The 575,967-nt window shown below is 36.9% G+C and overlaps 3 protein-coding genes across 14 annotated transcripts; 1 reads left to right on the top strand and 2 right to left on the bottom strand.

The window, feature by feature from the left end:
- The first annotated feature begins 63,771 nt into the window (after positions 1-63,771).
- NIPBL (NIPBL cohesin loading factor) lies at positions 63,772-301,138 on the top strand. Of its 11 annotated transcripts, none has more exons than XM_064271355.1 (49): positions 63,772-64,113; positions 64,751-64,879; positions 163,834-163,976; positions 169,139-169,304; positions 171,179-171,306; positions 171,613-171,712; positions 172,234-172,385; positions 177,749-177,906; positions 179,456-179,552; positions 185,169-185,795; positions 193,685-195,310; positions 208,952-209,134; positions 213,367-213,564; positions 213,809-213,880; positions 213,976-214,065; positions 215,634-215,737; positions 218,191-218,277; positions 220,809-221,040; positions 221,623-221,774; positions 222,302-222,382; positions 223,168-223,268; positions 225,465-225,603; positions 227,356-227,438; positions 228,204-228,336; positions 229,223-229,366; positions 231,718-231,807; positions 232,277-232,491; positions 232,598-232,700; positions 233,483-233,581; positions 233,685-233,831; positions 236,361-236,495; positions 237,204-237,302; positions 238,060-238,113; positions 246,530-246,638; positions 248,458-248,594; positions 255,833-255,973; positions 256,189-256,282; positions 256,721-256,875; positions 257,407-257,497; positions 259,272-259,445; positions 259,891-260,081; positions 262,157-262,264; positions 262,711-262,911; positions 265,811-265,957; positions 267,577-267,851; positions 270,056-270,230; positions 271,022-271,210; positions 271,771-282,553; positions 297,940-301,138. In XM_064271355.1, the coding sequence occupies exons 3-48, from the start codon at positions 163,913-163,915 to the stop codon at positions 272,134-272,136; spliced, it is 8,412 nt and encodes a 2,803-aa protein (XP_064127425.1). In that variant the 5' UTR covers positions 63,772-64,113; positions 64,751-64,879; positions 163,834-163,912; the 3' UTR covers positions 272,137-282,553; positions 297,940-301,138. The 11 variants fall into 11 exon arrangements, with proteins under 11 accessions (XP_064127425.1, XP_064127418.1, XP_064127410.1 ...); XM_064271348.1 differs by lacking the exon at positions 64,751-64,879 and having other exon boundaries at positions 297,940-300,139; positions 300,717-301,138; XM_064271340.1 differs by lacking the exon at positions 64,751-64,879 and having other exon boundaries at positions 297,940-298,748; positions 299,081-301,138.
- On the bottom strand, positions 300,541-476,352 carry CPLANE1 (ciliogenesis and planar polarity effector complex subunit 1). Its single transcript, XM_064271392.1, has 55 exons — positions 476,246-476,352; positions 475,673-475,793; positions 471,535-471,665; positions 470,141-470,276; positions 469,901-470,020; positions 467,652-467,884; positions 466,727-466,833; positions 464,108-464,264; positions 463,547-463,650; positions 461,839-462,021; positions 460,475-460,724; positions 460,115-460,270; positions 459,184-459,953; positions 458,474-458,682; positions 458,194-458,274; positions 455,228-455,392; positions 450,382-450,555; positions 447,613-447,841; positions 446,314-446,453; positions 439,526-439,743; positions 437,406-437,570; positions 433,987-434,125; positions 430,049-430,158; positions 429,726-429,888; positions 429,533-429,637; positions 428,549-428,849; positions 424,829-425,771; positions 422,512-422,660; positions 421,718-421,884; positions 408,773-408,855; positions 407,986-408,065; positions 405,081-405,158; positions 403,424-403,616; positions 397,929-398,222; positions 396,976-397,740; positions 385,121-385,287; positions 383,347-383,479; positions 382,416-382,470; positions 375,094-375,198; positions 372,005-372,076; positions 370,967-371,079; positions 370,254-370,449; positions 369,886-370,035; positions 368,873-369,105; positions 367,106-367,193; positions 350,546-350,707; positions 348,416-348,446; positions 347,761-347,892; positions 344,582-344,747; positions 341,929-341,987; positions 341,126-341,293; positions 339,737-339,861; positions 313,326-313,415; positions 303,097-303,251; positions 300,541-301,842 (listed from the first exon to the last, which is right to left on the bottom strand). Exons 3-55 carry the CDS (start codon positions 471,613-471,615, stop codon positions 301,666-301,668), a joined length of 9,825 nt encoding a protein of 3,274 aa, XP_064127462.1. The 5' UTR covers positions 471,616-471,665; positions 475,673-475,793; positions 476,246-476,352; the 3' UTR covers positions 300,541-301,665.
- Positions 476,353-507,744: 31,392 nt separating this feature from the next.
- Positions 507,745-571,042, bottom strand: NUP155 (nucleoporin 155). 2 transcript variants are annotated; one of them, XM_064271396.1, is made up of 35 exons: positions 570,736-571,041; positions 568,443-568,580; positions 566,676-566,772; positions 563,292-563,362; positions 560,491-560,583; positions 559,527-559,693; positions 557,542-557,647; positions 556,459-556,532; positions 556,091-556,182; positions 554,809-554,906; positions 554,166-554,318; positions 547,789-547,889; positions 546,394-546,564; positions 544,158-544,268; positions 543,169-543,263; positions 542,251-542,339; positions 541,835-541,897; positions 541,167-541,314; positions 539,612-539,678; positions 538,108-538,223; positions 529,407-529,504; positions 527,734-527,864; positions 525,244-525,435; positions 524,429-524,567; positions 523,613-523,748; positions 523,092-523,245; positions 522,774-522,878; positions 521,889-522,043; positions 518,237-518,366; positions 516,984-517,097; positions 516,179-516,299; positions 515,488-515,598; positions 509,886-510,022; positions 508,579-508,685; positions 507,745-507,947 (listed from the first exon to the last, which is right to left on the bottom strand). In XM_064271396.1, the coding sequence occupies exons 1-35, from the start codon at positions 570,896-570,898 to the stop codon at positions 507,809-507,811; spliced, it is 4,182 nt and encodes a 1,393-aa protein (XP_064127466.1). In that variant the 5' UTR covers positions 570,899-571,041; the 3' UTR covers positions 507,745-507,808. The 2 variants fall into 2 exon arrangements, 1 of the variants encoding a protein (XP_064127466.1); XR_010318386.1 differs by lacking the exons at positions 507,745-507,947; positions 508,579-508,685; positions 509,886-510,022; positions 515,488-515,598; positions 516,179-516,299 and adding an exon at positions 519,686-519,800 and having other exon boundaries at positions 516,985-517,097; positions 570,736-571,042.
- Positions 571,043-575,967: the final 4,925 nt, after the last annotated feature.

Here is a 575,967-nt window from a genome sequence, read left to right on the forward strand (position 1 = left end):
TTAGGGAAGGCTCCCCAGAGGCAGCGACATTGAGTTAGTTCTAAAGGATGAATAAAGAGTTAGATGGGTGAAAAAAAAATTTAGCAAGAGGCAGAGGAAGGAAGGGGAGGAGTGGCAGAGGGAGAAGCATATGCAAAGGGACAGATGCCTGAAACAGTGTGGTGTGTGTGTGTGTGTGTGTGTGTGATCAATAGAGAAGAAAAGGTTAGAGGAACAGGCAGAAGAGAGTATTATACACACGCCATGATGAAGTGCTTTGGCTATCATTCATATAAACGAGAAACTGCACGTGTAGCCTTCTGCATCATATAAGCCTTGCCCCCAACCCCAGAATTCAGGTAAAGACCCTTAGTAATAATAAACCCAAAAAACCAAACCCATTGCCGTCGAGTTGATTTCAACTAATAGCGACCCTATAGGACAGAGTGGAACTGCCCCATACAGTTTCCAAGGAGCACCTGGTGGATTCGAACTGCCGACCTTTTTGGTTAGCAGCTGTAGCTCTTAACCACTATGCTGCCAGGGTTTCCCTTAGTAATAATACCTGGCATTTATTGAGAGATTCCTATTATCAGTCACTTTATATGCATTAACTCTTAAACTTTATAACATGTGGTAAGTGTGGTAGGCCTGACTACAATTCTCATTCTATGAGGAAACTAAAACGTGAAACAAAGTCAATAACTTGCTCAAGGACAAGTGTGTAAGTGGTAGAGCTAGGATTTGAACCCATCCAACCTGGCTCCAGGAGCAGTCTTTATTAAGTACATTATACTGCCTGTCACTACTGAAAGTACCATAGTTCTGCTGACTTGTAGGTTAAAAGTATTTTTATGAGCTAGCCTGGGGATGGCACCACCTTATATAACATCATCTCTGTGGGAAAATGTAGCATGAGCTCCAGCCTTTTTAATAAAATTTTAGAGTACAGTTTGTGGGAACTACCTACAAATTAATACACGTCCATCAATAAATATATAATTATGGAGCATGTCTGCTCAAGATCTTACCAATAATAAAATGATAACTTTATTAGAAATACATTTTAATGATAAAGTATTTAATAATGAAACACAGCTTAAAGATTATCAGTGGTGCTGAGAGCCGGCCATTTACAGGCAATGTGTGTGCTTTCCTTCTGACTTGATTATTTTGGGAGAGGACGGAAAGACAAGTATATGAAAGCACACTTTGAAAATTTTTTTTAAACCATCTAATTAAAAAGGGGCCAAACAATGAGTCTATTAAACAATCAATGAAAGAAAAAAAAGAGGGAGATGTCTGTAAGGTAGCTCATTTTAGGAAGACTTAGAGCCATCCTGTTACTTTATGTGCTCACATAAAGGCATGTTACAAATTGTCTTAATTCTGTAAATGCCCATTTTCTATTATCTTTCTTCAGAAATGGCATGAGTATCTACTAAGACTCTTTTGGTTGTAAATAAGAGGGGTAACACTAAATCAAAAAGGAAATTTGTCAGACCCTGTAACTTGGAGGTTTAAGGGTGAACTTGAGGCATGACTGTATCTAAGAATTCAAAGTCATATTGTTATACTACTGCCTCTCTCTTTCAATTCTATTTTTTCCCCATGTTGAACTTAGGCTGTCTTCAAGAGGTGGCAAAGTTGACCACCAGCACTCTTTGGTTACATTATACCAAGTTAGCAATACCAGAAGAAAGAGTATACCACTTTTTCAAGAACTCCAACAAATGTCTCAAATAATATTCTCATTGGCCCACCATAGGTCATAAAGCCACCCTACTGTAATTACTCAGCATAATAGGTTGGACTACTCTGTTGCAGCCCCCACTTGAACCACATGGACCAAAATTAAGGTGCTATTACCAAAATTAGGAGAAAAATATTTGGACGGGCAGAAGTTGTAGGTATCCACAATCAAACATATTTTTCCTCATTACTCCTTTTTTTCTCTTTCCTCATTTTCCTTTCTGGGACAGGACTTGAACCAAGTCCCCTTTGAACTTTTTCAAGTGCTTCACTGCTAACTTGATACTAATAAACAAAAAAGAAAGCTCTCTATCAAAACCTTTATAAGTCTACCTCAATATGCTAAAGTTGTAGTTACATGACTAAAATTAATAACCAGCCTTCTGACTGAACTAAGTGTTAACATTTTCCCATAAAGGCAGCCTAGATTGTATAATCAATGATCAATCATTACAAATAGTAATGTAGTCTTTAAAAAGTATTTTTCTATCTATACCTTTGTTTTTGTGAGTCCCTCTTTCTGAAATGCTTTCACTGCTCCTCCACTTATTAAAATCCTATTTATTCTTTCAGTAGAGCAGGTTTGTGATACCTATCAATTTGTTGTTGTTGTTGTTAGTTGCCATTGAGTCAGCTCCAATTCATGGTGACCTCATGTATAACAGAACAAAATATTGCCTGTCCTATGCCATCTTCATAATCATTAGTATGATCGAGTTTATTGTTGTAGCTATCTACAATGAGGTATCAATCCATCTCATTGAGGGTTTCCCTCATTTTCTCAGAGCATCTACTTTAGCAAAAATGATGTCCTTTCCTAGCAATTGGCCTTTCCTGATGACATGTCCAAAAGAGGAGGTGGAATGAGGGATATCATTGCTAATATCAGTTGGATCTTGTTCAAAAGCAGAGAATATCAGAAAGATGTTTACCTGTGTTTTATTGACTACATGAAGGCATTCAACTGTGTTGACCATAACAAATTATGGTTAATATTACGAAGAATGGGAACTCTAGAACACTTAATCGTACTCATGCGAAATCTATACATGGACCAAGATGTAGTCATTCGAACAGAACAAGGCGATACTATGTAGCTTAATACTGGAAAAGGTTATGGGCCAGGGTTGTATCATTTCACCTTACTTATTCAATCTGTATGCTGAGCAAATGCAGAAGCTGGACTGTATGAAGAACACAGAATCAGGTTTGGAGGAAGACTCATTAAAAACAAGCAATATGCAGATGACACAATCTTGCTTGCAAAAATGCATGCAAAAAATCACCGAGGCCTAAAATTTCTCAGATAGAATACTGTGTATGGCTGGAAGAAATATTTTTGATAAACAGTTTGGGATTGAGAGTAATTCCCTATCATCACACTCTGGTAAGAAACAGAGATTTGCTAAACTCCCAAAGATGAGTAGATCCAGTAATTAAGGAGGTTTTGTGCTACTTAGTGGGCATGCAAGTTGACCTAGAGCAGAGCTCTTCTGAAAAAGAGAGGAAGGTAAACACAACTGCCAATAGGCATCTTTTTCCCTTCCTAAATATTTAAAATATTATGGATTTGAAGGAGCACTATATTATTTGCTGATCTTGGGTGCCCACGTGTCTCAGGCACCGTTAGCATTCACTTCTCTAGTTATTTCTCTCTCACTTATTCCCTTTACCACTCATGCTACCTTTCAGTGTTATTGATCTTTATATACACGTATCCTGTGTTTCTAGCTAGATTATGAATTCCTTGAGGCAATTCTTTGTTTTATTTGTAACTTTATTTTATGGTGCTTTATAGTGATTATGATAATAAGGGGGGAAAGCAGGGTGAATTAAATATAGCCATAGCACAGAATTTAATGTGATTGGACATATAAGATATGGATTAAACATGGTACTCAATCTTCAGTGCCAAAGGGTGAGTAAAAGAGTACTCTTTTAAACTTAATACATGTAATGTAGAAGTTAACAAAAATTCATTACAGAAGCTGGTGAAATATCTTCAAGTGGTAATTGTACCCTACTCCCAACACTAAGCAAGGGTTAAGGAAATACAAATTTATGTAAAATCTCCATGGAACAAAATGTAATGGAAGTAAGCAGGGTCTGCAGCTTCAGGAAAACTGAGCTCTAGCACTGAAAACAAGTGGTGACTGCCAGGAATTCAAACGATACAAGTAAGTGAACAAGAATTGAAAGTGTCCTATTGATTTCTGAGTATTGTAGCCAGAATCATTTTATGAAATCTGGAGCTAGTCATGGCTTGCCCGTCCTTGAAAAGAAACTGAAAAAGTTGCTACCTCTGGTTGGGACTATTGCCAAGAGTTATAAGAGACAGAACTACAAATCTAGGGACCAGGCCAAGAGGCTTGCCAGCTCAGGGGTAGGGTATTTATTATTCCTGAGGGAAGAGAACTCTGATTTATCATTATGAAATCATGTTCTATACTGGAAAACTCGAGGTGGGGGGAGAGGTGGAGTCAACTCAACAAATGGAAGAATTCACTTTCAAGGAACCTTAATAGTAAAATCAGAAAAATGTTTTAAGATAAGCATGTTTGATATCTTCAAAGAGATAATGGATGGAGTAGGACCAATAAAAGAAAAAAGTGATTATGAAACAAAAACCAGGAAGAAGTTAAACAATAATAGATATTTAAAAAGAAAAAAAACTAAAAATTTTCATTAAAAAAAATTTTTTTTTAATGAAAAAATACTTCAGAATCAACCCAGAGCACAGCAAAGGGATATAAACAGATAGAAAATATCACAGAAGTTAAGAGATATGGATGTTGTTCTTGTTAGGTGCCATCGTGTTGGTTCCAACTCATATGTACAACAGAATGAAACACTGTCCAGTCCCACACCATCCTCACAATCATTATGCTGGAGCCCACAGTTGTAGCCACTTGTCAATCCATCTCATTGAGGGTCTTCCTCTTTTTCGCTGGCCTCTACTTTACCAAGGAAGATGTCCTTCTCCAGGGACTGACCCCTCCTAATAACATGTCCAAAGTACTTGAAATGAAGTCTTGCCATTCTAGTTTCTGAGGAGCATTCCAGTTGTACTTCCTCCAAGACTAATTTGTTTGTTCTTTTGGCAGTTTATGGTATATTCAATATTCTTTGCCAACACCACTTCAAAGGTGTGAATTCTTCTTCAGTCTTCCTTATTCATTGTCCAGCTTTTCCATGCATATGAGATGACTGAAAATACCACAGCTGGGGTCAGGCATACCTTAGCCTTTAAGTGACATTTTTGCCTTCCAACACTTTAAAGATGTCTTTTGCAGCAGATTTGTCCAATACAATGAGTCATTTGATTTCTCGACTGCTGCTGCTTCCGTGGGTGTTGATTATAGATCCGAGTAAAATGAAATCCTTGACAACTTCAATCTTCTCCATGTATCATGATGTTGCTTATTGGTCTAGTTGTGAGGATTTTTTTCTTTACGTTGAGGTGTTATCCACACAGAAGGCTGTATTCTTTGATCTTCATCAGTAAGTGCTTCAAATCCTCTTCACTTTCAGCAAGCAAAATTGTGTCATGTGCAAATAGCAGGTTGTTAATGAGTCTTCCTCCAATCCCGACGCCATGTTCTTCTTCATAATTGTTCAGCTTCTTGGACTATTTGCTCAGCATACAGATTGAATACGTTAGGTAAAAGGATAGAACCCTGACACATGCCTTTCCTGAGTCTAAACAACACAGTATCCCCCTTGTTCTGTTCAAAAGATTACCTCTTGATCTATGTACAGGTTCCTCATGAGCACAATTTAGTGTTCTGGAATACCCATTATTTGCAATGTTATCCATAATTTGTTACGATCTACACAGTCGAATGCCTTTGCACAGTCAATAAAACACAGGTAAACATATTTCTGGTATTCTCTGCTTTCAGCCAGGATCCATCTGACATCAACAATAACATTCCTGGTTCCATTTCCTGAATTTCTGGCAGTTCCCTGTGGATGTACTGCTGCAACAGCTTTTGAACGCAAAATTTTGAATGCAAAATTTTATTTGCTTGTGATAATAATGATATTGTTCAGTTGAATCACCTTTCTTTGGAGTGGGAATAAATATGGATCTTTTCCAGTTTGTTGGCCAGGTAACTGACTTCCAAATTTCTTGGCATAGATGAATGGGTACTTCCAGCACTGCATCCGTTTGTTGAAACATCTCAATTGGTGTTCCACCGATTCCTGGAGGCTTGTTTTTTGCCAAAGTCTTCAGTGTAGCTTGAACTTCTTCCTTCAGTACCATCAGTTCTTGATCACATGCTACTTTCTGAAATGGTTACGGTAGATGGGTGGATTGAAGATTTCCTTTATATATTCAGTGGGAGCTCTAGAAATACAAACTAGAGAAAGTGGCTGAAAATTTTTAGGAATACAGACTAGAGAAAGTGGCTGAAAATTTTTCAGAACTAAGAAAAATAATCTCCTTAAAATGTATATATTTTTTAAATGTTTGCAATAATATCTCCTGTTCTATAGCTCTTTCATCTGGAGCCCTGATGGTGCAGTGGTTAAGAGCTTAGGCTACTAACCAAAAGATCAGTGGTTCAAATCCACCAGCCACTCCTTAGAAACCCTATGGAGCATTTGTACTCTGTCCTACAGGGTCACTATGAGTTTGTATGTTTGTTTAGCTCTTTCAAAACCCACTAAAAGGTAGAATCTGAGGTCCCTCCCTCTGAAACTGGGTGGGTCTTTGTGACAGTTTTGACAAAGAGTATAATGGAGGTGATGTTATATAACTTCTGAGGCTAGCTATAAAAGGCAATCACCTTCCACCTAATTCTGTCTTGAGATATTTGCCCGTAGAACACAGCCACCAAGTTGTTAGGGGGCCATGGAGAGGCCCGTAAGGAGAGAAGCCTAGGCCTCTAGGCTTCAGCCACAGCTGAGCTCCCCTGTGACAGCCAGCAACAACTTGCCAGCAATGTGAATGAACCACCTTGGATGTAGTTCCTCTAGCCCTCAGTTAAGCTACCCCAGCTGAGATCACATGGAGCTGAGACAAACCCTCCCCACCGTGCCCTGCCCAAATTTCACATTTGGGGGCAAAATGGTTATGGCTGGTTCAAGCTAATAAGTGTTGGATGGTTTGCTACACAGCAGTAGATAACCAGAACACATACAAACACTGAGAGCTGACTACCCACAAACCTTTACCGGAAGAATTATTAAAGAACGTGTTCAGAAAGAAGAAAAATCAGTCAAGAAGAAAGGAGTGGGATACAAGAAGAAATGATAAGCAAAGAAGTTGATATAGTTTGTTGGTAAATCTAATTAACTATGTATTGCACCTTAGAAACACATGGCTTAAGATATGTTAGCAGAAACCAGTCTCAAGATGTCACTCAACAAAAACATTTCCAGAAGCTTAGCACTTAATCGGTATTATTAGCACCATCTGTTCATTAGCCTTGCTTGTGGAAAAGTGTTTTCATCAGATAGCAACAAGCTGAAAACAAGGCAGATTATGACTCTTTGTTTTGAATTTGACACCATGTTTTGCCTGCCTCTTATCATGGTTTTAAATCATCAAACTAAATAAGTGAGTTGAATCATGGCACTTGCATGGTTTTCTCTGTGATCCCCCAGGCATGTGCAGATGTCCAGAATTTCTTTTCTTCACAGATCTGTCTCCATCAGGTTGCTTAGTCAGATGTTTGGAGAAATCAGAACGTTGCCTTTTAGTGGCAATGTTCAAGGAAACCTTGTCCACACACTCCATTTTTTACCATCCTACAAGTCTAGCTGTTCCAGCACATCAGGCCACAGAAAAGTTATATTTACCATCATGCAGAAATTAAAATCACATGCTGGGCGAAGACTTGAACTAACAGCTACTCCTATTCGAAAGGCATTCTTTTGACAGTCTTTTGACAACTAAACACTAGTCGTAAGGGAGTTTACTGTATGGATTTCCTATCTTAAATGCTTACTTTAGTATTATGAATTTAACCTTAGTTTTATTTTGAAGATATGTATGTAATAGACTAAAGGAATTTATAGTTAGTCATTACATTCAAGAATTTGACAAAACATAGGGGAAGTTAAAATTTAAGTCTTCACGTCTTCGGTCTTATACATCACTTTTTACATAGAAAAATGTAACATAGAAATGATAATTTGCCAAAGCAAACAGCATTTACTAAGGAAGAAAATGTATACAGCAACCTCTTTTCTTAGCCGAATTGTCTATTGTTGTTATAACTGTTTGAATTGTGCCAAATTAATATTTTTATTGAAAAAATAAAATTATAAACACGAAAAATAAGACTATCCTCAGAGTTCTATCCAGAACATAAAAGACTCTGCCAGGGGAAAACAACAAAAACCAGTTCTATGAAGATGTAAGCTTAAGTTTATTCTTCTCTTCTTTCCTAAGAACAGCACAGGCACATAAACATAGAGACAAATCCTGGAGTTCAGATTATACACAGCATCATCCGCCAAATAAAATACAGCACTTTTGTACTCCAATCAAATCAAAAGAATGTAGTATAATGGTTAGAAGCTGCTTTGTTTCTAATCTATAAAATAGGAATAATTATACCTTCCTCATTAAGTTACTGTGATGATTATGGGAAATATTTGTAAAGTATTTGATATATAACTGATAGAGACTGTTATCGTAAAGCATTCATCAAAAATTTGTAAATAAATATTGTAAATACGTAGGTGTTCAGCCTGTTTCAGGAGATTTTCTCTATATCCTATTTCTATAGCTAACAATTTTGGCAATTCTCACCAAACACCTTGTTAGTTTTACTCTACTTTCCAGCAAAGACTTATTATCACCTCCTGAAGAAGGTTCTCTTTACTACTAAAACTTCATTATTACCTAGACAAAAAAACAATACAGTCCATTTGTTAGGCTCTTACACAGTAAATGCACAAATATTTTAAGCCAGTTACATTTATACATCTTAGGCTGCATCATTCTTTCTTTAATTGTGGTAGGATATGTATATACATACATGAACATCATTGGCCATTTCAACCTTTTTTACGTATACAATTCAGTGACATTAATTGTGGTCTAGGTTCCACCATTCTTAATTTTAAAATTTGTCACTGCTACTCTAAGAAGATTTTCTTCTGTCAGTTCGTACAGTATAAGATTTCATCTCACATTTGACAGTTTTGAGTAAAATTGCATTATAAGCAAGGTAAATAATATTTAAAGCACATAAAAATACATAATATATTAAGATAAATATTTGTACATTAAGAAAATCTGATACCTGTTGGTACTCATCTCAACATCATCTATGTAGTATTTTTGCCAAAAATGTTTAACATGCATCTAATCATGAGGGGAAAAAAAAATCACATTAATCCAAATTGAAGAACAGTCTGCCAAAAAAAAAAAAAAAATCTGGCCTAGATTCTACTATGAGATCAATGTCATGAAAAGCAAAAAAAGCTGGGGAAGTGTTCTGGAATAAGGGAGACTAAAGAAACTTAACTAAATGCAATAGAGAATCTGTGATTGGTGACTGAATCAGCAAAAAAAAAAAAGTGATCTGTACAGGACATAACTGGGAGGATTTGAAAATAGATTGCATCATGGATTGAATTATGTCCCCCAAAAACGTCTGTCAACTTGGCTAGGTCATGATTCCTTTGTATGATTGTATGGTTGTCTACCATTTCACCTTCTGATGCGATTTCCCTATATGTGGTAAATCCTATCACTGTGATGTGATAGGATAGATTAGCAGCAACTATACTGATAAAGTCTACAAAATTGGGTAGTGTCTTAAGCCAATCTCTTTTGGGATATAGAGGAGAGAAGCGAGTGGAGAGACACGGGAACCTCATACCACCAAGAAAGCAGCACAGGGAACAGAGCTTGTCCTTTGTACCCTGAGGTTCCTGCGCTGAGATGCTCTCAGACCAAGGGAAGACTGATGCATCAGAAGGTCCTTCCTTCAGAGCTGACAGAGAGAGAAAACCGCCCCTTGGAGTGGGCACTCTGAATTCGGACTTTTAGCCTACTGGACTGTTATAGCAGCACTAGATGACTAAGACAGATTGTGTACTGGATAATAACAATGGCTTAATGTTAAATTCACCAACTGTAATATCGGATTGTAGTTATGTAGAGAAATCGCCTTGTTCTTTAAAGATACATTCTGAAGCATCAGAATGTCTGCAACTAACTTTTAAAATGATTCAGCAGAAGTAAAATACAGAGAGAGGAAAAGAGGCCATGCAAATATGGCAAAATGTTAACAATTGTTGAATTTAGTTGGATAGTCTAGGGATTCTTCATTACACTATTCTTGCAACTTTTCTATAGCTTTAAATTTTTTGAAAATATAAAATTAGGTGTGAAAAAAGCTAAACTACCTAATTAAAAAATGTATACTGTATCTGACAATAAGTGAGCTCTCTACCCCTTTTCCCAACCACTTCCTCCTAGCCTCATGCCTCCCTAATTGTACCAGTTTTCTGTTGGCCAAATTGTCCTGTCATTGCCCAGGGTCTCGGGTGTCATGCAGAAACCACTCACACAACTGACATGTTCTCTTTCAAAAGACTTAAGTGCACATGATTTATTTAGTTTAAACCATCTGCATGAGTACTATTTTTGTCTTTATTCAGAATAGAACTTACGTGTTATTCTAATTAAAGCAAAACATTTTAAAAGTTCATTGCAAGGGCCTATATTAAAAATAAAATATTTTTATTTTATATGTTTCTCAGTTTTCTATCTGTCCCTTAAGGGAACACTACCTACCTCACAAGAGTGTTTTGAGTATAAAATGAACAATGCATCAAAGCACTGAGCCCACAGCCTGGCGTTTGATAAATTTATTGACTTTCAGTAAATTGTAGCAATTATTATTACCCTAACCTGAACTTAAGGTGCAGATTCTTATTAGTTGTTGGTAAGAAAAATAGCCAAGCACTGTGAATGAGAATTCACAATTAAGTTCAAACTTAACTAATTAAATTCATTTCTAGTGATAGGTCTGTAAAGCTTCATGAAGTATTTTACTCTGAGCAAAACTACCTCTATCCTAGTTGTAACCTGATCAATAGAAAAATGGTATTTTTAAAATTCAGAGGCATTGGTGGTTCAGTGGCAGACTCCTTGCCTTCCATGTGGGAGACCCAGCTTTCATGTCGGAGACCCGGCTTTGGTTACTGGCCACTACACCTCCTGTGCAGCCACCACCCATCTGTCAGTAGAGGCAAGTATGTTGCTATGATACGGAACAGGTTTCAGGGGAGCTTCCAGACTAAGATGAACTAGGAAGAAAAGCCTGGTGATCGACTTCCAGAAATCAGCCAGTAAAAACCCTAGAGAGTCCCTGGGTGGTGGAAATAGTTAATATGCTCAGCAGCTAAATAAAAATTTAGACAATTGAGCCCACCCAGAGGTGCCCCAGAAGGAAGTCCTAGTAACCTAATTGTGAACAGTCAGTCACTGAAAACCCTATGGAACACATTTCTACTCTGACATAGGGTTGCTATGAGTCAGAAATGACGGCACAGCAACTGGTTTTAACTCACTATACCTACAATTCTAAAATCCTTCCTAAAAGTAGAAGGCAATGACTCTTCTTCCTTTTCGTGCATAAAGCACTAGTAGGGTGCCAACAAATAGTAGATGCTCCATAAACGTTTCCAGATTGATGTAAAGCTAACTAGGTGCAAAAATGAGCTGCTCTGGTTTCACTTCTCTCTTACTCCTTCCATAGGTGCTCCATAAGTACTTGTCAAATAAATAAATAAACGAATTTATTTATTTGACAAATATAGGAGAAATCACTACATACAGTTAGCTGATTAAGAAACTTTTGAATGACTAACAGCTGATTCTGTATATTAATTATTTTCCCATTAATTCAAAATACTGAAAATTCAAGACTTTCTAATGAAGATTGATAAAACACAATGTTTTCTCAATATAAGTGTATTGTGTGTGTATAACTATGTGTTTCTGTACCACAAATCTGATGTATCAAAAGTATTGGTTTGGTTCCTCTTGATTAGTTTACCCAATCCAGTCAAATGTACTCCAGCATATGATTTTTTTTTTTTTAACAAGCCTTGCCAAAACAAAATTATATAGTTGAATGGCATCATCTCCAAAGACCCTTCCAGCTCAATTTTTTTTATTTTACAATTACAGAAATAATTGAGTTATATCACAGTTTATTAGTCTGAACTTATTTTCCGTTCACTTTTAAATCCACTGAAATCTGGTTTCTATCCCTGATGACCCTAATGAAGCTTTTCTGACCAATTTCAACGGTGATATTTTAATGGCCAGTTGTCCTTCAATGTTTGATGTTATTTTTCACTGACTCCTTAAAACGTTTTTCTACCCTTGGTTCTCAAAACACTGGATTCTCTGGTTCAATTCCTAATTTACTTCGTCAATGTCTCCTTTTCCTCTTCTCTGTCCTATGCTCCCTTCTCCCTCTCTAAATATATTCCAGGAATTAGTCACTGCTCTTTCTGCTTTACTTATCCAACAGTAGCCCTTGGTCAGGAGCCTAAGAACTAAGCTGTCTGTCAAGATTTCTTTCATCAGGGAAGGTGTATTATTTCCACAGTATTATTTGCTGTCTGAGTAGCTAGATATGGACACAGCCCATTACCATAATTTCCCAGGACACAATACAATTCCAGCAGCAGAAGACAGCAACAAACAATGCTCCCAGTGCTCTGAAGTGTCTCACTAGTGCCAAGGAGTAACATCTGTAGCATTCAGTCACCCCTCACTGATCCCAACCTCCTTCCTGTCCTTTCCCTATTCGCCTCCATTAACCTTACCGTACTTTGTATAAAATATATATTAATTCATCTATTCATTTTTGTGATCATGCTACTATTGTTGCTTAAAGACCAGGGGGCATAATAAAATTGTGGCTATCATCACATAAATATCAGATGGACCTTGTCATAAGATTAATTTGATGGTAATACTAAACTTTGTGTAGAATCAGCATTTGTTATATATCTAGATCAATCATGTCAGACATTATTAGATAAAATAACATTAAAATTGTCACTTCTGACACACTGGGCAAACCTCTTCAACTACTGTATCATAACTCCTTAGCTCCCGAGTATTTTTCATTTCCTTAAAGTATGATACTGTCAAATAACTGTAATAAAGTGTCTGCTCATTGGTAGTAGTGTTAAAAATGTTCACTGTATTTACTTGCAACTTAAGAGCAAAATCTGCATATGATTCTGCTGTCCCAATTAAATCATTGTATTCATTCATTTTCAATAAATATTTATCAAGTGCTTACTATTTTCACTCATAATGGCATTTTTACCCTACTTATATTTACTTGAGAGTCATGGTAGGCCATGAATTTTCCAGTACTTTTTTCTGTTTTCAAAAATACAGCCTCTTATAAAATAATTATATTTAAATGACATTACTAAGTGCAATGATAAATAAGATGCACATAAAGAAAATTTTGAAGAAAACAAGTATATGGCACACCCTAGTGTATTTCTCATTAACACTGAACTCTCATACAATCTCTGCTTAATCTAACTTTCATTTCCCCAACCTTGAGTAGAATGTTCCTTTTTAACTCAAACTTCCTAGGTTAATCTTTTATGCTATTTGAATTATATACTTTTACTAAATAATTCAAAAACTGTAAGAACTAAATCAGGTAATTTCAACCAATCCACTTTTCCTTTTTTAAAAATCATGTTTTAAATGATTATGAAAATTTTCTCATATGATTTATATGTAGGTATAGATAGATCAATAAATACACACACATACAGAGTTGGTGGAAAAAAAGACTATAACTTAGGCCGAGCTTGTTTTCCATTATAAAGTCCACTATGAAGAATTTGATATTCTATTTCAGACTGCTTGAGGTTAATTTCTTTAAGCCATCAACACAGAATTTTCTTCCATTTTTGAGGGAAAAGATGATTAAAGTCTTTACTGCTTTCTAATTGATTAATTGGAAAAAATAACTCAAGTAAATCCCTATTTTTGGACTACCTTCCAGGATTTCTTTTCCAAAGTGTAAGACTTTAATTTAAAAAGACAATATGATCATTTCCTTTATATTTTAAGAAAGGATGATATTGTTAAAACAGTTATTAATGTTGAAGAGTATTACATTGAACTAATTATTTTTGAAACAGCAGCAATTTCAAATTTCCTAAGTGAAATTTAACTTCCTCATAAAATGTCAACATTTATCTGTTAAGATATTACAATGTCAGATGAACCAATACCTATTTCTTCATATTGCTCATACCAAAAGCATCTTTAAAGTTTAAAATGCCAGTAGTTACTAAACATAAACTCTAGTTCTAAAATAGAAATTCAATTTCCATGAAGTAAAAATTTAAATAACCATTAAGTGTGTTGACATGTAAATTAATGTTCAAGTTTAGTGCCCTGCAATTATGTTACCAATGAAGCAAATGCCTTTGTTTTAAATCATCTTAAATGAGGTCATGGAGTCCCTGGGGTGGTGCAAATGGTTTATTCATTCTGCTGCTAACCAAAGGGTTGGAGGTTCAAGTCCGCCCAGAGATGCCTTGGAAGAAAGGCCTGATGATCGACTCCCTAAAAATCAGCCACTGAAAACCCTGTGGAAGGCAGTTCTACTCTGACACACATGGGGTCTCCATGAATTGGAGTGGACTGGACAACACCTGGTTTAATGAAGACGCAGCTGAAAGCAAAGACTTCTCAATTACAGTAATTCCTTCCACATGAGGAAGCAAAAGTAATAATCAGAGATTGTCACTTTCCATCACCTTGAGTAAAATAATAATCCTAGAAACTCTAATATTAGCCTTATAAAGAGTTAAACTCATTTTTCATCCTTTTACATGATATATATCTTAACATTGGCAAATTTGTTCTCCTTAGGTGTTAGACTGACGTTTTCATTTATTACTGCCTGTTTGCAATGCGTGCATTCTTTTAAGCCACTTGAAGTATTTTTGGAACAAAGGAAGGGATAAGATAAACAAACAATTGCAGATATGGCTGACATTTCTTTTTCTAACACTTCTAAAGACCTTATTGTATGATCTCCAACACTGAAGATAAAAATCAAACACTATAAAGTACTATTCACTGTAGTCTTTCATGTGAGTGAGTTCCAAGAAACTAAAATCATACTTTGTTGTACATTTAAGAAGAAGGTGGTAAGATACTAAATTATTGCAATAAGCAATCTTACAGATCCCGGTACACCCAGTGCCACCAAGTTGATTCCAACTCAGAGCGACCGTATAGGACAGAGTAGAACTGCGCCATAGAGTTTCCAAAGAGCTCCTGGCGGATTCAAAATGCTGACCCTTTGGTTAGCAGCCATTGCACTTAACCACTATACCACAAAGGTTTCCAATCTTACAGATGGGTTCTGGAAATAATCAAGAGGTCACTAGCTTACAGAAGATGTTACAAGCTTGTGATTATTTCTTTTTTATTATTCCTTGTGGCAATACAAGCTTTACAAATACTTGTAGTTCTTACCAAGGCAACCCCAGGTCACGGCTTCAGTAACCAAAACATAAAAAAAAAAAAAAAAAAAGAACTATCTATATGGGATCAAGTTGACAACAATTCAAACGATTAGATAGGAAACTTAGAGAGTAGTGAGTTTATGTTAATGAAGGAGGAACAACTCAGAAAAGGAGGGTGAGGATGGTTGCACAATTTGAAGAACATAACTTACCTTTAACAGGCAATGGCATATATATGTTCCAGCTATATTTTCCGCCCCTGGGGGCTTATTGGCAGGTATTTGAACCACTTTAGTACATTCTGGTGTCGTGGTGGATACTGGCACAATTGCCTAAAAAACAAGGAAGTTGTTCTGCACCACATTTGAGTGTTGAGAGCCATTCCTATGAGGGGATGCCTTGGGAGGAATGATGGCGTGAAACGTTTGTCTTTTGGCGTTCGTACAGCAAGATAAGTCTGGCAAGCAGGTTTACTATTTTCATTGTGTTATTGGAAAGAAACGGTTACCAGCATTTGGAAATATTCAAGTAAATGAGTTATTTTTGGGGTGAAAATAGTTTGTCACGCACTTCCTAGGTCATGGGACTGATACGCGTGATGTGCTTCATGGAACATGAGACCGATACGGCCAGCTTGCATTAGTCACCTCCCTGACGACGTCTTTTATAAAGTGCTCACCTCCCTGATGTCTGTTATAAAGTGCTCACCTCCCTGAAAACAGTTCGTGATGCACTTGCTGGGCCACGGGACTGATTTATACCATGTGTGTGATGTACTTCATGGGACATAGAACTGATACGGTCAGCTTATACCTGGCACCCCATTTTTTCTAATAATAAAAAGTATCAACAACTACCAAAAAAAGAAAGCCAACTGTTTTCCAGGTCATCTCCCACATACCCCACTCCCACCCCCTCAGACCATCATCCTCAGGGGCACTTCTGACCATAACCTCTCCCTCTCCTTTACTACCCTACTCTCAAGGCATTCCTAGGACTCTACAACCACTAAAATCCCAAGGATGATTTCAAAGCTGAGGCAGAGATGATTGATTGCTTATCTATTGTGGCTTCCCCGATTTTCTATAGTTTATAGAGTATATAGCAATTAAAGAACCTTGAGTTTTTTCTAGCAGCAACATTTTCAGAGAAGGTGAGCCTGTCTTCCGGGTCAGGTGTTGTTGCTTGACATCAAGTCGATTCCAGCTCATGGCAACCACATGTGTGCAGAGTAGAATAATTCCTTCCACATTCCTAGGGCTTTCAAGGCTGTGACCTTTTGGAAGCAGATCACCAGGCCTGTCTTCCAGGTGCCTCTGGGTATGTTGGAACTATTAACCTTTTGGCTGATAGTCAAGCACTTAACTCTGCCCCACCCAGGGATTCCCCAGACCAGGTAATGAATCTTAACTGGTCTAAGCCAAGAGTATAATCTCATTTTCCTAAATGGTTGTTGCGATCCAGGTCCGGCTGGTCTGACCAATGAGATATGAGGGAAAGTCTGATGGGTGCACTTTGGGAAAGGATTTTGTTCAAGGCACAACATCCTCTTTCTGCCTTGACTGTATGAAGATGCAGCCATTTGTAATCGCGAAGTGGTAAGACTAGAACAGCAGGACAACATTCTGAGGATAGCAGAGGAGGCCTGGGTCTTGAGCACCATATCTGGAATCCCCTACATGCAGGTTTCTTGTCTTATGAGATAATTGAATGTATTTATGGATTATGTAAATAATTGTTGAGTAATCTGTTACTTGGAGCAGAAAAATTCTTAACTGATTTTCTGAAAATTAAAAGATGATACCTTGACTGCTCCCTTTAGCCTCAGGCATTATCTAATGCCTTCTAACAACACCCCTTTTGAAGAGAAATGTTTTTCCCTTCCATTCTTTTTCATTTCTTATGCCATACCCATATTATAATTTCTTCAAGATTTTACTGCTATAAATGAAACTTTATGAAATTATAAAGAATTAAACAAACAAAAAAAAACCATTGCCATCGAGTCAATTCTGATTCATGGAGACCAATGTGCTTCAGAATTGAACTGCACTCCACTGGGTTTTCTTGCCTGTAATTTTACGGAAGTAGATTGCCAGGTCTTTCTTTCACTGTGCTGCTGTGATTCAAGCCACTAACCTTTCAGTTGATAGCCAAGAGTAAACCATTTTCACCACCCAGGAACCTCCATAAAGAATACTGTCCTCCACATCCAAATTCCCTGAGGGACCAAATTACTGGGCCGAGGGCTGGGTACCATGGTCTTGCAGAACATCTAGTTCAATTGGCATAATATGGTTTATAAAGAAAATGTTCTACATTCTTTGGTGAGTAGCGTCTGGAGTCTTAAAATCTTGTAAGCAGCTATCTAAGATACTCCACTGGTCTCACCCCATCTGGAGCAAGGAAGAATGAAGAAAACCAAAGACACAAGGGAAAGATTAGTCCAAAGGACTAATGGACCACAACTACCACCGCCTCCACCAGACTGAGTCCAGCACAACTAGATGGTGTCCAGCTACCACTACCCACCACCCACTGCTCTGACAGGGATCACAATAGAGGGTCCCCAACAGAGCCGGAGAAAAATGTAGAACAAAATTCTAATTCACAAAAAAAAAAAAGACCAGACTTACTGGTCTGACAGAGACTTAGAAACCCTGAGAGTATGGCCCACCCAAACACAGGACACCCTTATAGCTCAGTAATAAAGTTACTCCTGAGGTTTACCCTTCAGCCAAAGATTAGACAGGCCCACAAAACAAACAATAATACCCGTAGTTCAATCGTGTATATGAGACTAAATGGGCACACCAGCCCAGGGGCAAGGACAAGAAGGCAGGAGGGGACAGGAAAGCTGGTAATGGGGAACCCAAGTTCGAGAAAGGGAGAGTGTTGACGTGTTGTGGGGCTGGCAACTAACGTCACAAAACAATATGTATATTAATTGTGTAATGAGAAGCTAATTTACTCTGTAAACCTTCATTTAAAATACAATAAAAAATAAATAAATAAAATTACCAGCAAAAAAAGAGAACATTGTCCTGAGATAACCTTTAAACCTGAGACCAAAAATATCCCCTGAAGTCTTCTTAAATCCAAACAATAGGTTAGCTTAACGAGTAAATAATGTCTGCCTTGAGCATTGTGCTCTTTCAAGAACTACCTACATGGGATCAAACTGACAACAGCAACTTGAAAGATTAGATAGGAAATTTAAGGGGCAATGAGTTTATGTTAATGAGAGAGGAACGACTCAGAAAAGGAGGGTGAGAATGGTTGCACAACTCAAAGAATGCAATCGATGTCACCAAATTGTACATGTAGAAACGGTTGAATCGGTGTATATTTGCTGTGTATACACTCAACAACAACAAAATAAATTTAAAAAGAAGAGTTAAAAACCAAACCAAAATCAAACCCAGTGCCGTCGAGTCGATTCCGACTCATAGCGACCCTACAGGACAGAGTAGAACTGCCCCATAGAGTTTCCAAGGAGCACCTGGCGGATTCGAACTGCTGTCACTTTGGTTAGCAGCCGTAGCACTTAACCAGTATGCCACCAGGGTTTCCACAAGAATTAAGCACTGTTAAAATCCCGATTTTATGTACCCATTCCCTGCCTTTGTGATATGCCTACTTATATTCAGTCTCCTCCCAAACCCCTGTATGGAGATTAAACTGTGTTTCAGGAAAGGATAATAGGTAATTATACCCTCAGTGTGCTTTTTAAAATCAAGATGCAAGAATACCCTTAAACTGATTTTTCAATGTGTGATACACAGATCACCTGCATGAGAATTGCCTGCAGGGCTTGTTAGAAATGCAGAATTCTCAGCCTTATCCCAGAACTAGGGAAACTGGAATCTCTAGAGGTGGAGCCCAGGGGTCTGCATTATAACTAGTTCCTCCATCAAAGATCAAGCACCACAGGCTTTAGGAGACTTGTTTTGGATAGTGCTGGGTTGGAGATAAAGAAGAGTTTGAGCCTAAGACCCTTAAATAATTCAGAAGAAATGAGCCAGTTGGGGCCTTTCTTGGTCATTTCCCATGTTACAAAGCTTCCTTTGGATCCACAATTCATACCCATGGAAGCAGCAGTCAAGAAATGAAAAGATGCATTGCGTTGGGAAAATCTGTTGCAAAAGACCTCTTTAAAGTGTTGAAAAGCAAAGATGTCACCTTGAAGACTAAGGTGCACCTGATCCAAGCCATGGTGTTTTCAATCACATCGTATGCATGTGAAACCTGGACAAAAAAGAATTGATGCCTTTGAATTGTGGTGTTGGCAAAGAATATTGACTATACCATGGACTGCCAAAAAACTAACAAATCAATCTCAAAAGAAGTACAATCAGAATGCTCCACAGAAGCAAGGATGGTGAGACTGCGTCTTACATACTTGGGACATGTTGCCCGGAGGAATCAATCCTTGGAGAAGGACATCATGCTTGGTAAAGTACAGGGTCAGCAGAAGAGAAGAAGACCCTCGATGAGATGGATTGACACAGTGCCTGCAACAATGGACTCTATAACAATGATTGTGAGCATGGTACAGGACAGGGCTGTGTTTCATTCCGTGGTACACAGGGTGGCGATGAATCGGAACTGGCTCAACAGCACCTAACGACAACAGCAATGCTTCCTCATCAGTGAAAAGAACTGAACTGTCATTAAAAGAGTCTAGCACAAGGTTTTCCCTATCCAATGAGATTATATATGTTATTCGTAGATTTAATATATGTAGCTAATAACAAGGAAATAACAGAGACTATAGACTATTAATTTTTTTGACTTATATTACATCATCTCTGATAGAAGCTACCTTACAGTGTTCCACACGAGGAAAAAAAGAATCAGAGATCATCACTTGTCTATCACCTTGAGTATAAAAAAAAAGGAGGCAGGTTCCTTTAACTGAAAAAGCAATGACACTTTTGTGGGTATGGCTCTCTGCCCAGACAAACTCCTTTCTTTCTGCCTCCCCTAAGAAAGGTGAGAGGGGTGAGAGAGGAGGTAGGGGATCTCTAATCCCTGTTTGTATCCTTGAAATAGTTCAAATGTTAAGGAAAGAGAGTTCGCCACCAGAGCTGAGTAACTAGCTCATAGGTAATATGAAGAGTCTTTGCTGAAAAATCTAACATCTGACCATTTTACTTTCTGGCTTATAAAATGACTTATTGCTTCCAGGGACCTGGTATAGAAAGGGGGTCTTCCCACCGTTAGCCAAAAATTCCCCTGAAACAGATGACAATCAAGAAATTGATTGAGTTGCACGGGAGTCTTAACAGGGACCTGAATGACTTAACCAGCTCACCTCCATTGCGTTCTTCTGTCCCACCTGTGCTTTTGGAAGACTTAAGATATAAATAGGCCTCTCAAATACACGAGGCCCCTGGGCCCTAGCAAATGGTAGAAAAAAATGGTAGAGAGGTATGATGAGTTACAAAGGTTGCAAACTCAAATGCCCATAACAAAAAACCAAACTCAGCACCGTCGAGTCGATTCCAACTCACAGTGACCCTACAGGACAGAGTAGAACTGCCCCATAAGTTTCCAAGGAGCGCCTGGCGGATCCGAACTGCCGACTCTTTGGTTAGCAGCCGTAGCACCTAACCACTACGCCACCAACTGCCCATAGGAGGACTGATATATCTATAAAAGAAATGGGCCGGGGGTGACTGACTGTGTCAAAATAGAACATGATGGCTCCTCTCAAGTCCAGCTCAGTCAAGAGGCACCATGCAGGGAGATTGCTCAGCATGGACAAGTCTTCCAATTTTTAAGGGAAGTTAGAAAGCTGAGCATTTATGTGAAAGCTTCCAATTTTTAAATATTGGCTTAAAGGACTTTTAAACACTGTGTCAGCCAACAGAACACATCTTTAAGGTTGAATTTGGCATGCTAGCCTACTGTTGCAACCACAGAATTTTGTCCTCAAAGGTAAAACAGAACAGTAAAAGACTATTGAGATTTCCAAGCTAACCAAGGTGAAGAGGGTTAGGTATATTTTGAAAATCATTAATGTGATTTTTTTTTTTTTTTTTTTTTGGCCTTTCAGAGCACATGAAATATGCCCTAGTCTTCTCAAAACATTGAGTCATCCATAGTCTTGGGAAAAAGTTTAGGCATTTTTTCACAGAAAAAAATAATGTAAAGAGAAAGAACAAGGTAATATTTAACTTCTGATTTTGAAAAGTGAAATTCTTCCATGTAATCTATTACCAAGTGGCAAGCAGCTATAAGTGGGTGCAGCGACCAGATTATAGTCTTATATTCCTAATAGTTAAGCTTCCCACAGGTAAAATTTAAATTGGTCAAGGAGAATTCAGGATAGTTTTCTACACAATCATATTTTTTTCTGTAAGGAATAACTTTCTTTTAATTCAGAAGAGCCAAAATAATTATTTGATGTCATGCCAAGTATGTAGCAGCAGGACAATTATAATCAGGCAGGGAGCAGATACTGAGAGAGGCAGGAAAAAGACCTAGACCAGGAACATTTCAGCTATTCAGGAGTTAAATGTTCAAAATGAACAGAGGTCTAGAAACGGCAAGTCAGGTCAGAGTTAAAACAATGCACAAGGAGCCTGGTCACCACAGAACAAGCTAGTTTGAAATCACCAGGTCTCAGAAGTCAATGCAGGTAAGATCTAGAACTGCCCTGTCCAGTATGGTAGCCTCTAGCCACATGTGGCAATGTGAGTATTTGAAATGTGTTTAGTCTGAATGGAGATGTGCTATAGTTCTAAAAAAGGAGCCCTGGTGGCACAGTGGTTAAGCGTTTGGCTGCTAACTGAAACAATGGCAGTTTGAACCCACCAGAGAAAGATGCGGCAGTCCTTAAAGATTACAGCCTCGGAAACACTATGGGGCAGTTCTACTTTGACGTATAGGGTGGTATGTGAGGCCATCGACTCGATGGCAAGGGGTTTGATTTTGGATCAGTGTAAAATACACCAATCAGTGTAAAATATGCACTGGACTTAGAAGACTTATAAAAAAATGTAAAATATGTCAATATTTTTGTGCTGGTTACATATTGAAATGACAATATTTTGAATATAGTGGGTTAAATAAAATATATTGTTAACATTAATTTCCTCCATTTCTATATACTTTTCTAATATGGCTACTAGAAAATAAAAAATTACCTAACACCTCATATTGTCCACCACTCATCTGTCAGTTTGTCATACTGTGGTGGCTTGCATGTTGCTGTGATGCTAGAAACTATGCCAATAGTATTTCAAATACCAGTGGCATCATCCATGTTGGACAGGTTTCAGCAGAACTTCCAGATAAAACAGATTAGGAAGAAGGACCTTGCAGTCTACTTCTGAAAAAATTGACCAGTGAAAACCTTATGAATAGCAGCAGAACATTGTCTGATATAGTGCCAGGAGATGATCCCCAAGGTTGGAAGGCACTCAAAATACGACAAGGGAAGAGGTGCCTCCTCAAAGTAAAGTCAACCTTAATGACATGGATGGAGTAAAGCTTATGGCCCTTCATTTGCTGATTTAGCACAACTCAAAATGAGAAGAAACAGTTGCAAACATACATTAATAATCAGAAAGAGGAATGTACAAAGTATGAATCTAGGAAAATTGGAAGTCATCAAAAATGAAATGGAACACATAAAGATGGATATCCTAGGAATTAGTGAGTTGAAATGGACTGGTATTGGCCATTTTGAATCAGATAAACATATGGTCTACTATGTCAGGAATGACAAATTAAAGAGGAATGGCATTGCATTCATCATCAAAAAGAACATTTCAAGATCTACTGTGAAGTACAACGCTGTTAGTATAATATCCATACGCCTACAGGGAAAACCGGTTAACACAATTATTATTCAAATTTATGCACCAACCACTAATGCCAAAGATGAAGACATCGAAGAATTTTACCAAATTCTGCAGTCCAAAATTGATCAAACACGCAGTCAAAATGTCTTAATAATTTCTGATAATTGGAATATAAAAGTTGGAAACAAAGAAGAAGGATCAGCAGTTGAAAAATAAGGTCTTGGTAATAAAAATGACACTGGAAATCGTGTGATAGAATTTTGTAAGACCAATGACTCGTACATTGCAAGCATCTTTTTTTCAGCAATATAAACGGTGACTATATATGTGGACCTTGCCAGATGAAACATATAAAATAGGCTACATCTGTGGAAAGAGATGATGGAGAAGCTTAATATCATCAGTCAGAACAGAGCCAGGGGCCAACTGTGGAACAGACCATCAACAGCTCCTATTCAAATTCAAGTTGTACTGAAAGAAGTCCAAGCTGCACTGAAGGCATTGGAGAAAAACAAAGCTCCAGGAATTGAAGGAATACCAATTGAGATGTTTCAACAAACGGATGCAGGTCTGGAGGTGCTCACTCATCTATGACAAGAAATTTGGAAGAGAGCTGCCTGACCAATTGATTGGAATAGGTTCGTATTTGTGCCCATTTCAAAGAAAGGTGACCTAAGAGAATGTGGAAATTATTGAACAGTATCATTGAAATGACACACAAGTAAAATTTTGCTGAAAATAAGTCAAAAGAGGTTGCAGCAGTACATCTACAGGGAATTGCCAGAAATTCAAGCCTGCTTCAGAAAAGGACATGGATAAGGGATGCCGTCGCTGGTGTCAGATGGATCTTGACTGAAAGCAGAGAATACCAAAGAGACTTTTTCCTGTGTTTTACTTACTTTGCAAAGGCATTTGACTGTGTAGATAATAACAATATGGATACATTGCAAAGAATGGGAATTCCAAAAGACTTAATTGTGCTCATGAGGAACCTGTACATAGATCAAGAGGCAGTCGTTTGAACAGAACGAGGGGCTACTGTATGCTTTAAAGTTAAGAAAGGTGTGAGTCACGGTTGTATCCTTTCACCATACTCATTCAGTCTGTATGCTGAGCAAATAATCCAAGGGGCCAGTCCCTGGAGAAGGACACCATCCTTGGTAAAGTAGAAGCTCAGGGAAAGAGAGGAAAACCATGAACAAGATGTATTGACACAGTGGGTGCAACAATGCACTCAAGCATAGGAATGGAGCAGGACAGGGCAATGTTTCCATTCTGTTGTATAAAGGGTCACTCTGAATCAGAACTGACTGGATGGCACCTAACAACAACAACCTCATAGAAGGAGCCCTGGTGGCACAATGGTTAAGTGCTCAGCTGCTAACCAAAAAGGTCAGTGGTTGGAACCACCAGCCACTCTTCAGGAATAAAAACCAGGCAATCTGTTCCTGTGAAGATTTCAGCCTAGGAAACCCTATGGGGCAGTTCTACTTTGTCACATAGGGTCACTATGAGTCGAAATCAACTTGACAGCACATTATAACCACAACAGCTCCTATTATATCTCTACTGGTCTAGAAAGTAAGATGTTAGGGTAAGAGAAAAATGCCAGAAAATAATACTCCAGAGTCATCTTGATGGTAAAGCATGCAGTTCACATTCTTCTGTACTGTTTGATGGTATGATTGGGGAGTGGAGGGAGGGTCTAGGAGGCAGGGGGCAGCTGTAGGTCCGCACACACAGAAAAAGAAGTTGAAGAAATAGAGAATTCTGGCAATAACCGTACCTAATTATGGTTGCTAAAATGATAGGAGATCAGAGATGATAAGACTGTTCTTAAAATTGCTTAAAATAAGCTATTTAAAGAAAGATTACACAACACTGGTGAAGCCAGCACAACTTTTCCAAGGCAAGGTCATGGAAGCTCCATAGATACATCCACACACCCTAAGGGACCAAATTACTCAGCTGAGGGTTCTGGGGACATGGTCTCAGGGAACATCCAGCTCAACTGGCTTAACATAGTTTATAAAGAAAATCTTCTACATTCTACTTTGGTAAGTAGTGTCTGGGGTCCTAAAAGCTTGTGTGCAGCCATCTAAGACACTACACTGGACTCACTCCATCTGAAGCAAGGGAGAAAGAAAAAAAACAGACAGAAGGGAAAGACTAATCCAAAGTGTAAGGGGGAGGGGGAGAGCTTGCCCTCAGGAAGAGAAGAGGCAGCGGGTGGTGACATTCCTCAATAAGATGGTCCCTACATAGTTAAACTTTAAGTCAAGGAAATGATCTTTACAGGGGTCTTTGATTTGATAAAGTCCTTAACTTGATAAAGTCCCTAACTTGATGATAAGATCTTTAACTTGGTAATTAAACCTTAAGCCAAAGAAATAATCTTCATAGGGAGGTCATGTCCTGGCTTTTAAATGTTAATAGAGACAGATAAAGAGACAAAAGGGTATAAAACCCTAAGAAAACAACTGTGGGGCACTCAGATTCTCTCTACCTGAGTAGCCCACTTGACGCTTTCTAGTCTTTAGTCAAATGTACTTTTACTACTAACCCTCTGCTTGCTGATAAACCTCTGCTCGTTTGACACTATTTGTCTCAATGTTTGAATTCTTTCCTATGTTGAAGACAAGAACGGAGGCCATTCTCTGGTAACAAAAGGACTAATGAACCAAAACTACCACTGCTTTCACCAGACTGAGTCCAGCACAACTAGATGGTGCCTGGCTACCACTGACTGCCGTGACAGGGATCACAATAGAGGGTCCCGGACAGAGCTGGAGAGAAATGTAGAACAAAATTTTAACTCACACACACACACACACACACACACACACAAACAGACTTACTGGTCTGACAGAGACTGGAGAAATCATGATGGAGTATGGCCCCCAGATATCCTTATAACTCAGTAGTGAAGTCACTTCTGAGATTCACCCTTCAGCCAAAGATTAGACAGGCCCATAAAATGATGGAATGAAATGGAATGCATAAACATCAATATCCTAGGCATTAGTGAGCTGAAATGGACTGGTATTAGCCATTTCGAATCAGACAGTTGTATGGTCCTCTATGCAGGGAATGCCAACTTGAAGAGGAATGGCGTTGCATTCGTTGTCAAAAAGAACATTTCAAGATCTATCCTGACGTACAACACTGTCAGTGATAGAATAATGTTCATACACCTACAAGGAAGACCAGTTAATACGACTATTATTCAAATTTACAAACCAACCATTAAGACCAAAGGTGAAGAAATTGAAGATCTTTATCGACTTCTGCAGCCTGATGTTTATTGAACATGTAATCAGGATACATTGATAATGACTGGAGATTGGAATGTGAAAGTTGGAAACAAAGAAGAAGGATCATTAATTGGAAAATATGGCCTTGGTGATAGAAACAATGCTGGAGATTGTATGACAGAATTTTGCAAGACCAGCCACTTCTTCGTTGCAAATGTCTTTTTTCACCAACATAAATGGCAACTATACACGTGGGCCACGCCAGATGGAATACACAGGAATCAAATTGACTACACCTGTGGGAAGAGATGATGAAAAAGCTTAACATCATCAGTCAGAACAAGGCCAGGGCTGACTGCAGAACAGACCATCAATTTCTCATATGCAAATTCAAGTTGAAACTGAAGAAAATTAGAACAAGCCCATGAAAACCAATGTACGACCTTTGAGTATATCCCATCTGAATTTAGAGACCATCTCAAGAATAAATTTGATGTGTTGAACACTAATGCCAGAATACCAGACGAGTTATGGAATGACATCGAGGACATCATACAAGAAGAAAGCAAGAGATCATTGAAAAGGCAGGAAAGAAAGAAAAAAACAAAATGGACCTTAGAAGAGACTCTTGAACTTGCTCTTGAATGTCCAGCAGCTAAAGTAATAGGAAGAAACGATGACATGAAAGAGCTGAACAGAAGATTTCAAAGGGCAGGTCAAGAAGACAAAGCAAAATATTATAATGACATTTTCAAAGACCTGGGGGTAGAAAACCAAAAGGGAAGAATGCGCTCAGCATTTCTCAAGCTGAAAGAACTGAAGAAAAAATTCAAGCCTCAAGTTGCAACAAATTATGGATAACACTGAGAATAATGGGAATTCCGGAACACTTAATTGTGCTCATGAGGAGCCTGTACATAGATAAAAAGGCAGTTGTTCAGACAGAACAAGGGGATACTGAGTGGTTTAAAGTCAGGAAAGGTGTGCATCAGGGTTGTATCCTTTCACCATACCTATTCAATCTGTAAGCTGAGCAAATAATCCAAGAAGCTGGACTATATGAAGAACGGAGCATCAGGATTGGAGGAAGACTTATTAGCAACCCACGTTCTGCAGATGACACAACCTTGCTTGCAGAAAGTGAAGAGGACTTGAAGCACTTACTAATGAAGACCAAAGACCACAGCCTTCAGTATGGATTACACCTCAACATAAAGAAAACAAAAATCCTCATCACTGGACCAATAAGCAACATCATGATAAATGGAGAAAAGATTGAAGTTGTCAAGGATTTCATTTTACTTAGCACACATGGAAGCAGCAGTTAAGAAATAAAAAGGCTCGTTGCATTGGGCAAATCCGCACAAAGGACCTCTTTAAAGTGTTGAACAGCAAAGATGTCACCTTGAAGACAAAGGTGCGCCTAACCCAAACCATGGTATTTTCAATCGCATCATATGCATGTGAAAAGCTGGACAATGAATAAGGAACACCGAAAAAGAATTGACGCCTTTGAATAGTGGTGTTGGCGAAGAATATTGAATATACCATGGACTGCCAAAAGAGCAAACAAATCTATCTTGGAAGAAGTACAACCAGAATGCTCCTTAGAAGCAAGGATGGTGAGACTGTGTCTTACATACTTTGGACATGTTGTCAGGAGGGATCAGTCCCCAGAGAAGGACATTATGCTTGGTAAAGTACAGGGTCAGCAGAAGAGAGGAAGACCCTCAATGAGGTGCATTGAGACAGGGGCTGCAACAATGGGCTCAAGTATAGCAATGATTTTAAGGATGGCACAGGACCAGGCAGTGTTTCGTTCTGTGGTACATAGAGTCACTGTGAGCTGGAACCAACTCAACCGCACCTAACAACAACAAGTTGCAATATTGAAGGATTCTAGGGGAAAAATATTAAATGACTCAGGGAGCATCAAAAGAAGATGGAAGGAATACACAGAGTCACTATACCAAAAAAAAAAAAAAAAAATTGTCTGCATTCAACCATTTCAGGAGCAACCATATGAGCAGGAACCAAAGGTACTGAAGGAAGAAGCCTAAGCGGCACTGAAGGCATTGGTGAAAAATGAGGCTCCAGGAATTGATAGAATACCAACTGAGATGTTTCAACAAACAGATGCAGTGCTGGAAATACTTACTAGTCTATGCAAAGAAATTTGGAAGACAGCTACTTGGCCAAATGACTGGAAGAGATCCATGAAAAAGGTGATCCCACCAAATGTGGAAATTATCGAACAATATCATTAATATCACAAGTGAGTAAAAATTTTGCTGAAGATCATTCAAAAGCGGCTGCAGCAGTATATCAACAGGGAACTGCCAGAAATTCAAGTTGGATTCAGAAGAGGAAGAAGGACCAGGGATACTGCTGAGGTCAGATGGATCTTGGCTGAAACCAGAGAATACCAGAAAGATGTTTGTTTACCTGTGTTTTATTGACTATGCAAAGGCATTTGACTGTGTGGATCATAACAAATTATGGATAACATTGCAAATAATGGGAATTCCAGAACATTTAATTGTGCTCATAAGGAACTTGTACATAGCTCAAGAGGCAGTCATTCAAATAGAACAAGGGAATACTATGTGGTTTAAAGTTGGGAAAGGTGTGTGTCAGGGTTCCAGCCTTTCACCATACTTATTCAATCTGTATTCTGAGCAAATAATCTGAGAAGCTGGACTATATGAAGAAGAATGGGGCATCAGGATTGGAGGAAGACTCACTAACAACATGCGATATGCAGACGACACAACTTCGTTTGCTGAAAGTAAAGAGGTCTTGAAGCACTTACGGATGAAGATCAAAGACCACAGCCTTCAGTAGGGATTACACCTCAACATAACTGGACCAATGAGCAACATCATGGTAAATAGACAAACGACTGAAGTTGTCAAGGAGCTCATTTTACTCAGATCCACAATCAATGCCCATGGAAGCAGCAGTCAAGAAATCAAAAGACACATTGCACTGGGCAAATCTGCTGCTAACAGACCTCTTTAAAGAGTTGAAAAGCAAAGATGTCACCTTGAAGATTAAAGTGCACCTAACCCAAGCCATGGTGTTTTCAATAGCCTCCTATGCATGTGAAAGCTGGATGATGAATGAGGAAGACCAAGGAAGAATTGATGCCTTTGAATTGTGGTGTTGGAGAAGAATATTAAATATACCGTGGAGTGCCAAAAGAATGAACAAACCTGTCTTGGAAGACGTATAGCCAGAGTGGAGTGCTCCTTAGAAGCAAGGATAGCAAGACTACATTTCACATACTTTGGACGTGTTGTCAGAAAGGATCAGTCCCTGGAGAAGGACATCATGCTTGGTAAAGTAGGGGTCAGCGAAAAAGAGGAAAACCCTCAATGAGATGGACTGATACAGTGGCTGCAACAATGGGCTTAAGCGTAACAACGGTTGTGAGGATGGCACACGACCAGGCAGTGTTCCGTTCTGTTGTACATATGGTCGCTATGAGTCGGAACCAATTCGATAGCACCTAACCACCACAACGACATAAAACAAAACACGACTAAATGGACACACCAGGCCAGGGGCAAGGACAAGAAGATAGGAGGAGACAGGAAAGCTGGTAGTGGGGAACCCAAGGTTGAGAATGGGAGAGTATTGACCTGTCAAGGGGTTGGCATCCAATGTCACAAAGCAATATTTTAATGAGAAACTTGTTTGCTCTATAAACTTTTATCTCAAGTAAAACCAAAAAAATAAAATAAGATGAACTATCTTGGAAAAAAAAATAAAGATTAAATAAAATGCAAACAAGTATAATTAGACAGCTTTCTCACCAGTCTTCTACTCTATCAAATAGGTAGTGCCTGATCTAACTAATCCTGATGCTTTCAGGGCATGAGTGGGATAGCAGCTTGTCTACACCTTGTTCTTAGCTTCAAGACCTCTAGCCAGACTTGTTCAGTGTCAGAAAACTCTTATACTCACAATAACCATAGCAGCTCCTATTATATTTCTATTGGTCTAGAAAGTAAGATCTTAGGGCAAGAGGAAAATGCCAGAAATCAGTACTCAGCTAGAATTATTTTATTCACCTAAATCTTCACTCTGGCTTGGAGAACCTGACTTTTTCCTACTATGTGTTATTAAAAATTTAATATTTGTTGTATTAAAGGTTCAATATTTCTTTTAGAATAAAATCCAGACCTCTTACCGTAACTTACATAATCTAGTCCCTGCCTACCTCTATGACTTCATCATCCATCACTCTGCCCCTTGCACCTTGCTGCTATGTAACTGACATAATGGCATCATCATTCCAATGCAGTACCTTTGTTCTTAATTCTTCCTCTGCCCAGATTACTTATCACTCAGATTTTTGTATTGTTGACTCCTTTTTGCCATTCAGGTTTTAACTCAAATGTTACCTCTCCAGAGAGGCTTCCCCTGATCACTCTATGTGATATTACCCTTGCCATCATTCTCTATCCCACTACTCTATGCTACTTTCTTTATAACTATCACTGTCCAAAATTGCCTTATTTTTTATTTAGGTATCACTAGTCTCTCCACCTTTCCCCCCAAATGTAAACTCTATGAGAGTACAGATCTATTCACTATTGTTTCTTTACTACAGGGTCATCACAAATACCTGTGCACTGTACAATTACGTCACAGTCTCTGCATGTAGATACATGGTGCTGTAGCTGCCTGGAACATTGTAGGTGCTATGTAAACATGGAATGAGTGAGTGAAAATTTGCCTTGGCTCTTCAAGACTCCCTGTTCTTTCCTTAGCTCCTTCTGTTTACCTGTGACCCAGGAGAAAGAGATTGAAATATTAACACAGAAAAAAGGATTTCTAGCCTAGGTGAAAATTCTTTCAAAGTCTTTTTCAAATCAACAAGTTCCCTGGTATCTATGTTCTAAGTCTGAACCTGTTTATTCTAGTTAGGAAAAGCCCTCTAGACATTACCCTCAACATGACCCAGGACATATATTCTTCTCATTTTATTCATCTCTTTGTAATTGCTCTTCTTACTAAGAGCTGCAAGTTCCTAACAAGTTTGAACTCATAGTACTCATCGTCCGTATCACTCATTGGGGAATTTTTTTGTGAGTTACCGTATTAAATTTCTCTTCTGTGTGTATTACTAACTAGCACTTGTATTTATACCTAACTTTTTACAGCAGGCCCCTTCCTGCTCTTTACTATAAGTCTTTGAGGGAGGGATACTAATTCTATGTTCTACTTTTAATTCTCCAGACATCTAGTCAATTTGTATGCACATACTAGGTCCTCAATATCAAATGCTGATCAAAATTAATACTTTATTTTTTTTAATGGATGAAATCTATTAAAATGCACCGGGTTCCCTTTCTCAAAATATATCAGTGAAAAATATCTAAATATATACATCCAACTCTTAACTGTTCTTCTTCTTATACTCCAGCTTCTCAGATTATTTGCCCAGCACACAGATTGAGTAAGTATGGTGAAAGCATGTAACCCTGACACATGCTTTTCCTGACGCAGTATCCCCTTGCTCTGTTAGAATGGCTGCCTCTTGGTCTATGTACAGGTTCCTCATGAGCACGATTAAGTGTTCCGGAGTTCCCATTATTTGCAATATTATCCATAATTTTTCATGGTCCTCACAGTTGAAAGACTTTGTGTAGTCAATAAACAGAGGTAAACATCTTTCTGGTATTTTCTGCTTTCAGCCAAGACCCATCATTTCACAGACTTCTGAATCCAGCTTGAATTTCTGACAATTCCCCGTCAATGTTGGAGGCCTGGTGGCATAGTGGTTAAGTGATATGGCTGCTAACCAAAAAGTCAGCAGTTCAAAACCAACAGCCACTCCTTGGAAACCCTATGGGGCAGTTCTACTTGATCCTCTAGGGTCGCTATGGGTCAGAATATACTCCATGGCAACGGGTTTGGTTTTGGTTTTTGGTACTGCTGCAACTGGTTTTGAATGATCTTCACTAGTATTTTACTTGCCCGTGATATTAATGGTACTGTCCAATAATTTTCACATTCTGTTACATCACCTTTCTTTGGAATGGGCACAAATACAGGTCTCTTCCAGTCGGTTGGTGAGGTAGCTATCTTCCATATTTCTTGGCACAGACAAGGGAGTTCCTCCAGGGCTGCTTTGGTTTCTTGAAACATCTCCATTGGTATTCCATCAATTCCTGGAGCTTTGTTTCTCTTCAATGCCTTCAGTGTGGCTTGGACTTTTTCCTTCAATGCCGTTGGTTCTTGATCATATGCTATCTCCTGAAATGGCTGAAAGTCAACCAACTCTTTTTGGTACAATGACTCTGTGTATTCCTTCCATCTGCTTTTGATGCTTCCTGCGTCATTCAATATTTTGCCCATAGAACTCCATCAAAATTGCAACTCCAGACTTGAATTTTTTCCTTCGGTTCTTTCAGCCTGAGAAACACCAAGCGTGTTCTTCCCTTTTGGTTTTCTAACTCCAGGTCTTTGCAGATTTCATTATAATATTTTACTTTGTCTTCTCAAGCTGCTCTTTTACTTCTTCATTTATTCCTTTCACTTTAACTACTCTACATTCAAGAGCAAGTTTCAGTGTCTCTTCTGACATCCATTCTGGTCTTTCTTTCCTGTCTTTTTAATGACCTTTTGCTTTCTCTTTGTATCATGTCCTTGATGTCATTCCATAATTCTTCTGATCTTCTGGCATTAGTGTTCACTGGTCTTTAAATTCAGGTGGGATTTACACAAGGTCGTACTTTGACTCTTGGGGGCTTGTCTTAATTTTCTTCAGCTTCAATTTGAACTTGCATATGAGCAATTGATGGTCTGTTCCGCAGTCAGCCCTGGCCTTGTTCTGACTGATGATACCGAGCTTTTCCATTGTCTCTTTCCACAGATGTAGTCCATTTGATACCTGTGTATTTCATCCAGTGAGGTCCACATGCATAGTCACCATTTATGCTGGTGAAGAAAAGGTTTTTGCAATGAATAAGTCATTGGTCTTGCAAAATTCTGTCATGCCATCTCCAGAGTCATTTCTATCACCAAGGCCATATTTTCCAACTACCAGTTCCTCTTCTTTGTTTCCAACTTTTGCATTCCAATAGCCAGTAATTACCAATGCATCTTGATTGTATGCTTGATCAACTTCAGACTGCAGAAGTTGGTAAAAATCCTCTATTTCCTCATCTTTGGCCTTAGTGGTTTTTGCATAAATTTGAATTACAGTCATATTAACTGGTCTTCCTTGTAGGCATATGGATATTATACTATCACTGACAGTGTTTTACTTCAGGATAGATCTTGAAATGTTCTTTTTGAAGATGAACGTGGCGCCATTTCTCTTCAATTTGTCATTCGCAGCATAGCAGACCATAGATTGTCTAATTCAAAATGGCCAGTTCCAGTCCATTTCAGCTCACTAATGCCTAGGATATTGATGTTTATGCATTCTACTTCATTTTTGATGATTTCCAATTTTCCTAGATCCATACTTCGTACATTCCATGTTCCAACTGTTAGTGGACGTTTGCAGCTGTTTCTTCTCATTTTGAGTCGTGCCACATCAGCAGATGAAGGTCCTGAAAACTTGACTCCATCTACGTCATTAAGATCAAGTCTGCTTTGAGGAGGCAGATCTTCCCCAGTTGTACTTTGCCTTCCAACCTGAGGGGCTCATCTTCCGGCACTATATCAGACAATGTCCAGCAGCTTTTCATAAGGTTTTCACTGGCCATTTTTTTCAGAAGTAGCTTGCCAGATTCTTCTCTCTAGTCTGTCTTAGTCTGGAAGCTCTGCTGAAACCTGCCCACAAAGTATGAACCTACTGGTATTTGAAATACCGGTGGCACATCTTCTAGTATCACAGAAACACACAAGCCACCACAGTATGACAAACTGACAGATATATGGTGGAAAAGATATATGGCATTAAATATGCCATAACTAAGTTTTACAGATTTCAGCCCTGCTCAGGACTCAAGAATATCTTTTTCTGAGCCCAGGCCTTGCCCCATGTTATCTATAATGGTGGTCCCAGAGCTTGCCAGGGAGGAAAATGTTATGGTGTGGCCCCAAATTGAGAACCAGGAGCAATCATTGCAGGTCAAAGTAGAAGCTGGACAGAGAGAGGTTTGTGAGGCAGTTCGAGGTTGTAAATAAGGAAGCCACTTTATTTTCTTTGATCCATTTTATTTCATCTGACACATTTTACCGAGCATGCAAACACTTTCAAATTCCTGTCTTCATTTTAATCCCCATAATACTCCATGGAAGGTATTTATACATCAATTTTCAGGTAAGGCAAGCAACTTTCTCAGAAATGTAAATAATTTACATTATGTCACACAGCTAGTGAGTGGCAGATCCAAGATTCAAATTTTGCATGTGATTCCTTATAAGATTCAAGCAAGAGAAGCTTGGTGATTCAGGATTGAAGACACAATTGCTAAGTTTCTAGAGTGATGTTGTTTGGCAAAATCCTGATACACTTTGGTAAATTCAAGGGTTTTAAAGGAGCTCATCAAACCAGTCATTAACTAGTTACCCATAAGCTGTACATCTCACTACCTGTCTTTCGGTTTGTCCTACAGTGTTGGCTTGTGTGTTGCTACGATGCTGGAAGTTATACCACCAGTATTCCAAGTACCAGGAGGGTTACCCATGCTATACAGGTTTCAGCAGAGCTTCCAAACTAAGGCAGACTAGGAAGAAAGGGCTGGCAACCTACTTCCAAAAATTAGCACTTGAAAACCCTATGGATCACAACAGAACATTGTCCAGTTACCAATGATCATGAAGATGCTGCAAGACAGGACAATGTTTTGTTCTGTTATACATGCGGTCACCATGAATCCATGCTGACTTGATGGCAACCAGCAGCAACACAAAAATTTGTTCATATACTAGCAAGAAAGTAGATCTATTTTAGGGATTCTTTGTAGTCAGACTTCACAGGCCTTTCCATCATGATCTCACAGGTACCTTCTCCTGCCCTGGGACGACACAGAACGTATTTTGAAAACCATTGTTTTAGGGGAAACATTGATCATTTTTTCTAGTTATTGAAAGCTGATAATATTTTAGTGGATGACAAAAAAAAAAGAATCATATGCAAAATTTTTTCACGGTAAAATTATAAAGGTGTCACCCAGTAAAAAGGAAACATAGGCATGTAATAAATCCCAGGTTATCAAGCTATCTCCAAATATTTTTATTCTGGCTAGATAACTACAAAGGTTATTAAGCTGATTACCAAGAATATAAATTATATTTAGTATGATTTTATCTATTTATATTTATTTATATCCTACCATATTATACAAATATTTAAGGCAGAATGTGATTTAGGTTTGAAAAGCTTGCCATTTAGTTATACACAATAAAGTAAGCCAATAGGAGAGAAAGTTACTATGCTTATGAGTTAGTATTTCTACAATTAAAGAAGACGTTTGCATATGTTATCTTTCAACAAAAAAGTGTGGCATGAAGAATTACTCAAGAAAAATTAATGTATTAGTTATTTAGTATTTCTCATCAACAGAACAACAGAAATAAGTATGACTCTCTTCCATGTTAGTTTAAAAGAAAGCTGCACCACTACATTTGATATACAGAGGCCCTGAGTGGGACAAATGGTCAAGCCCTGGACTGCTAACTGAAAGGTTGGCAATTAAAACCACCCGGCGGAGCCTTGGCAGACAGTCCTGGCAACCTGCTTCCAAAAGTTGGCAGCCTTGAAAACCCTATGGAGTGAAGTTCTACCCTGCACACATGGAGTTGCCATGAGTCAGAATCAACTCAATGACAACTAACAACATTATATGTATATGTATTTATAATTATTATATATATGTATATATGTGTATATATATGGGAACCTTGGTGTTGTAGTGGTTAAGTACTACGGCTGCTAATCAAAAGGGTGGTGATTCAAATCCACCAAGTACTCCTTGGAAACTCTATGGGCCAGTTCTACTCTGTCCTATAGGGTTGCTATGAGTCGGAATCAACTCGATGGCAGTGGGTTTGATTTTTTCATTTGGTGTATATATATATATATATACATACACGTATATGTATGTGTGTGTGTGTATATATATATGTATGTATATATAAAACATATGCCTTTAGAAAGATTATACCTGCATGTCGATTCTTCTCTCCTGCAAATAGTCTCACCAGGGAGCTTTCACGAGCTCCAGAGCAAGTGGCCTGCAGAGCTGACCGCCTGCTATCCAGTCCTCAAAGGCTCTCTGTTGCCACTTTTCATATTCCTGCCACTTCTGCAGTTATACTTTCTCTTTACTCTCTTTTCTTTCTTCTGCTTTCCAGTTCCTTTCACTTATCTCTGGCTTTATGGATTTAACAAATACAAGTGAGCGAGATGACCTTTTATGCACAGTATTAGCCAACCAGAATACTCTTTTCTTTGTGTCTGGCCCATCCAACCACTGTGATGCAGAGAGATTATGCTTTGGTTTGACTTTTTTTTCTGCAATGTTGTGTGTGGCTGTAGCTTCATGGCTTGCCTTTTCATCACAAAAACTTCATTTTTCTATTTTGTTTAACTATGGGTTCAAAGTTATTCTTGAAGATTCAGGGTTATTGAAGGATGGACAGTGGATGAGCAAATTTGCAGTAATTGTATCAGAATTGAAAATGACTCCAGATCTGCTAAAAAATTACACAAATTCTAATAAAAAGGTGAATGATTTGGACACTTTCCCAACATTAACTGACCCAAATATATATATGTATGTATAAAATACACAAAAAATCAGAAGCCTGACAGGCATATATTATACTCTAATCCATCTTTTTCTTCCTGAACTAGAGTCATGGATTGTCTAGAGAAACAATAATAAAGGGCAGCTCAATTTTTAAAAAATTAAGTCATTATAAATGTAGGTTAACTTACCTCTGTAAATTGGTAAAATAAAATAAAGTTGAGGTTGAGTTTATCACAAAAACTAGCTAAATGGCATTAACAGAGGCATTCATTTTTGCATCATACAATTCTTAGAAAAAGAGAGCCAGTGATGACACCCTACCCACTGCACCCTAGACACCATAAAAACAATGGAAATAAAGGAGAATTTATTCTAAAATACTGTAACACGGTCTTTACCAAAAAAAAAAAAAAAAATCAAACCCATTGCCATTGAGTCGATTCCAACTCATAGTGACCCTATCGGACAGAGTAGAACTGCCCCATAGGGTTTCCAAGGAGTATCTGGTGGATTCGAATTGCAGACCTTTTAGTTAGCAGCTGAACTCTTAACCACTACACCACCAGGGTTTCCACACAGTCTTTAAGACATACAAATTTTCTAAAAGGCTGTGTAACATTCAGTGGGTGAATTAAGAATGTTTCTGAAATAATCAGATAATTCTGGCTAGACAAAGACAAAAACTGACCCATGAAGTTGCATAGTAATGGATACTTTAGAATTATATTCAAAGCTGGTCACTCAAGAATAAACCTAAAACAAGCATCATTAACTTGAATCAAATGCACACAAAATCTCCATTGTTATATGTTCATTGTTCATTATTACTTTATTTGAATCTTACAGTAATGCTATAAGTCAAACTCTATCCCATAAAAATTAAAACAATTTGTAAATAAAGAGAGCAACAAATAAATTAGCTTAGAAGAAAGCTCTGATTTCCCACATCAGCATTATAATAAAAAAAAAAAGTTTTTTTTATATTATTATTATAATAGGGAACACTTATTTTTAAAAGCACAGTGTGGGGGGAAAAGAACACTATAACATTATATATTATTATTATATAATATTATGTCACAGATACTAGCATGTCAGGATATTTACCTAAATATAATAGTAATTTTCAAGATTAAAAATATCTCCAGATCAAGTCTTATCAATCTTTATGTCCTCAGTGCCTAGTACAGTGGCCAAGGTCTACAATTATTTTGTGAGTTTGTTGTCAACTAGTTTAATTATGAGTCTTACTCATATGTCCACATGATAATAAAAGCCGAAACGAGAGAATTATTTGTTACATTTTTCTTTTCAATCAAAGCTTCACAGCTAAGGGATATAATTCAATGTATTCATCAAATCCTTATTTGTGTTATTAACATGTCTGAATAAATAAAATGTAAAAACATTTCTCAAATGAAATTACATTTATAAATATATAATCTTGTCTGGATTTTTGCAAGTGCTTTCCAATTGGTATTTATTTTCATATACCCACAGCTAATCCATTCCTAAATCCTGTCAACTCTACATTCAGCATATATCCAAACTCTGACCCCTTTTTGTGACCTTCACTAGTCCCAACCACCTTTGTCTCTTACCTAGAACTACCTCAGTAACTTCCCAACTGGTCTCCCTGCTTCCACTCTTTTTCCAAAAACACAGCAGACAGAGTGGTCCTTCTGAAATGTAAGTCATATCATGCCACCCCCCTAAACCACCCAACAGCACCCATCTCACTGAGAATAAATCTAAAGACCTTCAAAAAATCAAAACTATTGTCCTTGAGTCTATTCTAACTCATGGCAACCCCATGTGCTATAGTTTAGAACTACTCAATAGGGTTTTCTTGGCCATAATCTTTTTGGAAGCAGATCTCCAGGCCTTTCTTCCATGGTACTGCTGGGTGGATTCGAACCTTTAGGTTAGTAGTCAAGCGCAAAATGTTTGCACCACCCAAGGACTTAAAAACCTACAAGCCCCAAGCAATTCTGCTCCTGGCTACCAAAATATCTTCTATCATTTTCTTCCTTGCTAACTGTCTTGCAGTCTCCTTGCTTTTCTCTCTAAGCATTTCAAGGCCTTTGTCCTGACTGTTCTGCCTGTGAGACTTTTCCCAGGGTACTGCTCGCCTTACTGTCCAACTTCACTGAAGGCTCTGCTCAAATGTTATCTCCTCTGGGGAGGCTTCTCCCACTACCCTATCTAAAATAGCATCAATTTCTGGCCCCTCCTCCCTTCTCCTGATCTGCTTTTTCCTTGCTGGCTCTTATGACCAACCAGCACATATTATATTTATCTGATGACGTATTTGATTTTTTTGTCTCTCTCCCCTGGTATAATGTAAGTTCCAGGAAAACACAGACTGGTTGTTTTGTTTACTCTCCCAAAAACCCCACTCTAGTCACACCAGTCTTCTTGCTATTCCTGGAATATGTCAAGATCTTATGCACCCTGGTCTTTACTCTTGCTGTTCCCTCTGCCAGGAAAGCTGTACCCCAGACCTTCACATGGCTCACTCCCTCATGTCATTCAAATGTTGTCTCCACAGATGGGTCTTGCCATGACCATCTGCCACCGTTCTCCATTCTCTTTATTTTTCTTTGCAACACCTATCACACTTGTATATTTGATATTTTTTTGTTTTTATATTCATTGGTTATTTCTTTCCACCAGGATATAAACTCTTTGGTGTTCATCACTATATCCCCAGCATTTAAAATAGTTCCTCAATATGTGTTAGGTGCTCAATAAATATTTTTTAATTGAATGAACGAATAACTACAAAAAATATTTTTGAAAGAAATTTTGGAATTATAGGCATCATATATATTATAAATACTTGTTTATTTTCAAGATGAATGCTCATTGCAGATTTATTTTACTTTGAAGTACAAACTAGTTAGAATACTCTTCCATTCACATATAATTCAGGCAATTGAAAAGTAAACAATAAAAATATTTCATAACAGCATAGAAAAACAATGCTCATCATTACAATCTTTGGTCCCAGGTTGGTCCAAGACAAATTGCAAAGATAATGGAGTTTATCTCATCTTTCTTCGCAGGGTCAGATTACCCAGTAAGCAAGGATCCGTAAGCAAGGTAAGTATAGGCTTACTTGTGCTTACTTACTAATCTGTAGAGAACATTTCACATGGGTTTCCCCACATCTGAAACCCATCCAAAATTACCCGTGAGTAATCGGCTCCTGCAAGTTCCACAAGTTCCACCTCATCTTCAAGCACCTCTTCTCCTGCCATCCACCCACTCCATCACATTTTAGCACTCCTCTTCTTCTCTGTCACTGATGAGTTGTACCTCTTTTTACATGTAAACAGAATTGGATCATAAAGAAAAAGAAAACCAAACCTGTTGCTGTTGTTGTGTCAATTTCAACTCATAGTGACCCTATAGGACAGAGTAGAACTGCCGTATAGGGTTTCCAAGGAGCAACTGATGGATTCGAACTGCTGACCTTTTGGTTAGCAGGTGAGCTCTTAACCACTGTGCAACCACAAGCAATGTTAAGGACTGGAGAGCTTTATTCTATGGAGGTATGTTTTTTAAAGATCATTCTGGATGCGATGTGATAAACAAGTACATTTTGGACCCAATTCTAAATTTGATTACGCACATGAAGGCCTTTGAAGATTGATGGAAAGTGAATCCAGGGATCTAGGACAGATAGAATGTATTGTTTTATATTTTTATTTATTTTTCTTCTCAAAAATGTACAATTTCCTTATATTTTAAAAATAGAATTATTTCCAGTTTTTCCTACCTATTTTAGATCTCTACAGATACAAAGCAAGTTTTATCATGATTAATTTTTTTAATTAGTGTAAAATATACACAAAAGAAAATTGAAACCTAAGGCACATGGTGGCTTAGTGATTAAGAGCCATATGGCTGCTAAACAAAAGTCGGCAATTCAAATCCACCACGCGCTCCTTGGAAACTCTATGGGGCAGTTCTACTCTGTTTTGTAGGGTTGCCGTGAGTTGGAATTGACTGGACAGCAATGGTTTTGGTTTTTTGGTTTTAAGGCACCTGCAGAAACAAACAAATTTGAGCTAAAACCATAATAAACTTTTTTTATGCTCAGTAAACTAATCGAAAAAATTATTACTAACAACCAAAACTAATAAGGTTGAAATGGAATGAATATATAAACATTGTTAGTAGTATTGTCCATTTGGAGAACGATATGGTACCAGATTACAAAAGCTATAAAAATGTTTATATTCTTTGATTCAGTGATCCAACTTTTGCAAATTGTTGAAATAAAATTTAAGAGGTAAAAGTTTTTCATAAAACATTGTTTATGGGAGTGTTATCTAAAGCAGTAGCAATTAACAGTGGCTAAGAGGTTTTTAAGAGGTTCTAAAGCCTAGGGGCTTTCTGGGGTTGGAGGATTTAAGAGGTTTTTAAGAGGTTCTAAAGCCTAGGGGCTTTCTGGGGTTGGAGGATTCATAGGTGGTTGACTTCCTTATGTGGTTTAGAGTCTGTGAAGATAGAATAATGTGAAAATCAATTGGGCCTTTTTTATTTGTGAGCTAATCCTTACATTAGGGTTACTTTCTGGTTAGAGTGTTGTTGGGTTGTGACATTGTAATGAAATTTTAATCAGTACACTTTTCTAAAACTACTTTGGGAGGGCAGAGTATAACTCGATCAAATGAATCACCATGGTATACCTCAGAAATTGGTGCAGCTGACAGCCCAAGAAAAGGTATCTATTTTTTACTTCTTTTATTTTTACACTTAAAAATATAATTTTATGATCAAACGGTAAGGGTAGTAAAATATATAAATTGATCATTTAAATAAATTAAAAGACAAATAAGAAACTGAGGAAAACATATGTTGGCAAAAGATCTGTATTCCTAACATACAAAGAGTTTTTACAAATAACTAAGAGATATGTGGTTGCCACAATAGAAAAATATATAAATGACCTAAACAACTGACAGAAGAAATCCAAAAGAACAAACAGGAAAAGATATCAAACTTAATTAATAATAAAAGAGAAAGAAAGAAAAACCTTTTAGCTTGTCAAAGATTGAAAGGATTTATAATAGTGATGTTGAGAGCATCGAGAAGTGGACACTGTACTTTGTGGGAGTGTAAATTGATACTATATTTCTAGAGGGCAGTTTGAAAACAGGTATCAAATTTTAAAATGCATATAATTTTTGATTCAGCAATTCCACTTCTAGAAATTTATCCTAAAGAGATAATCCAACAAGTATGCTTTATGTTGCTGTTATTAGGTGCTGTCTGGCCAGTTCCGACTCAGAGTGACACTATGTATAACGGAACGAAACACTGCCCTATCCTGTGCCATTGTCACAATGCTTGCTATGTTTGAGCCCATTGTTGCAGCCACTGTGTCAATCCATCTCATTGAGGGTCTTCCTCTTTTTCACTGACCCTCTATCAAGCAATATGTCCTTCTCCAGGGACTGTTCCCTCCTGATACCATGTCCAAAATAAGTGAAAGGAAGTCTTGCCATCCTCACTTCTAAGGAGCATTCTGGCTGTACTTCTTCCAAGACAGATTTGTTTGTTCTTCCAGGAGTCCATGATATATTCAAGATTCTTTGCCAACGTCATAATTCAAAGGCATCAGTTCTTTTCAGTCTTCCTTATCCATTGCCCAGCTTTTGCATGCATGTGAGACAATTGAAAATACCATGGCTTGAGTCAGGCACACTTTACTACTCAAACTGACAACTTTGTGTTTCAACACTTTAAAGAGGTCTTTTGCAGCAGATTTGCCCAATGCAATTGATTTCTTGACTGCTGCTTCCATGGGCATTGATTGTGGATCCAAGCAAAATAAAATCCTTGACAACCTCAATCTTTTCTCCATTTACCGTGATGTTGCTTACTGGTCCAGTTATGAGGATTTTTGTTGTTATTTATGTTGAGGTGTAATCCATACTGAAGGCTGTATTCTTTGATCTTCATCAGTAAGTGCTTCAAGACCTCTTCACTTTCAGCAAGCAAAGTTGTATCATCTGCATATCACAGGTTGTTAATGAGTCTTCCTCCAATCCCGATGCCTCGTTCTTCTTCATATACTCGAAGTACTCAAAGATGTATATAGGAAGCAATCTAACTAGAGATTAATTAAATAATTTATTATCCAACTGTATAAAATAATAATACAGACCTACATTTAATGACATAAGATATACACATATTATTTATTGAATGAAAAAGAGGTATACAAATCAGTATAAATATAGAATGATTCTATTTTGTAAAATTATGTATACGTGTGTGTATTATACATATATATGTATATGCATATATAGTTCATATTTTGTTTCTCCACCTTAAAACCAAAAAACCAAATCCATTGCCATCAAGTTGATTCCTACTCCTAGCGACCCTACAGAACAGAGTAGATATATGCATACACACAGATATATGTATGCATATATATAGTATGCATATATATGTATATGAATGTGTGTGTATGCATTATGAGATGGCTAGAAAATTGTTTAGTAAAATTTTAGTTATGGTTATCTCTGAATGCTAAGATTTCAGGCGATTTTACTTTTTTCTTTTATGTCTTCTGTACCATTTCGATTTTTTTAAAACAAAAACCACGTACTATCATTAAAATGAGAAAAATGTAAAGCTATTTTCATTAGAAAAAATATACTGCACATTTTATTTTTCACAAACATTAAACTCCATATTTAATGCTCTATATTAGAAAATTATTCATTAAAACCCATTTAATTCATATCGTTGTCAATTATGTAAAAAATAAAATTAAAACTGGCTCATTGTAGGTTGGTACTTTAATGGCAATGCGATTTTTTAATAGTTTGCGTCCTATTTTCATCATTTGCATGTTTAGAAATATCTCTATTAGGATGAGCCAACGCTTTAAATCAAAAAATTGTCCTTCTTTAACTATAATTTACAGTCCCTTATCCTCCTCTTCCCCCCAGTACACAGATAGAGCCCCACACGCAGAGACACTACAGCGAGTATTAGCCACACCCAGAGCCCCCAGCCAAGCTGAGCTTAGAGCCCTAGCAGGACCAATGGAATGTTCCATTTCCCAGGAAGGGTGGGGGGGGTTCTTAGAAATATAACTTCTTTAGCCCTACATTTAACAAAATAACTTCACTATCACCAAGTGAAATAAATAGAACAAATTACAGTTAATAAATCTGTCCAAGAAAATCAGTAAATCTGGGGTGAAGTTTTGAAATTAATATCCTCTACCTCTCTCAAATAGGAGCTCTCTAGGAGGAATGGTTTGATCCGAGGCTTCCCGCTCAGGTAGGAGTCTTCACGGTTTCCGTCCTCTTTATGAATTAGGTAATTAACTAATAACACCAAGGCTCTGTTCGTATTCTCTTTCCAGAAATACAAGCGCTCATTTTGTCTCTCTTCATGAATTCCCCCTAAACTATGAACAGTTCATCAAAATTGCTCTGTGAGATCTGGGCCTCGTCCCTCAAGGCTGAAGAAGGTCAGGGTTGGGAGGAGAGATGGGAATAGCTCAAATACTGTAAATAGAATCTGCATTTGAACTTTACACCCAGAGTATTTTAGATTCCTGAGAAGGTGGCTATGTCCAATAGTAGGAAAAATATGCATTTTGGACTTACCAGGATAGCCCTGATTTCACGTAAACGGTTATTTTTGGCAAAGATACTTATTAAATGTGTAATTAAATTAAATGCGATTGGATAAAAAAAACTTTTAATATGCTTAAAATGAATAGAAAAAATTCCACCTGTCCAGATTTTTGCTCCCTGTAGCTAAAGCGGAGCCTTGGTGGCGAAGTGGTTAAGAGCTCAGGCTGCTAACCAAAACGTAAGCAGTTAGAATCCATTAGGCGCTCCTTGGAAACGCTATGGGGCAGTTCTACTCTGTCCTATAGGGTCGCTATGAATCGGAATCAACTCGACCGCAGCGAGTTTCGGCAGCGGGTAGCTAGAGCCAGACCAAAGATAAAGTTGAGGCTACTACAAGGAATTGGTATAAAATGACAAAATGTAGTATCACCCAAACCCAGTGCTGTCGGTATAAAAAAAATAGACAGGGAGAAATTAACTCTTATTCAGCACCTACACGCGTGCCTGGAATTTTACATACCTTATCTCACTCTTTCCTAAAAAATCTCGCGAAATTTCAGTTCTGGAAGTTAGTTTGATCAAAGATACTGAACTAGAAAAAAATTACATATAGACTAACGATCTGAGCCCAATCTGACTCCTAAATTTATACTTTTTCACAGTACCACACTGCCCCTAGGTAAAGGACGTTAGCAGTTACTTAGTTAATCTCCCTCAGTTCAAACTGAAACAGCTAAAACCAGAAAGATTCATTTTAAATGGTCCCATTACTAATTAGTGGTATTGCCAAAATGAGAATATAGACATTGGTATTTAGGCTGCTTTCCCACTATAGTACATAGTAATTTTACTGTTTTGTCTTTTGCTTTTAATCAAAGTAGAATTGAAGATGTGAAAAATATGTTTTATTCTTTCTTTTAAAATAACTAAGGTCATGAGACCACCATTTGTCTTTAAGTTTGTTGTACTATGGTGGCTTTCATGTTGCTGTGATGCTGGAAGCTATGCCACCCATATTTCAAATACCAGCAGGGTCACCCAGGGTGGACGGGCTTCAGGAGAGCTTACAGACTAAGACTAGGAAAAAGGACCTGGCTATTTACTTTTTAAAATAATGGCCAGTGAAAACCTTATGAATAGCCACAGAACATTTGATATAGTGCAGGAAGACAAGAATGACAAATTGAAGAGAAATGGCATTGCATTCATTGTCAAAAAGAGCATTTCAAGATCTACCCATAAATACAACACTGTCTGTAATAGGTTAATATACATACGCCTACAAGGAAGATCAATAATATGACTATTATTCAGATTTACACACCAACCACTAATGCCAAAAATGAAGAAATTGAAGATTTTTACCAACTTCTGATCAAATTGATCAAACATGCAATAAGATGCATTGATAATTACTGGTGATTGGACTGCAAAAGTTGGAAACAAAGAAAAAAGATCAGTAATTGGAAAATATGGCCTTGGTGATAGAAATGACGCTGGGGATCGCTTGATAGAATTTTGCAAGACCAATGACTTATTAATTACAAATATCTTTTTTCAACAATATAAACAGCGACTATACTCAAGAATCTTGCCAGATGGAATAGACAAGTTGTGAGATGATATCACAATTATGTTTTATAATCAGTCCAGGAAATGCTGTATCCTTTGGCCTATGATTGTGGTTATTTTGACTTAATTTATCCATACTTTCTTTTAAACTTTTTTCCCATATTTGTTTAATGTGAAGTGTTGTTTTGAAACACTTCCTTATTCAAAATTTTGCTATAAATAACTGTTTTCTTCTGTATTTATACTGCTTGACTTTCAACTCAAACTCTTTAGAGTATATGGAATTTATTTTGATATGTGGAGATGAGAGGGATGCTAAATAGCTATTTTCCCCAAATGACCAGTCAATTTTCATGGCACCATTTATGAAATACTTTTTCCATCCTTGCTTACTTGCTCTCTAAAACATTTTACATGGAATAGGTGCTGAACATCTTTTGGGCATCTATTGGGATGATCATATGTATTTTATTGATGTAACTGATTGATATGATATATTATATTAATGGGTTCCCTAATATTAAACTGTCTTTGCAACCCTCTTATGAACATAATTGTTATGGTGAATTCTTTAAGTTGCTGTTGAATTTTTAGTACTTACTTGAAGATTTTCTTTAGTTTCCATTTTAAGAATTTTTGGTCAGATGTTAGTCTCAGGACTCTATTAGTCTAATAAAATAAATTCAATAAGGCATAGAAATTTTCCATTCCATGAAAGTGTGAATAAATTATCTCTCTGGACTCAGCAATATTTGAGAGTCATTCTTTTTTAACATTAAAAGTATATATCTTTCAGTTATTTGTTGTTAGTCAATTTAAAAAATTGTATAACAAAGTATGAGGAAGAAAATTAATTACTTTTAAACTCATCTTTTGGAGAACATTTTGAGTATATCTTTCTAACCAATTTTTAAATTACAAAATTGGGATTACAATATATACAGTTGTATACTCTGATTTTTGTGTTCTACATTATGTGCTTCCTCACAACTGGACCAATAAGCAATATCATCATAAATGGAGAAAAGATTGAAGTTGTCAAGGATTTCATTTTACTTGGATCCACAATCAACCGCCGTGGAAGCAGCAGTCAAGAGATCAAAAGATGCATTGCATTGGGTAAATCTGCTGCAAAGGATCTCTTTAAAGTGTTGAAGAGCAAACATGTCACCCTGAAGACTAAGGTGCGCCTGACCCAAGCCATGGTATTTTCAGTCGCATCATATGCATGTGAAAGCTAGACAATGAATAAGGAAGACCGAAGAAGAATTGACGCCTTTGAATTGTGGTGTTGGCGAAGAATATTGAATATACCATGGACTGCTAAAAGAATGAACAAATCTGTCTTGGAAGAAGTACAGCCAGAATGCTCCTTAGAGGCAAGGATGGCGAGACTGCATCTTACATACTTCGGACGTGTTGTCAGGAGGGATCAGTCTCTGGGGAAGGACATCAGCAGAAAAGAGGAAGACCCTCAACAAGGTGGATTGACACAGTGGCTGCAACAATGGGATCAAGCATAACAACAATTGTAAGGATGGCTCAGGACCGGGCAGTGTTTCGTTCTGTTGTGCATAGGGTCGCTATGAGTCGGAACAGACTCAACGGCACCCAACAACAACAACATTATGTGCTTATTCTCCTATAATCAAATGGTCTTTAAATGCGTAATATGTATTTAAATAACAATGTTCAATTGGTAGACATTTACTTTTTTTTGGTGTTATAAATAATGCTAAAATGAACATCTTCTACATCTTTGTAGGCCATTCATTATTAAGATTAACTTCTACAAGTAGACTGGTTGAATCAAAGGGCAAATGTGTTTCTAATACTGATAAATATTGCCAAATTTCCCTTTTGTAGATTATTCTTATAAATCACCTGACATGGAAATGCTTTTCCTTTGCTGAGAGAATGCCTTACCTTATGAATCACCTTAACAGCTTTAAGCAAAAGCTGCTTCTCACTGTAGAAGCTGCAAGTATGAGATACTTGAGTTCACAGCCTCTCAGCAGTAGGACTCAGGGATGTGACCTGGACTCCGCCAATCAGATAAACTGCACCAGAATCATAGGAACCACCAACAGCTCTTTCTAGAGATGAGGATTACAGGAAAATTAACTTTTAAAGATAGCAGAGGTATAAATGGCATCCATTGTCCAACTCTAGCCGTGTGCAAACTTCAGTGTTTAGTTCTCAATGGTGTTATTGGTGTCCTAGATGAACCAGTTCAGCACCTTGATTTTGGACATTGTTTCTGGCTGTGTATACCTGAACTTTAGTCAGCTTTCTTAGTGACTCTGTGAACTACCTAGTGTCTTATCAAATAAAGATTCCCCTATATATTGTTCTCTTTTTTAGTTTCATGTCTTACACTTAACTGCTTCAACCCATCTCATTCATGATTCCTATCCATTTTTCTGTTATGCATCTTCTTATTCATATTAAAGAGCTCTTTATATATTAAAGCTTAGTAACACTTTGCCGTATTTTTAGCTAATATTTTTTGTAGTTCGCCATTTGTTTTTTCTGTATTTTTGGAAATGCAGTAGTTTTAAATTTTCAAAAGTCAAAAATGTAATGTTTTCCTAGGATTTCCTCCAAAAAGTTAAAGGTTGTTCACATCCTAAGCTCCATTAAATTACCTGAACAACTTAAAATTTTAGAATATGGATTCATTTTGCTTTTAGATTTAAAATTTAGAATTTCATCTTTAATTTATTTTAGGGAATTTAATGTAGATACCTAGTTAAGTTTTCATTCATTTACTCAGTGAGTACTTACCAGGCATATACTCCATTCAAAAAACTAAAAACCAACCCATTGCTGTTAAATACTCTGTTAGGTGCTAGTAAACCAGACATGGTTCCTACTCTCTTGAAGCTTACATTTTAGAGAGGAAAGACAGATATAATTCAAATATCCTACTAATGAATGTATGTATAAACTGAGATAAGTACCCTAAGGAAAGGAATTGTGGTGTCCTTGGCAGGAGGGAGCATGATATCATTCAAAGCATTAGAAACAAGGCCAGACTGGCTGCAGCACGGGCTTCAAAGTAGAGGTTAATATGAGATGAGGCTGGAGAAGCAGGCAAGGACATACCAGGCCAAGCCTTATTAAGGCCATATTAAGCCATAATGTACCATATTAAGAATTTTAATCTTTATCTCAAAAGCAATGAGAACCATTGAAGGGTTTTAAGCAGGAGGCTTACACGATCAAATTTATGTTTTGAAAAAAATCACTGTGGCAGCAAAAAACATTTTACGTGGAATAGGTGCTGAACATCTTTTGGGCATCCATTGAGATGATCATGTGTTTTATTGATGTAACTGATTGATATATTAATTCACAAAGGCATCCTCCAATTCCTTGTGAATGCCAGCAGCCCAGTGAGTAAGCTATTGCACTGATATAGGTGTGAAAATGAATTTGTGGCTACCAATAACTAAGTTGGTCACTGGTGAAAGAGAAAAGTGGAGAGATTCAATAGGTATTTAGAAGACAGAAAGAACAAGATTTGGCGATGGATTGAACGGGGCAGTGTATGTGTGCCAAAGAAGACTTCTAAATTCCAACTTGAACAAATCTGCATTTCGAGAAATCCATTTTCCAGAATCATTTGATAAATAGTCTGTCCCTCTCCTTTGGTTTATACCTACTGGAGCTTGTTCCACCTATCTGTAAATTCCTGATAGTTATGTTATAATTATTTCAGCTTTATACTGTGGTTTAATATTGAGAGACAAGTCCTCTCCACTTATCACTCTTCTTTTTAGAAATGTCTTTGATTATTTTTACCTATTTTTCCATATGAATTTTAAATAATTTTTTTCAAGGTCTATCAAAAAAACCCTGAAAATTAATTTGAGAACAATTCTTTTCTTCCAGTTTTCTTTTATAGCTCTCAGTATGAAGTCTTATACATTTCTTTGTCTAGATTCTGTATATTTCTTGTCAGGATTATTCTGTTATTGTGCTATTGCAAATGTAAAGGATTTAGTTTATTTTAATGCAGTAAGATGGCTAGGTTGTGGAAACTTGTTGAAGAGAGTTATAATGATGCTTCCTCGGATCTAAAACTTTTGGGAATTAAAAGGACCCAACTTTGTTTGAGCCCAAATAGCTCCCATAATTATATTATCTGCTTGATGTTACAAACAAGATATCCAAATACAGTGAACTTGAGGCTGCAGAGGAAAAAAAGAAACGATGAGTTGGTAAAGGAACTATAATCAAAACCAAAAAAATCATAGGGTTTCCAAGGAGTGCTTGGTGCATTTGAACTTCTGACCTTTTGGTTAGCAGCTGTAGCACTTAACCACTATGCCACCAAGGTTTCCAAAGGAACTATAGTTTATTAATATTAATACCCATGGGAAGTGGGTAGATGTTACTTGGAGAGTACATTCGCGTCCCAGATCAGAGCTGTCCCGTGCTAAAACGAATCACAGAATTTGAAGAAATGCTGAGCTACTTGGTAGAAATAGAATCAGGATTTCAAAAGAAATTCACAAATATTCATTAGCATGAATTACGCTTTAAGTTTTTGCAGCTGACTTTAGAGCAATGTATTTGAATTTTCTAAGCATTTGCCTTATCATTATGGCTGCAAGAGGAACTGATTGAGCTGAAAGCAAACTATGTCCACCAAGAAGCCACAGTAACCCTGGGATTTTGAAGATTAGTATATATACACATCATTACTGTTCTGAAATTTCTGGCTCTTGGCCAAATTCTTGCAATATTTGAGTCTTCCAACTCTGCTGATGCATAGTCTCTTTCCTGAAACTATGGAAATCGAATCTGAGGGCTACTTACAATAATGTAAACCTGGAATGGGAATTTTAGATGGGCCCTGTCTGTACAGAGCAGCCCTGGTAGTACAGTGGTTAAGCATTTGGCTGCTATCCAAAAGGTTGTTGGTTTGAACCCACCAGCCACTCCTTGGGAGAAAGATGTGGCAGTCTGCTTCCGTAAAGATTTATAGCCTTGAAAACCCTATGGGGCAGCTCCACTCTGTCCTATAGTGTCGCTATAAGTCAGAATGGACTCGATGGCAGTGGGTGAAAGAATCAAAATGTATGGGGGTAGTGGAAACCAGTGGTGACCGGATAGACATCAGGGGGTTAGTAGTAAAGTAAACAGGGATTAAGAAGGAATAATATAAGTGAAACAGCAAGACTAGTCAGGTAGCAGCATGGGTTAGATTGAGAATGGCACCTTGGGCTAGACAGACAGAAACTACTCAGAATGTCTGGAAGCATCAGCTATAGTTTCCAGATCTGGGTGGTAAGTATTATTTAATGTTAAGAATTTGCTGCTTAAAAATAAAATATATGTCATTAACTTTCAATTATTCTTTCAGGGAATCAACACATGCTCTCCTAGTCTCCCATTTTCAAGTACAGTATAAGAGAAACAGTAATTGAGTAACTTCAAGATAATATAAAATTTTATAGGTTATAGATTTTAGAGCCCAGAATCTGTTATAATATTTTGCTAAATGTGTGTTGTCAATAGAAGGGTTATTTTCAAATATTTGGGGGGAAAAGTGGTGGATTGTTAAACCATAGCAAACTTTGATAGTTTACTTTTTTGTTAGTGGTCCTTATAATTCTTTGGCTTTTTCTCATTTTGTAAGCTCTGCTTAGGCTCAACCATGTGGCTTTAATTGTAACCTATATGCAGATGACTTTCATATCTTTAGCTCTGTCTCCTGAGTATCCATACATATTTCCAGCTGCCTACTCACCATTTCTAACTGGGAGCCCAACAGGCATCTAAATTTAACTTATCCAAAAGCAGATTTACTCTTATTCCTATCCGTTGTAAACCTTGGCTTTGTCTGGTATCTCTATCTCACCTAATGGCACCAGTGTCCATCTGGTCAAGTAAGGCTTAATTAACTTGTCAGTAATACTTGACTCCTCTCCACCACCCAGCTCAGTCCTCATCTCTCATTTTCTCACTTGAACAATTGTACTGCCTTTTTAATGGATCCCCCTTTCTCCAGCCTCTCTCACATTCCATCCCTCCTTAATCCAGTTGGCTAAGCTTCTCTGTTTTAACTGAAATTACAAAAGTAATATAGCCATATCAAGAGAAATTTGGAAACTTTCTGGGAAAAATTACCTATAATCCTACTACCCTATTGTAACCACCGTTTTCATTTGTTATTACTTCATTTCTGCATTTTCACCTATGTTTATTTTATATAACATACAATACACATACAATCTATACCTTGCTCTTTTATTTTACATTTTATAAATATTTTTCTATGTTGCCATGTAGTCTTCATAGCCATAATTTTTAATGAATATATATCAAACAGAGGTACCATAGTTTTCTTAACATTTGGGGTACTTCCAGTATTTTGCTCTTATAAGTAATTTTATAACAACTTTGCACATCTAAATTTTTTCTTTTTTGAATTAGTAAGAATAAAGTCCCAGTGACAAATGAGTGTCAAAGAGTATGGTCATTTTTATAGCTGGATACATATGTCTATATTGCTTTGTAAAAACATTGTACCAACTTACTCTGTCACCAGTAAGGTTTGAAATTTCCAGACTCACCACACTTTTTTTTTTTTGCACTGTAATAGGTACTTCTATTCAATGTTAATTTGCAAAGATTTATCATGGTATTATCTTGGGTATAAAATTCCTTAATGTTTACCCATTGAATATAGCATAAAATCAAAACATTTGTGACTGGATTGCCAGACCCCTGCCTCTTTATCAAATGTGCATTCTATCTAAACCAATTTGCAGATAATGAAATACAAAAAATTTTCTCACACATCTGTGCCTTTTTATCTGTTCCTCCCCCTATTTTATATCCTTCCTTCCTGTCTCCCTCTTGTCTGCCTGAAAAATTATTCAACCTTCACTAGTTTTCACAATTCACCTCTTCTATGAAGCTTTTCTCTGGTATTTTCATAGCAGTTTTGATACAACTCATAGTTATTTATCTCACTGTTTTAAATGTATTTGATTTAGCTCTTCCTCTGAGCTGTGAGAAAGGGGCCCAGGTTATTTTTTATTTACTGTTTCCAGTACATAGGTGCTGGGTACATGTTTGTTGAATAAAGGATATATAGTTTACAGTAATAAGAATGTTATATATTCATTAAGTAAAGAACAACCTATCCCCAACTTTGATTATATAAATCCACAATTTCTTTAAGAAGCATATATTCTTTGGATACTCTTAGAATACAACTAATATTCCTAAAAACCCATTCCAACTCATAACGACCCTATAGGACGGAGTAGAGCTACCCCATAGGGTTTCCAAGGAGCAGGTGGTAGATTCAAACTGCTGACCTTTTGGTTAGCAGCTGAGCTCTTAACCACTAGGCCACCAGGGTTCCAATAAAAATAGAGACTCATTTATTATTACACTGGAGTCAGAATAGTTTCCAAACCAGTCTTCTAGTGAACATCTTTTAAAGAGCCAGATTTTAAAACTATGCTATTTTTACAGTAATACTGTACATAAAAGTAAAGCCCGAAAGATTTAATGTTCATTACTACAGGCTATAGTAAGTACATTAAACACAAAATTAAACAGAAGTCATCATTTGTTTTAAGTTTCTAGCACAAAATGGACATTCAAAATTTTTTTTTTTTTACGGAAAGGCTATAAGATGTGCAGTGAGTTCTTTAAAAGTATTTTTACATATATTAAGTATTGTCAAGTACTAAAAAAAAACAAAAACAGTTTCAGTTGAGTCTATTCCGACTCATGGCTACCCCATGTGTGTCAAAGTAGAACTGTGCTCCACAGAGTTTTCAATGGCTGCTTTTTCAGAAGTAGATCACCAGGCCTTTCATTTAAGGTGCCTCTGGGTGGACTCAAACCTCCAACCTTTTAGTTAGCAGCTGAGTGTGTTACCCATTTGCACCAACACAGACTCCAAGTACTAAGATTGCGCTTCTAAATTCAGAATGTAAGTTATTTCTTCTTACATCAAGCAAAAGCTGCGTAGTTTGCCTGGATATGATCATGACAAATCATCAGATGTATTGGAGAAAGGTAATGAATGTTGATGAATTAGGAAGAAGGAAATACCAACACCTTTATCAGAGTGATGCTTCACAAACTTTGCATAATACTCAACAGAGAAAGGCAGAAAGAAGCTGATATATCAGAAACATGATTAGTTAAGAAATATGAGGTTTTGTGCAGTTTTTTTTCTGAGAAGAAATTATTTCAAATGGCTAAAGGGCAATGTTAGAACAATATTTTTGTGTTAGTATAAATTCCTGACTAAAATTTTGTTTTTAATTTTTTAGGAAGAGAAAAATTCTTTACTCAAACCTCCTGATTTTGTACACTGGAAGTAATTTACTGGGTGCTTTTCCCAATCTGTCACCATTCCTTACTCTGGAATGACACATGGTATGAGTATTTTCTTTCCTTCCTTTGTCTGGTATTGAGTTTATTGTTACAGTCAGAGTCTTAGATTATTAAATAATACCTAAAGCAGAAATATATACCCTACATATTTTAGGCTCTGAACTACTGACTTTGGTGATAGTCTTAATTGGACTTACATATGAATTAACCCATTATTATGGCTATCAGTAAGGAAATAGTTCATGGTAAAGCTATTGTCACTTTATTAATGTAATTTTTTTCCATGTGTCCATTTTTTTTTATTGTGCTTTAAGTGAAAGTTTACAATTCATGTCCGTTTCTCATAAAAAAAAAAACTTATACACACGTTGTTATGTGACTCTAGTTGCTCTCCCTGTGACAGCACATTCTTCTCCATCCTGTATTTCCCATGTCCATTCAACCAGCTCCTGTCTCCCTCTGCCTTCTCATCTCACCTCCGGACAGGAGCTGCCCATATAGTCTCATGTGTCTCCTTCAGCTAAGAAGCCCACTCTTCGCCAGTATCCTTTTATGTCTTACAGCCCAGTCTAACCTTTGTCTGAAGAGTTGGCTTCGGAAATGGTTTTAGTTTTGGGCTAACAGAGAGTCTGGGGGCCACGTCCTCTGGAGGTCTCTCTAGTCTCAATCAGACCATGAAGTCTGGTCTTTTTACTAGAATTTAATGTTAATGTAATTTAAAAGAGGTTGTTATCGCTATTTTTTTCCATAGATGGAAACTTAAACAACTTTGAAAAAAAGGCAAGGCTGTTTATACAATTCTAACACCCCAAATTCATCACAACTAGTTTGTAAAGAAGGCCCATAACTGTAAGTAGTAGTACTGGTTGCATTGCCTTTTTTTTTTTTTTGCCATTAAAATATCTCTAGAACTGATATTGGAAACCCTGGTGGCATAGTGGCTAAGAGCTACGGCTGCTAACCAAAAGGCTGGCAGTTCAAATCTACCAGATGCTCCTTGGAAACCCTATGAGGCAGTTCTACTCTGTCCTGTAGGGTCACTGTGAGTCAGAATCAACTCAACGCCAACAGGTTTGGTTTTTTGTTGTTGTTTAGGACTGATATCAGATGAATTTTACTTCTTGCATGTCATTAACTGACTTAACACCAGATGCCAATATACAAAATAACATCAGTTTAACATGATATTAAAAACTGACCTTCAAGAGGTTTACAATCTACCTTCCTATATATTCAATATTGATTTGCTTCTAAGTACTGTTTTCTTGGATTAAGTGTGTTGCATATTGAATTCGTGACTGTTCAGATAACATCAGTGGAAGTAAATCTTTCAACAAGATGTACGAATTTTGTCAATTTCATAATGAGGATTTTCTCTGTGTGCTGTGGAGATAGTAAGTGCTCAAGAAATATATTTTTATAATGAATAAACACATGAGTAAATGTACACATGGCTAAAATTTGCCTCAATCCATTGTCCCTCTATGCTTTGGAAAATATGTTTCCACAAACGTTACAAGGAGTAAGTAGCTTGACTAAAATAATTCAGTTTATTTTGATGCAACTAGCTAACACCCAGTTCTTATAGTTTACTTCATATAATAGTAAACAGATCACCCATCCTATGTACCCATACTACAACAGGTATTTTGACGTTCTTATATTAAATAAGCTGATAGTACAGTTATCATTTAGCTACTTAGTTGTGCCAACGTTATAGTTTAAAAATGTGTGCACTTAGAATCTAATTTCAGTTTTAAGTAAAAATGTAATTATCGAGGAAGTGGTTCACTGTTATATCTGGCTAGTAATTCATCATGGCTCCAAGGTACTGTTTTCTATGGTTTTCCATCTTAGGCTATAATACTGACCAATCTCCACTTCCATGTTTTTAATTTTCTCTGCTTAATGGTTGATAAGCTTATCACTTTTTTAAATTTTTATTGTGCTTTAAGTGAAAGTTTACAAGTCAGTCTCTCACTCAAAAACTTATATACACCCTACTACATACTCCCCATTGTTCTCCCCCTAATGAGACAGCCCACTCCCTTCCTCCACTCTCTTTGTGTCCATTTTGCCAGCTTCCAATGCCCTGTACCCTCTCATCTCCCCTCCAGGGAGGAGATGCCAACATAGTCTCAAGTGTCCACCTGAACCAAGAAGCTCACTCCTCACCAGCATCCCTCTCCAACCCATTGTCCAGTCCAATCCTTGTCTGAAGAGTTGGCTTTGGGAATGGTCTCTGTCCTGGGCCAACAGAAGGTCTGGGGGCCATGACCACCAGGGTCCTTTTAGTCTCAGCCAGACCATTAAGTCTGGTCTTTTTATGAGAATTTGGGGTCTGCAACCCACTGATCTTCTGCTCTCTCAGGGGTTCTCAGTTGTGTTCCCTGTCAGGGGAGTCATCCATAGTAGCAGGGAACCATCTAGCTCTTCTGGTCTCAGGCTGATGTTTATCATTTGTTTTAATCCATGTAAATTTCACAACCCACAGAAGAAAAAAATATCAATTCATTAATGTTTTCATATTTTACTTAACTCAGTTTTTAACATCTGGTTTTAAAAGAATTCTCTCATAAGCCAAATATTCTTTCCTGGGCTATCCTTAATTTCTGCAGAAGCGTTAAGATTTTTTTTCCATTTGCTTCCTGAAAAGTAATTTTAATAGTTAAAATTGTCACCCTATCTATATTTGATATGTTGGTAGCCTTTCTGTCCTTTTACTTGTCTTTTTGATAGACTAAAAAGAACAGCTGCCACAACAGTTGAACTCAAAACAGGAAGTCATGTGGCCTGTCTTTGTACTCCTAACTTTCGAGACAATTTAGCTCCCTCTGCTGGCTAGTAATATAATTCCTATCGCAGTTCAATAGGGTATGCAGTGAATTGGTGAAGTATTTGGGGGTAAATACGCTTTGGTTCAGTAAATGAGTTAGATTCTTATGTCAATTAACCAGTAAATTTTGACTAGTGTTTAGCTAAAGATTTAGCCATATTCCCTAGGTCTTAAGTATCTACTGTTGAACGGGAGCTCCCATCACCTGATGATGCCACTTGTCTGAAAAACAAAACTTTTATTAATGCTCTCTTGAGTAGGCTTAACCAACATTAAATACTGATGAAAATCTACACATAGAAAACAAGGCATAACAGCAATTAAATGTTTAAATTTTAATAAATGTCTAAATTCTATTAAAACATTTCAGTATGGCATAATTCTTTTTATCTGCTTTTTGGTTAAATACTTTTTATTCCACGTATACAGTATAGTCCTTCTCCTTTTTATTCCATACAAAATTTCCTCCTTTTAAATTCTGTACACATTTTTAATTAAAGTACATTTATTCAAAATACATTTATTTAAGTACATTAAAAATAGAACAAGCTAAGTGGCAAATGGAAGTTAACTATTTAAGAAATTATTTACTTTGGCTAGAGAGAAAAGCATTATTTAAAGTTATTTTACTTTTCAGAAGGGTAGTTTTCTATCATTTCCAAGGAAAAACTTGTGCTTATAATAATCATCCTGTAATGGATGGCAGTTTGCTTTGCACTCATACACCTAGTTAATAAACACTTGTTTTGAGATTGATGGGAAGGTGGGAAGAAATAGACACAAGCACATCTTTTACCTCATGTTTATTATTTTGCTGTATTGGGCATTTTAGATTTGAAAATATGCTACAACAAATCAAAAAGAAAATAATCATAAATTTCAACTCACAAAGTTTAGGAAAATAATTCCTTCTCACAATTTACTGTATTTGGCATTTCCACCAACAACGTAATTTATTTTCTACCCATTACCTTAACATCGACTCAACGGCACTGGGTTTACCTTAAGATCACCTTTCTGAAAGCAACATCAATATTCCCTCTAAAATATCCTAGTGCTTCCTCTAAAATTCCTATTGCTATAAGCAGTTAGAAGTTTGTAACATTCCTCTTTTCCATTTTCTAAGGGAGGGAGGGAGAATAAAAGAAAACCTGAACTGTAGACTGAAAACTTTTTTTCGCCTCTAACCCACAGTTAAGAAATATATTCTACAAAGTAACCCAGCACATGCACACAAACAGAACACTTAAAAAAAAAAAAGGCCTTCACCACCATGTCTCATTTACTTAGTTTCTATTCTTTTCTGTATTTTAAATTAAAAATGCTAAACTAAATTTCATGACCCATAATGGTATATGACCCAGTTTTAAAACACTGGTCTAGAACGGGATGTTTTAAGTTAGTCAACTCAATAAAGCATTTAAAAATGAGCATCATAACCCTTCATTCATGCCTACGTTAGGTGTTAAGTTTTAAAAGGATTTTATATTCTTCCTTCATAGATAAAATCATTTTTAACAGTTATTTAAGGTCAATTCAGTATTAAAATACTTGTGTAGTTTAACTCTTTAGTTCACAGTTGGCATATGTGTAGGTTCCATGAAGATTAGGCTTCCACTAAGACATATGACCCTAAGATAACTTTATACTGAAATCATATTTCTGAAATGCATTTTTGAGAACCCTCTCCTATGCAATGCACAATGAAATGTATAATGCAGTATTACATATAACTGGTTGTTTTGATTTAGAAACATAAAGTATAGACACAAAAATTTAGACAATAACACAGGAAAGCCATAGGATTACAAGTGAATGGCAATTTAGAGAGAATCCATCATTATAGTTCAGAAGAATTAATAAAACGAAAAAGTTTGTTCTTGGAGGACCGTGATATGCTAAGATAAAGAAAGGCATGCAGGGAAAATACTACTCACTTCTATAACCTTAACAAAAATGGATGAAATACATTGAATAAGCTTCACAATACAATCACAAGCATGATTAAGGCTTTTTCTTTGAAAATCTGAAACAGGAACAAATTTACAGAATAAGTAATTTGTTATTTTGGAAGCAGTACCCTTAAAATCAACATCTATAATGAACTCTTCATCGAATTTCTTAAGATAAAAACTATCCTAAATATGGAATAATTCTGGAGAATTCTGAAATAATCTATGAAACATATGAATACTATCTTTTGCTTTTTTTCTTTTAAAAATTCATTCCTATTAGTGATAAATGTATCTCTAACAAAGGGAACTGGTAGGCATAAAATAGTGAAAAAAATTATTTTCTAAAGTTTTTCATTTTTATCATTTTACAGCAAAGTATATTCATTGTGAAGATAAATATTCTTCAATAAAAATATCAATTTATAATTTGTCAATTGTATCAATTCCTGCTAATGACATTCAATACAGATAGTTAATACTGGAAATCATTTTAAAATACTTTATTAAATCTTCTGTGACTTAGTGATGAAGAATACACATGAGGTTAGCCAGAGATATCCCTGGTTAACAAAACAAGTAGTGCAACTTAGTTGTTAAAGCAAGGTCAGATTACTGGTTTACTGGACTACCTGTAAATGAAGAATTGACAGGTCAAGGATATAAAATACAAGGTCACCATAAGTCAGCTAATTTTTAAGAATTAAAAAATGTAAAAGTGAAACAAACAGATTGTGTTGGAGAAAATAATTATTAAGCAAAAACAGAACAAGAAAAAAGACAATGAAATCAAGAAAATACTATTAGCGTAATAGATTATAAGATTTCAATTTGGATGCTTATATTTAGGCAAGCAGAACACGGTTTAACGGAGAAAGAATTTCTGATATATATCAAAACTTCTTTAATCCTATGATCTGGAAAAAATTGGTATAAACCATATACAGGTTAAAACCTTCAAAAGCACAGGCCTTATCTGTTTCATTCACTACTGTATATGAGGCGCCTAGCATAAAGCTTAACGCAAAGTAAATCCTCAATAAGTATTTAAGTGAGGAAAGAAACTGAAAAATAAAATATCTAAACTTTTAAATTTGATTTACAATCAGGCCAAGACTTTCCACCAGTCAGCCCTGTATAAATTACATCAGCTAAAGTCACCTGGACTTGCAATATTACTAGTTTACCAGCAACATTTAAATAAATTGAAAACACTGTTATTTTGAAACTGAGTGAAAAACACCTGAGCCATCTGTATATACTTAAAACTTCTTAAGATTAAGGGTGAAATAATGAGCAGACTATTGAATTTACTAGACAACGTCTAATTAATTGCATTAAACAAAAAACCCATTGCCTTCTAGTCAATTCCGACTTACAGCAAACCTATAGGACAGAGTAGTGCTGCCCCATAGTTTCCAAGGAGCACCTGGTGGATTTGAACTGCTGACCTTTTTGTTAGCAGCCGTAGCTCTTAACCACTACACTTCTAGGGTTAATTGCATTAAAAAAAATTTTTTTTTAGTGGTTATAAAATACCTATCAGGACTGTCTTTTCTTGTCCAAGTACTCCACAAGTGAAATAAGAAACTTTGTAATAATGTCGTACTCAAAGCCTTATTACAAAGCTTCTCCTTTACTGGACTATTATTTTAATTTAAAAGGCGTATGTTTCCAGCCATTCCATTCCCATTGCCTTCAAGTCAACATTAGGAAATAAAAATTCTCATGTTTCCTAGTTTTGAAAATCATTATCAGTTAATTTTTTGATATACCCAGTGCTATCATAAGGTTCATAAATGAGCAAACTAAAAGGTGAATTAAAACATCCAGAATAGGGCTGACCTCAGCTTTCACTGAACCTTTTCTTCAGATGGAAACTGTAAAAATAAATCTCACTAGCATTTGCCTTGCTTGACAGCATAATTGAGTAGTAACCAAAGTAGCCATACGCGGTCCTTTATTTAAGGCCTCCCAGCCTCAGAAACACACACTTTTTGAATCACTGCGCCTGGCACACATTCTGTGCCCAATAAATATTTGCTGAGTGAACTTTTTCAGTAGTGCTGGATTTAGGCTGAGCCAACCAAATTCTCACAGATTTTAATTTAGTGGAAACAGCATTTACTTGCAAGAAGGAAGGCACACGACTAAAAATGGTGTTTGTGATTGAGGAAGAGAGCAAAGCTGATTGGCTCAGTATTAATATGATAATGTGACCTCCTAATCCATCTTCCTCTAGCATGCCCATTTACTGAAACTCAAAAACAATCATCAGTAGCTTGTGGACTTTTAGTTTTGTGTAGGGCTTTCAAATAATGTCTAGAAGAAGTTTTTTTCCAGAACCCTAATAAACGTGCAGTTTCCCTTAGATTTTTTTTTTTTAAGTATCACAATCTTTCATAAATTTCTCTGTAGCAAAAATAAGTGTAATAAAGGGAGAGGGGAGTTAAAGGTCCTTATAACCATCATTAATTCATCAATTATTAAGCATCCACTGTGTGTCATGCATTATTCTAGGCCATGGACATAACACCCGTGGAGAAAAAAAACCGCTTGCCCTCCTGGAGCTTCCATTCCACTAGGGCAGGACAAATAACAAATAAGATAAATAAGTAAAATATATAGAATGTCTGAAGGATAAAATGAGAAAGGAAGATAGAGAACTTCCAGTTTTAAAGAGTGGTCCCAGATGCCCCCAGAAGTGACATGTGAGCAAAATCCTGAAGGTGAGGGAGCAAGCCCTATGGATGCTTGGGGAGAAAGCCTGGCAGAAGGACGAACAAGGACAGAGGTCGTGCTAGCATGGGTGCCAGAGCAGCTGAGGGCAGTGAGCTGAGGGAGAACAGGAGGAGCCCCGGTAGGCACCCCACGGCGCGTCGGGACTTTAGGGAGCGGTCAAGGCTTTGGCTTTTACTCCCAGAGAGATGAGAAGCCATTGCAGGGTCTAGAGCAGAAGAGTGACAAGGTGCGACTTAGTTCCCCAAGTGTTTTTTGAGGCAAAAAGAATAACCTGTAGACAAGTTTTCCCATTTACTTTTAGTGCACTCATATATATACAAAAACATACAATTAACGTATAGTTTAACTACATTCACTAAAATATAACGTTGAGTAAAATCCGCTTACCTACTGTATTTTTACCGGAAGAAGAGCCCCCTTTCAGTTTACACAAATAATAGAGCAATTGAAAAATGCGGAACGAAGGAGTCATTTCACGTGTTACGTACAGTAAGAGCCTCTACAACAAGCATGGTACTCTGCATAATAATTACAATGAACGAAAACATCCTTTTATACTTGAACCTTGCCCAACCGTTTCAAACATGAAGAGGAAAACGATGTTTGCAACCTGCTGGCCCCAGGCCGACCCGTCGCCCGCCTTCCAGCGTGGGGGCCCGGGGCTCCCGCCGCGCGCTCGGCTCCGCCCTCACCTGGAGGGGGGCGCGGACCGACCTGCTCCAGACCCGCGAGGCGCCGGGGACACGGCTCTGCCGCGGGCGAGCTCCTGGTTCGCACAGCGTCGCCTACAGGCCTTTGTCCCGACAGTTAGAGAAGTGCCAAAGCCACTGCCAACAAAAAGCAATAACAGAAAAGACTGCATATTTCCAGAAATAAACGCATCACAAACGCGATCCCAATTCAATCCAGCTGGAAGTCTTCTTCACCTCCACGCGTTGCGTTGTTACTCCGGAGAAATAATGCACAGACAGGCATAAAGTCCGGCCTCTCAAAAGAAGAGGTACACGATACGTCCATCCACTGGGCATAGGGACACCATTTTTAAAAATGCATCGTCTCCGGCCGAGCTGCTGGCGTCCTGTACGTGGCCGTCCCAAGCCCGACTCCCTAAAGCGAATGACAACGAGCTGGGGAAGCCAGCGCGGCCTCCGCCTTCAGCGACCGCCGCCTGCGGGCTCAGCCGGTCTTGAGCGCCCCCCACGCACACGACCACCATCGTACTCGGGCCCCGCTCCTGTGGGCCTCCGGTAAAATAAAGACCGGGGAGAGCCGGCCCGCTCGCGCCGCAGAGAAATCTCCCCTCCGCAGGATCGACAGTAAAGGCAACATCCACACGCTCCCTGAGGAGGCGAAGGGCGCACGCGAGAGCCGCCGCCCCGCTGCCATTCCCGGCCCAGTCTGCTGTGCTGTGCGGCGCGGAGCAGCGCGGCCCGGGACGCGGTCTGAGGGCCGAAGGACGCGAGTCGAAGTGGCGGCTGCGGCGGCGGCGGCGGTGGCGGAAGTGGAGTGGGGAAGAGGGGGTGGTTGTTAGTGTTTGGCGCCGGCGGAGGGAGTCATTCCTGCAGCTGCACTTCCGGTCGGCATTTTGTTCTGAGAGGGAGAGACGGAACGAGAGAGAGACACACACAGGGCTCCTTCCCCCCGCCCTCCCCCCCCCTCCCTCCGTCGGTACCGACTCACCCGACACCACCAAGCCGCAGGGAGGGACGCCCCCGCCGACAGGAGGATTGGTTCCCGGGCCGGCGGCGATGCCCCCCCGGTAGCTCGGGCCCCTGGTCGGGTGTTTGTGAGTGTTTCTATGTGGGAGAAGGAGGAGGAGGAGGAAGAAGAAGCAGCGATTTGTCTTCTCGGCTGGTCTCCCCCCGGCTCTACATGTTCCCCGCACTGAGGAGACGGAAGAGGAGCCGTAGCCACCCCCCCTCCCGGCCCGGATTATAGTCTCTCGCCACAGCGGCCTCGGCCTCCCCTTGGATTCAGACGCCGATTCGCCCAGGTAAATTCCTCCTCTTTATTTCGGCGGCAGCGGCGGCGGCGGCGGCGCCGCCAGGTCCTCAGCGTCTCTCCTCCTCGCTCCCCTCCCCGCCGCTTCCTTAGCGGCCCCAGGTCTCTTCCACGGGCGACTCTAGAGTTCGCTCCTCTCTGGTGGCAGCCGCCCTGGGTGGCGGTGGTTTTGTACCCTTTCCCCGCCGGCTCGGGCGGCGGGGACTGGGCTCCTGCTGGGCGGCCGGGGAGGCGTAGGCCCGGCGGAGAGTGCAGGCCGCGGGCCAGCGGAATCTACTTGAGCTCGGGGATTAGGAGAGCTCCGGGCTGAGCGGAGCGACTGCTGGTCGGTGACAGGCCTCGCCCGGGAGAGGAGCCGTAGCTAGTGAGGAGGCGGAAACAATACAACTAACAGCAAATGTGCCCTGATCGTCCCCATATTTACAACTTTCCCGGCCCGGGAGTGGGGAACGTCCCAGTGAAACAAACAACCCCCCTTCTTCCCCCTGTGACCCCATGAAGGGAGGAAGTAGTTTCTGTTAGTGAGACAAATGTAAATACTCAGATACGGATCCGCTGGTAATTTTTTCTCTTGGTAAAACTTGTTTGGACGTTGGAAAGTTAATACAGACTCATTTTCTTTTTTAAAGAATTGGATCGCTCACATGAATATTTAATATAGAAAACCATGGTGTGGTAGACACTGCATACCCACCCCCCGAAGAGCTTTTATGTTGTTGTTTGACAGTGTCTGTTGCACATGGACTTTTTATCCAAAGGCAAGTATAAAGTAGTACTTGACAGGTTTACCCTGTCCCTTTATATTTGTATGCGTTATATAAGGACGATTTTAAAGGACTATACATAAAACACTCAGGTACTTCCCGACCTAAACGTGCGGAAGCATGAAAAGAAATTTAAATGTTCTGAGAATTGTGCTGAGATATAGGTAAAACCAACTCTCTTTGAAAGGATAGAAATTAAGTTATGCTTAAAATCTCTGGGAGGTAAAAAAAAATGTAGAAGGTGCCATCCTTTCGTGTCAGGACAGATCTTCTTGAGGTCCCAGGATTGTCATTGGCTGTTTGTGCCCATGATGTTTGACTGTGTAATGAGAGAGGTGTCATTTTAATAGGTCAAATGTATCTGTAAATGCTGGAGAAAAATATCAGCTCTACCTTAACAATTCTAGTTTACGAGTAAGTTAAGTGTTTAGAGTTTGTTTATATGGGCTTTGGATATGTAGATTGATGTAAGGGGGAAACACCAATTTAAAAGTCCTCATTCATACAAATTGCATAGAAAAATAAATGTACCTCGGTTGAACTATTTTGATACTTTGTCTCATTCGCTGAAGGAAAACTTCCAGTGGTTAAAATGAAGCAACACTACTCAACAAAGTCCCTTGTTTTATCAGCGGGTGTTACGTTGGTTCAAAAAATTTGTGTGCCTTATTAAATTATTATTGCCACTGTTGAAAAAGTAACTTTTCTGAGGGTTATTTTTGAGTTTAGGGTCCTGTTTACAATAAATTATTCCCCATTTCCTGCAGACGTACAGATAAATGTTAAAAAGAGTGAAGTTAATATAGCTGTCACGTACTAGGCATGTTTTTAATGCTATAAATCCGTGTAGTAGTCAGTAGCGTGTCCGTGATTTGTATTGGTCAGGGAGCAGTTTGAATTTTAAAAAGCCTGAAGCTCCTGCTGAGCCCCAATCCCGGCCTCCCTCCCTCCCACTAATCTCCCGTTCCTGTCTTTGTGCTGCCTGCTCCTGTTAGACACTGTTTGCTACAGGGCCTCAGGCCTACACCGGGTGGGGGGCGTGGGGGGGGGGAGGGTCTACAGAAGGAAGGAACATTTCACCTCTTAAAAAAGCAGAGGGTTTTTTTCACCCCCTTTTTTTTTTTAGTAAGGGCTTAACTATAAATGTTTAAAAGCCCCATATATGCTCCTGTGATTGTCTTTACAACTTGTATTTAAATAAAAAACTGAGATGTATATCAAGGGATGAACGTATTTCTTCTAATGGTAATGGAAAGAAGAGTTCTGTTTGCTTAGAGTTCATCAACAGAAGCGACTTATTTTTAGAGTTTTATAGTTAAAGGGAGCCTTCTTACATAGATGTTTGAATCAATGTGTTATATATTGGTTTATGTGATTAATTTTTTCTTGTGACTGGAATTAAATTACAGTGAATTAGTTCTTATCAGACCATATTTTCTCAATTTTCCATGTTAAATTTGTAATAATATGGGTTGTATGATAGCCTTCATTAAGATAGCATAGACATTTCTTTTATATAGATTGAAAATATTTTTTGTTTGGTTGAAACCAATTAATAGGCCATTTTTAAAGGAGAAAGCTTTGTAAAAATCAAGTAAAACCTGAACTTGAACTTTACAGTTTTGATAACTTAGTTGGAAGGAGGCTAAAGAATGATTTTTGTGTCCCTTTAGTTTATAAATTGTCTGCTCTATCTCTCCTGTGTTATTGGTTGAGATATTCATCAGTAGCTTATCTTGTATTTCCTTTTTTTTCCCCCTAGAATTCAGTGAAAAGAGATGGCCATAGATGTTCCAGTAATGTTATAATGCTAGTTATATTATTTGCAGCAATATCTCCTAATATGCCTAAAGGAGATTTCAACAGTGGTTTATTGTTTCTTTTGAGTCTGTAGAGTTACCAGTAATTTGTAATATTACTTGAAAATAGTTTTAAAATAATGAAATGAAAGTCAAGTATAAAATATAAAGTTGAACATTAAATAATTATTTTCCGTGTTTTGAGAAGAGCATGTGAGATGCTTTCTTTTCTAAGCCATTCAACAATTTGTTTGCTAAAGTTACTTGAGAGTGACGTATCATTGTAATACTGACCACTTTTAAGATGATAAAGGGTTGTATTTAAAGAAAAACTGTCTGAGATTCTCTTTAGAGATGAAAAGTGAAAGTTTTTGCTATGATTGTAACCGTAGTTTGGTTTTCTGCAAAACGATCATATTAAATTTCAAAAATATTGGCATAGCTATACCAATTCAAATATGAAATTTTCTTTATTTGAAGCTAAACTGCCTTATTCGAACATGTTTTTTTCTTAAGGCATCTTAAACTAATTTTGTATTTAACTTTTTGGTGCCAATCCATTATCAAACTGTTACAGAAACATTTGAACCCATCTGTTAGATTTTGACATAGTCCGTTGTGGTATTTTTACTTTCTCAAAATAATATGTAAAAATTAATACACAAGAGTATTATTGTAATTATAAGAGTAAATAAAAGCTAAGGGTTTGAATTTTATATTATTTAATCCCCCCAATTGCTTATTAGGAAATGCATAATTTGTAAGTAATTCTGAAATTTTTAAGAATTAATACAAGATTTCATTTTTTTATGAAGTGATTGAGAGTTGTAAGGTGCATAAAAATTCCTTTTAGAGAAATGTAACTTCAATTTAGTTTATCACATTTATTTGCCATAAAACAAATAGGGTGATATTATTGACTGGGAACTTTTATAAGAAGCCTGATAATTGTTTAGTTGGAGATGCTTCTTTTAATATTCTGATTATACTAAGTTGGCTTTGGTGTTGATTTATGGTCTTACATAGCCTTTAAAGATCTTTTTAAAAATGTACTTAAGCAAAGTTTTTCCTATTTTCAGAGTTGGTCATTTATAATAATTTTTTTGTGTTTTAAAATTGGTCCTTTTTTCAAGGTGACCCGAGTCCATTTGTAAATATTCTCATATCCTTGAGAGAGAAGTAACCAGCATGGTTTCCATTTTTTGATGAAAAAACTTGACACTCAAGGGCCACCTGGTTTGTGTAGATTCATGTAGTGAGTCCGTGGGAGAGTAAGGGATTATTCCCTGACTCTTATTAGTTTTTTATTAGATTATGTTGCTTTAAGAAATGTCTGAGCTCTGGGTCATGCAGCTAGGTATTGCTCAGCACTGACGCTGATACCATTTGTGACTTTTCCAATTATCTGAGTCCAAGGTACTTTTCCTTCATCTTTTAGAGAGATACGATAACTGTTTCTTGGTTCTGTTTTCATGGTATAAAAATAGTACTTTTACAGTAGAAATCCTGACCTTGAATGTATTTGGCATTTGAATGACTGATTTTATTTACGTATATCTCTACTAAGGAATGTGAATTAACTATATTAGTAGTAAACAATATATAATGTATCCTGAAATGTTTGATTCTATATTTTTAAAAATTATTAGAGTGGAATTTTAGTGTTCCTAGTTGATTTAAAAGCATATTTAAAAAATCATGTCTTTTTAAGGCCATCATAGTAATTTTAAAGAGTATGTCCTCAGAATTTTTTGCCAAGTAGGTTGATTAATAAAATAAATATTATTTATCTCCTGAATTATTTTGTTTTGGTGTAATCTGGAGTAAATTTTAAGGACTTGAGTTTTGTCAGATTATTATATATTAAGGCATATTCCTTTTTATTCCCAAAGTGACATTATTAGGAGAGATTATTTCTTGAAACAGCATTGCTAGCCAAATAAGATTTTGAGGGCTTATTGTTTGCCGGGAATTATGTTATCCCCATAATATTGTTTCATTGAATTCTAACAAGTCCTTGAAGAAGAAATAATTATCTTCAATTTACAATTATCTGCAGTTTACCAATGAAGAAACTGAGGCTGGAAAGGTTTAGAAAATTGCCCTCAGTTTTATAGTTAGTGGAAACCCTGGTGGTGTAGTGGTTAAGTGCTGCGGCTGCTAACCAAGAGATCGGCAGTTTGAATCCACCAGGCGCTCCTTGGAAACTCTATCAGGTAGTTCTACTCTGTCCTATAGGGTCGCTATGAGTCGGAATCGACTCGACGGCAGTGGGTGGGTTATAGTTAGTAAATGGTTGGTCTGATTTCCATTTATTCTTAAGGATTCAGGATTGCACATTTCTAATTTTAGTAAAACCTTAATATTATCCTTTGGTTACTCACTTGATTCAATATTTACAAGTCATGTAGTCAAAGAAATTGTATACTTCAGGGAAAGAATTAAAATAGAATTCAGACTGTATATGATATATGTGTAATATTTTTTAAATCAGTACATTTTTAATGTCTTATGTTTTAAATTTGAGTTAAGCAATCTGTGAATTTTTTTACTTTGAAGTTTTGTGTGGAGTTGAAATTATTGTCAAAGCATCTATTTTTAGAAGGAGAAATTTCAGCTTTAGAGAATGATTTCATTCATACAAATGGATGTAACTGATTGTAGTACAGTGGCTAGACCAGTTGCCATGGAGTTGCTCCTGAATCATATCGACCCCATGTGTGTCAAAGTAGAACTGTGTGTCAAAGTAGAACTGTGCGCCATAGGGTTATCAGTGGCCGATTTTTTGGAAGTAAATTGACAGGTCTTAAATGAGAGGCACCTCTGGATGGACTTGAACTTCTGAAATGACTGTAAATCAGTATGACTAATAACTTTTTTAATTCCAAAATTTATATAGCCAAAGAATGTTGATTCTTTCAAAGTCATCACCTTGGGAGGTTGTGAACTTACTTCCTAGCTACTGCCATTACATACAACGTTACAGGAATCCCTTTCGTGAGTGCCGTTAGAGCTTTTGAGATAGTCTTTTTCATATCCGTTATGGCAAATATTTATCCTTGAAAGTGAATTTGATTTTTAGAAATGATAAAAAGTAGTTTAGGGGAAATAAGATGTAATAAGATCTTACTATGTGCCAGGCACTATGCTGAGTGATTTACATTTGTAGTATGTAATATTACTGAGTGATTTCCATGCGCCAGAAACTGCCAGGGGCTTTACGTAGATTTCTTCAGTTCCTCAAGATATAGTGTGAGGTTGGTTGTACCTAATTATCCTTATTTTATACTTAAGAAAACTGAGGTAAAAAATGATTAAGTGACTTGCCCAAGGTCACACAGCCAATATAGTTGATGCTTTAACTATCAACTGCGTATCATGATTTGAACCTCCCACATACCCAAAGAGATTAGTGATACTGTTCTCATACAGACAGAGAAATTGAGGCTCAGCATGTTTAAGAAACTTGTTAGAGATAGGACACCAACCCAAATATGTCTAACTTTAAAACCTTATTCTTTTCACTCTTCCACCTTGCTTCTTTAAGATTTATAATACAATTTTTGGTAAACGTGCTAGGCTTGATTATAAAGTAGTGAGACTGGTTTTCTTGTGTGGCTTATAAGACATTCTGAAGATGATTTGAGAAAAGGAATGTTAAAATGTTTTGTTCAGTTTATTTGATTATAGCCTTTTTAAGAAATCTTGATAATTTACACCATGTATGATACACAAAGTGTCTATGTATGCAGGTATGCATTTAAATTGGATAGTGATTTTAAATATATGCATGCTGTATCTATGGAATAGAGAGGTTTTGAAAGTTTAGCAAAGTCACTTTATTTTCATGAATTGATGTAATTGTGATTCTTGAGTTGCTGTTTATAAAAATGTAAAGCACAAAGAAGAATCCCAAGAATACATTAGGCTTCCAGCATAATACTTCAGGTAGTTAAATCACTTTGCCATTTTACATGTGTGTAAAATGTCATTTAACATAGATATACAAACTCTGGTAAAGTTTTCTTTTGTATATATTTGTACTTATTTGACAGAAAAGAAAAAATTTTTTTCAGCATGTTTAAACATGAAATTAACATAATTATTTAAATAATTTTAAGTACTTTTATCTTTACTGAGAAATTCAGAAGCTATGCCATAATTTTGAAGTTCTGTATTTCTTTTTGTTAATGTTAACATATTTAGGTCATTTGTGCTTCTCAATTCTTTAGTCTTATGCAGGTGAAACACATACTTGTTTTTATACGAGGACTGTTTTTTAAAAAGTTATTGGTTCTAGATACCTTAACGACTAACAATGCCTAAAACACTAATGTGTCTTAAAATTTAAACTATAGCTTACTGTAAAAATGCCAGTGTTTATTATTGTATATTTAATTTATTTGCAAAACAAAAATGTCCTTGAAATTAATCCTAGGCAAGGAAGTACATCACTGAGTTTTATCAACACTGCTTCTTGGCATCCCTTTCAGTACGCTAAAACCTGCCTTTAGTTGTCTTTATCTGAGAGGATTGTGGGTTGCCAATATTCTGCTAAAGAAATTGATCATCTGAGTGTATGTTATATGTAATTTAGTTTTTCCTTGGTGATGACCAAGTTGAAATTATACATATATTTAAACTGCGCTTAGCTACTTTTTTGTTAATACTATTCTTAAAAAATTAATACACATAAAAAATGTTTTTTCCAGGGTTCTGCCTGTGCCTGAGAGAACTAATACTTGGAAGTTGAACTGTAATGGGCTAAAAGCGACTGTTGTTATCATTCTTTCCCCTTTTGAGAAAAGAATTAGGAATCCAGTATTTATGCTGTAACCTACCTTCAGATTATCCTGAAAGACATTTATGACATAAGGCCTTTTATTTGAGTCTGCCAACCCTTTTACTCTTTCTTTTTCCATTTCCTTATACGTTTGTTTCTTTCTCTGTCAGCTGGTCATAGGTATTCAAAATACGGTTTTTTTCTCTGTAGTTACTGTTGTTGTTAGGTGCCATCAAGTTGATTCCAACTCATGGCGACCCTATGCACAACAGAACAAAGAACTGCCCGGTCCTGCGCCATGCTCCCAGTTGTTGCTGTGCTTGAGCCCAATGTTGCTGCCACTGTCTCAATCCATCTCATTGAGGGTCTTCCTCTTTTTTGCTGACTCTCTTCCTTACCAAGCATGATGTCCTCCAGGGACTGGTCCCTTCTGATAGCATGTCCAAAGTATGTGAGACATAGTCTTGCCATCCTTGCTTCTAAAGAGCATTCTGGTTGCACTTCTTCCAAGACAGATTTGTTCATTCTTTTGGCAGCCTGTGTTAATTACTGAGTGTAAAACCTTGAGGCATTTTGCTTTTTGGGTAAGAACATTTTTTTTACATACATTCCTAACAAAACATATATAACATAACTTACTTTTATATAAAGATAAATCAAAGAAAGAAATTAAAAACAGTTCTTTTTGTAATGTTAGTAGGAACTATAAAGTATAGGAAGGGCTTTTTGTTCTGAGTTCCTTGGGCAATAAAATTGGGAGTAAGATACTGGAGTTTATTGCAAAAGGGAAGATATCTGGATTTTTTTGTTTTGTTTTCAGCTTGAAAAAAATTTATTATACATAACTTTTCTTTGTTAATTTAAGCACAATGTATAATAATGATGTAGATAAGTTAAGTGCAATGAGAAATGTATTATCGCATATTAAAAATGCTATTTAAATAATATGATGACTGAATTTTTTTATTTCAGTTAAATTTATTGAGGTATAATTTACGCAGTAAAATCCACCCGTTTATATGTACGGTTTGATGAGTTTTGACAGGCATATGCAGTCTTGCTAACACTACCACAATCAAGATACAGCGTATTTCTTTCACCCTGACAGGCTCCCTTGTGCCCTTATAATCAGCCCCCTATCCCTACCCTAGCCCCTGGCAACCAGATCTGATTTCTGTCCCTATGGTTTTGCCTTTTCTAGAATGTCATATAACTGCAATCATGGAATATGTAGTCTTTCGTGTTTTTTCTTTCTCTTTCTCTTAGCATAAGGCTTTTGAGATTCCTCCAGGCAACTTAAGGCCTTTGAGATTCATCCACATTGTTGGCTGTGTCAGTAGTTGTTGATGATTGAATTTTGAAACTGAATTTCATGTTCTCTTTAACTTTGGTAGTATTGTCAAAAAATAATACTTTGAACATCTTTAGGTAGATATTTCCTTTGGATTTTGGCAGCTATCTTAATTTCGGACAGAGTTTTACTTGCCTATTTTTATCCCTCTCCACCTAAAATCAGGTATAATTGACAACATTATCATGAAGTGGCATTTATTTTTATTAGTAATGCTGTCAGGTTAGGTATTTCATCAAGTAGGTAAAATAGACATTGCCTCCTTTTTCATTAAAATCAAAATAGGTGGCATCATGTTTTTGAAACGTACAGCACAGCACCTGGGACAGGAAAAGAGAAATGGTACAATAAAAAAAAAAAAAAAAACTTACCAAAAATTGAGTTTATATTTTGCTGTAATTTTAATGTTTGTAATTTATGGTAAAAACAACACATGTTATAGTGAGGAACAGTCATTGCATCTTTTCTAATCAATACATTTAGGGAAGTGGTGGTATTTACTGGAAGTTGAGGCAGATAATGGGAAGAGAGCTATTTTCTGATTGTTTGATTTGTCCCTCCCCCACCTCCTTTTTTGAAACAGCTTTCTCCTTTGGGTTCGAAGGTATCGTTCTCATTTTTCCCTATAGCTTTAACTGCTCATTTCTAGATTCTTTTGCTGGCTCTTCCTCCTCTGTCCGCCCCTTAAATATTGGTATTCCGAAGGTGGTTCTTCAGCCTTTGTCAGTCTCTCTTCCTGTTGATCTCATCTATTCACGTGGCTTATTACACGCTACCTGTATGCTGATGACTCACAACCTATCTTCACAATGTTATTTCTCTTCTGAATCAGATCCAACTGTCTACCAGGCACCTGCTGATGTCTCACTAATACTACAAATTCAAAAGTATATATATATATTTTTTATCTCTCACTATTCATATGCTCCATATTCCCACCTCCCCTTCCCAGACCAAAAAAAAAAAAGAAAAGGACAAGAAAGACATCTGTTCTTCTTACAAATATATGAAGTAGGTTAATGTTTCTACCATCAACTCAATTGCTAAAGCTTTGGAACTAACACTAAAAAAAAAAAAAACTTAAAAATAATTTTTGACCTTTGTTCTTCACTATACCTCTAAACGAGCTCTGACATTCATAATGTTGTTACGTGCCATTGAGTCAGTTCTGACTTGTAGTGACCCTTGGTATGACAGAACAAAACACTGCCTGGTCTTATGCCATCCTCACAATTGTTGCTATATTTGAGCCCATTGTTGCAGCCACGGTGTCAGTCTGTCTTGTTAAGGGTCGTCGTTTTTTTCACTGACCCTCTACTTTACTAAGCATGATGCCCTTTCCCAGGGACTGGTCCCTCCTGATAACAGGTCTAAAGTACACGAGATGAAGTCTCGCCATCCTCAGTTCTATGAGGCAGAATGCTGCACTTCTGCCAGGACAGATTTGTTCATTCTTCTGGCAGTCTGTGGTATATTCAATATTCTTCGCAAACGCCATCATTCCAAGGCATCAGTTCTTCTTCCGTCTTCCTTATTCTTTGTCCAGCTTTCACATGCATATGAAGCAATTGAAAATACCATGGCTTGGGTCAGGCACACCTTTGCCCTCAAAGCTACATCTTCTTTCGCAGCAGTGTGTCCTTTGATTTCTTGACTGCTGCTTCCACGGGTGTTGATTGTGAATCCAAGTAAAATGGAATCCTTGGCAACCTCAGTCTTTTCTCTGTTTATCGTGAGGTTGTTTTTTGGTCCAGTTGTGGGGATTTTTGTTTCCTTTATGGTAAACCGCGCGATATCCCCTTGTTCTGTTCGAACAGCTGCCTCTTGGTCTATGTACAGGTTCCTAATGAGCACAATTAAGGGGTCTAGAGTTCCCATTCTTGTGCAGTGTTATCCATAATCTGTTATTATCCACACAGTTGAATGCCTTTGCATAGTCAGTAAAACACAGGTAAACATCTTTCTGGTATTCTCTGCTTTCAGCCAGGATCCATCTGACAGCAGTGATATCCCTCGTTCCACATCCTCTTCTGAATCCCACTTGAATTTCTGGTGGTTCCCTGTTGATGTACTGCTGCTACCGTTTTTGAACTATCTTCAACAAAATTTTGTTCAATAATTTCCACATTCTGTTGGATCACCTTTCTTTAGAGTGGGCACAAATATGGATCTCTTCCAGTCAGTTTGCCGGGTAGCTGTCTTCCAAAATCTTTGGCGTAGATGAGTGAGCACTTCCAGCGCTACCTTCATTTGTTGAAACATCTCCGTTGGTATTCCGTCAATTCCTGGAGTCTAGTTTTTCGCCAGTGCCTTCAGTGCAGCTTGGACTTCTTCCTTCAATACCATCAGTTTTTGATTATATCCTACCTCCTGAAATGGTTGAACATCGACCAGTTCTTTTTGGTACAGTGACACTGTACATTCCTTCTGTCTTCTTTCGATGTTTCCTGCATCATTCAATATTTTGCCCATAGAATCCTTCAGTATTGCAACCTCAGGCTTGGATTTTTCCTTCAGTTCTTTCTGCTTGGGAAATGTTCTTCCCTTCTGGTCTTTGCACATTTCGTTTTGACTTCTCAAGCCACCCTTTGAAATCTTCTGTTCAGCTCTTTTACTTCATCATTTCTTCCATTCACTCTAGCTGCTCTACGTTCAAGAGCAAGTTTCAGAGTCTCTTCTGACATCCATTTTGGTCTTTTGTTTCTTTTTAATGACCTTTTGCTTTCTTTATGTATGATGTCCTTGATGTCATCCCATAACTCGTCTGGTCTTCTGGCATTAGTGTTCAGTGGGTCAAATCTATTCTTGAGATGGTCTCTAAATTCACGTGGAATATACTCAAGGTTGTGTTTTGGGTCTCGTGTACTCATTTTAATTTTTTCAGCTTCAACTTGAACTTGCATACGAGCAATTGATAGTCTGTTCCGCAGTCTGCCCCTGGCCTTGTTCTGACTGATGGTAGTGAGCTTCTCCATCGTTTCTTTACATAGATGTTGCCAGTTTGATTCATATGTATTCCATCTGGCAAGTTCCATCTTTATAGTCACCATTTATGTTGTTGAAAAAGGTATTTTCCGTGAATAAGTAACTGGTCTTGCAAAATTCTATCATGCAACCATTACAATCATTCATACCAAAAAACTCGTTGCCGTCAAGTTGATTCCGACTCTCAGCGACTCTACAGGACGGTAGGACTGCCCTGTAGGCTTTCCAAGAAACAGTCGGTGGATTCGAACTGCTGACCTTTTGGTTAGTAGCCAAGTTCTTAACCAGTCCGCCACCAGGGCTCCTTGATTATTCGTAATACCTCTCTAAACATCATTTGAACCTGTCCCCCCTCCACCGTTTTGGTTCTGAGAGTAGACATGTACAGTTTGTCAGATTGAATAACTTCTATCATTTTAAAGAAAGATATATTGATAATTGTGAAAGAGGTATAACTGGACACTTTTGCTTGTGTGTTTGGGTTTGATATTTAAAATTAAGGTGTGATCTTCAGTAATATTCGTGTTATGTAGCCTAAATGAGACTGTTTTCTGTACACATTTCTGTTATATCTAGAATCTAGGACTTCCAACTTATATATCAACTAAAACAGTATGAATGCAATCTTTTTTATCTTTCCATACTTTGCTTTTAGAGTGCGGCATTTCATTGAGGTTTACGTTCATTTCAGTACTGTGTGTTTATGTGTTCAGGAGCAGGGTCTGAGTTGAGAAGAAAATGGTAATGTGGAGGAAAAATAAAGGAAGTGCTCTTTAATTGACTTTCCTGTACTGTGGAAACAAGTTCACTTGAATAGCATTTTCATTTTTATTGTAGACACCAGAAAACTAAGGCGAGAATTGTAGTGAGATATGATGCCATTCAGTTGCTAGGCATGCATGTGTTTTAATGGCAAGAGTCAGATATGTTGTGATTTTATTACTTGTTTGTGTATTTGGAAATTATTGTTTATGGTTTTGCATAGCCTTTTGACATTTCTTCTTAGAATAAGAAGTTATTTTCTTCCCTTCCTCCCCCACACACCACTGGAACTGAAGGGTCTGCTTAGAGTTATTGGTTTAAATAATCCTAAGGATCTGTTTTTTAAAGGTCCTCTTAAAATGTGATGCTGTCTTGAAAAGCAAAGTAAGCATTTTCTTCATTATACCTAGAGTTTATAACTAAATAAATGATAGGAGCTGTTTTTTACCCTAGTGTTTGCTACCCTGTTTTGGGGAAGATGGGATCAATCCAAAGGCAGTTTACAGAGGAGACACTATCTGACTTGTCGTTGTATCCCTATGGTAGCTTGCGCATAATAAGCGCTGAACAATTATTGAATAAATGAATTGGGATGTATTTCAGTTTTGAGATATAGGACTATTTGGAATGATAGAAGATGAGCCAGGGTTTCCAGAAGATGAGGAGGGCTTGCTAAATACTGAGAAAGATTTATAAAGGAAAGAAAACATGAAACTCAGAAAAGGTAGGACAGCATTTAAAGCAAAGTATTGGTAAATTTAGTTAATTGCTTGTGTTTGGGCAATTACGTTTACTTATTTGGATAACAGAAAGATCTGTGTTTAGAAGTGTTTTGAATTCCTTCTAATTTTTATTCCTATTCCAGCTCTGCTTCTGGTCTCAAGTATTACCTCTGGACCCCCATGTTCACTGCTAAGGGACAAATTGGTAGGCTCAGGGCTAAAATTATCTGCATATCCAGATATGTATATTATCTGGGATATGGGAGAAGGAAATGGCAACTGGTTTTTTTTATAGTACTTCAATTTTTCCAGTTTTTTATGTAGTAGTATGTGTCAAGGTGCCATTGCATTGTCCTTAGTATGGGGGGACCTAAAAACAAGAATTTAAAATGGCTTCATGTTGAAGACAAGCTTGTTACTGTCCTAAGATGAAGTTCAGTATCTGAACATCTAACATGCTACCTAGTTGCTGAGCCATGTTGCCACTTACACTGATTATCACATAATCATAGGAATTGTAGTGATTCTGTTATTTTCAGCTAGAAGGTAGCCACCAAAATTTTAGTGTTTTTCGTAAAAATTCTAGTAATTCAGTGACTGTCCATTCTCTTAGTTTTCTTGGAAACCAAAACAGCGTATAGTTTTCTAGAATGTTAAGGCTAAATTGTGAAATTTAGAACTGAAAAATTTTCAAGAACCTCAAAGTTAAAGACTTCTCTCAATTTTTTTCCTCCCCAATTTAAGAGCATGTTAAGGTAAGCAGTTCAAAGCCGCCAGGCACTCCTTGGAAACCCTGTGGGGCAGTTCTACTCCATCCAATAGATTCGTTATGAATTGGAATTGACTCAACAGCAGTGGGTTTTTTTTTTTTGGTTGTTTTGAAAATAGGAAGAAAAAATCTGTAAGCTCATATTTTGTTTTTCCTTCTAGGTTTTTTTAATAAAATTTATATGAATGTAATCATGGTTAAATATATACTCATGGTATAAGTATACATACATATTCCCTGTTTTAAGGTTGTAGCATAAAGATTTTCCTAATTGCCTACACAGTGTTCATAATTATTTAAAACGCTACCCAATATTTTGTCAGTGGATGAACCATAATTTATTTAGTCATTCTACTGTTAGACATTTAATTTGCTTTCAGTTTTTTTCTATATAAATCATGAACACTGAACACATTTATATGTGTAATTTTTTTCCCTTTTATAGGCTTTATTCACTGGGGGTAGAGTCCTATAAGTGGCATTGTTGGACAAAAAGGTTTGAGCATTTTTAAAATGTGTGTTTCCAAAAGTAGTTTTACCCTGTCATAATCTGTATTTTCATTCAAGTCTTATTCAGTAAATTCGTTTTGTTTTTCATGTAGAGTGCACATTTTCTCAGGCCATTTAAATGCTCTTCTCCCCTACTTCTGTAGTTATAATCCCTTTTCAGTGTGTTTTTTAACTTACTGGTGATAAAAATTACAGACTTTTCAATCTGGGTATATCATTTAGGGGTATTATATAATGAAATTAGCATGGAAGCTGATCTAAACTTGCTACTAGCAAAGTGACCTTTAAAGACAAGTCATTAACTCAAGCCCTTTTCCTCATCTGTAAGTTAAAGGAGTTCTGTTAGATCTAGGTGACTCTCAGGTTTTAGGATTTTACAGACAAGTAAAAACAAAACAAAGCAAAAAAAAATCTGGATGAAGGAAAAAAGAGAGTAGTTCCTAGAGAAACATTTGTAGTTAAGGAATCACCAGTCTTTTACCTGCAGAAAGAAAGTGTTAAGGAGATTCTAGATTGGAAAGTACCAAAAAATAAAAATGAGTTGCTAGGTAGAGTCTGCTACTTAATTTTGCTAGAGATAGTGAAACATCCAGTGTGATGTAGACATGGCCATGATCTATTCATTCACTGTTCATGAAACATTTATTGTCTCCCATGTCCCAGGAACCTGCAGTAAAACCTGCAAAAGCCAGAACCTGTGTAAGGCGGAAACCTGTCAGAGAAAAACTCAAATATTTTCCACTAAAATGAGTGATAAAAAAGTGGTAAGACTGCACCCTATCAAAGGCAGAAAACCCTCAAGACCCAGAAAAACAAGACAGCCTTGTAGAGTTCTGGCTCTCACAGGCTTCACTTTATTAGGCCTTGGAGGTGGTGAAATAAAAGACTCCAGCCTTACCATCAAGGATCTTACAGTCTAATAAGGTTTATAGACAGACAGGTAAACAGAGATTATGTTATAATATCCAAATGTTATGGTCAAGATAAACAAAGAGGAGGGTACAGTAAGAGCACTTGTGGGGGGGGGCGGGTCACCTAACTTAGACTACTGTGGCAAAGGGAATAAGTAAGGAAAGGCCTCCCATGAGAGACGGTATGTAAAACAAGATTTAAAGGCCATTAGTTAGGTTTGAGAGCCTGGGACAACAGTTTGATTTTAGAAACTGAGGGTGGCTTTGATTATTGGAGCATAAGACGAGAAAAGGGTTGTGCCAAAAGATTTGAAGCTGCAGAGAGGGCCAGGGTCCAGATTATGGAGGAAGGTATGTGCCTTGCTCTGAAGGTTCTTGCTCTGAAGGTTGTTTTGTTTTTTTAAAGGCAATGGGGAACCAAGAAATTATCTAGTAATTAAGTATATTTTGTGTTTAAAAAATTATTTTTTATAGCAATGCAGGGATTGGTTTGTGGGCAGAAAAACGGAGGCTAAGGAGACCAGTTAGGAGATCATGAGATCCTGAATTAAGACAGCAAGAATGTGGAGGAGAAAACACATTAGAAACATTAAGGAGTTAGCCTGGATACAGTTTGGTGTCTATATGTAGGTAGATAGGGTCCCAGGTGGTCCATGGTTTGTGCTTACTCAACTATTAACTGAAAGTTGGGCAGTTCAGACTCATCTAGCTGTGCCCCAGAAGAAAGGCCTGGTGACCTGCTTCTGTAAAAATTACAGCCAAGAAAACCCTGTGGTGCTCAGTTCTACTCTGTAACACATAGGGTCGTTATGAATCGAAATCAACTCAATGGCAGCAAGTTTGGTGGTTTTTTGTTTTGTTTTATTACATTAGGTAATGGAGAATGAAGAGAGTCAAAGATCCTTCTTGACTCTAAGTTTCAAACTTGTGGGCCTTGGTGAGTGGAAGTTCCATTCACTAAGATCAGGAATATAGGAGGAGAAGGTAGTGAGAATTGGACTAGGGGATATATAGGGGAGGGAGTTGATACTAAGTTTTAGGCATGTTGAGTTTGACCGACCTGTGGGACATTCAGGTGTACACTGGATGTGGGAGTCTAGGAATACGAGACAGATACTTCAAGTTCTCAGAGCTCAGAAAACCTAGACTTTTCTTCAGCAAAAGTACATGATTATGAATTGGTCAATTAGAGGATTACTTACATGAGGAAAACATTTTTAAATCTATATGGAATTTTTTAAAGGGTACGTAAAATTTTACATTAAAACCACTTTGAAATCTTAGGATTCCTTTATTGCCTCAATTAAGAATATCCAAGATAATATACTCTTATTATATTGTGTAATATATTACTGGTATAAATGTACAAATTAGAATTGGCACATAGCTTTTAAAGCCAATGTAAAGTTAATTTTACATTGTCTACCTAAGAATAGTAATTCAGTCTTCCATTCAGTCCATCATTTTTTGCCTTTTGGAGAGGATCGGTAACGAAAATGTAGTGGCTTGGTCAAATTGTGGATGTTAATGATTATCTGAAAACTGCTCTCAAGGCTGAGGTAGGCGATCTCTCCAAACAGTCTTAAATCAGGGTTGGAAGTAGTATGATGGATACTATGTTTTTTTGTTTGTTTTGGTGTGGTTTAAAATCTTACTTGGTTTAAATTACCAGAAGATAATAACCATTTTTTTCTTGAGTCTTTGTTTTCCAGTTTGTTGACTATGTTATTATGAACTCACAGTAACAAAATTAATGTTCTTGTGTTTAGAATGTTTTCTCTTGTACAAGGCTCTTACTAGGGCCTTTCTGGTGTTTAATCTAAAGACTTCCCTTTCAGTTAGTCTTACACTAAATCCATACATATAATGCAATCTTATAGTGAGAACTATGTTACCTTGTTCATGAGGGGTTAACTTTACAAATACAATTAAAGACCTACTTTTAGAATAGTTAAATAAAAATGTTAGTAGCTTTCAAAAGTGTCATATATGGGAATAATTACATAGGTCTCAAACTGATTATAACAAAATAATTGACCAGGTGACATGATGTCAAAATGAAAATTAGTAATTTCCTAGGATCTAAGTGCAACTTTTTCCAATGGATTTAAGTACATTTAGGCAAACAGACTTTTTGTTTTGTTTTTTGGTTGGGGTAATGGCACATAAGAATCACCTAAGGGATTTTTTTCAAACGATAACCCTTTTCTAGAGATGTGAGATAAGTTTCTCCTCTAGAAGTTCGCATTGATTTTTTCAGTTGTTCAACAAAAATTAATTGAAAAACCACTGTGTGCTCAGCACTGAATACTAGGCACGGATGCCAGAACTTTTTAACCTCATTCCTGAATTTTATGTGGTTGTCTAAAAGATTCATCTCTTTTTGCTGTCTTTATTAAAAACCTCACCTGTGAGGCACAAAGGAGCAAGGAATCATGGTGAAAAGAATTATTAGAGGGTTAGAATTAAAAATAGTGATAGAATGGAGAGAGGTGTTGAGTTCTGAAGAATGGAGGGATGTCGCTGGATACTAGAGAGGACACAGAATTGAAGAAAGAGATTGAAATAGCATATACTACACATGAATTTGGCCAAAGAATTAGTAAGAAAATTGGAGCAAATACAAATCAAATACAAATTAGCAGCAGTACTTAGAATAAAATCAGAAATTGTGAATTGACTAATCTGTTCTTAAAAGGTGCCTTGAGTTTTAAAAGTTTGTTCAAAAGTCAATTTGCTAAATCTGGTATATGTTGGGTATATACTACTTAGAGTAGCATGTAAAATGGTAAGTAAGAACCATGCTGCACACGTGAAGTAAGATCTCAGCAAATATTGGTTGTTTTTATTAGTTGAACTTTCTAATTGTAATTTGTTGGGAAAAAAATTCTTATCTGTATTTCTAAATGAAATCTCCTAATTAGTGACATTTATAGTGAATTATTAGGAAGGAAGGTATTTGATAAGAGGCAAAGAAAAAGTAACCAAATTAGCTCAAATTCATCTGGTATTAAAATATGATCATACTGCTTCATAACATAACTATATACCCCAGATTAGCCAATGTATTCTAAATAACTCTCCTTATATGAGGAGCTTGATTTAAAACTTTGTGACCCAATTATTTTCTGCTTTAAGTTTTTTGCTCATAACATGTATTTTCATTAATGGAAGCATGCTGAATCATTGAGTGTGTCTGAATTTTTGGTAGGTAGTGTGGATTTTTTTTTTTTCTTGCCCCCTCCTACAAGCCTACCCTAAGTGTTTAGTGGTACATATGAAGTACCACTAATTATACCCCAGAGTCCCTAGTGGGCCTGCTGGCACGTATGTGTAACAAAGAAAACTTTTCAGAAATTTTATTTTTCCTACCAGAAATTGAGATACCTCATACAGTACCCTGTAAAAACAGTCATTTGCAGTGCACGCCTTTTTCTTCCATTTCAAGCAGCCATAAAGGCCCTTGCCTTGCAGCAGCATGCATCGTCAGTGGTGTAGCTGCTTCCCAATAAACCTTCAGAGGCAGAAAAAGTACTTGATCCTAGAGGTACCCATGGGCATGAAAGGGTTAATTCATCTAGTATCTAAAGGGTCTCTGTGAGTCGGAATCAAAGGCAACAGGTGTGGTTTGGTTTTTATCTAAGGTTAAGTATGCCTCCCAAGGTATTGTACTGTTAATTCTCACGTATATGTGACCACTAACGAGTTGCCTTTGAGTGGATTCCAACTCATGGCAACCCCATGTGTGTCAGAACTGTGCTCCATTGGGTTTTCAATAGCAGATCTTTTGGGAGTAGATCTCTGGGTCTTTTTTCTGAGGCACCTCTGGGTGGATTCACACCTCCAGCCTTTCAGTTAGCAGCCAAGTGTGTTAATGGCACCACCCAAGAACTCCTTTCCTGTATATAAGAGTTAGTTATGTATTGACTTGTCACATATTCTTTTTGTATGTCAAGCTGGAGTTTATTGTCATTTTCATATTATTTGTCATATCTTCTCAGTGAGATTAAAAACTGAGTGCAGAGTCTGCCTGTGGTTCCTGTTAGAGTGTCTTGCCAGGACTAGGCTCTTAACAGTTATTTGCTGATAATTTATGTGGCTCATCTAATCTGCAGAGGTTTAGAAAATGCCCAGCTTCTTTGGTACATTTTTCACATACCGTAAAATTCGCTCTTTTAAAGTGTACAATTCAGTGGTTCTTGGTGTATTCACAAAGTTGTGCAACCATCAGTACTACCTAGTTCCAGAATATTTTCATAACCCAAAAAGAAGCCCCATGCCCATTAGTCACTACCCATTGTTCCCACCCTCCTGCCTCTGGCAACCACTAATTTACTGTCTGTCTTTAGAGAGTTGCTTATTCATATAAGTGGGATCGTACAATATGTGGCCTTTTGTGTCTGGCTTCTTTGATTTAACATAATGTTTTCTAGGTAAATCCCTGTTGTATGTATCAGTACTTCATTCCTTTTTATGGCCAAGTGATACTTTATTTTGTCGATATACCACATTTTGTTTATCCATTCATTAATTGATGGACTTTGAATTGTTTCCACTTTTTGACTGCTATTTAACAGTTATGAATAATGCTGCTGCGACAGTTCGTGTACAAACTTGTGTGTGGACAAATGTCTTCAATTTCTCTGTGTAAATACTGAGGAGTGGAATTGCTAAGACATATGAGAACTCACACGTTTAACTTCTTGAGGAACCACCAGGCTGTTTTCCAAAGAGGCTGCATCACTTACATTCCCGTTAGCAATGTGTGAAGGTTCCGTTTCTTCACATCCTTACCAACACTTGTTATTTCCAATTATTTACATGATAGCCACCTTAGTGCATGTGATGTTGTATCTCATGGTGATATTGATTAGTATTTCCCTAATAACTAATGATGTTGAGCCTCATCATATATACTTATTGTCACTTATGTATCTTCTTTGGAGAAACATTTATTCAAATCTTTTGCCCATTATTTGATTGAATTGTGAGAGATTTTTATATGTTCTGGATAAAAGTTCCTTATTTTATGTATACATATATATTTTTTTATACACACACATAGTGGGAACCCTGGTAGTGCAGTGGGTAGAAGTTATAGCTGCTAACCAAAAGGTTGGCAGTTCAAATCCACCAGCTGCTCCTAGGAAACCGTATGGGGCAGTTCTGCTCTGTCCTCAAGGGTCACTATGAATCGGAATTGACTCAACGACAGTGGGTTTGATTTTGTATATACATACATATATACCCTGTCCTCCCTGACATGGTTAGGTTCCAAAGATCAGGTTGTTACATGAAATCAGTGTTATGTGAAAGTGGAGGATGACCACATAATCACAAAATGAAGGGTGTCTACATCATTACATGACTGCCAAATCATTGAGAAACATGGCCCAGCCAAGTTGACACATAACCATCACAGCCAGCGTTACTCTTGACTTGCACCTCAGCGTTCATTACTGCCAGAGGTATGCCGTTATACACAAAAGAGTTGAATAGTAGATTTTTTTACTATTGTCATAAATGTAAAATGTCAGATAACTAGGTGGTCGCTGAGTGAGGAAAAGGAGCATGTGCGTGTGTACACGAGATTTCCAGATATTTTCTCCCGTTCTGTGGTTGTCTTTTCACTTTCTCGACAGTGTCCTTTGAAACACCAGTGTTTTAATTTTGATCAAGTACAATTTATTTTTTTCTTTGATTGCATGTGCTTTTGATGTTGTACCTAAGAAGCAGTTACCTAATCCAGCATCTTGAATATTTATGCCTGTGTTTTCTTCTAAGAGTTTGATAGCTTTAGCTCTTTAATCCATTCTTATTTAATTTTTGCATATGGTATGAGGTAGAGGTTCAACTTCATTCTTTTGCATGTCTAGTTTTCCCAGCACCGTTTGTTTAAGAGACTGCTCTTTTCCCTGTTGAATTGTCTTGGCACCCTTGTCAAAAATCATTTGACCATAAATGTAAGGGTTTATTTCTGGACTCGCAGTTCTGTTCCATTGATTTATGTGTCTGTGCTTGTGTTTTTACCACATTGTCTTGATTAGCATAGCTTTGTTATTAAGTTTTGAAATCAAGAAGTGCGAGTTGTCCAACCTTGTTCTTTTTCAAGATTGTTTTGGCTATTCTGGATCTCTTGTATTTTCATTTGAATTTTTGGATCAGTTTGTTAATTTCTGCAAAAAAGGCTGTTGGGATTTTGATAGGGATTTCATTGAGTCTGCAGATTAATTTGGGGAATATTACCGTCTTTTTTTTAACAATAGTAGGTTCTGCTCTGTGAGCATGGGCTGTCTTTCCATTTTAGGCATTCTTTAATTTCTTTCAATGATGTTTTGTAGTTCTTAGTATATGAGTCTTAACACTTCTTTTATCAAATTTATTCATAAGGTTTTTTTTTCTTTTCAATTGTAAATGGAATTGTTTTATTAATTTCGTTTTTAGATTGTTACATTGCTATAGAAAATGCAGCTGATTTTTGTGTATTGATTTTGTATCCTGCAACCTTGCTGAACTCATTTATTAAAAAAAATTTTTTTCTTTTTTATTAGCTCTGATTAATCCTTTTTTTCTAGGGACAATTTTATGTTTCCTCTTCAATTTGTTTCCTTCTTCCCTTCTTCAACTCCAGCCTTCTAAATACTGATCCTACCAGATAGTTTTCCCTGTTTGCCCAATTCTGCACCTTTATGACTTGAGAAAACTTGTGTACATATAAGAAACAAGATTGGACAGCTCAGAACAAAAAGTTGTGAACACATTATGTCAAGATTTTCATGTAGTGCCATTTGGCTGTAGCATAGGATTAAAAATTGGATGTTGAGGCCCAGTACCTAAAGCGCTTAGTACAGGTAAATGATTGGTGCAGGAATAAATTAAATTCCTCTGTTACCGGTATGGCTTGAAATAAACTCAACAGCAGTGGGTTTGGTTTTTGGTTTGGTTAACCATATGTACATATGGATGCAAAATAAATTCTATTGGCCAGTAATTTCTAAAGTCTTTACTACTCACTAGTCAATAAGTGATTTTTCAGTGGTACTTCGTGAGGTAGATAATAATATTTGCATTTTACAGATTTGGAAGTTAAGCTTAGGAAGTAAGATAAAAATAGTAGACAGACAAGGAGGGGGAAAAGGAAAGTGGGAAAGGAGGGAAGAGGCAAAGAGGCAAGATTAATAACTTGAATTTTGTTAATACAGATAATACTGTAATTAAGTAGATGTATCTGATGATTAGGAACAAAGGAGGAAACTGTTAATGGACTATTTATTCCTCAAATTCAAACTCTTATTTTTAATTTGAGTCAGAGTTGAACCGAAAATGGCAAATACACACTTAAAAAGATGCTCAGCCACACCAGCGGTAAGTGAAATGAAGAATAAAATATCATTAGTTTATGTTATTTTGCTCAACAAAGATTAAATAACATGAAGTGCATAAAGTTTCCTAATATGTTTGCTTGCTTTTAATAAATTTTATCATTCGTTCTTATTAATATTAGTCTCATCACTGACCTTCAGGTGCTATATTTGATATAGAGTTGGGTAGGGTAGTTCTTGCCTTTTTATTTTAAACAAACATTTATCGAGTGGTTTCTGTATGTTATTCATTACCATACTTTCCAAAAAACCTTGTAAGGTAGATATTATTATTTGTGTTTCACAAATGACGAAGTTGAGGCTTAGGAAGTTAAGTAATTTGCTCAAGGTTACACAGCTTGAAACAGGAAGAATGAGAATTTGAGCAAGAATTTTTCTTATTCTAAAACCTAATCCTGAACTCTTTATTTCTGTGCTATACTGTTTCTCCACTACCTTTGAGGAGCTTACACCCAGGTTGATGATATTATACATAAACTCCTTGGATCCTTAAACTATAAATAAATAAGATTTAAAGCAGAACTTTACAATTGGATTTTGATTTTCAGAAAAATCTAAAGTCTTTGCATTTGGACATCAGATAAAGTATTTGCCCATTCTTTTAATGTTGCTGTATTTGTTGTCGTGGTTTCAAAAATTTCCTTGGTCCTCACTTTGGCAAGTGGGCTCTTGAAACTCAGGACATTAGGCTTTGGGTACAGAAGTGAATAGACAAACTTAGTAAAAGAGGAAAAATAATTTTAGGGGAAAAAAGTTAATAGCTTAAATAGAGAGTTAGGTAGAAGTAGAGAAGAGTAACCTGACTAAATTATTTTTTCTGTTGAAGATTCCTGTTTCATATGAGCATAAAAAACAGCAAGTGTAATCTGATTGCCTTATAGGCACTTAAAATTGAATATATATTGTATTTCTTTTTTTAATCGAACTTCTACGGAAGTTTACATCATTTGCTTTCTTTGTGTTATACGTTTTTTGGGGAATCTCACATCTAGTGTAAACCTTCGTATTGTTGAGTAGGATTTCATAGGAGGAAATTTAACTTAAAGAAATCAACTAAAACTTTGGGTGTTGGGGTGCCCATTTTTTATTAATTTATTTTTGTTGTTGAGAATATACATAGCAGAGCATACACCAATTCAGCAGTTTCTACATGTACAATTCAGTGACGTTGATTACATTCTTCAAGTTGTGCAACCTTTCTCATCCTCGTTTTCTGAGTTGTTCCTCCCTCATCTAACATAAACTGCCCCCTAAGTTTCCTGTCTAATCTTTCAAGTTGCTGTTGTCAGTTTGTTCCCATATAGGTAGATCTTAAAAGAGTACAGTGCTCAAGGCAGACATTCTTTACTAGTTAAGCTAAACTATTGTTTGGTTTTAAGAAGACTTCAGTGGATGTTTTTAAGGTTTAAAGATTATCTCAGGGCAGTAGTTTCAGGGAGTCGTCCAGCCTCCATGGCTTCAGAAATTCTGGATTCCATGAGAATTTGAAATTCTGTTCTGTATTTTCCACTTGTTGATCAGAATTCTTCTATAGAATCTTTGTTCAAAATGTTCAGTAGCAGTAGCCAGGCACCATCTCATTCTTCTGTCATGTAGCAAAGGGGGCAGTTGTTCATAAAGGCAATCGGTACACCTTCCGTTTTCTCTTCCTATTCGTGACTCTCCTTCCTCTGTTGCTCCAGGTGTATAGACACCTATTGTTGTACCTCGAATGGCCACTTGCAAGCTTTTAGGACCCCAGGCACTACACAACAAACTAGGAGATAGAACAGAAGCACTAATCATGGTACCAGGCCAATTAACTGAGATGCCCCGTGAAACCATGCCCCCAAACCTCCAAATCAAGGGGCCAAATCCCGTGAAGTCTTTGTACATAAACAGCCTCAGCGGCTTCTCTTTTTTTGGTCATTATTTTATGGGGTCCCCTTTTAAAAGTAGATTTTTTTTTTTTAATTAACTTTTATTAAGCTTCTAGTGAACATTTACAATTCCAATCAGTCTGTCACATGTAAGTTTACATACATCTTACTCCCTTCTCCCACTTGCTCTCCCCCTATTGAGTCAGCCCTTTCAGTCTCTCGTTTCGTGCCAGTTTTGCCATCCCCCCTCCAGTCAAGAGTTGCCAACACACTCTCCAGTGTCCACCTGATTTAATTAGCTCACTCTTCATCAGCATTCCCCCCCACCCTCCCCCGCTGACCAGTCCTTTTCATGCCTGATGAGTTGTCTTCGGGGATGGTTCCTGTCCTGTGCCATCAGAAGGTCTGGGGAGCATTGTCTCCGGGATTCCTCTAGTCGCAGTCATACCATTAAGTATGGTCTTTTTATGAGAATTTGGGGTCTGTATCCCATTGGTCTCCTGCTCCCTCAGGAGTTGTCTGTTATGCTCCCTAACAGGGCGGACATCGATTGTGGCCGGGCACCAACTAGTTCTTCTGGTCTCAGGATAATGTAGGTCTCTGGTTCATGTGGCCCTTTCTGTCTCTTGGGTTCTTAGTTGTCGTGTGACCTTGGTGTTCTTCCTTTGCCTTTGCTCCAGGTGGGTTGAGACCAATTGATGTATCTTAGATGGCCGCTTGTTGGCATTTAGGACCCCAGATGCCACATTTCAAAGTGGGATGCAGAATGTTTTCATAATAGAATTGTTTTGCCCATTGACTTAGAAGTCCCCTCAAACCGTGTTCCCCAGACCCCAGCCCCTGCTCCGCTGACCTCTGAAGCTTTCATTTTATCCCGGAAACCTCTTTGCTTTTAGTCCAGTCCAATTAGACTGACCTTCCTTGTATTGAGTGTTGTCTTTCCTTTCACCCAAAGCAGTTCTTATCTACTGATTGATCAATAAAAAAACCCTCTCCCTCCCTCCCCCCTTTGTAACCACAAAAGTATGTGTTCTTCTCCGTTTCTTCTATTTCTCAAGATCTTAATAATAGTGGTCTTATACAATATTTGTCCTTTTGCCTCTGACTCATTTCGCTCAGCATAGTGCCTTCCAGATTCCTCCATGTTATGAAGTGTTTCAGAGATTCGTCACTGTTCTTTATCGATGCGTAGTATTCCATTGTGTGAATATACCACAATTTATTTACCCATTCATCCATTGACGGACACCTTGGCTGCTTCCAGCTTTTTGCTATTGTAAACAGAGCTGCAATAAACATGGGTGTGTATATATCTGTTTGTGTGAAGGCTCTTGTATCTCTAGGGTATATTCCGAGGAGTGGGATTTCTGGGTTGTATGGTAGTTCTATTTCTAACTGTTTAAGATAACGCCAGATAGATTTCCAAAGTGGTTGTACCATTTTACATTCCCACCAGCAGTGTATGAGAGTTCCAATCTCTCCGCAGCCTCTCCAACATTTATTATTTTGTGTTTTTTGGAATAATGCCAGTCTAGTTGGTGTGAGATGGAATCTCATCGTAGTTTTAATTTGCATTTCTCTAATGGCTAATGATCGGGAGCATTTTCTCATGTATCTGTTGGCTGCCTGAATATCTTCTTTAGTGAAATGTGTGTTCATATCCTTTGCCCACTTCTTGATTGGGTTGTTTGTCTTTTTGTGGTTGAGTTTTGACGGAATCATGTAGATTTTAGAGATCAGGCGCTGGTCTGAGATGTCATAGCTGAATATTCTTTCCCAGTCTGTAGATGGTCTTTTTACTCTTTTGGTGAAGTCTTTAGATGAGCATAGGTGTTTGATTTTTAGGAGCTCCCAGTTATTGGGTTTCTCTTCATCATTTTTGGTAATGTTTTGTATTCTGTTTATGCCCTGTATTAGGGCTCCTAGGGTTGTCCCTATTTTTTCCTCCATGATCTTTATCGTTTTAGTCTTTATGTTTAGGTCTTTGATCCACTTGGAGTTAGTTTTTGTGCATGGTGTGAGGTATGGGTCCTGTTTCATTCTTTTGCAAATGGATATCCAGTTATGCCAGCACTATTTGTTAAAAAGACTATCTTTTCCCTAATTGACTGACACTGGTCCTTTGTCAAATATCAGCTGCTCATACATGGATGGATTTATATCTAGGTTCTCAATTCTGTTCCATTGGTCTATGTGCCTGTTGTTGTACCAATACCAGGCTGTTTTGACTACTGTAGCTGTATAATAGGTTCTGAAATCAGGTAGAGTGAGGCCTCCCACTTTCTTCTTCTTTTTCAGTAATGCTTTGCTTATCCGGGGGTTCTTTCCCTTCCATATGAAATTAGTGATTTGTTTCTCTATCCCCTTAAAATATGACATTGGAATTTGGATCGGAAGTGCGTTAAATGTATAGATGACTTTTGGTAGAATAGACATTTTTACTATGTTAAGTCTTCCTATCCATGAGCAGGGTATGTTTTTCCACTTAAGTATGTCCTTTTGAATTTCTTATAGTAGAGCTTTGTAGTTTTCTTTGTATAGGTCTTTTACATCCTTGGTAAGATTTATTCCTAAGTATTTTATCTTCTTGGGGGCTACTGTGAATGGTATTGATTTGATTATTTCCTCTTCGGTGTTCTTTTTGTTGACGTAGAGGAATCCAAGTGATTTTTGTATGTTTATTTTATAACCTGAGACTCTGCCAAACTCTTCTATTAGTTTCAGTAGTTTTCTGGAGGATTCCTTAGGGTTTTCCGTGTATACGATCATGTCATCTGCAAATAGTGATAGCTTTACTTCCTCCTTGCCAATCCAGATACCCTTTATTTCTTTGTCTAGCCTAATTGCCCTGGCTAGGACTTCAAGTACGATGTTGAATAAGAGCGGTGATAAAGGGCATCCTTGTCTGGTTCCCGTTCTCAAGGGAAATGCTTTCAGGTTCTCTCCATTTAGAGTGATATTGGCTGTTGGCTTTGCATAGATGCCCTTTATTATGTTGAGGAATTTTCCTTCAGTTCCTATTTTGGTAAGAGTTTTTATCATAAATGGGTGTTGAACTTTGTCAAATGCCTTTTCTGCATCTATTGATAAGATCATGTGGTTTTTATCTTTTGTTTTATTTATGTGATGGATTACATTAATGGTTTTTCTGATATTAAACCAGCCTTGCATAAAAAAAAAAATTTTTTTTTTTTTTCCCCTGGTATAAATCCCACTTGATCAGGGTGAATTATTTTTTTGATGTGTTGTTGGATTCTATTGGCTAGAATTTTGTTGAGGATTTTTGCATCTATCTTCATGAGGGATATAGGTCTATAATTTTCTTTTTTTGTAATGTCTTTACCTGGTTTTGGTATCAGGGAGATGGTAGCTTCATAGAATGAGTTGGGTAGTATTCCGTCTTTTTCTATGCTTTGAAATACCTTCAGTAGTAGTGGTGTTAAGTCTTCTCTGAAGGTTTGGTAGAACTCTGCAGTGAAGCCGTCCGGGCCAGGACTTTTTTTTGTTGGAAGTTTTTTGATTACCGTTTCAATCTCTTTTTTTGTTATGGGTCTATTTAGTTGTTCTACTTCTGAATGTGTTAGTTTAGGTAGGTAGTGTTTTTCCAAGAATTTATCGATTTCTTCTAGGTTTTCAAATTTGTTAGAGTACAATTTTTCATAGTAATCTGAAATGATTCTTTTAATTTCATTTGGCTCTGTTGTGATGTGGTCCTTCTCGTTTCTTATTCGGGTTATTTGTTTCCTTTCCTGTTTTTCTTTAGTCAGTCTAGCCAATGGTTTATCAATTTTGTTAATTTTTTCAAAGAACCAGCTTTTGGTTTTGTTAATTCTTTCAATTGTTTTTCTGTTCTCTAATTCTTTTAGTTCAGCTCTAATTTTTATTACTTGTTTTCTTCTGGTGCCTGATGGATTCTTTTGTTGCTCGCTTTCTATTTGTTCAAGTTGTCGGGACAGTTCTCTGATTTTGGCTCTTTCTTCTTTTTGTATGTGTGCATTTATTGATATAAATTGGCCTCTGAGCACTGCTTTTGCTGTGTCCCAGAGGTTTTGATAGGAAATATTTTCATTCTCGTTGCTTTCTAAGAATTTCCTTATTCCCTCCTTGATATCTTCTATAACCCAGTCTTTTTTCAGGAGGGTATTGTTCATTTTCCAAGTATTTGATTTCTTTTCCCTAGTTTTTCTGTTATTGATTTCTAGCTTCATTGCCTTGTGGTCTGAGAAGATGCTTTGTAATATTTCGATGTTTTGGACTCTGCAAAGATTTGTTTTATGACCTAATATGTGGTCTATTCTAGAGAATGTTCCATGTGCACTAGAAAAAAAAGTATATTTTGCAGCAGTTGGGTGGAGAGTTCTGTATAAGTCAATGAGGTCAAGTTGGTTGATTGTTGTAAGTAGGTCTTCCGTGTCTCTATTGAGCTTCTAAGTGGTGTGTTGAAGTCTCCTACTATAAATGTGGAGGTGTCTATCTCACTTTTCAGTTCTGTTAAAATTTGATTTATGTATCTTGCAGCCTTGTCATTGGGTGCATAAATATTTAATATGGTTATGTCTTCCTGATCAATTGTCCCTTTTATCATTATATAGTGTCCTTCTTTATCCTTTGTGGCGGATTTAAGTCTAAAGTCTATTTTGTCAGAAATTAATATTGCTACTCCTCTTCTTTTTTGCTTATTGTTTGCTTGATATATTTTTTTCCATCCTTTGAGTTTTAGTTTGTTTGTGTCTCTAAGTCTAAGGTGTGTCTCTTGTAGGCAGCATATAGATGGATCGTGTTTCTTTATCCAGTCCGTGACTCTCTGTCTCTTTATTGGTGCATTTAGTCCATTTTCATTCAGCGTAATTATAGATAAATAAGTGTTTGGTGTTGTCATTTTGATGCCTTTTCATGTGTGTTGTTGGCCATTTCATTTTTCCAGATACTTTTTTGTGCTGAGACGTTTTTCTTAGTAGATTGTGAGATCCTCATTTTCATAATGTTTAACTTTATGTTAGTTGAGTCTTTAACGTTTTTCTTGACTTTTTGCTTGAGTTATGGAGTTGATATTCCTTTTTGTGGTTACCTTATTATTTACCCCTATTTTTCTAAGTAAAAACCTAACTTGTATCGTTCTATATCGCCTTGTATCACTCTCCATCTGGCAGTTCAATGCCTCCTATATTTAGTCCCTCTTTTTGATTATTGTGATCTTTTATCTATTGATTTCCATGATTCCCTGTTATGTGTATTATTTTGTTTATTTATTTTTTAGAATTAATTTGTTTATTTTTGTGCTTTCCCTATTTGAGTTGATATCAGGACGTTCTGTTTTATGACCTTGTATTGTGCTGGTATCTGATATTATTGGTCATCTGACCAAACAGTCTCCTTTACCATTTCTTGTAGCCTTGGTTTGGTTTTTGCAAATTCTCTAAACTTGTGTTTATCTGTAAATATCTTAATTTCTCCTTCATATTTCAGGGAGAGTTTTCCTGGATATATGATCCTTGGTTGGCAGTTTTTCTCCTTCAGTGCTCTGTATACGTCGTCCCATTCCCTTCTTGCCTGCATGGTTTCTGCTGAGTAGTCTGAACTTATTCTTATTGATTCTCCCTTGAAGGAAACCTTTCTTTTCTCCCTGGCTGCTTTTAAAATTTTCTGTTTATCTTTGGTTTTGGCAAGTTTGATAATAATATGTCTTGGTGTTTTTCTTTTTGGATCAATCTTAAATGGGGTTCGATGAGCATCTTGGATAGATACCTTTCGTCTTTCATGATGTCAGGGAAGTTTTGTGTCAGGAGTTCTTCAGCTATTTTCTCTGTGTTTTCTGTCCCCCCTCCCTGTTCTGGGACTCCAATCACTCGCAAGTTATCCTTCTTGATAAAGTCCCACATGATTCTTAGGGTTTCTTCATTTTTTTAAATTCTTTTATCTGATTTTTTTTCAGCTATGTTGGTGTTGATTCCCTGGTCCTCCAGATGTCCCAGTCTACATTCTAATTGCTCGAGTCTGCTCCTCTGACTTCCTATTGCGTTGTCTAATTCTGTAATTTTATTGTTAATCTTTTGGATTTCTACATGCTGTCTCTCTATGGATTCTTGCAACTTATTAATTTTTCCACTATGTTCTTGAATAATCTTTTTGAGTTCTTCAACAGTTTTATCAGTGTGTTACTTGGCTTTTTCTGCAGTTAGCCTAATTTCATTTGTGATGTCTTTAAGCATTCTGTAAATTAGTTTTTTATATTCTGTATCTGATAATTCCAGGATTGTATCTTCATATGGGAAAGATTTTGATTCTTTTGTTTGGGGGGTTGGAGAAGCTGTCATGGTCTGCTTCTTTATGTGGTTTGATATGGACTGCTGTCTCCGAGCTATCACTGGGAAACTAGTTTTTCCAGAAAATCCGCTGGTACGCTGGCTCCTGGCTCTGAAAACAATCGCTGTCTCCCCGTATTTGTTCGTTCTCCGTCTCTAAATCTGTGTTTGTTGTTTAGAGTTCATAGATTGTTATGTATGTGATGGATTCACTTGTTTTTCCGAGTCTTTGTTGCAAGAGGGATCCGCGGTAGCGTCCACCTAGTCTGCCATCTTGGCCCTGCCTCTAAAAGTAGATTTTTAAGTAGGTTTAAAATAACTGATACAGACTACCTCCAAAGGACTGGGTACTAAATCTTGGGTCAGAGACATGTTTGGCTCCTGATTTTGTGAACTTTTTTCAGTTTTAAGCCTTAAGCCTCAACTGCCCTTTCTGTGCTCATTTATTTGTTTCAGGACACCTCTTTTTTTCATTCCTCTTCTGTCATCAGTAACTGCAAATGTCTGTTTTCATGCCCTTGTAGAACATCTTTCCAGTGTATATCAGATGATTTTTAATTCTTATTTTTTATATTTCAGCCCCAAAATGAAGCTTTTCTACCTGAGTTATTGAATATTCTTAAACACACATGTACATGGAGTTTAAAATCCTACTGATACTGAAATAAAATTAATCCTAGATGGTATCATCAGAGACTATCCCTGCTGATTGGTCAGGTGGTATTTTCAGCACCCTTTTTTGGCATTAAGATAAAAAAAAAACCAAACCCAGTGCCGTCAAGTCAATTCTGACCCGTAGCGACCCTATAGGACAGAGTAGAACTGCCCCGTAGAGTTGCCAAGGAGCACCTGGCGGATTTGAACTGCTGACTGTATTTAATCCTTTAGTTGGTAATAATACTATCACTTCTTATACTTTGTTTGCAGAATCAAAGTATAGAAGGAGCTAAGTGCTATGGCTGCTAATCAAGGGGGGTCAGCAGTTCGAATCCGCCAGGCGCTCCTTGGCAACTCTATGGGGCAGTTCTACTCTGTCCTGTAGGGTCGCTATGAATCGGAATCAACTTGGCGGCACTAGGTTTTTTTTTTTTTTTTTTTTAGAAGGAGCTAAACAGAAGGAATTCTGGAGTTCATTCTTTATGATTTAGAAAACAAAGTTTTGGGTTTTTTTTTTTTTTTCCCTTCACTAAAACCGTTAATTGCCTCATTTCTAGTAGTGATGATGGAAACAGTCATAGGAATAATGGCTAATATTTGTGACGAGCTCACTGTTTTAAATATTTTACTCAAGTCATTTAATTCTCACTACAGTCTTTCCAGGTACAGGTATAATATCCTTACTTTACGTATTAGGAAATACCGTTACAAAGAATGTGACTTGCCTAAGGGACGAGAGAGGGAAATGAACACATGCTCCTCCTGAGTTCAATTAGACTGTAAGCTCCATGAGGTCAGGTACTTGACATCAGGTTTATTGCTTTATTTCCAGTACCTGGCACAGTGTCAAGCATACGGTATTTGCTCAGTTTTTTTGAATAAATAAATGAGGCGGTGAGGGGCTAATTCAGTAGTCTTAGCCGTAAGCCTTCTGGAGGGAATCCATGCTGTTCTCATTTGCATTGCATCTACTTTTTCCTTTGCCTGAAATGCTTTTTTCTTTGAATCTGTCTGGCAAGTTCCCATTCATTCTTCAAGTTTCAACATAATTCTGTCTTTTCTATAATGCCTTTCTTGTCTCTTTTAGGCAGGATTGTCATTCCCTTCTCTGTCCTCCCATTTTAAAAACTTTTATTGTAGTATCTATTACGTCGTACTGTAATTACCTTCTCCTAGCCTTCTTTCTTTGGGAAAGGAATGGTGGCAGTGGTAGACAGTATCTTACTCATCTCAGTTAAAGCCAGCATCAAGCACAACTTCTAACCCTCGGTAGATACTCACTAAATGTTTGCTGAATGAATTCTTACAAACAAAATTGTAGATGAGTGGTGTGGCACTGTCCTCTCTGAATTGCTGTCATTTGCGTTGTGACTTTTAGGCTACTCCTTAGTGTATGAAAAAAAATCATTCCTCTAAGCTGCTTGCTTTCAGAAATTTGAGAAGATACTATAGCATCCTGAGATTATTACCAGGGTTTTCCAAGAAGTTTTCTGGCATCCTTATCCTTTGGGAGAAAAATTTAAGAAAAGGAAAAAAACCTAGATCAGTGAAAGATGTGATGATAGAGAGCCAGATGTCTAGGATCTAGCAAGTCATTGAAGAACTTAGTATAGAAAGGAAGATATTAGATGAAATTCTAGGTTCTTTACATACCAAATGTAAGTCAGAGTGCCTCAGAATTATACCTGCTCTTACATGTACCACAGACTGCACAGGATTGTTTATGAGGCTCAGTTGAGATAATATGGAAAGAAGTGCCTGTAAATAGGATAGTGCTATATGTTAGTTTCTGCAGAAGAGATTTTATTAAACTATGCAGTGTATTGTAAATGATTCTTAATAAAAAACCAAAAAACCTGTATTAATTATTTATTGCTGTATAACAGATTACCCCAAACTTGGCAGCTTAAAATAATAAACATGTATTATGTCACAGTTTCTACGGGCCAGGAATCTGAGCGTGACTTACCTGGGTACCCTCTTACTCAGGGTATGACACAAGGCTACAGTCTAGGTGTCCATGAGGGCTGCGGTCATCACAAGGCTCAAACGAGGAAGGATCTGCTTCCCAGCCTGCACGGCTGTGGCAGACCTCAAGTCCTCACTGGCTGATGGCTAGATATCTTGGCTCTTTGCCACTTGGGCCTCACCATAGAGCAGCTTACAACATGGCAACTGACTTCCCTTAGAGCAAGGAAGAAAGGGAACCCAAGACGGAAGCCACTGTTTCTTCGTAACATGATCTTAGAACTGACACGCCATCACTTTTGCTATACTCTATTTGTTAGAAGCAAGTTACTAGGTCCAGCCCACACTCGAGGGGAGGTGATTACACAAGGACATGAATACCAGGAGGATAGCATCATTAGGGCCTTCTTAGAGGCTGCCTACTACAGTGCCCTGTGAGATTAGTATGAGGATTCAAGTGTTGCAAGTGAAAAATTAAAAAAATAAGCACAGGAGCAAGTTGAGTTTTTTGTTTTTCTATGCTCTAGTTTGTCAGGAGTTAGCAGGAAAATGTAATAAGGAGTGAATTTGAATGATTTAAGTGTTAAGAATGTTATTATAAAGTGTGTGTTCATGGGATCAATTCATTTCTTGCTACACCTTTCTCATTTCTGGGTTGATTTGGATATAGAAGTATTTTGTTTGAGGGAGATCCACTAATAGGAGATTCTTATTTGTATATTTAGGATATAGTAGTGGATGGTTGAGCAGAAAAGTCTAGAATTTACTTATAAAGTCAGGCTTGGACTTGAATATGGAATACTTTCTCAATTTAGTTTATCATCTGTGAGCAGAGTAGTTTTCCTCTGTGCTTTTCTCCTCCCTGGATTAATCTAAATGAGAAATGTGTGTGACATAAAAAACACATTAAAACTTTGAGAAAGGTAAGTAGAGAAAATATTTTGAAGATGCCTTTTATCCCTAAATTATTTATTTGTTTAATATATTTTCAATCAAAATTTCCATGAGCTGTTGGGAAAGCTTGAAGTAATGTTTCTGAAATTTATCTAAAAAAATTAGTAAAATCAAAATTCTGAAAATAGGGAAGGAGAAAACAGATATACCTTAAAAAAAAAAAAACTGTATGTTAAAACATTTTCAGACTACAATAGCTAAAAACATCACTATATCAATATATCATAGTAGGAGAAATCAATGGAACAGGAAAAAAAAAAAAGCTTGCTGTCTAGTCAATTCCAACTGTATTGGTGACCCCATGTGTAACAGAGTAGAACTGCTCCATAGGGTTTTCTTTGCTGTGATCTTTATGGAAGCAGATCACCAGGCCTTTCTTCCAAGGAGGCTCTAAATGGACTTGAACCTTCAACCTTTTGGTTAGCAGCTGAACACGTTAACCATTTGTACCATGCAGGTTCTCCATAATTAATTTAGTGAGCTGCATTCTGCGTAAGCCACTAGTCTGTTTTCTAAGGCAGTACTTTTCAAACTTTTGCTGCATCTAGAATCACCTGTGGGGGTGATTTATTTAAAAAAAAAAAAAAAAAATCATGGTTCTTAGCCCTTACTCTTAACTACTGACAATTAAATCAGAATTTCTAGGGATGGGACCCAGATGTAAGTATTTGTTTAAGGTTTCCCAGGTGATCTGGTTATGCTACCAAGTTTGAGAAGAACTGCTTCAAGATGCTAACCAGGTGTCTTGTTAAATGCAGATTGTGGTTCAGTGTATCTGGAGTAGCGTCTGAGAATTTGGGCTTCTAACAAACTCCCAGGTGATGTGTGATGCTCCTGGTCTGTGTTGCACACTTGGAATAGGAAGGTTCTAGACTACTGAATTGCCTACATAGACCTAGTTGTTGTGATGCCTTTATTGAAGAAAAAACTATTGTATTCTTAGCCTCATAGCTGCAAGGTGTTTTGTTAGGTGAGTCCACATACTTTTTCTCATTTACTCCTCACAGCACTCCTGCAAGAGAGTAATACATGTTAATTATGAAAAATTCAGATAAGCAAAAAAAAGAAAAAGTTAACTTACGTAGGTATCAGAGATTAAAACGATATTTATCTACAATAAAACCTGCAAAAGCTGGAACCTGTTTAAGGCAGAAACTTGTCAGAGAAGGAAAACGCATATATTTTCCACTAATAGAGAGCGATAAAAAAAAGTGTAAGACTGCACCCTGTTAAAGGCAGAAAACTTGGTGAGATTCAGAAAAACAAGGTAGTGCCCTCAAATTCTGACTTTCAGTTTTCAGTGTATATGTTTCTGTAAGATTCCAAGTGAAAGTTGGAGTTTTAAGAGACCTGTCATATAGTTGACTTTGACTTTTTTTAATATGTATAATTTAAAAGACAGTTTGTAAGATTGAAGAATTTTTAAGGTAATACTGAAACACACTGTAATCTCATCTCTTTACCTCCAGTTAAGAACAATGTTTTCCCCCAAAAGATTGTCTTTTCAGTATGTAAACATTTTACGTGGTGGTAGTGGGAGTACGTATAATATTTTTGTATTTTATTGCCATTAAATATTTATGGTCTTTCTTTCTGTTAACCAAATTATCTTTCAGAAGGTTGTATAATGCCACCAGAAACGAATTAATGTATGGGTTTGGTTGTACCTTGTCAGTATTGGATGTTAGGTCTAAAATATTTTATTTTGGGAAGGTGGGTACCTAGTTTGCTGCGTGTAATGTGTCTTAACAAAGTTGCTTTATGTGCTGCATTGATTTTTTTCAACCTTTCATCTACCATTTGTACTTTCACTTGGGTAAGCTATTCCTTGCCCATCTTTCTATTGAAATCTTGAAGATTTTCCTATCAATTGTCAAGTACTATTTATATAGTTTAGTTACTACTTTTCAGGCCTGTTATCCAAAGGAATTTTTTGAGAAGTCTGAAGGTTTTTTCTTTTTCTTGTAAAGGTAATATATACACATTACAAATCCTTCAGACTGTAGATAAAAGGAGAAAGTGTCTGTAATCCTGTCACCCTAACATAACTACTGTATGTTTTGGCATATTTTCTTCTGGTCTTTTCTGAGCAAATGCATTTTAGTTTTGGTCATATTGCTCCCACAACATTTTATTTTCTTAAGGTGGGAGAATGCGTGTGATATAATGCTGCTGACTATCAAGTGAGTAAGCCATATTTTATTTATTATTGAATGTTTTGGTTTTGTTTGTTATTATGTTTTTAGCCTTTTTAGGCTATTCACTAAAGAAATTTTAAATCAGAAATCGGTCTTCATTGAGATTTGTTTTTTAACTTTCCTAGTATTAAAGCCAGCTGTTTATTCAGAATTATTGAGCTGACCATGTATGTGGTACAATTATTGTTCAAGTATTGTACAGAAAACATAGAATTGAGACCACAAGGAAATTATGGCTTTAAGAAATAGAAAGGTATTGAAGATATAAGCAGAACGACTGAAGAAGTTTGGGCATCTTTAAAAAAAAAAAAAATCTAAGTTATGATTTCAGTTCCTTCTTTTCAGTGTCCAAGATTGCATCCAAAATTGTACAGCCTCTGCCAAACATGTGCATTAGATCTTGGAGAACAAAAAGAGAAATCATCTGTATCAGTAGGTACACTGATAAAGTGGTAAGAAGTTTATGCAGGAGAATTTCAGAAGTAGTCAGGTGCAGTTTCTTTAGAAACTTGAAGCCTGTGGAAAGAAGCCTAAGAATAAGGTGAAGGAATAGAAACATAACATTGCAAATGCTTCACAGACCTCTTTTCTCTAGCCCACCCTGAAATCGTTACTGTGTCCTCCTTGAACCTTGTTGACTGTCTTTCCCGATTTCTTACAATTGAAACAACGTACAGCAATTGTCTAGTTCAGTATTTCCCAGCCAGGGATGGGGGGAGCGTGCTGTTGACATCTTGAGCAGGACAGTTCATTGTGTGGAACTGCCCAGTGCTTTAATTCCCACTCACTACCACCAGTTGCGTCGCCAAGGCATTATGAGTAACAGGAATGCTCCCACAGATTTCTGCGGGTTGGTAAGCAAGCACCTACAGTCTTCAGTTGAGAATTCACTGGTCTGGTCCCTAGAAGACTGCCAATTGACTCTTAAAATTAGATTAATTTTATGTTAAAGTGTTTAGGCTGAAGATTCACACTGGACAGGAATGAATAGGATTACAGTTCAGTATATTAAGGAAACAAATGGAAGGGATTTGGGTCTTCTTTTTTCGTTCCAACAACTCATAGTTTAGATGTGCCTCAAGCATTCAGAATTAGAATTTGCTATAACCTTTTTGGAGGACGATTTTACATTACCGTGTAAATAAAAATTTAAAATGCATGTGCTTATTTCTCATTAATCTCATTTCTAGGAATCTAGCTACAGAAATCTTGAAGGGCATAAAGATTTATGTGCTAAAACGTTCATTTGCAGTATTACTGGTAATGACAAAAAATAAAATTAAATGAAGGAATGATAAAAAAAAAAAAGCCAACCAACAAATAACCTTTTAAAAAAAATCCACTGAGGTGGTGGTGGTAGTAGTGTGTGCCATCAAGTCAATTCCGACTATAGCAACTCTGTTAAAAAAAAAACAACTCTGTTAGGACCCTGTAAAACTGCCCTGTGCGGTTTCCTAGGTTGTAATCTTTACAGGAGCAGATGGCTACGTCTTTTCTCTTGCAGAGTGGCTGGTGGGTTCAAACTGCCAACCTGTGAGCAGCTGAGCACTTAACCTTTTGGGCCACCAGGGTGAGAAATGGTTAAATAGTTTATGGCACATACTATACATCCTTTAAAACTATATACTATAAGCTGTATACTGGATACATTGTTAATGTGTGATGTATAAAGGAAAAAAGCAAGTTACAGAACAGTATGATTAGTGCGATCCCATTTTTGCAATAAAAATATCGCATGTGCTCGCATGTCTGTATGTGTAAATAAAATCTGAAAGGTAATTTACATTTTTTAAACATTAAAAAAAGTAGAACCAAGACTTTCAAAGGTTGAGAAGGAGACAATACTTCATTCTTCTAGCACACAGTTGATACCCCATCATTTACTGTCATTTCCTGCTTTTCCTCCTTCAGACTACTCAGTTGCGCTTAATAGAAAAGCTTACCTCTTGAATCACTACCCAAAAATACTTTGAAAAAAATATAGTAACTAATGAGTAATAAACAGCAATATCTTCCTGGGCAGCCTTTGGTTATATTTTGACTATTTCTCACTTTCCTCCCATATTTTCTTCACTTCAGTTGTTGACTCCAACTTGCACAACGTGTTTCCTCTATGCCTTTGTTGTTACTGATTTTACCTTAGTTCATATCCTGATTACTTTATTCACAGATTGCTACACTGGCCTATGATACTGGCCTTTCAGATGCAGCCCATCCCATTTCTATGTTAAACAATGTCTTGTGAGCATATGATACTCAGGATTAGAATGCTGTCACAGGAGTAGTTTTGTACTTTGTATTTCTAGCTGTGAACCATACCGCAATAAAAATGTTGCTTTAGGAGTTTGTACCTCTTCACTCATTAAAGAAATAATCATTTATGTATTTATTTTTTTAGTAATGGAGAGAGAAGGTAAAGAAAAGGGAGAGATACAGGATCTGATACTACTTTCAGTGCTGGTGATCTGTCCCCTGTAACTATTATATAAGCTTGCCCATTGACTCACTCAATTCCTCCAGGAAGGGAGAATGTTAACAAAAGTAGCAAGAGAGGTTGTAGCCAGGATTTAAAAGGCTATAGTTATGGGAGGAGCTCTTTAGACCGCCCTGGGGAGAGGGAGGGAACTTGCATTGTGAGTTGTTTTACACTTGATCTCAGCCGAAAAGCCAGACAAGCAATATGAGTTCTGTTTTACAATAGGAATTCTGTAATGAGTAAGCATGTCAGTTCTAGTATCTATAAGTTAGTATCTCTAAGTTCTTGCTTTGTGGTTTTTTTTTATTCTTTTGATGTTCTTCATCTTCCTTTTGAGGAATTCTCAGGTGAACTAAGAGGAAAAAAGAGTTTGTTATTTTGGTCCATGTTTAGTACTATATAAAGGCTATATAGTCTGGAGAAACTTGCTAGAAACTGACCAGTTAGGGAGGTGTCCCCTTTGCAACACGTAGCATCTTGAGAGCTTTTTCCAAATGATACCCATCAAATTCTGATATGGCATCCTACTTACTACCTTTCTATTTTTGAGAATTAGTTTTAATGAGCCATTATAACTAAAGGAATGTATAGTATCCTTTATGTGTATGGGGCGGAAAGCTAATTTAGAATAGTTGCCTTAGAGAAATGAGTTGGCAATAACTATGATTATTCCCTTCGCACTCATATCCAAATTGTTCATATTCTTTAAACTGCCATCTGCCCCCTCCTCTAGGAACTCTTCCTGGATTTCCTTCCAGCCTTTCCCTCTAGAAACAACATTTCTCCCCTCTGAACTTACTTGTATCTTCTTCATGACTCTTGTACTTTTCTACCTTGTACTGTAATTATGTGTTTGTCTTACCTACATCCTATACTGGAAACACTTCCTAGAACAGGGTACATGTCTAACTTTTTTGGATCTGTCACAGTACTTAATATATGTAGTACCTTGCATATACTATAGAGGCTCAGCAAATTCTTCCTGAACTATATACTGTGAAATTTACATAGGAAAATAGTAATGATCTTCAAATGTCATTTTTTTCTTATACCCTTAAAATGTCTTTTGCCCCACGTGAAAAGCGGCAAAAATTATAAAGATGATATCCAGTGACAGAAGTTAGGGAAACAAATGTTCTGAAGGAAGCATCAAGTGCAAGTCAAAAAGTGATTGGAGATATAGATGGGTGATCAACTCTGTAAACCCTTGTAGAAGATGCTAAGAGTTTGTACTTAGTTCTGTAGGTAAAGGGAAATTGCTGAAAGATTTTAAGAGGGGAGTAATTTTATCAGGTTCGTGTTCTAAATAAATAGTTGTTGTTGTTAGGTACCATCAAGTTGATTCTGACTCACAGCAACTCTGTGCACAACAGAACAAAACACTGTCTGGTCCTGCGCCATCCTCACAATTGTTGTGCTTAAGCTCACTGTTGCAGCCACTGTGTCAGTGCATTTCATTGAGGGTCTTTCTCTTTTCCTGTGACCCTCTGCTTTACCAAGCATGATATCCTTCTCCAGGGACTGATCTCTCCTGACAACATGTCCAAAGTATGTGATACATAGTCTCGCCATCCTTGCTTCTAAGGAGCAGTCTGGTGGTACTTCTTCCAAGATAGATTTGTTTGTTCTTTTGGTAGTCCATGGTATATTCAGTATTCTTCAACACAATTCAAAGACATCAATTCTTCTTCTGTCTTCTTTATTCATCATCCAGTGTTCACATGCGTAGGAGGCAATTGAAAACACCGTGGCTTGGGTCAGGCAAACCTTGGTCTTCAAGGTGACATCTTTGCTTTTCAACACTTTAAAGAGGTCTCTTGCAGCAAATTTGCCCAATGCAATGCGTCTTTTGATTTCTTGACTGCTGCTTCCATGGCTGTTGATTGTGGATCCAAGTAAAATGAAACCCTTGACAACGTCAGTCTTTTCTCCGTTTATCATGATGTTGCTTATGGGTCCATTTGTGAGGGTTTTTGTTTTCTTTATGTTGAGGTATAACCCATACTAAAGGCTATAGTCTTTGATCTTAATCAGTAAGTGCTTCAAGTCCTCTTTACTTTCAGCAAGGTCGGTTGTGTCATCTGCATAACGCGGGTTGTTAATGAGCCTTCTTCCAATCCTGATCCTGTTCTTCTTCATGTAGTCCAGCTTCTCGGATTATTTGCTCAGCATACAGATTGAGTAGGTATAGTGAAAGGATATAACCCCTATGCACACTTTTCCTGACTTTAAACCACGTAGTATCCCCTTGTTTTGTTCGAATGACGGCCTCTTGATCCATGTACAGGTTCCTCAAGAACACAGTTAAGTGTTCCAGAATTCCCATTCCTTGCAGTATTATCCATAATTTGTTATGATCCACACAGTCGAATGCCTTTGCATAGTCAATAAAACACAGCTAAACATCTTTCTGGTATTCTCTGCTTTCATCCAGGACCCATCAGACATCAGTAATGACATCCCTGGTTCCACGTCCTCTTCTGAATCCAGCTTGAACTTCTGTCAGTTCAATGTCAGTATACCGCTGCAGCAGCTTTTGAATGATCTTCAGCAAAATTTTACTTGAACGTGATATTAATGATATTGTTCAATAATTTCCACATTCAGTGAACTCACCTTTCTTGGGAATAGGCATAAATATAGATCTTCTCCAGTCGGTTGGCCAGGTAGCTGTCTTCCAAATTTCTTGTCATAGATGAGTGGGTACTTCCAGTGCTGCATCCATTTGTTGAAATATCTCAATTGGTATTCAGTCAATTCCTGGAGCCTTGTTTTTCGTCAGTGCTTTCAGTGCAGCTTGGACTTCTTCCTTCAGCACTGTTGGTTCCTGCTCATATGACACCTCCTCACAAGGTTAAACATTGACCAAGTCTTTTTGGTATAGTGACCCTGTGTATTCCTTCCATCTTCTTTTGATGCTTCCTGCATCATTTAATATTTTCCCTGTATAATCCTTCAGTATTGCAACTTGAGGCCTGAGTCTTTACTTCTTTCAGCTTGAGAAATGCAGAACGTGTTCTTCCTTTTTGGTTTTCCATCTCCAGGTCTTTGCACATGTCATTGTAATACTTTACTTTGTCTTCTATAACAACCCTTTGAAATCTTATGTTCAACTCTTCCTTCATCATTTCTTCCTTTTGTTTTAGCTACTCAACATTCAAGAGCAAGCTTGAGTCTCCTCTGACATCCATTTTGGTCTTTTCTTTCTTTCCTCTCTTTTTAGTGACCTCTTGCTTTCTTCATGTATGATGTCCTTGATACCATTCAGCAACTCATCTGGTCTTTGATCATTAGTGTTCAATGCACCAACTGTATTCTTGAGATGGTCTCTAAATTCAGGTGGGGTATACTCAAAGTCATATTTTGGCTCTCGTGGACTTGCTCTAATTTTTTTCAGTTTCAACTTGAACTTGCATATGAGCAATTGATAGTCTGTTCCACATTCAGCCCCTGGCCCTGTTCTGACTGATGATATTGAGCTTTTCTATCACCTCTTTCCACAGATATAGTCAGTTTGATTCCTGTGTATTCCATCCAGTGAGGTCCATGTGTATAGTCGCCGTTTATGTTGGTGAAAAAAGGTATTGGCAGTGAAGAATTTGTTGGTCTTGCAAAATTCTGTCATGTGCTCCCCGGCATCGTTTCGGTCACCAAGGCCATTCCAAATACCGATCCTTCTTTGCTTCCAACTTTCGAATTCCAATCTCCAATAATTATCAATGCCTCCTGATTTTATGTTCAATCAATTTCAGACTGCAGAAGTTGGTAAAAAATCTTCAGTTTCTTCATCTTTGGCCTTAGTAGTTGGTGCATAAATTTGAATAATAGTTGTATTAACTGGTCTTCCTTGTAGGCGTATGGATATTATCCTATCACTGACAGTGTTGTACTTCAGGATAGATCTTGAAATGTTCTTTTTGATGATGTATGCATCACCATTCCTCTTCAAGTTGTCATTCCCAGCATATTAGCTATATGATTATCTGATTCAAAATGGCCAGTACTAATCCATTTCAGCTCACTAATGGCTAAGATATTGATGTTTATGTGTTCCATTTCATTTTGTATGACTTTCAGTTTTCCTAGATTTCATACTTCGTACATTCTGTGTTCCGATTATTAATGGATATTTGCATCTCTTTCTTTTCAATTGAGTCATGCCACATCAGCAAATGAAGGTCCCAAAAGTTTAACTCCACGTCATTAAGGTTGACTCTACTTTGAGGAGGCAGCTCTTCCCCAGTCATCTTTTGAGTGCCTTCCAACCTGGGGGGCTCATCTTCTGGCACAGTATCAGGCAGTGTTCCACTGGTATTCGTAAGGCTTTCGCTGACCAACTCTTTTCAGAAGTAGACTGCCGGGTCCATCTTCCTAATCTGTCTTCATCTAGAAGCTCAGCTGAAATCTGTGCACCATGGGTGACCATGCTGATATTTGAATACCAATGGCATAGTTTCCAGCATCACAGCAACATGCAAGCCCCCACACTATGACAAACTGACAGTCACATGAGGGTTAAATGAATTAGTCTGATATAATTAGGAAATTAGGAGGCTATCTAAAGATGGTAAGACTGGAAGTTGGGAAAACAATTAAAAAAAAAACAACAAAAAAACCCATTGTGGCTAAGTTGACTCATAGCAACCCAGTAGACCCTTTTTGTTAGCATCCAAGGAGTTAGGCACTGTGTCACCAGGGCTCCTTAGGAAAATAGGCTACTGAAAAAGTCTTAAGTAAGAAAACCTAAAATCCTAGAATAAAAGGCAGTAAAGAGGGATAGAGTAGAATGAACTTAAGAAATAAAGATAAAATTGGTCGGCCTTCTTGGTGCCTGATTTGATACGGGGTAAGACAGCAAGAAGTGTCTGGACTAGGTTTTAGAGATTGGATGAAGCGCTGGTACTTAATTTAGAGAAAGGATATGGGAGGATGGAGAGTAGCAGTAAGTTTTGTGCTGAGATGAGTTTTGAATATGTTGAATTTGAATTTTTTTGGCCCAGTCATTTGAAGATGTCCAGCGGTCAGTTGGTGATATGTCTCAGGCTTAGGGAGAGGTCAGGGTTGAAGAGTCATCAGCATGCAGGTTCAAAGTAAGAGTAGTTGATGTTTACCCAGGAGAGCATGTGTTTCTAAACTTTGTAGACCCACTGTAGGGTTGTTGTTGGGTTTCTAAATCTTTACAAACCCGTTCCTTCTTCAGTGTCTTTGTAGACCCACCTTAGGGTTGTTGTTGGGTTTCTAAATCTTTAGAAACCCGTTCCTTCTTCAGTGTTTTCTCTGGTGTCCCCATCAGTTAAGATTTGTTATGATTTACTTTATATATGTATATCTATCCTTGGAAACTCTATTGGGGCAGCTCTAGTCTGTCCTATAGGGTCGCTGTGAGTCGGAATCGACTCAACGGCACTATGTCACTAGGTTATGTATAGATAAATAGTTTTTTGTTTGTTTAATAATAATAACACATTAAATTTTAACCTGAATCTAACCTGAGGAGAGATCAAAGCAATCCAAATTTAGGAACACTGTAGAACAGCTGGCATTGATTGACTCTTCCAAAGTGTCAGAGTTAATGAAAGATTAAAGAAACGTAAGTTGAGGAACTGTTCTAGATTAATTAGATGAAAAGAGATATGGTGACCAAAGGCAGTGTGATCCTTGATTGATCCTGGATGGGGAGAAAAGCAGCTTTAGAGGGCATTATTGGTACAGTTGGGGAAATTTGAATATGGACTGTGTATTAAATAATTGTATCAGTGTTAAGAGAGAAAGGGATAAAGGAAATGTGGCATAATATTTTTTAAAAGTATCTGTCAACAAAAAAAGCACAATATCCCAATTACCTTCAGAGATTCTGCCCTCTGTACCTCCCTTTGAAGGAGCCCTGGTGGCACAGTTATTAAGCATCTGCTGCTAACCAAAAGGTCAGCGGTTCCAACCCACCAGCTACTCCGCAAGAGAAAGATGTGGCAGTTTGCTTCCATAAAGTTTACAGCCTTGGAAACTCTATGGGGCAGGCCTGCTATGTCCCGTGGGGTCTTTGTGAGTATAACAACATAGAAGGAGGAGGTCAGCAAGGACACTGAAGAGAACGGTTGGAAAGTTAACAGGACATGCAGGAGGAAGAATGCTATAGAAACCAAAGTGATAGAGAGAGGAGGGAGAGACAACCCATCTTAATAAAGAGGAGTTTCAAGGTTTGTCTCGGACCTTACTAGTCCCCAAAACAAGTTCAGCTTCTTATGGAATAAATCCCCTGCGTAGTTAATCTACATTCACAGCAACTGAGTCTCTAAGGGATAAAATCTGTTTGTTGTCATTTTCTGTTTTCCTAGATAACAAGGTTTTTTTTTTTGTTTCTGTGTTTTTTTTTTTCCTCCAATCTGTCCTACCCTGGTTAATTTTTCTTCTCTCTTCATTATCAAGTAGTAAACCCTAGTAAGTTTCTGTTGTTGTTTCAATTATCTTTTTAAACTGTAGAGTATAATATAAGATTAGCTTTAAAATTCTTTTAAACCTTTTTTTCTAATAAAAATTGGAGATGCTAATTTTGGGAAACACTTTAAAAGATAAAGAAGAAAATAAGTACCACCCTTAATTTCATAATCTATAACCTAGAGAACATTTCAGTAATTTCCTTCTATACACCCCATTTCTAAAGCAGCTTTATTGAGGTGTAATTGACACAGCAAACTGAACATGTTTAAAGTATACAGTTTTAGTTTTGAGATGCACACAAACATCCATGAAGCCATCACCACAGTTAACATAATAAACTTATTCATTCCAGAAGTTTGCTTGAGCCCCTTTCTCATCCAAATCTTAAAGAATGGAAAAGTGGGGAAGGGGGCAGAACAGAGAAAGAAGAGCATGGCCATTCTGAAGGAGAGCTGTCACCTTCTGGGGGATGGACCTTATGACTGTGAGGTCAAAGGAGGGACAGCTGTCAGAGCTCAAGGCAGATGACCAGTATCTGTCCCTTGGTGGTGTTGTTAGGTGCTGTTGAGGCAGTTCTGACTCATAGTGACCCTGTGTAAAACAGAACAGAACACTGTCTGGTCCTGTGCCATCCTCACAATCACTGCTACACTTGAGCCCATTGTTGCAGCCACTGTGTCGATCCATCTCGTTGAAGATGACCCTCTACATGATGCCCTTTTCCAGGGACTGGTCCCTCCTGATAACATGTCCAGAGTACGTGAAAGGAAGTCTCGCCATCCTCAGTTCTAAGGAGCATTCTGGCTGTACTTCTTCCAAGACATTTGTTTTTCTTCTGGCAGTCCATGGTATATTCAGTATTCTTTGCCAATACCGTAATTCAAAGGCATCAATTCTTCTTTGGCCTTCAGTACTCATTCCTTGCCCAGTTTTTGCTTACATATGAGGCAATTGAAAATACCATGGCGGATCAGTAACACCTTAGTCCTCTAAGTGACATCTTTGCTTTTTAACACTTTAGAGAGGTCTTTTGCAGCAGATTTGCCCAGTGCAATATATTGTTCGATTTGTTGCTGCTTCCGTGGGTGTTGATTTTGAATCCAAGTAAAATTAAATCCTTGACAGCTTCAGTCTTTTCTCCATTTACCATGATGTTGCTTATTGGTCCTGCTGTGAAAATTTTTGTTTTCTTCTGTTGAAGTGTAATCCATACTGAAGACTGTAGTCTTTCGTCTTTATCAGTAAGTGTTTGAAGTCTAAACAAAGGGTCGGCAGTTCGAATCCACCATGCACTACTTGGAAACTCTATGGGGCAGTTCTTCTCTGTCCTATAGGGTCACTCTGAGTCGGAATTGACTCGACGGCACTGGGTCTGGTTTTGGTTTGGTTCACTTTCAACAAGCAAGGTTGTGTCATTTACGTATCGCAGGTTGTCAATGCGTCTTCCTCCAATCCTGATGCCATGTTCTTCTTCATATATTCCAGCTCCTCAGATTATTTGCTCAGCATACAGATGGAATAAATCCCCCGGTAGTCGGTAATAAATGATAAAAATATATTAACAGTAATTAAAAAATAATAAATCATCATTATTGTCATTATTGACATTGTTTAATAAAGACTAAGTCTTAAGACAGAAATCTTAATCTAGTTTTCTGTTTCTTTAGCCTTGAGTATTTATAGGGACTATACAGTGTTAAGAAATATAAACCTTTTTAAAACTTTGGTTTCATATTGCCCAGTTTTGCAGAGAGCTTGTAACAATTTTCACTCTCGTCAGCAACATGCAGGAATGAGTTTCTATCTTTGAGTATTACAGTTTGTTAGTTTTTTGTCTTTGCCAATTTTTTGACAAAATAAAGGATTTGTGTTTCTTTGATAGCTAATGGAGTTGAACATTTGTTCATATTGTTTTAAGCCATTTTAACATCTTTGAAGTGTTTTCTAGTCCTTTGCCCGTTTTATTACTTACTGATTTGAAAACGTTCTATCACAGATTTTTTAAAAACCCGTGTCAGTCACTTTTGCTGTAGGTGCTTCTTGTAGTTTGAAGTAGTTGTTACTTAAAAAATATTTTTTTTTGTAGTTAGGAATTTAAATCATTTTTTATGTAGTCGAATTGTCTTATGTCTGAGTAGTAGTCTGTTGTAAGAATATACCACAGTTTGTTTAATTGTTCGTCAGTTGGTAGACATTTGGATGGTTTCTAGTTTTTGGCAATTATGAGTAAAACTGTTACGCACATTCACATACAGACTTTTGTGTGGGCATATGTCTTTTTTTCTTTTGGGTAAATAGGAGTAGGATTGTTGGGTTGTATGGTGAATGTTTAACTTTATATAAAACTGCCATACTGTTTGCCAAAGTGGTTGTATTAGTTTCCTAGGGCTGCTGTAACAAATTACCACAAATTTTGTGGTTTAAAACAACAGAAATTTATTCTTTCACAGTTCTGGAGACAAGAGTCGAAATCAAAGTGTTAGGCTTTCTCGCTGAAGATTCAAGGGGAGAGTCTTTTTGCCTCTTCCAGCTTCTGGTGGCTCCAGGTGTTCCTTAGCTTCTGGCTGTATAACTCCAATCTCTGCCACAGCCTTCTGTATCTGTGTTTTCTCTTCTTTTATAAGGAAATTTGTCATTGGATTTAGGGCTGACCTGAATAATTCGGGATGATCTCTTCTTGAAATTCTTAATTACATATGTGGAGACCGTTTTTCCAAATACAGTCGTATTTGGGGGTTAAGACATGGACTTACCTTTTGGGGGCCACTATTCTGCCCACTGTACTGGTTGTGCCATTTTGCATTCTGATAAGCAATGTATGACAGTTCCAATTGTTGCATATTCTCATCATTACTTGGTATTGTTAGTTTAAAGAATTTTACCTGTTCTGACCGGTGTGTAGTTATCTCATTTTAGTTTTAGTTTACATTTCCTGAATGACTAATAATGTTGAACATTTTTTCTTGTGTTTATTTGCCATCTTTATCTCTTTTGTGATGTGTATATTCAGTAAAATCTTTTGCCCAATTTTTGATTGGATTGTTTTCTTACTATTGAGTTGTGAGTTTTTTATGTTTTGGGTATAACATATGTGTTTTGCAAATACTTTTTTCCAGTCCGTGGCTTGTCTTTCATTTCTGAGCAGCATCTTTGGGAGAAAAGATGTTTTAAATTTTGATGAAGTCCACCTTTTGTCATTTTTACTTGTTTGTTTTTCCGGCCACTGTATTAAAGTTGTTTGATATTCTCTCACCTCTTCTTCAACATCTTGTTACAATATAGTGAGCATTTCTTCAATACTAGAGAGTGTTATTGGGACAGTTGGTGAAATTTGAATATGGACCACACATAGTCTGATTGCTTTCTAGAACAGAGCTACTTCTGACTTCATCCTTCCTCCTGGGCACAATAGGTCTTATAGGTAATATAAATTACTCAAGAAATTATCAGTTGAACTAGAGTTCCTATTTTCATAGACTTTTAGCCAGCTCTATAGCTTTGTGTTTGATGCCACGCAGAAGTCATACTATGTCAACACTCCCCTTCAAAAGACTTTCTTGTGATTTGGGCTCTTGTAGATCAGTGCCCCCTTTGAACAATGTTGTTAGGTAGTAGAATTCAGTGATAATTAACAATTTGGTCTTTTCAGTGAAAATTATTGTGTTTAGATACAGTCAAATTTATGCTGTTTTGTATTTTGCGATCCATGATTGTTTATCTTCTTTTGTGTGTATTTCAGGATTATGGAAATTCTGCATTTCCTAATTCTTTTAAGTGTTTCCACTCACAGAATTCTTATTAAATGGGTTTCTTAGTTATGTGAAAATGTATTCTTATGTGTCTAGTTTTCTTTATACATTAACGTATACTTTTTAAGCATGATTGACTAAGATTTTATTTATTACATGCTTGTGCTTTTATTCATTATATGTAATAATTAAAACAAAGCAGCATTCACTGTAAAGCATCTGGATTATTATAGGGTTCTCTTTGTGCCAGACCTCCTAAGTAACTGGACTGGAGTTGTTACGATCTACTAGTAAAGAACTGTGAAATCTAAGTTAGGCTAAGTCAACCCTAAAATCTCAGTGGCTTGGCACAACCAAGGTTATGTTTATATTACCTCTTATCCAACACAGTTTATCAGGGACGGGATCTGCTTCACACAGTAGGCCAAGAAACCAAGCTGATGAAGATTCTGGCATTGTGTAGCTACACCATCCGGAACAGTAGACCTCCACAGTTGCTATCACAGGGGAAGAAAGAGCTGGAGGTTCTTCCATTGGCTTGTAAATATTTCAGCCTGAAAAGGTTACCGGGTGGAAACCCCCAGGTTCTTACTCAGCATGATTCGTATTGGCCAATAAACAAGAGACCTAGGTGAGAGAACAGGAAGGCACCTTTATTTCCTTGTACTGGGAAATGGAGTCATTTGGAGCTACTACTGCCAAGACTGCTCACCAAGGGTGGGCAGGTAAGTTACTTTTAAAGGGGTTTACAAGTAGGGAGTTCATACCAGTTATGTCAGCAACATTCTTAATCAGAGTACGCAGGCACAGTGGGGTTTACAGGCGCAGTGGGGTTTACTATAACGCCCAAGCAAAAGCAGGATTCAGATGCAAAGCTGGGGGAGGGGGGCGGGGGGTGCCCAGCAAAGGAAATGATTTTACAGTTTTTTTTACACTGTAGGGGAGGAAGCCAGGTAGAGAATACAGCACTGTGGGGGTTCTGTCTCGTAAATGACACATAGGTCACTTCCACTCACACCCCATCAACCAGAACTTGTTGCATGATCCTTCCCTATTGGTAAGGGCTGGGAAATGTGGGCAATACGTGGATATTTGGTGAGTAGTGAATGTGTCTATCACATATTCTAGTTTGTCTCAAGGCATAGTGTCCAAAAAAAAAAAAGCATTGCCGTCAAGTTGATTCCAACTTATAGCAATTCTGTAGGTCAAAGTAGAGCTGCCCCGTAGGGTTTCCAAGGAATGCTTGGTGGATTCAAACTGTTGACCTTTTGGTTAGCAGCCGTAGCATTTAACCACTACGCCGCCAGGGTTTCCGTAGTGAGTGTAGATAGTCTTTAACCCTATGCATAATGGTCATTGTTGCCATAATTCTGCTTATTAAACTAATCAAAAGTTTCATCACTTTTAGTACCAGGAATTGGCTTACTACTTTTGTACTGTTTCTCACATAACCCATTTTTTATTTATTACCTTCATAATGGTATATTAAATATAAACTGAACTTAAGGGACGTTTAGTGATTTTCCCAGAGTAAAAGAGTATATCATTTGAAAAGCTTGTGGATTTTTGAGATTTTGCTTTGCCATTTTAAATTTAAGGATAAGCCAAAAAATCAAAGCCATTGCTGTTGAGTCAATTCTGACTCGTAGCGACCCTATAGGACAGAGTAGAATGGACCTGTGGGGTTTCCAAGGTTGTAAATCTTTACAGAAGCAGACTGTCACATCTTTCTCCCTCAGAGCAGCGGGTGGGTTCAAACTGCTGACCTTTCAGTTAGCAGTCAAGGGCTTAACCACTGTATTGCCAGGGTACTTATTTTAACCTCAAACTTTTTTGAGTTTTTTTTTTTTTTTTTTTAAGTTTTCCTTGGGAGGTGTTTCTTTTTCTTATTTACTTTAAAAGTGGCACTAGGTAGTGTTTTTCAGAGTGTGGTCTATCAGTTCATTGTATATAACCCAATTCACTTACTCTTGGGCATTTAGTTTGTTAGATATGATATGTCTCAGAGGTATTTCTAATGCATTCTGAACAAATATCCAAAATGTTTTATATTGTTTTTGTTTATCTGAAACACGTTGGAAATGCCTACATAGATTAAGCCTGTATAACCTTTAAGAAAACATTTGTATTTCTGAGGTGTGGCCCTAAATTAATTTCTTATATTAAAAGTTTGCTTAGAACCACAGACAATAGAAGACATAGTTTTGAATGTTTAATTTTAGGGTGTTTGTTCTAAATCTATTATAGAAAAAGTCAGTTAACCAGACTCTTCAGTTAACATGATCCCTGAACCAACCCTTTCTCTATATTTCTCTTTATCAAATTAGATAAATTACAGGCCAAAAGGCCTTATTAGGTGGAGTTCTGAGCTCAATACCGGTTAAACGTAGTCTTTCATGCCCCAATAATTCTTGTGGGAGTTTTGTTCTCAAAACAATACCCTTATGAAAAAACGCCGAAGTAGGTTGCTATATCCTAGCTATAGGATGAAACGGAGAGAATTATATTTTAATATTAAGAATGTGAAAAGCTTCATATGCTTGAAACAAGTCTGTTAGCTCACTGTACCTTTTGTTTAATGATAGTCAAGTTTTGTTTTTGTTTTTAATGGCCACACATATTTCATTACTCTCATTTAAGTGGTTTTGACCTTTGTTTTAATATATATCCAAAAAAAAAAACCAAATCTGTTGCCATCAAGACGATTCTAACTCATAGTGACCCTATAGGACAGAGTAGAACTGCCCCACAGGGTTTCTAAGGAGTGCCTGGTGGATTTGAAGTACCGACCTTTTGATTAGCAGCCACACAAGCTTATAGGTCAGTGAAATCATATTTCATCATTTATAATCTTTGATGGAACACAGTCTTTTGGAAATGCATCTGATACCCATTTCTTTACCACATCATTATCTCCAATGGAAAAATGTATGTGGAAAGACTACATTCAGTTAGTGCAAATGAATTATCATTGTTATTTCGTTTGTGGTGGTCATCTTTCTTTTTCCCCAAAATACTCATTTCCTGAAGAAAAGGAAAGTTAGTGACATTTCTTTTCCCAGTATACATTATCCAAGTTTAAAGTTTCCGAATAAAACCCGTTGACATTGAGTCGATTTTGACTCATGGTGACCTTCCTATTTTACGTAGTAGAACTGCTCTGGAGGGTTTTCTTTATTTATTGTGCCTTAGATGAAAGTTTACAGCTCAAGTTAATTTCTCATACAAAAACTTATACATATATTGTTATGTGACACTAGTTGCAATCACTCTAGTGTGACTGCACACTCCCCCTTTCCACCCTGGGTTTCCCATGGATGGTTTTCTTGGCCATAATTTTTATGGAAGCAGGTCACCAGACATTTCTTCTGTGGCACTGCCAGCCTTTAGGTTAGTAGCCAAGAGCAAGCTGCACCACCAAGGGACCTCAAGTTTCCTAATAAAAGTAGATAATTGCATTCTGGAAGGTTTTCTCTTCATTCCAGGTTTATTTAGGTGTTTGAGTTTATCTTATAACTTGGACAGTTTACTAAGTTGTTGCACTAGTTCTTGAAGAGACTGACAACTTTCTATGAAACTTGTTTAGAAAAGTCCGTGTACACAATACCAGCTGTTTCACTAAAAACACAGAAATGCTCAATATTTTCAAACACTTTGTTTTTAAGTGAATTTCATGGACCAGTTAAATTTTAATAGATAATAGAATTGTCAGCATTTTATGTTTCTAAATAAGGACTTTTTAATAAAAAAGTCATTGTCATTTTATTAAAAGAGAACATTTTAACCAAAAGGTAAAGTGGGAAGGATGTAACTTCAGATAAAATACAGTTCTTTCGTACATGTCAGTTTGACAGTATGATGATAAATTTACATCCCACATTGTCTTCACTTTTTTTGTTTGACCATGTGGTTCTGTAAACTTTATTTTGATCCTTGTTTGAAAGAGTGATTTTAAACACATCCTGTGATGACATTTACAGGGCTGCTTATTGCAGTCGAAAAGGAACTTTCAGTTTTGTAGGCAGAGTCTTTGTGTGGCAAGTGCATGACTGGGAAACAAGATACTTTTGTGATTTGAAGTGCGTTTTGTCTGCATAAGCAAAGAATCCTCAATTTTTTTTTTTCATATAGCGGATTGACCCATATGTATGATTAAAAAGCTTCTGATGACATTGAGCACACATTGTTCATTACAGTGTTCAGAGAATTAGAACATTTTAAGTATGGCACAAACAGGTATCTGTATTCATTGATACTGGGTGACTTGATAACGGAATTCAAACTTCAGTAGAACTGTCTTGGTTATCTTTTAAGATTATCTTTTAAAACTTGCTGTCAGGTATTCTACTTTATCTTGCTAATAAATTACCGAAGTTTATTTTGTACATCTGATGTTAATACTATTTTGCCATTTCCAGGATGTAAGCTATGACTCGTTTTTTAGCTTTTGCTTCAGGTAACATTTATGGGGACATACAGATATCAGAAAAATATGACTTTTTTGCGTATTACACCCCCGATTTCATGTCTAAAGAAAGAAAAGGAAGAAAAAGCTTCTAAGTGACACAACAACTAGGAAGGCATAACCCGATGATGCAGGGCATTTGAGTTTGTGTCACTTATTGAAGAGCAGTTTGTTTTAAGAATCTTACCAATTCGTCTAAGCATTTCAACGAACAGCCATTTTAATGAAAAACGATAATAGTGGTACACAGATGGTACTCAGATATGGTGAAATCATGTAAGTAGACCTTGAATGAGTAGTGAGGAAATTGCTTTAGGACATGTGTGACTCAACTTCTGACACTCGGCTGTATAAGTTTAGAGCTGATGACTTAATTTTTCAGTATGCTAAACTTGGGAATCTAATGACTGATATTGCTTATGATAACAAAGAACATATTATGGTAGACCAAGAAGCTGTATTCTCCAGTGGTAATTATAAGACTGTTTCATACCTATTCTGAAAAATGGATGTGGCGTATTATGTTCTCTTCTTTGTGACTAGTGGCTTTTGAAATGGAATCATTGTAGAATTGTTTTCCAGCAAAGAAAAATGTCGCTTGCTGTTGTGACTGTCACCAGCACGGTACTCCTCATCTCAGTAACTTGGCTTCCTTGTATACTTTCACTGGCATCTTTAATCTGTGTCTAGGACCTTATGTATCTTTTTGCGTGTTTTCTTTTAAAATTTTTTCAATTTTTTTGTGCTCTTGAAATAGTTGATTTTGACTCCCTTTCAGCAACTTTCGAAAATGTTTAAATTATACCTAGTCTCAGAAATAAAAATCTGTACTCTCCGGCCTTTTCTGTATATGCCACAGTAGCCACTCTTTTCTCCACTCCAGTTCTGTTCTTTTGCTGCAGCGAAGTTATCTTTGACTCTTAATTCTTTGATCTTGGTCATTCAGGTTCTTATTATAAATTTCTTTTTACCATGGGTCAGGCTTATGTCGTCTTCAAAAAACTTTAAGATTGCCTTATTTTCCTTACCAGATAATATACTTCATTTATCTTAGTTGATTTTTTAGTGCCTTTCTGTCACCCGCACCCACCAAGAAGCTTATCCATATCACATTTTTAGAACTGGACCTAAAGTATATTTTATATACCTGAGAAAGGAAAATTTCACCTCCTGTAAAAACCACTGCTCATTTTTCCATGAGGACATATTGCTTCTGGTTTTAGTACTCTTTTGAAAATGGAGTGAGAGATGTAAAAATCTAGGCCAAAATCTTAAAACTGTAGCAAAACTTAGAGCCATAATAGCCTGGTGACATGTTCGTCCTGTTATAATAGTCACACCAAAACAAGGTCAGAAGCACTCTTCATTTGAAACTATCTTGTTTTAGTGTTGCACTTACCTTCTTCCTCACCACCTCATGAAAGTATTCGTTGCTGTACTCAGAATTAATTTTCTTTGATTTACGTTCTTGCCAAGTCAGAGTCAAAAGTGATCACTTAAGACTTGGGAACTTGTCAGGATAGGTCCATGTTGTCACTACTTTCCCAATTTTATAACCTCACCAAAAAAGTAGTCAGAATTTTAGTTTGTCTTCAGTTAGGAGAACTAGTTTACCACAGAGTAAAATTGTATATTTTATAAAAGCTATTTTAATGAAATTGCCAGTTTTGTAAAATGAATGTGACCGACACAGAATCGATGCTTAAAAACTTTAATTTTACGTTGAGTTTTTGATAAATCACAACTCATTAATAAGAGCGAGAAAGAAATTTTTAGTTTTTTAAGGGAGCCCTGGTGGTGCAGTGGTTGAGAGCTCAGCTGCTAACCAAAAGGTCGGTAGTTCGAATCCACTAGCCACTGCTTGGAAACCCTCTGGGGCAGTTCTCTGTTCTGTAGGGTCTCTGTGAGTCGGAGTTGACTCAATGGCAATGGGTTTGAATGTTGAAATACAATTTTTTCATCAGTGCGGTTTTTAAAAGTGTATTATAAATTTATGTTACCACCTGCTTTCCGCTTCCTTATTTTTTATATAATGACCTTGGATCTTGACACATTTCCTAAAAATTGGATTTCTGTTGTAATCCCTGTACTCTTCTCACTCCTAAATCTGTGTGTTAATTTGATTTTTGAATAATGCAAATTGCTTAACCACCGTGCCACCAGGGCTCCATGCAATTCATACCAAAAACCAAACCAAACCCATTGCCATCAAGTTGACTCCAACTCACAATATAGATTAAATCTCATCTTGAGGTTACCCAATCTGGGAGTATATTCTTAGAAATAAATTTTTGAGTCCATAGAGTAAAACAAAGCTGGTGTTCAGTTTTCCTTTGGTACGTTAGTGAGTATCATTAGCCTAGTATGAAACGTGGAAGTATCAAGCAAGCATACTTCTAATTTCTCTAGGATCATTCTGGCTTTCTGACTGTGGTATTTGGGATATAGAGAAGCAATTTGCTCTGCGGCATAGAGAGAGCACAGGTTTTATTCCAGAAAGCCCTGGATTAGACTTTCCTAGTTAGTCATTTTATGAAGTTGGGCGAGTAACTTAGCTTCTCTGAGGTTTGTTTACTTATTTTGTTTTTATATCACCTAATCTCCCTGATAGGGTTATTATTGCCTCATTAATTTTATGTACTGTGGCAGTTTCGTTATGAGGATAAATGAAATGCCAAAAAGAAAACCCTTAGGAAATTGGTTTACCTTTCCTTGCTTTTGATAAAGTAAATTTAAAGTTTGTTTGATGATATCATAGTAAATTTGTTAAAGTGTTGAAATACAGCTTTCAAGGAAAAATGTGTTTTAAGTAAAAGATTTATTGTAATTCAACCAAAGCTGACTTTTTTTTTTTTTTTACTTTAGATGAAGGTTTACAGAACAAACTATTTTCTCATTTAACAGTACATATATTGTTTTATGACATTGGTTAACAACCCCGTGACATGTCAGCATTCTCCCTTCTCAACCAGCCTTGGGTTCCCTATTACCAGCTTTCCTGTTCCCTCCTGCCTTCTAGTCCTTTCCCCAGTGCTGGTGTGCCCCTTTAGTCTCTTTTTGTTTTATGGACCTGTCCAGTCTTTGGCTGAAGGGTGAACCTCAGGAGTCACTTCATTTCTGAGCTGAAAGGGTGTCCTGGGGGCATACTCTCAGGTGTTCTCCAGGCTCTGTCAGGTGAGCAAGTCTGGTCTTTCCTTTTCAGTTAGAATTTTATTCTACATTTTTTCTCTAGCTCTGTCCAGGACCCTCTATTATGATCCTTGTCAGAGCAGTCAGTGGTGGTAGCCACGCACCACCTAGTTGTACCGGACTCAGCCTGGTGGAGGCCGTGGTAGATGTGGTCCATTAGTCCTTTGGACTAATGTTCCCCTTGTATCTTTAGTTTTCATCATTCTTCCTTGTTCCTGAAGGGGTGAGACCAGTGCAGTATCCTAGATGGCTGCTCACAGGCTTTTAAGACCCCAGATTAAAGCTGACTTTCGTGAGCCATTGTTGCTGTTCTCTCAGGTAAAATTTTTACATTCCCCCCCCCCCACATGATTAAGGGCATTATCTTTATTGATATCTCTTAATTTGGTAGTTAGCTAATCTTTGAGGGGAGCAGTGGTCCACTGGGGTAATCCTTTCCTTCCATGAGGGAGACCAGAGTTCGGTTACTGGCCCATGCACCTTAGGCACAGCCACCACCCGTCCGGTCAGCAGAGGCTTGGGTGTTGCTATGATGATGAACAGGTTTCAGCAGAACTTCCAGACTGAGGACTAGGAAGAAAGGTCTGGTGATCTACTTCTGAAAATCAGCCAATGGAAACCCCTGTGTCACAGTGGTCTGATCTGCAACAATCATGGGAATGGTGCACGACTGGGCAGCTTTTCTTTCCCTTGTACGTGCGGTCTCCATGGGCCGGGGGCCTACTCAGTGGCAGCTAACAACAATAACAGGTAGTCCTTAAATGTTGTTGGTAACTAGTTGTTAATAACAAAAATGTATCCGCATCCTTTGTGGAAGATGACCCGTTTCTCACTTTCATACACTTTCTCTTTTCTATGGCCTGAAACATTATTTGGTATTTGGTTATATTATCTAGATATACTGGTAAATAACTTTCAATTGTAAAGTTCCATATAAGTTATTTATAACTTAGTGTAGTTTTGACGATTTGGGCTTTCTGGGTAGTCTGTATTATATACCGACTCTTTGGCATGAATGTGAGGACAAGGGGATTATGTGTTTATAAGTGATAAGACTCAGCTTAACACTACTAGGTTGTGAAAGTGTTCATTAATATTTGTAGAAAGTTCACAGATAGTACTACGTAAGAGTTAAAAGTTGAGACCTGGCAAGTTCTTCAATGGATAGGGCAAGATTCAGTTTTGAGTGTTTTATTGATGATTGATTCCTTTTTATAAATTCCTAATGAAAGTGTTTAAGAATTTATTTCAGGGTTAGTTGGCTGCATTCTACTAATTGTCCCATAGATGGCATTGTTTTAATTTTCCTGCTCACATTTTTGCTTCCCGTAAAGATCCATTGTTGTTTCATTTTGGGGATTTTTTGATTTTTTAATGTGGTTGCTTAAGGGATTAGTCAAGCTAGATCAGATAATGTAGAATTTTATGAATATAGCTGTTGACATAATTTTCCCCTAAACTAATATCTAAATTTTTAACATTTGTTACAACTGCAGTTGGCAATTGGCATTTTATTCATTAAAATTGAATAAAATTATTTAATAAACTTAATTATTTATAAAATGTTTAAATGGCATGATTGTACTTTTCATGTTTACTGAGAAGATTTTATTTAAGTTCATATAGTTTCATAGCTCATCAGCATTACAGAATTTTTTTTTATTTTTTAATTTTACTGAGAAAGTCTAGTGTAGTGACTAAGAACACAGGTTTTAGAGTAAGTATTCTGCCTCTGTCTGAAAGCTGGTGAGGATAGGGGTACTGTATTGTCTTATGTATAGTTGTATCCACAGTGCTGGCAACTAGGAGGTACCCAATAAATTTTTTTTTTCTTTTTTTATTGTAGTTGAAAATTTTGTTAAGTATACATAACAAAATTTTCCATTTTAACTGTTTTTAAGTGTAAAATTGAGCAGTATTAATTACATTCACAACATTGTGCAACCATAACCATGAAAATTCCCCTTTCTCCCTCATCCCGCTCTCCCCCATTCCCAGTCCCTAACCTGCTTCCGTTGAATGGATTCCAACTCATAGCCACCCTGTAGGACAGAAGAGAACTGCCCCCACAGGATTTCCAAGGAACAGCTGGTGGATTCAGACTGACGACCTTTTGGTTAGCAGCCATAGCTCTTAACCACTATGCCACCAGGGCACCTCCCAGTCCCTGGTAACCTCTACTCTATTTTCTGTCCCTATGAATTTGTCTGTTTTAGATATTTTATGTAAGTGAAACCGTGCAATATTATCCTTTTGTGCCTGACATATTTCACTTAGCATATGTTTTAAAGGTTCATCCATGTTATTGCATGAATCAGAACTTTATTTTTTTTTTATATGGCTGAATAATATTCTATTTTGTGCATATACTATATTTTGTTTATCCATTCATATGTTAGTGGGCGCTTGGGTTGTTTCTTACCTTTCGAATTGTGAATTGTGAGTAATGCTGTAATGAACATTGGTATACATGCATCTGGTGGAGTTTCTGCCTTCAGTTCTTTCGAGTTTATACCTAGGCGTGGAATTGCTGGGTCATATGGTAGTTCTGGAGCCCCAGTGATGCAGTGGCTAAGAGCTCGGCTGATAACCAAAAGGTCAGCAGTTTGAATCCACCAGCTGCTTCTTGCAAACCCTGTGGAGCAGTTCTGCTCTGTTCTAGAGGGTCACCATGAGTCGGAATTGACTTGACAGCAGTGAGTTTGGTTTTTGGTTTTATGGTAATTCTGTGTTTCAATTTTTTGAGGAACCACCAAACTGCTTTCTACAGTGGCTTTACCACTTCCTTGTGTGTCACCTCCTCATCTTCCCAGGGTAGTACTATGATTTTCTCTTAATCACATATCAGTTGGTTGCTTTCCATATGGAAGTAAGTTATGTCTTTTATGGTTTAATTGATGAAATGTTTGGTGACCAGTTTCTTGTTTCTTCATAATTTATAAACTGTTCAGTGTTTTTTATGTACAAAATGGCATTGTTTCTTTTCTTGTTAAAAAAAAAAAACCTTCAATAGTTAATATATCAAAATGTGCTATCATAATCATGTTGTTGCTTTTAGCTGCCACTGAGTTGCCCTCCCCACCCCCACCTCACCCCGTACCCCATGCCCCCCCAGTCCCCACTCATGGCAACCCCATTCATAATGGAATGAAATTCTGCCCAGGTCTGTACCATCTTTATAATTGGTTGTGGATTAGACTGTTGTGATCCATAGGGTTTTCATTGGCTGATTTTCATTGGCCTTTCTTCCTAGTCCGTCTTAGTCTGCAAGCTCCATTGAAACCAGTTCAGCACCATAAAAATCCAAACCGAACCAGCTGCCGTCAAGTTAGTTCCAACTTATGGCAACCCCATGTGTGTCGGAGTAGAACTGAGCTCCATAGAGTTTTCAGTGGCAGATTTTTCAGAAGTAGATCACCCATGACAACACAAAATACCACTGACAGGTAGTGGCTGCATATGAGGTGCACTGACTGGAAATCAGATTAGGGTCTCCTACATGGAAGTTGCGAATTCTACCAGTGGACCACCAGTGAGGTAAGAGTTTAGGTACTACATGTAGTCATTTAAGTTTTAAAAACTAAAACGAGAAATAAAATTAAAATAATAAATAAGTTTGGTTTTCAGGAAAAAATTCAAAAAAATCATTAATTTTGAAATGTAAACTTGTTTCCAATTTTAAAAAACATCAATGAGTTATTTGTTGCTGTGTAACAAACCACCCCAAAACTTAGCCTTAAAATAACCATTTTCTTATGTCTCACAATTTTGTGGGTCAGGAATTCAGACAGGGCTTGGCTTTGTTCTGTGTGATATTGATGAAGGTTACATGTAGGTTTTCAGCTAGTGGATGGACTGGCCCTGATGACCCAAGAAGGTTTCATCCACATGAGTGCCAGCTTGGTGGAGATGACTGGAAATGTAAGCTCAGCTGGGACATCATCAGCATGGCTGTGTCATGTTAGTTTGAAATTTACATGGTGGGTCCCAGAGAATGTTGTAAGACAATTGGGTGGTGCTTCGACATTTCTTATGACCTCGTCTCCCAAGGAGGACCTTGCAGAAGGTCATTTCTGCTGCATTTTATTCATCATGCAAGGTCTGTCTAGATTCAAAGAGAGGGAAATTAGACTTCACCTCAATGGGAGGATGAATTTGTGGCCATTTTAATATGCCACATCGAATTATACCAATTAATTTAGATTGTGTAAATTAAAGTGAAAAAAAAAAAAAGGGATTGGTGGTAAAGAGGGCCAACGGTTTTACATATTTTCTACCATGAACAAATTTAAACAATTATTGTTAGAATCAGAGCAGCAGTAATTGAAGTTGTTCTTTTCCTGGAACTCAACCAAAATGATTGTTGGATTTTGTTAACATTAGGACTGTAAACTCTTTTTCCTCTGAGTATGTACGTTCTTCCCCTAATATTTGCTTTATGATTAACAGTGTAGTGCCATATGCTTTCCTCTCACATATTTTGAATTCAAGAGTTATAAGTGTCTAAAATCTGAGGAAAAACAAAGAATCTTCTGCTCCATTTCTTAGCTTCCAAGCCAAAGTTCTGTCTTTTCTCCAATTTATGTAACACTTAAAATGTTATAAATATGTTTTCTAAAATATGATACAAGTTTGTATATCATGGAGAGAAGAAAAACAGATTTTTGATTAGGAAGTGTTATAATTCATATTCAAAACTTGTAGATCATCATAAAGGTCCTAGGTGAGCAAATGGTTTGTACTTGACTGTGAACCTAAAGGTTGGCAGTTCAAACCCACACAGCAGTGCCACGAAAGAAAAGGGCTGGCAATCTGCTTCTTTTAAGATTACAACCACAAAAAAAAAAAAAACCCTAGGGAGCAGTTCTACTGTGAAACACATGGAGTGGCCATGAGTTGGAATCAACTCCAACGCAACAACATCAACATTATCGTAAGGATTGTTTTGAATAAGAAAGGAAGCCGCTGAAAGGTTTTGATCCAAGAGGAGTGACTTGATGTGACTTATATCTGACAGAATCACTGTCTGCAGTGTTAACTACCCAGTAGTTTTGGGTAGTGGAAAGGAGCTCTGGTGGCGTGGTAGTTAAGCGCTTGCTGCTAACCAAAAGGTGGGCGGCTCAAACCCACCAGCCGCTGCATGGGAGAAAAATGTGGCAGTCTTTCCATAAAGTTTACAGCTTTGGAAACCCTATGAGGCAGTTCTACTCTGTCCTTTAGGGTCGCTATGAGTCAAAATCAACTCACCAGCAATGGCTTTGGATTTTTTTTTACTTTCTATTGGATTGCACTTCATATTGGTAAAAGATAATTCAAAGTCAGATTTATTTAAGCATCTTAAATCAGATAGAAGTATTTTACAGAATATTTCTAATGAGTCATGTACTACCTCCTGATTAGTACCTTCCTGATATAACACTGATCAACAGTTATCTCCAGGATTTATTTAATTCCAGAAACAAATTTCACTTTCAGTGAGGTTCCTAGATTGTTACTTGTTGCTTATATTAAAATATATATATATATATATTATTGTTGTTGTTGTTAGGTGCCATTAAGTCAGTTCTGACTCACAGTGACCCTTTGTACAACAAAACACTTCCCACACCTGCACCATCCTCACAACCGTTGCTGTTTTGAGCCCATTGTTGGCAGCCACCATGTCAGTTCATCTCGTTGAGGGTCTTCCTCTTTATCTCTGACCATCTACTTTGCAAGCATGATGTCCTTCTCCAGGGACTGGTCGTTCCTGATACCATGTCCAGAGTACGTAAGAAAAAGGTCTTGCCATCCTTGCTTCTAAGGAGCATTCCGGCTCTACTTCTTCCAAGACAAGATTTATTCATTCTTCTAGCAGTCCACAGTATATTCAGCAATTATTCCTCATTCTTCCTTATTCATTGTCCAGCTTTCACGTGCATATGAGGCAATTGAAAATACCATGGTTTGGGTCAGGTGCATCTTAGTTCTCAAAGTAACATCTTTGTTTTTAACACTTTAAAGAGGTCTTTTGCAGCAGCTTTGCCCAATGCAATTCATCGTTTGACTTCTTGACTGTTGATACCATGGGCGTTCATTATGGATCCAAGTAAAATGAAATCTTTAACAACTTCATCCTTTCTCTGTTCGTCATGATGTTGCTTATTGGTCCAATTGTGAGGATTTTTGTTTTCTTTATGTTGAGGTACAGTCCATACTGAAGGCTGTCAGTCTTTGATCTTCATCAGTAAGTGCTTCAAGTCCTCCTCATTTTCAGCAAGCAAGGTTGTGTCATCTTCATAGCACAGGCTGTTAATGAGTCTTCCTCTTGGATTATTTGCTCAGCATATAGATTGAATAAATGTGATGGAAGGATACAAGTCTGACACACATATTTCCTGACTTTGAACCATGCAGTACCCCCTCGTTCTGTTGGAACAACTGCGTCTTGATCTTTGTACACGTTTCTCATGAACACAATTAAGGGGTCTGGAATTCCCATTCTTCACAATGTTATCCATAATTTGTTATAATCCACACAGTCGAATGCCTCTGCACAGTCAATAAAACATAGGTAAACATCTTTCTGATATTCCCTGCTTTCAGCCAAGATCCATCTGACATCAGCTTGATATTCCTTGTTCCATGTCCTCTTCTGAGAAAGCAAGTATTAGTATTATGAAAATACCTCCTTTTCTTTCTGCCTAAGTTTTTCCCCTTACCTAAATACTGTAAAGAGCCCTGGTGGCACAGGGTTAAGAGCTCAGCTGGTAACCAAAAGTTTGGCAGTTTGAATCCACCCAGCCACTTCTTGGAAACCCTATGGGCAGTTCTACTCTGTCCTGTAGGGTTGACGTGAGTTGGAATCGACTGGACAGCAATGGGTTAAATACTCTAAACCTTTTTGACAGAAAACTTTCAATCTATCAGAAATGTTACAGTTTTTAGTTCTTCAGTCATTAAAAAAAAAAAAAAAATCTGAGTTTAAGAAAGACCAGCTGCATCGATGGAGCTATTTGGGAGTTGAAGTGGATGTATTTCCAATTTCAAGAGCCTAGAAATAGAAAAAGAGAATAAGAATAGTCTAACTCAACTTTAATATAGAAATCAATAGAAATATAGGAATTAATGTTTTAAAATGAGGGAAAGTGTCAAGAAGAAACTTACAAAGGAAGATGGTATCCGGTTTTAGATAAACACAGCAATATTTAAAATAATCTTTTCTAAAGCAGTGCATGTGTACTGTAGAAGATGTCACATTTTAGGGTGGGTTTGGGGATGTGCAAGATAATTTAGTTCATTGTGGGAAGAAAATTAGAACCTCTGGACGTATTTTTTATTTCATCCTTTTAAAATGGCTGTTTTGTAACTTTTACAATTTTAAACAACAACAACAAAAAAAAAAAACCCAAACCCACTGCCGTCGAGTTGATTCTGACTCGTAGCGACCCTATAGGACAGAGTAGAACTGCCCAATAGAGTATCCAAGGAGCACCTGGCGGATTTGAACTGCCGACCTCTTGGTTAGCAGCCGTAGCTCTTAACCACTACACCACCAGGGTTTTCTTACACTAAAACAGTAAGCATAATTTACATTGGGAGTATAAGGACAAACAATATTTACTGAAAGGAAAGGTTACCAAAATTTTTGAAGATCATAGCTTTAGAATATCTGAAAGCAGGGTGGAAAAATGAGCATGAGTCGACTTTGAAGTCAGATAAACTTAATCTTTAAAATTCTGGCTCTGTCACTTTTCAGGCTTTCTAACCATGTCAGGTTAACTATTTTGAACCTCAGTTTCTCCCATTATTAAGTAAGGTAATTCTTAGTACAGGGAATGATTTGAGTACCAAATGAGATAATGTATGTATAAAGGACTTTGTAAAATTTCTCTTTCCTTTTGTAGCACACAAAAAGAAGTAACAATTTGAGGTTTCAGGACATGTGCTCATAGGATGAAAAAATTAATCATCAGCTTAGCTGTTGTCTGAGTGTTTTCCCTGTAATTATGCTTGGTAATCTTCTACCACTTTCTTTCTCAATAAAATCAGAATCAGTGCATGGAAGGAGCAGGAAAGTAGAAGAGACTGGGAAGCTTTGAACTACCTTTGAAGGTGTGAACTTAAACACATCATTTTATCTCATTGCTTCTTCTTATTTGTAAAACAAAGGAATTGGACTAAGATGTCTTCCTGCTTCTATATATCAATGATTCTGTTCAAAACAGGGTAATTATATTGAATTAAACTGCCATCCTACAGTAAGTGAAATAGTCTTTAACTACATGCAGGTGACAGTATGTAAGCTTGCTTAAATAACATGATTGCTTTCCTTATTCCTTGTGAGACATTTTAGTCAAGCGCAAGTTACAGCTAAATAGTAGCACCAAATCATACTGTTTGTGTTTGAATTCCCAGATAATTTTTTTAATTACGTATGATTATCTTTTTAGGAAAAAAATATTGAACTGAGGAAGATTGTTTAGAGTTAGCAAAAAATTAATATCACAAATTAAAATTTCATTTTACAGTTTTATTGAGGTATAATTTGCATGACATAAAATTACCTATTATCAGTATACATTTCATTGATTTTAATGAATTTTTTTAATTAATAATTTTTATTGTGCTTTAAGTGAAAGTTTACAAATAAAGTCAGTCTCTCACACAAAAACCCATATACACCTTACTACACACTCCCAATTACTCTCCCCCTAATGAGACAGCCTCCTTTCTCCCTCCACTCTCTCTTTTCTTGTCCTTTTCACCAGCTTCTAACCCCTTCCACCCTCTCATCTCCCCTCCAGGCAGGAGATGCCAACATAGTCTCAAGTGTCCACCTGATCCAAGAAGCTCACTCCTCACCAGCATCCCTCTCCAACCCATTGTCCAGTCCAATCCATGTCTGAAGAGTTGGCTTCGGGAATGGTTCCTGTCCTGGGCCAACAGAAGATCTGGGGGCCGTGACCACTGGGATCCTTTCAGTCTCAGTCAGACCATTAAGTCTGGTCTTATGAGAATTTGGGGTCTGCATCCCACTGCTCTCCTGCTCCCTCAGGGGTTCTCTGTTGTGTTCCCTGTCAGGCAGTCATCGGTTGTAGCTGGGTACCATCTAATTCTTCCTGTCTCAGGCTGATGTAGTCTCTGGTTCATGTGGCCCTTTCTGTCTCTTGGGCTTGTAAGTCGCCTCGTGTCCTTGGTGTTCTTCTTTCTCCTTTGATCCGGGTGGGTTGAGACCAATTGATGCATCTTAGATGGCTGCTTGCTAGCGTTTAAGATCCCAGACACCACTCTTCAAAGTGGGATGCAGAATGTTTTGTTAATAGATTTTATTATGCCAGTTGACTTAGATGTCCCCTGAAACCACAGTCCCCAGACCCCTGCACCTGTTACGCTGGCCTTCAAAGCATTCAGTTTATTCAGGAAACTGCTTTGCTTTTGGTTTAGTCCGATTATGCTTACCTCCCCTGTATTGTGTGCTGTCTTATCCTTCACCTAAAGTAGTTCTTATCTACTGTCTAATTAGTGAATACCCTTCCCCCACCCTCCCTCCCTCCCACCTCGTAACCCCGAAAGAATGTTTTCTTCTCAGTTTAAACTATTTCTCAAGTTCTTCTAATAGTGGTCTTATAAAAAATTTGTCCTTTTGCAACTGACTGATTTCACTCAGCATACTGCCTTCCAGGTTCCTCCATGTTATGAAATGTTTCACAGATTCCTCACTGTTCTTTATCGATGCGTAGTATTCCATTGTGTGAATATACCATAATTTATCCATTCATCTGTTGATGGGCACCTTGGTTGCTTCCATGTTTTTGCTATTGTAAACAGTGGTGCAGTAAACATGGGTGTGCATATATCTGTTCGTGTAAAGGCTCTATTTCTCTAGGATATATTCCAGTGAGTGGGATTGCTGGATTGTATGGTAGTTGTATTTCTAGCTTTGTAAGGAAGCGCCAAATCGATTTCCAAAGTGGTTGTACCATTTGACATTCCTACCAGCAGTGTATAAGTGTTCCATTCTCTCCACAGCCTCTCCAACATTTATTATTTTGTGTTTTTTGGATTAATGCCAACCTTGTTGGAGTGAGATGAAATCTCATTGTAGTTTTGATCTGCATTTCTCTAGTGGCTAATGATCATGAACATTTCCTCATGTATCTGTTAGCTACCTGAATGTCTTCTTTAGTGAAGTATTATTCATATCTTTTGCCCATTCTTTAATTGGGCTATTTGCCTTTTTGCAGTTGAGTTTTTGCAGTATCATGTAGATTTTAGAGATCAGGCACTGATCAGAAATGTCGTAGCTAAAAACTTTTTCCCAGTCTGTAGGTAGCCTTTTTACTCTTTTGGTGAAGTCTTTGGATGAGCATTAGGTGTTTGATTTTTAGGAGCTCCCAGTTATCTAGTTTTTCTTCTGTGTTCTTTATAATGTTTTGTATACTGTTTATGCCATGTATTAGGGCTCCTAACGTTGTCCCTAATTTTTCTTCCATGATCTTTATTGTTTTAGATTTTATATTTAGGTCTTTCATCCATTTTGAGTTAGTTTTTGCACATGGAGTGAGGTATGGGTCTTATTTCATTTTTTTGCAGATGGATATCCAGTTATGCCAGCACCATTTGTTAAAAAGACTGTCTTTTCGCCATTTAACTGTTTTGGGGCCTTTGTCAAATATCAAGTGCTCATATGTGGATGGATTTATGTCTGGATTCTGAATTCTGTTCCATTGGTCCATGTATCTGTTGTTGTACCAGTACCAGGCTGTTTTGACTACTGTGGTGGTATAATAGGTTCTAAAATCAGGTAAAGTAAGGCCTCCCACTTTGTTCTTCTTTTTCAGTAATGCCTTATTTATCCGGGGCCTCTTTCCCTTCCATATGAAATTGGTGATTTGTTTCTGCATCTCATTAAAGAATATTGTTGGGATTTGGATCGGAATTGCATGAAATGTATAGATCGCTTTTGGTAGAATAGACATTTTTATAATGTTAAGTCTTCCTATCCACGAACAAGGTATGTTCTTCCACTTGTGTAAGTCTCTTTTTGGCTTCTTGCAGAAGTGTCCTGTAGTTTTCTTTGTATGAGTCTTTTACATCTCTGGTAAGATTTATTCCTAAGTATTTTGTCTTCTTGGGAGCTACTGTAAATGGCATTATTTGGTGATTTACTCTTCGACGTTCTTTTTGTTGGTGTAGAGGAATCCAACTGATTTTTGTATGTTTATCTTGTATCCTGATACTCTGCTGAACTCTTCTATTTGTTTCAGTAGTTTTCTGGAGGATTCTTTAGGGTTTTGTGTGTGTAAGATCATGTCATCTGCAAATAGAGATACTTTGACTTCTTCCTGACCAATCTGGCTGCCCTTTATTTCTTTATCTAGCCTAATTGCTCTGGCTAGGACATCCAGCACAATGTTGAATAAGAGTGGTTATAGGGCATCCGATTTTAATGAATTTATGGAGTTGTGTAACATTAATACTCTCCAGTTTTAGTACTTTTCCATCACCCCAAATATTGCCCTCAAGCTTATTTGCACTCATTTCCCCTCCTGGCCCCCCTTTTCCCAGCCCCATGCAACTACTAATCTGTTTTCTGTTTTTATAAAATTTTCTGGACATTTTATGTAAAAGGAACCATTTTACATGTACTCTTTTTGCATCTCACTGACTTTCACTTAGCACAATGGTTTTGAGCATAATGTTTGTTTTGATAACAGGTACCAGTATGTTCTGCCTTTTTTATTGTATTATCATATTTCTTCATATTTATATACCATATTTTGTTTACCCATTCACTGATCGATAGACACTTGAATCATTTCTAGTTTTCCACTGTTATGAATAATGTTGCATTCAGCATTCATGGATAAGTCTTAGTATGAACATACGTTTTCATTTCTCTTAGGTAGAACACTAGGAATGGAATTGTTGGGTCTTTTTAATGTGTTCTGAAGTGGCTGTACCGTTTTACATTTCCTACCAGCAGTATATAAGGGGTCCAGTTTCTCCACATCTTCACTAACACTTGATATTCTTCTTGGCGATAGCCAGTTTTATGTGGGTGCATCATGGTATCTCATTGTAGTTTTAATTTGAGTCTTCCTTGTGACTAATACTGTTGAGTGCTTTTTTATGTGCTTGTAAGCCATTCATATATCTTCTTGTGAAATCAAGTCTTTTGCCCATTTTTAAATTGGATTGTTTCTTATTGAGTTGTGAGAGTTCATTTTCTGTATTCTGAATACCAGTCCTTTATCAGTTACACGATTTGCTAATATTTTCACTCAGTCTTTGGCTTGCCTTTTCATTTTCTTATTGGTGTCTTTTGAAGCACAACCCTTTTTAATTTAATCAAGTCCAGCTTCCCAATTTTATCTTTTATGGCTCTTGCTTTTGGTGTTGTATCTAAGAACTTTTTGCCTAACCCAGGGTCGCAAGAAGTTTCTCCTGTATTTTCTTTCAGGTGGTCTGTAGTTTTAGTTCATACATTTAGACCTTTGATTCATTTGAATTAATGATTGTGTACAGTGTAGATAAGAGTCTAAGTTCAGTTTTTGTTTTTTGCATTTTTAGATCATCCAGTTATCCCAACACCGTTTGATTGCATTTTCAGTGTTGCTAGAATATAGAAATGCAGTTGACTTTTGTGTATTGATCTTATTATCTGTGACTTTACTAAGTTTGTTTATTATTCTCGTAGTTTTTTGGTGGATTCCTTAGGATTTTCTTCATATAGGATAATGTCATGTAGGAACAAACAGTTTCACTCTCCAATATGAATGCCTTAAGAATTTTAAAATTTTACTTATTTTAAAAAAAAAAAAAATTTTTTTTTCTTCAGAACCTGCAGTACAACATTAACAGAAGTAGTAAGAACAGGCATTCCTGTTTTTTCCTGATCTTTGGGACAAAGCCTTCACCATTAAGTATGAAGTCGTTGTTAGTTGCCATCAAGTGAGTTCCAACTTACGGTGACACCATGTGTGCAGAGTAGAACTGCCTCATAGATTTTTCAAGGCTGTAACCTTTTAGAAGCAGATCGCCAAGCCTTTCTTTCAAGGTGCTTCTGGGTAGGTTTGAACCGTCAGCCTTTTGGCTAATAATCGAGCACTTAAGCATTTGCGCCACCCAGGGACTTCCAAGTATGAGGGTAGGTACAGACTCTTTGTAGGTGCTGTTAATCAGGTTGAGGTAGTTCCTTCTATTCCTAGTTTATAAACTTGAGAGTTTTTTTGTTAAATCATAAATGGGTGTTGGATTTTGTGAAATGTTTTTTCTGCATCCTTTTAAATGATCATGTGGTTTTTGTTCTTTATTCTATTAATGTGGTCTTTTCTATTAACTGATCTTCACATATATAACCAACGTTAAATTCCCAGGATAAATCCCACTTGGTCATAATGTATAATCCTTTTCATATGTTGCTGAATTCAGTTTGCTAATATTTTGTCAAGGATTTTTGCATCTGTGTTAGTGATGGATATCGTCTGTCGTTTTCTTGTTTTGTCTTTGTCTGGTTTTGGTTTCAGAAGAATACTGCCTCATAGTTGTTCCCTCCGTTTTCTGGAAGAATTTATGAAGAATTGCCGTTATTTCTTCTTATATATTTCATAAGATTGATCAATGAAAATATCGTGGGCTTTTCTTTGTGGAAAGATTTTTAATGAGTTATTCAATTTCCTTATTTGATATACATCATATTCAGATTTTATATTTCTTCTTGAGTAAGTTCTGGTAGTTTTGTCTTTTTGGAAATTCGTTCTTAATGTAAGTTGTGTAATTTATTGGTGTAAAGTTGTTAATAATATTCTCTTATGATCCTTTTAATTTCTAGAGTTGCAGTAGTGTTTTTTCCTCTCTGATTGCTGATTTGGGTCATTTGTGTCTGCTCTTATTTTCTTGTTCTATCTAGTTGTTGTTGGGTGCTGTCGAGTCAATTTTCAACTCATAGCAACCCCACGTGACAGAGTAGAACTGCCTCATAGGGTTTTCTAGGCTGTAATTGACAGCACTGGGTTTTTGTTTTTTTTTTTTATAGAAGCAGATCACTGTCTTTCTCCCACAGTGCCGCTACGTGGGTTCAAACTGCTGACCTGTTGGTTAGCAGCTGAGTGCTTAACTGTTGTGCCGGCAGAGCTCCCGTTTTCTATCTAAGGACTTGTTGATTTTGTAAATCTTTTTCACAGAACTAATGTTTTAGTTCATTGATATTTCTCTTTTGTTTTCCTGTTTCATTGATTTCTATTATAATCTTTATTAGTTCTTTCCTTCCAGCTTTGAATTTTGTTTCCATTTTTCTCCCTAGTTTCTCAAGGTGTGGAAGAGTAGGTTATTGAATTGAGACTGTTCTTTTCTGATACAGGCTTTTAAACCTAGAAATTTCCTTACAAATACTTTCTTAGCTGTATCCCATAAATTTTGATATGTTGTATTTTAATTTTCATTCAGTTTAAAATATTTAATTTCCCTTGTGATTTCTTCTTTGATCCATGCATTTTCACAGATGTCTTTCTGTTATTGATCTTTAATTTCATTCTGCTGTTGTCAGGGAACATACTTTATATAATCTCAATCATAAATTTATTGAGATTTATTTTGTAGCCCAGCCCATAGTCAATTTTGAAGAATATTCTGTATGTGCTTAAAAGGGATGTGTATTCTGAAGTCTTTGGTTAAATTGTTCTATAAATATGTTAGGTCAAGTTGGTTGATAGTGTTGTTTGAGTCTTCTACATCTTGCTGATTTTCTCTCTAGTCTGATCAGTTACTAAGAGTGGGCATTGAAATTTCCAACTTATTATTGAATTACCTATTTCTTCATTCAATTCTATCAGTTTTGCTACATGTATTTTGGGAGGTCTGTTGTTAGGCGGTCCCTAGGTGGCACAAGTGGTTTGCACTCAACTGAATTTTCTCCTACTTTCAAAATTCTGTAATTCTAGTTAGTTAAAAGTGTCTATAGAAATTATATTTAACTTGATATGTTTAAATAACAAGTGCTTATTTAATGGTTTTCCTCCCTGAGTTCAAAACACAAAGCTGTAAACCACACAAGGAAATAAACTATCAAGAGGGACAAGCATCAGACAAAATAAGAGAAGTAGCATCCCAGGAATTAGAAATAATAAAACAACAACCTGAAAGAGACTACAAAATAAGAAAATTTAGATAATTAAAGAAAATTTAGACACAAGGCAGTATAGGGAGAATAGAGGTTATGACTTAGAGGGTAGAGTGGTCAACAATTTGTCTAAAAAGAATTCCAGAAGACCAAACCACAAAAAAACCAAACCCGTTGCCATCGAGTCGATTCCTACTCATAGTGACCCTATAGGACAGAATGGAACTGCCCTGTGTGGTTTCCAGGGAGCACCCGGTGGATTCAAACTGCCGACCTTTTGGCTAGCAGCCATAGCTCTTAACCACTATGCTACCAGGGTTTCCTCCAGAAGACCAGAGTAGAGAAAATGGGAAAGAACCAAAGAAGTAATGGTTTCAAATTTTTTGGAATTAAACAAAGATTTAAATGGAAGATGTTGACTTTAGAAATGTAAGATATTAACATTAGAGGAAGCTGAATGAAGGGTATATGAAAACTCTGAATAAATCTAAATTTATCTAAAATTATTCCAAAATAAAAAGTTAAAACAGAAAAAAACTCATCCACCCATTCTTGGATGATCAGATAGCAGTAGACACGTTTTTAATTTCTGGGCTTTGGTCTTAAGAGGGATGAGAATTTGATGTGATTTCAGGAAGGAAAGGAGAGGCTTCTGTAGGCCGTCTCCAGGTTACGAATGAGATCCATTCCTCAGTCTGTCTTTAAGTCAAATTTGTAGGTAAGTCATAACATTTGGTTCTTATTTAGCATCAGTTAGTCAAATGTTTGTCTTAGTGTATAGTATATATTCTACCTTTCTGTGCATATAAAACACTTAAATACTTCCAGGCTGTGCAGTGTTTTCATGAACATCACAAAATAGTGCGTACATTCGTTATTATGAACCATTGTATTTAACTCAAATTTTTAATGTAATAGGTTTTATTGCAGTCAGTTGTTAAATACAAGTTGTCCCTAAGTCAAACATTCATAATCCAGGGACTGCCTGTGTATTAGGAGTCATAACATGCTGAAAGTAGAAAGTTTTTTATTATCAACTGAATGGTACGTTTTGATAAAGAATTTAATTTTTTAATTTAATAATCATATCCTTAAAATCTAAGTAGATTTTCAGTTACAGGTTCAGAAACCAATAGTGAAAATTACTGATTCCATTTAATTCAACACAGATTTGATACCACTTGGCTTTTATTATTTAACACCCCTTTCTTCCTTACCAGCTATGTGGCATTTATATTTGATAAATACAAGAAATTTTTACTAATATTACTAGCTTTTTATGGATCTGTCTTGGGTTTTATACTAGTTCTCCCCAAGGATATTAATATCACAGTGCTTGTAAAAGTTTAACACTAATTTTCCCCTCACGCTTTTTATTAAGAGTCTTGAAAAGACAAAAAAAAAAAAAATGGCAGAGCCTTATTGATAGGTCTTTGTTAAAATGTGATTTCATTTCCAATAAAAAAGTGAACATGAGGTCGGTAATAGAAGCTTAACATGTGAGAATCATAATTTTAAGATCACTTGATTTATGCTCAATTATGATTCCCTGGTGTCATCATCTTAAATTTCTCCCAAATTTCAAACCGTTTAACCTAGTATTTGATAGCATACGCCCCTGAGTTTTTTACCCAATATGTTCTCTAACATTTTTCCACTTGTTTTTACTTTAGTTAAGCTTACTAATCCATAATGGAGTCCGTGGGTGACATAAATGGTTAAAGCCCCAACTACTAGTCAAAAGTTGGCAGTTCAACCCACTCAGGCTCCTCAAAAGGCAGGCCTGGCGATCTACGTTTGAAAGCCCACGGCATTGAAAACCCTATGGAACACAGTACTACTGTCCACACAGGGGGTCTCCATGAGTTAGAATCAACTCAGTGGCAGCTAACGACAACAACAACGCTAATCCATATGATCGGCATTGTGATCGGAGTTATGGGAAGATTATTTTAAAAAAATTAATGAGACAAGATTCTGTCCTTAAAGTGCCAGTAAAAATATTAACAGGAATAGAACTTGTATATGGTCAGATGCTGACTTGTGCAATACAGGAGTTCACTAATGGAAAAGATCGTGAAGTGAAATAGTAGAGGAAGGTTTCAAGGAAGACATTGAGCTTGAAGGATAAATAGAGAAATAGCAGCAATGTAAGGCACAGAATTGAGGGTACCATGTTTTAGGAAGAGTAAGTTAACCAGTCTGGCAAGAATGGAGATCGAATGTAAGGATAAGGGCTTTAGAATAAAGTTTGTAGAAGTTGTTTTTGTTGTTATTAATTACGGAAGTAAATAATAAAAACAATTGTTTTAGCATAATTCATTGAGTAGCTTTTTAAGGGACAGGTAAACGAAAAAAAGAAGAAAAAAAAAAACCTGTTACCTTTGAGGTGATTCTGACTTATAGTGACCCTATAGGACAGAGTAGAGCTGCTCCATAGGACTTCCAAGGAGCAGCTGGTGGGTTCAAACTGCTGACCTTTTGGTTAGCAGCCAAGCTCTTAACCACTGTGCCACCAGGGTAGAAGCAGAGAATTACTGAAATTTATTTTAAAAAGACTAGTTAATGGGTAATTACAGTAAATACCAATGATAGAGTTTTGCAAGACCAGTGACTTCTTCATTGCAGATACCTTTTTTCAACAACATAAATGGTGACTTACACATGGACCTCACCAAATGGAAAACACAGGAATCAGATTGACTACATCTGTGGAAAGAGATGATGGAGAAGCTCAATATCATCAGTCAGAAGAAGGCCAGGGCTGACTGCAGAGCAGACCATCAATTACTTATATGCCAGTTCAAGTTGAAACTGAAGAAAATTAGAGCAAGTCCATGAGAGCCAAAATATGACCTTGAGTGTATCCTACCCGAATTCAGAGACCATCTCAGGAATAAATTTGACAGATCGAACACTAATGTCTGAGACCAGACAAGTTGTGGAATGATATCAGGGACATCATACATGAAGAAAGCACAAGGTTGTTAAAAAGACCAAAATGGATGTCAGGAGAGATCTGAAATTTGCTCTTCAACAATAGAGTAGCTAAAGCAAACAGAAATATGAAATAGAGGATCTGAACAGAAGATTTCAGAGGGCTGTTCAAGAAGGCAAAGTAAAATACTATAATCAAATGTGCAGAGACCTGGAGTTAGAAAACCAAAAGGGAAGAACACGCTCAGTATTTCTTAAGCTGAAAGAACTTATGAAAAAATTCAACCCTCGAGTTGCAGTATTAAAGGATTCTATGGGCAGTATATTGAGCGACACAGGAAGCATTAAAAGAAGATGGGAGAAATAGAGTCACTGTGCCAAAAAGAATTGGTCGACATTCAATCATTTCAGAAGGTAGTATATGATCAGGAACCAATGGTACTGAAGGAAGAAATCCAAGCTGCACTGAAGGGAATGGCGAAAAACAAGGCTCCAGGAATGACAGAATACCAATTGAGATGTTTGAACAAACGGATACAGTGCTGAAAGTGCTGACTTGTGTATGTCAAGAAATTTGGAAGACAGCTTCCTTGCCAGCTAACTAGGAGAGATCTTTATTTGTGCCCATTCCAAAGAAAAGTGATCCCACAGAATGTGGAAATCACCAAATAATATCATTAATATCACGCACAAGTAAAATATTACCAAAGATCATTCAAAAGTGATTGTAGCAGCACATTAACAGGGAACCACTAGAAATTCAAGCCAGATTCAGAAGAGGAAACTCTGGTGGCGTAGTGCTTAAGTGCTACAGCAGTTAAGATCCACTAGGCACACCTTGGAAACATTGTGGGGCAGTTCTACTCTGTCCTGTAGAGTCACTATGAGTAGGAATCAACTCAACAGCAACAGGTTTTTTTTTTGTTCAGAAGAGGACCTGGGACGAAGGATATCATTGCTGATGTTATATGGACCTTGAATGAAAGTAGAAAACGCCAGAAAGATGTTTACCTGTATTTTATTGACTGTGTAAAGGCATTTGACCGTATGAACAACAACAACAAAAAAAAAAAAACAAACGAAACCCAGTGCCATCGAGTCAATTCTGATTTATAGTGACCCTATAGTATGGATAACAAATTATGGATAACATTGGGAAGAATGGAAATTCCAAAACACTTAATTGTCATCATGAGAAGCCTGTACATAGACCAAGAGGCAGTCATCCAAACAGAACAAGGTGATACTGCGTGGTTTAAAATCAGGAAGGGTGTGCGTCAGGGGTGTATCCTCTCACCATCCTTATTCAATCTGTATGCTGAGCCGATAATCCAAGAAGCTGAAGCATTGGAAGAAGAACAAGGCTTCAGGATTGGAAGAAGACTTGTTAACAACCTGCGATACGTCGACAGCACAATCCTGCTCACTGAATGCAAACAGGACTTGAAGCACTTGCTGATGAAGATCAAAGCCTACAATCTTCAGTGTAGATTGCACCTCAACATAGAGGAAACAAAACTCCTCACAGCTGGACCAATAAGCAACATCACGATAAATGAAGAAAAGATTGAAGTTGTCAAAGATTTCATTTTACTTGCATCTACAGTCAACGCCCGTGGAAGCAGAAGTAAAGAAATCAAATGACATATTGCATTGGACAAATCTGCTTCAAAAGAGCTTTTTCAAGTGTTAAAAAGCAAAGATGTCACTGTGAGGACTAAGGGATGCCTTACCCAAGCCAGGGTATTTTCATTTGCCTCTTATGCATACAATAACTGGACAGTGAATAAAGAAGACCGAAGAATTGATGCCTTTTAACTATGGTGTTGGCAAAGAATATTGAATATACTGCTGACTGATAGAAGAATGAACAAAAGTCTGTCTTAGAAGAAGTACAGTCAGAATACATCTTAGAAGTGTGGATGGCGAGACTTCAGCTCGTGTACTTTGGACCTATTATCAGGAACGATCAGTCCTTGGAGGACATCATGCTTTGTAACGTTAGAGAGTCAGTGAAAACGAGGAAGAGCCTCAGTTAGATGGATTGACACAGTGGCTGGAATAATGGGCTCAAACATAGCAATGATTGTGAGGATGGCACTAAACTGGGCAGTTTTTTGTTCTATTGTGCATAGGGTTGTTGTGAGTTGGAACCAATTGGATGGCATCTAACAACATGACAACAACAAACCCGTTGCCATGCAGTCAGTTCCTACTCATAAGGACCCTGTAGGACAGGTTAGAACTGCCCCAGGGGTTTTCAAGGCTGTAATCTTCATGGAAGCAAACTACCTTGTCTTTCTACTGCAGAGCAGGCGGTGGGTTCAAACCACCAACCTTTTGGTTAGCAGCTGAGCATTTAACCACTATACCACCAGGGCTCCAATAGCAACAACAATAGTTAATTATATTAAAATATAAGAAGCCTATCTTTGCACATACCTCTTTTCTGCACCCTCCAATTTCACTTAGATTTCTTAAATAAGAGCAGAAGTCATCTATAATATGAGATAAAGTATCTTTTCTGAATCATTTATTTTAGGTATTTTTAAAGTCAGTTCTCATATATTCTTGTCATGGGAAATCACTATCTAGACAATTTCCCAAGTCTTTCTAAACCAAGAAACAAACAATAGCAAAAACACTGTTTTGAGAGCTTAAGGTTTAAAGAGTTTGTCCAGGTGCTTTTGCTGTTTAAAATCCTTACTTGATTCAGTACTTCTATTAGTCTTCTACCTGAGGATTTAGTCGCTGTTTTCTTTTTTAGTAAAGGGCAGAGGTGTTCAGTGGCAGAGTTTCTCAGCTGTCATGTAGGACACCTGGGGTTCCATTACTGGCCAATGTACGTCGTACGCAGCCACTGTCTGTCATAGTAGGCCTGCGTGTTGCTACGATGCTGAACAGCTTTCAGCGGAGCTTCTAGACTAAGATAGACTAGGATAAAAGACCTCCCAGTCTACTCCCCAAAATGAGCCAGTGAAAACCCACAACTGTTTGATCCTGTTGTGCGTGACAGCCATCATGAATCAAGGACTATTTTCAATGGCAGCTAACAACACCATTGAACATGAGTGTAATAATTTTGAAAAAAAAATACATCCTTAATTTATATCATCCTCAATTTATATACTTATATCCTATAAAATGACATAGTAGAGGTTTCCATTGAAAATCATAGAGAGGTTACTATAGGTGCCGTCCTATAGGGTCACTACGAGTCGGAATCGACTCGACAGCGCTGGGGTTTGGTTTTTTGGTTTATAGGTGCTGTGAACCAGAAATCACTTTTCCCTGTTTATTTCTTTCTTCCTGTAAGTTTAAACTATTTAACATAATTTTGAAATTTGGCTTCTTAGTAAGAAGTCTGTTTGTTAATACTTTTTAAAAGTTCATCTTCCCTGAAAAGCTATCCTACTTCTCCACATTCGTTAGTCATATTATTTAATGGTTATATTTGGTTCTTTTGAATTTTTTTAATGGGTTTTTAAAACCAGCTGCAGAAATATAGCCTGAGGGAAATGTGGTTTAGCAATGGTAGGTCTGAAAAAAAGTAAGGGCTTTAATTAATACTGACCTCACTATGAAATGGTAGTGTTCTACACCCAACAAAAAACTAACTCAATTTAAAACAACTTTTTATTACGGGAAACTTCAAAGATATGGAAAGTAAACAGAAGAGTATAATAAATGCCCAATACCCATCACTCAGCTTCAACAGTTACCAACATGCTGTAATTTTAATTTAGTTTCTTCTGTAACTCCACCCATTCTCCAACCACTGCTGTTATTATTATCATTATTATTATTACATTATTACTTTTGCAGCTTTTTGGAAGTTGGTGAAATTTACCAACTTTAACTTTAAATGTAAATCTTGGCTTTACAATTTTGACAAGTGGGTACACTCACAATATAGAACATTTTCCTCACACCAGGAAGTTCCCGCATGCCCCTTTGCAGTCAAACCTGTCCTCCCTCCCCAGACAACTACTGTTCTAATTTTTTCTACTTAGATTAATTATACCTTAATATAAATGGAGTCATGCAGTGCATACTTTTTTATTGGACTTCTTTTATTCAGCATGTCTATAAGATCCATTCGTGTTGTGTGTATCAGTACTCCTATCCTTTTCTTTTTTCATTGTGTTTTAGGTGAATATTTACAGTTCAAGTTAATTTCTCATTCAAAAATTTATACACATAACGTTGAGACATTGGTCGTAATCGCCACAACTGGGATAGCATGCTCCCCCTTTCCACACTGGGGTCCCTGTGTCCATTTGTCCAGTTCCTGTTCGTTCCTCCCTTCTTGTCTTGATTTTGGGCAGGAGTTGCCACTTTGGTCTCATATATTTGAACTCATGTGTTATTGTTTGTTTTATAGGCCTGTCCAATCTTTGAAAAGTGGACTTCGGGAATGGTAACAGTTTGAATTAGAATGTCTGTGGGCCATAGTCTCAGGGTTCCTCCACTCTGTCAGACCAGTTTAAGTCTGGTCTTTTTTCATGAATTTGAATTCTCTTTTACATTTTTCTTCCATTCTGTCCGGGACTGTCTGTCGTGATCCCTGTCAAAGCAGTCAGTGGTGGTAATCAGGCCCATCTAGTTCTTCAGGGCTCAGGCTTGTGGAGGCTTCGGTTCAGTACTCCTGTCTTTTTTATTATATACTAAATAATGTTACAATTTGTATATCCCGTCTCCATTTAAATTGTTTTCAGCTTGAGGCTCACAGGAGTAAAACTATAGAAACATTTATGTACAAGACTTCATAGACACGTTTTTCTTTCTTGGATAAATACCAATGTAAGTAGAAGGAAGGACATAATGAAAATAAGAGCAGAAATCAGTGAAATAGAAAATGAACACACAATAGAGAAAATTAACCAGAAGTTTAATAAATTTGATAAACCTATAGCAAGAATAATCCAAAACAGAAGAGAAGCGCAAATTACCAGTGTCAGAAATGAAATAATGCTACAGATACTGTAATAATCAAAAGAATTAAAAAGGGACAATTGTATGCCAATATATTTAACAGCTTAGATGAAATGAATTGATTCCTTTAAAAAACCATGTATACTAAAAAATCAACACAAAATGAAATAGAAAATCAGAGTGGCCCTGTGTCTATTAAAGACTCTGAATTCCCAACCATGACAAGGCATAATGTAATGATGAGAATAAAAGCACATATGGTGTGGGTTCAAGAGAAAGTAGGAGAGGAATTAGAGATTAATGTAAACAACTCTTTGAGTTTTGCTCTGAAAAGGAACAAAAACATCAGGGAATAGGGGGGCGAGTATATAGGGGCCAAAATAAGGCATTTTAGGGGGCCTTTTTGTGTGGGGGGGTAGGAGATATATTAATATATAGGTGTTTATACATCTGTTGGAATGATCCAATAAGAGGGAAAATTGATGCTGGAGAGAAGACAGAACTGCTGGAATATCTTTGAAGCAGATAGGGATCAGTATGCAGACTATGCATTAAGTGATCCATGATTTTTTGCATATTTCCCACTATGTATATCCTTTCTCAGTTGTTCTTTTGGGTGCATTAAATAATGATCTTAACCCGTTGATGTGGAAGAATTTCCTAAATATCTGAAGCATATTCTGTTTGTTCTCAAACTGAATTAATTGTTCTTAAGAGACATGAGGATCAAAATAACCAGAGCTTCTTGAGAAGATTTGGCGGGCATATTCCAAATGGTTAACAAAATAAGGCTGATAAGACTATTTCATACTTTTATAATTTAATATCAGTGTAGGAGTCTTGGTGTACCCAAGTTTATCTTACACTTTATATGCATCAAAAATAATTTTCTCCGTATGTGTTTTCAACAAAAAATTACGAACTTTGTCAATAGTGTTGAATAATCAGTACAGAACATTCTGGCAAACCTTTGATGCATTAGTACAAAAATGTGATAAAAAAAAAACTCACCCATTTACATCGGTTGAAAGTGTGCCCTCTTGTGGACTGTTCAGCTCTTTCACATAAAAACTTTTTTTCTCTTACATTTCACATTAAATTGTGTACCATCAAATGTGTTGTGGTCAAAAGATAAGGCCTAGATCTTGATACTAGAGTTCTTTAAAGCCTAAGTTCCACTTAGAAAGAAATAAAAGTCGTTATTTGATTTTGATTTTCTAATACTTCTTTAGAAAAAGTCTAAGGTATAGATAGTATCAACCTTTATTAGGAGCTTGAAGACAGGCTGTTTCTTTTGCAGAGTAAAGGGTGAAAAAATAAAATCTCTTTTGTGGGTGTGGGAGAGGACCAAAACCAAACCTGTTGCCCTTGCGTCGATTCCAACTTGTAGCAGCTCTATAGGACGGAGTAGAGCTGCCCCATAGAGCTTCCAAGGAATGCCTGGTGGATTCAAGCAGCGCTTGGAAATTTCCACCAGGGTCTCTCTCTAAAAAAAAAAAGAATGTATAAATAATCAAATTCTAGGACTGTTTTTTCTTGATGAAGTTTGTACTTTTGATTAGACTTTGTGCAACTTCTTGCAGACTTCTGCACATCCATTTAACTGTTAAAATTGGCTGGGACTTTTCAAAGGGCTGTGAAGTTTTGCTAAAGTCAGTTCATATAAAATGCATGTGGAATTGATAAGAACAAGGAAGAAAACTGATTACAGAAATTTATTAATAAAACTAATTGTTTTATTTCTTAATGAACATACACATTCTATAAACTGCTTTTGAGACACCTTAAATCTCAATTTGACTTACTTATGGATGAATTTTCTTTCTCTGCATAATAGTACTCAGTGATTTAACTATGTCTTTCTATTAATATTACATGTATTACTATAGAGCTGCATTATTGGGACACACACACTGTTGGTATCCAGCATAGTGGCTGCAGCAAGACGGGCTTTACATGGCAGCTGAGGGCTCCAAAAGCAAAGCATGTGTCTCGGAACTTTAGAGCTTTGCTTTATTTTCATTTTTCCTTGTTTAATGGAGGTAATTTGGAACTATAGAAAAGCAGAAATGTTTTAAAGGAAGTGAAAATTTTCATTATGCAGCTGATTGGGAACCATCTCTTTTTAAGCTAGTATTTGAAGAATATCCTTTAGGAAGTGCCTTAGAATGTGAAAAGTCTGTTCTTGAGTAGTAGGGAGGGAAAAGGAACCTGAAGGTAGCTTGACTAAAGTGAAGGAATTCTGCTGGAGAGGTATCACTCTCTAGCAAGTCAATGTGACCTATTTAAAATAATAAATAGTACGTTTGTTGTTGTTAGTGCCATAATGTCGGCCCTAACTCATGGAAACCTTACGTGTAACAGAATGAAACATTGCCTGGTCCTGTGCCATCTGCACAGCCTTTGGTATGTTTGAGCCTGTTGTTGCAGCCACTATGTCAGTCTGTCTCGTGGAGGGTTTCCTCATTTTTGCTGACCCTCCACTTTACTAAACATGATGTCCTTTTCTAGCGACTCCTCTTTCCTGATAATATGTCCCAGAATAAGCAAGACAAAGTCTTGCTTCTAAGGAGCATTCTGGCTGTACTTCGTCCAAGATAGATTTGTTCATTCTTCTGGCTGTCCATGGAATATTCAGTTAGAATATACCATAAACTAATCCATAAGAAATTTCTTACCCATAAGAAAACCTTGTGGATAGTACAACATAGGTTTATTTATTTACTTACCTTTTTAGCTATTTAGGATTTTTATCCTATTTCCCAGGAGGAGTTGAGACATAATATTAAATGTAATACAACCTGGGACAATAAAAACATACTAGTTTTAAGCCCCGTCCCCTCAGGCAAGAGTAACATTACCTAGGAAGAAGAGTGCTGATCAGCTAAATAATCCACATATATGAAATCTGAGTTATTTCAAAATAATGTTATAATCACTCAAGGCAACATGTTGTGTGAAGAATAATGAAGTAGCCATTAAGCATTTGTATTCTAGTCTTGGCTAGGTCAGTTACTAGCTGTGAGACCTTGAACAGACATTTAGCTTCTCTGAGGAACTTTAGCTGTTTTCTGTATAGCTTTTATTGATTTATATTGCTGTTATATTAATGTAGTAGATATTTCCCAGGTTTATGTCCTTCAGACATGTATGAAAATATAAGATTTGGTTAGAAACACCTGAGTTCAAATCCCAGATCTGCTTTGTACTGTCTGTGGAGCCACAGGCAAAGTAGTTAGGCTCTGAGCCTTAACTTTTGCACCTGTGAAATGGAGATAATCTTCGCAGCCTTCTGATTTTGTCATGATTAAGGAAAAAAGGCGTGTTAAATGTCTGGCACGGAAGAAGGGCTAAAAAAAGACTTTTTTCCCCCTACAATGCTGCCTTATCTCTTAGCAATTTCATTTATTATAATTTAGCTGTTATCAACCCTCTGTAATTATTTTTCATATCTGGAGTTGAAGTTCTGACCACTTATGTCTGTTCCTGAATTTCCAGCTTCCAGCTTTAGATGTCTTCAACAAGGTGTTACATTGCCATTTCAATCTGAGCAAGTCCAAAAGTGAACCATCGTTACACGTCAGTATTGCAATATTCTCCTAACAAGACTTAATTGCCTCCATTCTTTCTTTTTGGAGCCCTGTTTTTTTTATTTTTTTGGTGGCACAGTGGTTTAGAACTCCGCTGCTGACCTTTTCAGTTTGAATCCACCGGCAGGTCCTTGGAAAACTCTGTGGGGCAGCTCTACTTGGTCCTGTAGGGTCACTGTGAGTCGGAATCGACTCGATGGCAACGGGTCTGGTTTTTTGGTTTTTCGCTTTTATCAAAAATACAAGGAAACAGTCAACATTACATACTAGACTTCTTTGCAGGTTCCAGTTCACCTTTCTGGCCATATGTTCTGGCCAAAATGTTTATGAATACACCCTACATATACTATTAATCTTTAGCACTTAGCACAACACCTTCATATAGTAGATGCTTAAAGTAGATTTCATGGATAATTAAATATCCCAGCATAATCTATGTTCATATAAAGGCAACTATTAGAAGACTCAGTCTTTTTCATTTCTATCCATAGTTTATATCATTTGTCTGAATCATAACATAATATTCTCAAAGTAAAAAAAATTAAAGCAATAAATGTACAGGCAGTCCCTGGGTTACAAACATCCAGCTTACAGACAACTTGTACTTGCCCTTTAAAAAAAATTTATGTGACATAAATTTGCCCTTACTTTGAAATCATTGAACCAACCCCTCCTTGAAATGAATTCTTCATCGCAGTCACCTTCACTTGCTGCGCATGCACGTTTTAAGTCGTTGAAAAGGCTTTCAGCCTTTCCTTGCACTGAAGGCTAGTACAGTGAAACCTGTGAGAGCCGAAACTTGAGTGCCTTGCTTTTCCAGGTCTCGGCAAGTTTTCCACCTTTGACAGAGTGTCATCTTACCACTTTTCTGTTGCTCTCCATTAATGGAAAATATTTGAGGGTTCCCTCTCTCACAGGTTTCTCTGCCTTACACAGGCTCCAGTTTATATGGGTTTTGCTGTATTTGTACATAGATACGTTGTTGTCGTTAGGTGCTGTTGAGTTGGTTCCAACTCATAGCGACCCTATGTACAACAGAACGAAACACTGCCCCATCCTACACCATCCTCACAGTCATAGCTATGCTCGAGCCCATCCTTGCAGCCACTGTGTCTATCCGTCACCTTGACAGTATTCTTCTCTTTCGCTGACCCTCTACTTTACCAAGCATTGATGTCCCTCTCCAGGGATTCCTATCAGGTCCCTCCTGATAACATGTCCAGAGTTGAGTGAGATGAAGTCTCACCATCCTCCCTTCTAAGAGAGCATTCTGGCTGTACTTGCAAAACAGATTTGTTCGTTCTTCTGGCAGTCCGTGGTATAGTCAATATTTTTCGCCAACATGATAATTCAAAGGTGTCAGTACTTCTTCAGTCTTCCTTATTCATTGTCCAGCTTTTGCATACACATGAAACGATTGAAAATATCATGACTTGGGTCAGGCACACCTTTACGTTTTAACACTTTAAAGAGGTCTTTTGCAGCAGATTTGCCCAATGCAACCCGTCTTTTGATTTCTTGACTGCTGTTTCCATGGGTATTGATTGTGGATCCAAGTAAAATGAAATCCTTGACAACTTCAATTTTTTTTCCGTTTATCATGATGTTGCTTTTTGGTCCCATTGTGAGGAGCTTTGTTTTCTTTACATTGAGGTGTAATCTGTACTGAAGGCTGTGGTCTTTGATCTTCATTAGTAAGTGCTTCAAGTCCTCTTCACTTTGAGCAAGCAAGGTTGTGTCATCTGCATAATGCAGGTTGTTAATGAGTCTTCTGCCAATCCTGATGCCTTGTTCTTCTTGCTGTAGTCCAGCTTCTCAGATTATTTGCTCAGTATACAGATTGAATAAGCATGGTAAAAGGATACAGTCTTGATGCATGCCTTTTCTGATTTTAAACCACACGGTGTCCCCTTGCTCTGTTTGAACGATGGCCTCTGCTCTATATACAGGTTCCTCATGAGCACAGTTAACTGTTTTGGAGTTATCCACACAGTCAAATGCCTTTGCATGGTCAGTAACACACAGGTAACATCCTTCTGGTATTCAGTTTTCAGCCAAGATCCACCTGACATCAGCAATGACATACCTTGTTCCCTGGTCTTTTTCTGAATCCGGCTTGAATTTCTGGCAGTTCCCTGTCAGTGTACTGCTGCAATCATTTGTTGTCTTCAGCAAAATTTTACTTCTGTGAGATATTAATGATATTGTTTGATAATTTTCACATTCTGTTGGATCACCTTTCTTTGGAATGGGCACAAGTATGGATCCCTTCCAATCAGTCATGAAGCTGTCTTCCAAATTTCTCGGCATAGGCGAGTGAGTGTTTCCAGCGCTGCATCCGTTTGTTGAAACATCTCAGTTGGTATCCCGTCAATTCCCGGAGCCTGGTTTTTCACCACTGTGCCTTGGTGCAACTTGGACTTTTTCCTTCAATACCATTGGTTCTTGATCATATGCTACCTCCTGAAATGGTTGAACATTGACCAGTTCTTCTTGGTACAGGGACTGTGTGTATACTGTCCGTCTTCTTTTGATGCTCCTTGTGTCATTCAATATTTTGCCCATAGAATCCTTCAAAATTGCAACTTGAGGCTTTAATTTTTTCTTCAGTTCTTTTAGCTTGAGAAATGCTGAGCTTCTTCCCTTTTGATTTTCTAACTGCAGGCTTCTGTGCATTTCATTATGATATTTTTTCTTCTCGAGCCGCCCTTTGAAATCTGTTCAGCCTTTTAACTTTATCATTTCTTCCATTTGATTAACTGCTCTGTGTTTTAAGAGCAAGTTTCAGAGTCTCTTCTGACATCCATTTTTGTCTTTTCTTTCTTTCCTGTCTTTTTAATGATCCTTTGCTTTCTTCATATATGATGTCCTTGAGGTCATCCCACAACTCATGTGGTGTTCGGTCATTACTGTTTGGTGTGTCAAATCTATTCTAGAGATGATCTCTAAATTCACGTGGGATATTCTCAAGGTCATCTTTTGGCTCTTGTGAACTTGTTTTAATTTTTTTCAGCTTCAACTTGAACTTGCATAGGAGCAATTTATGGTCTGTTCCAAAGTCAGCCCCGGCCTTGTTCTGACTGATAGTATTGAACTTCTCCGTCATCTCTTTCCACAGGTTTAGTTGATTTGATTTCCTGTGTATTCTATTGAGTGAGGTCCACGTGTGTGGACACTGTTTATGGTGTTGAAAAGAAGTATTTTCAATGAAGAAGTTGTTGGTCTTGCAAAATTCTGTGATGCAATCTCCAGTGCCGTTTCTGTCACCAAGGCCATATTTTTGAACTACTGATCCTTCTTCTTTGTTTCCAGCTTTCACATTCCAGTCACCAGTAATCATCAATGCATCTTGATTGCATGTTTGATCAATTTCAGACTACAGAAGTTGGTAAAATTCTTCAATTTCTTTATCTTCGGCATTAGTGGTTGGTGTGTAAATTTGAATAATAGTCATATTAACTGGTCTTATTTGTAGGTTCGTGGATATTATCCTATCACTGACAGGTTTGTACTTCAGGATAAATGTTAAAATGTTTTGACGATGAATATGACACCATTCCTCTTCAGTTTGTCATTCCCTGCCTTGTAGACCATATGAGTGTCCAATTGAAAAAGACCAATGCTAGTCCTTTTCAGCTCACTAATGCCAAGGATATCTATCTTTATGCATTCCGTTTCATTTTTGATAACTTCCTATTTTCCAAGATTCATACTTCATACATTCCATGTTCCAATTATTAGTGGATGTTTGCAGCTATTTTTTCTTATTTTTAGGCATGCCACATCAGCATATGAAGATCCAGAAAGCTTGACTTAATCCATGTCATTAAGGTCAGCTCTACTTTGAGGAGGCAGCTCTTCCGTAGTCGTATTTTGAGTACCTTCCAACCTGAGGGGCCCATCTTCCAGACAGTGTTCTGGTGCTATTCATAAGGTTTTCACTGGCTGATTTCTTCAGAAGTAGACTGCCAGGTCCTTCTTCCAAGTGTGTCTTAGTCTGGAGGCACCACTGAAACCTGTCCACCATGGGTGATCCTGCTGGTACTTGAAATACTAGTGACATAGCTTCCAGCATCACAGCAACACACAACCCACCACAGTAAGACAAAGTGACAGACACGTGATATGTAGATATAAGATAGTTTAGGCAAAAATGGGATCGTACTGTGCATATTGATAGTATTTTCACTTAGTAGTATATCTTGGATATCTTTTCATGAATTTTAAGAGCTTTGCCATTGCTTTTTTTTTTTTTTTTTGTACTTTCAGTGAAAATTTACAGTTCAAGTCAATTTCTCATACAAAAACTTATACATACATTGTTATGTGACCCTAGTTGTTCTCCCTACAATGTGACAATACGCTCTTTCTCTCCACCCTGTATTTCCTGTGTGCATTCAACCAGCTTCTGTGTCCCCCTCTGCCTTCTCATCTCACCTCCAAACAGGGGCTGCCCACATAGTCTCGTGTGTCTACTTGAGCTAAGAAAGAAGCACATCCTCACCGGTATCATTTTCTGTCATATAGCCCAGTCTAATCTTTGTCTGAAGAGTTGGCTTCAGAAGTGGTTTTAGTTTTGGGCTAACAGTATCCAGGGGCCATGACCTTTGGGGTCCCTCCAGTCTGAGTCAGACCATTAAGTCTGGTCGTTTTACTAGAATTTGAGGTATGCATCCAACTTTTCTTGTGCTCCATCAGGGATTCTTTGTTGTGTTCCCTGTGAGGGCAGTCTTTGGTGCTACCCAGGCACCATCTAGTTTTTCTGGTGTCAACCATTGCTTTTTATTTTAAATAAATTTGACACAGGTTTTTGGAGGAATTAAATACGGAGAAGACACAGTAAAACTGGGTTAGGTTTTAGTTCAGCGATTCTTTCCTTTTTCACTCCCTGAAAGGTCCATCCCCTTTTCAACATCCCCATGACCAAACTCAAATTTTGAAGTCCACTTTATTTTTCTTGCCTAGTGTAATGTCTGAGACAGTGACGCAGAATAAATATTATTGGATGCATCATCATAAAGGGCCAAATACCATAGAAACTCTGTTGTTTTAGGTAGCGTTTCTAGTTCAAGGAGTACATATATGGGTTGCGTGAACTGTTGATCTAATCTAGTGTATGACACTTTAAATTATTTTCACTGATAAACATCTTAACAAGTAGAAGGAAAATGCTTTCATTCTATCAAAGAAAAGGTGGGACATTATTTTGAAGAACAACATGAAGTAGAATTTAAAGGAATTTTAGTTATTCAATTGCTAAGACAGAGTGAACAGTTGTTATGGAAAAAGCTACCAAATTGATACATTTATCATACATTTAGTTCATCTTTGGTGTATTCAGAAATATAGGAAATAAAAGATTTATGCTTGGCAAGATTATTTATAAAAATATTTTATGCCAATTTTGAAAAGAGGTTATGAGCATAATATAAAAAGTGCGAGGTTTTACTTTTTTTGAATAACATTCATTTAAATTTGATGCTTCAACCATCCTGTGAAGTAATATTAGAAAAGGAATAAGGCATGTCTGTGTATACAAAAGATTTCTGAGAGAGCATACATGATAAAAGCAAGAAAGCTGTGTAGAAAGCTGTGTAATAAATAGCAGCTCAGATTTGTTGAACACTTGCTATATGCCCAGCCCAGTTCTAAATACTTTGCATGTATTAACTCATTTCATCCTCAGAACAAAATTAATATTACCTGCCTCCTACTTCCTGTCGAGTCTATTCCAACTCATAACGACCCCATGTGACAGAGTAGAAGAGGAAACTTGAGGTACCAAGAGATTAAGTAATTTTTCCATGTCAGATTACTAGTAAGTGGAAGAGTTTGGATTCAGATGTACGAAGCCTGTGTTCTTTGTTCCTTGCTATATATTGTGACTATTTTCTTTCCTCACATCAATATTGATTACACAACATGATTTTCAATTGACGCATAGTAATCTTTCATGAATATGGCTTCATTTATTAGACCAGTAATAAAACCCACTGCTGTCGACTGCCGTCGAGTTGATTCCGACTCATAGTGACCCTGTAGGACAGAGTAGAACTGCCTCATAGGGTCTCCAAGGCTGTAATCTTTATGGAAGCAGATTGCCATATCTTTCTCTTGTAGAGTGATAACATAAAAATATTGTTAGATATTTTAGTTGTTGTCTTAAACATCCATTTGCCATTCAGCCTGGGTCTGATTCCTGTTGTATGAGCTTAGGCAAGTAACTCATTTTTTCTGTACCTCAGTTTCCTCATCAGTTGTTGTTTTTGGGTGCCATTGAGACTGTTTCAACTCATAGCAACCCCCTGCGACAGAGTAGAACTGCCCCATAGAATTGTTTGTTTTTTTAAATAAAATTTTATTGTTTTTTTGGTGAAAGCTTACATACACAGTAAATTAGGTTTCCATTTGACAGTTTCTGTACAAATTGTTCAGTGACATTAGTTACGTTCCTCACAATGAGTCAGCATTCTCTTTAATTGTGTTCTGGTTGTTCTATACCCATAGGGTTTTCTTGGCTGTAATCTTCTAGAAGCAGATTGCCAGGTCTTTCTCCCACAGACCTCCTGAGTGGGTTTGAACCACCAACCTTTCAGTTAGCAGCCACGTGCTTAACCATTTGCGCCACCAGGGCTCCTTTTCCTCATCAATAAAACTGTAGTATTAGTACCTCGTAGCATTTTATGAGGAATAAGTGAGAATGCGTGTAGAGTGATTACAACAATTTTTATTACATAGTAAGTGCTCGGAAAGGTAAATGCTGAAATAATGGTGGCGCAAATGGTTTGAACCCACCCTGCAGTACTACAGAAGAAAGGCCTGGTGATCTGTTTCCATAAAGATTGTTTTTGTTGGGTACCATTGAGTCTATTCCTACATAGTGACCCCATGTGACAGGGTAGAACTGCCCCATAGGATTTTCTTGTCTGTAATTTTCATGGAAGTAGATCACCAGGACTTTGTCCTACAGAGCCCCAAGGAAATCCTATAGGGCATTTCTACTCTGTAACACGTGGAGTTGCCATGAGTCAGAATTGACTCAACAGCAACAGGTTTTTAAGTGCTCAATAAGTGTTTATCATCGTGGTCATTTTTACTAATTTTTCACTACTAAAATGTAATGACACGGTGTAGCAACATCTGTGTACATACAGTTTCAAGCACATATCTAATCATTTCTTTAGGATGTATTTCTAGAAGTGACATTGTTGGGAAAAGGTTATACACTTTTCTACCTTGGTTGTAGGTTGCAGAGTGGCCCTCCAGGAAAGTTTATCTATATCACATTATGAGACTGCTCTTTACCCCAGATTCATTTGAATTTGAATATTATTGTAACTTCTGCCCATAGTGTTTTATTTGCATTTCTTTGATTTGCATTAGGAAGTCATAAATTTTGAAATGAAATTAAATGAAAAAGAACTAGGGTCTTTAAAAATCTTGGAAAGTGCTTAGAAGTTCCCCTCAGACTCATTAAAATGAGCTAAATACAGAATTTACTATATCATCTTCGCCTAATTAAGCACTTTTAACTAAACCTCAAGCCCTTCTTAAAATTAGTTTATAAATGATTTCTTACTCAATTTTTTTTGTGTTTGATTTAGTTCTTAGTATTAAAACAGTTTGGTTTTCTTCTGCATTGTATTGCCAGTATTTATTTCAGCCACCTTATCATTTAAGTAATTGTAGATGGGCAGACTTAGGACTATAGCTACAGTTTATAAGACTGTAGAGAAATATGTACTGGAATTCCAAATGATAATTTATAATAGATCTTTCAGAAATGGGAATTATTTGTATTGAAAAGATCCCATTTGTCCCTAATTCACCTATTTATTTTCTCTCTTCTCCCAAACCTGTGTTAGCTTCTCTCGTTCCTCCCGGTGAACTTTTTGGATCACTTACCACGTACCAGGCAGTATGTCAGATAATTTATGTGCATTATTTCATTCCTATTGCCATTTAGGAGGTGAGCAACTTTCTTTCCTTCTTTCTTTGTTTAGGTCAGCAGCTTTCAAACTGTTTGCCTGTGACCCACAATTAAAAACCAAAACCAAACCCACTGCCATCAAGTCGATTCCGACTCATAGTGACCCTAGAGGACAGAGTAGAACTGCCCCGTAGAGCTTCCAAGGAGTGCCTGGTGGATTTGAACTGCCGCCCCTTGGTTAGCAGCCGTAGCACTTAACCATTACACCACCAGGGTTTCTGACCCACAATTGGAAAGATATTTTACCTAGATTCACAAAGCAATACATAATATATTCATATATTTCTATCCCCTCCATCCCTCTCAATGTTGCTTTCAACTCACTAAATTTATTTTTCAGTCCACCATTTTGTAATAGGTCACTATGTACCACAGATTGAAAAGCACTACCTTAAGTGACAGTTTTAAAACACTCATTACAATCGTCTTTACCATTTGGTTTCTGTTTCATTTGGGACACATTGTTCCCCAGAGATGATGACTGTCAAGTTCAGTTTCAACAGTTTCATGAAAGACAATGTAGTTTCACAGAGCCAGAGAGACCAAACATTGTCCAAATCCAGAACCAGAAATGCCATGTATAGTTAATAAAGAATATGTATATTCATGTCTAGAATCCTAGGAATTCTGTTCCTTGATGGACCTGGGTGGCCTTCCGATAAAAGTTAGCCATGTACTACAGCCTTCAGTATGGATTACACCTCAACATAAAGAAAACAAAAATCCTCACAACTGGACCAATAAGCAACATCACGATAAATGGAGAAAATACTGAAGTTGCCATGGATTTCATTTTACTTGGGTTCACAATCAGCAGTCAAGAAATCAAAGTATTGCCTTGGGCAAGTCTGCGGCAGAAGACCTCCTTGAAGTGTTAAAAAGCAGAGATGTCACTTGAGGACTAAAGTGCGCCTGACCCAAGCCATGGTATTTTCAGTCGCTTCACATGCATGCGAAAGCTAGACAGTGAATAAGGAAGACGGAAGAATTGATGCCTTTGAATTATGGTGTTGATGAAGAGTATTGAATATACCGTAGACTGTCAAAAGATGAAAAAAAGCTGTCTTGGTAGAAGGACAACCAGAATGCTCCTTAGAATAATGGATGGTGAGACTGTGTCTCACTTACTTTGGACATGTTACCAGGAGGGATCAGTTCCTGGAGAAGGACATCATGCTTAGTGAAGTAGAGGGTCAGTGAAAGAGGAAGACCCTCAACAAGATGGATTAACACAATAGCTGCAACAGTGGGCTCAACTGTAGCAAGGATTGTGAGGATGTCTGAGGACTGGGCAGTGTTTTGATCTGTTGTACACAGGACTGGGCAGTGTTTTGATCTGTTGTACACGGGGTCGCTGTGAGTCGGAACCCACTCAACATCACCTAACAACAGCAGCCTTTCCACAGATAGCTCATATTCTTCAAAATCTGTGACTTTCTTCTTAAATTATAAGTCCATTTTTACCAAATATCTCTGCTGCTCTTCAGAATTTTGAATCATAGTGATATCAACATAGTTCAGCAGTGAGGTATAAATATATTTGCAGTAGTCATTGATTCAGTCCATAGTTACAGACTTCAAACCAAGCAAGCATCGTTGCTCTTCTGTGCCAACCTCCTTGCTCTGGATTTTCAGTTGACATCAGAGTATTCAGCTATCCTGTTACATCACGAAGAAAGCACAATGGGGTTAAGTTTATCATTTTTCTAGTTCATGTGTGGTTACTAATCACGTAAATAATTTGGGGCAAAAAAAAAAACAAACAAAAAACTGCAGCCCAGGGTTGCATCTACTTTACATGTTATTCACCTGGGATTTAGAAAAATAAAGTGAGGTAGGCCACAGTAGAGACAGAATCCTCTAGCATGTTATTCTCTATGTTTGTGTCCTCTGAGTTAAACAGTTAAACATGGTCATTTGTTACTACATAATCTGTTTGGGATTGCAGTTTACATGCACAACAGTAAGTTGTGTATGAATAACGGAAGTGTTTTGTGACACTCTATAAATAATTTGCATTCAATTACTTTTTTCCATCAATTAACCATAAATTGGCATTTTCTTATTACCATAAACTTAGAAAAAATTCATTGTGTCTTGGTGACCTCTATCAGGATGTTTATATTCTGATTATTTATTTATTTTTAGTGCTTGATGTGACTGCTGTTTTCTTGAACATTGCGTTCAGTTTCTTTAGTAACTGTTAAAAGAATCAGATTAATAACTTCACAGAGTTAAGTCCGCTGCTTTGCTAAGAAAGGACAAATATAGGATAGCCAATAGTTATATCTTTCCTCTACTATTTCTTGTGTTATTTCCTTTTAATAGCTTTTTATTACTGAATTTTATATCAAGCAGTCATCAAAGGAAAGTAATATTTTTTCCTTGGCTGGCTATTAGAAAAGAATGTATGCTATAAAAGTCATTAAATTGTAAAGGAAAAGATTACCATAATGCCGGGGTAGTGGTTACCTCTAGAGGGGACTGTGGTTCTAGCCTTCTAGGTGGTAGGTCTATGAATGCTTACTTTATAACTCTGTTAAACTATAAATGCATGTTTTGTACACCTTTCTCAATATATCGTATTTATAGTAAAAATGTTGGGGGGAGAAATTCTTAATTTTATCTACCTGTGTCTGTATACAGGAGCCCTGGTGATGCAGTGGTTCAAGCAGTTGACTGCTAACCGAAAGGTCCGTGGTTTGAAACCACCAGTGGTTCCATGGGAGAAAGATGTGGCAGTCTGCTTCCATAGAGATTTACAGGCTGAGAAACCCCGTGGGGTTGCTATGAGTCAGAATCAACTGGATAGCAGTGGGATTGGTTTTTGGATATCTGTATACTACTTTTTTTTTTTTTACTTACAAAATCACATTAAGATAAATGAGTTAGGAAAATTGTTAGTGTTATATCATTTGATTGTTTTGAAGTTTAGGATGCAGAAGTCTTAGAATCCCTCTTAACTCTGACTGACCAGCAAATACAACCTCAAAAAAAGAAAAACATTTAAACTTTAAACTGGAAGCTACAATTTAATTTTCTATTTTAGCAGCGTGTCTTGGTTGAAGTGGAATAGACTTTCTATATTTGCTGATTAGTTTTTAATAAAAACATCTTTGATTAATGTTTGCATTATTAAAATGTCATATTGTCTGTTTCCAAAAAGAACTACGTATGTACTATTAAAGGAAAGGTAAATGATCTAAAAGCTACATGTTGAAACTAAGATGAGAAAAACTTGGGGACATTGAACGGAATAATGGACAAGGTGTTTAGCAGCTTATAGAATGTCTTCATATATCTATTGGATATTACGTCATGATATTGTTGTAGATCACCAGGCCTTTTCTCCCATGGAGCAGCTGGGGGGTTTGAACCACTGATCTTTGGGTTACTGGCCAAGAGCTTTAACCATTGCACCACCAGGACTCCTTTACATCATGGTAAAAGCTGAATATTTAAGTCACTTAAGTCATTTCTGTGGGAACATTGACAGCCCCTGGGCGGAACAGATGGTTAAGTGCCTATTAACCAGAAGGTTGGTGGTTCAAACCTACCCATCAGCACCTCAGAAGAAAGACCTGGCCATCTGGTCCTGAAAGGTCACAACCTTGAAAACCCTGTGCGTGCAGTTCTGCTCTGCACACGTGGGGTCACCATGAGTTGGAATTGACTCCACAGCAAGGGGTTTGTAACATTTCTACTTTAGTTTAGCTCAGTAGTGCTTAAGCTTTAGTATGCTTAAGAACTACTTTACAGGGTTATATTAAAAAAAAAAAAGAATGTGTACTGTACATCAACAAATCTTGAACTTTTTGCTTTCCAGTATGTTCTTAAAATTATTGAGGACCCGAAGATAATGGTCTGTGTCTATCAATATTTACTGTGTTAGGAGTTGAGAACTAAAAGTTTTGAAGTATTTACTTATGAATGAATTTTAAAGTAGCAATATAAATTCACTTCATATTAAAATATATTTTTATGAAAAGTAACTCGATTTTCCCAAACATGAGTGAGAAGAGTAACATTGTATTACATTTTTGCAAATCTCTTTGATGTCTAGCTTAATAGAAGACAGTTGGTTCCTCACACCTGCCTTTGCATTCAGTCTGTTACAATGTGTTGTTTTGTTGTAGTATGTGAAGAAAATCTAGCAGTACAGGGAGGAGTATTTAGTATTTTAATAGTCTGTTCGGATAATTTAGGATATTTTTCTTTGATACTACACCAAAATTCAGCAAATGGTAGTTGTAAGATGAGTTGTAACTTGGAATCTGAAACTATAGCAACAAATTTTTTGTCTGCTCATGTTAAAATCTGTTGGTCTGTCTTACACTGTGAATGAATCTTTTACCCTGGTGTGATTTTTAAAACAGTGTGCGCTGGTCATTTAAATAACAGTTGACTAAATTATGTAGATACCTAAATGTTATCACGGTTCATTCAGTATCAAAAAATCACATTTGATCTCACCAGAGATCATCACTAGTCTCATCAGAAAAGACTTTTTAAGTTTAGAAGCTGTCAAGCTCATGGTGGCAGATACATTCTAATTTTCACTTTAAAGCTTTAATTTTATTATTGACAACAAGTAGTGTCAGTTGCCCTCCTTGAAATGTCAAGCTTGTCTCACTCACTTTTGAAAAGATGTCTGCCAGATACCCAAATCTGAATAACCATGGTTTATCAGTCATTTTTTCAAGACAAAATAGGTACTTCATGAAAAAAGTGGCTAATTGGAATTGACAACTCAAACCATTGCCAAGTGTCTTTTGGTATGCAGCAGAAGTACTTTATGTGTACTTCTCATTTTGTTACACAGAATATAAAAAAAATATGGGCTCAAAGGTTGGAATTTAATAAAATTAGTAATTTTTACTGGTTCATATGGACAGCTTAAGTAAAACTGGCATTTTAAAACGTGTGCGTTTTCGTATTTGTTTGTTGGTCTGTTTACCTGATAATGTGTGGCAGTGAAGAAGATAATGATTGCTTATACAGTTTTGGTTTTACACGCTTCCTTTGTGATAAGATGCAAGCAGTTTTGCCTACCAGTTTTACTTATGTACCACCAGTGCAAATTTCAACACAGTGAACAAGGGAAATAATAACTTAGTATTATTATGAAAATAGGTTAGGCTTTATGGTCCTCCCTTCCCCAAAAGGGTCTCAGAGATACCACCACCACTGCCACCACCAAGAGTCTTCAGACCACACTTTGGATGCGAGTGGTGTACATAAGTAAGATTTTCACTCTTTTCGGTGACTGTAGAACCTCACTCCTTCCAATGTGTCTATTCTGTGTTATAAATCTATTAATTTTATTTTGCATCTGAGAGAACTGAAGGTAAGTGACATACCCAAGGTCACATGACTAGTTAAGTAAGTAGGTGGTACTGGGATTTCTGTAAAGATCTTTCAGATACTACATTCCCATTCTGCTGTACTTTTAAAGAAATTTCTCAACCCTGAGTATATTGTGAGCTGATAAAATTTTCCTTAATATCTCTGCTAAATTATTGAAGTTACACGGCTGTGCATATACTATCTTCTTTATTTTATTTTATTTTTTAAATGGTTGTAGGCAGTGGGAGAGATCAGTGGCTTGTGCTGAGACAACCCAAATCAGGGTGACAGCAGTACTTGTCCCTACAACTCCCATACCAAAGCCACATGACCTAAAGAAAGAAAAGTTGCTCTTAGGCCAGAGCCTAGTCAACACAGTTCCAAGTTGGAGCATACATGTCCTTGAAATGTCACTAGTAGGATAGACCCATTTTAGGTATCTTAGAGCCCCAGAGCAAAAGTCAAAGGACTGATAGGTCACAGATGTTGTTGTCGTTGCTAAGTGCCGTTGAGTCGGTTGCACCTCATAGTGACCCTGTGTACAACAGAGCTAAACATTGCACAGTCTTGCACCATCCTTATTCTGCTTGAGCCTATTGCTGCAGCCACTGTGTTAGTCCATCTCTTTGAGGATAAGGAAAACCAAGTTTGATGCAGTAAGGACTGGCAAAATGTGGAAGCAACTGTCTTCTGTAGGTAACCCACTGAAAAAGTAGGGTAGGATGATGTGGTAATGATTCATTTCTTGACTCCACTCCCCTCCGCAATTATCCAGCCACATAGACAGTTACCAGAAAGAGATGTATCACTTACCTCTATTCTCCAGCCTTTGTCAGGTATGCCAACTCCCCAGTCATCCTTTCAGTAAGTCTGGGCTCTTACCGATTATACTCCTACTATCTGACATATATTATTCCTGAAGATGGAACTGATATTTCTTGAATATGAGTCGTTTCTTGATCTAAATCAGTTATATCTGTCATCAAATATTTTTGAGCACCTATTATTATGTGTAAAATGCTTTTGCAAGGCACTGTGAACAATATAAAAACTATTCCACATTATTCCTGGAATATATGATCTTATAGTTCACTTTTTGAGTCAGGTGACTTGGGTGTAAATGTGAGCTTTATATCACTTTTTAGCCAAGTTACCTTAGCTTCCATATTTATAAAATGGTAATGGTACATTAAGGGTGTTTCCATCATGTGAGATAACATATGTAAAATTCCTAGAATAAGGTTTGGCATATAGTGTTATTTCCTTCATTTGCCCTTATCTCAAGGAGCATGCAGCAATAGTTAGAAGACAAGGTCAATACATGAACATTAAATAATTATATAAGAATGAAACAAGAGAAGTTTCAAAAGATATCTTAAAGGAATGTATAATTTTTACCAAAAGAACGTTGGGCAGTAAATGTCATAGGTTCAAAGTAGATTAAAAGAGTTTTTGGCTGAATTTTTCTGAGGTTTCATGAGGTAGTAAGAACTTGCCCTGGGTCTTGAATAATTATAGGATTTGCACTAAGGTAGGGAGGACTTCTGAAGTAGGATGAATGTCTTAAGGAAATATATAAAGATGGGAAAGCACAAGATTGATTCAGGACAGTCTTTAGACCAGTTTGGTTGGAGAGGATGGTTTATATAGGAGAGTGGTGACAGACATAGCTAGGAAGGCAAAGTGAAGCTGGATTCTTAATGCATTTACGATGTAGAAAAGAATTATAGTGCTTGTAAAGATTGAGTATCCCTGTCTAGCAATGCAGTCTAGTGGTTAAGAACACAAACTCTGGAGCCAGACTTCCTGGGCTCTAATCCTTGCTCTATAAATTAATTGCCCTGTAAATTTCCTTACCAGTAAACTACGTGATATAATAGTACCCACCTTAAACCAAAAAACCAGACCTATTGCCATTGAGTCAAATTCCAACTCATAGCGACCCTATAGGACAGAGTAAAACTGCCCCGAAGGCTTTCCAAGGCTACAAATCTTTACAGAAGCAGACTGCCACATCTTTCTCCCACAGAGATGCTGGTGGATTCAAACCACCAACCTTTTTGGTTTGCGGCCAAGCGCTTAGCCGCTACATCACCAGGGCTCCAACACCCACCTTGCCGGGCTGTTGTTGTTCTTAGGTACCGTCGAGTTGGTTCCAACTTATAGTGACCGTATATACAACAGGATGAAATATCGCCTGGTTCTTTGCAGTCCTCGGAATCGTTATGCTTAAGCCCGTTGTTGCAACCACTGTATCAGTCCATCTCATTGAGGGTCTTCCTCTTTTTCGATGACCCTCTACTTTACCAAGCATGATGTTCTTCTCCAGGGACTGATCCATCCTGATAACATGTCCTAAGTACATGAGACAAAGTTTTTCCATCCTTGCTTCTAAGGAGCCTTCTGGTTGTACTTCTTCCAAGTTAGATTCGTTTGATCTTTTGGCAGTCTGTGGTATATTCAGTATTCTTCCCCAGCACCACAATTCAAAAGTATCAGTTCTTGTTCAGCCTTCCTTACTCATTGTCCAGCTTTCACATGCATATGAGACGATTGAAAACACTGTGGATTGGGTCAGGTGTGCCTTAGCACATTATGAGGACTAAATGAGTTAATGTGTGCAAAGCACTTTGTAGTGTCTAACATATACTAAGGATATAAGAAAAATGACTGTTATTGTTATTAGATTGAGCAAGAAAAGCAGAAAACAATTTTTTTTATAGTGATTAAGAGTTTTCTATTAGTATATTGTTACTTACCATTCTCAAATTATTTGATTTATTTTTACAAGTAATTGTCTGTTTTTTGTGCGTTGCAGTGTTTGGGAAATGGGAAGTAATGACAGCTGGCACCTGAACTAAGTACTTCTATAGGAACCACCATTCCAGAACTTCAGGATGAATGGGGATATGCCCCATGTCCCCATCACTACTCTTGCGGGGATTGCTAGTCTCACAGATCGTAAGTTTGGTTTATTTATGTAATTTAAATCCTATTCTTTTGTTAACGGTGATTTTGAGAGAGACTGTAACAAAAGTTACCTATAATGTCATAGTAGAAAAATGGTTAAGATTTAAAATTTTGAGTGACAAACATCATTATTTCCTTTGATTTATTGGCATAAATGTGAAAGAAGCAAAATAGAACAAAAGTTAGTGTTACCAGCTAATATTAGGTTAAAACCTTAATTTCTGTCTCCTACTAAGAATCCATTAAGAATTGGTTGTAGATGTTTGTTAAATGGTTTTTACATGATTAATGAAAAAGTAAGGAGCAAAGAACATGACAGAGTATTATGAAAAATCAAATCTAAGGAAGCATGCAGATTGCATGGAGGAACTAATGCAAACTTATTTTTTTAGAGCTGAAATTGCCCTTCAAAGGAGAAAAAATTTAACAACCCAACTTATATGTATATATATATATATTTTTTTAGTGACATCTGTTATTTTGGATGTCAGTTCAGTAATTTTTCATAGGTATGGTCAGCCTTCCGTATCCACGGGTTCCACGTTCGTGAATTCAACTGTGGATGGGAGATACTAGGAAAAAAAATGTTACGTTGTTGATGTGAACTATGTAGGTAGGCCTCTATGGTTGTGTCTCTACTAAAGATGTACAGACCTTTTTTCTTGTAATTATTCCATAAACAATATAGTACAATACAATATAGTATGTCAACTGTCACAGCATTTACATTGTATTAAGTATTATAAGGAAACCCTGGTGGCATAGTGGTTTTGTGCTACGGCTGCTAACCAAAGGGTCGGCAGTTCGAATCCGCCAGGCGCTCCTTGGAAACTCTTTGGGGCAGTTCTACTCTGTCCCACAGGGTCACTACGAGTGGGAATTGACTTGACAGCACTGGGTTTGGTTTTTTGGTTTTTAGTATCATAAGCAATCTAGAGATGATTTTAAGTATATGGGAGGATGTGCCTATGTTATAGGACATACTACATACACCATTTTATGTAAGAGACTTGAGCACCGGTGAATTTTGGTATCCATGAGGGGGGAGGGGGGTCCTGAAACCAGCCCCCTTCAGATACCAAGGGACAACTGTATCAGCCGCCTATTTTACTCTGAACATTTAAGAAATTTCACAAACATTGTCAATCTTTTGATATTTTTTTAATGTAACACAATTTTCTATGGATTCATCCTTTTAGTAGGCACCTACCTCTAATTCTTAGTCCATGCATAATGAGGCAGATAGTTACCTACAATGATAATCCCTGTGTCATTCTCAATAAATAAAGAGAAAAGAGATACAAAAACGAAGGATGAAAAGGAAGGACACGGCATGCTTTTATGTAGCGTTGCGCAAGATTTGGAGCTTTATAATAAAGGAGCTATGAGAATATACCTTCACAAAATGATTTTATCCATTTTCAGAATGCTGCACTATTTTTCTATTTTGTTCATTTGTATTTTTTCCTATTTCCAAATGGTTTTACTGGGGTGAAATAGAACAGTGTACAACTTTGAGCTTAGGAAATTAGCATGACTATTTTATGACTTCTAGGTTAGCATGAAAAAAGCAAAAGGTCATTCAAAAGACAGAAGAAAAGACCCAAATGGATGTCAGAAGAGACTCTGAGACTTGCTCTAGAACATAGAGTAGCTAAAGTGAATGGAAGAAATGATGAAGGAAAAGAGCTGAACAAAAAATTTCAAAGGGTGTTCAAGAAGACAAAGTAAATATTATAACAAAAAGTGCAGAGACCTGGAGTTAGAAAACCAAAGGGAAGAACGCCCTCGGCATTTGTTAACCTGAAAGAACTGAAGAAAAATTGTAAGCTTCGAGTTGCAGTATTGAAGGATTCTACGGGCAGAATATTGAATGACGCAGGAAGCATTTAAAAGAAGATGGAAGAAGTACTCAGTCACTGTACCAAAAAGAACTGGCTGATAGAAGGTAGCATATGATCAGAAATGAGTGGTACTGAAGGAAGAAGCTGCACTGAAGGGAAAGGTGAAAAATAAGGCTACAGAATTGACGGGATACCAATTAAGATGTTTCAACAAACGGATGCAGCGCTGGAGGTGCTCACTTATCTGCATCAAGCAGTTTGGAAGACAGCTTCCTGACCAACTGAATGGAAGAGATCAATTTTTGTGCTCATTCCAAAGACAGGTGATCCAACAGAACATGGAAATTATTGAACACTCTGCATGCTGAACAGATAACCTGGGAAGCTAGGCTATATGACGAACGAAGCATCAGGATTGGAGGAAGACTCCTTAACATACGACGCAGGCTTGCTTGCTGAAAGTGAAGAGGACTTGAAGTACTTACTGATGAAGATAAAAGACTGCAGCCTTCAGTATGGATTCTACCGCAACATAAAACAAAAATCTTCACAACTGGGCCAATAAGCAACATCATGATAAATGAAAAGATTGAAGTTGCCAAGGATTTCATTTTACTTGGATCTACAGTCAACACTCACGGAAGTAGGTGCAGTCAAGAAATCAAACGACTATTGTGTTGGGCAGATCTGCTGCAAAAGACCTCTTTAAAGTCTTACAAAAGAAAGATGTCACTTTGGGGACTAAGGTGTATCTGACCCAAGCCATAGTATTTTTATGTACATGCAAAAGCTAGATAGTGAATAAGGAAGACCGAAGAAGAATTGATGCCTTCGAATTATGGTGTTGATGAAGAATATTGAACATACCATGGTTTGCCAAAAGACCAAACATATCTGTCTTGGAAGAAGTATAACCAGAATGCTCCTTAGAAGCAAGGATGGCAAGGCTTCATCTCACATACTTTGGACGTTTTATCAGTAGGGACCAGTCCCTGGAGAAGGACATCATGCTTGGTAAAGTACAGGGTCAGCGAAAAAGAGGAAGACCCCCAACAAAAGATGGATTGATGCAGTATCTGCAAAGATTGGCTCAAGCATCGTACTGACTGTGATGATGGCGCAGGACCAAGCAGTGTTTCATTCTCTTGTACATGGAATCGCTTTGATTTGGAACCGACTCAACGGCACCTAACAACAGCAACAGGTTTTAGCAAGAAAGTAGCTGATGGGTTTAGGATAGAAAGGTTTTTGAAACACTGTAGTTTCTGTTATTTTGTTATAGCTAATTTTTTAAGGCATAAACTGTATTAATATATAGAAATACAAAATCAGATATACTACCAGGGATTTCTTCTTGTTCTTCCTCCCCACCACTTCAGATGCGCCTCATATTTTAAAAGTTTGCCCAGTAAACGGTACTTATTAAGAATAATTTGATTCCTTTTTTTTTTTTTTAATTAATAAAAAATTTGTGATAACCCACTGGGACTGATCAACGTAAAATAAAGGTACCTGAAATTTTAGTTAGCTCTCTTAACCATTAGTTTAGATAAATGGACAAATTTCCATTGGGTGAAGAGACATTAAACAGCTGAATTTAAGCTACTGTAAAACATTTATGTTCTTTTATTTGCTGTTGGAATTGAATGAAGAGAAAAGAGAACCATTAATGAATTTGTAAATTAGAGCAGGATTCCTTAGATATTCTTTTTCCTCCAGAGTTCTATTCTTTTAATGCTCTGCTTCTAAAGCCAGACATTTATTTTTTAATATACCTAAGCTCGTAATAAAATACATACTTGTCTAATAGGTCAAGAGGCTGTCATTGGAACAAAACAAGGGGATGCTGCATGGTTTAAAGTCAGGAAAGGTGTGTAATCAGGGTTGTATCCTTTCAGCATACCTATTCAGTCTGTATGCTGAGCAAAGACTCTGAGAAGCTGGACTCTGTGAAGAAGCACAGGCATCAACACTGGAGGAAGACTCATTAACAACATGCATTATGCTGATGACACAACCTTGCTTGCTGAAAGTGGAGAGGACTTTGAAGCACTTACTGATGAAAACCAAAGACCACAGCCTTCAGTGTGGATTACACCTCAACATAAAACAAAAATCCTCACGGCTGAACAAATAAGCAACATCAAGATGAAAGGAGAAAAGATTGAAGTTGTCAAGGATTTCATTTTATGTAGATGCACAATCAGCGCCCATGGAAGCAGCAGTCAAGAAATCAAACAATGCATTACATTGGGCACATCTGCTGCAAAAGACCTCTTTAAACTGTTGAAAAGCAGAGATGTCACCTGGAAGACTAAGACGCGCCTGACCCAAGCCATGGTATTTCCGCTTGCCTCATATGCGTGCAAAAGCTGGACAGTGAATAAGGAAGACTGAAGAAGAATTGATGCCTTTGAATTGTGGTGTTGGAGAATATTGAATATACTATGGACTGCCAAAAGAACGAACAAATATGTCTTGGAAGAAGTACAACCAGAATGCTCCTTAGAAGCAAGGATGGTGAGACTACATCTCACATACTTTGGACATGTTATCAGGAGGCATCAGTCTCTGGAGAAGGATATCATGCTTGGTAAGGTAGCCCACCCGGTGCCATCGAATCAATTCCGACTCATAGCAAAAAAAAGAGGAAGACCTTCAACGAGATGGATTGACACAGTGACTGCCAAAATGGCCTCAACCTTAACAATGATTGTTAGGGTGGGGCAGGACTGGGTGGTGTTTCGTTCTGTTGTACATCGGGTCGCTATGAGTCTGAACCAACTTGACAGCACCTAAAACAACAGTTGGGTGAAGAGCCAGGTGTTATTATTTGGTATACTTATGTGAGAGTACTAGTGATTCTGATAAATCTTATCAGTAAGAATAGATGAAATTAGTAAATATATTCTCAATTCAGCTACCTTGAAAGCTAGTGTTTAACATAACCTCTTTGAGTAGTCATTTGTTAAACTGTTGAAAATTTAAGAAATGAAAAACAAGTGTGAATATAAAAGAACTGAATTTTATTCTTAGGGAAGTATAACCTGTTATAGCCCAAGTGATGTTTTTGGAACTTTGGGGGGTTGATTAGGGATTGTTGGGGAAATGGTGATACGTTTTTTAATAATTTGCCACATTGATATTTGTAACTTTTTAAAAAATGGTATTGCCATTTTAAGCGTACAATTCAGTGACATTAATTACATTCACAGTGTATAATTTATTTTTAATCTTGAAATACATATGCTCTAAAGAGATTTCTTATAGTCACTTAGTTTCTAATAATTTGAATTTTTTTCCAAATAGTCCTGAACCAGCTGCCTCTTCCATCTCCTTTACCTGCTACAACTACAAAGAGCCTTCTCTTTAATGCACGAATAGCAGAAGAGGTGAACTGCCTTTTGTCCTGTAGGGATGATAATTTGGTGTCACAACTTGTCCATAGCCTCAACCAGGTATCAACAGATCACATGTAAGTACAAACAATTTTATATCTAAAAGTAACTAAAGTGAAAAGTTTGGTCTTCCTAATGGAATTAGTATACCTGATTTTACTTTTTATTTTGAATCTTTTTTAGACACAGTTTATTTTTAAAATACATCAGTATCCAAGTACAAATATAGCCTTATAGCCTTAATGTGGTGAGATATTAATGAGATTTAAATAGGCTGTTGTTAATATTTTGAGACAACAGTTTTGACCCATGGAATTCTATAAAGATCTTTTCAACTGTGTTGGAAAAATGTTAGGATCCATCAGCTGTGCAAAGGTCTAAAATTGCTCATGAAGCTGTCTCCCTTTTTCCTTGTATTGCTACAATGGTTAGAATTCTCAAGCACTCCATGGACTGTGTTGCTTGCTTTAGTTGAACAGGCTCAGGTGCCCTTCTTGGGCAGCATAACGAGAACTCAAGGACTGACTTCCTAGAAGGCTGCTGTAAAATCTGGAACTAATTTTTTCTAGGACTTACTCTACCATCTGAACATAAATGTGTATTTTTACACAGTAGACTTTTAAAAACAATATTGACTTATATAGTGTTTTTACAGAATTTTTTTTTGCATAAAGTACACTTTTTTAAATTAATGCTTGAGTTTAAAAATAAAACATCCTTTTAATATCTTAACAATATAAAAATGTGTACAAAGTTAAATCTCTGGCCCTTATCTGTTCCCATCCACTACACATTCAAAATGATGTATCCTTCCATTCTTGAATTAATTGGTTTTTGGGGTTTTTTTTTTTTTAATTTAAAGGTGCATTATTTAGGGAAATAAGAATAAAACACATTATAATGGAAAGGTGTCTACCAGTAGATGCAGTGCATACTTTGGGGGCCATTATTAAAGCTGGTGACTTTTAAGATGAAATACTACGTATAAATTTTCTGGTAGAAAAATAGAGAAATAATTAAAACCAGAAAGAAACGAAATACTAGTATTTTGTCACACCAGAAATTCAACAAAGCCTACATATTAAATCACTTCTTATAGGTATACATCCTTATTCAGGGTTTACAAAATATTTCAAAAAGTAAGGGAAACAAATAGCACATACACAGTTAGGATTTATCTGATGTACAGCTACTCTAAGATTGCCCTCAGTAATTTATTGAGGTTTATAATTAGGCACCATCTTTATAGCTTTGTTAGATTGAATGAGTGGAACAGATACATGTAGAATGTAAATTTAAAAGCGCTGCCTGTATTTAACTCTTTTAGACACAACCTTCTTTAGTTGTGCTTTAATTTGGTATTTACTTTCAAGTTTTTTGAAAATTGCTACGCTGCTTAATCACTGTATGTTGGTTGTTTCCCCCCGATGACTTTATTTGAGAAAAAAATATAGAATAGAAAAATTACATAACCTCTGAGTCTTGCCATAACCGATGTGACAATATTTCATTCAGAGGACATTCCCAGAAAGTCAGTCTCATTCATATTCAGATGTAAAGGGGAAAATACTTTCCAAGCCCAGGTATTAACTTGTTTGCATAATCACCACCTCTCTACCCTTCCATTATTTTGAATTGTTTATGGTAGATTGTGAACACTCGTAAGTAAACTAATAGTTACATGAAATACTGTTTTCTGTTTAAAATAACAAGGAAAAAATGGTTGTCCTTAAAAGAATTCCTCTTTTTTGAAAATTCTGTTTCCTCAGGGGATAACGTTTTCAAAAATCCATACTGTTGAACGTACCTATCTGATTTATTTTTAGACTGTAAATCATCTTGATTTTCTCTTCTGCCTTTTCTGAATTTCGCTAAAGAATTACTATCTGTGTAGAATAGAGAATATTTAATAAATTAATTATTATTTAAATTTTTTTTTTTTTAATACCAGAGAGTTGAAAGATAACCTTGGCAGTGATGATCCAGAAGGTGACATACCAGTCTTGCTGCAGGCCATCCTGGCAAGGAGTCCTAACGTTTTCAGGGAGAAAAGCTTGCAGAACAGATATGTACAAAGTGGTAAGAATGTTAACAATAGATTTTTGTAGCATATTTTTCTAATGGGTCTCATACCAGAACTTGTTTCGCATGTAATTAAATTCTAGTGTCTCTTAACAAGCTGGCATCTCATCTAGGATAAGTAAGTAAAGATTTTTATCTTAATTTTTTTAATGTCTGTCTTTGGCCCTAGGATTACAGCTTCTATATTTTGCTCTTCAAAATGAAAACAGTCAAAAAAAAAAAAACTTTTGAATGTTTATGAAAGACTGGTTTAAATCATTTAAGAGATGATTTACATGTTTAACTTTTTTGTGTATTGCATAGGAATGATGATGTCTCAGTACAAACTTTCTCAGAATTCCATGCACAGTAGTCCTGCATCTTCCAATTACCAACAAACCACTATCTCACATAGCCCCTCCAGGTAATACCTATCATTTATTCAGTATTATTCTCCATGATTAATATAGTGACTATGCAGTGTATACATTTAGGTAATGGTGAATTATATGTAGCTGAGGCATTGAAGTGATGAGTCTTAAATAATAATCCACATGAATATTAGCCTTAAAATAAGTGATGTAGCTATCATCTTACTAATTAATTTTATACCGACAAAAGTATGTGTTAAAATAACTGATGTGTTAAAGAAAAAAAATTATAGAGTGGATTTTATTTTAGGGAGCATGGCATTATATGCCTTGAAAAGATTGGTGCTTTTATGTAAGTAGATGAAAGACCTCAATATTTATAAACTACTTAGTCTAACTGTTAATTAGACTATGAGTTTTGAATGATTCTTGTAATTATCTATGTCACAAGATTTTTCTGTTTACATTGAATTTATAATGTGTAAAGTTTGGAGAACTTTATGACAGTGAAATTTCAAAGAATATGATGTTTATTTCATTTCTTGATATTCTTTATTTGAATTTTGGGTTTTAGCCGGTTTGTGCCACCGCAGACAAGCTCTGGGAACAGATTTATGCCACAACAAAATAGCCCAGTGCCTAGTCCATATGCCCCACAGAGCCCTGCGGGATACATGCCATATTCCCATCCTTCAAGTTACACAACGCATCCACAGATGCAGCAAGGTAAGAAAGTTGTTTGTTATTTTGCTGGGAATGTGATATAACCTAATTACCTATAATTCCAAGCAAATTATTTTTTCTTTTTATAATTTTTAGAACACGAACTAAAATACTATATGCTTGTTAATAAACACTTTTTTAGAGATATGTCTTAAATCATTAAAACATGTTACATTTATCATTTGGGAGGTAAAAGGAGCATTTGACTCTTTAGAATAAGTTAGTATATAACTGAATATATTTACTTATGAAACTAAAAGCTGTTTCTTTATTGGGCTGTCTTACAGTAGCATTAAACAAAAGAAGAAATTGTTTTAATTTGCAAGTGTATATATGGTGTGGAAAATTGACTATGGTTGATACAGTACTAGTTTAGGAAAATTAGTAATGTTAGATGCAAAAATTTTTGAGTTTATATTACTAGTTCTCAGTTGGAGTCAAATGTTGGTAGAGAATATGATGATGTCTTTTTAAGGTTAGATTCCCTTGGGATATATATCATGGGTACTAAATAAATGATTTATACTTTTTTTTGATAAATTTTCAATAGACAGTACAAAAGATAATATAACAAAATCTGTGTTTTTGCTCACCATAATTAGCAGCAAAATTTATACATTTGCTATCAGTCATTTATTCCTGTGTATTGTTTTTTATTATGCACAGAGCATATTTGTATTTATTTATAAACTTTTAGTTCAGTCATCCATTAAAACAGCGAACTCTGATTTCCCAAAGCTAGTTAGTGAAATATTAGGTTAAGACCATTTCACATGCTAACTCAAGGAGAAACTTGGAGGCAAATCATACCTATGGAATAGACACCTTCAAAATTATTGAATTTAGTGTGAGTAGTGAATGTACTTATATCCTATAGGCTTTTAATACTTGTGGAATATTAGTATACTGTTGTGCACAAAAGTTTGAGGAACATTTTAAATGTTAATAATCAGAGAAATACAGGACACCTTTATTTATTATGGAAATGTCCACATACACATAAGTATATGTAGGAAAATACGTAAGTTTTTAGTCTCGAAACTGTGTTGATGTTTTTTAACAGAATTGACTCTGCTTTTTCAAAAGAGTAAGTTGAGATTACAAAATCAAAACGAAATATAGTTTAGGACCTGTGTAGTATTGATTCGTTTTTAGAAATTATGAGATACTTGAGGAACTAAAAATATTATTCATGACTTAGCCCCACCCAGATATTAAAATCATTCTAAGAAAATTTTTTTTTTTAGGAGTAAATAGACTGATCAGTGGGACAGAAAATCCAGAAATAAGACAAATATGTATGGTTAATATAGAATATGAGAAAGGTAGCATTTAAAACAGTTTCTCAACTTTGTATTATAAAAGCTTTAACCATGCAGAAAAGTTAAAAGAATAGCGCAATTAACCCCTTGGGAGTCCCTGCTATTTTTGTTATATAATGTCTCATTCACTTTTTCCTCATAATGTTGTTTAACCTATTCATATATCCCTTCTGTTACCTACAAAGTAGAAGTTAGCTTTAAAGTCTTGGTTGGTTTCCAATTAAATATTTTTGGTAAGAGTACTACATTAAGTGGAGCCCCTGGATGGTGCAAATAGTTATTGTGTTTGGCTGCTAACCGAAAGGTTGGCAGTTCAAGTCTCTCCAGAGGCATCTGGGAAGAAAGGCCTGGCAATCTATTTCTGAAATATCATCCATTAAAACCCGTATAGAGGAGAGTCCTACTCTGACACGCATGGGTTCACTATGAGCCACAGTCATCTCAACAACTGGTTTGGTTTTTACTACATAAATATTGTGTTCTTTATATTACATCACATCAGAAGTTATATAATATCAGGTGGCCCCTTTATTAGTGATGTTTAGGTGGTGACTACCTAATCTTTTCATTGTGAAAGTACCCTTTTTTTCCTTTGCAATTAGTAAGTAATCTCCTGGATGATACTTTGAGATTATGCAGTTGTCTTGTTTCCCATTAACGTTTTACTTAAGAGGGTTAGAATCACATAACGATCCTTGCTTCATCAGTTTTCGCACTGGTCGTTGGAAAATCATGATTTTTCTGATTCTGTCATTCTAAAGATAACATTTTTAAATCAGTAGGTTAGAATGGAAAGGATAATGATTGTGAGGATGGCATAAGACCAGACAGTATTTTGTTTTGTTGTATATAGGGTCTCTATGAGTTGAAACCGACTCAATGACAGCTGACAACAGCAACAGGTTAGAATGAATTGTTTAATAAATAGTGTTGGATTGATTGGCTATGCGTTTTGAAAATTTAGTTGAATTTTTAGATTACCCAGAGCAAAAATGTTCTAGGTAGATAAACGATGTACGAGTTATTTTCTAAGTCATAAAATTTTGAGGAGAAAACGTGAGTTTTTAGTAATCGTAGACTTAAAAAAGCCATATCTCTAAACAGTCTTAAAACCTCGAATTCAGAAATGGAAAATAAGCCAGATTAAGTAATGTAAGTTTCATATGAAAATATGGTCAACCTGGCACACAATTAGAGATGAAAATCAAAATGAAATAAAATATTATGCCTATAGATTGGTATACTTTGTTAAAAAAAAACTTTTTTTTATCAGCAAGAGTGCAGGGAAATACGAACTTCCCATAGTCTCGATAGGGGTGATATAAATTGGTACATCCTTTTCAGAGAGCATTTGACAGTATTTATCATAATTTAAAATGCACATGCCTCACTCAGTAGTTCAAAATCTACCTCCCTTAAAATGGAGGAATCAAAACACACTTCGACAGTTTTAATGGCAAGTTATACAAACTCTTAAAGAGATATTCTAATCTTAAACCATTCCAGAAAAAAAAGTCACCACTCCCCCAACTCATTTTATAAAATTATTTAATAATCTTGATACAAAATCAGGTGAGATGAGAGTATGAGAAAGGAAAATTATATAACCAATCATCACATATGAACATAGAAACAAAATTTCTAAATAATTAGCGAACCGAATAACCCATGTTATCAACCTATATAACAAAATTAGATGTGAGGAATACAAGAGTTGATTAGCATTAGATAGTTAATATAATTCAGATTAAGGGAGTGATGGCCAGATGAGCCTCTTAATAGATGCAAAAAAGCATTCAAAAAATTTGAACTTCCATTTGTGATTTTTAAAAACTTTAACAGAATAAGAATAGACTGGCACAACTTTATCCTATAAAGACTGTCCACCTAGTGGTGAAAACTTAGAAAATTTCCTTGAAATTAGGAATAGGACATGAATGCCTGTAATCACTACTTTTATGCCATGTGATAGTGGGCACCCTAGCCAATACAGGAAGATGTTCTTGTATAATTGTCTCTATAAGACATTTATATCATATATATATATATATAATTATTGATAAGGAAGAAACCAGGTCCTTTTCAGGTGATAGGATTATCTTTATAGAAAATCCAAGAGAAACTGCAGATAAGGTATGATAATAAAAGTATTCCACATGGTTACTAGATACAAGATTACTATTTAAAAATTAATACAATTTTTATATTACCAAAAAAGCAGTTAAAGGACCAGTATCATCAGCAATTTCAAGGAAAACCATAAGATGCTAGAATATATTTAACAAAAATGTGTGCAAGACTTTTCTGGAAAAAATCATATAAAACTTTTGAAAAAGATCAAAGAAAATGGAGAGTTATGCTCTTTGTGGATGGGAAAACTCAAGAGGATAAAGATTAGAATTTTCCCCAAATTAGTAACTTCAATACAATTTTAATAAAATCCCAAGTGAGATTTTTGTGAAACGAAAGCTGTTCTAAAAATTCATATGGAAGAATAAAAGTCTAAGAATAGATAATTTTGAAAAGGAGCAGGGTGTAGAGGCTCAGTCTAACAGGAATCAAGGTTTATTTTAATATTCGTATAGGCATGGACAAGAAGGACGTGGGGTATAACGGAACATGATTAGGAGCCTAGGAACATACCCATAGATAAATGGAAACTTGATATACGTGGTATTTTATGTTAATGAGAAACAATGGTCTTTTTCATAAATGGTGCAGAGACTGCTAGTTACCCATATAGAAAAAAGTAAAATTGGATCCCTATCTCACATGACACATAAAAATAGATTTTTAGATGGATTTAAGACTTAACTGTGGAAAGCTAAAATATAAAAAGTTAGAAGAAAATAATAGGAAACCATCTTCATGACCTGACCTTGTGTTAAAGAGGATTTCTTAAAACAGAAAGCAAAATTTGTAAGGGGAAGGATCACAAATTTCAAAATAGTTAAAGATTTGTCGTACCCAACAGGTAATTCCTTCCAGGAATACATGAAAAACTCTCACAAATTATTAAGACAAAAAACAGTAGAAAAATGTGCAAAGAATATAGACAAACTATCCACACAGAGGGAATCTGAATGGCCAGTACACATGAAAAAATACTTGGCTTCAGTGGTAATTAGGGAAATGCAAATTAAAGGGACATTTCATACACATTTCCCACACTCAGGTTGACAAAAAGTGTTAGCAAGGATAGAGAGCAGTAGGAACACACATATTCTCCCAGTAGGGTGTAAAGAGAACATCAGTAATTTGAAAAGCTATTTGGTCATACTTAGTAAGGTTCAAAATGGGCACATCCAGCTATTTCACTCCTAAATATTGCACCCTAGATCTTACACATTTTTACAAAGAGTCAAGTACAAGAATCTACATTGTTTATGACAGAAAAGTGTTGAAGCAATCTAAATGTCCAACATAAGAATGGGTAGATAAATTATGTACATTATACAGCAGAATTATATGCTATATTTAAAAATTTATAACTACACAAAATGAATAAATCTCGGCATAATATTGAATTAAAAAGCAAGTTAAAGAAGAATATATACATATAACGTACCATTTTTATATATAGTTAATATGCCAGACAATGCTGTGTGTTTTTCAGGAATGTATTCATTGATAGCAAAGGTAGAAACATGTGCATAACCAGTTGCCATCAAGTTAACTCCAACTCCTGGGGCCCCCACGTGTTCCAGAGTAGAACTGTGCTTCACAGGGTTTCAGTGGCTAAATTCAGTGTACTGGCTACCTTTAGAGTAAGGGGAGCAAAATAGGGGCGAGGAATGCACAGGTAAATGGAAAACTTCATCCGTATCTGTAATGTTTTACTTCTTTTCAAAAATGGACCAGAATAACACCTGGCACGGTATTAAGGTTTGATCAAGCTTGGTAGTCAGTACACAAGTTTTATATTATTTGTTGTACTTTCTGTATGTTTAAAATATTTCTCGTGAAGCATTATTATTATTATTCTCTAAGATTTTAACAGTTTATTTTATAAAGCTTTTGTTTTTTAATTCTTATTAATTTCAGCATCGGTATCAAGTCCCATTGTTGCAGGTGGTTTGAGAAACATACATGATAAAGTTTCTGGTCCGTTGTCTGGCAATTCAGCTAATCATCATGCTGATAATCCTAGACATGGCTCAAGTGACGACTACCTACACATGGTGCACAGGCTAAGTAGTGACGTATGTAATATATTAGTTATCATTAAGGTAATGAAATAGTTCTAGAATTTGTTACATAATTTAGTATTTCAATTCCGCAAATGGTTAAAGGATATCTGCCGTATGTCAAGGAATATTCATGGTACTGGGAATCTAACTGTGACCGAGATGGTTCCTGTACCTAGAGCTTATTTAAGAGCATGGGTCGGTAAGCTGTGGCCAGTAACCTGACCCGTAAGCAAAAACTGGTTTTTACGTTTTTATAGAGTTGCAGAAACCAACAGCAACAACCAAAAAAAAAAAAAAAAAAACCAGAATAAATATGCGACTGTCTTAGTCATCTAGTCCTGCTGTAACAAATAACACAAATGGATGGCTTTAACAAAGAGAAATTTATTTTCTTACAGTCTAGTAAGCTGCAAGTCCTAATTCAGGGTATCAGCTCCAGGGGAAGGCTTTCTCTCTCTGTTGGCTCTGGAAGAAGGTCCTTGTCATCAGTCTTCCCCTGGTCGACGAGCTTCTCAGGCTCAGGGACCGTAGGTCCAAAGAACACACTTCACTCCTGGTGCTGCTTTCTTGGTGGTATTAGGTCCCCAGCTCCCTGCTTGCTTCCCTTTCCTTTTATCTCTTGTAAGATAAAAGGTGGTACAGGCCACACCCCAGGGAAACTCCCTTTACATCCGATCAGGGATGTGGCCTGAACAAGGGTGTTACATCCCACCCTAATCCTCTTTAACCACAGACAGAGATTATGATTTATGACACATAGGAAAATCACAAAATGAAGAACAGCCAGACCGTACTGGGAATCATGGCCTAACCAAGTTGACACATATTTTGGGGGAGCACATTTCAATCCATGACAGTGACAGAGACTGTATGTGGCCCACAAAGCCTAAAATTTTTTATTATCTGTCCTTTTTCAAAAAACGTTTGATGACCCTTACAAAAAAAAGTTCAGAGGTTTAGATTCTTAAGGAAATATAATTTCAGTTTTAAGTTAATACCTGCTCACACCAAAATGTTCTCTTAAATAATGAACCTTTATTTATTAGAACCTGGGTATTTTTTCCTGTAAGACTGGTAAAAAGCTTTTTTCCTGAAATTAAATGTTGCTTTGATATTAATTAAAATATTCCACATACTAGAAATTTGCCTTGTTACTGATTTGATGATATTTTTCATCTAAGCTATATATATTTGCATAAAAGAAATAAAAATTATCTCAGCCCTTAGGACGACGGAGATGAGAGTGAACTCTGCCCTCAAAACATTTATGACTTGGTAGGGTGTTCACAGCTCCTTTTGTAGAAAATGGCAAACAAAAATGGAGCACATTAGTAACACCAGTTTTCTTATTCATTGCCATGCTTAGGCTGTTGATTCTTTTGGATACAATTTCAATTCTTCTAAGATATACCAAGAAGAAAACAGGAAAGTGCAGAAGAATTATGCTTTTGAATACCAACACTTTACCTGTCAGTAATTTATGTCTTTTATTGGTTCTCTTTAAGATTTCTATAGTGCCTGTTCTATCATTCAACATATAAACTTTATGCTCTATTCTTAGGATGGAGATTCTTCAACAATGAGGAATGCTACATCGTTTCCCTTGAGGTCTCCACAACCAGTATGCTCCCCTGCTGGAAGTGATGGAACTCCTAAAGGTATTGTCACTAAAATTTCTTTTAGCATTTCATGTTTCGAGTTGAGTAAAGAACTCTTAACTTCTTAAAGCAGATACTAAAAAGTTATTCTCTATTGCTTTTCATTTGTTGTAGAAATAAACAAGGAAACCCATTCTAAAGCAGGTCTAGATCATGCAGTTTAAATTTGTCCTCATTGATGGATTCATTCAGCTCCCATTCTCTTTAAATCCCTGTCAACCAGAATTTTCTAGTATGTATCCAGTATCATTCTCATTGATAAACCCAGTGGTCTTTTTAGAACACAGCTTTCTTAAGCTCTCTGAAATATTTGAATATTGACCAGTCAGTCTCTTCCACCTTCTCCCCATCAAAAAAACTTATTTCATATCTAGTCCACCTGTTTTCTTTCTATTTCTTTCATTGCTTCCCTCCCGCCCCCCTTAATTAGCTGGTCTCCTTGTTCTGTGATTTCTCAGTTTCTATCATTAGTCTTTTTTATCTCCCTTTGTACTTTCTCCCTTGTCTACACCATTCATTTTGATAAAAGCATTGATTACTTTTGTGAACAGGATCAAGGTCTTTAGTTCCAGACTTGTCTCCTAAGTTGTAATTATTCATTTCCAGGTCAGATTTCCTTGATATTTAGCTGGTACTTCAAATACATGTTCAAATTGTTCTCACTGCTCTTTCTGTAATTCCCCTCTCTCTTAATGCTAACCCAGCCTTAAAACGTCTTGACTTAAAAATTTTGAAGTCATCTTAGAGTCTTCTCTTCGTCTTATTTAGTCAGTTATTAAATCTAGCCTATTTTATATTACCTTCCTAAATTTTCACATTTAATTTAATCTCTGCTCTTTAAAATCCTGTCTACCCTTCAAGGTCCAAATTAAATGAGGGATCTGCCATGAACCCTCCCCTAATCTCCTTAAGCAATTAGTTTGTATTTTTTCTAATAACTTATCCTGTATTATAAGGGCAGTGGTGGCTTAGTGGTAAAATTCTCACTTTCCATGGAGAAGGCCCAAATTCGATTCCCATCAATGCACCTGATGCACAGCCGCCACCCACCTGTCATTGGAGGCTTGTGTGTTGTCATGATGCTGAACAAGTTTCATTGGAGTCTCCAGACTAAGACAGGCTAGGAAGGAAAGGCCTAGTGATCTACGTCTGAAAATCTTACAGGTCACAGTAGTCTGATTCATAATCAGTCATGGAGATAGTGATAGATGGGGCCACATTTCATTCACTTGTGCATGGGGTAACCATTAGTTTGGACCTGACTTGACAGGAGCTAACAAAAACAACATACTGTATTATGAACTTGAATTTTGTTAATCTCAGAATTCCCGAAGAACTTCATGTGGTCCTCTGCCTATATTAGATTTACTAAATTGTGAATTTAAGTCCAGACTATTTTAAAAAATTATACCATGGACTGCCAAAAGCACAAACAAATCTGTCTTGGAAGAAGTACGTCCAGAATGCTCCTTGGAAGCAAGGATGGCGCGATTACGTCTCATATACTTTGGGCGTATTATCAGAAGGGATCAGTCCCTAGGGAAGGACATCATGCTTGGCAAAGTAGAGGGTCAGCAAAAGAGAGGAAGACCCTCAACGAGATGGATTGACACAGTGACTGCCAACAGTGGGCTCAAGCATAATAACAATTGTGAGAATGGCGTGGGACCAGGCAGTGTTTCCTTCTGTTGTGCATAGGGTCTCTATGAGTCAGAACCAACTCCATGGCACCTAACAACAACAATTTAAAAAAATAGTTTAAATTACAGTCAGATAATTTTATTTATCAGGGTTTATTGGAAGAGAATATTGTACTTCACTTTTTTTAAGTAGCTTTTAATTAATTACAGTATACCTGATATTTTCTCTATCCATAAGAAGTTCTAATTGTAGCTGTCTAAAACATAGACTGGTCTGCCTCATATGATAAAGATATTTTCTTCAAAGGATGTATTCCATCAGTTTTATCAAGGACATTCCTCACAAGGTGAAAGTAAAACTCGCATCATTCTAATTCTAGTAGTTCTCTGAATTTTGAGGGATAAAGGTAACCCAGCCTCTGAAGGGAGGAACAACTTCCCAGGGTAATTCTGTTTGTAGCATAGGCATCAAAGTTGGGTGCATACCCCACAAGTGTTGTCAGGGTCAGAAGTTACTCAGGCTGCCAGGGATGGGTTAACAAGAATTTAGATCATTGATCTAGAAAAAACCAACCCATATTTGTTTTTTGTTTTTTAATTAATTTTTATTGTGCTTTAAGTGAAAGTTTACAAATCAGGTCAGCCTCTCATACAAAAATTTACATATATCGTGCTGTACACTCCTAATTACTATCCCCCTAATGAGATAGCACTGTCCTTCCCTTCACTTTCTCTCCTTCTGTCCATTTGGGCAGCTTCTCACCCTCTCTACCCTCTCATCTCCCCTCTAGACAGGAGATGCCAACATAGTCTCATGTGTCTCCTTGATCCAAGAAGCTTGTTCTTCACCAGTTTCATTTTCCAGTCCAATCCCTGTCTGAAGAGTTGGCTTTTGGAATGGTTCCTGTGTTGGGCTAACAGAAGGTCTGGGGACCATGGCCTCTAGGGTCCTTCTAGTCCCAGTCTGACCATTAAGTCTGGTGTTTTTATGAGAATTTGGGGTCTGCATCCCAATGCTCTCCTGCTCCCTCAAGGGTTCTCTGTTGTGTTCCCTGTCAGGCAGTCATCGGTTGTGACTGGCACCATCTAGTTTTTTGGGTCTCAGGCTGATGTAGTCTCTAGTTTATGCGTTCCTTTCTGACTCTTAGGCTCATAATTACCTTGTGTTTTTGGTGTTCTTCATTCTTCCTTGCTCCAGGTGGGTTGAGACCAATTGATGCACCTTACCTGGCTGCTTGCTAGCAGTTAAGACCCCAGACACCACTCTCCAAGTGGGATGCAGAATGTTTTCTTAATAGATTTTATTATGCCAGTTGACTTAGATGTCCCCTGAAACCAAGGTCCCCAAACACCTGCCCCTCCTACACTGGCCTTCGAAGCATTCAGTTTATTCAGGAAACTTTTTGCTTTTGGTTTAGTCCAGTTGTGCTGACCTCTCCTGTATTGTGTGTTGTCTTTCCCTTCACCTAAAATAAAACTTATCTACTACCTAATTAGTGAAAACTCCTTTCCCTCCCCTCTCCCCCAACCCCTCTCATAACCATCAAAGAATATTTGCTTCTCTCTATAAACTATTCCTCCAGTTCTTATAATAGTGGTCTTATACAATATTTGTCCCTTTGCAGCTGACTAATGTCACTGAGCACAATGTCTTCCAGATTTCTCCATCTTATGAAATGTTTCATGGATTCATCTTTGTTCTTTTTCGATGCGTAGTATTCCATTATGTGCATATACCATAATTTATTTATGCCTTCATCCGTTGATGGGCACCTTGCCAACCTATGTTTTTTATAACTCATGAGATAGATACATACTTTACTAGAAGGAGAGGCTTCTTATGAATAATGTGTTCATGAACTTGTTTTCCAACTAGTTTTAAAGGGTGTCAAGTCTAATTTGACTCCCAGGTGAATGGTTAGAATTTGAAGTTGGTTTGAAAGTATATGTCATTAGGAAGCTAATATAGTTTATTATAATTTAGACTTTAGCCAAATGTGGGTTTAAATTTTTCATGTGTGCTAATTATATAACCTTGAGCAAATTTCTTAACCTCCATAAGCTTCACTTTCCTTTCCACAAAATGGAGATAATATTCAATAAGAACGTTGCAAAAACTAAGTGAATTGATATGCAAAGCAGCTTGCACAAGCTCTGATACAAAATAAATGGTCCAAAAATGTTAGTTTCATTTCCTTTCCGTGTCTCATACGAGCTCAAACCTATTACCCTTGAGTCAGTTCCAACTCATAGTGACCCTTTAGGATAGAGTAGAACTGCCCTATATGGTTTCCAAGGAGTGGCTAGTGGATTCGAACTGCTGACGTTTTGGTTAACAGCTGAGTTCTTAACCACTGCACCACCAGGGTTCCCGTATAAGCTCTGTCTAAAGAATATATCTATTGATTGATATAACCTCAAACTAACATTTATAGTAAATTGCTCCAACAGCATCTTATCATGCTTTATTTTATAGGTATGTTCTCTAAGAAGTTGTATTTTTTATATAACATTTGAAATTTATTGAAATTACTGATCGAAAGTATATATTATTATATTATGGGAAATTCATTTTTTAATATCCTCACCTTATCTATGTTATGCATTTAGATATTTTATGTAATTGGTGTTCTGATAAAGTAACACTTGTTCTTGTTCCACCTTGATTCTTTATGCTTATGGGGGAAAAATCATAATTTAAGATGGATCTAGATTTAAGTTTTTGCCGGTAAAGCACTTTCATTCTTGACTGATTTGTACAATTTCCTATGGGCTTTAAAACTTTGTATAAATAGTCCAACTTAAGAATTGCATACATGGCTCAGATACAATTATGCTCTTATTTATGAGGCAGATCAGCTTTTTTTCTCACTTAACAACTTGTTAATTAGCAGAATTTTTCCACTTGATTAACTTACTTTAACACTTCCCTATATCACATCACGTTGGTTAATTTAATGGAATTTTGGTTCAAGCTATCTTATTGAGCCTTTAAATTCGCTGGACTTACATAATTTTCTAATAAAAGGGGGATTAGCAAGCCAGAGAGAGTATGTTTGTGATGTTAAGTGGAAGGAGAAAATCAAGGCCACATGAAGTATAAAAATAGTTCTCCCCATTTATTTATTTATTTAAAAGTTATTGTGTCTTAAACACGAGAATTGTAGAGATAACTTTAGAAATCTTAATAGTGTGTTATAAAACAATTATTTAATAATTTAAAACTCTAAAATTGGGCATTATGTTTAAGCACTTAGTGTATTGAAGAGGTTTGTTTTCATAACAAAAGCTAAATTCCTTATAAAATACATTTGCTTTGAGAGATGTTAAAACAGTCATCCAAAAGATGAGTTTGTTCAGGTTAGCTAGGAGATCTTTTTTTTTTACTTCCGTCTTGTAACTTTTGTTAATCAGTACTTTATTAAAAGATTGTGGAGTGAACGGAGACTCTAGTAATTGTAGATGTTCCTACTTTCTTTTTCTTTTCATACCAGTGATATTCACATGAGTGTAGTCTCTAGGATTAATGTGTAATTTTTGTGTAACTTGACAAATACTTTTTCTTATATTTAGGATATATCAGTTTTCTGACTTGTAATCAGTGAAAGAATAGAGATGAGCATGCCTAAAATGGTGGTTTTGTAGCTTCTTTAGAAATAATAAACTCTTTTGCCATTTTAAAACTAAGTGTTAGTATTTCATTGGCACAAAAATAGAAATAATACTGGTTTGGAAGATGGAATACTCAGTGCCCTTGCGTTCTAAACCTGGGTCATCCACGAACAAGCTTAGAGACCGTGGGAAACAAGTCTCTAGAATTCTTTTTCATCTTTTGTAAACTAGAGGCTTGGATTAGATAATTTATAACTAATCTTTCTAACTTTACTATGTTGTCAATTACATAATGTTTCTATTGTACTGTAAAAGAAATTTGAAACCAGCACTACTGTTCACTCCTCTTGAATTGTTTTTCTAGGATCAAGACCACCTTTAATCCTACAGTCTCAGCCTCTACCTTGTTCATCACCTCGAGATGTTCCACCTGATATACTGCTAGATTCTCCAGAAAGAAAACAAAAGAAGCAAAAGAAAATGAAATTAGGCAAGGATGAAAAAGACCAGAGTGAGAAAGCTGCAATGTATGATATCATTAGTTCTCCATCCAAGGACTCCACTAAACTTACATTAAGACTTTCTCGTATAAGGTCTTCAGACATGGACCAGCAAGAGGATATGCTTTCTGGTATGGAAAATAGCAATGTTTCAGAAAATGATATTCCTTTTAATGTGCAGTACCCAGGACAGACTTCAAAAACACCCATTACTCCACAGGATATAAACCGCCCACTAAATGCTGCTCAGTGTTTGTCGCAGCAAGAACAAACAGCATTCCTTCCAGCAAATCAAGTGCCTGTTTTACAACAGAACACTTCAGTTGCTACAAAACAACCCCAGACTTCTGTGGTACAGAATCAGCAACAGGTATCACAGCAGGGACCTATATATGACGAAGTAGAATTGGATGCATTGGCTGAAATTGAGCGGATAGAGAGAGAATCAGCTATTGAAAGGGAACGCTTTTCAAAAGAAGTTCAAGATAAAGGTAAAATAATTTCGTTGTTACTACCTCGTCCTCTGAGCAAATGTATGATTATAGTGAAATTACAATATTTCTCATATTTTTATAATTCTTTATGCCTCACGTATATTTTTATTACTAATGCCTATACTTCAGAAGTTTAATTCTTTTACATTCCATATTTTATCTAAAGCAACTGTCTAGTTGGGATTTGGTAGTTCTGTACCACAGGTCTGCTACCTGTTATGTTCTATGTGATTTTATTTATTTGTGCTTTTCTACTAAAGTGAACATTAGCATTTCTATATGACATCCATTTTCCATACTTTATATTAATATAGCTGTGCATCTTCAACTTTTTTTTCTGCCAAAACTAAGTTAATGGCTATAGGATGATTTTAAAGCAGTACATGTAAGAAAAGTTTATGTGTATGCTTATTAGGCAACTATATTTTTTGCTTGGCTTGTGAGCATACCATCTTAATAATGTGTGTGTGTTTTTTTTTTTAAATAAACATTATAAAAAGAGCCTTAAGTTAATATTAAATAGCAGACATTTCAGGATTAAGCAGCTTCTTTTGATGGTGATTACAGTTAAGTGTTCCCTTTTATCTGATTAGTGTATTAGAATGCAGTTTCAAGACATACCTGTTCTGAGTTCATGGACTTTTTTCATGCTTTTGTAATCAAAGAAAAGTAACTCCCTTAGTAACTTCTTGACTGTTTGGTATACTGTATGCAAAACCTCCTGAAAATTTTAAGAGAAGCTGATGAATCAGCAATTGAAATTAGTAATATAATTTATTAATTTAATATCTTTACAAATGCATATACGTATTTGATCATTCAAACCAAAGCTCACTTTACGATTTCATTTTATGATTAAATATTCTAAGTTGATTTATAATTTTCATATTTTCTTTCTTGGTAACTGTAAAACATCCTCATGTTGAGTAGAACTCCATTTTTATATATGATCATCTTTATTATGTGACAGAATCATCACCAGATGATTGTGTTCCTCTGCTTACAAACACGCTCAAGATACAGATTACTTCTTCCATAGATCGTGATGGCACTTGTGAATATTATTCCAAAAAAAGATTATATTTAATAATTGTTGTGCTATAATGTTTGCAAAGTACATAAATCATAATAGGTAGATGTAACGAGACTGCTGGAAGTTTTCATTTTCTAAGGTACCAGGTATTTTTTTTACTAGTGAATCTTTGATGTTAAGGATAAAATAAAATATTGCTTGTTAGTTTTCTCTTTGGTTTGCAATGTGACGACCAGGAAATAAATATGTGGGTTCCAAAATGTATCTCTTCTCTACCTGTAAAAGTATATGCATGTTAAATGAAGAGAACAACATTACTAGTCAACTTCTCTAGTTTATGTTAATCCGCCTGAAATTCCCAAGTCCTGTGATAGGCGGTTTTGCAAAAACATATAAAATTGTGATTGCCTGACCAAAAAATATCATTTGCCTTGAGAAGTGAGTTTTTCCATGATATTTTAATCTGTGTTCTGGAAAATTGTGGACTTCAAAAAAGTATAGTTTATAAGTAATATTTTAATTGTTGGTAGAAAAAACAACAGAGGAAATGGTGAGCTTTTTATTTTGCTGAACTTATATTGTATCATATTTGTTGAAATCAAAATTTTTTTACCTTAAAAACAATAAAAATAAAGGTGGTAGTGAGGAAAATAGGTCTAATTGCCTATTAGCAAGCTTATTTTAGACTACTAATTTTTCTTTGGGAGAATAAAACAAAATCAACAAATACAACATACTCTTCTTACATAAACTGGTAGCATATTCTTTACTTTCCGTTATCCAAACAATTTTCTGTAATCTGTGGTGGTGTGGCTATGACAAAGGTGATTGAAAAGTTGAATGAATAGAGTTGATTTAGGATTTTGGTGAAAATACAGTTGTCTGGCTCTATGAGGACTAAAGTAGGAAAAATGATTAATTAGCGCTATCTGATTTTAGTTTGATTTAAATGATTTAATATGTGTGTTTTCCCAGATTGATTATGCTGAACCTACTTTCCTCTTTATCATTTCTAACTTGTTTTCTGAAAACTCTCTCATTTCATGAGTTTATCTGAAAATCTTTGGAACTTAGGTGGCACCTAACACCTTTGATTCAGAACCTTGTTACTTTGTGTCAGTTTCTGCACTGTGTGATGGGAGAGCATATTTTAGGTAAGCAGTTACCTAGATATTTTGGAAAGATTTAAAGGTTTTATGGTACTCCAAGATTATAGGTAAAGTCATAAATAAAAGTAGAATTATCTTGAAGTGGTTTTGTAGTCAGAGATGAGATAACTTCCTTGAAATGAATTTATCACTAGTTACCATTTATTTTACTTTTTAGGACTAAATTATAAATAAAATAGACATTTAAAGTATTCTACAATTTGGCCTTGAGAACTTTATATTATTGGTGGTGATAAGAAGCAAACAAGACTATTTGGTTTTACTGAAAGCTCTGCTGTAGTGTCTCAGCATTTTCTCTGTGTAGATGTAGAATCTCCATTGTTCAAGAGTATGTCAGGTCCTTGGAAAATGTATTCATAATTCCCAGTATATTTATTTGCTCTGAGAAAAGTATTCTTTTCAGTAGACTAGGAAAAAAAATCTCTATCTTCTAAACAATATTAGAAAGTTCAACAAGCATGGTTGTTTGATGATTGTAGAATTTGAGAAAAAGGGTAAAGTAGTCTTAAAAAATAGTTTACCTAGGCTGTGGTAGAATCTAATATACCCTGTTAACATACAGAAGACAGTTTCCTGGCAGCTAGATATTTATGTTTCTTCGGCCTTGTCTCTCTTCTTTGGACAATCCTATGTATATACTGATAGGGTAACTCTCTGTTACATAATATTTTGTAATATTCCAACATGACCTTTTTCTCAGTCTTTTTGCTCACATGTTTAACATCTGTAATTATGTAAATTAATTTTATAAGGCTATTCATCTTTACTTTGGGATGACCTATCACAGACATGAATAACTCTTTCATTTGCTGAAAATTCCTGCTTTCTTTAGTCAAAGAAGGTGTTCATCTTTTGTTCATCTTTGCCTGTTTCATCTTTTCTCAAGGTCCACTTTCCATGCTAGCAAGTATAGGGAATGACCTAACTTCATTAATGTTTTTTATACAATTACAGTATTCTTGCACTGTAACCTTATAAGAAGTAAATTATTACATACTGTCATTTAGAGTAAGAGACTGATATTTTGGACAAGAATAGGACATCTGGCCGCTTAGCTTGTACTTTGGCTTAGGGGTGGAATATTTTCATTTTTCATAATTGGCTACTATGTGTAATAATTAGTGTGCCTTTGGCTTTATAGTAAATGTTTTTAGTTATCAGTTGTAGGGTTTAAGTGACATCACTTGTGTTGTACAAACGTGATTGAGTTCAGCTCTTATTTTCAAAATATCAGCATCTGGATGACAAACTTTGGCCTTAAGATTACGAAATCTGTTTGTATGCATTTTCTTCGGGAAATGTGTCCATTCTGATAGGTAATTTTGTGATTCTCAATGCTGAATAAGGCTTAAAGATAATCAGTATCCCAAATATTGAAATTATTCGTCATAGAAATGGCTCTCCATCGTTATGTGAAGTTTTATGATATAATGAAAACTGATAACCAAACTGGGTAGACAAAAGAGACCTGTACAGATTCAGAGTAAGATCAACTGGGTAGACAAAAGAGACCTGTATAGATTCAGAGTAAGATCGACTGGGTAGACAAAAGAGACCTGTATAGATTCAGAGTAAGATCGACTGGGTAGACGAAAGAGACCTGTACAGATTCAGAGTAAGATCGACTGGGTAGACGAAAGAGACCTGTATAGACTCAGAGTAAGATCGACTGGGTAGACGAAAGAGACCTGTACAGATTCAGAGTAAGATCGACTGGGTAGACGAAAGAGACCTGTATAGACTCAGAGTAAGATCGACTGGGTAGACGAAAGAGACCTGTATAGATTCAGAGTAAGATCGACTGGGTAGACGAAAGAGACCTGTACAGATTCAGAGTAAGATCGACTGGGTAGACAAAAGAGACCTGTACAGATGCAGAGTAAGATCGACTGGGTAGACAAAAGAGACCTGTAGAGATTCAGAGTAAGATCGACTGGGTAGACAAAAGAGACCTGTAGAGATTCAGAGTAAGATCGACTGGGTAGACAAAAGAGACCTGTAGAGATTCAGAGTAAGATCGACTGGGTAGACAAAAGAGACCTGTAGAGATTCAGAGTAAGATCGACTGGGTAGACAAAAGAGACCTGTAGAGATTCAGAGTAAGATCGACTGGGTAGACAAAAGAGACCTGTATAGATTCAGAGTAAGATCGACTGGGTAGACAAAAGAGACCTGTAGAGATTCAGAGTAAGATCGACTGGGTAGACAAAAGAGACCTGTAGAGATTCAGAGTAAGATCGACTGGGTAGACAAAAGAGACCTGTAGAGATTCAGAGTAAGATCGACTGGGTAGACAAAAGAGACCTGTATAGATTCAGAGTAAGATCGACTGGGTAGACAAAAGAGACCTGTACAGATTCAGAGTAAGATCGACTGGGTAGACAAAAGAGACCTGTACAGATTCAGAGTAAGATCGACTGGGTAGACAAAAGAGACCTGTAGAGATTCAGAGTAAGATCGACTGGGTAGACAAAAGAGACCTGTATAGATTCAGAGTAAGATCGACTGGGTAGACAAAAGAGACCTGTAGAGATTCAGAGTAAGATCGACTGGGTAGACAAAAGAGACCTGTAGAGATTCAGAGTAAGATCGACTGGGTAGACAAAAGAGACCTGTATAGATTCAGAGTAAGATCGACTGGGTAGACAAAAGAGACCTGTACAGATTCAGAGTAAGATCGACTGGGTAGACAAAAGAGACCTGTAGAGATTCAGAGTAAGATCGACTGGGTAGACAAAAGAGACCTGTAGAGATTCAGAGTAAGATCGACTGGGTAGACAAAAGAGACCTGTAGAGATTCAGAGTAAGATCGACTGGGTAGACAAAAGAGACCTGTAGAGATTCAGAGTAAGATCGACTGGGTAGACAAAAGAGACCTGTATAGATTCAGAGTAAGATCGACTGGGTAGACAAAAGAGACCTGTATAGACTCAGAGTAAGATCGACTGGGTAGACAAAAGAGACCTGTATAGACTCAGAGTAAGATCGACTGGGTAGACAAAAGAGACCTGTATAGATTCAGAGTAAGATCGACTGGGTAGACGAAAGAGACCTGTATAGATTCAGAGTAAGATCGACTGGGTAGACGAAAGAGACCTGTATAGACTCAGAGTAAGATCGACTGGGTAGACGAAAGAGACCTGTATAGACTCAGAGTAAGATCGACTGGGTAGACGAAAGAGACCTGTATAGATTCAGAGTAAGATCGACTGGGTAGACGAAAGAGACCTGTACAGATTCAGAGTAAGATCGACTGGGTAGACGAAAGAGACCTGTATAGACTCAGAGTAAGATCGACTGGGTAGACGAAAGAGACCTGTATAGATTCAGAGTAAGATCGACTGGGTAGACGAAAGAGACCTGTAGAGATTCAGAGTAAGATCGACTGGGTAGACAAAAGAGACCTGTAGAGATTCAGAGTAAGATCGTGCTGAAACTAAATCAGAGTGTGCTCTTAACATATCCAAGAACCCCTGCAGTAGTGATGAAATTTGTCCAGGTTTTACGGAAGTACTTTTCAGGAGTTGAAAGATTAAAACATTGTTTTTGGCAGTATTTTATGTATAGTAGAAAAATTAAAAGATCTTTCCCAATCTTAGTATGTTACTTATGTGCAGGTGCTTTCATAGATTTTCTTTATTGTGAAAATCATGGCATCCATAATTTAAGATAACCAAATTGAGCATGATAAAATTTTTTGAAATTAAATTGTTGGCTGAACATCTGTTTAAATGATGAGAGGTAAATTGAAATGTGGTTAATGATCTGTAAATTTAAATATTTTGTAATTCTGTAGAAATCAGACTTATAAGGTATTTTAAATGTTTTTCTGGAAGGCATTGCATATATTAAAAGAATGAGCGCAGATTTAAGAGAAATCTTCAGATGCCTGAGACCTATGCCCTTCTACATCTTAATATGCTGCGTTTATGGTTTTAATGACTTTCATACAAGCATATTTCATTGAAAATATGGAAATTTTATACTATTTTGATTCTTGTCAGAAAGGCTTAAGGGATAAGTATAAGGTGATGAAGCATTCGATCTATGAGGTAGTAATTACTCTGGTGTGCCCTATAGCAAGATGTTTTGAGTGTAAAGATTATTTTATATGATGAGTTTTATATGGTGGATCATTTAAAAAGAGGATTCTATAAACACAAATTTAGTATTTATTATTCTCAGTGCATTTTACTAGGTATTGATGCAGAAAGCTTCAGATAAGTTCTTACTAGCCTAGTTTTAACTGGTAGAAATGGTCTGATTTGAGTCTAATGATGATATACTATTATCATTACCACTATGTTTTTTTTGCAAATGGAGCATGTTTGATGATAAATTTAACTTCTAGGTAACTGAAGAAGCAGAATGACTTGGTACTGTGAAAAATAACTAGCAGATAGCTTTAACATCTGATTAGATTTTAAGCTAGCATGAACTACTACTTCTCACTTTGAGAACAAAATAATGGCACCTTGTTGTATAACAGAAGCTCATTACCATTAAAAAAAAACAAAACTAGAACTTAGTTCCCTAACCATGGGGGCTGTTTTGTTTAACAGTTTTCAGTTTTTTAACCTTGTGATATTGTTTTCCTTGAAGGATACTATATCATGCTAATAAATATTATCAAATCTCTTGTTAAAGTTACTAAAAGTGACTTGGAAAACAGCCAGGTAATTCAGCAAGTAAATAAAAGTAAACAAAGCCTTGAAGTTCTATCATGTAACTATACCCAAGAACTAACTAAAGATTCAATTCATAGAAAATGACATACCAGCCTCTTGAGTCAAAAGTGGAATCAGATACAGAAATACATAAGCTGTTAAAATACTTTGATATTTTATTGTGGTAGTGGACTGATGGGTGTATGTGTTTAAAATTTCAGGATACTATAAATTATTTCTTTCTGAGGCCAGTATATAGACGCCTAGACCTTTGTGTTGAAGAACAGAAGCATTGAACAGGCTCTCTCCAAAAAGTCCTTAATGTGCCTCTCATTTATACATATGACTTATGTCGCTTCATTATTTTAAATTTACTTCTATCTAACATTTTGTGTTAGCTTTTAAACTCCATTTGTGCTGTTGGCATTCCAAAGAATTTGGGTCCTGGATCAAAGGTTAATGATAAATTATTAAATTCTTTGTTTTCCCTTACATTCCTCATTTACCTTTTTTTCAGTGGCATTTCTGTTTTTTTTTCTGCTTTCATTCTTTTTCATACCTATCTTACATATAGTATAAGCTTATGTTTCCTATTTGCTATGTTGGCAGATTTAGGACTCCTTATAGTTTTTGGTTAACGGTTTAAAATTCATTATCTTAAATAAGAATACATGATTTATAACTGGTTGCCTTATCCTTATATAGAGAAACTGGTTTGTCCTTAACATATATGGACATATGTTTGTATTTGATATATTTTAAATTCTGTTAATTTTATATTTTGAGCTTATTTATAGGCTCAAGAGGTACGTTGTTAAATTCTTTTTACTAGAGTTGGTAATATTTATTGAGATCCAGCAAGCATGAATATTTCCTCATATTTAGGTTTAAAAGTTTTATATCATTCATACCTATTACGTTATATATGCATATTTAAAGTTGCATTCACTTCATTTTAAAAAAACAGAAAGAATGTATGTCTATTACTGATATTGAATATTTATCTTTAAATTTCAGATAAGCCTTTGAAAAAAAGAAAACAAGATTCTTACCCACAGGAGGCTGGGGGTGCTACAGGAGGTAATAGACCAGCTTCTCAGGAGACGGGTTCTACGGGAAATGGGTCAAGGCCAGCATTAATGGTTAGCATTGATCTTCATCAGGCAGGAAGAGTGGACTCTCAGGCTTCTCTAACTCAGGATTCAGACACCGTAAAAAAGCCTGAAGAAATCAAACAATGTAACGATGCACCTGTTTCTGTTCTTCAGGAAGATATTGTTGGAAGTCTTAAATCTACACCAGAAAATCATACTGACGCACCTAAAAAAAAGTCTGATCCTGAACTTTCAAAGAGTGAAATAAAACAAAATGAAAGTAGATTGGCAGAATCTAAATCAAATGAAAACAGATTGGTGGAGACAAAATCAAGTGAAAATAAGTTAGAAGCTAAAATTGAGACCCAAACAGAAGAACCTAAACAGAATGAGAGCAGAATGACCGAGCCTAAACACAATGAGAGCACCATAGCCGAGCCTAAGCAGAATGAAAATAGACTATCTGACTCAAAACTAAATGACAACAAACAAAATAATGGCAGGTCAGAAACAACAAAGTCAAGACCTGAAACCCCAAAGCAGAAGGGTGAAAGCCGGCCTGAAACTCCGAAGCAAAAGAGTGATGGGCGACCTGAAACCCCAAAACAGAAGGGTGATGGACGGCCTGAAACTCCAAAGCAGAAAGGTGAGGGCCGACCTGAAACTCCAAAGCAAAAAAATGAAGGCCGGCCTGAAACACCAAAACATAGGCATGAAAGTAGGAAAGATTCTGGAAAGCCATCAGCGGAGAAAAAACCTGAAGTGTCTAAACATAAACAGGATATTAAATCTGATTCACCTCGGTTAAAATCAGAACGTGCTGAAGCCTTAAAGCAGAGACCTGATGGGCGATCTGTTTCTGAGTCACTAAGACGTGACCATGATAGTAAACAAAAATCAGATGTCAGGGGTGAATCAGAGCGGCATCGAGGGGATCAGTCAAGGGTTCGAAGACCAGAAACATTGAGATCCTCTAGTAGAAATGAGCATGGCATTAAATCTGATGGTTCAAAAACTGATAAAATAGAAAGAAAACACAGGCATGAATCAGGGGACTCAAGGGAAAGACCATCTTCTGGGGAACAAAAATCAAGACCTGACAGTCCTCGTGTTAAACAAGGAGACTCTAATAAATCAAGACCTGATAAATCTGGTTTTAAGTCACCAAACAGTAAAGATGACAAAAGGACAGAGGGTAACAAGAGTAAAGTAGAGAGTAATAAAGCACACCCTGATAATAAAGCAGAATTCCCAAGTTATTTGTTGGGGGGCAGGTCTGGTGCATTAAAAAATTTTGTCATTCCAAAAATCAAGAGGGATAAAGATGGCAATATTACTCAGGAGTCAAAGAAAATGGAAATGAAAGGAGAGCAGAAAGACAAAGTGGAAAAAATGGGATTAGTTGAAGATCTAAATAAAGGAGCTAAGCCTGTAGTTGTCCTACAAAAACTGTCTTTGGATGATGTTCAGAAACTTATTAAGGATAGAGAGGATAAATCAAGAAGTTCCCTTAAACCTATCAAGAGTAAACCATCAAAGTCAAATAAAGGTAAGAATACTTCTGATTTGTCTTCTAATAAGTTTTAAATTTTAAGGTTATTAAGAATAAAAATAATGGAAATATATAAAAATTAGAAAGTACTACATGAAAATACAACATCTATATAAAATGAAAGAATTGTTTACAGGAGTTTAAATGAAAAGTTAGCAATAAAAGTTCTTTTTCTCCCACTCCTACTTGAACTACTCATGGTAGTCATGATTTTTACTGCTATTTGGTTACACAGAAATTAGTTTTTTTGCTGGTTATTTCAGATATTTCTGAAAATTGTTGATAAGTGAATGATGTGTTAGAATAAATACATTTGACAACTCTAAAAAATTATTTTGATTGTAGAGGTACTCCATTTTACAGAAAGGTGTGGTAAATTATCTTGATGGGATTTCAATTTCCAACATCTCAGTAAAGCTCTATGGCATACAAGAATCAGTGTTATGAATTCGTTGAAGAGTATTAAGTGTCTCATAATATTGTTTTCTTAAGGTCCAATTTCTGAGTTAAGTATCGATTAATAGTTTCGATTTGTATAGTTTATAATGTTATGTAAAATGTTATTCTGCCTTTTTTCTTTTTTTTGGGAAGAAGGTGGTTAGTTAAAAGTATTTTCCCTATATACATTTGCCCTTTCTGTGGAAACGTAATAGCAAATGCTATTTACCTCTTAGGTTGGGTTTAAATCATAGTTTGGGGTGTGTGTGTGTGTGTGTGTGTGTGTGTGTTTTAAGGGTGTGGGTTATTTTTGTATGGTTGCCGAATTAATTCTCTGAGTACTTGAGTAAGATTATTTCCAGGAGAAAAATTAAAGTCTTGTGTACTAAAAATATAATGGCAGCTTGTGCAGAAATATATTTTTGTATTCCTCTATATACTAAATGTTCCTCTATATACTAGATATTTGAAATAGATATATTTTGTTATAATGATGTGTGGCAGCACCTATTTAGCCATGCAGTATAAATAAGTTGAGATGTAGTTTTGAAGGCAGTAGAGCTGAAAGTTTATTTAATTTTTAGTTTTCATTCTGTCAAAGAGGTTTATTAAGAACTTAAATTTGTACTTACTTATAAACAAGTATATGAAACTCTAGAAGTACAGTAGCCACTAGCCTCTTTGGGCTTTTTAAAATTGAAATAAAATTAGATAAAATTAAATTTTATTTCCTCAATAGCCCCATATGACTAATAGCTACCATATTGGACAACACAGACAGAGAACATTTGCTTCACCACAGAAAAGTTCTGTTGTATAGCACTTCGGTGTGTTAGGAGATACAACAGGTATAATGGTTATTATTTTGCTTTATTTTTGTAAAATGCTGTTATAGCTTGTCTATCGAAAAAAGCTTTTGAAAACACAGTATTATTAAGAACTCTATTCAAATGAGTGACTTGTAACAACTAATCCATTTTTATTCTTACTAAGTGTTTGTCAAACGGTCACATTTTCACTGTTTGATTTTGTCTCTTAAAAATTCAAAAATAAAAAAAATTGCTTTCTCAATCAATAAACTTTGTACTCTTTAGTGAAACTTTCAGATTTAAAAGTATGGCATTCAGCCCTACAAAACAATAAGGCTTCAGTCTTAATAACTAAGCCTTCATTATTTAACTTGAATATGTCTTTTCAGAATAATTTTATATAAAAGAAATTGTAGAATGTTGGGGCTAGCACCAGAATTACTTTTTTTCAGATAAACATTTTCTTTAAAATTTTTCAGGGAAAGTTTGGGAGTGACTTATATTTATAAACTAAAGAGTATAGTTATATAATTTTAGAAGAGTCAGATGGAAAGTGGTACCCTCTTGTTCCCTTGTTCTAGACCATCTTCCTTTTCCCTGCTCTGTCAGCCTATGCTTGCTTCGCTTTTTAAGTTCTGTTCTAACAAAGCCTTTTATAACTGCTTAAATAACATCAAGAAGTGAATATCACTCCTATATTACTAATTAATCCATTATTTCCATGGATTTTTTCCCATGTAATTCTATTACCTGTGAATGTCTTTTTAGTGCCAATCCATGTTTCTCATAAATGTACTTATAACACAAATATATATGTTTCAGAGGTCATATGTAAGTAGGGTGTCTGGATGCCTGCCTACTAGAATGATGTGTGTGTGTGTGCGCGCGCGCACATGCATGTTTGTGTGTACACACATATATTAATATGTATGCAATTATAATAAAAATTAGATCTTTTCATGAAAAAAATACTATTTCAGTGCTTAGATTCACTTCAGCATCCCTTGGTATCTTTTGGCTTTATTTGTATCTTAGGTCCCATATCTATTATTATTTTCATAAAGTACCAGTTTTGGTTTTATTTTAAACTTCTGCTATAGCAATAGCAGTTATGTAATGAGTTTTAATTTATTACATGTATATAAAACGAAGTCGTGGATTGCTGACACTTCATAGTACACATTACTTGAATTTTCTTTACAGAAAATCAAATATGGTGATGTTTTTCTAAATAAGGCAACTAGACTGACTATTGCTGGAATACTCTTGTGGTTGATTCCCAGGGCCACAGTTCATGATAGGGATATGTATTTATAAACCTCATGTTTAGCACAATGCCTAGCACACAAAAAGAACATATTAAATACCTACCGAATGAATGGAAACTATATTCCACCATGTTCAGAAAGGTTTTTGTGTGCAGATTAAAATTGTGCACTCGTCTTTTGTGTTACCACCAATATACCCTAGCTCAAGAGCTACTTAATTTTTTAACTTGCTGTTCCCTAAACTTTTAATAACTTCCTTCACCATGACAACTACTTAGTTTTTGTTAAGATCCAAAGGAGACCTACTCATATTCATCCCGAATTTCCCCTTTACCCTTATTTTGCAGGATAGCTGTTTAAAGATTGGCTCGATATCAGTTCTGTTCTCATTCTGCTTCTATCAGCTTCCCAAGCTTTTTCCCGTCACCTTGTTTTCTTCCTTGCCCCGGGGGTGGGCGAGGGTGAGACCTTTGTAAAACCTTTAAAATTTTTTAAATATCTTCTATTAAAATATGCTTCAGTCATTATATTAAATGCCAAAAATAATCTTTATTGTTAAAATACTTTTACTTGGAATATTACCACATGTACTCTAATGTACAGTCTGTCTCCAAATTAAAATAGTAAAGCTACAAGATCCTTAAGACTCACGGGATCATGTGCTGTTAACAGCTTGATATCAGTAATCATAACATTAACCATTTGATTTTTGTCTCAAAATAGCTTTACAACCAAGGAAATTTTTTTTCTTATCTTCCCTCCCCCCTACATCCTTCCAGCTAGTGTTTCATTTTTCATCATTTACACTCATTGCTTTGAAAAAACATTCCATACCATTTGTTATTTGCAATCATGCCTACACACAGTAAAACAATTACTGAAAGTGGCCTTTAGGAATGCGTACTTACCTGGCAGTTCTAACATTCAACATCAGTTGTTCATTTGATTAACTGATGATTGAAGTCATTACTAGGGGCAGTTATTTCACCTCAGTTATCTGCTGTAGTTGTTAAACTAGTAAATGCTGACCACTAGCTAGTTGCCATTTGTGTAGCACTGAACAGCCTAATTGGATTATGCATTGGACCCTCATCTACTGTAAGTTTGGGAGAAAGGACTGTTTCCGGAAGTGAATTTTTGGCATAGTTTATGAATTCTTAAAGTAAGGAATTCTCAGTGTATTTTTTTTTAAGTGGGCATATCTGTAATATTCAGTAATACATAATGATGCTGCCCTTGAAGTGTATGTTGGCTCATTTGAATAGTTTTCATAAAGTCCCTTCCAAAAGAACTCAAATCTTCAGTTTCTCTAAAGACTTTAGAGCCAGTGATATCTTTAGGAAATGTTTTGAGACTGTTATCAAGGTTGGCATAATATGTCCTGAGCCATTGCTGAACTGGAGAGCAATATTTTGAAAACTTCTTGTCGTAATTCTCATTTATAGAATTTTTTATCCAGATTTTGCTTAGCAAATGATATTATTGATTTAAAAAGATGCCTTAAGTAGAAGCTTTTTCATAAAAATTAAATTTATTAAACATTCCTAGAGGCCTTCCCTGTCCTTTCCATTCTGTATTGGAAGCCAGTCAAGGACATAGCTTCCATAGGGTGGTCCTATCTGCTAAAAATAGAAATAGTCATTACTCTAACATACTGAATTCTGTCTTATTCTAAAAAAAAACTTCATGACTTTTGAAATTCTGTAAACCCACTGTATATAATTATAGTAGAAAGAGTACTGGAATCAGAACCTTAAAAAGTGTAAACTTTTCAAAGCCTTGGTTCATTTCCTCTTAAGATGAAGAGAAACTCTTTCCTACTTTATGCAGTTATGAGAACCAAATGGGTGCTGTTATTATAGTAAGAGATAAAAATCTATGTGGTTTTTCATGTAAAGAAATGCAGGGTCATTCAGTTTTTAATTGAATTTATCTAATGAGGAAAGTAATTTGTGAAGATACTTTCATATGTATATACATTATATCCAGTATATATGTGAAGGTATTGCCATCATCATTTATTTTTCTCACTGTGTATACATATCAAGGACAGGATCATTTGATCCCTCTTCCCTACTTTCTGTGTTCAGTAGTAAGTTATCATGTGTATAATTAAGCTGCCTGGAAAGCATTTTTTAAATAGTTCATTCTCATAGTAATTCGACAACCACACACTGATGAAATCTTCGTAGTGTAAGAAATTATCAAAACTGCAGTGCTTAGAACTGGACTTAAGATTTTTCTTAAAAACTTTTCTTCTGTCTGCTTCATTTGTAATAACATTATTTGAGTTGTTACAAACCAACTCCTTGGTATTTTATCTTTATTACATGAACCACTTTGCAATGACCTAAACTGTACAGAATATAACTAGAGGGTGAGGGGCACTTGGTGCCACTTTGATAAAGTATGACATGATATATAGGTCAGGAGTCAGCAAAATTTTTCTTTAAAGGACCAGGTAGTACTTATTTTAGGCTTTGCAGGCACTCAGCTCTAACGCTGTAATGTAAAAGCAGCTGTAGACAATATGTATATTAACAAATTTATAGGGCTGTGTTCCAATAAACTTTATATGCAGAACAGGTGGTGGGCCACATTGGCACCATGTGCTGTAGTTGGCTGAACCTTGATACAGATAATAAAGTTAAAACTTTATATAGGTGACCACAACAGAAATAATGGGAATGTTTATGGATTGTGAAGAATGTAACCAATGTCACTGAACAATTTGGGTAGAAATTGTTGAATGGGAACCTAAACTGCTTTGCAAACCTTCACCAAAAACACAATAAAATATTACTTTAAAAAGAAAAAAAATTTTTTATAGGTAAATGTGATAACCAGATTGTTCTGTAGCAAATGAGACCTAAAATTTGCATCTCCCATTGCCATTTGAGTGTGTATATGTGTATATACAAAGATAAATCTAAATAGAGTTTTGATTCATTTTTCTGGTTCTTATCTAATATTTGTAAATGCAGTATGAAGTTAGGAGTCCCTAGGCAGCACAAATGGTTAAGTGCTTGACTACTAACTGAAAGTTCGGAGTTTCAGATCCATCCAGAGGCTCCTCAGAAGACAGGCCTGACGATCTGCTTCCAAAAGGTCACAGTCTTGAAAACAATGGAGCAGTTCTACTCTGTGCACATGAGTTCACTCTGAGTCAGTATCAACTGGACAGCAACTAAAAACAACAGTATGAAGTTAACCAAGTATATAGTATCAAGTTAGCCAAGCATAATATTTATATAGTATTAATATTAGTGAGTACTTACTTTGATGTAGTGGGTGTTTGTATGTATTTGTATGTGTGTGTATGCAGACTTATTTAAGTTACCTGAAATATATTTTTAATTCATCACACTGTTAAATTATGAAATCTTGTCACATTATGGGTATACTTCTCTATAATTATCAGTATAGAACAACTAAGAACTGCCTTCAGAATTTGAAAAAGAATTCTCAGTGGAAAAGCTTCTTAGAGGACCAGAAATTTCATTCTAGTCATTCTACTAAACATTCAACAAATATTTATGGCCATCTTCAGCATCCCAAACACTGTTGCTAAACTGTTGTGCAAGGACAATAATATATGACCTTGTTAAGCTTATGATCCAGTAGAGGATATGGATAACTAAAGGGTCAGTGACAGTGTACTGTTCTTAAGAAAGAGGGTACTAGGTAAGTACATAGGAATAGGGCATCAGGTGTATTCTTAGTAGAGGAGTGAGAACAAGAAGCATGGCAAGTTTAGGGAACTTAAATATTTGGACAGTGTTTAGAGTATAATGGGTAAGAAGTAAGCTGAGACTAGGTTGGTCAGAATTAAACACTGGCAGTTAGCCATTGGGCTGTAAGAAATTAATTAAGAAAGATGCCATTCCTAGCATCAAGCATTGTTAGAAAATGTCTTTCTAAAATACAATACCGTAGGAAATGTTGCTAAAATTCTCTACACATTCAACCTAATGTAATAGTAGTCAATTAAATAGCTCTAATATAATTTATTACTTGATCAGGTTGATTAAAATACTTAAATAGTACAAATTCAGCATGTGAAAATCTACCATCTTCATGAAACATCTCCTAATTCCTTCACAAATAATCATGTACCTTTTCTTCTGTTTGCCTAAAATATAACTTGTATTTTTGGGGGAATACTCATTTCCTCCAAATTAGTATTATGTTTATGTTCATTGCCTTTTACTCGTGTTACAGTACCTTTTACTTAGATGCAGTATGGTATACCTATCCTTTTGCATTCTGTTTTGTTTTTGTTTTACCATCTCTGTACCAATACTTCTCATAATTATTCTTTAATGTGATCTACTCCTCGTGTTCCCTTATTGAACGTTTTGATGTTACTATAAACTGGTCTAAGCAGCTCTATACTTGGAGCTTTTTTGTTTTATTGAATAAATTTCCTTGGGATAAATTTCCATGAATAGTATAAATGGGTTAAAGGGTTTAAACAGTGTTTGCTATGTGTTATATTTTCTGTACTGTTAGCAGAGTTTGGGAACTCAGAAGCGAAGCCTGAATCATTTAATAAGGCGTCAGACAGCTTTATACATAGCAATAACCCCTAAAAGCATTGCTATATACAGTATAGTACAAAACTTGATCCTTTCAATAATGATCACGTGTCACAGTTACCTCATTCAAAAAAAGAAACGGTACAGTGCTTTTTAGAAAGATGTACATCAAAAATAACTAAAAGAATATTTGAATAATCCAGGGTTTTACTGGAAAAAGGCTCCAAAAATGGAATGTTACTGACTTTTGTATCAGAATTACAGGCATATGTTAATTAAGCTCTCTGGCACAAGGTACCTGATATTATATCAGTTTGTGAGGAAAACCCGTTTGATTAATTTTGAGTATATTGCTCAAATGATTTTATCGTTCACTGAACCTGTAGCTTATTAACAAACAATGGGCTGAGACCACATTTTGGGTTGGATTAATCTAAACCAACATTTCAATCTGAATTGCCTTTCCTGTTTTGAGAGAGGTAGCAACCATAAGCTACCCCTCCCACAGTCACAAACAACTTTTTGCTCATCTCCCCGCCTCCCCCCTTTCTTTTTAAGGTAATCTTGAATAAGCATTATTAGTCTTCCAGCCAGGCCCTGGGATCTCTGCCTCTTTATCAAAATTATGGCAACTTTATACCATATTATCACATCATGCATCACTTCCATTTATTGTGAGCCTTACATAAAAATAAGACACCCCCCCAATTATTTATTTCCTACTCTTTCTTCCAGATGACATAGTCCAGTTGATCCTGTCCTCCCTTAAAACTTCATCCCTCTTAATTGTAAACAGATCCCCCTTCTTGTTTCTCTGAGGACTCTTCAGCATCTAGTGTAGAAGCTGTCCCAGTTTCATTCCAGTCACTTTTCCTCACTCTGCAAGCCTCAGTGCCAAAAAAGTGCTATCTCCTTTCTCCTAGCTTTCAGTTGCTCTTTCCAAACAGTTGCCCAAACATACGTCTAAGCTCTTCCTCCGGAGCCAAGATTTTGTGGCCCTAAAAGTTATCTACGGGTTTTCTGTGTCCCCGCGTTCACTGAAAATTTTGGTCTTTGGTGCACAGTTTCCTCCCTATGTCTATTCCTGCCATCAGGTTAGCCACCTTTGGGGTCTCTGTGGAGGGCACGTTCAGTAGTCCGGTCTCATGGTTTAACCCCATGTTTTTTTTTCTCATCTTCCCTCCAGGTTATCTCCTTTTGCTTCTGTCTTTCAAATGGTAGCATTTTTCAGGGCAGTGTCCTCAGCAGCTCATACTCCTTGGGTGAAATTAGTGGCTTCAAATAAAGTAGTTGGATTGTTTTAAGGAAACATGTACCAAAAAATATGTATTTTCAAACAGTTTTAATTCACGTAGGGTGGCAAGTGTGGTAAATTGACAACCTGTACTATTGATTTTTTTTTTTTTCTTTGTGTACCCAGTTACCTATAATTGAAGTTAAAGGTGCATTTGATGCTGCTCCTCTGTTACATAGATAGGTTAGTGGAAAAATTAACACTCAACTACATTATGCCTGATCAAGATGCTTTTTTTTAAAAATAATTTGTGAAATTTGGAGGTTTATGTGAGGTTCTTGGTTTTGTTTCTGAAAAAAACATGACTTGTTTTCCTAGACTGAAACTTAAGTCCCAAGATTCATTAATTGAGGTGGTTGATTTTGATCTCAGGATTCTTCTCTTGTTTAAAAAAAATTCGAACATATTTTTAGTTATCAAATTAGTGACTTTGGGACTTTAAATCCCTTGATGACTTCTGGTTTCAACAATCTGGTAAATATGCTAGTATGAGTGATTTAAATTAGAAGTCCAAGACTGCTAAAATTTAGCATGTCTAGGAGAGTGAATATACTTAGCCTTTTTAGAGCCAGAATGTAGAGGCATTCTGGAGGGTACATCTACGTACAGCTCACAAAATTCTGCCAGCATAGTATTACCCCTCACAGCAGTAACTGAAAATTTTATGATAATTAAGACACCTAATTTAAAGAATAAAGTAGTTGAGAGAGAAGAAATGAAGTGAGAAAGAACCATAAAGCACTGGCAATCTGAAATTTTTAAGAACACATAGCCCAGTAAACAAAAATAATCCCTAAAATCATCAATGTATTAAGAAATAGTGAGACATTATGTTTGCACTCAAGATTCAGGGGAAAGAATGAACCAAGTATGTCATAGGGATAATTTGAAATGTTCACTGTGTGTTCTTTTTTTGTTTTTGTTTTTTAGTTTTGCTGAAAGTTTACACAGCAAATTAGGTTCCCATTTAACAATTTCTATACATACCTATTATTCAGTGACATTGGTTACATTTTTCACAATTGTCAGCATTTTCGTAATTTCTCTTCTGGTTGTTCCGTTTCCATTAATCTAGCTTTGTCATTCCCCTTACCTTCTCATCTTTGCTTTAGGGTAAATATTGACTGCTTAGTTTTATGCAGATGACTATTTAAAGGAACACAGTACTCAAATGGGTGATATTGTTTATGAGCCAATCTATTATTTGGCTGAAAGGTAACCTCTGGGAGTGGGTTACGGTCCAAGTTTAAAGGGTATCTTAGGACAATAGTCTTAGGAGATCCAGTAGTATCTATCCATCCAGAAGGTCGCATTTTTAGGAATTTGAGGTTTGTTCTACAGTTTTCTCCCATTCTATCCAGAACCACCTGTTGTGTCCCTGGCCAGAGTGGTTGTTAGTGGTAGCCAGGTACCATTTAGTTCTTCTGGTCTCAGGATAGATGAGGCCGTGGTTCGTATGAGCTATTAGTTTCTTTGAGTCTTTGATTTCCTTCTTTCTCTTTTGCTTCAGATGAGTAGAGACCAGTAGTTGTATCTTAGATGACCACTCGTAAGGTTTTAAGACCCCAGACTCTCGCTACTCACCAAACTAGGATACAGAACAAGTATCTTTATGAACTATCTTATGCTAGTTGACCGAGTTGTCCCCTGAGCCTTCAAACCCAGTAAACCAAAACCACGAAGTGTTTAGTTATGTATAGGAAGTATCCACAGTTGAGCCCCTATGTGTTTTATTATATGAATGTATATGCAGCACACACAAATATGTATATACACCTGTACATGCACACCCATATACTCACATGTGCCTTCCTATACACATATCTGCATACACATCTACCTATATGTATTCATTTCTTTTGAAACTTTTTGAGTCATTTGTTTGGATCCTTGATAATGTATTAAAGGTCCTGAGTGTGAGTATAGGAAAATCAAGCATTTTATTTCTTCCCCTTGGTAATCAGGGGACCTGGCTGAGTCACTTTATAAAGTGTTTCATAAAAAGGAAAAAAAGATATGGTTAATTTAGAAAATACATAAGCCTGTGGAATATACATTTACATTCAAAATGAAACAAGGTTTACTTTTGGAGAACAGTAGATTGAGAGTCTTTAACCATTGCTACGTATATATATGTATATATATTTTTTAATTGGATCATTTTTATAAATGAAACACTTGGTCTTTGGATTAATTATGTTGCTTTACCTTTCCAAGCTGTACAGAGGTTAAAATGATCTGTTGTCATTGTTAGTTGCCGTTGAGTCAGTTCTGACTCACGGTGACCCCATGTGTGCAGAGTAGAACTGCTCCATAGGGTTTTCAAGGCTGTGACCTTTCAGAAGCAGACTGCCAGGCCTGTCTTCCTAGTCACCCCTGTGTGGGTTCAAACCACCACCTTTTCAGCCAGTAGTCAAGTGCTTAAAAATTTGAACCACCCAGGACTCCTAAAATGATCTAGAGAATACTAAAACTCTTATCTGATAGTATTCATGTTAATAGTCATTAGGGAATAAGAGAGAACAATACAATGAATAAATTTTGATACCTGCTTTCTTGGAAACAAGACTCAGGTTTTAATTTCTGTGTTTTGCTATTGTGGGTTTTTTGTTTGTTTGTTTTTTGTTTTTAAGAATGAGAAGAGAGTAGAGTCTTTCCCCTAAGAATAATCCCTTGTAGAGAGAGTAAAGTTCCCGTACGTACTTTAACCCTTGATTATCTGTTGTACATGTACCTGCAGTGTAATTTTAATTCTGGAGTGTGTCAAGTCAGTATGTTTTTGTGAATGTGAGTTTAATCGGAATGTTATCTAGTTAGATACATCTGCTTTTTAAAAAAAATCTCATGATGAATTAAAGGTCAGATGCTTTGGGTTATCCATATTTATAGACCCAAAAAGATTATAATGTTTCATGTACTAAAAGAAAAGAACATCCATCTTGAACTTTTTAGAAAATGTCATCAGGAACTATACAGGAGGTACATTTGTAGGTGAACATAAATTGTGAACCCCACAGAGTTAGGCAATCCGAAAACATTTACTGACCATGTCTACATATGCATACTACTAGTGGTTAAGAACTTGGCTGCTAACCAAAAGGTTAGTTCAAATCTACCAGCCGCTCCTTAGAAACCCTATGGGGCAGTTCTCCTCTGTCCTATAGGGTCACTATGAATTGGAACCGACTCAACAGCACCCAACAACAACAGCATACTTAATATTATAGATCATATGGAAAGTGGAACATATATACTAGAAGACATAGTCTGTCCATCAAAAAACAACAGTTAATTAGAAATGCTCAAATTTAATTAAAAACCTTTAAAATGAGATCCAGAGTGTGTTTAAAAATAAGCTTATACGGCTTGGGACTGAAGAAACTGATAAACCAAAGCTAAAGTTGATTTCTTGTACTTCTACCAATATTCTAAAATGTGGACCCCCCAATAAAGAAAAAGTAGTTAAATTAAGAAAGCAAATGTAAATATATGATTTGAAAATGACACTGATAAACTCAACATTAAATAGTGAGTCAAGATTCTTAGCAGTGAAGTCTTGGTATATTACCATTTACCCATATTACATCTTTGTTGGGTAAAATTGTTGTCATGCATGTTTTAGAAAAACAGAAAATTGAAAATTACTGAAATAACTACTTTATGATGTTGAACGAAAGCTTCATGAAGCATAAATTAGGATTATTCCATTGAGATTAATACTTTGCATTCTATATTCTTGAGTTATTTTTATTGTATATTCTTAAGACTGAAATGTGTCTTAAATGGTACCTTTTTATTTTCCTGTCATGGTTTATTTTTATTCTTTATATAAGCACTTATTATCGTTTGAATGCTATAAATGATGTTAATTATTTAAGTTATAAATGTTCCCTGCTGTAAACCACTAAGGTGTTCTTTGCTCCCAAGTCTGAAAATTTATCATATAAGACACCATTTTATACTTCCACTCAGAAATTTACATGGATAAGTAAGTTAAAATTGTAATCTTTAGTGGTTATCAAGAATAAATTATCCTAAATAAGTAGCTTTTGCTACTTCTTTATGTTTAAACTGTCAACAAGATGTGAAAAATTTATTCATAGTAGCTCTGTGTGTTTGTGTGTGTATGTGTAGAATTAGGTAGTAAGTATAATGTTAATAGTTCTTATTATATTACAGTGGTATATTTTCATGTCTTTGCTTTTCCATGGGAAAATATGAGCTTATTTCATAACAGACTTGAGCTGTTCTCAGTATAACCAAACCAACCATTTGCTGTCAAGTTGATTCTGACTCTTGATGACCCTATGTATTTAAGAGTAAGACTGCATTGATTTTTGGAGGTAGATTGCCAGGCCTTTTCTCTGAGACACCTCTGGGTGGACTTGAACCTCCAACCTCTCAGTTAGTAACCAAGTGTATTAACTGTTTGCACTACCCAGGGACTCCATTTTCAGTATATTAAAATATTTTTGGTCTATTTATCCTACCTTTTAGTTTCTGTTGTCTTTAGTTAATATATATAGATGTGTCTGTGAGCAAATTGTCCATAATACTAAAAGCATTGCCATGCCATTTAAATAGACAGTGTTAGGTACCATATACAACTGCCATGGTCATAGAGAAAGAGAAGGACGCAATAAATGTCCTCCAGCATCTCTCATTTGTACTGAGGGGTAGCAATGGTGTCAAACTAATTGCCCCAGACCTTTATAAAATAAGTTTCAGTGGTACCAGGAGTGTGAGATATACCTCCTACCACAAATCCACGTTTATATTAGTGGGTCTCCAGTTTCAGAAAGTTTTATAGTCAGTGCAGACAAATGAAGATATTAGATCAAAAATTAATGATATAACTACTCCATTATTTTAGCAATAAATGTCATATTTTGTTATTAAAATTGTTATACGAGGATTGTTGTTCTTGTGTGCCACCGAGTCAATTCAATTCATAGCAACAATATAGAACAGAGTAAAACTGCCCATAGAGTTTTTCGTAGGCTGTAAATCTTCGTAGGAGCAGATCGCCGGTTCTGTTCTCCCACAGAGCGACTGGTGGGTTCAAACCACCGACCTTTCAGTTAGCGACCGAGCTATATGTATAAAAACCGTATTATCAGTTTATGGTCCAGCCTATTTTCATTGTAAATGTGAGTGTGTTCTATTAAAATACAAAGGTGGAACAAAACATTTATGTAAATACTAAAATTTAGTTTCATTGTGTTAATTTAGTTGACATTTTCCTTTATCTTCAGATTTAAAAATTTTTTTTTCTTACCTTTTATTAATAGGTAGTATAGATCAATCAGTGTTAAAAGAATTACCCCCTGAACTCCTGGCAGAAATTGAATCCACTATGCCACTTTGTGAACGTGTGAAAATGAACAAGCGCAAGCGTAGCACAGTTAATGAGAAGCCAAAATATGCCGAAATCAGTTCAGATGAAGATAATGATAGTGATGAAGCTTTTGAATGTAAGTATCGTATATAACTTTATTATTATTTTTGAATTTAAAAAGCAAATTGGTATGTTTGTTTCATTCATAATTTTGGGGTTAGCAAGAGTACAATGACCTTAATTCTTAATAATACGATATAGCAAGTTTTTTTCTTTATAATTTAGAACTGTGTAAAAAATGAGATCAGTCGGCACCAAGAAAAAATTTAAATGAGGTAACATAGGTATGTGTCTTATGCACTTAGCAAATGTTTATTGAGCTCCTGCTGTATGCTAGGTACTGAGAATAAAAATACTATTAAGATGTGGCCCCTGTCTTCAAAGAGCCTCCAGTCTAATGGGGGAAATATATAAAGAAACAATTGTAATATAATGTGAAAAGTACAATGATAACAGTAAATCCAGGGCGCCGTGGGAGCACATTGAATTGGCTTCAAGATATACTGGGGTTCAGGGAAGGCTTACTGGAAGAGGTGACACTTGAGTTGAGTCTTAAAGGACACGTAGGAGATAACCAGGTGAAGAAATACTTAAAACCATCCTATCACTAAATTATGAATGAATTAGCCACATTGCAAATTATCTGTGTGGTTTGGACCTGGCTTCTCCTTTTGCCCAGCTGTGTCCTGGAATTCCTCCCTTGTTTCACTGTTTTCCAGAGCTGGCTTCTTCACTACACAGCTACCTCTCTACAACACTGTGATCACCTGTCTTTGCACTAGACTTGCTATACCTCGCCTGTCTTCCTACTGGTCCACTGAAAAAGTTCTTCTCTTTTATCCCTATCTTCCTTCTTCTGGAGCAAGAGAATTGAGCCTAGCCAAGAGGGGTCAGCAACCTTGTTTGACTTAAACGGCATTCAGTGGAAACAGACTATGGGAGATCTTCACTGGTGTGCCAACTGACTTAGTCGTTATGACTAAAAGAAGTGGGAAGACCACCAGTGTGTTCTACCTTTTTCACCTAGTGTCCATAGATTGAGGTGTGACAAGCAAGGGCAGGAAGGATAGATGCATGCTGTCATTTTTAAATGTATATTGCTGTTGGAAGCCTTTCACCTTCTCTAAGTTTTTAATCACTGTTTATTTATTCTAATCTTTTTAAACTTGTGCATTCAAGCTGTGAGCAGTGGACTATGAATACTGAACAAATCTGAACAAAGTTTTAAAATGCAATAAAATATTCAGTAAAATTAATTTGACATTTAATTATGTATCATTGTTATAATTTCTGTTTAATTATCATGAGATGTACTTACGCACAGTATATTTTACGGCTAAAGTTAATACTTTTATTACAACCAACCATTTTGGTCATATGGGAACTTGGGTAGCTCTGGAACGGGAGAGTAGAAAAGAGATTTGCTGGCCCAGAAACTTACTCCCCTTTATATCCATGCCTCTCTTTCATTCTGCCTCCCTCCTCCTAACGTCCAGTTCTAGATGGTACAGCTGAGAAGGAGTCGTCCTTAACTGCAGTTTGACTTGAAATCACATGTCTACTCCAGTTGATTGATAGTGGCTATATGGATTGCTAAGTTGATGAGCGTTTTGAAGCTACTTCACAGTTAGTAGAAAGAATAGCATAATCAGAAATGTCCACTAAGAGTAAAATAGGGGGAGTAGAGCCACCCGTGATGACTAATGTTTATCAACATTGCAGGCACTGTTCTTTCTCTTTCTTCCTATTGTGAGAGAGATACTATCTCACCTTACAGGAGCACATAGCTTCATCTTAAAGCTATGTATTCCCTTATATTTATGCCCAAGCATGCCTCTCTCCTACTTCTTCTGGGTTAATAGGGGAAATGGAGAAAGAACCTGTGCTTCAACTCCTGCTAGCAAAAACGGAAGTTTCCCTGGGTTTTTAAAGAGACCTCAGAGTAGCTTCCTGTTTTTCCTGGTTTATTTCTATACAAGTAATTATAGAAAAATCAGCCCTGGCCACTGATTTGAGTGATGAAAAAGTCCAATTGGTAGTTGACATAAACAATCAAATTGTCACTGTACCACAACAACCACAGTGGTAGTGAAAAGCTAGTATAATGCAAAATGTAGTATTATGAGAATGTAAGGAGCAAGAATTATGGTGCTTTGAGAGACACAGACTTTTTGAAACGAAAGAAGTTTAGTCAAATTGGTTTCCTAAAATCTAAAACTAAGGAGACAGTTTTGTTGAAGGATAGGGGAAGGATTAAGGGGTAACTTTGAAATTTGGGCCACATAGATTTGGATAGCCATAGCACAAATAGAAGGTCACTAGGTTTCTGGGGAAGAGGAATATAAAGGAAGATAAACTAAAGAGAGGTATAGGTGAAATTGGAAAGGGAGCATGGAGAACAACCAAGTCATATTTTATATACCTCTCTATTGAGCCCCTACCCCTCCTACTTATTCCAGGGTAATGAGGGAAATGGAGAAAGAACAAGCTAGACAGAATGAGTTGAGATACTGATGATGATATTGTGACACACACTGTATCATAGAAGTCTTTTTAAAATTGCCACCCATTTTTATTCAAATCACCTAAAGTTTAATGAATGTGAAATGAAAGTTTCCGAAGTCTATAAACAATTACTACCAATATAGCATATTTGTATGTAATTGCTAACAACTATAAGATTTTCAGGCATTTTTCTACTCATAGAATTGAATGCTTGAAATGGTTTTTAAAAAGCTTTTAGTGAGTAATGCTATATATAAATAATCTTTTTCTCTGTGATATACACACACACACACACACATACATATATATCAACCAAACCAAAACCTAGTTGCTGTCCAAGTCAGTTCCAACTCATAGCAACTGCTTGTGTGCAGAGTAAAACTACAGTCCGTAGGGTTTTCATGGCTGTGACCTTTCGGAAGCAGAATCTCCAGGCCTGTCTTCTGAGACACCTCTGAGTGGGTTAGGACCACCAACTTTTCAGCTCACAGTCGAGTGTTTAACCATTCATGCCACCCAGGGACTACTAGCTCAAAGGCTGGTGGTTCACAGCCATCCAGAGGTGCCTCAGAAGACAGGCCTAGCGATCTGCTTCTGAAAGATCACAGCCTTGGAAACCCTATGAGAGTAAATTTGTGTATTGCCCATAGTTAGGAATTCAGGATAGAGGCCAGCCTCAAGGAAGCAAGGGAATCACATTTAGATCCACAGACTAGAAACTATCTCATTGTCAGCAACAAATAAGTGATCACTACACAACCAGAGTATGATTCCAGGGTAGAACATATCAGTCCTTTACCCTGGTTTTACCTTGGTGGTGTTACACTCTAGAGCAGGTATGGTAAATATTTGTCACTTGTACTGTCCTCCAGCTCTTACTGCAGACATCTGTAATCAGTCTTTCTTGTTGAACTATGATGCTTTCCCAGGCCTCAGAATTCTTCTGAACATAGCACTCTAGGCAGCTGTTACCAGTTGATCAGAGTTGATTTGTCAGATGAAATCTGTTTGCCAGGCCTGCCTGAAGGCTCCTGTCAGTACTGATGATTATAGCAAAATGCTTAGACCTCTGGAAGAATGGGGGAAGGATTGAAGGTAACATGCATACCTATGCTTATATAACGTAGGTAAGCTTAAAAGCTTTTGTCCTTGGATTTAAGCAAACCTAGAGTCACTATGAGTCAGAATCGACTCAATGGCAGTGGGTTTTATTGTTGGAGAACTGAATCCAGTATATAAATATTTATGACCATACGCATTTATTCTGTCTCTGTAGGCCTACGGTGTTAGGTCATCAGAGTCTATGGAATTTATAGCAAAGTTGTGGGTTTAATTTAACTGTTATTTGATGGTATACATGGCTACCCGTATTCCGTAATACTTTGAAATTGACCGAACCCTGTCCCTACCAATAACCCAAATGCTTTAATGTGCTGCTTTTTTTCATCCAAATCCTAAAGAAATGTTGTTTAAAAACCTTAATTAATCCTGAAGTTCAGGTATAATCTTCACTGACTCATTGAATATCCTTTATTGAAATGAGCACTGTGATTTTAATTCCCAGAACTTTCCTGTCTGTATTTATTATTAGCAGCATTCATGTAAAATCTTTAAATCCAGATAGATCATGGTAAAATTAATAATGCCTTTTCTATACCATAATTTAATCTTCTAGATAGAATGACTCAGAGTTTACTAGACCCACAGAATGATTTCTCCCCCATGTGGTTCATTTGTAAAGTACAAGTTTTAATAATCTCTTTAAATGAGGTAAAATTATTTGTCATGGGGATTTGCTTCTAGCCTCTAGGAAACGTCATAAAAAAGATGATGATAAAGCTTGGGAGTATGAAGAGCGTGACAGAAGAAGCTCTGGGGATCATAGGAGAAGTGGCCACTCTCATGAAGGAAGAAGGAGTTCAGGTGGTGGTCGTTACAGAAACCGAAGTCCATCGGATTCTGACATGGAAGATTATTCTCCTCCTCCCAGCCTTAGTGAGGGTAATTCATCAGTGTGAACAGATTTCTTACATAAACTGACTTAAATTTAGGGCTTTAATCTTGAAGAATGTATCTTTTATGAATTACAACTCCTAATTTTAATTAATACAGAAGTATATATTTAGTTTGGATTTGCAGTGATTATTGTTTAATTCTTTAAGTAATGTTCAGAAAGAAAATTAAAACAAAAATGGAAATTTTGTAAGTTGTTCTGCATTGCAATATCTCTTTGTGTTCATTTTAGTCGCTAGAAAAATGAAGAAAAAAGAAAAACAGAAGAAAAGGAAAGCTTATGAACCAAAACTAACACCTGAAGGTAACTTTTTAGTTCACTTAGTCTTTATTCATAGTCTTCAGTTTATGTAGTCTACTTTGAATGTGGATATAATGAGTATTTTTTCCCTGTTGCAGAAATGATGGATTCTTCAACTTTTAAGAGATTCACAGCCTCAATAGAGAATATTTTGGATAATTTGGAAGATATGGATTTTACTGCATTTGGTAAAATCAATTTAAAATATATTTACCCTTACTGTGTGTCCAGATTTCTGCCAGTTCCGGGGAATACAGAGACATAGTCTATGCAATTAAGAAACTTGAAATCTAGTCATAGAGTCAAATCTAGTCCATGTTATCAAGAAATTGAAAACTTCAGTACAAACATCAAGTGCTAAATTCATCAAGTATTGAGTTGTTGTCTTAAGAATTCTGAGAGTCAAGCTATCACAGTAAAAAAAAAAAAAAAAAATAGGTTAGAGTAATTAAGGAAATTTTTATGCAGGTGAGTGTTGAGTAGGCCTTACAAAAGAAGGGTACTAATACGAGCAAAGATACAGAAATAGGAATCCATCCATTTACTCTAATGGCCAATATCTATTGAATACTTATTATTTGCCATGAGTTTGGTAAATGCTAGAGATGTAAAGATAAATAAGTCCCCAGCCCCTGGCTTTAATAATGCAAAATCTAATACAGAAAATAAAATCGTAAACCAGTTATAGTACAGAATTAATGTTATATTCATATAATATTATATAATTCATATAATATTCATATAATACTTTTACAATAATATATAAAGATTACATCTATAAATATAAAAATGTTTATAACAAGGTGCTTGCAGTGTTTACAGCTACCTTCAGCAATCTTATGCCACTTTCAGGTGGTACAAACACCTAGTGCCTGATAAGATACAAAAGTCATATGGCATACATTAATTCTGATATGAATAGTCCATGTATTTAGTAATGCCTTAGAAGGTATATTGTCCTTTATTTTAAAAGTATTTATGTGTTTTGTAAGAGTGACTTGGCTAAGTGTTATTAATGTTTTCATCACTTCTAAAATATTCCAATTCTGGGCTGAGAATTTTGTCGTTTAGGGTCCCAAGAAAAAGACAGATGGCCATCTCAGATTAGGATAATTTGAAGAGGTTTATTTAAGAGATTAATTACAAAGATGGGGTCAGAATAGTGCCAGAACCCAGGACTAACAACCATGGAACTGTAACCACCCCTACATCCAAAGGAACAAGGGTAAACAGAAGTCACCAGAACTCAGCTGGAGAAAGAGAGTGGTGAAGTAGACTGCCTTGAAAGAAGCAGTAATCTTTTGGTTAGCTAGCCAGCCTGAGGAGACCTTGCAAGGAAGGAGTCAGGGATATAAATACCCTGACCTCACTCTCCTTCTCTTTGATCTTCTGACAGGGCACCCCACTGGCTGAACCCAAACAGAAGCCAGAGGGCATGGGAGACTGTTGATGTAGTCCACACAGGTCAGCCTCCTGGGGCAGAGAGCATGGTTGAGAAGGGTCAATAGTATATCTAAAGTAGTAAAGAGAAGCTATCTATTGCGTCTTCCCATCCTAGTCAGAACTCTAACTTTAATCCCTGTCCTCTTTCATTCAGGGTTTGTTTGAGGTTTACAGAGGCCTCTTATATTGTTGTTTGTTTAGCTTGTTCATACCTGTTTGTGTCCACAAATTTTATTAAAAAGCTAAACTTAACCATTTTGAGCTGTTTCATTTACCTAAACTGTACTTTTTTTGGTTTGATTTTGTTTCTCAGGTGATGATGATGAAATTCCTCAGGAGCTGCTCTTAGGAAAACACCAGCTTAATGAACTCGGCAGTGAATCCGCTAAAATTAAAGCAATGGGTATAATGGATAAGGTATCTGACTAAAGTAAAATTTATAGATTTACTTAATATCTAATATTTGAAATTAGTTGAAAGTTGTGGGTAAATTATAAAGTTTACATAAGTAAATAATAATGAGAAGAAAATTCATGGTTGCCATCTTAGAGTCTAACTGAATTATTTCTTTTTTTAAAAAAATAGATACTTTGGATAAAAGTAATATTCTGCTGCAAATTATTATAAAGAAAATCGTATTACTGTGTAGAAAAAGGCATGGGCCTAGATTTTTCACTCTTGGTTTTTTTAATTTTCTCAAACATTTACTTAAATGTAGAAATACATTAAAATTTTCTTTGACATTTGCTTTAGTCATTTAGAGTCATGGAAGTGTAAAGCTGCAGCTTTACCACTTTACTTCCGGTACTGTAAAATGTTACAACTTTTTTAGGGCATAGCCTCACTGCCGCGGTCTTCATGATAACTTTTGCAAGTTGTCTTTATTATGAGCTCCCTGTTGCTTAAAAGTAGTCTGATTGCACCTGTGGAATAGCAGAATATTTTGTCATTCATTGGTAATAACTTGAACAGTAGTGGCAGCATCAAAAGGTAGTTTCCCATAATCTTTATCAGCCGTTATGCACCCCCTAAATTACTATATGATTGCCAAAAAAACAATTTCAAGACAAATCCCCTTCCTTCTTCTTCCAACTAGGGTCCCTCTTGTATAGAATTATCTACGAAATCTTAATTTCCTGGTCTATAAAGTAGAGACAATGATTTGTTTTTCAGGAATAGTAAAAGAGTTAATAAAATATTATGTTTACCTGTGGAATTGATTCTCAACAAGACTGTTTAATCCTTTTCGACTTCACAGTTTCAAAATAGACTGGGAAATATTTTCATGTTTTTACAAAGTTAGAATACAGTCAGTTATTCATTGTTTATTTGTTTATATATTGCCTGTATTCCTAGTAATAAATGTGCAGTAAACTTGATTATTAAATATATGTGGATATTCCATGTGGTCACCCAAGAATTAATGTGCTGTTGGTTCATGTTGATATTCCTATGTGCAGTTAACAGAAATGCTGATTTATTTTATGCATAGGGATATAGCATCAGTTTTCTGAGATGCTCGGAAACCTTGGTGGCGTAATGGTTAAGTGCTATGGCTGCAAACCAAAAGGTTGGCAGTTCAGACCCACCAGGCACTCCTTGGAAACTCTATGGCGCAGTTCTACTCTGTCCTGTAGGGCTGCAATGAGTCAGAATCGACTAAATGGCAATAGGTTTGGTTTGGTTTAAGGAGCCCTGGCGGCGTAGTGGTTAAGAGCTTAGGCTGCTAACCGAAAGGTTGGCCGTTCCAATTCACCAAGTGCTCCTTGGAAACCCTATGAGGCAGGTTCTACTCTATCGTATAGGGTTGCTATGAGTCGGAATCAGCTCGATGGCAACAGGTTTAATGCCAATCTTATTTATTTCATAAGTTTTCTAATTACATGTAGTTAATATTTCAGAAGGCTAATTTGCTGAGTATTTTCAAAGGGTAGAAGTTTTGTCAAAAGTCTCAGTAGTTTTAGTCTATTATGAAATTATCTAAAGCAGTATTTGGGGGAACTGGTGTATGTATTCCACTGTGAGCAATCAAACTGGACTAAACGGTTACTTTACTGGACCTCTCGTTTGACTTTTCTCTCTGAGTTGGTTGAGTGTCCTAGCTGTATGCTATAGGAGTCCAAAAGGAAAACTATTCAGTTAAGAGAATATGAGTAGTTGCTTCCTGACAGATACTCAAAATGGACTACTAGTTGTTTTAATAGCAAAAGAGTCCTTTGTAAGAAATGAAAAAGAGGAGACATTCATAAGAAAAGAGATTTCTACATAAATAAAACCAACACTCATAACTTTCAAAATTCACAATTTCATGATTCTTCTGTTCAGAGTACTATCTTAGATTTTAAGATACCTGCTGTGCTGTAGAAACCATATTACAAATAAATCAACAGATGAAATCTTTAATATGTGTGTGTTCATATGCATGTTCAGTGTCACTGCCAGAATTGCAGATGGCCAGGCATGAGAACAGACTCAGTCTTACCTAGTTACGTGGTAAGAGTTGAGCTACTAACAAGCATAATGTGCCCATTCTGTATTTGCTCTGCTGTCTTTCAGAAATAAAGTAGAGATAACGATTGGTTCTTCAAGAATAGTAAAAGAGTTAATAAAATATTATGTTTAGCTATGGAATTCCTTCTAAAAAATTTAAGACTGTTTAATTCTTTTCAACTTTACAATTTTAAAGTAGACTGGAAAATATTTGAGTACAGAATATAAGTAGGGAAGTTTTCTTTTCCCACTCTTTAAGTGGGCGGTAATGTTATATATTCCAAAGGAATAACTTTTACAGAATATTTCTTAAATAATTACATCCCTTTCATTTCTCCTTTTATCAGTGATTGATAAAAAAAAAATTGTTGCCATTTTAGCTTTCAACTGACAAAACTGTGAAAGTCCTAAATATCTTGGAGAAGAATATTCAAGATGGGTCAAAGCTTTCTACTTTGTTAAATCATGTAAGTTTAAAAATCCATATTGTCGATTTTACCCTTTAATATTACTAAGGTTTTTTTTTTTTTTTCATTGAGAACTTTATCAGGAAAATTCTAGATTTCATTAATTTGAGCTTGTTATCACCAATTATATTCATTTCATACAGGTTAGTAATTCCTTTTCCTGGCCTTCCCTGGAGAAATTAGTAGTTAGAAACCTTATGCTGATTTCCTAATTAATCCTAAAACATTAATCCTTATATGCCATCCTTATACCTAGCTTAAAGAGTTGTTGGAAAGATTAAGTGAATTAATTCATGTAAAGTGGTTAGAAGAGTGTCAGACACATTGTAAGCTTTCAGTAAATGTTAACTACAGCTGTTATTATATTTTACTATGCTTACATTGAAAGCAGTAGCAACATGGTTATAATGTTTTATGAACTAGTTAAATTGCCTAAGATCTGCTATCCTAGCATTGTATCAGTCTATTTAAATCCTGTGTGCATTCAGATTGACCTGATATCACTATCTTTAATCAATACAAATATTAATATTTATGGGCATTTAGTATAAGAGGTAAGAATTTGAAGAAGTTTTGCGTTAATGAGTTTTCTTTATTTTTAAAAACCTGATTATAAAAAAATTATAGAAGTAATATATTCTAGAAAATTTTCACAAAATAAAAAACAAAAAAATCCATATTCTCATCCACCAACAATTACTATTAACTGTTTTTATATATATACTTTCATTCCGTAATATACATAAGGAGCCCTGGTGGCATAGTGGTTAAGTGCTTAGCTGTTAACCGAAAGGTCAACAGTTTGAACCCACCAGCCACTCCACCGAATGTGGCAGTCTGCTTCCATAAAGATACAAACTTAGAAACTTCATGGGGCAGTTCTACTCTGTTCTATACATAATGCATATATTTAGTACATACACTGGATTTTATTTTCTCATGAGAGAAAGTTCTTGATGTTTGCAAAAGCCACAGGATATCTAACTGATCCATGTAGAATAAAATACATCGAAAAATAATCTCAGGTGATGATGGTGGTGGTTAGGTGCCATCAAATCGGCTCTGACTCATAGCAACCTGTGTAACAGAACAAAACATTCCCTGGTCCTACACCATCTTCATTGGTTTTAACTGGCTAATTTTTGAAAGTAGATCATCAGACTTTTCTTTCTAGTCTGTCTTAGTCTGGAAGGTCTGCTGAAACCTTTCTACTGTGGTGACCCTGCTGGTATTTGAAGCACTGGTAGCATAGCTTCCAGCATCGTAGCAACAAACAAGTCACCACAGTACAACAAACTGACAGACTGATGGTAGTAGTCTCAGGTGGTAGTTCCATGGATTATTTAATATATCCATATTTTTCTAATGCACTCCTTTTTAAATTAGATTTTTAATGATAGAAACAAAGGGCTTAGAGAAGCCTGTAGTAACAGTCTACTCCATCTTTAGCCAGCACATTTTACTTGAAACACTTTGGCAAGAAATTGTGATAAACATCATCAAGAATCTAGTCTAGCATGCTAGCTGACTTGGTCTTAATGAAATTATTTTCATTCCTGAAAACCTTAACACTATTTAATGTGTTGTAGGTAGCTTTAACGTTTGGCATGATTCATGGGCCTCCTTAACTGACTCTTTCCAGACAGCAATTTTAATATCAAAGACAAGCTACTTTATCTTTAAAATTTTTTAAGTAGGCATGTAAGCAGTAAAATTAAAGGAAAATAAAGAGTTGGGGGAAAAAATAATCAAGTTTTTAGGCATTGCTGATTAGAAAGCCCCTCTCTGCTTTCCATATATTGTGCTTTTATTTGCCAGCCGGAATATACTTTACCCGTGTATAAGTATTTGTATAATATAAAGTGATACTTCGTAGCTAAAGATGTGATGGGAGGATTTTCATTTTCGAAGTAAGATTAAAAGCGTTTCTTCTCAATTGTAATGTCAAGTTGCTGGTGTGTAAATTAAAATGCAGTCTTCCGTCAGTTGCTGAATATTACCATTTTAGAAAACAAATTATGTTTTCAGTAGTCTATGTAATAATCACTTTTTAGTCTGTTTGAAATATATAGTGAAGTTGTAATGATTGAATCAATAACCTTTTTATATTTCCAAATAAAGACTCTTTTGGTGTTTTAATTTTTACTTTGGTCTCACAACAGCAAGCAGAATTTATAGTTTTTTTTGACTGTCATAATGTTTATACCCAAAACACAAGATTACTTATGTGTAATCTTAAGTTAAATTCTTAGACTTGGATAAAGTAGACAGATGATAAAAGTGACTATTACTTTGTCTCTGGAGTGTCATCTAGTGGTAAAAATAGTAAGTAGAGTATTATCATGTTTGAAAACATTGAAACAAAAATTTACTTAAATTCAGTATTTGTGCTTCATTCCTAAGATTCTTTAAAGAACATGCACTTCAAGATTCTCAGCATGTTTTTCACCTGTAAAAGTCAAATATATCATAATTTATTTCATTTCATAACATGTATGTTCCCAGTTCATTAACAATGTACTGTTTTATAGAATAACGATACAGAAGAAGAAGAAAGATTATGGAGAGACCTTATTATGGAGAGAGTTACAAAATCAGCTGATGCTTGTCTAACAACTATCAACATCATGACATCTCCTAACATGCCAAAAGCTGTATATATTGAGGATGTGATCGAAAGAGTTATACAGTACACTAAATTTCATTTGCAGAATACACTTTATCCTCAGTATGATCCTGTTTACAGATTAGATCCTCATGGAGGTTAGTTTGCCCTTTTATGCTTATAGTTGAGTCTAATATCAAAATTGTCTACTGGTCAGGGAAAATCCCAGTAATATTAACCTCTGGTTCCATTTACTACTCCCCCAGCTTCTACCAAAAATAGTAGTTATCTGCAAAATGGATTGATTTGAGATATATAATATACTTCCTTTTACTCTTAACCTTTGTAAATGAGCAATGAAATAGGTAACGTGTACTTTTGGAGAGAGGAAAGACATAGTTTTATGAATAGTCTACATTTGATTGCCTCTTGTTTAATAATTGCAAGTTAATTTAGACTTTATTCTACTTGCAATGGAAAACAATAGAAATAAAGATAAAGTAATATTTTTAGACACAAGGATTTAATAGATAACTGAATTGTACCATAAATTATCAGTTATAAGAATGTTTACTTTCTGATTAAATATCCTGAAGAATAATTTTCTCTTTCAATAAATAGCCAAATTTATTTGTCAGGTTGTATTTATATGTAACCAAAAAAAGTATGTTCTCTTAATGCAGAAAACAGTTTTATTCCTGTTGATTCAAAATTGCTTGTTTTGAAATTTTTCATTCTAGGAGGCTTATTAAGTTCAAAGGCAAAACGGGCCAAATGTTCTACCCATAAGCAGAGAGTAATAGTAATGCTTTATAACAAAGTTTGTGATATTGTTAGCAGCTTATCAGAATTGCTAGAGATACAGCTTCTTACGGACACAACAATTCTTCAGGTGAGTTTTTCTGAAGCATTTCTGTATATTTTTAGACCAAATGATTTAAGAGTACAGAGTCTGATTATACCAATATTGCACAATAATTTTTCAATTCAGAGTATGACCTGTCTAAATTAAAGAAATAAAAGTTCAAGGAATTTTTAAAAGGATACATTTTGAGCAGAAGACAGGTTAATGTAGTGTAAATTTCAAATTCTGAATTCTTTCGAAGATAAGTTACCATTTCCTTTACAATATGTGGGGATATTTTTATCCAAGATAGCAGTATGTTTTTTGTTTCTTTATATTCCTATGATATTCATCCACCCAAATGGTGGAGATTAGAGAAATGGCAGCTGTGAAGGAAGGTACCTGATGTGTGTGTTAAGGTGCTTAAGGATGAAGGAGAACAGAGAAAGGACTAGATGCTAATTAGGCGAGGGAAAAGAAAATGCCCTCTCAGTGCTTTCCAGTAAATGTATGGATTTAATAAGGTAGGTTACTGAAATCAACTAAAGACATGTACTAACTGGTATTTTTTGCAGGTATCATCGATGGGAATAACACCATTTTTTGTGGAAAATGTCAGTGAACTACAATTGTGTGCCATTAAGCTAGTGACTGCAGTAAGTGTAATTTTTATCAATTCATATTTTTAGGTTATTCTCAAAGTAAAATAGTATTTATTATTGTTGTTAGTTACCCTAGAGTCATTTCTGACTAACGGTGACCGCCACATGTGCAGAGTAGAACTGTTCCATAGGGCTTTCAGGGCTGTAACCTTTGAGAAGCAGATCCCCAGGCCTGTCTTCTGAGGTGCCTCTGGATGGGTTCAGCCTGCCAACCTTTCAGCCAGAAGTTGATCACCACCCACCCAAGAACCAAAATAATGTTAACATTATTTAATCGTAACTACCACAAATGTGCAGATTCAAGTTTTGCAGTAGATTCATTTCAACATAACAGCTGTTATAGTGTGTCTTAGATGTTAGAAATTGAGGACTAATTTTTCTGTTTTATGAATTTTGGGGGGTTATTCTGTTTTTGTACAATTTTAAACATTTCTAATTATTAAAAAAATTTTCAGTTAATAATTCCTTGACATTTTCAGTAAAGCTATAATGATTCAAAACCATTTAAATCTTGTCTTACTTTCCATGCCCAAGAACTATCATATGCCTGTAAAAGAAACTAATAAGCTCTTTGACTTCTAAAAGAATGTTATAATTTGTAATAGAAAAATTGAGCAGATTATCTTAATTCATTACCGTTGAAGATGTTAAAAACATTTTCATTCTAAATGGCAGATAATATCTTTTATCACGTGGTATAGTACTAAGACTAATATGTCATTTTTATTTTGGTTTTAATTCTAATAAACTTAATTTGGAATTTTATTATTATTAAACAGGTATTCTCAAGATATGAAAAACATAGGCAGTTAATTTTGGAAGAAATTTTTACTTCACTTGCAAGATTACCAACCAGCAAGAGGAGTTTAAGGAACTTCAGGTAACTAATTGTCGCAGAGGTCAGGCATACAGAAAAATTCCATTATATTGTAACCATCATACATTTATTCTTCACCATTTTTCTGTCATCTATGTTTTAATGAACATGTAAAGGAGAAGCAGTTCAGTTAAAACAACATGAAAAATAGCTTTGATGCATGAAATAATATGGTATATTTAGGGGACTTGAAGTTCAGAGATTCTCAAGGTCTCATAAAGACCTATGACAGGATTTTTTAATCTCAGTACTATTGACATTTTGGGCCTGTGCATTGTAAGTTGGTTAGCAGCATCCCTGACCTCTACCCACTAGATGCCACTAGAAACCCTCCTCGTCTAAGTTGTAGCAACCAAAATTATCTCCAGACACTGACAAATGTCTCCTGTGGGCAAAATGATCCCCAGTTTTAGAATCATAGGTCTGTTGGAAGAGCAATTGGAAATATTGGTTCAAAAGAGAGGCAGTTCAAAGAGGACTTTACAAGGCATACTGAGGAACTTGAACTTTTTCTTTTAGACGTGGGAAACCATCAAATAGTACTTTAAAAAGAGAGCTGAAATGTTACTATAACAGCAGTGTAGAGAATAGACATAGGGATTAAATATACTTAAATCATTAAGCACACCTAAATGAATAATTTCTTTTATAAGGATCAGCACAAACCTGGTTCCTATGAGGTGGAGGTTAAAGATATCCCAAATGTCTAACTTTTCCAAGCTGCTGTACCACTCCATCATCTCTTAACACCATCTATTCCCTTTCTTCTCAGTACTCTCCCTCCCATTTTTGCATTCCCTAATTCACTGCAGCATCTCACAGAACTCACGAACCATATAAAGGAAATGGCTCACGTGGCTGTGGAGGCTGAGAAGTCTCAGATTCATGGGTCTGGTATAGGCTTCTCCCAGCCTACATGGCTGCAGGGGCTTATGATCCCAAACCAGCAGTTCAGACCACAGGCTATTGGCTCATAAGCCTGCAGAAGCTGGCAAATCAGGTTACACGATAGGCTACCAGCTATAGGGGGCTGTGGAGGTTGGTGAATCCCAGAATCAGCAGGTCAGACAGCAAGCCTCTGGGGAGGTCATTGGATCACAAACTAGATGCAGGATCCAGATGCAGAGAGAAAAAACCTTGCCAGGACACACACATATATCTTAACATGCAGCCCACACCCTAGGAAAGGGTATAATTTAGTAAGGGTGGGGCTTGAGTCACGCACTCCTGCCAGGCCATGACCCAAGACACACCTCACACCAATCCTACCTCATCAACATGTAGAGGTCAGGATCCACAGCACATAAAATGGAGAACACCCACACAATGCTGGGATTCATGGCCTAGCCAAGTTGACATAACCATCACAGGTCCATATACCATATGTGCATAGTCCCACTCAGTCATTGTGTGTGAGTCACAAAGATCATGGCTAGAAGGGCCATATTAAGTAATTCATTGCACCGTAACACCATGAATAAGGAATGTTATTAACTGCTTTGATCAGCCTTATCTTTTTTGTCATTATGATTTGGTATCATTATCCTAATAATCGTAATATCTAAGTGATTAAATGTGTTGACTTGCTGTCATATAAGGTTATTTTTAGATTGCTTTGAAGATTCTCTTTAAAATAATTATTTTTATCTTAATCATTTTTGAACTAACTAAACATCTATTGTCTATTAAACCTTAAGAAAAACTATCAACATGTAAAAGAATTAAGCTCCTTTAAAAAAAAAAAAATCTGTAGAACAAAAGACTTAGAAATTGATTTTTCATAATCTATGCAAATGACCTCATACTCTCGCATTGATGATGAAGAGCTGATGTATAGCAGATTTTAATTTAAAAAATGAATATCAAAATGCATGGGCTTTTGAAAATTTTGAAGACTTTTACCACTTTTTAAATCATTTTGAGAAGGTTCCTCCCCCCCCCATTATAAATTTTTGACCTACCATGTATATAAAATGTAGATTTGTCTTAAATACTACATTTTTTTCTTTGTTGTAGTTCTCGGAGTATGCATAGGTGTTTACCAAGTTTTTTCTAATTTATTAAAATTAAACATGAGGACGCCATTGTAAACACTCATAATGCCTGGAAATATTAAGAAAGCACCTGAAATTTTCAGATGATAGATGACATGTATCCTCATATTCTGTGTGATTTAATTTTTTTTCTTCTCCATAAAAGGTTAAATAGTAGTGATATGGATGGAGAACCTATGTATATTCAGATGGTTACAGCACTGGTTTTACAGCTTATTCAGTGCGTAGTGCACTTACCATCATCAGAGAAGGACTCTAATTCAGAAGAGGACTCAAACAAAAAAGTAAGGAATCTTTTAAAGGTTTTGTAACTTTGTACTTTTATGGAAGGAAGCACCTGTAGTCTCTGTCATTCTTAAAAAACTGAAGTTCTTAATTACAGGTTCTTGGCTGGGCTTTAGGGTCTTCATAAGGGCACAAGATTAGATTTTAGGAGGCAGGCCACTTGAATCTTTCTCCATTTGTTTTGCAGCTGTAAAATAGGGATGATAATACCTGAAATGCATACCATATCAGGTTGTAAGTCTCAAATGAGATATTGAATGTGAAAATGAGTATTATATATTAATAACTAACATATAATTAACTTAGAATTCATGTCAAAAATGAGCGTATGCCCTAAGATTTGCTTTTGGTTTTGTAGCTTTTATCCATCGAAGTTTATAATGTTTCCAAGTTCTATAGTTTTACCTCAACAGAAGTTCAGGAGAAATGGGAGTAATTTTCTTTCTTTATCTATTCACTCTGTTCTATTATAGGTAGATATTGTATATTTATGTGTATATATTACAATCTTTCTATTTACTAATAAAAAACAAAGCAAGTAGATATTACCAGAAAGGCTGAGATCCCCTTTGTTTCTTCCCCTCTCAGTCCTGTTGTTCTGTCTCCAATCTTTCCTCCTTCTCATTGGTTGGCAACCAGTATCATGAGTATGTTTATCTCCTTCCCTTTACTTATTTATCTGCATAAATTTGATGTAGAATTTTTTTAGTTTATGTAAATGATACTATGGTGACATATTTACAGCTAATTTTTTCACTCAACATTGCTTTGAATGTACATAAATCATACCATATTCTTTTTTTCTTCAGTTAAGCATGTTATGTAACTGTTTCTCAACTTAAAGCAAAAGTTTCTATAGGTATATACCTAGAGGTAGGATCATTATATCATAGTTTACATGCATTTTAACCTTACTGGAAGTTGTCAGTTTTCTCACCAAACTGGTGTTCCAGTTTACATTCATACTATTTGATTTTTCCTAGATTGGTCAGTATGAAATACTATCATGTTTTATTTTGTATTATCCTGGTACTACTGAGCTTTGAGCCCCTTGCCCTGTTTATTTGCCTTTTGGGTTTCCACAACTATGAATTGCCTGTGTATATCCTGGGTTTTAAATTTCTAATGAAGGAGTTGAATTTTCTTTTGTATTAGAGTGTTTCATAAACTTTGAACTTGGAATTTTTTCTAAATTTTTCTTTTTGTATTTTTAATTGATTTCTTCTTGTTCTGACTTGCATTGTGAAAAGCAACTATTGGCATTACATGTGTTACCTGCATTTGTTACTCTTTTGTTGTTGTTAGCTGCCCCTCACTCAAGGCTACCCCGTGTGTTACAGAGTAGACCTTCTCCATAAGGTTTTGTTGACTGTAAATCTTTATGGAAATTGATCGTCAGGCCTTTTCTTCTGCAGAGCAGGTGGATGGATTCAAACCGCCAGCCTTTAGGTTAATAGGCAGTCACAAACCACTTGCACCACCACCCTGGCTCATCTGTCACTCGTCTATTTTAATAAATTAAAATGAACTCTACTAATATTTTCATTTGATTGGTTTTGTAAAGGACTGAAATACGTTTAGTATGCTAATTGTTATTGCAGCTTATCTCTTAATGTATAAAAAAATAGTTTAAAGATTTCAGTATTTAAACCTATTATCCCTACTCAGTAATAACATGGGAAGGTAACTGAACTAACATGCTTGTTGATTATTTCTTCCTTTACTGTATAAATTCATTTTTCTCACCCTAGGTTGATCAGGATGTTGTTATTACCAACTCTTATGAAACAGCCATGCGAACAGCCCAGAACTTCCTCTCCATCTTCCTTAAAAAGTGAGTAAAATTAATATAAATCTGTTTGTATTTTCTACAGTATAGCAAATAGTTCATTTATTTTAAGAAAAAGAATAAGCCAGATTCTGTCATAACTTAAACCTTGTATAAGTCAGTTAGTCTCCCTGGCCCTTGGCTTCCTGATCTTTAAAATGAGTCAGAGTTTTAAAAATCTAAAAATGTGTGGAATTATTTACATGTTGGTTAAAAGAACTAGATTGAAATTCTGTAGTTTTTTCTTCAGTAAATTCTGGGGCATTCTACTTAAATAGGAAAACTTGTTGGAATGAGGTTACTTAGCCTTCATAAGAATTTGTGGTAATCTTATAGAGAGAAACACAGTGGTCATTTTTTAAAAAGGGTATTAGTCAATAAATGAATTTCCTGTAGTGAGGGAAAAACTGAAAAATAGATTCATTTTAAACTATGTTTTATTTAATGGACCTTATTACTAGATAAGGAGCCCTGGTGGTGGAATGATTAAAGCACTTGGCTGCTAACTGAAAGGTCAGTGGTTTGAACCCACCAGCCACTCCACAGGAGGAAGACATGGCAGTCTGCTACCGTAAGATTTACAGCCTTGGAAACCCTATGGGGCAGCTCTACTCTGTCCTGTAGGGTCGCTGTGAGTCAGAATGGACTCGACGGCAATGGGTTTTTTGGATTCCTAGATACAGGAAAGAAAAAACTTAGTAACAAAATTTTATTCATGTTGGGGACATGTCACCTAGATTCACAGCCTTCTTACTATTTATCTTTGAACAGATGTGGTAGTAAGCAAGGTGAAGAAGATTACAGACCACTGTTTGAAAATTTTGTTCAAGACCTTCTTTCAACAGTCAATAAGCCTGAGTGGCCAGCTGCTGAACTCCTCCTTAGTTTGTTAGGGAGACTGTTGGTAAGAGTATAGCATTTAAAGATTATTAGATTGCTAGAAGACAACATAATGAGGATGTACTCTGATTCACAGATGATGAAATTCTTTAAAAATGTGTAAGGAAATACGACCGTTGCATCTTTCTTTTTGCATGTGCTTAACTGTACACATTATCATCGGTACCTTGTGGAAAACTTACAAGTGTTGTGACTGATACTTCATTTCATTATATAAGAAAAGAAAGCAGTACTTTAAAAAATTTTGTTTGTTGTTTTTAATTTGGAAGGGGTGTTGTTGGTAGTTAAAAATATCTTTTAATACCGAGTGAGATCTTATTGTAGTTACTCATTTCAAAGCATGAAACCGATTAATGTAAACTATTTGTCCTCTTTAAGAATATTTCAAAGAACATGGCACTTTTTTAGTCCATCATGTAATGCAGTGGGAAAACACACACAAAAAAGAAAAAAGTTGTTGTGGTGTCTCCATTTATTTTTAAACTATACTTGGATTTGTGCAATGCAAATTGTTACAAGGCCTTTGGGACCTAACTTTTGTGAACTGGAACATATATTACTATTCTGACACCAAGTTAACGTTTCATAGGCTCAGAATTCCAGTCTAAGAAATTCTTAGTCATATCTCATTTTTAAAAAATAAAAACAATTCAATGTACATTTAAAAAATTGGCTGTGTTCTTAAGGGGGCTTATTCTATTTAAAAAAATTTTTTAGCCAAATGAAAATGCTCAGATTCCTGAAACGCTAAAAGAACATCACCGGAAGTATGTGTATATTTAAATTTCCAATAATGTAACATAGATTTGAAATTTATTTGATAAATTGCTATTAAAGATAATATTGTTACAAACGTTTTAATTTAAATGGAAAACTATTTTGATGTTTAGGTTCATCAGTTCAGCAACAAGTCAACAGAGATGGCTTTAAGAGTGGCGTCTCTGGATTACCTTGGAACTGTTGCTGCACGACTGAGGAAAGATGCCGTTACAAGCAAAATGGATCAAGGATCTATAGAACGAATTTTAAAACAGGTATTCAGATAAAAAATTAAAATTATAGAGAAAATAACAAGTACTTTCTTTAGGTATTATTACGTTATTGTTGCATTTTACTTTGTAGATTCAAAATAACATCAATACTTCTAAATCGAGCTGTTATTTTTCAAAGCCCCAAAGAGAAAGATAAGAGTTAAGGGTGAACTATAAAGTCTGAGAGGAATTTTTAAATGGTTTATATAAATCCTTAGTTTACTTTCTCTTTGTGAACTGCTGTTGTGAATGCATAATGTTATTTTGTATTTGGGTTAACGTAAATTTTATTTAAATCTTTAGTTTATTAAAGTCATGATTTAGCATGCCCAGTCAGATTGTTCTGTACGTTTGAATGTTGTGTATTTTCTTACATTGGGTAGGGGTGAAGATGGCTTTTTTTTTTTTTTCTCTTTCCCTCAATTAATTATATTGGAAAGTTATTATCTTGGAAAAAGTGTTTCATTGGTTCATTTATTATTGTTTTTTGTCAAAAAAAGATGAGGTATTAACAATGTGAAAAGTTACTTAAGAAAATTGTTGGGAAATGATCTCTAACCCCACTGTATACAATTCCTATTTTCATTTCCTTTCTACTCTTTTTAGTTCATTACCATAACCATGTCGGCCATTAGAATTGCCTCTAATTTTTTTTACTATAATTTATTTATATAGCGTTTTTTTCTTTCTTTTGCTTTATTTCCTTAGAATAATTTCTCAGTAGTATGATTCTCTGGGTCAAAGGTCATATACCTTTTTATTTTGAAATAATTTCAAACTTACGGAAAAATTACAAGAATAGGACAAAGAACCCCCATAAATCCTTCACCCAAGTTTCTCAGTTGTTGCCAGTTTACATTTGCATCATCATTCTCTTTATATATGGGTGTATGTTTGTATGTATTTGCATGTACATGTATATTAAATTTTTTTTTTCCTCTCTCTGAACCATTTAAGGTTAAGTTGTAGACATGACACATTCCATTACCTCTGAATATTTTAGTGCATTTGTTCTTAAAGTGTGATTCCCTGGACAAGCAGTACCAACATTGACATCACCTGGGAACTTGTTAGAAATGCAAATTCTCAGGACCCTCCCCAGACCTACTGAATCGTAAACTCTGGGGGTAGGGTTCAGCAGTCTGTTTTAACAAGCCTGCCAGGTGGTTCTAATGAATGCTGAAGTTTGAGAACCATTGCTTAGTGTATATTTTCTATAAACAAGAGTGCTCACCTGTGTATCTATAGGACAACTCAAAATCAAGAAATTACCCTGAACATAGTATTACCACGTAATATACAAGGCGTTGGTAATCAGTGTTAGAATTTTCGCCTTCCGTATGGGAGACCCAGGTTCGATTTCAGGCCCGTGCACCTCCTGCACAGCTAACACTCATCCGTCAGTGGAGACTTGGCATGTTGCTGTGATGCTGAATAGGTTTCAGTGGAGCTTCCAGACTAAGAAGGATTCAAAAGAAACACCTGGTGGTCTACTTCCAAAAATCAGCCAGTGAAAACTGTATGGATTACAATAGTTCAATCAACAGCTGCTCATGGGGGTGGCACAGGACTAGGCAGTATTTAGTTTCATGGGGCATGGATTCACCAAAAGCCAGGAGCTGACTTGATGGCAGCTAACAACAACAACCGTCTAACATAATACTGTCATTTGAGTTCTATTTAATAGGTTGTAATCTGTTGCTGTAATTATTTTAATGCTCAAATTGTTAGATTTGATCAGTGAGAAGTCCTTCAGGCTAACTTTGTGTCCTTTTTGATATGTCCCTATCCTTCTTTATGGACTTTCTTACTTTCTGGCACAACAAGATGTTTGAAGCTAATCTTTTACTTTGCTTGTTCCAACCCTGGAATCAGCCATTTCTACAAGGGTTTCTGGTTCCTTTTAATGGAGAATGAAATTTAGAAACCAAAATCTAGGAGGTGCTAGATGACTTTCAGTGTTTTTTAGAGATAAATAAATGATATTTCCCTTCCAGAATGTTCTTTTTAAATAGTATCTCAAAGAAACCTATAATACTTGTTAATAAAGATAGTAACTGTATTCTGCCTACCACAGGAAACGTTTAGAGTTCTTTTTGTTTTGTTTTGTTTTCCAAATAGACAACATAGTGCTGTTTTTATGAGCTCTTTTAAAAGAAAGGTGACATGTAGTTCATAAAACTAAAAGCTAACCTTGGCTACAGTGTATGGTTTTTCCTTATAATTTCTGTATTTACATTTTCCTCCTTTTTTTAAATCAGTTATTTTCTTCAGATTTTTGTATACAATTAAGTGATTTATTAAAGCACGCTAGTAATATCTCTTTTTCATTCTTACTTGGTTTATGTTAACAGGTGTCAGGAGGAGAAGATGAAATCCAACAATTGCAAAAAGCATTGCTTGACTACCTGGATGAAAACACTGAGACTGATCCTTCACTGGTGGTAAGAGTGTCGTCTTTTTTTAATTGAGATATCACATGTTCTGTTCAAATTGATTCTAGTAGACAATTGGAAGATGGCTTGAAGAGGAAGAACAAACTTGTTTAGAATATTGATTTTTTTATTAAGATAAGAAAAGGAATACATAATGGTAATCTAAACGAAAAGAATGGTTGTGTATTGATTGTGTGACATTGTCCTTAGTTAAGTAGCTGATAATAGTATTCTGTACTTAGCACAATTGTGTTTATCCAATTAGTATCTTTTGACATCATTAATATTAGTAAGGAGATGAAGTAATATTATGTCTTCTATACTCCAAATTTTCTAATTTTCTTAAATCTCTTTCTCTGATAGAAGTTGTTTAAAATAACCCTTAGTATTTATATTCCTAATTGTAAGCCCTCTAACAATGGGTTGAAAGTTTCATTACTGATTTCCTCAAACTCAAGCCAATCTAATTTCTTTCCAGTTTTCTCGTAAATTCTATATAGCCCAGTGGTTCCGTGACACAACTTTGGAAACAGAAAAAGCAATGAAATCACAAAAAGATGAAGAATCCTCTGAAGGGACACATCACTCAAAGGAAGTTGAGACAACTGGTCAAATCATGCATCGAGCTGAAAATCGGAAAAAGTTTCTTAGAAGCATTATTAAAACCACACCTTCTCAGTTCAGCACATTAAAGTAAGATCCAGAGAGGAATAGTATTACTTTTTTTAAATTTATTTATTTGATACCTATTTACTTAATTTACAGAAATAAATAAAAATTTAATGACTTTTTGTTGCAGGATGAACTCTGATACTGTGGACTATGATGATGCTTGCCTGATTGTTCGATACTTGGCCTCTATGAGGCCGTTTGCCCAGAGCTTTGATATTTATTTGACACAGGTAAACTGGACCAGAGGTCCTTAAAAACTGATTTTTCTGGTTCTGGGTGCTTGTGGGGAAGTACGCAATACCTATTCAGTGTTGAGCTCAGATATTTAAAAGGTCATGGAAGTAGCACATGTTTTCATATTCCAGTTAAGTTGATTCTGACTCATAGCAATCCTATAGGACAGAGTAGAACTGCCGCATAGGATTTCCAAGGCTGTAATTTTTACAGAAGCAGGTTGCCACATCTTTTTCCCGTGGAGTGGCTAGTGGGTTAGAACCATTGACCTTTCGAAAGTGACTTAATCACTATACCACCAGGGCTCCGTTTTCATATTCCAGATTTGTTGAAATGTATTTATTCTGAGTGCCTTTTACAGTCTTGTTTTACAGGTAGATGGATATATGTCCGTATGAGTACACACACATTGTATAGAGTGAATGATGTTATTAAAAAAAAAAATCATTCAGTTGCCAATTTATGATTTAAATGATACTAAATATTCCCAATTCAAGTTACACAAAGGTTTTAGTGGTGCTATATGTCCTTGCAAATGAAGAATAGCAATAAAAACCGGATTTAATTGAGAATGCCAGGATAAAGGAAAGGCTCCAAAATATAGAATGCCTTACTGACCACGTTTTGGGTTGGAAGAAAACAAATCACCTACTCATTTATATAAAAATTAAAAGTTGGTAAATAATAGATTTCTTTTCACTTTTGCATGTTTTGATGCTGTCTTTTGTTAAATTTATGCATTCTAAAATTTATGAAAGTGTCATTGTTTGCTTGGCAGATCCTACGAGTTCTTGGTGAAAATGCAATTGCCGTTCGAACAAAAGCCATGAAGTGTTTATCTGAGGTTGTTGCTGTAGACCCCAGTATTCTCGCAAGGGTAAAGAGAACACAAATGATTCTTTTTATTTGAATTTTCTATTCCAATTAAAATGTAAGCTCTACTTAGGATAAATAATTATATTTTCTACATTTTTCTTCAGCTTGATATGCAGCGAGGAGTTCATGGACGATTAATGGATAACTCCACTAGTGTACGAGAAGCAGCAGTAGAATTACTAGGTCGATTTGTCCTTTGTCGACCTCAGCTTGCTGAACAGTATTATGATATGCTGATTGAAAGAATATTGGTATGTTTGTTTTGTCATTTTTATAATGATTCATGATTATAATTTTGCTTTCCTAGTATCACATCTTGTTTTCAGATGCTAAGCTAGAAAAGTAAATATATCAATTAAATACTCATATTGCCTGAACTATGAACTAAAGAACAATGTATTTTTAGGAGGAGGACTGCTTAAGATCACAAAACAAATCATTAATGATAATTGGATTCCTTTTTTTCAGTTAATGTTGCCTTTTGTTTATGTCAATTTATAGTGAATAAATGCTAGGAATTAGATGGCCAACAGTTAAATACTTGTGGTCTAGAATACACGTGTATGTATGTATATATAATATATAAACAGGAAAAGTTGTTTCAGTGAGAACTAAATATAGAATTTTCATATCTGACAATTTTGGATCCTTTATATATCTGCATGTATCCTTAAAGCTAGAGTTGTATTGGCTGTATTATGAAAAGCTCAGAATCTGCCAATTTAACCAGAAAATTATCTGAATCTTAAGAGTAAATTTAAGAAATACAGTCCTGAAGTACTCTTTTTTGCATGTGTATCATAGAATTCTCTGACCTGCAAGCATTTTTCAGGAAATAAAAGGAAGCTCTAGTAACTAGGAAATATCTACGGAATCTCCGTACTACCCACGACATCTTCTATAACTAAACATGGATGTATTAGTGAACAAGATTAGATATCCCCACAAGCACCTGTTGTTGTTGTCGTTAGGTGCCATCAAATTGATTCCAATTCACAGTGACCCCTATGTACGACAGAACAAACACCGCCCAGTGTTGCACCATCTTCAGAATCGTTGCTATGTTTGAGTCTATTGTTGCAGCCACTGTGTCAATCCATATTGTTGAAGGTCTTCCTCTTTTTCGCTGACCCTCTACTTTACCAATCTTGATGTTCTTCTCCAGGGACTGGTCCCTCCTGATAACACGTCCATAGTACAAGAGGCAAAGTCTCACCATCCTCACTTCTAAGGAGCATTCTAGCCGTACTTCTTCCAAGACAGATTTGTTCATTCTTCTGGCAGTCAATAGTATATTCAGTATTCTTCACCAATACCATAATTCAAAGGCATCAACTTTTCTTTAGTTTTCATTATTCATTGTCCAGTTTTTACATGCATATTAGGTGATTGAAAATACCATGGCTTGGGTCACGCGCACCCCAATCCTCAAAGTGACATCTTTGCTTTTTAACACTTTAAAGAGGTCTTTTGCAGCAGACTTGCCCCATTGCAATACATCGTTTGATTTCTTAACTGCTGCTTGCGTGAATGTTGATTGTGTACCCAAGTAAAATGAAATCCTCAACAACTTTAATATTTCACTGTTTATCATGATGTTGCTTATTGGTCCAGTTGCAAGAGTTGATTATATACCTTTAGTGTAGCATCAGAGTATTATATGACACAGAGTTAAATAGACAATTTTTAGCTTTTACTAAGCATAAGATTTTGGTTGAAACAAAGAATTTAAAGAAAAGGTAGAAGGATTTTTTTCCCTTATGCTTCAGTCTTTCTAAGTGTAAAGGAGGAAATCAAGGGGTTTCCCAAATATCTAATGGACTCTGACAGTGTCTGCCCTAGCAGATATTCTAAAACTTTCTCATAGTTGCTAGACTGCGTAATAATTTTGCCAGTGCTTCTTCTTTCTTTTTGAAGCTTTTCAATTATGAAAATTTGTAAAGTTAAAGAAAAATACCCCCCAGTATCATCTCTCTTTTGCTAAATTATTTTAAATGAAATTGCAAACATTTTGCTACTCTCTCCTGAATACTTCAACTTGTAACTCCAAAAAATGTATTGTTCTAGGTAACACAAAGCTTTTAACTCACTCAACTAAGTTAATACTCCCTATTAGCATCTAATCATTTTTTTATTCCATTTCTCCAATTGTTTCAAAAATGTCTTCTCTAGATTTTTAAAAATCAGGATCCAACCGTAGATCATACATGGCATTTGGTAGTCATGACTTAATATTTAGACTGTTTTCTTATTCTTTCTTTTTTTTTTTAAAATCCCACTCGCCATGATGTTAACTGATTAAAAGACCAAGTCTTATTATTCCCTCATGATTATTTAATTTGTTCCTTTATCTCTTACATTTCTTATAAACCATAAAGTAGCACCAAAGGTTTGATTCAGGTTACACATTTTTGTTAAGAGTGCTTTATAGATAATACTTCATGTGCTGTTTTAAGTGCCAGACGTTTTAAAAGCTTTACGTTTATCATCCCATTTAATTCTGACAAGCTTCCTCTGGTATCTTGTCTAGTGCTAAGCTACAGAACGTTCTTCCATTTCTTGGGTATCATATTTTAAAGGTAAAAGCAGTGTAATTAAAGTAACCCATATTTATAATTAGAAAGTAGGTAAAGAAAAAATATGCGGACCATGTTTATCGTGCTAATAAAGAGTAACTCTAAGACTTGTGGGTACATATTTCCTAATTTCATTTTCTCAAATTGCACAAACCTAAAGCAGCCTGATTTTTCTGACAGTTAAAAATTCCTTTCTATTCCCAGGATACTGGTATCAGTGTAAGGAAAAGGGTAATAAAGATTCTAAGAGACATCTGTATTGAACAACCAACATTTCCAAAAATTACAGAAATGTGTGTAAAAATGATTCGCAGAGTCAATGATGAAGAGGGCATTAAGGTAAAATGAAATATTGACTACTTTAAAATTCATTTTTCATTTTTTAAATGATTCAAATGTTTATCACATCTGAATTTTGTTGATTCAAAAATATATAAAACCTCCAAAAGTGAATCAACATGTTTAGTTTGTAAACTGAAGAAAAAGACATAGTTGATAAATTTTATCTCTAGATTTTTTATTAACAAAATCTGATCTTTCCAAGCCAGTTCAGCAATTATAATATTTATTTAATGTCATTGTAGAGATTGCATTATAGCCAAGAAATATATTGTCACATTAAAATTATTTTGATTTTCAAGTTGTATGTGATTCGTTTTCTAAATTAAAATACTTTAATTGAAAATTTAGAGTTCATGAATGTGAATTTACTGATATAATTTTCCTTATATTTTTCTTAAGTCAAGAAAGCACTCTTAACTTTTCCCCTGAAAGTAGTAAAAATATTTTTTAGTTTGATCAAAAACATTTCATTGTGTACTAGAAAGAATTTCTAGGCTCGCGTGGTATCTTCCCGTTCAAATGATTTAAAATCTTTACCAAATCAAAAAGGATTTTAATTGATTTTTTAAAAACTAGAGGAAATTCCTACCAAGAAAATTCCAGTAGTTTTTGTTTTAATTAATCATTTATAGCTTTCTGTTGTTGGGCTTCTTGAGAATTTGCCATGTTTGTGGTAGTTCAGTTTGAAATTTTTCTTTCTTCTAGAAATTAGTAAATGAAACATTCCAAAAACTCTGGTTTACTCCAACTCCACACAATGACAAAGAAGCAATGACGAGGAAAATCTTAAACATCACTGATGTGGTAAGAAAAAGGGAGAAACAATAAGGAGATATTTGATTAATCTCTGTGTTTAGTACTACTTCCCTTACTTGATGTTTCTAGAAATACTCAAGGGATGCAAGTAAAATGAAGTTGGTGTTGCTCCATGGCCCTACTTCTTGGCATTCTCTGAAGTAGGCACTGATATTGAAAGTCTTTTGTTCCTCCAATAATTTAAAATGTAGAGAACGGAGAAGTAAATGAATAGATACTGTGGCCTAGAAATAGCAACCTTCAAAGAAATAGTAATTCCTGTTTTTTTCCGGAAAACATGAATTTAGATTAATTTCATTACATATAATTATACATAAAAGCTATAATTGTTTTACCCAGAATATTTTTTATGTTTTGAACATCAGAAATTCTGTATTACTACGCGATGTTCTGCATTTCTGCTGATGTTTTTAAATTGGCTGTCTAGCAAGAACAGCAGCAAATATTGCCGTTTTTACCATTTTAGATCTGTTTTTGGCAATTTTTGATTCAAATGCTGTTCAAGATTTAATACCATACTATTAAACTAATTTCTTAAATGCCTTCCAAGGTATTTTTAGAATAGTATTCTTTAATGCTGATAAATATATTTAGTTACTGAAAGAAAATAAATTGGTTACTTGAAAAATTGAGAAAATTGAAACATTTATATGCTTCAGGCTAAACCATAGCACAGGTATATGTTATTCAGATTTGTAAATAAATTTCTAACTTTGATAGTTTTACACCACATTTTTCCCTTTAGGTTGCAGCGTGCAGAGATACTGGTTATGACTGGTTTGAGCAACTCCTTCAAAACGTGAGTGTTATTTTGACTCCAGATAACATGAAATATTAACAGAAGATCAGTGCTTCTGTTGGTCGGTTTAAAAGAACCTTTGCCGTTATATTAAGTATTTGCCTTTTGGTAGGGAAAATTGATTTCCATTTGTTAGGGTGAACTTTCTTGTTAATATCCCTTTTTAATCCATTATTCAATTGCTTGTTAAATAAGTAAGTTTTCTGTATCACTGACTTGGAGTTCTGTCTTCCCTTTCTTCCAGGTACTTTGTTTCTGTCTTGAATCTAGACAGTAGACAGAAGATCCTCAAATATAAAGATCACATTTAACATAATTACCTTATTTGATGTGTTATAAAACACATAGAAATTCCTATAGCAATGCAGAATTAAACCATAATTAGTGTTTTTTGTTTATGTTTCATAAATGGAAATGTTTATCTTCCTCTGATTGGTTTTTGTTTTTTTTTTAATTTTTTTTATTTCAGAAATTTTCAAACACGGACATACCCATCCCCCAGCTTCAAAAACTGTCAGCATTTTCCCTGTCTTGTTTCATTTTATCACTTCACCTTTTCTTTTGCTATAATGCTTTTACAGCAGATCCTGTACTTTATCCTTTGTCTCTAACAGATGGTGACTTCTAAAAAGAAATAACTAGCATATCATTATCATCTATATCAAAATAAATAATAATAGAAAAGTATTCCCTAATATCTATGACCTAGTTCGTGTTTGAAAACTCTATGGGGGAGTTCTACTCTGTCCTGTAGGGCCACTAGGAGCCGGAATCAACTCGCCGGCAACGGGTTTTTTGTTTTAGTTCCTGGTCACATTTCCCTGACTATCTCAAAAATGTATTTTTACAGCTGCTTTAAGAGTTGCTTTGGGTAATATGGCTCTTAAGCATATTAATCTATAATAGTCAACTCTTTTCTTTGTATCACTTTGTTTTCCTGTAGAATGCCCACATCTGGAATTTATAGATTTCTTCCTTCTGATGTCACTTAAGTTGTATCTATATCCATCATTTTTTTCCGTAAACTCTTAGTTAGATATAGTGGCTTGATAAGATTGAAGTTTAATTTTTGATCTGGGGTTGAAGAATACTTCATAGGCAGTGCTGAATATTATTGCATCACATCAGGCATTACATAGTGTCTGATTGTCCCACTCGTAGTGATTGATCTGTGCGTTCAGGGGCTGTCAGTCTGATACATCTATTACAAAACTTCGAAGGTTGTTTTTGGATGATCATTATTACCTAGATCTGTTATTTTCATTAGAAATTTTCTAATTCTGTTATTCCTTCTGTATTAATTAGCGGGGATTCTTCTCTAAAGAGATTTTTTTTTTTTTTCTGTGATTAACTGGTTACTACAAAATACAGTTTGTTCAGAAAGGCAGGCAAAATACTTGATTCTTTTCTATCACTTATCAATTAACAAAGGTGTCCAATGAATGTATTCACTTTTTTAGTATCACTATGAACTAATAGATTTTTATTTATATACTTGATGTACTTTAATATTTTATAATCATAATTCTTTCTGAATCTCAAATTATCCCATCTTTGCCCAGTGAAAGTCTCTTCAAGTTGGCCCTTGTATCCTTTTGAAACAGCCTTTAGTCCTTTGTAGCCTGATTACTTTTTGGTTACACAAGATGCCAAAACTCATCTTGTGCACTTCTGCCACAAATCTGGAATCAGCCATTTTTCCAGAAAGCCTTAGTTCCTTTTAGTGAGTAAAATTTGGTTTCTGTGGATATTTATTGCTAAAGAGTTATTATGGCTTTTGGGCCTTTTCGGAGGATGAGCTAGAAAAAATATACTTTATAAAAAGACAGATAAATCAGAAATTTATATTGATGTTTTCTATTCAATTTTAAGAATTTGGAATAAAGCTGAAAATATTTATATAAATTATGTGACAGAGACATAACCACTTTTAGCAGTTATAACAGCATGTACGTATAAATTTTAAGAGGAATAGGAAAGACTAGGCAGTGTTTCGTTCTGTTGTATATAGGGTCAGTAAGAGTTGAAACTGGCTTGACGGCACCTAACAACAACAGGAAGGATATAGAGAGTGGACTACTAGAATAACTGGAAATTTTTGCGTCAACAATAATTAGCACACTTACTATTCCTACACATTTTATTCAATTTCAGATATTTCTAATTTTTATTTTTAGTTTGTGTTGATTTCTCATAGATTACCCGTTGCCATCGAGTCAGTTCCAACTCATAGCAACTCTGTCTATAGGACAGAGTAGAACTGCTCATAGGGTTTTCAAGGAGCAGCTGATGGATTCGAACTGCCGACCTCTTGGTTAGCAGCCAACTGCTTAACCACTGGCGCCACCGGGGCTTCTCTCATAGATTAGTGGTTCCCAGTCATGGAATATGGCTTTCTTAGGTAAGCTTAGAAGCCCTGGTGGCACAGTGGTTAAGAGCTACGGCAAACTATGGCTGCTGACCTAAAGGTTGGCAATTCACATCAACCAGCTGTTACTTGGGATCCCTATGGGACAGTTCTACTGTGTTCTGTGGAGTCAGTATGAGTCAGAATCAACCGAATGGCAACAGGTTTTTTTGTTCATTTGTTTTAGGTAACCTTAAGCGTTACGTAAAATACCTTCAAATTCACGCATGCACCAAACTGTTGACTAAATAGTTGCGTTAGTATGTCATGTATCTATACTTTTTTAAATGTATGAAGATACTATCTCCTTTATAACTTTTAATGAATTTATAGTTTTTTGTCATTTTTGCCATTCCTTAGTAGTGTGCGAAAGAATAAATTCTATCACAAAGATCCTCAGTTTTTTTTTTTCATTTCCAAATGGTGATCCAGTTCATTTAAACTACCACCCCCAGATTTAGTACTTTCCTAAGAAGCTTTGCAAAACAGCTTTCAGAAAGCAGGATCATAGTCCTTTGTAGGTACAGAAAATTTGAATTCGTTTTACAGTGCCATTCACTTTAATTGCTCATGGTCCAAGGCTATGATTCTTTCTTAATTTATGAGTAAAATACAAGCAGTGAAGCAACTTAAGAATAACTCTTGTCTCATTTGTTTCTGGCCTTTATAATCCAAAGTGAGATATCTTTGAATTTTATAATCAAATACACTCTATATCTTCATCACCCAGTAAGTAGATAAACTATAGTGTATTTATACAGTTTAATAGTACTCTGCATCAAAAAGGAACAAACTTATCTATACATGCAGGGACATAGACATAATGAAGAAAAAAACATTATGCAGAGTGAAAGAGGCCTTACAGAGAAGAGTGTGTATGATTCCATTATAATCTATGTTGGAAAAAATCAGAAGAGTAGTTACAGGGAACAGGAGATTGATTGGGAAGAGGCATGAGGAAACTTTCTGGAGTTAATGTTCTATATCAGTGACCCTAAAAGTGCTTGACTTAGTTATCTAGTGCTGCCATAACCGAAATACCACAAGTGGTGGCTTTAACAAAGAGAAATTTATTTTCTCACAGCCTAGTAGGTTACAAGTCCAAATTCAGGGCATCAGCACCAGGGGAAGGCTTTCTTTCTCTGTCGGCTCTCGAGGAAGGTGCTGGTCCAATCTTTGCCTGGTCGAGGAGCTTCCCAGGCGCAGGGACCCCATGTCCAAAGGATGCGCTCTGCTCCTGGTGCTGCTTTCTTGGTGGTATGAGGTCCCCAACTCTGCTTGTTTCCCTTTCCTTTTATCTCTTGAGAAATAAAAGGTGGTACAGGCCATACCCCAGGGAAACTTCCTTTACCGTGGATCAGGGAGGTGACCTGAGTGAGGGTGGTGTTACAATCCCACCCTAATCCTCTTAACATAAAATTACAGTCACAAAATGCAGGACAACCATACAATACTGGAAATCATGGCCTGACCAAGTTGATACACACATTTTGGCGGGGGCGTGGGAGGGGGGTGCAATTCAATCCATGACAGTGATCATTATTACCTGGCAACTTGTTAGAAAAGCAAATTCTCAGGCCTCACCTAAATCACAAACTCCAAGATAGGGCCCATAAGTCTATATTTTACCAAGGTTTCCAGAGGATTCTAATGCAAGCTAAAGTTTGAGAGCCACTGTTCTATATTTTGGTAGGGGGTTGAGTTAATAGTGGTAAATGCATTTGACAAAACTGAGTAAATGTACACTGAAGATTTGTACATTTCCTCGCATAGAAATTTTATCTCAAAAGGAGCGTGAAAAGGCAATATACTGAAGTCTATAATTAGAAATGCATCAAAAATAAAATGGATAAAGGGTTTGTGTGTATACATACTTACATACGTATATATACCAGTACAGTAAAATATTTCATTTTACTTTGATCTACAATCAACACCCATGGAAGCAGCAGTTAAGAAATCAAAAGATGCATTGGGCAAATCTAGGACCTCTTTAAAGTGTTGAAAAGCAAGGATGTCACCTCGAGGACTAAGGTGTACCTGATCTAAGCCACGGTATTTTCAGTTGCATCATATACTTGCAAAAGCCGGACGATGAATAAGGAAGACCTAAGAATTAATGCCTTTGAATAGTGGTGTTGGCAAAGAATATTGAATATACCACGGACTGCCAAAAGAACGAACAAATCTGGCTTGAAAGAAGTACAGCCAAAGTGCTCCTTAGAAGCAAGGATGTCGAGGCTGGCTGCGCCTTACATACTTTGGACGTGTTGTCAGGAGGGATCAGTCCCTGGAAAAGAACATCATGCTTGGTAAAGTAGAGGGTCAGCGGAAAAGAGGAAGACCCTCAACGAGATGGATTGACACCATAGTTGCGCAAGTGGGCTCAAGCATGATTGTGAGCATGGCACAGGACCAGACAGTGTTTCGTTTTATGGTATATAGGGTCACTATGAGTCAGAACCAACTCAACGGCATCAACAGCAACAGTAAAATGTTAATGGTGGAATCTAAATGCTAGGAAGAGGATGTTCACAGTGAAATTCTTTCAGCTTACCTGTGTGTTTGAATATTTTTGTAATATTGAAATGTTGAGTTAAAAAAAATGGACCTATATAATTGGGATGTTGGTGCCTTTAAAAAATATTTTTTAAATGACTAAACTAAATTACAGTATTAAAAAAAATTAAGAACCCTGATTACCATATTTTTATGCAAATAACATGCGCCTTGTATGCTTGTTTGCCAGCCAGTCCCTCCTCCAAGGCATTTTGCATTAGTGCCTCTGTGCCAATTTTTTTTTTACATGTTGCTGCAAAAAAAAAAAAAATTAGCATAGCATGAAAATACCTCACAGGGAGAGGGAGCAGTTGGCAAACAAATGTAGAAGGCACACATTATTTGCGTAAAAATATAGTAAATACTGTTACATCATGAGTGCAAGGATGATTTAAATAAGTATGTTTGTGTATGAACATTAAAGAAGTAAGCATTCGTCTCAGAGAACACAGGAAAAACATTTTTTGGAAAATTTAATACCCTTGAATATAATTTAGAATAAACTATGAATGAAATGCAAATTCTTTAATCTGACAGAGAATAAACTACAAAACCTAAAATGAAAACCATCCCAAATGGCATCATTGTTATGTGCTGTCGAGTTGGTTCCAGTTCATAGCGACCCTATGTACAACAGAAGGAAACAGTACCCAGTCCTAGGCCATCTTCACAATTGTTGTTATGCCTGAGCTCGTTGTTACAGTCACTATATCAGTCCATCTCGTTGACGGTCTTCCTCTTTTTCACTGACTCTCTGCTTTACCAAGCGTGATGTCACGTTACCAGGTCCCTCCTGATAATGTGTCCAAAGTATGTGAGATGAAGTCTCGCCATCTTTGCTTCTAATGAGCATCCTGGCTGTACTTCTTCCAAGATAGATTTGGGAAATGGGGAAATGTTAAAAGAGATCTCATCAAAATGGGAACAAAAAATATTCGTCAAGTCTGTCAAGGTGATTGTAAAATGTATATGGAAATGCAAAGAAGTAATAATAAGTCACTTCTGAAAATGCAGGAGCACTGACTTGCCTATAAAATATCAGGACATATTTTTAAAGCTACAGTCATTAAGACAGTGCATTACTAAATAGACCAGTGGAACAAGATAGAAAGCCCCAAAACAGACCTACACATATAGGACATACTTGCTATAAAACAGAAGTAGCACTGTAGATTCTGGGGAAAAGGGTGAACTTTTCAGTAAATGGAGCTGGAACAACTGGTTATCTACAAGGAATTTTTTTTTAAACATTGATTTCTACTTCACCTCAAAAATCAGTGCCATGTAGATTAAAGCAAACTTTTGAAGAAAATACGGGCGAATTTTTTTTTGACCTTCAAATCACAAAAAGCATTAACCTTAAAAGATTGATAAATATCACTGCATTAAATTGAAGAAAATTTATGAATCAAAAGACATCTTCAAGTGAAAACACAAGTTATAAACTGGAAAAAGATATTCGACACACATATAACTGACGAAAGATTAATACTGGGAATATATAAAGAACTCTTCTCCTACAGACAGGTATAAAGCAAGAGATTCAGTAGGAAAACAGGTAAAGCTCATGAACAGGCATTTCATAAAGGAAATAACACTTAACATCAATAAGGTGTTTCACCGCTTATTTGTATTTACCATTTTACACTCATTTGATTGAGTAAAATTGAATAGTCAAACAAATGATGGAGAAGAAATGGATCAAACAGTATCTCTTAAACATTGCCAGTAATTAAAAAAAAAAATACAGTCACTTTGAAAAACAATTTAGCATTATCATGTATGAAGTTGAATATTTAGGTATCCTATGACCTAGCAATCCCACTCCAAGGTATATGCCCAAAAGAATCTTGCGTATGTGCTCCAGGAGACATGTACAAGAATGCTCATTGTACCGCTAAAACTCTGAATAACCTATCTACAGAAGAATGGATAAATGAATTGTGACACAGGCACACAGCTAACTGTTGTAAAGCTGTGAAAATGAGCAGTAAAGTACTACATGCAGTCACATAGATTATAGCTAGTGACTTAAGTGAAGAAAGCAAATCCCAGCAAACTACATCCAGTATGATACCTTTTTAAAAAGTTTAAAATTAACCAAAACTATAAAAAAGTATATAGTATATGCATTTTTCTAAAACAAGGAGGTGATAACAATTCTGATAGTGGTTACCTTGAGAGTGAAACAGGAAGATGGGTTAAGGAAAGGAGTACATTGGGAGATACAAGTTACTGGAAATGTTCTTATTTGTGAGTTAGATCCACAGCACATCATTATGTTTATAAATAAATGAATTAAAAAGGCCAGTGGTGATAGTGTGTCATGAACTGCAATTTATGATTAGTACATTTCTGTGTGCTTTAAGTCTTGAAAAGGAAAAAAAAAAAAAATCAGATTGTGAGGCAACTTTTCTTCTACTGCCTTCTGAAAAAGACCAGGTTAGCACGTAACAACTTTAATACTGCTCAAGGAAGTGAGTTATGGAGTGGGACAACGAGAATTTGTATTTCAGGGTTAAAATCGGGTAAATTGAAGCTGTCTGCCTTATTTAATTTATTCCTCTTAATGTTATTCTGATTGTTGTTAGTTATTTTAATCATCCAGGTGTTTTGTAGTAGAAGTGTAAACTTGAACTATCCAATACTAGCCACAGATGGTTTTTTTAATTTTTATTTATTGAATCTTGAATTTTATTCCAATTCCTCAGTCACATTAGCCGCATACCAACTGCTTAATAGCCGCATGTGGCTGTTATTAGTCAATTCCAACTTATGGCGACCCCTCAGAATTATATTAGGTATTCTTTATTAGCAAAAAAAAGTACCTGAGATAATTTTGCCATCGACCTGTAATTATGAAAGATTGAATTTGCTTCTTTTCCCTTTTGGTGGGCTGTAGTTAGAACACATTGTTTATTAATGATTTGGCAAAGGATACCTTTTGGTTGCTTCATCACAGAGAAGAAATCTAGCCTTATGTTTTATAATTACGAAAAGGTGTAATCTAGATGTAGTTATAATTATATAAAAGAAGTGTATCGACTCATAGTATTCTTTTATTAGACATCACAGGACTTCAAATAATGAGGAATGGCATTCTAATTCTTCAGAATAATTCATCTAGAATTGAGTGGTCCTCTTTGTTATTGATCTAGAGTCAGGGGAAAAAGGAAAGTAACCTTTCTCATTTCATATCCTACCTTAGGTCCTATATGTGGCAATTGAAATATTTCATATTAAAATTGAAAATATTTGTAAATTATTGGTTTATAAAATATTTTAAAACATTTGCCACATACGTTTGTTTTATTTGTTAATTTGCACTTTCAGTATTAAATTGCAAATGACAAATTGAAAAGCCTGTTATTTCTGGACACATTTGATATATTTCTATTCTTGTGGAATGGATAATTATACTGGGATTTTTTTTTTTATGTGCATATATAGTTGTTGAAGTCTGAAGAGGATTCCTCATACAAACCTGTGAAGAAAGCTTGTACTCAGCTTGTTGATAACCTAGTTGAGCACATTCTTAAATATGAGGAATCACTAGCTGGTAAGACATTTTATTTATTGGTCATTTTTATTTTAAAATACTCTGGGCACAGTTCTCATTTTCTGTTTTTGACTTTGCTGAGCTTAATAATTAATTTCTTCTCTTCTAAATGTAATCCGTTTTATAGATACCTCTTTGATGTTCCATTAGAGATATATTGTTAAGCTTGACTACGATTATTTAGAGCAGTGCACTAAAAGCGTAAGCCTCATCCCTTCCACATTGTCTTTCAATATCATATAATATTAGATGTCATATTGAACAGGAAGTAAGATAAATCTGGGGCTTTTATGTATTTACTTAATGCCACTCATCACAAAACTGTCTGATACCTTTTGGATCATATAAAATTTGCTCTCAAAATGAAATTGTTTCAACTATTTAAAAAATGTTTTTAAAAGATTTTAAATATTCCTAATATTATTTATACACCTTCTCCTCACTTATCAACATGGTTAGGTTCCAGAGACCAGGTTGTTATGTGAAATTGGTATTATGCAAAACTTGGAGGATACCCACATAAGCTGCAAAATGGGGGATGACTACATCATTATATAACTGCCAAATTATCTCATTGCGTAACTGCCAAGCCACTAAGGACCCTGACCCAGCCAAGTTGACACATAACCTTAACCATCACAGCCAGCATACTCTCGCCTTACACCTCAGCATTTGCTACTGCCAGGCGTATGCCATTAATGCACAAAATAGTCGGATAATACATTTTTCACTGTTGTCATAAAGGCAAGATATTGGATGAAGAGATAGTCAATAAGTGAGGAGAAGGTATAATTGTCATTAAAAATTTGCTTAACCTTGAGCTAGAAAACTATGCTTTTAAAATTTATAAATTCTTTAAATGCTTAATATTTTCTCATATTTGTTATTTTTTAGTCACAAATCTAAAGTTATTAATCAAAATATAAATCATTATATAAAAATAGAAAAGTGATAATTGATACCTATTACTTAAAACAGACAAGACTAGTATTACTTCCCATCATATAATGGACATGAATGAAGAATAACAGTCGTTCTGTGTCATCCTCTAGAATTGGAGTCAGTAGCCTTTAACAAAGACACCATTTATGGCACCTAAGGAAGTTATTAATATTCTGTATATATTTTATGCAGTTTTTTTTGTTGTTCATGTTTTTCTCATTTTTTATCTGTATCTCTTTTTCCTTTTATTTCCTTTTTCTGTTTCCCTTATTTTAGGAGTGATAGTAGTGTCGCTTGGTGTTAAAAACTTGTTAATCTCCTCTAAAAATTAATTTGCTTCCTATTGACCAATATGTCGCCTAACTAACAGCATACTCCTCCCATGTGAACAGCATTTTGTCTGCCTCTGTTACATGGCCATTAGTCCAACCTCTTGTGTCACTCCCATCTTTTAACCTTGTTCTACCAGGGCAATATCTTTTTCTTCTGAGTATCCTTAAACACAGTATCATCTCTACTAAATTGTTTTTGTATTCCTTTGTGCCAACTTTCTCTTATTTGCTTTCATCCATTTTTAAATATAACCAGCACCAAGTTATTCCCTAAACTTCCAACTTTCGTCCTACCTTACAATTTCAGTTCTACTCCCGTTAGTGGAAAACTTGCTTTCCCTAGCTGTTTGCCCTTTATCCTGAGTATATGTAATTTCCACAATGAAAAATGTGGTGCAGAGAGTTTGATACTAAAGAACAGCCAGTCTGTTACATTGAAGCATATACTGAATCTATTCAGGGGATCATGCTGAGTAACTTAAATAATATTCTGAATAATTTCCACTGCCTTTTTGTGTGTTATTTCTGTTTTTTGTTTTTTCCAGACTCTGACAATAAAGGTGTGAATTCTGGAAGATTGGTAGCTTGCATAACCACTCTATTCTTATTCAGCAAAATAAGACCCCAGCTCATGGTTAAACATGCCATGACTATGCAGCCATACCTTACCACTAAATGTAGTGTAAGTATAGAGCTGTCTTATTTTTCTTTTTTATATAAGATATGTAGTATTTTAGATTTAGACTTTGCATAAGTGTCAACCACATGTTCATGACAGATCACAGTCATTTTCACAGACAGATCAACTGTGTCGTTTACTCTAAATATAAGTTCTAACATTTGTAGCAAGTTGTTTGCAAGCGTTAGTTTCCTTGTACATTACAGGTACATAAGGTTCGGACCCCATTTCTCTGTAAGGTCCTTAAGCCAGACTCTCAGTAAATGCTTTGTAAATCTTGTAGTAGTTGTTAAGAACGCCAAGGTAGGTGAGGTAGAGTTTCTGTCTTTGAGAAATTTACTGTCTTCTGGATTCTAAATGTGTTTTTCATTTGTCTTTGTCACTCATAATAACATGTTATTATGTTATTATGTTATAAATATATTTAATTCTCTTTTACGTATTTTTATAATAGAGCAGTATATGGAATATGTATATATTAATACTAATGCATACTGTGTTTTCCTAAAATAAAATGAAAGAATTATATAAAACATTGCTGAAGTAAAATAACCCAGCAAATAAGTGAGATTAATAAAAATATAAGACAGATAGCATAGTGAGTTAAGTAGCTTACTGCAAATGCTAGAATTTAAAATACCCTCACAACTTAAAAATATAAACAATTTTCATGTACTATGTTCCCAGTGTTCCTAAGGATCTGATTTTAACTGATTACTGTATATATTTTGTTGCTATTGTCTTTTTGTGTGTGTGTGTGTGTGACTTAAATTACCTAAATAAAAGTTCTAGGTGGAAACCTTAGGACTTCAAGAGAATATTTTTGAGAACTGAAGAGAGTAGCAGTGGATTAAAAGTACACGACAACAACATATAATACTTCTGAAACCCGAATTCCGTCTTTCGTATTAGATCCAGGAATAACTTGGTTAATATGTATTCTATGGCGAGTAATAATATCTAACATGTAGTAAGCACAGCACTAGGAATGGAGAAGTATTTTATGTGCATTATCTTACTCACTTAGTGAAGTAGGTAGTATTGTGATTCCAGTTTCATCAATCAGGAAACAAAAGCTTAGAAAATATAAATACCTTGCCTAGTATCAAACAGCTAATTAATACTGAAGCTAGACCTCAACCACATATGTGTTTGCCCCTTGAGTCTGGATTATAATGTAACCTGTATAAATAGCTCTTGTTTGATTTTGAGTCAGTATTTCTTACAATCAAGTTCACTTTCAAAACATTTTGTGTATTTTTCATGCGTGTATGTATACATATATGTATACACACACATATACACAATATATAGTTTTATTTAAATAAGACCATCTTATACATGATAGATACCTTTTGAATGTTTTTTTGTTTTTATGTCCTACTCCCATGTCTTCACTCCTCCTTTTCTCAGGATGAAGAACCTGACGTATCCTTCCCTGCTGTATCCATGCTTCTGTAATTGTAGACACACATGTTGTCAGATGCCATCGAGTTGATTCCGACTCATAGCAACCCTGTGTTCAACAGAACGAAACACTGCCTGGTCGTATGCCATCCTCATAATTGTTGCTATGTTTGAGCCCATTGTTACAGCCAGTGTGTCAGTTCATCTCACTGAGGGTCTTCCGCTTTTTCACTGTCCCTCTACATTGCCAAGTGTGATGTCCTCGGGGGAGTTGTCCCTCCTGATAACATGTCCAAAGTATGTGAGACAAAGTCTCATCATCCTCGCCTCTAAGGCGCATTCTGGCTGTACTTCTTCCAAGCAGATATGTTCATGCGGTCTATGGTACATTCAGTATTCTTCACCAACACCATAATTCAAAAGCATCAATTCTTTTTCAGTCTTCCTTATTCATTACTCAGCTTTCACATGCATACGAAGCAACTGAAAATACCGTGGCTTGGGTCAGATGCTCCTTAGTCCTCAAAGTGATGTCTTTGCTTTTTAACACTTTAAAGAGGTCTTTTGCAGCAGATTTGCCCAATGCAATACGTCATTTGATTTCTCGACTGCTGGCTTCCACGGGCATTGTTATGAAATCCTTGAAAACTTCACTATTTTCTCCATATATCATGATGTTGCTTATTGGTCCAGTTGTGAGGATTTTTATTTTCTTTGTATTGGGGTGTAATTGTACTGAAAGCTGTAATCTTTGATCATCCGTCAGTAAGTGCTGCGCTTTCAGCAAGCAAGGCTGTGTCATCTGCATATCGCAGGTTGTTAGTGAGCCTTCCTCCGATTCTGATGCTGTCTTCTTCATTATATAGTCCAGCTTCTCAGATTTTTTCCTCAGCATATAGACTAAGTATGGGGAAAGAATACAACCCTGAAGCATACCTTTCCTGATTTTAAACCACACGGTAGTGTCCCCTTGTTCTGCCCGAGTGACTGCTCTTGGTCTGTGAACAGGTTGTGCCTGAGCATAGTTAAGCGTTCTGGAATTCCCTTTCTTCACAGTGTTATCCATGATGTGTTCTCTACACAGTCAAATGTCTTTGCATAGTCAATAAAACACAGGTAAACATCTTTCTGGTATTCTCTGATTTCAGCCAAGATCCATCTGACATCAGCAGTGATACTCCTCATCCCACGACTTGAATTTCTGCCAGTTCCCTGTCGATGTACTGCTGCTACCATTTTTGATTATCTTACAGAGTTTTACTTGCGTGTGATATTAATGATGTTGTCCAGTGGTTTCCACATTCTGTTGAATCACCTTTCTTAGGAATGGGCACAAATATCTCTTCCAGTCAGTTGGCCCAGAAGCTGTCTTCCAAATATCTTGACATAGCTGAGTCAGCACCTCCAAGACTGCATCTGTTTGTTGAAACATCTCAGTTGGTACTGCCTTCAGTGCAGCTTCAGCTTCCCCCCTTCAGCACCACTGGTTTCTGATCATACACGACCTCCTGAAATGGTTGAATGTCAACCAGTTGTTTTTGGTACAGTTACTCTGTGTGTTCTTTCCATCTTCTTTACATGCTTCTTGCTTTCTCAGTATTTTGTCCCTGGAATCCTTCAGTATTTCAACTCAAGGCTTGAATTTTTCTTTTCCCCCAATTTTTTCAGCTTGAGAAATGCCAGGTGTGTTCTTCCCTTTTGGTTTTCTAACTCCAGGTCTTTGCACATTTCATTATATTACTTTCATTTGTCTAATCGAGCTCCCCTTTGAAATCATCTGTTCAGCTCTTTTACTTCATCATTTCTTCCACTGCTTTAGCTTCGCTACCTTCAAAAGCAAGCCTCCGAGTTTTCTGAGATCATACGTACATGTACATAAATGGTTAACTAGACTTAAATGGTTGACCAGGTTTTTTAAAAACTGGCTCATGTACACATCTACCTCTTTCAAGTGTTAAAAAGCAAAGTTGTCACTTTGAGGACCAAGGTGTGCCTGACCCAAGCCATGGTATTTTCAGTTGCTTCATATGCATGCAGAAGCTGGACGATGAATAAGGAGGACCAAAGAAGAGTTGATGCCTTTGAATTATGATGTTGGCGACAAGTATTGAACATACCATGAACTTCCAGAAGAACAAAAAATCTGTCTTGGAAGAAGTACAGCCAGAATCCTCCTTAGAAGCAAGGATGGCAAGACTCTGTCCCAAGCCTTTTGAACATGTTATCAGGCGGGACCAGTCGCTGGAGAAGGACATCGTGCTTGGTAAAGTTAGAGGTTCAATGAAAAAGGAAGACCCTCAACGAGATGGATTGACACAGTGACTATAGCAGTGGGCTCAAACATAGCAGTGATTGTGAGGATGGCACAGGACTGGGCAGTGTTTCATTCTGTTGTACATAGGTTTGCTATGAGTTAGAACCAACTCAACAGCACCTAACAACAACAACATACACATATTTGCTGGCATATTTAATAATCTCAAGTCTACTGGTATATCTCTAACTCATTCTGTTATATTGCTACTTATTATCCATGTTATAAATGTCTTTTGATTTATTTAAACATGTCCCTATTCGTCAGAGGCATCGTTGCCCATTGATGGCCACTACAAATGATTCCTTAGTAAACTTTCATGCTCACGTACTTTAAGTGCTGATGTTTTTATTTCTTTGTGATAAATTCTAAGGAAGGAACTTGTTAGGTGGAGGGAATTTTTTTGTTTTTGTTTTTTAATCTTGCCAGATTGCTGATGGACACATGTTATAGGCTCTTTGGAAAGCAGTGTATACTGGCATTTTCCCTGCTCCCCATCAACAGTCAGTGTCTTTATTATTTGTAGTCTTTGCCCATGTAACAGGTGTAGTGAACAGTGTAAAGGAATAGTCATAACAGGTTTAATGGAATAGTTCATTGTTGCTTCAATTTCCCTTTCGCTGACTTCCACGAAGGTTGAGCATCTTGTCATATGATATTGACTGCTTGGACTTGCTTTTCCTGTGAATTGACTGTTCATATCATTTGTCCATTTTACTTTTGATTTGTGAGTCTTTTCAGTTTTTCTTCAGTTTTTGAAAGCTCTTTAAATATTTTAGCTATTAAACCATCTTACATTGCATTGTTCTCAAACATTTCTTCCTTGTATCATTTGACTTCTGCCCTTTTCCTTTATTGATTCCATCTTTCTTTGTAATTTTCTTCTCAATTTTAAGATACTTCTTTTATTTGATTTTCCAAGTCAATAATGTTAAGAGAAATTTTGAAAAATGCTATTGCATTTTTTAAGTAATACGTCAGCAGTTATTCTTAAATGAATTTTATCTCATAATACCCCAAAAAACACTGTATTGTCCCTACACTCAGTTTATCCCACTCTTATGTTGCTTAAAGGCGTGGCAATGGGGAATGGCAGGGAACAACAGGATTTCTATGTTACTGTAAACTTATAAACAGTAATAAGGTAATGAGTTCAAAAAGTCCAAATTTTTTTTCATTCTTTTTTATATTATTGTAAAAATACAGAGAACGTAACATTTTCCAATTCAACATTTTTTACATGTACAACTCAATGAAACCAATCACATTAGTCATGTTGTACAAACATCACTGATTTCCATTGCCAGATTTTCCATCCCCATTAACAATAACTCAATGCTCCGTAAACAGTGATCCTCCCCTATTCTGTTTGCCCATCCCGCCTGCCACTATTAAGGTAATGTCTATTGTAGGTATTTCATATTAGTGAAATCATACAATATTTGTTGTCTCATGATTGACTAATTTCTCAGCATAATGTTTTCAAGGTTCATCCTTGTGTAGAAGGGGTAGTTCTCAGTTATTCATGCTTTAGTGGGTAAGAGATGTTTAGAAGTTGCATTATGATATTTTGTTACCAATCACTGAACTCTTTTTTTGGACTTAAGATACCTCAACTCCAGAAATATCATTAAGCTGGAATAAGCCAATCCTGGACATTCCAAGTAAAAGGACTCCTTTGACTGTATTATAATCAATTGAAGAGTTCAGAAGGAGAGCCAGGTGCATGCGTTCATTCCAAGAGCATGTGCTGAGAGCCTACTACATGATAGGCACTGTCCTAGGTGGTGGGAACAAGTTGATAAATAAAATGGTTGTGATTATGGCAAATAAATAATTACAAATTGATAGGGTGATCAGGAAAGCCTTCTTGGGTGAGAGAACACGTGAGCCCAAAACTAAAGTATCTGCATGAAGAACAGAATGCAAAGTGCTAGACAGAAGGAGCAAACCCCTTAAAGCGCTGAAACAGAACAGCTTAGCGTGCTGGAGGAAGTGACAGAAACAGACCCTAATATATGTAAAATTATTACAGGTAATATAGCCGATATTAAAAATCAGTGGAGAAAGAACTGCTTATTCAATAGATGATGCTAGGAAAGTTGGTTAACCATTTAGAATAAAATGAAATTTAAATTCTTACCTAAGAACATAACCTAAAATAAACTCCAGATGAATTAAAGATGTACTTTTAAAATAAATAAAATATAAGTGATTATTGTTCTGGCCTCAAGATGGAGAAGAGTTTTCTAAACATAAAAGCATTGGAAGGAACAATATAGATCTTACACCAGAACTTTTACATATTAAAAAAAAAAAAATTCAAAGGGTAAAGAATAAACTAAAAAAAATATTTGCAACATGAATGACAAAGTATTAACAAGTACAAAAAGTCCAGATTTTTGAGGGTAATGAGCTCAGAAAGTTCAAAATGAATGTCAATAATCTGTTGTTAAGAATGAGAAATGGTAGCTTGGCTAGATAAAACCATATGTTGAAAGCCTTAATCCATTAAAAAATAAAAATAAAAAAACTGGTAACTTTGGTTTCCTTTAGGAAGGGCAGTTGGATGGGTGGAGGACAAGGATGAGAGAGAGACTTTTCATTGTAAACCTTTGGTACCTTCTGATTTTTTTTTTTTTTTCTTAGTGCACTAATTTTTAAAATACATACCTACTTTTTTAATCAAAGAAAAATGTCTAGCTTTTAAAATTAAAGAAACCTTATAGCTAGTTATGGGTTTCTACATTTATACTTATCGTAAAAAGAATTAACACAGGGTTTCTAAGCCTTGGCAGTATTGACATTTTGGGCCAAGTAATTCTCTATTGTCAGAAACTGTTCTGTACATTGTGGAATGTTTAGCAGCATCGTGGGCCTGGCCTGTATCCCCTAGATGCCAGTAGCATCGTTTCCACCCCCCTCCCCAACTGTTGTAAAAGCCAAAAATGTCTTTAAAGCCCTCTAGTCAATTCCGACTCTTAGCGACCCTATAGGACAAAGTATAACTGCCCCATAGGGTTTCCAAGGAGCAGCTGGTGAATTCAAACTGCCAGTCTTTTGGTTAGTAGCCAAAGGCTTAAGTCTTTAGATATTGCCAAATATCCCTTGGGTGGCAACTTGCCCCTGGTTGAAAACTGTTGGGTTAACATACCCCAATATGAAAAAAGACTATTCCTAAAGACTATATTTAAAAATTATACCAGTCTTTGTAAAATACTGTTAACTATTTAAGCACGTTCGTTTAGTATTGACTTATACTGAATTCTAGGGGGAAAAAAAGAATAACTGTAGCACTATGACTAAGTGACCCTTAAGGTCACACAATAAGTTAATGGCAAAGCTAGAATCCAGGTTTCTGACACTCCCTTAAATGCCCTTAAAAAAACAACTTTTCTAATGGGCTTTTTTATTTTCACTGAAACTTTATATACGTAATACCTTTGTACCTCTAAATATATAAAGCTGTTTATATTTTCTGGTTTTGGATATTCATAAAACATCAATTTTATCCTTATAGACACAAAATGATTTCATGGTTATCTGCAATGTTGCAAAAATCCTAGAGCTGGTTGTACCACTAATGGAGCATCCAAGTGAAACTTTCCTTGCCACTATTGAAGAGGATCTAATGAAGCTTATCATCAAATATGGCATGACTGTAAGCATTCAGTTTACCATCTCTGTACTGATTCATATATAATGTGCAAATGATAACTTATAAAATAGCATCATATGTCAAAATTAAGTTCCAGTCTGTTTTATTACATATAAAAAGTACATACATGTGAAAGGTAAATTTTTGGTGTAGTATAAATATTTATATCTTTTGTTTTTGACTTTTGTCTAAACGATAACATTTTCTATATCTTTTAGGTAGTGCAGCATTGTGTGAGCTGTCTTGGGGCTGTTGTAAATAAAGTGACACAAAATTTTAAATTTGTATGGGCCTGTTTCAATAGATACTATGGTAAGTTTAGTGACTGGGCTTTAAAGTTATTCTGCTGGCTCCTACAGTGTGTCTAACTCATTTTTAACACATCTGACAAAGAAAGGGATATAGCATCAAGGGAATTGTAAGAGGTGGGATTGTTCTCCATGGTTCACTCTCAGAGACAATCTATTCTAGTATCTTTTGTATTCCCTTAATAATCCACTATGATTACTTTTGAGATGTGTCCCTTCATAAGTAGAAGGTTAGTAAATTTTCTGGTCATGGCGTAAGGTAAATTTTAAATATTAATCTTAAGTTAATCGTTTTAAGCTCTAAGGAGTGCCCTTTTAATTCTAGTCATATTTCATTCTTAGAAGCATTAGCAGATATTAATTATAATTAGCAGTAATTACTTGAACATAGTAATTCAAGGATATAGGGTTTATTAAAATAAATATGACTTATTTTTATTAGGTGCCATTTCAAAATTAAAAAGTCAGCACCAAGAGGACCCAAATAACACTTCACTTCTAACAAACAAACCAGCACTTCTTAGATCCCTTTTCACTGTTGGAGCACTATGTCGGCATTTTGATTTTGATCTGGAAGATTTTAAAGGCAACAGTAAGGTAAAGGTCATAATAATTACTTAGTATGCTATAAGAAATAGAACTGTGTGGCTGTGTGAGCTGAGAATGAGCAAAATGACCCTGGGTGAAGGAGGCATTAGAGTAGTCTGGTTTAATGTCAATTCTAAATCAGTGCTGCTGAAAGCATAGACTGGCTGCTGATGTATGAACTGTTTGTTACTGGTCTGTGACAAGGTAAGAAGTTTACCTCACAAGTTACATCAGCTTTGTAACAATAGACAAACACTGTTTAGATCAGAAGCTAGCCTTTTTTTTTTTTTTTTTGTGAGGGGAGGCACTTTCTCCGTGAGAAAAGAGGTATATTGATTTACATCTTGGCACAAGTTCTAGTCACAGATCAATACTTTGAATACCACTTGTTCTAAAATATGTAGAATTGGTGATTTATTTTTTAGTAGAGTTCACATGTGATTTTTTTTTAAGGTGGTTTTTGGTTTTTTTTCCTTTTATAGTAGAAAACTGATCTAAATTATTCTTGAACACATTTTAATGTGATTTTTCCCCCCTTAGGTTAACATAAAGGATAAAGTACTTGAACTATTGATGTATTTTACAAAACATTCAGATGAAGAAGTACAAACAAAAGCCATCATTGGTCTAGGTAGGTTAAGTCTAAAAATCTTTATAATTTTCAGCTGTTCTTGGGTGGAGCAAATTTTTAGGTATTATGAGTTTAAATTATTGATTTATTTAAATGTGTTTCTGTTGGCGGTAGAGTCTGGTGTCTAGAATATAGGACCGGGATTAAAACACCTGGGTTCCATTCTTAGCTCAGCCAGTGACTTCTGGGTGACTTTACACAAGTTACTTCACTTCAGTGTTTATCAGTTTCCTCATTAGTAAAACAGAGACAATAATACTGTCTCCTATCCCTACTTCATAGAGTTTCTTAAGAGCATCATTAAATCACTTTAATAAAGATGATGTGCAAGTATTTTTTTAATTGTACTTTTCCATTACAAAACTTTGTCATTGTATGTCTCTACCACTTCCTATTTAAAATAATGGGCAGTCTGCTTAGCCTTTTTTTTTTTATATAGAAACACACAGTAACCAACCCAAAAGGAACAGTGTGGATGTATACATATCTGATATTATTTTCTGGGAGCACAGATGCAATAAAAACATGTTCTTGCAAAAGGTTAGATCTATGTGGCTTATCTGGAAAGGAATTAGAATATAGGGGAAATTTATGAGAAGGATAGCATTAAAGTGCCTGACTTGAGTGTACTTTAAAAAAATACAAGATGAACAGACTGCTCAGGTAATTTAATTAACATACATGGGCGCAGTCAGTTTGTATTACAGACTTCTGAACAAAAATGAGTAATAAAAGATTCTGAGTTACTAAGCCTCATTAAATTATGTTTACTAATATTTTTAAAATAAATTTAAATCTTACATTACTTTAGTCCTCCTTCATCACTTTCAGAAAATTACTTATAGCAAGAATAGTAAAAATTCACGTATCACTAGGGATTTGTATCAGTACAATATTTAAGACATTGCGGGCCTTTGAAATATTCGGCCTTGCCAAAAGTTAATTGGAGAGGCAATACTAATACACCTGGGCCATAGATATCCTGTGTGACCTTGGGCTGGTTATCTGATCACTCTGTGTGTTGAGTTTAGTTTGTTATTTGGCATCAGTAATACTTGCTACCATATCGCTCAAGGATCTTCTTTTTTTAATTCTCAAATAAGCATTATGTACAAATAAACATGGATAATAACTAATTTACCACTTATTAACTAATGGTTATAGAATTCAGCGTTGTGGCGTCATTACAAAGCCATATGAGAAAGACATGGAAAGATATATTTTGCAGTAGTTTATTTTAGAATCATTCTCTTTCATCAAATATATTTCAGTATTTTTTAAAAATATTGACAATGTAGTGCCTTCTGCTAGGAATCTAAAAAATGTTTGCAGACATTACCTCTTAAATCCTGAAAACATCCCTTTGAGGTGGGTGGGTGGTAAATATTATTGTCCCCATTTTACAGATGGAGAAGTGAGGCACAGAGAGATTATGTGACTCACCCAAGGTCACACTACAAGTCAGTGGTGGAGCCAGGAATAGAACCCAAGACTCCTGACTCCTAATCCACTCCCCTAGCCACTAGGCCCTGCTCCCTCCTCAAGGTTTCCTCTTGTGTGAAATTCTCCTTTGAAATGCAATTTCTTGTTTTTAATTCATGGGAAAAGAAGTACCTGCTGTAATACTTCTCTAGGTAAGAATACCGGCACTAGTCATTTTAAGTTTTAATTTTTTTGAAATAAGGAGCACTTTATATAATTTTCAACATTTTCATTCAATGCTGTTTAATTTTAATAGGAATATATCAAGAGTTTTTTTTTTTTTTTTCTCTAGGATTTGCCTTTATTCAGCATCCAAGTCTAATGTTTGAGCAAGAGGTGAAGAATCTGTATAATAATATTTTATCTGATAAAAATTCCTCAGTAAATTTAAAAATACAAGTGCTAAAAAACCTCCAGACCTACCTACAAGAAGAAGATACACGTATGCAGCAGGCAGATAGAGACTGTAAGTGAAAATATATTTTTAAATTTCACAGTGCAGCTACATACAGCTATGACACTCTATCTCAGTGACTTTTTTTTTTTTTTTTTTTAATCCAGATACCTAAATTTCCTTATCTATTAGATGATGGAGTTCAGCTAAATAGAAGGGCCCTTAAGCTGAGGTATATAACTAGGCTTTTAGGGTATTCTTAAACTCCCTATACTATGTAAAATTTCGTACATGTGAAAGAAAGCATTTAACATTTTGAGGGAGGAGAGGGATTATAGTTCTCATCAGATTCTCGAAGGTGGCTCTGACACAGCCCAAAAAAAGAAAGAAAGAAAAAAAAAAAAGGCTAAGAACCATTGGACATTTTCTGATTTCAGTTGTGGCCTAATTTTGGATTTTTAAGTAAAGTTAGTGTACACGCTCTTAATATGTATTTACCCTATACTTCCTTTTGTAGGGAAGAAAGTTGCAAAGCAGGAAGATTTAAAAGAAATGGGAGATGTTTCCTCAGGGATGAGTAGTTCCATCATGCAGCTTTACCTCAAACAGGTGCTTGAGGCATTTTTTCATACCCAGTCAAGTGTACGCCACTTTGCCCTAAATGTCATTGCATTGACTCTAAACCAAGGTCTTATTCATCCAGTTCAGGTAAGCGTGTTTCATAGCAGCACTTACCAAAAGAGACAGATTATTGTCATTTGATGACATTGTGATTAGAAAATAAGTAGTTCTTATATTCCTTTTGGGAGTCCCTGGGTGGCGCAGACGGTTAAGCACTTAGCCACATAAAGGTTGGCAATTGGAGTCCACCCAGGAGGCACCCCAGAAGAAAGGCCTGAGATCTACTTACCAAAGGTCCACAGCCGTTGGAAACTCTATAAAGCACAGTTCTACACTGAAATACATGGAGTTGCTATGAGTCTGAGTCAACTTGATGACAGCTGGTTTGGTTTTGGGGTTTATATACCTCTCAGTCTTTTTAACCTTCTTTGTCCTAAACTTAAGAATCTAAGTTTTAGAATGTCTCTTCGGTTGTCATTACTGCAAAATAATTATATATATAGTCATAATGTCTCTATTAAACAAACTTCTCATTTCTATTAGTAGAACATGTACTTTGAATTATTTTTAAATAGGAATGATAAATTTGTGTTAATCCATATTTACGCTTATCCCTAAGAACCAGCAGCATAGAATGTCAAGAGAGTTAAGTAGGTTTAAGGGTATCATCCAACTGTTAAACAGGGTGGAGTTTTAGTCCACTGAGAAGTAAATTATATAATCTGAGCTCAGTTTCTTCATCTGTAAATTGGAGGTGATATCAACTACCCAAGACATCAGAGTGCTAATATGAAGATTAAATGATATAATAGACATACTAGTATTACTGCGGAATGACAATTAATACTGATGTAGTAGCGTACACCATCTGGCATGATCAGGAGAGTGGTACAAGGTACAGAAGTGAATTCATTATATAACCAAAGCCTACACCCTTTAGGATTCTTATTTTGGTGGCTTTTCCTCGAATTTTTTCTAAAATACACTGATATTTAAATATGCTGTGTTCTTCCCAGAGGAGCCCTGGTGGCACAGTGGTTAAGCGCTCAGCTACTGACCTACCAGCTGCTCCATGGGAGAAAGACATTGCAGTCTGCTTCCATGAAGATAACAGCCTTGGAAACCCTGTGGGGCAGTTCTACTCTGTCCTATAGGGTCACTGTGAGTCGGACTTGACTCGAGGACAATGAGTTTGATTTTTGGTTTTTATGTTCTTCCCTATGTCCTGAAACAAACAAACAAAGGCACACTAATAATTATATACCTTTTTCTTGGTGACTCAGAGTCTCTGGGCAGCACAAATGGTTGAGCATTTGACTACTAACCAAAAGGTTGGAGATGGGAATCCACTTACCTCTAAATACTTGAGCATATGTTTTCTATGAACAAGGAAAACATTCTCTTACAAAACCATAATATACAGTTATCAAATTCAGAAAAATTTAACATTGATAGAATATTATCTAACATATACTAAAGCTAAATTTTGCCACTTAAGCTACTTTTCTTAATAAACTTTTTTTTTTTCCTGATCCAGGATTTAATCTATGCTGCTCACCCATTGCATTTAGTGCCATATCTACTTTTTTAAAGTTGTTTTTCTGACCACTCCACTGCTGTCTGATTCAGGTTCACTTAACATAGTAGTGGTGTGTTTCATGACTTTAGAAGTATGATGAATGTGGCTGCTATCAAACTACTATCTATCCAACGGTCTGATCACTGAAGCCACATCTAAAATCTGCTTGGTGGGAAAATTTTTATATTTTCCTAGCTTTGAGTATGGAAAACAAATTACTTTTTGTCCTGTATTATCTTTACATGGCAAATTCAGTCAGGCTTGAAAAATTACTAGATTATGCACTTGAGGTGTGTATCATAATCTTAAATGGGTATTCTTAGTGTAGCACTTCATATTTAGAGAACCTTAAATTTACACAGACATTGTTTAAATTTTGCCACGTCAGTGCTTCTGCTTTAAAACTACATCTAAAGAGAAGAGGTTAATCATTTTTCAGAGAACATGAAAACAGCCTTTGTAGGAAGGCCTGTAGAGCTAAATTCATATAGCCTACCTACACAGTGAGTTTTAACATATGTCCAGATACATATATAGCTTTTACTACTGTAATGTCTTATAAATCCTCTATTTTTATTTCCAGTGTGTGCCATATTTAATTGCTATGGGCACAGACCCAGAACCTGCTATGCGGAACAAGGCTGATCAGCAGCTTGTGGAAATAGACAAAAAATATGCTGGATTCATTCATGTATGTATTTTAAAATTGTAAAATGCAAACTTAAACATGTTTTTCTTTGGTAGACTATTTCTCTGATAAATGTCCTGCCCACATTCATAATTAGAAAAAAAAGATGTTTTGCTTAATACTTACCTTGTAAACATGCGACTAAGTTTGTCCCCAAGAACAAACTTAACTCTAAGAATGGGCTAGAGGTGACAGTCCAGCAATCACACTGGACTGGAAATCAAGAGGCATGGGTTCTAGTCCCTACTTTGTGATCTTGGCTGTAGTGGCTCTTCTGGGCCTCAGTTTTCTCTTACGTAAATGTTCTTTCCAGCATGTACATTCTGTGATTTTATTTTAAATAAGAAAACTAAATAATTATGTTAGCTGCAGAATGTATTATTCAAAGTATGTGTTTAACTTGACTTTTTTAATTTCCATGACAAAAGTGAGGCTTTTATTGATTTCAGATGAAAGCAGTGGCTGGTATGAAGATGTCTTACCAAGTACAACAGGCAATCAACACATGCCTAAAAGATCCTGTAAGGGGTTTCAGACAAGATGAATCCTCTAGTGCTTTGTGTTCACACCTTTACTCCATGATCCGTGGAAATCGCCAACACAGACGAGCCTTTCTAATTTCTTTACTCAACCTCTTTGATGACACAGCAGTAAGCATAAAAAACTTATTATTTTAAGAAAATATTTTAGAAATTTCATATCTAAATTATTCACCCTTCTTAAAATATCACCATTTTAGTAATAATAATATATTAAATGTATATTTCCTTAACTCTTATATTTACAAAGTATACAATTAAAACTGAAAGGGGAGTTTTACATGAGAATGAATACAATGGGGAATGAAATACAATTGTTTCTTTCTACTAAGTATCTTATCAACTTTGATAACAGTTCCTCTAAGCACAACTTTAAATAAGCTGCATCACTAAACTATCATTTTGGGAGATAGGCTACCTAAATACATGAATGAGATAAAATCCTCTCATTTTTTGTTAAACTCTGATATTGTTAGAATAACTGTTCTAGTTTTTTGGCTGCTAGGATCCCTAGTTCTTCAACTTAGTTAGCAAAGAGCCCACTTTTGTATAATTATGACACTTATGGGACAGGACTAAGCTAAAAGAACAGAATGTCTTGTTTTTTTAAGTTTATCTCTTAATTTATTCATTCATTTTATACAGACATTTACTTAGCACCTGCTATGTGCGAGGCACCGTGCTAGGATTTGAGGATAAAACAGTAAATAAGACAGATGTAGTTTCTGCCCACATAGAGCTTACAGACTAGTCTGTGTGTGTCACAGCTTTAGAAAAACCAGTGTTTTTTTTTGTTGTTGTTGTTGTTTTTGTTTTAATCGCTTTTTAGCTTGTCTTTAGTGCTACTCCAACACCAGATTTTTTTCTTTTTCTTTTTAAGCAAAATTAAAATTACCAGAGTATGATACCTTACTGTATTTCTCTTTAAGAACTACATGAAATTTTTGGATCTAGTAAATAAATGTTATAAGCATCTATTTCAAAAATACCAGAAATATCATTTAATCATCATGATCATCACCATATCATCAATATTGAGTTTTCATTGTGCTAGGAGTACAAAGTAGTGTGTGGAGTGCTTTTGCCATCAGAAGATTCTATCTCCAAATGTGGGGCTAGAACACAATAAAGAAAACACACAGTAATTAAGGCTAGCGTATCCTGGCTGCCAGGTGATTTGTATAAATAGTATTACTCCAGCCCTCATCTCTCCTGAGCTTCGTTCCCTGTGGTTTCACTGCCTGCTGTGTGTCATCAGCTGGATATTCTGCCACCTCAGCATGTGAAGTGCTAAACTAGAAGTCCAGTGCATTCTTCTGGCTACCTCCAACAAAGGATGTCAGAGGAAGAACAAATCACTGAAGGTTGAGAGAGATTAGATGAGACGGACCTTCTGTGTAAAGCAGGGGAGGAAGATGTTTCAGACGTGTAAAAACATGAATAAAAGCCCAAAGATAAGACTGTGGGAAATAATGCGTAGATTGTTATTTGACTGGAGCAGAAAAGTCATATAGTAAGTAAGGCATGGTTTCTGGAAGATTAAAAGTATGTGAATTAAGTGATGGGGACAGGTGCCAAAAAGCATTTTAGGCACATGAATTTGTCCATGTTGTGTTCACACTTGAGGTAATAAGGGACTGATCTATTACGATGTCAGTAGACAAAGAAAGAACGGACAGTAGGAAAGAAGGCACATTGTGAGGAAAGAATAAATAAATGAGGCTGTGAGAAGAGTAGTCTAAGTCAAGGAGAATTAAAAGTAAAACAGGGTGGAATCATTGGTGAACTTGGTGAACAAAAATAAGCAGTGAGGGACAAAAATATGTTTTTAATGAATTGAAGAGTAGATGGAGAAGATACGGAGCTGCTCTAGAATATTCTTTTAAGAAGTTTGAATTTGAAAGGAAAATTCAACATAGAACTTTTGTGACCAAAGTTGAAGAATTTTAAACAATTTTGAAAAGATTTCTTTAAAGGAGTCCTGAGCATTTTCAGTTTTAGGGTTAAAAAACCCTATAAATTAGTGTTAAAACTGATAGATGATGTGTAGGGTTCTATGACTGCATTTCTCCAGTTTTAACAGATATGTGTTAACACATATTTAAAAATAAAACAGAGAGTAAAAGTCTTATGAATATTAATAGTAGATTTATTCCATCCATCCTTTGGGATTTTTGTTGCTGTTGGTGCTGTTGTGTTTTATGTTGTTTGGATTGCGAGGAAGGGGAGATAGTATTAGAGAATGTTTTGGTTACTAGTTCCCCCCACACACATACACACCTTTTGTTGTTTGTTTTTTTTTTTTGCATTGTAAATTTTTTTTAAGAAAATTGAATATTAACGTGACTTTCTGTTTATTTTCTGTATGATCACAAAATGCTGAAAGTCTGTTTAAGTTACTACTTCTTAAAGCAAACAGCTAGTAGTAGCCATTATTTTTCCTCTTAATTTTGCCTACCTCAGAGTTTTAATGATGTGAAACTGTGGTGGCACTGTAAAAACCACTCTGACATTCTAAATTACATATAAATGTTTTATGAATATGCGAATGGGGGATGTGTTTTAACCCACATTTTTGTACTGTAGTACCACTAATTTTTGATGGCTGAATAGTAACTGTGTGTAACTGATCTCCATATGGGTTAAGCTCTTAGAAGCACAATGACAAATGATTATGAATGTATACTTTCTGATGTGGTATGGATATATCATAAAGATCCCATATACTGTGTAAGACAACTTGAGGGAATTTCACTTGGGTACACTAAAGAATTTCACCTCTTCCATCTTAAGGCAGAACAATGTAAGTCATCATGAAGTCTCCTGAACTTGGGTATAATATTAATCTGTAAAATTTGTTTCTGTTCCCCCCACACCTTTTATTATGTCTCTCCCTCTGTGAAATATTAACTGAGGTGAAAGTGCCCTGTTACATTTTTTATAAAAGAGCATCTTGGATGGATTTCTAGATTATCCACTAAATATGTGTACCTTTTTTTAAAATTTACAGAAAACAGAAGTGAATATGCTCTTGTATATAGCAGACAATCTAGCCTGTTTTCCATACCAGACGCAGGAAGAGCCGTTGTTTATAATGCATCATATAGACATTACACTCTCAGTTTCTGGTAGTAACCTACTGCAGTCATTCAAGGAGGTAAGTTACACACATTACTATTCTTAATGCATCTGTCAAAGTGCAGCCATGCTGTTTTCACTGTTTTGTTTCTCATTGTTCTTTTTATTCTTTTCACAGGTATATAAAATTTTTCTAAATGAGCTTATTGAAACCTGAGCAGTACTTGAATTGGGGAGAGGAAGTGGGTTGCTGTTTCATTTCTTTTTAGCCCTGAAACCATTCATTCCTATATCATTAATTGGACTATATATATATATATATATATATATATATATATATATATATATATATATATATATATGGATTGGTCTATTGATCAGCCATCCCACTTCTTATTTCTCTCACTTTAAGCACTGACCATCAGTATTTGGTGTCAGTTTGTATATTCATTTAATCTCCATTTTAAAACACCTTACTATTCTATAAATCTGGTAGTGCAGTAGATTACAACAGTACACATAAAGATACATATTGCTTACTTACAAAGAAACTGAGAAAATTGATAACTCCACTGATCTTGTCCCTCAGCATCAGCATCATAATGGTTTATCAAGTGCCCAAAATCCTTACTAAATTTCTTGTTTTTTCTTTCATGATTTTTAGGAGGAAATGTAATTGGCTTAATAGTAAAAATCACCTGATACAGCACAAGGCACATAGGAGGCACTCAGTAAATTCTTTATAAGTCGATTGGAATATTTTCATATGTACCCGATGGTACAGGTAGATTCAATTTTTACAAAATTGAAGGGCTCAGAACCCAGCCTTTTCAAACTAGTAAATCAGGGAAATTACATGAGATACTTTAGAGGCAGAATATAGAGGTCTCTAAATCCTTCCTACTTGAAGTGTTGACCACAGACCATCAGGACAGACCTCACTTGCGAGCTTCTTGTAACCTCAGGCCCCATCCCCAGACCTGCTGACACAGAATCTGCATTTTTAACAAAATCTCCAGAGGTTTAATATGCACATTAAAGTTTGAAAAGTTAATTTCCCCAGTATTTTAGCCATCATGTTCCCTTATTTTACTTAGTGTTACTCTTGCATTTTATTTTTTAACAGTTACATTTTGAATAATTGCCTTTCTAACCTGGTTGTTTCCCCTCTTAAGCCCAACTGACTTTTTTTCTTTCTGAGAACTGACAGTTTCATAAAGTACGAAGAAGCGGAATTTAAACATTCGAGGAAAGTTGCATATTATTCTGCTAAAAAAGGTTTCGAAAGGAGAGTTTGAGGGAAGCTGAGGGTGTTCAAGCCTATTATATTCTTAGTTGAATTCTAAATGCAGCCTTTCCACTAGGTTGTCTTACTTATGTACCAAACAGATACTTTGATAGCTAATTTTTCCTTCATTACTATCCTGTAAGAAAATTGTTTCCCTTGTGATTTCATTTTTTTTTTCTTTTGGTGGGAGAGAGGCTTATTATGTATGATTTTATTTGGTCTTGGAGTCTAATTCTTCCCCTAAGGATTGTATTTCCAGTTTGTAGAAAGTCAAGGGGTTTCAACGTGTACAGTATTAATTTAAGGATGCTTTTGGGGGAAAATGTCTTCTTTTGAATGGAACATACATGTATTTATTAGTGGTATTTTGTTTTTATTGTTTTCAAGCAGTAATTTCCCCTTTCTTTCAGTCTATGGTAAAGGACAAAAGGAAAGAGAGAAAATCATCACCTAGTAAAGAGAACGAGTCAAGTGAGAGTGAAGAAGAAGTTTCCAGGCCCCGGAAGTCACGGAAACGTGTAGACTCAGATTCAGATTCAGATTCGGAAGATGATATAAATTCGGTGATGAAATGTTTGCCGGAAAATTCAGCCCCTTTAATTGAGTTTGCAAATGTCTCCCAGGGTATTTTATTGCTCCTGATGTTAAAACAACATTTGAAGAATCTCTGTGGATTTTCTGATAGGTAAGGTTACATAAGCAATGAGAGAAGAAACTTTACTCTTTTCAAGTAATAAAGAAATATGAAACCTGGTTTTGATTGCATGCTTATTTTAATATTAAAAATTCTGCTTTTAAAAAAGGAGTTCATTTTTTTAATTGCCGTGTAGTGTTCTGTTACTACATAGCAATTTTTAAAAAATTGAAACAATTCCTTTTTTTTTTTTTAAAAAAAAAAGTGTAGTCCCTGGTGGTGCAAACAGTTCAGCACCCAACTACTAAGTGAAAGGTTGACAGTTCAAATCCACCCAACAGTACCTTGGAAGAAAGGCCTGGCAATCTACTTCTAAAAGGTTACAGCTATTGAAAACCCCGTGGAGTACAGTTCTACTCTGAAATGCATGGGGACAGCACGAATCAGAATCAACTTGACAGTAAATGGTTTTGTTTTTGTTTTTAGTGTTTTGTTGTGTAATATACCACAATTGATTTATCTTTTCAGTTATTGAAGGGAGGAGAAGCATATCCTTTTACATCAGTGACAGTACATTACAAACTTAAGGACTTACTTTTTTTATTATTTCCTTGAAAGAACTTACTGGTTAGGCTAATCTTAAAATAGTTTGCAAATTTAAGTTTTAAAGAGCTGTGAAATAAGAGTAGGTATAGACAACTAGGCTGAGCTCTGCAAGAACCCAAATAGTCTTTTTTTTTTTTTTTTTATAGTGAGTTCTGTTTCTTTTTTTAATTTTTTATTGCACTTTAGGTGAAAGTTTATAGCTCAAGTTAGTTTCTCATACAAAAATTTATACACATATTGCTACGTGACCCTAGTTGCAATCCCCACAATGTGACAGCACCCACCCTGCCCCTTGTACCCTGAGTTTCCTGTGTCCATTCAACCAGCTCCTATCCCTTTCTGCCTTCTCATCCCACCTCTGGACAGGAGCCACCCATTTAGTCTCGTGTATGTACTTGAACACTCCTCAGAAGTATTATGTTTTATAGTCCAGTGTAATCTTTGTCTGAAGAGTTGGCTTCGGGAATAGTTTTAGTTCTGGGTTAACAGAAAGTCCAGGGCCCATGTCTTCTGGGGTTCCTCAAGTCTCATTCAGATCATTAAGTCTGGTCTTTTTACATGAATTTGAGTTCAGCATCCTACTTTTCTGCTGTTCCGTCAGGGACTCTATTGTGTTCCCTGTCAGGGCAGTCATTGGTGGTAGCCAGGCACCATCTAGTTTTTCCAGTACCAGGCTGATGGAGTTTCTGGTTTATGTGGCCCTTTTTTGTCTCTTGGGCTGATATTTTCTTTGTATCTTTGGTGTTCTTCATTCTCCTTTGCTCCAAGCGGGTTGGGACCAAAAGCTACTCGCTAGCTTTTAAGACCCCAGACGCCACTTGCCAAAGTGGGATGCAGAACATTTTCTTAATGAACTTTGTTATGCCAACTGACCAAATAGTCTTTAAAATATAAGAGATAGAAAAAGTACTCATTATTGTGAACGCCCTATAATTGTACTCACACTAGTCACTAAAGATAACTCCTCTGCCTGCACCAGTTTCTCACATTCATTGAAACCTAACTTTAGGAACCATAAAGTCAAATATTTATAGTTGACAGATAATAAGTGAAGTAGACCTGATCAGTTGCAAACAGGAAAGAGCATACTTCATCTGAAGGGGTCAGACATTACTCAGGTGTCCCTCAGCTGTTTGTCACAGGAAAAGATGGGCACGGTGTGGCCACAGCATTCACTTTTTCAATAGAAACTGAAAATCCAGATTTTTATGTGAAAATCTTAAATGTTGCCAAATAATTCAAAATAATTTAAAACTTTAGCTCTTGGGACAGTGCTGAGGAGTTGGAAAGGTTTTTAAACAGGTGGCTTAATAATACGGAACAGGTTTATAAAAAATAGACATGAAAAACTAACTTCATTAAAATGATGTTTCATACTTACATGTAATTGGAGTTCTCCAAATTAGGTTATTTTTCTCTGTCTTTATCATTCTGATGCTTCTATTCATGACAAATACCAATGGAAACAAGAGATTATTATTATTTTTAATTTTTGCCTTTATGTCTTTACTTCCCTTTTTCAAGTCCATTGGTTGAAATCGTATGATAATAAGTGTAATTATTTGTAAGTGAAATTTAACTAGAATCAATTTAAATATATAAGTGCCTGAAAGTTTTTTAAAGTTTATAATTTTATTTTCCAAAAACAGTAAAATTCAGAAATATTCTCCATCTGAATCTGCAAAAGTATATGATAAAGCGATAAACCGAAAAACAGGTGTTCATTTTCATCCCAAACAAACACTGGACTTCCTGCGGAGTGATATGGCTAATTCCAAAATCACTGAAGATGTGAAGAGGAGTATAGTAAAACAGTATCTAGATGTGAGTAGTCAAACCAGAATATATTGTCTTCTCATAGTGACATTTATAAAGAGCAGATTATTTGGGAGATAGACGCCTCCTTTGTGTTACATGTAAACTTCATATACTATCAAAATTACTTCTTGAACTTGTTTGTGGTAAACACACATAACAAAATTTACCGTTTGAACCATTTTTGAGAGTACCGTTAATTCAGTGCTTTAAGTACATTTATAGTGTTACGTACTGTCATGTGGTTTTGATGAGTTACTTTAAATTTGCCTTTCCCTTTGCATCCACTGTTTTATAAATTTTTTTAGGTAGCAACAACCTGCCAGAAACTTTATTTTAGAGGAAATGAAAGTTTATAGGACAATGTATTATGTGTTTTTTTTTTTTTTTAATTTAATAGATTACATGGCTTATGTTTCATAAAAGGGAAAACAGTGAAAAGTTATCCTTCGTTTAGCCATTCTGTTCTCCTCCTTTCTGGCAACCAGTGTTACTAGTTTGTTTTTGTAAATAAATTTTTATTGGAACACAGTCATGCCCATTCATTTACGTTGATAACTGCTTTCACACTACAGTGGCTGAGTTAATGGTTTTAACAGAGACTGTATAGGCTACAAATCCAAAAATATTTACTGTCTGACCCTTTACAGAAAACATTTGCCAGCCCCTACACTGGACAATAAGTAACGTTTATTTCACCCATACCAAACTACTGCCGTAGAAACCACTTAGGGATTTGATAGTCTTGTTTGAGATACTTAGTTAAAACTCTGAATTAGTATTTTTTTTTTTTTTTCTAGTTCAAACTTCTCATGGAACATCTGGACCCTGATGAAGAGGAGGAAGAAGGGGAGGTGTCAGCTAGCACAAATGCTCGGAACAAAGCAATTACCTCGCTGCTTGGAGGAGGCAGCCCTAAAAATAATGCAGCAGCAGAAACAGAAGATGATGAAAGTGATGGGGAGGATAGAGGAGGAGGCACTTCAGGGGTGAGGCGGAGGAGGAGTCAACGTATTTCGCAGCGTATTACGTAAAATGATTTTTATGTGCTTATATATGTCAGTCTATTAAATGTACACCAAGTAATGTAATACTTACGAGAGAGAACATTTTGTAGATAGAGATTCTCTACTTAACCATTTATACATCCTTTTGTAGAAAGTTTAACATAAAAGACAATAAAAAAGAAAAAACAGATGAGATTTATCCAGCTTTCAAAGGGTTATTAATTTTTCTTTGGATTGTATTAAATGTGTGTTATCCTTTTTATTGTTGCTAAGTTTTTATGTAGCTTTATGGTTCATATGTATATATAATTTTATATATCAATAAGAGTAAAGACGGGTACAAATTAAGAGTTACATGGTTTTACAAGTATTTGTTAACCCCTTGGCGCTGGCGGTCACGGTGCGTCTCATTGCCGGCAATGGAAGTGTGCCGGGAAATCCCAACTCCCGGCGTCAAGGGATTAAAAGCAATAAAAACAATAATTTCACTAAAATTCTTTTGTGTAACACTTGGTCTTTTTTCCCCCCTCCCAATGTTTTAGTCATTGAGAAGGTCAAAACGAAATTCAGACTCTACGGAGTTGGCAGCACAGATGAATGAAAGTGTTGACGTCATGGATGTCATCGCTATTTGCTGTCCAAAGTACAAAGATCGACCACAAATTGCAAGAGTAGTACAGAAAACCAGCAATGGCTTCAGTGTTCAGTGGATGGCAGGCTCCTACAGTGGCTCCTGGACTGAGGCTAAGCGCCGTGATGGCCGCAAACTGGTGCCTTGGGTAGACACTATTAAAGAGTCAGACATTATTTACAAAAAAATTGCTCTAACGAGTGCTAATAAGCTGACTAATAAAGTTGTTCAGACTTTACGATCCCTGTATGCCGCCAAGGATGGGACTTCCAGCTAATGAATTTGTACATGCAGCCAAATTTACAGGAATTTTTTTAAAAGGCAGAAAAACTTGAAATATCAACATTCTGGCAAAAAAAAAAAAAAAAAAAAAAATCAGTTTTATGAAGAGTAAGAATGGAACCTGGGATGCAGGAACAAAGGAAGGAAATGTTGGGCAAACATTTTTGTGGGAGCTCCCTTCGCTGTTGTGCAGCAGAAACAGATTCTCAGTTCATTTTTACTCCCACTGTATTATAGTTTAACAAAAAATTGTTTATATCTTGGAAAAAAAACTTTCTGTTTAAAAAAAATAAACAAGTGAATGTTGGAAATTAGTCTGTTAATGTTCTTAATAAAGTGTTCTTGGAGTTTAACCTAGCAGCGGATGGCTTTCTTTAGCTTAGCCCAGTTTCCAGGGAAGCATTGTTTTTTCCAGGCTGTAAAATGGCAGAATCTCCTGGACATATAATTTATTCTGTTGAAAAAAAAAAAAAAAAAAAAAAGCATGCAGTATCTATGACCTATCTGCAGAAGGAGTTTTTGTAAATGTAGATTTTGATGTATTAGGTCACCCTGAAAACAATACAAGAAAAGGGATCCCCAGGCAATCTGGTGGAGTGAATACTGCAATAAATTTTTTTACTTCTCTTTGTTACTTGTCTGTTTCCATTTGAATTTCTTATTGTAAAGATCTGTTTAAATCCATTTATATTATTTGCAGTCTTTTATGTAAAATTTATTATATCACTGGTTTTCAAAGCAAAACATAAAATATTGTTTATACAGTTTGTATAGGCTGACTTCTGAATAATTGGTATCTATTATTTTCATTCCCATAAAGAGGGTGTAAACAATTAACTCCAGGGTTTTATTGTATCCTGCAATATTTAGTATTAACTATATATGATTTAGCACTGTGCCAAACACATTTTCAAGAGTACATTTTGATATAAAAAGAAACTATAGTTTATTCCTTGTATGCTTCAATTTCTTTCTAATGATGTCATGATCGTAATATTTATTTTTTAAACCTTGGGAAAAGGTAACAGTCTTGGGGAGAGGTAACAATCATGCTACTTTGGGAAACCAGCTCTTCTCTTAATTAAAATTATGCCATGTTATTTTTAGAAATAATCAGAGTCAAGACATGGCACTTCATAATTACACTACATTTTTCACAGATTATTTTTTAATGCTGAAAAAGGAATAATTTTACTAATTGAGGTGTTTGTTTCCTACTCAAAGTATTACCATACATCTTTTGGGAGCAGTTATGGGTATGCGTTAGTTACTACAAATATCTTTTGACTAAATGGGGAGGCGGGTGTTTGATCAGTTGATTTTCATAGTGACACTCTTAGAAATAATAATACTAAAATTTACAGGGGATGAGGTCTGTTTCAAATTTAATTATTTTAAAAAAGTGTACTTTTAAATCACTGTTTTAAAAAATTGACTTCTAGAATGCAGGTTTTATGAAATTGGTAAATAAATGAAGGTATTTAATTTGTGAGGAAGAATGACGTTGCCACAAAATACCTTTTTGTGAAAACCTATTAAACAAAGATGAAAATAACTGTTCAGGATTTATTTCCTATGTGGGATTCTTTCAGAATGTTTTCATGAAGGAAATGTTTTCACATTATTCTTTTTCTTCCATTTAACTGCTGTTTCATCTTCCCTTTTACTGTGAACTCTGGGGCAAATTAGATTACCCCCCCCCTTGGAGTTTGTTTATGCATACATTCTTATTCAACAAAGGATTTGAGGTGGCTTATGAAAGCAATAATATATCAATATGAGTAAAATACTAATTAGAGAAAATATAAAGAATATAAAGTCCAACCTAGAAAGTACTGAAGAATAAAAATGACGGTCAGAAAGCCAATTTTGAAAGCTATGTGCCTGACAGAAACCCTAGTGGTGTAGTGGTTAAGTGCTATAGCTGCTAGCCAAAAGATCAGAAGTTCAAATCCACCAGGCGCTCCTTGGAAACTATGGGGCAGTTCTCTGTCCTATAGGGTCGCTGTGAGTACGGAATCGACAGCAGAGGGTATGTGCCTGACACTTAATGATGTGTGCTGTCATTTAATTCTCTCACAAAAACTCTGCTAGTTAAATATTTTAGCCCCATTTTTTAGATGAGGAGTTTGAGACAGAAGGATTCGATAATTTGTTAACAAATGTAATAATAGTAATTGAAATCTAGAATTGGAGTAGTTGTGTCTCACTACTCTAATTGAACATTAAGCATTAAGGGAAATGATCTTTAACTGAAGTAAGCCAGCTCCTTAGGGGTCCTTGAAGTATAGACTTGGGGGTCCTACTTAGAGTGAACTTTAAGAAAGCAGCACACAGTACTAAGAATTCTGTTGCCACCTCTGGTCACAGATGAGCTGCTTTGTTGACTCTTCGTTGGAAATTTGACTCAACAGAGTTTGAGAATTTTCCAGATACTCTAAGTTCCATTTTTTATCTGTTAACATAGGCCAAATGTTGATACAACTCAAAAGCCTTAACCCTTAAATAGAAAAAGCAAATGTCTCGAAAAGTTGGAGATTTCTCAAAGGTGATGTTTCAGTCTTAACCCTAAAACATGGCCTTGGTGGCAAATATACAAAATCAAACTTTTCAAGTATATTGAGGTTTCACAGAGCTGAGTCTTACTCCATAGTTTGTTGATACTGGAGTAAGCCATATCGTATTAAGAAGGTTGTTTATATTTAATATAAAAATTTCCAAGCGCCTCTTCTTTTTTTAATGTATCGATAGGAAAATTTGGCATTTTATTAAGTCATTATTTCAGCAAAGAATGGGTATTCTTTTTAAAGATGTCTATCAAAATACACATGGCAGAAAATAGAATTTGGTAATCAAACAGAAGGAATGCTGAGCTTTTAGAGAAGAAGAATACATAGTTTATCCTGTTGATATGTTGAGTATTTGAATTGTTAGCAGGTAACGGAAGCACACAGGCAGTTTTGGTGGCGGTAGTCTGCCTCATGAAGACAGGTAAGTCAAGCTGATTTTTTGTTCGATGTAGATTTCATGCCCAGCCAATGAATTTATCATTTTTTTTTCTTTAGAAAATAAACTTAACAGGGAAGCATATGGTCTTCCCTCACACGCACACTTTTAGAAGCACAGAGAACTCAGTCTGGTCACTAACCAGTGTGCCGGTGGTCTGCATCTTCAGAACTCTTGATATGGATCTTAAACTGGAGTAAGATTGTTTTTGCATATATAAAACCTTAAGATTACCCATTAAAAATAATATAACTTGAAACACAATAGAAATGTTTGCCCTTCAGAAATTCCACTTGTTTGAACCTTCTGCAGTTTGCTTTTGCCCATTTTAGAACTCAAGTTTATCTAATCCACTGGCTCCTTTTTGTCGTAGGAAGCAAATAATTTATTACACAAATTGATTTTACTGATTTTATTTGTGTTTTTTCCCTAAACACACCCCTTGTCCTATTTGTCCTATCTGGGAACTGAATGCAAATTTGGTATTATGGAAGGGTCACTGATCAAACAAATTCATTTGCATGGTTTATTGGCTAAGTGATCAAAATCTCCGTGTGTTTTGTACAACAATCACCAACTTCCCACCCTTCGTAAAACCCCAATTATACATTTTTTTTTGAAATTTTTTTTTTTTTATTATATTTAACTTGTTGTGGGAACCCCATGTATCAATCATTCTGAGTTTCTGGCCAAACTCGTTTGAATGCCGCATGCACTACGTCACTTCCTCCATATTTTTCTGAGACAAATCACAGTCGTATATATTTTTAAATATTAATACTTCATTATCAAATATCCAATGTGTTTCATTTTTCTCATAAATGTCATCTTAGGTCTTAATGTATAGATTTCCTCATCTTTTATTTTCCTTGCAAATTTTTTATAAATGAAATGAATTGTCCTTGGGTTCTTATGAAAACAGTTGATTAAAAATAGACTATAGTTACTTTCTGGCTTTTCACCCTTTTTCCTTCCTGAATTTATTGTGGGTTTGAGAGATACTCTTTTCTAAATTCATAAGTACTGATTCTTGTGCCTGCTTGAAACGTAGTAAGGTGGTAAATCCAGTTTTCAGGAAGATGGTCATAAATGTTATTTATTCCTTTGAATTTGAGTTGAAAAGTGCCAAGCAGGAAATTGGAGATGAAGAACTAAAATAAGGAAGTGGAAGTTTAAATAGATGCCAGAGGACACTTATAACACTGTACAAGACACGTTATTCAAAACTCAACCTTTCTAGCCCTGTAAAGAGATCAGAGTTCCTATTTAGGCAGAAGTGTTAAGTGTTAGGTTAAGTACTGTGAAATAAAAACTACAGGCTTTAATCCTGTTTATTACATAGCTTTTAGCTATTACAGTTTTTGTTGAATGGGACTTTGCCCCTACCTTTTACTTGTGACTTCCTTAGTTATTTAATCCCAGTGACACAAAGCCTTGCAAATAAAAAGTTATTTTGTGTTATTTCATTAAATACAGTGTCTTCACCCTTTTCATTAGCCCTTCTTTCTCTAAGAAATGGCAGTGTAAATTTGTCTTGATCATAACTTGTATATTTAGGTATGGAACAAAGAGCAATAAAAGTCACTATGAACTCAGTATGTCATAAAACCTAAGCCAATAATGAATCTCCACTTTCCGTAGTTAAGAAAATATTTATAAAATCATACAATATGGGGGATCTGAAAGATCATTTAGCCCAGATGTTCTTAACCACTAAGTTCATGAACCCCTTTGAGAATCTCATGAAAGTCATGAAATCTCTCCTCGGAAAACTGAAGAAATTTATACCCGTAATTGTGTATACAATTTCAGGGGTTCATGGTCACCATCACCCCAATTCCATGTATGCCCTGTCTTGAGAATCCAGGGACTACAGGATAAAACCTCCTGTTCTAATCCAAACTTTTTTTTTTTCCAGGGAAAATTGAGGCTCAGAGGCAAAGCAATACCCGCAAGCTACATATCTAGTTACTTCCACAGCCAAGAGCAGCTCTCAGGGTTCTTAGGTCCCAGACCAGTTACTCTTAACACGGAAGATGTCATCTGGGAAAGTCTTTACTTACTAAGTTGCATGTTAAGCCAAAGGAGGAGCTTAAATACTAACAACTTTTAAGGTGCAATGGGAGGAAAGGCTACTTAATGACCAAATTTTGTAAATTTTTTATATCTTTTCAAGAGATCCACTTTTATATTTCCAGATTCTGTGATGCCTGCCATCCTCTCTCTTAGATAAATGGAGAGGGTAAAGTATGACATTTTTGTGTGTGTGTCCTGTTTTTATCTTCTGCATTGCCTGGCTTGATGTAGAAAACTAGTAAAACCAAACAGTGTTGACTTTAAAGTTAGAAGACATACTTTGAAGCCAGTGGCTCTGAATAAGTGTAAAATGAAGTTCGGTAGATAAATTCACAGCATATTATATGGGATCTTATTTAAGGAAATCTGAAATTATGTTTTACACATATTTGGATCATCAGAATGTTTGCTTAAGTGAAGAGAAAAAAAATCTTGCTGCCGAGTTGATTTCGACTTAAGGGGGATGGAATTCTGAAAATGGGAACAACTGAGTGGGAGGAACCAGAGCGTATGTAGTACAGTATCAAAAGATGAAGCTATAGAAAGTAAGGAGTAAGTATGCAATTTGAAGAAAACATAAAGTTTACAGATAATTGAAGGGCAAGAGATTGGAGCCCTGGTGGTACAGGGGTTAATCTCTCAGCTGTTAATTGAAAGGTCCGTGGTTTGAACCCACCAGCTGCTCTGAGGGAGAAAGATGTGGCAATCTGCTTCCCTAAAGATTGTTGTTGTTAGGGGCTGTCAAGTCTGTTCCAACTCAAAGCAACCCTATTACAACAAAACGCAGCCCAGTCCTGCACCATCCTCACAGTCATTGTTATGCTTCAGCCCATTGTTGTAGCCACTGTGTCAGTCCATCTCCTTGAGGGTCGTCTTCTTTTTCACTGACCCTCTACCAAGTATGATGTCCTTCTCCAGGGACTGATCCCTCTTGATAACATCTCCAAATTATGTGAGACATAGTCTCGCCATCCTGGCTTCTAAGGAGCATTCTGGCTATACTTCTTCCAAGACAGATTTGTTTGTTCTTTTGGCAGTCTGTGATATATTCAATATTCTTCAGCAACACCACAATTCAAAGGCATCAATTCTTCAGTCTTCCTTATTCATCGGCCAGCTTTCACATGCATATGAGGTGACTGAAAACACCATAGTTTGGGTCAGGGGCACCCTACTCTTCAGGGTGACATCTTTGCTTTTCAACAGTTTAAAGAGGTCTTTTGCAGCAGATGTTCCCAGTGCAGTGCGTCCTTTGATTTCTTGACTGCTGCTTCCTTGTGCGTTGATGTGGATCCAAGTAAAATGAAATCCTTGACAACTTCAGTCTTTTCTCTGTTTATCATGATGTTGCTTACTGGCCCAGTTGTGAGGTTTTTGTTTTCTTTATGTTGAAGTGTAATCCAGACTGAAGGCTATAGTCTTTGATTTTCATCAGTAAGTGCTTCAAGTGTTCTTCAATTTCAGCAAGCAAAGTTGTGCCATCCGCATAACGCAGGTTGTTAATGAGTCTTCCTCTAATCTTGATGCCCCGCTCTTCTTCATAGAGTCCAGCTTCTTGGATTATTTGCTCAGCATACAGATTGAATAGGTATGGTGAAAGCATACATCCGTGACGCACGCCTTTCCTGACTTTAAACCACGGAGTAACCCCTTGTTCTGTTCAAACAACTGCCTCTTGATCTATGTACAGATTCCTCATGAGCACAGTTAAGTGTCTTGAATTCCCATTCTTCACAATGTTATTCATAATTTGCTATGATCCACACAGTCAAATGCCTTTGCATAGTCAATACAACACAGGTAAACATCTTTCTGGTGTTCTCTGCTTTAAGCCAGAATCCATCTGACATCGGCAATGTTATCTTTTGTTCCACATCCTCTTCTGAATCCAGCTTGAATTTCTGGCAGTTCCCTGTCGATAGATACACTGCTGCAGCTGCTTTTAAATGATCTTCAGCAAAATTTTACTTGCATGTGATATTAATGATACTGTTCAATAATTTCTACATTCGGTTGGATCACCTTTCTTGGAAATAGGCATAAATATGGATCACTTACAGTTGGTTGGCCAGACAGCTGTCTTCCAAATTTCTTGACATAGGCAAGTGAGCACTTCCAGCACTGCATCCATTTGTTGAAACATTTCAATTGGTATGCCATCAATTCCCAGAGCCTTGTTTTTCACCAGTACCTTCAGTGCAGCTTGGACCTCTTTAGTACCATCAGTTCCTGATCATATGCTATCTCTTGAAATGGTTGAATGTTGACCAGTTCTTTTGATACAGTGACTGTATTCCTAGGATTACAGCCTTGGAAACCCTATGGGGCAGTTATACTCTGTCCTAGAGGGTCACTATGAGTTGGGATTAACTTGATGGCAATGGGTTAACCAATGGATGGATGAAAGCTCACTCTCACTGCTACATGGAGAATAGAATTGCAGGCATCAAGAGGAGGACACTAATGCAATAGTTTCTAGTAAGAGATGTTAGAGCCTGAGCTACGATGATTGTGGTAGCACAGATGAAGAGGACTGGAGGGATAACAACTGTATTAAGATAATGGGACTTGACAGTTGGCTGAATGGAGTAGAGGAAGACAAAGGTGTCAAGTTATCAGGATTTTCTAGCTTTGGTGACTAGGCTCAATTTTAAATATGCTGAAAGTGAGGACCTGTAGAATATTAGGCAATGTCCAGAAGCAAGGAACATATACAAACATGACACTTTCAGGAAAGCTACATTTGGGAGTCAACAGCATCTAAGATGTTGCATAAGGGCAGCACAAAGCCCAAGAAGGACCTTGGGGATGGCCAACACTTAAAGTGCGATGAGAAGACAATGAGTTTGTGGGGGAGACAGGGAAGAACTTCAGATTTGCGTATGGGAAGAATCCAGAAAGAGTCTCAAGAAGGAAGAAGAGAGCAACATATGAAATTCAAAAGTAATATCCAGACTGAAAAATGAATTTTAGATCTGTCATTCCAGATGTCAAAAGTGACATTAGGGAGAGTAGTTTCAGAGAAGATGAGAGCAGAAGTCAGATGGTAGTTGAGCTAAGAAGTGAATGAGAATCTTGTAGACCAGGGTAGCAAGTCAGATGGTAGTTGAGCTAAGAAGTGAATGAGAATCTTGTAGACCAGGGTAGCAAGACCTTGGGAAGGAGAGAACAATAGGATGCTGAAATTCTGACAGGTGAAGCTAGAGAGGGGAGTAGATAATAAAGGGCCTGAAATGTCATTCAAGAGTTTGAAAGGACTTTGAATACAGTAAGCTATGCTCTGGGTTGTGGTATCAGAAAGATCATAGTTGTGTGATAAAGATCATTCACTGGCTACAATGTGGAGAATTATGGTGATGTCAGGCTGCATCACTGTTATTTTTCTGTGGTATTGCTCAGCTACACAACAAAGGTGAGTTGTCATTGACCCAGGATTGGGTCTAGTTGCCTGGATCTAGTTGAACTAGATTGGGAGAAAATGGAGGAATCAAGGTTCAGAGTTCTCCATGAAGTGGAAGAGCAAGTATAATGTTGTTAGGTGCCATTGAGTAGGTTCAGACTCATAGCAGCCCCGTGTACAACAGAATGAAACACTGCCAGGTCTTGTACCACCCTCACAATCATTGCTATGTTTGAGCCCATTGTTGTAGCCACTGTGTCAGTTCATCTCATTGAGGTTCTTCCTCTTTTTTTGCTGACCCTCTACTTTAGCAACCATGATGTCCTTCTGCAGGGACTGATCTCTCCTGATAACATGTCCAAAGTATGTGAAATGTAGTCTCATCATTCTTGTTTCTAAGGAGCATTCCTACTGCACTTCTTCCAAGACAGATCTGTTCATCCATGGTATATTCAATATTCTTTGTCAACACCATAATTCAAAGGCATTAATTCTTCGGTTTTCCTTATTCATGGTTCAGCTTTCGCATGCATATGAGACAATTGAAAATATCATGGCTTAGGTCAGGCACACCTTAGTCCTCAAAGTGACATCTTTGCTTTTTAACATCGTAGAGGGGTTTTTTGCAGCAGATTTGCCCAATGCAATATGTCATTTTATTTCTTGACTGCTGCTTTTATGGGTGTTGATTGCAGCTCCAAGTAAAATGAAACCCTTGAAAACTTCAGTCTCCTCTCCATTTATGATGTTGCTTATAGGTCCAGTTGTGAGAATTGTTGGTTTCTTTATGTTGAGGTGTAATCCATACAGAAGGCTGTGGTCTTTGATCTTCATCAGTACATGCTTCAAGTCCTCTTCACTTTTCAGCAAGCAAGGTTGTGTCATCTGCATATTGCAGGTTGTTGATGAGTCTCCCTCCAATCCAGATGCTTTGTTCTTCTTCATATAGTCCAGCTTCTTGGGTTATTTGCTCGGCATATGGATTGAATAACTATGGCGAAAGAATACAACCCTGATGCACACCTTTTCTGATTTTAAACCATGCAGTATCCCCTTGTTCTATTCAAATGGCTGTCTCTCGATCTGTATACAGTTCCTCATAAGCACAGTTAAGCGTTCTAGAATTCCCATTCTTCACAGTGTTATCCATAGTTTGTTATGATCCACACAGTCAAATCCCTTCGCATAGTCAATAAAATACAGGTAAACATCTTTCTGATATTCTCTGATTTCAGCCAAGATCGATCTGACATCAGCAATGGTATCTTTTGTTCCATGTCCTCTCCTGAATCCAGCTTGAATTTCTGGCAGTTCCCTGTCATACTGCTGCAACCATTTTTAAATTATCTTCAGCAAAATTTTATTTGCATGTGATATTGATGATATTGTTCAGTAATTTCCACATTCTGTTGGATCACCTCACCTTTCTTTGGAATGGGCACAAATATGGATCTCTTCCAGTCGCTTGGCCAGGTAGCTGTCTTCCACATTTCTTGGCATAGACAAATGAACACTTCCAGTGTTGTATCAGTTTTGCAATGTGTGCAAGCAAAAGTAGAATAATGGGATGATACAGTCAAAGAAATGTCTATGTAATTTTTTGATGTAGAGTAGTTCTGGGTGCAAGGTGCAGGGTGTAATCCTGGGAAGGAATTAGTAAGGTGAAGAGGTGGAGTTTGGCGTTGAAGAAATCACAGTCTACTTTCTGCACTTCTTTCCTGAGCTGGAACATTAGATTCTTCCTTTTACTAACAGGTTTTCTTTGATATTGCTTGATGTTGACCCTAGTTCATTCTTTTTACAGCTTTTGCAAGTTCCATCATTTGACAAGTATTTGCTGAGTATCTATTATGAGCAAAGCACCGCGCTGGACACACTGGGAATATGCTTGCATTCTAGTGGGGGAGACACAAAATGAACCAACCACAAGGTACACAATTATTATACAATTTGCTTACAATTAAGATGAGTGTTTGAAAGGAAAAGTAAATGAAGCCATGAGACAATGTAGCAATGCAGTAGTCGGAGGTGTGGGGGAGATCAGAAAGGCTTCCTTCTCCAAGTAAAACCAATCCTCAGATAAAGCCTGATGTGTAGCAGGTAAAATATTGTTAGTTGCCATCGAGTGGATTCCAACTCAGGGCACCCCATGTGTGGAAGAGTAGAACTGTGCTCCAGACGGTATTCAAGGCTGTGAGCTTTCAGAATCAGAACATCAAGCTTCTCCTCCGAAGTGCCTCTGGGTAGGCTTGAACAGCTAACCTTTTGGCTAGTAAAAGCCAAAAACCAAACCCATTGTCATCAAATTGTTTTAAACTCATAGTGACCCTATAGGACAGAATAGAACTGCCCTATGGGGTTTCCAAGGCTGTAAATCTTTATGGAAGCAAACTGCCACATCTTTCTTCTGCAGAGCAGCTAATGGCTCAAACTGCCGACCTTTCAGTTAGCAGCTGAGCATTTGGCCACTGAGCCACCAGGGCTCCTAATTGAGTACCTAACTGATAAGTATCTCAATAACAGTGGTTGAACTGCTGGGAAATAGGAGATCATATACAGTATTTGCTCCAAACAGTTCCTTCCTTAGGGACTTGATAAAGTATGAGGAAAAAATGAATGAAGGGAGGGGAAGCTAGAAGAGTGTCACAAAGAGATGGCAAAGCATGTGCAAAGGCCCTGAAGGAAGGAGCATATTCCTTTAGAAACTTCACAGTTACTGTGAATGGCGGAGAACAAATGAGAGAATGACGGGATGAAATCGGGACCAAATCATGCTTTTGTAGCTGTGCTAAGGATGTCCTATGAGCACTGGGGAGCTGTTAAAGAGGTTAAGATTGATGAGGATGGAATAGTGGAACATTAGATTTGCATCTTTAAAAGAACACTCGCTACTATTTAAAGAACAATTGAAGGGGGGCCCCAGTGGTCCAGGGAAGCAATGATGGTAACTTAGGCTGGGGCGGTGGTAGTGTAAGTAGAGACGTGGCCTCATTGGTAGAACTATTTAGGAAGTAAATTGATCATACTGCTTTGGTTGGCTATTAGTCAAATTGTAGCAACAAGAAGATAGCAGCAATGAATTTCCTTAGTAAGAATTAGTGAGTGACTTCTGGCTGGGTATCTAAAGAGAAGACAACATGGCTTACCTCCTGGTTCATCTGGAGGACAACACACGAGGAATACTCATGAGTTGAACTGAGGAAAGGAATCGAAAGATATGACACTATCCAGAAAGGAAAAAATCATCCAGTTATTTGGTGGATTTCTGCAGAATTAAAAATAGTCAATTTAATCTTTAAGATCCTGCCTTTTGTATAATTCAAAGTAATTCCATGATAAAAATTTAAATGGGACAGTTTTATAACTCAGTAATAAAGTTTATATTGTTTAACAGTTTAATCTTTCTAATTAAATTCAAAGAAATAATCCTTTGTCCTGCTTCTCCCCATCCAGACTTTCTTTGTAGAGACAACCACTTTGAACTCTTTCAGCTCTTTCTTTGAGTAGTTATATCCATATTTTAAAAGAATATATTTTTATAATTTATTAAATTCTAGATCTTATATGTTTGATTATATTATGATCTAGTGATGTTTTCTTACGATAGGTAAGAACTTGGCTCTCTTATACCACTCCCCTCCTCCCAATATGGTTATCACTATATTTAATGTGCATTTATATAAGACTATGTAAATATTGTTAAATTTTAGTGTATATGTATAATAAAAAGAAAAAAAAAAGAAAAAAATTTTTTTTTATTAGTGTATATGGATACATTTCCTTTCCTGTTTTTGTTCCTCCTTTAGTGAATAATTGCTTTTTCACTCACATAATTTCCACATAGAAATCCTTAGTTCTTTTGAAAATGCTCTTTCATATTCTTTCTTCTGAGTCTGTTTGCCCTCTATCCCCTTTCCCTGACCCTCCATCAGGAAACCCTTGCCTGGAGCTGTTCTTAACTTTTGTACTAGTCTGGGCTGGTTGTTTTCCTGGGCTGCCGCAAAGCTGTTGAACCAGACTTTTCTTGCCCCTCTTCTGCTTGGACCCAGAACCCATGTCTGGAACCATGTCTCTCTCCTTTTTATTTAAAAATGCTTCATTTGCTTGTGCATATCCTTCAGTAGCTTCCTAAGAGTGGGTGCATATGGACAAACTTTTTGAATCATTGGCTATTTGAAAATGCCTTTATATTCTCCTCAAAATTGATGAGAGCTGGGTCAAGAATGCCAAGTTGAAAAATTGCCCTTTGAAAGCATTTCACCACAATCTTCTAGCCTGTGTTGTTGCTGTTAAGTGGGCCGATACCATACTGATTATTGTTCCTTTGTATACAGCCTGTGTTTCCTTCTGTAGCAACTTTTAGAATATTTTATGTATTTCTGGTATTCTAATATTTCACAATGACAAGGCTTAATATGGATCTTTTTTTAATTCATTGTGCAGGGCATGTTGTAGACTTTTAATCTTTAAATCTGTGTCCTTAGCTCTGAAGAATTTTGATAATTTCTTCACCTTTCATTTCTTTATTCTCTCTGAAATTTCTGTCATCAGATATTATCTCTCCTGGCTTGACCTCAGTTATGTCTTTTGCACATTTTTTTTTCACTCTCTTTGTCTTTGCCTCTGTCTTCTCTGAGAGTTTTTCAACTTCTAATACTCCAATTAATTTTTTAAAATTCCAGCTACATTTTAAAGAGCTTTTTCTTGTTCTGTGACTTCTCATAGAGTAACTTGCCCTTATTTTGTGAATGTGACAGCTTCTCACATCTGTCAGATTAAAAAGTAGAATTCTCACTTGCCATTTGGTGGTCTGAGCTCAAGTCACAGCCAATATATCATGTGTTCAGGTTTAAGGAGTCTGATAAATCAAATTCCTCACTCCTTTGAGTTCTGATTCAAATTATAAACAGGAGTCGGACAGATGGAGATAAAAGTAACAGTTTTATTGTCAGAAGAACCAGAATGGAGAACATATTGTAGGGTGGACCTACAACCACAAACAACCTTGCTGCCATCTGCCCCAAACCTAGACCTTGAGATCCATCTGTTGGGGAGCGTATTCTGCAAGGCACATAGATACTCATTTACTTAGCTAGCCTACTAAAAGAAATTGCTATCCCTCACTCATCAAGCCCTGGTAGTATAACAAAGAATGAAGTCACACATATACTTGGCTTTACATATGTACCTATGCATATATGTGTGCGTGTGTGTGTATATATATATATATGTATATATATATATATATAATTTCTTTTTGTTATTTTGTTGCCGAGAATGTACACAGCAGAACAGACACCAATGATTTCTGCATGTACAATTCAATGACACGGATTATATTCTTTGAGTTACGCAACAATTCTCACCCTCCTTTCCCCAGTAATTCCACCCTGCTATACCTGCCAGAAGTTCAAGCCAGATTTAGAAGAAGACGTGGAACAAGGGATATCACTGCTGATGTCAGATGGATCTGACTGAAGGCAGAGAATATCAGAAAGATGTTTACCTGTATTTTATTGACTGTGCTAAGGCATTCGGCTGTGTGGATCATAACAAATTATGGATAACATTGCAGAGAACAGGAATTCCAGAACATTTAACTGTGCTCATGAGGAATCTCTGTACATGGATCAAGAGGCAGTTGTTCAGACAGAACAAGGGGATATTGATTGGTTTAAGTCAGGAAAGGTGTGCATCGGGGGTGTGTCCTTTCATCATACCTATTCAGTGTGTATGCTGAGCAAATAATGCAAGAAGCTGGACGATATGAAGATGAACGGGGCATCAGGATTGGAGGAAGACTCAATAACAACCTATGATATGCAGATGACCCAACTTTGCTGAAAGTGAAGAGGACTTGAAGCACGTACTGATGAATATCAAAGACCACAGTTTTCAGTATAGATTACACCTCAACATAAACAAAAATCCTCACAACTCGGCCAATAACCAACATCATGGTAAACAGAGAGGGGATTGAGGTTGTCAAGGATTTCATTTTACTTAGATCCACGATCAACACCCATGTAAGCAGCAGTCAAAAAATCAAAAGACGTGTTACATTGGGCAAATCTGCTACAAAAGATCTCCTTAAAGTGTTGAAAAGCAAGGATGTCACCTTGAAGGCTAAGGTGTGCCTGACTCAAGGCATGGTGTTTTCAATCGCTTCAAATGCCTGTGAAAGCTAGACAATGAATAAGGAAGACAAAAGAAGAATTGACCCCTTTGAATTGTAGTGTTGGGGAAGAATATTGAATACACCACGGACTGCCAAAAGAATGAACAAATCTGTCTTGGAAGAAGTACAACCAGAAGAATTTGGAAGAAGTACAACAGCAAGGATGGTGAGACTATATTTCACGTACTTTGCACATGTTATCAGGAGGGATGGGGGAAGGATATTGTGCTTGGTAAAGTAGAGGTTCAGCAAAAAAGAGAAAGATCCTCATTGTGATGGATTGGCACAGTGGCTGCAACAATGGGATTAAGCATAATTACGATTGTGAGGGTGGTACAGGACCGGGCAATGTTTCGTTTTGTTGTGCATAAGGTCGCTATGAGTCAGAACCAACTCGATGGCACCTAACGACAACAACAATACCTGTTGCTACGTCTCTATTCACTTTCTGCCTTCCAGAAATTTGTTGAAACCTCTCACCCACAGGTATCTCCTCTCCAGTCTCTTTGTGTGCGTATGTATTGGGTATATGTGTGTGTTGGGTTATACAGTTTTTAATTCTTTTATTTCCTTTCCCTTGGGTCTTAGGAGAGAGAATGACTGAAAAATACATATCAATCCATTACTAATTTATTTACCTAGAAACTATTTAAAAATTCCTAATACTGAGATTAATTAGCTTTTTTTTACATTTACTGACTCTGAATTTATTTTAAATATTTGTCTTTTTTTTAAAAAAAACACAATAAAATTTTTCCTTCGGCTAGGCAACTCCTGCACAGAAGTTGGCCCTAGACTCAGGTCCACATATAAAAAAACAAACTTAAAAATCAATCATACCTAACAAAGCTTTTTTCCTGTGAGGTGTATCCCTGTGATAAAGGTTGAATTTCACCCAAGTCTTTTGTTAAAGAAATCCTCCACCCTTTTATGCATTGGAAAACGGCAGGGCTTATTGCAAGGAACTAACCAAGACTTAAAGATTTATAGTGTTAGAATAACTTTAGTTTTTCTTCCCTGTCTTCCTTTCTACATTCTCCTGGGTCTCTCAGGATCCAGGTGGCCTTATCATAAAAAAAGGAAAGCCTTCTGAGTAAACTGGCCCTGATTATGACCTCAGTACATCACTTGCCCAGCCCCCCTCCCAACTTTCTTTTAAAAATCTCGCAACCTGTGTCTCAGTGGAGTTGGCGTACAGACACAGCTCTGGTGTCTCTACCCCATAATAGTGGTCCCCCTCTTCTGATTACACTGCTCCTTCTTTCTTTTCCCTTCTTCCTTTTCCCTCCCTTGCAACTTTTCTCTTTCTTTTTTAATGACTTTTAATAAAAATCATCCTTGCTGTATTTTAACATTATCCGGTGCAATTTTTTTTGACAGTCCTGGTACCAAGAATCATGATCAGATTCATCACTAGATCCTCAGAACTCTCACCCAGGACCTAGGTACACACACCTCTGAATCTCTCAAGTCTTTGTCTTCACTCCTGACTGCTTGATCATGATCTGTAAGACAGTCTGACTCCTAAGCCTGTGCTTTCCCGTTGAAGAAGGGTAAGGGCTTGACTTTGATTCTTTTAAGGAATGGCTCAAAGTCTATCAAAGAGAGCTCTTCTCAGTGCTTTTCTGTTTGAGCAGTTTGAGTGAGAACCTTCCTCAGAAGGCAGAAGGCTTCTTGGTTCTTAGAGTAGGTCCACACTCCCTCTCTCTCTCTCTCTCAGTTCCCTACTTGTTGGTTCTTCAAGTTGAACAAGTCCCCTACCCTCTGGTGTTCCTGGATGGAAGTCTTCTTGACCCTTTGCAGTGAGGTTCAAGCCCCTGACTTTTTTTTTTTTATATAACAATTTTTATTGAACTTTAAGTGAACGTTTACAAATCAAGTCAGTCTGTCACATAGAAGCTTATATACACCTTACTCCTTACTCCCACTTACTCTCCTCCTAATGAGTCAGCCCTTCCAGTCTCTCCTTTCGTGACAATTTTGCCAGTTTCTAACCCTCTCTACCCTCCTATCTCCCCTCCAGACAGGAGATACCAACACAGTCTCAAGTGTCCACCTGATACAAGTAGCTCACTCTTCATCATCATCTCTCTCCTACCATTGTCCAGTCCCTTCCATGTCTGATGAGTTGTCTTCGGGAATGGTTCCTGTCCTGGGCCAAAAGAAGGCTTGGGGACCATGACCACTGGGATTCCTCTAGTCTCAGTCAGACCATTAAGTCTGGTCTTTTTATGAGAATTTGGGGTCTGCATCCCACTGTTCTCCTGCTCCCTCAGGGGTTTTCTGTTGTGCTCCCTGTCAGGGCAGTCATCGGTTGTAGCCGGGCACCATCTAGTTCTTCTGGTCTCAGGATGATGTAAGTCTCTGGTTCATGTGGCCCTTTCTGTCTCTTGGGCTCATAGTTATCATGTGACCTTGGTGTTCTTCATTCTCCTTTGATCCAGGTGGGTTGAGACCAATTGATGCATCTTAGATGGCCGCTTGTTAGCATTTAAGACCCCAGACGCCACATTTCAAAGTGGGATACAGAATGTTTTCATAATAGAATTATTTTGCCAGTTGACTTAGAAGTCCCTTTAAGCCATAGTCCCCAAACCCCCGCCCTTGCTCTGCTGACCTTTGAAGCATTCAGTTTATCCCAGAAACGTCTTTGCTTTTGGTCCAGTCCAGTTGAGCTGACCTTCCGTGTATAGAGTATTGTCCTTCCCTTCACCTAAAGTAGTTCTTATCTACTAACTAATCAGTAATTAACTCTCTCTCCCCTTCCCTCCCTCCCCCCCTCGTAACCACAAAAGTATGTGTTCTTCTCAGTTTATACTATTTCTCAAGAACTTATAATAGTGGTCTTATACAATATTTGTCCTTTTGCCTCTGACTAATTTCACTCAGCATAATGCCTTCCAGGTTCCTCCATGTTATGAAATGTTTCACAGATTCGTCACTGTTCTTTATCGATGAGTAGTATTCCATTGTGTGAATATACCAGAATTTATTTAACCCTTCATCTGTTGATGGACACCTTGGTTGCTTCCAGCTTTTTGCTATTGTAAACAGAGCTGCAATAAACATGGGTGTGCATATATCTGTTCGTGTGAAGGCCCTTATTTCTCTCGGGTATATTCCGAAGAGTGGGATTTCTGGATTGTATGGTAGTTCTATTTCTAACTTTTTAAGAAAACGCCAGATAGATTTCCAAAGCGGTTGTACCATTTTACATTCCCACCAGCAGTGTATAAGAGTTCCAATCTCTCCGCAGCCTCTCCAACATTTATTATTTTGTGTTTTTTGGATTAATGATGGAATCTCATCGTAGTTTTAATTTGCATTTCTCTAATGGCTAAAGGCCCCTGACTTTTGCAAGCAGGAAGTTCCCGACTCTTTGGTGAGACTTCCATAGTTGTTTTTCTTTTTTAATTTGTCAATCACTCCGTTTATTGACTTCTTTCTTTGTTGGTTTTCTGTCTGTTAAAATCTCACTTCCTTTGCTATTTGTTAAGGTTCTTTTGTTCTTCTATTTTGGTTCCTCCTCTCACTATGGGGAATTCTCAGTCTTGTAATTCTTCTTCCGCTTCCCTTAAAATTTCAATTTAAAACTTCAATGGCCTCTTTAGGAAACTTAAAATATCCCCAGACTGACTCATCACCCTTCCTTCCCACCACCCTCCCTCACTATCTCCTTTTTACCACCTTCAATTTTCCCTTCAGCTTCTTTAAATCCTTTGATTTATCCCCCTTCAATACCCCTATCTCCTCCATCCCCTCACTCTTACAGCACTAGAGCTTTAGGCCTCTGTGGCCCCATGGGGGGCTCTAAAGGAGCTCAAGGACGTTGGAGGGAAAAATGTATGCCTTCTCTTCACATATCGACTATCTTGTTATCTGACATTTCATCTTTATAACAACAGTAAAAAATCTATTATCCAACTATTTTGAGCATTAATGATGTATGTCTGGCAGTAATGAATACCGAGGTGTGAGGCAAGAATAACACTGGCTGTGAAGGTTAAGGTTATGTGTCCACTTGGTTGGTCCATGATTCTCAGTGGTTTGGCAGTTATGTAATGATGTCATTTGGCAGTTATGTACTGATGCAGTCATCGTCTTCTTTTGCATAACACCAATTTTGCAGGACAGCCTGATCTTTGGAAACTAACCATGTCAATAAGTGAGGAGAGGGTGTAACTGGAAATAATTTGGACATTTTAGTTGCTCAGATGGGCTTCAGAGACACCTAAATGTCCGCTTGGCCGCTCCTCAGTCCCTCGCCTACAGTTAAGTCCACAACCTCTATAAGATTGTATATCGTAGCGGGGGGTATCTTAAAAATCTCCATCATTGTTGTGGACACTTCAGCCCTCATATTATCAGATGCAGCAAGCAGCAAACTTCAACCTACCCCATCTGACACAATCCTGGTAAAAAAAAAAAAAAATTAAAGGTGGAGCATGGATGAAACTTTCTTATATACATGAGTTAATTTGTATTTCTGTTCTTATGCCTGATTCATGGCAGATATTTTAGAATTAAAGCTATGTGCTGTATATTTATGTTTGTTTGTTTATGTATACATACAGATATGTATATGTGATGTTTTTGTATCTGCAGATGGTATTATTGATATTGTTCAATAATTTCCGCATTCTATTGGGTCACGTTTCTTTGGAATGAGCACAAATACGGATCTCTTCTAGTAGGTTGGTCAGCTAGCTGTCTTCCAAATTTCTTGGTATAGACAAGCATCTGCATCTGTCTGTTGAAACATCTCGACTGGTATTCTGTCAATTCCTGGAGCCTTGTTTTTCAACAATGCCTTCAGTGCAGCTTGGACTTCTTCCTCCAATACCACTGGTTTTTGATCATATACTGCCTTCTGAAATGGTTGAATGTTGACCAATTATTTTTGGTACAGTGACTCTGTGTATTCCTTCCATCTTTATTTGATATTTCCTGCATCATTCAATATTTTGCCCATAGAACCCTTCAATATTGCAACTCAAGGCTTGAATTTTTCTTTCAGTTCTTTCAGCTTTTGGCTTTCTAACTCCAGCTCTTTGCACACTTCATTAAAATACTTTGAAATCTTATGTTCAGCTCTTTTACTTCATCATTTCTTCCCTTTGCTTTAGCTACTCTACATTCCAGAGCAAGTCTCAGGGTTCCTTCTGACATCCATTCTGTTCTTTTTTCCTTTCCTTTCTTTTTAATGATGTTTTGCTTTCTTCGTGTATGATGTCCTCCCACAGTTCATCTGGTGTTCAGTCACTAGTGTTCAATGCATCAATTTTTTTCTTGAGATGATGTTTAAATTCAGGTGGGATATACTCAAGGTTATACTTTGGCTCTCATGGGCTTGTTTTAATTTTCTTCATCTTCAACTCGAACTTGCATATGAGTAGTTGGTGGTCTGTTTCACACTTGGTCTCTGGCCTTGTTCTGACTGATGAGATTTAGATTGTACATCATCTCTTTCCACAGATTTAGTCAGTTTGATTCCTGTGTATTCCATCTGGTGAGGTCCACGTTTAGGGTCATTGTTTTTGTTGGTGAGAAAAAGTATTTGCAAGGATTAAGTCATGGTCTTGCAAAAATTCTATCATGCACTCTCTGGTGGTGTTTCTATCACCAAGGCCATATTTTCCAACTTCCACATTCCGAACACCAATAATTATCAACGCATCTTGATTGCATGTTTGATCAACTTCAGACTGCAGAAGTTGGTAAAAATCTTCAATTTCCTCATCTTTGGCATTAGTGGTTGGTGTGCAAATTTGAACAATAGTTGTATTAACTTGTCTTCCTTGTAGGGCTATGGATATCATCCTATCACTGACAGCACTGTATTTCACAATAGATCTTGAAATGTTCTTTTCGATGATGAACGTGAGGCCATCTCTCTTCAATTTTTCACTCCCAGCATAGTAGACTGTATGATTGTGTGGTCCAAAATGGCCAACACCAGTCCATTTCAGCTCACTAATGCCTAGATATCAATCTTTATGTGTTCCATTTCATTTTTGACGACTTCCAATTTCCCTAGATTCATACTTCGTACATTCCATGTTCCAATTATTAATGGACATTTGCAGCTGTTTCTTCTCATTTTGACTTGTGGCACATCAGCAAATGAAAGTCCTGAAAGTTTTACTCCACCCACATCATTAAAGTCAACTCTATTTTATGGAGGCAGTTCTTCCCAAGTCATATATTGAGTCCTTTCCAATCTGAGGGCACTATATCAGAGAATGTTAGGCTGCCATTCATAAGGTTTTCATTAGCCAATTTTTTCAGCAGTAGACTACCAGGTCCTTTTTCCTAGTGTGTCTCAGTCTGGAAGCTCCGCTAAAATCTGTCCACCATAGATGACCCTGCTGTTATTAGAAATATCAGTGGCATAGCTTCCAGCATCACAACAACACACAAGCCACCACAGTATGACAAACTGACAGATGAGTGGTTGCAGCAGTACATCAATAGGAAACTGTCAGAAATTCAAGCTCGATTCAAAAGAGGACATGGAATGAGGTATATCATTGCTGATGTCAAATGGACCTTGGCTGACAGCAGAGAATACTGGAAAGATGTTTGTGTTTTATTGACTATGCAAAGTCATTCGACTATGTGGATCATACCAAATTAGGGATAACATTGTGAAGAATGGGAATTCCAGAACACTTAATTGTGCACATGCAGAACTTGTACATAGGCCAAGAGGCAGTTGTTTGGACAGAAAAAGGGGATACTGTGTGATTTAAAATCAGGAATGGTGTGTGTCAGGGTTGTATGTTTTCACTTACTTATTCAGTCTGTATGTTGAGCAAATAATCAGAGAAGCTGGACTATATGAAGAAGAACGGGGCATCAAGTTTGGAGGAAGACTCATTAACAACCTACGATATGCAGATGACACAACCTTGCTTGCTGAAAGTGAAAAGGACTTGAAGCACTTACCAATGAAGATCAAAGACCACACCCTTCTGTATGGATTATACCTTAACATAAAGAAATCAAAAATCCTCACAACTGGACCAATAAGCACCATCGTGATAAATGGAGAAAATATTGAAGTTGTCAAGGATTTCATTTTACTTGGATCCACAATCAACACCCATAAGGCACCAGTCAATAAATCAAACAATGTATTGCATTAGGCAGATATGCTACAAAAGACCTTTAAAGTGTGAAAAAGCAAAGATGTCACTTTGAGGACTAAGGTGCGCCTGACCCAAGCCATGGTTTTTTCAATCACTTCATATGCATACAAAAGCTGGACAATGAATCAGGAAGACCAAAGAAAAATTGATGGTTTTGAATTATGGTGTTAATGAAAAATATTGAATATACCATGGACTGCCAGAAGAATGAAGAGATCTGTCTTGGAAGAAGTATAGCCAGAATGCACCTTAGAAGCAAGAATGATGTGATCATTAAGGTTGTGTGTCAACATGGCTGAGCCATGATTCTCAGTGGTTTGGCAGTTATGATGTAGTTTGGCAGTTGTATAATGATGTGATCACTTCCATGATGAGATTTGATGTAATGTGATCTCTATGATGGGATCTGCTTTGAGTAGCCAATCAGTTGAAAGGGAGTTTCCTTGGGGGTGTGGCATCCATTGAATATAAGTGGACTTTCTTGAAAGGCTCGTGGGCTTTTGCTTGCTCTGGATCCTGCAGGCTCCTGTTTGTCTCACTCCAGTTCTTGAGACTTGAGCAAGCAACTTACCTGCCATCTTGCCTGCCAATCTTGGGTTTGTCAGCCCCTGTGGCTACATGAATCAGAAGCTTCCAACCTGACCCATGGAGTGGGGGTGTTCCAGCCTCTACAGCCGCATGAGCCATTTCCTTATTATAAATCTCTCTCTCTGTATATATTTATACGATTTCCTGGTTTTGCTTCTCTAGAGAACCCAGCCTAAGAGAAATGGCAAGACTTTGTCACACATACTTTGAACATGTTATTAGGAGGGACAAGTCCCTGGAGAGAACATCATGGTTAGTAAAGTAGAAGGTCAGCAAAAGAGAGGAAGACCTTCAACGGGATAAATGGACACAGTGGCTGCAAGGATGGGCTCAAACAAAGCAACAATTGTGAGGATGGTGCAGGACCGGGCAGTGTTTCATTCTGTTGTACATGGGGTCGCTATGAGTAGGAATCTACTCAATGGTGCCTAACAACAACAGATGATATTACAAATTTAGATTAAAATATCCCTACAAGGAGCTGTACTTTTATTGGTTTAGAGATAATTGAGTACTTGTATATATTGAATATCACTAATATTCTCAGAAGTTAATGAAAGTTAATTTATTCTGACAAAAAATTTATTTAAATAGTAATTATATTTTGCAGTATGTCAGCTTGAAGACAGTTTCAAAGATCATTTTGGTAACTTAGAATCTTGGACTTAGGCTAGATTAAGTATTCAGAAATGCTGGATGTATTTTTGTTGAGGGAAAAGAGTAATTTTGTCTTCTCTAGGGTCGCTATGAGTCGGAATCGACTCAACGGCACTGGGACTGGGTTTTTATAAAATGACTGGTTATTCCAGAATGAGAAAGAGGAAATTGTAGGAAAAAAAATTGAGTTCATGTGGAATGTGGTAAAGGTTTGTAAAAAGGAATTTTATTAATCGTGGTCAAAGTTGGCTGAAATTGGATGTTTATAAGATTTTTTAAAGATTCTTGGTATCAAATAGTATACTGAGGTAAAACTAGAATTTTGCTCCCTCTCTGTTAAAATAACAAAATTTTCTTGACTTACTTCTCTGCTTTGTCACATTCTCTTTCTGAGTAGTCTGCCTAGAAGGGTAAGATTCTGTGTCTGATCAGGATGATTTTCTGAGCTTATGCTGTCTTTAAAAGAGTCTTCTCACTTTTAAAAGTGCTAAGGTTTTTCCAATCATGTTACCTTCTACATTTACTTTTAAAATGTTTTGCTTGTAAAAGAATTTTGTCACCGTGGTTAATAGGTATCCAAGTATTATTTCTTAGTCACCTGTGATCATATTTAGCTAAATGTTAAAACCTCCTGACAACTTTGCATATTTTGCCTTCCTAAAATTAAATCCTAAATGATATCTTTTATACCCAAAACTTGTCTTTTGAGATTTCCCAGAGGGCTCCTAGAAAAATCACAAAGGATTTGTTCCTTCACCTTGTAAAAAGAAAGTTACTAGAAATGATTAGGTTTATTTTCTGTTTTATGAGTTGCATGGGAAATGTTATGAAATCAGAAGAGATGCTTAACTTTCTTTAGGCTAAGTTTGTATGGGTAAAGTGTCATTATTACATTTTAGAAATTGGAAAAAGTTCCTAGAGATTTGTTAGTTCTTATCATATCTTTCACTTAAAAAAATTATTAGATCATCCTGAGACCAGAAGAACTAGTTGGTGCCCGGCCATCGATGACTGCCCTGACAGGGAGCACAGCAGAGGACCCCTGAGGGAGCAGGAGATCAGTGGGATACAGACCCCAAATTCTCATAAAAAGACCAAACTTAATGGTCTGACTGAGACTGGAGGAATCCCGGCGGCCATGCTCCCCAGACCTTCTGTTGACACAGGACAGGAACCATTCCCGAAGACAACTCATCAGAAATGAAAGGGACTGGTCAGCGGGTGGGAGAGAGACGCTGATGAAGAGTGAGCTAATTATATCAGGTGGACACTTGAGATTGTGTTGGCAACTCTTGTCTGGAGGGGGGATGGGAGGATAGAGAGAGAGGGAAGCAGGCAAAATTGTCAAGAAAGGAGAGACTGAAAGGGCTGACTCAAGAAGGGGAGAGCAAGTGGGAGTAGGGAGTGAGATGTATGTAAACTAATATGTGACAGACTGGATTTGTAAACGTTCACTTGAAGCTTAATAAAAGTTATTAAAAAAAAATTATTAGTAATAAGTTAGCCATGGCCGTTTTAAGTCTCTTGTCCTCTACAGATAATTTTTGGTTTACTCTGATGCTTCCCTGAAAGCACTTATAATCAGCTACAGGCCAGAATACTTCATCTTTAACAAAAATAAACTATCTCAGAGATCCATCAAAAGGACTAAGCTAGGTGCTCTGGCCATGGACTTCTGGAGTCATTGCTTAAATACCTTTGAGACCATAGCACTGGACTTGTAACCAGATGAGGGTGGCTCCTGCCTGGCGTGACCCCTCCAGACATTTGAGAGACACCAGGCCTTTGAGAAAGAGAAAGTAGACCTTATTGCAAGCTGGTCAAGCAAGGAGCTCAGAGACTAAGTCTCAAATCAGCCTCCCCGAGGCTGGGGATTCTAGGCACTTATTTTTTATAGGGTTCAGGATAGGGAACTTATGCATAATTCATGAAGTTTCTGGGAGCAGGCAGGCAATTTCAGGAACTAATTAATATGTAACCCAACCAACCACTGCCATCGAGTCAATTCCGACTCATAGCGACCCTATAGGACAGAGTAGAACTGCCCCATAGGGTTTCCGAGGAGTGCCTGGTGGATGTGAACTGCCGACCTCTTGGTTAGCAGCCGTAGCTCTTAACCGCTACACCACCATGTATGGGGGTGCAATATGGTGGCTGGGGGCGTGTATTTTTGGGGAGATATGACACATGAAGTCTATCTAAGGACAGCTTTGCGGCTTATTGCTCATGGTGTTGGGGGTGGGGTTGGTGAGTAGTGAGCAGAGAGCAGCCAGAAGGCCTTGGGCTGTTACACATAAATGCCTTACTGGGACTCACGGGGCCAGAGCCCGAGAGGGGTAGGTGATGGGAGGAGGGGAACAGTTTAACCCTGTAGGTGACAGACTGACTGAATCAGGATTTACAGAACTCTAATGGTTCGAGAAGCTCATGGGTTCATGAGAGTGCTAACCCAAGATCAAGCAGATCAAAAACTAATTACATAGGACTGAGGCACAGGTTTTGTTTGGAATATTGCTGAAGCTTTAATGGTCAATTTCCTGGTGTAACAAACGCCTTTTCCTCTTCTCTCCAGCTGTAACTCATTAAGAATTTAGGAAATTTTGCTTTTATTAGAAGAAATGAAACACTTACCTTTTTTTTCCAGCCTGATCTTCCAGAATTCAAAAGCTCTTATTGAGTATTCCTACTCTTGTAGTCATTGTCTTCACAGGTACATTAAGAATCTGTCCTCCTTGTTAACAGGACACAGCTGGAGACACTGGTTACATAACCAATTTACTGGAATGCCATATTTGGGGACGATGCACATAGAATCAGATACGACCAGACATTTTTCAGGAATCAAGGTTGACTTTACGGAGCCAGTGCTTACAAAGCCCTCCCAGGAAAACTAACCTGGTGTCTGGCTTACAGGATTGCCTGCTTCACAGGTACGTAAGGAAGGTCACTTCCTGGCAGGCCCAGGAACCTTATGATATTCTGGGGACGTCAAGAAGAGAGGAACTCAATCTATAGGGGCTGCAGGTGAAGTCTGATGGAAAATTATTGGCTTGGCTTCCTAGCCTCAAGAGGCTTTTAAAAGCTCAACCTGAGATTCCTTATAAAAACTTGCAGCAAATTTAAGAAGACCTATATGATAAATTACCATTCTCACTGCACCAGTGTAAATGATGATGACTAGTCTCATTTTGTGATCATGAATAATCCTGCTTTGAGACTATCTTTTATCAAAAGGGGGGGTAGTGACTATAGAGAGAAATTCTACGTTTCAATAGAAAACTATAACATGCCCTTGCGGGCTATCAGATTCTGATCCTGTTCGTTGTCTTTTTAACTATTTTACCTTAATGAACTACAGGCAAGTTATGGTTTTCTCATCTACCTGTAAACTGGACTGGATCCTGTCATCTTGCAAATTGTCAACTTTTACCCAATTTTCAATACCTCCCGTTTACTTCAATACCTGGCAACAACTCTCCAAACCAACATTTCCAATTTTTTGCCCTCCCTCCTGACCTGGAATCACTGAGAGCTGAAACCTGGCTACACAGGTATTTACAGAGACTCTAGCTTGTCTTGCATCAGGGTTTTTAAGGCCCAATGACTTCAGACATACTTCAGTGGACTCATCACCACAGCCAACCTTGCTTGGGCTGAATCTCTCTGGACAAGTTCTCTCTGAGTCACTAAGGCAGTCTGGTAAAATGCTCAGGCCGTGCGTGCCCTTATGAGAGGTAACAGGACTGAGCAACATGACCGAGAGTGTCTATCTTTGCTCTTCAAGAAACTCAATCAGCAGGGCTACATAATCAAAAGATTTTCGCCCACTAACCTTAGACTTTTAATACAAATGTTTATATTAATAATTCTCTTTTCCTTTTAGGCATTCTTTTGTCTGACATCTTAAAACAACTGACTTGTGCCTCCACCTCAACAGATGGTTCAACTGATTTTGAAGGCACAACACCAACGAGAATCCTCAAGGGGGTATTTAACCTCTGCTTCGCCTCATTTAGGAGATCCCCCTAGGTTGTTCGAGAATGAATATCATTTGTCAATGAACAAAAGTGGGGGCTGATACAAGTTGGATTTTACCTGAACCCACTGGAAAAGAAATTGTCCCACCCTTTTATGTTCTGGAAAACAGCAGGGCTTACTACAAGAAACCGACCAAGGTTTATTTACACTGTTAAGACTAACTTTAGTTTCTCTTTCCTTATCATCTCTTCTAATCTTCCTGGGACTCCCAGGATCCAGGTGGCCTTATCATAAAAAATGAAAACTTTCTGAGCAAACTGACCCTAGTTGCAACCTCAGTACATCACTCACCCAGCACCCCCCAGCCCCCAACTTTCTTTTTAAAAGCTCACTGTGTCTCAGTGGAGTTTGTGTACACAGTTCTGGTGTCTCTCTCTCTCCCTCTCCCACCATTACAGTTCTCTTAGTTCATCCTTGCCATGTTTTAACACTGTCCAGTGCAATTTTTCCTTTGACAGTTCTGGTGCCATGACTCAGATACCCAAAAAAAAAACCAAACCCACTGCCGTCGATTCCGACTCATAGCGACTCTATAGGACAGAGTAGAACTGCCCCAGAGAGTTTCCAAGGAGTGCCTGGCGGATTTGAACTGCCGACCTCTTGGTCAGCAGCCGTAGCACTTAACCACTACGCCACCAGGGTTTCCAATGACTCAGATAGGATCAGATTAATCAATGGAGCCCTGAACCACTCACCTAGGATCTCAGGTACAACTTTAACATTGTTCAGGGCAATTTTTTAACATCAGGTGAAATATTTTCCTTAAAATGAAAATATCAGCTTCCATCAGGATCTCCTTAATGGCATAGGGCCACAGTACAGATGAGGAACAGAAATGAATGGTCAGTGTATAAGCAATGCTCTGAAGGAAGTAGAATTCTGGAAGGCCTCTGCCCAATTTTGTGTAAGTGCATTTTTCCTTTTTCTCATATTTCCTCATCAAGGTCCAAGCTAGGCAAGATATAAAGCATAGTACACACTGTTATTTGAATTGTTGAGATATGGAAAATAGTATAAGCTATAATGGCTTGTCAGGGTCCATCAACCATTCATTGAGTATATACTATAGGCTAGAAACAGTGGGTGCTGAAGTGAGAGAGTAAGGCTGAAGTCAGTGTTTTTTAACCCAAGTTCATGGACTTAACATCTTGGAAGAAACTGTTTCAGCTTCCTCTGCTGATAGATTCCAAACTAAAGAATAAAAAGTAGGATACTCAGATGTGGCTTTGGTTTACTGACATACTCTATTAAATGCTGTATAACATATTTTATAATAAAAATGTGAGGAAAATAAGACTCGGTTTTGAGATTCTGGGGAACACTCTTGGTAACTGGAGATATCCCTGAGCATGGTAAGTTCTTAAGATATAGACATGGAAATGGCTCCTTTCATTTCATGCATGGAGGGCATTAAGTCTAGACCCCGTCTTAGAAGCAGCAGGATCTGAAACATACTCATTTGATGTTTCCTCTGTTTTCAGAGCCACTGAATAAAGCTGTCATTATCTCCATTTTCTGAAGACTATGAGATCATATTCAAGCTAGAGGCTGGAGACCTCCTAGGCTGTTAGGCCTCCTCCATTATTCCTGTCCTGCATATCCTGCCTCATTTTCAGGTTTGTTGTATGGATTTGAAATTCACTGAAACTAAGAGAAGAATTATGCTTCCAGCTATGACAGAGTAACGGTACCACACTAGCCCTCCTGCCTCAAATATAAAATGGAACAAACTATATGTGAGGCAACTGTTTTCAGGCATTGGACTACAGGCGTGATCCTCAAGAGAGGAGAGAAGCTCATGAGGTGAGTCCCATGAATGTATAGCTCTCTGAGGGTATTACCCTGACTAAGGCATGATTAGCTAGACTCTAAGCAGAGCACATGGGGTAGCCATGAGTCAGAATCAACTTGATGGCAACTAACAACAAACACCACGGCGGTCCCTGCACAGATGGATTTTAGGATACGTTTTAAAATGGGTTCCATGATTAAGTCTCTCAAGTGAGATTTTAACTTTCTTCTCCTCAATGAAATAAAGAGGATTTTGCCATCATATTCACCCATATAAGGTTGTTCCTCAGAACTCAGGAGTAGTAAAGAAGAAGGCAAGAAATAAGATTTTTATTGAAAGTACTTCAAATATTATGCAAATTTGATTTGAAAGGAATTCATCTTTTTTATTATGCCTCAAGATGAGTCAAACGTAAAACATATAATAAATCCATATTTAAACAACCCTTTCCCCATGAAGGTAAAATTATTGAAAATGTTTATTTTTCCTCTTGAAATGGCTAATCCAGGTAATAATATGGCTGCAGATGGCAAACTCACATTGCTTCCTTCCTTGTTCCTTTCCCTTAAATCCACAAATCTCAGTACCACGTTACTGAGGTGCTAGCCTATGCTTGGAAACAGAATGCTACTCAGGTCTTACAGGCCCAGGGCCCAGTGGACAGAGAGGTGCTTGTCCTCCACTCCGGCCACCATGTCCTCAATGGCATTCCAGTCGAGCTTGCTGAGGATACTGCCAGTGCTCTCAGACCTGCTGTCCATGCCACTCACCCCAACAGATAGCTCTGGCTCATCCTCTTCAGGTGGTGATAAGCCCTATGAAATTGAAAGAGATAGTAAGCTGTGGTCCTAGTTCCTGAGAAAAAACAAGTAGAGCCTGAAGTAAGCTTTCCAAAGTTTTTAGAGTTGCTAATCCATCAAAGGGCTGAAGGTAAAGTGAAGAGAACCAGGGCTGTGGTTCCCGCAGCACATCTATACTGGCAATGAGCTGAATCACTGGACTCAACTAGATACTTAGCACCGGATCTGAAGAATGGACAGATTTTTTTTTTTTTTTAACTTTTATTGAGCTTCAAGTGAACGTTTACAAATCAAGTCAGACTGTCACATACAAGTTTATATACATCTTACTCCATACACCCACTTGCTCTCCCCCTAATGAGTCAGCCTTTCCAGTCTCTCCTTTCGTGACATTTTTGCCAGCTTCCCACTCTCTCTACCCTCCCATCCCCCCTCCAGACAGGGGATGCCAACACAGTCTCAAGTGTCCGCCTGATATAATTAGCTCGCTCTTCATCTGCATCTCTCTCCTACCCACTGTCCAGTCCCTTTCGTGTCTGATGAGCTGTCTTCGGGGATGGTTCCTGTCCTGGGCCAAAAGAAGGCTTGGGGACCATGACCACCGGGATTCCTCTAGTCTCAGTCAGACCATTAAGTATGGTCTTTTTATGAGAATTTGGGGTCTGCATCCCACTGATCTCCTGCTCCCTCAGGGGTTCTCTGTTGTGCTCCCTGTCAGGGCAGTCATCGATTGTGGCCAGGCACCAACCAGTTTTTCTGGTCTCAGGATGATGTAGGTCTCTGGTTCATGTGGCCCTTTCTGTCTCTTGGGCTCTTAGTTGTCGTGTGACCTTGGTGTTCTTCATTCTCCTTTGATCCAGGTGGGTTGAGACCAATTGATGCATCTTAGATGGCCGCTTGTTAGCATTTAAGACCCCAGACGCCACATTTCAAAGTGGGATGCAGAATGTTTTCATAATAGAATTATTTTGCCAATTGACTTCGAAGTCACCTTAAACCATGGTCCCCAAACCCTACAGAACAGATTTTTATACCTGTACTACAATGATCTGTTCTTACGTTTTTTGTTAAACAGAAAATACAAAGTTAAGGAGAATTCTTAAAGATAAATTCTGGAGTGCTAAGCCAGAAGTGTAGGTGCCTTGAATCACTGCTTTAAACTGACCTAAAAATCTTTCAGTATGCCTACATCCCACAAAAACAACAACAACAAAACTCTGAAGAACAAAGAGAAATCACTAGGCAACTGAAGGCTGCAACAATACTTACTCGTAGAAGGGAATCATGGCTCTCATGAAGAATCTTATGGATTTCTGAAGGTAGTGTCCAGGGACTTACCACAGTCTCCTCTCTCTCATATTCTACACACCCCTTGGTTCCACAGTTTTTTGTATGCTGCAGGCTGTGATATGGAGCATCAGAGCCTTTCAAGGGAAAATAACAAATCATACATTGGGATTGATTCATGCATTTGTTTATTATGACTTTCATCGACAAAGCTATGGCATCACCTTTTACCTAATATTTGAATCCAAGGTTTACATGCTTCACTTTAGGGTTCTTACAAATTCCTGTCAATGTGTGATTTTTTTTTTTTTTCTCTTAATATGACAAGTAACGCTAACCTCTAGGACAGAGTCTAGGGAAGAGAGGCCACAGCTGTAACGGAATTGTGGAGAATCCTGACTTCAAAGTTGGTGAACTCAAAGAGCTGGGCCTTCCTTGCCTCTTACGGAAGGTCTTTATGAAGTTTTTAGTAGCAATGTTTTAGGCATCTTTACCCAGGCTTCATCCCTACAATCTGTCTTTGGGCATAGGCATCAGGGGAAGTGCTGTGACACCACACTATGGCCCTTTCTTGTATATTGGTGCTAGTTGAAAATAAATTTTTTTCTCAGCTAGTGTCCAGAGGCATCTTAGCAAACTCATCAACCAACAGTGCTTCTATAAAAAAGGCTCTGGGGGATCTTGCCCCACCTCGTACACTTTATGTAACAAAGCCAATGTTACAGCACATTCTAGCTCATGCCAAGGTGATCTCCTGAACAAACACCCAAGACATGAGGTAAGATGGGAAGTAAACACAGATCCTTAACAAGGAATCATCTGGCTTCCTGAAGAAATGAAGAAGAGGTAGCAGAATGGTGAAGTTTGGGCCCACTTGACCTTTTATTTGATTGAAGCTGAAGATGTTGTTCTTAGGTGCCGTTGAGTTGGTTCTGACTCATAGCAACCCTATGCACAACAGAACAAAACACTGCCTGGTCCTGAGCCATCCTTAAAATCATTGTTACGCTTGAGCTCATTGTTGCAGCCGCTGTGTCAATCCACTTTGTTGAGGGTCTTCCTCTTTTCCACTGAGCCTGTACTCTGCCAAGCATGATGTCCTTCTCCAGGGACTGATCCCTCCTGACAACATGTCCAAAGTATGTAAGACACAGTCTACCCATCCTTGCTTGTAAGGAGCATTCTGGTTGTACTTCTTCTAAGACAGATTTGTTCCTACTTTTGGCAGTCCATGGTATATTCAATATTCTTCACCAACACTACAATTCGAAGGCATCAATTCTTCTTCGGTCTTCTTTATTCGTTGTCCAGCTTTCTTCACATGCATATGATGCGATTAAAAATACCATGGCTCAGGTCAGGCACACCTTAGTCTTCAAGGTAACATCTTTGCTCTTCAATGCCTTAAAGAGGTCCTTTGCAGCAGACTTACCCAATGCAATGCGTCTTCTTTTGATTTCTTGACTGATGCTCCCATGGCTGTTGATTATGGATCCAAGTAAAATGAAATCCTTGACAACTTCAATCTTTTCTCCATTTATCATGATGTTGCTCACTGGTCCAGTTGTGAGAATTTTTGTTTTCTTTATGTTGAAGTGTAATCGATACTGAAGGCTGTGGTCTTTGATCTTCATTGGTAAGTGCTTCAAGTCCTCTTCACTTTCAGCAAGCAAGGTTGTATCATCTGCATAACGCAGGTTGTTAATAAGTCTTCCTCCAATCCTGATGCCCTGTTCTTCTTCATATAGTCCAGCTTCTCGGATTATATACTCAGCATACAGATTGAATAGGTATGGTGAAAGAATACAACCCTGATGCACACCTTTCCTGACTTTAAACCAATCAGTATCCCCTTGTTCTGTCTGAACAACTGCCTCTTGATCTATGTAAAGGTTCCCCATGAGCACAATTAAGTGTTCTGGAATTCCCATTCTTCGCAATGTTATCCATAATTGGTTATGATCCACACAGTCGAATGCCTTTGCATAGTCAAAAAAACACAGGTAAACATCCTTCTGGTATTCTTTGCTTTCAGCCAGGATCCATCTGACATCAGCAATGATAACTCTGGTTCCACGTCCTCTTCTGAAACCGGCCTGAATTTCTGGCAGTTCCCTGTTGATATACTGCTGCAGCCGTTTTTGAATGATCTTCAGCAAAATTTTGCTTGTGTGTGATATTAATGATATTGTTCTATAATTTCTACTTTCAGTTGGATCACCTTTCTTGGGAATAGGCATAAATACGGATCTCGTCCAGTCAGTTGGCTAGGAAGCTGTCTTCCATATTTCTTGACATAGGCAAGTGAGCACCTCCAGCACTGCATCTGTTTGTTGAAACATCTCAACTGACATTCCATCAATTCCTGGAGCCTTGTTTTTCACCAATGCGTTCTCCTTCAGTACCATCGGTTCCTGATTATATGCCATCTCTTGAAATGGTTGAACCTCAACTAATTCTTTTTGGTATAATGACTCTGTGAATTTCTTCCATCTTCTTTTGATGCTTCCTGCGTCGTTTAATATTTTCCCCATAGAATCCTTCACTATTGCAACTCGAGGCTTGAAGCTGAAGATACCTCCAAAAAATAAGCCCCCCAAAATGACGAGGGCAAACATTTTGGCATTTACTATGGACTAAGCACTGTTTAAGGAGCCCTGGTGCTACAGTGGTTAAGCAATCAGCTGCTAAATGAAAAGTCGGCAGTTCAAACCCACCAACCACTACATGAGAGAAAGATGTGGCAGTCTGCTTCCATAAAGATTATAGGCTTGGAAACCCTATTGGGCAGCTCTACTCGGTCCTATGGGGTCGCTATGAGTTGGAATCGACTCAATGGCAATGGGCCTACATTCCATTCCTTGAACTTACCAGAGTACTCTAGGGCCTGGCTGTTGGTCCTCTTACACATCTATACTTTCCCTAGATGACCACATCCAGTTCCATGGCTTTAAACATCATCTGCATGCTGTCAGTTCTCAAACCACTAGCCTCATAGGGTTAACTGCTTTCTTGACATCTTCCTATGGATGTGCAATAAACATCTCAACCTTAACATGTCTGAAACCAAACTGGTACTTTCTTACTCTTAAACCCCATTCCTCTAATCTTCCCTGTCCCAGGAAGTGATCCGGTCAAAATCTAGGAGTTGTCCTTCATCCCTCTCTTTCTTACACACTCCACATTCAATCCATCAGCAAATTCTATTGGATCTATCTTTAAAATATATCCCAAGTCTGGTCTTAAAAGTCTGTAAGCAGCCATCTAGGATGCTCCGCTGTTCTCACCCCTTTGGGAGCAAGGAAGAATGAAGAAAACTAAAGACACAAGGGAAAGATTAGTCCAAAGGACTAATGGGCCACATCTACCACGGCCTCCACCAGTACAACTAGATGGTGCCTGGCTACTACCACTGACTGCTCTGACAAGGATCAGAAAAGAGGGTCTCAGACAGAGCTGCAGAAAAACAGAATAAAATTCTAACTCAAACAGAAAGACCAGACTTGCTGGCCTGACAGAGACTGGAGAAACCCTAAGAGTATGGCCCCTGGACACCCTTTCAGCTCAGTAATGAGTTCACTCCTGAGGTTCACCCTTCAGCCAAAGACTGAACAAGCCCATGGAACAAAACTAAAGGGGCGCACCAGCCCTGGGGAAGGGACTGGAAGGCAGGAGAGAATAGGAAACCTGGTAATAGGGAACCCAGGGTTGAGAGGGAGAATGTTGACTTGTTACAGGGTTGTTAACCAATGTCATACAATAATGTGTATACTGTTTGATGCAAAACTAGTTTGTTCTGTAAATCTTCATCTAAAGTTCAGTAAAAAAAAATTAAAATTAAAAAATATCTAAGACAAAAAATACATACAAATATATCCCAAATCTAACCACTTCCTTCCATTCCCATTGTTTTAACTCTAACCAAAACACATTTCTCTCCTTGTCTGTTTTCTTTTGTTCTTTTTCTCCTACATGTTCTAAAAGATAAATTATATTACCTCCCTCCTTAATTCCCTCCAATGGAGTCCCACTGGGTCCAGACTAAAACCCAAACCTTTTGCCTTTGTTGTTGTTAGGTGCCATCAAGTCGGTTCTGACTCACAGTGACCCTATGTGCAACGGAATGAAACACTGCCCAGTCCTGTGCCATCCTCGGAATCGTTGCTATGTTTAAGCACATTGTTGCAGCCACTGTGTCAATCCAGCTCGTTGAAGATCTTCCTCTTTTTTGCTGAGCCTCTACTTCACTGAATATGATGTCTTCCTCCAGGGACTGGTCCTTCCTGACAACATGTCCCAAGTATGTGAGACACAGTCTCGCCATCATCCTTCTAAGGAGCATTCTGGCTGTACTTCTTCCAAGACAGATTTGTTCATTCTTCTGGCAGTCCATCATATATTCGATATTTTTTGTCAGTACCACAATTCAAAGACATCATTTCTTCTTCGGTCTTATTCATTGTCGAGCTTTCCCATGCATATGAGGTGACTGAAAATACCATGGATACAGTCAGGCACACCTTAGTCCTCAAAGTGAAATCTTTGCTTTTAACACTTAAAAAAGGGCTTTTGCAGCAGATTTGCCCAATGCAATGCATCTTTTGATCTCTTGACGGCTGCTTCCATGACTGTTGACTGTGGCTCTAAGTAAAACGAAATCCTTGACAACTTTGATCTTTTCTCTGTTTATCATGATGCTGCTTATTGGTCCAGCCGTAAGACTTTGTGTTGAGGTGTGATCCATACTGAAGACTGTGGTCTTTGATCTGCATCAGTAAGTGCTTCACATCCTCTTCACTTTCAGCAAACAAGGTTGTCATCTGCGTCTCTTAGGTTGTTAATGAGTCTTCCTCCAATCCTGATGCTGTGTTGTTCTTCCTGTAGTCCAGCTTCTCAGATTACCTGCTCAGCATACAGACTGAGTAAAGTACGGTATTTAGCCTTCCTCTCCAACCATATCTCTGGCCGTTTTCCCATATTGATCTTTTCTGCCTATCATACCAAGTCTGCTTCTATATAAGGGAACTTCCTGTTCCTTCTGCCTGGAACTGTTCTGCTTTATCTTTACATGACAACTTTCCATCATTCAGGACCTTCACTCCCACGTCACTTAAAACAGAACCGCTTCAACCACCCTATCTAAAGTAGCTTCCCCTGATCTGGCCATTCCCTCCCTTATATTATTTACATGCTGTTGTTTGTATTGTTCATGACTAACCGTGCCTGGTATATAGTAGGAACTAGATAGATTAAAACTGAATGAATATTCTTCATGACAGTCCTCTATGGGGAATGTATTATCCCCATTTTGAAAATGAGGAAAATGTGGCTTAGAGAGATTAAGTAATTTGCCAAAGATGATGGAGATGGTCTACCTCCAGAGCCTGAGCTAATGTGTAGCTTTCTACTCTTTGGGATGAAAGGAGAATAGCACTCAGAGGGCCCCCTGAGGTCATCGCATCTGTCGGAAATGGGCCTATTTATTTGGATCTCAGAGGTGGCAACTTCGTAAAACCTTGCTTTTTGGATCAGTGCCAAAGGGGGGTTGTGGTGGTGCGACAAGATTGCTTACAGATTTTTCTTCTGACAAGCCCAAGGGTCTGAAAGGGAAATGAGATTCACGTCATTAGGTAGCACCTGTGGTTACCACTTTAGCGTCCACATGGGAACTGTGCTATAGTTGAAAAAGGTTTGACTTTTTTTTCACTGTTTAAAGAAATTATTGAGTACTTTGAGATGCCCCTGAAAAGTTATATGTTAAAATAATGATTTCAGTAAATATTACTAAGGAACAATTTTTGAAAAAAACTTATGAGCAGATAATGGAAATGCACACATGATCAAACTGTGGTAAAAAAAGAAAACAGCCGTTAAAACAGAAAAAGTGAGACTGAAAGATAAAAGAGAGAAACCAACAGGTGGCTAAGCAACACTTTAACCACAGTGGAGGCTGACTCCCCAGAGTAGACGGAAACAATGGAGGCTGGGTGCTATAAAGTAGTTGTTCCTACAAATATTCAGGCTATGACAAGAGATTAACAGAAGCTTTAAACACCAACTAACACTGCCCCCCTCCAATCTCTGCTACATTAATTGAGTATCAACACTCTTGTCAAAAGACCATAATTATTGGCATCCAGAATGAGTGACAAAATCAAAACATCACCAAGTCTGTTGAAATCAAGATTAACAGTGCCACATTTTAGGTGAAACCTTCACCTATGGGGTATCTACAAACTTTGAGAAGTTATCACTAGCTTTCTCTTTTTCCTGGGGATGGCATTGTAATTTCCTTCTCTTCAGTTCAAAGTGCATTTCTCTTGAATTTATTTGGGATATCCAATCTTGAGATAAAAATACAATATAAAAAAAAATTCTATGAAACTGAACATGTGCAAAGTTTCCCCAGTTGTGGACAGTGAAAGCTTTCTAAGATGAAAGCTAAGTGATATATCAAAAGGAAACCCCACAGTGAAAACCAGGCCAGCAAGTTCATGGGCTCTCCTCAGAGAGGAAGCATTCTTTTTCTGGTAGGACAGCGGATACTGCCACTTGGCTTCTTTACAACATATTAGCAGTGTCTACAGAATCTAGCCCTGAAGAATCTGAAACTCAACTATAAAACTGAATCCATTACATCTGCCACTCCTAAAAGAAAACCCAGTTTCTTCTCTGTAGCAATTGGTGGGCCACAGTCTAGAGAATTACCCAAGCTAGAAACCTAGAGTCATACTCATTTTTTTCCTTTCAGAGGCAGAGATACCACTGGACAATGAAACAAATATCTAGTGCTTTTAATGGGCAAGACCTCATGCTACATCATAACTCACTTCAAGATCATGACTCACTGGATCTTTGAAGCCTTCATAAATAACATAATATAAACATGCATATTTTCAGCTGTTTATAGGAAGCAACATTGTGTTCTGGGGCATTTTATCTGTTGAGCTAGACACTGCTAGGTTATTTCTTAGAAAAAATAAAAAGCTATTGAGTATACTATGAACCAGAAGACATTTTTATAAAAGATTAACAGGAGACTTTGAAAGAAAAAAAACTAGGATAACCATTTTGATGGTTAAGGTTGTGTGTCAGCTTGGCTGGGCCATGATTCTCAGTGTTTTGGCAGTCATATAATATTGTGATCACTTTCCTGTTCAGATTTGACATGTGTTCACCCCCATGATGGGATCTGCTGTGAGTACACAATCAGCTGAAAGGGAGCTTCCTTGGGCATATGGCCTGCATTGAGTGTAAGGAGACATTCTGATAAGGCTTGGGGGTTTTTGCTTGTTCTGGATCCTGCAGCTGGCTCCTATTCACCTGACCTCCGGTTTCTTGGGAACCTTACCTGCAGTCTTGCCTGCCGATCTTGGGATTCGTCGGTCTTCACAGCCTGTGAGCAACAGCCCTGCTCTCTGGCCTGCCAATCTTAGGTTCACCAGTCCCTGTAGCTACATGAATCAGGAAAACGAGGTCTTTTGCGGCAGATTAGCCCAAAGCAATATGTCATTTGATTTCTTGATTGCTTCTTCCACAGGTGTTGATTATGGATCCAAGTAAAACAAAATCCTTGCCAACTTCAATCTTTTCTCCATTTATCATGATGTTGCTTATTGGTTCAGTTGTGAGGATTTCTGTTTTCTTTATGTTGAAGTGTAATCCACACTGAAGGCTCTGGTCTTTGATCTTCTTCAGTAGGTCCTTCAAGTTCTCTTCACTGCATAATGCAAGTTGTTAATAGGTCTTCCTCCAAACCTGATGCCGTGCTCTTCTTCATACACTCTAGCTTCTCAGGTTATTTGCTTAGCACACAGATTGAGTAAGTATGGTGAAAGGATACAACTGTGACACACATCTTTCGTGGCTTTAAACAACGCAGTGTCCTTTTGTTCTGTTCGAACAACTTTCTCTGATTCTATGTACAGGTTCCTCATGAGCACAATTAAGTATTCTGGAATTCCCATTCTTTACAATGTTACCTGTGATTTGTTATGATCCACAGTCGAATTTGTTATGATCCACAGTTGAATGCCTTAGCATAGTCAATAAAACACAGGCAAACATCTTTCTGGTGTTCTCTGCTTTTAGCCAGGATCCATCTGACATCAGCATGACATCCCTAATTCCACATCATCTTCTGGATCCAGTTTGAATTTCAGGCAGCTCCCTGTTGATATATTGCTGCAGCCGCTTTTGAATGATCTTCAGCAAAATTTTGCTTGCATGTGGTATTAATGATATTGTTCGATAATTTCCACATTCAGTTGGATCACCTTTCTTGGGAATAGGCATAAATATGGATCTCTTTCAGTCAGTTGGCCAGGTAGCCGTCTTCCAAATTTCTTGGTATAGACAATTGAGCACCTCCAGCGCTACATCTGTTTGCTGAAACATCTCAATTGATATTCCATCAATTCCTGGAGATATATTTTTCGCCAGTGCTTTCAATGCTGCTTGAACTTCTTTCTTCAGTTCCTCCTGAAGTGGTGGAACATCGACCAATGCTTTTTGGTACAGTGACCCTGTGTATTCCTTCCATCTTCTTTTGATGCTTCCTGCAACATTTAACATTTTTCCCATATAATCCTTCAATATTGCAACTTGAGGCTTGAATTTCTTCTTCAGTTATTTCAACTCAGGAAATGCTGAGCATGTTCTTCCCTTTTGGTTTTCTAACTCCAGGTCTTTGCACATGTCATTATAATACTTTGTCTTCTCAAACCACCCTTTGAAATCTTCTCTACAGCTCTTTTACTTCATCATTTCTTCCATTTGCTTTAGCTACTCTGTCTTCAAGAGCATCTTTCAGAGTCTCTTCTGATACCCACTTTGGTCTTTTATTTCTTTGCTGTCTTTTTAATGACCTCTTGCTTTCTTCATGTATGATGTCCTTGATATCATTCCACAACTCATCCGGTCTTCGGTCATTAGTGTTCAAGGTGTCAAATCAATTCTTGAGATGATCTCTAAATGCAGGTAGGATATACTCAAGGTCGTACTTTGGCGCTCATGGATTTGTTCTAATTTTCTTCAGCTTCAATTTGAACTTGCATGTGAGGAATTGAACGTCTGTTCTGCAGTTAGCCCCTGGCTTTGTTCTGACTGATGATATTGAGCTCTCCCATCATCTCCTTCCACAGAAGTAGTCATTTTGATTCTTGTGTGTTCCATCTGGTGAGGTCCACATGTGTATTTCCCATTTTTATAGTGCATATAAATCAGCATTTTTTTCTTCATTATTCCCACCAAATTTAGTTATTCTCTATAAATGAGGATAACTGCACAGACCTCACTGAATTAATATGAAGGTTAGTGAGCTAATATATGTATGTTAACATAATGCTTGGCTCTGTGCCTGTCTAAAACTGTTAGGTATTATTTTTATTGTTCTAAGAAGATCTGGCGAGTCACTTAACTTCTCTAAGCCTCAGTATCCTCAGCTGTAGAATGGGGATAATAGTTGCCCTGCCTATCTACCAGGGTTCTTACAGAGAGCTAACATGGGAATAAATGTGGAAGTACTTTTTAAATTGTAAAGAGAAGCATGGGGTTGGAATGGAAAATCTGGAGACATTAGGAGTTAACATCATTAGGTATAATTTCTGTCTCTCTAGTTGATTAGATAATTTAGGCAAATATCCAAAGGTGGGGCAAAATCAGGCCTAAAATCCCCAAACTTATGGGTCTGTGTGTTCCATGACTACGTGATCACAGCATCTTACTGACTACTTGCGTTTATGCTCAAGAAAAAAAAAAGAAAACCCAAACCTGTTGCTATCAGGTGGATTCTGACTCATAGCAACCCTATAGAACAGAGCAGAACTGCCCCATATGGTTTCCAAGGAGCAGCCGGTGGATTCAAACTGCCAACCTGTTGGTTAGCAGCTGAGCTCTTAACCACTGCGCCACCAGGACTCCATGTTTATGCTCAGCACTGTGCTAAACCCCTTATATACATTCTATTATAATCCTTATTTCGCAGGTGGAAAAAACTGAGGCTTACATAAATGGGTTCAGAATTTGCCCAAGGCTACAGAATAAGTGGTGTGCTAATTACCAACAACCTAACTCCAAGGCCTCTTCTTTTACACACAATACCCCAAGGTCATACCCTTCATTTGGAATACTATGTTTAAATTTCTAAGAGTGATTTATGATTAAAAAAAAAATTCTTAACTCCAAAAACTTTCTATTGTTCTATTACTTACCCTTTTGGAAGATACCTGGAGACTGCACAGCGTTCCATATTGCCGCTTGGGCTCCGCCAGCTTTTTCCTGGATGGTAAAAGTGGCAGTTCCTATAAGGACAGGCAACTTTAAATCTTTAGGATGCATGCAGGATTTTTCACAACTCTTACTGTAAGCTCTTTGAGGACAGAAACCTTCTCCTGATCAACTCTGAATCCGCTCACCAAGCCTTGTTCATAGTAGGGGCCCAGTATATAGTGATTAATTTGAACCAAGAAGGCAAATCAAATGTACAGATGAAGGAGGAGAAAACTCTACTTTCAGACTTGGTGTTCTCTCATTATAGCACAGCTGTGGTCCTTTGTCACAGGGCAAATTTGTCTGACCATGTTTCTGGCAACCAGAGAAGCCAGGAACATAAATCTGTTGGCAGTAAATACACAGACAAATGCCAAATTAAGTTTCATTAAGAAACGTATTAACTATAGTTTCTTAAACTCAAAGATGAATAGCAAGCATTTACTGTCAATTTTACACAAAATGTTTTACTTATAATTCTCAGCAATCCTATGAGGTATGTTTTACTGATATTCAGAGGTTTAACATATCTGAGGGCACAAACTAAGCAAGACCGCTGGGAAATGAATATACATTTGTATGATTCCAAAGCCTGGACCTTTCTTCTTATGCCTCTGATGACTCTCTTATTATCTAGCCTTTATATTATTTTTATTTTCCCTTCCCCCCAGCCCACAGTAACCATTATCCTATTTTTATCTTTAGGCATTTGCCTATTCTAGGTATTTCACATAAGTGAGATCATACATTATTTGTCTTTTAGTGTCTAGCTTATTTCACTCAGCATAACGTTTTAAAAATTTACCCACATGGTAGCATTTTTCAGAACTTCATTCCTTTTTATGGCTGAATAATATTCCATTGTATGTATTTACCACATTTTCTTTACCATTCATCTGTTGATGGACATTTAGGTTGTTTCTACCTGGTGGCTACTGTGAATAATGCTGCACTAAACATTTTTGTACAAGCAGCTGTGTTCCTGTCAGTTCTTTTGGGTAGTGGAATTGCTGGGTCATACGTTGACTGCCAACTCATCTGACTCAACGCGACCCTACAGGACAGAGCACAACTGCACCATGAGGTTTCCAAGGCTGTAATCTTTACTGAAGCAGACTGCCACATCTTTCTCCTGAGGAGTGACCGGTGGGTTCAAACCACCAACCTTGTGGTTAGCAGCTGAAACAACAGCAATGGGATGTTGACTGCATCCCATAAGTTTTGGTATGTTGTGTTTTCATTTTTTGAGGAATCACCAAATTATTTTCCATAGTGGCTATGCCATGTTATAATTTCACCAACAATGGATGAGGGTTACAATTCCTCCACATGGTCACCAATACTTGTTTTCCATTTTTCTGATAATAGACATCAAGTGGGATATCTCATTGTGGCTTTGATTTTCATTTCCTTAGTGACTAATGATGTTGAGCATCTTTTCATGTACTTGTTGGCCATCTGTATATCTTCTTTAGTGAAATGTCTATTCAAGTCCTTTCTCATTTTTTGACTGGGTTGTTAGTTTTTTTGTTGTTGAGTTGTGGGAGTTTTTTTTCTTTTTTTCCTTTTAAGCTATATATATACACACATGGAAACCCTGGTGGTGTAATGGTTAAGAGCTATACCTGCTAACCAAAAGGTCGGCAGTTTGAATCCACCAGGCACTCCTTGGAAACCCTATGGGGTAGCTCTACTCTGTCCTATAGGGTCACTATGAGTCAGAATTGATAGCAATGGGTTTGGTTTATATATATATATATATATATATTTATATAAAACCCAGCGCCGTAGAGTCAATTCCAACTCATAACGACCCTATATATACACACACACAAATATATAAATATATATATATAAATATATATATATATATATCTCCTAGATATTTTTTCCCTTATCAGATATATGATTTCCCCATTCTGTAGGCTGTCTTTTCACTTTCTCGATAATGTCTTTTGATGCACAAAATTTATTTTGATGAAGTAAGAAATTTATTATTTTGTTGTTGTTTATGCTTTTGGTGTTGTAACTAAGAATCCATTGTTGAAAATAAGGTCCTGAAGATTTACCCCTATATTTTCTTGTAAAAGTTTTCTGGTTTTAGCACTTACATTAGGCCATTCATTTATTTTGAGTTAATTTTCATGTATGGTATGAGGTAGGGGTCCAATCCATTTTACATGTGGAAATCCAGTTGTCCCAGCATAATTTTCTGGAAAAACTATTCTTTCTCCATTGAATGGACTTGGCACCCTTGTCAAAAATCAACTGGCTATAGACGTATCACTTTATTTCTGGCCTCTCAACTCTATTCTGTTGGTCTATATATGTCTATCTTTATATAAGCAGCACACTACTGTAGGTTTGTAGTATGTTTTGAAATAAGGAAATGTTAGTTCTCTAACTTTGTTATTCGTTTTCAAAGTTCTTTTGGCTTCAAGGCCATGTGAATTTGAGGATCAGCTTTCCTATTTCTACAAAAAAGGCTGGTGGAATTTTACATTGAATCTGTAAATCACTTTGGTAGTATTGATATCTTAACACTATTAAGTCTTCTAATCCATGAACACGAGATGTCTTTTCATTTATTTAGGTTTCCTTCACCAATGTTTAACGATTTTCAGTGTACAAGTCTTTCACTTCCTTGGATAAATTCATTCCTAGATATTTTATTCTTTTAAATGTAATTGTTTTAATTTCCTTTTTATAATGTTCATTGGCAGTGTATAGAAACACAACTGATTTTTGTACGTTGATCTTGTATCCTGTAACTCTGCTGAATTTATTAGCTCTAATAAAAACTAGAAAAATAGCTTTCTTGCGGATTCTTTGGAATTTTCTATACATAAGATCATATTGTGTGTGAACAGAGATGGTTTTACTTCTTCCTTTTCAACTTGGATGCCTTTTATAGCTTTTTCTTACCTAACCGCTCTGGCTAGAACTTCCGATACAACGCTGAACAGCAGTAATGAAAGGAGGCACCCTTGTCTTGTTCCTGAACTTCAGCTTTGACTAAAGAACATGATGTTAGCTGTGGGTTTTTGGCAAAGGCCTTTTCATTCTGTTGAGGAATTTTCCTTTGACCCAGTTTGTTAAGTGTCTTTATCATGAAAAGGTGTTGGTTTTGTCAAATGTCTTTTCTGTTTCAACTGAGCTGATCATGGGGTTTTTCCTTTTTCTATTAATATGGTGTATTACATTGATTGCTTTCTAATGTTGAACCACCCTTGCATTCCTGGGATAAATACTACTTGGCCAGGATATGAATACTACATATACCCACCTTTGATATCTATGTTTACAAATGACTATTTCATTTTTTAAGCATGAAAGTAGCTATTTTTTCATTTTTATTTATCCAATTTTCCAGACCTTTCAGTATGCGGTTGGATTTGGTTTGATAGTATTTTGTTGAGGATTCTTGCATCTATGTTCATAAGGGATATTGATCTGTAATTTTCTTTTCTTGTAGAGTCTCCATATGGCTTTAGTATCAGGGGAATGTTGGCCCCACAGAATGAATTAGGAAATGTTCTCTCCTCTTCTATTTTGTGGAAGAATTTGAGAAGGATTGGTATTAAATCTTCTTTAAAAGTTTGATAGAACTCACCAGTGAAGACATCTGGTCCTTGACTTTTCTTTCTTGGGAAATTTTTGATTACTAATTCAGTTCCTTCACTCATTATAGATCTTTTGAGATTTCCTATTTCTTCTGAGTCAAATTAGGTAATTTGCATGACTCTAGGAATTTGTCCATTTCATCTAGATTGTCTAATTTGTTAGCATCACTTGTTTATAATATTCTCTTATAATTCTCTTCATTTCTGTATGATTAATAGTAATGTCTACATATTCACTTCTGATTTTAGCTATTTGTGTCTTCTTTGTCAGTCTACATAAAGGTTTGTCAATGTTTTGATCTTTTCAAAAAACCAACTTTTAGTTTCATTAATTTTCTCTTTTGCTCACCTATTGTCTATTTAATTTATCTATGCTCTAATCTTTAATCTTTATTATTTCCTTCTTTCTACTACTACTGGGGTTTAGTTTGCTCTTTTCTAGTTCTTCAAGGTGTAAAGTTATGTTATTAATTTTAAAGTCTTTCTTCTTTTGTAATGTTAACTGTTTAAAGCAATACATTTGTCTCTGAGTACCACCTTCACTGTATCTCATAAGTTTTGGTATGTTGTGTTTTTGTTTTTATTAATCTTTAAGTATTTTCTAATTTCTCTTGTGATTTCTTCTTTTATCCCATTGGTTGTTTAATAATGTGTAGTTTATTTTTCATGTATTTGTGAATTTTCTACTTTTCTCTCTGTTACTGATTTCTAGTTTCATTCAACTGTGGTCAAAGAGATACTCTACATGACTACGGGCTTCTTAAACTTATGGAGACTTGTTTGTAACCTAAAATATGGTCTATCATGGAGACTGAAGAATGTATATTCTGTTGTTGGGTGGAGGGTTTATGTTTATGTATATGTTTGTTAGGTCTATGTGGTTTATACTGTCATTAAAGTCTATTTTCTTATTGATTTCTGTCTACAAGTTCTGTCCATTATTGAAAGTAATATATTCAAGTCTCTAAGTATTACTACAGAACCATCTATTTTTCTCTTCAACTCTGTCAATGTTTGCTTCATATTTTGGGGGGCTCTGTTGTTAGGTTCATGGATGTATACAACCGTTATATCATCTTGATGAATTGACTCTTTTATCAGATAATGTCTTTGTCTCTTGTAACAGTTTTTAACTTAAAGTCTATTTTGTCAGGCCAAGATGGCTGACTAGGTAGACGCTACCTTGGATCCCTCTTGCAACAAAGCCTCGGAAAAACAAGTGAATCGATCACATACATGACAATCTACGAACCCTGACCATCAAACACAGATCTAAAGAGTTAACCTGAGTGACAGGTAAGCGAACGCTGCGCCCTGAACCAGCAGCCGCTTCTGGAACCCACGACCCACTCCACAGCCTTGAGCCTTCGCGGTTCCCTGGTACCGAGTGGCGGGGCTGATAGCGGCTTGCTGAGCGGGGCAGGCACGGGATGCAGCCCTAACCCCAGGCCCCCTGGGGTAAACTCCGTAGAGACTCAGCCAGCGCAAGCAGGCTGCACACTAATGGGGCTAACGAGAGAACAAACGAGCAACCATGGGGAAGCAGCGACTGTTTTCAGAGCCTGGAGCCAGCGTCCCAGTCAGAAAACCTTGGCACCGGGTTTTGGACTGGGCGCAGGGGAGCTGAGCACGGCATCCTGAGACGGCGCAAACATGGAACGCAGCTCTAGCCCCCTGAAGTGACCTCGGGGGAAGCCCAGCCACTGCACGCAGGCAGCGCAGCGACGTGGCTGACAGAAGGAGAAGTCACTGGGAGGCAGACACTGGTTTTGGAGCCGGGAGTGCGGCATCCCAGGCGGGGAACCGTGGCGCTGGGCTTTAGACGGGGAACGGAGGAACTGACCACGGCTTCTGAGACAGCACATGCACAGGACGCGGGCCTGACCCCCGGGGGGAATCTCGACCCACCAACGCACACAGGCTACCCACCCCTCGGGAATCTCAGATAAAACAGTTCTCACCAAGCAAGATAAGTAACTTTGTCTATATTCCTGGGTTCTACACTCTTCTATCTATCTGATCCCTCCCCTCCCCTTCCCAGGTGACTTCATTAACATTGGAATTCCCTGGGCCAGAGAGTGAAGTGCTCTGCAGTTTTTTTTTGTTTGTTTGTTTTCTCTTTTCCTAACCCATTCTCCTGGCCTGAGAAAAGCAGCTACAAGAAACCCAGGGACCAAGAATCCTTCCCTGACTTCCTGAAATTGGACTAAAAATACAGAACCAACTCCAGCCCAGCATATGAGATCCACATTCTTGGGCTTTCATCCCTACAGGGAACAAGGTGGCTATTATAATGCAAAGGCAATTCTGATAATGATCTGACTGTAATTGTTTTAGCGGATTACTGGAAAGACAAGTTTCCCAGGTCTGATATCTCTACCTATTAAACAGAGCCCTCACTGACCCACAATGGGGAACTGAGAGCTGAAGCTCCACCCAGACCACCTAACCTCCTGCCATAGGGGTCTGAGGATAGTGACTTCTACCAATCTGTAGAGGTACATGCATTGGGTGCCTAAGGTACAGCTGCAGAGCCCACCCACCAAAATGCTTTAGGAATAGAGACACACCTACCTCACTGGCACTTGGGGGAAGCCTGTCAGCATCCTGCCCCCCCGGAATGTGACCCCCTGCTGCTACTAGAATCTGGTGCACACAACTATCACCACTACTCCTCTAAGCAAATAGGTGACAATCTACCCCACATACTTGGTGACCCAAAATCAGATTCTACTCAAGAATAGTGAATGGACTCTTAGGCTTATATTTCTGGTAACGTCCCAAACCAGCTGGTAAGAGGACATAAGTGATTCAAAGGCTACAACAATCAAGACAGCACAATCTAGTAGCCCATCTACGTATATTGAAACAAAACGAAACAAGATAAGACTCAGTGAGCAAATATAAAATAAATCATTACAATATCTTATAGATGGCTCAGAGACAGCAGTTGACATAAAACCACATAAAGAAGCAGACCATGATTGCTTCTACAACTCCCCAAACTAAAGAATCAAAATCTTTCCCAGATGAAGATACAATCCTGTAATTGCCAGATGCAGAATATAAAAAACTAATTTACAGAATGCTTCAAGACATCAGGGATGACCTCAAAAACGAAATAAGGCAATCTACAGAAAAAGTCAAGGAACACACTTATAAAGCAGTTGAAGAAATCAACAAGATTATTCAAGAACACAGTGGAAAAATTAATAAGCTACAAAAATCCATAGAGAGACAACATTCAGAAATCCAAAAGATTAACAGTAAAATTACAGAATTAGACAACTCAATAGGAAGTCAGAGGAGCAGAATCGAGGAACTGGAATGCAGAGTGGGGGAGTTGGAGGATAAAGCAATTGACACCAATATAGTTGAAGAAAAATCAGATAAAAGAATTAAAAAAAGAAGAAGAAACCCTAAGAATCATGTGCTGGCATAACTGGATATCCATTTGCAAAAAAATGAAACAGGACCCATACCTCACACCATGCACAAAAACTAACTCCAAGTGGATCAAAGACCTAAAGACTAAAACGATAAAGATCATGGAAGAAAAAATAGGGACAAATTAGGACCCCCAATACAAGGCATAAACAGAATACAAAACATTACTAAAAACGATGAAGAGAAACCAGATAACTAGGAGCTCCTAAAAATCAAACACCTATGCTCATCTAAAGACTTCACCAAAAGAGTAAAAAGACCACCTACAGATTGGGAAAAAATTTTCAGCTATGACATCTCCGACCAGCGCCTGATCGCTAAAATCTATATGATTCTGTTAAAACTCAACCACAAAAAGACAAACAACCCAATCAAAAAGTGGGCAAAGGATATGAACATGCACTTCACTAAAGAAGATATTCAGGCAGCTAACAGACACATGAGAAAATGCTCTCGATCATTAGCCATTAGAGAAATGCAAATTAAAACTACAATGAGATTCCATCTCACCCCAACAAGGCTGGCATGAATCCAAAAAACACAAAATAATAAATGTTGGAGGGGCTGCGGAGAGACTGGAACTCTTATACACTGCTGCTGGGAATGTAAAATGGTACAACCACTTTGGAAATCTATCTGGCGTTTTCTTAAAAAGTTAGAAATAGAACTACCATACTACCCAGAAATCCCACTCATCGGAATATACCCTAGAGAAATAAGAGCCTTTACACGAACAGATATATGCACACCCATGTTTACTGCAGCTCTGTTTATAATAGCAAAAAGCTGGAAGCAACCAAGGTGTCTATCAATAGATGAATGGTTAAATAAATTATGGTATATTCACACAATGGAATACTACGCACTAATAAAGAACAGTGACACATCTGTGAAACATTTCATAACATGGAGGAACCTGGAAGGCATTATGCTGAGTGAAATTAGTCAGATGCAAAAGGACAAATATTGTATAAGACCACTATTATAAGTTCTTGAGAAATAGTATAAACTGAGAAGACATTCTTTTGTGGTTATGAGAGGGGGGAGGGAGGGAGGGTGGGAGAGGTTTAATTACTGATTAGTTAGTAGATAAGAACTACTTTAGGTGAAGGGAAGGACAATACTCAATACACGGAAGGTCAGCTCAACTGGACTGGACCAAAAGCAAAGAAGTTTCTGGGATAAACTGAATGCTTTGAAGGTCAGCGTGGCAAGGGCAGGGGTTTTGGGACTATGACTTAAGGGGACTTCTAAGACAATTGGCATAATAAACTCTATTATGAAAACATTCTGCATCCCACTTTGAACTGTGGCGTCTGGGGTCTTAAATGCTAACAAGCGGCCATCTAAGATGCATCAATTGGTCTCAACCCACCTGAATCAAAGGAGAATGAAGAACACCAAGGTCACACAATAACTATGAGCCCGAGACACAAAGAGCCACACGAACTACAGACTTGCATCATCCTGAGACCAGAAGAACTATTTGGTGCCTGGCCACAACCGATGACTGCCCTGACAGGGAGCACAACAGAGAACTCCTGAGGGAGCAGAAGAACAGTGGGATGCAGACCCCAAATTCTCATAAAAAGACCAGACTTAATGGTCTGACTGAGACTAGAAGAATCCCAGCGGTCATGGTCCCCAAACCTTCTGTTGGCCCAGGACAGGAACCATTCCCGAAGACTACTCATCAGACATGGAAGGGACTGGACAATGGGTTGGAGAGAGAACCTGATGATGAGTGAGCTACCTGTATCTGGTGGACTCTTGAGACTGTATTGGCATCTCCTGTCTGGAGGGGAGATGGGAGGGTAGAGAGGGTTAGAAACTGGCAAAATGGCAGGCTGACTCATTAGGGGGAAAGTAAATGGGAGTATGGACTAAGGTGTATATACGCTTATATGTAACAGACTGACTTGATTTGTAACTTTCACTTAAAGCACAATAAAAATTATTTAAAAAAAAAGTATTTTGTCAGATAATAATATAGCCACTTCATCTCTCTTTTGGTTACTATTTGTATAGAATACTTTTTCTATCTTTTCCCTTTCAATCTATATGTGTGTTTGGATCTATAGTGGGCCTCTTCTAGACAGCATTTAGTTGTATCATGTTTTCTTACCTATGCTGCCAATCTCTGCCTTTTAATTAAAGAATCGGATCTGTTTATTTATTTAAAGTAATTACCAGTATTGAAGGACTTCTACCATTCTGCTTTTTGTTTTCTATGTGTCTCATACTTTTTTGTTCTTCATTTCCTCCACTGCTGACTTCTTTTGTGTTTAGTTGATTTTTTTGTAGTGAACCATTTTACCAACTTTTTACGATCTAAAATTGATCAAAGATGCAATCAAGACGCATTGATAATTACTGGTGATTGGATGTAAAAATTGGAAACAAAGAAGAACAATCAATAGTTGGGAAATACGGCCTTGGTAATAGAAATGATGCCGAAGATAGCACGGTAGAATTTTGCAAGACCAATAACTTCTTCATTTGAAGTACCTTTTTCAACAACATAAACAACAACTGTACATGTGGACCTCATCACGTGGAATATATAGGAATCAAAATGACTACAACTGTGGAAAGAGATGATAGAGAAGCTCAATATCATCAGTCAGAACAAGGCCAAGGGCTGATTGCAGAACAGACCAACAATTGCTCACATACAAGTTCAAGTTGAAGCTGAAGAAAATTAGAGCAAGTCTGCAAGAGCCAAAATACAAACTTGAGTATATCCTACCTGAATTTAGAGACTATCTCAAGAATAGAGTTGATGCAGTAAACACTTATGACCAAAGACCAGAAGAGTTGTAGAATGACAATAAGGACATCATATATGAAGAAAGCAAGAGGTCATTAAAAAGACAGGAAAGAAAGAAAAGACGAAAATAAATGTCAGAAGAGTCTCTGAAACTTGTACTTGAATGTAGACTAGCTAAAGCAAATGGAAGAAATGATAAAGTAAAAGAGTTGAACGGAAGATTTCAAAGGGTGGCTTGAGAAGACAAACTATTATAATGAAGTGTGCAAAGACATGGAGTTAGAAAATCAAAAGTAAAGAACACAATCAGCATTTTTTAAGCTGAAAGAACTAGAGAAAAAAATTCAAGCCTTGAGTTGCAATAGTGAAGGATTCTATAGGGAAAATGTTAAACGACGCAGGAAACATTAAAAAAATACAGAAGAAATACACAGTCACTATACCAAAAAGAACTGGCAAACATTCAACCATTTCAGGAGGTAGCATATGATCAGGAACCGATGGTACTGAAGGAAGAAGTCCAAGCTGCTCTGAAGGCACTGGTGAAAAACAAGGCTCCAGGAATTGATGGAATACCAATTGAGATGTTTGGACAAACAGATCCAGACCTGGAGGTGCTCACTTATCTATGCCAGAAATTTGTAGGACAGCTACCTTGCCAATCGACTGGAAAAGATCCATATTTATGCCTACTTCCAAGAAAGGTGATCCAACCGAATGTGGAAATTATCGAACAATATCATTAATATCACATGCAAGCAAAATTTTTCTGACAATTATTCCACAGTATATTGACAGGGAACTGCCAGAAATTCAAGCCGGATTTAGAAGAGGATGTGGAACCAGGGATATCATTGCTGATGTCAGATGGATCCCGGCTGAAAGAGAATTCCAGAAAGATGTTTACCTGTGTTTTATGGACTATGCTAAGGCATTCAACTATGTAGATCATAACAAATTATGGATAACATTGCAGAGAATGGGAATTCCAGAACTCTGAATTGTGCTCATGAGGAATCTGTACATCAATCAAGAGGTAGTTGTTCCAATGGAACAAAGGGATGCTGCGTGGTTTAAAGTCAGAAAGGTGTGCGTCAGGGTTGTATTCTTTCACCATACCTATTCAATCTGTATGCTGAGCAAATAATACGAGAAGCTGGACTATATGAAGAAGAACGGGGCATCAGGATTGGAGGAAGACTCATTAACAACCTACATTATACAGATGACACAACCTAGCTTGTTAAAAGCAAAGAAGACTTAAAGCACTTACTGATGAAGATCAAAGACTACAGCCTCCAGTATGGATTGCACTTCAACATAAAGAAAACAGAAATCCTCAGAATGAACGAATAAGCAACATGATGATAAACAAAATACTGAAGCTGTCAAGGATTTCATTTTACTTGGATCCATAATCAACGCCAATGAAAGCAGCAGTCAGGAGATCAAATGGCACATTGCAATGGGCAAATCATCTGCAAAAGACATGTTTGAAGTATTAAAAACCAAAGATGTCACTAAAGTGCGCCTGACCGAAGCCATGGTGTTTTCAATTGCCTCATATGCATGCGAAAGCCTGACAATAAATAAGGAAGACTGAAGAAGAATTGATGCCTTTGAGTTATGGTGTTGGCAAAGAATACTTAATATACCATGGGGCCTCAAAAGAATGAATAAACCTGTCTTGGAAGAAGTACAGCCAGAATTTTCCTTAGAGGAAAGGATGGCAAGACTTTTGTCTCATATCCTTTGGACATGTTATCAGGAGGGACCAGACCTGAGTCTACTTTATCATCATGCTTGGTAAAGTGAAGGTCAGTGAAATAGAGGAAGACCTTCAACAAGATAGACTGGCACAGTGGCTGCAACAACGGGTTCAAACATAGCAATAGCTGTGAGGATGGCAAGGACGGGGCAGTGTTTCGTTCTGCTGTATACAGGGTCAGGATGATTCGGAACCGACTCAACGGCACCTAACAACAACTAATTTAAATAGCCATTTTTTCATATTTATCCAGTTATCCAATTATTTCATTTGTTCAATGTGAAGTGTAATACAAAGATGAGGAAGAGATAGTTGATACTCTCAAAGAATTTAGTCTAGCATGAGACATAATAAGTTTTCAAGTAACTACAATATAACCTGCTGTGGTATGTGCTTCAAGCCTAAGAACTGGAAACAGAGAAAAACTCACATCTTCTTGGAGACAATATGACAACTAAAAACTCTAAAATACATATTTTTTATTTATTGTGCTTTACATGAAAGTTTATAGCTGCAGTTAATTTCTCAAATATTTATATGCATATTGCTATGTGACCCCCAGTTGCAATCCTTGTAATGTGACAGCACACTCCCCTTTTCCACTCCAGGTTTCCCTTGTCCATTCAAGCAGCTCTATCCCATTTTGCCTTCTCATCCCACCTCCAGACAGGACCTGCCCATTTAATCTCATGTATCTATGTGAACTAAGAAACACACTCTTCACAAGTATTATTTTATGTTTTATAGTCCAGCCTAATCTTTGTCTAAAGAACTGGCTTCAGGAATAGTTTTAGTTCTGGGTTAAAAGAGTCTGGGGGCCAAGTTTTCAGGGGTTCCTCTAGTCTCAGACTATTAATTCTGCTCTTTTTACATCAATTTGAGTCCTGCACCACACTTTTCTCCTGCTCCGTCAAGGACTCGCTATTGTGTTCCCTGTCAGGGCAGTCATTGGTGGTAGCCAGGCACCATCTAGTTCTTCTGATCTCAGGCTGATGGAGTCTCTGGTTTATGTGGCCCTTTTGTCTCTTGGGCTAATGTTTTCCTTGTGTCTTTGGTGTTCTTCACTCTCCTTTGCTCCAGATGGGTTGGAACCAATTCATGCATCTTAGATAGCTGCTTGCTAGCTTTTAAGACCCCAGACGCCACTCACCAAAGTGGGATACAGAGCATTTTCTTAATAAATTCGTTATGCCAACTGACTTAAGTCTTTGTCAAAACCACAGTCCCCAGACCCTCTCCCCTGCTACTCTGTTCCTTTAAGAGTTTGGCTGTGTTCTGGAAACTTCTTAGCTTTTGGTTTAGTTCAGTTGTGCTGACTTCCCCTGTATTATGTGTTGTCTTGCCCTTCACCCAAGATAATCTTGTCTACTATCTAGTTAGTGAACTCCCCTCTCCCTCCCTTCCTACCTTGTAATCATCAAAGAATGTAAAATCTCTACAATATTTTATAAACTATTAGACTAAATAGGTGAATTTACAATCATCGTGGGATGAAAGATCAATACAAAAGACAGTCAATTGTATTTCTACTGGCAAAAGAAGGAGTTTAAAATTGAAGTGGTAAAAATAATCAGATATCTAGGAATAAATCAAAGAAAAGCTTTATGAGGACTTCATACAAGAAACTACAAATTATTATTGAGAGAAATTAACGAACACCAAAACATCTGACTGAGGGTTAAGAGAACAAAATAAAAACAATTCTAGCTACTATTTATCTCCAATCTTTATAGCAACCATGCACGTTAAGTATTATACTCAATTTAAAATGAATTTCATCAGGTTGGAAGAACTAAAGAATTAACATAAGGGACATCTTCAAAGACACACAGGTAAGGGATTCTAAGTGGAAGAGTTTCAACTAAGTAACTGGAGCAACACATCAAACCTACTGTAAAAATAGTACTAACCCATTGCCATGGAGTCGATTCTGACTCATAGTGACCCTATAGGACAGACTAGAACTGTCCCATAGGGTTTCTAAGGCTGTATATCTTTACAGAAGCAGACTGCCGCATCTTTCTCCCACAGAGCAGCTGGTGGGTTCCAACTGCTGACCTTTCAGATAGCAGCTGAGCACTTAAACACTGTGCCACCAGGGCTCCTTAACTGGAGCACAAGAGTATGGAGTGTGATACAACAACAAGCTGTCATGCAGCACAGATTATATGGGGAAAGGCAGCTAAGAAGGTAGAAGGACCACATGGAGGAAGCCTTGAGGTCACACAGAGGGTCTGGGCTTAGCTTAGTGAGTGTGGAGTCTTTGAAGGCTTCTGAGCCTGGGAGTAGCAGGAGCATCTCATCAAGTATAACCCAGCAAAGAGAGATGAGATGGACTAGAAGATGGGCATAGGCCACAGCAACATCAAAGTACAAGGTTAAATAGGCCTGAAATTGGGCAGATACAAGAGAAGACATATTTCCATTTAATTGAAGATTTTTCCTCTGATGTTAAGAAACCATGGCTCACTATTTTGACATTTTAGTTTCAGAAAGAACAGTACTTTTTTTTTATTGTAATTTGTCAATCAAAAGCCAGAGTTAACTAAACTATAAAGGGTTTTATCTAAAGGGAAAGGAATTTATGGGAATTTCAATTTTCTAAACTGAAGCTGTCAGTTTGTCCTACTGTGGGGTCTTCTGTTTTGCTGTCATGCTGGAAGCTAAGTCACCAGTATTCAAATACCAGCAAGGTCACCCATGGCAGACAGGTTTCAGCTGCACTTCCAAACTAGAGACAGACTAGGAGGAAGGACTCAGCAGTAAACTTCTGAAGAAAAATTAGCCAAACAAAACCTTATGAACAGCAGTGGAACACTGTCTGATATACCGCCAGAAGATGAGCCCCTCAAGTTGGAAGGCGCTCAAAATACGACTGGCAAAGAGAGGCCTCCTCGAGGTAGAGTTAACCTTAATGACGTGGATCAACTCAAGCTTTTGGTACCTTCATTTGCTGATGTGGCACGATTGAATGAGATGAAACAGCTGCAAACACTCATTAATTACTGGAACTTGGAATGTATGAAGTACGAATCTAGGAAAATTGGAAATCGTCAAAAAATGAAATGGAACTCATAAACATCCCTATCCCCTCCTACTCTACTCTGCTGGGAATGACAGCTTGAAAAGGAATGGCATCGCATTCATCGCCAAAAAGAACATTTCAAGATCTATTTCGAAGTACAATCCTGTCAGTGAAAGGGTAATATTTATACCCCTCAAGGAAGACCAGTTAATACGACTATTATTCAAATTTATGCACCAACCACTAAAGCCAAAGATGAAGAAATTGAAGATTTTTCCCAACTTCTGCAGTCTGAAATTGATAAAACATGCAATCAGGATGCACTGGTAGTTACTGCTGATTGGAATGTGAAAATTGGAAACAAGAAGGATCGGTAGTTGGGAAACATGGCCTTGGTAATGAAGTTATGCCGGAGATTGCACGAATGAATTTTGCAAGACCAATGACTTCTTCATTGCAAATACCTTTTTTCACCAATGTAAAGGGCAACTATACACATGGGCCTTGCCAGGTGGAATATGTAGGAATCAAATCAACTACAACTGTGGAAAAAGACAATGGAAAAGTTCAACATCATCACTCGGAACAAGGCCAGGGGCCAAATGCAGATCAAATCATCAATTACTCACATGGAAGGTCAAGTTGAAACTGAAGAAAATTAGAACAAGTACACAAGACCCAAAGCATGACCTTGAGTACATCCCACCTGAATTTAGAGACGTCTCAAGAATAGATTTGACACACTGAACACTAATGTCCAAAGACGAGACGAATTGTGGAAGGACATCATACGTGAAGAAAGCAAGACGTCATTAAACGAGGTGAAGCCAAGTCAGTGGAATAGACAGACGATTCTGGCGAGCACTTTTTACAACAAAGCCCTGAAAAAACAAGTGAAACAAGTATCTTTATGACAAAGTAGGAGCCCTGAGCATCAAAGGCAAGCTTAGGAAATGAAATGAGGGGCAGGAGGAAGAAGAGACGGTTCAGGGGCAGAGAGGAGTTACTGGACCTGAATCACGGGAAGCCCTCAGGCACAATTCCTGGAGCGACGGCGGCGGGTTGGTACTAGTGTTCAGCCGCAGTTTCCTCAGGGAGAAGCACCCAGCCACAAAGACTACTCACACCTCCAGAACCAGAGAAGAACAGCGCTCTCAGCAAAAACTAAATACTTGTGTATATTGTACCACGCCCTCCCCGTGCCCCCAAGCCAGATTCAGTGACTGAATTCCCTGGGCCTACAATAGGCCCTGTTGAGCACCTAGAGCCATACTCGGGCCTTGAAGAAGAAAAAAATTTGCCACTGGGGGAAAAGATAATTTGCCAACTCCACTACCTGGGGGAGCTCAGGACAGAAGTGACTCCTGTCCAGGCATAAACGGTCCATGGATTTTGAGCACCTTTTCCCTTGGCATGGACCTGTGTGGGCCTATTTCAGAAGAATAGACCCTTGTTGGCAGCCTCCAACTGTTTCAGCTGTGCAGTAGAGAGTTGGGCGTTTGATGTTTGACACTGATTTCCCTATTAAACAGGGTACTCACCTACCAACATCAGGGGCCTAAGAACTGGTAGCTCCACTCAGGTCAACCAGCCACCCGTGACATGGGTCCAAGGATAACTGGCACCTCCCAGCCCTTACAACCAAAAACATTGGATGCCATGGTCCATCTGCAAGACCCACCCACTTGTACACTCTAAGGATCAGGGACACGCTTTCCTCAGACATGTGGCGGACAATTCTCAGCCCCCTGGCTTATTCAGAGCATGACACCCTGCTGCAACCAGATACCGGTACCTACACCAATCACCCCTGCCCCTCGAAGACTGTAGGAAAGAGCCTGTACCACACACTTGATGATCAGCTACCTGGACACCTGAGCTGAATTCATACAAGAAAAGTGAATGGACTCCTGGACTGATATACCTGATAACAGCACTAGCCATCTGGGTACAGGACATCAGAGCACCAAAGGTGAAAATCATCAAGCTAGCTCACTCAAGCAACCCATTTGGGCATATCAAAACAAAACAAAGCAGAAAGCTACAACAAAGTAAGCAAGCATAAACTAATACAATAACTTATAGATGTCTTGGAGACAACAGTCAACATCAAGTCACATAAAGAAACAGACCATAATCGCCTCAACAAGCTCTCCAAACAAAGAATCAAGGGATCTTCTGGATGAAAGTGCATTCCTGGAATTACCAGAGGCAGAAAACAAAAGATTAATATACAGAACCCTTCAAGACATCAGGAAGGAAATGAGGCAATACGTAGAACAAGCCAAGGAACACAGAGATAAACCAATAAAAGAAATTAAAAAAACTATTCAGGAACATAATGAAAAATTTAATAAGCTGGAAAAATACGTAGACAGACAGCAATCAGAAATTCAGAAGATTAACAATGAAATTACAAAAGTAGACAACTCAATAGAAAGTCAGAGGAGCAGAATTGAGCAAGTGGGAGGCAGAATTTCTGAACTAGAAGATAAAGCACTTGGCACTAACACATTTGAAGAAAAATCAGATAAAATAATTAAAAAAAAATGAAGAAACATTAAGAATCATGTGGGACTCTATCAAGAGAAATAACCTACGAGTGATTGGAGTACCAGAACAGGGAGGGATAATACAGAGAGAATTCTTGAAGATTTGTTGGCAGAAAACTTCCCTGAAATCATAAAAGATCAGAAAGATATCTATCCAAGATACTCATCTAACTCCACATAAGGTAGATGTTAAAAGAAAGTCACCAAGACATATTATAATCAAACTTGCCAAAACCAGATAAAGAGAGAATTTTAAGAGCAGCTAGGGATAAACAAAAAGTCACCTACCAAGGAGAGCTGATAAGAATAAGCTCGGACTACTTGGCAGAAACCATGCAGGCAAGAAGGCAATGGGATAACTTATTAAAAAATTGAAGGAAAAAATTGCCAGCCAAGAATCATATATCCAGCAAAACTGTCTCTTAAATATGAAGGTGAAATTAGGACATTTCCAGATAAACAGAAGTTGAGGGAACTCATAAAAACCAAACCAAAACTACAAGAAATACTAAAGGGAGTTCTTTGGTTAGAAAATCAATAATATCAGGTATCAACCCAAGACTAGAACACTGGGCAGAGCAATCAGAAGTCAACCCAGACAGGGAAATTTAAAAAACAAAGCAAGATTAAAAAAAAAAAAGCTCAAAACAAGGTGACAGCAATGTTATTATATAAAAGAAGACAACATTAGAACAATAAAGAGGGACTAAGAAATGTAATCATAGACCTTCCATACAGAGAGAAAGATACAGCAATACAAAGAAATAAAAGTTAGGTTTAAACTTAGAAAAATAGGGGTAAATAATAAGGTAACCACAAAGGAGACAAACTATCGTACTCATCAAAATAAAATACAAGAAAAAAATAGACTCAGCAGAAACAAAATCAACAAAAACAAATATGAGGAAAGGACAATATATAATCTACTCAGCACATAAAATTAAGTGGGAAAAAGAAACTGTCAACAACGCACAAAAAAAGACATCAAAATGATAGCACTAAATTCATACCCATCCATGATTACGCTGAATGTAAATGGACTAAATGTACCAATAAAGACGCAGAGAGTGTCAGAAAGGATTAAAAAAACACGATCCATCTATATGCTGCCTACAAAAGACACACCTTAGACTAAGAGACACAAACTAAAACTCAAAGGATGAAAGAAATTATCAAGCAAACAACAATCAAAAAGAGCAGGAGTGGCAATATTAATTTCTGATAAAATAGGCTTTAAAGTTAAATCCATCATAAAGGATAAGGAAGGACACTATATAATGATTAAAGGGACAATATACCAAGGAGATAGAACCACATTAAATATTTATGCACCCAATGACAGGGCTGCAAGATACATAAAATAAACTCTATCAGCATTGAAAAGTGACATAGACTGCTCCACAATACTAGTCGGAGACTTCAACACACCACTTTTCAATGAAGAACAGGACATCCAGAAAGCTCAATGAAGACGTGGAAGAGCTAAATGCCACAATCAACCAACTTGACCTCATAGACATACACAGAACATTCCACTCAACGGCAACCAAGTATACTTTCTTTTCTTGTGCACATGGAACATTCTCTAGAATAGACCACATATTAGGTCACAAAGCAAGCCTTAGCAGAATCCAAAACATTGAAATATTACAAAGCATCTTCTCTGACCATAAGGCCATAAAAGTGGAAATCAATAACAGAAAAAGCAGGGAAAATAAATCAAACACTTGGAAACTAAACAACACCCTGCTCAAAAAAGACCGGATTATAGAAGACACTAAGGATGGAATAAAGAAATTCAGAGAATCCAATGGGAATGAAAACACTTCCTATCAGAACCTCTGGGACACAGCAAAAGCAGTGCTCAGAGGTCAATTTCTATCAATAAATGCACACATCCAAAAAGAAGAAAGGGCCAAAATCAAAGAATTATCCCTACAACTTGAACAAATAGAAAGAGAGCAACAAAAGAAACCCACAGGCACCAGAAGAAAACATAATAAAAAATAGAGGAGAACTAAATGAAATTGAAAACAGAAAAACAATTGAAAGTATTAACAAGACCAAAAGCTGGTTCTTTGAAAAAACCAACAAAATTGAAAAACCACTGGCCAAACTGACAAAAGAAAAACAGGAGAGGAAGCAAATAACCCGAATAAGAAATGACATGGGCGATATTATAACAGATCCAACTGAAATTAAAAGAATCATATGAGATTACTATGAAAAATTGTACTCTAACAAATTTGAAAACCTAGAATAAATAGCTGATTTTCTAGAAACACACTACCTACGTAAACTAACACAGAGGTAGAAAACTAAATAAACCCATAACAAAAGAAAAGATTGAAAAGGTAATTAAAAAAAAAAACTCCCAAAAGAAAAAAGCCCTGGCCCAAAGGGCTTCACTGCAGCATTCTACCAAACTTTCAAAGAAGAGTTAGCACCACTACTACTAAACGTATTTCAGAGCATAGAAAAGGACAGAATGCTACCAAACTCATTCTATGAAGCCAGCATATCTCTGATACCAGGTAAAAGACACCACAAAAAAAGAAAATTACAGACCTATATCCCTCATGAATGTAGATGTAAAAATCCTCAACAAAATTCTAGCCAGTAGAATTCAACAACATTATCAAAAAAATAATTCACCATGACCAAGTGGGATTCATACCAGGAATGCAGGAATGGTTCAACATTAGAAAAACAATTAATGTAATCCATCACATAAATAAAACAAAAGACAAGAATCACATGATTTTATCAATTGATTCAGAAAAGGCATTTGACAAAGTCCAACACCCATTCGTGATAAAAACTCTCAGCAAAATAGGAACAGAAGGAAAATTCCTCAGATTAATAAAGGGCATTTACACAAAGTAAAAAAAAAAAATTTTTATTTATTTATTTTTTTTTACACAAAGCCAACAGCCAACATCATCCTAAATGGAGAGAGCCTGAAAGCATTCCCCTTGAGATCAGGAACCAGACAAGGATGCCCTTTATCGCCGTTCTTATTCAACATTGTGTTGGAGGTCCTAGCCAGAGCAATTAGGCTAGATAAAGAAATAAACGGTATCCAGATTGGCAAGGAAGAAAACCCTAAGGGATCCTCAAGAAAACTACTGAAACTAAGAGTTCAGCAGAGTATTGGGATACAAGATAAACATATGAAAATCTGTTGGATTCCTCTACACCCACAAAAAGAACATTGAAGAGGAAATTACCAAATCAATTTCAGTTACAGTAGCCCCCAAGAAGATAAAATACTTAGGAATAAATCTTACCAGAGATATAGACGACTAATACAAAGAAAACTACAATACACTTCTGCAAGAAACCAAAAGAGACCTACATTAGTGGAAAAACATACCTTGCTTATGCGTAGGAAGACTTAACATGATAAAAATGGCTATTCTACCAAAAGCGATCTATACATTTAATGCAATTCCGATCCAAATTCCAATGACATTCCTTAATGAGATGGACAAACAAATCACCAAATTCATATGGAAGGGAAAAAAAGCCCTGGATAAGTAAAGCATTACTGAAAAAGAAGAACAAAGTGGGAGGTGTTACTCCACCTGATTTTAGAACCTATTACACTGCCACAGTAGTTAGAACAGCCTGGTACTGGTATAACAACAGATACATAGACCAATTGAACAGAATTAAGAATCCAGACGTAAATCCATCCACATATGAAAAAAAAATTTTTTTTTATGAGCAGCTGATATTTGACAAAGGCCCCAAAACGACAGTCTTTTTAACAAATGGTGCCTGCGTAACTGGATATCCATCTGCAAAAAAATGAAACAAGACCCATACCTCACTCCATGCACAAAAACGAGCTCAAAATGGGTCAAAGACCTAAATATAAAATCTAAAATGATAAAGATCATGGAAGAAAAAACAGGGACAACGTTAGGAGCCCTAATATATAGCATAAACAGTATATAAAACATTACTAACAATGCAGAAGAAAAACTAGATAACTGGGAGCTCCTAAAAATTAAACACCTATGCTCATCCAAAGACTTCACCAGGAGAGTAAAAAGATTACCTACAGACTGAGAAAAAGTTTTTAGCTATGACATTTCCGATCAGCGCCTGATCTCTAAAATCTACATGATACTGCAAAAACTCAACTACAAAAAGGCAAATAACCCAATTAAAACATGGGCAAAAGATATGAACAGACACTTCACTAAAGAAGACACTCAGGTAGCTAACAGATACATGAGAAAATGCTCACGACTATTAGCCATTAGAGAAATGCAGATCAAAATTACAATGAGATTCCATCTCACTCTAACAAGGCTGGCATTAATCCAAAAAACACAAACGAATGTTGGAGAGGCTGTGGAGAGACTGGAACACTTATATACTGCTGGTGGGAATGTAAATGGTGCAAACACTTTGGAAATCGATTTGGCGCTTCCTTACAAAGCTAGAAATAGAACTAACATACGATCCAGCAATCCCACTCCTTGGAATGTATCCTAGAGAAATAAGAGCCTTTACACGAACAGATATATGCACACCCATGTTCACTGCAACACTGTTTACAATAGCACAAAGATGGAAGCAACCAAGGTGCCCATCAACAGATGAATGGATAAATAAATTATGGTATATTCACACAATGGAATACTACGCATCAATAAAGAACAGTGATGAATCTGTGAAACATTTCATAACATGGAGGAATCTGGAAGGCATTACTGAGTGAAATTAGTCAGTTGCAACAGGACAAATACTGTATAAGTCCACTATTATAAGAACTTGAGGAATAGTTTAAACTGAGAAGAAAATATTCTTTGATGGTTACGAGGCGGGAGGGAGGGAGGGCGGGAGAGGGATATTCACTAATTAGATAGTAGATAAGAACTACTTTAGGTGACAAGAAAGACAACACACAATACAGGCGAGGTCAGCACAACTGGACTAAACCAAAGGCAAAGAAGTTTCCAGAATAAACTGAATGCTTCGAAGGCCAGTGTAGCAGGGGTGGGGGTTTGGGGACCATGGTTTCAGGAGACATCTAAATCAACCGGCATAATAAAATCTAGTTAGTAAACATTCTGCATCCCACTTTGCAGAGTGGCATCTGGGGTCTTGAATGCTAGCAAGCAGCCATCTAAGATGCTTCAATTCATCTCAACCCACCTGGATCAAAGGAGAATGAAGAACACCAAGGACACAAGGTAATTATAAGCCCATGAGACAGAAAGGGCTACATAAACCAGAGACTACATCAGCCTGAGACCAGAAGAACTAGATGGTGCCTGGCTACAACGGATGACTGCCCTGACAGGGAACACAACAGAGAACTGAAGGAGCAGGAGAACAGTGGGATGCAGACCCCAAATTCTCATAAAAAGACCAGACTTAATGGTCTGACTGAGACTAGAAGGACCCCGGTGGTCATGGCCCCCAGACTTTCTGTTGGTTCAGGACAGGAACCACTCCCAAAGCCAACTCTTCAGACAGGAATTGGACTGGACAATGGGTTGGAGAGGGATGCCAGTGAGGAGTGAGCTTCTTGGATCAGGTGGACATTTGAGACTATGTAGGCATCTCCTCCCTGGAGGGGAGATGAGAGGGTAGAGGGGGTTAGGAGCTGGCAAAATGGACACGAAAAGGAGAGTGGAGGGAGGGCGTGGACTGTCTCATTAGGGGGAGAGCAATTGGGAGTATGTAGCAAGGTGTATATAAGTTTTTGTGTGACAGACTAACTTGATTTGTAAACTTTCACTTAAAGCACAATTAAAAAAAAAAAAAAAGAAGTGATTACAAAGACAGGAGAGAAAGAAAAGACCTAAATGGATATCAGAAGAGATGCCGAAACTTGCTCTTGAATGTTGAGTAGCTAAACCAAAAGGAAAAAATGATGAAGTAAGAGAGCTGAACAGAAAATTTCAAAGGGCAGCTCAACAAAGTAAAGCATTATGAAGACATGTGCAAAAACATAGAGACAGAAAACCAAAAGACAAGAACACGCTCAGCATTTCTCAAGCTGAAAGAACTGAAGAAAAAATTCAAGTCTTGAGTTGCAGTACTGAAGGAGTCTACAGGGAAAATATTAAAAGACACTGGAAACATCAAAAGAAGATGCAACGGATACACAGAATCACTATACCAAAAAGAATTGGTTGATGTTCAACCATTTCAGGAGGTGATATATGATCAGAAACCAATGGTACTGAAGAAGGAAGTCCATGCTGTACTGAGGGCATTGGTGAAAAACAAGGCTCCCGGAATTGATGGAATACCAATTGAGATGTTCAACAAACGGATGCAGCACTGGAAGTGCTCACTCATCTATGCCAAGAAATTTGGAAGACAGCTACCTGGCCAACTGACTGGAAGAGATCCATATTTATGCCTATTCCCAAAAAAGGATATCCAACCAAATGTGGAAATTATTGAACAATATCATTAATATCACATGCAAGGAAAAATTTGCTGAAGATCATTCAAAAGCAGCTGCAGCAGTTAATCAACAGGGAACTGCCAGCAATTCAAGCCGGATTCAGAAGAGGACTGGGAACCAGGGATATCATTGCTAATGTCAGATGAATCCTGGCTGAAAGCACAAAATACCAGAAGGATGTTTACCTGCGTTTTATGGACTATGCTAAGTCATTCAACTCTGTGGATCAAAACAAATTATGGATAATATTGTAGAGAATGGAAATTCTGGAACACTTAATTGTGCTCGTGAGGAATGTGTACATGGATCAAGAGGCAGTCTTTTGAACAGAATAAGGGGGCACTGCATGGTTTAAGGTCAGGAAAGGTGTGTGTCAGGAAAAAAAAATTTTTTTTCTTTTATTCAATCTCTATGCTGAGCAGATAATCTGAGGATCTGGACTATGTGAAGAAAAACGGGGCATCAGGATTGGAGGAAGACTCATTAACAACCTGCAATATGCAGATAACATAACCTTGCTTGCTCCAAGTGAGGAAGACCTGAAGCACTTACTGATGAAGATCAAAGACCACAGCCTTCAGTATGGATTACATGTCAACCTAAAGAAAAACAAAAATCCTGATAACTGGATCAATAAGCAACATCACCATATACAGAGAAAAGATTGAGGTTGTCAAGGATTTCATTTTACTTGGATCCACAATCAACACCCAAGGATGCGGCAGTCAAGAGATCAAAAGATGGACTGCACTGGGCAAATCTGATGCAAAAGACCTCTTTAAAGTGTTGGAAAGCAAAGATGTCACCTTGAGGACTAAGGTGCACCTGACCAAGCCATGGTGTTTTCAATCACCTCATATGCATGCGAAAGGTGGATGATGAATAAGAAAGACTGAAGAATTGACACCTTTGAACTGTGGTGTTGGAGAAGAATATTGAATATACCATGGACTACCAAAAGAATGAATAAATCTGTCTTGAAAGAAGTAGAACCAGAATGCTCCTTGGAAGCAAGGATGGCAAGACTATGTCTCACATATTTTGGACAACGTTATCAGGAGGGATCAGTCCCTGGAGAAGGACATCATGCTTGGCGAAATAGAGGGTCAGTGAAAAAGATGAAGACCCTCAACGAGATACACTGACACAATGGCTGCAACAATGGGCTCAAGCGTAGCAACAGCTATGAGATGGCACAGGACTGGGCAGTGTTTAGTTCTGTTGTGCGTAAGGTTGCAATAAGTCGGAACCAACTCTACAGTACCTAACAACAACAACAAACTGAGGCAGTGTACTGATGTGTAAGTTTTATGAGTATAGGCTCTCGACCCAGATTGTGTTTAAATCCTGGCTCTGTCACTTCCTAGCTGTCTCATCTTGGCAGGTTATTTAAACTTTCTCAGCTTTGGATTCCCAATCTTTCAAAAAGGGACATTAAGAGTACTTAGCTAACTTTTTACTGGGTTTTTAACAGGATTGTAATTAAAGTGCTTAAACTGAACCTGGTATATAAGTTACCTAATACGAAACCTTTTTAATGTGTGATCATTTTATAAATACATGTCTCCCTTTAGTAGTCACAGCCCAAATAAAATTATCTAAAATAATGCTACCATAAAGTCACAGGTATCATTTTTTTTAACGTGGAAAAGGATGTTCAAAAGAAATAAAAACAGTATTATTTCAGTCTGAGCCTCTTAGCGTCCTTCTTCTGTGACACAGCTATCCTCCAATCTATAAGAACTTGATTTGTAAAAATGCCTACATCTTTAGCCAGACACACAAAAGAAACAGATTCTGGGAATAAGTTATATCTAATTTACTAACTATTCAAATTCTATTACAAAAAGCCCAATAGTTTAAAAAGACTCCTATGGTCTTATTTTAAAGAAACAGAACAAAATCCCAGTACAGCTAAGACTTTTATCAATCCCTTACATTTTGTTAAAATGAGAATTGCTTTGTACTAGAGATGTATAGCTTTTGGGACAAGAAGGAATAGATCCAAATCATACAATATAAAAAAGCTTACAAGCGGTGATCTAAGATGCATCAATTGGTCCCAACCCACTTGAAACAAAGGAGAATGAAGAACACCAAAGACACAAGGAAAATACAAGCTCAAGACACAGAAAGGGCCACATAAACCAGAGACTCCATCAGCCTGAGACCAGAAGAACTAGATGGTGCCTGGCTACCACCAATGACCGCCCTGACAGGGAACACAACAGAGAATTCCTGATGCAGCAGGAGAAAACTGGGCTGCAGAATTCAAATTCTACTATAAAGACCAGACTTAATGGTCTGACTGAGAGTAGACGGACCCCAGACAACATGGCCCCCAGACTCTCTCTTAGCCCAGAACTAAAAACCATTCCTGAAGCCAACTCTTCAGACAAAGATTAGACTGGAGTATTAGACATACAATGATACTGGTGAGGAGGAGTGTGCTTCTTAGTTCAAGTAGACACATGAGACTAAGTGGGCAGCTCCTGTCCAGAGGCGAGATGAGAAGGCAGAGGGGGATAGGTGCTGGTTGACTGGACACAAGAAATACCGGGGGGAAAGGAGGAGTGTGCTGTCAGATCACAGAGAGAGCAATTAGGGTCACATAACAATGTATGTATAAGTTTTTGAATGAGAAACAGATTTGAACGGTAAACTTTCACGTAAAGAACAATAAAAATAAATAAATAAACACAAAACAAACAAAAAGCTTAAAGACTTACCACCTGGCCAAGGTAAATCCTGAGGTTGAGCAAAAGATTTCCCCTTCTGGATGTAACTTGATTTGGATATACAGCTGACTTTTCTATGTTGATTTATTGGAAAATTGTGACCATGCTGATTCCCTCTAAAGTTGAAATTACATAGTTACATTCCTAGATTCTCATATCAGTGATAAATTTTAATATTTCAAAAAGCTCAAATTATAGCTCAGATTAATGCATTCACTTGACGCTGCTTAGATTCTGTAGCTCAGTGATGCATTTAGCATATAAGAACCCTCAACAAATTACCTTTGTATCTAAGTACTTCAAACTTCATTTTTTTTTAATTGTTTTTGGTTATCTCCCTATCCATTTCAAGTTCTCCATATCTTTAATAGTCATACATTTGTATCCCACTTTATTCTAGAATGAATTCAAGGGGAGTCCCTGGTATTTTGAGTAAACCCTAGACTTCACACACTAGTGATCTAATTACATGAGTTGGATGGTAGCATTTCCTCTAGGCTCTTAGGCTATATGATTATATTTATAATCCTAATCGTTCACAGTCAATCCTTGTTATTTGGGGATTCTGTATTTGTGAACACAGCCAAGATCATGTGCAGACAGGCACAAAGGGCAAACAACTCCCAGCTAGGGTCACAAAGGCTGGCTTGGTATTAGCTAATTCAGTATTAAAGAGGACTTTATAGGATAACTACTACCAAGAATAATGAGAATTGACTATATTTTGTCAAAAATGGTCATTTTTAACAAAATTATACTTAATGCCAATTCATGTTCACTTTATGGATCACCAATAGATGTAACTTTGTGTGTTTGTTTGCCATATATAAGAAGCTTTACACTTGGATGATCTTTCTTAAGAATGCTATGTTTCATTAATTCCTGCCTAACAGACTCATCTCCAAACCCACTGAAGGTTATTACTGTAAAGGTAAACGTAGTTTGGATTTAAGACTAAATATGTGACAGACAGCATCTACAACATAATCACCATAACTGAGGAGATTGGGGAAGGAGAAGCGGGAGCTGGTGGGATAGGCTGTTTCTGTGAGAAGGGAGATGACAAGGGAGAGAAGGAAGGCAGGAAGCAAATTACAGACAAATAACAAAAACAGGGTTGAACAGATATCAAATCATATCAGGTATACTGAAGTGTTTTGTTATATCTAATGTAGAAGATTAATGTCATTTCTGCCTTTTGTCTTGGTGGTTCTACAAATTTATAAAGATCTCATGATTGTGGGGCTATGTTTTTTCTTCATCATCATAACTCTGAGCAGGGTAGATGCAGATACGTTGAACTTGGCTTACAAAAGTACTGCATTTCTTCTTATCAGGCCTAAGTTATCTTGCCAAATGGCACGCCAAAACTTGTCTTACCTGTTTGGACAAGGGGAGTGTCCCTGTCTGGAAACCTGAGCTGTTCTTCGTTTGTTAGGCAGTGGTTTCTGTGCAGTTGTTGGTAGCTGCACTGATTCAGATAACAGTTCATTCATCAGACTGTATGCTTGTGAGATTCGACGACTGTAGTGGTCAGAGAGTAGCAACCTTTGGACAAAAAAAATTAAACATCATTTACTAAAAGAGTCACTTTCGGTTCATACTTTCAGAGGGGGCATAGTGTTTGAAGACCACCCAGCCTTTTTTTCTTCGGTGCTTTTCAAAAATACTTTGGTTGGTCAGATTTCTGAAAGTCATTAGGCGGTATTATTACTGGTGCTTACAGTTACGGCCTGTGGGGCATCTGGAATGTCTCAGTCGCAAGTACATGTCTAGGCTGGGAGAGGGAAGGGACCAACAGAAATAAAAGTCATAAAAATGGAATGGAACAAAAAAAATTGAAAACAAATTGCTTAAAAGGTAGTGAGTCACTTTTTTTTCTTTGCAGTGATTTCTCCCAGAATTTTCTGTTTATTGACAAAAAAAGGAACAATTCTGAAAAACAGAACTCCTAAGGCATTCAGTGGTTCAAACCCACTAGCCGCTCTCGGGGAGAAAGATGTGGCAGTCTACTCATGTAAAGATTACAGCCTTGGAAACCCTATGGGGCAGCTCTACTCTGTCCTGTAGGGTCGCTGTAAGTTAGAATTGACTCTGAGGCAACGGATTTGGTTTGAAGCCATTATCTATGCCTAGGATTAACAAGCTAGAGAGAGTGCTCAGATGACAGCTACCAAACTCACCTGTCTTTTTCATACTTCATCTTCTGTTTCAGCCTGATTTCCCTTGAAGTCATGTAAAACTGCACAAGAAATACTCAGTTAGTTCATTATTGTTCAGTTCACATAATTATAATCCATGGAAAATAAGATGTTCCACTAATCAATTTTATTAAGAGGTCAAAACATAATTTTGCTATTTAGAAACAGTGTTTTACAAAACATGAAAATGTTAAACTGGAGCATCATGTAATTAAAGTAAAATCCAATTTAATAAATGGGATGCAAAATATATTTTCCTAATGAAATTAATGTATTTTCTTCAAAGGGGAGAATATTATCAGCTGCATTTAAAATGAAAAAATAGAAGCATTTTTGAGATAAAGACACCTACATTTAGTATAGGCATTCCCTGGACTACAAAAGGATTCCATTCCTAAATCTGTCTTTAAGTTAAATTTGTACATAAGTCAGAACAGTTAGGTATGGTTTGTATCTAAACGTCAGCTGGTCAAACATTTGTCTTAATGTACAGTTTATATTGTACCTTTCTATGCATAAAAAACATTAAAGAAAACACATCCAGATACACTAAAACATCTTTAACATAACACTACAGTAATAATAATAAACAATGTTTTGATGTGCGTCACAAAGTAGCATCTGTTTGTTATTACCAATTATTATGTGCACCTTGAATTTTAATATAATAGGCTTTACAGGGGTTGGCTCACAGATGTTCGTAACCCAGGGACTATCTGTACAGGTCCTGAGTTTAATTTTGGCTGATAAAGCAGAAATGAGTCAAGACATTTAAAATCAGTTAAGGGACTCCTTAAATTATGTTTTTAAAATGCTTAACAGAAACCTGCTACAGTGAACTCACTGTGACTTGTAAACTCTGCAAACTTATGTACCATAAGGCAAACTGAGAAATGTCAGATATATACATCTTATCATTCCAGAACTTTAAGTTATTGTTGTGAGTTACTAATGAAGTTAAGTCTTTTCATACACAATTGTACATCTAAAAGCAGGCACCCAAAAGTGAATTAATTTTCTCAAGTTCCTTTTGGAAGTAGTAACAAATTAAAGGTCTTAATCAATTTCTGATGGAAATTCAAATAAATTCCATCGTTGTTGTTTGTTGCCATTGAGTCCGTTCCAACTCATGGTGACCTCATGTGTGTAGCGCAGAGCTGCTCCACAGGGCTTTTAAGGCTATGAAACAGATTGCCAGGCCTGTCTTCACAGTGCCTCTGGGTGGGTATGAATCACCAACCTTTCAGTTAGCGGTTGAGTGCTTAACCACTTGCACCACCCAAGGACGCCTTAAATTCCATTAAAAAACCCGAACCCATTGCCGTCAAGTCGATTCCAACTCATAGCAACACTAATTCCATAAAACTAAATCCACTGCGGTCGAGTTGATTCCAGCTCGTAGTGACCCTATAGGAAAGAGTAGAACTGCACCATAGGATTTCCAAGACTGTAATCTTTACAGAAGTAGACCAACACATCTTTCTCCTGCAGAGCTGCTGGTGGGTTCAAACTGCCAACATTTCGGTTAGCAACTAAGTGTTTAACCACTGTGCCCCCAGGGCTCCTTCATTAGTCCCACACCTTCACCAAAACAGAAGCTGAAAATAAAGAAACAAGTGCCCAAAATCTTGGTGCAAATGTCACAAAGTCTATGAACCAAACAGTACTTATGCCCTCAGAGTTAATTTATTCTAAATTTGAATACATTTCTAAGTATCTTGGGTATTTGCTTGGCCGACAATGGGGTGATGTTGGAATCACCCCAAAGGGTGGGGGAACATGAATACACACACACTTTCAAAATTCTGGTCACGTATCTCAGTAGCCCAGAAGGTCACTACCATGTCTCTAGAGCTATCAAGAAAAGGTTGTTACCACCAACATGCTTTCTTCAGAAGACAGGTAAGTAAATGACACATTTTGAAAAGTGGTTTGCCTGCTTTTGCACCATTTGGTACTTAAATTGGACAACTTTATGATGCTGAAAAAATGAAGTGTTATATTTTTATATTACAAAGTAAAAGATAAACTAATCTACATGTAATATAAATGTGATTTTCATAGTAACGTGATTTACCTTTTGAAGAAAAATACTCTTGATCTAGCCAGAGCGATTGATAGTCAAGGCTCTGTACATATTACAAGGTATGTAAATGAAGGCTGAGAGTTTAAAAGGCAGTTGAATAAAAAAAAAAAATGCACACACAGATGTACCATTGTTCTGTTGTTATGTGACTGGACCATAACTTTTTTGTGTGCTTTGTAGATAACTTATGCACAGAAAGTATATTTTTTAAAAATGGTAGAAAATAGTTTTAACATGCATAGTTGTTCAACTGCCATTGAATCTCATCGAAAATTAAAGGAACAACTCCAACTGGTCACCCAATCATTCAACCTCCTCACTTGGTTAATGCTAGAGCCATGATCAGCCTGGGGGAGAAAAAATATTTAAGATAGTTCAACAGAACCTAGTTTAGTAAGGTCATTTCTTTACTTTTCTTAAATGTTGACTTTTCTTTCTTCCAAATTAAAAATGTATCCAAATTATATCAATCCTTTTCTTGAATTTTAGCCAGGAAAAAATTACACATATTCTGTGATAATTACTTTACCCTTTTTACTGCAGACTTACTGGATTGTTCCTGGGACAGAAAGGAGCATGCTCTTGCCTTCTCTTTTCTGCCAGCTGATGTAAGTACTCTGCCATTCTTTCTTTTTGTTTTCTTTTCATCCAGATGCGAATCTCTCTTCTCTCCTTCTCACTTCTTTGTGGACGTCTGCCAGAAGTATGCTGAATCCTGAGAAATTTAATAGGTAGGGTATCACTTCCTTTTTACATTTGTTGCCAGTATCACAACTAATACTTTTTATTTTGTAAGAGTTTGGCCCTCTTGAAAAGTTGTATACGTTTAAGGTCTCTAGCAAACTCACTCTAACCTGTCGCTCTGAAATTCACTGAAAATGATCTCAGAAAGGTCACCAAGGGCCTCTTCAGTCTTCATCCTACACTACTCTGTAACTTACACAAGTGATTTCCCCTTCTGCTTTAAACTTCCTTTTACATGGGTCTTTTCCTAAGTCTAAAAACATTACTCAGCTTCCTAGACTTCTGGATCTACTCCCATGTTCATGTCCACATGGCACTTCCCACGGGCTGGCTAATGCCTGAGCACGGCTGTGATATGATGGCAGGCCCATTTCTTGCAAGACACAAGATTCCTCTGATGGGTGACTCTGGCTTGAGTTCTTGCTATTCACCTGGCTGAAACTTTCTTAGAACTGTACTGTAATCTGAGACTTCCCAATCCTCCTTCCTCCTCTCTCTCCCTCATAGGGGTCTATGTAGAATAGGGTTAAAATAGCAAGCCTGAGACCGCTATCTTTACAAGGGACCTCTTACAGGGTTGGCCCTTGGTTGACATCTGGGAACTTGGATTTCAGAAAGACTCTCATGATTCCCAAAACTGAGAAGAGAGGCTCACTGTGCCTAAACTGTTTCCATAAACAGTGTGGTTGTGCAGAACACCTGCTTTCCTTCTGGAAGTCTGGAATCCTGGTACGTGGTGGGCAGAGGGGGACCTACAAGTAAAGCCTCCAAGAAAAACCTTGGGCTGAGTCTCAAATGAGCTTCCCTGGCAGTCAGTATTTTACACATGTTGTCACAAGTGTGTCCTGTAGGGCCCCACTGGAAGAGGATTCTCTTGGAAACTTACATGTCTAGCTCTCCCCAGACTTCACCCCATGTACCTTTTCTCCTTGATGCTTTTCCTTTGACCTCTTTTGCTGTAATAACTTATAGGCATGAGTAAGACTATATGCTGAGTCCTGTGAGTTTTTCTAGCAAAACATCAAGCCTGGGTATGATCGTGGAGATGACCAACACTGGGTCAGCTCCACACTGGTACTATAGTCTGATGGCTGCCCCCAACTCCTCTGGCTCCCTCCCCTTTTTTCCCTCACAGTCATTTCTTCAAATAAATCTGTTGTCCTTCTAAATTCCATCTTGGCACTTGCTTCTTGGAGGACCTACTACTAATGCACCAATGAATATTACCAATGGAATCTTCTCCTGGCACCTTACGGATCTTACACTGCATTCTCTATCTTGGTACAGAAATCACCATCAACTCAGTCATCCAAGTAGAAAGTCATCATTCTCACCTCTTCCTGGCAGTCTCCAGTGTTTACTCAATTCTGTTGTCTTGCACTCTCCAATCTGAGCCACCTCACTTCTGGAGTACTAAGTCCTCTCACTGGCTCTCATTTTTAGTCTTTAAGCTCTTTGCTGACACCCCCCACAGAGTGAAAACAGTATTTTGTTTTTATTCCAATTCTTGACATTTAGAATATTGATGAAATATTCATAGAACGATCATAAATTTAAAAAAGGACAAAGACCAATTCCTATATATGTGATTGAAGCTAACTAAACATGTTTTACTGGGGAGTCAGGGTCTATCTAATCTAGACAGTGAAGTCATAACGTTGTCGTTAGGTGCTGTAGAGTCGGTTATGACTCATAGCAATCCTACGTACAACAGACGGAACACAGCCCGATCCTGCACCATGCTCACAATTGTTGCTATGTTTGAACCCATTGTTGCAGCCACTGTGCCTGCACTGTTGTAGGTCTTCCTCTTTTTTGCTGACCCTCTACTTTACCAAGCCTGATGTCCTTCTCCAGGGACAAGCCTCTCCTGATAACATGCCCAAAGTACATGAGACAAAGTCTCACTATCCTTGCTTCTAAGGAGCATTCTGGATGTACTTCTTCCAAGACAGATTTGTTCATTCTTCTGGTAGTCCATGGTGTATTCAGTATTCGAGAAGATAATTCCATGAATTAAACAGAAATTGTCTTTTTTGTATATTTTTGAGGTAACAGCCTTGTAAGTTTAATTTTAATACATTTCACTGAGATGATAAGTTTAAGTCAACTAGGATATAAAGAAGCATAGCTGGCTTCATACCACTGACTCTTTAATATATGTTTGCCAAAAGGGGCATGCATTTCAGGGAAGCATTAGGAGCAGAGCCAGTCTTCATTCTATCAGGAACTAATTCCTGGCCCAAGAAGGGTTGCAAGGAAAAACATTTGAACCTAATGTTCCAAGGAAAGGCTATTTAAAATTCATAAAATACCAAGGGTTAATATTTAGAGTACTAAAATCATTAATCACTTCTAAAAAGAAATAGCGTTAAATTTATGTTGTACTCAGACTGATGAGGCCTTGGGAAAACTCTCAAGACACAGATATGCTGTATTAGGTCTATACTGTGGGGGTAGGGAGGGGGAATGAAACATAAATATCACCACATGTATTTATGAAAAACGAAATATCTTCTAAGCTTATTTTATTTCATAAAAATCACATTAGAATGCGGCCAATTTTGAACATTCTTAAACCATAACATGTTAAAGGGGTTAAAAGCTCATTATTCCCCTAATATACCCCTCTGACCTGAACTGAAGCCATTTCCCCAAGACTACCTCCCAGCCAAACACAAGTACTTAAGATAAACAGTAACAACCGAGAGGAACGAACTCCTTAGGATAATTACTTATACAATATCAAAAGAGCATTATCTGCCCAAAAGCAAAGATAAGAAGTCAGGAAGAGGTAGAAAATCAGGATGAAGGAAAATGGGGAAACCAGGGTGGAAATGGGGAGAGTGCTGACACACTGTGGAGAATGGAACCAAGGTCATGAAACACTTTATGTACAAACTATTGAATGGGAAGCTAATTTGTTCTGTAAACTTTAACCTAAAGCACACAAACACAAAAAAAGCTCATTATTCAATGATTACCTGGAGATAGTCTTGGCTTGTTGTTCTGTTAAGCCAAGCTCTTCACTGGAAACTCCATCTTTTGTTATAAGGTCACCAATAATGTCTGCAATATCAGTCAATCCAGTCATCTGGAGTGGATCTACTGAAACACTTCATTGGCAAACACAATTTGAGAAATGTAAGTCAGTATCTACAACTTAATTACATTAAGCAAAAATACACACGTAAAACTTTGCCCTCTAGGAGCATAAACGAACCTAATGAGATAAACATATCTAATGTTTCCTCTTTTTCTGTAATTGCAATGCCTTTAGGGGAAAGCCTAATAATAACTGATGATGGTAGCTATTCTAAACAATATCAAACATAAGGCCCAGGAGAAAACCTCTATAGGTCCAACCTCCACAAATTTAAAATATATTTATTAAAAGCAAATTTAACAAAAGTAGTCTATTGTATTCTAATTACCTGTGGTAAAACAGTAAGCGATATGACAAAATTCAGTTTTTAAGGCACCCCCATTCCCAATCGGAATTTATTATATTCTTTAATCACCATAAGATGTAGAATGCAGAATTTCACATACATATGAACAACAAAATTTCCAGAACACATCATTTATACTCAACTTTATGTAAAACTGTGAATTAAAAAAAAACCTTAGAATATTTACCTCTCAAAAAACTCACCACTGTTATTCATACCTTAAAAAAAAAAAGAAACATTAAAATTATAGGGCGGTTATTTTTTTCTTTCAATTATTAAACCAAATAAAATATAAGCAGAAACTGAAATATTTTTAGCTTTTTGGGCCTGCCTTTGTCCCCAACTTGCCCTTCCTACTCCTGATGACACTGAAAGCCCCCAAAGTCCTTACAACTCAGTCTTCATTCTTGACTTTCTGGTGGCACACGGAACTGTCAGCCACTCACTTCTTGCAAATCTCCAGGCTCTGCTCACCTGTTCTGCTCACTAGGAAAGGTCTCCCTGCTCTTTAACGGGTGACATTTAACAAGGTTGGTCCTTGGCCCTTTTCCCTTCTTCATTTATTCTCACAGTGAACAGATGCACTCTCTAGCCTTAACTGTATAATTAAATGAAAGGTTCTTAGATGTGTTTTCAAGCCTAACTCTCATCCAAGTTCCACTCTCATGTTTAAAACTGTGCTGGATATGGCCAATCATATATCCTAGCATGACCTTAAACTATTACATTGGGACTCAGAGTGCTTTAGAGTTTGACATCAGACTTAGTCATATGCCTATCACTGACAACACTAAGCAGCATTGTTTTTCTCCTCCTCCTTTTTTATCCACTTAGTTTCTGAGGGCACTCAGTTACTTATTCAGAAAGTCTCCCGTATCCATCTGTTTCTCTTTTCCCACAACATTGACCAGGCTCTCATTATTTCACAGGTGAGAATAATTTAATAGCTTACTAACTGGTCTACACTTCCAGTCAGTTGTTTTTGTTGCTGTTGTGTGTCGTGGAGTTGCTGCAGACTCACAGCGACCCTGTTGGGTTGCCTGGGCTGTGATCTTTACGGGAGCAGAACACCAGGTGTTCTTCTCCTGTTGAGCATTTGATGGGTTTGAGCCTCTGACCTTTTGGTTAGTAGCTGAACACTTAACAGTTGTGCCACCAGGGCTCCTTGCTTCCAGTCTAGCCTTCCTCAAAACCTTCTCATTTTACTCCTCTGCTCAAAATTCTCCAATGATTACCAAGAATAAAAGGATCTAAATGTTTCACATGCAATTAGAACCTTCTACAACCTAGCCCATGAGTCCAAACCCCATTTGCCCCTTAGGAATCCTCCCCCTTAGGAAGGAGAGAAAGCTACCAGTGACCAAGAAACCTACAGGAATCAGATTCTTGGCTAGGTGCTTTATATATGATACTTAATATTCACAACAGCTCCATAAAGTGGAAATTATTACCCTATATGCTGACAACTAAAATACAAATGGAATCTAGGAGAACTTAGAGAAGAACAAATTACAAGATTCAAAACCAGCTTCTTAATAGCTTTTCTTTTATATGCCGTGTTTAAATAACAGCAATGTCAATTAAAAACAGCATTTTTTTTTTTTTTTTTTTTTACTGGTTATAACACTTTAGTAAGAATAATAAAACACATCATAAACACTGAGTAAAATCATCATTACTAACCATCAATAACTGAAAGCAAAACAAAATTCCAAGCCATTGTCAGGGGTTCAACTGTTTTGTATCTATTATGCACATGCCTATATGTATTCATTAGGATGAAAGGATACTATTTTTAATTGTCAGCTTCAAATGAAATAGAACTAAAAGTGACACTCAACCTTTCTCAGCCTTAATATCCTCAACTATAAAATGGTGACAATAGTATCCAGCTCATAGGCCAGGGCTTAAACAAGGGATGATGGATGTAAAACAACACAACACCTGGCAGAAGGTAAAGGCTCAATAAATGATAGCCATTATTTTGTTCTCAAATTAAAACTCAAAATTCGCATAATTGACAAAGGGTTTAGTTTTCTCAATTTTAGTAAAAATTGAATATTACAGTATTTCCAGTTGCTTATATTTAACATTTTATATGTTACAGAGATATGAAGCATGGCTGCAGTATATCTTATTGTGTTGAGATGACAGAGGTGTTCATGTGAATGGTACAATTTCTAAATTCCCTTCCCCTAAAATTAATAAATATTACAAATGGCTTCATAAACCCTTCAAAACGATATTCCCAATAAATCTCTTCAGTGACATTACAATGGCAAATAAGAATGTAAATGAAACAAGGGAAGAACGATACCAGCGGTAGCAGTATGGTCAGTGGAAAGGCTGACAGCTGAGTCGGCAGAAGGAAACACACTGGCTTTCTGACTTGAGTAATTTTCTTTTACAGAAAATTCAGGTTCTGAAGTCTCCTCTTTGTCGCTTTGATCTTCTTTATCCATATGAGTCAGGAAATGCACTAATCCAGAGCATACAATATGATTAAGAGAAAATAGAAGGAAAAAAATTACACGGAAAAATATCAATTAGCTAACACTTCCAGATGCAATGCAGTTATATTACAAGTCTGCAACATATTCTGATTGCTTTCTACATTATAAGAAATTAATTTAATTTGAAAGTTAAATTAAAACTCTCCCATAATAAAAAAAATAACTAGATTTACTATCAACTTCAGAAAAAAAAAGCAGATTGAAGTAAAATAGATAGGCCCACACTCTGCAATAAAAAACAAAGAAATGCTAAATTAAAATAAAAAGAAGTTAGGAAATACATAGCCAAGCCCTCTAAAAGGAGAAATCAGGGTAGAGCAGTAAGTAGACAATGATGTAGGTTAGTACACAGAATGACAAGAGATGTGGTTTCTGAGACTGCAGTGAGAAAGACAGGTAATTGCATATGGCCTAGAGTTCTGAAGGATAGCGCAGTCCATTAAACGGGGGACAAGAATAACCCTGCCCTGAAGAAGCAGCAAAGATGTTTTCCATCTGCCTGAACAATGAGTGGGAAAAAGTTAACTCAACTCTGGGCAATGAAACCCCTCTCTTGCCACGAGCAGATATAAAGTCTCGATTTATATTATCTATGTAGTACTTCAACCCTAAGCCAAATAATTTATATAAAAACCTGTCCAAATTTTTTTTCTGCTTCAACGCTAGCAGGAAGCAATGCAAAAGCACTCGAAAGACAAGCATACACAATCTACCCGAAACTTGGTAAAGATAAACCCATGATAAAAATTACAAATTACACAAAGAAACAACTATCAAAGAGAATCAATCTGCAGATTACACAACTAAGAATATAAACATGAGCATATGAAATAAAACAATCTGAAAGGGTCTATAATATGACTAAAATTATTAAATAGATAAAAATAAGAATAGAAACCATAGTAAAACAACAGGACAGTATAGACAAAGAAAGATAGATTTGAAGAGGTAATAAATGGAACTTACTGAAATTAAAAATGTAATCACTGAAATGAGAATCCTAATGAATAGTTAAAAAATTCAAATAAGATATACCAGAAAAGAATATTAGTACACTAGAAGATAGATCTGAGAAAATCATATCACTGAGAAATACAGAGGTGAAAATTGTGAAGAAGTGGTTAAAAGAGAGAAGAAATAGAGCAAGAAGGTGCAATATACCTCTAATAGGCATTTTACAAGAAAGAACAGAAAAAATGGGGAACAGGCAATATTCCAAAAGATAATGGGTGAAAAATTGCCAATGTTGAAACTTCAGATTGAAGAATCACTCCTACTTCTATAATGGATAAATAAAAAGAAATACACACTTAGACACACTGTATCAAAAAAGCAGTAAACCAACACTACAGAGAAAATTTTATAACCAATCAGAGATACAGGAACAGCACTTAGACTGATAGAACAAAAGTAATATGAATTAGGTTTTAAATATGTCAGTAGTTAATATCTTTTAAATGCTGATGAAAATAACCATCGACCTAGAATTCTGTACTCAGCTATAAACTATTATTCAAGAATTATGGAAAAATTAGAGATATTTTCAAAGTCTGGGAGAATTTATCACTAACAGATTCTAAATGAAAGAACAAACAAAGGGAGGAAGGTGGAAATGGAATCCCTGAAGAAGAAGTGAATGCAAGACACAACTGTGGGCAAAAAAAACTGGCAGACAGGTTGATAAATTCTAAATAAACACTGACTTAATAAAAATAAAATATAGACAGATTCATTGAGGAGGAGTAAAAAGAAGGTAGATCTAAAGTATTAGAAAATAATATAATAGAAGATGGGAGAAACAGATCATGTTAAAATTCTAAAGTTTTTATATTGTTTTAGATGTAGATACATTTGCCTTAAATTTTAACACAACTATGAATGTGGAAAACTCAACTCAACTTCTGAAAGATTAAAAACAGCTCCTACGAATATCTCCCAGAGAAGTAAGAGTCTTCACACGAATAGACATATGCATACCCATGTTCACTGCAGCATTGTTCACAATAGCAAAAAGATGGAAACAACCTAGATGCCCATCAACAGAAGAATGGATAATCAAATCCAGTACAACTAGATGGTGCCAGGCTACCATCACTGACCTCTCTGATAGGGATCACCACAGAGGGTCCTGGACAGAGCTGGAGAAAAATGTAGAACAAAATTCTAACTCAAAAAGAAAGACCAGACTTGCTGGCCTAACAGAGACTGACCCTGAGAGTATGGCCCCTGGACACCCTTTCATGTCAGTAAAGAAGTCACTCCTGAAGTTCACCCTTCAGCCAAAGATTGAACAGGCTCATAAAACAAAACGAGACTAAAGGGGCACAGCAGCCCAGGGGCAAGGACTAGAAGGCAGAAGCGGACAGGAAAGTTGGTAATAGGGAACCAAGGTTTAGAAGGGAGTGTTGACAAGTCATGGGGCTGTTAACCAATGTCGTAAAACAATACGTGTACTGTTTAATGAGAAACTAGTTTGTTCTGTAAACCTTCATCTAAAGTACAATTTTAAAAAAGGAAAAAAAAAGATTTGATAGGAACCTTAAGGGGCAGTAAGTTTATGTTAATGAGAAAGGAACAACTCAGAAAAGGAGGGTGAGAATAGTTGCACAACTCAAAGAATACAATCAGTGTCACTGAATTGTATGTGTAGGAACTGTTGAATTGGTGTATGTTTTGCTGTGTATATTGTCAACAACAACAAAATAAATAAAATTAAAAAAATAAAAGATTAAAAATAGAATGTATCATTTCTGAACCCATGTGGGGAAGAGAATACAGAAAAATTAACCAAATAGAAGGCAAGAAAGAACGGAAGGAAAAAAAAATGCATGGTAAATAAGAAGCACCAGCTAAGATTACAGAAATAAACCCAAATATATCAGTAATCAGAATAAATGTAAACTGATTATTTTGACGATTAAGAGACAGAGTATTTTATTTAAAGGAATGAAACCTAATTATATGCTGAACACAACTACGTGATCACACAGTTTAAAAGTAAAGGGATGTCCAAGAAATACAAAGGACAGAGGAACATGTTAAATGACAACCTGTAAAAAAAAACCCATAATCCATTGTCGTCAAGTTGATTCCAACTCATAGCGACCCTAGAGGACAGAGCAGAACTGCCCCATAGAGTTTCCAAGGAGTACCTAGTGGATTTGAGCTGCCAACCTTTTGGTTAGCAGCCTTAACACTTAACCACTACACCACCAGGGTTTCCTAAATGACAACAGAGAGGCTCAATTAGCAAAATGCAATCTCTGAAAAATACTTCAGGACACACATGCTGATTTCTTCAATAAATAAGCCACTGGGGGTGGAAAGATGGAGGAGGAGCCTAGAGATTAAGAGAAACTCATAAGACATCAAACAAATGTCTAGTATAGACCTTAGCTGGATCCCAATTAGAATAAACTATATTTAAAAATGAGAGAACTGGCAACATTTGAACACTGACTGAATATCTGATGACATGAAGATTTTTTTTTCAAAAAAGGAGTGACAATGGTACCTATGTTACAAAAGAGGGACCATGTCTTTTAGAGATACACACAAAACATTTATTGGTAAAATGATGTGCCGTCTGGGATTAACTTCAAAATAATCCAGGAAAAGGTCAGAAGACTGGGTAGTGGTGGTGGTGTTAGGTGCCGTCGAGTGGGTTCCGGCTCATAGTGACCCTAACTATGTACAAAAAAAACAAAACACTGCCCAGTCCTGTGCCATGCTCACCAGTGTTGCTATGCTTGAGCCCACTGTTGCAGCCACTGTGTCACTCGATCTCATTGAGGATCTTCCTCTTTTTTAATGACCCTCTACTTTACCAAGCACGTTGTCCTCCTCCAGGGACTGATCCCTCCTGACAACATGTCCAAAGTATGTGACATGCGGTCTCACCATCCTTGCTTTTAAAGAGCATTCTGACTGTACTTCTTCCAAGACAGATTTGTTCGTTTTTTTGGCAGTCTCTGGCATATTCAATATTCTTCGCCAACACCACAATTCAAAGATGTCAATTCTTCATCAGTCTTCCTTATTCACTGTCCAGGTTTTGCATGCATATGAGGCGACTGAAAACACCATGGCTTGGGTCAGGCACACCTTAGTCCTCAAGGTGACATCTTTGCTTTTTAACTCTTTAAAGAGATCTCTTGCAGCTGATTTGCCCAATGCAATAATCCAGGAAAAGGCCAGAAGAGTAGGGGGATGTATAGAAAAAAACAAGATTGGCCATGATTTGATAATAGTTTAAGTTGGATGTTGGGTACATGGAGTTACTTATACTATTCTGCCTTCTATTAATATGTGTTTAAAATTTTCCATAATAAGGTTTTTTAAAGTGAAAAAGAAAAGAATCAAAAAAGATATATCAAACAAAAAAGAGCAGGGGTAGTAAGGTTAATATTAGACAAAATTGGCTTTAAGTCAAAAACCATTACTAGGTATAAAAAGGATCATTACTTAAAAATAAAAGGGACACAATTCAACAAGCATTAATGTCTGAATTATATTCATCTTACAACAGAGCCTCAAATATATAAAGCAATATTTAGCAAAATTACAGGGAAAGACAGACAACTCCACAATCATTGTGGACAATTTTTAAACTATCTGTATAGTGGTAAAATATATGTAGCATAAAATTTACAATTTTGAAAAGTGTACAATTTAGTGGCATTAATTAAATGTTGGGCAAGCATCACACTATTTCCAAAACTTTTTATCACCCCAAACAGAAACGCTGTACCCATTAGTCCTCTCCCTCATTCTCTTCTTCCCCAGCCCCTGGTAACCTCTAATCTACTTTTTATCTCTATGAATTTGCCTATTCTAGGTGTTTTATATAAGTTGAATCATATTTGTTGTTTTTTGTGGCTTATTTCCTTTAGCATAATATTTTCAGTGCTCACCCATGTAGCATGTATCAGAACTTCATTCCTTTTTATGGTTCAATAATATTCCATTGTGTGGCTATACCACATTTTTAATCAGACTCTTGGGCTGTTTCCATCTTTTGGTTATTGTGAATAGTGCTGCAATGAACAATTCCAAGTATTTGTCTGAGCCCCTGTTTTCAATTCTTTTAAGTGTATTTGTAGGAGTAGAACTGCTACATCATATGATAATGTTATACTTAACTTTTTGACGAACCACTGTTTTCCATGCAGCTGTACCATTTTACATTCCCACCAGCAATGGACAATGGCTTCAATTTCTTGACATTCTTGGCAACACTTGTTGTTTTCTGGTTATTTATTTATTGTTAACAGCCATCCTGGTAGCTGTGAAGTGTTATCTCATTTCCCTAATGACTAATGGGAAACCCTAGCAGCATAGTGGTTAAGTGCTGTGGCTGCTAACCAAAAGGTCAGCAATTTGAATCTACCAGGCGCTCCTTGGAAACTCTATGGGGCGGTTCTACTCTGTCCTATAGGGTCACTATGAGTCGGAATCAACTCAACGCAACAGGTTTTTTTTTTTTTTTTTAATGACTAATGAAAAGGAGCCCTGGTGGAGCAATGGTTACTTGCTGGCTGCTAACTGAAAGGTTGGTGATTTGAACCCACCCACCAACTTCTCAGAAGAGAGACCTGGCAATCTGCTCTCATAAATATTATAGCCTAGAAAACCCTATGGGGCAGTTCTCAACTCTAACAGCACCCAACAACAAAAACAATGACTAGTGACACTGAACATCTTTTCATGCACTTATTGCAAAATAGGCTGTTGGGATTTTGATAGGAATTGCACTGAATGTGTAGACTGCTTTGGGCAGTATTTACATCTTAATGGTATTAAGTCTCCTAATCCAAGACTGCAGATGTATATCCATTTATTTAGAGCTTCTTTCTTTTTATAAAACTAGTATTGTAAAATATATATATATAGATAGATAGATATATACATATCACACAACATTTTCCAATTCAACATTTTTCTTTAATTTCTTTGAGCAATGTATAGTTTTGAGTGTACAAGTTTTTTATTTCCTTGGTTAAATCTATTCCTACCTAGGTGTTTTATCCTTTTAGATGGTGTTGTAAATAGAATTGCTTTTTAATTTCCCTATTGCATTGCTTATTCCTGGAGTACAGAAAAACAACTGATTTCTGTGTTTTGATCTTGTACCCTGCAACTTGGCTGAATTTGTTTATTAGCTCTAGTAGCTTCTTGTGGATTCTTTGGGATTTTTTTTTTTTTTAGTTGTGCTTTCGGTGAAACTTTACAGCTCAAGTTAGTTTCTCATACAAAAATTTATACACATACTGTTTTTGACATTAGTTGCAATCCCCACAATGTGACAGCACACTGCCCTTCCACCCCCTGCACCCTGTGTGCTTTTGACCAGTTCCTATCCCTTCCTACCTTCTCATCCTGCTTTTGGACAGGAGCTGCCCATTTGATCTTGTATATCTGATTGAACTAAGAAGCACATTCCTTACATGTATTACTTTTTGTTTTGTAGTTCTGCCTTATCTTTGTCTGAAGAGTGGGCTTTGGGAATAGTTTCAGTTCTGGGCTAACAGTGAGTCTGGGGGCCACAGTTCTGATGGTTCCTCCAGTTTCTGTCAGACCATTCAGGCTGGTCTTTTTATGTAAATTTGAGATCTGTTCTACATTTCCTCCTGCTGTGTCCGGGATTGGAATTTTTTTTTTTTTTTTGGATCAGGTCATCTGTGAATAGAGGTAGTTTTACTTCTTCATTTCCAATTTGGATGCTTTTTCTTTTTCTTGCCTAATTGCTCCGGCTGGAACTTCCATTACAACGTTGAATAAAAAACACTGGCAAAAGCTGGCATACTCGTCTTCTTCTGGACTTTATAAGGAGAAAGCTTTAAGTCTTTCATCACTGAGATGATGTTAGCTGTGAGTTTTTTGTAAATGCCTTTATCATGTTAAGGAACTTCCCTTTTACCTAGTTTATTGAGTGTTTTTATTATGAAAAGCTGCTGGATTTTGCCATATGCCTTTTCTGTATATATTGAGATGATCATGTAGGTTTATTCCTTCATTCTATTAATATGTATAATACACTGATTGATTTTCTAATGTTGAACCACCTTTGCACTCCCAGGATAGACAGTCATGGTGTATAATCCTTTCAATATGCTGTTGGATTTGGTTTACTAGTATTTTGTCCAAGATTCTTGCAGCTATATTCATAAGGGATATTGATTGGTCTGTAATTTTCTCTTCTTGCAATGTCTTTATTGGACTTCAGTTTCAAGGTTATGCTGGCCTCAGAGAATGAATTAGGAAATGTTCCCTCCTATTTTGTGGAAGAGTTTAAGAAGAATTGGTGTTAATTTTTCTTTAAATGATTGATAGAATTTATCAGTAAAGCCATCTGTCCTGGGCTTCTCTTTGGACATTTCTGATTACTAATTCAATCTCTTCACTTGTCGTTAACTCTGCTGAGATATTCTATTTCTTCATGAGTCAGTTTATGTAATTTGAATGTTTCTAGGAATTTATCCATTTCATCTAGGTAATCTAATTCGTTGGCAATTTTTAATGCACGCTTATGATAAATGTATAGATCAAGCAGATTAAAAATCAGAAAGAATATAAAAAATCTGGACAATATACAAGCTTGACTAAAAATACACACAGACACTTCCATCCAACATGGTGCCACAGACAGAAGCACCATGCCGTCCCTCCACAGCAAAGACTCAAAAAGCAAAGTAAAACAGAGACAAACATCATTTCTGAAACCTGAAGTGTCAAATGAAGAGATAAAGAAGCCAGCCAAATACCAAATGAAATAAGAAACTGACAGAGGACTGAGATCGAGGAGAGATACTTGCTGAAGTTCCCTATAAGTTAATGCAACATGGATTCGCCATCTTGGACTCCTGTTGGAGATCAGCTGACAGGGAGCATGGGAAACCACCTTCACGAAGCTCCCAGCAGAAGACCACCTGGTAACCAGCGATATACATTTTCCCACCCCTAATCCTCTTCCTGCTACTCTACCTCCGAGTTTCCTGGCTGGCTGTGGTGACTTGGCTGGCCAGGAAGTACAGCGTCCATGCTGCTTGGATTCGTCCCACCCACATTGCAGATCAGCAGACAGGGAGTACGGGAAAGCAGCTTCACAAAGTTCCCAGCAGGAGACAGAGCACCCAGTAACAAACGATATATGCCTTTCTAACTCCTGTCCTTTTTCCCCTCTTCCTTTGGCCTCCTCTGCTTCCCATCAGCCGCAGCCTCTTGTCCAGGAGGCAACTGCTTCCACCCCAGGCCACTTGGATTTGCTCTGTCCACATTGGCGGGGTCCCTGAGATGGTGTAACTTATTTCCGTCTCTTTTGGTTTCTTTCGTGCCTCCCACCACCTCCCCCTCCCCCTCCTTTCTCTGCAACATCTGGATCCGTGTGTCATCTTTGCTTCTTTTTGAAAGGCTGTGGAGCCCTGTTCGACTAGGGATCCACTCCCCTGTGACACCCTGCTGGGATCCCTGGGGCTTTTTTGTTTTGTTTTGCGTTGTTGTGTTTCATTTTGTTAGTTTTCTTTCTCTTTTTCTACTTGGGAGCCCCTTCTAGCCGGGCTGCACTGCATACTCTAGGAGCTATTTCCCCAATCTGTGAAAGCACGCAGGTGGGATCGCTGGGGGTATCTCTTTTTTCTTTCTTTTCCCTTCTATCTTTTTCCCTTTCTATCTTTCTGCATTTCTCAGTTCTTATCTATCTATACTTACCTTCTTTTCCAGTCTCCTGAATACCTGGTGCTGTGTGACATCTATACCACCTCTAGCCAGGTTAGACTACACAACCTGGGAGACTTCCCCAGGTCTTTGCGGCCACACTGGTGGGACCCTTGGGGGCTTTTCTTTTCTACTTTTTTTTTTCCAGATTTTCATCTAGTCTTTTTTCTCTTTTTCCTTTTTCTCCCTCCTCTCCCCCGCCCTTTTTGCTTCTCTCCATTTCTCAGGTTCTCATCTCTCCACTCCAAAAGAAAGCTCCATTTGCACTCTTTTTTGTGTGTGTATGTGTGTGTTTCCTTTGTTTTTGGCTCCTGTTTCTCTCTCCTCTTTCCCATGTCAATTCTAGTTCCATACATCACAACCTCTCCCTTCTTTCCTACCTACCTCACCGTGCGCTGAACATCACACCTCTGAACAGCACAGGCACGATCTACCGGAATTTGCCCAGAATTGATTCCTGGCACGCCCTGTCAGCCCTAGTATGTGCCACAAACAAACTATCCCAGCCCCTTCCCTTCAGCTGGACCTGTCCTGTTGCACCATAGATTAGTGACTGGCCCCCCCACACTGGACAAGGAGGTGAAAAGTATCACGACTATAGACAAGCAAGCAACAAAGAACACAAAAACCACCTGCTCAGACATAACCAAATAATACAAAAAGCCAGAACGAAACAAACAAATCCACAATCAAGAAATGAAGAAAATAACTACTGAATGTCCCGAAGACAGCAGACAATATCAAAAAATACTAAAAAAAAAAAGGAGAGAATGGTTGAAATAGGCATCCAAAATATCAGATGACTTCCCAGTAGAAGGAAAGGCACTAGAACTACCTGACTGCAAATCCAAATCTCTAATATTCAGAGATATCCAAAAGTTGAAGCGAAAAGCAGACAACAATGAGGAAAAAATAGACTAAGTTTATGAAAAAAAGGCAGACAAATTCATGGCAAGTACAGACAAAAAATGGAAGAATTCAGGAAAATAATACAGGAACAAAAGGCCAAAATAAATTCAAAACTAGAAATTATACAAAAACAACAATTAGAAATTCAAAACATAAACAACAAGATTTCAGGAAAGGACACTGTCACCGAAGGACTGAGGAGCAGGTTTGAAATGATGGAAGACAGGATCAGTGAAATTGAAGACAAACACTTGGATAAAACTCTGAGGAAAAATCAGAAAAAAGAACAAAGAAAAATGAGCAAACCCTGAGAATTATGTGGGATACAACTAAAAGCAAAAATTTGCAAGTGATTGGAGTTCTGGAACAGGGAGAGAAAACAGAAAACAGAGAGAAACATTGAAGAACTGATGACAGAAAATGTCTGTAGTATCATGAATGATGAAAAGCTGACCATCCAAGAAGCTCAAATGAACCCCATATAGGATAGATCCCAAAAGAAAAACACCAAGGCATGAATCTGGGACGGAAGATTGTTCCAGCCAGATACCAACATAGGAAATGAACTCCCAAGGACTATCCTAAACCAAAAGAATTGTAAAAGGGAACCAGAGAGGTTAATCTATAAATGACAACAATGTCAGAACAATAAAAGAGGGAATAAACGGTGTAGGTATAGAACTACCTAATGGAGAGGAAGGCAAAGCGATACCAAGTAATAATAGACTGGTTCAAACCTAGGAAGGGTAAATTTCAAGGTAACCACAAAGAAAATTAACAAACCCACTCATCAAAATAAAGAAGAAAAACAAAGTCTCAATAAAAAAAAAATGTACAAAAACAAAAGAAATGAAAAAGAAATACACAAACAAAAGGAACTCAGCACGATAGAGTAAGACAAAGAAAACGTTAGGACCACAAAAAAAAAGCACTACAAAATGACAGCAATAAACTAACACCTATGAATAATTACACTGAATGTAAATAGCCTAAATGTACCCATAAAGAGAAAGAATGACAGAATGGATAAAAAAACAGGATCCATCAATATGCTGTCTACAAGGGACATACCTTAGAAACAAAGACACAAATTTATAAAAGATCAAAGGATGGGAAAAAATATATCAAGCAAATAACTACCAAAAAAGAGCAGGAGTGGCAATACTAATCTCGGATAAAACAGACTTTAAAACAAGATCCACCATAAAAGACAAGGAAGGGCGCTGTATAATGATTAAAGGGACAATCCATCATAAGACTTAACCATAATAAACATCTATGTACCCAATGACAGGGCTTCGAAATACATAAAAAAAACTCTAACAGCACTGAAGAGAAAAACAAACAGTTTCAGAATCATAGTAGGAGATTCATCATACTATTCTTGGTAAAGGACAGAACATCTAGAAAGAAACTCAACAGAGATGCAGCAGAGCTAAAGAGCACAACTTGACCTCGTAGACATATATAGAACACTCCATCCAACAGCTGCAAAGTACACATTCTTTTCCAACACACATGGAACATTCTCCAGAAGAGACCACATCTTAGGCCACAGAGCAACCTTCAACAAAATCCAAAACACTGAGATAATACAAAATATCTTCTGTGACCACAATGCCATCAACATAGAAATGAACAACAGGAAGAGTAAGGAAGAAAAATCAATTACATGGAAATTGATTAACACCCTGCTTAAAAACCACTAGGTAATAGAAGAAATCAGAGATGGAATAAAAAAATTCCAAGAATGAAAACACATCATACCAAAACTTTTGGGACACAGCAAAGGCAGTCCTCAGAGGTCAATTTATACCAATAGATGCATACATCAAAAAAGAAGAAAGGGAAAAAATCAAAACACCAGAAGAAACGAAATAACAAAGATCAGAGCAGAAATAAATGAAATAGAGAGTAGAAAAACAACAGAAAAGAACAAAATGAAAAGCTGGTTCTTCGAAAGGATCAACAAAATCAACAAACCACTCGCCAAATTGACAAAATAAAAACAGGAGAAGACGCATATTGCCCAAATAAGAAATGAAATGGGGGACATTACAAAAGACCCGACTGAAATAAAAAGGGTAATAACAGAGTATTATGAAACACTATACTCCAACAAATTTGAAAACCTAAAGGAAATGGGCAAATTTCTAGAAACACACTACCTACCCAAACTAACACAAAATGATGTTGAAAATCTGAACAGACCCATAACAACAGACTGAAAAAGAAAAAAAAAAAACTCCCAACAAAAATAAGCCCTGGCCCAGATGGCTTTACTGGAGAATGCTACCAAATATTCAGAGGAAAGCTTACACCAGTACTACTCAAACTATTTCAGAACACAGAAAAGGAAGAGATATATTCATTCTGTGAGGCCAGCATAACCCTGATACCAAAACTAGGCAAAAAAAGACACCTCAAAAAAAGAAAATTACAGACCAATATCTCTAGAATATAAATGAAAAAATTCTCAACAAAATTCTAGCCAATAGAATTCAGCAGTGTATCAAAAAAATAATACACTACGACCAAGTAGGATTCATACCAGCATGCAAGGATGGTTCAACATTAGAAAATCAATCAACGTAATCCACCACATAAATAAAAGAAAGAAAAGAATCACATGATCATCTCGAAGCTGAAAAAAAGTTCAACACTCATTCCTGGTAAAATAGGTATAGAAGAGAAATTTCTCAATATCATAAAGGGCATATATGCAAAATCAATGGCCAACATCATTCTTAACGGAGAGACGCTGAAAACATTCCCCTGAGAACAGGAACAAGACAAGGATGCCCTATATCACCACACCTATTTAACATTGTGTTAGAAGTCCTAGCTAGGCACGAAACAGAAATAAAGGGCATCCAAATTGGTAATGAAGAAGTTAAACTCTCCCTATTTGCGGATGATATGATACTATACATGGAAAAACCAAAAGACTCCACAAGAAAACTACTGGAACTAATAAAAAGATTCAGCAGAGGAGCAGGATACAAGATAAACATATAAAAATCTGTTGGATTCCTACACACCAATAAAAAGAACGATGAAAAGGAAATCAGGAAAACTACCATTTACAATAGCCCCTAAAAAAATAAAATACTTGAGAGTAAATCTAACCAGGGATATAAAAGACCTATACAAAGAGAACTACAAAACACTTCTGCAAGAAACCAAAAGAGATCTACATAAATGGAAAAACATACCATGCTCATGGATAGGTAGACTCAACTTTGTGAAAATGACAATTCCACCCAAAGCGATTTACAAATACAATGCAATCCCAATCCAAATACCAACAACATTCTTTAAAGAGATGGAAAAAGCTATCAACTTTATAAGGAAAGGAAAGAAGGCCCAGATAAGTAAAGCACTATTGAAGAAGAAGAATAAAGTATGAGGACTTGCACTACCTGATCTCAGAAGCTTCTATACAGCTACGGTAGTCGAAACAGCCTGGTACTGGTACAACGACAGATAAATTGACAAATGGAACAGAATTGAGAACCCAGATGCAAATCCTTCCACCTATGATCACCTGATCTTCAACAAGGGCCCAAGGTCCATCAAATGGGGAAAAGATAGTATCTTTAACAAAAGGTGCTGGCAAAACTGGTTGTCCAGCTGTAAAAAAATGAAACCGGACCCATACCTCATACCATATACAAAAACTAACTCAAAATCGATCAAAGACCTAAATATAAAGCCAAAAACCATGAAATTCCTAGAAAAAAAAATAGGATCAATGCTAGAGGCCCTAATACACGGCATTAACAGGATACAAAGCACAACCAACAACACACAAGCTCCAGAGGATAAACTAGATAACTGGGATCTTCTAAAAATTAAACACAAAAGACTTCATTGAAAGAGTAAAAAGAGAATCTACAGACTTTGAAAAAATTTTTGGCTATTACAAATCAGACAAAGGTCTAATCTTTAAAATCTACAAGAAAACCCAATACCTCTACAACAAAAAGACAAATAATCCAATTAAAAAATGGGCAAAGGAAATGAACAGACACTTCACCAAAGAAGACATTCAAGCAGCCAACAGACACATGAGGAAATGCTCATGATCTCAAGCCGTTAGAAAAATGCAAATCAAAATGACAATGAAATACCATCTCATTCTGGCATTGCTGGAAATAACTGGTGCAGAGGCTGCGGGGAGATGGGAACTCTTATGCACTGCTCGTGGAAATGCAAAATGATACAACCATTTTGGAAAACGATATGGAGCTTCCTTAGAAAGCTAGAAATAGAAATACCATGTGATCCAGCAATCCCACTCCTAGGACTACATCCTAGAGAAATAAGTCATCAGAAGGACAGACAAATGCACACCCATGTTCACTGCAGCACTGTTCACAACAGTAAAAAGATGGAAACAACCTAGATACCCATCAACCGATGAATGGATAAACAAACTGTGCACATACATACAATGGAGTACTACACAACAATAAAGAACGATGAATCTGTGAAGCATCTCATAACATGGATGAATCTGGAGGGCATTATGCTAAGTGAAATAAGCCAATCGCAAAAGTACAAATATTGTATGAGACTACTACTATAAAAGCTCATGAAAAGGTTTACATATAAAAAGAAAATATTTGATGGTTACGAGGGAGGGGAGAGGTGGGGATGGAAAAACAGTTAATAGACGATAGATAAGCGGTAACTCTGGTGGAGGGTAAGACAGTACACAATACTGGGGAAGCCAGCACAGCCTACACAAGGCAATGTCATGGTAGCTCCACAGATGCATCCAAATTCCCTGAGGGATCGAATTGCTGGGCTGAGGGCTGTGGGGACCATAATCTCGGGGAATATCTAGCTCAATTGGCGTAACAGTTTATAAAGAATATATTCTACATTCTACTTTGGTGAGTAGCGTCTGGGGTCTTAAAAGCCTGTGAGCAGCCATCTAGGATACTCCACTGGTCTTGCTCCTTCAGGAGTAAGGAAGAATGAAGAAAACTAAAGATACAAAGGACTAATGGACCACATCTACCACGGCCTCCACCAGACTGAGTCCAGCACGAGATGGTGGCCGGCTACCACCAACTGCTCTGAAAAGGATCAAAATAGAGGGTCCTAGACAGAGCTTGAAAAAATGTAGAACAAAATTCTAGCTCAAAAAGCTAAGACCAGACTTGCTGGCCTGACAGAGACTGGAGAAACTCTGAGAGTATGGCCCCTGACACCCTTTCAGCTCAGTAACGAAATCATTCCTGAGGTTCACCCTTCAGCCAAAGATTGAACAGGCCCACGGAACAAAACAAGACTAAAAGGGTGTGCCAGCCCTGGGGCAGGGACTGAAAGGCAGGAGGGAACAGGAAAGCTGGTAATAGGGAACCCAAAGCTGAGAAGGGAGAGTGTGTACATGTCGTGGGGTTGTTAACCAGTGTCATAGAACAATGTGTGTACTGTTTGATGAGAAACTCGTCTGTTCTGTAAACCTTCATCTAAAGTACAGTTAAAAATTTCAAATAAAATAAAATAAAAATACACTCTACATCAACTAACGGAAAGTGCTTATAAAACTTAAATAATTTAACTGTTAATAGACATATCTTAATATAAATTACAAACTATTTAGGCCTGAAAACCACCAAAAGATGGTACATATTAACATTCTTGTTTGGGTCCTTGCAGGAACATCTTCAGCCTCAAATGCATATATATTAGAAAATACGAAGGAATGATGTCAGCAAAAAAAAAAAAAACCCAAAAGTAAAATAAATAATAAAGCCAAGAGTAGAAATTAACGGAAAAAAAAAAAGAGAGAATCACAAACGCAAATCTGTTTTTTTTTTTTAAAGACTAATTAAATTCCTGACAAAACTGAATGAGTGAGAGAACCTAGATATAAACAACTATCCAAAACAAACCAAACCCAGTGCCATCAAGTCGATTCCGACTCATAGCAACCCTATAGGACAGAGTAGAGCTGCCCTGGTGGCACAACAGTAAGAGTTCGGCTTTTAATTGAAAGGTTGGCAGTTCGAACCCACCCAGCAGCTCCACAGGAAAAAGACCTGGCCATTTGCTCTTATACAGATTTGGAACCCTGGTAGTGCAGTGGTTAAGAGCTATGGCTGCTAACCAAAAGGTCGGCAGTTTGAATCACCAGCCACTCCTTAGAAACCCTACAGGGCAGTTCTACTCTGCTTAGAAAATCCTACGGGACAACTGTACTCTTGTCACATGGGGTTGCTATGAGTCGGAATCTACTTGACCTCACTTAAGAACAAATAGATACAATAGAAATTAAAAACCTATCTACCCTATTTCATTCTTTCATTAAGTAAGAAACTTAATATTTCATCACTGCTCAGCAGTTTAACCAGACCTTCAAATTTCAGCTCAGCTGATGACAGTGAATAAACAGGAACCTTAGCACAAAGCTCTGTACAGTCCTCAGCAGTGTGTGGCCAGTGGCCAGTGGCCAGAGGTCACAGAAACTAAGATCCAGCCTACACTGCCCATTCTGGTATGAAAACCAGTGGAGGTGATAGCACTGGCTTCTTAGAACAAAATGGCCTTGAGGTGGGAACCAATCACATGGATTATCACATAAATAATTTTAATATAAAAATTTGGAGCTGATGTCTTCAGCGTACATATGAAAATCATTCCTAGTTCTGGCACTCCGAGAGGCAATGCTTTACTCTTTCAGGTCAACAAAAGCAAGGCTTCAGTCCTCCTTGCCCATACACACATACCTTCTTCAGAAATGCTTATGGTTTTTACAGCCAGTGTTTTATCAAATTCAGGGCCAGAAGATGATTCAATGTAATCCACCGGTTCTACCTGTTGAAAAAACACATACAAGAAAACAACTATTACAAATTTTATACTTTGATATTTTCAAAATATCAATTTCATATAGGTTTGAAATGTTTGCATTAATGCAAACGAATAATAGGATTAAATCCAACATGAGCTAAAAGGTAGGGATTGAAAACAAGGAAATTTTTACTTATTTGTAGCTTACCTGATTTGACATTTTAAAAGGATAAGGAGTCACTGCAGCATTATTCACAACCAGCCAAAAGGTGGAAACAACTCAAACGTCGATCAACAGATGAATGGATAAATAAAATGTGCTTTTTTTTTTTATAGCCATACCATATAATTATTCAACCATACAGAGAAATGAAGTTCTGATACATGCTGTGGCATGGATGAGCCTTGAATCATGGCAAGTAAAGTAAGTCAGACACAAAAGGAAAATATTGTATGATTACACTTAAACAAAATATCTAGACTAGGCAAATGCATAGATCAGTGATTACTAGGGGTAAATGGGAGGGGGAAAGGGAGGAGTTATGGCTTAAGGGGTACTAAGTTTCTGTTAAGGATGATGAAAAAAATTTGGGAATGAATAGTGATGATGTTGCACAACATAGTGAATATAATTAATGTCACTGAATTGTACATATAAAAATGGTTAAAATGGCAAGTGTTTTCTTATATATATTTACCACAATAAATTTTCTTAATGGGGAAAAAAGGGACAGAAACATAGAGTTATATAATTTTTAAAATGGGAAGGAACCTTAGCTATCATCGAGACAAAACATTTCATTTTAGAAATGAGGGAACAAGACCCAGAGAAATTCAATGACTTTCTTAGCATCAGAACATGGATTTGAACCCAAGTCTTCAAGGCTCCTAGTCAGTGCTCATCCACAGTATCTGTCTGGCACCTCTTTCCAGGCCTACGAGTTGTTTTCTCAACTAAAATGAGCAAATCAAAATCTTTGTTTTTGTGTGTATTATAATAGGATGATAACATTTTAAACATATATGCAAACTCTAACGTTTTTATTATATGAATTTTTCTTCCTAAATTAAAAGAAAAAAAAAAGGACTGCTGTCTATACAAAAAATTAATTATTTATTTATTAGGAATACTTTTTAAAGATACAGAAAACTTGTAAGGAACTGATTACTAGTCCCCTTACACAAAAGATTTAAAAGAAACTGAAAAGAATTTCAAATATAATGACAATACCATTTGTAAAGTTATAAAAAAAACTTTCAGAATAAAATGATAATTATGAGCAAGGTTTGTTTAAAAGACATATCCTGGTTTTATAATTCATATATTTCTTTTCACGGTAGAAAGCATGGCTTCATTTCTCAAAAGCTCAAGGCAGTGTTTCTTAATTAGTGCTGATTTTGCCAACCAGGAGACATCTGGCACCGTCTGGAGACATTTTTGGTTTTTACAGTTAGGGGGTGCTCTGGCATCTAGTAAGGTTGAAGTCAGAGATACTGCTAAACATCCTACAGTGCACAGGACAGCTCTACAACAAAGAACCATCTGGCCCAAAATGTCAACAGTACTGAGGCTGAGAACTCTGGCTTAAAGGTACCAAGTTCCCATTATTTTGAAAAATCAAGTATCTAAAATTATATCATTCTGCAAATCTGATATCCAATTACAAACAAAGAGGGTCAATCTTAGCAGAATGCAGGCCTACCACTTTGTGTCTGGGGAAATCCTGCTCTATGTTTTCGGCAATGTTCTGTACTGCCAACAGCTGTTCATCAATCTCCCGAAGCTTAGACGTGAGGTGCTCTAGTCTGTGCGCCGCAGGACTCGGTGCAGGGGGAGCATCAGAGACCTCCTGCAGCAGTTTCCACAACAGGTAATCTTCTGCAACTTCCGACTTTGTGCTCTGTTCTTTGAATTGGAACTCAGGCTTCAGTAGATCTAAATATGAAGAAAAGTAAAATCAGAGTTGATTATAATTAAGGAAAAGGTAGATACTGATGCCATTTTTTGATGGTCTCATTTAAATCCAACATAACATTCTCTTCCAGTCATTTCATGTATTTAGGAATTCCATTCTAGTCTCTTTACATTTGAGATTTATCTTTGTTGTAAGATAAGAGTGTATAACGATGTTATTATTACCACTTAGCTCCATGTACAAGGTAGTCTGAATGTTACTTTTTCCCCTGCTACGAAAAATATACTTCATCAAAAAAGCACCTTTAATATTTTTATGACTTTTTAGAACTATTTGGAAACGAACAATTGCACACACAGTAAAAGCTAGGCCCAATGTTGGCTATTACTGACTTTATGTGGGATCTCAGGCTTCTATGTCTGTGTATTTTCTGTGTGCTATGAGTCGGAATAGACTCAATGGCATCTGGTTTGGGTTTTGACGTTCCAGAATTGCCCACATTTAAAATATGAGAATTCCTTTTTAATATCAAAACATTCATGAGCTCCCACAGGGTATTTATTTTGAGTTTCCATTAACTGAGAAAAACATATGCATCGGTAATCTGTAGTCTTCTTGCAGAATATCCACGAATCTCAGCTGTGGAACCATGGCTCTAACTCATTTACCTACCTCTCCCCACTCCTAGAGGAAGGCAAGGTATTCTTCTGATTTCTTTCGCAACTGCTGAGTTTCAGTGCTTATTTCTAATATATAAGTAATTCGTGGAGGTGGGGTTGCTATTTATCTTGGCCATTCACCTTTGTTCTGCTGTACTCCTGATGGTGTAGGTGAGATGATACTAGGCTCCTTCATTTCTGTAACGCCTGTTGTCCAGTTTTTTACATCCAGACAGGCTGGAAACACTTTTGTGGGTTTAAAAAATGAATCCATAGCAGACCTGGCAGATTCTATCAAGAATACAAAAGGAATATAGAGATTGATTCTAAACTTCTAAACAACGTAATCTAAAAGATCAATACAGCATTTCTAAATGTGAATACAAACATCCAAAAGTGCAGAGGGTTTGTAGGAGGGCAGCTAAAAGATCCAAGTAGGGATAACAATGCTATATTAAAAACTTTTGCACGATGCATTTAATTTACTTCAAAAGTAGAAAAAATTTTACCTCGACTCTTAATACCATGCCGGGGAACAGCATTAGTAACGGAAGCTGCCATATGATGTAACTCTGCAGAAGACAGAACTTCTAGAAGATCGCTTTGCTGGTTGCTAATATTATCATCTAAAGGCTCTTCTCTGGCAGGTAATTCCTGCAGATCACCAGCTTCAATGTCAATCACATCTATGTAAGTGTGTCCAACCTGAGCCAAAACATGAAATTCAAAAGGGTTCTTTTTTACTCTATATTGTTACTCTGCAACAAAAAAGCAGTGGGGGGAATTTAATTTTTATCAATAACAAGGCAAGAAGGGCTTCCATGCACCTAACTTAGAGGAAGCTGAAGGAAGAATATGTCACAGTCTTATTTTATGTTATTTTGGGGCATAATACTTAATTTTTTGAGCTACAAAATTACATAAATTAGATTTTTAGCCTCAACTTATCTGTACAATGGAAACCCTGGTGGCGTAGTGGTTAAGTGCTACAGCTGCTAACCAAGAGGTCGGCAGTTCAAATGCACCAGGCACTCCTTGGAAACTCTATGGGGCAGTTCTACTCTGTTCTATAGGGTCACTATGAGTCAGAATCGACTCCACGGCAGTGGGTTTGGTTTTTTTGGTTGTGATCTATACAACTGAGTCATGTCTGGATGATCACAAAAAATGTTGGCACAAATGTATAATTAAAATAATTAGAACTTCTAAATTAAATACAAACCAAATTTGCTTCAGTTGAAGGTGACAAAGGTTTCTCTGATATTTCGGTAGGAAACCTGAGATTTAGATAGACATCTGGAGCCGACAGCTGAGTAACACTCACAAGTTCATGTTCTAAAGATTAAATAAAGAAAAATCAGAAATACATTCTCTATATACGGCTCTAAGTCATTAAGTTTATAAGGATAAGTCAGCAACAAACAACATAAAATGTATTTGCTGAAAATCTAAGCAGAAGTTTCATAGGTATAAATAAATTAAAACAAATTCTACTCTATTCTATTCTAAGGACAATTTACTCTAGAGTAATGCATAACTGAATGCAGACTGACTAAGACTACTGCTTTCCCTACATGAATAATTAACAAAACAATAAAGTATCTAAATTATGTCAAGAAAATGGTATAATTTCCTATTTCCATCTCAGATATATATTAACTCACGTTGTTTATAAGAATATCAATAGACAAATTTTTAAGAAATTAACTCAACTAAAAATTTTCCACTTTCAACACTTTTTACTAATAGATTTATTGAGATACATATAATTCTCACCCATTAAAAGGGTACAATTCAGTGGTTTTTGGTATATTCACAGAGCGATAGCTAAATTTTACCCCTTAAAATGTTTTAACATCTAAATCTTACAAAATTCATTTGCTTCTGATTCAAAAGTAAAATAAAATGTTACAGGAGGGGTCAGCAGACAGCTTAACCCTATGCCTCCTGTCCTAGGACTCTGATTATATTCCTCACATTTTATCTTTAATAAAGAATTACTTTTAAATTTCATATGCAAAATATAACTCATTGTCATATGAAGTACTGGAAACTTGGCAACAAAGCTTGAGTTTAAACCAATGTCAACCAAAAACATGAAAAAAGGAAAGTGAAAATACTTAAGTTATCATTCTTTTCCATTATATCAATTCATTGGTTTTACTATGTTTTTAATAAGGGGTGGTGGCTTCTGTTTTGGAATCATGCAGACGTGATGTTTAATAAGTCGTGCTGATCTCAGAAAAAAATAAAATCACACCTGATGTAGAAGTGATTTGATTTTTACCACATTCAGAAACAACTTCTTGAGAAGCAGCTTCCTTATCTTGTACTAAAATTAAAAGATTTAAGGTAAAAAAGAGAAAATAGAAAATGAAAAAGAATATCACAAATACAATAAAAATTTAAGCATATGAGTGCAGGTAATTAGATATTGTGCATAAAAGGAGGCAGAAATGTGTGACAGTTTAACAATTTAATTTTAAATAACTAATAGGATAACCTCAGTCTACTATTGCTTATATCCTGGGTCTGATTACCTGGATGAATAACAGAATTAAAAGACCGCCCAACAGCAAAGGCAAAGGACCTCCAAGGCTTTCTCAAAGACATACTCAGAGAAAGTGCACGTAACAATGTTTCTCCAATGTGCACTCATGAGTGACATCAAAAAAACAACTTATACATGCTTAACCTCCTTCAGAAAGAAATGTAAATGAAAAGAACAGTGAGATTCCATTTTTTAAACCTACCATATGACAAAAATAAAAAAAAGTTAGCTAAATCCTCATGATGAAAAGAAAAGGCTCTTATGCAGGAAAATACTCACTGAAGCATTAGTTACAGGAGGAAAAAAAAAAACTGTCACCTGCCTACTATGTTGAACAATAAGGAATTAGTTAAATATTTTATAGCACAACTAACAGAAGCAATATGCTTACAAAGTACTTTTCGATGACACGGGGAAATGTTTTTCATAAACAGAAGTCAAAATGTAAAGCATAGGATACAAAATATAGGTACCCTTGGTTATCCAAATCTAATCCACTCCTGAAAATCTGCTGGACAGTGAGTTTTCAGCCACCAGGAGACTTTATTGTATTCTTTTAAGTGGGAAAAAAAAAAAAAAAGTTGTCCCAATCCACCCATTTTCCCAAATATCATTAAACTACTCTTCCACACCTCAGTAACCACCACCAAGGATTACTACATAATATAAAGCATTTTAACATGACTTCTAAATTCACATTTATTTACCTCATTAGTTTGTATGCAATGTGCAACAATACTGAACACATCAGATATGAACTATCTTCAACACTGCAACAAACATGTACTACGATATAAATAAATCATGAAACATATTAAAGATATAATCTAACATGAAAGTGTCCCAACATACCTGAAAAAAAGTAAACACTGGGACCTATGAAGGGTTAAACTCTCAGAGACAACCTAGGGAAGATGGCAATAACAATCTGGATGGTGAGAATTCAGATACTGAGGGACGCCTGCATGACTTACCATATCTAACTATGTAAAACGCACAAAAAATTTTTAAAAATTTTAATGTGGTATAATTTTGATTATTTTTCATCTTTTTCCTATGTTCTCTGATCCCAATATACTACCATGAACATATTTTTTAAACATACCAATAAATACTATTTTAAAATACAGTATCATTAGAGAGGTTTTCGAAAGCACTTATAAGGTTCCACACATAGTTAAGAGAAACTGTTTACTAAATAGCACAAAAAGAATCACTAAGAGACAACGGGCAGACCACTATTCAAGATGCTACTCAATGTCCACAGGAAAAATCCCAAATAACAGATCCTCTAAAACTTATTTCATCTTCTCTTGGACACAGTTACATATACTAAGCCCAATCTAGTCCTCTTCCTAGCTCAACTCCACTAGCCACAGTCCCAACCCTCTCAGCCGTAGGCTGTCAATTTCAGTGCAGGAAAGTAATGGCATAAACCAAACCAAACCAAACCCACTGCCGTTTGAGTAGATTCCGACTCATAGCGACCCTACGGGACAGAGCAGAACTGCCTCGTAGAGTTTCCAAGGAGGGCCTGGCGGATTCAAACTGCTGACCTTTTGGTTAGCAGCTGTAGCACCCAACCACTACGCCACCAGGGTTTCCAATTAATGTCACGGAAGGCCCAAATTCAAAACATTATTTCCATTTGGCTTGAGGTGTATTCTATGGCATTTTTTAATTAAAAATCTCTACTCTATTTTACTTAATTTATCATTAAACATAATTTAAAATTTCTAAAGTATATACAGTCATACCCCCATGCTTCACTTTATTGCACTTTGCAGATACTCTGCTTTTCACGAATTGAAGGTTTGTGGTAACCTTGCATCGAGCAAGTCTATTGGTGCCATTTTTCCAATAGCATGTGCTCACTTCGTGTCTCTGTGTCACATTTTGGTAATTTTCACAATATTTCAAACTTTTTCATTATTATTATATGTTATGGTGATCTGTGATAAGTGATTTTTGATGTAACTATTGTAATTTTTGGGGGGTGCCAAGAACTACACCCACATAAGACAACAAATTTAATTGATAAATGTTGTGTGTGTTCTGACTGCTCCCCTGACCGACTGTTCCCCTGTCTCTCTTCCTCTCCTCAAGCCTCCCTATTCCCTGACACACAACAATATTGAAATCAGGCCAATTAATAACCCCCTAATGGCCTCTAAAGTATTCAAGTAAAAGGAAGAGTCGCACATCTCTCAGTTTAAATCAAAAGCTACAAATGATTAAGTTTAGCGAGGAAGGCATGCCAGAAGCTGAGACAGGCCAAAAGCTAGGCCTCTTGCACCAGTTAGCCAAATTGTAAAGGAAAAGTTCTTGAAGGAAATTAAAACTGCTACTTCAGTGAACACCTTCAGCAACTACCACCCTAATCAGTCAGCAGCCATCAGCATGGAGGCAAGACCCTCCACGAGCAAAGAGATTATGACTTGCTGAAGGCCCAGATGATTAGCATTTTTTAACAATAAAGTATTTTTTTAATTAAAGTATATGCATTTTTTAAGACATAATGCTATTATTGCACACTTAACAGACTAAAGTAGAGTGTATATATAACTTTTACATGGACTTGAATACTAAAAAAGTCATGTGACTTGCTTTATTGCAGTATTGGCTTTACTATGGTGGTCTGGGACCGAACTCACCATATCTCCAAGGTATGCCTATATCAGGACTGGGGACAAGAACCTGGGATGAGAAACTAATATATAATTTAAAATTCCCTTAAAGGAAATTTCATATATCTTAAATACTGCAAAATATTCTTTAAACAAAAGCAGGCTTTTTACCTGGGTCTGTATTTGTACTTGCATCCTGACTCTCTACAGCTTTCTTCCTTACGGAGGCCATGAAATGCAATCCAGCTGAAGTAGTAATGTCACGTTGCAGCATTTCTTAAATATAATAACAAAAAATTGGGAAATCACTGAGAAGCAAACATTATTTCAGGGGCCCACCTGAGTCAAGGGAAGTAGAAGTATGAGGTGTCAGGGCGTCATCAAAGGGACTTCGTGAAGGAGGTGGTATTTAAGGTGTTTCAAAGGTAGTTCAGTGCAATCAAAACTAAAATTGTGGAGGACTCTGTACGCCCAGTGTAGAAACCCAGACGTTCTTCTGGCTAATGACGATCCATTAAAAGTTGTTAAGCAGGGACATGACATGGTAAGATCGATGTTTTAGAAAAACCAGTCACTGTATGGACATAGATTTGAGTGGAATAAACTGAAGTACGACAATCTGTTGGATGGGGCTGCTGCAATTAAGGACTTAGCAATGGTGAGGAATGGAGGAAAAAGGAAAAATTTAAGGATTACAATGGAGGTAAAATAGGCAAGACCTGGTTATTAACCAGATGAAAAGGGAAAAGGTAGGGCACAATTCAGAATAACTTAGGCTTTTGGGTTAGTTTGGTGGCAACATATACACAGAGAACGCAGGAAGACAAACTAGTTTGAGAGGGAATAATGAGTTCACACTGAACGTGCTGTGCTTGGGCAATTTCTGCCCAAGTGGAAAACTTCATCAGGAAGTAGAATTGAAGTGGAAAGTCTGTTACAAAGCCTGGGATTAGATGTGGATTTTCCTTAGAGATCACCCAGGGAGAGTAGGTACAATAAAAGCAGTATAAAACAAGTTAGGTTTTTACTTAGAAAAATAGGGGTAAATATTAAGGTAACCACAAAGAGGTCTCACAATTCCATAATTCAAAATAGAAACCAAGAAGAACATAATGACTCAGTAAACATAAATTCAACTACTATGAAAATGAGGAACACACAATTTGCAAAGAAAAACTTCTCAGCACAAAAAAGTGGAAAAATGAAATTCTCAACAACACACACAAAAAGGCATCAAAATGACAGCACTAAACTCATACTTATCTATAATTGCGCTGATTGTAAACGGACTAAATGTACCAATAAAGACACAGAGAGTCTCAGACTGGATAAAGAAACACGATCTGTCTATATGCTGCCTACAAGAGACACACCTTAGACTTAGAGACACAAACTAAAACTCAGAGGATGGAAAAAATATATCAAGCAAGCAACAATCAAAAAAGAGCAGGAGTGGCAATACTAATTTCTGACAAAATAGACTTTAAAGTTAAATCCATCACAAAGGATAAAGGACACTACATAATGATTAAAGGGACAACTGACCAGGAAGATATAACCATATTAAATATTTATGCACCCAATGACAGGGCTGCAAGATACATAAAACAAACTTTAACAGAACTGAAAAGTGAGATAGACACATCCACAATTATAGTAGGAGACTTCAACACACCACTTTCGGAGAAGGACAGGACTTCCAGTAAGAAGCTCAATAGAGACACAGAAGATCTAATGGCTACAATCAACCAACTTGACCTTATATACGTATACAGAACACTCCACCCAAGAGCTGCAAAGTATACCTTTTTTTCTAGTGCGCACGGAACGTTCTCTAGAACAGATCACATATTAGGTCATAAAACAAACCTTTGCAGAACCCAAAATATCGAAATATTACAAAGCATCTTCTCAGACCACAAGGCCATAAAAGTGGAAATCAATAATAGAAAAATCAGGGAAAAGAAATCAAATACATGGAAACAGAACAATACCCTGCTCAAAAAAGACTGGGTTACAGAAGACATTAAGAAGGGAATAAAGAAATTCATAGACTGCAATGAGAATGAAAATACTTCCTATCAAAACCTCTGGGACACAGCAAAAGCAGTGCTCAGAGGTCAATTTATATTGATAAAGGTACACATACATAAAGGAGAAAGAGCCAAAATCAGAGAACTGTCCCTACAACTTGAACAAATAGAAAGCGAGCAACAAAAGAATCTATCAGGCACCAGAAGAAAACAAGTAATAAAAATTAGAGTTGAACTAAATGAACTCGAGAACAGAGAAACAATTGAAAGGATTAACAAAGCCAAAAGCTGGTTCTTTGAAAAACTTAACAAAATTGATAAACCTTTAGCCAGGCTGACTAAAGAAATACAGGAAAGTAAACAAATAGCCCGAAAAAGAAATGAGATGGGCCATATCACAACAGAACCCAACTGAAATTAAAAGAATCATATCATATTACTACAAAAAATTGTACTCTAACAAATTTGCAAACCTAGAAAAAAATGGACGAATTCCTAGAAAAACACTACCTACCTTTTTTTTTTTTTTTTACCTAAACTAACACAATCAGAAGTAGAACAACTAAATAGACCCATAACAAAAAAAGAGATTGAAAAGGTAATCAAAAAACTCCCAACAAAAAAAAGCCCTGGCCCAGACGGCTTCACTGCAGAGTTCTACCAAACTTTCAGAGAAGAGTTAACACCACTACTACTAAAGGTACTTCAAAGCATAGAAAATGATGGAATACTACCTAACTCGTTCTATGAAGCCACCATATCCCTAATACGAAAAACCAGATAAAGACACCACAAAAAAAGAAAATTACAGACCTATATCCCTCATGAACATAGATGCAAAAATTCTCAACAAAATTCTAGCCAATAGAATTCAACAACATATCAAAAAAATAATCCACCACGACCAAGTGGGATTTATACCAGATATGCAAGGTTGGTTCAATATTAGAAAAACCATTAATGTAATCCACCATATAAATAAAACAAAAGACAAAAAGCACATGATCTTATCAATTGATGCAGAAAAGGCATTTAACAAAGTCCAAAAGCCATTCATGATAAAAACTTCCAGCAAAATAGGAACTGAAGGAAAATAAAGGGCATCTATACAAAGCCAACACCCAACATCATTCTAAATGGAAAGACCCTGAAAGCATTTCCCTTGAGAACTGGAACCAGACAAGGATGCCCTTTATCATTGCTCTTATTCAACATTGTGCTAGAGGTCCTAGCCAGATCAATTAGGCTAGACAAAGAAATAAAGGGCATCCGGATTGGCAAGGAAGAAGTAAAATTATCTCTATTTGCGGATGACATGATCTTATACACAGAAAACCCTATGGAATCCTCCAGTAAACTACTCAAACTAATAGAAGAGTTTGGCAGAGTCTCAGGTTACAAGATAAACATACAAAAATCACTTGGATTCCTCTATATCAACAAAAAGAACATCGAAGAGGAAATCACCAAATCAATACCATTCACAGTAGCCCCCCAAAAGATAAAATACTTAGGAATAAATCTTACCAAAGATGTAAAAGATCTATACAAAGAAAACTACAAAGTACTAGTGCAAGAAACTAAAAGGGACCTACATAAGTGGAAAAACATACCTTGCTCATGGATAGAAGACTTAACATAGTAAAAATGTCCATTCTACCAAAAGCCATCTATACATACAATGCACTTCCGATCCAAATTCCAATCCCATTTTTGAAAGTGATGGAGAAACAAATCACCAACTTCATATGGAAGGGAAAGAAGCCCCGGATGAGTAAAGCATTACTGAAAAGGCAGAAGAAAGTGGGAGGCCTCACTCTACCTGATTTTAGAACCTATTATACAGCCACAGTAGCCAAAACAGCCTGGTATGGGTACAACAACAGGCACATAGACCAATGGAACAGAATTGAGAACCCAGATATAAATCCATCCACATAGAAGCAGCTGATATTTGAAAAAGGTCCAGTGTCAGTTAATTGGGGAAAAGACAGTCTTTTTAACAAATGGTGCTGGCATAACTGGATATCCATTTGCAAAAAAATGAAACAGGACCCATACCTCACACCATGCCCAAAAACTAACTCCAAGTGGATCAAAGACCTAAACATAAAGACTAAAATGATAAAGATCATGGAAGAAAAAATAGGGACAACGTTAGGAGCCCTAATACAAGGCATAAACAGAATACAAAACATTACCAAAAACGATGAAGAGAAACCAGATAACTAGGAGCTCCTAAAAATCAAACACCTATGCTCATCTAAAGACTTCACCAAAAGAGTAAAAAGACCACTTACAGACTGGGAAAAAAATTTCAGCTATGACATCTCCGACCAGCGCCTGATCTCTAAAATCTATATGATTCTGTTAAAACTCAACCACAAAAAGACAAACAACCCAATCAAAAAGTGGGCAAAGGATATGAACACACACTTCACTAAAGAAGATATTCAGGCGGCTAACAGATACATGAGAAAATGCTCTCGATCATTAGCCATTAGAGAAATGCAAATTAAAACTACGATGAGATTCCATCTCACTCCAACAAGGCTGGCATTAATCCAAAAAACACAAAATAATAAATGTTGGAGAGGCTGCGGAGAGACTGTAACTCTTATACACTGCTGGTGGGAATATGAAATGGTACAACCACTCTGGAAATCTATCTGGCGTTTCCTTAAAAAGTTAGAACTACCATGCAACCCAGATATCCCACTCCTCGGAATATATCCCAGAGAAATAAGAGCCTTTACACAAACAGATATATGCACACCCATGTTTACTGCAGCACTGTTTATAATAGCAAAAAGATGGAAGCAACCAAGGTGTCCATCAACGGATGAATGGATAAATAAATTATGGTATATTCACACAATGGAATGCTACGTATCGATAAAGATCAGTGATGAATCTGTGAAACATCTCATAACATGGAGGAACCTGGAAGGCATTATGCTGAGTGAAATTAGTCAGATGCAAAAGGACAAATATTGTATAAGACAACTATTATAAGATCTTGAGAAATAGTATAAACTGAGAAGAACACATTCTTTTGTGGTTACGAGATGGGGGAGGGAGGGAGTGTGGGAGAGGGTTATTTACTGATTAGATAGTAGATAAGAACTACTTTTGTTGAAGGGAAGAACAACAGTCAACACAGGGAAGGTCAGTTCAACTGGACTGGACCAAAAGCAAAGAAGTTTCCTGAATAAACTGCTTCGAAGGTCAGCGGAGCAAGGGCGGGGGTTTGGGGACTATGGCTTCAGGGGACATCTAAGTCAATTGGCAAAATAAATTCTATTAAGAAAACATTCTGCATCCCACTTAGAAGTGTGGTGTCTGGGGTCTTAAACGCTAACAAGCGGCCATCTAAGATGCATCAATTGGTCTCAACCCACCTGGATCAAAGGAGAATGAAGAACACCAAGGTCACACGATAACTATGAGCCCAAGAGACAGAAAGGGCCACATGAACCAGAGACTTACATCATCCTGAGACCAGAAGAACTAGATGGTGCCTGGCCACAACTGATGACTGCCCTGACAGGGAGCACAACAGAGAAGCCCTGAGGGAGCAGGAGAACAGTGGATGCAGACCCCAAATTCTCATAAAAGACCAGACTTAATGGTCTGACTGAGACTAGAAGAATGCCAGCGGTCATGGTCCAAAAACCTTCTCTTGGCCCAGGACAGGAACCATTCCAGAAGACAACTCATCAGACATGGATTGGACTGGACAGTGGGTTGGAGAGAGATGCTGATGAGGAGTGAGCTACTTGTATCAGGTAGACACTTGAGACTGTGTTGGCATCTCCTGTCTAGAGGGGAGACGGGAGGGTAGAGGGGGTTAGAAACTGGCAAAACGGTTACGAAAGGAGAGACTGGAAGGAGGGAGCAGGCTGACTCATTAGGGGGAGAGTAAATGGAAGTATGTAGTAAGGTGTATATAAGTTTATATGTGAGAGACTGACTTGATTTGTAACCTTTCATTTAAAGCACAATAAAAATTATTTAAAAAAAAGAGTATAAAATATAGCACATTCTTTGGGAAACTATATAATCGTTTAAAATGACATTGTAGAAGAATTATCCGATGCTATGAAAAGATACCTACCTTAATACTGGTATGTAAAAATAAGTAAGTTATAAATGGGTACAAGAGCTGTTATTTTATAAATATCCCTATACAGATATATATGTATTTGCAGATATATGTATGTAAGAATATTCATAAAATCAAGCTCTCTGGAATATTTACACTGGTTTTTCTCTAGACATAATAATTATGGGAGATTTTAATTTTTCTTTCTTTTCTCTATTTGTATTTTCTAAATCCTCCTCAACAACCATGTATTACCTCTACAAAGAGAAAATTCTTATTAAAAGTGAGAAGAAAGTGGTTGTAAAACAAATGAGTGGTAAAGAGGAATGCCGGATGGATTAGGAAGCTGAGAGGCTGAAGCCAAGCAGTCATGTAGGAGATGACTGCTTGGTTTAGGCATGCAGAGACCTGATGCTGGGCAGGGACACTCAGAAATGAAGGGACCAGGTTGAGGACAATGTGTGTGAAGGAGGGAATGGAGCCGAGGGATAAGTCAGGGCTGACTTTCAAGGTAAAAGTGGCAAATCTGGAGAACGGCCATATCACTAACAGGAAAATTCCAATTTAAAATTTGGATACGCTGAATTTAAAGTGAAAGTCGAACAGAAATATGAAAGAAGAGAAAGACAGTATGTGTACTTTTAACATTATCAAAAAAATCTGAGAGCTGAGGTCATGGGGGCAAATGGCTCCACAAGTTCAAGAGTTTAAGTGAGTATGAGTGTGTGTGTGTATGTGTCAGAAAGACAATTATTTAGGGGAAAGCTTAGGAAATGAGTACATTCAGGGAATATAAAATAAATTGATCATTTCAAGAAAGGAAATAATTTCTTAGCTGTAAACAAGCTCACCTTTCTGAACTGATTCCTGTATTTTTAATGAGCATGCATTTTCTACGAAAGATTTAACCCTAGGCTTGTTCTTCTAGACCTTTAGACCTTATATATCAGTAGTGATTCTAATTGACTAAAATGCTCTATATGCTGTAGATGCCAGCAAACCTTTTCTGCAACGGGACAGACATTAAATATTTTAGGGCTTTGTGGGCCATATGGTCTGTCTTAACTACACAACTCTGCTGCAGTGTGAAAGCACCACAGGCAATGCAGAAACAAATGGGCATGGCTGTGTTTCAATAAAACGTGATTTATAAAACAGGCATGGGCTGGATCTGGCCTGGAGGCCATAGTTTGCCAACCATTGCTCTATTTGGATAACACATCAAAACACATATACACATAATCTTGTCAAAGATAACATGAAAATAATTCAGTCTCATTTTTATATCATACACAGTTCTAGAAAGCTGATTTTAACTTGAACCTAAATGTTACATTAATCATGCATGTACGTACCAAAAGGAATATCAAAGTCATCCAAAGGCTGGGAGCCACAGTGTTCTTGCTGCTCCTAAAGGAATCCCCAAATGATTAATCCATAATTAACTCAAAGACATTTATTATTTTGGAAAAGAAATATTCAACAAAAAATATTTAATAGGCATGAAGTTTTTTACTTCTCAAGCAAAAGTTGTTACTATAATTCAAAAAAAAAATTAAACTTCTATTATTTATTCTATCAAAGTAACTTGACAAAAGAGTTCACTAATTGAACAAGTCAAACAATAGAGCATTACCAATTTAATGCAAAGTTACTAGGTTACTGTGTATAATTTTCCCCTTGCAGAGTAGTTTTGATACTCAAATAGTAATCCCATCTTATCAAAATCTTTCATTGACTCAACAAACATCTCTGCCAAGTGCCTACAGAAATGCTCTTAGGAATTACTAAAAAAAGTATGCTTTTGAAAATCCATGTTAAAAAAAACATAAATCTATTGTTATAAAAATAGCTAAATAAACTGTCAGCAAATTTAGAAAGAATATTTGAAAAGACTTTAATTAAAATATAGATTATAGTGAAAAACAAAATTCGCTTTGGGAATTCCTAGAGGTACTTCAAAGGGACAGGTAAAACTACAATAAAAGCCCAAATAGCAAACCATATGCATAAAATGGGGGCGTAGACAGAAAAAACAAAGAGATTTCAAATACAAAAAAGTCACAAAGGCAGATGCTCTGAACCGAAGTTGTTAAATTTGTCATCAAGCTGCCTCTCGCATTTGCAATTAAACGTCCACTGTTCCATGGAGGGATGTAGAAGGGACTGATATATTTAATGATATAAAAGATTCTTCGGACCGCAATCAGAAGCTTCCAGCAATCAGAAGACAACATCACCCCAAAGACATCCTGACTCGGGGAACGGGCTGTAATTTTACTGTACCTTGGGTTTGATAACCACCTCTGAATCATTATCATTAATGATGGAATCCTCTGGTTGGAAAGTCACACTTGGTTTTTTCCTCAGTTTCTCTGAACCTTTTTCTTGCAGCTCTTTCTCAGCTCGTCTTCTTTGCCTGTTAAAAACAATTGTATAAAACAAACTTTTACTATTACAAACATGTTTTTCATTTGTACCATGCTAAAGGGAGACAGTTATCAAAATAAAGTTAATATATTATTATAAACAGAATTTAATTAGAAAACTATTCCTTTAGAATACAAGCAAACATAATTTAAACAAAAAAAGAATCAAGAAAACATGAAATTTATTTCTAGCTCCCTACTCCTGAACTGACTATTCTGTGTTAGTCACAGGAATCACCCATCAGGTCCACATCTTCTGGGTGACTTTTAAACTCCTTATTCTGCAGATTTAAAGCTGGCCCCAGAAACCCTACTGGATACCTTCATTTTCCTAGGGAAAAATTAAACACACTTAGTCACCTCAACCAAATCCCATCAAGATGGAAAGAGGTCCCAAAAACTTAAGGGGAAGACTTACTTTGAGGAGGGAATACCTGGAATATATGAAAAAAGGAACCATTTCTGGAAAGACAGCACTGATAGTAGAATTTACAGTCTGATAAATGAAATTTTTTAAGTATTTTCAAGACTCAATAATAACCTATCAGTCAATACATGCACTGAACATTATGAACAAAACACTATAATAAGCATTCTACATCAGAAGTCAAAGACTTGCTGTTTTTCTCCTTTATCTTTTTTTTTCAAATAGCTTTATTTTTTGTTGTTGAGAATATACACAGAACATACACCAATTCAACAACTCCACCTGTACAATTCAGTGACACTGACCGCATTCTTCGGGCTGTGCAAGCATTCTCGCCCTCCTTTTCCAAATTGTTCCTTTCTCATTAACATAACTCACTGCCCCCTAAATTTCCTGTCTAATTTTTTGAGTTGCTATTGTCAACTTGATCCCATATAGATAGATCTTAAAATAGCACAATGCTCAAGCAGACATTCTTTACTAGTTAAGTTAAACTGTTATTTGGTTTTAAGAAGACTTTAGGGGATATTTTTTGTTTAGAGTTTAAAGATTATCTCAGGGCAATAGTTTTGGGGATTCATCCAGCCTCAATGGCTCCAAGAAAGTCTGTATTCCATGGGAATTTGAAATTCTGTTCTGTGTTTTCTCCTTTTGATCAGGATTGGTCTATAGAATCTTTCATCAAAACATTCAGTAATGGTAGCCGGGTACCATCCAGTCCTTCTGGTCTCATGGCGAAGACAGCCTTGTTTTTTTACACATACATTTCTTATTGCCCTGAAACAATTTCCATCACCTAGCCTCAGACTTACTATGAGACTGGAAAATATGATAAAATGAATAATTATTTCAATGAACTGGATAATACATATAATGTTGCTTGAGATAACAAATATTTGTGCTGCAAAAGAAAGATTGTCATCCTGTATAGAAAAATGTAAAGGTATCTTTCAGTTTATAAATGGCAGGAAGTTATTCTTAATAGAATGGAAAAAATAATAGTATTTGCCTCATAGTATAGGAATTTTCTTCATTACAAGATATGGTCAAATGCATGACACTTAACAAGGAAACTGAATATGCAATTATGTATAAGCTGGAAGGGTGAACCAGATAACTTCCATCTTTATGATTATATGGCTGTAACTAATAAAGAACTGACTGGTGTATGATATTCTCAAATAAAATTTCACTCAAAACTTGCCTTTTTTTATTGTCCTTTTCTTGTCTTATTTCAGACGAGTCCATTTTGACATTTAGAAGCGGAATTTGTCCAGGATCCACTTTTCCAAATAAGTTATGTGTTAGTCTCTGTTGGCTTTGTTTAAATGCAATGAGGTTTTCAAGTGGGATAAGCTGTGGTTTTTTATACTACAAGAAATAAACAAAGCATAGTAATTAAAAACTACAAACCTGAATTATATAATATGTTAACAAAAAGTTAAGAAAAAAATTTCCTTAAACTAAAATGTGCAAGAGATAGAACAAATTGATTTAGACTGGTAATAGGAGCATCCAGATCTTAAAAAATAAGTGGTTTCAGCGTGCTGAGAGCTTTAGCTAAGTTACCCCACTTCAGAAATTAAGCCTGAAGTCCTACTATTAATTTCTTTCTCATCTTACAAAGCTTCCTTCTGAGATTACATTCAACACGGTGGCCTAATCAGATGCACCATGCCATCCTTCTACAGCAAAGACCCAAGAAGCAAACTGTAACAGATACAGATGACAATCCTGGAACCCTGAGCATCAAATGAAAGTATACAGAATTAGATCAAGCACTGACTGGAAAAAGAAACTGGATGACAGCAGTGAACAGGGAGAAATATGGAGCGGAGGTGGCCCAGCAGCTGATCTAGCACAGCAGGGACACTTTGAGACAAAGCCAGCAGCAACCCTGGGTGAGGAACATAGGAAGACAACATCATAGAACTCCCAATAGGAGACAGAGAAACTGTAAAAACATACCCAGAGTGAAGCAAGGTGATGAGGACATTAACTGGAGCTAAGGAGGGAAAGTAGAGGAAGGAGGATGAGAGCTTCAGGGGTCCTGGTGAACACAGAGCAGGGAGGAATCAGGTCCCAGAGACAGCGCAACTCACCAGTGGCAGTACCTGACTGGTAAGGCAGGTGGTGAACATGGGGCAATAGACAAGCACCCCCCTTTTTTTCTTTTTCTCTCCCCCATCCCTGGCTACCTGCCATACACCTCCCCTGCTAAAAAGAGCACCTGTGTGATCCCCAGCCACCAGCCCTGCTCCTCCCTAGCTGGAAAAAAATCCCTGTGTGGCCCATGGCCACGTGCAATGCCCCTCCCCCACCAAAGAGAATGCTTGCTCTCATATATCAGAACAAAACGAAAATTATAAATGAATAAAACAACAGCTTGATGCCTCAGAGACAGCAGACGATATCAAATAAAAAAAAAAAAAACATAAGATGGCTCAAACAAGTTACCAAAATAAAGGAGCAGAACACCTTCCTAAGAAAGACATGGTAATGGAACTGCCTGATAAGGAATTCAAAAGGCTTATACATAGGGTCCTCAAAGATATCAAAGAAAACACAGACAAAATGCCTGAAGAATTCAGGAAAACAATACAAGAAAAAAATGACATTAAACAGACAATTAGAAATCATACAAAAACAGCAACTAGAAATCCAGAAGATTAACAATAAAATATCAGAAATAGACAACTCAAAGGACAGAGAAGTAGAATCGAAACAATGGAGAAAAGAATTAGCAAAATAGAGGGACAGTCCCTTGATAACCATTTTTTTTCGAGAAACAATCAGAGCAAAGAATGGAAAAAAAATATATAGAAAGTCTAAGAGGTATGTGGGACACTCTGAAGAGGAATAATTTATGTGTGATTGTAATCCCAGAGCAGAAGGAGACCAAAAATAACACAGACTTTTTGAAGATTTGCTGGACAAAAACTTCCCCAGTATCATGAAAGACAAGAAGATTTCCTTCTAAGGAGCTCAACGAACCCCATACGAAATAAAGCTCAAAAAGAATGTCATCGAGACATATCATAATCAAACTTTCCAAGTCCAAAGATAAAGAGAGAATTCTGAGAGCAGCTTGGGAAAAACAAGATTCCAATAAGACTAAACTCTGATTTCTCAGCAGAAACCATGCAGGCAAGAAGGCAATGGGATGACATATTTAACACACTAAAAGAAAATAATTGCCAACCAAGAATGACATACCTAGTAAAATTGTCTCTCAAATAGAATGAGAAAATTATGACATTCTCACACCAGAAGATAAGCTAGATAACTGGGATCTTTTAAAAATTAAACACTTATGTTCATCAAAAGACTTTACAAAAAGAGTAAAAAGAGAACCTATAGACCGGAAAATTTTTTTTGGCTATGATAAATCCAACAAAAGTCTAATCTCTAAAATCTATAGGAAAATCTTGTACCTCTACAACAAAAAGATGAATAATCTAATTTTAAAATGGGCAAAGGAACAGACATTTCACGAAAGACATTCAGGCAGCTAACAGATACATGAGGAAATGCTCGTGATCACTAGCCATTAGGGAAATAAAACTTAAAACTACAATGAGATACTATATCTCACCCCAATACTACTGGTACAAGATAAAAAAAAACAGGAAATAACAAATCTTGGAAAGGTTGCAGGGAGACTGAAACTCTTATGCACTGCTGGTAGGAATGTAAAATGGTACAATCATTTTGGAAAATGATCTGGCGTTTCCTTAAAAAGCTAGAAATAGAAATATCATACAATCCAGCAATCCCAGACCTAAAAATAAATCCTGGAGAAATAAGAGCTGTTATACTAATAGACATATGCACACCCATGTTCACTGCAGCATTATTCACAAGAGCAAAAAGATGGAAACAACCTGAGTGTCCATCAACAGATGAACAGATAAACACACTATGCTAAAAAACACACAATGGAATATTACGCAGCGATAAAGAACAATGACGAATACGTGAAACACCTCACAGCATGGATGAATCTAGAGGACATTACACTGAGTGAAATAAGTCAATCACAAAAGGACAAATACTGTATGAGACCAATTATAAAGATTTATGAAAAGGTTTACACATAGAAAGAAACAATCTTTAATGGTCACGAGTGAGGGGAGTGGTGGGAAGGGAAAACACTAGCTACACAATAAAAAAGTGGTAACTTTGGCAAAGGTTAAGAGTACACATTACTGGGGAAGCCACCACAACCAGACCAAGGCAAAGTCATAGAAGCTTCACAGACACATCCAAACTCCCATAGGGATCAAGTTACTGTGCTGAAGGCTGGGGACCACGGTCTTGAGGAACACATAGCTCAATTGGCATAACATATTTTTTAAAGAAAATGTTCTATATTCTACATTGGTGAGTAGCAGCTGAGGTCCTAAAAGCTTGTGAGTGGCCATCTAAGATATGATTACTGGTCCCACCCCTTCTGGGGCAAATGACAATGAAGAAAACCAAAGACACAAGGGAAAGAGTAGTCCAAAGGACTAACCGACCACAACTACCACAGCCTCCACCAGACTGAGTCCAGCACAACGAAATGGTGCCCGGCTACAACCACCAACTGCTCTGACAGGGATCACAATAGAAGGTCCCAGACAGAGCTGGAGAATAACATAGAACAAAATTCTAACTCACAAAAAAAGATCAGGCTTACTGTCTGACAGAGACTAGAGAAAACCCGAGAGTTTGGCCCCCAAACACCCTTTTAACTCAGTACTGAAGTCACAGCTGAGGTTCACCCTTCAGCCAAAGATTAGACAGGCCCACAAAACAAACAATAACACACACAGCTCAACCACGTATACAAGACTAAATGGGCACGCCAGCCCAAGTGCAAGGATGAGAAGACAGGAGAGCTAGACAAATGAAAATGGGAAACCCACGATCAAGAAGGGGAGAGTGTTGACACATCATGGGGTTGGCAATCAATGTCACAAAACAATATTTGTATTAATTGTTTAATGAGAAACTAATTTGCTCCATAAATCTTCAGTAACGCACGATAATAAAAATAAATTAGGACATTTTCAGATAACAGAAATTAAGGGACTCTGTAAAAACCAGATTATCCTTACAAGAAACATTAAAGGGAGTCCTTCAGATAGAGAACAAATGACATTAGGCAACAACCTGAGAGTAAGTCACCCGATGACATCACCAAGATGCCAACTGAGGTAGAGAAATCTCAAAAATAAAATAAAGCTACAGAACCAAAAACAAGGAACCAGAAATGTCAATCTGTAAGCAACGACAACTTCAAAACAAAAGAAGGGTGGTAAATGGTGTAGACACTGAACTTCCATATGGAGAGGAAGTTATGGAAATATCAAGAAATAATAGACTTTTAAACTTAGGAAAACAAAGGTAAACATCAGAGTAACTAAAAAGAAAGTTAATAACCTACTCACCAAAATAAAGAAGAACACACAAAATCGAAAACAATGAAGGAAATGAAAATACATAAACAAAAAAAACTCAGCACAGAAAAATTAAGTGGAACAAAGACAATGGCAACACCACAACAAAATGCATAACAAAATAACAACAGTAAATTCATACCTGTCAATAATCACACTGAATGTAAAGGGTTTAAATGCACAGTCAAGAGACACAGTGAGAAGACAGGAAAAAAAAACATGACCCATCAATATGTTGCCTACGAGAGACATACGTTAGACACAAAGACATCAATAAGTTAAAAATCAAAAAATGGAAAAAATGTATCATGGAAACAGTAACCACAAAAGAGCAGGAGTTAACCCAGAACTGAGACCATTCCCGAAGCCCAGTCTTCAGACTAAGATGAGACTGGACCATAAAACAAAATAATACTCACGAACAGTGTGCTTCTTAGTTAAAGCAGATACATGAGACCAAATGGGTAATTCCTCTTCAGAGGCAGGATAATAGGGCAGGAAGGGACAAGAACAGATTGAATGGACACAAGAAACCCAGGTTGGAAAGGGGGAGTGTGCTGTCACATTATAGGGATTACACTAGTGTCATATAACAATATGTGTATAGATTTTTGTATGAGAGATGAAGTTGAGCTGTAAACTTTCACCTAAACCACAATTTAAAAAAAAAAAAAAAAGAGCAGGAGTATCAATATTAATCTCAGAAAAAGTAGACTTTAAATCAAAATCCATCATAAGAGACAAGGAGGGGCATAGTACAAGATTAAAGGGACAATCCACAAAGAAGACACAACCATAATATCTATGTACCCAAAGACAGAGCTCCAAAATACATAAAACAAACTTTAATAGCATTGAAAAGAGACATTCACAATTCCACAACAATAGTAGGAGACTTTAACACACTACTTTCAATGAAGGACAGAATAGAAAGAAACTAAACAAAGATACAGAGGATCTAAATAACACAAACAACTTGACCTCAAAGATATATACTGAACATTCTACCCATCAACAGCACAGTACACATTCTTCTCCAACATACATGGATCATTCTCCAGAACAGACCATATTTTAGGCCACAATGCAAGCCTCAATAAATTCAAAAACATCAAAATAATACAAACATCTCCTCAGACCACAATGCTATAAAAACTATCCATAATAAGAAAATCCTGAAATCAATAACAGGAAAAACGGAGTGGGGGATGGGGTGGGAGGAAGAAACACGTGGAAACTGAATAACGCCTTGCTGAAAAACCATTGGGTAATAGAAAAAATCAAAAAGTAAATAAAAAATTCCTTAGAATGAAAACAACATACCAAAACCTTTGAGACACAGCAAAAGCAGTGCTCAGAGGTCAATCTATAGTAATAAACACACATAAAAGGGCAAAAATCAATATTTAAATCCTACAACTTGAACAAATATAAAAAGAGCAGTAAAAGAAGTCACGAGAAAGGGCCACATGAACCAGAGACTTACATCATCCTGAGACCAGAAGAACTAGATGGTGCCCGGCCACAACCGATGACTGCCCTGACAGGGAGCACAACAGAAAACCCCTGAGGGAGCAGGAGATCAGTGGGATGCAGACCCCAAATTCTCATAAAAAGACCAGACTTAATGGTCTGGCCAAGACTAGAGGAATCCTGGCGGTCATGGTCCCCAAACCTTCTGTTGGCTCAGGACAGGAACCATTCCCGAAGACAACTCATCAGACATGGAAGGGACTGGACAATGGGTTGGAGAGAGATGATGATGAAGAGTGAGCTATCAGGTGGACACTTGAGACTGTGTTGGCATCTCCTGTCTGGAGGGGAGATAGGAGGGTAGAGAGGGTTAGAAACTGGCAAAATTGTCACGAAAGGAGAGACTGGAAAGGCTGACTCATTAGGGGGAGATTAAGTGGGAGTATGGAGTAAGGTATATATAAGCTTATATGTGACAGACTGACTTGATTTGTAAACGTTCACTTAAAGCTCAATAAAAACTGAAAAAAAAAAAAAAAGAAGACAAATGAGACTATGTGGGCAGGTCCTGTCTGGAGGGGGGATGAGAAGGCAGAGGTGGACAGAAGCTGGCTGAATGGACACAGAAATATATGGCGGAGAGAAGCAGTGCACTGTCTCATTAGGGGCAGAGCAACTAGGATTATATAGCAAGGTGTATAAAAACTTTTGTATGAGAGGCTGACTTGATTTGTAAACTTTCACTTAAAGCACAATAAAAAAGGTTTTAGTTTAAAAAAAAAAAAAGTCACCAAAAAAAGGAAATAACAAAGATTAGAGGAGAAATAAATGAAATAGAAAACAGAAAATCAATAAAAAAGAATCAACAAGACTAGAATTTGGTTCTTTGAGAGGATCAATAAAATAGACCAACCACTGGCCAAATGACAAAGGAAAAGAATGAGAAGATGCAAATAACCAAAATAACACATGAGATGGGTGACATTACAATGAAACCAACTAAGATAAAAAGGCTCATAACAGAATAGTATCAAAAACTGTACTCCAACAAATTTGGAAACCTAGAAGAAATGAATAAATTTCTAGAAACACTACCTACTTAAACTAACACAAACTGAAGTAGAATGCTTAAAAAAAAACTCATAACAAAAAAAGAAATTGAAGAGATCATAAAAAAGAGTCCCAACAACAAAAAACCCCAAAACTTCACTGAAAATCAAAAAAACCAAACCCATTGCTACCAAGTCAATTCCGAGTCATAGGAACCCTCTAGGACAGAGTAGAACTGCCCCATAGGGTTTCCAAGGAGTGCCTGGGAGATTTGAGCTGCTGACCTTTCAGTTAGCAGCCATAGCTCTTAACCACTATGCCACCAGGGCTTCCAAAGTACAACTTAAAAAAAAAAAAAAGGCCCCGGCCCAGGCAGCTTCACTGGAGAATTCTACCAAACATTCAGAGAAGAGTTGACACCAATCCTACTCAAAATACTTCAGGACATAGAAAAGAAAGGAATACTCTTGAATTCATTCTATGAAACCAGCATAACCCTGATACCAAAGCCAGGCAAAGACACCACTAAAAAAGAAAATTATAGACCAATATCCCTCATGAATATAGATGCAAAAATTCTCAACAAAATTTTAGCCACCAGAATTCAACAGCATATAAAAAAAAAATAACATACCACAATGAAATGAGATTCCTATTAGGTATGCAGGGATGGTTCAACATTAGAAAATCGATCAGTGTAATTCACCACATAAATAAAAGAATCACATGATCATCTTTATTGATGCAGAAAAGGCATTTGATAAAGTCCAACACACACTCTTGATAAAAACTCTCAGCAAAATGGGAAAAGAAGGGAAATTTCTCAACATAAGTAAGGCCATATATACAAAACCAACAGCCAAAATTATTCTCAATGGAGAGAGACTGAAAGCTTTCCCCTTGAGAACAGGTACTAGTCAAGTACGCCCTTTATCACCACTCTTATTCAATATTGTACTGGAAGTCCTAGCTAGAGCAACAAGGCAAAATAGGAAAATAAAAGGCATCCAAATCGGTAAGGAAGAAGTAAAACTATTCCTGTTTGCAGATGACATGATCCTATACATAGAAAATTCCAGAGACTACAAGAAAGCTACTGGAACTAATAGAAGGATTTAGCAAGGTGGCAGGGTATGAGATTAACATACAAAAATCAGTCAGATTCCTCTACACTAACCAAGAGAACTCCAAAAATACTTGGGAATAAACCTAACTAAGGAATGTAAAAGACTTACACAAAGAAAACTACAAAACACTACAGCAAGAAACTAAAAGACCTGCATAAATGGAAAAACATGCCACACTCATGGATAAGAAGACAATGTGAAGATGACAATACTACCAAAAACAATCTACAGGTATAATGTAACCCCAAACCAAATTCCAACAACATTCTTTAACAAAAAGGAAAAACTAATCACCAACTTTATACAGACAAGAAAGAGGCACCAGATAAGTAAAGAACTACTGAAGAAGAACAAAGTAGGAGGCTTCACACTCCCAGATCTCAGAACCTACTATATAGCCATGGTAGCCAAAACAGCCTGGTATTGGTATGACAACAGACACATACACCAATGGAACAGAATTGAGAACTCAGAAGTAAATCCATCCACCTAGGGACAGTTAATCTTAAACAAAGGGTTGAAATCCATTAAATGGGAAAGAGATAGTCTCTTTAACAAATGGTGCTGGCAAAACTGGATATTCATTTGCAGAAAAATTAAACAGGATTCATACCTCACACCATACACAAAAACTAACTCAGGATGGACTAAAGACCTAAATGTAAAACCTAAAACTATATCATAAAAGAAAAAATAGAGGAAAATCTAGAAGCCCTAATTTAAGGCATAAACACTACCAAATATAACTAAAAAAAAAGCACAAACAGCAGAAGACAAATTAGACAATTGGGACCTCCTGAAAATCAAATACTTACGCTCATCAAAAGACTGTTCCAAAAAGGTAAAAAGAGAACCCATAGACTGGAACAAAATTTTTGGCTACGATATATCTGACAAGGCTCTAATCTCCAAAATTTATTTAAAAAACTCCAACATCTCAACAACAAAAAGACGAACAACCCAATTAAAAAATGGGCAAAGAACATGAACAGACACTTCATCAAAGAAAACATCCAGGCAACCAACAAATACATGAAGAGATGCTCAGGATCATGAGCCATTACAGAGATGAAATCAAAACAATAATGAGATACCACATCAAGCCAGTAATAATGGCACTGATCAAAGAAACAAAACAACAAATGTTGGACAGGCTGTGGAGAGACTGGAACTCTCAGACACTGCTGGATGGGAACGCAATATGGTACAACCACTATGGAATACGATATGGCACTTCCTCCAAAAGCTACCAATAGAAACACCATATGATCCAGCAATCCCAATCCTAGGTATATATCCTAGAGAAGTAAGAGCCACCACATGAATAGACATATGCACACCCAGGTTCATTACAGCATTATTTACAATAGCAAAAAGATGGAAACACTCTAAGTGCTCATCAATGGATGAATGGATAAACTGTGGTATATACACACAATGGAATACTATGCAATGTTAAAGAATAATGTCAAATCCACAAAACATCTTACAGCATGGATGAACCTGGAAGACAATATGCTGAGTGAAATGACAAGTAATGTTTGAGACCACTATCATAAAAAGTCAAGAAAAAGTTTTCATACAGACAGAAACAAACTTAGGAATGGGCGGGGGGAGGGAAAGCCACTAACTAGATAGGAGACACATATTAACATTAGTGAAAGGAGAGATAATACACAACATGGAGGAAATCAGCACAGCATAATCAAGGTAAAGGAAGACACTGAAAGATACACAACAGTAAAAGGCAACAACGGTAAATACTAATACATATACAATCCTATAAAAACAAACAATAATGTACAAGTGGATACACAGGTAGATATGTAAGCTGAAGAGGAGGGAGAGGGTTATGGAAATACATCTATGTACATAAAAAAAACATATATATATATATTTTTTTTACATATATATGTGTACATCCTGCAAATATACCAATTGCAACAGTGGCACAGGGGACACAGTCATGAAAACTTCTTAGCCATAAACATATACCTCCCAGGACTGAGATACTAGGCCTGAGGGTTGGGGACCATAGTCTCGGAGGACACCTAAGTCAACTGACATATCAGAATCCATATAGACAATGTTCTACATCCTACATTGATGAGTAGCAACTGGGGTCTTAGAAGCTTGTGAGTGGCCATCTAAGATACAACAATTGGTCTCTTCCTCTCCAGAGCAAAGAAGAGTAAAGAAAACCAAAGACTTAAGGAAAAAATTAGCCTGAAGGACGAATGGACCACATGAACCATGGCCTCCACTAGCCTGAGACAGGAAGAACTAGACGGTGCCTGGCTACAACTACCGATCACTCTGACTGGGACCACAACAGTAAGTACGTCAGGGACAGAGTAGGAGAGAAACATAGAACAAAATTCAAACTCACAAATAAGACAGGCTTACTGGTCCAATAGAGATGGGTGGAACCCCTGAGGCTATGGCTTAGAGAGCCTTCAAACTTGGAACTGAAATCACTCCCAGAGATCAAATTATAGCCACACAATAATCAGGTCTATAAAATGACTAATAACACCACTGAGAAACGAATACCTCAAAACAATCAATTTTATAAGAACTAGAGGGCAGCATTTGCCCAAAAGCAAAGTTGAGAAGGATGGTATGGGCAGGAAAGCTGGGCGAGTGGATATAGGGAACCCAGTGAGGAAGGGTGTAGAGTACTGAGACATTCAGGAGTGACATATTCAGGGGTTTGCAACCAATGTCAAGAAACAGGCTGTGTATAAACTGGTGAATGGGAAACTCATCTGCCCTGTTATATTTCACCTAAACAATAAAATGTTCAAAAAACCTTCCTTCTTACAATTACAAATGAAATAATATACAACAATTGATTTAAAATTATTTGGAAGGGGGAAGATGCAGAGGGGTGAGGATTATAGATCAAAAAGATAAGCAATATGCCAGTATCGCTGAAGTTAGGTGATGTAGCCTCGGGGTTCACTATACTATTCTAATAATTTTTTTAATCCTTCTCAAATTGTCTACTTTTCCACTCCTTTACTCCCTTCTTCTTCCATTCATAATACGTTCAGAAGAAAAGACACATGGTAAATATCTTTTCTAAGGAATGACCATTTTCCCCCCAGTACTCACTTCAAATATTAAAAGTATACCAGAGTATGAATTACTCAGTTACCTCCCTAAGATAGCATACAGTCACCTACAAAATTAGAACCTAAACAATTTGAATTTCACGAATCATGGTTACACCTTTACAGAGGATGGCGTGGGTTTATAAAAATTCAATCCTTGTGTTTTAAGTACTTTAAAAAGCTACCACTTTATTACATGCACAACTACGGGTAGACCTGCGTCTGTTTAACAATTTTAACCTTAACAGATTTGAAGACAGTCACATCACAATTGCTAGGAACGTCAAATTCTCCTTTATACATGTGTGTGCATGTGCATGTGCATGCTCACACACACACACATTATGAAAACACTTGGTAATTTTATTTTAAACCAAAACAAACCATTTGCCATCAAATCGATTCCAACTCATGGCAACCCCATGTGTGTCATAGTAGAACGGTGCTCCATAGAGTTTTCAATGGCTAATCTCTTGGAAGTAGATCACTAGGCCTGTCTTCTGAAACTCATCTAGGGGGACTCGAGCTACCGTCCTTTGGATTAGCAGCCAAGGACTTCACTGTTTGCATCACCCAAGGATGCCCAGTTTTATTTTACATCTTATTTTTTCTTTGAGCAGAGGAATATCTATAAAAGAGGCTAGCAAATTCTGGTATTGATGTATAACAAAAACCCAAAACTTTTAAAATAGCCAATTATAATATTAAGCCAATTTTTATACTGTTTCCTATATTAGAAGCATTCTTTTTAAAAAGGAAATGTGTATGGGCTTTTCAGTAAACATATACTATCTATGGTATAAAAAATGCAGGACTCTGCTTTTGCATCACCCTGTAAAAATTCATTACCGTATTTTCGGGGGATAGACATGAATGAAGTAATGATAGACTTGAGTATTTTCTTTCTTCTGCTACCATTCTGACTGGCTTTGAGGGAACAGTAACTGATGCTCTCGAGGTAGATGAAAACATATAAGGAGGTTTAAATTGCAGGTGCAATAATGGAAATCCAAAGGAATTCTGAGGAGATATCTCAAGGGGCCCTCGCTTAACCTCAAATAGTTTTTCTGGTTTTATATATATTGAAGAGTTCTGTTGAGGCGTCAAGTTTTCTTGTCCAACATACTGATCCATGTTCAGATGCGTAGGGATTTCTGTAGTTACAGTTTCTGCCCATTTCTTCTGCTCAACTGCTTTTTTTATGGCTTCAGTATCATACTGGCTCAAATTCAAATGAGAAATTGTAGTATGCCCTTCTCTCTGTGGTAAAGGAGGCTGGAAGGAATCAGATAATCCCCAAGCCTCTCTTGGCTGTGGCACAGGCCTGAAGCGAACTTGGGGAACTCTCCCACTAGGTAAGGAAAGGGGCTTGAATTCATGCTTAGGCTGAAAATAAAGCAAAGGAAAACCATCGCCAGGACTAAAAGTTTTTGCAGATGGGATAAGTCTAGGTATCTTCGGAATGGCAGATGTGGACAAAAGGTGGAGGTGAGTATTTGCAGCAGTGGCCGGAGGCAATGAAGTGGGTGGTAAGCTTTGAGATGTTGGAGTTGGTCCTGTATTCTGGGGTTGGCCTTCTATACGACATAAAGGAATACTCTCTTGTGGTACATTCTGGAAGAGAAATAAAAGATATCTCGTAAGTTTATTAGAAATTCCTTATTTTATAAATGATATTCAGTGTGTCTTTGGGAGGGGGTTATAATGTAATAACTACTAAAAAAAAATTATTTACTCAGATAACAAAGACTCAACAAGTTGAACTTCTAGGACAACTTTGATGGTATTTTTATATGTATTACCTGTAAATTTCCATTGCTGTTTGGATCAGATCGGGCAATTCCTTTATGGCAGTGTGGGCTGTTCTTGACAGACTCTCTGGTGTCCTCTCCTGTGGATTGTGGTTTAATGAAAAACCTGTCCTTAAGATTTCCACTGGTGTCTTCGACATCACCACTTCCTCTTATGGGGTTTGACACTTGGCTTCCCACCAAATGTGCAGACTGAGACTGCTGTATAAGTTGATGTATATTCGGGAGGTTAGCAAAGGATGACCCTACTATCTGCATTAGGCTCATGAAGTTGATCTGTTGCAGCTAGAATAAAACAAAAGTTAAAAATCTTAAAATATATTGAAAAGAATCTAAGGAAGCAACAGCCATGTGAGTATTCCACAAGAGTAATGCCTTTGTCTCAGTAACTGTCAGAATCATGAATGCTGAGCAGTAGGAGAGAATTAAAAACAAAAAAAAAAAAGAATAGCCTCCTGCCTTCAGGAGTTTCAAACTGAGAATATGAACACTAACTAAGGAAGGAGATTTGATTTATAAAGCAGTAAACATAAACATCCCAAAGGAGTGATCTGACGGACGAAGGTGAGGATAATCAAAAAGGTACTCCTAGAATGAATGTTTTTAACAGGTTTTCAAGAAGGGAAAGAGCAGAAAGTAGCAAACAGGTGAAGAGCAAGGACTTCCCTTAGCTACACGAAAGGCAAAGGCAGTACCAGGGGCTCTAAAACTTAACTGCACATTAGAATCGCCTAAGGAGCTTTTAAAAAATCCCACAGATAGGTCACATCCCATAGCAATAAAATCAGAACGTCTGGGGATGCGAGCCAGGTTCCATAGTTTTTAAAGATGTCCAGGTGATTTCAACATGCAGAAAAGCTTGGGAACCACTAGCATACACACTGGCTAGCCAAGAAAACTTACAGCAAGGACATTGAGAAGATAGATTAGTACAATTCTCAAACTTCAGCATTCCTCAGAATCACCTGGAGGACTTGTTAAGCCACTGTTTGCTGAGTCCCATCCCCAGAGTTTCTGATTTAATCGGTCTGGCGTGGAGCCTGAAAATTTGTATTTCCAACATATAAGTGATGCTGATGCTACTGGTCCAGGGACCACACTTTGAGAATCACTCAACTCGCGTGTATATGCGTAGAAAAGAGGAAAAGACCAACAGAAGAAAATGCATTTTATAAAGCTAACCAATAGGGAAACACTGCAGACTAAAAATTATAAAGGAAATACATGCTTATTACAGAAAAAAAACAGTATAAAAAAAGATTCATATCCCATTGCTACAGACAACTAGTATTGACACTTTGATTTTTCTACCACTCTCTGTATTTTTATAAAACAAGATTGACATCATATAGGAGACAAATTTCTACCTGAATTTACTTAATAGGAGAATGATAACATCAAAACAAGGTATGAAGAAGAATGTCCTAGAAAATGTACATATAATAAGTTTTGGAGAAGACAACAGAAGACATGCCACCACGTGGATGAACCTTGAAATTATGCTAAGTGAAATAAGCCAGACACACATGCAAAAAAAGAAAATACTGTATGATCCTTGTTGCTGTTCTTAAGTGCTGTGTGCCAGTTCCAACTCATAGCAACCCCATGTATAAAAGAACAAAACGCTGCCTGGTCCTGCGCCATCTTCACAATTGTTGCTATGTTTCAGCTCATTGTTGCAGCCGCTGTGTCAATCCATCTTGTCGGTAGTCTTCTTTTTCGCTGATCCTCTCTACTTTACCAAGCATGATATCCTTCTCCAGGGTCTGGTCTTTCCTGATAACGTGTTCAAAATATGTGCGACAAAGTCTTGCCATCCTTGGTTCTAAGGAGCCTTCTGGTTGTACTTCTTCCAAGACAGATTTGTTTATTCTTCTGGCCATCCATGATATATTCAATACTCTTCACCAAAATCATAATTCAAATGCATCAATTCTGCTTCAGTCTTCCTTATTCATTGTCCAGCTTCTGCTTGCACGTTAGGCAATTGAAAATACCATGGCTTGGGTCAGGAGCACCTTAGACCTCAAAATGAAGGCCTTTGATTTTTAACTTTAAAGAGATTTTTTGCAGCAGATTTTCTCATTGCTATATGTCGTTTGATTTCTTGATTGCTGCTTCCATGAGCAATGATTGTGGAACAACTAAAATGAAATCCTTGACAACTTCAATATTTCCTATGCTTACCATGATTGGTCCAGTTGTGAGGATTTTTGTTTTACGTTAAGGTGTAAGATCATCATCTTCAAGTCCTCTTCACTTTTAGCAAGCAAGATTGTGTCATCTGCACATTGCAGGTTGTTAATGAGTCTTCCTCTAATCCTGATGCTCCATTCTTCTTCATATAGTCCAGCTTCATGGACTATACAGCATACAGATTTAATAAGTATTAAAGGATACAACCCTGACGCACATGTTTTCTCATTCTAAACCATGCACTGTCCCCTTGTTCTGCTGGACCCACTGCCTCTTATTCTATGTACAGGTTCTGCACGAGCACAATTAAGTGTTCTGGAATTTCCATTCTTCCCAATGTTATCTATAATTTGTTATGATACACAGAGTCAAATGCCTTTGCGTAGTCAATAAAACATAGGTAAACATCTTTCTGGTATTCTCTACTTTCAGCCAAGATCCATCTGACATCAGCATTGATATTCCTCATTCCATGTCCTCTTCTGAATCCGGCTTGAATTTCTGGCAGTTCTCTATCGACATACTGCTGCAACCATTTTTGAATGATCTTTGGCAAAATTTTACTTGCATGTGATATTAATGGTACTGTTTGATAATTTCTGCATCCTGCTGGATCATCTTTCTTTGGAATTGGCACAAATATGGATCTCTTCCAGTCAGTTGGCTAGGAAGCTATCTTCCAAATTTCCTGGCACAGGCAAGTGAGCATTTCCATCATAGCATCCATTTGTTAAATCATTTCAATTGGTATTTTCTCAATTGCTGGACCCTTGTTTTTTTATCAATGCCTTCAGTGCAGCTTGGACTTCTCCCTTTGATACCATTGGTTCTTGATCATATGATACCTCCCAAAATGGTTGAATATTGACTAATTCTTTTTGGTACAGTGGCTCTGTGTATTCCTTCCATCTTCTTTTGATGTTTCCTGTGTCATTCAATAATTTGCCTATGGAATCCTTCAGTATTGCAACTCGAGGATTGAATTTTTTCTTCAGTTATTTCTGCTTGAAAAATATCAAACGTGTTCTTCCCTTTTCGTCTTCTAACTCCAGGTCTTTGCACATTTCATTATAATACTCTGTCTTCTCCAGCCTCCTTTTGAAACCTTCTGTTCAGCTCTTTTACTTCGTTTGTTCCTTTCACTTTAGCTAATCTACATTCAAGAGCAAGTTTCAGAGTCTCTTCTGACATCCACTTTTGTCTTTTTTTTTTTTTTTTTTCCTATATAATGACCTCTTGTTTTCTTCATGTATGATATCCTTGATGTCATTCCACAACTCAACTGGTCTTTAGTGATTAGTGTTCAATGTGTCAGATCTATTCTTGAAATGGTCTGAAAATTTAGGTAAGATGTATTCAAGGTCATACTTTGGCTCTTGTGGACTTCTTTTCGTTTTCTTCAGCTTCAACTTGAATTTGCAACTGTGCAATTGATGGTCTGTTCTGCATTCAGCCACCGACCTTGTTCTAACTGATACTGAGCTTCTCTGTCATCTCTTTCCACAGATGTAGTCAATTTGATGCCTGTGTATATCACCTGGCAAGGCCCATGTGTATAGTTGCCATTTATGTTGTTGAAAAAACATATGTTGTTTTATAATCCTGAAGTATCTGGAATAGGTAAACCCATCAAGACAAAAGAAGATCGGTAATTACCAGGATACAGGGGAACATGAGAATGGAGAAAAAAATCAACATAGTGTCCACTTAAAATTCGTGAACTGTACTTTATGTAAATTATTCCTCAATAAAGATTAAAAATAAAAGTATGAAGTGCTAAGAATCTAAGACTGGCTATAGCTACAGAAAAACCAAGTGCCTGTACTGACTAGAAATAGCAATTCCAGGCAAAAAAATCAGGGCATAGTAAAACATTGGATATGGGTAGTGAAAAAAGGCAAAGAAAACTCTCTAAGACAGTGATTCTTAATCTTTCACAAGCATCAGAACTGCTTGGCGAACTTGATAAAAATACAGAATGGTGCATTTTAATAAGTCCTTGGGTAATCCATAGATCACACTTTGAGAAATCCTTATAAAACATTAAGTTGGTAGAATAGGAGGTCCTACTAAATAGGAAAGGGAAAGAAGAGAGTGGGAAAAATAAGAATAAAACCAGTTCCAGTAAGTTTCATGTGACAGTGGACATGGTGAAGAAGTATTCTCATCAGGGCCCTTAAGTTCAAAGAGAAAACTAGTACCAAAAGTCACCAATATAAAAATGGTGTATTACACGTTCTAATTAGAGCCACAGTAGACAGACTCTGATTGAATAGGAGAAAAATGTGGAACAGAACCTCAAATTTCAAAAAAACAAAAACCAGACTTGGGGGGTCTCCCTGAGACCACTGTCCTGAGATACTCTTCAAATCCTGAACTGAAACTACATCCTGAGGTCACCTTGTGACTAAATAACAGTGGCTCACAAAATAAGGAATATCGCCCATAACTACTGTGCTCCTTTAAAAACAAATTACCTATACGAGACCAAATGGTCAACAACTACTTTAAAACAAAAGTGGGCAGGGAAATTAGGTTAATGGAAATGGAACAACCAGAACAGAAATAAAGAGAATGTTCACACATTGTGAAGAATGTAGCTAATACCACTGAACAATTTGTGTAGAAACTGTTGAATAGGAACCTACACTGCTGTATAAGCCTTCACTGAAAACAGAATAGAATATTATTTTAAAAAATAATACACTATATCACATAAAGGATATGAATATATTTTACCACAGTAAAACTAAAAAAAAAAAAAAAAAGATGGGTAGTGAATGTACAGCAAATTGGTAGAGGGTTAGCTTTACGGGAAATTAATGTTTAAGGAATAAAAAAGAAAAGGGAAAAAATTAAAAATTGATGGTCAAAAAAGCTAGGCAGGCAAGAACAAGATGATGGAAGTCAAAGTGAACAGTCCTTTGAAATGCAGTTGACAGTTTCAAACTAAGCTCAGAATTTGATTTGAGGAGAAGAAATACGATATGACCACCTGGATCAGAAAAATAAACTTTGGATACTTTTGAGCAGGAGCCCACTGACCTGGTCTTATTACCCCACCACCACCACCTCACTTTTGTGAGCAGCTCTGCATCCCAAAGGTCTCAGTTAAAAAAATTCATTGTGAGAAGACAGTGAGCACTAGAATTAGCTTTTAAATGACAAGTAAAGAGTACTCAAAGCAGAAAAATGCCAGCAATTTAATTTTCAGTTGTCTACTTCTAGGTATTTTAAAATGCTATATATATCATGTATAGATTTACTTGTTTATACAGAGATAGGCTCACCTGAACTAATTTAAACATTTCATCTTGGAGCATCTGCCTAACAGAATCCGAAGAATCTGGTAATGGAGCCCTGGGTTCATTTCTCTGAGTCTTTCGAGGTGATAAAACAGGTGTTTGTGAAGGAACACTGACTCCATTTGATACAAAAGGTGGAACTGAGGAAGGTTTATCTTTAAATGCCGAAACCTGTGCACTATGTGAAAGTATATAAATAAAAAACACACAGTAATCAACAACAAAAAAAAACAAATTAGATGTATATAATCTGTATATTTTGAACTCACTTTTTTCTTCTAATTTAAAGGTTACTCTGGTAGTTTATAGGAAATAAAGCCTAGAGCTGATCTCTCTACTGAACAGGCTTCATCAGCCACTGGACACATTTGTCAGTCAACACAATTCTTCACCTGAATGTCTTTATTAAGGGATGTGTACTGTCGAGACAACCGCAGTCACCTCTCTATGGTGTTAACACTCAGAACAGTTCACACATTTAGCTTACTTGTCTGGTCCCTGTAGGCCTCTGTGCTGGAAGCCTGTACAGTCATTCTGATTAACTATATAGACTGCACAATTTGATGTGGGAATAAGTTTTTTTGACTAAAATTAGTGACCCAGAATAGAGTTGGGAAAGAACGGGTTAAAAAAAAATGTTCAATTCTAGGATTGGTAGAGCAAAGTACTACTGATCATCACTAAATGCAAAATAATAGTATTTCCAAACAAACCACAGAGTTTACACACCCTAACAAGAAAAATAAATTCTTATTCAAAAAAACACTAAAGATCAACCCAAGTTTTTGTTTGTTCGTTTTTTAAACAATAGTAGGGATGACTCCTTGAACATAGCAGCAAACGAATTCCATAAGCTAAGTAATGGGGCTAGCAATTATCACAGTCAAATGACTTGATCATTATGTTTCCAAAAATAAAGGAATATATTAAATTGCATTTAGATTTATTTGGGTTTACACTCATTCCCTTTTAGAAATATTTGCTTTTTCAGAGCATTTTTAATGTGCCCAATAATGAAACTTTATTTAGCAAATCTACAAAAAAAAAAAAAAAGTCATTACAATTGATCTGCCTATTTAAGACAACTTTATTGGGCTTTGCTTTCAAAAAGTATTAAGGAGATCAACACTAATTGTGTAGAATTTTTCTGAAGTAAAGTTGTGTTATTACCCTCCTATTTTAACAAGACTTCTAAACACTGTACACTCACGCTGCCTTACCTCTGTTCAGCCCCTGAAAAAGAAAGTCAAAACACGTAAGTGGATGAATCTGTTCTATGAGAGAATTAAAAGAATTCACACCATTAGAAATCTGTTTGAGGCTGAAAATGAGCAACAATGACACCTTCCAATAATAAATTCACTATTTCCTTCTTTCTCAGAAAAGATTATTCCAGAACAGCTCTTGTATATATTTAAGACACAACTGTTTTAGAGGAAAATTTTTCAATAATTAGGTTAAAGTTCTCAGAAATGTGTACCTATGTTGCTCTTTCAATGCTTCATGTTACTTTCATTTTATTCTCATAGTTTTTAGTAAAAAAAAATTTAGTAATTATTTCAAAATTGTACAGTAGTCACCATTTCATACTCATTTGTAAAAACAATTATTCCAAAATGACACAATAGGAAAATATTCTTACCTAGAGATCTCTGAACTTATGTCTACACAGAATGAATGAGGAATGGTATGTTCTGAACTTGAAAAGTCTTCAATCATACTATAAATAAAGAACAAAAGGCAATTAGGAAGCAAGATATTCTTCAAATTATCTAAAGTACAAGTGATCTAATTCTCAGCCATCTAAGACTCTCAAACATCTTGTAATCCTCTGTAATGCTTAGCTCATAATTATAATCTGTTTACACTTGTCTCCATAGCAATTAGTAATAGATTCAAACAAAAACTTGTTTGACTTAACATAAGTATGCTCATTTAACATACTAAAGGACCACTACTGACTTATCAGTAACAGAAAACAACAGAATCTAAAATGAGCGGACATGAAGTTAGCTGGGATCTCAAATTTTACTTACAGAACAGACACTTTGTTCAGCAACACTAAAGAGCCCACTGTCACATTCAAAACTATGAAAACCAGTTTTTACTGACAGAAATATCTACATTACTTGTAAATCTACATGACATTAAATATATCCTTTTTGTTAATTATCCACAGAAGACCTGAACAAAATTTGTGTACTAGAAAAGCCAATTATGTTGCCTCTCTTATCGAAGGTAATTCAAAAATTCTAAAAAGTATGAAATTCCAAGAATGAAGAAATCATGTACAAACTACAAAAAAAGGAAAACTGCTTTCCATTCTCCTTGAGGGAATATAGAGAGGCTTGCAGAGTACGCTCACATCATAGTCCTAACTGAAAGTGCGCAGTAATCAAACTGCAAGACTGTGAGCGAAAGGCTGCATAATGACTCATAACTGTTCTTAATTTGATTCAGTAAAAATGGAAAGGTGGTTCCCTAATTAGCAGCTGAATAAACCTTGTTCTATTTAAAGCCGTACTTATTTTGATAAGGCTGAAAGGGATGGGAGAATAAAAGGCGTTTTATTGTTGTTGTTGTTAGATGTCATCAAGTTGGACCCAGCTCATAGTGAACCTACGTACAAGAGAATAAAACACGGCCCTGTCCTGTACCATCCGCACAATCATTGTTATGCTTAAGTCCATTGTTGCAGCCACTGTGTCAATCCATCTTGTTGAGAGTCTTCCTCTTTTTCACTGACTCTCTACGAAGCATGAGGTCCTTCTCCAGGAACTGATCCCTCCTGATAACATGTTCAAAGTATGTGAGATGTACTCTCACCATTCTTGCTTCTAAGGAGCATGCCGGTCATAGTTATTCCAGGGCATATCTGCCTGTTCTTTCAGCAGTCCATGGTACATTCAATATTCTTCTCCAGCATCACAATTCAGAGGCTTCAATTCTTCTTTGCTCCTCCCTATTCATCATCCAGCTTTCACATGCATAAAAAAGGAGGCAACTAAAAACACCAATGCTTGGGTCAGGCTCACCTTAGTCTTCAAGGTGACATTTTTGCTTTTCAACACTTCAAAGAGGTCTTTTGCACATTTGCCCAATGCGATGTGTCTTTTGATTTCTTGACTGCTGGCTGCTTCCATGGCTGTTGATTGTGGATCCAAGTACAATGAAATCCTTGACAACTTCAATCTTTTCCCTGTTTATCAAGATGTTCCTCATTGGTCCAGTTGTAAGGATTTTTGTTTTACGTTGAGATGTAATACATATTGAAGGCTGTGGACTTTGATCTTCACCAGTAAGGCTTCAAGTGCTCTTCACAATCAGCAAGCAAGGTTGTGTCATCTGCACAACGCAGGTTGTTAATGAGTCCTCTTCCAAACCTGATGCCCCAGTACTTCTTCATATAGTCCAGCTTCTCGTATTATTTGCTCAGCATACAGACTGAATAGATAGGGTAAAAGGATAAAACCCTAATGCACACCTTTCCTGACTTTAAACCATACAGTATTCCCTTGTTCTATTTGAACTGCTTCCTGATCCATGTACAAGTTCCTGATGAGCACAATCAAGTGTTCTAGAATTCCCATTCCTCGCAATTGTTATCCATACTTTCCCATGATCCACACAGTCGAATGCCTTTGCATAGTCAATGAAACACAGATAAAAATCATTCTGGTATCCTGTGCTTGCAGCCAGGATCCATCTGACATCAGCGATGATATCCTTGGTCCCATGTTCTCTTCTGAATCCAACTTGAATTTCTGGCAGTTCCTTGTCGATATACTGCTACACTGCTTTTAAATAATCTTCTGCAAAATTTTACTTGTGTGTGATATTAATGATATTGTTCAATACTTTCTGCATTTGGTTGGATCACTTCTCTTGGAAATGGGTATAAATATGGATCTCTTCTAGTCTGGTGCCAGGCAGCTGTCCTGCAAATTTCTTGGCATAGACAAGTGAGCACTTCCAGTGCTGCATCCGTCTGCCGAAACATCTCAATTGGTATTCTGTCAATTCCCATAGCCTTGTTCTTCAACAATGCCTTCAATGCAGCTTGGACTTCTTCCTTCAATACCATCAGTTGTTGATCACAAGCTACCTCCTCAAATGGTTGAAATCCACCAATTCTTTTTCGTACAGTGACTGTGTGTATTCCTTCCATCTTCTTTTGATGCTTCCTGTGTCATTTAATATTTTCCCCATAGAATCCATCAATATTGCAACTAAAGGCTTGAATTTTTTTTTTTTTTTCAGTTCTTTCAGCTTGAGAAATGCCAAGTGTGTTCTTCTCTTTTGGTTTTCTAACTCTAGGTCTTTGTGCATACTATTATAATACTCAACTGTCTTCTTGATCAACAGGTCAGATCTGACTCATAGCAACCCATTAAATCATTTACACCACTGCTATAAATTGAAGTTACAACTTCATTAGAAACACAATCAGACCATTAAATATATATTGTAAATTACAAAAAGAGCTGAAAGCTTCAGCGAGGTGAACGATCCAGTTATAATCATTTCCATACTGTTTTCCTCCTTACCTTTTCTGCCCAGTTGAGTTTTTCTCTATACATGTCTCCAGTGGTTCTTCTCTCGAACACCGAACCTCTCCCGTGGAATGCTGTTAAAATTAATAGTACCCGAAAAAGAAAACAGTGGAAAAAATATGTATTACTGTCTCACATATTTTGAGTTTCATATTTCACATCATCTAGAATAACATCAAACATTAAACTGTACTCCCAGTCCTGTTCTGACAAGATCCTTATATTGTATGAATTGCCTTTGGCCCATCATCATTCATTCAGCATATGAAAGTACAAAGACAAGATGATATTAGTAAACTAATACACTGTAAATTATACATACTCATTACTACAACAAAACAACTATAAACTAGGAAAAACTAATCCTTTTTAAACAATTTTTTCAGTAATTAGAAATGGCTATGTCCTACCTGCAAATTCACTGTATAGTCAGAGTTCTGAAAACACTAATAGTACATAAAAACGGATATATGTATAAAAAGTGCACACAATTGGCTGAATTATACTTTATGAATAAATGACACTTTCACAACTCTTGTTTAGGTTAACTTACTAAAGTGGTCTATGAAATGAAATTTATTTGCCTTAAATCATTAGACATCTTGCCAAGAGTAAAGTTTTAGTGAAAGACAATTGCTGCATAGCATGGTTATATTCTACAATCCACAGTCCACTTTTAAGACATAACATGATGTATTGAGTAACAGTAATTAAAACACTTAAGGATAATTTAAATACTAGACAAAAGCTGAATAATTTCATCCACTAATGATTGACTTACTTCTTCTGAACATTGTGGTAAAGTCTGCATGCAAATAGCAATACTGGGATTTTGGGGGATTTCAATGGATTCATTGGTGCTTTCTATAAGGAAACACAAGAGAAACAGAAAACTGACCACATGAAAATTAATCTATTGACTTTTTAGAAGGTTCAAGGAAAATTACAAAAGAAATATTTTCTATCCTTCTAACAAAAATATTTTTAGAAACACTATCCCCTCTTCATCAGGCGAATCACAGATGAGCCCTGAGAAGCCTCAAATCGGTGTGTATAACTCTGTAAAGCTCGGTTTCTGTACCTTAAGAGTTCCTGTTTTAAGGAAGACTTACAGGAGTTTCATGGAGTTGGTTCACAAAAATGAAGAGACCTATAGTAATTACATACGTAAGGCAAGAGGCTCAATGATTGTAAAACACCTTGTTGTTTTCAGGTGCCGTCAGGTCTGATCTGACTCATAGAGACCTTTTGTACAACAGAAGAAACACTGCCCACTCCTGCGCCATCCACACAATCATTGCTACGCTAGAGCTCACGGTTGCAGCTACTGTGTCAATCTAGACCAACAAAGGTCTTCCTTTTTTTTTTTTTTTTTAATTTTCATTGTGCTTTAAGCGAAAGTTTACAAACCAAGTCAGTCTTTCATACAAAAATCAATGTACACCTTGTTATATATATACTCCTAGTTGCTCTCCTCCAATGAGACAGCATACTCCTTCTCTCCGCGATCTATTTCTGTCTCCATTCAGCCAGCCTCTGTCCCCCTCTGCCTTCTCATCTCCCCTCCAGACAGGAGCTACCCACATAGTCTCATGTGTCTACTTGATACAAGAAGTTCATGCTTGACCAGTATCATTTTCTGTCCTATGGTCCCATCCAATCCCTGTCTGAAGAGTTGGCTTTGGGAATGGTTCCTGTCTTAGGCTAACAGAAGGTCTGGGGACCATGACCTCCAGGGTCGTTCTAGTCTCAGTCAGACCATTAAGTCCAATCTTTTCACAAGAATTTGAGGTCTGCATCCTACTGCTTTCCTGCTACCTCAGGGGTTCTCTGCTGTGCTCCCTGTCAGGGCAGTCATTGTTTGTAGCTGGGCACCATCTACTTCTTTTGGTCTCAGGCTGATATAGTCTCTGGTTTATGTTGCACTTTCTGTCTCTTGGGCTCATAATTAACTTGTGTCTTTGCTGTTCTTCATCCTCCTTTGCTCCAGAGGGGCTGCGAACAATGGATGCATCTTAGATGGCCACTTGCTAGCGTTTAAGACCCCAGACACCACTCTCCAAAGTGGGATGCAGAATGTTTTCTAAATAGATTTTATTATGTCAATTGACCTAGATGTCCGCTGAAACCATAGCCCCCAAAACCCTGCTGCTGCTACGCTCGCCTTTGAAGCATTCGGTTTATTCAGGAAACTTCTTTGCTTTTGGTTTAATTCAGTTGTGTTGACCTCTCCTGTATTGTGTGTTGTCTTACCCTTCACCTAAAATAGTTCGTGTCTACCATCTAATTAGTTAATACCCCTCCCCCTCCTACTCTCGTAACCATCAAAGAATGTTTTCTTCGCTATTTAAACTATTTCTCGAGTTCTTATAATAGTAGTCTCATACATTTGTCCTTTTGCAACTACCTAATTTCACTCAGCATAATGCCTGCTAGATTTCTCCATGTTATAAAATATATCACAGATTCATCATTGTTCTTCATTGATATGTAGTATTCCACTTTGTAAATATACCATAATTTATTTATCCATTCATCTGTTGAGGGGCACCTTGTTCTCTTCCATCTTTTTGCTATTGTAAACAGTGCTGCAGTGAATGTGGGTGTGCATATATCTGTTCGTGAAAAGGCTCTTATTTCTCTAGGATATATTCCGAGGAGTAGGATTGTTCATGAGGAACCTTTACATAGATCAAGAGGCAATTGTTCGGACAGAACAAGGGGATACTGATTGGTTGAAAGTCAGGAAAGGTGTGCACCAGGGTTATATTCTTCACCATACCTATTCAATCTGTATGCTGAGCAAATAATACGAGAAGCTGGACTATATGAAGAAGAACGGGGCATCAGGATTGGAGGAAGACTCATTAATGACCTCCATTATGCAGATGACACAACCTTGCTTGCTGAAAGTGAAGAGGACTTCAAGCACTTACTAAAGACGATCAAAGACCACAGCCTTCAGTATCGATTACACCTCAACATAAATAAAACAAAAATCCTCACAACTGGACCAAAGAGTAACATCATGATAAATGGAGAAAAGGTTGAAGTTGTCAAGGGTTTCATTTTACTTGGATCCACAATCAACAGCAACGGAAGCAGCAGTCGAGAAATCAAAAGATGCATTGCATTAGGTAAATCTGCTGCAAAGGACCTCTTTAAAGTGTTGAAGAGCAAAAATGTCACCTTGAAGGCTAAGGTGCATCTGACCCAAGCCATGATATTTTCAATCGCATCATATGCATGTGAGAGCTGGACAATGAATAAAGAAGACCGAAAGAAGAATTGATGCCTTTGAATTGTGGTGTTGGCGAAGAATATCGAATATACCATGGACTGCCAGAAGAACGAATAAATCTGTCTTGGAAGAAGTACAACCAGAATGCTCCTTAAAGGCAAGGATGGCGAGACTGCGTCTTACAAACTTTGGACATGTTGTCAGGAGGGATCAGCCTCTGGAGAAGGACATCATGCTTGGCAAAGTACAGGGTCAGCGGAAAAGATGAAGACCCTCAATGAGGTGGATTGACACAGTGGCTGCAACAATGGGCTTGTGCATAACAACAATTGTGAGGATGGTGCAGAACGGGGCAGTGTTTCGTTCTGTTGTGCATAGGGTCACTATGGGTCGGAACTGACTCGACGGCACCTAGCAACAACAACAGGATTGCTGGATCATATGGTAGTTCTATTTTTGAAGGAAGCGCCAAATCGATTTGCAAAGTGGTTACAACATTTTACGTTCCCACCAGCAGTGTATAAGTGTTCCAGTCTCTCCACAACCCCTTCGATATTTATTATTTTGTATTTTTTGGGTTAATGCCAGCCTTGTTGGAGTGAAATAGAATCTCATTGTAGTTTTGATTTGCATTTCTCTAATGGCATAGTGGTTAAGTGCTACGGCTGCTAACCAAATGGTCAGCAGTTCAAATCCACCAGACACTCCTTGGAAACTCTATGGGGCAGTTCTACTCTGTTCTATAGGGTCGCTATGAGTTGGAATCACCTCTATGGCAACAGGTTAATGGTGAATGATCGTGAGCATTTCCTCAAGTATCTGTTAGCTACCTGAATGTCATCTTTAGTGAAGTACCTGTTCATGTCCTTTTCCCATTTTTAAATAGTTGTCTTTTTGTAGTTGTGTTTTTGCAGTATCATGTAGATTTAAGAGACAAGATGCTGATCGGAAACGTCATAGCTAAAAACTTTTTCCCAGTCTGTAGGTAATCTTTTCACTCTTTTAGTGAAGTCTTTGGATGAGCATAGGTGTTTGATTTTTAGGAGCTCCCAGTTATCTAGTTTCTCTTCTGGTGTTTCTGCATTGTTAAGTAATGTTTTGTATACTGTTTATGCCATGCATTAGGGCTCCTAGCATTGTTCCTATTTTTCTTCCATAATCTTTATCGTCTTAGATTTTATATTTAGGTCTTTGATCCATTTTGTGTTAGTTTTTGTTCACGGTGTGAGGTATGGGTCTTGTTTCATTTTTTTGCAGATAGATATCCAGTTATGCCAACACCATTTGTTCAAGAGACGTCTTTTCCCCATTTAACTGACTTTGGGCCTTTGTCAAACATCAACTGCTCATATGTGGATGCATTTATGTCTGGATTCTCAATTCTGTTCCATTGGTCTATGTATCTGTTGTTGTACCAGTACCAGGCTGTTCTGACTACCGTGGCAGTATAATAGGTTCTAAAATCAGGTAGCGTGAGGCCTCCCACTTTGTTCTTCTTTTTCAGTAATGCTTTACTTATCCGGGGCCTCTTTCCCTTCCATATGAAGCTGGTGATTTGTTTCTCCATCTCATTAAAAAATGCCATTAGAATCTGGATCAGAATTGCATTGTACCTACAGATTGCTTTTGGTAGAATAGAAATTTTTACAATGTTAAGTCTTCCTACCCATGAGCAAGATACGTTTTTCCACTTACATAGGTCTCTTTTGGTATCTTGCAGTAGTGTCTTGTAGTTTTCTTTGTATGGGTCTTTTACGTCTCTGGTAAGATTTATTCCTAAGTATTTTATCTTCTTTATTTTATTCCTAAGCTACTGTAAATAGTATTAATTTAGTGATTTCCTCCCAGATATTTTCTTGGTGTAGAGGAATTCAACTGATTTTTGTATGTTTATCTTGTATCCTGACATTTCGCTGAACTCTTCTATTAGTTTCAGTAGTTTTCTTGAGGATTCCTTTTGGTTTTCTGTACATAAGATCATGTCATCTGCACATAGGGATACTTTTACTTCTTCCTTAATAATCTGGATGCCCTCTATTTCTTTATCTAGTCTAATTACCCTGGCTAGGACCTCTAGCACAATGCTGAATAAGAGTGGTGATAAAGGGCATCCTTGCCTGGTTCTCATTTTCAAGAGGAATGCTTTCAGATTCCATTTGGGATGATGTTGGCTGTTGGCATTGTATAAATGCCCTTTATTATGTTGAGGAATTTTCCTCTATTCCTATTTTGCTGAGAGTTTTTTTTATCATGAATGGGTGTTGAACTTTGTCAAATGCCTTTTCTGCATCAATCGATAAGATAATGTGGTTCTTGTCTTTTGTTTTATTTATATGGATAAACCAAAAAAACCCATTGCCCTCAATTCGATTCCGACTCATAGTGACCCTATATTTATATGATAAATTACTTTAATTGTTTTTCTAATGTCGAACGATCCCTGCGTACCTAGTATGAATCCCACTTGGTCATGGTGAATTATTTTTTTGATATGTTGTTGAATTCTACTGGCTAGGATTTTGTTGAGGAATTTTGCATCTAAGTTGATGAGGCATATAGGTCTGTAATCTTCTTTTTTTGTGATGTCTTTACCTGGTTTTGGTATCAGGGATATGCTGGCTTCATAGAATGAGTTTGGGAGTATTCATTCCATCCTTTTCTATGCTCTGAAATACTTTTAGTAGTAGTGGTGTTAACTCTTCTCCGTAAGTTTGGTAGAACTCTCCAGTGCAGCCATCCAGGCCAGGGCTTTTTTTTTGTTGGGAGTTTTTAATTACCTTTTCAATCTCTTCTTTTGTTATGGGTGTATTAAGTTGTTCAACCTCTGTTTGTGTTAGACAGGTAGTGTGTTTCTAGAAATTCATCCATTTCTTCTAGGTTTTCAAATTTGTTAGAGTACAATTTTTGGTAGTAGTCTGATATGATTCTTTCAATTTCGGCTGGGTCTGTTGTGACACTGCCCGTCTCATTTCTTATTCGGGTTATTTGCTTCCTCTCCCGTTTTTCTTTTGTCAGTTTGGCCAGTGCTTTATCAATTTTGTTAATTTTTTCAAGGAACCAGCTTTTGGTCTTGTTAACTTTCAATTTTTTTTTTCTGTTCTATATTTCATTTAATTCTGCTCTAATTTTTATTATTTGCTTTCTTCTGGTGCCTGAGGGTTTCTTTTGTAGCTCTCTATTTATTGAAGCTGTAGGGATAATTCTTTGATTTTGGCCTTTTTTTTTTTTTAGTTTTTATTATGCTTTACGTGAAAGTTTACAAATCAAGTCAGTCTCTCACACAAAAACTTACATACGCCTTGCTACATACTCCCAATTGCTCTTCCTCTAATTAGACAGCCCACTCCCTCCCTCCACTCTCTCCTTTCGTGTCCATTTTGCCAGCTTCTAACCCCCTCTACCCTCTCATTTCCCCTCCAGGCAGGAGATACCAACATAGTCTCAAGTGTCCACCTGATTCAAGAAGCTCACTCCTCACCAGCATCCTTCTCCAACCCACTGTCCAGTCCAATCCCCGTCTGAAGAGTTGGCTTTGGGAATGGTTCCTGTCCTGGGCCAACAGAAGGCCTGGGGGCCATGACCACCAGGGTCCTTCCAGTCTCAGTCAGACCATTAAGCCTGGACTTTTTATGAGACTTTGGGGTCTGCATCCCACTGCTGTCCTGCTCCCTCAGGGTTCTCTGTTGTGTTCCCTGTCAGGGTAGTCATTGGTTGTAGCCAGGCACCATCTAGTTCCCTTTCTTCTTTTTGAATGTGTGCATTTATTGATATAAATTGACCTCTGAGCACTGCTTTTACTGTGTACCAAAGGTTCTGATAGGAAATGTTTTCATCCTCATTGGATTCTATGAATTTCTTTATTCCATCCATAATGTCTTCCATAACCCAGTCATTTCTGATCAGGGTATTGTTCAGTTTCCAAGTTTTTAATTTCTTTTCCCTGCTTTTTCTGTTGTTGATTTCTACTTTTATGGCCTTACAATCAGAAAAGACACTTTGTAATATTTCGACATTTTGGATTCTGCTAAGGCTTCTTTTATTACCTAAAATGTGGTCTATTCAAGAGAGTGTTCCATGTGCACTAGAAAAGAAAGTATGCTTGGCTGCTGTTGGGTGGGGTGTTCTGTATATCTATGAGGTCAGGTTGGTTGATTGTGACATTTAGATCTTCCGTGTCTTTATTTTGCTTCTTTGTAGATGTTCTGTCTTTCACCCAAAGTGGTGTGTTGAATTCTCCAGTATTATTGTGGTGCTATCTCACTTTTCAATGCTGTTAGAGTTTGTTTTATGTATCTTGCAGCCCTGTCATTGGGTGCATAAATATTTAATATGGTCATATCCTTCTGGTATACTGTCCCTTTAATCGTTGTATACTGTCCTTCCTTATCCTTTGTGGTAGATTTAACTTTAAAGTCTATTTTGTCAGAAATTAATATTGCTTACTCCTGATCTTTTCTAATTGTTGTTTGCTTGATATATTTTTTTCCATCCTTTGAGTTTTAGTTTGTTTGTGTCTTTAAGTCTAAGGTGTTATTTCTTGTAGGCAGCATATAGTCGGGTCGTCTCTTTTTATCCATTCTGCCACTCTCTGTCTCTTTATTGGCGCATCTAGGCCATTTACATTCAGCATAATTATGGACAGGTATGAGTTTACCATTGTCATTTTGATGTCCTTTTTTGTGTGTTATTAACAGCTCCTTTTTCCCACTTAATTTTTTTATGCTTAGTTTATCTTTGTATATTGTCTTTTCCACTTATTCGTTGTTGATTTTGTTTCAGCTGAGTCTTTATTTTTTTCTTGTATTTTATTTTGATGAGTAGGATTCTTAGTCTTCTTTGTGGTTACCTTACTATTTACTCCTATTTTTCTAAGTTTAAACCTAGTTTTTATTTCTTTATATCGCCTTGACTTCCTTTCCATATGAAAGATATATGATTACATTTCTTAGTCCCTCTTTATTGTTTTATTGTTGTCTTCTTTTACATAATGACAGCACTGTTTCTCTGATTTGAGCATTTTTTATCTTGATTTGTTTTTGTGCTTTCCTGTCTGGGTTAACATCTGGTTACTCCGTCCTGTGTTCTAGTCTTGGGTTGATATCTGATATTATTCATTTTCTAATGAGATAACTCCTTTTAGTATTTCTTGTAGTTTTTGGTTTCGTTTTTACGAATTCCCTAAACTTCTGTTTATCTGGAAATGTCCTAGTTTCACCTTCATATTTGAGAGACAGTTTTGCTGGACATATGATTCTTGGCTGGCAATTTTTTTCCCCTCAATTTTTTATATAAGTCATCCCATTGCCTTCTTCCTGCATGGTTTCTCCTGAATACCCAAGCTTATTCTTACTGACTCCCCTTTGTAGGTGACTTTTTGTTTATCTGTAGCTGCTCTTAAAATTCTTTATCTTTGGTTTTGGCAACTTTGATTATAATATGTTTTGGTGACTTTCTTTTAGAATCTACCTTTTATGGAGTTCGATGAACATCGTGGATAGACATCTTCCCATCTTTCATGGTATCAGGGAAGTTTTCTGCCAACAAATCTTCAACAATTCTCTCCGTATTTTCTGTTATCCCTCCCTGTTCTGGTACTCTCACCGCTTGTAGGTAGCTTCACTTGATAGATTCCCACACGATTCTTAGGGTTTCTTCATTTTTTTCAATTGTTTTATCTGATTGTTCTTCGAATATATTGGTGCCAAGCGTTTTATCTTTAGTCTCACTAATTCTGCCTTCCACTTCCTCAATTCTGCTTCTCTGACTTTCTATTTAGTTGTCTAATTCTGTGATTTTGTTGTTAATCCTCTGAATTTCTGATTGCTGTCTATGGATTCTTGCAGCTTATTAAATTTTTCATTATGGTCTTGAATAACCTTTTTAATTTCTTCAACTGCTCTATCTGTGTGTTCCTTGGCTTGTTCTGTGTTTTGCCTGATCTCCTTCCTAAAGTCTTGAAGAGTTCTGTATGTTAATCTGTTGTATTCTGCATCTGGTAATACCAGGAAGTCACCTTCATCCAGAAGATCCCTTGATTCTTTGTTCTGAGAACTTGTTGAAGCGATCATGGTCTGCTTCTTTATGTGATTTGATATTGACTGTTGTCTCTGAGCCATCTATAAGTTATTGTATTAGTTTATGTTTGTTTACTGTATCTGAGCTTCTTGCTTTGTTTTGTTTTGATATGGCCAAATAGGCTGCTCGAGTGAGCTAGCTTGATTATTTTTGCCTTTGAAGCTCTAACGTCCTGTCACCAGATGGCTAGAGCTGTTATCAGATATATGAGCCTAGGAGTCCATTCATTTTTCTTGTATCGCTTCAGCTCAGGTGTCTGGGTAGTTGGTCATCAAGTGTGTGTGTGTCCTACAGTCTTAGAGGGGCAGGGGTGACTGATGTAGGTACAGGTATCTAGTTGCAGCAGGGGGTCATGCTCTGAACAAGGCAGGGGGCTGACAACTGTCTCCCTAGTGTCTATGAGGAAAGCATGCCCCTGTTCCTTAGAGCGCACAGGTGGGCTAGTTCTGCAAATGGACCATGGGCACACAGTGCTTTTAATTGTAAGAAATGGGAGGTACCACTTATCCTTGGATCCCTGCCAGGAGTAGCTATGTGATGTAGGTGGTGCCACCAGTCCTTAGGCCCCTGATGTGGGTAGGTGAGGACCCTGTGTAATAGGCAAAACCACATCGAACATCAAACACCCACCTCTCCATCCCACAGCTGAAACAGTTGTACTCTGCCAACAAGGGTCTATTCTCCAGAAAGGGGCCCACACAGATACATGCAGGAGTGAAAGGTATTCAGAGACCATGGACCATTTATGCCAGGACAGGAGCCGTGTCTGTCCTGAACTCCCAAGGTAGTGGAGGTGACAGATTATCTTTTCCCCCTGTTGTGAATTTATTCCTTTTTCAAGGCCAGGAGAATGGCTCAGGGCGCACAGTGCGGCCTATCTCAGGTCCAGGGAAATAAACAGCCACTGAAGCTGGCTTGGGGGCTGGGGGCACAGTAAAATAAATGGAAGTACTTAGCTTTTGCCGAGAGCACCGTTCTTCTCTGGTTCCGAAGGTGTGAGTAGGTTGATGCTGCTCGTTGTCTCTCTCTGAAGAAACTGGGTCCTGAACGCTACTGCCAGCCCCACTATGGTCACTCCAGGGAATGGTGCCTGAGGATTTCCAGCGATTGAGGTCCAGCAACTCCTCTCCGCTTCTGAACCATCTCTCCCCTACACCCCACCACCCAGTCCGTTTTCGAACTTTGCCTTTGATGTTCAGGGCTCCTAGGTTGTCATAAACTGTTTCATTTGTTTTTTGGGGTCTTTGTTGTAAGAGGGATCGCTGGAAGCGTCTGACTATGCCACATTGCCCCACCTTGCGTCTTTCTTCCTCTTTTTCTCTGACTCTCTACTTTACCAAACATGATGTCCCTCTCCAGGGACTGGTCCCTCCTGATCACGCGTCCGAAGTACATGAGACAAAGTCTCACCATCATCCCTTCTAAGGAGCATTCTGGCCACACTTTTTACAGAACATATTTGTTCATTCTTCTGGCAGCCCATGGTATACTCAATATTCTTTGCCAACACCATAATTCGAACGCATCAATTCCTCTTTGGTCTTCCTTATTCACTATCCAGCTTTTGCATGCATAGGAGGCTAATGAAAATACCATAGACTGGGTCAGGTGCACCTTAGTTCTCAACGTAACATCTTTGCTTTTTAATACTTCAAACATGTCTTTCGCAACTGTTTTGCCCAACGCAATATGTTGTTTGATTTGACAGCTACTTCTATGAGTGTTAATTGTGGATCCAAGTAAAAAGAAATCCTTGAAAACCTCAATAGTCTCTCCATTTAACATGATGTTGCTTATTGGTCCAGTTGTGAGGATTTCTGTTTTCTTTACGTTGAGGTATAAACCACATAGGAGGCTGCAGTCTTTCACCTTCCTCAGTAAGTGCTTCAAGTCCTCTCCACTTTCGAAAAGTAAGATTGTGTCATCTGCATATCCGAGGTTATTAATGAGACATACACTAATCCTGACGTCGCGTTCTTCTTCATCTAGTCCAGCTTCTCGGGTTATTTGCTCAGGATACAGACTGAATAAATACGGTGAAAGGATACAATCCTGTTGTACATCTTTCTTGATTTTAAATCATGCAGTATCCCCTGCTCTGTTCAAATGGCTGCCTCTTAGTCTATGTACAGGCTCCTCATGAGCACAATTAAGTGTTCTGGAATCCCCCTTCTTCGCAATATTATCTATAATTTGTTATGATCCACATAGTCGAATGCCTCTGCACAGTCAATAATACACAGATAAACTTCTTTCTGGTCTTCTCTGCTTTCAGCCAAGATCCGTCTGACACCAGCAATGATACCTCGTTCCATGTCCTCTTCTGAATCCAGCTTGAGTTTCTGAAAGTGTGCTGTCGATGTACTGCTGCAATCGGTTTTGAATGACTGTCAACTAAAATTTTACTTATGTGCGATATTAATGATATTGTTTGAGAATTTCTGCATTCTGTTTGATCACCTTTCTTTGGAATGGGCATAAATATGGATCTCTTCCAGTCAACTGGCCAGGTAGCTATCTTCTAAATTTCTTGGCATAGACGAGTGAGCACCTCCAGCACTGCATCCATTTGTTGAAACATCTTAATTGTTATTCCATCAATTCCTGAAGCCTTGTTTTTCACGCATGCTTTCAGTGCAGCTTGGACTTCTTCCTTCAATACCATTAGTTGTTGATCATATGCTACCTCCTAAAATGGTTGAACGTCAACCAATTCTTTTTGGTACAGTGACTCTGTGTATTCCTTCCATCTTCTTTTGATGCTTCCTACATTGTTCAATGTTTTGCCCCTAAAATCCTGCAAAATTGCAACCCAAGGCTTCAATTTTTTCTTCAGGTATTTCAGCTTGAGAAATTCTGAACGTGTTCTTCCTTTTTGGTTTTCTAACTCCAGGTTTTGCACATTTCATTATAATACTTTACTTTGTCTTCTCCAGCTGCCCTTTGAAATCTTCTGTTCAGCTCTTTTACTTCATCATTTCTTCCATTCACTTTAGCCACCAGACATTCAAGAGTAAGTTTCAGAGTCTTTTCTGACATCCATCTTGGTCTTTTCTTTCTTTCCTGTCTTTTGAATAACCTTTCACTTTCTTCATATATGATATCATCCCATAAATGTTCTGGCCTTCAGTCATTAATGTTCAATGCATCAAATCTATTCTTGAGACAGTCTCCAAATTCAGGTAGGATATACGTAAGGTCTTATTTTGGCTCTCATGGATTTGTTTTAGTTTTCTTCAACTTCAACTTGTATATGAGTAATTGATGGTCTATTCCACAGTTGGCCCCTGGTCTTGTTCTGACATACGGTATTGGACTTGTCCATCACCTCTTTCCACAGACGTAGTGGATTTGATTCTTGTGTTTTCCATCCAGTTAGGTCCACATATACAGTCTCCGTCTATGTTGTTGAGAAAAGGAATTTGCAATGAAAAATCCTATCATGTGATCCCCAGAGTTGTTTCTATCACCAAGGTCATATTTTCCAACTACCGATCCTTCTTCTTTGTTTCCAGCTTTCACATTCCAAACACTAGTAATTGTCAATGTATCGTTACTGTATATTTGATCAATTTTAGACTGCAAAAGTTGGTAAAAATCTTCAATTTCTTCATCTTTGGTATTAGCAGTTGGTGAGTAAAAATAAATAATAGTCATATTAACTGGTCTTCCTTGTAGGGGTATGGATATGATCCTCTCACTGACAGCACTGTATTTCAGGACAGATCTTTAAATGTCGTTTTTGACAGTGAACACGACAGCATTCCTCTTCAATTTGTCATTCCCAGCATAGTAGACCATATGATTGTCTGATTCAGAATGGTTAATACCAGTCCATTTCAGCTCACAAATGCCTATGATACTGATCTTTATTGGTTCCAATTTATTTTTGATGACTTCCAATTTTCCTAGATTCGTACTTCATACATTCCATGTTCCAATTATTAATGGGTGTTTGCAGCTGTTTCGTCTCGTTTTGAGTCATGCCACATCATGAAATGAAGGTCTCCAATTCTTTACTCCATCCATATCATTAAGTCATCTCAACTGAGGTGGCAACTCTTCCCCAGTCATATTCTGAGTGCCTTCTAGGCCAAGTGGCTCATCTTCCGGCACTATATCAGACAATATTCCACTACTATTCATAACGTTTTTGCTGGCCAATTTTTTCGGGAGTAGACTGCCAGATCCTTCTTCCTAGTCTGTCTTAGTCTAAAAGCTCTGCTGATACCTGTCCACCAAGGGTGACCCTGCTGGTATTTGAAACACCAGTGGCAAAGCTTCCATTATCACAGCAACACACACGCCACCACAGTAGAACAAACTAACAGATGCATGGTTACTGTAGATAATCATTATTCATCAATATCAAATTTAAAAAGCCAAAGAAAATTATCTAAATGAACTGACCTTCATAGTCTGATATATTCATATCCATTTTCTCCTGTGTGAATGTTTCAACTTCATCTAAAAGATCCTCATCAATATTTCTAAGTTCTTTTTTGGGATTACAAGTGACAGAAATAATCTTATCATTGATTTCTTTTATTTCAGGGTTTCTTGCTTCAGTTGGCATTCTATGGACAAAAATGCAGCAGCTAAAATTATAACCCATTCTTAGAGAAAAAGAGTTCACTTTTATTTCAAATGGTTTTTGAAAACAAAGAACTTAGTTTTCATATTTATAAAAACAAAAAAAAGGCTGCTTTTTTTGTTTTTTAATCATATGTGGTACATATTAGAAGCTCAATGAATGACTCAACATCCTAGTTTCTATTTACTCAAAAGATCAGAATAATTTTAACTTATCTAAATTCTTTGCCAGTCTCACAAAGGAATCTTCCTGCTGTAAGATCTTTGGTGTTGGTGTTCAAAAATATATTACAGTGTTACTTCATATGTACAAATGGATGAAATTACTAGTTCGACTGCTTCTAGCATGGGAAATAAATTAATATAAATAAATAAAGGGAACTTTCAGGATATACTAGCTCCTCTCTTGAATATATCAGGTAGACCAATAGGGAAGAAACATAATTTGCAATGAAATTTAGAGCAATTCAGAAAGTGCTCACTTCTTGCTCTCCTAATTCAAAGAAACGCTCATTCCTTTAACTTTCAAGGGTTCAATTCTTCCATCTAAGCCCAAACATCATCAAGCCAGGTATATTCTATTGAAAGACAGGGTAGAATCAACAACTTACTTGAAGATATTCTGACAAGATTCATTTTGATCATTTCTTTCCTCAGCCACACCTTCAGTTGATACAGCAAGTGAACAGCCAGCATCTGTTTTGCTCTCATTATCAATACTGGGGCCATTCTGAGACCTAGAGTAATGATTCTCTAGAACCTAAAATGAACCATTTATAGTACTTAGTATTCATTTTTCTACTCATTTTTCCTCACATTTTAAAATTATTCACAATATCTACAGAACTCCTGATTCATTCCCTTATTCATTTACCTAGTATTTACGGTATTACTACTACTCAGTATTGTTGCTGAAGCAATGAGCAAGTCTTTATTTTACCTGGAAAAAGTAACTTTACCTAAAAAAAAAAAACAAAAAACACCACACCCACCGCCTTCGAGTTGTCGATTCCAACTCATAGCGACCCCATATAAGGACAGAGTAGAACTACCCCACAGAGTTTCCAAGGAGCTCCTGGTAGATTTGAACAACAGATCTTTTTTTGGTTAACAGCCACAGCTCTTAACAACTACGCCACCAGGGCTTCCAATAGTGTTTAAAAAAACCAGCCTTACAAATTTCTGAAGTATATTGCCCCTGTTTTCAGGCCACAAACCAACAGCAATAAAAATCAGAGCTTCCAACCGGTTTCTTTTAGTTCAATCTCCTGCTGATAATTTGCATTTCTAACAAGCTTCCAGGCAATGCTAATGATTCCATCTCAGATATACTGAATCAGAATCTACATTTTAACAAGATTCCCAGGTGGTTCTTATGTATAATAAACCCATTGCCATTGATTATGACTCATAATGGCCCTATAGGACAGAGTAGAACTGCCCCACAGGGTTTCCAAGGAGTGCCTCATGGATTCAAATTGCCAACCTTTTGGTTAGCAGTGGTAGCTCTTAACCACTACACCACCAGAGTTTCCACTTATGTATAATAAATCTTGAGAACTACTGCTCTACTGGTGGTTCTCAGAATTGGTCCCTAACCAGCAGCATTAGCATCACCTAGGAACTTGTTAGAAATGCAAATTCTTAGCAGGGGTCAAACCAAACCGCACCAGTTCCAAGCCCTGATAAAAATGTCATGTTGCTTTCATTTTGTTCTCTTTGTCATTATAATGACATTTAGTAGTTATTTTTAAATGGTATATATAGTGGACAAAAACACATACAGCTGAAAATACAAGGGATATACCATCTGTCTCTTACTTAGAAATGTAGGTAGGAATTACTTAGAAATACAAATTTCAATAACAAGTATCACAGTATCATATAAACTACCTGAGGATAAAACTGGTTTAAAAAAAAAAAAACCCACAAAAACAAAACAAACTTATACACACAAACATTTCACACCCTTCAACCTAAAATAAACTATTTAAGAACGAAAGCACACTGAAACAGAACTAATTTAGATACTATTGAGTTTCTCCAAATATTAAAAAAAATACCCATCTCAACTATTTTGCTATCCATATTAAGAAAATTTCAAAACTTTGTTTTCGAAGACATTCATCTACATCTATTTTTTTAGTTGCAACAGCAACTACACAATCAAATTATTTTATGCAAAAAATACTCCTGAAAATAGTTAAAAGAGCAGACTTCTACTTGCTATTGACTAGAGAAAAGAACAAATAGCTAGCAAGCACTAAGTTGTCTACTGACACTCATCTGTCTTTCTAGGTTTGCTTCTCCAACCTCTTCTGGCCTGAGAATATAAGAAAAATGATCTCCTAACACATCTGAGGAGATATCAGTAATAAAAACTTAATAACTGACTAGTTTTTCTCTGAGGAGCCCTGGTAATGTAGTGGTTAAGCACTTGGCTGCTAAGCAAAAGGTTGGCAGTTGGAACCCATCAGCCGCTCTGTGGGAAAAGATATAACAATCTGCTTCTGTAAAGGTTTGTAGCCCTGAAAACCCTATAAGGCAGTTCTACTCTGTCCCCTAGGGTCGATATGAGTCAGAATAGACTCGATAACAATGGGTTTGGTTTTAGGTTTAGTCTTTCTTCATTTAAACCAAACTTGAAACTTGAAAGTAATATAAATGTAAAATCACTTTTGAAGTCACCTAAAATTATCTTCTTCCTCTTTTTCATTTTTATAAACACAAAGACTCAAAACCTCACAGTACTTTCAACGATTTATTTTAAAGAATTAAAAGAAGGGGGAAAAAAGTCCCAAATGAAACAGATTATAATCAACATTGTAATTAACTTTTAGTTACTTAGAGATTCTTTGCTAAGGAAATATATTTTTAATCTAAAATAAGAAATCTCATTTTTATGTGATAAACAATTCATGTACTTACCTTAATAATGGCATTTTTTGCTTTGTATGTAGCAAAATAGGGTTGTCCTAAAAGCCACAATGATGTAAGAATGGCAGCTGTAGAGGTCTTTACACGAATTACTGGACTGTATTCCCAGGATGACTCAGTGATACTAGAATCACAGAGTAGTCTTCTATCAGACCATCTTATCATCCATTCCAGCAGCCTTCCTATATTGCCAAATCTGTTACTTAGTGCTAGAGGAAGATCTTCTTGACGGTTAAGATCATTGCTTTGAATTGCTTTGAAAACACATCTTCTGGTTTTAATGGAATTGGGAGTTAGAAAAATGTGGCTCGACAATCTGTGGACTAGAGGCTTCTCTGGGTTGTCATTTTGCATTCTGTAAATTGACTTTTGTTTTAAACCGAACAATCCACTCTTTGCTTCAGTTTTACTGACTTCATTCAAAGGATTCTCTATACAAGGTCTGATGCCTTGATTAACCACTGCTGAGGCAGAAAGTGCCTGGTTTTCCAAACGTATGACACATTCATTGTTTAAAGAGGATGAGTTTTCAGACTCATATGACTCAGGAGCAACTACAAAGCAAGACCCAGCTCTAAACACATTCTGGCTTTTTGTTTTGCCCTGACGTCGTTTTAAGGTTGTATGCACATCAAAAACCAAAGAATTAAGTTCATGTTCTCTAAGATGTGAAGAAAAACTGGTTAGAAATGGAATACCAGGATCACCGGAACTAATTAGGTCTCTTTCAAGAACATAACTCAAGAAAAGGTCAAGGAATTTAATATATTCATCATCATCACGTTCAAATTCCCAAACACCTATTACAGGAAGTGCATTTTGTGATGACTTTTCATGATCTTCTTTACTTTTAGAATTTTCTTTCTGATTATATATTTTCTTTTTTTCATTGTGCTTACCGATCAATGTTAATTCCATGTTATTTGGGGCATTTCTACAGCAGAACAAATTGAAAAAAGACAAAAGATTAAACATTATTTAATCTCTAGAATTCATCTTTGAACTGACAATAAATACTCTCCAATAATTAAGTCATCTATCTTTTTTTGTGCCTCCATTATCTTTTAAATGAGTGATTGGGGTTGTACAATTGATTAATGTAATTAATGTCACTAAGCTATATACCTGAAAAAAGTTAAATTGGCAAATGATGTGTGATATATATTTTTCCAACAACAGGAACAAAAGCGCAGCTGTTAATGCAGCTTACGTACAACCAGATACCTCATGGGATTTATCTTCTTGGTTAGGAGGTTTACGGTCATGGTTCATGGGACATCTCAGTTAACTGGCCTAGTATCATTTTTAGCGCTTCTGTTCTACTTCCCAGTTCGTCGTGTAGTGCCTGGAGCCTTAAAAGCTTGAAAGTAGCCATCCAAGATACAACAAGAACAGCAGAGGAACAAGGAGAATCAGGAACGGGAGGAGGAAATGGAATGTATGGTTAATTGGCTCCATAAATAACTACCTCCTTTGCTATGAGACCAGAAGAATCGGATAGTGCTCAGCTACCATTACTGAACATTTCAATCAAAAAATTCTATACAAGAATTCTGATCAAAACACTGAGAAATGCAGAACAGAATTTCAAATTCTTATGGAATCCAGACTTCCTGGACCCACTGAGGCTGGATGAACCCCCGAAACCACTGACCTGAGATAATCTTTAAACCTTAAACCAAAAATAACCCAATAAGCCCTGAAGTCTTCTTTAAACCAAGTAATGGTTTAGCTTAACTAGTAAAGAATGTCTGCCTTGAGCACTGTGCTCTTTTAAAGAATTACCTATATGGGATCAAACTGACAAAAGCAAATCAAAAGGTTAGATAAGACACTTAGAGGGCAGAGAGTTTATGTTAATGGTGGAAGAATAATTTGGAAAAAGGACAAGAAGAATGGCTACACAACTTGAAAAAAATGTAATCACTGAATTGTACATATAGAATTAATGAATTGGTATATGTTTCGCTGTGCATATTTTCACCAAAAATAATAATAAAATTTTAAAAATAAGTAAATGAGGTATTGGATGAAATGATCTAAAAGTGTTTTTTAGAGCTCAACATTCTATGATGCCACAAATGTAACACATTAATATCAAAAGGGAAAATTTATGTGTTCACGGAAATTTCACTGTAAAAGAACATGAACACTGTACTGAAGAAAATCTTATAGACCCAAGTTTAAAAAGAAAAATTTAATGAAAACACAAGCCACCAGTATACATCTTAGTTTGGGGTTTCTTGCTTACCCTTCATGTTTGCTTCTCTGAGCAACCCTTACACCACTTGCCTCAAGAAGAATGTTCTCAGGATCCTTTTCCACAAAAACATTGAAAACTTTTTCTAAATACTTTCAGCTGCAAATAAAGCTGTTACTAAACTTTTAGCACTTAACTGCTGACTCAAATTACTTTTAAATCTGTTTCCTTTCAACATGCTCCTTAGGGCAGAACACAGATTCTTAGCTCCCTCAAGAAGAGAAATTAAAGTTTCATGTTAGGTATCTAGGTTGAAGATATCACCTCTCTTCTTACTAAGAATGTACAATAAGCAGCCTTCAGGGTAACATTCAAGCAGTATTGTTTTGTGAAACAAGCACAACATTTATAATGCTATTATATATGGTTTAAGCAGATGCTTTGAGTGGATGGGATTATTTCACTTACAATTATGGTTGATTATACAATTTTTTGGAAACCTTGGTGGCATAGTGGTTAATAGCTGCAGCTGGTACTGAAGGTCGGCAGTTCAAATGCACCAGGTGCTCCTTGAAAACCCTATGGGGAAGTTCTACTCTCTCCTACAGGGTCGCTCTGAGTCTGGATCAATTCGACTGTAACGGGTTTGGTTTTTTTTGGTTTTATACAATCTTTTAGTCAAGAGAAGGATAAACAGTACTGTAGATACTGGAATTATAAAGAAAAAAATAGCAGTAACAGAGATTTAGATGATGCGCAAGAATTTCCCAAAAATTTATGGACAAGATTCAAAGATGAAACCCTTGAAAATGATATGGTTAACTCTATAATTCCAGGTTATTTATGTCTAAAGACTACTAAGAATATTGAATTTACCATGGACTGCCAAAAGAACAAATATGTTTTGGAAGAAGTACAACCAGAATGCTCCTTAGAAGCAAGGATGGTGAGACTACATCTTACATACTTTGGACACGTATGTTGTCAGGAAGGATCAGTCCCTGGAGAAGGACATCATGCTTGGTAGAGTACAGGGTCAATGAAAAATAGGAAGACCCTCAATGAGATGGATTAACACAGTGGCTGCAACAATGGGCTCAAGCATAAGAATGACTGTGGGCATGGCACAGGACCAGGCAGTATTTCATTCTGTTGAAAATAGGGTCACTACGAGCTGGAACTGACTCGATGGCACCTAACAACAACAACAACAAAGACTACTAAAAAACCTAAAAGTCCCGCGGTGGCCTCTAGAATTTATCTACTCGTTGGTTTTATGTTGGGTGGCAAAATCTCAATAATATTTACAAAAGGTTTTCAAAAGTAGTTTCATTTTATACTCTTAACATCCTCATGAGTAAAGACAGCAGCATTTATCATTCATATTATTAACAGTAGTCAGCGAGAGTTGCTGCAACTAGAAATCAGCTCAACAGTTACATAAAAATATTAAAAAAAAAAAATTTTTCCAAAGGAAGTGAATACTAGTTATTAAGAGAACTCAACTTTACCTTTGATAGGAACGTATTCTATCTTTTTCTTCCATTGACAAAGCTTCAGAGAAAGTACCCACTGTATCTGCATCGCTGTGAAGCAGAGAATTCCCCAGTTCTGTGAGTGTGCTCCTGCTCAAACTAGTCCCCAGGGAAAACCTATCAAAAACTTGAGTGTCATCTGGTTTTTCTTCTTCAACTGGTTCCCATATATTTGTCTCAAAAGGACCTATATTTCTCCACACACGTTTTAGAGCTTTCACCCTCACTTTATGGATAGAATGCATTGTAACAGACATCATTTCCTCAGTTTGGGGACCTAAAAAGGAAAGAACAAAAAAACTCATAGCTCATTAAAATGTTTCAACCTAAGACATACAGGAATCCAATTCTGGTTCCTTTCTGGTCACACGACACTTAATTGATGACTGAGGCTGATTTTAATATCCTAACAGACCATGCTATCTTTAGTATTTGGTGAAAAATTTATATTTTAGGGGAGAATTGCAGCTAGTGCAGGTCCATGAAAGAACAGTAAAAGGGAGAGAACCTAGACCCCATTAAAAGTGTGCTCTGGAAAAAGAAAAATTAAGAAGTTGTTTAACTATTTTCAAAAATCAAAAGGTTAATCATAAAAAGAATGACTACTATTTTTTCCATTAGAAAATGTTCACTTAATGTACAAGAAGGCTGTAAAGGGAGAACAGAGGAGCAAAATGACATGAGACACACAAAGCAAAAATGACAGACATAAATTCAACTATACTAATAGAACATTAAATATGAATGGATTAAACAATTCAATCCAAATGCAGAAAATGTCAGACTGGATGAAAAATCAAGATCCAACTATTTGCTGTCTACAGGAGACACTTTAGATTCAAAGATACAAACAGATGGAAAGTAAAAGGATGGAAAAAGGTAAACTATACAAACAGCAGCAACAAAACAGGAACCTTCAACAATTTATCTACCAGATATGTAAACAATGACAAATAATACCTTTCACAACACAGTGTCTGAGTCTCTGTTGAAGAGAGTGATATTTTTCTCTTAAAGGAACCCTTATGTCCTCAGGATTTGGAAACGCTTTCATGAAAATTTCCGCTACCTTCAGAAAAATTTTAAAAAATGAGTTTTATGAGAGACATCATTCTTAATTAAAATCTCTGGTTCTGATTTAGTTCATTTTCACCTACCTTTATGATTGGTGGAAGTTCTCCAATAAGGCTCAAAATTATATCCTGAATAAGCTCTTCAATATTCAAAAATCGAGAGAAAGGTAGCATTCTATAAGCCCATTCCACAGCACTAAGACAGTGCTCAACCATACAAGAATCAAACTCCAATTCAAAGTCCTAAATGGATATTGAAAAAATGCATTTCCTTTTCAGTTTAAATGGATAGGCCAGGATGAGTTCAAAAAGAAAACTTCTGAACAGTAAAATCTTCTATTAAGCCATAATTTTTAAGTACATAATGTTAATACATTTTTCTTATTCTTGTCCTGGTAAATACCTTTTTTTCTCCCACATTTTCTCTTGCTTTCTGATACTGCCTGCAACTATAGGATAACTTTTCACGGACATGCAGCATCCAACACAAAGCACAAAGTTCTCTGAAGCAACCTAAATCAGGCAGACAGACACAAAGTAAGGCTGTATGAGCATGTGCATTAATAACACCCCCGCCTCAGCTGATGTCTTCATTTTGTAGACTGTAAAAGAAACAAGTGCTCATCGTAAACACCCTGTGTAAAAGTCGTGGATGTCATTCTAGAATTTTTATGCATGTAATTCACTTACTCTATTAAATATTTGTTTACTTGCTTTACAACTTCACAATGTATTGTGAATATTTTTCAAAGCCAATACATATAACTCTGTATTATTCTACTGTATAGTTAACTTACTTGGTAAATCATTTATTGACAGGTAAATAATGTATTGACACATATTTATGTTTAAATTTTTTATATTAAAAAATAATTTGCAATAATAAATAATATTTTTATACTAAAAGTAATATAAGTATACAAATATATATATACTCATACTATGTACACTGTTCAGCAACTACATTTTTTTACCTAATATATCTTGGCTATCTTTCCATGGTGGTAATACAAACATTATTGTTGTGCGCCATCAAGTTGATTCCGACTCATAGCAACCTTATAGGACATAGAACTGCCCCATAGGCTTTCCAAGGTGCAGCTGGTGGATTTGAGCTGCTGACCTTTTGGTTAGCAGCCTCACCTCTTAACTACTATGCCACCAGGGCTCCATATATAAACACCCGAAGCCGTTTTATTGCCATCAGTAAGTAGACGATCTTGATTTAACTATACACAATGCAAGGACTCACAATCCAGCTGGTAAAAAGTTTCTGCTGTTCTACTAATCTTACATTTAATTTCCCTTATAATGACTAAAGTGTGACTCACCAAGTAAGACCCATCCTCTCTACTCACCTGTTCTCAGGTTAAGAGGTTATTTTACCATGGAGGGAGAAAGGTAAATCCCAAAAACTTAACGGTCATTCATTTAAGCCTTTATTTTAAAATAAGCTTTATTTTTTATAGTAAACTCGTTTTAAAATTAATAGTCACTATTTTAATTTTCATTAGACAGCTCCTTGATATATTTTTTAAATGATCACAAAGCCAGGAAGTATGTTTTGACATTATAAAAACTGAGCAGAAAATGGGTCTTTTCCAAATCCTACCCAGCTCAGGAGGGGAGGCAGAATCGGGATGGTGGGTGTTTGAGGATCACCTATGGGCATTTTTCAAACTATGCCTTCCCCTCTTCACTAGATTCTAATAGGTTCTACCAGCGGGGCATGGTCCAATCTTTTGAGAAAGCCACTATGACTGACGAACATGTTTCCTTGTTTCATATTTCACAGGTTTGCTGGGATAGAACTAAAGCCAAGAATCAGTGATACAGAGCAACATATTAGGCAGGTACTTAACTTCTACAAGTATTCCTTACCAGTGTTATCCAACTTGTTACAACCTATTACGAATTACTGGGCTATAAAATCAATTTAGTGGGCCACAACCATTTTTAAAAATAGAAAGTATCAAGAGTATATTAAGCCCAAAACCAATGATGAGAATACAGGGGGGAACAGGGAAACAGGACTGAGGAAAACAGGTAACTAGGGAGAAAATGCAGAGCGTACTCACACACTTCAGGGGATTGTAACCAAGATCATGAAACAATTTGTGTAAAAATAATTGAATGAAAAATTAATTTATTATGTAACCTTCACCTAAAGCACAATAAAATGTTACAAAAAAAAAAAAAAGAGTGCACTGAATGCAGTAAGGATAAGGAAGAAAAGGAAAAAAAAACCAAACCCATTGCCACTGAGTTGATGCTGACTCATAGCAACCCTATAGGACAGAGTAGAACTGCCCCTATAGAGTTTCCAAGGAGCACCTGGTGAATGCAAGCTGCTGACCTTTTGGTTAGCAGCCATAGCACTTAACCACTACGCCACCAGGGTTTCCAGGATAAGAATAGTTTATTAAATTTTCATTCCAGTTTTATATGAGAATGTACTGAGTCTTGATTTAAAATCTTCATCTTATTTTAAGTCAGGGTCAAAAAAAGCTCTGAATACCAAAAAGATATAATCAATTGAAACCAGAATGGAAGGGGTTCTACTAGAGAAATGATCCAGTTTTCTCAATAAATAAATGGTATGAAAAAAAAAAATGAGGGGAGGGAATCTTTTACAGATTAATAAAGACTTGCGTATTAACCAAAATGCAATATGTGGAGAACCTTACTTGGGCCCAGATTTGAAAAAACAATTGTGAAAAGACAGTTTTGAGATAATCAAAGAAATTTAAGCACAGAATGGATAATACATATTAAAGAATTACTGTTACTACTTTTGTCTGACATGATAATAGAATTGTGGCTATAAAAAATTCCTTGTCTGTTAACTACATATTGTGAAGTATTTTTGGGTAAAATCATATGACGTCTCAGATTCGCTTTCAAGTATTAATAATAGTTGCAGCTGGGTGATAGGTACTTGAGAGTTCATTGTCTTTTCTCTACTTTTGTTTAAATTTCCTAGAATAAAAAGCTTCAAAAAAGTTTGAAATCCACTATTTTAGATGACAAACTAGGAAAGGAAAACTTCTTTACTCTGGCCAAATCACGTCTCAGTACTCAAAAGGCCAAATCAACCAAAAGAATAATTAATAGTGGGTCAAAATGAAAATACTAAATATGTGTGTTCGAAATCTTTATTTAAATCATTTCAAAGGAGTAGGATCTATTTTTGAGCAAAAATCTCTTAACTGGGATTTCTGTGAACGTGACTCACTGCTTACAAATCCAGATTTTCAAGAAATAAACTAGGATTGTACAAATACTTTCATGTGACACATGCCCGGCTCTTTCTTTTGTTAGGGCAAATGGAAAGTTTATGAAACTAAACTCATGACAGCTGAAAGAAGCAATCAAAAAGCATTTCACTGCCAAGACAGTTTAAAGAACTGTCTGAGCCCCAGGATGAATATTATTTAACACAGTACTAAGGGCATGTGAGTTAGAAAGGTACATTTTAATCAAATTCTGGAGATAAGATCAGGTTTTAATATAAATATGACTGATAAGAAGTAAGGATTAAGAAGAGAAAAGGAGAAATGATACCTAAAATTTTACTTCTTCTTAAACTTGATATACAGATAACTGGATATAAACCATGAACAGGCAATATAAATCATAAACTAAAATGTTCAGTATAACTAGGAGTCAAAATAAAGACATATTAAAATAAAATTATCATTTTTTTTTGCCCTTTAATCTGAAGGAATTATAAAATTCAGCACACTATTTCAAGAATATAAAACAGGCATATCCATTGACTCAGCGATCCCACTTCTGAGAATCTATACTAAAGGAATATTTAAAAATATAAAAAGAAATTGATATACAGAGGCAACTCAAATGTACAATAACAGAAGTAATTTAAAATAAGTACACTAATAAAACGAACAGATATGAAAAGTTAACAAAATGAAAAAAAGAAAAGCAGGAAACACAACCGGTAAATAAACACTGACAGGTTCATATCCTGCCTACTTACAGTAGTTGACAGAAAATTCTAAGTGCAGAAAAGTTATCAGGGAAAGGCATTCTTGAATGCTAAATTCCAAATTTAAAAAATGAAGCAATGATAATGTCAGAGTTGTCACAATTTTTAAAAAAATAGTAAAATCCTACTTTAAAACCACACATATAATACATATATATTCATGGCTGTTAAAATACAGTCATTTGCTCATAAACACAAAGCAAAATATCACACAACATGCTATACTTTGAAAAATAGCAACAGTTTGGAAGCTTTCTCAAATCAAATGTAAAATATATTATTATACACATTTAAGCCTAATTTCTAAGCATGTAGTTCATTTTGGCACAAACCTATTGCTTTACTGGAAACTTCATCAAGCTTGCGGTCTCCAGTTGCTCCAGGTCTAAAGAATCCTATCCCTCCTTTACAGTAATTAAGTAACGACTGAGGGAAAGGACTCAAGGAAGGAAGGGAACCTTTTATTCGAATCTGAAAGGTAAGAATAATAGGATATGTTTAATTAGCAAAAGTATCAATCAAATTTTAAAGAAACTAACGCGGCTAGTAAGATAAACCATACTGAATGGAAAACACAGCATGGTTCCTATACTATGTAAGTAAAATACCTCTGCAATCAGCTATAAGTTCAGAAACTTAGTTCACAAATTTAATTCAAGAAATTCACTAGGCTGTATCTCAAAAGAGAAAATAGGTTGTAACCAAATCATTGACCCTCTCTTGTCACTCAGTTTTGCCTACATAAATAGAAATTAATACTATTCTTCCCTGACTTTTCCCACAGGTAAAATAAAGAAAATTAAGAAATTTAAGTATCTCTCATTCAAAATCAAACCATATGCAGTACCTGAAAACAAATATAAAAAACCTGTATCTACACACATAACTTTTTTTAAACTAACCTCATTTATTAAAAAAAAAAAATTTTTTTTTTTTTTATAAATGCTGGAACTAGAAAGTCAGCACTTGGCAACCCTACTAAAATGCCTCTAGGCAAGCACCATCAAAAAATGCTAAATTAGGTAAATAGTTGATGGGGAATTTGATAGTGGGTGCGACATAACCCAAAACTCACCGATCAGTCTTACCATCACTAAAAGTGGGATAAATACACAGGTGTGCTACGTGATACGCTGCAACAGAGAAGTAAATGGTATCACTTATGAAGGATCCGTTTCTAAGAAAATCTGAACCTGAATCTAATCCAACCTCTCTACCTTGAAGAGTACAGATTATCAGTTTACAGGAAATAAAGAGAAGAACAAGTTAAATGACAAGAAATGAGGAAACAATCAGGCAAATAAAAATATGGTACAGGACAAATTACCCAGTATCTCTTACAAATCAAGAATAAAAAAATAAATCAAAAGAGGACTGTTATAGAGTAAAAGAAACTTAAGAGACACAATAAACCTGGGGAAAAAAGGATTGACAGCACGTTTGCAATCCATTTTCTCCCTCTATTGGCCACTTTCAGAAAGACAGACTGGGGTCAAATCCCCTGGTAAGCATCCTAATGACAGACTTTCTGTCAAACACATTAACGGTCTTTCCTAGCAGGATGTAATGAATCTGTCTAGGTCGGTTATTATAAATAAATCTAGGATGTATGGATTTATGGGGCATGACCACCTGTAAAATGTCACATAAATTATGAAATTATCCCCCAAAAAATCACTGCCATCAAGTCAGTTCTGACTCATAGCGACCCTAGGGAGGGTTTCCAAGCAGACTGCCACATCTTTCTCCTTCGGAGCAGTTGGTGGGTTCAAACTGCCAGCCTCCTCTGATTAGCAGCCAAGTGCTTAGCCACTGCACCACCACGGCTCCTTCAGGCTACGTAACTAAAGGGAGATATTCAATAACTGAAATAGCTTCCTTTTGTGTAATGACGCTCCACGTGCATCACTACAGATCTCATGTGGTAAATACAGGCCAAGGCACATACTTATGCAGCAAGAAAAGACCTGGGAACCAGTGCATACAGTCCCAGATTTCTCTAGGTTTACCTCTGTCTTATGGTTACCTGTATCCTTAAAATTATAAGTTAAGTTTGATTCTGGGTAAGACTGTTGGGTCTTATAAGTCTGACTCTTTCATGGATTAAATTATGTCCCCCAAAAATGTGTGTATCAACTTGGTTAGCCCATGATTCCCAGTACTCAGTGGTTGTCCTCTATTTTGTGATTATAATTTTATGTTAAGAGGATTAGGGTGGGATTGTGTAATACCATCCTTACCCAGGTTACCTTCCTGAGTCAATGTAAAGGGAGTTTCCCTGGGGTGTGACCTATACCACCTTTTATCTCTTAAGAGATAAAAGCAAAGCAAAGCAAGCAGAGAGTTAGGGACCTCATATCACCAAGAAAGAGTGTGTCCTTTGGAGCCAGGATCCCTGTGCCTGAGAAGCTTTCCAACCATGGGAAGATTGCAGACAAAGACCTTCCACCAGAGCCAACAGAGAGCAAAAGCCTTCCCCTGGTACCGACTCCCTAAATTTTGACTTTTAGCCTACTTGACCGTGAGAGAATAAATTTCTCTTTGTTAAAGCCATCCACTTGTGGTGTTTCTGTTATAGCACTACTAGACGACTAAGACAGACTCATATGTGTTCCTAATTTTAAAGAATTCAGTCTTTATATGCTGGTTGAGTTTGTGAAAACTAGGTAAGTGAGCTTATTACAGTCAGGGGTTGGTAAGTAAGATCAACCTTAAATGCAAATATAATATACATTAAGTAAAAAGGTTTTTTATTTAAAAAAAACTAGTTTTTAAAATAAAGTTTGCTAAAACAAACATTCAATCAAGGTTACAAGTCAACAGAACTTCAAACTATTAAAACAAATCTTACGAAACTATTAAAACCAAAACTGATATAAGAAAGCCCTTTGCATTTCTTAATAACCACACTTAAAAACAACATTGTTATGACAAGATAAGGAATATAGTTTTAGCTTATATTTTTTTGTTAGCTATATGTAAATCTCACAAACTTTTATATCTAAAAATGATTATCAAAAACATTTAACAACTTACTAAAATTTCTCTAAAGAGTTTCCACTAAAAAAAGTTGTGAATTCTTGTTTTAACTTTAATTTTAATCAAAGCTGAATTAAAGATATTTGGGACTAATGAAATTTCCACAATGCAAAGAGACAGACAGCAGGGCCACAAAGGACTTGCAGCTGGATAAGCGGACATACCAGCTGATGTCCCGTCTGGCTGGAGGTAACAATGCAGTGGAACCCAGTATAGAATGGGATGACAGCCCCAGAATCAAACTGAATTACACATCTCAGAAGATTAACAACAGGAAGAATCTGACTAGCGAAGAGAACTAAAAGTAAACACACAGCCAAGAACTAACACTAACTTTGCATTCTTTCACCCCACTTAAGTCCCCACAGAACACAGATAACACCTCAGGGAGAAATGGGGGGAAAGCCCTGAACTGAGTCTAAATTTCAATGAGTGTGGAGGGAAAACCTAGCGGAATTTCCCTGGAATTAACTGACTAGATTATGCTGTCTATTGCCAGACAGAATGGGGCTAACACAGAAACCCAGTTCACAGTCCTTTTAGCAGGAACTACCTGGTCTGTCAAGATTGCTTACTGTAAATAAACCTGTAATTTACGGATCTGTAGGGCAGGACCCCTTGGAAAAGTGTCACAATTATAAATATTATATTAATAAATATCAGTATATTCAAGGTGTTTAACAGCACATAAATGACTAAGACATTTCCATACCTTCTGCATGACTTTTCTTGCCCACCTCAACTGCAAAATGTACCACTGGGCTGCAGGAAAAGAACACCGAGCTGCCCGGAAAAGCAAGAGAATGCGCTGAAGGATTCCAGACACTTTTTGGCGATAATCTTTTTCAGCTTTTAAAAGAAGATCATCACCATCTTCCTGAGGAAAACAATAAATTTAGTAGCTAGTAATATGGAAGCTTAAAACGTTAAAGTGAAAATAAAATGTTGTTGTTGGTTGTCGTCAAGTTGATTTTGACTCATGCTGACCCCATGTGTGCAAAGTAGAACTATGCCATTGGGCTTTCAGGGCTGTAACCTTTTGAAAGTAGATCACCAGGTTTGTCTTCCAAGGCACCTCTGGGTAGGTTCAAACCGCCAACTTTGCAGCTAGTAGTCTAGTGCTTAGCCTTCAGGCTAATTACATTCAGTGCTTTTTAAGCTAAGATATTCCTGGAGAACTATGAAGGACATTTTGAAGTATGGCCTCTGAGATTTCAACTATAGCTGTTTCTAACATTAAGAAACACTACTCTTCTCAAGCAAAGGGAAGGCCTAAACTGACCCTAATTCCAAAGCTTCTTCCTAGAGCAGTTCAAGACCACTACTCCTAATTCCACTGATGGAATGTTATCGAGACAGCTCCTTCTATGTCTGGACAGATCCTGCGACTTCAAGTCACCTTCTCTTGTGAAGCCCTCCCACTCTGTGCTACTACAACACTTTGCTCATATTTGCATTTATAACACGATTTATTCTGTATAAATCAATGTATTTATTTCCCTCTTTACTGAGAACTCCTCAAGAAGGAGGGCCTTGTCATTAATCTTTGTATTATCATATGCATGTGAAAGCTGGACAATGAGTCCAAATCAACTCAATGGCACCTAACAACAACAGTGCATAGAATACAATCCAGCACATAATAGGACTCCAATAAATGTTTGTTGAATAAATGCTATTTGAACAGTAGCTAAAGATTATTTTCCCAGATAACGAGATAATACAAATGTTGTAAAAGAGTTGCTTCCCCAACATCCTTACCCCTTCCAACTTCTCAACAGTAATCAATTTTTATTTGGTATCTGTCACTCCCCTATGGAGTCCGTAAGATTCAGAGAAAGCTGATCTCACATTTCCAGCTTCCAGGGAAAGGCTTCATTGATTGTTGATCAGGTCTTTCCATTAACTTTAGCCAAAGAGATTCATTCAGGACAGAATGTTAATCAAATATTAAAGTAATTTAAATATAAATAATTTAAAATCACATGTTAAATCTTTAAAGCAGCTAATTGTATGTTATGATGTTCAGTAAGAGCAGAGGAAAAGTTACTAAGATGAATACAATGCCGCCATTTATTAGACAGAACTATCCACTGGATTGTCGGAAGAAAGAAAATCACTTTTCAAATCAAAGAAAAATCAAAGTGAGTTTCTCAAAAGAGGCAAATAATGAGGTGAATCAAAGACTGAAATAATTTATGGCTTCTAAACTCTGACATTCATTATTCTATTTGTTACCCTAAATAAATGCTTATTTAAAAAAAAAAAAAACCTGGATATAAAGAACTATCTTTTAATGTTGCTGTATTATTGCAATAATTCTCGCATTTATTGACTGCTTCTATAGGGTCGCTATGAGTCAGAATCCACTGGACGGCACTGGGTTTGGTTTTGGTTTTTTTTTTTTTACTATATGGCTCAGGCACTGAGCTAAAAGTTTTTACAAAATATCTCGCTTAATCTTGACAATAATGCTATAAGATAGGCGCTATTTTTTATCATCTGCATTTTACAAAGGAAACCTAAATAGCAATGTAGAAGGAGTCCTGGTGGCTCAGTGTTTAAGCAGTCAGCTGCTAAACAAAAAGCTGGTGCAGCCACTGCACGGAAGAAAGATGTGGCAGTCTGCCGCCGTAAAAGATTTACCGCATCGGAAACCCTACGGCAAAGTTCTACTCTGTCCTATAGGGGCACTATGAGTTGGAATCGACTCAACGGCAATGGTTAACAGCAGTATAGTACAACGCCCAATGATTATTACCAAGTTAATTACTTTAAAAATTGGACAAAATCGACTTTAAACGAATTTCAAGTTTAATGAACTGAACTTACTTCACTAAGAATAGCTGGCTGCGGACAATACAATGGAGGAGCTGGAAGGTACAAGCCTGCAGGCACTAAGCCCCACAGTCCCTTACTGAAGTCCTTGGCAGAGTCTATCAGAAGCTGAAATGTCTCTGAAAGAATGTCTGCATCAGCCATAACTGCTGCTTTCAGTACTTCCTGCACTGAACCAAATAGAAGAGTTCCATCTTCTTCTTCAATAGGATCTATCAAATATAAAATTAGGTAAAATAGTTGAAAACTCCATTCTATTTCTCATCCTATTTTGTTGGATAAAATTGCAAATCTGAAAAAGTTGACCAAGAATGAATGTGCTTGTTAACATGCAAAACACCCAAACTTACAGACAGAAATTTATGAAGTATTTTGTCATCTTAAGATCATAGGCAACCAGAGCATGAGATTTTTTCCCTAGAATCATATGAGATATTGTAATACAAGTTTGTAATAAAAATATTCTTGGAATTTAGTCCTGAGTCAAAAAGTAATAATAAAAATTGAAAAAATATTAATGGAAAAAAATCAAGCTATCAAAATAATTCACAGAATCATGTGAAGGTAGTATAAGAAGCAACTTTCTCCTTTTCTTAACAGTCTATGATAATATTTTTATAACAGTAAACAAAACAACTTACAATGTAAAGCTAAGAAAACAAAAAAATACAATAGTATATAGCCTGGCTGCAACTATGCGAACAATCTGTATATATATGCGCACATCCTAGAAGGTAAAATGTGAAGAGACAGAACATGGTAGAATTGGAGACTTATGTTTTTTTCCTATTATAAAATCTATTAAGCATTCAGTAAAGTATAGAATATGAAAATACTCATGCACTCCTTCTCAGCCTTGTCAAATATTTTGCTATATTCAATTTAGATTAAAAAAAAATTGCAGATACAGCTAAAATTCCCTGTATACTGATCATACCCCATTTCCTCTCTCCCCACAGGTAGCGACTACCCAGAATTTGGTGTGGATATACTGGAATTCCTGTCAGACCTATCTTGAGACTTCTGTCTTCCTCCATGAAACTTCTTTTTCATATTTTCCAACTTTATATATTTTGTACAGTTTGCTCAGATCCCTCTTCCAGTTAATTATTTCTTCAACTAATCTATTTTATCCACTGAGTTTTTTGTTTTTAAATCAGTAGTGAGGTATAGTTTACACAAAATAATACTCACCCTTTTTAAGTGTACAGTTTGCTGAGTCTGACATATCCATAAAGCCCTGTAAAAACATTTGCATCACCCCAAAAACTTCTCTTATGCCCCTTTGTAGTTAATTCCACCCATTACCCTCAGACAACTACTGACCCTCAGACAACTACTGATCTGTTTCTTGTCCCTATATATTTGCTTTTTATAGAATGTCACCTAAGTGGACTCAAACAGTGGGAACTCTTTGTTCATGGCTTCTTTCTTACAGAACAATGGTTCTGGATTGATTCATACTGCTGCATGTTATCAGTAGTTTGCTCCTCTTTATTATTTTTCCTTTGTAAAGATATATTGCAATTTGTTTATCCATTCATGAGTTGGTGGATATTTTGATTGTTTCCAGTTTGGGCTATTATGAAAAAGTTGCTAAGGACGTTCACGTACAAGTCTTTTTTTGGATATATGTTTCATTTCCCCTGAAAAACCTTTTTTTTTTCTCTCTCTTGTTTCTGAACTCTGGCAGTTTCTCCTTATTTTCTTTAAAGCTTATCCTTTCAAAGAATATTTTAAAATATCTAGAAACATATTTTATCAATACATTTAGTGTGGGAGGGTTTTAAGATCATCTAAAACATCATATTGCCAGAAACAGAAGTTCGGATTGGGGATTTCTGAATCTTTTTGTCAAAGCCAACTTCCATGTTTTTACATTATCTTTTCAATTTTTTTTTTTCATTAAGCAAAATATTTTTTAGAAAGACATGGACAGGAAGTCCTGATACATACTACACATTGGATTAGCCTTAAACACATTATGCTGAATGAATAAGTCAGTCAGAATATGACAAATATTATGCTACTTATATAAAATATCTAGAATATACAAACATATAGAGACCAAAGGTTATTACTGGCTTCTATGGGGAGAAGGAAGCAAAGAGTCACGGTTTACTGGGTACTGAGTTTCCACTAAGGGTGATAAAAATTTCTGGAAATGGGTAGCACGACATGAACGTAATTAATGTCACTGAAGTATACACATAAAGAATGTTGAAATGGCAAATATATATATTTTTACCGTAATAAAAAAAATAATAAGTAAAAAAAATACCAGGACAGAAAATTTCTAAAGAAAAGCCTACAGTTAGATTTCTAAGTATTAAGGGTTCCTTCAAGAAAAAGAAGTTATAATTAATAAATTCTAGGAATATAAAGTCTGATGGCTCAATCCTTAGTGAGGAAAAGCACTAAATAAGTAAATAAATAAGCCCACAAGGGCCCCTATAGTAGTCCTGGTTTTACCATCAAATATACAACTTTTAATACCTAACTTCTTTAATTTTTGTCTCAATTTCTCAATCTGCAAAACAAACAAATGTTACAGGGCTCCTAGGTAAAACAATGCAATACTCGCAATACTACAATATTTAAAATTTTGTAATGCCATTCTGAACTGTTAAAAAAAAAAAACCTCGAGGCCACTCCTGAGGATCGAACAGGCCCATGGAACAAAACAAGACCAAAGGGCCACACCAGTCCTGGGGCACGGACTGGAAGGTAGGAGGGGACAGGAAAGCTGATAATAGGGAACCCAGGGTTGAGAAGGGAGGGTGTTGACATGTCATAGGGTTGTTAACCAATGTCATACAACAATGTGTGTACTGTTTGATGTGAAACTAGTGTGTTCTATGAACCTTCATCTGAAGTTCAATAAAAAAAAAAAAAAAACTCTATGTTAATGTGGGAGGAACAATTCTGAAAAGGAGGGTGAGAATGGTTTCACAGCTTGAAGAAGGTAATCAGTTGAATTGTACATGTAGAAATTGTTGAACTGGTTATGTTCTGCTGTTTATATTTTCAACAACAAAAATAAAATAATTATTAAAAACTATGATTTATGCAATAGGTGACAGTTGGACTAAATTACTTCTAAGTACCCTTCTGCGTCCAAGATTTTATGATGCTATGACTGTAAAAAAAAAAAAAAAAATTATCCAAATGCAGCAAACATTTGTTTCTTTTGCAAATTGAAAAATTGAGACAAAAATTAAAGAAGTTAGTTATTAAAAGATGCATATTTGATAGTAAAGCCAGGACTACTATAGGGATCCTTGAGGGCTTATTTATGTATTTATTTAGTGCTTTTCCTCACCAAGGAGTGAGCCATCTGACTTTGTTGTTATTGTTCTTAGGTGCCGTTCAGTCAGTTCCAACTCATAGTGACCCTGTGCACAACAGAACAAAACACTGCCTGGTCCTGAGCCATCCTTACAATCATTGTTATGCTTGAGCTCATCGTTGCAGCCACCGTGTCAATCCACCTCGTTGAGGGTCTTCCTCTTTTCCGCTGACCCTGTACCCTGCCAAGCATGATGTCCTTCTCCAGAGACTGATCCCTCCTGACAACATGTCCAAAGCACGTAAGATGCAGTCTCGCCATCCTTGCCTCTAAGGAGCATTCTGGCCGCGCTTCTTACAAGACAGACTTGTTCATTCTTTCAGCAGTCCATGGTATATTCAATATTCTTCACCAACACCACAATTTCAAAGGCGTCAACTCTTTTTCGGGCTTCCTTATTCATTGTCCAGCTTTCACATGCATATGATGCCACTGAAAATACCATGGCTTGCATCAGGCGCACGTTAGTCCTCAGGGTGACATCCTTGCCCTTCAACACTTCGAAGAGGTCCTTTGCAGCAGGTTTGCCCAGTGCAATGCGTCTTTTGATTTCTTGACTGCTGCTTCCATGGCTGTTGATTGGGGATCCAAGTAATATGAAATCCTTGACAACTTCAATCTCTTCTCCATTTATCATGATGTTGCTCATTGGTCCAGTTATGAGGATTTTTGTTTTATGTTGAGGTACAGTCCATACCTAAGGCTGTGGTCTTTGATCTTCATTAGTAAGTGCTTCAAGTCCTCTTCACTTTCAGCAAGCAAGGTTGTGTCATCTGCATAACGCAGGTTGTTAATGAGTCTTCCTCCGATCCTGATGCCCCGTTCTTCTTAATATAGTCCAGCTTCTCAGATTATTTGCTCAGCATACAGATTAAATAGGTATGGTGAAAGAATACAACCCTAATGCACGCCTTTCCTGACTTTCAACCAATCAGTACCCCCTTGTTCTGTCCGAACAATTGCCTCTTGATCTATGTAAAGGTTCCTCGTGAGCACAATAAAGCGTTCTGGAATTCCCATTCTTCTCAATGTTATCCATAACTTCTTATGATCCACACAGTCGAATGCATTTGCATAGTCAATAAAACATAGGCAAACATCCTTCCGGTATTCTCTGCTTTCAGCCAGGATCCATCTGACATCAGTAATGATACCCCTGGTTCCACATCCTCTTCTGAAACTGGCCTGAATTTCTGGCAGTTCCCTGTTGATATACTGCTGCAGCCATTTTTGAATGATCTTCAGCAAAATTTTGCTTGCATGTGATATTAATGATATTGTTCTATAATTTTCACATTCGGTTGAATCACCTTTCTTGGGAATAGGCATAAATATGGATCTCTTCCAGTCAGTTGGTCAAGAAGCTGTCTTTCATATTTCTTGGCATAGATGAGTGAGCACCTCCAGCACTGCATCTGTTTGATGATACATCTGAACTGATATTCCATCAATTCCTGGAGCCTTGTTTTTCGCCAATGCCTTCAGAACAGCTTGGACTTCTTCCTTCAGTACCATTGGTTCCTGGTCATATGCCACCTCTTGAAATGGTTGAATATCAACTGATTCTTTTTGGTATAATGACTCTGTGTATTCCTTCCATCTTCTTTTGATGCTTCCTGCGTCGTTTAACATTTTCCCCATGGAATACTTCACTATTGCAACTGGAGGCTTGAATTTTTTCTTCAGTTCCTTCAGCTTGAGAAACGCCGAGCGTGTTCTTCCCTTTTGGTTTTGCACAAGTCATTACAATATTTTACTCTGTGATCTCGAGAGGCCCTTTGAAACCTTCTGTTCAGTTCTTTTACTTCATCAGTTCTTCCTTTCGCTTTAGCTGCTTGACGCTCAAGAGCAAGTTTCAGTCTCCTCTGACATCTATCTTGGTCTTTTCTTTCTTTCCTGTCTTTTCAGTGACCTCTTGCTTTCTTCATGGATGATGTCCTTGATGTCATTCCACAACTCGTCTGGTCTTCGGTCACTAGTGTTCAATGCGTCAAATCTATTCTTCACATGGTCTCTAAATTCAGGTGGGATATACTCAAGGTCATATTTTGGCTCTTGTGGACTTGCTCTGATTTACTTCAGTTTCAGCTTGAACTTGCATATGAGCAATTGATGGTCTGTTCCACAGTTGGCTCCTGGGCTTGTTCTGACTGATGATATTGAGCTTTTCCATCGTCTCTTTCCACAGATGTAGTCAATTTGATTTCTGTGTGTTCCATCTGGCGAGGTCCATGTGTATAGTCACCGTTTATGCTGGTGAAAGAAGGTATTTGCAATGAAGAAGTCATTGGTCTTGCAAAATTCTATCATTCTATCTCCGGCATTGTTTCTATCACCAAGGCCATATTTTCCAACTACTGATCCTGCTTCGTTTCCAATTTCGCATTCCAATCGCCAGTAATTATCAATGCATCTTGATTGCATGTTCCATCAATTTCAGACTGCAGCAGCTGATAATTCTATTTCTTCATCTGTGGCCCTAGTGGTTGGCGTGTAAATTTGAATAACAGTCGTATTAACTGGTCTTCCTTGTAGGCGTATGGATATTATCCTATCACTGACAGCATTGTACTTCAGGATAGACCTTGAAATGTTCTTTTTGATGATGAATGCAACACCATTCCTCTTCGAGTTGTCATTCCCACCATAGTAGACTGTATGATTGTCCGATTGAAAACGGCCAATACCAGTCCATTTCAGCTCACTGATGCCTAGGATATCGATGTTTATGTGTTCCATTTCATTTTTGACGATTTCCAATTTTCCTAGATTCATACTTTGTACATTCCAGTTCCGATTATTAATGCATGTTTGCAGGTCTTTCTTCTGAGTCATGCCACATCAGCAGATGAAGGTCCCGAAAGCTTTACTCCATTCACGTCATTAAGGTCGACTCTACTTTGAGGAGGCAGCTCTTCCCCAGTAGTCTTTTCAGTACCTTCCAACCTGGGGCGCTCATCTTCCAGCACTGTATCAGACAATGTTCCGTTGCTATTCATAAGGTTTTCACTGGCTAATGCTTTTCAGAAGTAGACTGCCAGGTCCTTCTTCCCAGTCTGTCTTAGTCTGGAAGCTCAGCTGAAACCTGTCCTCCATGGGTGACCCTGCTGGTATCTGAATGCCGATGGCATAGCTTTGAGCATCACTGCAACACGCTGACTTTATATTCCTAGAATTTATTAATCATAACTTCTCTTTCCGGAAGGAACCCTTAATACTTGGAAATCTAAAGGTTATGTATAGAAATCCTCATGTTTTAAGCTGGAATCAGTTTTGGATGCTCCTATGATTAACTATAAATAGTGTGTTTTTATTTTTTGGATAAGATTATTTCAAAGTGTCAACACATCTGTAGATATTTACGAGCTTAAATGTCATAAAATGTGTACTAACTAACCTGATGCATATGTCATACCACATGTAGGTAACACACCTGTAAATTGTTTGTATTTTGAACCCATTTCATTTTTTGCTTCTGAAGAGGCTGGTTGACCTAAAAAGCACTGAAGTTTTTCCTGGAAAATCTGTGCTGGAGTCAAATTTAATGGTAGCTGCAGACCCTTTTTCTTAGACCTGAAATCACATCAAATTAGGGAAATGAATTCAAATTTTGAAAAAAAGGAAAAATGCACACATCAAGAACAAAACATAAAATTTTAGGAAACAGTGGAATTTGTTTCATTTATTCATCCTATATTAAATAAGAAAAACTCAATGATTAAGTTTGGTATTAAGGCCCTCCATGATTATGCTTCTAATCTATCTCCTCATTCTTCTTTCCCACTGCTGCCTATATATGGACACCCCGGTGGCGTAGTGGTTAAGTGCTACACCTGCTAACCAAAGGGTCAGCAGTTTGAATCTGTCAGGTGCTCCCTGGAAACTCTACAGAGCAGTTCTACTCTGTCCTATAGGGTTGCTGTGAGTCAGAATCAACTTGACGGCACTGGGTTTGGTTTTTTTGGTTGGCCCTATATACGTTCTTCATATATTCCACTGCTCCGTCTTTGCTCATGCTTGGAATGTTTACTCTCCTGATAGCTACTCAATTTGTCAAGATCGTATCTACCCATCAACGCTCACCTCAAATGATACCTCCTACCTAAAGTATTTCTTGACCTTTCCTTACCTGATAATTATTGCTCTCATCATTGTACCAATGGCCCTTTTCTTACCATGATATGTAAATTATACCGTTTTGACCTCTTTTCTCTAGTAAATTATAAGAGCCTTAAGCATATAAACCATGCGCCATTTAAGTTTATATCCACTAACATATCTGACAAAAAGATCTGTACAGAGCAATTATTCAATAAATAAATAGATGAATTGAAAAATGTATTTTAAAAAACAGAGCAATGCCAGAGTATTCAGAAAAAGTGAAATGCAAATTTATTTGATTAGCTTAAACTCAAATCGTATTTGGGAGAAATAAATGCTCCCATTTTAGGCTATAAACATTTTAACATGAGTAAGTAAGCTTCTGAGCTGTCCAACACAGTAGCCACTAGCTGTTGTGGCTATTTAGTTCCTTGGTTGTACTAGTCACATTTCAAGTGCTCAATATACTTGAACATACTGAACATTTCCATCATCAAAGGAAGTTCCACTGGATAATGCTGAAGTAAGGATTCCACATGATCTATAAACAGCAACAATAATAAAAATAGAAAATACTTCAGATGTAACTTTTATACTATTTTGCAACTTAAGTTTGCCTAAAAATACATACCTTGTGAAACTGCTATCATGTTTACAGAACAGCTGGAAGGCCACACCAACTGAAACAGATGTTTTCCAGTCTCCAAGTTTATGTGCTAACCACACAGCCTCTGGAACCAGGCCACCAATAAATAATAATTCAAGTGCATATTCAACTGTCCACACATTAGAGAGATTCTGCTCTCTAACAACACTGGCCACCTTAGAGTGCTGTAGAATAATAAGTCGAAGAGACTGCTCTGTGAGTGAATAAAAGAAAACAGATATTACATTTACATGTATCAGAACTCAGGATTTGGAGTTACTAGAATGTCTCCTTAAATGTGTACTTTTACCTCTCCAATTGACTATTTAGTATTTTTTTACACAAAACCACAACATGGAGATATATAAAATATGCTTCTAAAATAGTATACTCGGAAAGTTTTTTTTTTAATAATAAAGAATGTACCTCATTAGTGCATCTTAATACAAATGCCAGTATTTTTTAAAATTAAACAGAACAACTTTAAATATTAAAATAATAGAAAAACATTAGAGTACATTACATGAAATAAAGGTAAATACTGTTTAATGAAACTTTTGTGTCAGATAACACGTACACACATATAGGCATTTACGTGTACTGGGTCACAATGTACAGTTTATTACTGTGGGCTGAAATATGTGTCTGTCTCTCACACTAGAAAAATATGGAGGGTACCTAGAGCCTCCTGAAGAACCCCAAATGAGACCAGACAACAGTGTTGTGAAGCAGTCCAAGTGTTGAAGATAGTCCTCCACCTCTACCTGCACCTTGAGACAATCACAGAACATAAGAGTTTGAACACATAGTTCAAAATCCACGGTTCTTGGTCTCAGGGAACATCTAACTCAATTGGCGTAACATAGTTTATAAAGAAAATGTTCTACAATCTACTTTGGTGAGCAACATTTGGGGTCTTAAAAGCATGGGGGCAGCCATCTAAGATACTCCACCAGTCTCACCCCATCTGGAGCAAAGGAAAATGAAGAAAACTAAAGAGACAAAGGAAAGATTAGTCCAAAGGACTAATGGACCACAACTACTACAGCCTTCACTAAACTGAGTCCAGTACAACTGGATGGTGCCCAGCTACCATCACCAACTGTTCTGACAAGGATCACAATAAAGGGTCCTGGACACAACTGGAGAAAAATGTAGAACAAAATTTTTACTTACAAAAAAAGATGAAACTTACTGCCCTGACAGAGACTGGAGAAACCCCGAGAGTAAGGCCCCCAGACACCCTTTTAGCTCAATAATGAAGTCACTCCTGAAGTTTACCCTTCAGCCAAAGATTAGACAGGCCCATAAAACAAAACTAGACTAAAGGGATACACCAGCCCAGGGGCAAGGACTAATGCAGGAGGGGACAGGAAAGCTGGTAATAGGGAACCCAAGATTGAAAAGGGAGAGTGTTGACATGACATGGGGTTGGTAACCAATGTCACAAAACAACATGTGTACTGTTTAATGAGAAGACAGTTTGTTCTATAAACCTTCATCTAAAGTTCAAAAATGAAAAAAAGAAGAAAAAATCCATGGTTCTATGACTGAATAAATTTGCTGACCACTTGTTGCTACCTCTATTAAACTTCTAATTAGGTTTATCTTGTACCACTCTAACCTATGTGTTCCTTGCACATATTTATCAGTTGTGTTATCGCCTGCTTAAAGCCCTCAAGTAACTTCGAATAAAATTCAGATTCCTTTCCTGGCTTACATCATCTGGTCTCTGCCTTTCTCTGACTTCACCTCGTAACATTTCCACCATACCCTCTATGGTACAGCCACACCAGCGTTTATGTTCTTCAAATATATCAAGCTTGTCCTTGCTTGGAGGCTTTTAAATAAGCTCGGCTTAGAATGCTCCAAGCCCTGCTGTGCTCATGACTGGCTCTTTCTTGTCATTAAGAGCTCAGCTTAAATGGCAGCTCTTGAGAGTTCTTCCCTAGACACCCATCCAAAATAGCCACTCAGTCACTACTGCGTTACCCTATTTTCATTCTCTGCATAACTATTACCATCAGGTAGTTTTCTTGCTAGTGTATTTATTAATTTAATTTTCGGTCTCAGCCTATTAGAACATAAACTCTATAAGATAGGTATTTCATCTGTTTTTTTTTTTTCCCCATGGAGTTAGGCTAAATCTGTCTCGCGTGTCAAAAAAAACTACAAATGTTGTATATTGTCAATTTCATACGGTGAAGCGTAATATATTCCCAGCACCTAGAACACTGTCTAGCACATAGCAGGTACTCAATTAAAAATAGTAGAAGTAACGAACACTATAAAAATTTCTGTACATTTATCTCCATAAGGGCAAGGCAGTTACCTAGCACAGATTAGGAGCTATCTTGTCCCTACCAAAGAAATGATTAAATACCGATAGAGCAATGTAAATGGTCCAAATAAAATTAAATTCTAAATCTGCAGAGTCGACATTTCTTAAATTTTCATATTTTTGTATATATAAAGGTGGCAGCCCTTTTACTTTAAAAAGAAATTTTATAAATACTAATTTGCTCAAAATTTGTGACCAAAAAATCTATAATTAATAAAAACAGATTCAAGCAATTACCTCTCTCAGATTCTATTCATTCAGGAAGCGTCACTGAGTACCTACTACGTGTCAGGCACTAAGTTAAAACAGTATTATTTCCATAGGGTAATAATCACTATACAATAACAAATAATACGATTTTAAATGTTACATGCAAAAACAAAGGTGTAAAACTGATTTATTTACTGTGTTACCTGTTTTAATATGAAGTGGAGGAAGGACATTCACATTGTGAGGTGGCAAAATGCAAAGCAGCTGATTGGTGAAATAGGCGGCCATGAACCGGGCCATGGACTGGATAACCCTCACTGCTGCTTCAGGATGAACATTTCCAGTCATTCCAAACTGACAGTGAGACTTCTCAGGAGCTAAGGACATAAAGCAAATGCACAAAGGAGATTCGGATGCAACTATCAAAAAGTAATAATATTTAAGTTCCCAATATTACAGAAGAAGAAGACTATAATTAAAATTTTTTTGTGAGATCAACATCCAAATTATAATTGGCATCTATACTTCTTGAAGACAACCTGTAACACCTGTTGCCATTCCAACTCATAGCAACCCTATAGGACAGAACAGAGCTACCCCATAGGACTTCCAAGAAGCAGCTGGTGGATTTGAATTGCCGACCTTTAGGTCAGCTGCCATAACTCTTAACCACCAAGCCTCCTCGTGAAGACAATAACCCTCCAAAAATTAAATAATTATGAGTGTAAACACTTAGGAATTGTTCATTCCTTTATCAGTTTTATTTAAAAACATGAAGGGACTTATAGAAAACAATCCAGACGTGATGGACTTGCAAGCTTGGCATTTCATTTTATAATTTCCCTTCCTCCCTCCTTTTCGAACTTTTTTTTTTAACTAAGAAGGGAGGGGAGGGGTTCACTACAAAAGATAACCTTAAAAACACCATAACAGTGATTCCTAATGCTTTCTCTATACCATTAGATCTGGGAAATATACTCCCATGAATAACAGTGGTTCATTACTATAAGATTCTTTCGGGAGGTAGAAACATAAAGGGAATGAGTGGAACAGAAAAAAAAGGCTGGGGTGGGGTGGTTATATCAGAATTTCTGGGGTGATTCTGATGAGCCCTAGCAGGAACAGAGGACAAGTGTCATCACCATTTGAGAATCAAAACTTATAATAGTAAAAACTAACATTCAGAAATTTGAAAATTAACTAGTTGAAAACTACTACATATAAATACTAACAACATTAACTTTAGGCAATTACAAAAGTTATCTTTCTTTCCAAGAAGCCACTTACTGCACAGTCACATGAATCATTTCTATCTTGTTTACTGTATACCCCATACCTAACCCTCCTATAGTGTTATTGTTGTTAGGAGCCATCAAGTTGGCTCCAACTCATAGTGACCCTATGTACAGCACTCAAAGAAGTATTTGCCAATGAATGTATTTTTTAAAGGAGATCTTGAGAAAATTTTATTAACTTTCAAGTAGTAATCTTCATTTGGTTACTATATTTGGGAAAATTATACTATTTCTTCACATTAAAGTTAAAAATACATGAGATTTTTTTTTCTTCCTGGGTAAAAATTACTGAAGGAATTTACAAAGACAAGCTTTCCAGTAATCTTAATCATGCAGAACTCAGTATGCAAAATTCAAGAATAAGCCCCTCAAATACAGAGCAACCTGATTATAAAAGATATGGTCACAGAGTAAAACTATATAAATTCAGAAGTAAAAAAAAGTTGAAAGGGTAATTTTGTATATGGCACAGGTATAATGCTAATAATGGCAACCTTATGCAAAAAAATTAAATTATATACAATGACATAATAAGGTAGGTGGGCAAAAAAGAGTTAGAATGGTAGGTCGGACCGCTATCCTTCGAAAGACATGCTTACAAGGTTAGCCCTTGGCTAACATCTGGGAACCTGGATTTCAGGAGGTTCCCACCACCCTAACTGATACAAGTGGCTCACCGTGCCTAAACTGAACAATGTGGTTTCTGCTGAACACCTGCTTTCATTCTGGGAATGTGGAATTATAGTCTGTGCTAGGCATAGGGGGCCGATGTGATCAGCCCCCAGTAAAAAACTTGGGCAGAGTCTCTAATGAGCTTCCCTGGTATTCAACAGTTCACATGTGACGTCACAACTTGATGGGGGAATTAACCATATCATGTGTGGCTCCACTGGAGAGAACACTGGAAGCTCGCACCTGGTTTTCCCAGACTTCGCCCCATACACCTTTTCCTTTTGCAGATTTTGCTTTGTATCTTTTCATCATAATACATCATAGCTGTTAGGATAACTATATGCTGAGTTCTGAGTCCTCTCAGTGAGTCACTGAACCTAGGGGAATGCCTGACATAGTAGGGAAATGCCTAATATATTTTTAAAAATTGTTATTAAAAACTAAAACAAATACATTACTATTAGTTTATCTTATCTTGAAGGTTAAGTCATATAACAAAATATGGAGCCTTTCTGGAGGGCAATTTAATACCAGACATCAAAAGTCTCAAAACTCAGAGGAGCCTGAGACTGGAAGAACTAGATGGTACCCAGCTACCATCAATCACGGCCCTGATAGGGAACACAATAGAGAATCTCTGATAGAACGGGGGAACAGTGGGATGCAGACCTCAAATTCCCATAAAAAGACCAGACTTAATGGTTTGACTGAGACTAGAGCGACCCTGGAGGTCATGGTCCCCAGACCCTTTGTTGGCCCAAGGTTGGAATCATTCCCGAAGCCAACTCTTCAAACAGGAATTGGACTGGACTATAAGACAGATAATTATACTGATGAGGAGTGAGCTTCTTGGCTCAAGTAGACAAATCAGACAAATTAGACATGTGGGCAGCTCCTGTCTGGAGGCGAGACGAGAAGGAAAGGAAGCTGGCTGAATGGACACAGGGAACACGGCGGGGAGAGGAGGAATGTGCTATCTCATTAGGGGGAAAGCAGCTAGGAGTACATAGCAAGGTGTGTACAACTTGTTGTATGAAAGACTGACTTCACTTAAAGCACAATAAAATAAAAACAAAAAACTCAGGGGAGATCTAAGTCAACTGGGATAACAGTTCATAGAGATAATGTTCTACACCCCACTTTGGTGAGTAGCACCTGATGTCTTAAAAGCTTGTCAGCAGCCATCTAAGATCCATCTATTGGTCCTATCCCATCTGGAGCAAAGGAGAATGAAGAAAAACCAAAGATACAAGGAAAATACTAGTTAGAAGGACTAAAGGACCACATGAACCACAGCCTCTACCAGCCTGAGCCCAGAAGAAATAATGGTGCCCAGCTACCACCATTGAGGAAACCGTGGCAGTGTAGTGGTTAAGAGTTACGGCTGCTAACCAAAAGGTTCACAATTCGAATCCACCAGGTGCTCCTTGGAAACTCTATGGGGCAATTCTACTCTGTCCTATAGGGTTGCTATGAGTCAGAATCAACTCGACAGCAACAGGTTTTAACCACCACTGACCACTCTAACAGGAATCACAACAGAGAGTCCTGGACAGAGCAGAAGAAAAATGTAGAACAAAATTCAAATTCACAAAAAAAGACCACACTTACTGGCTTGACAGGGGCTGGAGGAACTCTGAGACTATGGTTACCCAACACTTTGCTAATTCAGAACTGAAACTACTCACGAAGCACACTTTTCAGACAATGATTAGACAGGCCTATAAAACTAACAAAACACATGAGGAACATATTTCTTAGCTCAATCAAACACATGAGACCAAATGGGCAACTCCTGCCCAAAAGCAAGGCGAGAAGGTAGGACGGGACAAGAAAACTGGACAAATGGACACAGGGAACCCAGGGTGGAAAGCAGGAGAGTGCTGTCACATTGGGGATTGCAACCAATGTCACAAAATAATATGCGTATAAATTTTTGAATGAGAAGCTAACTTGATCAGTAAACTTTCACCTAAAGCATGATTTTAAAAAAAAGCCTCAAAACTGTGGATCCTCTTTGATCCAGTAACCTCAATTCTAGAAATTTACCCTAAAGAAATTATCAGCAATGTTTATAAAAATTTATGTATACTGCAGTATTTAAAACAGTAAATATGTGACAACAATCTAAAATTTTCAATAATGGGGAAAACATTTAATAGATTTTTAAAAAGATATATTGACATTGGTAAATACTCATCACAATATTAAATTTCAGAAGATTATAAAATAGAATATACAGTGCTGATAATATGCATACATATGTGTGTGTGTGTAGAAAGGTCCAAGACAAAAAGAGGTAGAGCTGCAAGTGATTTTATTTTCTTGTTTATACTTTCCATATTTTCTGCCTAAAATGAACATGCATTACTTTCATAAAGAACACAATTCTGAAAAGATAAAAATGAGAGAGCAGGAGATCGACAGCAGTGGCTGAAACCGTAAAGTTCAGAGTTGGCATGGGATCCATTTAAATCATACATGTGTGAAACAGACACTCAAAGAGGCCTCCTGAAGGAGGACAACTATCCAATAAGACAGGAAATTCTGACACATCAGGCCTTTCTGACACATTCATGTGCATAATTTAAAAGTCTACCACCTTAGAACCGCTGTGATATATTACATATTTGTCCATATACTTCTTTCCCTCTGGTTATTGCTTCATTTAAATACACCTCTTAAAAGGGAAGAGGGAGAATCCAGATACTCTACAGCCTTTTAAACAGGTAAAAACCAGAACACCTCAGAGTGTGATTTTCATCATGTTACTAGACAATTTTAAGTGACAGTTAAAGAATATATAAATATACTAAGAAAAAATACACAGGTACTTGATATTCTAAAATTCAGCTGTAAGAAAATAATTATTGTATCTGTTCAGGAGGCAATAACTGCTAAGCCCTGGAGCTCCAAAGATAAAGAATACTATGCTATTGAAAGCTGACACTCCAAAATAAAACAATGTAACTGAGCACCCCAGAGGCAGAGCAACCAACTTTTATGTATAAGCAATTTCATGCCTAAACCTGTAAAATATAAACTAAAAAGATTAAATATGTTGATTTTTAAAAGAGCATACCTGAACAATCTTCATTTTCTTTTACAGGTAGGTGGGACCACCTCATTATTTCTCTTACTAGCTGATCACACAATCCTTGAGCATCATTCAAATTATAGTCATAGAGGTAGCAGTATAAGAGAGAAAGATAATAGCGTATCTGAAGAAAACACGTCCTTTTTCCTCCTTCAAAATGAAAAGAATTAAGCTTACATTAGAACATGTTAGTAAGGTAATGTTCCATGATCTGGGTACTAGTTAGATGAGTGCGTTCAATTTGTGAAAACTCACCAAGCTGTGTACACTTACACGTAAATGTTTCATACTAAACAAGTTGGCAATACTTTGCTCTTTTTCATTTTAAATTCTCAACAATCTTGTTTCCTTTCATCAGGCCCTAGGATGACTAAGATTTGGTCCAAAGGAAGTTGCCAATCCTCATCATCTCAGCACTGTCTATTAACAACTTCTATCTCAAATACACACAGTACAGTATGCAACAAGAGGAAACATGCTATAAAACCCCTAAGGAACCACACATACATCAAACAGACACTCTCAAGAGACTTTCTGAAAGAGAACAACTATCCAATAAGATAGGAAGCCCTGGCAGCTATGTTCAAATATCTGAGGGGGTTAATTAGGACAGAGACTGCTGGTTGCCTGTCTTTTTTTCATTATTCCAAGTAAGAGAACTTCAGTTTTATTTGGGATTACAATGCACTCAGGTGACAAAAGATCACAATTTCCAGCGGGATGTGACCATATGAAAATGTGACTATGTTCTGAACCAAGAGAATACTGTGTAGAACTTCCAGGAAGGCTGCATCTGGGAGATGCACCCTTTCTTGCCTTTCCCTCCTTCCTTGTTTATGCTGCCTAAAATATAGCTTTGACAGCTGGAGCTCCAGCAGTCATCTCAGCCCACATAACGGCCTTAAGACTGGAAGTCATGCACTAAGGATGACAGAGTAAAACTAAAAGAGTCTGGGTCCTTGATGATACCATGGAAACACTAAATCAGCCCTGGACTGTCAACCTATGGCCGCCTTTCACAAAAAAGAGAAATAAACTTCTTTCTTATTAAAGCCCCTAATACTTTCAGTCTCCATTTCCATTACTAGAAATAACTCCTAATGGATAAAGTTGGAAATTAAATTTAAATGAAATGCCCATAATGGAACTCTATACTTATAAAAACGTTTCTTCATTCAGAACTTCCTAACTCACTGAATGTCACTCTTACTCATCCAGTTGGATAGTCACCAAATCTGAGAACTCCATCAGACTTCTTTCTCCATATCTACTCTGTCACAAGTCCAAAAGATCAAACCTATGAAATATCTCAAATGTGGCCTTTGTTTTCCATTATCCTTAATATTGCTTGGTTCAAGACTTCCTCATTGGACTATGTTTCTTGCTTCTAGGTAAAACCCACATCCCTACACCTCCTCCTGCAAATGACCCTGCACACTGTAACAGAATGATCTTTCTAAATGACCTATATTTGAACAGGCACCTTTCCTACATAAAGTATTTTAATTCATCCCACTGCCTTCAGGATAAAATCATAACTCCTCCACACTGTATACAAGACCCTCCTTCATATTCTAGTACCTACCTACCTTACCAGCCTTAATTCTCATCACTCAACCTCCAATATTACACACATAGGTCATATAATCTAGTCCTCCTAAACTACTTGCAGTTTACCAAACTGTCATGGTTTCTCATGCAGTTTTGCCTTTGGAATATTATATCCTTTGCTTAAACCATTCTCACTACTTTAAACAGCCAATTTCTACTCAGTTTCAAAAGCCAACTCCTCCAAGCCATTTTTCCCAGACTGATGCTCATATCCCATCCTCAGAGTGTGTGACGTGCTCTTATGTGCTCCCCTAGAACCCTAACCATACAAAAAAATGAGAAAAGTGCTAGTTGTTTATCAGGGCTTCAAACTAGTTCATTCTGGTTCTAACTCCTGTTGAGAATTTACATTTCTAACAAGCTCCCTGCTGAGAATCTGCATTTCCACCCCAAATATACTGAATCAGAATCTACATCTTAACAAGATCCTAGGACGTGATTCTTACAAATAACTTCCTGGGAACTTGTTAGAAATCCAAATTCTCAGCAGAGGTTCAAAACAGAATGAGCCAATTCAAAGCCCTGTTGTTTTTGTAATCTCTCCTCCAGAGTGTAAGCAACTTGAGGGTAAAGTTGTTTATTTCAGTTATCCTCAGTGACTGAACAGTTCTGGGCATACAGCAGGCACTAAATAAATACTGGTTAAATAGAGGAATGAATAAAACATATTAAGCCATAGAAGTCAGAAAATAAAGTCAATAATTGGCCATAGTTGACCATGTAGCAGCTGCAGCCAGGGCTAGCTCCAAGGTCACTCCTTAGAACCTCTTATCATCTCAGCCCCACTTTCAGTCTTTTACCATAAAGCTATCATCAGTTTCTAAAAGCCACGCATTCTCATTAAAAACTCCATGTAGCCCGTATTTAATGCAACAGCAAGTCTAACTCACAGGAAATTCTTAAAAGTTGAATGACTTAAGGGCAGAAGGCCTTAGCTACATGTTTCTTTAAATTTCTAAGTATGTGGCAAAATATTTGATCTGTACTTTCCCATCTAGATATTTGCAGTCCCTCTAAATGACAAAAACATTATTTTATTTATGATCTTAATCTCATTTTCTCCCCATCAACAATCAACCACAGATTTCACTACTTATCAAAAAAGGGCAGAAGGAGCCCTATCTATAGGTAACTGAAATGATCCTCAGTGCTACAAATTCCACGACTAAGAATTTCAAATAGGTACTTCTGACAGGTAAGGTGTCTACAATACTACTTCTATCTGAGCATTAAGAAATCATGAGTACACTGAAATCTGGAATTATTTTTAATCTCTGTAGTCAACTAAAATACATTCTTACCCAATATTATGGCAAGTTTTTTTTGTAACACAACCCTACCTTCCTCTAGAGTTTCTTGTAGAGATTTCTTCCACAGCTGAACAGATTCTTCATATGATCCTGATAGAAAACACTCTTCACCTAAAAAGTTTTTAAGCAAAAATTAGTCATAGTTAATTACACAACCTTATAAAAATTTACTTCATTTTCAAATTCAATGGATACCTCTCAGCCAGAAATTATTTTGAAAAGCAAATAATTGTAACCAATTAATAAAATCAAAGCCCAGTTAACTATAGTGCTTATTCATGGAGTTAGAAATTGGTTTTAAGATACTGACCATTTATAGATTTAAGTTCCATGGTTTGGTTCAAGTGATCTCCAGCAGCCTGTAAGTTAGCCTGTATGTGACATAGCAGGGACTTGACAGTAGATGCTTCATGTGTCATCTTTTCAGTTAACTGACTGTCACCTTGAGGAGCGCTTCGACTTAATTGTGCTTGATACCATAAAGTTTTTTTGTACAACGCTCTCCAGAGAACAATCAATCTGCACACAAAATTAGGTAATCATCAAAAGCAAATTTCAAACTAAGGATAAAATCAGGATAGCCCCTTTCGTAGTCATTTTTTTTTTTTTGCCTATATTCTTCACTGATATAACATATATACAAACTCATCAGTCTTGAATATAATGCAGAATCCATACAATCAAAAAATGCATAATATATAGCAGAGAATTCTTCATAAATGTTTCAAGCACTGTGGTCAAAGCAGAAATCAAAATCTTACCAACTTATCACGGCTGCCCAATACCTATATGTGTGTTGCATAGCATTTGGTATAAATCCTAAAAGATTTTTAAATCATAAATCTATGTTAATTATAATAGAGTTTCTTTTGAGGTGATGGCAATAGTTGCACAACCTTGTGAATATACTAAAAACCCATGAATTGTACGCTTTGAAATGGTGAATTTTATCTCAATTTTAAAAAAGGAAAAATGTCTATAATGCCAATGGTATAATAATATTCAAGAAAGTAGTTATACCTGTGGCTTGGCTGTTGAACAAGATTTACTGCTTGAGGATGTATCTTGAAAAATGAGTTCCAAGACCATTTTTCCTGAGAATCATAGTTTTGAAACCTTTGAAAAATAGGTACCACCAATGAGTCTTGATCTGCTGTTCTACTTCCATCAATTGATGTAGAAATAATTTCAGGCTGAAGATTATATATGCCATTTAAATTTGAAGCCACCATTTTAAGTAAATAAAAACAGGCTAAGAGCTTCTCTGAGAATAACTGATCCTGCTGTTGCTGAATCAGCAAAAGTTTTATAGTCTGTGAGGTCAGCTTCACCAAATGTTCCACATCTTGTTGGTATCTCATATCCCAATACTGGATTGATAAACACTGATGGAAAAGCTGAAAGATACTAAGCATCCATGCATTATCTGTTGGGCTCTTGCCTAAAAAAATATGATGTTTAGGGAAAGGACATTTTACAAATTGAAGAATGTAGAAAAAATGAGTGATACAAACTACTGTATAATTTAACATTAAATTTTTTTCTGTCACATTTTTTGAAATTCCTATATTCCACGCTGCAAGGAGATTTTTCTGGATAGAGAGCAGCTCTGTAATGGTTCTATCTGTCTCCTCAGTGTCATCCTTTGCATGTATCGTATCAAACATAGATGCAAATTCCAATCTTCCCTCCTTGACACTACTGAATAACAGATCATTTTTTTGGTTCCAAAAAGGGAATAAGTTGTTTGGAAAGTGTTTGCCTTCATTAGTTCCTTCTGCCTCAAAATCCTAAAACATGAGGGGAAAATTATAATTAATAACATGTAGTATCTTAGAATAAATTTAGTATTTTCAAATTTCTCTTCCCTTTAACAAGGGATAAAATCTGTTTCTTGGAATAAAATCAATACATAATTGTTCAAAATAAATAAAACACTGTTACTACATACCTGCAAATCTTCTGTTTTTTCATTTAACTCCAGTGTTTCTTCTGCCTGCAAGAATTTGGGAATAGTCAAATCAGCTGAACTTTCCTTTCCTTGCTGTTTTAACAGACTAGACCTTAGGGAATCCAACGATCGCAAGTTCAGCCCCTCGCCTTTGGGCTAAAGGAGAAAAGATAACAGATTTCCAAGAGTAAAATTTTATCAGTAATTTTATTATAAGAAATTTAAAATCTTAAAGTGTATATGTATCATTCAAGGACATTATTATCAGTATAGTTTTATTTGAAAAAGGAAAAGACACCAACTTTTAAGTTATTTGCCAGTGATGCCAAAAAAGTACTACAAAAAAAAAAAGTACTATACCTTAGACAATAACACACTTTGGTATGTTTTCTCAAGCCTCTGGGTTGAATCAAGTAGAAGTGATCTCATGAGCACTGATGGAGACAGGTTATCAAGAAATCGAAGGGTTGTGACCATATAGCCATCAGAAATAATGAGGTAGGGTAACCGTGAGTGAGCCTTTATGGAAAATCTCTGTCTCGTAGGGTCACTATCAGAAGCTGATGAATCTACAGAATTATTGGAATCTTGAAATGTAAACTGCTGTGGTCTAGCAAACAAACATTAAAATACAATAATCAGTAAGAGAAAAACCTTTAGGGAAACAATATTACTCCAAAGAAAATTAACAAAGCAAAATTACACTAAAAGTAACAGAATGACAAAGCAAGCAAATGTAATAAGAAACAAAAGCATTAAATGTGTCTATCCAGTTTGTTTCGTTTGTTTGTTTGTTTCTGGGGGGAGTTGTTTGGTTTTGATTTTTCCTCCAGTTGCTGTTGAGTCAACTTTGACTCATGGCGACCCCATGTGAGTCAGAGTAGAACCGTGCTCCATGGGGTTTTCAGTGACAGATTTTCTTGGAAGTAGATCACTTTCTTTCTTTCTTCCAAGGCATCTCGGGATGGACTCAAACCTCTAACGTTTCAGTTAGTAGGTGAACACATCAAACATTTGCACCACCCAGGGACTCCTAAATGTATCTACATCTGTCAGGAAAACATAATATAACTGATTAAATCATCTATAGGTTTATATGGGCTTTTTAATTTTTTTCCTGAATTAGGACATTTACTCTATTGCTTTTAATTTACATATCAGAAAAGAGTAACTTCCCCAAAATGACACAGTTAATAAACAAAAGAACCAAGATTTGAATCTTGACCTGCCTGATTTCAGAGCCAAACTGTTATCCCATCTCATAACTAAAAGTGGCTAAATTCTAAAGTTGTCTATCCATTTTCAACAACTTTTTCTCTTTGGGAAAAAAGTAGATAAACCATGTGCCAAATTAATTTTGAGATTAATTTATCTTAATATATCTGCTATATATCGTTCTTAAGAGTTGGAATTAACTCAACAGCAATGGTTTGTTTTTTTTTTTAATTAACTTTCATATCCGAGTAAATAAATTTTCTAGCACTACCGAATATTTAAGTAAATGATTTATACTTACATAGTCACAATGTCAAATTTTCAGCAGGATTAAGCCACAAAAAGAAATAGAAGAGAACTATAAATAAGAAACAGATATTGAGATGACAGACTCAAAGTAAGAATAAGACAATCTGAAAGAGGAAATTATAAAAAAAAAAAACACACAGGAAAAGTAATACCAAAAGAGAAAAGTTCTGTAAACAAATTAAAACAATCAAATATCTCACCTATATGTTATCAGTGGATGAAGAGGGATAAATTCTGCTGGCCCAAATTCTATAGAGCAACCAAATGTAATTAACGTTAGCAATTCACCTTGGCAGGTCAGTAAAACCAGAGAGCCACGTTTTAAAACACAAGTCAGAAAAAGATTATCATGTGTCCAGCTGATATCACCTACCCAGTAGGACCTAGAAAAAGCAAGAGCCAACACGTTAAGAAAGGGCTCTCTACAATGTCTTTGACAGCTTGTACTGGGCTGTACCAAGCAGGGATGAGACATTTTAAAAAATGAGGGCAAAGAATGGATTTTAGGCAATTACCACACACATTTCATGAATTTTACTTTCTAGGATAAAGATGTAGCCTTGGTGGCACAGTCGTTAAGAGCTCGGCTGCTAACTAAAAGTTTGGCAATTCAAATCCAACAGCCGCTCTTGGAATCCCTATGGGATAGTTCTACTCTGTCCTAGAGAGTTGCTGAGTCAGAATGGACTCCACAGCAATGGTTTTTTGGTTTTAGGATAGAGGTAAGTAAGAAAAAGAAGCTCGTGCTACCCTACACAATACACCAGGGAGAAATTTACTTGGATTCATAAGCAACTTATCAAACGAAAATTCTCCCTAAAAAGAGTATAGTTTTTTAGTCACTCATGTTAACTGCAATGAATTTTACTCCAACTGAAGTCCACAATCAAGGCCTACTGATAGATGTCAAGTCTAGTGCTACAGCTTGCTAGAGTTCTACTCATCAGTGGAAAAGTTGTCATTGTAATTATTCCTTAAATATTTGGTAATCTTAATATTTCATGAAAACAAAAAATACCTCCTCCTCAGGAAAATGATGGACACCCTAAGGCAAACAGACCACTTCACTGAGAACAATAATACTTTTGGAAAGGAACTTTTGGGGAGGTAAAGAAAATGAAGAGACAAGGCTGGATGAACTTGAAAATTTTGGAAATTCAGAGAACAGCATAGAAAAGTATTCAGAAAAGGAAGTAGGAGGACTCCAAAGGAAATCTTTCTATTCTACAATCCCACTTATGTCCTGCTGGTAGCTCACTGCCATCCAAAGTCATCTCCTATTAGAATGGTTGCATAACTTGAAGAGTAAAATCAATGTCACTAAACTGTACATGTAGATGTTGCTGATGGATGCTCTGTTGTGTATATTCTCAACAAAAATTTAAAAAAAAATCAGTCATCTCATATGTTGCTATGGGCCTAGATGCAAAGGATGTAAACTTCATTTAAAAGGCCATAAACAAGCCAGCCTCCCAGAGTAAATAATGGTTTTCACAACCCAGCCTTTTTCATTTCAGCCTCTTCAATTAAACCTAGTATTTCTCTACTCAATCAAATTCCACACCCACTAAGAAGACATAGGAAGAAATGCAAGAGAAAAGAAAACATGTTCATGAAGTTTGTACTCCACCAGGCCTTCTTTAAAAAGTATTTAATGCTTCCTTCTTGGAAACTCTATGGGGCAGTTCTACTCCGTCCTATACGGTCACTATGAGTCGGAATCGACTTGACGGCACTGGGTTTTTTGGGGAGTTGGGTTTACATAAAGCAGCTTTTAGATAGACTCTACCCAGAACAAATGCTGAAGTAAACTGCATTATCTAAACGATACCTACTGAATTAGTAGAACCTTAAACATATTAAATGACCGGAAAACAACACTATTTAGCAGTAGAAAAGAGTTCTTACCTGATAAGTGTAGCTGGAACGACAGGATTCTTGTTGCTACATCCTTTAAGGCTACCAGAGAGGGTAACAAAATTCAGGGTGTTTATAAATAATACCTGAGTTGCCTAGAAAGAAAAAAGACCACAAACCTTTAAAATGACTTTACTCATTACTTATAATCCTAGAGACCTAGAGATCTTTTATGTCTACCTTTATAAACTACCCAGGGAGTCTTTTCATACTATGCTCCTCCTTAAGAACTCAGTTAACCAAAAAAAAATTTTTTTAATTAAAAAAAAAAGACCTCAGTTACCACTTCGTACTTCTTTCCTCCTTTCCGTTTATCCTCCTTCACTTCTGAGGGTCAAGTTTTAAAAATTATAAAAGCTGATAGTTTAAAATAATTTTAAAAATCCACAATGTTAAGTTGGATTAGAAAATATCAATTTAAAGAACATAAAATTGTATTTAAAAAAAAAAATCTTCAGTTAAAAAAAAAATCTCAAATTCTCTTTTTTATAGATTAAGCTATAAAAACTGTTTTATAGGTTACTTTCTAAGACAGATTATATATTTACTGACCTTTGGGTCTTTCTGATTAAGAGTTACTGCCAGGGTAAGGCCATCTCTTGAAAAGGCAGAAATTAGAGCTCCTCTTGACTTTACAGGTTCACACTTAGGAATTAGGCTGCAGAGAAAACAGTCCTGTTGTGCCCAATGAACCTGATATGGCAATGATCTAAGAAATTAATGAAATAAATTCAAACAGTAAGTACAGTAACTCTTAGATAGCTCATTAAAAAAAAAAAAATTAAAGGGGTCACCTAAATTCCAACTTGTGCACATATACAGAGAGGGCCTCTTAGTGACCATTCAGAGTTTCATTCAGAGCAGTAAAGAGGAGTTACCAGTTAGTTAAACAAGCTCAACATTGGAGTTTTGTTAGTAGTACCATGCTCTTTAGACGACCATCAATACGCCTGCTTCCACTAACAGTTTAGATACCCATATCTACACAACAGCAACAATTTTTACAAGGATTAAGATGGTGCAGAGGAGAAAACTGAGGATTGTCATGATGTTCTATACCTTGCCTTTAGTGGTGGTTATACAGCTCTCTCTCTATACATATGTGTGTGTGCATATATACACATGCACACATATATACACATGCACACACACATATATATATAAATAAAAATAAATGTATTAGAAAGTTCAAATAAGTTATGTCTGTTTTAAGTTTCAATTACATCATTTTTTGAAATAATTATTTTATAGTCATAAGCTGTTAGGTACCACGGAGTAGGTTCCAACTCATACTGACCCTATGTACAACAAAACACTGCCCAGTACTGCACATCCTCGCACTCGTTGCTATGTTGGAGCTCATTGTTGGCAGCCACTGTGTCAATTCGTCTCGCTGAGGGTCTTCCTCTTTTTCGCTAACCCTCTACTTTACCAAGCAGGATGTCTTTCTCCAGGGCCTGGTCCCTCCTGACAACGTGTCCAAAGTACCGAAGACAAAGTCTCACTATCCTTGCTTCTAGGCAGCGTTCTGGTTGTGCTTCTTCTAAGACAGATTTGTTCCTTCTTCTGGCAGTCTATGGTATATTCAGTATTCTTCGCCAACACCATAATTCAAATGCACCAACTCTTCTTCGGTCTTCATTTTTCATTGTCCAACTTTTGCATGCATACGAGGTGACTGAAAATACCATGGCTTGGGTCAGGCATACCTTACTCCTCAAACTGACATCTCTGCTTTTTAATACTTTGGTCTTTTGCAGCAGATTTACCCAATAAAATACATCATTTGATTTCCTGGCTGCTGCTTCCACGGGCACTGATGGTGGATCCAAGTAAAATGACATCCCTGACAATTTCAATACTCTCTCCATCTATCATGATGTTGCTTATTGGTCCAGTTGTGAGGATTTTTGTTTTATGTTGAGGTGTAATCCATGCGGAAAGCTACAGTCTTTGATCTTCATCAGTAAGTGCTTCAAGTCCTCTTCACTTTCAGTGAGCAAGGTTGTGCCATCTGCACACTGGACGTCACTAATGAGTCTTCCTGCAATTCTGATGCTGTATTCGCTTTCATATAGTCCAGCTTCTCATATTATATTTGCTCAGCATTCAGACTGAATAAGTACAGTAAAAGGATACAACCCTAACGCATATCTTTCCTGATTTTAAACCACACAGTATCCCTTGTTCTGTTCAAAAGACTGCCTCTTGGTCTACGTACAGGTTACACATGAGCATAATTAAGTGTTCTGGGAATTTCCATTCTCGCCATGTTATCCATAATTTTTATGACCCACAGAGTCGGATGCCTTTGTGTAGTCAATAAAACACAAGCAAGTATCTTTCTGGTATTCTCCGCTTTCAACCAAGATCTGTCTGACATCAGCAATGATATCCCTCATTCCACATCATCTTCTGAATTTGGCTTGAATTTCTGGCAGTTCCCTGTTGACGTACTGCTGCAATTGTTTTTGAGTGATCTTCTGCAAAATTTTACTTGCGTGTGATATTAATGATATTGTTCAATAATTTCTGCATTCTGTTGGATCACCTTTCTTTGGAATAGGCACAAATATGAATCTCTTCCAGTTGCTTGGCGAGGTAGCTGTTTTCCAAATTTCTTGGCTTAAATGACTGAGTGCTTCCAGCATTTGGATCTTTTTGTTGAAATATCTTAATTGGTATTCTGTCAATTCCTGGAGCCTTGTTTTCCACCAATGCCTTCAGTGCAGCTTGGACTTCTTCCTCCAATATCATCAGTTCTTCATCATATGGTTGCCTCCTGAAATGGGTGAAATGCTACCACTCATCTGTCGGTTTGTCATAATGTGGTGGCTTGTGCATTGCTGTGATGCTGGAAGCTATGCCACTTATATTTCAAATCCATAAGACATAAGAAATTTAGCCTGCTTTATATTTTACGTGTTGTCACTTCCAAGAAGAGAGACAAAACAAAAAACACAAGTAAAAAAAAAGGACTTTCTATATTAAACATTTAGAAAATAACAGCTAAAAAAATAGAGCAATACTTATGGAAGAGAGAATTTGTAGGGATTCAGAAGTTGAAATTCATATTAATATTTGCCAATCTTGTTATATTTATATAGGCCAAGAGATAACAACATTTTTAAAAGGGAAAGAAGATAAGGAAGAAGGGAACATTTACCTCACCTTATGGGTATAAATACATTCTCATGCCACCGAACTGCCAGAAATGTTAACTTCAGGCATTCCCCAGAATAAAAAGTAAATGAACACAAGCAGCAGTCTCCAAATAACTATAGATAAATTTAAGATACTTTAGTTTAAAATTACTCTGAAAATAAATCAAGATACATAAAACGTACAATTCTCATCATAAATAAAATGGAAAATATTGCGATTCTGTTTGTATTTTATCCTTAACATTAAGCTAAAGGCTACATATTTATTTTTGTGAGCAAGAGGCATGCTGCAATTGGGAAAACAGATAGCAGTTTAGTCTCTAACAAAAACTCTGCCATTCACCGTAGATATAACTGCAAAGATTTTTATATGTTTATTTTTCTCTCTTCGTTTATAGTTATTGAAACCAGAGCAACAATCCAGGGTTGGGGGGAGAGGAGACGGTAGTAGGAGCAGAAAAACAACAAAACTTCAAAATGTAATTTTTAAATAGTCAGTGAATTGGGTAAAATCTTGCCCATCCATACAAAGAATACCAAGCAGCTACTTAAAATGTTTTTAATGACTGAATGAGTTATTTCCTGGAAATTAAATGGCTTACTTAATATCACTCAATTCTAGTTTGTTAAATTACAAATAAAGTTATATTTAAAATCCAGGTAAAGAAAAAGCAGATTCTAAGTTCAAACAACTTTTAATATTTTTTTAAAAATGTAACCAAGAAATAAAAAACTATCTTTTCCATACAATAATTTCAGTTACTATAACAATTTTGTATAACAATTAATGATGACTAGAGATACAATTGTTTTTTTTTTTAGAGATACAAAGCTATGTCACTACACATTCTGCTGAATAACTTCACAGATAGTGTCTGTTATTAGAGTCTGAGATCACAACCCTTATAACCCCTATCTGATTTGGATTTTACCTCATTTTTTATGAAAACGGCATGTATCACAGCTTCTTTATCTTCAGTGGAAGGCAAAAGAACTGTCTCCTCAGGTCTGATCTGGGACCACTGGCCCACCAGTGAAGGACTTTTAGAAGAGACGATATTCTTAGAATCCAAATACTCCCAAAGGAATGTGCAACCAGAGGGCATTGTAAGCAGAACTCTTTTCCCATCTCCAGATACATATAAATACAATCTCAAAGAGCTTGCTTAAACAAAAAAAAAAAAAAAAAGAAATTAAACCTCTAAAGCCCGAATTCCCCCCACAAAGTACATAATTTATCTATTCCAGACAATAAGAAACCCAAATGATCTTACCATTCAGGATGTTAAAATAAGGTTGTTGTTAGTTGCCATCGAGTTGATTCCGACTCATGGCGAACTTGTGTGTGCAATGTAGAACTGCTCCATAAGGTTTTCAAGGTTGTGACTTTTGGAAGCAGATTGCCAGGCCTATCTTCCAAGGCACCTCTGGGTGGGTTCAAACGACCAATCTTTTGGCCAGTAGTTGAGTGTTTAACTGTTTACACCACCCAAGGACTCCTTAAAACTAAGGTGCTAGTAATAAATTAAAAGTACAAATAATAGTAAAATTTATGAAGTACTTAATATGCGATATCAAGAACTCACTGTTAAACAGATATGTTAGCCATGCCAGACTTCTTTTGCAAGATGAATCTGGGTATCACAGATAAACATCAGCAAATAAAATATACACACATACATGTATATATATATATCTTTTATATATAAATGTGTGTGTTTTTTTTATATACCTACTCCTCACTTATCAACTATCTCATTATCTCATATTTTGTATTTACAACAAAAGTAAAGAATCTACTCTTCTACTATTTTGATCATTAACGACATAGGTCTAATAGTAATGAATGCCAAGGCGCGATGGGAGGGTAATGATGCTGTGCGATGGCTGTGATTAACAGGTAACGTTATATGTCAACTTGGCTGGGCCATGATTCTAACAGGTTTGGCAATTATGCAATGATGTAATTTGGCAGTTATGTAATGATGCAGTCATCCTCCATTTTGTGACCTGATGTGGTCATCATCTATTTTCACATAACACAGATTTTCACATAAGGCTGATTTTTGCTATAATGACCTGGTCTTTGGAATCTAACCATGTCAATAAATGAGAAGTGGGTACAAATATACAAATACGTGTGTGTGTGTGTGTTGTGTGTTGTGTGTGGAGCCCTGGTGGCACAGTGGTTAAGAGCTTGGCTGCTAACCAAAATATCAGCAGTTCAAATCCACCAGCCGCTTCTTGGAAATCCTATGGGGCAGTTCTACTCTATCCTACAGGATCGCTAGGAGTCAGAATCAACTCAACCACAATGGGTTTGTTTTTCTTTTAATGTGTGTGTGTGTGTGTGTATATATATATACACATACATGTATACATACACATACATACATACTAATACACTGGAGCCCTGGTGGCGCAGTGGTTAAGAGTTCAGCTGCTAACCAAAAGGTTGGCAGTTCAAATCCACCAGCTGCTCTTTGGACATAGTATGGGGCAGTTCTACTTTATCCTATAGGGTCGCTATGAGCCAGAACCAACTCAACGGCACCTAATAAGAAATACACACATATACACTATGTGTATATACACATACAAATATATACATTTTATACACACACACACACACATATATATATACATACAAACACATACATATATATACATTGGAGACCTGGTGGTGAAGTGGCTAAGTGTTCGAATGCTAACCAAAAGGTTGGTAGTTCGAATCCACCAGCCACTCCTTGGAAATCCTATGGGGCAGTTCTACTCTATACTATAGGGTCACTGTGAGCTGAATATACATTATATGTATATAGACATATATACATTTTATAAAGGGAAATATATATATTTTTTAAAAATTCATTGCTGTCGAGTCAGTAGACATATATATGTATATGTTATATTATATATATAAGGACACCCTGGTGGCATAGTGGTTAAGAGTTATGGCTGCTAATCAAAAGGCTGGCAGTTCTAATCCACCAGGTGCTCCTTGGAAACCCCATGGGGCAGTTCTGCTCTGTCCTATAGGATCGCTATGAGTTGGAGTCACCTCAATGGCAATGGGTTTTTGATATATATACTAGAGATACAATAGTAACAGGAAAATAGTTCATCCTCTTTTCTTCTTATTTATCATGTAAAACCAATTTAAATAAATAAGAATCCCCACCTACTGCAGCTTTAATCATTTCCTTAGGCTCTTTAGATGCTTGTATAGTTTTCAAACAATCTTGATCTTTGTTCCAAAGAAAAAGTTCGCCTGTAGTGAGTACCCCAGCCAGCCAGGCATCTATTTTCAAAATAAAAAGAAATGTAATACTGATGACGTAATATATTTCCCTTATCTATAACCTGAATTATTAAAAAGTACACTTAATCTGGCATTTTAAAAATATCAGTACTACTTAACCATTACTGGACGTTGTTAGGACAATAACATCTTTCAGCAAAGGCTGCAGAATAGGAATTTTCTTCTTTGTCCTTCCTGAGTGTAAATTAATTTCATTTATGAATTTATCATCCAAAAGAAAAACAGCTTCATTTTCCTAAGAGAAAAAATATGTGAAGGATTTAAAAGGTGCCGAAGTCAAGTCCATTTAATGTCTCATCTAAACAAATTATCTTAGAAAGGAAAACAAAGTGGAAACATTTAAGAAAGATCATACATTTGTACCTCAAATCATAAGACGAACATTAAAGTTGATACCATAAAGGAACCTAAAGATTTTTCAATCTATTTTAAAATACCTCTTATCAGAATTACTAGGCACGATGACATAATGATTGCATTTAAATTTCTATGGAGTTTAAAATTACAGGAGTGTCTCCAAATTCTGCTAGCCAAAATTAGGCTGCCTGCTGTTTAACCTTAACAATTCATAACAGTAGTATGGGCAAGTTTTAAATTGCATGGTTAGGTTTCAACAGATATGGCTTCTGAAATTCATAAACTCAACTCTGATAATTTTTTATTATCTAGCAAAATATGGTGCTTTTTAATTAACCTTGTTTTCATATATTCTAGGGCAGTGGTTTTTACAGTCATTGAATCAGCAGTATCAGCAACACCAAAGCATATTTTAGAAATGCAGATTTTCCAACCCCACCCAGACCTACTTAATCAGAAACTTTGGGAGTAGGGTCCAGCAATCTGTGTTGTATTATCAAGGTCTCTAGAGAATTCTCAAGTATCCTAAAGTTTGAGAACCACTGTAAGGGTCCTAGGGGAAGTGAATTAATGGTGTTATTTCTCACAAGAAATTTGACACTGTTTCTTTTGTAATTTTAATAATCTTAAGAGGCTTGCCCACTTTCCCTAAGGCAAATAATCTATCCCATATGTCCTGAATGATGTTCCTGGATTGTTAATGTATTGTGGGCTATTTCTTCCCTTGTAGTTCTAAGGGGCACTTTATAGCACAAACACAGAAATCATAATGGAAGTAAAAACTCAACTGATTGTTCTGGAAGGAGAGAGTTTAAGAGATTAAATATTCCCTTTTGATACATACCATCTCAACATACTTAAAAATACAGAAAAAAAAATTTTTGAAAGTTGAACTCTGTTCTAGATAGACCACTTAAATTTCTGGAAAAATTTAGACCACTTAACTTTCTGGAAACACGAACATGCTCATTGTAATAAAACGAAACACACATATACAAATTCTGTTCAGTGAGCAGGTAATCCTTCTAATTTGTGTTTTCTTTCTGTAAGGACACATTACATTCCTACATCTTATAGGCAGAACGTACATTTAACCCATATTAAAATTGGTATTGGGTGAATAAAGAAAATTCTACCTGTCCCAACCAAGAGACTCGTGGCCACGGTTTTTTCTGCTTGATACTTGTTGATGTCAAAACTTCTAATCTTATCTCCATGCTTGTCAAGATTGTGGAAGATCAGCTGAGTAAGTAACAGTCATAAGATGCTGCAAATAACAATAATAACCCAAAATATTTACTGAGGATCTTAATTTAGAATTTTTGTAAACTTTTAGTGTATTACTTTCTCACCAGCTTAACTTTCTTTTTAAGGTAAGAGAATAATAATGCATCCAGCACTTCATTTTATATGTTGAATAGTCAGGCAAAATGTACTTGCTTTTTTGACAAGCTATTTCTTAAAATATGAAGATAAACATGAACTAGGAAAGGATCCCGACAATAAAGTTTCTATGTGATTTTCTTTTCTCAGTGTGGCAGATTGTACTTTCCAAAGACGGTCACACAATGTATTCCCCAAAGAGGGTCACAACAGTATCTCCCATCCCATATGCTCTTCTTACAATGTGACTTTATGCTCCTCCAATTGAAAGGTACAGTCTATGACTCTTCCCTTGAAATGGCCGAAGATTTTATGACTAAAGAGAATTAAAAAATATTTTAAACATACCAGAATAACAGAATCAACCAAACCTGGAGTGTGAGAAATTCTATAGTATAAATAATGCAGCTTCTTCAACAAATAAATGTTATTAAAAGAAAAAAAAATGGGTGGGGGGACTGCTACATATTAAGAGTTAAGAGACGTAACAACCAAACGCAATATACGGAGACTTTTGGACCCTGATTCAAATAAACCAATTGTGAAACGATATTCACCACATACAAACCAGCAATCCCAATCCTGGGTATATATACCCAGGAAAATGAAAGGAGTGCAAAGAGAAATCTGTGCACCAATGCATGCTGCAGCACTTTTTACAACAGCCAAAAGATGCAAACAATGGAAATGCCCATCAATAGACGAATGGATAAACAGAACATGGCATATACATATAACGGAATATTACCCAGCCATAAGAAAGAAATGGAAGTCCTGATGAATACCAGAACATGGATGAACTTTTTTAAAACATTATGCTCAGTGAAATAAGTTCGTCTCAAAAAGACAAATACTATATGCTCTCACTTATATGAAATAAGCAAATATACAGAAATCAGAGATTTTAAGCGGCTACCAGGAGAGGGAAGCCCTGGTGGCACAGTGGTTAAGAGCCTGGCTGCTAACCAAAAGTCTGGCAGCTGCTCCTTGGAAACCCTATGGGGCAGTTCTACTCTATCCTATCGTGTCACTATGAGTCGGAATCGACTGGACAGCAACGAGTTTGGTTTGGTTTTTACCAGGAGAAGGAAGAAGGGAGGAAGGGGGAGTTTTTGTTTAGAGGGCATTGAGTTTATGTTAATAGTCGTGGAATAATTTGGAAAAGGATAGAGATAATTGTTGCACAACATGAAGAATGTGATCAATGTCAATGAAACATACATGTAGAAACTGAACTGGCAAATGTTCTGTTGTATGCATTTTTACCACAATTACAAACAAACAAAATAGATATTCAGGAGCTGCCAAAAAGAAGGAGGAAGATCTCTATGAATTGAGATTTATAGGATATATTGCTAGGTGAAAAAGTAAAGTGCAAAATAAAATCGTATGCTACTTTCTGTATAGGAAGGAAAAAAGAAAACATACGTATTGTTTAATTTTTCAAAGAGAAACACCAGAAAACGAAACAAAAATTAACACAATAGATTAACTACTAGAGGTAGGGCAAACAAAATGGAAAGGATAGGGAGAGAGTGATATTTCTGAGTATGCTTTTTTGTACAGTTTTGACTTTTGGAAGCAGGTTAATTAAATCAACAAAAATGGGGTGGGACAAACCTACAACTTAATACAAAGAGAAGCAAATGAACCCAACTATATTTCAAATGAATAAAATTACCACACTGAAGGGAAAACGATTAAGTAACTTTTAAACACAGTATTTTACCTATATACTATCAGTGTGAAGATAAAAACAACTACAAATAAATCTTAAACTCCTCTTAGTAATTTTTTTTGTTGGGGTATGGGTATAAATTCTGAAGCTATTTTGTGTGTATTATAGGGTCATGCGAATGAGTGTACATACTGACGCTGATGGGAATCAGCATTCTTAGTGTAGAAAGGATACAATTATAGAATGAGGAAAAGTAAGGAAGACCCATGCGGAGTTGGGTTAGATAGAATTAGAGACTTCAGTATAAAAACTCATTATTTCTAGGTCTGGCCACTAAAGAGGCCTAAAAGCAGTAGAAATGAATACCCTGCACCCAGGTCTTGGTTTCTAAAAACCACTCCTCTCTAAGAGGAACCAAGGCTCCTTGAAAAAACAGCTGATTTCAGGACAGAGAGAAGGAACCAGATGCACCTGGAACATCTTGTTCCAAACAAAGAAAGTAAACGAATGATGGAGGACATGACAAAAAGAAAAACAGGAAAAAAAAGAAACAGGAACCAGCTTCAAGGGGAGTCCACAGGTCAAATCTGGGACACTTTAAGCATCAGAGTAAATAAGATGGGTAATGGGTTACACCTATTAAAGAATAAATGAGACCATACTAATACACTGGTAGAGGGAGAAAAATCATTTTGTAGCCATCACAGTAAAAACTGATTTCAGGCAAGAGACATCAATGAATGCTAAATCAGGCAAGAAGGAGAGGAAGGAATTCGATGAGGAACAGGATATTTACATAGTCTCAAGGTATCTGCCCGTAAATTACTTAGTATTAAAAAAAAAAAAAAAAAAAACTATACAGGGGAGGAAAGGGATAATATCTTAACCAATACTGGGCAGACATCACGCTGCTCTTGATGTGATAGCCCGAAAAGGACATAACATTATTTATATAGTATTCTAGCCAAAAAATCCAAAACTTTAATCTATTCATGAGGGAATAAATCCAAATTGAGAAAATTCTACAAAATAATGGGACACCATACCTTAAAAATGTCAATGTCATAAGAAACAAAGGTTCAGGAGCTGTTCCAGGGTCAAGATTAACGGAACAAGACAATCAAACACAATACAACATCCTGAAGTGTATGTATCCTGCTCCAGAAAAGAAAATTTGCTACAAAGGATATTACTGGGATGATTGATAAAATTGGAATATGGACTATACATTGATTAAGGTAATGTCCACTTTTTTTTTTATCAATGCTAATTTTCCTGAATTTGATAACTGTACTGTAGGAAATATTGTACATGATAAACAACTGATTCTCAAACACTTCAGAAAAATGTGTGTGTATATATAAAAAAACAAAGCAAATTGGGCAAAACAAACAACTGGTCGATCTGGGTAAAACTTAAGAGTAAAAAAAAAGAGTAGTTCTTTATATTCTTGCCACTTCTCTGTAAACTTGAAATTACTTTAAAATTTAAAAAAGACAATCAGAGAAAATTGAACATGACTGGGTATTAAATGATATTAAGAAATTAATGTTAACTCTGGTGTTGTATGGTAATTCTACTACACTACACTACAGTTATGTTAAAAAAAAAAAAAAAAAAAGAATCCTTATCTTTCCAAGACATGACAGATCCATACTTAAGTATTTACAGATGAAATAATAGGATGCCAGGGATTAAATATTCTTGATGAATACCTAATTTTTGCAGTTAAAATGTAAAAGCTAAAAAGACAGCCGACTATCTTAAGATTTCAAGATACAGCCCTTACAGAATTTGCTGACGGATGGTTTTTCATCTTTCCGAACTTTAAAAAACACCTCCCCTGTTGTGTAGCAAAAGGTTATTTATGTGGCACTAAACGAGAGACTGTAAGGGCTGACTCAATAGGGGGAGAGCAAGTGGGAGAAGGGAGTAAGATGTATGTAAACCTACATGTGACAGACTGATTGGAATGGTAAATGTTCACTTGAAGCTTAATAAAAAAAAAAAAGAGATTGACTTAAAATACAAAAAAAAAAAGGTTATTTATGCCACACACTGCTGGCTCTCGAAACACTAATGTTACTCATGGATAATAATAAACATCATGAACCAAGTAAAATTATTTAATAGAAAAAAGTAAAGAATCTTTAAAAACTCAATCACATTCACAAAATAGGAGTAATATGTTACGTCTACAAAAAAAAAAGTACCTTTATTGAAAACAAATTGGCGAATACAGTTTCAAGAGGATAATCCAAGTTCTTCCTTGGTTCCCACCACGGACCAGTCTAAGAAATCGCGTCCATCCTTTGGTGCTCGATTTATCACTAACTAAAGTCAAACACAGGAGTTTCACCGTGACCACCTCCGACAAGTTATCCCTAGGGCTCTCTCTGAGGCTTCACCCCGGATCCCGGAAGGATTGGTGGGGAGGCTGCCCTCTGCGTCCGTAAGGTGCCCATCGCGGCCTCTGAGGCGGGACAGCATCCTACGCCCGGCCAGGCGCGACCCCGGCCCCGGGAACCCCGAGCCTTCGCCAGCCTGAGGACGCGGCGGCGGGAAGGGCCGCCGGGAGGCTGGGGAAGGCCCAGGCGCTGGGAGGATGGGCCAGGACCGGGCGGTCGGAGTAGAGGAGGAGGCGGGGTGGCAGGAGATGGCTGGGATAAGGGAGACCTTGGACGTGGATCCTCGGAGGGGAATGGGGCGGGGCAGGGGGTGCCTGAGGACTGAATGGCGAGGAAGTGGCCGGGGACGTGAGGGGGAAGGAAATTGGGGGAAGTTACCTCCGCCACAATCAGGCCAGTCTGGGGCAGTCAAGGCGCGATGAGACGTGGACGGAAGATGCGGGGAGCAGGACCGAACAGCAGAGGCGACGACTGTGGACCCAGCGGCCGCCCAGACGCGAGCCTGCGCCCTGACGACCGCGGGGGAGTCGGGGGGAGGCCGGCGCTCCAACGCGCCTGCTCCGAGTGGGCCCGGGAGCGCCGGCGGGAAGCTCACAGGCTTGCGCTATCCGCCCCCCCTCTTTTCCCACAGAGTCTCTCCCAGTTCCCGCCCCTCATCTTCGGCGGTCGCGTCCTACCGCTCGTTCTGTCGGCTGTATCCCCTCCGCTTGCCACCCCACCTCCCGCTAGCTCTCTCCATCTCGGGTTCAGTGTGACCTTTATTCCCTGCCTCCTCCAAACGTTCCTCAGACACACGTGTTTTGAGTGCTCAGGCATTGTGCAGGGCTTTTCAGTGGAGTCTTTTAATAACCAACTAGTATGTAATTCAACAGAGAGCCTTCTTGGTGAAGACTTCCAGACACTTGAAAATAAAAGGGTTGTACACTGCCCTCCACAGATCAGGTGGGCAAATTACAACACAAAGTGTTCCATGCCCTCGCTATTATACAGACTTGTTTATTTACTGGCGCTGTTTTCGCCTCCTTCTCTCTCCAATCTGGGTCCAGCAGACTGACTAGGTACAGAGGTCACTAACGGGAAGCCCTAGGGCCATGTTCAACCTGGATAAGCATTTTTATATAGTATAAATGTGAATGCCTTAGGCGGTGCATTCTCTCAAGTTTCCTTACTTGCTCTCTTCTTCACATGTCTAGGTTACCGACCTCCGTTAGGCATCGTTAGCTTGTAGCCCTTGGCTAGGTAAGTTCAGCTGAGTAAATCACCACAACCCTCTCAACTGGAGAGCTCTTAGGTTGGTTTACTTCAGCAAACAAAGGATAAGGGACGGGAGGACTTTCCATAACATAATCACAACCGTGTTTCAGTGTTCCTTATTCTGGGATAAATGGGACATCAACACTATTTATCCCTAAATTTATAAAACTGAGGTAGTTCAGATCCACTTAAAGTCACAAATGCCATATCTTACATGAACCTCTCAAGAGTTAGTACAAAACACTCAAGCAGAAAAATTCAAGAACTAAGAAATCTTTGCCTGTTCTCAGAATTTTAACCATTCCCGTTTCTAAGTCCTAATGTGAGCTTAAGATGTGCCCATCAACAGATGAATGGATAAACAAATGATGGTACATACACACAATGTAACACTATGCAACCATAAAGAACAACGATGAATCTGTGAAACATCTTACAACATGGATGAATCTGGAGGGCATTATGCTGAATGAAATAAGTCAATCACAAATGGACAAATATTGTTTGAGACCACTATTATCAAAACCCAACAAAAAGGTTTACATACAAAAAGAAACAATCTTTGATGCTTTTGATAGTACACAGATGTTAACTTTGGTGAAGGGAAAGGCACACAATATAGGGGAAGTGACGACAACTTGACCAAGGCAAAGTCACAGAAGCTCCCTAAGATACATCCAAATACCTTGAGGGACTAAGTTGCTGGGGCTGAGGGGTGAGGGCCATGGTCCTGGGGGACACCTAGGTCAATTAATATAACATAGATCAGCATTTCTCAAGCTGAAAGCACCTGAAAAAAAATTCAAGCCTCGAGTTGCAATACTGAAGGATTCTACAGGGAAAATATTAAACGACACAGGAAGCATCAAAAGAAGGTGGAAGGCATATACAGAGTCACTATACCAAAAAGAATTGGTTGACGTTCAACCACTTCAGGAGGTAGTGTGTAATCAAGAACCAATGGTATTGAAAGAATAAGTCGAAGCTGCACTGAATGTATTGGGGAAAACAAGGCTCCAGGAATTGATGGAATACCAATTGAGATATTTCAACAAATGGATGTGCTCACTTGTCTATGCCAAGAAATTTGGGAGACAGCTACCTGGCCAACTGACTGGAAGAGATTCATATTTATGCCTATTCCAAAGAAAGGTGATCTAACCAAATGTGGAAATTATCGAACAATATCTTTAATATCACACACAAGTATAATTTTGCTGAAGAGCATTCAAAAACGGTTGCAGTAGTGCATCAGCATGGAACTGCCAGAAAATTCAACCCAGATTCAGAAGAGGACGTGGCATCAGGGATATCATAGCTGATGTCAGATAGACCCTGGCTGAAAGCAGAGAATATCAGAAAGATGTTTATCTGCATTTTACTGAATATGCAAATACATTCTACTGTGTGGATCATAACAAATTTTGGTAACATTGCAAAGAATGGGAATTCCAGAACACTTAATTGTGCTCATGAGAAACCTGGACATGGATCAGGTAGTCGTTCAAACAGAACAAGGGGATACTGAGTGGTTTAAAGTCTGTGCATCAGGTTGTATCCTTTCAGCATAACTATTCAATCTGTATGCTGAGCAAATAATTTGAGAAGTTGGACTCTGTGAAGAAGAATGGGGCATCAGGATTGGAGGAACACTCATTATCAACGTGCATTATGCAGATGACACAACCTTGCTTACTGAAAGTGAAGAGGACTTGAAGCACTTACTCATGAAGATCAAAGACCACAGCCTTCAGTATGGATTACACCTCAACATAAAACAAAAATCCTCACAACTAGACCAATAAACAACATCTTGATAAACAGAGAAAAGACTGAAGTTGTCCATACTTGGATCCGCAATCAACACCCATGGAAGCAGCAGTCAGGAAGGAAATCAAAAGACACATTGCATCTGGCAAATTTGCTGCAAAAGACCTCTTTGAAGTGTTGAAAAGCAAAGATGTCACCTTGAGGTACGCCTGACCCTTGGGTGCTTTCAATCACCTCATATGTATGCGAAAGCTGAACTATGAATGAGGAAGACCAAAGTACTGATGCCTTTGAATTGTGGTGTTGGCAAAGGATATTGAATGTACCATGGACTGCCGAAAGAATGAACAAATCTGTCTTGGGAGAAGTACAACCAGAATGTTCCTTAGAAGTAAGGATAGCAAGACTATGTTTTGCATACTTTGGACATGTTATCAGGATGGATCAGTTCCTGGAGAAGGACATCATGTTTGGTAAAGTAGAGGGTCATCAAAAAAGAGGAAGACCCCCAGTGAGGTGGACTGACACAGTGGCTGCAACAAGCATAACAATGATTGTAAGGATGGCACAGGATTGGGCACTGTATCATTCTGTTGAATATACGGTCACTATGAGTCAGAACTGACTCGATGGCACCTAACAACTTCATAAAGAAAATGTTCTACATCCTACTTCGGTGAGTAGTGTCTTGGGTCCTAAAAGCTTGCAAGCGGTCATCTGGTACATCTATTGGTCCCAACACGTTCAGAGCAAAGGAGAATGAAGTAAACCAAAGACACAAGGAAAATATCAGTCCAAGGGACTAATGGCCCACATGAACCACAGTGCCCACCAGCCTGAGTCCAGGAGAACTTAGATGGCACACAGCTACCACCACTGACCACTCTGGCAGGGATCACAATAGAGGGTCCCGGGCAGAGCAGGAGAAAAACGTAGAACAAAGTTCAAATACACAAAAATAAGACCAGATTTACTGGTCTGATGGTGGCTGGAGGAACCCCTAAGACTATGGCCCCCAGACACCCTTCTGACTCAGAACTAAAGCCACTCGACCTTTCAGCCAAAGATTAGACAGTTCTATTTTTATTAAACAAACAATAGTACACGTGAGGAACATGCTTCTTCGTTCAGTCGTGTATAGACCAAATGGGCAATACCTGCCAGAAGCAAAAACAAGAAGGCAGGAAGGGTCAGGAAAACTGGATGAATGGAAATTGAGAACCCAGGGTGGTAAGGAAAAGGGGAGGAGTGCTAACACATTGGAGGGATTGTAACTAATATCATGAAGCAAATTGTGTATAAAATTTTTGAATGAAAAACTAATTTGCGCTGTAAACTTTCACCTAAAACACAATAAAATTAAAAAAAAAAAAAAAGGAACAAGCATTCTGCTTGGAGACTTGAAGCTGAGAATAAAACCTTTGTACTAGGTCCTATCTATCTTCTCTATAAAGGGATGAATGTCATTGATTCGAGTAGCCCTCGTGGCACACTGGTTAAAGCACTCAGCTGCTAACAAAAATGTTGGTGGTTTGAACCTACCAGCTGCTCTGGAGGAGAAAGATATGGCAGTTTGCTTCTGTAAAGATTACAGCCTTGGAGACCCTATGGCACAGTTCTACTCTGTCCTATAGGGGTCGCTATGAGTTGGAATCAACTCAACTGCAGTGGGTTTTTTGGTGATGGGTACTGTGGTGGCTTTGTAATATGTCAACTTGGCTAAGATGAATGACATTTTCCAAAATTCCCTCGCCTGTATATTTCTAGTTAGAGTGGACCACAAGAAAAATTCTTATGGGAGATTTGAAGGGCAAAAGCGAAGCAGCAGCCATTTTGTAGCTCACACATGTGGTTGCTTATCTACTAACAGATTTCATTGTTGCCAGGCAGTGGCAGGGCTTGCAGTTGCTCCACTGTCCCTGATAGCCTCCTTCTGAGTCTCCAACCCTTGGACCAGGTGATAAGTATTTAGTTCTGTGATGCAAGGTCCCAGTTACTGGAGGACACCAAAACCACCAAAGTGAGAACCAATAAGAACTGACAGGGGTTTTGCTCCATAACCTCCAGCTCATGCTTGTCAGTCCTAGTTTGTCCTTGTTCTCCCCCACTTTGCAGCCGTCTTCCCTGGCTGCCTGTGTGAACTCCGAGTTCTAGCATCAGGTGCAAAGATGGCCTTAACAAAAACTGCTTAACCAGCTCCCACAATTGCATAAAGTCAATCCTTGTAACAATACACACACACACACACACACACATCCTCTTTTTCTAATGGCTCTGGTTTTTGGATTGAACTCTGACTGACATACACAGCATGTAAAGCAACTAGATTTAAAGAATATAAAATTGCTTCTCAAAATATCCTTTAAAAAATCATATCTCACAGCGTTAATAGACTACAAGCCATAACTAACAACACACAAACCCCAGAAGATAAGCTAGTTAACTGGGATCTTCTAAAAATTAAACATTTATTCTCATCAAGAGACTTCACCAAAAGAGTAAAAAGAGAATCTACAGACTAGGAAAAATTTTTTGGCTATGACAAATTTGACAAAGTTCTAATCACTAAAATCTACAGGAAAATTCAACACCTCTACAACAAAAAGACAAATAATCCAGTTAAAAAATGGGCAAAGGAATTGAGCAGACACTTCACCAGAGAAGACATTCAAGTGGCTAACAGACACATGAGGAAATGCTCATGATCACTAGCCATTAGAGAAAGGAAAATCAAAACCACAATGAGATACAATCTCACCCCACCATTACTGGCATGAATCAAAAAAACAGAAAAAAATTTTGGAGAGCCTGCAGGGAGATTGGAACTCTTATGCACTGCTCGAGGGAATGCAAAATGGTACAACCATTTTGGAAAATGATATGGCACTTTCTTAGAAAGCTAGACATAGAAATACCATATGATCCAGCAATTCCACTCCTAGGAATATATCCTAGAGAAATAAGAGCCATCACATGAATAGACATATGCACACCCATGTTCATTGCAGCATTGCTCACAACAGCAAAAAGGTAGAGACAACCCAGATGCCCATCAATAGATGAATGGATAAACAAACTATGGTACATACACACAATGGAGTACTATGCAATGATAAAGAACAATGATGAATCTGCGAAGCATCTCACAACATGAATAAATCTGGAGGGCATTATGCTGAGTGAAATAAACACAAAAGGACAAATATTGTATGAGACCATTACTATAAAAACCCATGAAAAGGTTTACACGCAAAAAGAAACAATTTTTGACCATTACAAGGGAGGGGAAGGGTGGGGATGGAAAAACACTAAATAGACAATAGGTAAGTGGTAACTTTGGTGAAATGTAAGACAGTACACAATACTGGTGAAGCCAGCATAACTAGTCAAAGGCAAGATCATCGAAGCTCCATAGACACATCCAAACACCCTGAGGGACTGAATTACTGGGCTGAAGGCTGTGGGAACCATGGTTGGGGAACATCTAGCTAAACTGGCATAACGTAGTTTATAAAGAAAATGTTCTACGATCTACTTTGGTGAGTAGCATCTGGGGCCTTAAAAGCTTGTGAGTGGCCATCTAAGATACTCCACTGATCTCATCCCATCTGGAGCAAGGGAGAATGAAGAAAACCAGAAACACAAGGGAAAGATTAGTCCAAAGGACTAATGGACGACAACTACCACTGCCTCCACCAGACTGAGTCCAGTACAACTAGATATTGCCTGATTACCACCACTGACTGTTCTGACAGGGATCACAATAGAGGGCCCTGCACAGAGCTGGAGAAAAATGTAGAACAAAATTCTAACTCACAAAAAAGACCAGACTTACTGGCCTGACAGAGGCTGGAGAAACATGGAGAGTATGACCCCCAGACACCCTTTTAGCTCAGTAATGAGGTCACTCCTGAGGTTCACACTTCTGCCAAAGATTAGACCGACTCATAAAACAAAACAAGTCTAAAGAGGCACACCAGTCCAGAGGCAAGGACTAGAAGGCAGGACAGGACAGAAAAGCTGGTAATAGGGAACCCAGTGTCAAGAAGGGAGAGTGCTTACATGTTGTGAAGTTGGTAGCCGATGCTGCAAAACAATATGTGTACTAATTGTTTAATGAGAAGCTAGTTTGTTCTGTAAACCTTCATGTAAAGTACAATAAAAAAAAAATAATCTATTATGGTAGCAAGTAGTAGTTGTTGTTATTAGGTGCCATCGAGTCGGTTCCGACTCACAGTGACCCTATGCACAACAGAACGAAACACTGCCTGGTCCTATGCCATCCTTACAATCATTGTTATGCTTAAGCCCATTGTTGCAGCCACTGTGTCAATCCACCTCCACCTCGTTGAGGGCCGTCCTCTTTTCAGCTGACCCTGTACTTTGCCAAGCATGATGTCCTTCTCCAGAGATTGATCCCTCCTGACAACATGTCCAAAGTATGTAAGAAGCAATCTCGCCACCCCTGCTTCTAAGGAACATTCTGGTTGTACTACTTCCAAGACAGATTTATTTGTTCTTCTGGCAGTCCATAGTATATTCAATATTCTTCGCCAACGCCACAATTCAAAGGCGTCAACTCTTCTTCAGTCTTCCTTATTCATTGTCCAGCTTCCATATGCATATGATGCGACTGAAAATATCATGGCTCGGGTCAGGCGCACCTTAGTCTTCAAGGTGACATCTTTGTATTATAATGACATGTGCAAAGAGCTGGAAATGGAAAACCAAAAGGGAAGAACACACTCGGTGTTTCTCAAGCTGAAAGAACTGAAGAAAAAATTCAAGCCTCGAGTTGCAATATTGACGGATTCTATGGGGAAAATATTAAATGACTCAGGAAGCATCAAAAGAAGATGGAAGGAATACACAGAGTCATTATACCAAAAAAGAATCAGTCGATGTTCAACCATTTCAAGAGGTAGCATATGATCAGGAACCGATGGTACTGAAGGAAGAAGTCCAAGCTGCTCTGAAGGCATTGGCAAAAAACAAGGCTCCAGGAATTGATGGGTTATTGATTGAGATGTTTCAACAATGAGGTGCAGCGCTGGAGGTGCTCACTCTTCTATGCCAAGAAATATGGAAGACAGCTACCTGGCCAACTGACTGGAAGAGATCCATATTTATGCCTATTCCCAAGAAAGGTGATCCAACCAAACGTGGAAATTATAGAACAATATCATTAATGTCACACGCAAGCAAAATTTTGTGAAAGATCATTCAAAAACGGCTGCAGCAGTATATCAACAGGGAACTGCCAGAAATTCAGGCTGCTTTTAGAAGAGGACGTGGAACCAGGGATATCATTGCTGATGTCAGATGGGTCCTGGCTGAAAGCAGAGAACACCAGAAGGATGTTTACCTGTGTTTTATTGACTATGCAAAGGCATTTGACTGTGTGGATCATAACAAATTATGGATAATGTTGCAAAGAATAGGAATTAATTGTGCTCATGAGGAACCTTTACATAGATCAAGAGGCAGCTGTTCGGACAGAACAAGGGGATACTGCGCGGTTTAAAGTCAGGAGAGTTGTGCACCAGGGTTGTATTCTTTCACCATATCTATTCAATCTGTATGCTGAGCAAATAATATGAAAAGCTGGACTATATGAAGAAGAACGGGGCATCAGGTTTGGAGGAAGATTCATTAACAACCTGCGTTATGCAGATGACACAACCTTGCTTACTGAAAGTGAAGAGGACTTCAAGCACTTACTAATGAAGATCAAAGACCACAGCCTTCAGTATGGATTGCACCTCAACTTAAAGAAAACAAATATCCTCACAACTGGACCAATGAGCAACATCATGATAAATGGAGGAAAGATTGAAGTTGTCAAGGGTTTCATTTTACTTGGATCCCCAATCAACAGCCATGGAAGCAGCAGTCAAGAAATCAAAAGACGCATTGCATTGGATAAGTCTGCTGCAAAGGACCTCTTTAAAGTGTTGAAGAGCAAAGATGTTATGATAGCAAGAGGGCTATAGATATTCTAGAACTTATACTGTCATAACTCACCATTCAAAAGAAAAAGGATCTTCTATCCCTTTAAAGTGTGCTTCAATCTAATTAGATCAATTTAAGTTGAATACCCACCTTGAGTCAACCCATGTGTCCTAAGGAAAATCATGCACTTATTGACTTAGTCTTGGGTTAACTGTCATTTTTAAACCAATTGCTGGCAAGATGAGTGGGATTGTGTTGATTGGTTTAGGCCAGTCAAGGCCCATTCCTGAAGCTAGGGATGGGGTCAGTTTCCTTCAAACATGTTTAATAAGTAAGGGGTGAAATGGATGAAATGGAGGTGTAGGGTAATGCTGTTCAGCTATATGCATCCCCTCCTAATGGAATCAGCTTTGCTCTTCCCCCAAGCATGCTGGGGATGAATTCAGGATGGATTCAGGCTAAGGTACAATGCCGGTAATGGCATGACTGGGCCAGTGGCTAAGGTGGAGAAATGCCTTAGCAACAGGAAGGAAAACTTCTGGGCCTGGACACGAAGTCCCTGGGAACATTGACTGCCCAAGAACATGGGAGAAAAGCAATGAGCCTTGGTCCCAGCTGGAATGGAATATAAGCCTGTGTCCCTTGCTAGGGGGTTGAAGAGTGCTAAACTGGTCCAGCTGCCACCCTAGACCATGCTCCTGTAAGTAAGCTTCCCAAATAAACCGTATGTCATGATCACCAGTTCTGGAGTCTTTCTTTGGTCTCTTGAATATGCAGCTGGCCTTGGGTTCAGGTGCCATGGGGTTGTTACCCAACAGGAGGCAACCAATAATACCATTGCATACAAACCCATAATCACCATAAATCATTGCACTGACATTTTTGAATGTTTACATTGAAACATCAATCACATCCTTGGCCTTACTGTGTTTTCATAACCAGGAAAGATCCCTAGTTTCCAACTCAAAAAGATAATGGGAAGGTGTCTTAAAAAAAGAAAGGAAGGAAGGAAAGAAAGAAGAAAGGAATGAAGGAGAGAGGAAGAGTGAAAGGAAGGAGGAAGGGAGGGAGAAAGAGAAAAGAAGGAGAGAAGCAAGAAAGAAACGAAGGAAGGAAGCAAGCAAGAAAAGAGGGATACGTTGTTTTACTGAATCTCATTAATTCAATGATATTTTAAATATCACTTTCCTATTATCATCTCAGTTCATCTCCTAATTAAGCAGTAAAGAGATTTATTATCTCACATAACAAGGAGCATTGATAAAGTACTTTTAAGCACAGTACAACAGGGATCCAGGTTTTCTTCTCTGCAATTCTCTTGACTCTGCTTTCCTCCTTGGGTTGCTTCATCCTCTTGCTGGTAACAAGATGGTACAATTACAGAAAAAATACTCTCCAACAGAAGATGTCATCTATTTTTCCGTGTCTTGCTTAAGAGCAATAAAACCTTCCTTAGAAGCTACTCTGTAGATTTCTCCTCACATTTCACTGGCAAGAATGGAAACACATTACTCGCCTAAAGCAATAACTGACAGGGAGGATACCAAACTAAAACCTGTTGCCATCGATTCGATTCCTACTCATAGCGACCCTATAGGACAGAGTAAAACTGCCCCATAGGGTTTCCAAGGAGGGCTTGGCGGATTCCATCTGCCAACCTTTTGATTAGCAGCTGCAGCTCTTAACCACTTTGCCACCAAATGGCCTAGGCCAATCGGGATTCACTCTCTGCAGCTGGTTTTGGGACCAGTTCCTTATCTCCCTCCTCCAGTCACATGGCCACATAGAAAATGTTGGAAAAAATAAAGTCAGAGTTGTAACAGGTGGAGGAAAGAAGTGGAATGGATGTTACATAGACAATCAGTCATGTCTTCCATAGAAACCAAACAAGATTGCAATGGAAATAGCAAATCCTGAACTCTTCTTGTTACCAAGAGTGGTTCATTCTGGTTTGAACCTCTGCTGATAATTTGCATTTCTAACATGTTCCCATGCCATGCTAATGCTACTGGTGAGGAGCCAATTCTGAAAATAACTAGTAGAGCAGCGGTTCTCAAAATTTATTATACATAAGAATCACCTGGGAATCTTGTTAAACTGCAGATTCTGAGTCAGCGTATCTGGGGTAGAAATACAAATTCTCAGCAGGGGTTCCAACCGGAATGAACTGGTTTGAAGCCCTGCCTGTTACCTGACATGCAGCAGTTATATGTTTTCAATACACCTCCACTGCTTGTCAGTTGGAGGGTGAGTTCATTATATACTAAAGCGTTCAATAAGTAAGTAGGCATAGCCATTTTGACTGACAGGCTCCTAGTTCAATGCAAAACAAACAAACAAACCTGTTGCCATCTAATTGATTCTGACTCAGTGACCCTATAGGACAGAGTATAACTGCCCCATAGGGTTTCCAAGGAGCAGCTGCTGACCTTTTGGTTAGCAGCCAAGCTCTTAGCCACTGCACCACCAGGGCTCCTCTATTAAATGAATTATACAACTGATTAGAGTTGACAGAGTTTTCAGAAACAAAAGACTTTGTTCCTTATGACAAGGACTATGGATCCACAGGTCATCTCAAGAGCAGAGCACCATCTCTAATTTCTCTTCCTAGATTCTACTTCAGAATGTGGACCCACAATAGCTGTGCAGCCTGATAAAGGACTTTGCTGGTACGCCATGATTGTCTACCAAGCCACTGTTTGGTTTTTACTTTATTTTTGTTGTTGTTAAATGCCATCTGGTCAGTTCTGACTCATAGCAATCCTGTGTACAACACAACAAAACAACTGCCTGTTCTCCTGGAAGTCTGTGTTGTGGTCAATACTGTTTGTTCTTCTAGCAGTCCATAGCATACTCAATATTCTTCACCAACACCATAATTCAAATGCATCAATTTCTTTTCAGTCTTCCTTATTCATTTTTCAGCTTTCCCATGCATATGAGATGATTGATAATGTAATGACTTGGGTTAGGTTCACCTAAGTCCTCAACGTGACATCTTTGCTTTTGAACACTTTAAAGAGGTCTTTTGCAGCAGATTTGCCCAGTGCAATGCGTCATTTGATTTCTTAACTGCTGCTTCCATGGGCGTTGATCGTGGATCAAAGTAAAATGAAATCCTTGTCAACTTCAGTGTTTTCTCCATTTATCATGATGTTGTTTATTGGTCCAGTTGTAAGGATTTTTCTTTTTCTTTTTTTATGTTGACGTGTAATCCATAGTGAAGGCTGTAGTCTTTGACCTCCTTCAGTAAGTGCTTCAAGTCCTCTTCACTTTCCACAAGCTAGGCTGTGTCACTGCATATTGCAGGTTGTTAACGATTCTTCTTCCAATCCTGATACTGTGTTCTTCTTCATATAGTCCAGCTTGTCAGATTATTTGCTCAACATACAGATTGAATAAGTACGGTGAAAGTATACAACCCTGACACACTCCTTTCCTGATTTTAAACCAGACAGTATCTCCTTGTTCTGTTTGAATGACTGCCTCTTGGTCTGTGTACAGTTTCCGTATAAGGACAATTAAGTGTCCCATTCTTTGCAACGTTATCCATAATTTGTTCTGATCCACACAGAATGCCTTTGCATAGTCAATAAAGCACAGGCAAACATCTTTCTGATATTCTCTGCTTTCAGCCAGGATCTGACATCAGCAATGATATCCCTGGTTCCATGTCCTCTTTTGAGTTCGGCTTGAATTTATGGCAGTTCTGTGTTGATATATTGCTGCAACCATTTTTGAAAGCTCTTTCAGCAAAATTATACTTGTGTGTGATATTAATGATATTGTTTGACAATTTCCACATTGGGTTGGATGGTCTTTCTTTGGAATGGGCACAAATATGGATCTCTTCTAGTGGGTCGGCCAGGTAGCTGTCTCCCAAATTTCTTAGCACAGACGAGTGAGCACCTCCAGCCCTGCATCCAGTTGTTGAAACACATCAGTTGGTATTCCATCAATTCCTAGAGCCTTGTCTTTCAGCAATGGAAACCCTGGTGGTATAGTGGTTAAGTGCTATGACTGCTAACCAAAGGGTCAGCAGTTCGAATCCACCAGGCACTCCTTGGAAACTCCATGGGGCAGTTCTACTCTGTCCTATAGGGTCGCTATGAGTCGGAATCGACTCGATGGCACTGGGTTTGGCTTGGTTTTGGTTTTGTCTTTCAGCAACGCTTTTGGTGCAGCTTGGGCTTCTTCCTTTAATACCATTGGTTCTTGATCACATGCTAGCTGCCTCCTGAAATGGTTGAACATCAATCAGTTCTTTTTGGTATAGTGACTGTGTGTATTCCTTCTATCTTTTTTGATGCTTCCTGCATGGTTCAATAATTTGATATCCACTAATGCCTAGGATAGCTATCTTCAAGTGTTCCATTTCATTTTTGACAACTTCCAATTTTCCTAGATTCTTACTTCATACATCCCATGTTCCAATTTTTTATGACTGCAGCTGTTTCTTCTCATTTTAAGTCATGCCACATCGGCAAATGAAGGCCCTCAAAGTGTTATTCCATCAACTTCATTAAGGTCCGTTCTACTTTGCAGAGGCAGCTCCTCCCCCACTGTATTTTGAATGCCTTCGAACCTGAGGGGTTCATCTTCCAGCACTATATCAGACAATATAATATTATGCTGCTATTTATAAGGTTTTCACTGGTCAATTTTTTTTTTAGTAGTAGATTGCCAGGTTCTTCTTCCTAGTCTGCCTTAGTCTGGAAGCTCCACTGAAGTCTGTACATCATGGGTGTCCCTACTGGTATTTGAAATACTGGTGGCATAGCTTCCAGCATCACCGTAACACACAAGCCACCACAGCACAACAAACTGACAGATGAGTGGTGATCCTTATTTTTAAAGGAGTACGATAGTGTAGATGAATAACATGCATTCTTTTAATTTAAAGTCTAAAATTCTCCTCTTCTTTAAATGGAAATTGGAATAGTTACTTCTACTTACAGAAAGCCCACTTAGAAGAAATACAGTAAGTCGAATACAAAGACCAGGCCCCTATCCCTTGGCTGTCAAAGCAGGCGATAGGAGAGAATCTACATGATTTTAGGTAAGGGTCTATTTTTTGACTTGAGTGGTGGTTAAAAAAATGTGTTCAATTTTCAGATGATTTATTACCCTGTGATTTGTGTACTTTTGTGTATGTTATTATAATTAAAAGTTCGTTTTTAAGGGTAGCCAGGCACCGTCCAGTTCTGATCTCATGGCAACGGAAGCAATTAGCTTGGCTACCATTACCAAACATTTCGATCAAACATTCCATAGAAGAATCCTGATCAAAAGAGGGAAAATGGGCACAGAATTTAAAAGTCTCCTGGACTGTAGACTTTCTAGAGCCCTGGAGGGTGGATGAACCCCTGAAACTATTGCCCTGAGATAATCTTTTTTTGTTGTTGTTGTTCTTTTTTCTGTATATATAATTTTTATTGTGCTTTAAGTGAAAGTTTACAAATCGTCAGTCTCTAACACAAAAATCCATATACACCTTGCTACACACTCCCAATTACTCTCCCCCTAATGAGACAGCCTGCTCTCTCCCTCCACTCTCTCTTTTTGTGTCCATTTCGCAAGCTTCTAGCCCCCTCCACCCTCTCATCTCCCCTCCAGGCAGGAGATATCAACATAGTCTCAAGTGTCCACCTGATCCAAGAAACTCACTCCTCACCAGCATCCCTCTTCAACCCATTGTCTAGTCCAATCCATGTCTGAACACTTGGCTTTAGGAATGGTTTGTGTCCTGGGCCAACAGAAGGTCTAGGGGCTATGACCACCAGGGTCTTTCTAGTCTCAGCCAGAACATTAAGTCTGGTCTTATGAGAATTTGGGGTCTGCATCCCACTGCTCTCCTGCTCCCTCAGGGTTTCTTTGTTGTGTTCCCTGTCAGGGCATTCATCAGTTGTAGCTGGGTACCATCTAGTTCTTCTGGTCTCAGGATGGTGTAGTCTCTGGTTCATGTGGCCCTTTCTGTCTCCTGGGCTCGTAATCACCTTGTGTCCTTGGTGTTCTTTATTCTCCTTTGATCCAGGTTGGTTGAGGCCAATTGATGCATCTTGGATGGCTGCTTGCTAGCATTTAAGACCCGAGGCACCACTCTTCAAAGTAGGATGCAGAATGTTTTCTTAAAAGATTTTATTATGCCGGTTGACTTAGACGTCCCCTGAAACCACGGTCCCCAGACCCCTGCCCCTGCTACGCTGGCCTTCAAAGCATTCAGTTTATTCAGGAAACTTCTTTGCTTTTGGTTTAGTCCAGTTGTGCTGACCTCCCCTGTATTGTGTGTTGTCTTTCCCTTCACCTAAAGTAGTTCCTATCTACTATCTAATTAGTGAATGCCCCTCTACCACCCTCCCTCCCTCCCCCCTCTCATAACCGCAAAAGAATGTGTTCTTCTCAGTTTATACTATTTCTCAAGTTTTTATAATAGTGGTCTTATACAATATTTATCCTTTTGCAGCTGACTAATTTCACTCAGAATAATGCCTTCCAGGTTCCTCCATGTTATGAAATGTTTCACAGATTCCTCACTGTTCTTTATTGATGCGTAGTATTCCACTGTGTGAATATATCGCAATCTATTTATCCATTCATCCGTTGATGGGCACCTTCATTGCTTCCATGTTTTTGCTATTGTAAACAGTGCTGCAATAAACATGGGTGTGCATATACCTGTTCGTGTAAAGGCTCTTATTTCTCTAGGATATATTCTGAGGAATGGGATTGCTGGATCGTGTGGTAGTTCTATTTCTAGCTTTTTAAGGACGTGCCAAATCAATTTCCAAAGTGGTTGTACCATTTGACATTCCCACCAGCAGTGTGTAAGTGTTCCAATCTCTCCACAGCCTCTCCAACATTTATTATTTTGTGTTTTTTTTGATTAATGCCAGCCTTGTTGGAGTGAGATGAAATCTCATTGTAATTTTGATCTGCATTTCTCTAATGGCTAATGATCGAGAGCATTTCCTCATGTATCTGTTAGCTACCTGAATGTCTTCTTAAAGATTATTCATACTGAGATAATCTTTAAATCTTAAACTGAAGATATCCCTGAAGTCATATTAGAAACAAACAATACCTCAGCTTAACCAGTAAAAAAGGCCTACCTTGACCACTATACTCTTTTAAAAATTATCTATATGGGGTCAAATTGACAACAGCAACTTGAAAAATTAGATAGGAATGTTAGGGGGCAGTGAGATTGTTAATGAGGGAGGAACTACTCAGAAAAGGAGGGTGAGAATTGTTGCACAACTTGAAAAATGTAATCAATGTTACTAAAACGTACATGTAGAAACTATTGAATGGTAATATACCTTGCTGTGTATATTCTCAACAACAAAATAAATAACATTCAAAAAAGTTTGTTTTTTGTAAAAAATCATATATTGAATGCTACCATTTAAACAAATCAAAACTCCACTAAGTAAGAAGTGTTCCTCTACCAGCTCCAGAGGTGCAGTGGTTGAGCACTTGGCTGCTGACTGAAAGGTCAGCTGTTCAAACCCACCAGCCGCTCCATGGGGGAAAGATGTGGTAGTCTGCTTCCGTAAAGATTACAACCTTGGAAATCCTATGGGGCAGTTCTATCCTGTCCAACAGGGTCTCTATGAATACAATCAACTTGACAGCAATGGTTTTTTGGTATCAACCTTAAAGGATGGGGATTTTAACAGACAAGTGGGAGAAGATTATGAGTTCAGCCACATCATATAGAGTAAAGGGAGGACAAGTTCAGGAAATGTGAAGTGAACTCATTTTGGCAGCTTTCAAGTACAAGATGTCTTTTTGGTGCCTGCTTAGCAGCTCCTTTCTCTGAGAACTGCTGCACTACACACACAGAGGTAGACTTAGCAACCATATTAATAGTACACAACTATACCCTCCCATATTCCCCACACCCCAGTTAACTGGATTAGTAATTGACATAGTAATACCTGTTCTCCAGGGGGAAGGAGGAAGCTATGATTTGCAGGATTTGTCAGTTTCTGTGGAATAAATTCTTACACCATAACTGATTTCAATTAAAATCTGACATCAACCAGTTCGCAAAATTACTGAAAATTTAATGATCAATTCTTGGAAAGCCAGTACTGGCTGGCTCTAGCACATCATTGACTTAAAGCTAGTAAATCCCAATGGTTCAGAGAACATCTCTTTTAGAAGAGTGAGGAAGCCCACCTCCCCTCACATTCATTAATTCAAACTGTGTCACATAACCTGAATATAATGTGCTGATTAGCTTATGTTTCATGACCAATCACAATGTAAGGAAGTGTGGATTATGCTGATTAGTTTTTATTAGTGAGGACCTACTCTGGTCTGCGTGAGGGAAGGGAAAATACTGTAATGAAATTGGGTTCCTGTTAGGAAGGTGACAGAGAAAATAGAAAGATTTAAAAATTCTTTAAACCTAGTACCCTAATAAATAAAATAGATACACAAATGAAAATCAGGTTGCTATCAGGAAGCTGAGGAATGGGTGCTGAATAACCAAAAAAAAAAAAAATCCATTATACTAGTACAGCATTTTATCCCTCCACACATATTTTAACCTCTCAGACTGGGATGAATTTTACAACAGCTGTCAGTCAGATGGCAGTAACTGTGCATGTGCATCAAAACTTGCAGAATGGTGTCAGCAGCTTGGGGGAAAATTGGAGTCAGTAGTGGAGCACTTCTAAGAAATGTTTCATTACCTACGTTCCTGAGGGCCGGAGGTTGATATTTGTTGGGGTCTGTGAAGAATCTGGGGTTTTAGCATACTCCCTTGCTAACAAGTTTCTGTGACCCTTTCATTGACAGTGGCAGAAAATCCAAGGCTCTGGAGTCAGAGACAAAAGGCTTTATTTTTCACTGCAAAAGCTGTAGGCAGGGAGTCAGCATGATGTTCATGCTGGTTCCCCATGCCTTCCAAGTCCCCTAAGGGCAATGCAGATATCCTAGATGGATGACGTGGGTTGTAAGGTTGTGTTAAAGAGTTGAGGGGTATACCACTTTCATAGTGAGCATCAAGTAGGCCAGCTCATTTTTTAGCCATTACCTCAGCAAAAACAACCCTGAGAAATGGCCTGGGTAAAGAATGACGAAGGCCTTGTATTGTTTGCTTACTCTCCAAGGGCGTGGGATGCCCAGGACTCACGGGGATCATCTCTATTGCCAATATTTTGTTGAAAAACACAGATATCAATATGTCAGTCCAAAATAATTCAGAAGAGATAGTGTCTCCATGTAACATCATTTTAGAATATCTTAACCAATTTATTTAGCTTCCATTTTCTTTTTTATGAATGTACAAGAATATGATACTAATCTCTCATAAATCTAAAGAAATGTAAAATAAAAATTCTAAGTGATGAGAATGTATTGTCCATTTAATCGGGAATATTTTTTCTTTCTTGGTATTACATAATAGTGTGTCTTACAATTGATAACACTTTTGGCTACAGTAAATATTAACTGTTTTTCATTATTATTCATGCGATTACTTTCACTATAATTTCTAATTTTTATTATTGGAATATGGAAATACAATTGAGTCAGCTTAGCCTGCAATTTTGTCAGTTCTCTTATTATATTATCAAGTCGTTTTTGTTGATTCACTTGGTTTTTTAAGATATGTGATCCTATTGCCCTTGTACAGAAATATTTGGATATTTTTACTTATATTTATCCTTTTATACAGTAAATTTTACAGCATTCTTTTTAGTATATCATAATTGCCCAAATCTGTATTATTGTGTTCAGGAAGAAAGGTGTCAGGATGGACTCTCATCCTTCTCCTTCAACATATGAATTTATTGTACAGACTAACAAATGCACTAACAAAAATATTAACTGCGATGAAATGTTGAAATAGTTTGATTTGCAAAGTTCTCATTATTTGTAAAAGATTGTGCTAGACATCGAGTCTTTATGTTTTGAGACATTTGGAATTTAGGAAATGTGCATTTAAGTTACTACTCAGAAGTCATAAAATTATATGATATCTCTTTTTCTCCATTCATGTGACCCAGTACATTAGGTTTTTGAAATTATCATAGCAAATTATGTCCCATTATAAAAAATATTTTATTCAATTCAGCAAACATTTGGTAAGGGTCCTATTATTTGTAGACCATTTGTTAGGCTGGGAAAGCAGTTTATTTACAATGATTAAATGCTGATTCATAATAATTCAATTGATTTTTAAAAATTTATTGTAAAATACAGTATATACACAGAGTATGCATTAAATACATATAGTTTTAAAAACATGGAGTGAACACCTATGACAAACACCACACAGGTCATGAAAGAAAACATTACTAGCTTCCCAGAAGGCACACATACCACATGGCACCTAAGTCTCCCGACCTCCCAACTCTTTCTACCTTCCCACCCAACAGCCACATGTGTCTGCCAAGAAGTAACCAACAGGCTAATATTCTGGGTTTCTTTATGGTTTTGCCACTTATGTATGCATATATAAACAATATAGAGTTTTTTTGGGGGTCTGTTTTTGAACTTTATATGAATGGAATCATCCTGTATATATTCTTTTGTTAATCATTTTGCTTAACATGATATTGTTGCTTATAGTGGTATGGTATTCCGTTGCATGAATATACCAAAATTTATTATCTATTCAACTGTTGATAAAGGTTTTGGTTGTTTCTAGTTTTTGGATATTATGAATAAAGTTTCCTGTTCAAGTTTTCCTGTGGAAATAGGATTTTACTTCTTTTGAGTAAATAGCCAGGGATTGTTGGGTCACGTGATGAATATATGTTTAACCCTAAAAGAAACTGCCAAACTGTTTTCCAAAGTGACTGTACCATTTTGCACGCCAACCAACAATCAATCCCAGGTGCTCCACATCCTTGCCAACACCAGAAAAAAAAACCCACTGTCATCCAAGTCGATTCTGACTCATAGCGACCCTATCGGACAGAGTAGAACTGCCCCATAGAGGTTGCAAGGAGCACCTGGTGGATTCAAACTGCCAACCTTTTGATTAGCAGCGGTAGCTTTTAACAACTACACCATTAGGGTTTCCTTGCCAATACTAGACATGGACAAATTTTTAAATCTTAGTCATTGTGAATATGTTGTGGCACCGAATTAGAGTTTGCATTTCCTTACTGAGTAAAAGAACGAACAAAACTGTCTTGGAAGAAGTGCAGCCAGAGTGCTCCTTAGAAGCCAGGATGGTGAGACAAAGTCTCACATACTTTGGACATGTTAGCAGGAAGGATCAGTCCCTAGAGAAGGATGTTATGCTTGGTAGCGGGTCATTGAAAAAGAGGAAGACCCTCAATAAGATGTATTGACACAGTGGCTGCAACAATGGGCTCAAGCATAATGATTGTGAGGATGGCACAGGACTGCGCAGTGTTTCGTTCTGTTGTACAGTCACTATGAGTTGGAATCAAATCAATGGCACCTACCAACGACAACACTTAGTAAAGATGTAGAGCATCTTTTCACGTGCTTACTTGCCATTCATGTATCTTCTTTGGTGAAGTATCCAAATCTTTCCATTTTTTTTTTTTTTTTTGGCAGAGGTTGTCTCCTTATTGAGTTGAAAGATTATTTTATATGTTCTAAACAGGACTTTTACCAGATCTGTGTTTGCAAATATTTTATCCCAGTGTGTGGCTTGGTTTATTACTTTCTTAATGTGTTTTTCGAAGAGTATATTTTTAAGTTTTGACTAAATCCAATTTATCGACTTTTTTTCTGACTCAGGTTTTGTATCCTAAGAAGTCTGTCTAATCCAAGGTCACAAAAATTGAATCCAATGTTTTCTTCTAGATGTTTTTATAGTTGTGGCTCTTATATTTAGGTTTATGATGGATATTACATTAATTTTTGTATATGGTATAAGGGTCAAGGTTGATATTTTTCCATGTAGAAACCAATCGTTCAGCACCATTTTTTCAAAATCAATTGTCCATATTAATTTGTCTATCCTCACACCAAAACCTCACCTAATTACTGTAGTTTTATATTAAATTGTGAGCTTCATATAAATTCTCCAATATTATTCTTTTTTAGAATTGTTTTGGCTATTCTAGAAAGTCTCATTTCCATATAAATTTTAGAATCACCTTGTCTATTTTTACAATTTTTCCTGGGAAAGTCTCATTTCCATATAAATTTTAGAATCACCTTGTCTATTTTTACAAAATTTTTCCTGGGAGTCTGGGATTGCATTGAATCTATACACCAATTTGGCAAGAATTAATGTGTTAATAATTTCAGTCTCTCAATCAATGAACATCATATATTTCTCATTTAAGGCTTATTTAATTTCTTCCAGTACTGTTTTATAGTTCACAGTGTACAGATCTTATACATATTTTGTAAAAAACTAACAAACACTACATGTATTCCCACAATTAGTGTGTCAGTTTGTCGTACTGTGGTGGCTTGTGTGTTACTGTGATGCTGGAAGCTATGTCCCTGGTGTCCCTGGTGCTAAGTCACTGGTATTTCAAATACCAGCAGGGTCACCCACGGTGGACTGGTTTCAGTGGAGCTTCCGGACTAAGACAGATTAGGAAGGACGTGGCAGTCTACTTCTGAAAGAATTGTCAAGCGAAAACCTTATGAACAGCAGTGAAGAACTGATACAGTGCTGGAAGGTGAGCCCCAGGTTGGGGAAGAGCTGCCTCCTCAAAGTACAGTCAGCCTTAATGATGTGGATGGAGTCAAGCTTTTGGGACACTCACTTGCTGATGTGGCATGACTTGAAATAAGAACAAACAGCTGCAAATACCCATTAAAAATTGGAACGTGGAATGTATGTAGTATGAATCTAGGAAAACTGGAAGTCATCAAAAAATGAAATGGAACACATAAAGATCGATGTCCTAGGCATTGTTGTTGTTAGGTGCCGCTGAGTCGATTTCAACTCATAGTGACCCTATGGGACAGAGAGTAGGACTGTCCCAGAGGGTTTCCAAGGAGTGGCTGGTAGATTTGAACTGCTGATTTTTTGGTTAGCAGCCAAGCTCTTAACTACTATGCCACCAGGGCTCTTAGGCATTCGTGAGCTGAAATGGACTGGTACTGGCCATTCTGAATCAGACAACCATATGGTCTACTTTGCTGGGAATGACAAACTGAAGGGGAATGGCATCACATTCATTATCAAAAAGAACATTTCAAGATCTATCCTGTAGCACACCGTTGTCAGTGATAGGATAACATTCATATACCTACAATGAATACCAGTTAACACAAGTATTATTCAAATTTACACACCAACCACTACAGCCAAAGATGAAGAAATTGAAGATTTTTACCACTTCCGCAGTCTGAAATTGATCAAACATGCAATCAAGATGCATTGATAATTACTGGTGATTGGAATGGGAAAGTTGGAAACAAAGAAGAAGGATTGGTAGTTGGAAAATGTGGCCTTGATGATAGAAATGATGCCAGAGATTGCATGATAGAATATCACAAAACCAACAATTTATTTATTGCAAATACCTTTTTCAACAACATAAACGGCAACTATACATGTGGATCTCACCAGATGGAAACACAGGAATCAAATTGACTACATCTGTGGGAAGAGATGATGGAGAAACTTATTAACATCAGTCAGAACAAGGCCAGTGGCTGACTGCGAAATAAGCATCAGTTGCTCACATGAAAGTTCAGGTTGAAGCTGAAGTAAATAAAAACAAGTCCATGAGAATCAAAATACAACCTTAAATATATCCCACCTGATTTTAGAGACCATCTCAAAAACGGATTTGAGGCTCTGAACACTAACGACTGAAGATCAGATGAGTTGTGGAATGACATCAAGTACACCATACGTGAAGAAAGCAAAGGGTCACTAAAGAGACAGAAAGAAAAGACCAAAATGGATGTCAGAAGAGACTCTGAAACTTGCTCTTGAACATACAGTAGTTAAAGGGAATGGAAATGATGAAGTAAAAGAGCTGAACAGAAGACTTCAAAGGGCAGTTCAGGAATACAAAGTATTATAATGAAATGTGCAAAGACTTGGAGTTAGAAAACAATAAGGGAAGAACACGCTTGGCATTTCTCAAGCTGAAAGAACTGAAGGAAAAATTCAAGCCTCAAGTTGCAATGCTGAAGGCAAATTATTGAACATGTGATATGCACTTGATACAACCTTGCTTGTGGAAAGTGAAGAGGACTCGAAGTACTTACCGATGAATACCAAAGACTACAGCCTTCAGTATGGATTACACCTCAACATAAAGAAAACAAAAATCCTCACAACTGGACCAGTAACCAACATCATAATAAACGGAATATATTGAAGTTGTCAAGGACTTCATTTTGCTTGGATTCACCATCAACGCCCATGGAAGTGGCAGTGGAGAAATCAAATGACATATTGCATTGTGCAAATCTGCTGCAAAAGACCTCTGTAAAGCGTTGAAAAGCAAAGATGTCACTTTGAGGACTAAGGGTGCCTGACTCAAGCCACGGAATTTTCAATTGCCTCATATGGATGAGAAAGCTGGACAATGAAGAAAGAAGACCGAAGAGGAATTGATGTCTTTGTATTATGGAGTTGGTGAAGAATGTTGACTATATCATGGACTACCAGAAGAACGAACAAATCTGTCTTGGAGGAAGTACAGCCAAAATGCTCCTTAGAAGTGAAGATGGAGAGAATTTGTTGCAAGTAGTTTGGACATATTAACAGGAGGGACCAATCCCTGCAGAAGGACATCATGCTTCGTAGAGGGTCAGAGAAAGAGACGAAGACCCTCAGTGAGATGGACTGACACAGTGGCTGCAACGCTGGGCTCAAGCATAGCAAAGATTGTGAGGATTGTGCAGAATTGGGCAATGTCTTGTTCTGTAACATTCTGTAATGTTCGCTATCAGTCAGAAAGGACTGTATGGCACCTACCACCACCACATATTATAAATATTTTGTTAAATATTATTTATGGGTTTTGATGCCATTTTAAAAGATTATCTTTCAATTTCTGATTATTTGTTGCTGATGTACTGAAATGGAATTGAAGTTTGTACACTGACCTGGTTTCTTATGATCTTGCTAAACTAACTTATTAGATCTAGTAGCTTGCTCTAGTTAGCAGTTCTAAGTAGTTTTATGAGTATTAAAGGATTTTTTTAGATATGCAATCATGTTGTCTGTAAATACACATTTACTTTTGCTCTTCTAATTTGTATGTCTTACAATTCTTTTGTTTGCCATCTTGCAACTGCCAGGTCCCCCAATACTGTACTGAATAGAAAGGTTGAATGGAGACGTCCTTAGTTACCGTATTTAATGAGAAATCATTTAGTCTTTCAACATTGTGATTCTAGTTGTAATGTTTTTCATAGATGTCCTTTATTAGGCTGAGGAAAGGCCTTTTAATTCCCAGTTTGGTGAGAAGTTGATTATGACGTGTGCCTTGGTGTGGTTTCTTTGTATCTATCCGGCTCTGGGATTACTGAACTTTTTGGATTTGCGGGTTTATAGTTTTCCTCAAAGTACAAACAGATGAGTAGTAAGTGATGCTGGTGGACAGATGTAGTGGGCCAATGTTGTGTCAGTATGCAATTCTATAGGAAAGCACTTCTTTGCTGTACTGTGTGGTTTGGGTAATGATCCTGTAACAGTACATCTCAGGATTGAGACCATGACTCAGGTTGGGTCGATCAGAACCCTTCATAGGACTTTTCTGTTGACTGTAGCTCTGGGTTTGAGCTAACAGGATTATGTAACTTGACACTACCTGCACTCTCCCAGGAGTTATGCAGAAAACTGTCTGCAAAGGGAGGCAAAGAGCAACTATGAAAAGCAGAACTGAGCTACAGAAAGCCCTGAAGATATTGAGGCCTTGGATTTATCCATGTGGAAGCACCTCTATACTTGGATTTTTTAGTTTTGAGCATCAGTAAATCTCTTCTTTTGTTTAAACTAAGTTGAGGTTTGGTTTTTTTGGTTGTTATTATTTTTATTTTTGCTCAACTGCCATGGAGTCCTAATATACCACGCTAGGAATCAGGAATTTCTTCTGAGGGAAAAGGCAGGGGCATAATATATATAATATATTAGATTTACATTTTAAAAAGACCACTCTGACCTCAGTCTGGAAAAGGAATGAAGGAGTCGTCAATCTAGAGTCAGGAATATCACCTAGTTGCCACTGTAGTAATCCAAATGAAATGGAATAGCCTGAATAAACCCTAAAAACATGAGTATCGACACAATTGTACAGATATGGGAGCTACTAAGAAAATAGGCTTGCTTAGAAATTGGGGACTGACTGGATTTAGAGGGAGGGGGAAAATTCAAAGATGATTCTCACATTTCTAATTTGACATGACAAAGACTGAGCAAGGAGTCTGGGAACAAAGGAGGAGGAATAGGAGGTGGAGTGGGCTGAGGGCAGGGACAGAGGGATAAATTCAGATGTAGTCAAGTTTTGACTGAGGTGCATTAGAAGTCATCCAAGTGGAAATGTCCATTAGACAGATGGACACATAGGTGTGGATTGGGGATCTGATGGGGTTCTGGCTTCCATGTGACAAACTGATTAATTTTAAACAGAGTTAGTTCTGCTGATACAAGCTGCCAAAATGCAAAAAGCATTACTAAGAGTTTTAAAACAAATGTATAATTTCAGACATGCCATAATTCTGTGGAAATGTTTACTTGAACATTATTTGAAATTAAAAATAAAATAATTGTATTATAACTGATAAATGGTTAACCTAACCACAGCAAACCATAACCACAAAAGACAAATTTGTCAGAACTTCAAACGATAAGAAACCACATCAAAGGGGTAGGATAAATCACTCTTACCAGTTCAGTCAACAGTGGACACGCGCACCAAAACAAAGTGACAATTTACCCCACGAAGTAAGTTAAAGATCTACCCAGTATCACAGGTAGCCCACAGAGCAAAAAATAACCACCATATGACAGACCCAGACCCCTGAGACAAGAGAAAAAATTGTCAGAAAAGAAAAACGAGAAAAGGTCACTCAAGCATGATCTTAGTTCTTTGACTTGACTTTAACCGATCAGTCTGTAATTTACTCATAGGTGTGTGTTTCAATGATTGTAAAGGGCATGTTGAAAGACCCTCATTCATAATAAATCAGCACCTGTCAAAATAATATGAAAAGCACTTACAGATTTTACTTCTTTGGATTTTGGTCTGTTTACAGCCTGAGTGCTTGCAGCCAATTTCTCATTTTTGTTTTCTGATACATCACATTAAAAATCTTTGTTGCAGAAGGCTTTGGTGAGAGCTGTTTCACTACAACGTTACTAATACAGTATTTGAAGCAAAAACTCAAAACTGACCAAAAAATCGATTACCTTAGTGCTCACAAAATTTTGGATTAGAGAGAGTCTTACCATTTTAGCTTCACATCTCCTTGCTTTAGATATTAGGGAAGTAAAATTTAGAAATATTTAAAAGATTTACTGAAGACTTAAAAATATTCTAGTGACGGAAACAAAAATAGAAGAATTTAATGAAGACATTGATAGTGAAAGGAAATTATGAGTTCTTTAGATTCCTTTAGAGATCTCTAGATTCAGTGTTCTAGTTCTTCATTTCCTTGATATAACTGTATCACTATCATAATTTTTTTCTTTCATATGTAGGAGGAAGAGATGGAGGTGGGAGAGTATCCTGAGGAAGAGAATCTGTGAAGGAAGAGTACCTAAGTTGATATCAATTATAAAATGTACAAAGTGGAGGAAATTTATGTAGTTAGCTGTCAGGTGTTCCATTTTAAGTCATTAGCAAGTCACAGGTGTTACAATTCGGGGAATGCTGAACATTCATCACACGTATCACAGTGGCTTGTGCCTTCCACAATCCGTTAAAACAGCCCTTTCTCTTCTTTTCTAATCATTTTGCCATACTAAAATGATCTACCAAAAATACAAGTGTTACATCCCAAACCTACAGCGACTCCTCACTGCCCATGGTAAATGCACTGTTTCACAGGCTATGTTCTACTGATTACTCATGGCCTACCCATTTAAATAGCTGCTTTAATGGGTGGAATGAACTTCAAGTACAGAGTACACTAATGCAGTAGAAAATGTGCTAGAGCAATGCTACTCAAAGTTTGATCCACTGACAGCCAGTATCAGCAAGGAAGGATCACACGGAAGCTTGTCAGAAATGCAGATTCCCAGGTGCCACTCTAACCTACCACATCTTGAAGGTAGAAACTCAGTAACTCATTTTAACCTGCTCTCCAGATGATCCTCACAGATGTTACAGGTTTAGAAACACTGTTCCAGAGGATAAGAACTATGGGGATCTAATTTTTTCTCCCTTAGGGATATTACCTTCTAAAGGGTATTTCCACCACTTGTATAGTCAGTTTGTCGTACCGTGGTGGTTTCAGTGTTGCAGTGGTGCTGGAAGCTATGTGACCAGTACTTCAAATGCCAGTAGGGTCACCCACAGTATGCAGGTTTCAGTGGAGCTTCCAGACTAAGATTAGGAAGGATCTGGTGATATACTTTTTAAAAAACTGGCCAGTGAAAACCTTATAAATAGCAGCACAAACCTGTCTGATAATAGTGCCAGAAGATGAGTCCCTCAGGTTGGACAGCACTCAAAATACAACCAGGGCAGAGTTGCCTCTGAAAAACACACACAAAAAAAAACCAAACTCACTGCCGTCGAGTCAATTTTGACTCACAGCAACCCTACAGGACAGAGTAGAACTGCCCCACAGGGTTTCCAACGAGCGCCTGGTGGATTCGAACTGCTGACCTTTTGGTTAGCAGCCATAGCACTTAACCACTATGCTACCAGGGTTTCCCTGAAAAATACAGTCAACTTTAATGACGTGGATGGAATAGTTTTCAAAGCCTTCATTTGCTGATGTAGCACAACTCAAAATGATAAACAGATGCAAACATTCATTAATAATTGGAAGTGGAACATTCTAAATATGAATCTAGGAAATTAAGTGATCAAAAACAAAATGGAATGCTTGAAGATAGATATCCTAGGCGTTAGTGAGCTGAAAATGGACTGATAATGGCCATTTTGAATCAGACAATTATATGGTGCTGGGAATGCCAAACCAAAGAGGAGTGGCAATGCATTCATTATCAAAAAGAACATTTCAAGATCTATCCTGAAGCACAGTGCTGTCAATAAGATAATATCCACATGCCTACAAGGGAAGACCAAGTAATACAACTGTTATTCAAATTTACAAATCAACCACTAATGCCAAAGATGAAGAAACTGAAGATTTCTACCAACTTCTGCAGTCTGAAATTGATCAAACATGCAATAAGGATGCACTGATAATTACTGGAGACTAGAATGCAAAAGTTGGAAATAAAAGATCAGCAGTTGGAAAATATGGCCTTGGTGATATACACAACATCAGAGATCTCGATAGAATTTTCAAGACCAATGACCTATTCATTGGAAATACCTTTTTTCAACAACATGAACAGTGACTATACATGTGGATCTTGCCAGATGGGATACACAGGAATCAAATCAGCTACATCTGTGGAGAGAGATGATGACGCTCCATATAATTAGTCAGAACAAGGCCAGGGGCTGACTACGAAACAGACCATCAATTGCTCATATGCAAATTCAAGTTGAAATTGAAGAAAATTAAAACAAGTCCACAAGAGCCAAAGTACGACCTTGAGTATATATACCCCACCTGAATTTGGAGGCCATCTCAAGAGTACATTTGATGCTTTGAATACTAATGACCAAAGACCAGACGAGTTGTGAGATGTCACCAAGGACATCATACATGAAGAATGCAAAAGGTCATCATATATGAAGAACGCAAAAGGCAGGAAAGAAAGAAAAGACCAAAATGGATGTCAGAAGAGACTTTGAAACTTGCTCTTGAATGTAGCGTTGCTAAAGAGAACAGAAAAAATTACCGGTAAAAGAGTTGAACAGAAGATTTCAAAGGGCAGCTTGGGAATACAAAGTAAAGTATTATAGATACGTGCAAGGACCTGGAGTTAGAAAACCAAAAGGGAAGAACACGCTTGCCATTTCTCAACCTGAAAGAATTGAAGAAAAAATGCAAGCTCTGAGTTGCAATACTGAAGGATCTAAGGGGGAAAATATTAACCAATGCAGGAAGCATCAAAAGATGATGAAAGGAATACACACTGTAGCTAAAAGAATTGGTCAACATTCAACCAATTCAGAAGGTAGCATATGGCCAAGAAGATGGTACTGAAATAAGTCCAAGCTGCACTGGAGGCACTGGCAAACTAGGTTCCAGGAATTGACGGAATACCACTTAGGATGTTTCAACAAACCGATACAACGCTGGAAGCGCTCACTCTTCTATGCCAAGAAATCTGGATGACGGCTCCCTGGCCAACCGACTGGAAGAGATCCGTATTTGTGCCCACTGCAAAGAAAGGTGATGCAACAGAATGTGGAAATTATTGAACAATATCATTAATATCCCACACTAGCATAATTTTGCTGAAGATAATTAAAAAATGTTTGCAGCAGTATCTTGACAGGGAACTGCCAGAAATTCAAGCCAGATTCAGAAGCGTACACGGAATATCACTGCTAATTCTCAGAAGGATCTTGGCTGAAAGCAGAGAATGCCAGAAAGATGTTTATTTGTTTTATTGACTATGCAAAGGCATCTGACTGTATGGATCATGATAAATTATAGGTAACACTGCAGATTATGGGAACTCCAGAAAATTGAATTGTGCTCATGTGGAACCTGTACATAAAGCAAGCAGCAGTCGCTTGAACAGAACAAGGGGATACCGTGTGTTTTAAAATCAGGAAATGTGTGCGTCAGGATTGTATCATTTCACCATACTTATTCAATCTGTATGCAGAGCAAATAATCCAAGAAGCTGGACTATGAAGAATGTGGCATCAGCACTAGAGGAAGACTCATTAACAATCTGCGATATACAGATGATACAACCTTCCTTGCTAAAAGCGAAGAAGGCTTGAAGCACTTATCAATGAAGATCAAAGACTACAGCCTTCAGTATGGATTATACCTCAACATAAGGAAAACAAAAATTCTAACAACTGGACTGATAAGCAACATCACAGTAAAGGAAGAAAATGCTGAAGTTGTCAAAGATTTCATTGTACTTGGTCCGTAATCAATGCCCACTGAAGCAGCAGTCAGGAAATCAAAGGATGTATATAGCCTTGGGGAAATCTGCTGCAAAAGACCTTTTTCAAGTGTTAAAAAGCAAAGATGTCACTTTGAGGACCTAAGATATGCCTGACTGAAACCACAGTATTTTTAATCGCCTCATATGCATGAGAAAGCTGGACAATGAATAAGGAAGACGAGAAGAATTGATGACTTTAAATTTTGGTGTTGGCAAGGAATATTGAACATACCAGAAGAACAAACAAACCTGTCTTGGAAGAAGTACAGCTAGAATGCTCCTTAGGAGGGAGGAAGGTGATACTTCATCTCTAGTACTTTGGACATGTTATCAGGAGGGACCAATCCCCGGAGAAGGACATCATGCTTGGTAAGAGGAAGACCCTCAACAAGATGGACTGATGCAGTGGCTGCAATAATGGGCTCAAAGATAACAGCAACTGTGAGGATGGAGCAGGACTGGACAGTGTTTCGTTCAGCTGTGCATGGGGTCACTATGAGTCGCACCTGGCTTGACTGTATCTAACAACAACAAAAGGTACTGCAAACATCTGCTGTGGGGTCAGAGTTCTTAAAGGGTACTGTATAAATAAAAGGGACAGTGTTCAGGTTTCTAGTTTTTACAGACCATTTGACCATGTTAGCCTAATGTCCTCTTTAAAGACCTAGCTTCAATATTGAGAGTTAAGGGTTGTTATTATGAATTAGAAGATTATTGGAAATAATAAACGTAGAGAAGGTAACCCTATGGTCTTAGGAAAAGGTAAAAATATTTTTGTTTTTTGGTTAGCTGTGGCCATTCCCACTTTGCCCTCCCTCTTTGTTACCGTGACATTGTGGCACTTGATTTAGCTTCTCCAATTTTGTTAAAGAATAATTAAAACTACATTATTAACAATTTTGCTTTATATATTTTGGGTCTTGGGTAAAACTCATGTGGTATGGTTACTGGCAGGGCAGGGAGGAGGAGGAATCAGAGACGGAGCTCAATTCATAAACTTGACAGGCATCAGGATCTCCAGGAGAGCCTGTTAAAACAGATTGCTGGGACTCATTCCAAATTTTTGATTCAGTAGGTCTGGGTGGGGGCTGAGAATCTGAATTTCCAACAAATTCCCAGGTGATGTTGCTGCTGGTTTGGTGCCCACACTTTGAGAACCACTGCTCTAATGCAATCAGTAGTTATAAGGCCAAAGAACAGCCAAGTGAACATGAAGGGAAAATACTAGCTTCCTGTGTAGGTTTCCGGGACACAGGACATTATTTACAAGCTTATTACCTGCTCCAAACAACCAAGTATATACCAATCTTCAATGAATGACTGCAACTTTTGCAATATTAACAGCTGCAGGTAATTTCTTTCCAAGGATGAACCGAAAATTAAAAAGAAACAGTATCTATTTGCCTACTTAATGATTGTTATAGAATCCAGTGTTATGGGAATGGACCTGCTCAGCTAACCTACTTGATACCAATATCCTTGTACTAACTTGAAAACAGGTAATATAAATTCAAAAAAAGCATATATGTTAGAAAGATTCATTTCTACCTGCAGTAAAATATGTAAAAGTTTCCAAATTTTTTTAATCCATGTGTAATGATCATAATCTTATTTCAGTTTTTAACCAGATTATTAATAAACACAACAGTAGTCATAAAAAAAAAGAATCCATTTGGCAAGTATATTGTTGGTAACCACTTATTAAAATCGTATTTCTACCAAAATGGTTCTTAATTTCTTAGATTTAGAGCACCTGGTATCCGGACCCAGCTGAGCTTTTATTTTACAGATCAAAATGCATGAATGAAAATACATTACAATAATTAATGAAGCCGTTCTAATTTAGCTTGAAGAGATTTAAAATTCCCTGTAATGGCTTGTACTGCTACTGAAGAACTCATAGATTGGAGCTCAACCAGGTAACCACAAACAGCATCCAGGCAAAGATTTGTAAATCTTCTCCTGTAAAGGAAAAGACACCTGATCAACTACTTGTACATTTAGAAACATTTCCTCCCACAGCACTTGCCCACAACTTCTGCTAACCTCACTTATAGTCCCACAGATGAGCAAAGGAACACTTGATTAAGTGGCAAATAATTGAAAATAGACAAGGAAACTTAGGGAGTAGGTGCACTACCACAGAATCATCATTTTTCATTTGAAGATAATTACAATGAGAAGGCGGTAGTAAGGGTTGATTCTTATTAATATTGAAAATTCTTTTTCTTCAAAAGAATATCTCTTGAGATGGCCAATAATATCAGAAAGATATGATTAGAATTGTCTTGGTCCTAGGTCACTAACTCAAAGCACAAGGAGTTTAGAACTAATTTATGAATTATACCCTTTCATTTGTACACAAAGGACTCAGGACAAGGGCTGAAAATGGAAAAAAAAAAAAAGTCCTACTTTTCATACCTATTATCAATATAATTCAAATAATTGCTGTTAATGTACATAAGAGCTTAAATCTCCTACATATCTTTATAATCTCCTTATCTCTCTCCACTCTCTGCAAATTCGTTACCCAGATACTGATTAGAAACATTTAAAAGCTTTTGCTATAATACAGTATCTAATTTGTAATTACCTCTCACAATTTAGAACTTGGCTAGGATTCTCAACATATCTTGTCAACAGTACATGTATACAATCCAGAAGGTGAAGTGGCTTCTTCATTCTGTTCCAGAATGGATCCTATAAGGAAAACAGGTGTCATAAGTTGTAAGGCAAACTGTGTCAATTGATTTTTAATCATTTGTGTTAGTTAAAGCAGTCATCAAAAGTCCAAGGTGAAATAAAAAAGCAATAGTTACCATGTGATTATTAAATACCTGGTTATAGTTAATATTTGAATGATACCAAACACTGCACTGTGGTATTATTTAGGAAGAATATTTGAAATACTGATCACTTTGTACAGCATGTAAATTTTCTGCTTAGAAATCTGGATGTGATACCTGAGGTAAAAGAAATACCCATTCTTATCTATGGACTGTGGCATGCTTCGAGCTTATATAGAATTAGTGTGATACAATAAAAAAAGACTAAACTAGCAGTCAAGGAATCGTAATTTTAGTTCTGGCACCACCATAGTTACTAGCCCTCTAACTTGTGTAACTTATTTAACATCTCTGCCCTTTGTTTTTACAATATACACGAGATAGTACTACTTGTTCATTTCCACTATGGGCTTATGGTGAGGCTCAAATGAAATGCACAAGTAAAAACGTACCTTGTAAAGCATTATACGTTTTGATGATGTTACTATAAAAGACACAATCTAGTTCAACAAGGTTTTATTTGGATCTTTTATCCTTACAATAAAAAGTATAAAATATATAGTCTGATAATGCTCAGTACAGAGAAGATCTTTAAGCACTAATATCTTAAACCAAAAAAACCTACTGCTGTCCAGTTGGTTCCGACTCATAGTGACCCTACAGAACAGAGCAGAACTGCCCCACAGAGTTTCCAAGGAGTGCCTAGCAGATTCGAACTGCTGACCTCTTGGTTAGCAGCCGTGGCACTTAACCACTACACCACCAGGGTTTCCACTAATATTTTACGTTAGGTTAAAATGAATAAGTAAACTGTTATTTTGTTCTTTGGAAGTAAATGATGATTCATAATGTAACGTTTTCCCCACGTCTTGGTTTAGCCTATTCCACCAAGAGTATGTTTATTAATATTCAAGGATATTTTATTTTTATTATACAAAGCAACTCTTTTAAAAGTCTGAAGCATGATCATTTCTGATACTAAACCAAATGAAGCAAATCTCTCCTGCAACTGTATGAGACCAAATGATGAGATACTTATAAGCATGCAATCAAAATACCCCACTACTATATCTAGAAGAATTTAAACTAAATAAGATATTTTTATTTTACTTACCCGTGATTTGAATAACTGATCGTATACTTCCAGTAGTCTAGGTAATGGGACTCCAATTTCATTCATGGTCTGTATTACAAAGCCCACATCCCAGTTCAAAGTACAAACTTGCTGCTCTAAGAACTGTACAATAAAATCTGGGGAGGAAAAGGTCAGAAATTAGGATTCTTAACTTTTGATAGTAAATAATGGACCTTATTCATAACTGAGTAATTTCTAGGAGAAATCTTTTGAAAACCAATTAAAAAAAAGTTTTTATAAAAGTTATATATTAGAATAGACAAACCTATAGAGACAAAGTAGATTAGTGGTTGTTTAGGGCTGAAAAATGGGAATGAATGGGGAGTGACAAATAATGGGTACGGGGTTTCTTTTTTATTTTATTGTGCTTCTGGTGAAAGTTTACATAGCAAATTAGTTTCTCATTAAACATTTAATAAACAAATTGTTTTGTGACATGGGTATGTCAACTCCCCACACTTTCCACCTTGGTTCCTGTTTCCATCCATTCAGTTTTCCTGTCCCTTTCTGACTTCTAGTCTCTTTTGGGCTGGTGTGCCCATTTAGTCTCATTAGCATGACTGATCTACGAAGCACATTGCTCACATGTGTTACTGCTGCTTGCTTTATAGACCTGTCTAATCTTTGATAGAAGTGTGGATTTTGGCAGTGACTTCAGTTCTGAGTTAGCAGGGTCTCCAGGGTCTATAGTCTCAGGGGTTCCTCCAGTCACCGTCAGACCAGTAAGTTTGGTCTTTTTTCCTGAATTTGAATTTTGTTCCACATTTTTCTCCCGCTTTGCCTAGGGCCCTCTTTTGTGATCCCTGTCAGAGCAGTCCCTAGTTCTTCTGGGCTCAAGATGGTGAAGACTGTGGTTCATGTGGTCCATTAGTCCTTTGGACTAGTATTTTCCTTGTGTCTTTGGTTTTCTTCATCCTCCTTTGCTCTGCACATGCTGGGACCAATAGATGTATCTTAAATGGCCACTCAGAAGCTTTTAGGATCCTATATGCTACTCACCAAAGCAGGGTGTAGAACATTTTCTTTATGAATTGTTATGCCAATTGACCCAGATGTCCCGAGACTGTGGTCCCCAGTCCTCAGCCCCTCAAGGTATTTGGATGTGCCTAGGTAGCTTCTTTTTAGGTAGCTTCTATGACCTTGTCTTGTTCAAGTTGTGCTGATTTCCCTATATTGTGTTCTTTCCCTTCACCAAAGTTACCACTTGTCTACTATTTAGTGATTTCCCCTTCCCACCCCGCCTTGCGCTTGTAACCATGAAAGATTGTTTCTTTTTGTGCGTAGACATTTTCTTGGGATTTGACAACAGCAATTTCATACAATCTGTCCTTTTGTGATTCACTAATTGCACTCAGCATAATGCCCTCCAGATTCATCCATGTTTCGTGGATTCATCATTGTTCATCATTGCATTGTATTCCATTGTGTATATGTACCATAATTTGTTTATCCACCCATCTTTTGATGGGTACTTAAGTCATTTCCTTTTTTTTTTTTAAATTGTACTTTAGATGAAGGTTTACAGTATAAACTAGTTTCGCATTAAACAGTAAACCTATTGTTTTATGACACTGGTTAACAACCCCACGACACGTCAACACTCTACCTTTTCAACCTTGGGTTCTCTGTTACCAGCTTTCCTGTCCCCTCATGTCTTCTAGTCCTTGCCTATGGAGTGTTCTGCCCTTTTAGACTCCTTTTGTTTTATAGGCCTGTCTAATCTTTGGCTGAAGGGTAAACCTCAGGAGGGACGTCATTACTGAGCTAAAAGGGTGTCCAGGGGCCATAGTCTCGGGGATTCTCCAGTCTGTCAAGCCAGTAAGTCTGGTCTTTTTTTATGAGTTAAAATTCTGTCCTACATTTTTCTCCAGGCCTGTCTGGGACCCTCTATTGTGATGCCTGTCACAGCAATCAGTGGTGGTAGCTGGGCACCATCTAGTTGTACTGGACTCAGTCTGGTGGAAGCCGTGGTAGATGTGGTCCATTAGTCCTCTGGATTAATCTTACCCTTGTACGTCTAGTTTTCTTCATTCCTCCTTGCTCCAGAAGGGGTGAGACCAGTGGAGTATCTTAGATGGCCGCTCACAAGGTTTTAAGACCCCAGATGCTACTCACCAAAGTACAATGTAGAACATTTTCTTTATAAACTATGTTATGCCAATTGAGCTAGATGTTCCCCAAGACCATGGTCCCCACAGCCTCCAGCCCATCAATTCGGTCCCTCAGGGAGTTTAGATGTGTCTATGGCACTTCCGTTACTTTGTTTTGGACAAGTTGTGCTGGCTTCCCCAGTACTGCGTAAAGTCTTAACCTTCACTGAAGTTACCACTTAACTATTATCTATTCAGTGCTTTTCCATCCCTCCCCTCCCTTGTAAGGATCAAAAATTGTTTTATTGTGTGTAAATCTTTTCATGAATTTTTATAGTAGTGGTCTCATACGATATTTATCTTTTTGTCATTGACTTATTTCACTCAGCATAATGTCCTCCAGATTCATTCATGTTATGAGATGCTTCAAATATTCCTCATTGTTCTTTATTGTTGCGTAATGCTCCATTGTGTATATGTACCATACTTTGTTTATCCATTCATCTGTTGATGGGCATATAGGTTGTTTCTGTCTTTTTGCTATTGTGAATACTCCTGCAATGAACATGGGTGTGCATATGTCTATTTGTGTAATGGCTCTTATTTCTCTAGGATATATTCCTAGGAGCGGGACTGCTGGATCATATGGTATTTCTAGCTTTTTAAGGAGGCACCATATTGTTTTTCATAGTGGTTGTACCATTTTACATCTCCACCAGCAATGCATAAGAGTTCCAATCTCCCTGAAACATCTCCAACATTTGTTATTTTCTGTTTTATTGATTAGTGCCAGTAATGTTGGAGTGAGACAGTATCTCACTGCAGTTTTAATCTGTATTTCTGTAAAGGCTAATGATCCTGAGCATTTCTTCATGTGTCTGTTAGCTGCCTGAATGTCTTCTTTGGTGAAGTGTCTATTCACTTCCTTTGCCCATTTTTAAACTGGGTTATCTGTCTTTTTGTTCTTGAGGTGTGAGGTATTCTATAGATTTTAGAGATTAGACCCTTTTTGGATATGTAGTAGCCAAAAATTTTTTCCAGTGTCTTTTTACTTCTTTTGGTAAAGTCTTTTGATGAGCGTAAGTGTTTAATTTTTAGGAGCTCCCAGTTATCTAGTTTTTCTTCTGGGGTTTATGCATTGTTAGTTATGGTTTGTGTTCTATTCATGCCACATTTTATGGCCCATAGTGTTGTCCCCATGTTTTGGTTTTTAAAAATTTTTTTTAATTGTTTTTTTAGGTGAAGGTTTACAGAGCAAACTAGTTTCTCATTAAACAACTAATACACATATTGTTTTATGACACTTGTTAACATCCTCAGGACATGTCAACATTCTCTCCTTCTCAACCTTGAGTTCCCCATTATCAGCTTTCCTATACCCTCATGCCTTCTCATCGTTGCCCCTGGGCTGGTGTGCCCATTTAGTCTCGTTTTGTTTTATGGGTCTGTCTAATCTTTAGACGAAGGGTGAACCTCAGGGGTAACTTCATTACTGAGCTGTAAGGGTGTCCGGGCACATTACTCTCAGGGTTTCTGCAGTCTCTGTCAGATCAGTAAGTCTGGTCTTTTTTTTTTTTGTTAGTGAGTTAGAATTTTGTTCTACATTTTCTCCAGCTATGTCCAAGACGCTCTGACCAAGATCCCTGTCAGAGCATTTGTGGTAGTAGCTGGGTACCATCTAGTTATGCTGGATTCAGTCTAGTGGAGGCTGTGGTAGTTGTGGTCCACTAGTGCTTTGGGCTCATCTTTCCCTTGTGTCTTTGGTTTTCTTCATTCTCCCTTGCTCCAGATGGGACGAGACCAGTGGAGTATCATAATGGCCACTCAAAAGCTTTTAGGGCCTCAGACACTACTCAGCAAAGTAGAATGTAGAACATTTTCTTTATGAACTATGTTATGCCAACTGAACTAGATGTTCCCTGAGACTATGGTCCCCACAAGCCCTCTGGGGTTTCTTTTGGGGTGATAAAAATGTTGCAAAATTAGATTATGGTGATAGTTCCAAAACTCTGTGAATATATTAAAACCACTGCATTGTACACTTTAAAGTTGTTAAAAAAAAAAAAAAAAAAAGACATATATATTTTAAAGAATTTGGAGAATACAGAAAGGTAAAAGAAAAAAAGAGACCATTCACAATCCCACTACTGGGGAGAACCCACTGATAGTTTTTAAAATATTTTCATATACTGCAGCCTCAATTTAACAGCCTTTTAGAAAAGAAGAGCTACTGCATCTTGATGTTAGAAATATTAAATTTGTTTTTTAACATTCCACCCTCCAAGAATTATAAGTTATTTACTTTAAAGGTTCTAATTGTGGTCGCATGCTCATTTTTTACTACCTTTTCTTATCATAAATAAGATCGTAACAGTAACAACTCAACTTATAATATCTGAGGTACAGGACTGAGTAGTGTGCATACCCATGGGCAAAATGAATTACTGAAAAGATAGTGCTGAACCTGGATCTAACTAGCATTTACCATTCAAAGACTGTCCCAATAAAAATTCTAAATACTCTGAACTTTGATCCAGTTTAAATCCCCTGAAGCTTGTTTGTCATGGAGAGTTTTATAGGAAAAGGAAGACCTACTCTAAACTTCGCAAGCCTGAAAAATTAATAATCTAAGCCAAGCAGAAATGCCCCCCAAAGGGACTATGTATTAGATAACCTTTATACTATTAAAAGTGTCAAGTTTTATGTACTTGTAAAGAAATGAACACTTGTTCATTTTCTCTTGATTTTTCTGATCAATAAAATGGCACAAAAAAGGTAGTTTTGTATATTGCACCTGTAAGAAATAAGGGTATGATTATAACAGTTTTATTTCTGACCATGGTACAAGCAATATTTAAGTCAGAGATGGTCAGATTTGCATCCCAACTAAAAAAAAAAGTTATATTGTGAGCATTTTCATGTTTCTCAGTATGTTTCAATAACACAAAAGTGCTTAATAGTCTACTATATGAATGTACTACGTTTCTTCTATTGTTTTACAACGAAGAAAACGTTAAGTTGGCAAGTGGCTCATATTTCAACAATTAGAGCCACCTACATAACAATTAGTCAGCATATTTGGTTGAGAAAGGGATTCAAATAATTACATTTCTTAACACAACTATTCGCTATTTTGAAGAAAAATGTCATCAACACATCAGAGTAGTTGAATCATCACAGATTATCCACGCATAAAACACCAGCTACTTTTCTTTTCTCTTTACCAACGATATAATAACTTAATGGTCTATTAGCATTTTCCGAAGACATAGATATAAATTTGGAAGGTTATCAAAGAAAGTTTCATACCCAACTATTCATCTAAAAATTCTACTATTCTTTGGTGGTTATTCTTTGTAGAAAGCTGAAATTAAACTTTTGAGCTAAAAACTATTTATTTGACTCTAAAGGACAATGGTTTTCCTTGTCAATGAAAAAAACTACCAAAATGGAGAAAACAAAGCATGACAGCCTCTAAGGTTACTACTTACCTAAAGGAAAGAAACGAGGTGTGCCAGCATAAATTTTGCCAAGGAGCACAATCTTGAGACTGAGAGCATGCATTCTATCTGGGGAGCTCATTGCCACACTATCGTTCAATTCTGTAAGAAAGAGGCTTGTCATTAAACCAAAAAACCAAGCCCATTGCCATGGAGTTGATTCCGACTCGTAGCAACCCTATAGGATAAAGTAGAACTGTCCCATCAGGACAGTAATCTTTACAGAAGCAGACTGCCACATCTTTCTCCCACTGAGTGGCTGGTGGGTTCAAACTGCTGACCTTTTGGTTAGCAGTGGAGCACTTAACCACTGTGCTACCAGGGCTCCTCGGACTTGTCATTAACCCAGTGCCCTCGAGTCGATAGAAACCCAAATTATTTTTAATGTGGAAAGTTTAAATTGGTAATATTCACACTAATGTATTTAGCAGATCCTGGGTTTCTGTTAAGTGTCATATATATACTTATCTTACCAGGCAATGGTTATGAGATTCTGAGGGAAGTGTCTCAGTACCCCTTGTTAAGCAGCACAAAGCCCTTCCAAATATTCACTCTGCCCATTACCCTCTACTTAGGTATAAACAATTTTCATCAATCGTAGATATACTAGCCACTAGCAGTTGCATGCCTCCACTAAGTCACCAAAAAATGTATAGTAATATACCTAGAATTGAACGCCTACCTTTCTCTATGATATCTTGCCAAAGTGTCTGCACCAATATAGGGTCTGAATAACCGGCACAATGAATTATTGCAAGTTTACACTCTGCAAGTTTAAATGGGTCAGCAAATTCTCCATAAAGCTGTGGAGAAAATCACAAAATTAAACATCCAACCAGAGGTCAGCAATCAGATTCAAACAGAAGTATTCAGTGAAAGTTAAAAATAAAAATGTTTGTAACTGAAGTTTCTAAAACATGATATAAAGTTGTGATGATGTGTAGCGGGTAATAATTCCCAACTAAAAACGGTGAATTCAAGGCAAAATACATTCAAATAAATTTCAGTATGTGTTTGTTTTTTTTTTTTGGTGGTAGGAAGATGCTGTAACGCTATTTCTTTTAGAATGAGTGTTGTCTAAACTAAGGTTTAAAGAATTATGGAAATAACTGACAAACTTTAGAGACCTTCTGATACTTGGAGCCAGCTCCAAGAACTGAGGAGGAAGGAACTACTCGGAGGGTAGACAGTAGGACAGGCTTGGAAAGTTAAGCAAAGATAAGTGACTTTTACAAAGGTGAGGAGCAAGGCCACACATTAGATAGCAGGAGTTTTAACAATCTCAATGTGAGGCTGATAGCTTCTTGACCCACCTGGCCTGGAAAGAGTAGTCCAGCCCTTTCTAGGAGTCAGATGTAGCAGGGGTATGCTGTCAAGGATGATTAATTTTGTGGAGGTAGGTTAATCTTTTCCATGGAACAAAAAGTAAAAAAGACAAGGTATTTCTAGACATGTGACTAGAACAGGAATTTCACTTGCTTTATTACCTTAGTTATATCCATTAGCTCAGAATCCAGCTGAGAAATTGCATCTTGTACAGAAGAATGATGGGAATATTGCCTTTGTAGTGTCTCTTGTATCTGAAGCTGGATCCTAGCAACCTAGTTTGAGCAGAAAAAAAGAAAGTCTTAATTTGTTTATGATGAATCAGTAGGTACTGGAAACAATGACTCCTAGTATCTGACTTAAAGTTTGTTAAAATCAAAACAATGCATAAAGACCTTTATCATAATCGACTATCTACCTTTCATCATAACATAACAGATTTCACAGGAAGCACACTGTGGCAGAGAGTTCTTGCTGGCCATCGATATCCATTCCATCCATGACTGCAGTCAGACAGATGGCTAGACTACATTTCCCAATCTACTTTTCAGGAAGGTATGGCTGTATGACTACATTTTGTCCAGCGGAACGTGAGTGGATGTGTACTACTCCTGGACAGGGATTTTTAAGAGTGTGGACGTGCTTCCTGTTATTGTTGTGTGCTGTCAAGTTGATTCTGACTCACAGTGATGCTACAGGACAGAGTAGAACTGCCTCACAGGGTTTCCTAGACTGTAATCTTTATTGAGATCTCCAGGCCTTTTCTCCTGCAGAGCCACTGGTGAGTTTGAACTGACAGCCTTTTGGTTAACAGCCCAGCGCTTAACCATTGTGTCAGGGCTCCTTGAATGTGCTTCTTACATGTTCCTTTTTCCCCTGCTTCCCCTGAAGGAGGTAAGATAAGGCCCCAGCAAACGGTAGAGCCAGAAAATAGGAAGAACTTGGGTCCCAAATCAACCTCATAGAAGAAAGCCACCTGACAATAACACACACTGTGGATTTTTGTGAATAAGAAATAAACTTTTGTATTTGGACCATTATATATTTTTGGGTCTCTTGGTTAAGGCAGTTTAGCCTACCCTAAACATATCTACTAATTAGTTTCTAGAATAAATGGTGAATGTGATATAGTCACTTTGATGTTAGAACAGTTGGAATAAACTTTCAGGAATGCCACAGGAACACATTTAAATTATAGCAATGTCTTTATGACCCAGGTGCTTGTAACTTTAAAAATCTTTTTAAAATTTGTATCTAAACATATAACAAATACATAAATATAGGCAAAGATAAATAATAAAATTAACAATTATGACTTCCATAGACCTATTATTTACTAGGGGAGGAAGGGAAAGGGAATAACTATGTGGATGTGACTCACTGTGGACATACCTTAAGTGTCTTTAGCACTTACTTCCATTTTTTCTTCCAATTCATGAAGGAATTCACCATCTGCAGCTATTGATGAAATGGCAGTGGAACTTTTGGCACTAAGAATGGCTCGAGCAATGTACTCCAGGCGTTGCTGAAGTGAAATTTCTGTGCTAATGGGTGAATAAAATCTTGTTTTTAGTTATATGAATTCTTAAAGGTTTAAGATACAAATATGTTAGTTAGGATGCACTGCTTTATAACAAATGAACATAAAGACCATTTAAAACTTGAAAAAATTCAAATTACCATGTTCCTTAATAGTATTCACTATTTTTAATTTAAACTACTACTTTATATCTAGTATGATACCTTGAAGATGCTGGGAAGGACAGTAAGTCGTGGGCCCAATCTTAAACATGACATTTAAGGAGTCTGAAACTGGTTCATGATTTGCAGTTTAGGAAGCTATTCTCAGGTTAACCGTGGCCAGAAAGCATTCTACGAAGAGGGCAGGTACATAGCTAGTATCTGATATAGTGCCTCTGTGAAGGCTAGCCCTTGTGGTAGAACAACTTTTCCTCCACTTCTTTACATAGTTGCCTACTTCCTGTCATGCAAATCTCAATTCTAAGAACACGTTCTCTTAGGCTTTCTCTAAGCACTCTTAAATAAAGCAACTCCACACCCCACGGGCACTTTATATCATATTATCATATTTACAGAACCTGAACTCATTTCTTTGCCCTTGAGTTTACTGTTGGTCTTTACGGCACTAGAACGTGAGTTCCTTGGAAGCAGGAATGCTATCTATCTTGTTCACTACTGCTTCCCACATGCCCTGAACACAATAAATGCTCAAAGAATTTCTGTTGGCTGACGGACAGACATGTGTCAGAAAGCCCTAAGGACATATTCACACCTCCATGGCTGCCAGCTTCAGTCCTTTCTAAACCCCGCACTCTATCAGACTTGGTTTACTGACATTATAAAGGAACTTGGCATTAAAAACAGGCAAGCAAGCAAACAACTCATCCACTTGTTGGCAACCTATCAGGTCAACTAGTATTAAATTTGTCTTTTGATCCTCCAATTAATTCCACTTGGCATCGCGAGAACACTCGCTTTTTATACTTTCAGAGAAGGCATTACTTAACTTGTCCCACAAGAGATATGGTTTCTATATTTTTCCTCTTCCAAAGAAGAAACGAAAAGAAGCTCTTCTCTCTCTTTTTTGCTCTTTGAAAGCACAGGTGTACATGAGTTAAGAAGCACTGACCAGCTATTAAAATTACACATAAAGTACATACTCTGTATAATAAGAAGTCTATCTCTAAAAGGGCTTTCCACATTTTTTTTTTTCTTTCTGAAATCTAAAAACTAATTTCAACCAAAAGTTTTTAGAGAGAGTAACAGTTGCCAAGTTATTTAAAATATAACATTCTATGGCTGCCAATTTATTTGGTGCAGTCTATGTACAGAACGAACAAACCTGTCTCAGAAGAAGTACAACCAGAATGCTCCTTAGAAGCAAGGATGGTGAGACCAAAAGAGGACTGATTCCTTTGAATTGTGATGTTGGTGGAGAATATTGAATATACCATGGACTGCCAAAAAAAACGAACAAATTTGTCTTGGAAGAAGTACAGCCAGATTGCTCCTTATAAGCAAGGATGGTGAGACCGTGTCTCACATACTTTGGACATGTTGTCAGGAAGGATCAGGCCCTGGAGAAGGACATCATGCTCGATAAAGTAGAGGGTCAGCAAAAAAGAGGAAGACCTTCAACAAGACGGATTGACACAGTGGCTGCAACAATGGGCTCAAGCATGGCAATGATTGTGAGGACTGGGCAGTGTTTTTCTCTGATATACATAGGGTCGCTGTGTGTCAGAACTTACTCGAGGGCACCTAACAACAACAACAACAATGTATGCAAAAAGAGTGTAGTGAAAAAGAAAGCAATGTGCTATGCAATAGTTGGGAAAACAATGTATTGCAGGAAATGTCTGTAAGCTGAGAGTTAAAGGGTGGATGGATAGAGTATCTATCTCACATGAGAAGGAAACAGAATGAAGGAATTAGATTGTGTGTGTGTGTGAAATGAATTCAGATAACATGGCATCTTTAAAGTTAGAGAAGCTCTGAATATTTTATAAAAAGAATAATTTTTATAACAAGAAAAAAGTAAATATTAAAGAAAGAGATTTATATTTGAAATGATAGGCAATGAGGAGCCGCTCTAAAATTCTGAGCAATAACAACATGATAAAAATGGTTTAAGATTTGTACGCTAATGGTATCTAGGACTAACTAGGGGGAGAATGGTAAGAGTAATCCAGAAATGAGATGCTGGAGGCCTGGATTAGGGCAGAATCACTACACCCAGACAAGTAGAGTACATTATAGGTACTCAGCACTGGATGAAGGAATGAACTACATACCCTTAAGATACATGGTTACAATGAATTAAATATTTAATAATGTCATCGGCTCTTAATTATACAAACCATGAATTAACCAAAGGCCTTTTAGGCCTTCAACAGCTTAATTTCCTTTCCTGTCCTTTTGTTACATCAATGACAAAGAAATTAAAGTCGCTTATATATCTTCTACATGTGAGGAAAAACTTGTTTTAGGATTCTCTTCAAATAAAAAATCAAGCAACTACCATGACCAAGGAGGGCAAGATCAAAAAAGGCTTGAGTCCACATATGCAATAAACACACACGTGCAAGCATGTGCCCACATGCGCGCACAGATACACACATATCCCCATCATTTGCTATATCTGGATTCTTTAAGCAACCGTTCTGATCAAATTGGTTTGATAACTGCTCTATCACAACAATCTCCTCCTCCTAAAGTGACTAATCTCCAGTGTTTTAAAAATAGCACCTGTATTATTTTGGCAAGGAAAATTCCATATGAAAATAAAGGGTCAAACTAATGATTTCCCTAAGATTGTATTACGGTCTTTTGATATGATAATGTAATTAGAAATATCAATGGTTAGCTCAACAGGATCCTTAATAATCTTCAATATACATGTATGCTCCAAGATCTCTTCAGTAACTTAAACCAACATACATATAGAGGAAATTTGTTTGGTATTAGTAAAACATTTTAAATTATAAAGCCTTTAAGAAGTAGTTCGCGTTTGTAATTAAGAATACTAATTAACTGCTATTACTAGGAAAGAACCTAAAGATATATTTTAAAGAAGGAAATTGGAAGATAATTTGAATGGAATGGTCTAATGAGTATTCTTCCAGTACCTCCATTGCATTATTAAAAACAAATACGGAAAAAGAAAACTATAAACCTTAAGTAAATCCAAGCAAAAGCATAACAAATCCCATGTACGTACACACGATGAGATTTTATTTAATTTCTGAAATCTGGATGTAGCTAAAGGAGCCCTGGTGGTACAGTGGTTAAGCACCCAGCTGCTAACCTAAAGGTTGTTGGTTCAAACCTGCCAGCTGCAACTCAGGAGAAGGATGTAGCCGTCTGCTTCTGTAAAGATTAAATCCTTGGAAACCCTATGGGGCAGTTGTACTCTGTGCTACAGGGTCGTTATGCGTCTGAATTGAATTGATGGCAACACAGTTTTGGTTTTTAGTTTGGATATAGCTAGATATACTTCAGTTATCAATCATTCTTCAAAAGGAGAATATTATGATTTTCCATACCTATGCATGTCAGCCAGTTTGGACAGGACACGAGCAGCATTACTGAAACTTCTGTTCTTCTCATAGTACCTCCAGAGTAAATCCATGTAACGAACTTTGTTTTGATCAATCTTTGCCATTCGGACCAGATGTGGCTCCAGATATGGAGAAGCAATCTGGAAATTGTACAGTTATTCAGGAACATTTTCCAAACATCGACTTCCTTTTCATGTAATAAGTACATTTTTAAGACAAATCACTGTGTCTTGCTTTATGAAAACTTTAAAATTCTAACATTACTGGGTAAGAGAGGGAAATTTTCTTCATCGTATTTTTCTTTTACCATAGTTAACAAAAGAGTTCTTATGGCAATTCCAATTGGGCGATAAAAAATTTATTATAAACCAATAAAAAATCTTTTGATAAACTTTGATAACATAGCCATTGATCCTAGACTCTGAGCTCAAACGGATCACTGGAATTATCAAATGCTAAGTATTTATTATATAGACTGAGAAACGCTGAGACTTAAGATAGTGAAATGACATGTTTGAAGTCACAGAGGGACTTAGTGACAGAAAAAAAAAAAAAAAAACCACTACCACCAAGTCGATTCTGACTCATAGCAACCCCATAAGCTAAGAAAATTCATAATATAGTGATTCCCACCTGACAATATATCAGCTCGTAATTAACAGCTTCCAAATCAACTTCTAAATAACAAGAAAATTAGAGCAAGAGCCTGCTTTGCCCACCAGAAAGATGCTGAATTATTTGGCTTTACACTGACATCTAATGGCAGGCACACAATAAGAAACTAAATTTCCTTAACTCATTGAGTTATGCTACTTACACTTACAAAATATAAATTAACAATACTGGAATAAAAAAAAAGTCATTTTTTACCTGTAGCAGCTTATCTGCAAGGTCAGCTTGTATTAGCCAATTATAAAGGGCAATACTAAACAGCTCATCTTTGGATCGCTGAGCCAATTTAAGCATTTGTTCAAACTAAAATAAAGAGAAGATTAAATTAGCATAAAGGCTCCGTTGCTGGGCATCATAACCCCTTAGCCTCACAAACCCCTTGTAAGAAATTAAGAATTCTCAAGTGGTAACTTGTAAAAGGTAAACTACCTTTCCCAAGATGATCATACCACGACTACCACACAGAATTTTCAAACACAACATACTTTTAGAAGACAAATACATTATGTTCCTTACATGATGTCCTGCTTCTTCATTACTCAACATATTGGGATCAGATGACAACACTGGAGGACCAGGTTTTTTGGGTACACTGGGAGACTGAGGAGCAGCCTTACTTTGATTTACCAGTTCTTGAAGTGTGTCTGTAATGCACTTATAACTGTTTAATCTGAAAGAGTGGAAAGAGAATTACATTAGACAGCAATTTATTTTCCTTATCTAATTTAAATACATACAAAAATTTGTAGGCTATTTCGGAGAATATATGTATTTCAGTATTAAAAATAAAGCAAATCACATATGTTTTCAGACCAAGAGGTTTTGAGAAGAGTTTGTTAAACACAAAAGGGTGAGGCCATAAAAAGGAATAAATTAACAACAAAAACCTGTATTAGATAGGTTATGTATTTGTTTTCAGAACATACATTTTTCTCTTTAATAGCTTCTACTACATTGCAACATTTAAAAATTATCTGTTAGAATAAAATACTAATCTTAAAAAAGGTGATGAGCTGCTAAGTAATAATAACACTCGCCTTTCTTGGAAAGCCTGAAGTCCTACTATATCCTCTTCTGGTTCTCCATGTTTATAGAAATGAAGTCCAAGACCTTGAGGATCTTTTTTCTCTGCAGCAGTGAGAGAGAGTTCCACCACACCCTCATAAAAACGCACTAATGGGAAAGAAAAAGAACAAAGATTCATGGCTTATTACTAAGCTGGATCTATTTTTTCCTTAGCTAGCATATAAAAACACTGATAAAGGCTATTATGTCTCTACTGTACATCAGTCACTCTGATGACATTATCATGTAAAATATTTCTAATGACTCCACCAAAGAACAAGGTCCTAACATGCACAAAAGGCAAATACTAAATATTTTCTTCACTGGAAAGAAAAATTTATATTTCAAACTAAAGGAGGGCTTCAGTTCCTTTTATGGGAAAAAAAATTTCAGATTCGAAATTAAACCTGCGTTAACATTCACGTTTACATTATGTTAGATTTGATTCAAAGTAATTTTTAAGAAAGCAGTCATGTTATGTTAAAAATTAGTCCAAAAAATTTAAGCATTTTAGAAATAAATTAACCTAGAAAACAATTTAATAATATAGTAGATCTGAAAGTCCAACATTAAGAAATTACATATCAGGATTTAAAAGGAGCAGTATAGCTTTTCAGAGGCCAGTGTAGTCATCAAATATTAAAACACAAAGAGTGATGTTTCTATGTCTTCTCACTTCAGCCATAGTAGTTAAGGATTTGTCTCTGGTAAGATGTTATTCATCATTCTTTTCTTCACACACTGTCACTTGTCCTTTGAGTTAAGATATGAAGAATATTGTTTCTCACCTTGTCTATACTGAGCACAAACACTGGAAAGATCCACTTGATTGCTGATTTTCTGATACTCCTTTAATGATTCCCTTAACATTCTTTCCTTTTCAATCTTATTTTGAACTTGTCGAGAACGCTGAAGCAGTTCATTTGCCTAGAAGCAGAGAAGACAAAAACTTAAAAAGATGTAAAATCAAGCAGATAGATGATGCTCTCAACATAATTTTCAGCCTATGTCTAAATTTATATCTGGGTTATCACCATTAAAAATAAAAACAACTCTATCAACTTACTTCTTCTTAATTTTAAGCAGAAAAGTTTTGGACCAAAAAATCCTAGCTATTCTTAATTCCTCTCACAAGTATGTTAAGCAAGATATGTTTTGTCTGGTAAATCTCTTGCCTAGTCAATACATTATTGGTCAGCAGGCAGTCCATGATTTTTTATTTTTTCCACCTGTAGGAAAGGATTAATAAAAATTGTCCCATTAACTCTAATCCATTACAGGCTTAAAAGTTTTAGTGATTTTCCTTAGTTTCTAAGGAAAGAGACATGTTTAACTCATATATATTTTTTTAACATAGCAATACTATCAAAGATTTATGACCTTAATTTACAATTATAAAAAAAAATTTACAATTATGAAAGATTTAAGAAAATACATGGATTTTAAGAGATCATGTTGAAGAATCTGAGGTCAAGAGACCCACCTAGGGTCATACATTAAATAAAAGATGTAGGTTCCTGATTCTTGTTCTACTGTTCTTTTCATCATACCATGATACCTCCTGCAAGAATTAAATTATTAAATAGGTAACAATGCATCATACCTTAGAACAAATTGCATCATCAGTGCTATACAGAAGTGGGCAGATATCCTGTAAGTGTAAACTAATGCCATCAACAGCAGCATTATCTCTGATGTAGCAGCTGATAAGAGAAGCAATTAATGCCCCTGTCAGTTCTTTGTCCCTGATTACCAGATCTTTGAAGGTGGTGATCTTTAACTGTTCTTGGAATTCCTAGAAATATAAGAGAAAACTCTTTTTTTTTTTCTATCAAAAATATAGCAGTATCACATTTCCACACAGAATGAATTCTCTTTAATAACTTAACCAATGTATTAATGGACTGACTCTATAATTAAAAAGAGAAAATACACTAAACTATACGAATTAACAAATTTTTGCCAACTCACATAGAATCACACAGAGTTGGAAAAACACACAGAATGTCTAGTCTAAGTCTCTCATTTTACAAATAAGAAGCCTAAGTAGAGTCAAAATTAGGGCCAGGTCTTCTGATCTCTGTGGTTATAATCAGGGAAGAACAATCACTTGCCCACATTGAAATTCCTGGGTTTATATTTTATTTTTCCTAAATAATGTTAGAATTTATTATTAAGGCTTTCTAACATTGAAGTTCGATCTATATTTTGAACAAATCTACTTGTTAAAATGGAGTTCTAAAATATTGAGGTGATTTATACTAGAATGAAATATTCCCTTAAATGATTTGACTGCTGTATCTTTTTTTTCCTAAATTTCAGCATACATCCCAGTCAGTTTTCAATTTTTCACGCTAATCTTTAATTTGTATTCCTTCACATAACAATTGGTGATGTTTAAGACAGGAAGCACAGAAGATGCCTAGGTTAAAAACCTACCTCTATTATATTACTCAATAAAACCAAAAATCATTATTCTTCTTGGCATGGAAAAGAAAACAGTTTTCATAATTAAACACAGAAGTTTTCATTTTTAAACAAAAAAAAATTACTGATTGTACACTAATTGAAAGAAATAGAGGACTGACCACTAATTTTGAAATGGTACTTAAAAAAGTAAAAAAATCAAGCATTTCAGGGTAATCAAATAACCCTAGATGATAAAGGAAAGTTGGTTTTTTTAAATAGAATTACAGCTCGTAAATGTGGAATGACTAAGAGACTTAGAAAATCACCATTCTGTAATTCAGGCAATGATTATCAACAGATGATGGAAGTCTGGTAGAGAAATATTACAACGGAAGGGTTAGACTTAACACTTGAACCCAGTGACCAATCTTAGTATCATTAAAGTGGAACAACCAAACATCGTGTGCTTCCTGGTACAGGCTGGAGCACACATCATCACCTATGAAGTATCCTGTTCTGTAAACAAATGGACCTGAACCTAACCAAGCCTCTGCAGATTTAACTTCCATTTTATAGGAAATATAGGAGGATAGAGGAGTAAGTTCAATGACAACACAAGGAAGTTAAAGGACAATCTTACAATGTCGAACATTCTACAGGGCTGGTGACCAATTTCTACCAGGCAAAAGCAAAAGAGAAAAAAAAGGACTTCTTTAGGTTAAAAAAGATTTGAGAAACAACCGCTAAATTTAACGAGTGAAGCAACTGTCTAGATCCTGATTTGAACAAACCAATCTATACAAAGACATTTTCAAGACAATCAGAAAAATGTCATTACAGAATAGATTTTATATGTTACCGAAGAATTTCTGTGAATCTTGCTAAATATGGTAATGTTGTTACTCAAGAAAATGTCCACCTTTTTTAGAAATACATACTAAAAACTATGTAGGGGTGAAATGACATGATGTCTGGAATCTACTTTAAAATAGTTCAGCAAAAAGAAAAAGAAGAGGATAGATTAAGCAAATTTGGTGAAGTCCTAAAAATGCTGAATATGTATATGTGGGTGTTAATTGCAGTATTTGCTCTACTTTTGTATATGTTTGAAAATATTCACAATTAAATAAAAGGTAGGTGTATATTCCTCTCAAATGTTGTATCTAACATTTAAATGGATGCCAATTATTATCCTTAAAAAGGAATCAGATGAAGATGCTGCAGAGCTACATAAACCATTCATTTCCCATAATCGTAAGCATCTTTTTTTTAAAGGTGTTTGATTTAGGTTGTTGGACCTCTTGAAATTACATGCAAAAAGTTTTGTGTATGTGCCTGCACGTATTTCTTTGAAGGCTGGGAGGTATAAAATTTTCATCAGATCCCAAATAAAGGGTATGATTCAGTGTTTTAAAAAATATGTTTGTAGAGTATGATTTAATTTGCATATCACTATAAAGTTCTCATATACTGTAGAAACTTGTGGCTTTGACAAAATGGTTCCCTCAAGTTACCACACTTTTTTGCAATCTTCCTATAACACACTAACTTCATCATCATAATCTAAACGTTTCCCAAAATAATTCCCTCCCAAACCCAAGTGTAAGATTAAGGATCACTCAAAAAATGACAACTAAGTGTAGCAGTATCAAAATGTTCATTTAAAAAAAAAAAAAAACCCTACCTTCTGAAGTTCTCCTACGATGACAGTGAATTGATGTTCACAAAGAAGTTTCCATAAGGCCAGAGCCTGGTATGATTTTCGAACCAATTGCTGGATTCCCTGAAGTGAAACTTTTTCACTCAGTTGGGCCTCTAATGACAAAAGACAACTAAGGAAGTTTTACAAAATTCTTTCTTTATGAACTAAAACAAAACACAATAAAGTCCCCATTGTTCCCTTCCCTCTCTCCTCCCACCACAGGCAACCGTGATCATGAGCTGTAGTATTAACGTTTTTGTTCTTTTACTACATATGTGCTTGTGTGTCCACATAAATAATAAAAAGACTGCTGTTTCTAATAATTTATAATTTGCTTTAGAAAAGCAACTTGCTTTTTTCCACTCAGTTATACTTTCCTAGGCTATTCATATTGGTAGTTATAAATCTAGTGTGTTTATTTTAATGGCCGAGTGTTCCCTTATGTAAATATACCACAATTTTATTTATTCATTGGGCATTTAGATGGTTTCCAATGTTTTGCTACTATAAACTATGTTGTACTAAATGTCCTTTAAAAGTTTCCTAGAAAACACAGTCAAGTTTCTCAAATTCTAGACTGAGATTCAACGGTGGTCATGCAGTCAATTTAGTCAATCAAGATAGTTTTTTGTCCCTCTCTAAATAGGAAGTAGGACAGAATAAAAAAGGAAAGAAATATTAGAGTGCAAAACATGTAGAGTTACTTCATGAAACTGTTTCAGTTGTGTGTGTTATGTGTCTATGTTTTCATACCTCTGGGTCATAATGTACAATGTATTTCTTACTGTGGGAAAAAAGTCTGATAAAGATTGCTTTAATATATATTACCAAGAAGTGAAACTGCTAGCTTTGAGCATATATGCATTTTCAACTTTTAGTAGATATTAACAGGTTGCTCTCCAAAATGGTTATTTCAATTTATAATTCCAGCAATTCAAATATTCTCCTTTATACAAACTCTCACCAGCGGTTGTTATCATCAGACTTAAAAGGCCTTACTGAAGTTCTGAAAAAATGGTGGAGCGAAGACTAGGAAAGTTCTATTAGCCAGAATATTTGGCTCAAAAAATGGAAGACAAAAGAACTTAGAAAAAATTTCACCATAGGCAAAACTTATCCAATAATTTATTATTTCAATTCCTACCTAGATTATTTGAAGATTATGAGAACTTTTCAGTTCCCTTCTATTGACTTCACATTTTTAACTCCTCTCACATCTGGAGCCCTGCTGGCAGAGTGGTTAAGAACTCAGCTGCTAACCAAAAGGAGGGCAGTTTGAATCCAACAACCGCTCCTTGGAAACCACATGGGGCAGTTCCACAATGTCCTATAGAGTCGTTATGAGTCAGAATCGACTCGATGGGAACAGGTTTTAAAAAGATGTATACTGTATATTGTACTGGGGGAAGGGACAAAAATTTAGAGGTTGAGCTATGGAAATAAATGAAAAAGTGGAAAGCTAGATTATCATTATCTTATGTGGTTTCCTGATATTCATACTGTCTCATTTTCCCAATCACAATGATATTTTACTAAAAAATGTGTTATTATACAAACTAGACTTTACTGAAAGAAGTCCATTGTTTTCTGTTCAACAGAAACTCTTTCCTTCATGTATATCATGTGTATTTAACTGATCAGAAACAGTGATTTACCATGAAACTTCCTCTGCAGCTCCTGTTGCATCTGCTGGGTATTTCCATTTTCAGGACGCATGAATCCTATCAGCCTCTGTTGCACTTTAGCAGTAGTACTGTAAAAGAAATTTCAGAATATGTCTTTTTTTAAATAGCTTTAGTGACATATAATTCATACCACACAATTTAACCATTAAAGTATACAATTTAATATATTTTAATATATACACAGCGCTGTATAACCATCACCGCAATCCACCTTTAGAACATTTTTGTCCCCCCATTCACAGCCAATCACCGTTTCTTCACTCTACCTGAAATAACCACTCATCTAACTTTTTATCTCCACAAGTTTGTCCGTTCTAGACATTTCAAATAAATAGACCAAAATGTTTTAAATACTTTTTTTCTTTTTAGACTAGTGAAAAAAATCACTGGCAAATCAATGATAATAAAAAAAGTGAAACATCTGAAACTCTTAGATGCTTAAAGTCTCACTGTGAGTTGATGCTGTTGGTTGCTGTCAAGCTGAATCGGGGCAACCCCATGTGTGTAGAGTAGAACTGCTCCACAGATCGCCAGGCCAGTCTTCCAAGGTCTCTGGGTGAGTCTGAACCACCAACTTTTCAGTTAGTAGTCAAGCACTTAGCCCTTTGTGCTACCCAGGGAACCACCACTCATTGTGAGTACATGGATAATGGTAGCTTCCTTTTACTGAACACTAGCTTTCTGCCAGCACCAATGATGTATTAACTCTATTTAATACAGTAATTCTATAAAATAACTATTATTTAAAATTCCATTTTATGGAAGGGGCACTTCGGGACAAAATAAAAGAAGAACCTGTTGTAAGAAACTACTTATCACTGAGAGAAATGAGCAAATTAGAACACGTAGTGGAAAATCTGATCTTTTAGCTTCTAATGTAATTTCAGGGATGCTAGAAAAAAACAGATAAACTTTCATGAGACATTTTTGTTTGGCCATTGATACTTAGCTATAGATAGACTATTATATATTACGTTATTATATAGATTAAGATTTTAATTTCAAAAACATGATTACTGTAACAATAATAGGCATATTATAAGATAAAGTAATGTACAATTTTTAAGGTTGATAGAAAACAACTTTTTAGTATAAAAGTCATACAAATATACAATAAATTAAACATAAACCTGTAATCTTAAATCTGACCTGAAAACAACAGCATAAATGCATGATTTTTTTATTAAAAACAAAAAAAACCCCAGCATATTTCCTAACTCTACTCATGAAAAAGAAGTATGACAGCCCAGTAGCAATGAACACACCTGGCACCTAGACTCTGTACTTTTAATATCATTTACTACAAAAAAGTAACCAGACTCCCTGGAGAAAAGGCTGATTCCAGGTCTGGAGCACGAATTGTACAAATGAGCCTGAGGCATCTTGTCATACTAGAAATCAAAGAAGCTAACAAAGACTACTGTCAAAAAGACTGAAGAGCAATCTGAAGTGGCTCCTATAAGTCAAAGATAGATGGGACCATTTAGCAAAAAGAAAAAGAAAAAGTCTGCACTGGGTTTAAACATATCAAGTATGTTTTGAAATCATAGACTCAAGATGATACTAAATAAAAACACTGACTTTCAGTCCCCACCTCCATTGATTACAACTAAAAATGCTTCAAATACAAAAAGCTACTACCCGAGAACTCTGAAAAGTAAATGATTGCACATAGGTTGGGGTGGAAAGCCAAACGTGAATAATGACCCATATGGAGATGAGCTTAACTGGTCCCCCGCCCAACCCCCAAAAAAACCTAACCATGCTGTTGAGTTGATTCTGACTCAAAGCAACCCTACAGGGCACAGCAGAGCTGCCCTGCAGGATTTTCAAGGAGTGGCTGGTGGATCTGAACTGCCAACCTTTTGATTAGCAGCCAAGCTCTTGACCACTATACCACCAGGGCTCCTTAGTTATGTAGTGCTACTATAACATAATACCACAAGTGGGTGGCTTTAACAAACAGAAATTCCTTCTCTCACAGTCTAGGAGGCTAGAAGTCCAAATTCAGGGCGCCAGCTCCAGGGGAAGACGTTCTCTCTCCGTCAACTCTGGGGAAAGATCCTTTTCATCAATCTTCCCCTGGTCTAGAAGCTTCTCAGTACAGGGACCCCGGGTCCAAAGGATGCGCTCTGCTCCTGGCTCTGCTTTCTTGGTGATAGGAGGTCCCCCTGTCTCTCTACTAGCTTCTCTCTTTTATATCTCAAAAGAGACTGACTCAAGATACAATCTCATCTTGTAAATTGAGTCCTGCCTCATTAGCACAACAGCTTCTAATCCTACCTCATTAACATCACAGAGGTAGGATTTACAACGCTTAGGAAAATCACATCAGCTGACAAAATGGTGGTCAATCACACAATACTGGGAATCATGGCCTAGCCAAACTGACACACACTTTTGGTGGATACAATTCAATCCATGACACTCCCCTCACATTCTTCTCCAGGCTTTGACTGGAGGTGAGCAAGTCTCAGAACTATGTGCGCTGTGAAAACTCCACGAAAAACTTCCTTTTCTGAAAGAAATACTATTTTTCTGTTTGCAACTGGGAGCAATACTGACCCCATGGAACATTTTGCAATGCCTGGAGACACCTGATCGTCATGACCAGGGACTACTAGTAGCATCAAGTAGGAAGAAGCCAGGAATGCTGCAAAACACCCATTGTACAATGCATAGGACAGCCTTCACAACAAAGAATTATCCAGACCAAAACATCCATAGCGTCAAGATTAGAAACCCTGGGACAGAAGAACTGGGAAAGGGGGCTCCTGTGGTCTGAAGAGTTTGGAATGAATGTCTTTTTTTCTCTTGCTGCCTCTCTCTAAAGGTAGCACAATTTAAGGAGAACTGTGTGACACAGGTTAGGAGAAAAGGCAGCACAAGAGAAATTTTTGGTATGAGGAGGTATTCTATATCTTGGTTGTGGTGGTTATGTAACTCTACGCATTTGTCACAAACTCAGAACTGCACACTGAAAAAAAAATGTCAGTTTTACTGCATTACCTATCATTAACTTAATAACAATAACTTAAATAAAAAGCCACACAGATCATCTCTGAAGGATGCTAGAAACAAATTCATTACTTTTTAATTTGGTAAAGAGAAAAAAAGCAAGCACTTATCTGGTCTTTTCTGAAGAAAATGAACTTCAGGATAACCAAACAGTTGAAGTAGAGAAGTTTTTTAAATTATAGAACTGTTACAGCAGACATCAGTATGGAAAAGTGTATCAGTTCTCCTAAATGCAGACTGACTAAACTCAGCGTCCGATCACGTTTTACTTAGGTGAGTGACCCACCCATGAAATGGTGGATTTGTTTCAGAGGGCCCTAGTAGGCTCCTTATGTTGGTGGTTATATTGCTCCTTAGCAAATTCCAGGCCATCATAACAAATATGGCAGTAGGACAGCAGATTAGAAAGGTTCAGCATAGCATAATAATCCACTTGAGTACACCATTGCTATCATAGCTCTTTCCTTTCAGTCCACTGGCAACTTCAAGCTATAACACATAAATACACCTAAGATCCAATTACTAAAGGTCAGTTGGCAAGGAGTAAACAAAAGTTGGGAAACTACATCAAATTCCATCAGTTGGCCCTTGCATCCAGGCCCAGATTTCCTTTGAAAAACAATTATATTTGTATCCTCAAGGAGATCTGAAGTCCATATTACAAATGCTGGCTGCTATGAAAAAAGGAAAAACTGGTAAGTAAGAGTTCTGGGATTTAAAAATATGATGGACAAAAAAAAAAAAATTTATTAAAAAAAATGGAATACTACTGAAAAAGAAAAACAAAGTGGGAGGCCTCATTCTACATGATTTTAGAACATATTACACAGCCACAGCAGTCAAAACAGCCTGGTATTGGTACAACAACAGGCACATAGACCAATGGAACAGAATTGAGAACCCAGATATAAATCCATCCACATATGGGCAGCTGATATTTGACAAAGGCCCAGTGTCAATTAATTGGGGAAAAGATAGTCTTTTTCACAAATGGTGCTGGCATAACTGGATATCCATTTGCAAAAAAATGAAACAGGACCCATACCTCACGCCATGCACAAAAACTAACTCCAAGTGGATCAAAGACCTAAACATAAAGACTAAAACGATAAAGACCATGGAAGAAAAAATAGGGACAACCCTAGGAGCCCTAATACAAGGCATAAACAGAATACAAAACATTACCAAAAATGATGAAGAGAAACCAGATAACTGGGAGGTCCTAAAAATCAAACACCTATGCCCATCTAAAGACTTCACCAAAAGAGTAAAAAGACCACCTACAGATTGGGAAAGAATTTTCAGCTATGACATCTCCGACCAGCACCTGATCTCTAAAATCTATATGATTCTGTCAAAACTCAACCACAAAAAGACAAACAACCCAATCAAAAAGTGGGCAAAGGATATGAACACACACTTCACTAAAGAAGATATTCAGGCAGCTAACAGATACATGAGAAAATGCTCTCGATCATTAGCCATTAGAGAAATGCAAATTAAAACTACAATGAGATTCCATCTCACTCCAACAAGGCTGGCATTAATCCAAAAAACACAAAATAATAAATGTTGGAGAGGCTGCGGAGAGATTGGAACTCTTATACACTGCTGGTGGGAATGTAAAATGGTACAACCACTTTGGAAATCTATCTGGCATTTTCTTAAAAAGTTAGAAATAGAACTACCATACAATCCAGAAATCCCACTCCTGGGAATATACCCTAGAGAAATAAGGGCCTTCACACGAACAGATATATGCACACCCATGTTTACTGCAGCTCTGTTTACAATAGCAAAAAGCTGGAAGCAACCAAGGTGTCCATCAACGGATGAATGGTTAAATAAATTGTGGTATATTCACACAATGGAATACTACGCATCGATAAAGAACAGTGGCGAATCTGTGAAACATTTCATAACATGGAGGAACCTGGAAGGCATTATGCTGAGTGAAATTAGTCAAGAGGCAAAACGACAAATATTGTATAAGACCACTATTATAAGATCTTGAGAAATAATATAAATTGAGAAGAACACATACTTTTGTGGTTACAAGGGGGGAAGAGAGGGACGGTGGGAGAGGGTTATATACTGATTAGTTAGTAGATAAGAACTACTTTAGGTGAAGGGAAGGACAATACTCAATACACGGAAGGTCAGCTCAACTGGACTGGACCAAAAGCAAAGAAGTTTCCAGGATAAAATGAATGCTTCAAAGGTCAGTGGAGCAAGGGCGGGGGTTTGGGGACTACGGCTTAAGGGGACTTCTAAGTCAATTGGCAAAACAATTCTATTATGAAAACATTCTGCATCCCACTTTGAAATGTGGCATCTGGGGTCTTAAATGCTAACAAGCAGCCATCTAAGATGCATCAATTGGTCTCAACCCACCTGGAGCAAAGGAGAATGAACAACACCAAGGTCACACGATAACTATGAGCCCAAGAGACAGAAAGGGCCACAGGAACCAGAGACTTACATCATCCTGAGACCAGAAGAACTAGATGGTGCCTGGCTACAACCGATGACTGCCCTGACAGGGAGCACAACAGAGAATCCCTGAGGGAGCAGGAGATCAGTGGGATGCAGACCCCAAATTCTCATAAAAAGACCAGACTTAATGGTCTGACTGAGACTAGAGGAATCCCGGCGGTCATGGTCCCCAAACCTTCTGTTGGCCCAGGACAGGAACCACTCCTGAAGACAACTCATCAGACATGGAAGGGACTGGACAATGGGTTGGAGAGAGATGCTGATGAAGAGTGAGCTACTTGTATCAGGTGGACACTTGAGACTGTGTTGGCATCTCCTGTCTGGAGGGGAGATAGGAGGTTATAGAGGGTTGGAAGCTGGCAAAATTGTCACGGAAGGAGAGACCGCAAGGGCTGACTCATTAGGGGGAGAGTAAGTGGGAGTATGGAGTAAGGTGTATATAAGCTTATATGTGACAGACTGACTTGATCTGTAAACGTTCACTTAAAGTTCAATAAAAATTATTAAAAAAAAATGGAATAGATGTTATTGAAAACAGAAAAATTGAGAACATCAACTCTAGAAATTCTCTTAACCTGCTAAACAAAAGACCAAAAAAAAAAAAAAAAGAAAGGAAATTACGGATGAAAAGTAAAATAACAGAGGTTAGAAACAGAAGAGACGACATTTAAATACTGTAATTTCCTAAAGAAAGGAATGGGACACATGGAATACTACAACAAATACGAGATGAAATTTTACTGAAAGCTTAAGAAAGCTTGTCGTCTTTAGTTCTAAAAGCTAACTGAGTGATTGAAAGAAGACATATATAAACCAATCATGATATAATTTCTGGATTCTTGTAATAAAGAAAAACTCATAAAAAATTTCAAAGTAAACACATGTCATTTATAGAGGAAAGAGAATCAAACAGGCAATGTACTTTTCATCTGCAACAGTAAAATTAAGGAAGAAAATGTGGCAAAATGTATATTAAGGCCAGAGGGAAAAGGACTATGACTTTAAAACTCCATACTCACTGGGCAATAAAAAGGGATGACATATTGGTACATGCTGCAACATAAATGAACCTCAAAAACATGCTAGGTATAAAAAGCCAGACTTAAAAGATCATACACTGTGTGAGTCCATTTATATGAAATGTCAGTAGGCAAATTTATAGATAGAGTAGATTAGTAGCGACGTGGGTCTGGGGTAAGGATGGGAAGCAAGTGAAAATGGACAAGTAGGATATCTCTAGGGTGATGGAAATGTTCTAAAATTGGATTATGACAATAGTTGTAGCACTCTATACATTTACTAAAAAGTACTGAACTGTACATTTAAAAAGAGTAAATTTTACAGTATGTAAACTATACCTCAATAAAGCTGTTAACAAAATTTTCATACTCAATGAAACACTTGCAACCCAGGCATGCGAAGGGTGGTGAAAATGAGAAGATCCGTTAATATAATTCTATTAATAAAATTAAAGAAAAATTGTAATTGTGTCTGTAAAACACAGAAAGCCAACTGACAAACTCCAATACCCACTCATGTTAAAAGTAGCCAATAAAATAAAAAGATAATTATGTAAAATGGAACACTATCTATCCTGCCATCTTCCTTAATGGGAAAATACCAGAACCTTTCCCACTAAAATCAGGAATAAAACCAGGATGCCCACTCTATCTCCACTACTATTTAAAACTGTGTTGGATACCAGTCTATGAAGATAAGAGGATGCAACCAGGATTGGAAATGAAAAGGCAAAACTATCTCTTTGCAGGTGACAGAAGTACATATCTGAAATATTCAAAAGAGTCAAAGAAAAAAACTATTAGAAACAATAAAGTGAAATTAGTAAAAGTAACAGGTTATAAAGATTTAAAAAATAATTGCATACATAACTATAAAATTCAATGAGCTGCTCAGAGAATATTACTATAAAAGCATGATGTTAGAAAAAGAAGCCCTGGTTTTATGTTAACCTATTGAGTTTTATGTTAGTGGTTTTATGTTAGTGGCTGCTAAATGAAAGGAAAGCAGTTCGAACCTATTCAGTGGCTAAGGGAGAAAGGCCTAGTGATCTGCTCCCCTAAAGATTACAGCCTAGAAAGTCTTACGGGGCAGTTCTAATCTGTCCTACAGGGTCACTATGAATAGGAATTGACTCGATAGCACAAAAACACAACATCTTAAGAAAGAAAAGAAAAAACCTTGCAACTAAAATTCCAGATGATTTCAAGGGAGAAAGGGCAGGAGGAGGTAAGGATTATAGATCTGTTCAATTACTAATGCTGACTGAGATGTACATTTAAGAGAATTTAAAACTAATTACCAGAGGAAGAAAAACTGTATGCAGAACTTCTAAACCAGTGTTGCGGGAAGGGAGACTTGATTAATTCAGTAAAATAAGGAAACTGGGAAGGGGAGAAAAAAAAAAAAATAACAACAAACTACAAATTCAGTATAGTTAAAGTAAGATCAAACATTTAAATAATCCCAATAAAATGGGAATAGGTTAAACTCTTATATTAAAAAACAAAAACTCTCAAACTGGATTGAAAAAAAAGGGCAAAATCTATTTACATGCTGTTTAAAATAAAGTGTTCCAAAGGCTAAAAATAAAGATAATTGGTATATCCTCCTTAGGAAACAATCTAATACTACAAATTAACAATTTTAAAAGTATATGACCTTAAAAAAAAACAAAACATAACAAAATACCCAACCTTAGATGTAATAAATTCTACGTCTAAGGAATTAATCAAAAAGTTATTGAACAAGTACACAAACATATATGAAGAATAATCAGTGTACCTTGTTTATAACATCAAAAAAATAGAAACAATCTAATTATCCATTAGAGGGAGCTATTACATATTGTATGACTCCATTTATATGAAATACCCAGAATAAGCAAATACACAGACACAGAAGAATTAGCAGTGGCCAGGGACTGGGGAAGAGGAGAACGGGGAGTGCCTGCTAAGAGTACAGGGTTTCTTTATGGGGCGATGAAAATGTTCTAGAATTAGAAAGTGGTGGTGGCTGCATAACCTTGTGAATACACTAAAATCCACTGAACTGTACACTTGGGGTGAATTTTATGGTATGCGAATTACATCTCAACAACAATGAAAAGCAAAAAAAAAATGAGCATATAAACTCTTACGTTGGATTTCCTAATGGTCCTCCGGCAAACTGGGAGTTTCTGTCTAGAAATTCTTGCAAACCTTTTAGCTCTAACAGCACTGACTCCAGCAGTTGGGAGGGAACACTACTTTCAATCTGTAAGAAAGGAAGAACATTACACTAGGTGAAGTATGTCAGAGACAAAAGGACAAATGTTATATGATGTCACTTATATGAAATATTCAGAATGGGCAAATGTACAGAGACCAAAGTTGATCAGCGGTTACCAGGGGCTGGCGGGAGAAGTGGAATGGTGGGGCGGGGCGGGGGGGGGCAGCTATTGCTTAATGGGTGCTGAGTTTCTGTCTGAGGTGATGAAACAATTTCAGAAACACTGCTGATGGCTGTACAACATTGTGAATGTAATTACTGTTCGCCAAATGGTACAATTAAAAATGGTTAAAATGGTAATCTTTATGATGTGCATATTTTACTACAATAAACTCTAAAAATAAAATTTTTAAAGAATTTTCAAAAGCTTAAAAACGCTGAAAAAGTTTATACAGAAAGATACACTATTTGTAATTGAATGTAAACAGTTTTAATTTAGAAGAATCCTAACTCATAAACAGTAATTTCTTTATTACATCTATTCACACATGGTGACCAGAACAAAAGGTTAGATACCTATATCTCCCCCACTCTGTCTGACTGAGGTATATAGTAAAATATTTAAATCTTAACTAAACACTTGATAACTTTTTACATTTGTATACAACCATCAGCCAGAACAAGATATGGAACATTACAATACCCAACAAAGTTCCCTAATGCTCCTTTCCAGTCATTAGCCATCCCACCTCAGAGGTAACCACTTTTCTTACTTCTATCACTTTAGACTAGTTTTCCTAGTCTGAAACCTCATATAAAAGAATATGTACTATATTAGTTGAATCTATTCATATACTTAGAAATGTGAACTTTAAAAAAGAATACGTTATTCTTTTATAAAGAATAAAAGGAAAGGTATTTGGCAATTTTAAAAAGAAAAGAGCTTGAAATAAATTGCATTCATATTCCAGACTAAAAAAAAAATCTTACTATCTGAATCTGTAATAATATAAAACAAAATTCTAAAATATATGCTTTCTTAAAGGAGTTTGGAAAGTATGCTAGACCATGGAAATTAGTACTGGGTCCAGGTTTTTGTGCACATAAACCAAAGCATAAACAGTAACTTTGAGGAACAGTAAGTATTAGGACTGATGCTATTTAATCCCCCAACATTATGAGGGAGACATAGTGTTCTTCTCAACTTACAGTGAGGTACCAGGCTCTGAAATGTTAAGAAATTTACCCTGGTAGGACAATTCATAAGTGACAGAGCTGAGATTTAATCTAGGAAATGGATAGCTTATTGGACAATTATCCAGTCTTTACATTTTGTTTATAACTTTAAAAAGTACAACATAATCTATCCATTAATAGGAAGACACAATAGAGTGGTTACTTAAATATAAGGAAATAACATTAGACACACTTACAGCAGTGATCTCTCTGTTGCCACTCTTGAACACTCTCTCCACAACTAAACTAGCATCCCAAATATTTCTGGAACAAAAAATGTTTTATTGTGCTTTAAGTGAATAAAAATAATTAAAATAAGTAGCAAATGCCTACTATAGGAACTTAATGTGTTTCTTCAGTTTTTAAAACTTAGCAATGGTTTCATTTAACATTTTATTAAGTTAGCTGGAAGAACAGAAAATAGAAAATTTTCCAAACCTAATAGAACTAGATTATTTCAGATAATGAAACACTGCTGAAGAAAAATCAAAAGGTTCTGCATAATTATAAATAAAGGAGTATACGAAGACAAAAAATATTTATAGGAGCTCCGCACTCTTTCAACATTTTAAGGTAAATGACTTAAAGTTTACATCTCAAATCCAAAAAAATACATACTACCCATGATAGCTAATTAGATGGTACGGTAGACTGACTGCAGAAAAGGCCACGTTCTTTATCCCTCCCTATACCTATCCCCTGGAAACCCCGGTGGCGTAGCGGTTAAGTGCTACGGCTGCTAACCAAGAGGTCAGCAGTTCAAATTGGCCAGGTGCTCCTTGGAAACTCTGTGAGGCAGTCCTACTCTGTCCTATAGGGTCGCTATGAGTCAGAATCGACTTGATGGCAGTGGGTTTGGTTTTGATTTTTTATACCTATCCCCTATTGCACTGTAACTCTGATGCTTCTCTCATAAAGACCACTTGCCGTGGAGTCAACCCCCATGTGTGTCAGAGGAGAACTGTGCTCCATAGGGTTATCAATGGCTGATCTTTCAGAAGATTGCCAGGCCTTTCTTCTGAGGTGCTTCCGAGTGGACTCAAACTTCCAACCTTTTGGTTAGCAGGTGAGCACATTAATCATTTGCACTGCCCAAGAGTTCCTAACATAAAGAAGAAGTAAAGTCTACTTCCTCATCTTATGAATCTGGGCTGGCCTTAAAGCTTCCCTCTGGACAAGTGAATGAGGTGAAAATGGATGGTATGTCAATCCTGGGCCTATTACCAAAGGTTTTGAACATTTCCATCCTTCTCATTAACCCTGCCAGCACCAAGATAAGCCCTTGCTAGCCTGCTGAAGGATGAGAGACCATATGGAGGGGAGTTCATTTGCCCTGGCTTAGTGCGTATCAGTCTACAAGGATGACCCTAAATAGGTGTGAGAGTCCAGCTAAGATGGCAGGGCTCCTTGCTATTTCACAGCTGACTACATACACATGAGTGAGCCCAGCCAGTCCAAAAGACCTGTCCAGTTGACCTGTAGATGTATGTCACCGAGTTACAGGATAGTCTGTAATGCTATATATCAATATGTATACAGATATATTTTGAAAAAATATATATGAAACACAGCACAGATACAAATAGTTATATAAGAAAAAGACTAAATGATAGAAAACAGTATTATCAATTGATGAGCTACAACTAAAATTTAATAGAAATAAATGATGTCCCAAATTTAGACTTAAAAATGTTCAACAGCTCAAAATAGGTCAAAGTGAGCAATAGCTAAATTATTCCATGAAAAACTTACCCCATAATTCGAGAAAAGTAAATGCAAATACCATTGTGTTTTCCGGAGTACACAATCTCTGGTCCAGTCATACAACTCATACTTGTGGCCTGAGTTGCTAGGTTTCCTGCAGCATACATTGGTGTTGACATGGCAGGAGGCTGCAAACCTTATACGTACGTGAAAAAAACAAATCCTCTAAAAATAGTACCTTAACGATTCAGAATTCTTGACAACCCAAGTTTGTTTTATCTGGATCCATAGATAAGAATATTCATAAAAATACTGAAATAAATAGATAATTTATTTGGTTTTCCTTAATAAGCAGAGAGACTTAGACTTGATAGGTGCTTCTACGTGGACTTTCAAATGCCTGCAATGCAGGACAAAAAGGAAAGAAAACTTGCCATCACTGCTCCTTATGCAGGGAGTAAAAAAGAACTAACCAGGGCTTAATTAAATCCTGGCACCCAAATAAGGGGCTTTCCAGGCATACCACCAAAGGAGTTCCTAAATAGAGGCATTCATGGCCTAGTGCCAATACTTGCTTTGATGTCACTTCTACTAAACCATATTATTTTAAAGGGAACAGGGCAGGTTAATCTGTTTCACAATAAGCATTAAAGGTAATAACTCCCAACACTAGTTCTTCAAAAATAACAACAATCTAAAACAAAGAAAAGAGGTACCTTGAGGTGGTGTTCCCAGAAAGGTTGGATTTGGATATGAACTACTGCTAGGTAAAGGAGAACCTAAAATGAAAGGAATATAAAAATTTTGAATCAGATCAAACTCAGACACAGAACCTATTTATAAGCATAAAGAGTAAGGAGTGGCACTACCCGTCATATATTCAAGAATTAAGAGACTCATCTCAATTTCCCAATAACTTTCTAATAATTCTCATTTTGAAAAACACTGATGTTATTATATCATTCATCTCATTTCCTTTGAAAATATAAGTTCCATAAATACTATTTTGTAAACATTAAAGATTCAATATTAATGAGAGTTTAATATTATTATCATGTTTAAGTGTTAGACATCCATTAAAATATGCTACGAAGTTTGTGAAGTTCTAACTGTTTCAATGTTCCATACTCACTAGAATAGACAGGAGACCCCAAGATGGGACCAACATTACTTGGAGGGGGAAGAGCAGTTGGAAATCTCATCTGTGCTTCACCGCCGTACCTATTTTTATGACAAGAGAGGCTGAGCTTATTTAGCAAAACTATCCATCTTAAAAGCTGGGATTGTTCCAAATCCTGCTTAGCTTCAACATAAATTCTTTAAACAGTGGCCATTTTAATAAATTATGTTGACAGTGAAATATATGCAGAGAATACATAATAAATATTTGTTCAATAAATGTTGACTTGAAACTGCTACCAGGAAGAATTATAATGGACTCTGCCAGTTTCTTTAAAAAAAAAAAAGCATAGAATTTACTTAATGGTTAACAGCAATGTAATTTCCATTGTAGTTACGGCTACATAGTACTTAAAAAACTTTTTAAAAAAATCACATTTCAAATTCTTAGCTACATATTTCCCGAGTAAAAATATCCTTGAAACAAAGTTTCCTTAAAGTGATTCAGAATCCTTTGTTACTGACAATCCACAAACAGCACGAGTGACACGGTGTTTGAGAAAGCAAAAATCCCAGAGATGGTGACTCAGGTAGAAAGAAGTGTAAAGGGATAGGCTGAAGCTGGAGAAAAGAATCCAGACAAAGGGTATTAATGCCTGGTTACCATAATGGATATGCTCATCTAGATGCTTCCGACAGCAAGGTAATCTTCCTAAATGGCACCCTTTTGCAAATGAATGTTAGGAACTTGCCTATGCAGTCACTGAACTGTTTTGCAGGCCTAAAAAGGCTGTAACTACCACACAGCAAACATAAAATACAGTAATACTACCTAAAGTTTTATATTATGCATGGCAATATCACAATCCCATTGGCCAATGCAACCATTTTCAAAAAAAGTGAGCCAGTACGGAAGAAAACTGACATATACCTGAAGAAAGCTCGAGTAGCCCAGGCAGATACTTCTCTATCACAGGCAGCAGTGGAGCAAGCAAGGATCAGGCAAGTTGCACAAGCCTGGTCTTCCTGTCAAAAAACCCAAAAACTTTCCTTATTTTAAAAGAAGTTTTGTTTGCTGTTGTATCCAGTGTTTAGATCTGTGCCTAGAACAGAGTAGATGCTCAATAAATATTTGCTGGCTGAGTTGAATCAGTTGGTATAAAGGACTGAACAGTACCGGTTTTCAAGTTTATCATAGGTGTTAACAAAGGATGCTCTCCCTTTCCCTTTTTAACCAAAATTCAAATTTAGTTCCTAGTTTATTCCTTCATTTTTTCTACCTTTTAGAAAATAACTACAATAATGGCCAACATTTAATGAATACCTATCATGTGCTAGGCATCATTTTAAAGAGTTTAACACACATTAATTCTCACACCACAAACTACTATAATGTAGTGCATATTTAGAATATGAGGAAACTGAAGACTGGAGAGTTCAAGTAACTTGCCCTGGTGGTAGAGCTGGAATTTTTATAACAGATATTGTATGCTTAAGTTTGATTTGGCATTCTTCATTTTAAACTAAGCATTCACAACTTATCATTCCTCAGGTCATTAACAAAAAAATAAAAAAGGGACTTGTCTATAAATGGACTTGCCCATAACGTTTTGGGCTTTTAACAAAAATACATTTACCATGTACTGTGACCATTAGACCCTTACTAATATGCTTTAATGATAAGGATTTATCAACAAAAGAGAATAAAAATTTGGGAGGTTACTATAAGCCTTATATGCATTAATCCTGCTCCCAAATATTAGCACACATATAGTGATACAGGTAAAAAAGGATGATTGGTAACATTATCAGATTATAATAATATTTTGGTACTAATTTACATAACATTGAACTATCATTCTTATCATTCCCTTGTTTAAAAAAAAATCATCACATAAAAAAAAAAGGATAAATAATTACCTGGTGTAATTTAAAGAATCTTTCAATCTCTTCTCCATCTCCACCTACATTACTTACAAGAAGATGCCTCAGTTGATCTACAGGTCTAAGTTTATGAAACATAAGACTCCCCTTAGAAATAAAAAAAGAAAGAACATGAATAAGAGATTTACCATACTTGGCTGGTGGCAGCTGACTATACTACTTTATTTAGTGAACTCAAAGAAACACAAAGAACTTTAAAACACAAAATAAACTGATCAAACACATAATCTACATTTCAACTCCTAACTACGCTAGATCTATATATCTAGAGAATAATTAATAGGAAAACACTGCAACCCCCCCCACCCCCCACTGCCCAAAAAAAGCAAGGTGAAAAGGGGCTGGCTCTACCACACAAAAAACATAAAACACTCTATAAAGCCTTATATTATGCATGGAAATAGGACATGAATAAGTCAGATCAGTAGAACAAAAGAGAAAGTTCTGATAGAGGTTAAAGTGAATACTGGAATTTAGTATAGGATGAAAGTCACCCGCCTCTCAAACCAGAAGGTTAAAGTTAGATTATTCATTAATCATGTTGGCACAATGTATAGCCATTTAGGAAAAAATGAAGCCAGATCCATATTCATACCATATATCAAACCAAACCCACTGCCACTGAGTCAATTCCAACTCACAGTGACCCCATAGGGTTTCTAAGGCTGTAAATCTCTACAGAAGCAGACTGCCACATCTTTCTCCCAAGGAGCCTCTGGTGGTTCAAACCACCGACTTTGTGATTAGTAGTCGATCACTTTAACCACTGTGGTGCCAGGGCTCCTTGTCATACCATATACCAGGATAAGTTCTTCAAAAATTTAAAGGACAACATAAAATCACAAAAGTACTCGAAGAAACAATGAGTTAATTATTTTACAAACTACAGAGTGCATAAGGTTTTCACTTATGACATAAATCCCAAAAGAGAACAGATAATTGGCTACTTATAAAATTTTCTGCATGGGAAAAATCTCAATGAACAAAGTCAAATGACAAACCAGGAGAAAATATTTGTGGCTAAAAATCACAAAAGGTTAGTTTCCCTGATGCATAATTCTATAAAAGAAAAAGACAAATAGTAAGGTAAAATAAGAACAGATAATTCAAAGAAAATACCCATTTAAAAAGATAGACAATCTCACTCTTAATAAGAGCATAATCATACTGTGCTCAGAGAGGCGTGAAGAAACAGCTACACATATCACTAAAGAATGCATAGTAGGAAACCAAGCAGTATCTATCAAAATTATAAACAGACATGTCCTTTGACCTAGCATAAGCATTTCAACAGTTTAAGTTACATCAAAAACATACATAATGGTATATGTACATACTTTCAGCATTATTTTTAATAGCAAAAGATGATCCATTAATAGGATCCTAGTTAAATATGGAGCCCTCACGGCAAAGTGGTTAGGAACTCAAGCTGCTAACCAAAAAGATCAGCAGTTTGAATCCACCAGTTGCTCCCTGAAACCCTACGGGGCAGTGATACTGTGACCCCTATAAGGTCACTCTGAGTTGGAATCGACTCGACGGCACAAAATCGACAGCACACAACAGCAAAACAGGCTACATTCATAAAAAATACCTTTCAAATGTAAAAATCAATGAAAGTACTTTAAATATTGACATGGGAGAGCTCCGAAATAAACTATTGAGGTAGAAAAAGCAAGGTATAAAATAATGTCCATAGTATGTGACTATTTGCTTAGAAAAGTATTTGTATTGTTTGTATATCCATCACATATCTCCGGATACACAAGATTCTGACGGCATGGCTACCTAGAGAGAGACCCACACTGGAAGGGAGAATTTCACTATATAGACTTCTGTTTTAACTTTTGATTTCTGTCAATGGACTACAATCAAGAAAACAAATAATAAAATATTTTTAAATAAGTTAACATGAGAACTATAATTATTTTATTTCATTGTTTTTAGTAGTAAAATTTAGCTTACAGCATATTCCACGTTCCTGAACACTGGTGACAGCACTGCTAAGAAATGTATAACACTTTTCAAGAGTTAGTTCTTTTTGTAGTACTTTTGATACTGACAAACTACTCCTTAAGAATGCAGCAAGGGTAAACGTTCAGAAACAGTTAAGTAAATGATTCTCTTAAGTGACTACTGCACAGTACTTGATGAAGTCATTAACTACCACTTCACTCGTTTCTGTCTCCATCTGAGCAGAGTATGCACATACCTGTGCAGAGAGAAGCACAAACTTCTTTGGAGGCAACATGTGCTGCTGGACAACAACCGGTGAGTCGGTTATTGGAATATGATCCTTATTTAATGGTGTAATTATCTTATCTACTTTCAATTCATCTATTGCAGATAGAGCCCAGGAATGACCATCAACGTGGGTCGTCATCTATACATATAAAAAAAAAATCAAATATTTTATTCAAGTTACATGAAGCAAAACCTGTTTCGGGCGGAGGGGAGGATACAGACCTAATCACTAATTAACTGTCCTATTCTTTTAATTATCTTTTATATTCATAAATTATATTTTAACATGGAAAGACAAAAGTAAAATTTTCTCAAAATAAACTGATTATACTACTTACTAGAATCACAATTATTTCTATAACCAAAGACAGGATACCTTCTACCATCTTTCCAGGATAGATTAATTTACGTAAGAAGATTTAGTATTTCTATTTGCTGCCATGTAGATTTTTGTTCTTTTCTTACGTTATATTTGCTTTCTAAGCTAAGAGACTCTATTTTCAAAATGTTTTAATCTTCTACAGCATTTTATTATTGAAAATTTCAAGCACAGAGAAGTGTTTAAATAAGCGTAAATATCTATATACTCAATATGTAGACTCGATAGTTGTTAGCACTATGCCATATCTGCTTTATCTCTATGTATTTTTTCTTTTATTGAATCATTTGAAAGTAAAGTTATAGACATGATACTTTACCCATAAATAAAAAGCTCATGCGTTATATTCTGTAGTTGTTTTTTTTTAAAAAGCCCTCAGCCATTTGAAATATATCTCAAGTATTACACAAATAAAATGATACGATGGCTAGTATTTGCTTTTAAAATACAACCACGTATTTGTGTGTCTGTGTATGTATATGTAGAGAAGAGAGATGAAATAACATGAAAAAATATTTGTAATTCTTGAACACGGGTTCCATTTACTATTCCCTCCACTCTTATGTATGTTTGAAAATTTTTATAATTAAAAAAAGAAAACTTAAAAATTTAGGCAGAATTATAGTCTAAATCATAGCTATAATAGAGGTCTCACAATTAAATAACTAAAAAATGTGGTTTATTTAAAAGGGACAAAGATTGTTACAAAAAAGGTATATGCACTTCAAGGTACATTATAAAAAAACACCCTAAAATGGTTCCAAAATTTTTAGAAGGATGTCTTTAGTGACTATCACAATGATTTTTAACCTGACAAAAGAAAAAAAATCGGGTACACTTTTTTCAATAAGATTTCTAATCACATAAGAGTATTCAAGTATTAGAAGCTGTAATAAATCAGATAATTAAGTTCCTTAACGTACTATTCTTCACTGAAAATTACACAAAAAATACGTTTTTTCCACAATTCTCAAGATAGCTTACTTGAGTTTCCATAATTGGTTTTTGGAAAGGAAAGGTGTCATGGTTGACACACCACAAAATATCGTTATCTTCATTTTCTGAGGCTGCCATCAACAGAATTCCTAAAAGTTTAATACACAAAATCTTATTATACGATGCCAAATAATATGTATCCCCAATAATCATAACAGTATTATTACCATTAATATACACATCACCCACATACAGACTTGATGCAATTAACAATACACAATATTAACCTTTATGAGCAAACAAGCTAAAATGAATAAATCCCCTTAAAAAATACATAATTTTTTATAGAGTAGAATCAGTAAATGTCCCAGATCTTATGCTGCATTTTTTTTTTTTAGGTAACACTTATTCATTTCACATTTAATCATTTCTGAAGTTAAGATATATTTTGCAATTAAGAGGTTTATCAATTTAATTGACAATGTAAAAACCTTATTAGTACATAAAATAATGGTGTGTCTTAGAATTAACGGTATGCCCCCACGTGTCTGTCAGTTTGTTGTACTGTGGGGGCTTGCGTGTTGCTGTAGGCTATTCCGATACCAGCAAGGTCACCCATGGAGGACAGGTTTCAGCTGAGCTTCCAGACTAAGACAGACTAGGAAGAAGGACCTGGCAGTTCACTTCTGAAAAGTATTAGCCAGTGAAAACCTTATCAATAGCAGCGGAGCACTGTCTGATATAGTGCTGGAAAAGCTGCCTCTTCAAAGTAGAGTCGACCTTAATGATGTGGATGGAGTAAAGCTCTCGGGACCTACATTCACTGATGTGGCACAATTCAAAATGAGAAGAAACAGCTGCAAGCATCCATTAAAAATCAGAACCTAGAATGTATGAAGTATGAATCTAGGAAAACCGGAAATCGTCAAAAAAGAAATGAAACACATAAACATCAATATTCTAGGCACTAGTGAGCTGAAATGGACTGGTATTGGCCATTTTGAATCGGACAATCATATAGTCTAGTATGCTGGGAATGACAACTGAAAGAGGAATGGTGTTGCATTCATCGTCAAAAAGAACATTTCAAGATCTATCCTGAAGTACAACGCTGTCAGTGATAAGATAATATTCATACGCCTACAGGGAAGACCAATTAATATGACTATTATTCAAATTTACGCACCAACCACTAGGGCCAAAGATGAAGAAACAGAAGATTTTTATCAGCTGCTGCAGTCTGAAACTGATGAAACGTAAGTAATCAAGATGCATTGATAATTACTGGCGACTGGAATGCAAAAGTTGGAAACAAAGAAGAAGGATCAGTAGTTGGAAAAGACGGCCTTGGTGATAGAAACAATGCTGGAGATCGAATGACAGAATTTTGGAAGACCAACGACTTCTTCATTGCAATACCTTCTTTCGCCAAAATAAACGTGACTATACACATGGACCTTGCCAGATGGAACACACAGAAATCAAACTGACTACATCTGTGGTAAGAGATGATGGAAAAGCTCAATATTATCAGTCAGAACAAGGCCAGGGGCCGAATGTGGAACAGACCATCAATTACTCATATGCAAGTTCAAGCTGAAACTAAAGAAAATCTGAGCAAGTCCATGAGAGACAAAACATGACCCTGAGTATATCCCACCTGAATTTAGAGACCATCTGAAGAACAGATTTGACGCATTGAACACTAGTGAACGAAAATCAGACGAGTTGTGGAAGGACATCATACATGAAGAAAGCAAGAGGTCATTGAAAAGACAGGAAAGAAAGAAAAGACCAAGATGGATATCAGAGGAGACTCTAAAACTTGCTCTTGAGTGTCGAGCAGCTAAAGCAAAAGGAAGACCTGATGAAGTAAAAGAACTGAAGATTTCAAAGGGTGTCTTGAGAAGACAAAGTAAAGTATTATAATGACATGTGGAAAGAGGTGGAGATGGAAAACCAAAAGGGAAGAACATGCTCGGTGTTTCTCAAGCTGAAAGAACTGAAGAAAAATTCAAGACCCGAGTTGCAATAGTGAAGGATTCCACAGGGAAAATATTAAACGATGCAGGAGGCGTCAAAAGATGGAAGGAATACACAGAGTCATTATACCAAAAAGAATTAGTCGAGGTTCAACCATTTCAAGAGATGGCATATGATCAGGAACCGATGGTACTGAAGGAAGAACTCCAAGCTGCTCTGAAGGCACTGGCGAAAAACAAGGCTCCAGGAATCGATGGAATATCAATTGAAATGTTTCAACAAACAGATGTAGCGCTGGAGGTTCTCACTGGTCTATGCCAAGAAATTTGGAAGACAGCTTCCTGACCAACTGATTGGAAAAGATCCATAGTCATGCCTATTCCCAAGAAAGGTGACCCAACAGAAAGTGGAAATTATAGAACAATATCATTAATATCACATGCGAGCAAAATTTCCTGAAGATCATTCAAAAACGGCTGCAGCAGTACATAGACAGGGAGCTGCCAGAAATTCAGGCTGGTTTCAGAAGAGAATGTGGAACCAGGGATATCATAGCTGATGTCAGATGGATCCTGGCTGAAAGCAGAGAATACCAGAAGGATATTTACCTGTGTTTTATTGACTATGCAAAGGCATTGGACTGTGTGGATCATAACAAATTATGCATAATGTTGTGAAGAGTGGGAAATGCAGAACACTTAATCGAGCTCATGAGGAACCTTTACATAGATGAAGAGGCAGTTGTTCAGACAGAACAAGGGGATACTGATTGGTCTAAAGTCAGGAAATGTGTGTGTAAGGGTTGTATTCTTTCACCATACCTATTTAATCTGTGTGCTGAGCAAATAATCCGAGAAGCTGGACTATATGAAGAAGAATGGGGCATCAGTATTGGAGGAAGACTCATTAACAACCTGCATTATGCAGATGACACAACCTTGCTTGCTGAAAGTAAGAGAACTTGAAGCACTTACTAATGAAGATCAAAGACCACAGCCTTCAGCAGGGATTGCACCTCAAAATAAAGAAAACAAAAATCCTCACAACTGGACCAATGAGCAACATCATGATAAACGGAGAAAAGATTGAAGTTGTCAAGGATTTCACTGTACTTGGATCCACAATCAACAGCCATGGAAGCAGCAGTCAAGAAATCAAAAGACGCATTGCATTGGGTAAATCTGCCGCAAAGGACCTCTTTAAAGTGTTGAAGAGCAAAGATGTCACCTTGAAGACTAAAGTGCGCCTGACCCAAACCATGGTATTTTCAGTGGTATCATATGCATGTGAAAGCTGGACGATGAATAAGGGAGACTGAAGAAGAATTGATGCCTTTGAATTGTGCTGTTGGCAAAGAATACTGAATATACCATGGACTGCCAAAAGAACAAATTTGTCTTAGAAGAAGTGCAGCCAGAATGCTCCTTAGAAGCAAGGGTGGCAAGACTGCGTTACATACTTGGGACATGTTGTCAGGAGGGATCAGTTCCTGGAGAAGGACATCATGCTTGGCAGAGTACAGGGTCAGCGGAAAAGAGGAAGACCCTCAACAAGGTGGACTGACACAGTGGCTGTAACAATGAGCTCAAGCGTAACAACGATTATAAGGATGGCTCAGGACTGGGCAGTGTTTCATTCTGTTGTGCATAGGGTTGCTTTGAGTCCGAACTGACTCGACGGCACCTAACAACAACAACAACGACAATATTGAATGAGATAGTTTACGTGCTGGTTAATTCAAACACACCATGAAAAAAAAAAAAGAAAATGCTAGTGAAATGGCAGAGTTTCAATCTGTAATATATTCTCCTGTGTTTGCTGAATTTCAGTCCCTCCCTCTCACTTGCCCCCTTTACATTATCTTTGTTAATATCAATCTTAAATCCATAATATGGTATTAGGTGATGGGAACAGAGTTAATTCATAAAACATATAACTGGCTTGTGAACAATTGAGAGCAGTTTATATCAAGATGGCAGAAAATGTTTCTTAAAATTTAGCATATGAAAGTTTGAATAACTAAAATGTGATTGAATTGTACTCATTAAAACCACAGATATTTCTTCCTAAATACATTTGTAGCTTTATAACTTATTTCCTTTTACAAAAGCATAAAAAGAATACAACACTCAGGAATAAATTTTAAAAAAGTAATGCAAGACCCGTACATTGAAAACTAGAAAACACAACTGAAGGAAATTAGGGTAGGCCTAAGCAAATGGAAAGATACTTTGTGTTTATGGATTCGAACACTTAATGTTAAGACAGCAACGCTCCCCATATTGATCTACAGATTCAACTATCAAAATCCCAACTGCCTTTTTTACAGAAATTGACAAGCTGATTCCTAAATTCATATGGAAATGAAGGGATCCAGTATAGTTTTAAAAAATGTTGAGAAAAAAAGAGAGTTGGAGGAATCTCACATCCCAATTTTAAAACTTACTACAAAGCTACAGCCATTAAGACTGTGTGTTACTGGCATAAAGACAGATGTATAGATCAATGAATAGAACTGACAATCCAGAAATAAACCCATACACTTAAGGACAATTCATTTTAGACAATGGTGCCAAGTCAATTCAATGGGAATAAATGAGATAGTCAATAAATGAGCTACAACTGGATGCAAAAAATAAAGTTAGACCCTACCTCATATCATACACAAAAATTAACTCAGGATGGATCAAAGAGCTAGTAAATGAAAAACCTGAATCTATAAAAATTGTAGAGGAAAAGAGGGATAAAACTTCATGACCCTGGGATAGGCAATGGCTTCACGGATATGAAATCAAAAGCACAATTAAAAAAGAAAAAAATAGGTAAAGTGAACTTCATCAAAATTAAATGGTGCTTCAAAGGATACCATCAAGAAAATGAAAAGGCAATCCACAAAACAGAAGAAAACATTTGCAGACTATGTATGTGATAAGGGACGTGTTTCTAGAGTATACAAAGAACTCTTACAACTGAATAATAAAAAGACAAATACTCAAATTAAAAATGGGACAAAAAATCTCAACAGTCATTTCTTCAAAGAAATGGCCAGTAAACGAACGAAAAGATGGGCAACATCATTAGTCATCAAGGAAATGCAAATCAAAACTACAATGAAATACCACTTCACACCATTAGGATAGGTATAATTAAAACAGATAACAAGTACTGGCAAGGATGCAGAGAAATTGGAATCCTCATACTCTGTTGGTGGGAATGTAAAATGGTGCATTCACTTTGGAAAATGGCCTGGCAGGTCCTCAAAAGGTTAATGGTACTTACCGTATGATCCAGCAATTTCATTCATTCCTAAGCATATACCCAAGAGAAATCAAAACACGCCTACAAAAAACTTTTGTTTATGACAGTGTTATTCATAATCGCTTAAAAGTGGAAGCATTCCAAATGTCCACAACTGATGAATAAACAAAATGTGGTATAGCCATAAAAAAGAATACAGCACTCATGCATGCCAAAACATGGACACATCTTGGAAACATACACTGAGTGAAGAAGGCAGATACAAGAGGCCACATACTGTATGACTCCATTTACATGAAATGCACAGAAAAGGCAAACCTAATAAAGCCAGAAAGTGGATTTATGGTTGCCAGGAACTAGGGTTATGGAGAGTAATTGCTAATGGTGTGGAGGTTTCTTTACGAGGTGATGAAAATATACTAAAATTAGCAGTGATGGTTGTGCAACTCTGTGAATATACTAAAAACCACTAAATTGAACAATTTAAAGGGGTAAATTTTATGGTATGTGAATTTTATCTCAACCAAGCTGTTAAGTAAAGTGGTAATGGTGCATGGTACTATGTGTTTGGAAAAATTTCTATTTGTAAAGTATTTCACTTGGGTGTTGAACAATAAAATGTTGGAAGTCAGCAGGATAAGTACCGAAAAGGCCTAAGAAGGACCAGAAAATCAAAACAAATGTTTTGGAAATGTTTTCCCAGAAGGGAAAAGGTACATACAGATTTTTTTAAAGTTTTAAATATTTAACCAAAACTTAATTTTTGGTTTAACTTAATTAAGAATCCCAAAGTTTATCACAAAGATTCTGTACTGTTGTACACAAAACTTTCCACATCCATAAAAACGTTGCCTGCTTGGTATCAGAAGAGTTTGGAATCTATTAACAGCAGGTATAACACTGATTTTGACAAGCGAGCTCATATACAAGGTTCATAGGATGCTGAAATTGAAGTATCTCAAACAGTACTTAAACATTTAAGCAATACTATAGTTTTTATATACACACCAAATACTTTAAATGTTAATACAAAATAGATATAGATGCCGTACCTGGGTAAAAATAAATCATTCTAAACTTTACTGTAGAACTGGTTTATGTTATTTTCAAACAACTCAAAATGTCTTATGATTTTATCAATTTTAAGAAACCAATATTAAATCTGGTAGTGCTTCAAAACATACCTTTACTATAAAGAGCTTTATGTACTTTTGAAGGCTTTTCCACAGTTGAAGATGCTGAAAATCCAGGAGGTAAACGAACATGAACCAGTGTCAACGTATTGGGCCGTGCTAATGGCTGTCTGAATGGACATGTGTTGAAATATAACCTTATACCTGAGGATGGGGAAAAATTATGTATCAGTCACAAAAAACAAAGGACCCGAGGAACGTGTGTTATTGACGCAATCCCATATAGGCACACAAAAGTCTGCTAATGCCATATCGCTCTCCTGACTGGTTTTAATCACCACCCAGGTGACTACCTGAAATGGATTTCTAATAAACTGTGATTCAGAACTGAGAGGTGAATCAACACATTTTGGGAGAAAAAACTTGTAACTAAAAACCAAGGGGTCCTGGGATCCAATTCAGGCTGACAAGACAGAATGTTAGCTACCTTACCTTTCAGGTTTGGTTTTACATCTAAAAATGAGGAGACAGAACCAGAGGAATCTCTCAATTTTCAAAATTCTTAATTTTATGAATTCTTAATATGGTTTGACAATTGATACAAAAATCTTAACATGGAATTCCAATTGTAAATTAACAGAGAATTACCAAAAGTTATAACAGTGATGGCAGATACATAAATACAACAACTTACCTGTATGTGTAACAGCCAATAACTGACAATCTAGTGATTCAGAATTTTCAATCACTGCTATCTGAACAATTGGCTTAAAAACAGAACGATCTATTGTCCTAAAAAAAAGGAGAAAAACTAAAATGTATTTTAAAAATATATCTATTAAATTGCAAAGAAACATTCCCACCAGCATTTTTACATGTCTGAACATGCTAAAGTAATTGAAAACTAATTTCTTAGGAAAGTGATGCAATCAATAGCAGCAAGAACTAGCAAAAAACTCTAGTATGTGTTTTGTTGTTTAAGAGTAACCCTTTTTTCAAATAAAGATCATGAAAGGATGCTAAAACCATTGAGTAAATGGTTGATGAGAAATAAGTTCTTCTCGTAGTATCGAAATATCATTGTAAAGATCGCCACTGTTAGTCTTGATGTCTACAACTTACTTTTAAACAGTTCATGAGAGTGAGTGAGCAAACGTGATAAAATGTTACTAACAGAATGAATTTAGATAAAGAATATACCAGTTTTTACCACACCGTTCTTTCAACTTTTGTTTTTCGATTAAAAAAAAAAATGGGGGGAAGAAAAAAGAAACCCATTTTTTAGACTGTTTTGAAACTTTGTCACTGAAGAGCAAAGAAAACATGTTACACTGGTATATTCGACTGCAGCAATGACACAGGCACATAGATAACAAAAACTGAAATTCCAAGCCCTTTGCTAAATGAGGAAAATGTCTGCAGCTAGGTCAGCTGGAATATATGAAAGAACAACGCACAGTGCTAAAGCCTTGGCTTCCAGGTTGGGCCTCAAGCAAACTACAACATCCCTTAGTTCCGGTTTCCTCAGGCATAAAATAAGGATAATATATTCTGTAAAACTCTGTATTCCCAAGATGCACTATGTCAATTATCAAACAAGCTAAGCTTTGTATTATGTAGATTTGTTAGAAAGAGGAGGGTTGTTACGAGCGGCAACTTTGAGACATGTAGCTTCTTAGAACACCTGTGATTCCTATAGCAAACCAATTAAAATCCTGAGGAAAAACACACATAAAGCTATGCTTCAGAACTTTAAAATCAGTCTGCCTTATGTTTTTAACCATCAAACATAAGAATATTGGCCAAATAAAATCAAGAGTCTTTAACAGCTCTGTTTCAAACCACGATGTGGTCTCCTTCAACACTCCTCACCTTTTAAACACATTTTGAGGAGGGAACAGTTTAATTTTAGTACACTGCATGTAAATAATATAATTGCCTGCAAATGAAATGTCTGGCAATAAATTACAAATTACCTAGCAATGTTTCCAGCAGCAGAGACAATAGAATTCTGTGAAACAGAAGCAACTCTGCTCATTCCTTGTCCATCTTGGCCCAAATCATAAACCTGTGAATGAACAATTGTACTCACTTAAACACAACTGTGCAAGGCATACATTTTATGAAACAAACATTTCCTTTCCAGGAATTAATTTTGACACTTCATACATATACGGAAATGTTGAGAAATTGGAAATCTTATAACACTAATCCTATGAAGTGGCTCAGGGATGTTTTAAAAAAGGCACATAGTTCACAGAAAAAGTCTAAGAGTGACTGAATCTTCCTCCTTAAAAACAGGGATTCCCCTTCCCTCAAATGATAGCATAATACTAATACTTACCTGTATTACCCCTTTCTCAGATCGTGTATATAAAATATTTCTAGAATTATCAACTGCAATTTGAACAATAGGATCTAAAAGTAAGAAAGAAAAAAAAATTAACAAATCAAACACAGAGCTACTTACAACAAATTAAAATTGTTGAATTAGAACTTTGCATTCAGGGGCTTTGCTCTTCCTTTGTAGGTAGTAAGTCATGAAATATTTGCCTAAGAACCTGGCCAGGAAGGATTTAGTCAAACATCATGTGAAAAATGAGATGTCAAATACTCTGAGTTAAGACCATCACTAATAAGCTACTCAGTACTAGAAGTGAGTTTTAAGCCACACAAAAAAGTTCTAGAATATTCATTCATTCAACAATCATTTACTGAGTGTTTGTTACATGCTAGGAGCACCTAGATGAATTATATCTGATTCTTTCCTTCAGGAAGTTTCCAATTTAGTAAATAATCCCTTTTGTGAAGAGAATAAAAAAATCAGTCATACTAAGGATTATTTTAGGTATATGTATCTTATTTTGCTGAAGCATTTTTAAAATTAATTCACCTACCTAGACCTATCATTCACTCAAAACTCAGACATATTCATTTTATACTGGGATACATTTTATACCGGGAATAGGCTCTAGACCAAACAAAACACATACAGTCGATTCTCATTAATCTCACAACAGTTATGCTGTATAAAGTCACTATGACCACTGAATTAGCAAATATGGAACCATTACAACCAGGGGAAATACAGGATTAGGTTCCTGTGAGTCTCTGGTCATAAAATTTTCATTAACCAATCACGCATAATCTTAGATGTCTTACTGTCTGTTGCAACGCTCTCCCATACACACATATTTTAAGTAAGCAGAGATGTTTTGGACACATGTTCCCTGAGGCTACATATATAAAAAATAAGCACCTTGAGAAAAAAAACCTACGCGGTCTTGATGTTATATAATATTTTTTTTTACAATATGAGTATACAACAAATCTTATTTAATATGACAAACTGTTTCAAATAAGAGTGAGAGTTTCTAAAGAAAATGTTAAGTCCCTAATATGTTAAAAATTTGTTTTGTTTTCTTACCATCTTCTGAAAATGTGAATTGTAGCAAGGAAGGAACAAGGAAAGAAAGTGCACTCTTTGAATGGTTTATTTTCCTGCATCTTTGGCTAAACCAACCTGCTTCTGCCTTAAAAGAAAACAATGAAAGAAATAAGGTATATGTAATTCTCTCATACCAACTGTCATATATCCATGTTTATAAGAATTTCCAAATCTTCACAAAATGGCAGTGGTTATAAATAAAGCAAGACATACTATTAAAAGGTAAGTACTGAGTTGAGTCTTGTTAAAAGTAGTAAATATATTCAATCATAATCAAATGCTCAGCGAAATCAGCTATGTCCATGCCGGCAACTTCAGGAGTGCTGTTAGTAAACGTGTATTTTAATTACGTTAAAAACTCCTACTTTAAGCAGTAAAGAAAATAATGAGCAGTTTAGAATCACCACAGATACACTGGATGGTATGCATTATCTCTTCCCATTTAAAAGGACACTGTTACAGCAGAAGCTGCCATCACCACAATCTACAGACTTCTTCTCAATGATTGAGTTTTGCCATTTCTGCAGCAAAACCATTTTTAGTAGTAAACAAAGCCAAGAGAAACTGGGAAAGAAAGAGGTACAATATAATATAAAAAACAAAGCAGATCTGGGTTCTAACCCTAGCTGTTCCACAAATTAGCTGTGTGACTATGAGCATATTTTTGTTGTTGTTAGTTGCTGCCAAGTCAGCTCTGACTCATGGTGACCCCATGTGTGCAAAGCAGAATAAGCATAGGGTTTTCAAGGCTGTGACCTTTCAGAAACAGATTGCCAGGCCTGTCTTCCAAGGGGCAGGTCTGAACTGCCAATCTTTTGGCTAACAGATACCGTATCTCAAATTCCTAATTTTAACCTTATAAAAAAGGCAACAGCAGAGGGAAAAAAAAAAAAAGGGGGTTAAGGACACAGTCAATTCGGAATACAAAAAATACAAAAGACCAATAAATTTATGAAAGTTGCATAGTTTTTAAAAAAGCAATTTCTTTCCATTAGATTGACCAAAATTAATAACTTGATAATATCAGTGTTAGTGAAGGTAAGTGCAGGGTAAAGGAAACATTCATAGATGGCTGCTAAGAGTCTAAAACTCTTACAGGGTAACGTGAAAGTATCAAATACAATTTTAAATACATACACATAACCTAGCAATTAGAATTCTAGGTTGCTACTCTAGAAATATCTACACATGTACACAAGGAGGCCTGCAAAAGAATACTCATTACATCATTATTTGAATAAAAGGAAAAGTTGAAAACAACCTAGAAGTTCATCAAGAGAGGAATTGTAAAGTAAACTATGTATATCCATATTATGGACTACTATGAGCAATCACAAAACATAATGTGTATCTACCAGGTACTGATAAAGAGGAGCCCTGGTGGCACAGCAGTTAAGAGCTCGGCTGCTAACCAAAAGCTCTGCAGTTCGAATTTGCCAGCAGCTCCTTGGAAACCTTATGTGGCAGTTCTACTCCATCCTATAGGGTCGCTATGATTTGGAATCCACTGGACAGCAACAGAAACTGATAGACTTTCAAGACATATTGTTAAGAACAAAGTAAGTTGTGAAACAAATATGCTACTATCCAAGTAAAACAGACATATAGAAAAAAGTCCTAAGCATTTGTATATGTGTACATAAACATATACAAATACACATGTATAAATATAAACATACATCCATGTACATGTTTTACAAGGATATATAGAAAACTTATAACTGTTTTTACTTCTGGGGAGAGGACTGAGTTTTGTGGGCATGATGAAGTCATGGAGGACCAAACTTCAGCTCTATGTTTGAATATTTTCTTTTCCATCAAGAATATGTTAACGTGTACTGAAAACATAATATTATCTAAAAAAAGAAAAAATGTGCTTACACAATGAGAAAATAAAAACAAAAGTCTATCTATCCCTATTCTCTCAAGTGAGAGGAAAAAATGTTTATAAATGCCAGACTTACTTGGTATGCTACTTCATATAAACAGCCATCCTTTCCAGCCAAGAAAATTCTGCCACTATCGGTGGAAGTTATTGTTAAAAGGTAAGTATTATCAGTGGGAAGAGAATATAAAGGATCTGGAAGCAACTGCATTCCACCAGACATACTGTCATTAAGAACTCCAGAACCTATTTTGTTTTTAAAGACAGAAAACAGTAATCAGTTTGTCATTTTTTAAAAAAGATTAAAACAATTCCTGCATTATCTTCAGAATTGATATTCTTACTGAATTCTTATCAATACATTCAAAAACTTTTATAGCATACATTTCTAAATTACTATAAAAAGGATTAGATACAAATAATTTGATAATTCAAGTTAAATAAAACCTACTATACACATACTTACACTTGCACACGTGTGTGCCATACACACAAGCGCACACACGAACACAAGCAACATAGCAAAACATCAAACAAAAAACTGACTCAAATTATTAAATTTTGGAAAAGAGCCCGAGGACATGGAAGTAATAATCACTAATTTGAATCACTGAAATTCAACATTATTTCACCCAAACAAATTGCCAGAATATAAACCATTCAGTGTGCTTGAAATAAATTAATTGAGAGCATCTTATTTTAACGGTAAAAAAGATAACACATTACATTTCAGTGTTCTATATGTTAAAATGGCCATTACAAAATTAGAAACAAAGAAATAAAAGGCGTTATTAAAAAACACACTAGTATTAATTATTTTTCTACTGTTATCCTCCAGTTATGTTGGACGTTTAAGAACTACAAACTAATATGGTAAATATATCCAAAATAGTTCTTTTTTTGGTGGAGCGACTAACAAGATCCCTTACCTATACAGAAATATTAGTTTCCTGCAAGCAAATAGCCTGGAAAGTTAACTTAATATTGTCCAACATACTTTTATTACAAAAAAAAAAAAGGAAAGAAAAAGTGGATTGCCACACCTGTTTGTAAATTAGCATAGCTGAGTCCAAGAATCACTATATCCACAGGAGTTGCCAAAACCAAGAGGTGTCGTACATGAGGCTGAAAGATACCTAAGATAAAATAAGTAGACATGGGGTAGGAATTATTTTCAGAAAAAACTCTAGTACTTAAGCATTAATTGAACATGATTTTACTGTTAAAATGAACTAGTGAGTGAACAGTACAAAGTATAAATCCTGTTAACGTTGATAAACATTTTAAAATGTCTAAAAATTACTACCTGTGATCATTTAAATACGTAAATAATGCTACAAAAAAAAAATCACCTTAGGAAAAAATCACTTCAGTATTGAACACCATTGAAGATCAGTGTTAAATTACAAAATCATTTAGGTTTATTAAGATATAAAGATTTCATTCTGGAAACAGGACATAGGAAACAAAATTTAGACCTATAATTATCTATTAGTTAAACTGTTAGGATCTTGATAGAGTCTAGAGGAAATATATACATTTATGTGCATCTTTTGGAAACCCTGGTGGCGTAGTGGTTAAGAGCAACGGCTGCTAACCAAAACGTCAGCAGTTCGAATCCACCAGGTGCTCCTCGGAAACCCCATGGGGCAGTTCTACTCTGTCCTATGGGGTCACTATGACTTGGAATCGACTCGACGGCAGAGGGGTTTTTTTTGTTGTTGGTCTGGTTCATCTTTTAGAGAAGAGTGAATTCTTTTCCCAAATGAGTTTATATCTCAAAATCAGATAATTTAGTTTCAGAAGGGGCATAAGAACAAGGACAAAATACATTTTCCACTTATTTTGAGTATTTTTGAAAAAATTACATTAATTTATGCTAAGGTGTTGTGACATGAGATGCTATGTACAATTATTACTGTCATCATGTTATCATGTTAGGACATTCAAAAACAGTGCCTCAAGTCAAGAAAAGGTTTACACACAGAAAGAAACACTTTTTGATGGCTACCAGGGACGAGGCAGGGGAAGAAGGAAAAATCACTAACTAGAGACTAGATATGTGTTAATATTGGTGGAGGGAAAGATAATACACAATACGGGGAAGTCAGAACAACATAACCAAGGCAAGGGAAGACACTGGGAGGTATACAAGAATGAAAGGCAATGAAGGCAAATACTATAACATACATAATCCTGCAACAACAGTAATAACAAACAGTTATTTATGAGTGGATACACAGGTAGATATGTATGCTGAATAGATGTGGGAGGGTATACAACCACATGCATATATAGGTTTGGCTATGGATATTTCCACATACATATTTGTATGTGCTGCATGTATATTCACATATATAATACATCACACAGGTGGTGCAGTCATGAATACAACCTAGACATAACCAAACACCTTGTGGGATTGAGTTACTGGGCTTGAAGGCTAAGGACCATAGTCCTGGGGAACATCTAGATCAACTGGCATAACATAGCTCATAAAGAAAATGTTCTATACTATTGGTCCAGTCCTGTTTGGAGCAAAGGAGAATGAAAAAAACCAAAGGCCCAAGGAAAATATTATTCTGAAGGACTAATGAACATAGCCTCCACCAGCCTGAGTCCAGAAGAACTAGATGGTGACCAGTTACCAACTACCAACTGCTCTGACAGGATCACAATACATGATCCCAGGCAGAGCAGGAGAAAACCGTAGAACAAAATTCAAATTCATGGAAAAGACCAGATTTAATTGGTCTGAGAGAGGCTGGCTGAACCCGAGACTATAGCCCTTAGCCACCCTTCTGACTCAGAACTGAAGTCATTCCCGGAGATCCCCCTGCAGCCAAATAGACCCATACATAAATAATAACACACGTGAGAAAAGTGCTCCTTAAAGCAATCATCTACATGAGACCAAAAGGACAACATATGCCCAAAAGCAAGGATGAGAAGGCAGGAAGAAGCAAGAAAACTGGACAAGTAGAAATGAGGAACTCAGGGTGGTAATGGGGAGCATGCTGACACATTGCTGGGAGTGCAACCCACATCACGGAACCATTTCTGTATAAACTACCGAACGGGAAACTAATTTGCTCTGTGTATACATTTGGCCTACTTAAAATTGTTAAATGTCATAGAAAATACAACAAATCTTATATCCTCATCTGGTTTTACTTTCACTGATGAACGTCAAAGGGCACAAAACCAGTTTTTTTTTGTTGTTGTTCAAGTCAATAAAGCCGAAGGCACACAGCTTCTGGTTTAATGACCTCGAAATACAGATGATTTTTCATGAAAAACTGATTTAAAAAGCTTAAACTTTATGAATACTTATTTCCCCTTAACAAAGTCCTATCTTGAAACATTCAGTCACTATGTTAGGCAAAGAAGTAATTTTTGATTACAGAAACTTAGTGAAGTTGGAATTTTTTAAACCCGGTGGGGTTGGTTTATGACTTGGGCTATCAAAACCAAAACAACGCAGAGACAAAAATGCTTTTTACAATAAATTCAGTAATTGGTGGAAAATCTGTAATGTAAAAAACTTCCAGTAAATCAAGAAAACATAACAAAAAGTAAGCCAGATAAAAACGCATGAACTATAGTTTAACATTTTTAAAGGCAGACCCACTCATGCCATTAAAGTTGAGTGAACAGTATTAAATATTCCCCTAGTGATTAAAAAAAAAAAAAAAAAATTTTTTTTTTTCAATTAGAATTAATTCAGAACAAAGCTTCAATAGGAAATTCAACTATTTAAAATGTGTTATCATTCAGTCTTAAAACACTTGGAGTCTATGTATATTCAAAAACATAGTATCATCCTTATATTTTAATTTCTTACCAGCTTTTGGTTTCACAAGCCCCACAGCAAGAATAGTCTCACTAAGTCCGTCAAAATAGGCAAGGTCTCCTCTGTCAAAGTTGAAGAAAAACATGTTATACGTATAAATAAAAATGGGAGTTTCATCTCACAATATTCTTTGCTACAATATAGGATATATATAAAAAGCCAAACAAATCCGTTGCCATCAAGCTGATTCTGACTCATAGCGACCCTACAGGACAGACTAGAAATGCTCCATATGGTTTCCAAGGAGCGGCTGGTGGATTCGAACTGCTGACCTTTTGGTAAGCAGCCTGAGCTCTTAACCACTGTACCACCAGGGCTCCAGGATATATATATATATAGAATATAATAAAAAAATAAACCAGAAAACAAAAATCCTTTCAGTCCTGAGACTCAGGGACACAAGGGCCGCCTAAGGCTGAGTATGAACCATGTGAGGAGGGAAAACTACCTCCCACTTTTAACATCCCCTCCCTGACCAGGCTGAAAGCATCAAGTATCAAATCACAGCAATCTACTACTAGAGGAGGGAAAGAATATGTAGAAGGCACAGGCTCACAGGAAAAGTCTAAGGCTGAAGGTAGAACAGAACATTAAGACAACCCTTCTAGCAACTCAACACAAACTGAAAGCCTGTGACATACTGAGGATAAACATTAACAACAAAATCCAAGGCCTGTTTAACTCTTGCCTTTGGAAAAGTTACCTCCCCCACAATAAAGGCCTAGGAGAAGAGAGGCACGGCCACTTCCAAAGGTTCACATCGTTTACTACAATGTCTACTACCCTACACATGATACTGGAAGTTCAAACAAAAATCATGAGACACAAAAAAAAGGGGAAAAAACTAAAACAACTCACTGTTAAACTGTCAAGAGACAAAGCAACCAACAGGACCAGACTCAGCTGTTGGAATTATCAGACAGGGAAAATAAAATAACTATGATCATTACTAAAGCACTTGGCATCGAAAGGTCGGTGGTTTGAACCCACCAGCCATTCAGTGGGAGAAAGATGTGGCAGTCCGCTTCCGCAAGATATACAGCCTTAGAAATCCTATGTGCAGTTCTACTCTGTCCTATAGGGTTGCTATGAGTAGGAATCAACTTGATGGCAGCGGGTTTGGTTTTGGTTTATGATCAATATTGCAAAGGGTCTAACAGAAATAATAGACAAAATGTATATGTATGGACAGGTCAGGAATTTCCACAGAGACGGAAATTATAAAAAACAATCTAATGGAAATATAAGAAAAAGTACAGTAACAGAAAAAAAGACTATCTTGGAAGGACTCATCAGTAGACCTGATATAGTCAAGGGATGAATCAGTGAACCTGAAATTAGAGCAATAGAAACTGCCCATATTAGAGCACTAAAAAAAAGAAAAGAAAGAAAGAAAACCAGAACAGAGCATCTGGACATCAGTTTAACGAAAGTGTAAGTAAAAAGGGCCATGTAAACAAGAAAGATCTAAGTGGTAACTTATGTGGACCATATTGCCCCATTTTCCCATACTCTGGCATTATATAAGACCCTTTGGTAACTGCACAGCCCCCAAACTGAGAAATTGGGGGTTGAAGAACAATGAATTAAACCAGATTAAGTTTCAACTATCTGGATGGAATTAGCACTTAAAATGAGAAATTGGGGGTTGAAGAACAATGAATTAAACCAGATTAAGTTTCAACTATCTAGATGGAATTAGCACTTAAAATAGAAAAGTTAATTCAATAATTAAAAATAAGTTTAGTTGAAGTTTTGGCACCAGTGAATTTGTAGACTAAAGATTTATAATGGTATGTATGCCTTGAAGCTTTCAATATGCATATTCTTCAATGAGTTCTACTGTGAATACACAGTGAAGATGGACTGCATGTTCCATGTGGAGAGAGACCACATTTTTCTTATTCAGTATTGTTCTTAATACAAGAACAGTACCTAACACATGAAAAACCAAAACCAAACCTGTTCCCTTCTAATCAATTCTGACTCAGAGCAACCCTACAGGACAGAGTTGAACTGCCCCATATGGTTTCCAAGGAGTGGCTGGTGGATTTTAACTGCCAACTTTTTGGTTAGTAGTTGAGCTCTTAAACACTATGCCACCAGGGCTCCTAACACATACTAGGCTCAATAAATACTTGTTCAATGAATAAGCTGTTAATGAAAATGTGATAAATTGAAGTAAAAACCTTTTTTAAAGAAAATATTCTCAGATTTATCTTTTCTATAATAATTTTGCATTGGGTTTTCATATACATGCCTAAATGAAGAGGTTTCACCCTTTAGTATAAAAACAAGCACGTTATGGCAATATAACAAACTGGGTCAAGGTCATTAATGCTCTGGGACATGAAGTATGACCACAAATATACATCGAAGCTATTGTAACATTATAACAACAATAACTATGAAAACTTCTAATAAAAATATCAGCAAACAAAAATGGTTCCATTAAGGTACAAGTTCTCATTTAGTATCAATTCTGATTCAATGATACAATCTTGTGTGCATGCGTGTTTCTAAGAATTACATTATAATTACTCAGGGGCAAGAGTAACATCTTAACTATATGAGCCTTCTATTGTTATCCCACAACTAACCTAAAGATTATGGAGAACTGGAAGTGAGTAAAATGTACCTCAAACAGTCAAGATAGAGATCACCAAGTCAATATACTTTATTTAAGCAAGAGTGCCTTGGCCCTTCACTCGGACATATTATATACCTTTAATTTGCAAGCAAGATCAAGCCCACAAAATGATAATTGTTAAGTCACCTCAATGAATTATCAAACTCCCAGTCCAAAAAAAAAAAAAAAGAAGTCTTTCAAAACGTCAAACTCTCTCAAAGAATTACTGATACATTGTCTTTACACAAAAGGAGCCCTGCTGGTGCAGTGGTTAAGCGCTCGGCTGCTAACCGAAGGGTCAGTGGTTCAAATCCACCAGCTACTCCGTGGGAGAAAGACATGGCAGACTGCTTCTGTAAAGATTACGGCCTTGGAAACCTTATGGGGCAACTCTACTGTGTCCTATAGGGTGCTATGAGTTTGAATCGACTTGATGGAAGCAGGTTTTTTTTTTTTTTTAACAAGACAAAAGCTCAGGACCCACACCCTTGCTTTTGAGTGGTACCCAGCTTTACCTGGGAGCTCATTAAAAATGCAGGCCCTTGAGCCTCACTCAGAACTACTGGAACAGAATCCACATTTTAAAAATATCCCCAAGTGACTGATATGCATATTAATTAAGAAGCACTGAGCCAGACATTAGATGAATGCAAGAGAAACTAGGCAGCTTCTAATGAGGTCATTAGCGAAGATAAAGATGATGAAAATTCTAATCATGCTAAAGGAAACCAGCTTTCAATACATACCCATCTTCATAGTTCCACATGAATATATCACTATCAATCGTGAGCCAAGCTCTGCTGATTGGAGGGAACACTCCCATCATGCAGTTACACTGCATATCTGAGGTAGTGTGGATGTAAGGTAGAAAGATTTCACGCTCATCTTTCTTAAACTTGTTTCAAAAGCTTTTGGATGAAAATTAATGATTAAAATATCGTAATTTATCCACTCTTTAACATAAATAACAAATGAAATATCTTAATTGCCAATAAGTTTAATGAAAACCAGTGTACGATAGAAATATGTATAATTTTACAACTGCTAACACTAACTGACCACTTAAAATTTTATTTTTTTAATTGTTGTAAAAAAAAATACAACGTATTTGCCACTTCAACATTTCTCATGTGTACAATTTGGTGACAACAATTACATTAATCACATGCAACCATCACCATTGGTTAAAATGTACTTTGAAGGATAAAGGTAATGTTTTTACCATTACCAACTTCAAAAAATACTAAATACGAATAATACCACTGACTTTTGACATTAAAAAACTATCTTATTCTCAACAACAATAACAACAAAATACTCCAAAAAACAAAACTATGTTTTACAGTAGTAAAAGAGCAAGTGTGACAAAAAGGCACGTACTATGCTAAAGTCATAGCCAGGGACAGTTTGCAAGCCTCTTATAAATAGTGCAATTGAAAAATAGACAACTATGTTATGTAATACAATGAAATAGCCATGAAAACAAAATCATTTCTAATTAAAAGAAAATGTCTCTTGAAGAGTATAATCTAATCAAAGGATTAAAGAAGAATATTAAGGAACCAAGAAAGAATGTGGGATGAAGTGCGTAATATATCTACTAATACCATTTTACAAGAACTCAGAGAAACACAAGAAAGCTTTAGGGAAAATATCTGTTAGACAGTGCTAACTTTTCTACTTATTTCTTAAGTATTTTTCCATTGGCTTTCTTTTCCTAAATTACTCTGTACTAAAATAACAATAATTTTTTACTTTTTGAGTAAATTTTAAAAAGTCTCAGATGAAGTCTGAACTCTTTATAACAAGAGTTACAGTTTCATTTAAGTGCTTTCTAATAAATAACTGTAAGTCTGGGGGCTTTTTATATGGTATGCCACATTTTAAGAAAAATAAAATCTTTATTTTTAGAGGGGAAGAAAATTTCTCTAGCTACTCAGTCTAGAAAAGATGCCACTAGTATCTGAGTTTCTCATACCTTTAGATACAGAATCCTATTGTGATCCTTAGAAACGCAATCATTTCTAAACTTCCTCAATTCTCAGATAACATTAAGTGTAAAAGCATACCAACAACTTTTTTTTAGGAGAAAAAAGAAATACCTGGCAGTTTTTTGTTTGTTTTGAACATTTTGAGCCACATCTCAGTTTCAAAATGTTAAAATATGAGAACAAACAAAAATATGAGTCTTTACATTGAAAACCTGTGGTAGAAAAAATGTTCTCACATAGCACTTAGTTGGAAACTAATACTTGGCAATAAATCATTGAAAAATGCAGTTATTTTTAAACAATTCATTCTCTTAAATGTACTCAATTAAAATGTGATTGAATTTTCAAAAGCAAATTTTATAGGAAATTTTTAGGCACACTGCAAACTATCCATGTACATGAATGTATTTTAAATAAAACTTTTAAATGAACTGACATACAACATAAATACAAAACAACTATGATAATAAGAAAACGAATTTCAACACTTTTTTCACAGTTAAATACGAAGTAATAGGATACGCCCAAACTGTTCAACAAGTTCAGGTGGGAGAGGAACTCTCCGGATGGAACTGATCTCTGGAAGGTTAGGGACTGACAGCAAACCAGGTCCTTGTAAAGGGTAATCCATATCTGACATTCCAGAAACAGTGGGAGTATCTACAACAAAATAAAATGAAGCCCTTATTTAAAAAAATAAAGTTTTACTCATCAACTGGGCATACAAAAAAGCATGACAAGCTACAAAAAATTATGTATCTAGTAACTCTAAAGGCAAAGAGAAAAAGTAGTTCTGGCCTGACAATCGGCAGGCCTGAGAAGTTCCATTGTTCAAGTGCAGCAGTTACTGGTTTCAGCCCTGATGGAAGATTATCTTTCACAAACTTACTCCATAACAAAGATGTTTAGTTCCATAATTTAGTGGTTTTTTCTTATTATTAATCCAAAATGGAATATTTCTAAAACTGCCTTGGGATTCTAATATAAAACAATTGTGGGCAAACAAAATACTGAACGAAAGATAAGTGCTAGCTTATTTCCTTTCTCTCTTAAACTTATGGATGAAAACAATCCGTGGCTTTCCTCTTTAATTTCTCCCCCGTGCTATTACTCTAATTTGATTAGACTGATGTTCTTTAAGGAAATGGAATCAGACAAATACAAACAATAACACATAGGCAATATTTTATTGGGGAACAAACCACAGATAGCTCTATATAGTGTTCTCACTGGGCAGCCTTTCTCTTGCTCCAAGACCCAGAACACTAAGGGCATGAGCCTAGCTAGCTCAGCCTCTTTTCCTAGGTCCTGAACAAGGTATTCCTTAGACTTGAGTGATGACCTATTTTAGGAGCTCTGGTGGCCCAGCGGTTAAGTGTTAGGTTATTAACCAAGAGGTAAGCAGTTGGAACCCACTAGCTGCTCTTCTGGAGAAAGATATGCAGCCTGCTTTCATAAAGATTACAGCCTTGGAAACCCTATGGGGCAGTTCTACTCTGTGCTATAAGGTCACTAAGAGTCTGAGATCGTCTCCACAGCAATTTTTTTTGTTTTGTTTTGTTTTGTTTAGAGTACAAAGGTGTTGGGGGAAACTAATATACGTAAAAAATTTTTAAATTATTATGGGAACTAAAAAATATATATACACATACAGAGAAAAATATAATCAATCCCTAAGTACTGACTGCTTGGTAGAGGGTTAGAGAAAAAGAGGAAGACCCTCAATTAGGTGGACTGACACAGTGGCTGCAACAATGAGCTCAAGCATAGCAACGACTGTAGGGATGGCACAGGACCGGTTGTACACAGGGTCGCTATGAGTTGGAACCAACTCTACCACACCTAACAACAGATAACTAAGACCCCCACATGGCCAAAGAGCAGAACCAAACTCCTTGGTGAAGCCTTCAAGTGCACAGACATCCCCACTGGTAAGTAGCTGTCAGGGGCAAATACTACATTTGCTTTGTCTCTCTTTTCTTTGACTACAAGTTTACTCAATTATCCATTTTTATAAACTGCCAAAAATGTCTTTCAGACTTACATTGCATAGTTTACTCTGGTTAGATTATCTTGGTTCTTGCTAACATCAAAAATCCTGTATCCATTTTACTTACACTTACGTTTTTCTCCAATTCCATCTCACAAAGTGGTCATATTTTTTCTAGCTAATTTATGTAATTCCAAACGCTTTAAAGAGCCTGGCCATAATTTAAAACTGTTAAAAGAATTACTTTTCAGTCATCTCTCTTTTGTTGACACATACTCTGCTTTACCCTCCCTGTCCATTACCTCTGGTTTCCCTGTGCTCCTCCTTTATGCCATCAGTTCTTTGAACATCTCCCCTTCCTATTACAGCAACTCTACACATAATAAAAAATATTTTTGAGTGAACGTGGTAAATTTCCTAATTAACTTCGTTTGCTCTTTCGTTCTACTCAAATATTAATACGAAGTATGAACAAGGATGGGACCTCAAGAAGCTAAGAACTCAAACTCCAACTCATCTGGCCTTAGTAATAAACACTTGGGAGGAAGTGAGGAGCTCTTTAGGGTTGGGGTCTTTGCCTCCTCTGCTTCAACTGGGGGCTAGCTCCTCATTCTTGTTTCCTCAAGCCCTCAACTGTCCACAACGAAGAAAGTGAAGATAGGAAAAAAATGAATATAGGCTCTTTTCTGCTCTTTGAAAAATGGAACAAACAGTGCCAAAAATCTCAGGATGTCTTCGCCGGGACCAGCTCTGGGGATAAGAATCAAGTTAAGGAGTCCTTTCTGCTGAAAACGCAAAGTCACCAAATGGACACTGATCACTCACTTGGAGAAGACACCATCAGCAGCTCGGAGAGGTCCGGGTACATGCGGTCTTCTTGCAACTGACGGTCGATGAGTCGCCCGGCATTTTCCAGAGATTCCTGCAAGGCTGCGGCCGCGGCTGCCGTGGGGGCCGGCGGAGCCGGACCCAGTAGAGAAGACGGCATCTCTAAAATCAGAGACACAGCAGACGCTGTGTGAGACACCAACGTCTGGAAAAATCCCAAAAAGAAGGAGAAGACCAAAACTCCTAACTGAGAAGCGCGGGTTAGGACGCGCGCGCCAAACGAGCGCCTCGGCGCCTCCGAATGACGCACTTCCGGTTTATCTGGTGGGGAATTTGAAGAAAGCGTTTTGGAGATGTGGGAAGGAAGCAGTGGAGGGGCCTGGAATTTAAGGGTGGAGCGAGAGAACGGGAAACTTTTAAAGGGGCTTGAGTGTTTGGGGTAGGGTAGGGCGAACACGAAATCAAGTTGTCAAGGGAAGGGAGGAAGGGAAAGGGGAGGAACTGGGGAAGAAGAGGAGCGGGTGAGGTGGGTGGGGTGGGGTGGGGTGGGTGGGGTAGGATGGGAGGAAGGGACAGGGATCGGGGAGGTGGGAGCCAGGTGGGTGAGGCGGCCGGCGGAGGCTGCTCTTCTGCCGGTGGATTATAGCGCGCGCTGGATCTGGGGCCTGGAATTTCGCAAGTCGGGATCCAGCAACTGAAACTTTTTTTAAGAGTGCGCGTCCCAATCTCCCTGGTGCTCCAATTCTAAGAGGGTTAGGTGTTGGTAGCCTGTTGTGAGAAACAGATTACATGTGAGCCAAAATTTCACTATATTCCTCCTCTGTTGGCTTCAGTGTAAATTAGAAGTCATTAGGCCTTTCTATTTGTGGATTGCTACCGTTTGGATTTGTATTAAAAATTAGTGTGTCTAAGAGGTGTTTTTTTGTACAGGAGAGCTGCTAGCAGGCTTATTTTCCCCCCATTTTTTTTTTTTTTTTTTATTGCCTAGAGGTAACGGATCATTTCTAATTCATGCTTTCATTCCGAGTCCGACACAAACTGACTGTCTATTTTGTGTCAAGCATTGCACCTCATGCTGGGGATACCAAACTGACAAAACATTCCCTGTCCTCAGGGTGCTTCCTGCAGAGAGAGAGAGAATGCATCCTCACAATTTTTCTAATAGGATATGTATAGCGCAATAAGAGAAAAGAAACAAGGAGAGGTAGTAAGAAAGGCTTCATTTCATACAAAAGGCAACTTGAGTGGAGGAACCCAGGCATTCTTTGTAGAAAAGCAGTCGTTATGTAGAATCTCACCTGGGTAAGCTTCATTCAGTTATATTTTTCATACTTTAGCAAGTCAATAACTTAATTACTCTAAATTGGTCTTTTGCCATTTGAATTACTTTTTACTCCCTCAAATAAGGGGTTGACTAAATTTCTGAATATCCAAAGTTCTATGACTTCACCAGTTTCCATTTGTAATTTAAGACCTCATAGGAAATATACCAGGAAAAATTAGATTCCTTATTATTGGTGTATAATAGGGTCTGTAGGGTTGCTGTGAGTTGGATTCAACTCGGTGGTAACAGCTTTTATGGTTTTAAAAGGTTGCCTGGGTGGCCAAACTGTTAAGCAATCGACTTCTAGCTGACAGCTTGGTGGTTCGAACCCAAGCAGAGACACCCAGGAAGACAGATGTGGCAATCTGCTTACTAAAGTTCTAAAAAACAAAAACAAACAAACAAAAAAAAACCCCACTGTGGTCGAGTGAATTCCAACTCATAGGGACCCAATAGGACAGAGTAGAACTGTCCCATAGGGTTTCCAAGGCTGTAAATCTTTACGGAAGCAGACTACTGCATCTTTCTCCGGTAGAGTGGCTGCTGGGTTCTAACTGCCGACCTTTCTGTTAGCCCCTGAGTAGTTAACCACTGGCCCAAATCCTGTGGAGCAGTTCCACTTTGTGCACATGAAGTCACCATGAATTACAATAGACTCTGTGGCAACTAAAAACAAAATAGGCAGATGGGCCTCCAGCTTTTATTTGCTGTATTACAGATTAAAAACTGTTGGCCTATCAGACAGCATTTCCAATGGGGAGTTTAAACTTGAAAAATTGGATGATCTAGCAATACTGTTATATGCCCTGGAGTTGATTCTGACAGAGTAGAACTTCACCACAGGGTCTCCTATGCTGTAGTGCTCTTCTCTCCTCCCCCCCGCCCAGTGCTTGGTAGGTTCCAACTGTTTACCCTTTGGTTAGCAGCTCAGTGCTTAAACATTGCACCACCAGGGCTCCTTGCAATATCAGCATAATATTCCTGCGTAGGAACAATGTACCCAGGGAACTAGATCCTGCCACTCCCATTCACTCACATATTGCCTGTAACTGCCTTTGAACAACAACAGCTTAGTTTAGTTGCTACACAGACCACATGGCTACAAAGTGTAAAATATTTACTATCTGGCCCTTGAGGGAAAAAGTTTGTCAACCCCTTATCTAGAAGAGTGATTCTCACAACTTTTTCCTCTAAGGACCCTTTGGCACCCTTAGAAACTATTGAGACTCCCAAAGAGCTTTTGTTTGTGTAGGTTATATTTATTAATATTTGTCATTTTAGGAAAAAACCAAGATACTAAAAAAATTAAACATCCATTACATGTTAATAAAGGTAATATTTATATCAACTATAGTGAAAAAGAAACCCTGGTGGCGTAGTGGTTAAGTGCTACGGCTGCTACCCAAAGGGTCAGCAGTTTGAATCCACCAGGCGCTCCTTGGAAACTCTATGGGGCAGTTCCACTCTGTCCTATAGGGTCACTATGAGTTGGAATCGACTCAACGGCCCTGGGTTTTTTTTTTTTAGAGAGAAAAAATCACTATAGTTTCCCAAACTAAAAAGTTAGTGAGAATGGCATTGCTTTACATCTTTGAAAATCTCCTTTATGTCTCATTTAATTATAAATAAGAGCTCTGGTGATGCAGTGGTTAAAGCACTCGGTTGCTAACTGAGAGGTTGGCAGTTTGAACCCACTAGTCGCTCCGCAGAAGAAAGATGTGGCTGTCTGTTTCCATAAGCATTTCAGCCTTAGAAACCATATGGGGCAGTTCTACTCTGTCATGGGATCAGCTATGATTTAGAATTGATGTGATGGCAATGAGATGGATAATAGTAAATAGCTGGATTTTTATATCTGCTTTTGCTGTCAATATGGTATGTTTTTTTGGTTGAAGTATATGAAGAAAACCTGGCCTCACACAGATAAAAAAACAGATAGGTAGTTGGAAGGGGAAAAGTATTTTAAGAGCCTTAAATACTAGATACTTGTGGATATTCTTTGATACTATACCAAAACTTGACAAGTGGGAGGTTCTTAGAGTTTAGATGCCATGTAGAATCAAACCATTAGTAAACTTTTTTATATGTTTTTAAAGTAAAATCCACTGGTCTAGCTTGCATTTGATTTTATTGATGTATGATTCTGTAATATTATATGTTGGTCGTTCGGAAGAAATTGGTTCACTAAGTTATGCAGAACTTCCAAATGTTGACATATTTCATTGAACAAAAATCACATCTGTTCATTTCTCCACCGATCTCATTAGATAAGTCTTAATATTGGGATGCCGTCAGACTTAACAGTGGCTGATGATACAAGTTTATCAAGATTCTTATTTTCTCCTGAAAGCTCTAATTTTATCATCGGCAGCTAGTACTGTCAGTTGTTTTCCTTGAAGTGACAAGTTGATTGCATTTATTTTCGAGAAAATGTCTACCAAATACCTAAGTCTGAATAACTATACTTTGTAAGTCTTTCAAGTAAAAATGATATTACATGAAAAAATGGATAAGTTCACACAACACAGTTGCTTTGCACAAGTGGTTTTCTTCAAGACAACCATTGACTTTGACACGAATCAGCGGTGCTTTATGTGTACTTCTTATTGCCTCACGCTAAGTATTACAAAAACATGTACTCAAGGGTCAAGATTTAAGTTAATAATGATATGACTTTATTTAGCATACTCTTAAAGGAAACTGGTTTTGTTGACAGTGCATGTGTAACAGCAAAGAATCCAGCGATTACAACAGTTTTTTTTGCCACTGACTTGATTTGTGCTGAGGCACCAGCAGTTTTGCCCTCCATTGCTTTTGCATCATCAGTACAAATGTGAGCAGAGCAAAAAAGATGAATGATCTTAGTATTACCATGAAAACAGTTTTGGTCTCATGGACCCCAGAAAGAGGTCTGCAGACCTGACTTTGAGAACTGCTGCTCAAGTAGCTTCCTAGCCCTGGTGGCATAGTGGTTAAGAGTCTGGTTGCTAACCAAAGGGTTGGCAGTTTGACTCCACCAGGTGCTCCTTGGAAATCCTATCCAGCAGTTCTACTCTGTCCTATAGGGTCACTATGAGTCAAAATCCACTCAAAGGCAATAGGTTTTTGGGTCTTTTTAGCCCCCAAATTGAGGCCTGGTGGCTCGGTACTTAAGAGCTTGGCTGCTAACCAAAAAGTCAGCAGTTTGAATCCACTGCTGCTCCTTAGAAACCTTATGGGGCAGTTCTTCTCTGCCCCACAGGGTCACTATGAGTCATAATTAACTCAACAGAATTTTTTTTTTAATTTAGCCCCCATAGGTACTTAAGTTTTCCAAAGATCTCTTCATTAGAATGGAAATTTTGTGAAGGCAGGGACTTTGTGTCTTTGCAGCTGTCACCAGCATCTGACATCTAATGGGTGACATTTACTGAGTGTGTAATATATGTTTAACACTATTCTAATAGTTGCATGAGAATTAACTCATTTACTCACCAGAAAAAGCTATGAGGTGCTGGGCACTATTACTGTTATATCCACTTAACAGACAAGGAACTGAGGCATATAGGGACTAAATAACTCACAAAATTACATTATCAGAGTCAGGATTCAAACCCAGACATGCTGGTTCCAGAGCTCATTTGCTTAACGCTACCATATAGTAGCCCCCACGCGCCTGTCAATTTGTCGTACTGTGGCAGCTTGCATGTTGCTGTGATGCTGGAAGCTATGCCACTGGTATTCAAATACCAGTAGGGTCACCCACGGCAGGCAGATTTCACCTGAGCTTCTAGACTAAGACAAACTAGGAAGAAGGACCTGGCAGTCTATTTCTGAAAAGAATTAGTCAGTGAAAATCTTACGAATGGCAGCAGAAGATTGTCTGATATAGTGTCGGAAGATGAGCCCCTCAGGTTGGAAGGCAC

This window comes from Loxodonta africana, chromosome 2 (assembly GCF_030014295.1).
Source record: "Loxodonta africana isolate mLoxAfr1 chromosome 2, mLoxAfr1.hap2, whole genome shotgun sequence".
In the NCBI taxonomy this organism is placed as follows: domain Eukaryota; kingdom Metazoa; phylum Chordata; class Mammalia; order Proboscidea; family Elephantidae; genus Loxodonta; species Loxodonta africana.

Excerpts from the sequence above, each read along its gene's own strand:
- NIPBL (XM_064271355.1), top strand. The coding sequence starts at position 163,913 with ATGAATGGGGATATGCCCCATGTCCCCATCACTACTCTTGCGGGGATT. Across the intron at positions 195,311-208,951 it reads ACCATCAAAGTCAAATAAAG|GTAGTATAGATCAATCAGTG; the intron begins GTAAGAATACTT and ends TTTTATTAATAG. Across the intron at positions 213,565-213,808 it reads TCCTCCCAGCCTTAGTGAGG|TCGCTAGAAAAATGAAGAAA; the intron begins GTAATTCATCAG and ends TGTTCATTTTAG.
- CPLANE1 (XM_064271392.1), bottom strand. The coding sequence starts at position 471,615 with ATGGAGATAAGATTAGAAGTTTTGACATCAACAAGTATCAAGCAGAAA. Across the intron at positions 344,748-347,760 it reads CAAGCCAAGACTATCTCCAG|GATTCAGCATACTTCTGGCA; the intron begins GTAATCATTGAA and ends TAAATTTCTCAG. Across the intron at positions 303,252-313,325 it reads TCCAGGTATCTTCCAAAAGG|GCTCTGATGCTCCATATCAC; the intron begins GTAAGTAATAGA and ends TTCCCTTGAAAG.
- NUP155 (XM_064271396.1), bottom strand. The coding sequence starts at position 570,898 with ATGCCGTCTTCTCTACTGGGTCCGGCTCCGCCGGCCCCCACGGCAGCC. Across the intron at positions 544,269-546,393 it reads TTGTGCTTCTCTCTGCACAG|GGGAGTCTTATGTTTCATAA; the intron begins GTATGTGCATAC and ends TTTATTTCTAAG. Across the intron at positions 541,315-541,834 it reads TCTGGGAACACCACCTCAAG|GTTTGCAGCCTCCTGCCATG; the intron begins GTACCTCTTTTC and ends CGTACGTATAAG.